General features: G+C 51.4%; 59 protein-coding genes and 2 non-coding genes across 61 annotated transcripts in view; 29 read left to right on the top strand and 32 right to left on the bottom strand.

The window, feature by feature from the left end:
* TGME49_222910 (phosphoglycerate mutase) overlaps positions 1-2490 on the bottom strand; it is a 6890-nt gene extending 4400 nt beyond the window's left edge. Inside the window, exons 1-2 of the mRNA XM_002370037.2 lie at positions 882-2490; positions 131-345 (exon numbers count right to left, since the gene is read on the bottom strand). Coding sequence (XP_002370078.1) covers positions 131-345; positions 882-1558 — 892 coding nt within the window. The 5' untranslated portion in view covers positions 1559-2490. The remainder of the gene's footprint in view (positions 1-130; positions 346-881) is intronic.
* A 74-nt stretch (positions 2491-2564) lies between these two features.
* TGME49_222900 (phosphoserine phosphatase) lies at positions 2565-24090 on the top strand. Its single transcript, XM_018779977.1, has 20 exons — positions 2565-5366; positions 5797-5932; positions 6502-7889; positions 8697-8819; positions 9280-9364; positions 10029-10145; positions 10347-10457; positions 11433-11497; positions 12030-12126; positions 13423-13581; positions 14223-14319; positions 14865-15843; positions 16278-16457; positions 17070-17836; positions 18538-18648; positions 19373-19446; positions 19841-19998; positions 21495-21647; positions 21882-21991; positions 22370-24090. The coding sequence occupies exons 1-18, from the start codon at positions 4870-4872 to the stop codon at positions 21622-21624; spliced, it is 5274 nt and encodes a 1757-aa protein (XP_018638325.1). The 5' UTR covers positions 2565-4869; the 3' UTR covers positions 21625-21647; positions 21882-21991; positions 22370-24090.
* TGME49_222880 (hypothetical protein) lies at positions 22370-30461 on the bottom strand. Its single transcript, XM_018779976.1, has 8 exons — positions 28677-30461; positions 28234-28302; positions 27350-27724; positions 26641-26696; positions 26095-26150; positions 25743-25900; positions 25297-25366; positions 22370-23638 (listed from the first exon to the last, which is right to left on the bottom strand). The coding sequence occupies exons 1-8, from the start codon at positions 29925-29927 to the stop codon at positions 23484-23486; spliced, it is 2190 nt and encodes a 729-aa protein (XP_018638324.1). The 5' UTR covers positions 29928-30461; the 3' UTR covers positions 22370-23483.
* Positions 30462-31707: 1246 nt separating this feature from the next.
* On the bottom strand, positions 31708-34984 carry TGME49_222870 (hypothetical protein). The gene is made up of 4 exons (XM_018779975.1): positions 33876-34984; positions 33417-33484; positions 32853-32946; positions 31708-32423 (listed from the first exon to the last, which is right to left on the bottom strand). The coding sequence occupies exons 1-4, from the start codon at positions 34194-34196 to the stop codon at positions 32358-32360; spliced, it is 549 nt and encodes a 182-aa protein (XP_018638323.1). The 5' UTR covers positions 34197-34984; the 3' UTR covers positions 31708-32357.
* A 211-nt stretch (positions 34985-35195) lies between these two features.
* On the top strand, positions 35196-48223 carry TGME49_222860 (eukaryotic translation initiation factor, putative). The gene is made up of 18 exons (XM_002370032.2): positions 35196-35769; positions 36993-37162; positions 38035-38164; positions 38676-38782; positions 39084-39230; positions 39877-40036; positions 40726-40793; positions 41084-41183; positions 41448-41635; positions 41908-42046; positions 43113-43228; positions 44164-44308; positions 44568-44651; positions 45114-45271; positions 45424-45559; positions 46010-46154; positions 46540-46669; positions 47094-48223. The coding sequence occupies exons 1-18, from the start codon at positions 35739-35741 to the stop codon at positions 47208-47210; spliced, it is 2271 nt and encodes a 756-aa protein (XP_002370073.1). The 5' UTR covers positions 35196-35738; the 3' UTR covers positions 47211-48223.
* Positions 47602-50970, bottom strand: TGME49_222850 (stress responsive a/b barrel domain-containing protein). The gene has a single exon (XM_002370031.2). The coding sequence runs from the start codon at positions 49967-49969 to the stop codon at positions 49664-49666; it is 306 nt and encodes a 101-aa protein (XP_002370072.1). The 5' UTR covers positions 49970-50970; the 3' UTR covers positions 47602-49663.
* TGME49_222840 (Ser/Thr phosphatase family protein) lies at positions 50874-57892 on the top strand (the record flags this gene model as incomplete). Its single annotated transcript, XM_002370030.2, has 10 exons — positions 50874-51338; positions 51680-51835; positions 52331-52390; positions 53305-53380; positions 54102-54199; positions 54845-54893; positions 55447-55544; positions 55865-55939; positions 56243-56355; positions 57173-57892. The coding sequence occupies 10 exons, from the start codon at positions 50874-50876 to the stop codon at positions 57282-57284; spliced, it is 1302 nt and encodes a 433-aa protein (XP_002370071.2). The 3' UTR covers positions 57285-57892.
* Positions 57893-59346: 1454 nt separating this feature from the next.
* Positions 59347-93792, top strand: TGME49_222800 (glycogen synthase, putative). The gene is made up of 41 exons (XM_018779974.1): positions 59347-60942; positions 61235-61780; positions 62219-63824; positions 64571-64615; positions 65130-65477; positions 66273-66666; positions 67065-67158; positions 67697-67831; positions 68704-68810; positions 69281-69382; positions 70129-70189; positions 70352-70432; positions 71282-71412; positions 72034-72186; positions 72550-72856; positions 73708-73892; positions 74476-74578; positions 75147-75218; positions 75853-75938; positions 76586-76778; positions 77761-77976; positions 78489-78619; positions 79414-80045; positions 80454-81184; positions 81806-81927; positions 82535-82651; positions 83213-83262; positions 83559-83647; positions 84350-84519; positions 85149-85275; positions 85633-85738; positions 86267-86423; positions 86815-86959; positions 87284-87392; positions 87936-88015; positions 88716-88820; positions 89226-89397; positions 90027-90156; positions 90938-91508; positions 92207-92297; positions 92677-93792. Exons 1-41 carry the CDS (start codon positions 60834-60836, stop codon positions 92780-92782), a joined length of 9015 nt encoding a protein of 3004 aa, XP_018638322.1. The 5' UTR covers positions 59347-60833; the 3' UTR covers positions 92783-93792.
* Positions 93370-102376, bottom strand: TGME49_222710 (IMP-specific 5'-nucleotidase 1, putative). Its single transcript, XM_018779973.1, has 7 exons — positions 100747-102376; positions 99816-99969; positions 98838-98970; positions 98175-98386; positions 97565-97660; positions 96840-97014; positions 93370-96155 (listed from the first exon to the last, which is right to left on the bottom strand). Exons 1-7 carry the CDS (start codon positions 101887-101889, stop codon positions 96017-96019), a joined length of 2052 nt encoding a protein of 683 aa, XP_018638321.1. The 5' UTR covers positions 101890-102376; the 3' UTR covers positions 93370-96016.
* Positions 102377-104492: 2116 nt separating this feature from the next.
* On the bottom strand, positions 104493-108490 carry TGME49_222700 (hypothetical protein; the record flags this gene model as incomplete). Its single annotated transcript, XM_002370026.1, has 2 exons — positions 104493-106331; positions 108383-108490. 2 exons carry the CDS (start codon positions 108488-108490, stop codon positions 104493-104495), a joined length of 1947 nt encoding a protein of 648 aa, XP_002370067.1.
* Positions 108491-110877: 2387 nt separating this feature from the next.
* Positions 110878-110957, top strand: TGME49_222690. Its single transcript has one exon. It is a non-coding gene; the product is annotated as a tRNA-Leu (tRNA).
* A 559-nt stretch (positions 110958-111516) lies between these two features.
* On the top strand, positions 111517-111596 carry TGME49_222680. The gene has a single exon. It is a non-coding gene; the product is annotated as a tRNA-Leu (tRNA).
* Positions 111597-111940: 344 nt separating this feature from the next.
* TGME49_222660 (leucine rich repeat-containing protein) lies at positions 111941-146311 on the bottom strand. Its single transcript, XM_018779972.1, has 51 exons — positions 146109-146311; positions 146000-146047; positions 144077-144173; positions 143069-143196; positions 142480-142658; positions 141948-142017; positions 140687-140803; positions 140292-140357; positions 140021-140106; positions 139496-139673; positions 138769-138893; positions 137965-138043; positions 137206-137291; positions 136481-136613; positions 136082-136141; positions 135185-135287; positions 134738-134898; positions 134246-134371; positions 133568-133754; positions 132424-132592; positions 131923-132018; positions 131285-131430; positions 130830-130948; positions 130048-130152; positions 129443-129525; positions 128570-128660; positions 128107-128295; positions 127450-127498; positions 126975-127033; positions 126610-126671; positions 125932-126034; positions 125628-125717; positions 124936-124979; positions 124132-124210; positions 123439-123632; positions 122583-122632; positions 122127-122218; positions 121405-121494; positions 120790-120880; positions 120256-120325; positions 119807-119951; positions 119347-119403; positions 118778-118823; positions 118372-118484; positions 117532-117616; positions 116513-116572; positions 115917-116095; positions 115046-115177; positions 113990-114067; positions 113619-113707; positions 111941-113007 (listed from the first exon to the last, which is right to left on the bottom strand). Exons 1-51 carry the CDS (start codon positions 146112-146114, stop codon positions 112980-112982), a joined length of 5118 nt encoding a protein of 1705 aa, XP_018638320.1. The 5' UTR covers positions 146115-146311; the 3' UTR covers positions 111941-112979.
* A 30-nt stretch (positions 146312-146341) lies between these two features.
* TGME49_222440 (hypothetical protein) lies at positions 146342-150576 on the top strand (the record flags this gene model as incomplete). The annotated part of the gene is made up of 4 exons (XM_018779971.1): positions 146342-146385; positions 148095-148267; positions 149154-149232; positions 150252-150576. 4 exons carry the CDS (start codon positions 146342-146344, stop codon positions 150574-150576), a joined length of 621 nt encoding a protein of 206 aa, XP_018638319.1.
* An 812-nt stretch (positions 150577-151388) lies between these two features.
* On the top strand, positions 151389-164562 carry TGME49_222430 (HECT-domain (ubiquitin-transferase) domain-containing protein; the record flags this gene model as incomplete). The annotated part of the gene is made up of 13 exons (XM_002370021.2): positions 151389-152271; positions 153836-156182; positions 156905-157476; positions 158060-158175; positions 158841-158981; positions 159453-159539; positions 160108-160299; positions 160931-160977; positions 161402-161471; positions 162429-162599; positions 163044-163174; positions 163718-163821; positions 164174-164562. The coding sequence occupies 13 exons, from the start codon at positions 151389-151391 to the stop codon at positions 164371-164373; spliced, it is 5061 nt and encodes a 1686-aa protein (XP_002370062.2). The 3' UTR covers positions 164374-164562.
* A 3581-nt stretch (positions 164563-168143) lies between these two features.
* Positions 168144-170422, bottom strand: TGME49_222420 (hypothetical protein). Its single transcript, XM_002370020.2, has one exon. The coding sequence runs from the start codon at positions 170247-170249 to the stop codon at positions 168519-168521; it is 1731 nt and encodes a 576-aa protein (XP_002370061.1). The 5' UTR covers positions 170250-170422; the 3' UTR covers positions 168144-168518.
* A 2607-nt stretch (positions 170423-173029) lies between these two features.
* Positions 173030-184917, bottom strand: TGME49_222410 (hypothetical protein). The gene is made up of 16 exons (XM_018779970.1): positions 183273-184917; positions 182208-182372; positions 181545-181714; positions 180949-181097; positions 180137-180217; positions 179335-179393; positions 179041-179107; positions 178494-178621; positions 177974-178045; positions 177289-177323; positions 176924-177012; positions 176307-176438; positions 175881-176134; positions 175372-175480; positions 174688-174728; positions 173030-174002 (listed from the first exon to the last, which is right to left on the bottom strand). Exons 1-16 carry the CDS (start codon positions 183714-183716, stop codon positions 173868-173870), a joined length of 2130 nt encoding a protein of 709 aa, XP_018638318.1. The 5' UTR covers positions 183717-184917; the 3' UTR covers positions 173030-173867.
* Positions 184918-186157: 1240 nt separating this feature from the next.
* Positions 186158-192867, bottom strand: TGME49_222400 (hypothetical protein). Its single transcript, XM_018779969.1, has 6 exons — positions 191748-192867; positions 191264-191398; positions 190420-190587; positions 189582-189986; positions 189220-189253; positions 186158-188968 (listed from the first exon to the last, which is right to left on the bottom strand). Exons 1-6 carry the CDS (start codon positions 192079-192081, stop codon positions 188161-188163), a joined length of 1884 nt encoding a protein of 627 aa, XP_018638317.1. The 5' UTR covers positions 192082-192867; the 3' UTR covers positions 186158-188160.
* A 296-nt stretch (positions 192868-193163) lies between these two features.
* Positions 193164-195699, top strand: TGME49_222390 (hypothetical protein). The gene has a single exon (XM_002370017.2). The coding sequence runs from the start codon at positions 194071-194073 to the stop codon at positions 195019-195021; it is 951 nt and encodes a 316-aa protein (XP_002370058.1). The 5' UTR covers positions 193164-194070; the 3' UTR covers positions 195022-195699.
* A 7545-nt stretch (positions 195700-203244) lies between these two features.
* On the top strand, positions 203245-206183 carry TGME49_222385 (hypothetical protein; the record flags this gene model as incomplete). The annotated part of the gene is made up of 4 exons (XM_018779968.1): positions 203245-204174; positions 204537-204610; positions 205295-205366; positions 205998-206183. The coding sequence occupies exons 1-4, from the start codon at positions 203754-203756 to the stop codon at positions 206181-206183; spliced, it is 753 nt and encodes a 250-aa protein (XP_018638316.1). The 5' UTR covers positions 203245-203753.
* A 2955-nt stretch (positions 206184-209138) lies between these two features.
* TGME49_222380 (importin-beta N-terminal domain-containing protein) lies at positions 209139-222821 on the bottom strand. The gene is made up of 15 exons (XM_002370016.2): positions 218696-222821; positions 216894-217938; positions 216117-216377; positions 215598-215804; positions 214988-215255; positions 214351-214584; positions 213870-213960; positions 213190-213374; positions 212615-212808; positions 212217-212293; positions 211856-212017; positions 211486-211564; positions 210774-210897; positions 210307-210370; positions 209139-210068 (listed from the first exon to the last, which is right to left on the bottom strand). The coding sequence occupies exons 1-15, from the start codon at positions 219086-219088 to the stop codon at positions 210009-210011; spliced, it is 3444 nt and encodes a 1147-aa protein (XP_002370057.1). The 5' UTR covers positions 219089-222821; the 3' UTR covers positions 209139-210008.
* A 636-nt stretch (positions 222822-223457) lies between these two features.
* SRS13 (SAG-related sequence SRS13) lies at positions 223458-228083 on the bottom strand. Its single transcript, XM_002370015.2, has one exon. The coding sequence runs from the start codon at positions 227688-227690 to the stop codon at positions 225021-225023; it is 2670 nt and encodes an 889-aa protein (XP_002370056.2). The 5' UTR covers positions 227691-228083; the 3' UTR covers positions 223458-225020.
* Positions 228084-229571: 1488 nt separating this feature from the next.
* Positions 229572-241397, bottom strand: TGME49_222360 (hypothetical protein). The gene is made up of 15 exons (XM_018779967.1): positions 239675-241397; positions 239133-239309; positions 238402-238504; positions 238186-238309; positions 237536-237656; positions 236950-237117; positions 236394-236690; positions 235650-235746; positions 234708-234901; positions 233995-234123; positions 233309-233420; positions 232368-232537; positions 231824-231961; positions 230648-230831; positions 229572-230165 (listed from the first exon to the last, which is right to left on the bottom strand). Exons 1-15 carry the CDS (start codon positions 239879-239881, stop codon positions 230062-230064), a joined length of 2325 nt encoding a protein of 774 aa, XP_018638314.1. The 5' UTR covers positions 239882-241397; the 3' UTR covers positions 229572-230061.
* On the top strand, positions 241300-251141 carry TGME49_222350 (hypothetical protein). Its single transcript, XM_018779966.1, has 11 exons — positions 241300-242780; positions 243944-244045; positions 244543-244643; positions 245051-245084; positions 245339-245508; positions 246221-246362; positions 247043-247125; positions 247651-247711; positions 248384-248494; positions 248844-248987; positions 249476-251141. Exons 1-11 carry the CDS (start codon positions 242571-242573, stop codon positions 249548-249550), a joined length of 1233 nt encoding a protein of 410 aa, XP_018638315.1. The 5' UTR covers positions 241300-242570; the 3' UTR covers positions 249551-251141.
* A 703-nt stretch (positions 251142-251844) lies between these two features.
* Positions 251845-257801, bottom strand: TGME49_222340 (NOL1/NOP2/sun family protein). The gene is made up of 8 exons (XM_018779965.1): positions 256498-257801; positions 256019-256089; positions 255628-255779; positions 255393-255440; positions 254783-254832; positions 254462-254563; positions 253761-253882; positions 251845-253129 (listed from the first exon to the last, which is right to left on the bottom strand). The coding sequence occupies exons 1-8, from the start codon at positions 257390-257392 to the stop codon at positions 252593-252595; spliced, it is 1977 nt and encodes a 658-aa protein (XP_018638313.1). The 5' UTR covers positions 257393-257801; the 3' UTR covers positions 251845-252592.
* Positions 257802-262325: 4524 nt separating this feature from the next.
* On the top strand, positions 262326-272204 carry TGME49_222330 (hypothetical protein). The gene is made up of 3 exons (XM_002370011.2): positions 262326-268112; positions 268685-268875; positions 269574-272204. The coding sequence occupies exons 1-3, from the start codon at positions 263116-263118 to the stop codon at positions 271346-271348; spliced, it is 6963 nt and encodes a 2320-aa protein (XP_002370052.2). The 5' UTR covers positions 262326-263115; the 3' UTR covers positions 271349-272204.
* Positions 272205-275334: 3130 nt separating this feature from the next.
* On the bottom strand, positions 275335-282900 carry TGME49_222310 (hypothetical protein). Its single transcript, XM_002370009.2, has 8 exons — positions 281444-282900; positions 280320-280623; positions 279439-279604; positions 279081-279143; positions 278523-278666; positions 277761-277895; positions 276956-277141; positions 275335-275995 (listed from the first exon to the last, which is right to left on the bottom strand). Exons 1-8 carry the CDS (start codon positions 281922-281924, stop codon positions 275864-275866), a joined length of 1611 nt encoding a protein of 536 aa, XP_002370050.1. The 5' UTR covers positions 281925-282900; the 3' UTR covers positions 275335-275863.
* A 237-nt stretch (positions 282901-283137) lies between these two features.
* Positions 283138-285688, top strand: TGME49_222305 (hypothetical protein). Its single transcript, XM_018779964.1, has 2 exons — positions 283138-283492; positions 283818-285688. Exons 1-2 carry the CDS (start codon positions 283401-283403, stop codon positions 284125-284127), a joined length of 402 nt encoding a protein of 133 aa, XP_018638312.1. The 5' UTR covers positions 283138-283400; the 3' UTR covers positions 284128-285688.
* A 56-nt stretch (positions 285689-285744) lies between these two features.
* On the top strand, positions 285745-292477 carry TGME49_222300 (hypothetical protein). The gene is made up of 3 exons (XM_002370008.2): positions 285745-289361; positions 289963-290389; positions 291124-292477. Exons 1-3 carry the CDS (start codon positions 286399-286401, stop codon positions 292162-292164), a joined length of 4431 nt encoding a protein of 1476 aa, XP_002370049.1. The 5' UTR covers positions 285745-286398; the 3' UTR covers positions 292165-292477.
* Positions 292478-292844: 367 nt separating this feature from the next.
* On the bottom strand, positions 292845-295651 carry TGME49_222290 (LSM domain-containing protein). Its single transcript, XM_018779963.1, has 2 exons — positions 294133-295651; positions 292845-293696 (listed from the first exon to the last, which is right to left on the bottom strand). Exons 1-2 carry the CDS (start codon positions 294574-294576, stop codon positions 293625-293627), a joined length of 516 nt encoding a protein of 171 aa, XP_018638311.1. The 5' UTR covers positions 294577-295651; the 3' UTR covers positions 292845-293624.
* Positions 295652-295809: 158 nt separating this feature from the next.
* On the top strand, positions 295810-298599 carry TGME49_222280 (hypothetical protein). Its single transcript, XM_002370006.2, has 2 exons — positions 295810-296623; positions 297212-298599. The coding sequence occupies exons 1-2, from the start codon at positions 296182-296184 to the stop codon at positions 297544-297546; spliced, it is 777 nt and encodes a 258-aa protein (XP_002370047.1). The 5' UTR covers positions 295810-296181; the 3' UTR covers positions 297547-298599.
* On the bottom strand, positions 298222-302075 carry TGME49_222270 (hypothetical protein). Its single transcript, XM_002370005.2, has 5 exons — positions 300506-302075; positions 300009-300071; positions 299657-299740; positions 299180-299303; positions 298222-298847 (listed from the first exon to the last, which is right to left on the bottom strand). The coding sequence occupies exons 1-5, from the start codon at positions 301364-301366 to the stop codon at positions 298816-298818; spliced, it is 1164 nt and encodes a 387-aa protein (XP_002370046.1). The 5' UTR covers positions 301367-302075; the 3' UTR covers positions 298222-298815.
* Positions 302076-303792: 1717 nt separating this feature from the next.
* Positions 303793-304077, top strand: TGME49_222260 (hypothetical protein; the record flags this gene model as incomplete). The annotated part of the gene is made up of 1 exon (XM_018779962.1): positions 303793-304077. The coding sequence occupies one exon, from the start codon at positions 303793-303795 to the stop codon at positions 304075-304077; it is 285 nt and encodes a 94-aa protein (XP_018638310.1).
* A 2850-nt stretch (positions 304078-306927) lies between these two features.
* Positions 306928-313357, top strand: TGME49_222250 (hypothetical protein). Its single transcript, XM_018779961.1, has 3 exons — positions 306928-308290; positions 308601-309648; positions 310130-313357. The coding sequence occupies exons 1-3, from the start codon at positions 307180-307182 to the stop codon at positions 312594-312596; spliced, it is 4626 nt and encodes a 1541-aa protein (XP_018638309.1). The 5' UTR covers positions 306928-307179; the 3' UTR covers positions 312597-313357.
* Positions 312864-315741, bottom strand: TGME49_222245 (hypothetical protein). Its single transcript, XM_018779960.1, has 2 exons — positions 314424-315741; positions 312864-313495 (listed from the first exon to the last, which is right to left on the bottom strand). The coding sequence occupies exons 1-2, from the start codon at positions 314873-314875 to the stop codon at positions 313312-313314; spliced, it is 636 nt and encodes a 211-aa protein (XP_018638308.1). The 5' UTR covers positions 314876-315741; the 3' UTR covers positions 312864-313311.
* Positions 315742-316025: 284 nt separating this feature from the next.
* TGME49_222240 (hypothetical protein) lies at positions 316026-319097 on the bottom strand (the record flags this gene model as incomplete). The annotated part of the gene is made up of 1 exon (XM_002370002.2): positions 316026-319097. The coding sequence occupies one exon, from the start codon at positions 319095-319097 to the stop codon at positions 316026-316028; it is 3072 nt and encodes a 1023-aa protein (XP_002370043.1).
* Positions 319098-323398: 4301 nt separating this feature from the next.
* TGME49_222230 (hypothetical protein) lies at positions 323399-333677 on the top strand. The gene is made up of 3 exons (XM_018779959.1): positions 323399-325993; positions 326639-332301; positions 332903-333677. Exons 1-3 carry the CDS (start codon positions 324271-324273, stop codon positions 332996-332998), a joined length of 7482 nt encoding a protein of 2493 aa, XP_018638307.1. The 5' UTR covers positions 323399-324270; the 3' UTR covers positions 332999-333677.
* Positions 333678-335154: 1477 nt separating this feature from the next.
* IMC7 (alveolin domain containing intermediate filament IMC7) lies at positions 335155-341837 on the bottom strand. The gene is made up of 5 exons (XM_002370000.2): positions 339967-341837; positions 338850-339116; positions 337990-338451; positions 337352-337507; positions 335155-336881 (listed from the first exon to the last, which is right to left on the bottom strand). Exons 1-5 carry the CDS (start codon positions 339985-339987, stop codon positions 336498-336500), a joined length of 1290 nt encoding a protein of 429 aa, XP_002370041.1. The 5' UTR covers positions 339988-341837; the 3' UTR covers positions 335155-336497.
* A 2188-nt stretch (positions 341838-344025) lies between these two features.
* On the top strand, positions 344026-350253 carry TGME49_222210 (SPFH domain / Band 7 family protein). Its single transcript, XM_018779958.1, has 9 exons — positions 344026-345102; positions 345590-345725; positions 346367-346420; positions 346890-347024; positions 347718-347819; positions 348275-348467; positions 348798-348959; positions 349421-349500; positions 350126-350253. Exons 1-8 carry the CDS (start codon positions 344618-344620, stop codon positions 349474-349476), a joined length of 1323 nt encoding a protein of 440 aa, XP_018638306.1. The 5' UTR covers positions 344026-344617; the 3' UTR covers positions 349477-349500; positions 350126-350253.
* On the bottom strand, positions 349872-357703 carry TGME49_222200 (LMBR1 family region protein, putative). Its single transcript, XM_002369998.2, has 8 exons — positions 356547-357703; positions 355780-356040; positions 354958-355225; positions 353723-354098; positions 353172-353279; positions 352292-352408; positions 351806-351885; positions 349872-351127 (listed from the first exon to the last, which is right to left on the bottom strand). The coding sequence occupies exons 1-8, from the start codon at positions 356788-356790 to the stop codon at positions 350611-350613; spliced, it is 1971 nt and encodes a 656-aa protein (XP_002370039.2). The 5' UTR covers positions 356791-357703; the 3' UTR covers positions 349872-350610.
* A 792-nt stretch (positions 357704-358495) lies between these two features.
* Positions 358496-367041, bottom strand: TGME49_222192 (hypothetical protein). The gene is made up of 8 exons (XM_002369997.2): positions 365862-367041; positions 364993-365169; positions 364614-364689; positions 363831-363944; positions 362312-363050; positions 361495-361583; positions 361010-361087; positions 358496-360113 (listed from the first exon to the last, which is right to left on the bottom strand). Exons 1-8 carry the CDS (start codon positions 366229-366231, stop codon positions 359972-359974), a joined length of 1785 nt encoding a protein of 594 aa, XP_002370038.2. The 5' UTR covers positions 366232-367041; the 3' UTR covers positions 358496-359971.
* Positions 367042-368241: 1200 nt separating this feature from the next.
* Positions 368242-371486, bottom strand: TGME49_222188 (hypothetical protein). Its single transcript, XM_018779957.1, has 2 exons — positions 371326-371486; positions 368242-370565 (listed from the first exon to the last, which is right to left on the bottom strand). The coding sequence occupies exon 2, from the start codon at positions 370352-370354 to the stop codon at positions 368894-368896; it is 1461 nt and encodes a 486-aa protein (XP_018638305.1). The 5' UTR covers positions 370355-370565; positions 371326-371486; the 3' UTR covers positions 368242-368893.
* Positions 371487-371875: 389 nt separating this feature from the next.
* On the top strand, positions 371876-373628 carry TGME49_222180 (hypothetical protein). Its single transcript, XM_018779956.1, has one exon. The coding sequence runs from the start codon at positions 372546-372548 to the stop codon at positions 373146-373148; it is 603 nt and encodes a 200-aa protein (XP_018638304.1). The 5' UTR covers positions 371876-372545; the 3' UTR covers positions 373149-373628.
* Positions 373629-375009: 1381 nt separating this feature from the next.
* Positions 375010-378882, bottom strand: TGME49_222170 (dense-granule antigen DG32). The gene is made up of 2 exons (XM_002369995.1): positions 377522-378882; positions 375010-377099 (listed from the first exon to the last, which is right to left on the bottom strand). The coding sequence occupies exons 1-2, from the start codon at positions 377987-377989 to the stop codon at positions 376665-376667; spliced, it is 903 nt and encodes a 300-aa protein (XP_002370036.1). The 5' UTR covers positions 377990-378882; the 3' UTR covers positions 375010-376664.
* Positions 378883-381502: 2620 nt separating this feature from the next.
* On the top strand, positions 381503-388914 carry TGME49_222160 (aldehyde dehydrogenase). The gene is made up of 11 exons (XM_002369994.2): positions 381503-381679; positions 382187-382319; positions 382943-383125; positions 383452-383596; positions 384431-384571; positions 385309-385567; positions 386211-386448; positions 386778-386895; positions 387137-387222; positions 387716-387805; positions 388222-388914. Coding segments are annotated over exons 1-11 (1494 nt in total). The 5' UTR covers positions 381503-381678; the 3' UTR covers positions 388322-388914.
* Positions 387137-392218, bottom strand: TGME49_222155 (hypothetical protein). The gene is made up of 2 exons (XM_018779955.1): positions 390870-392218; positions 387137-390555 (listed from the first exon to the last, which is right to left on the bottom strand). The coding sequence occupies exons 1-2, from the start codon at positions 391713-391715 to the stop codon at positions 390301-390303; spliced, it is 1101 nt and encodes a 366-aa protein (XP_018638303.1). The 5' UTR covers positions 391716-392218; the 3' UTR covers positions 387137-390300.
* A 351-nt stretch (positions 392219-392569) lies between these two features.
* Positions 392570-393184, top strand: TGME49_222150 (hypothetical protein; the record flags this gene model as incomplete). Its single annotated transcript, XM_002369993.1, has 1 exon — positions 392570-393184. The coding sequence occupies one exon, from the start codon at positions 392570-392572 to the stop codon at positions 393182-393184; it is 615 nt and encodes a 204-aa protein (XP_002370034.1).
* Positions 393185-395866: 2682 nt separating this feature from the next.
* Positions 395867-411229, top strand: TGME49_222140 (DEAD/DEAH box helicase domain-containing protein). Its single transcript, XM_018779954.1, has 10 exons — positions 395867-398643; positions 398952-399020; positions 399810-399875; positions 400560-400791; positions 401718-402021; positions 402502-402723; positions 403388-404396; positions 405860-405908; positions 407663-407743; positions 410584-411229. The coding sequence occupies exons 1-7, from the start codon at positions 397225-397227 to the stop codon at positions 403800-403802; spliced, it is 2727 nt and encodes a 908-aa protein (XP_018638302.1). The 5' UTR covers positions 395867-397224; the 3' UTR covers positions 403803-404396; positions 405860-405908; positions 407663-407743; positions 410584-411229.
* On the bottom strand, positions 410521-413267 carry TGME49_222130 (hypothetical protein). The gene has a single exon (XM_018779953.1). It carries the CDS (start codon positions 412651-412653, stop codon positions 412057-412059), a length of 597 nt encoding a protein of 198 aa, XP_018638301.1. The 5' UTR covers positions 412654-413267; the 3' UTR covers positions 410521-412056.
* Positions 413268-413406: 139 nt separating this feature from the next.
* Positions 413407-422515, top strand: TGME49_222120 (hypothetical protein). Its single transcript, XM_018779952.1, has 6 exons — positions 413407-415515; positions 416377-417391; positions 418254-418467; positions 419466-419765; positions 420184-420829; positions 421274-422515. The coding sequence occupies exons 1-6, from the start codon at positions 414465-414467 to the stop codon at positions 421864-421866; spliced, it is 3819 nt and encodes a 1272-aa protein (XP_018638300.1). The 5' UTR covers positions 413407-414464; the 3' UTR covers positions 421867-422515.
* A 1077-nt stretch (positions 422516-423592) lies between these two features.
* On the bottom strand, positions 423593-430336 carry TGME49_222110 (PUB domain-containing protein). Its single transcript, XM_002369989.2, has 8 exons — positions 429187-430336; positions 428622-428722; positions 427851-428093; positions 427246-427389; positions 426866-426937; positions 426153-426364; positions 425334-425419; positions 423593-424693 (listed from the first exon to the last, which is right to left on the bottom strand). Exons 1-8 carry the CDS (start codon positions 429299-429301, stop codon positions 424599-424601), a joined length of 1068 nt encoding a protein of 355 aa, XP_002370030.1. The 5' UTR covers positions 429302-430336; the 3' UTR covers positions 423593-424598.
* A 3164-nt stretch (positions 430337-433500) lies between these two features.
* Positions 433501-438388, top strand: TGME49_222100 (hypothetical protein). The gene has a single exon (XM_002369988.2). The coding sequence runs from the start codon at positions 434247-434249 to the stop codon at positions 437667-437669; it is 3423 nt and encodes a 1140-aa protein (XP_002370029.2). The 5' UTR covers positions 433501-434246; the 3' UTR covers positions 437670-438388.
* A 362-nt stretch (positions 438389-438750) lies between these two features.
* TGME49_222090 (hypothetical protein) lies at positions 438751-441447 on the bottom strand. The gene is made up of 4 exons (XM_002369987.2): positions 441049-441447; positions 440575-440706; positions 439829-440056; positions 438751-439020 (listed from the first exon to the last, which is right to left on the bottom strand). Exons 2-4 carry the CDS (start codon positions 440695-440697, stop codon positions 438970-438972), a joined length of 402 nt encoding a protein of 133 aa, XP_002370028.1. The 5' UTR covers positions 440698-440706; positions 441049-441447; the 3' UTR covers positions 438751-438969.
* A 3450-nt stretch (positions 441448-444897) lies between these two features.
* Positions 444898-446816, top strand: TGME49_222080 (hypothetical protein; the record flags this gene model as incomplete). Its single annotated transcript, XM_002369986.2, has 2 exons — positions 444898-445618; positions 446714-446816. The coding sequence occupies exons 1-2, from the start codon at positions 445230-445232 to the stop codon at positions 446814-446816; spliced, it is 492 nt and encodes a 163-aa protein (XP_002370027.1). The 5' UTR covers positions 444898-445229.
* A 29983-nt stretch (positions 446817-476799) lies between these two features.
* Positions 476800-477456, top strand: TGME49_222075 (hypothetical protein; the record flags this gene model as incomplete). Its single annotated transcript, XM_018779951.1, has 2 exons — positions 476800-477100; positions 477425-477456. The coding sequence occupies 2 exons, from the start codon at positions 476800-476802 to the stop codon at positions 477454-477456; spliced, it is 333 nt and encodes a 110-aa protein (XP_018638299.1).
* Positions 477457-492195: 14739 nt separating this feature from the next.
* TGME49_222070 (elongation factor Tu GTP binding domain-containing protein) lies at positions 492196-501134 on the bottom strand. The gene is made up of 3 exons (XM_002369985.2): positions 499343-501134; positions 497931-498379; positions 492196-497132 (listed from the first exon to the last, which is right to left on the bottom strand). Exons 1-3 carry the CDS (start codon positions 500124-500126, stop codon positions 496428-496430), a joined length of 1938 nt encoding a protein of 645 aa, XP_002370026.1. The 5' UTR covers positions 500127-501134; the 3' UTR covers positions 492196-496427.
* An 845-nt stretch (positions 501135-501979) lies between these two features.
* Positions 501980-512573, top strand: TGME49_222060 (hypothetical protein). Its single transcript, XM_018779950.1, has 10 exons — positions 501980-504288; positions 504683-504811; positions 505455-505499; positions 506461-506519; positions 506805-506823; positions 507051-507126; positions 507629-507736; positions 508473-508795; positions 508978-509805; positions 510782-512573. Exons 1-10 carry the CDS (start codon positions 503029-503031, stop codon positions 510794-510796), a joined length of 2862 nt encoding a protein of 953 aa, XP_018638298.1. The 5' UTR covers positions 501980-503028; the 3' UTR covers positions 510797-512573.
* A 59-nt stretch (positions 512574-512632) lies between these two features.
* Positions 512633-523218, top strand: TGME49_222050 (hypothetical protein). Its single transcript, XM_002369983.2, has 4 exons — positions 512633-518585; positions 518968-519257; positions 519485-519732; positions 520015-523218. Exons 1-4 carry the CDS (start codon positions 515139-515141, stop codon positions 520461-520463), a joined length of 4434 nt encoding a protein of 1477 aa, XP_002370024.2. The 5' UTR covers positions 512633-515138; the 3' UTR covers positions 520464-523218.
* Positions 523219-525343: 2125 nt separating this feature from the next.
* TGME49_222040 (Ran-interacting Mog1 protein) lies at positions 525344-528618 on the bottom strand. The gene is made up of 5 exons (XM_002369982.2): positions 527801-528618; positions 527123-527239; positions 526631-526735; positions 526202-526290; positions 525344-525992 (listed from the first exon to the last, which is right to left on the bottom strand). Exons 1-5 carry the CDS (start codon positions 527893-527895, stop codon positions 525847-525849), a joined length of 552 nt encoding a protein of 183 aa, XP_002370023.1. The 5' UTR covers positions 527896-528618; the 3' UTR covers positions 525344-525846.
* A 2893-nt stretch (positions 528619-531511) lies between these two features.
* On the bottom strand, positions 531512-538148 carry TGME49_222030 (hypothetical protein; the record flags this gene model as incomplete). The annotated part of the gene is made up of 7 exons (XM_002369981.2): positions 531512-532243; positions 532489-532774; positions 533249-534029; positions 534405-534463; positions 535035-535404; positions 535753-535873; positions 536430-538148. 7 exons carry the CDS (start codon positions 538146-538148, stop codon positions 531512-531514), a joined length of 4068 nt encoding a protein of 1355 aa, XP_002370022.2.
* Positions 538149-539448: 1300 nt separating this feature from the next.
* Positions 539449-545452, bottom strand: PGKII (phosphoglycerate kinase PGKII). The gene is made up of 6 exons (XM_002369980.2): positions 544942-545452; positions 543365-544081; positions 542512-542702; positions 541590-541793; positions 540882-541084; positions 539449-540260 (listed from the first exon to the last, which is right to left on the bottom strand). The coding sequence occupies exons 1-6, from the start codon at positions 545147-545149 to the stop codon at positions 540002-540004; spliced, it is 1782 nt and encodes a 593-aa protein (XP_002370021.2). The 5' UTR covers positions 545150-545452; the 3' UTR covers positions 539449-540001.
* Between the last annotated feature and the right edge of the window lie 301 nt (positions 545453-545753).

Genomic DNA, 545753 nt, shown 5'->3' with positions numbered 1-545753 from the left:
CTATTCTGATTTTTACTTTTTTATAAGAATACTAATTTAATGAAAGAGGCGAATTCTAAACTGTTTCGTTATAAGAATAGGAATGAAAAGGGAAATCGAATTTGCCTATCTGATTTCGCAAAGTTCTCACCATGGCGAACGAGAATAATTTGCCGAGTCGGAGGGCGTACATGTACTCCAGCTTCGGCAGCTCTCACGGCAGCTGGCGGGTGTGTCTGTACACCTTGAGCGGCGAGCTGTGCTTCTCGCTGAGTAGCCGCTTGCAGCCAAGGACCGTCCCAATCGAATTTCCACGCGCCGGAGAGCAGGGCGGTCTCGCCGACCACGGCGTCATACAAAATGAGACTGCAACAGACAGGTAGAGTCGGAAGAACGCGTGCAGAGCCTGCTTGCTTCTTTGTATAGTGGGAGATTCAGCTCGACACCCTCGGCCCTCCCTTACATGGATCCAAAAATGAAATACGCCTCTTGTCTAGTTCTTGAGGTAGCACACACTCTCCCATTCTGGGTCATATCTGGTGTTAATCCAAAGGCGGGGTGCAATTTCCTCCTAGGGCTTTAGCTTGTGCCCTCTGCCCCCTCTGATAAACTCTTATGTAACTCATGCAGAGGTAGTTGGACGACTCAATACACGAGCACGAATCCCTAAATCTTTGGGATGTTGCATGCAGAATCTTCTCGTACGAGGTCGCCCGAGAGGTGGCCCTTTCTTGGAGTCGTGGTACATCAGGGATGATGGGGGGTAGCTTTGATCTCCGTTCTTTCCCCTTCGCTCTCAACTTTGATCTTAACCTCAAGTTTTCATCTTGCACTCCAAACCCTCTTCATCTCTTCTCTCTCTGTCTTGATCCCAATCTAATAGTTTCATCTTTTATTGTTACCCAATAGCCACTCCTGAGAGGGCAGTCAAGATGGCAAAGAGAAGGGGAAGCCCTCGGCCAGGAGGTGGGAGTTGGTCGCTAGATCCTTGTTCCCCAGAATCTGTTCGCCGAGGGTCGCTCTCCTCTCCAGCACGCAGTCGAAAGGTAGAGTGTGGAACTGTGTCGGATCCAGACTGTCCTTGAGGTTCGTATGTTTTCTCGGTGGAACTCGCTGCCTTCTGCGTTGCCTCGCAAGTCGAAGAGCTTGCTTCTTCTGCCGCCTGGCTTGTTTCATCCGGTGAAGAAGGTTTAGAAGTTGGCGAAGGCACCTTCGTCTCAGAAACGAAAGACCTAAAAGCGAAAAAGCTCGGTCGAGGCTGGAGTAAAAGAAGGGGAGTTCCGGCGATGCGGTAAGGTGCGAGGGATCCTCGGGTGAGAGGTCTACCACCCTGTGGTATTGGACAAACTCCCCGCTTCACTGACAAGACATGGCTACACGACGTTGCGAATTCCCGAAGGGAAGGTGGAGACTTTGCCGGCGAAGATTTCCAGAGTCTATGGACGGATGCGCGTTGGAGAGGAATGACGGCGCGGGTGGGTCCAAGAAGCGACACCCTCTCTGGAGGTTCGAGGAAGTTGAAGACACGCAGAGCCGAGCTCAGCACTCGTCCCTTGCCTGCGTTCCTCAGGCTGGACATGGTTCTGCTCGACTTCGTCAAAGACGGTGAAGACACAAGACGCTATCTCGGCGTCTTTATTTTAGGTTCCTCACTGTAATTCGCGCCAGCACAAGGTGAGTGCGTGAGTGAGTGTCGCACACAGAGGTGAGCGAGGGAGAGAAAATTAGTGCGGCAAGAAAAAACGGTGTTCCACGTCGAACGGAAGTGTAGCAGGCTTGACGGCGAACAGCGCCAGGATTCCAGTTTGTAGAAGTGGACGAAACTTTGGGGACAACGGGGTGGCAGGGAGATTGGGGCAGTGCCAGAGATCACGCCTTGCTTTTCCTTCGGATAAGGTGCTTTTCCATCCTCCAAGAGTTAACTCAAATCATAGGAAGCAGTTGGCGTATATGTCTGCGCGTAGGAATTGCACGCGGCTACACCGGGGGTCTAACTTTTTCGGAAGCGAAACGTACACTGCGAGAGGTGGCTGTCTGAAGAAGACGGATTAGTACGAATGTGCCCATGACTTCTTGCTTTCCGGGAAGGAACCACGGAACGCGGCAAGAAAAACAGCGGCTGTTGAGGGTTCGCCCGAGATCCTGCGGAGACACACTGCGGCAAGGAACAACGGAGTGGGTACAACGTGGACACCCGATCAAGTAGAAATGAAGTGCGAACAATACATCAAAGAAGTCGGAGAAACACGTGCCCGATGGAGAACAGATGGGGGAAGCCACAGCTGGCGCAAAATCCTTTTCAGGACATACCGATTCTCGAGGTGCAGAGACTGGTTCTCGATATACGCGAGATCAGGACCCACTGAGTTTTTCTGGCGACATAGGTGAAGAGTGTTGGTGCCTTCCTTCTTCAGCCTTCCAGTTAGAAGCTTTGAGCAGACATAGAGGAGACAGCGACTTGAGCTGGTTTTCGTCCCTGCTGTCGACACGGTATGGGAGAGCCGTCGCGAGCGCAACTGCGACCGTGAGCTCGACGATCACGGATCGATACTGTATCCTACGCATACGTCAAACTGCAAGTTCCACGAAAAAGTGATATTTCACATTACTGTTACCGGTACAGAAACCTGGTTAATCATTAGTTTGAAAGCCGTCAAAGAGCTCCAAGTGGCTCGCGTGCCTTTCTGCCAGTTGCGTGCATTGCTCAACATCCTGCCCCATTCCCTTAGTGGTTCTCTGTGTGTCTGTACAGACTAGGAAGCGCCGATGGAGGAACCTTTTCTGTCTCGCCCTTTTTTATTCGTGCAACCCCGCTATCCCCCCAAAATTTCTGTTAGAGACATCCCGCGAAGACACCCCTGAAACGAGCTCGGCGGGCTTCACACACTTGACCGGATCGTGGGTGGAGTGCGGGGGTGCGTCAATGGCCTACGGGGCAGCAGCTTTCTAGCAAAGGGAAGGCTTCGAACACCAGCCAAAACAAACTTACCATTCATATCTCCCTGCGTCTGCCCGTATTCAAACGATAAACAAGACGGGAATAGAGAAACTGAATCTGCCACGAGGCACGCGTCACTTCAAGGCACTCGCCTGTGGAGTGCCGCGCCACTAGCGAGGCAGGTAAAGTGAATGGGCAGTTTGGAAATCGGTTTATGGCGATTGAAACCGCCCGTACCAGCCTCACAGAGGCCTGAAGGAGTCTCATCTGGTAAAACAGGGATCTCCGGCCCCAAAACGCCCTGGATCCGTGTGGTCACCTCAGCTGGACACGGTGTGTCAACTGCAAGGTCGAAATAGTCGCGTTGGAGGCTCTCGTTGTGGCCGACCGCTACCGCTTTTCACACCTCAGAAAAGGCAGCGCTCCCTAAGTCTATCTCCAACTCCGAGAGATAGTTCTTCTCTGGTTTTTCAAGTCTAGACGCGTGTGCCGGGGGTCCTCACCCGTTTTTAAAATCCTTTGAAGCTGCCCACGCAGCGGGCGGGTGCCCGGCACTGTGCGTGTAGGAGCGGCGAAGGCTTAGTCGCATTTTCGCGTGTCATTCACTGTTGAGTCAGCCTCGAAGATGGGTTTTCTCTCCGTCCATAAATAAATTACCCGCCACAAAAGTCTGCTTCAGATTGCTGTGTTCCGCCAAAAACCGTGATTCAGCCTGAGCCGCGATCCGCCGGCAGCTTTTCGCAGAGGTGTGATTTTTACGAATTTCTCCCTGTATTCCCCTCCATCCTCTCATCTGGGTTACACATGAGTCCGATACCTGCCCATTCTTTGCATGTGCGGATCTGTGCCTTCTTGGCGGACGCAGCGGTGGCTGCTGTCAGCAGAACTAGAACCGTCGCAGGGAAGCGCGTGACAAAAACCCTTGCTCTAAGCGGAACCCGCCAAGTTCTCGCCTTCATCGTTTTCACGTGAAACGGCATCTTACCCAGAGTGCACGAGTTTATCTGGTCTTTTTATTTACGCCGTTACGGTTTGCGGAACTACAGGCGCCGGCGGTGACGGTGAACAGCTGCTTGTAGGGTTCTGCTCTTTGCCAAGAGCTTCGGTTTCGTCAAGCGAGCTTAGCAAACATTGGTTTCCGTTGTTTTTTTTTGTACTGAGATGCTTTGCCGAGAGTTCCGGTTTCTTCGACTAAGTGGAGCAAACCTTGGTTTCTTGTTTGAAGGGCAACTAGTCACTCTCTACGCACCAGTCACTGTTGGGCCTCCCGACGCCGGTTCCGGACTACACACCGCGTTGATCCCAAGGGTAGTTTGAGCATCCGTTGAGACTCAGAGAAGTGAGCGAAAGCGACGTGCTTCGCGGATCTACCGTCGCTTGCAGATGATTCGCGCTGAACTGGTGCATCGTGTTGCGTAAGCCTGTTTCGAAAGGCCTCGAAGACGCAACTAGGACGAACAAAGCAGTTCAAATTACAGCAGCTGCATGCCGGATGCAGGTGTTCAAGAGTAAAGTGAAACATCCTAAATTCTCTCCCACGCTGTAGAGATTGCAAATCATTCCCATCCAACGTTCTGGGAGTGTTGTGCAGGTTCCATGTTTCCTTTGCCTGCGCGACGTCCCTTTGAACAGTTCTCAAGAGCAGCGCGAATTCATGAGTTATCTGTTCGATGTAGGTTTATCGGAATTCCACGTTTGTGCCGGTAGAGGTTCGCAGCGTGTGTCAATTCCGGTCTTCCCCAGGTGCTGCACCTGATGAACGGCTCTGCCCTGATGCGGGCTCTCGGCTTCCTTCGACTTGCGCCCGTTTTCTCTGGATTTGCGGCAGTGTTGTTCCGCTGTCAAGTCTAGAAACGAACTTTGCGTTTCGGGTGACGGACCAGCCCCGCTTGCCTGACGGAAAGCACCTGTCCATCTATGGTGCTCGCCTTTTTTCAAGAGGTACTCAGGAAATGACAAGTTTACCTAGCTCGGATTTGGACTTCACGCGCCACGCCTTTCTTTCAGGCACAGATGCCGACACTCACAGGAGCTCTGGACAAGTTTGTGTGGAAGGCGTTTGCACGTCGGAGAGTGAGAGATTTGCAGAAATGCATGCAGAAGAGGAGAAACGATCTCCGGAGGTTCTCGGTGAAGGCGGCGCGTACTTCTTCGGCTCAAACGGAGACGAACAGTGCGTGTACGACGGCAGAGAGGCGGACGCGAGCCACTCCCGACGGGGAGCAGAGGCTGCTCTTCATGCGGTTTCTCTGACGCGCAGTCGACAGGAAGGGGAGGAGGCAGTGACTCGCGTTCTCGTTCCGTCTCAGAACGGCGAAATGGAGAAGAAACGAGCTGACGAAATGAGACTGGACGGTCCATTGGAAGGCCAGCAAAGGAACTCAAGGTGCCACTTGATTCTCTACGCGCAGGGGACAGACAGACCTGGAGTGTCACTACAGTTCGCGAGGTCAGGAGCACGCTAGGAAAACGCTCAATCCGACATAACTTTTTGCCTGTTGCAGAAGATACCTATAGGTTTGGTTCTGAAGAAAATAGCTACAACTAAACTTGAAACCATAGTGAAAACTCCTAAATCTAATGAGTACCTCTCCAGGAGTAGCAGCTGAAGTATCAGCGATAGGCTACTTTGTCGAACGGTGTGCTTGTTGCTTTCTTTTGCGGCGTCGTCCTTTGGCCGCCGCGTCAAGGGCCTGGATAAAAACAACCCTGAGTTGTGTTGCTTTTATGCGTCGATCTCCCAAACGTCGTTTCGGGTGTCGGTTTTACTGACGATCCCATACAGTCGAAGAGGAGATTAAGCGAGTGGAGAACACAGCGGAAAGAGAAGAACGAGGAACTTGCAGCCTCTTTGTTTTCTGTTTCGCCATGTGTTTCAGATGGCTAGCTGCCGAGGGATACGAAGACGAAGAGATCGACATAGAGTGGAAAGACTGGGGTGTCCAGCTCGTCGATGTCCGTCAAATCAAAGTCGGGACCATGTGCTGTCTCTACTACCATGTCAAGCTCAACCAGGCAAGACACATGCATGCAACGACGCTAACGTTCACTTTATTTGTTACCTCTACCAAGGTCCCGTACTGCTGACTCACAGATTAAAGATTAGCATCCATGTATATACGCATTTATATTTATATATATTTATTTATTTACATATATATATTTATATATATATATATCTGAAGCTGCACGTGGCCCTTCGACTGCAGTTTCATTCAACAAGGCATGCTCTTTGCGGGATCTGAGTGGTTTGCACCGGTTGATTTATTTTCTGTTTGCTGCCAGATTCCACTTTTCTAGGGAAAGTCGTCTTCCACTGAGTTTCTCATCCCATCACCAGAGAACGTATAATGCGTTTCCGCCGTTTTCTGGAAACAGTTTCGCTAACTATACACTTTCCTGAGTTGGCCCGGTTTCGCTTCTCGCGTCAGCGCGACATTTTTTTGGCATGTGTCGTTCCCCAATTTTGAGCCTTTCGTGTTTTCCAACTACATGTTCTGACACTTCAACTTTGCATTTTTCTCGACGCTAGAGGTTTCCCGTTTCCTTTTTGTAAATACTGTCTTCCCCGTTGTGCGCTACAGCACGTGGCGATGGAGGTGCTGAAGGCCTGTCTCTTCACGGCGGCGCAAGTCCACTACGAGTTAGACTATCAACTTCTTCCTTCCCATCCTCGGCGGCTGGAGTCCTCTTTCGCAAGTCTCTCTTTTTCTCGACTCCCAACCTCTCCGTCCTGCTCCCTCTGTTACTCACCGTCTCCGTCACAGAGTGTGAGAGGCCCCCTCGCAGCTGAGGAGGAACGCGAGGAAATCGAAGCTGAAAGGTCTCATCTCATCAAAGATGGAATGCGCTCGGTATCCCCGCGGCTCGCGTCTCGGGTCTCAGCCTCCTCACCCTCGTCTTGTGACACCTCTGCAAGCAGCCACATGACCGCTAGACATCCAAGCGATCCGAGCAGTCTACCCTCCGCAGGTGTGCCGACAGCTCCCGGAGATCTACCACCTTTCCCCTCTCAAGCTTGTGTCTCTCCCCATTCCGCTTCTCACTGTGCTTCTCCTCATTCTAGTACACTCTACACGTCGCATTGTTCTTTCCACTCGAGTTCTCATTGTGGCTCTCTGGAGTGCATCTCGAGGAGACAGCGTAGCCCCTGGGAGATCAAGGCGCCTCTGTCGGGGAGACAGTTGAGAGAGGCGGTGCATGCAGCGGCGACACTCGCGGCGGAGGCGGCGGCAGGAGCTGCGCTGGCGGCTCAAGCTGCTGCGGAGGCAGTCTCAGCAGCAGATTTTGCGGGAGAAGAGGACGTCGAAAAAGTTGAAAAAGTCGCTGGAAAAGTCTCTTTTGCGGTGCAGGCCGCGGCAGAGGCGAAGGCAAAGGCGGCAGCGGCCGAGGGAACCGCATATGCAGTCGAAGATTCAGACGCATCTGGAGACCAAAATTCGCAAAGAGAAAGTGAAAACGAGAAGAGAGGAGAGAAGGAAACGAACGAGAAGAGAGGAGAGAAAGAAATGAGAGACAGACAACTGTTGGGTGACGCGTGGAGAGAGAGGGTCAACAGCAGTGGAAGTGGGAGTACGCAGCGCAGCAGCACAGGCAGCGAGGCGAGCGGGAGAGAGAGCAGAGGCATGGGACGATGGTCTTTCCGAGACTCGCCGACGTCTCTCAGAGAGGCGCATGCAGACCTGTCTGAAGGCGAGAGGGCCGCCGCCAGGGAGGGACTCTCAGCCGCTGCTGGACCACCCAGCGAATCGATGAGACAGAGAGAAGGGCCGTTGAGAGAGGCCAGAAGAGAAGACGGAGGCGCGAAGCGCGAGAGAGACAGCGAGAAACCGCCCGGCTGGCCCGGTTTGGGATTCCCCCGATGGAGCGACGTCGTCGTCGTCCACCTCCTGCAAACGCGCCCTGCGTTGGCTGCGACGCTCTTGGCCGACGTCTTGGCCGCGCTTCTCAGAGCCACAGCGACCGTGCAAAGGTACGCGGCACAGAAACGAAAGATGGAGAGAACGAAGGAGAGAAGAGAATGAAGAAGAGAAGAGAGAGAAGAGAGAGAAGAGGGGAAGAGAGAGAAGAAGAGACAGAAGAAAAGAGGAGAGAAGGAGCAAACTGGAGAAGAAGAAATGATGTTGAATCCGAAGGTGAAGAGACGAATTCATGAGAATTCAAATCCAGGAGGGGAGACAGAAGCACGTAGATTCAGCAGGCTTTGTAGAGATACACATGAAAGGGAGAACAGGAAGCAGAACGAAGGCAAGTGAAAGAACGAGAAGATCGTAAGGTCCACTTTCTACGCATGGTGGTGAGGCGCCACCAGAGACGTGTGTCTCTGTGTCTGGCCGAGAAAGGTTCGTTACGACGACAGACAGGAAAAAACGAAATCTTTGAATCGTCCTATGCTGGGAGCCCACGCCTTGAGTTTGCCATTAGCGTTCCCCGCAGCAGCTTTTTGTCTTCCTCAAGATCGACCCTACCGGGGGCAGAGCAGACCGTCATTAAAAGAGCGTGTTTGAGTCCAAATGTCAATGCGGGGTGGGGGATGGACAGCTGAGTTTCCTAGCGAGCACATCTGTCGCAGCAGTTCTGCTTTTTCTTCTCCTCTGTTTCTGTTTTTGCGTGGCGGTGTCCAGCGCCTCGATTGACTTGGTTGTCTGCACCTGTCAGCTGGAGTTCTCCATTCGATGAGGAGCTGGTGTCGCTTCTTTCTGCGAAACGAGTGCTCAGAGCGAGGAGCTCAATGGAGGTTAACCACATGCAAACTGTGCTCATGTGAATGGACTCGCAGCATGGGGCTTGAACGCGTTGAACTGGGGAACGGAGGTGCAGGAGAGAAAGTGCACAGCGTGGAAATCAAAGTACAGTTTCCAGCGAGTCTCTTGCCGTTTCAAACGAAAGTCCCTCGCGACAAGTAAGTCCATGTGTGCAGAGAAACGATTTCGTCGACATTCTGTGTCTCTCGCGGCTGGTGTCTCCGGGTGGCCCTTCGCTAAGGACGAGCCGTCTCGAGAAAGCTCGGTCTTCACCTTTTCTTCTGCGTCTCTTGCCCTTTGGCCGTCCGGGATGGTGGCCCTCTCGCTTATATTTGAACACCCGACCGTTGATTCGTCCTCGTCTACCTCTGGACTACCCTTTCCCCCCGTAGAGAAGACGACTCGTACGACACCAAGGTTGCTCTATATCGGCCATGTTTTCGAGGCACAGAATGTAGAGTTATGCTATATCTCGTATCCGTTTCCATCGTACTGGGAGCATCACCGTTCAGGGAGAAATGCTTGGAGGCGTTTCCGTTGTTGGCGGTGGGTGGGTGCGAAGGAGCTGAGGTGTACGTACACTGGACGGGGGGTCACCCGGCTCTGCGTTGCACGCAGGCCCGCCATCAAGGCACTCGAAGACGAACTGAGAAATATCTGCAAACGACACGACGCACAGATGCTCCTCAGATGGGACGATTTCGTAAGACTTCCCTTCTTAAAACGTTTCTTGTTTTTCCTGTCGGCTCAGAGAACTTGGGGTGTCTCTCGAGGTGGATTTAGTGCTACCATACCATTATCAGTGCTTCTGCACAACCCTTCGGTCCTCCCTGTGCTCTACGTATCTGGCTCTTCTCTTTACTCTTACGAGGTATACGTATTCATGCATGTATGTGTGCATCTATAATTCATATAGATATGTCCCTGTGTAATGTGTATGCATATATATATATATATATATATGTATAACTATGTTTGTACATAACAGTGTGTGTTTACCAGGCTCATGTACGTGTCACATGTTTATGAAACATTCAGATGGACAGGCGTACATGGTGCGTGTGCACATGCATGTAAATGCTTCGGCCCTGCGAGGAACCTCTTTAGAGTCTGCGTTTTTTTTGAAGTGGTTTTCGCTGATAGATGGCAACTATCAGCACGAATGCAGTGGTCATCCTAGCGTCTGAGGACTCGGTTTCTCTTGCGGCCGACACGAGGGAAAACAGGAGTCCACATATTACGCTGTCTCAGGGACGTTTGTCTGTGAGGTTCTTCCGGACTCACTTTGATTTCCTGTCGAGTCTACATCGATGTTCATGTTGCAGTTTACTTGTTTTAGATGCCCCTCCAACGTCTCTCTTTCGCAGGCACTAAAGCGAAAATGCCACTCGCTGGTGGTCTTCGGTCTGAATGAGGTTCTCGTCGAACAAGACGTGATGGACGCGATGCTTCAGTGTAACGACACCCAGATCGACCTTGACAAGGCAAGTGTGGATGTCCAACGTTTTGGAGACGCCGCTTTGTGCAGTGTCTCCACATACTGGGCGACCTTTCTTCTACGCGTCGCTGGACTGTTTGTGTGTTTACTTCCCGCCATGTTCTCTTCTCTGCACCACGGCAGAGTCTCTCGGACTGGAGGCTTCAAGACTTCACTTTGCCTTTTGCGTCTGTGTCTTCGCTTTTAGTTTTCTCAGTCTCTCCTCCAAGAACATGGGGGAGTCGCGAGCGAGGAGAGGATGTACATGCGCAAACTGACCAAGCTGAAAGGCGCACGGGCTGCAGATCTCGTCAAAAAGGTTCGTTCTTCTTCGGCTTTGAATTCGTTGGAAAACCTGGTGTCTGCGCGTAAACTCTGAAAGTTCAGTGGGACTCATATTTTCACTTACACGCATCTCCACAAGACGCGGAAAACCGCCATGGACATCCTATCGTCTTTCTCTTCCTTCTCCGCAAGCATGTTGAGTGACAACAGGACTCCCCATGTTTCGCCTAGAGCACTGCCGGTGGTTAAAAAGAAGTCGAGTGGGTGTAAATGGTTTACTGACACGAAGGCCTTCGTTCACTGAATCCAAGTCCTAGCGCTCTGCTTTCGTCTCTCATCCGAGATGTCCCAGGGTTTTCGCTCTCTCTTCTTTTTCTTTCTTTGCTCTCGCTCTCCGTGGACTTCGTCCCTGTTTTACTTGGCTCCCTGTTTCTCTCGGCATTCGTCTGTACAACTCGTGAGCGTTTTTCTCTCAGTCGAGTCACATTGTACCGTGAATCCAGACTTCGAGGAGTCGATGAAGAAGATATGGTTTCTGGAATGTCGTTCTTGGTACTTCATCGACATGTTAGCGACGTAAATCCTAACACACCACTCGTGTAGACGGTAGCCTTTTCAACTCCGCATAAAATGCACAAGAAAAGGCTACGCAGGTGAAAAGACGTAGATGTGAGATGGCAGGGGTATTCCGTCTCACGGTGAAAAGGAAGAATCTGTAAAAGCCGGTTCAGTGTGCCCAATCTAATTGCCCGGAAACTTCTCGAGCCTCGACAAGTGGCGGGACTACAGTAAGTGGACGTACACCACAACTACACATCCGAGCGGTAGGTGAATTACGATAACTCGAACTGCACAGGCCACGAGTCACGTGAGTGCAGCTACCAAAGAATACACCAACGGGCTGTTGAAGCATGCAACATCGTAAATTTCCATGCTGCTGCTCCGTCTGTAGATGTGGAATGCTTCCCTGAGAGGATTCAGCTATCTGCTTCCTGTCTTTTTTCCGCAGGTGCTCCCGCATCTGACCATCGCGAGAGGAGCGTTTTTTCTGATGTTTGTCTTGAAGAAACTGGGGTAAAGCAAGGCAAAAGGAAAGAGAGGAGGTGCTTCAGAAACCTACAGTTCCACGTTTCCATCAAACTCTGCGTCGCATGCGGGAAAGACTAGCGAAGGAGTCCGCTGGAAAAAAGGTTCAAGAAACAACAAGGGACTGTACACTGTACATACCTGAGAGTTCCACTGCACGAAATGGGTTCCGTTTCTGTTCCAACAAAGGACATGCCGCTGAAAGTGTCTCCAACTGGAGAGTAAGAAGTGATCTTGGCTTCCCGTCGCAACAAAGTCGAGAATATGTGCGACCATCTCATGTTTTCGGTTTCTAAGAATCCTGCATGCATTCCTGTCTTGTCGAGTGTATCTTATACTCGCGAGTATTCATATTGCCGCACACCTGCATGTAGGGATGTCCCTGCCTAGTACACTTGGAGCTTGCATGGTTTTCATTTAACTTTTCGAAGAGCTGCTGGAGGGGTACACACGGCTGCACGTCTCGCAGCCTCGTTCTGCACATTTCCGTTTTCCGTGGCTCTGTCTTCGATCCTTGCAGTGTACGGACAGCGCTGATGACCCACAGCTGCCAGGAAGTGGCACATTGCGTTGGAAGACTTCTGGGGATCGACTACGTCCTCTCGAACCACTTTGAGGTCTGTCAACGATTCCCTTCACCATGCAAGAACCGGGTGTTGACGAGTCGCACAAACAGACACAGCATTCACACAGGTTCCAGACGAGGCATGACAAGGATGGCCTCCTTTGAAATCTCTGCTTTTGTCTTCTTCAGTTCCTCCATCTTCTTCATCTCACGTATCTTCGTCATTTGTTTTATCGTTTTCGGCTGCTTTATCTCCTTTGTCTTCTTCATCTCGTGTTTTTTTATCTACACTGCCATTTTCGGATCCTTGCTCTTCTTCGTTTTCTCTATATTTTCAGCTCCTTTAACTTTTTTCTCTTCTTCGTCTCCTTTGGCGCCTGCAGCCTTTGCTTGCTCTTTTTCGTTTCATGCGTCTGTTTTCTTCCCTCTCCTGTCTCTGACTGTGTGCATAAGAGCCTTCCTCTCGACGCTTGTTTCTGCTCTTCTCTGGCAGAAAACAAGAACTGTCACACCGTTGAATCGCGTCTCTTGTGTTACGGTGTACGTACACCTCGACGGGGGGGGACGTAGGATAGAGATCTACACGCCATGGCTAGAAGCGCAGCTGAGACGACACAGAGAACGGAGATAGAAAAGTAAAGAAAATGAGGAAGAAGGAAAGCAAGATCAGAACTTAGGAGGTTCAAAGGAGGTGCAAACAGCTTTCAGTTCTTTTTCTCCTCAGTTGTGCCTTATGTGGTTCTTTTGGCTTCTCCAGCGCTGCACGTTGACGCACCTTGTTACACTCGAGAGGCCACACTCAGGCGTACACAGCATTTTGCTCCTAGTCTGCGAGACTCGTTTTCTGTCCTTTGTCGGGCTTCCCCCTTTTGCATCTGTAATTCCAGAATCACGAACTACACAATTCCTTAGGAAACTGAATAGGGCTCCAGTTGCGAAACGCAGAAACCCCCACGTAGAACAGTGCCGATGTGAAATAGAAAAGTGGAGTCCAACGCGGTTGTTGCTAAAATGTAGCCAGGTGGACGAAGCTTGGTTTTTTGCCGGATGCTCAGCTGCAACACTTTCAGCTGTCTTCAACAGTCCACTGGGGTGGCGGTGTGCAGCAGGCATAAAGACCTTGGTAGTCTGTGTCTCTTTCTTTGGTTGTTTCGTGCTTATTCCTTCTCCCATGCCATGGCCAAGAAGTGATTTGCCTTCGTTTCCTTTTTCATTATCTCCATATCCAAAACGGGTTTCTCTTCTGTGTGTCGTTCTCCCTTTGTGAGTCGGACGGTTGTGTTTGTGTGTTTTTCTTGTTTTTCTCCCTTCGGCCCCAGAGTTCTTCTTCTTTTTCTCCTTTTTTCAGGTCAGAGAGGGCGCGTTAACGGGCCGCGTGGTGGGGGGAAGCTCGTCCAGTGAGGTGACGACCAGTCACATGCTCGATCCTCTACGGAAGATGGACTGGCTGCAGCTGCTCAGAGACAAAGAGCGCCTGGAACGCGATGCCCTCTTTGTCCTAGCGAATGTGAGACTACAGAAAAACTGAATAGTTGCCGAAAAGACTTTTCAAAAAACACTGCAAGACGGAACTGTGGACCCAAAGAGGTGCAACACCTTGCTTGAAATATCACTATCTGCATTGAAACGAACAAGCAAGACACACACAGTCAGAGCGACGATGGGATGAGAATAGGACAGCAGAACTCAAGAGAGGGACGCAACCTGTCGGTTCGTTCAACTCGCTTTCTCGACAAAGTTCGTATGCACCTCGTTTTTGTTTCGTGGCCTGGGAATCCGTTCCGCTGCAGCTCTGAAAAACATACCTACAAACATATATGTGGATATGCACAGGCAGTTAGACGTGGAGAGGAAAGAAAACTGGCTCGTGTAAGGTTTGCACGCACTCGACTCTCGGGAAGTAGGGGGGAGGAGAATACAGAGGAGGACACTGGCATTTCTTGTATCTAGTAAGCCTCAGGAGCGAGTGAAGGTGGCGTTTGTTCCCCTCGTCGCGAGCATCATGCCGATAGGGTGTGCGTACACCAGGAGTTGCTTGTGCACTGCGAGTACACAGGAGGGAAGAAGGAGATCCAGCTGTTTCATCTGTGTGGGGAGTGAAGTCATCGAGACTGAGTTTTTCCCTGTTTTTTCGGGGTGTATCTACAGTACGAGAATTTCGACTTTTTGCACGGGGCGGCCGGGTTCTGTTTCTCCTTCAATGCGCGAAGAGATCGGGACATTTCGAAGTTCCTGCTTCTTCTTGGTAAGCTGAAGGTGCTATGTGGAACTGAACTGTCTGTCGTCCGTCTTCTGGACGAACGCTTGCCAGTTGTGTCATGTTCTCGTTCTAACTGCCAGAGGGCATTGCCTCTTTACGGATCGCATGTATCCCTCATTTCGGATCTTCTTCCCTCTCTCGGTTTTCTGCCTTTTTTCCCTGCCTCTGTTCCGCTTCATCCTGGTCCCTTTTTCCCTCATCTCGCTGTGCCCGCCTCTCTCGCGACTTTTTTGTTCTTTCGAGTGTACTGTGTGTTTCCGTTCCTTGTGTGCCTTTTGGATCCGTGTCATCTCGGGCTTCCATCCCTCTTCGTCTCACATGAGTTTCCTTCTTTTTCATTTTTGAGTCTCCTCGTTTTCTACATCCTTTATCATCCCGTACCTCTCCTTCCCCTACTTCTCTGCCCCTCCATCTTTCCTCTTCTTGTTTAATCTGTTTGCTCCTCCCCCTGCTCTCTCGCACCCGCGCCCCCACATTTCATCCACTGTTTTTCTTTATCTGCGTATTTTGTTATTATTCTCTTTGTCCAGGCATGAAGAATCGTCATCTGCAGGAGTTCCACAGCACCTTCGTTGCGTCGGCTGTAGAGGCGTCTCTGGACGTTGCGTATCCTTTGGGTCTCACGGCTCTGGTGCAGAGACACCAAGTTTCTTTGCTCTCTCAGTTTCTTCAGCCCTCTTCCCTCGACTCGGAGGACGAAAGCGTGAGAAATGCCAATACGATTTCTCCACCCGACGTCGGAAACTCGCAGACCGAGGAAGTCCGGAAGAAAGAGAGACTGAGAAAAAGCTGCGACGGCGACGCAAACGCGCTGAGAGACACTGAGGGGTCTCCAAGGCCAAGCAGCCCCCCAAGGCCAACGACTCCCCTAGCGCCAGCGACCCCCCCGGGGTCAACGGACCCCCCAGGGCCAAGTGTCCCGCTACAGAGGCGAAAAGAGAAAAGGGAGGGAAACGGCACACGGGAAGGAACGCAGGAGGTCGCTACCAGGAGGGAAGTGAACGGAGACAGTTGCGAGGCCCAGGACAAAGAAGAGGGAAGGAGCGGCGAGAAGCCGCAGGAATCAGCGACGCAGTTGTGGAGAAAGACTGAAGAACAGGCTGAAAGAACAAGGTCGGCAGAAGGGAGACCAGAAAGCGGGATCCGTCATGCGTGTTCAGAGGAGAAAACAACTCTCGTGTACTTCCCTTCGTTGTCGTCTTCTTCGTCTCTCGCTTCGTCCTCTTCTTCCTCGTCGTCATCTCCCTCTTCTTCTCCCGCGTCTGCTTTCGTTTCGGGCAAGGACGGCGCGCCACGGGATGCTCCGGCGAGGAGGGACGAGTGTTTCAGTGCGCCCTTGGAGAGAATGAAACTGGCAAAAGAGAGTCCAGAAGAGCGACAGGGCCTGCGGGTCACTTCCTCAGCTTCCTCGGTGGCAAGCAACTCACGCGGGGAGAAGAGAGTCGACAGGGCCGTCGTCTGCGTTTACGGCCAAGTGCGAACCAACGACGCAACGCCGCAGCTGTGGCGGTGAGGAAGAAATCCGAGATAAAGAGAAACAGAGAAATAGGAAAAAGCTAGAAATAGGAGAAAGAGAGAAATAGGAGAAACAGAGATGTAGGGGCAGAAGAGAAAGGAGAGAGAGCACAGAGGTAGAGACAGAAGAGAAACAGAGATACCAGTGAGAGGAGAGAAACAGAGAAAGAGGAGAAACAGAGCACTAGAAGAACCACTGCTGCTGCAGTGCGGTGCCAAGAACCAAAAAGTTAGGAACGGAGAGAGTGTCCCGAGTCTTTAGATGAGAGGCCGAAGAGAGAAAAGAAACACGAACTGACAAGGCACGTCAAGATCGAGGAGGCGAGACACTGGACAACTGTAGAGCTGTCGCAGATCGCATGTTTTCGTTTGTCAATCTTGCCTCCACCGGCAAAGTTCACTTCTGTCTGGTGCGTCTGGGCATGCAGAATTTTCGAGGCGCTCCGGCCATTCGAACAAGGCCGCTCTGGGGGCGGGAGCTCGGGTGTATGTACACCGGCATCAGTGCGCGGTGTACGTGGAGGCACGTCGTCATGTGGCATCGAGGCTCTGCAGCTTGTCAACCTTCATCACCACATTTGTCTTGGGATGACACTTTCCTGGATGAGGTACGTCTCAAGTTCTTTAGCATTCTCGACGGCACACATGTAAGGAGACTGAACATGACTTTAACAGTGAGATACATACACAACCGAGTTCTTTGTGACAGGTGTACACCACCACGTTACTGGGCTGCTGAAGACCGTTCAAGGTGTTGGAGTTGAACATCCGACGCTTATCGGATGGCACAAACAAAACTGCCAGTGTTTCTTGCTTCTTCACGCGGTTCCACACTTTGATCGACATCGAACTTTGTTTTCTCTGGCACGTAGAGACACCGTTTCGGTTGTTCTTTCTAGGGTGTCTCCTGTTCGACTCCAGACCTGCCGGCCTGTCCCTGTTCTCTCACCCCTTCAGCTGCATTCGCTATCTCGCTATTTCTGCATGCCTTTTCTCGCATTTAGAGATGTACGTTTTCCACCTGTCTCACCTTGTCGCATATTCCTCCATCTGCCTCTCTCGTGCATTGTCCACCACATCCCCTGTCGAACGAAAATCCATGCACATAGTCTTTCTGAAAAGTAGATTGATGCAGGCGCGTGCTCTCGGCGTGTGCCGCCGCAGTTCTTGTTCTCTCTCCACTTTGAACCCGGAGCCTTGGGCGTTTCTTCTCTTTCCAGTCCGTCTTCAAAAGCGCTTGCACCTCAGCGCTTGACGAGTTCCGGCAGCGGCCGCAGCGACTCCTTTTCTTCTCTTCCGCCCGCGAATGTCGCGGCAGCTGCTGTGGCTGCTTTGACTTTGTCTTCTGGCGGTGGAGTCTCGTCCGCGGCGCCTCTGTTCCCCCGCGTCTCCTCTCAGTCTCTGGGCCTCCCTGCGTTGGCGTCGCCTTCGCAGCATCTGTCGCCTGTGAAAGACGTGCTTTTCGTCGCCTCATGTCTGGGCTTGAAGGCCTCATTCATTCCCCAGCTGCCGCCGAACGGACGAGCGTCTCCCTACCCCCCGGGAGTCCCTGTGTCGCCCTCCGCGTCGCTGTCTTCTCTGCAGTCTTGGTCGCCAGAGGAAAAGCGGAGAAACAAAGCAGAAGAAGACACCTGCGAACGCGAGGCGGCCGCAGCGAAGGCGACAGACACAGGCGAGTCGCGGGGTGCCTTTGCTGCCTCAGGAACGTGTCATGGTGGTCCAGACGCCGTGGGAGACGGACTCGGGCAACGCAGAGAAGAAGCGAAAGACGCTCTCTCCGAGAAGACGGAGAGCTGGGCTGAGAAGAGAGAGAGCTCTTGTGAAAACGGAGAGAACCTTTCAGAGAATAGAGAGAGTCTGACTGAGAAGAGAGAAGAGGGAAGCGCACGATCGTTCTACATCGTCGTTATGGAAGAGCCGTCGGTGTCTCCACAGCTCCTGGTCCACATCTTCGCGTTGCTGTACGACAACCTGATCAATATCGAAGGTACAATTCTATTTTCCATGTACACGGACAGGAAATAACTCTGCGAAAATCAAACAGTACCGCGAGACCCCCGAGTCGGGGATTGAAGTTGCACACAAAACATGTCATGTGTGGAAACAGGTGCCTCTTGGCACTTGTGTCGCTCAGAGAGAGGTTGAGGCGTACATACACTCGAGATCCAAGAAGATACATATGGACTAAGGGACGCCACCGATCGCTCGCCGACTTCAAAGCTCAGACTGAAAAGGGCATTACGGGGTGGCACAGCCACTCGCAAATGGACGCGTTCGTGACAGTTCAGTGCATGCGATTCGAGTGCAGGTGTGTTAAAAGACGTTTTCGCTTGTATAGACACTCTTGCGTCTCGACATAGATATGCAGAAACAGTTGCTGGTGAAAAGCTGGTGGATATCCCCTTTGCTGTGTGCTCCTCTGAGTGCGGTGTTAGACTTGATTTCACCCAAGACCGGTGGTGTCTGCGTAGTTATATCACCCTCATGCCAATGAAATATCGATGAGATGAAACGTATTTGGTCAACGCAACAAAGTAGAAGATTGAACTGCATCGCCTTCAAGCTGTCTCCTCGGATTTATCGAAGGAGAGGAACGCCGCGAGCTGGGGGCCTTTTATTTCGGCCTCGACTGTTGAGATGTGGCCATGCTCAAGGACAGTTTTTTCTTCATTTTTTTCTCGTTTGCAGAAATCGACAGACTTTCGTTGAATGTGGCCAAGGCGATTCGCCTCCGCGTCGCCATTGGGCCACTGGTGGATGTACAGCAGCTGAAGAAACAGCTACTCTCTGTCTGTTCAGGTGAGGGTTCAGAAAAGTCCTTCCTTCTCGGACTCCCAACGTTTTTCTGCTCCCGATCCTCCTGCGGGTGTTGCAGTCTCTTCCCGTTCTGCTTCCAGTGCTTCCGTCACAGTGCAAGAAGAGACGAGTGGAAGTGGAAGAACGGTGGTAGACGAATTGCAGACGATAAAGGAAACAGTGGGGGGCAGCGCGATATGTGCGAGATGGCACCCAAGAGGCTCTCTCGAGTGACTCACAACGAGGCTGTCTCTGCATCGCGTTTTTCTAAAATGTCTTAATTTCGGTTGTTGCACACAGATGACATACGCAGGGACACAAGACGGCACGCATGTCATTCTATCTGCATGCGTGTTAACTTTATGTTTGTATGTTCGTACATGTTTTTAACTTTTGTGGATATATATATATATATATATATAAATGTATTAGCATGCTTTGTATCTTCCTGTATGTGTATTATGGGTATGATTGCCTTTGCTTGGTTATGGTAAGAACTAGACGAGAATTGCGCGAGAAGACTGAAACGAGATGTTCGCGATCTTTGGATCGTGGACAAGAAAGGCTGGACTTTGCATGTTGCCAAGTGTCTGTGTACTTCGAGTGTACTCGGGCGCGCAGGAGGCGCCTTTTCGTGATTATCTTGTCCTTTCTTTTTACAAGTTGAACGCCCCTTTGAGAAACGTCGTTATTGAAACCTTTTCTTCAAAATGTTTGTCCTCTGCAGACTTTGGAGCGGACGTTGCGCTGCAGGCTGACGACATATCCCGGTACTGCCTCCGCCTTGTCGTGTTTGACATGGTAGGTCTGTTGGGTTGATATTGTGAGCTGTGCATACGCCCAGTGCAGCTGCCGTCAAAGTTCGTAGATCTCCCCCTTGGTGAAAACGCTCCGCGCAGAAGTCCGAATTTCTTCCGTCGCCGCTGTTTCCGGTGTGTAGGTGTAGAGACCTCTTGCCTAGTAGTGTCTTCACATTCACTAGAATGGTTTGGTCGGCAGCTTGGATCCCACCCAGGCCGTCTGACTGTTTGGATACCTAAAGCAGCGTGACTGCGCTTCCCCATGGATCAGCGTGGCTACCTCAGCCCATGCGGGGCGCCCCTGGTGGCTCGTAGGAAACTGAAGTCCGCCGCCCTCAGCTGTCTCAAGCAGATCTGCAACTACATGCATTTTGTATGTGCATGCATTGACACAGGATTCCACGCTGGTTTGCGAAGAAGTGATCGACGAATTAGCCAGAGAGGCTGGTGTCATGGACGAGGTGGCCGCCATCACGCAAGCTGCCATGGAGGGTCACCTGGACTTCCACTCAAGTCTCATGCAGCGCGTCAAGATGCTGAAGGGAATCAAGCGGTAGGCGACAGAACTCCAGAAATGTTTTGTGTCCAGTCTCAAAACAGACTGAGGAAGAGAGTGAACTGGCACGTGTTGGGTGGGTTCTCATCTTGAAGACAAGTTGCCTCAGTCTTCAATCGCGCGGGACGCCTTGTCAGTGCGACTGCTGAAAAGGTAGACCTCATCAGATGTGTGCGATTTTTTTGTTCCAACCCCGGAACATCCCCAAGGCACGCAAACTTTAGGAGTGGTCAGATCGATATCATCAAATCTAGGAGGGATACAGCGTCTCCTGTCTGCTAGAACGTCCCGTCAACGCTTTCAGTCGATGTGTCGCTGTTGGTGTGGTAACATCTCGCGGAGCCCGAGAGAAAAGGAAGTTTCCCCTCGAAACATTCACAGACATCGGCCACTGACCAGCGTGATACGGCAGTGGCTATGATACACGGACTTGATCTCGGTTTCCAGTGCGCGTTCCGTCCACAAAGAAAAGAACGAAAAGAGAGACCATTCGTGTTTCTGTCGGCGTTGGGCGAAGACACATGCTCCCACGTTAGGCTGCATCGATCGCAGAGATGTTGGGTGAAAACCATCTTTTTATTCAGTGGAGCTTTTGTCACATTCCTCGACCATCTTCGGTTCTGTGCCCTCTGTTTTGCGGTGTACAAACAGCTCAGCGCTCGATGCGGTGGCTGCCCGCCTGACACCCACTCCTGGGGCAGCGGCCCTCTGTCGCATTCTGAGGCACTTGGGGTATCGACTGGCGGTCATCAGTGGAGGATTCACATATTTTGCACGAAAGATAAAGAAGCTTCTCAAGCTTCACCATGCATTTGCAAACCACTTACAGATCGACCCGTGCACAGGTGGGTTCGTATCTTTCTTGCTTGCTCGTTTTTCGTGTTGCCCCGCTGCGCTCCTCTCGTGTGGCGTTTCTGCCATTGCACGGTTCTTCCTCGTTTTTTAGGACACTCAGACGTCTTTGCGTTTTTTTGTTTGCCTCTGTTCTCGGGTTTCGTCGCGGTGTCTCGAGCCAGGTGTTCTGCTTCTTTTCCTCCGATATCTGTGTCGAAAATTGATGTCCGACAACACTCTGTCTAGGTCTGCTTCTTGTCCAGTGCTTGGGCGTTGTAACGCGCTTCTCTCTGCAGCCTTTCGCAGCTTCATTGTCCTTCGTTCTTTGCATCGATGCGTTGTTTGGCAGCCGTGTAATGGTATCATCAGCCTCCCATGGAAAGTTCCACTTTTTCCTCTTGTTCCCATTATCTCCTATTTTTCTCGATGTCATTATGTATGAGGATTTGTCGTTTTTCGCGTCGGCGCCCCTGCGTTTGTTCTTTTTGTGTCTTCCATGACACCCGTGTCGTTCATGTTTCGCGGTGTCTCTTGGTCTCGCTTTCCACGTGTTTCCTTGTTCGTTGTCTGCGTCGTCTCCTTTGCGCATGCGGCCCGCAGTCTTTGCCTTGTATCGCCTTTCCTTTTTCGGTTCTCTTTCGTTCATGTGACAAATGCAGGAACCGTGACAGGAGAGGTAGAAGGCCCTGTCGTTACAGCTCAAAGGAAAGTGTCTCTCATGCGCATGCTGGCGGAAGTCGAACAGGTGCAAGTAGATCAAGTCATTGCTGTCGGCGACGGCTCCAATGACATTCCCCTTTTGCTGCATGCGGGTAATCACACGAAATTTTCGCCGAAGAAGAGACAAAAGCCAGAGTCTGTTGCGTGCTCAAGTGAGGAACAGAAGGCAACAGATACGAAGCGACAGCTCGCGTCGGTGGTGTATGAAAACCATCTCACCAATATGTTGGTGGGTTTCATGCGCACCACAGGTGAAATCTGTAGATAGAAGGGAATCGAGGGAGGAAGCGAACTCGGTACTGTGACTACGTGTGATTTCTTGGCAGGCATGGGCGTGGCATTCTGTGCGAAGAAACGTGTGAAGGAAAACTCGAACTATCAGCTGAATCAGAGGAATCTGTTTCTCCTCGTTCATCTTCTTGGCATAAGCGAAAAGGTATGCGCATGCTCAGCTTCGAAACGAGGGCTTCTGGCTGTTTTTTGCACTGGCCGGCGAGTGCAACAGAAGGGGAAGAAGCAGAATTACGACAAAATCCGAAATCGGTCCACTTTTCGCTTTCGAGTTCGACGATGCATGTGCAGAGTGCACAGTCGCCGGCTTGGCGTTTTTTCCACATCAGAGCAGACGCGTAGAACTAGGCGGATATATAGCCATGTGTGTCAAGGAGATGTAACTGTACGATACTAACAGAGCGAGACTCTCGGTTGACATCATGGCACCGAGGTGCAGGGATTGCGCGGGAGACGCAAGCGGTTTTGTTTCTGCTCTTCCACATCGGTTTCTGGGCTTTTTTTTTCGATTTATTTTGTTCAGGATGCCCTGCAACTGGCACAGGTGGAAGACGTTCGCGATGACTAAACCGACCCGTGGTCCGAAGAGGCTCCATGGCTGCAGGCGTTAAATTACCTTCGGACAAATGTGTTTCTCTTCGTTGTCGTGGGCGTCGACCATGATGCGACCCCACCATTTAGTGTTTCTATCCGCGCTGTTCTAGTTGTAGTCCAGATGAGGCTGAGAAGGCACTACGAATAGTTGCAATAGTCTCCTCAGCTTGTCGCGGTTGACTGAGTGCTGCTGACAGTTCTAGGACTCGTAGAGTTCAGGGCGAGTAAACTGCATACACTTCGGTTGCGAAATGAAAATCAGAGCAGCAATACTTTGGATGTTCGAGGCCTTTCTGCAGCTCTGATTCTACCTTAGGATTCCCGCGGGTCGAGGCGAGGAACAGCGGCACAGGCTTCAGGTATATGCACATGCGACATGCTGGAGCTTTAGATCGGGGTGTATGTACACGTCACCTGTCCACTCGTGTGTGAGCGGTTACTGGGAGAGGGGATTCGGCCGCAGGCGCTCTGGCTTTTGCGAGCATAACGAGAAGAGCATTCGACACTTACGTTTGTAGCCGTTCTCGATCACAAATGCTCCTGGCGCTGATACGCATATTGTCGGCGAGGATCCACACTTGCTGACACGTTGTGCCCCGGTACCGACATCCATTTTCGGTGTTTACCTTCAAGCGTTTCGCTGCGCCGAGTGGGGAACTAAAGAAGTGACGAGAATTTTCGTTGCCTCTTGTCTTAGCAACGCCTGAGCTCTCCTATTTAGAGCAGAGGCAGAGGACAAAATGGCCAGGCGGAATTATTGTTCACTCGACAATAGCTGTGACGCACAACACGACTGCTGGAGTTTTTCTGGTTTGCCACGCCGCTCATGTTGATGGCCCAGCTCGAGGATGTAACACGAAGTATCTTTGCGTCTATCCTGGGCACTACTGCACTGACACGCAAAAACGGAACTGAAACACAGTTTCTGCTTTCCTTCCGCGCCGTTTCTTTCGTACACTCCTCCGTAACGGCTTCTGACGAGGTCCTACGTTTTCGAGAGTTATCTGTCGACAAGCACGTCCTCATGCAACATTACTCAGTGGTCATGTACACTGACTTGGCTTGCATACCTGCACCGCGAACGGGAAACAAGCGCGAAAAAATGGAGAAGTTACCGTGAAACAGTTTCTCATCCTCCAGATACCTAAAGGTGTCCAGTGGGATGGCGATGTAGAGCAGTCGTAAAGAACCTGGTTGCCTGAGTCACATAAACGGAGTCACGTTCGGTGCCAGTGCGTGTCCTAGCGACATAGAACGCAAGAGGCTGTTGGAGGGGGTGTTCTACTTTTCAGCGTCAAATCATCTGCCGGGGTTTTCTGGACGTTACATGTAATTTGCTGTTGTACCACTATTACGAAGCCTGCCAGTTTTGTTTCTTGACGGCATTCGAGACAGGCAGAGTGTTCCACAGTCATGCTGTCTGCCAGTGACCTCACGCGAGAACGTGAGCGATTATACAATGATCCGATTTTTGAAGTGTTCGTGCTTCTACAATTGTTTCATATGTAAACGCAACAGGCTAAGTAGGTTGTTTTTGCACAAGTGAGAGGACTTTGATGGCATTGAAAGTTCGTCAGCAATGAACAGCGTCATTTCGACGCAATAATTTGTTTTGTCTTCTGGCAAAGGAAGCGTGCTCTCCGTGCTGCCCTTGTTTCGAGAACTGCCGTGTCCAAAACGACACTTCCACTATGCGTGCCCGTTTAGCAAAATCAACCCATCATCCCACCAGCAAGTTGGTAGGCATATGGGTGTGTGAGCTACACAGAAGTGTTCCAGACTTTCCCAGCTGGTGGTCCGATTTGCCACTTTGTTTTGTTTTTCTCCGCACATTTTCCAACGGCCAACGACATCAGGAAGTAAACCCTGGCGACACCTTTACAGTGAAGATAGAAATAGCTGCTCCGCAGTCAGCGCTATCAGTGGAAAAGCGGGAGCGACAGGAGGGAACGAAGCGCACATCGATGTTGTCAGAATACGGAGCTCCTGAGACGGAGGCAAACAAACTGTTTCAGACTTCCACTAGGGGGGGTGGGTGCAGTGGAAAAAGGTGAGGGATCTTCAGCTGCAGGAGCGAGTAATCGCGTTCAACGGACAGAGCCGCTAAGATTGTCTCGATATCACCCCGAACCCAAATCAGCAACACAAGACGGTGATGCGTTTCACGGTGATGAAGATCTGTTTGAAGGGTCTCGAAAGTGCAAAAAATGGAGGTCCGCCTGCTCAGTGGTGGCAAGGAGCGACGGGGTTATACAATGTCAGAACAAAACAAGGCGAATTCAAGCAACGCTGCGCAGTATCAATGGGTACTTGCCACTCGTTCTATTTCATATTTGCCTTTTGTCGCCATCGTCGCGGTTCCACTACGACTACCACTTCAAATTCACTGTTCGAATTCCCACTGTGTCGTACTAACATCCGAGTTTCAACAAGTTCCTGTCTCTGTCCACCTCTTCCCTCGTATGGGGTGTCGTCCTTTTGTCGAATGTTCGACCTTCTTGGTTACTCCCCTGCGGTGTCAACCGTACTTGGCTTCATTTTTACGTTTCGATTTTTCTCCGTCTGCCACTCTTTCACCACCCTCTTTCTCTTCCGTTGCTGCGTCCTCCCTCATTTTGTGGAGCGCCTCTATAAAGTTTTTTACCTCAGGCTGGTCCAGCTCGGGGACTTCTTTCAGTACATGAGGGGGCGGGGGTTTCGTGCCGTCGAGTTGGGTGTATCTCTCGTCATTCTGTAACATCCACTCCTCTCTGCTTGGAGGCTGCCCAAACAGTTCGCCCCAAATGCCTCGAGAGTCTGCTCGTTTCGGACCCACCGCGTGAATAAAGTGCTGCCGTGTCTCAGAGTCTTTCTCACCGCTTCGGCGTTTGAAAGGGTAAGACGCAAGACTCCAGTGTGCGTCAGCGCTCACGATATATCCTTTCATCTGCAGCACATGCACATTGGCGCCACTAAACTTCCACTATCTTAGAAACATGAGTGCACTGTCCTCCACGAGGAAGAACTTTTTCCCCTCAGCACTTGCTTTGAATCACCGACGTTCCCTCCGAGACATGCCGATTTGACTAAACACTGCGCATATACGTGTCTCGAGCTGTTGATATGTACAGTTGCCTGGACACTCGAATCGACATGTGATTCACCGAGGAGGGCGTAGACTACACGGTAAAGTACGTCCATCAGTGCACTTGATAAAAACGCGTGTAAGCTTTCGATGCTGACCTCCTGGGTAAAGACCCACTTTCGTTAGATTTCGACGGATTGGCATCCGCGATTCTTTTTCGCCACCGTCAACGACTCACCTGCCGGTCGACAATGGTGATTTTCTCGTTCTTCTGTTCTTGAACGGAAGCGTTGTCTTGTGCAGCTTTCTGGTCTTGCGAGTTCCCTGCAGAAACTCGACAGGTCACGCGGAGGCGTGCGCGTGCCATCGACACATCGATGCTCTCCCGGATGTAATCTGTATGGACAACACACATCTTGAACAAGGGCAGTCCCACATGCACAGAGTTGAAAGCCAAGCCGCCTTTGAAATGAGCGTAAAGCAGGGACGCAAAGAAGGGAGAGAAAACATAATGGCGGAAAACGGAACGGGCCGTAAAACATCACTCGCTTCTCGTCGAGACCGTCGGATCTAACTTCACCGAGACTCACTGGGAGGAAGAGGAATCCAAACTTGGAGAATGTCGGTTTCTTCTTTCCATTGGATCCTGCGAAAGCAAAACAAGCACAAGAAAGGGAACCCCAAAACGCTGAGAACGAACGGACGGAAACGATGCATTCTCTGTCCAGCGGCAACCGGCTGCCCGCACAACGCTCTGATGGTGGGGGACTGTGCTGAAACAGCGTCGGCGTCAGAATTGAGCTATCGCCTCAAGACGTCGAGTAAAGGCTTTAATGGACACACAGGCAGCTGAGTAATGAAGTGTCTTTCAGGTCCACACGCAGGCGACGGAAATGCGGCCAGCGCCCAACCGGAGGGGCGACTTCGAGCCAGGAGCTCTTCTGTTGCAAAGACGAAAAGAAGAAACGGAAACGTGTCGACGTACAAACGAAGAACGGATGCCAACGAGCAGAGACGTACGCGTTGAAGAGCTGGCCAATGAGATTCGTTCCAGATAACAACAGTCCCTTGGATTGTGTAGAGAGCAAACAGCCATGAGCAGTGAGACAAGTGACCTGTCTGCAAGAAGCACTTACACAGTGTTGTCATCCAGGCGCGTCTTCCCCGGTGGTGTCGGTTTTATATCCAGTTGCTAAGAACGGCACATAAAAGCAGAAAGAGAGGATACCCGAAACCTCGGTCTCTGTTCGAGAGGGAAGCAAAGCATCAGCTATCCCTTTTCTTCAGAAGCAACCCGATGTAAAGAACGACTGTCTCGTGGAGAGTGTCCAGTGAGCGAAGTCGACATCCTCAAGAAAAGTCAAGAAGCTCGAGCTATTTTGTTTCCTTCATGGTCGTCTCTCCTCTCCACATTCAAAGCGAGAACAACAACCATCACCATGTGCACGCCTACATCTACTGTCTATACAAGCATCTACATAAATGTACACATGTACGTGTATATATGGGCGTATGCACTTTGTCTGTGTGATTTCAGTAGACCTGGCGTACCCTGTTGCGCGTGGATGAGCGCGACCGAAGTCAAATGGAGAAACGACTTCTACTGATCGATTGTCTCCAACTGGTTTTTCCTCATCCCCGAACTGAATAGCCACCTTAGTGCCATGGTGGCCAGATCCACTGACCCCAACTAGCTGCCTCACGTGTTCCATCTGTCGCTGAGCCGTCGTTCCTAACTGAAGATGGCTCAATAACGAGGGAGCTCTGAATAACGATTTCTGTTCTGTGTCACGCCGCTGTACATACACTGTGCGTCTCTCTGTCTACCGCGTCCCTTTCCCTCACCTCGAGGTATTGTCTCGTGCTCCCTCGAATGATGTCCAAAAGGTCGTTTTCGTTTTTCCTTGCGGCTGCCGTCTCGGGAGCCTCTGCAAACTGCTCCGCTGCCTGTCGGAGTCTCCGATCTTCGACCGCTCTCTCGCTCTCAGTGTCTTGGCTCGCGTCTCCGCCCTGGGAGTCCGCATCCGCTCTTGGACGATCAGTCTTTTCTCCAGCGTCTTCCCGCGCCGGTGCATTCCCAGCCGACATGATCGATTTTACGACTCTCATCGCTGCTGGATCTGCTGCCGCTTCCCGTACGGCCTTTGCTACGTCGTGCGGATTGAAGCCATCCTCTGCCTCGCGCCTTTTTTGTGCCTCTTCGGCCTCATGTTGTGCTTTCTACACCACCCACGCAGTCAGGAAGCGAACGCACGAGTCAACCAGGAAGAAACAAACGGAGAGGGAAAACGAGGGACAACGTCGATTACTAGTTACGGGGACGAAGTAGTGGTTTCCATTCTCATGCAGACAGTCATTGATGGGAGGCTGAGGGACACCGGCAAACGACGTGAGCGAACTCGAAAACTGAACCCATTTCCCCTATGTTTCGCTTCCCTCTATAGTTTGTCCGGCACCGGAAAAGAAGCCGAGAAAACCTGCGAGCGACGCAGAGCCGAGCGTCTGGTACGTGCAGTCTTGTTTCGTGCTACTTTGCGCGTTTGCGGGATGCCAAGTTGCAGGCCTTCTCCCATTTCAAGCTCCTTATGCACCGTCCATTTATTTGGGACTAAGTTCTCGAAATGAAACACCGGATGAAAAGCCTCTTTAGTTCGGAACCCACACTGCACGTGGTCGATGCACAACTCGAGTAGGGAGTCCTCGTCGAGCACACTTCGGTTTTTCCTTACCTCTTGTTCTTCGTAGACGTCTTGCAGGCGTTCGCCAAAGGCCCCAGACTTCACAAGATTTGTCAGACGCTGCAGGAGAGACGAGAAAATCGAATTCATCAACAGCTTCTTCTCTTTTACTCAAGTCAGTTACGGCCGACAGTCTGCACCACCAGAGTTCAAGCCACGACGCCCTCGTTCACATGCAACCGAGATGACACAACCAGAAGACTTGCACGCAGACAGACATTGGAAGACTCGTGAAAAGGATATAATGAGACTCGTATAGCATGCGTATGAACGGTCTACAAAGATATGCTGGACACACAAATAGGCAGCTGCAGAAAGGGGGGTACTGTTCACGGTTCATGTCTGGAAAAAAACGACCGGCGGCGACGCGCGTCTCTCTCTACATCTCTATTTCACGGACCATACTCGTCGGCCCGAACACCCAGTGTACGTACGTTGAATAGGTTGTCGTTTGACGCGTCGCTGTCCTTGTACAGTCCGTCGATGACTTCTTCCAATTCCTTCAAAACCTTTGGGTCCCGTTTCGGGAAGTTCCCCTCCCGCTGAGCTTCCGCACGAAGCTCCTGGATTGTCGGCACCTCTCCGTCGCTTCCTTTTTCTCCACTCTCTCCCAGTCTCTCTTTCTCTCTGTTGCTTGTACTAGCGCTGCTTTTCTCGGTTTTCGAGTTTGCTGGCGAAGCGCCAGACACGCCCGGTTCCTGAGGCGACAGTGAAGCCGGCAGGAGCCTTTGGAGACGAGAAAATTCTTGCTGAAATTTCTCCAGAAGCTGCTCGTGACTGTCTCTGTTTTCAGGGACAGCGTGAGCTCTGGTCCGCAAAGGACGAGGAGGAAGAGAACGGGCAACAACGGCAGAGCGAGAAACAAGGAGAGAACGCGAAACGAGAAAGTCGTGGAGAAGCGGAGGAGAGCGATGGAGGGCAGAGGCTGAGAGGAGCAGACTGTCGCAGTTGGAGAAGAGAGGGAGAGAGGGGCGGGCAGCTTCGCACGCAGAGGGAGAGGCGCCGCGGAGGGAGAAGGAAGGGAGAGAAAGGCGAGGGCAGGAGAAGCAGGGAGGAGCGTGCGAGAGAGCAGAAGACAAGAAGGCGGAAGGCGTGATAGAAGTGGACTCTAGCCCTCGAGGAACGAGGGAGAAAGATGGAGGAACGAGAGACAGACAGCGAGGTGTGCGAACGAGTCGGTGAGTCATCGAGACACTCGAAGGTGGACCTTCGGGGAGACAGCGGTGAAGAAAAGCGTTCAGTCGTGGAACTCCCGACGAACACGAATGCAGAAAGCCGCTTTGTTTTGTCCACAGGGTCGCTCCGCGGCACCTCACTCCCGCCAGCTTTCGTGTCTCTCCTGTGGAAGCTCGACTGTCCCCTTTCTCCACCTTGCAGCTCCTCTGTCTTGCCAGTTGAGGCGCTAAGCCTCTCCGTACCAACTGGCGCGAGCTCCTGAAACCTTTCGACCCATGGTCCGCGAGTCGAGAGGGAAGGAGTCTTGCAGACGCACGCGGAAGGGAGACCGTCGAGACTCTGCAGTCTCCCGTCTCCTTCGCTATTCCGCCCTGCGCAACTTCGGAGACACAAGGGGCAGCGTCGACGAGGTACAGAGACGAGTTCAGGTCGAGCAGAGGGAGACTCCAGCGCAACAGAAAGAACGCCGCGACCACAAAGGGAGAAAGACAAATCGAAGACGACGGCATAAGGAGCAAGTAAGAGGGACCGCGGCAGACTGATTCTCTTGGAGAGACCACCCGTGAAAACTCTACGTAAAGGTATGCAGGTGAAGGATTCGTTACGGGGATGGAAAACAACCAGAGAAGGAGGGCGACTATCCGCAGGCAGGCGACTCTGTAGCGGAATGACGCGCGACAGGGACGAGATTAAAGGCTTGACAGGAGCGAAAAACCAGAGAATGAAACGTTTTTTGAGGGTCCTCAGGACTTGGAAAAGATGAGGCACCAGGCGAGTGTTTCGTGTCGGTCAAGACAGCGAGATCTCTTCCAGCGGTATTCCTGGAAACTGCGCGACAAACACTCTCGGCATAACACTGGCGCAGGTGGTCTGAAGTGAGTCGACAGCTCCTGCGTCAGTGTCGAAAACAGGACAAGAAAACAGTTTCTGCGCGACGGTTGATCATTCCTAAGTTCGAGTGGATGAAAAGATGCAGTGGGGTCGTGCCGTCGCCGGCGGCCACGTCGATTTTGGAGGGTCACCCGAGCAACCGTAGGACAGCTTGAGGAAAAAGACAACGCGAAAAAGCTTGGAGCGCAGCGGGAGTCAAGCCCGGAATGCACAGAAGACGCAAACGGCGAGAAAGGAAAGACGAGAAACAGAAACTGAAGACAAACACAATCAGTAATAGTGTTCACGCGCGCATGCAACGGAAACCTGGACGGCCGCGTGTTGAGTTTTGTCAGAGAATTCTTCCACTGTACAAAGGGTCAAACACAGCAGTTTTTTATTCAGATGATAGGCCAGACGCCTTCAGTCTCAATTTTAGCTGTGAAAAGGATAACTTTCTTGCAACTCGGCCGTGCCTTTTCCGGAGATGTCTTCCGCCCGCTTTGGATGTTGCTAGAACTACATGCGTTACACACCTCGGATTCAACGGCATCTGGAGAGAAAAGATGGAGACCCTTCGACTGTCTCTGTAGAACGGGAATTCTGAGATCAAGGCGTGCAGCAAATACTTGCCAGATTAACCGCCGAGCTTCCCTCTAGACTCTCCTGACGACCAATTCAGTCATCTCAGATCGCAAAGTCGCCGTCATGACCTCTTACCCGTTAAATGTTGGGTACACAATAAACTCTCGCCTGTTTCACCTGCTAAAAGAAAGCGATTGACTAGTTGTCGTCTGTGCCATATGGCACACGACTATTTGCTCGCCTGTCTGTGTACCAGGTGAGCAAGCATTCGGAGTCAGCTTCTTTCCTATCTCCCACTACATTATTGCAATGCTCACTCTAACCAGTCTTCCTCAGTCAACGCATATGGTGTTGGCCTCAAGTGCTTCTCTCCCACTGCGGTTTGCATTGAGTCGGACGCTGTCTTTTCGCGCTGTGCGACAGGTCCTTCTCTTCAGTTGGTTGATTGTTGAGGATCCGCACGACCGCGCCTCTACATGGTGTCATTCTACATCGCTCGTCTCATCCGCGTTCTCCGTCAGAAAAATTCGGCTCGAATTTCTTTAATCCTCAAGAACGTTACATCTTCCTGCCGGCGGTTCCGTAATCAATCAGATCCAGACTTTACAGCTTCGCAGGGAAAACGTGAGAAATCCAACAATAGTGTATAGGCGTTTTCTTTGTCATACGCGCTACTTGGATGCAGAAAACAGTACGAAAACATATCTCCCAAGTATAAATGTGTCTACTTTCTGTTGACACTCATTTTTAATCATATACATATATATATCTGCATTTGAAAACATACAACGTCCTACTGTTCTGGATTGGCTGAGGAATCCGCTACTTCGGCAGTGCTGTTACATTTCGTTAAAGAAAGCAGATCCCTTAAAGTGTGTGGATACACAAGCCAGTTTTACATCACAATAGCGAGTAGGCAACAACGGGAGGCGCCGTCGCGGAGATACCGTCTTTGTCACAATGGTAGCCACTGTACATCCAAAGAAAAACTAGGCCCTTGTCCAGTCACTTTCTGTACCATCAGCTACGCCTGTACAACGCGAGTCTTTACGAGCAAGTCAGTACAGAGGAGCAAGTCCCGAAAGACAAAAACGAATCCGAACACCCACGCGAACTGGGCGTAAATAAACCTCGTAGTCCACACACCGGAGAAAAGTCGCCTGTTGGCTGGCATTCCAGAGAACTGGAACTCGCCAAGACCGGCTTGGGAATCAAATGCGTCGAGGTGCACGGATTCTCCAGTGTAACGTCTGTCCCTTCGTAAGTGGGGTGAAAGCATCTTTCGCAGACGACGGGCTCTTTTGAGGTGGTGAGGGAAGAGTGAAGCAGAAGAAGGTGCGGCTAGCTGAAACAAATTCGTGGCCAGACACGTTGAGGTGTGAGAGAGCATGCGGTACAACTCTGTACCCAAAAAGCGATGGTGGACGCAGTGTTTTACAGTGTATAAACAGGTTCGGGTTTTCTTTCACAGTTGAGCCGTTGCTCTAGTGGAAGTGGAAGTTTTCGCGAATGCCGCTCATGACGGCTCTGAAAAAGGAAGGGCTATCGACCTGCAGGTTAACAGAAATGGACACACAAACAAGGTTCCGCACAACAGTCTCGAACAACGCCTGGGAAGAGAAACTGGCAAGCCGGGCAGGCGCTGTCTGCTGACGTGGATCCTGTAAAGAAGGAGTCTACCGTCTGAATATGCTTCAGAAGCATCAGGTGCATTTGCTAGGAACCTTAATGCCGTCGAATATCGAAATCTAGCACGGTTAGCTGTCTTAAGCACTCCACAAAAGTAACGAAGCTAAATAATACACGTTAGAATAGAAATGCAGCCGGTGGGTGACGTCGTAGATTGACTACCGAAGATTGTTTGACAAAAAGAACTGCCAGAAAATGAGACCAAACAGCGTGCCAGACAACACACTTTGCCAAGCGGCGAATCAAAGCTTCAGTCACCGTTTGACGATCGAAAGGTGCGGTGTACGTACACCGATAGAGATAGCCAGAAGGAGCTCTTTCTTGGATTGCGCAGAAATCATCGCAAGCAGCTCTCGCGCGTAGACCAGGAAATATTCTCGATGCCTGAAGCACGTCCACACACCACATGAAAGCAAGCAATGTCACCCTTCGACGCGACTTGAGGCCCCAATGATTCCCGGAGCGTTGTGTTCTTTGTTCGACTTCGCTGGAACGGCAGATTCCAAGCTAGGCGTGTCTCTTCCACCGTTCCGTACAGTGCGTCTAGAGAACGTCTTGTGAGAGAACGGTGGTATGAAACAGAGCGGTTTCACCACAGGTGAAGACGCATCTCAGCTCGAAGGAGGCACTTTTGTTGGAATAAACCGGTACGCGGTTTCTGCCAACACAGTGCTATACGCGAAAGCCAAGGAAAGCTATTTCTGACAGGGGGTTCACAGCGACACCCGAGCGTGAAGCTCCCAGAAAATACTGCAGGTTCAGGAGCACGCTGAGCAGCTGTCAAGGCAGGCTGTGTGTGGTGAGACGCTGGACACACAGAGCTCTAAAATCAAGTCTGTATCCACCATCCGCACCTGTCTCCGAAGATAAACCGAACTCCGAAGTCCGCCCGCTCCTGCTCAAATCCTGCAGAACCTTGAATCTGCGAGCAAGCATGCGTGGCAGACAACACACAGACTGCTGCACATGCGCCAGTAAAGTTTTAGACACCCATGCATACGCATAGGAATGCATACCGCAAGGCAGCTGCTCCAATCCGCACTTAGTCTAGACGCCAGACCATCCGTTTGTATCGCGGCTTCGGTCCTGCGAGCAAGGAAGAAGATTCTGCTGGGGGTTTCGTCTGGCGTTCCGTCAACGACGACCACACCCGGGGCAATATCCCGACTCGCGCGGTGCCTGATTCCCTGCAGTTCTCCGGGAGGCGCCAGACTTCCTGTACCGGAGACCGAACCAACATTTCGCTTTTTCACCACCGAAAGTTTATCCTTCCTCCTTCTCGTAGAGCTTTTTTTTCTTTTTTGTGGACTTACCATAGCGGCCATTTTCCCGTTGTCAGAAATCGTGACAAAGATTTTGTCAGAAAACGTGACGCATAACACGGCGACTTCTTTCCCCTCGACCACCAGCAGTTTCTCCTGGACTGCAGGAGTATTGATGCCTTCCTTCCTCATCTGCTGAGCAAGAACTTCGTCCTCCTCCTCGGTGGAATGTGCATGGTCTACTTGCCTCCCATCCCTGGCACCTGCTCTTGTGCGTTGTTCCTGCGCACACTGTCCTGCAGCAATTGCCGCCGCTGCTGCCGTCGGGACTTCGGGGAGTGCAGCTGCAGCTTCGGCGATTACAGCGTCCATGGTGGGCTCGGGAAGAAAGAGTAAGTGATGTTCTCTCGGTCAGGACGATGGCCAATCCCTCCCAGTGGACCCGCAGTCGCCGCGGACGTCTGGACGGTGCAACGGCAGAGGAGGGCGCCCGGAGCAATGACGGTTTGGTGGAGAAAATTTAGAAATCAGGGAAAGCGGATGGAAATGTGCCAGGTACGAGGGAAGGAAATGCCTTGTCGCGGCCTGGTCAAGACCGAACCCGTGGGATCTCATACACCCCCACCCAGCAAAGAGTATTCGAAATCTCTTGAAGATACAGAACAGACACAGAGAAAGTGATGTTGGTTTTACATCATGAAAGCGGCAGTGTGTCTGGTAGTGTACAGCAAGCTATTCGGTTGCTGGATTGAGTGATACGGAAGTGTCGAGTAAGCTTGGTAGAGACGTTTTAAACTGCGTGTTGACGGCCGAGAAGTCTCAGGCAGCGGTATGTTTGCTGTTGTGGCGAAAGAAGAGCGAAACGCGGTATTTCCCTACAGATATGGATCGCGTTCAGGATTTCGCGACACACTCTCTCGGCGCCGCTGCAGCGTACGAGCAGCCCAAGTCGCTGCGAACGCGGAAGACTCTACCCGCAAATTTGCCGAGTCCGTTTTTTCCGTTTTGTGTACAGCTCTTCTTTCTCACTTCCGCTTCACCCTGTGCAAAAGCCATTCTAGGAGAGGTATTGGGATCCTTTCTTGTCTCTTCGTCTCGGCGAAGAAGCCCCTTCTTTCCACGCCATGCAGAGAAAGCCGCTCAAACGCCGCCCAGTTTCCGGTTTGGACGGCGTATCGGCTGTTTCGGGGGGGCTACGGTAACACGAGGTAGAAGGTCGCGCGCGATGCCCTGCAAGGACTGGCTGGCGAAATGCTGCACGTTGCTGGGGTTTCCCTCACAAGGGGGGCACACGGTCTTTTCGCATGCATGCACTCAGTGCTCAATTCAGGGGAGTGGAAAGCACGAGCGAATGAAGGTTGTGTCGTGTGCGCGAGAGTTCTGAGGGGAAAGCGCTGCAGGGTTTTTTGGCGTGTTTGCTGGCTGGAAATCGCGCGCGACGGGACCGAGGACTTTCGAGGTCTTTTCTTTTTCTCAATCTGGCATCGCCAGAAGGTGTCAGTCTTGCGGCGGAAATTTTCACCGGGGCAGCCCCGACTTTCCCGCCTCGCCACTGAGAGATTTATGGTACTTTGAATCGTTTTTCAGCCCCCACGACGCGTTGCCGTTCTCCGCCTGTCTCTCTTATCCGTCACCGGTTCCATTTCGTCCTTCGTTTCCGTAGCCCACTCCCGGTTTTTCCCTCTGTCTCTCGAAGCCTCTGTCTGGTCCCCAGTCGCAAAGCTTGTGGGGGGTCACTTTTTCTTCACATTTTTCTCCCTTACGCAGTCACGGAGTTCCCCTAACCGGCTCCTCAGTCCTTCTCGTCGTTTTCTCTTCCCCGGCCTTTTCCCCTTTAACCAGGGTGTCTATCGCGGCTTTTCGGCGCCCGTCACGTCCCCCCTGATCTCCGCTTCTGCTCGCGCCTACCGCAAGATGGTTCGGATCGATAAGGACGACCTCCCAGGTGAGTGGCGCCTCTCCCTTTTTCCTCTCCTACCTCCTTTCCTGCGAGTTCTCAGCGAACCGATAAGCGCTCTTCTTGCACAGAAGTGACGACCTGTGGAAACCTAGAAACGACCGACCAGGCGGGCATGCAGTCTTGCGCCAGCCACACCAATGCGTCGCGCCTCTTGTCGTGACTGAAGGGAGTAACGAAGGCGACCCGAGGTTTTGAGGCAGTGTGGAAATGCTGCGGCAAGGGAAACTCTCTGATTCAGCAGCGAGGCACTGCCAATGTGGAAAGGGGGTCTACACTTGCCGAGCTCTGGGCCTGTCATCGACGAACAGAAACGAAATCGATCTGTGCATTGAATCTCTGGCAGCTGTCGTTCGGAGGAGATGTGGTGTCTGCGCTAAGCCGTCTCCAGCCCGTGTAGACATTGTGGGCCTGTTGAAACACGGAGGAGGGTGGTATCGAGGCGGCTTTTTGAACTGCCTCCAGATAATGGTTCCCAATAGACGCAGCGGTGGTTTGTTTGGAGGGAATCTGATCTACACTGAGAAGTCTCGTTTATGAAGGAGTTCCGGAGGAAACCCCCTCTGTGTTGTAAAGGGGAATTTGGAGTTCCTGAAACACAGCTGAAGACGTTGTGAACAGCTTTCGCACTCGTGTTCAACCGCGGAACCTGCGTTGTTTGTGACTGTTAGTTTCGTTTCTGATCGACTGAGAGATGGCTTTTATAGGAAGTGGAAGACGTCACAGTATGCGTATTTTAACTCTGCCTCACTTTGCTTTCTGCACTACCGCTGAGAGTTGTCCTCCCTCTATCGAATCATGAGTTTCGAACAAGCCTCACCAGCTGCCACGCATCTCTTTTCAGAACTTGAGGGGTATGGGTACGCTTTCCTTTTCAGTTTCCTGAGTTTTCCGAAAATGAGAACGGTTGATTCGCCAGAAAAACTGTCTCTCTGTCTCCTTTGTTTGATTCGTTCTGTCCTTGTTGAGAACGAAGCCAGGCGTTTCTTTCTGACATCCTAAATGTTCCTTTCCCAGCAACGGTCTGGTCGTTTGTGGGTGATGAAGTCCCCTGCTAGGTCTTTTCGGATTTGTATCGACGCATGTACCGTAGCGTCTGTTTGGGTTTGCGGCATGTGTTGCCGTCGAGTTTTGATAATTCTCCCTCTGCATATGTTTCGATGTCGAGGTGAACATGTCTCGGTTTGTGGTCCTGGCGCATGTGCATCCAGCGGAGGAACAAGACCTCCTGGAGTTTCTGTCTGAAGACAGCGACGAAGGCGAAGATGATGATTCTGAACAAGGAGAGGAGAAGCTGAAGGAGAAGCTTTCTCAGATGGAGCCTCTTCTTCAGATGGACTACTCCTTTCCGTCCACTATCGTTCTTGTTGGTGTTCCCAAGGTTCGTACACAGCATGCAAGCTCCTTGCTTTCGCGAAAGTCGAATAGCGCAGACAGTGTAGTTCTCACCGAACAGAGAGTTCAGTGATTTGCTCTAATCCGGGAAAACCTCTTTTCAATGCGGTTAGGCGTCTCGGGAGGGCTGCGAAAGCGTTTGGAGTTTCTGAAATTTAACTGGAAACAACAACACTGAATGGGATGGCTGCAGTTCTGGGACACGAAAATCCAAGCTCTTCAGGGGCGCGGTCCCCCTGCTGTACCTACACACAAATGACCAGGGAATCGGTCACGACACCACGAAGAGGGGAAGATGGACAAAATGTAGATCAACAGAAGTATTCTTTCCAGTCAAATGTGAGGAACGTGACGGGTGTTACTCGATTTGTAAAAACGAGGGAGACCCATCACGCAGACGCGTATGCTGACACTCTATAGCTTCTCAACTATACCACATGCGCGTCGCGCATCACGCAGATATACGCATATATATATATATATATATATATATGCGTGTATATTCATGCGCGCGTATATAATTATGTGTGCATGCTTTTGAAGGAGGGAGAGGTGTGTGTATGGGACACTTTGTTTTTTGTGGCACTTCGTGTTTTTTGGAAAAGGTGAACGTGTATGACTTTCTTGCGCGGCGTCTTTTCTAGGGAATCCCTCTTTCCCTGTTTCTTTTCTTTTTGTCGTCGGGTGTCTGGCGTTGTGTTTTTGTGTAAGAGCGATCTCCGCAGAAGTGTGAGTCTCTGACTCTTTTTTTTAAGTGAATGCATGCTGTTCGATTGCATCCGTTTCGTCAATGACTTCTAAATGCCTTCGGTGTTTCGTAAGTCGTTTTTGCCGCGCGTTTCTGTCTCTTCCTTGTAGGTCGGCAAAGACAAGCACGAGAAACTGCGTCTTGTCTTAGACAAGAAGATGGGAGAGGAGTTGTTGAAGAAGGGCGCTGAGAGTGTAAACGAGGGCCTCACCATTTCGATGCCTGTCAACGAAGAAACCGGTGGGTCACTGTCTTGCTTCTCGCGACTCGCTACCTCCTCCGAGAGCTTTTATTCAGAACAGCGAGCCTGTGTATTGTCTGCTGGTGATCCGGCAAAAGCTGAGGAGCCTGTTGTCTTTTCTGCCACATACGTCAGTCAGAAGAACGGCCCTTTTCGTCGATGTTCTCGGCTCGCAACCTCAATCGCACAACGGCTTAGGCCTTGAGATGAGTGTCCTCGCTAGAAAAAGAAGATCGACGATTCTGTGTCTCCGCTGTTCTGCGTGCTGGGCTTCCGTCTGTTCTTCTGCCTCAAAGAGAGCGTGTCTAAACAGGCCTGTCTCCGTGTAATGCGCTGGAGAATAAGCGCGTTTTTTCACCAATGGGAAGAGTCCTGGCCTCAAAAAACGGTTCATAGGGGGCGCACACAATGCGCAGAGAGATTTCCTTTTCTGTGATGAAGAGGAGCGAAAGCCGGGATAAGCGAACAAGGCGCTCCCACAGTTTTCTTGCCTGTTGGTTTCGTCTTCAGGAATGACAAAGGGCTTCTGCTTTGTCACGTTCAGCAACCAGTTTAACGCACAGCATGCAGCGCACCACCTCAATGGCTGGGCGCTGGATGCGAAACACACTTTCCGGGTGAGGAGAACGTTTTGCAGGCTTTCAAAGCATCTCGAGACTTTTGTAAACCACCAAGCTACAGCAGATTCACTTAAACGACAAAAACGCATTGCGGTGCTTCTGCTACGACATACCGACCTGCGCATTGCTTCCGGGAAGGCGACTTCTTCCTGAAGAAACCTGTCCGGCGCACCACCGAGGGATCGGCGACGGGTGCGAAGACAAGAGTGAACTGCTCTCGAGAGGCTCCCGTCTTGCACCTGCCGACTCGTTTCTGTGAAGGAAGTTTCCACTTTTTCCGTGTTGACTCATTTTCCAGGCTGCTTTGTTGGACGACTTCGACGAGATCGTTGGACGCGGCGCGAATTACCGCCCGCCCATCAAACTCCTCGGATTCACCCGCGAGAACTTCCGCTGGTGGCTATTGGATGCCCGTGGCCGCGAGCAATTCGTCATTCGCTACGCTGTACGCACAGCCTGCATGCGTCTGTAGTTCGTCCATTGATCGCCAAGGCGTTCGCATGTGCCCCGTGATTCAGAAAATAGCAAAGCGGACGAAGGTCAAAGACGCTTTGCTTTTCAGTGTACGAAAGACGGTGTCATTAAGCATTTGCCGAGTGGATATACACACCATGCGAGATCCGTGTTCTGAGCGCTGAGATCAGATTTTTTCGTTGCAGGCGCGTGTGTCACTCTGTTGGTCTAAGTCGAGTGGACGTTTGTAGATTTTTGCCAATTTTTGTGCATGCGTTTTTGTCTCTGAAAAAAGGGGACTCAGGCTCGTCATCCGAGTGCTCTGATCCCTGTCACACCTTCGTATGTGCGAATGTACCGAGACAGAGAGCTAGACGCAGATCAAAGATTTCTATCGGGAAAAGGATAAATGTTGATAGATATCGAAATGCATGTGTCAATATGACCGAGAGACACGTGGCGACGTCGCTTCAGACAAGTCAATCTAGATAGCCATTGATACACACACCTAGATATCTCTCTCTATATATATATATATGTATGTATACCTGCGTGTATGTATGTGGTTTTGCAGATGCGTGAGTACGTAGTTTGAGGTGACTTTCTGTTACACATGTCGAAATCATTTTTTTTCTCAGGGCGAGACGGAGATTTACTGGCATGACCCAATTGAGAGAGACTGCAGCGTTCTGGTCTATAACGGGCATCGAGAGCGCGCTGACGGCAAGCGTGTGTGGACAGACTTCCGCGTCCAGTGGTCTCCTCAAGGTTCTTTCCTTGCGACGTTCCACAGGCCTGGTAGGTTGCAGTTTTCGTGCGTTTTTTCTCATCAGAGAATATTGGGAAAAGCGCTGCACACCTTAGTGGCAATCGATGTGCATCTGTCGTACAGGAAAAACTCAGCGCGTTCTTGAGAGATTCGTACGAGTCCAAAAACCGCCAGCGTGTCATGTCGGTGACTTGCGTTATAGAGTGATGACGAAGTGACTTCCCCGCACTCCGACCCAGCACTATTTAACGGAATTCTCTACCACCACGCTAAGGCATCCAACCGGGAGCGACGCTTCTCGCTTCTTCGTATTTACCCTGTGTTTCAGTATTCTTCATAAAGGGTCATCTTGGTAGCATGTCAGCACTGGCACTGATTGAAACTCTGCACTGTGTGTACACCGAGAACAAATACGCCGTCGGGGGAATCGCGGGTGCTATTTGTGACTTTCTGAAGCGGCGCGAAGTCCCGTTATCGATTCAAGACAAGCAACAGCGCCTGTAGAATGTATTTTGCGGAGGCTTTCTCGGTCGTGTCTCGCCTGTCGGCTGTCTCGTTGCCATTTTACCTTTTTTTGTTGTTCTCTGTGTCTCTTTGGATGGGTCTCGACGTGCACAGATCCGAAAACACTCAAAAGGCGAAACAAAGAGTCTTCGCCAGGCTTCGCGGGATGCGCCGAACAGGGAATGCGAATTAATTTTGTGGATTGTTTGTGCAGGTATCGCGCTCTGGGCGGGTGACCAGTTTGAGAAGAAAGTTCGTTTTGAGCACAAAGACGTCAAACAGGTGAGCTTGATTTCCCCAAAGGCACTGCACGTAAAGCAGTCGTCCTGTCCGTCATCTCGCCTCCCCGTTTTGCTTCTCTCTACGTCTCTGGTCTCTTTCTACTGCTCGCCTTGTTCCTGCATGTATCCACATATATATATATATATATGTATATGTATACAAATATGTGTATGTCTACGTATTATGTAATTGTGTGTGTGTGTCCTGGAGGCGATTCACAAGGAGTGGACTCAGCCTTTTCCGTGTGAGGGCATCGTGTCGTTGTCATCCAACGCCTGTTTTTTTTTCAGATCGACTTTTCGCCCAATGAGACGTACGTGATCACTTGGGATGGAAGCCCTGCCCAGCTGCGCAACGAGAAGGCGGTTCGCATCTGGAAGGTCATGACTGGTGAGAACCTTGACTTTTTTTGCCTTGGTGTCGCAGCGTGTCTGCTTTTCCCAAACCGGTGACTCGAACTCCGTGACACGGGGGAACTCCTATCGATATGTTTGTGGTGTTCTGTCCGCTAAAACTCTCCCCCGGCTTCTGCACATCGGGTCATTTTGTTCCTACAGTTCGTGGAACCTGGGACTATCCCTTCATCGTGGTGACCAGGGGTCGAGCCTCAGTTGGCGCCTCATTGAGTGACTCATGTCTTCCTTTGAAACTCAGGCGAGCTTCTGCGGCAGTTCCCCACACCTGCTTACTCTCCTCGTGGAGGCGAATATCCGCATTTTCTTTTCTCTCATGACGACCGCTACGTTGCGCGCATGGGCGAGAAGGAGCTCTGTGTCTACCAGATGGAGTGCGACGACGAGCCAGAAGCTGAAGGCGAAAAGAGCGATGAAAAAGGGAGAAAGGTAAAAACCGCAACGCGCATGCACTCTTTCACGTTTCTACGGACGGCCCTCTTCCTGCTGGTTCGGTTGATCTGTTTGTATGGCCGTGGCGTTCCGCCGTTCCGTCCAACTCCCAGTCCGTTCTTCTCGAGTGTGTACGTACACTGTCGCTGTCTGCCGTATGTACATTCCATGTTCTGCTTGCACACAGATGCATGCTAATGGTTTCCGCGATGCCAAGTGGCCTGAGCATTCTTGTTGACCTCTGCGTTTCCTGCTTGCTTTTTCTTCAGGATCGCTGCGCCGTTCGTCTTCTGCGTGACCCGCGCGACGGAAAGCTGTCGTCTCTGAAGTATCCTCTTGAAAAGTTCGAGTGGTCGCCGACAGAAAACATCATTTCTGTCTGGATCAAGGGATCTGAAGATGCTCCCGGTGCGTTTTTCGAACGGACACGGCTCCTTTGTCGAGTGTTCGCAGATGTAGAGAGAAGCGAAGTCGCCTAGGTTCACTGGCACAACCGTGCAGAAAGTCCAAAAGCGCCCGAAACCACATGAGACTCTGCAATACGTAACGGGACATGAGGCCGAACCTGGGGGTAGCCAACGAGGTGTACGTACCGTGACGAACTGATAACAGAATTCAGGAGTTCTTTTGAATCTTTGTGCTTCGAACTAGGAACATTGTCCATCCGTTAGAACGGGTGAAGGATCTCCCAACGGAACGACAGTGAAGAGAGTGACACTTCGATGTTTGTGCTCGTGGAAGTGCGGCCTCAGTACGCCAGACGGACTGATTGTTGGAGCACTTGTTTGGAAGTCGATACTGGTTTTTTAAGGGGGAACGGTGCTCTCCCGGCTGTCTCCTTTTTTCATCTGCTCTCTCGTCGTTGTCGGGAGAGTAGTCGGAAAGACAGCCGAGAAAAATCTGAGGCGTAACGTGTCGGCAGCAACAGGCAATTCTTTCCATTGCCCGTGTTCTGTGTTGCTGTCGATGAGGCGCTCTCAACATGTTGAAATTTCAACATTTAAATGAACATATACATACATACCTTAATATATATATATATATATATATATATATATTTGTTGGAGTCTCAACATTTAGGCAGGCATACAGAGCAACATAAGACTACATCTAGATGTGGTGATACGCTTGGAAATGCATGCCTCGAATTTGTAGATATACACGCATGTATATATGTATATATGCTTATTTATATGTGTATATGTGTTGGTTTAAGAGTAGGGATTCCCTGTAAACGTTGTACTGTACAGAGATGTGCCTGTTTCAAGTGCGTTTGATGTGAGCTTTTCGTCTGGCGGTGAGTTCGCGACGCATGCATGCTGTTCAAGGTGTCCGAAACGTTTCTGTGCTTTCAAACGAGACAGCGCTTTTTCACGGCAGGCGAGTGAGAACGAACTCCAGTCACGGGACACCGAACTGTGCGTGAACTGTCTCAAGCCCTTTCGCGCCAATTCTGTTTTGTGTCACTTTCCAGGTCGGCTGCTTTTGGTTGAAATTCCGAGTCGTCGCGAACTGAGCAGCAAGAACGTGTACAACGTCAAGGGTGCGTCGATGCACTGGCAGTCCAAGGGAGACTTCCTCTGCCTTCGTGTAAGTTGGAGGATCTGTCTTGGTCCTTTTTTCTACACTCCCCTGAACTCCCGTCCTCTCTTTCTCTCTAGTTCATCGTGGGCGTCTGGCCCTTCGGAAAAAGAGCGTTCCGCTGTTTCTGTGTGCCGTGTACTTCGTTGACGGCATGTTCGTGATCTTTCTCCCGTCGCCGTGTTTTTACCCACTCTTCGCTGGCGTGCAGCTACTCCGCATTTGTGCGCGTTCCCTGAACGTGCAACTATTGGCAATTCGCGGCGGAAGTCGGATCCGCGTTGCCTTTAAAAGTCTCAAAGCAACAAGGGCGCCTGTTAAGCGCTTGTGTCTCCCGTTACGTGTGAAGAGCTGTTGACTTGTTCAAGATCTATACTCAACGGATTCAGAAAAAGCTTGTCTCTGTTTTTTCTTCCCTACCGAGGCGACTGGGGAGAGGCTTCGTTCTCCGCAAAGAGGGGGTGCGACGAACGGTTTCAAGAGAGAATCTGCGGGGACCTTTGACCACATTTTAGAGAAAGAATCATCTTATAATCAGACACTTTTTTCTGGAAAGGTCCACTTTGTTCGGTGTAAGTTGAGACAGGACGCTTCGAGAGAACCCTGTGTTTTTCACCGCAAAAAAGTCCACTGAGATCACAGAGTTACGCCTTTGGGCTCCCCAGTCTCTCTCTCTCTCTCTCTCCCTGTGAGGGACCTGCTGAGCGCTTGTCCGACAACTCGACCAATTCTTCTGATGGTGTTTCCCGATTTTTTAGCTCCAAAATTGCCTTATGTGGAGACGCATCGCGCTGACAGGAAACAGCGATCAAAGAATGCGTTCTGCCCAGGACCTTCAGACACGAAGCGCCGCTGCTTTCCCCTTCTGCACATCATCAAGTTCGTTGTCAGAACGGCTCTGTCTGGAGGATGTGCAGCGTCTGTGAATCCATTCTTCTTTTCAGACGGTCGCGTTCAAGAAAACCGGAAAGAAGGGGAAGAAAGAGTTTACTCAGCTCGAAATCTTCCGTATGAGAGAGAAGGACATCCCGGTCGACAACGTGCAACTCAACGATGTGGCTGTGCAGCTGCACTGGGAAGAAGGATACAGTGAGCATCAACCAGCAGCATAACAAGCGAAACTATTTTGGCGGTTCGGCAACAGAAACTCCAGGGAATATGCAAGTCGTAGACATGTCACCGACATGAAAGAGACTCTGCGAACTGAGCTGTGGGGATACGGACAAAGGCGCGGCCCAATGGTTTGTAGACAGACGAAGGAACTACAGGCAATGGGAACAAGAGAGAAGAAGGGTGAAAGGCAGAGGGTGTGACATAAGTGACGATTCGTGTGTTTTCTTTCTTCCAGGCAAGAGATTCGCTCTTGTTGTCCACGATGAGCAGACGAGCAACCAGGCTCTTCGATTCTACCGCGTGTGCGATGCCAGCGAAGGTACGCTGACTTCGAGTTTTTTCGAAGTTGCTTTCGCCTTATTTCCTCAAATGTTGATGGAGGTGTTGACTGCCTAATTCTGTCAATTGGATTCCTCTACTTACTTCTCAAAAAACAGCTGTCGTCGTGCATGGGTTTAGCGGTCGGTGCAGCTGAACCACGAGACTTCTGGCGGCAGTGTCTGCTTCCTCTCTACGACTTGAAGTTGTGGAGACGTTGCCAGAACGGACGTCCATGGCTTTGCGGTTCCCCACCTCACTTTGCAGCTGGGCTTGTGTCTACTCGACGTCTGCATCTCTGCAGCGACATCGACGATCTGGAGTTCTTTGTCTGTCGCCTCTTACGTGTAAACTGGTGGTCTTTCCGGACTGTGTGTTCTTTCCGCCTCGTTTCGGTGGTGCCAAGGCGAACGAACTTTTTTGTTCTGGAGTTTGCGGGGTGTGCCTTGTGTGTGTCTCGCAGACGGCAAGCGCGACACGATTTTGATTTACTCCTTCGACATCAGTGGATACATGAACTACATGCAGTGGTCGCCGTTTGGTTCGTACTTCATCCTTGCTTCTCTCGGTCTCGACGGAACTCTCCTTTTTTGCTGCCTGAACGATCAAGACACTGTCCAGGTGAGAGCGGGCAGAAAGAAGGTTCAGTGTCCGAAGCCGTGGGGTGTGGAGAAAAACCGTTTCGCTGGTTCGACAGAGGGAAGAGCGGACGGTCTGTTCCGCGTTCTGCTGAACTGCGCGTTGCTGTCTGTGAGTCTCCTCTCGTCTTTCAGGTGCTCCACATGGATGAACACTTCATGGTCAACGAAGTCAGGTGGTCTGCATGCGGTCGATACCTCAGCACGGCGGTCGTGCTCCCGATGCTTCCGAGCAGCAACACCGCCTCCTTCCGTCTGGGTTCCAACACAGGTGAGAAGCCGCTTCGTCTTGCGCGTGTGAACGCGAAAGAAAACGACGTGACAATTCGACACCAGCGGGCACAGAAGCATAAACTGACACCTCCACCTCGTCTACATGGTCGACGGCCTCTCCCGTGTCGCCAAAAGTTTTTCTTCGCCCACTGCCGCAGGTCGACTGTGTCAGGCGTCAACTACGGCTCTGCATGCAGTACAGAAATCTGTGACTCCAGCACTCTGGAGATCGTGTAGTGTATCAACCAGAATTCCGCGTCTGGGTTCTATGCGTGGTGAATACTCGAGTGAGGAGGTGTCGACAGCCAAGTTCGGCGTGAGTGCTGTACACCGTCCCTGACATGGAGGAGCACTCTTCGCCGCTTTGTGCGGTTTTATCGAGTTGAGATGCGTTCAGAGAAACTCAAGATCTCTTCTGTTCACACGGCCTGTGGCTGATCTTGTGCAGGTTACAAGATCTGGACGTTCCAAGGCAAACTGCAGTACAAGTGCCAAAAGGATCAGTTCTACCAGTTCCTGTGGCGACCACATCCGCCGTCGCTTTTGAAGAAAGAGAAGATCGAGGAAATCAAGAAGAAAATGAAGGATTACAGGTAAAGATGACGACTGAACACAGAGAAATCGGTTTTTCCGTGCTCAGGACTCGTGCAGTTGATGTGTGTCTGTCGCGATCCGCGTTCTTTGGAACACCTTTCCCTTCTCGCTCTGCTGTCGCAGAATATATAAATTCATGTAGAATGTGCGTAAAACGAGTGTAAGACAAGCTAGAAATGGCACGAGCGGAAGAAGTCCAAAGAGTCGTTCGTATGTCGCATTGAAGACGTTGGCTCCTGCATCAAAGGTTCTATGTACACGTCCCGGCCTCGTGTGTTTAAAACATGTCTACATGTGCTCGTGTCTGAATAATACGACGTCGGTTTTTCTAAACTCCGGAGTGTTTGTTCACAACTGTGACTCGAAATGTGGTTCGTTTCGCAGCAAACGGTACGAGGCAGAGGACGAGAAACTGCGACTGGAGCAGCGATCCGCCTTCATCCGTCAAAGAAAGGAGGAAATGGACGAATTTACCAAAGTCCTCGACGGACTCAACCAGTGGAAGGTCGACCATGTGAGTGTCTTTCCTTTAGAACGGCACTGCCTCTCAGGTTGCCAGCGATGTGATCAGGTTGTCAGATGGTGCTCTCTGCGGGTGTGGTTCTGGGTTTCTAGTATAATTGAGAACAAGCGTGTTCCCATTCGACGGCGATGATTTAAAGAGGGCCTCTCAATCAACCGCGACTGTTGCTTGTTGTGAAGAAAATCCAACGGAAAAGGTCAGGTACTTTTCGCGTAAACGGTTTTTCGTCTGCTGCGATGTGCGACATAGTCGATGTGTCTGGAACGGGTCCTGCTGTAGATCCGGGAGCACTGAAAGCAGACATAGTGAGGTGGTCGTGACCGGTGAGGAAATGAAACGTCCCGCTAGAAAGTGTGAAAAGTGTGGAGGGTTCACGACCACGTGGTGGAGGCGGTTTTGGTGTCTTTGTTTACAGGAGCTTTACGACGACTGGCAGCTGGCTTATGAAACATTCGACGCCCAGTTTGACTGGGAGGATAAAGAAGAAGTTATCGAAGACGAACTCGAAGTCAAGGAGGAGATCATTACATAAACTTCGAAACTGGGAGTGGGAGACGATTCGTGCTTTTTCGTCCTGTCACCTTGCTCTCTACTGGTCGCTTCTTGTCGTTGTCGCTCTCTGTGAAAACTTGTTCTTGTGACACACATTCTACCCTATGACCCCAAAATAGCAGTCATTTCCTCAGAATGTGTCAAAACCCGGTCGGGTACTGGTGCTCTCCTAAATCAAAACCGAGGACGATTATATTGTTCCATCTCCTCGCCTCCGGGCCCCATCAGTCTGCTCTTTCTTTCATGAAAAGCACCTCGGCTGGTGCGTAACACTTCACTGAAATAACGGAGAAACACGCTGCAACTGTCATCTTGTCTAGATGAACATGAACGTAGCACCGATCCCTTGGCACGATGAAGACTCTTCACATCTCGGCTTTCGGAGCTTTCTAAAGATTCACCAGACGATGCGAACGCTGCCCAACAGCCCAGACACACGGTCACTTCCTTGCTGGATGCCGGAAACACCTGGAGTATTTGCAGCCGGATACACGAATGCTCGCACCAGAATGAAGCACAAGAGAGTAGAAGATGTTCAGTGGCTTTATGCATATTCAGGCTTGATGGTAAGTGTAATCAGCGTCGGTTTCACGATGAACAAAAGAGGAGCCCCGCGCTACGGTAGGCGATGCAGAAGTTGTGTTTCGGCAGATGGAAGCAATTCCTCTCTCGCCTTTGGACTGATGTGAAGTGCGTGCGGAACCGATGTTTGTACCAAAGGGAACAAGCGCGTAAAAGATCGAATGCGCCGCGTTAGTTTCGGTTACACTCCGTGCCGTACACCACCACTGCCACGATGCACAGCATTTGTGCGTGCTTACATTTCGAACGATCTCCCTAAGCTCGACGCTGTTGTGTATCGATGTTGCACCTAGGAGACTCCTTCACCGAAGTGCCAGTTTGGCGCAAGGGCCTCCGATGTTCTTTCCGAGCTGGCTGTTCATTTGCAAGCGCACACACGACTACGGCTCAGACAAAAGAATGTTACTCAGAATTCCACAGAACGTCCGTAAAAAGCGGGTCGCCAAACAGAGAGCAGCGCGATGCTTGGCGGGAAATAAGTAGGGAGAGCAAAGATGCCTGCTTTGTGAGTGTGGAAAGCGCTGAATTCAAACGTTTGGCATCTGCTGCGGTCCGTTCTTCCCTAGGTGAACGCGCTTTGCTAGTGCTGGCCACGCGGAGGTACGGGCAAGAAAGGACTTAGCCGTTTCGAAGAAATGCAGTTCACTCAAAGGCAGTCAATCGGAAATGCCGTCGGAGGTGATAACGTGGCAAACACGCCCAGTCACGAATGAATATCACCGGCGCAAAAACACCACTTGCTGCATCGCTGTCTCCCGACAGTCGGCTTCTGCAACGTTGCCGGGGCATCCTTACACTCTAAATGTTTCCGTCACACTGCATCGTCACACAAAAACATTCCGTATCATGTTCGACTTGCATCCAGAGTTGTTCCCTCAAACGAAAGGTGGCATGTGTAAGCGTAGCTGCTTCAGTTTGCTGGCTGTGTTTTATTCCTTCAGAACTCCACCTTCAAATGTGCAGTCACGAGAAACAGCTTCTCACAACTCCGAGTTAGACTTCCAGGCTTCTCGTCCCTCTTTGCAGTGGAGCTTTGCAAGCTGGGATTTTATTGCAGAGAACTAGTCGTGTCACGACTCAGTTGCTTTGAACAGAGAATGAATCCCGATCTTCACTGCAGGCTCAGCTGGTGCGTCGTGCTGGCAGGAACGCGAGTCGATTGCCAGTGGAGAGTCGACCAGACCTCCATTTCAAACGTCGATTCTCTTTGCTTTGGAGCGCAAATACCTCTGGCTCCTGGCAGTAATGTGGCTCACAGAAATCATTCGGTAGTTTGCTTTCATTGTGCCTGGCCATACCTCGGTGTGAAGTCACCATGACACTAATCGATCTCGTCTGTGTGTCTAAGTCAAAGTTGATCCACGGTGTCGAATGTCAGTCTCTTCCTCGCATTATTCGAGAGTCGAGGCAGCGGCCAATACGCCCAGCAACTAGCATGCCCTTCTTCTCTGTGTCAGGGAGAAATGCGCCGCCAACGGTGTCCTTTCGTATCGTCCACGACAAGGTGAAAAACACAGCTCGCTTTCCTTAACGGGGAGATACAAGTGTCACAAGTGTACTTTTTGACACTTCCACAACCAGTCTCGGTAGCCCACAAACGTAACCTTAACTGTGCAACGGAGATCGCTATGCTGGGGCCACTCATCCCTTACTCAAAGTGTGCCACCAGGAACTGATTTCACGTTGTCACGGAAAAGAAAGACTTAAGTGCCGACCTATCTGGTTCCTGTGTTTCCGCACTTTGTGGTGACCAAAAAAGCTAGTTTGACAGTTGCTGGTCCCTGTTTGCGATTGTCGCCAGTGTGCTCGAGGAAATATGGGCCTTTTGACACAAGAGGTGGAGAGCGCGAATTACATCGGGAGGTCAAAGGCCATGACGTCTTCGAAATGAGGCTTGAACTTGGCGACAAATTCCTTGTGCTTTGGGTGCTCCGCGTACACCTGCAGCTGGTCCTTCCCGTGGAATTCAGAGTAGAGAAAGTGCGAGAAGCCCTTTGTCCGATCCTCTGTTACAGAGGTCCGCATATCGATGAAGAAGTCGAGCTCCGGAATGAGAGCTTTCAGCTGTCGGCCGTCTTGAATGAACTGTTCCAGGAGTTCAGCCGGAGTGGCCGGCTTGAACTTGAAGCACACAATATGACGCAGGCCGTATGCCATCTTTTGAAAAACTTCCGTCTGGTGAGGCGAACGGGGGAGCAGAGGCGGACCGTGCAAAGGCAGGAACGAAATCCGTGCTAAGCGACGCACGAAAAATACACGAAACGCGGCACCCAGGACAAATCACGGCAGCGATCTTCCACGTCGTGTCTCCGCTTCTAGTTGAACGTGCCAGAAGCGGCATCCAATGCTGGCACTTCAGGTGCCACGGGAAAAGTCGCTGAACCCCGTACTGGGTGTCTCCGCGCAGAAGACATCCTCCAGCATCCGAGCAAGAACTCCGACAGCAAGAAAAAAAGACCGCGTCCCAAACTCGTGTACACCTTTCCAGCAATTAACAATGCAGAAGTACTTCTGCGGAAAAAGTTTCCATCTCTTCCTGACAGAAAGTACAATTTCAATGCACGGACACACTTACCACACTCGAACACCAGCCACGCCACAACATATCCGATGTACATAGAGTCCCAGATGAGACAACATATTTCCAGCCTTTCATGCTCTTACACAGCAGATAATCCGTTAACAACACCTTTTACCTCCAGGTCATGAATTAACACGAACGGAACTAGAAAGCGCGACGACCGCCAGGTATCAGCGACTGAAGAGTTCCAACGCGATCCTCCGTTACTCAGGGACTGAGTTGACGTCGCAAAATCGAGAGGAAACCGAGCAATGCAGGGACGGGTTCACTTGCATAGCTGCTCTGCGGTAAGTGTTAAAAAACTGGGCGATTTTCCGTCATTTTCGACAGTGGGAACACTTTCGTTCGCTCTGTTTGGCTCTAGACGAGGGTCCTGCCCTCGACTCTGAGAACAGGTGCATGCCTCTGGTAGTTTGGAGTAGCCATCTAAAGCCGATGCAAATTCGGTAATTGTGAGGCAGTTTCCAGCCTCGAAATGGTATGCTACGTGTTGCTGAATACATTGCAATTTTGCTGAGATGGCCTCGTTTTGGAGTGTTGGGCGCTCCTACGATTCAGCGGACGCCACTGTCGTGTTTGGCACTGGCACCCAAAGCATGCAGCCCATTTGAGACGCGAGGCGAAATTCCGTCTCTTCACCTCTCGGTCTCTCTTTTAGTCTCAAATATACCCCCCGACACTCGCGTACTTTCTTCAGAATCGGACACACTGTGCCTTCGAGGGCGGAACGAGCTGTTTCGCATCGAATCCGACTTTTCTGTCGACCACCAAGTTTGTTTTCCTTGTGTTCCGGAGTTCGTCTTCATGGGAATCGTTAAAGTGTGTGTACGGCAGTGGCAACCGCCAAGTGGTGGAGGCTCTGCTCTCGCAGACGATCACGGTGCGACAGAAAAGGCAGAAACCTCTGATAGAGTCGTCTCATTCGGCATCATTGCCGACCCCCAAGTGAGTTTTTTGCAGGCTGTACTAGTTTTCAGGACCCATCATGGATATCTGCTTCCAGGCAATTTTAAACGTGTTTCGTTATAGAGACATTCTAAAGAGATAACGGCGATCACTTGCCCCCCTAAATACCCATCTAGAACTGATGCTCTCCGGTTCATATCCTGAAACTGGAGAGCGGCCCAACTGTCCTATTTTCAGTCTCTGCCCGTGCTGGATAGGCGCTTGTTCGAAGCACCGTAGACACCACGACCGAGAAAAGCAGCATCCACCTGCCGCTTCTGTGTGCACTTCTTCGCCATGCGCATTAACTCTGTTCGTTCTCGTCTCCTTTTCCTTCGTAGCTCGGCATGCTGAAGAAGAATGCCGAGTGGGCTGAAGAGATCGGCAGGCTACGCTGCGGACTTGATGCGATAAAGCGACAGAATCCGGCTTTCATCATCGTCCTTGGCGACTTGGTGCAGGCGTTCCCTGAAGACGAGGGTAACCGGCTAAACAGGGTGCGAGCAATGACACTTTGTTCCTTTTAGTGCCCGAGGGAAGGCGGAGCACTGGGATGGCTGCCGAAGGAACTGCGCCGCCGCGCCCTAAGTTCCTTTTCATCCTTTGTTAGTAACAGCTGCGAAGTGTCTATCGTACTGAACTCGATCAGTCTTCTTACGAGTGGCTCTTAGGAAATTTCCGTCTTGGGGGGCTCCCGTGGTTGTGTGTGCCCATACTCTGGGAGCTCGGTGACAGATACTGGCTGTGGATGCGAGTCTAGCCAAGAGTACGAGAGCGCAGCATTCTTCCTAGAACGAGGGGAAGCCTGAGCTGGATCCGCGATGTCGTGTTTGACGTCCTGGAACAACTGAATCGAGGTTGAGGCGAGGGGTCACGGGAGAGTCGACTCGCAAAAACACATGTAAAAACGCCCCTGCTAATATAGGTGCGTAGTTCGCGAGAGAGGCGTCCTGCCTTCTTCAAGACAAATCGCGTTGGCTTTCCCGTTGCAGGAACGTGAGATCAGCGATATTCGTCAGACCCTACAGTCATTTTCAGGCGATGTCCCTGTGGTAAGAGAGTGGGAGAGTCTGGAGGTGCATGCAGGGCGTTTTCTTGTGAAAGACCAACACGCCTGGCACATCTGCTCCTGCTGGATATCGGTGGAGCCTGCATTTTGGGGGCCTAGACTTCTCAGTGTGTCTACGCCTGTTTCTGTTGCGCCCCTACTCCCTGTACGACTTGTACGTGCTTGACTCTTCAGTTTTTGTTAAGAATTACTTTGTTTACAGCTTATTTTTCCGTTACTTTCAAGAACATACCGTTATGTTCGATGATCTAATGCGTTCACAGCTCGCCTACCCTGTGGGAGGTGCGCTGTTTGTGGAGTAGCGCCATCTATAAGAATCAAGAAGATGCTCGTATATGCCCAAGCAATCACTTTTTCACAGTGCACAGCAAATTCGCGAGAGAAGTCGACAGGGCTCTTCAAGCCTTTTCTACGTTGTCGTTTTCCCCCGTTGCAGTCTGGTGAAAGACGTCACTCGGTTCGTTGACCGCATCCATCTCGTGTCTCTATAGCGACCACAGGACATAGATTGTATGTTTCCTAATCGACTCCATCCTGAATGCAACACCTTCTGCCTTGGTCTACTGGTGTTTCTCGGTGGAAGTTGTCGGTTTTCGTGTATGAACTTCAGATATGTGTCGTGTAGCACTCGTGTTGCGATTAAAGAGCAGAGAGTTTGTACCTGGAACACACTGAAGGGTCGTTAGACGATTTCAAGGTGCTCCTTGTATCGTGGAAAAACTGAGGAAAGGCGGTGTGCTCACGGGGATCGTCTGTTTCATCGGTATAGAACGGCATACATGGTCCACCTCTTCCTCGTTCGCAACAACCAGACCGCGAAAGAATTAGGTGTTGAATGGGAGGCAAGGTGATTCAGTTTTTGCGTATGTCTTTCGTCCAAAATGCATATGTTTTCAGTTGATTGTCGCTGGCAACCACGATGTGGGTAACGCGCCGACGGAGCAGAACCTCGATGACTTCCGAGCTCTCTGGGGTATGTACAGCGTCTCAGATTTACAGTTACTTGCCGTCGGCGACGGCACTATCCAGGGATTACCAAACAAAGCAATGCACGAAGCCAATACACAGCCCAGACTAACAATGGGAATCGTTAAATGCGGCAAACGGGCCACATGGGCTGAAAATCGAAGGTTTTCTGTACATGCGAGGAAGGAAACTAAGGACTTCGAGTTTTTCGGCTGTCTCCGTTACCCAGCTCACATATTACATCTGACAGTGAACGGTCCCTTCTAACGTACTCTTACTTAGGAACGATGGAGTTAGAGGCGAAGAAACGTAGAAACATGTTTCAGTCTTTTCTTGTGTAATATACGTGCTGCATACACTGAGGAGTTGAGAGACAATGTAAAGCATTTGCGAACTGAGTCTCGTCAAGTAACGCGATGGGGGCGGGGGCACAGGTCTTCGTTGGTTCTTCTTGTCTGGTATTTCTCCTTTCCGGCGTCCAAGAAAACGAGGTTGTCTCTACTTTTCTTGTTTCCAGTCATGCTGAGTATCCTTATTACTGCCCTTTTTATGTCTTTTCGATCTGAGTTCACGTTTTTGGACTGCGGATCATCTGTACAGAAACGACTTTTACCGTAATGTGAGGAGAGCCACACTGAGTTGCTTTGTTTTGCTTTCTGTCGCCCATTTCCGGAGTTTCTGCATCAGCCGGGCGTCGCATGTTCAATTTGCCAATGTCTTTCTCGCAGGCGATGATTACTACAGTTTCGACCTCGGCCACGCTCGCGGCATCGTCTTGAATTCTTGCTTGTTCTTCAACCCGGCCAATGCACCTGGAGAAGCTGAGGTGTGTGCCATTAGCGAAAGATCTCCAGTTTCGTTTGGTGCAATGCTTGCTTGGTTCAACTCAAATCGAGTTAATCGAGATATTATGGTACCGAGGTTACTGAATAGGACTTCAAGGATGGGAGACAGGCGATGTTCTCCGTGTTTACTCTTCACCACCTCCCCAGTGGCATGCTGAACGCAGCTAAAAGTGTTGGACTTCAATCCACTACCGGTTTTCATGTCGGCTGGGCGCGGCTCTTTTTAATCGCATTTGTCTAAAGCATGAAAGTTCCTCACCAGAGGAACCGAAGTTTTTACGGATTTTGTCACTTATCAACACTCTGAAGGCTGCTGCTTAGTGCGCTAGGGTCATCTAGTAGTACCAGCTTCGGCGAAGCTGCGAATAACTGCCCTTCTTTATGGTCTTGGAATAAAGGTTTCCTGTACGTGTCAAGCGAGCGCTATCCCTTTCGACAAGCCGTGTCGTGCGACGGTATAGAAAGCATCCATCTAAGAAAGAGGGGAAGTGGACGCAGAAGGGATGCGTGAGAGACTGCGTGGATCTGGAAAGTTCACATGTCGAGGTTGGGCCGAAGATCCGTCATTTCTGGCGAAACGGGCCCGCCAGGGGTATTTCTGTCACTGAGCTTTGGCATGTTTGCAGGCACAGTTCGTATGGCTAAAGGAGGAATTAGAGACGGCGAAAGAAGAGCGTAAGCGTAGTTCAGTTTGAAAACCTCCCGTACATTCAGTTTGCAGGGTGTAATCAGTAAAGACTCATTTGATGTTCATGAAGGGAGTTACATCTGAGGTTTCATCAATGCTCACATGGGCTCTAGGACGTTAACACGCAAACGTATCCTGTCTAGAGTTTAAACTTGATAGCGCCATCTTTTGTGGTGTTATGATGACCAGATACGTTTCTTTTTTTATGGATACTTCACCGACATGTTGTTGACGAAAAAGCTAACACACCAACGGTTCGAATGAATTTGTGTTCAAGACCGCGTGTCGCGCGGTTGCCACACCACTGTGCCCGTGCTGGTGGTTGTGAGTTGGGGCAGGCTACGCAACTCGCTCCCATGGGATAGCCTTCTCGTGGATGTCTACGTGAAGCGGACGGAGTGCTCTGCGATCGCAGCCACCGTTTCCTGGATTTGAGCCGCAGTGTCTATGGTCAAGTTCGCGTTTGCCGTCACAGTGCGTTCTGAGAGGCAGGCGATTTGCCAGACGTCCGCGGCAATTCATGTCGGCGATCTCTTTCAGGGAAACCGGTTCTGCTCTTCATGCACCACGCGTTTTTCTGGAGTGACTGGAACGAAGCAGACGACATCGGCATCATCCACATTCGACCTTTGAACCTCGTACGACTGTGGCTCTGCGTGCTTCTGACCATGGCAGCGCAAGCACGAGACTGTCAGTGCCGCCGACGAAGTGGATCGAAAACGGCTAAAGCAGAAACACGCGTCTCGGTGCCTTCTCCAGCGTCCTGACAGCGGCTACAGACTAGCTTCCCAACGATGAGACCATCGATCTGTCTGTTTTTCTGTCCGTCTTGCGAATATTGAACGGCAACCTGTTGGACCGGGGTATACGGTTTAAGTGGCACACGCTTAATGGGGGGTTATGTTCTGCTTTGAGATCTCTCCCAGAAGCACGCGTGGAGGGTTCTCTCTTTTTGCAGGATACTCCAAAAAGCCACTTCCACCTGCCTCGGGCGCAGCGAGACAGGCTTCGAAGCTTGCTGAGGAACTCCACAGTGAGCCGAGAGGAAACTGGGGAAACGAGAACGGATGGTATAGTCTTTTTTCTCAAAAAAAGCGACGGGAGAGCGAGAAAAAAGATGTGCTGGCGCAGACGATCGGAGTGAGTGAGCTTCATCGGAATCAGCGTGTGAGCTTTGCTGAGGAACCCGAGTCGCAGGTGGAAACCATGAAGTGCCGGTTCGTAAGTTCTCGGTACACTTCCAGCTTGGATGATCTGTCAGAAAGACTATTGAAAATGAAGTTAAGAGTCGAGTTGATGCGGAGGTGTTCAAAACAGCCGTGTGTATGTTTCCCAGGTGTCACACTCCTTTCATGGCCACTTGCACGACAACATGGTTGTGCACGCAAGCGATCCTGGTCTCGAGCAAGTCGTCACGTCGGCAACAGGCCTGCCGCTAGGAGATGCGCCGTAAGCCGTTATCTGTGAACTATAGGCGTGTGTAACCTGTGAGATAAAGACCTGTTGCTTCGAAACGATTTGCCTGGCGATTCATAGGCTTGTGGTGATCTTTCTGTTATGAGTCTCTCAACATTACTTGAGCCTTACTACTTGCTGTGTAGTGATGATGGCAGGTACGTTCCGAAACAACTAGTGCCGTGCGGAGTCTAGTTTCTGTTATTGTGCAATTGCTGTTGCACGCTTCGTGACACATTTAAGTATTCGTATCATTGGGATGGGTTTGTAATGACTCTCGCACCGCAGTAAATCATTTTTCCCGATGTCCATACACATTTGCGGAAGGCTGGAAAAAAATGAATGTAGTCTCGGACAGCGATTACTTCAGTACACACACCTGGACTTTGGTATCAGGGGGTCGTACGTTGTTGAAGTGTAACACAGCGAGCGGCCGTGAGCAGTCCAGTGGGGTGGTGGTGTGCAACAGTCGTAGAGAACGTGGGTGCACGCGTCTCATAACTGGGGTAGAGAATTCAGCTGCACTCCGTTTAAGCTTCACAGTGAATGCGTTTGCATGTCAACTTACTACAGACTGCGAGAACGAAACTAATGTAGTAAACCACTGTGTTCATGGAAATCAAGAGACCTTGTTCTTTATCATGCTTTTAGAGACCATGTGTCGAATGGTCATTGTGATTGACACTCAACTTGTGTTGGATGCTAAGAATGCCTGCCTGATTCTTGTTTTGCTCCATTCGTACGAGTGCGGCATAGCGACGAGGAGCGCTGAAGTAAAGTGCATACAGGGTCTGCTGTTCCATTTTTGCAGAGCGGGGTTTAGGATGGTCCATGTCGACGCAAGAGGCGCTGTGAAGCACGAGTTCTTTGCGCTTTTGGAATCGCACATACCTGAAGAAAAGTGCACTTCAGTCACTAACTAGAGGGTGCCCCGAAACGACTGAATTCTCTGTCGCCAAAGCAAGATTTCACATCGCACTTTTGACTGGCACACTCCTGGCACAGTTCAGATCTGGGCGATAAAGTTGACTACGGCAAGGAGTCCGTCTGTGGCCCGTCTCGCTTTCCAGGATCCGCCGCTCTCGTGAAAAATATTAATCTGCTGTCTCGCGGCGCTTTTGTTTGTTACGGTCTTTTTCCGCTGAATAGCTACTAGCGGTGTCTCGCTCAGCCTCTCGTTCAGGTACGGCCACCGGGTCTTTCTAGGTTTCCAGCCCCTTTATCAGGAGTGGGAACTGAAGCAAGTAGTGTAGGTGTGCGGAAGGGAAAGTGGAGTTTACAGCTGCAGACAATGCGGCAGGCACCTTCGGTTATAGTAGCGAATTTGGTCGGCAGCGTATTTCTGCCGATGATGCCCTACGATGATACAGGGATTCCGTGCTGGGGTGATTCGCCTGTCAGATTCACCTCGTATGGATATGCAACAATTTTAGACAGGCAGCCATTTTAAGAACGGCACTCGAGTCCTTTCTTGTGTAAAACCTTGAGGACAAAAATGAGTAAAGAGGCACGCTGCCATTGTGATCTGTCATTTTTTGTGTCAACCGCTGTCACACGGTGGAATGTGTCGCCGACAATCCTTCACTTTGCCACCGGTTAGGTCACGCCGCTCACCACGATTCCTTAGACGCCGCAGTCAGTACATGACGCTTAGTTCCACAGCTCTGGAAGAAAGTTCAGTGTGCGGGCACAATACAGTAAGGTGACACCATGCAGCTTGTCGGGGCATTCTTGCCATGCTGCCTCCTTCTGTCCACAAGGGATTGCTTCGCAACTGCGACAGGAAACCATACATTAGTTGGAGGTGGTATGCGTAATGCTGCCATTTTATGGTGTAAATTATGTGCAGCGCTGAAACACGAGAATAATTGGAATACACCGAATCGCATGGCACTCGCCAGAGCGTTTGTGCACACTTCTGTTTCACTTCTGTCGAACATGTCCGGTACGAATCGTAGTTCTGCCGCTGCGTCAGCCGTATAAACCACTAGCAGACTCCTTTTCTTACAAACGAACGTCCGGCGTTTCTGGGTCAATACAGACACTTTCACTGCATTCTCCTGTTTTCTCTAGCAAGTCCAGCTCTTTTATTCTCCGTATGGTAGGGAGCGCCGCAAAAGCCGCTCTAAACCGTGTCCATTCAGCAACTCGTTTGTAGCGTTCTCACCCTGTACAACAACCTCCATCTGGGTTATCTGGGCAGTCTCACTGTACATTGCCTGTCTGCGAGACAGTACAGCTTGTCGCCTACGATTGTTGCCCTCTGGGCGACAAACGCGACGGTTCGCTTCCGGCAACATTCTGTTTGCTCAGTTGTCAGATGCGTACAACGATGATAAGATTGCCACTGTCTCCTCTCGCTGACCTTGAGCCTTTCTCGACAAGGGTTACCCGGTGACGACAATAAGAAACTAGTCCAGTTCCCAGTGGAACCCACATCATTGTGCAATGTAGTCTGCCGAGCAAACATCGACTTTCTGCAGTAATGAACATATATTCTCTAGAGCTGCTGCCAACAGGTTCTGCTACTCAACGCACAAGCTTTTCCTGTGTGTCTCTGTCTCTCTCTGGCACACACAAAAAAGGACCACGCTTGCGGCAAGCCGAGCTTGACAGCCGTTGCCACAGTGTGTCACTTCTGGAAAACGACTCCCTCTTCGCCAGGTAACCGGTCCTTTTTTAGTTGCTCCGACTTGCAGACTCAGATCAAGCAAAAGGACTCGAGTGTATCAAAGAGGAGCCAACATCTTTTGCAGTTCCCGAGTAGGACTGCCGACCTCTTGAAAGTCCTTTCGTGCATGCGAACTGGGGAAATTTCGTTTTCACCCGCCAGTGACCGGCAACACTGACACATCACATGTATACGCAAGCAGGAACTCCGATTGGAAACGCGTGGGTGATAGCAAAGAGGAGCGAGTTTTGAAAGGTACAGAAGCGTTTGGATATTCGAGCATGCAACGGGAGGGACAGCCGCTGTTTCGGGGAAAGAAGCGCGGCAGGCTGGAGAGGCCGTGACTCTGATTTTCGCACCCGCGAACACGCGTCGGCGTGTGTCTTTGCTGCCACCGTCTGCTTTTCCTCTTGTTCGCTGCCTCGTTTTTCGCCTCGATTCTACTTACGCTTCATCAGTAACGATGAGATGCACGAGTATCCGCGATCCGCACAAACACGTTTCCGGTTTTATGCGCTTTCAAAGTTCACGCTCTCCAGATCGCCTGTTCCGTGGTTGGGCAATTGAAAACAGAAGCACATCGGTGATTCCCGCCTCTCGACATCTTGAGGCTGCCTCACGGAGTTTTTCTTGTCCGCGACTCTGGACGTTTTTCCGTCTTTCGTGAGCTTTGCAGCTGACAAAATACACTAGGTACATCTCTGCTGGTGACAGAACGACCCCAGTTCCCGGTTTTCATGCGAATGCTTGAGCAGATGTGCGTTGTTGCTTGTGCGGCTGGCCTACCGGGTCGATCAACTCCTGCACATGTATATTTTTCTTGAGCTTGAGCGTTCCTCCACCGTCAACGCTGCATCGAAGCAATGTTTTCGGTATCTTCCGACGCGGCTGAGGCGCGCTACTTCCAGTTTTTCGATGCTTTTCGGCTGCCCAAAGCACCCGACTTTGCCTGCGTGCGATTCGGACAACTGAATGGCTGGTTTTTGCCCTAAAGAAGCTTCACCCTCCGTCTGACGAACGCGCTTCTCCTTCGTCAGCGGTTGCCCGCCTGCAATCTAGCAAAGTCGACACGTTGCAAGCCCGGCTGGACACAGAGAGGCTCCGTTCTGCGTATGGCGCCTGCGGGAAGCGGGTCACATCCGACCCCGACACTTCTGCGTTAGAGTTCCTAAAAATAGCACACGCCTCTTCAGAATATGTCCATCCATTTTTCCACCTGCACATCGCAGCCGCCTCGGCAGACCGAGGGAGCGAACGTTTACACAAACAGTTGTCAGCGCAAGTGCGCCTCACAGAGGAGCATTCGGAACGGCCAAAGTGAACTGACACACGGGACCGCGTGAACTTGGCTTTTCCCGGCCGACTTTCGGGGTGTACATCCACCTCCCGGAGACGTGCGTATGCGCGCGTTTGACGAGCGGTCGACAGTGGTATGTCCACATTGATTTCCTCCCCCGGCGAGAACCTGTTTGCTTCCCTTTCGTTTTCCTTCCTTCGTCCTTTTTTCCTACACTGCGCTCGCGTTGTTTCTCTCCCGCGCGATTCCCGCGAGCCACCCTGCGGCCCGCCGATGTGGAGACCCTCCAGGGAAAGGCAGGAAGAAACGCACGGCGTCACGCGGCAGAAGCCAGCCGAAGAAATTTCGAATCTTGTCTTTGGTTAAGTTTCAGACGACTTACCCCGAAGAAGAAGAGTGCCGAGTCGTCCTACCTGTGTTCTCCAGTCCCCGTTCCATGACAGAGAAGCGCTCTGCGTCCGAGTGCCTGCGTCCTCGCCTCTACTCAGAGATCAAATAGACACAATGGAGATTTACAGCCGCGATATGGAGCCCACTGGAAAGCCCCAGAAGCCTGCACGTATGGAGGTCACGTTGTCGCCAAGGCTTCTCTCCTTACTCCGCCAGCTGCAGAGTGAGTACCCCGGCAAAACAGAAGATACACAGACAACTGCACCCTTTCCTCTTTTATCTGTCGTAGTATTAATAGTGTTATTCGTCATAGAAGATTGATCAGTATATAGTTCGTTCACTTCCAAATCAAAAAAGGTTCTTCGCTGCTTTCCCTGCTCTGTCTGCTTCCGGCCACCTCCCTGCTTTCTTCTTTCTCTGCGTTCCTTCTTCCTCCGCCTTCTCTCCTTTGCATTCCGTTCTGCTTGCTTTCCCCTCACTGGTTTGTCGCTGTCGCGTTGGCTGTTGCGTCTCAGCGTCTCCGGCGTGTGCGTCTTCCTCGCCGACCTTCGACGAAGGCCTGCAGGGGCAGTATCTGCGGCGGATCCGCGAGGAACTGTACGCGATCCAGGAGACTTGCGGGGTGGCGCACTGGCCGCCGCCGGTCGCTGGAGGCCCGCAGGCGGACGGGGACGCAGCAGGCGAGGCTTCCTTCTCAGCCGACGAGGATGGCGAGCGCCTCGGCTGGATGGTGTTGCTGCTCAAGCTCCACCAGACCTTCGCCTCTCTCCTCGCGCCTGCCTCTTCAGAAGAAGGCGAGGAGGCGCGGGAGAACGGAGACGTGTCATCCCGTCGCCCGCAGTCCCCAGGGAAGCGGCGGTCTCCGCTGCTCGGCAAACAGTCCCCGTCTGCCTCCAAAGGCTGGAGAATCCAGACGAACGAATTCGAGATCTCTTCGCTCTGGCAAATACTCCAGGCAGCTCCTGGCGGAGGTGGGACAAGTCCGGATGTTGTGCCTCGAGGCGGCGATAGAGGCCCAGTGCCTTCGGGACCAGGCTGTGCTGCTGCGATTCTTTCGAGCAGTGAGTGACGGAAGTTAACAAACGCGCTCTGTTCGTTTTAAGCATTCGCAAGGGCGCCGACACGCAAATGCAGATCGCTTTCCGCGCTTTTAGTGCTTCTGGTCGCATACACTCCAGTGGCTTCTGTGTGTGTGTACAAATATTCAAAAAGATAGCAGGCGTTGCGGGTGCCTTCCTACGCATGCGTTTTCCTCGTCGTCTTACACAGTGTTGGTCGCCCACGCGCACGCTTGCCTCTGCCTCTATATGCATCGATTGACGTATCGCAGACCTCTGAAATCAACATGTCCATGAAATATCAATAACGATGAACCTTAATTGATTAACGTAGCAACACAGAAGATCAAGCTGCATTACGTCTAAACTTGCCACACGTCTACTTCACGCCGTCCCTGTGTCTTTGATCAAATGTCACATCTGTTGGTGCCCTTTTCTCAGATTTGTCGGGTCTTTTGACCCGGCAGGGATCCCTAGCGGATCCGCGAGTCGGGAGTGCTGCGTCGGGGGGCCTCGAGGCCCACACCGAGTCACGAACGGAGCCTGGGCTGTGGGCCTCGTTGCCTGCTCTGCACCGTCCAGGAGGCGACCGCCCAGAGGAAGCGTTGCCCTTTGACTTGGTGTTCGAACTGAGGCGAGGGTGCTGGACCTCTGTTTGTCGCCAGCAGCAGGCTGCTCAACTTCGAGAGCTGCAGCACCAGCAGTCGCAGCTGACCTCTTCCTTTCTCCATTCGCGTCCCAGCAGCTTCCGGAGTTTGGGGAGCAGCAGTTTGCCGAGCTCGAGCACGCCTTGTGGCTTTCCGTTTTCCACAGGCGCGCCGCATGCAGTGGACGCAGGCGGCACGAGTCCGCTGGCGGTGCCCGACGCCGCGAGCGACTTGGGAGGCTCTAGGGGCTTCGGCGGACCTCAGCCGCAGATTTCGCGGCCGGTATGTCCCTTCTGTGCGCCCTCGCTGGCGTCTCTGGTGCAAGTGGAAGAGCGCGGGGACTCGACGATCTCTGGGGCTTCGCGCCTGCGCGTTACTCTCGCCATCGACAGCGAAGTCCTTCACTTCTGCTGCTGCAGTGGAGGCCGCTTCGACGCTTACTTCACCGCGCTCGTGGCTCACCTTATCTTGGCGGGGTGTGGGGCGCAGGGGAAGGGACATTTGTGTCCTGCGCCCCCGGCGTCGGCGGCCTCCGAGAGCCTCTGCGACGGCCGCGCGAAGGACGCGAAACCAGGGGAAAGTGGGGACAAGAAGCTGCAGGTCCCCGGCGGTCGAGACCCTCGGAAAGCTGTTGGCGAGGAGAACGAGAAGCATTCGTCTGGAAGCAAGAACCGGCGGAGAGGCGCCAATCGCGCTCAGAGAGTGTCCCGCGGATCTCCGGTGTCGCCTTCCGCTGCCGCCTACCAATCGAGAGAAGAAGGTCGCGAGGAGGCAAATTTGGGAAGGAACAAAGAGAACAGCGTCTCATCTCCTGAGACTCGCCTGAGCCTCTCGCACCTGGGCGACAACATGCCCAACGGGTGCGGCGCCGTTCCCTCAACGCCTCTTGGAGACAGCGTCGAGTTGGAGCCGTCCCCCTCGTCGCCCGCGTCTGCGGGAGACCCTGCCTCGCAGGCTTCTGCTCTGTCGAGGCTGACCGCGGCGTTTGTCTCTCGACTGCGGTTCCCGGACTTCTTTCCCTCGACAGAGGCCATGGTGACCCGTCGCGCCCACCATGCGATGCGCGTCGTGCTCGACAGCAGCCGAAGCGGCTTGACGCCCGGGGAGGCTGCGGCTGGGGGCCGAGGCGGGAGTGTGGGGTGTTGGAGGATGACGAAAGAGAAATTCAACTGGCATGTGACGCTCCTCACCTCCGCCGCTGTGGAGGCCGTGCGAGACTGCTTTGCAGATCTCACGCTCGACGTCTGGCACAGCTGCTTCTACGGCTCAGCGGCGCAGGTGACAGGGGCCAAGTGCGCCAGCAGGGACAGGCTCGAACAACTTCTCATTGCTCTCTTGGGCAACAACGATGCCCTCATTCGTCTTGAAGCTGTTAAACTCCTCAACGCCTTCTACGACAGGTGCGGATAAACGCCGAAGAAACACAGAATGAGAGAGGAGACGCTTTGCTCACCTCGGAGTCGGAGACACGCTTTTAGCTGCGCACATATATATATATATATATATATATATATATGGAATGGTTCACACATGCATGCATTTGTCGATGCGGCCAGATACATAGAACTGCTCATACATATGTGCATTGATGCTTATAAGCAGTTATACATATACATTTATACATGTGTATGGACACCAAATGCTGGGATAGGTTTATAGGTAGGAAGGCTCTAGGCTCTCTCTCTCTATGTATACTTATTATAGTAACTGTGGAAAAAAATATTGCTCGTACAGATATTTTTATGGAGACACATACAGAAATTTAAATATTTGCACCGATGCATTTATGCATGTGTATTTGGACGTACATGTGAGGCTGCACACCTCTTCATTTTCTCAGGTTTTATTTTCAGACATGTGTATGTACAAAGCCTCAGAATCTGGCTCTTTGTTCGGACGTGGTGCTCCACGCGAATCACATATTAACATGTTTGTAATTATATCTGCATTGGTGAGTGCATTTACTATGTTTGTACCTGCTTGCTTTTTACGTGCATGCGTTCTTTGCCCTGCGACCGAGGCTGTATGAACCGGAGAGGCGCGGAGAAACGTGGGGAGATCGTTCGTGGCATCCTGTTTTCTTTTTGCATGCTTCTAGACCGCACTCGAGCTTGTTTTTTTCCATGCCTGCGTTGTCCTCTGCCAGACACGACTGGCAACTCCGCCAGCCGTTCGTTCCCGTCATCAAGAAGTGAGTATGGCGAACGTCATCAGACACCACAGACGTCTGCCTGCGTTAAACATGCTGTCTCTCTCGACCATCTGTCCGTCTCTCTAACCTCGAGCAGAGACACTCGGAAGGAGTCGAAACCCGTTTATTTCATGACTTTCTGCGATCTCTTGAGGCCGCCTCGATGCTGTGTCTCTCGCACCGCTTGTCGCCTTCTCTGCACTCGGAACGCTTTCGGAGATCCCTGTTCGGGCAGTCGTCGACTACTCTCTTGCGACGCAACTCTGTTGACACCCCAAGACTGGCTGCGTGTCCATCTTCTCTCTCGGATGTTGCTCAATTCTCCTCGCCCTTTCCTTCTCTCTTGCTTTGCTTTCGTGACAGTCCTTCTCCGCGTTGCTCTTCTAGGTCTTCTTCTCTCTGTGCTCTCCGAAAACGGCGTCTCCCGCTTCTCAGAAACTCTCGCCGTCTCCGCTTCTTCGCATACCTTCGTCTGCCTTTGTCTCCTCTGCTGTGGCCTTGTCGCTCCCCGCAGCGTTGGAGACCGCTTCGTCCTTTCCGTTCTCATCGAGACATGCACCTTGTGCGACGACGCGACGTCCAAGGAGCCTTCCGACGTTTTTGCGATTGTCGCAGCTCCGTCGTTCAGCCGCTTCAGCACTGCAGAGATCTACTCTTACCACACGTTCTCGTGGGTTCTGCTGCAGTCTCTTTCCTCCCCACAGTCTGCTGCCGAGCACCCCTCTGTCTCCGCCGAGGCCGGCGACACTTCGCGACAGTGGCGAAAACAGCGCTGGCTCGGCACTGCTGACTTTGGTGTCTTCACGCGATGTGGATTCTACGACTGGCGAATTTGCAGAGCCAAGGAAAGCGATGGCTCTTGGTAAGAAAGACGAGCCCCCCTGTCGGTTGCTGCCTGCATGCAGACTCCAGAACTCCTTCAGCTAAAACAAGACGAGTCCACATGTGCACGTGCTCTTGCAGAGAGGGACGAACGGTTCTCCACCTGTACATGCATATTCGTATATATTATTCGCGGATATGCATATATACACATATATGTATACACATATATGCATATATATATATATATATATATACTTGTATGTATCTTTGTAGGTGTGTGTGTGTGTGTGTGTACTTGTATGGGTATGTATGTATGCATGCATGTAAGTCTCTGTGTGTGTGTGTGAGTATACAAGTGTGTGAATATAAGAATGAATGCACATGTGAAGGGAGGCATCTACGCGTGCATGCACCCTTTGCCTGTCTTCCGTTTTGAAGGTTCGTATTCGTTTCTCGCGGAGGAGCGTTTGGGGTCTCTCTTTGTGGGTCTTGCAGAACACCGTCTCTTCAGTTGTCGAGTTCAGCAATGTTTTGTGAAGGCTCCCTGCTTGTATCGGTTCCAGTGTTTTGTGTATTTCTTCGAGGAAGTCGTACGGCACCCACACCGATGTTTTTCACCTTTCGAGCTTTCAAAGAACCACGGAGTGTCCACTCGAAATTCGCCTTTTCCCCTCATCTCTCTTGCGCGGTCTCCTTGACTTGGCGCACATCTCTGCTGTTGTGCATCGAGTCGTCTTCTCCTCGCTCTACTCTTCTTTGCGTCGTCTTCTCCTTCCCCTTGCTCCATCTGGCTTTTCTTGCTTGCACCTGGATTTCTTTCCTCCTTCCTCAGGTGGGTTGTCGAACGGGCCGTTTCCTACGGGGCGCTGTCTGGACAGTCGACTGCGCCGTTTCCGACTGCGTCCGCGGCTGTTCTTTCGGCGCCACTCGTTCCGGCTGAGCCAGCGGATGCGTCGGTCGAAGAGAAAATGGAGAATTCCGGGGATGTGTCTGCACAGAAACGCCGAGTGTCTAGGCGCCTGGCAGCTGAAGCCGCTGCGGGGGCGGCGGCGGCGCATGCAGCGGCGGCAGCGTTGGATGCCGCTTTTCCAATGAAGTCCCCAAATCCTCACCACTTGCGACTGCTCAAGAGATTCGAGGAACAGAGACAGTTCGACGCCGCGACGAGTTCGAGGGCCAACTACGACCACCGCAAAAAGCTCCTTGATGAGTGCATCCCTCTGCAGGTGCGCCTCTCTCGAGTCTCTCCTGTTGCAGAGGGATGCAGAAAGCTCCCTTCGGCGCGACCGGGGTGGCTGCCCGACGAACTGCCCGGTCAATTTGCCGCGGACTCTTCCGCTGTCGCCGCCAGCAGAGTTTCAAAGTGTCGCAAGTGGCGTGGAAAAACGACAACGACGGGGAAAAGAAGCGTGAAGAAAGAGGGAACGGGAGCTCCGAAGATGAGAGGGGGGGAGGGCGGCGAAAGCTTGTGGAGGCGAGGACATGGGCAGAAGATTTGTCGCATCGGATGAACATGAGACAGTTCGAATTTGTGTTTTCCATTGTTTTCGTCCCCGTGTCAGCGTCCTTTCGAAAGAGTCTAGGGAATGAAAGGGACGCGTATCGATCGTTTGAGTTTTTGCAGGGACGCGTCGTCGTCCTGCCGAAGGACTCACGAAATCTCCAACTCCACGAGGTCTTTGTAGATAGCCACGAGGCACAGTGGGATGAAGAAACAGGTCCGCACCCCTCCCTCGGTTCGCGAGGCTTTTACGCTTAAAAAGCAACTTTCCATGTATCTGCAATCCTGTACTTACACTTGAATCCATACGTGCACGTCTCTACTCTCCCGCCGACTCTCGTTACATATATACATATATATATACATATATATATATATGTAAATATGTATGTTTATGTATGTTTATATGTGTATACATATATATATATATATATATATATAAATATGTATGTTTATGTATGTTTATATGTATATAAAAATGTGTATAGATATGCCTAAATGCGTGTATGTAGATGTGGGTATTGATGCTGTACATGTAGAAGTGTGTACGCCCGTGCATGCATGTGAGCACCTGCACACGATATATAAAGATCTGTGTAAGTAAAAGCGTCCATGGACATCCTGCATGTTTTGAATGGGCAGGAGACAGGTCAGAGGGTGGTCTGCAGTGCGCGCGATGCCTCTGGTGTTTTCAGGTCTCTTTTGCTTTCACACGTTCTGCTTTCTCCCTTTTTCGCGGTCCTGTTGCGTCTCAGGAAAACTTACTCAACGAGGAAACTTTGCGTGCATCGCGGAGTCGCTTCCAACGCTCGCAGAAGCTGGCGTCACGGCGACGCTTGTCAGTGGAGTGATGGAGAGAGATTCCGGAGATGTCGTTTACGACGTTGACGGTGAGCAGCCAACGGAACGTCAGTGACTTGTAGCCATGCACACCCATGTAAACAGAAGAATGTATCGAAACAGACCGTGTTTCTGTATACTTTATACCTATTTTATTTGTTTCCTTCCGCGTACATCGCTTCTGTCGATCTATACCTGTATCGGTCTGTCTTCTGTCTACCTATCTGCCTCTGGACCTGTCTCTAAGTATCTCTATACATGTTTGCGTAGACAATCTGGCATGTCTTTCTGTTTCTTTGCATAGAGGGGGCGATGCAGTGACCGCGGCAAGAAGTTGCTGCGTTATTGGCTCCGTCTCGGCGCCTCACGTATCGACGGATGTTCCTCATGTTTGTCAAAGCAACACAAGCACTGTGCTCGGTGCCGACAATGCCTGCAGTCTCTGCATGTCTCGAGGGGATAAAGGCGCGCGTGTACACATCTACGTAAACATCAAGTTTCAGCGAAGACTCGGAGATCGTTTTCCTGAGACAGAACTCGTTTTGTCCATGCCCCGTGACGTTGCGTACTGGTTTCTACTCTTCGGTGTCTCCTTAACATGCAGGGATTGTTTATCGTCACACAGTTAACAGCCGCCCACCTCGTGTCTTCCTCTGTACCTCATTCTCTCCTTAATTTCAAGAATGCTGCAAATTTGAACTGAACTGCAATGCTAGAAAACATCAGTTTGGAAACAGGCGAGATGAGGCTGTTCGAGTAACATAATCCTCCCCCTCTTGCCCCCTTGAAAGTGGGCGAAGGATGGACGCGGGAGAGAAACCACATGCAGTGAACATCTCAATATAGTGTTTATATCGATTCTACCTCGCACTGGAGGTTGTTCCTATGTCTCTTTTTTTCACACGCATCTCATTTGCCTCAGGGGATTTCGATTATGCGAATCCTGACGCGAGTCCGTTCGCCTCCGTCTGTCGAGCAGCTCCGTGTGGACTTCTTGGCGGAGTCGGAGGTTTCTTGGAAGTCGTGCAGGTGAGTGAATGCTTCGTGCATTTTCTTCTCTCCGAGCCTCTCTTATCCGAGGATCGCACACCGTGTGACTCTCGTCTTTGCTTCGTTTGTCCGCGCCTGCGCTTTTTCGAAGGGCACCCGAGATCTCTGTATGCGGTGCCCTCGACATGGGGGTCATGAACCGCCCAATAAAGGAGTCGAGTAAACAAAGAGAGCCTCAAGAACCAGGCCGATTTTGCTGGATCTCCTGTGGAGAACCTTAAGCTAGAACTATTTGTGTAGCTCTTCCAGTGTCTCCTCTTTTCCATCTGCGAGTGTCGGCCTTCCAGAGCGTTCGTCTGCGTTGCCGTCTTGGTGCCCTGCTGCTCTTTCGCGGGGCTCCAGCTTGCGATGTTCCCCGTTGGCGCATGCAGTTGCGTATTTCGGCTCCTGGCGGATGCTGTTCCGTTTCTTCGCATTCTGGCGCATGCGTGGTGTTGTTTCGTGAGTAGGAGGCTCGGCGAGTCGGAATGAAAATTCTTGTTCAAATGGCCAGCGGCGTTTCCGCGTCTCACCCCCATCGCCGCTACGCGTCTCATCTTCTCCACTTCGAGGTGAAGTGACTTTGAGAGCAGACAAACGTCTCTTGCATCTCTTTCCGTCTTTATAGGACGAAAACATGTTCGCTTAACGCTTAACGTGCTAAGAATGTGAACAACAAGACACCAAAACTCCGTACGGTTATCGCCGTCGAACGAATCGAGTCTAGAAAGAATTTAGCATGTGCATAGATACAGGATCGCACCCGCCTTTTCAAAAGCCACCCCCATGTTTCTCCAAAGACCGTCCTGTGTGCGGTGTGAAGTCAATTCGAGAAGAAAGATGATACATGCGACTCCAGACACGCGAGACCCAGAGCACTGGAAGGCTCGACGGAGGAAAGTGCATGCAAAGGAGAAACGTCCAAAGAGAGTCGACCCGGAAAGGAGGGAAAAAAGGGATTTACGTTTTCTCGTGGAAAAAGGCAACATATGTGTGCAACGAAGCACAGGAGCCACTCCCCAGTGGGAAGGGGAGGGTCGTATCGCTTGCCGAAGAGACAATGTCAGAAGTCTCTGTTCAAAGTGAGAGTAACCAGCCAACTACCTCTGGGCAGAGGTGCATCCCCGCTGAACTGAGTCGAGAGACAAGCAAGCAAGGGAGTCGAGAGTCGCTGTGAATGCGAAAGTCACGAGGAGAGAACAAGAAGAACACAGAGTTCTGTGCGGCATGCGGTGCACCGGCAGACGAGCGATGCTGGCCTGTGACAGAGACAGCTGCGAAACAATTCTGTCTTGCCTCTTCCGTGCGTTGCGTTCAGGATGCAGACGGGAAGAAACAGATTCTCTACGGAGGAGAAACGCTCGGCGTCCTTCCGCAGGGTATGTTTGCTGGGCTTCGTGGAGGACGCTTTGTAGACCAACACAGCCTTCAGCGTAATGCGCTTGTCGACGACTTGCACTCAAGTCATCCATCGATTGGAGGCTCGAGACTGAACGGGCCTTTGTTTTTTTGTCTGTCGGCTTTCTTCCGCGTCTATGCAGAAACGGCGATCTTGAATTACAGGAAACTCGAGACCTGGCAACTGTTCATCGACGACCTCAAAATGTGGATCAAAAAATTCGGTGAGTCTCCAGTTCACCTCTCTCTCAAACGCCTAGAGCACGTCCCTCCCGAGCGGGGGCTGTCTCCAACTGTCTCTTCCTACGGCTCTCTGATAACGCGCCTCTTTCCACTTTTAGCAAGTTCTTGCGTCCTCCCCGTCTCCCTGTCCGACCCGTTGCATTTGCCAGCTCTCCGTCACTGCTTGGAAGGGTGCGCCTCAGACTTCGAGTATCCTTCGTTTTTCTCGAGAACCACCGCTGGCGAAACAGGTGACCTGTGGATTTTCGTACACCTCGCAGTGTGCATTCGTTGCGAAGCAGTTTTCCGATTTCTTCTGCTGTCCTCACAAGCGGTTTCAGCGTCCTCGCTCTTGGGGGAAACCTCTCTGAGCAGTCGACGCCTCTCGCAGTTCTATGTGCGAGAGATAACAGCAATCGTCGACTTTGTGGATTTTTTGTTCGGGAGTGAAGATGTGCTCAGAGATGGCCTAAATCTGTTCTGTGTGAAATCCGATTCTCCTCCGTATTCTAATGCTCAGGTTGATGCACTCTGGGCTATCGTTCTCTGAAAGACAATGTCTCGGTTTCTCTCCATCAGCTTTTTCTAATCTCGAGATCCGCCATTCTTTTCGGCCTTCCTCTCGCGTGTGCTCTTGTGCTCAGATGCACGCATTCTCTCCGTTCTTGACTTTGCATTTTCCTGTTTCTTTATCAAATGCCGTGCCTCGAAGGAGAAGCAAGGACGGGAGAAGACCATTGAGGAGAAATGGCGAGAGAAGACCAGAGAGAACAACGTTTGAGACGAGAGAGTCGTGTCTCCCTTTTGCCCTCTAAGATCGCATCTGGCATCTTGTTTTCTGTTTTTGTCAGGGATCGATGGCGTGAGAATTTCGAACGCTCAAGAGTTGCCTCAGATTCTTGCTGCAGACGCGCATGCACTGAGCAGGAAGGACGCCGACGGACAGTTCCATTACGCTGCTCAAGACATCATTATGGGAGAGGTAGGTCTTTGATCGTTCGACAGGCTTCAGAATTTCTTCGTCTGTGTTCTCTGCACAACGGAAGTTCAAATCCGAGTGCTGCGCTCGTATTGACGTTTCCTGCCTCGTCTCCACCTTCAGCTGCACTTGTGTAAATTGAACTCAAGATCAAGGACGAGGTTTTCGACCGTTCTAAAATTTAAAGTCGTAGTAAAAGATCTTTCGGCAGATGCATCCGCTTCACATAGTGAAGGAGGAGTCTTGGTCGAAGAACAAGAGGATGCATGCATGTGTCGGCTTAAAACAGCCAACGACCCTTCGTGACTCGCGATAGATTTTGATCTCATTTCCCTCACCACTCCCTTTACAAAGACAATGTCAATGTCCTTCTTTCCCCCCCTCTCTCTCATGCTTTCAGCCTGCAGACCCAACATGTGTATATATATATATATATATATATATGTATATATATATATGCATTTGTATATTTCGGACACTGCTTGTACAGCGTTTTGCATCAGCGTGTGTCTTGTTCGAGTGGAGGATGCGTTTTTCGTTTCTGTACAAGGAGCTGTGAACGTTTTCTTGCACATCGAAAACTTGAGAGGGTGCATCCCTTTGTGTGCTTTCTCTTCGGTGCAGGTTGTCGTCCCCCATAGCAGCTCTCTCGGGGGCTACTGGAGTTTGGCCTCTCTGGGCGCGCCGAGTTTCTCTGCTCTTGCCTCCTTTCGAAGCGCCTCTTCTCTTCTCTCCGTGCCTGCAGGATTTGCCTACGCGAATCCTTTCTATGTGAAGGTAGGAGCTCAGTCATCGCACAAAGAAAGTCCTGCCTCTCACGGAGCAGAGGCACCATCATGCTCCCAGGAAAAGGCGAAGAGAGTCTCGCTATACCGGTCTCGAAAAACAGACGTCTTCGAAATCCAACTGCAGAAGCGCACACCTCAAACAACACAGACGCCATCCACGGAGCAGCTGCCTAAGAATGAATGCTCACCAAAGAGTACTCTGGAGACACAACTATAAATAAATAAACATATATATGTATATATATATGTATATAAAAGCGCATAGAGGGTTGCTTCTGTTGCGTTGGCGCTCAGAGATGTCGTCTTTTATTCTGTAGGACGCGTGCATCTGTTTTTTGTGTGTTGCATGCAGCTGTGTCGGAGCGTGTGGCTGGAGAGCCCAGATTTTCTTTTCATTGGCGAGTGCTGGACGGAACTGGAGCAGCTGCGACATTTGCAGGACATGCAGGCAACGCATGCGACGCAGGCCTCGCCTCTGCAGAGCCTTGGCCTCGGCACCGTCCCCGCTGTTTCTGAACTGCCTGGACACCGCAGTGGCGAGATCCCTACTCTCGCTTCTCTGAGTGCGACAGAGTTTTCTGTGGTGCCGTCGCTGCTCGTCAGCAGCGGCATCGTACCGCAAATGCAGCTGTTCCCCACCGTCCTTCCTGCTGTTCTCGGTGGGTGGAACAGCCTGGCAAGTGTCTCTCGGCAGACTGCATGCAGCACGCAAGAATACCTGGCAACTGGAGCTATCTCTCAGTCGATCTATTCGTTTCTCCGCGCGTTTGTCTTTCTACTCATTTATCTACTCATGCCGTTGTCTAATATTCACCGAATCACGCATGTATCCGTTCATCTGTCTGCGCGGCCCTTTCTCTATATGCTCGTATGTCTACCTATTCATCTACCGACTTTTTCACCTATCTATCTGTCTTTCTACCTACGTCCCTATTTCGATCATCTCTCCACACATCTATCGACTTACTCATCGGTCCATTTGTTCACATGTCTGTCTATACATCTATCTGTATGTTCATATATTCATTTTATGTATATATATATATATGTATATATATATATATATATATATTTGTATGTATGTATGTATTTATGTATGTATATATATATGTATGTATGTATGTATGTATGTATGTATGTATGTATGTATGTATGTATGTATGTATGTATGTATGTATCTGTGTGTGAATGCATAGAAGTGCATCCTGGATGTAGATGTTGTGTAGATGTACAACTGAGTGGAGCCGTGTGTATGTGACTCAGGGACGTGAGGTGTACATGGTCAGCGAGATATTCGTTTGTGGTACTACGCCAAGTAGTGTAGATGAGGAATGTTTCTTTCTTGACCTAGCTCATTGCTCACGCACCGCATGCACTTTCAAACGAAGCTGTGCATTGGTGAATGCGTTCCGCCTGTCGACCTTTGAGGTCAAGGCTGTCGAAGGCCGTTTTGCGTCTGTAGTGGTATACATGTTTTTGACTTTGTCCTCTTTTGTGTCGTTTTATCTAGGAAAAAAACCAGCCATTCTTCCCCTCTGTCCGTCCTCCCATGAAGGCAACTCTGCTTGCATGGAGGCAGCCTCTTTACGACAAACGCAACTACGAACGCCTCTGTTGTCTCTCCCGCCGCGGTTCCTCTTCTCTGCCCTCTTCGCTATGCACCATAATCTACCGCGAGGCTCTATTCTCATTCAGGTGATACACACGCCCCCCAAAGTCATAATTTACAACTATGTACTTTTCCATTTCTACATACAGATTTACATCTATTTTCTTATTTTTGTACAATTATATCTACATATCCATTTATGTATGTTTTTTTATATTTTCGTGTGAATCTGCTTTATATGGACTTTTTATGTTTATAACCGCGTGTCAGCATCTCACTTTCTTTACACATTTTTAGGAATGCTCGTTTGTTTATCTGTTTCATGTTGGTAGGAGCGTGTAAGGACAAGTTTTTAGTGACATCGGTATTTTATGTATGGCGATCATGAGAGGGCAAACGAGACAAACAGACTCGTGTGCATAGAGGCGCATACAGCGAGACATCGGTATGCACATTTCTACAATAGTCGGAGGAGAGAGAAGAGTGAAGCGTACAGGGACGCGTATATATATATATATATATATATATATATATGTGTGTGTATAATTATGGGCATACCGAGAAACAGGTTTCGGTTTTGAGGTATCTCAATGCTGTGTTTTAGAAGTTGTGTTTTTATGCGTACGTAATTTGTAAATGGATATCTGAAATTGCGTGCATTGTTTCCAGTCCTCCTGTACGCCTGCCTCACCTCTGCCTGCTCTGGTGTATGGACGCGCGGCGTGGGCAGCCGTCGATCTCCTGATGCTGCTTCCCGATGTTCCCTGCACAGGTGAGTGGAAAGTGTCTTGGGTTTTCGAAAGATTCAGGCATTCATCGGGCAAGCGAATTCCGACTTTTGTTCGATTGCAGGCCGCAGAGTTCTCACCAAAATTCACTTGTCAAAGCACACATGCGAACATCTGCACGGTTGTGAGTTTACGTCTATTTCTCTCTACATATACCCGTCTGTATCTGTGCATATATATATATATATATATATATATATATATATATGCTTTGTGTGCCTGTGCCCCCATAGCTGTCTTTCTCTCTGTCGGTATATTTCTATATACAAATATATGCATATATATGTGTTTTCCATGCTTGCGGATCTCTCTTTGTATCACACTCAGTGTATATATATATATATATATATATATATGTAAATTCGTTTCCGTACATAAAGCCTAGTGGCTTGTTTGCAGACGACTGTCTCTGTTGCTATTTGTTTTGAGGGCGCGAGGTCCCTGTCCAATAGTCTTTCCTTTCATTCTTCCTTTTTTCCCCCAGATCCGCTTCTCGTTTTCTAAGTCGTCCGCCTCTTCCTGCTTTCCCTTGCATCCCTGTGATTTTTTTAGTTGCCGGAGAAATGCAGGGATCTGCCTGTCGTCTCGGAGTGCCCAACGTCTTTGCACCGGATACCTCTGCGGGTACGCGAGGAAAGGCGACAAAAAAAGTTCTGGTGCATGCGCTCTTCAATTTTTCGTTGGAGCGAGCGACTGGTTGAGGCTCTCTGCATGGTCTGCCTGCCCCAGCCGAGAAAGCAGCTGGCCTCTCTGTTTGTGTGGAAAAATCAAAGAAACGGATAAACCATCTACTATTCGGCTACACGCTTTTCCAGCATCTGTTTCCAAGACCCCCCTCCCGATCTCGCACTCTCTGTTCCTCTTTGCTCGCGTCTTCTTGCCGTATCGTTCACGAACGCTTTGTGCTTCTCCTCCCTCACAATCCTCTCCGTTGTTTTTCTCTTGCCCTCGGCACTACGTGTGTTTCTTCGGCTTGGGCCGCGGTCCGGACGCCGGCTTATCCTCGGGTTCCCCCGCCGCCGGTCGGCCCCTCAGCCGTGCCCCATGCCACCCCTCATCTTCCCCACCTATACGCATATGCATATATAAATATATATGTGTATATATGCATATATATATATATATATGTATATATGTATATATGTATATGTATGTATTTATATGTATTTATATGTGCATTCTGAGATGTTGTGTAGAGATGGAAAACAGAGAGACGGATAGAGATGGAGTTGAGTCTATGCTTTTGTTTTCGTGGTAGGTCGTCTGGCGGCTCTCACGGGGATTTCCGGCGGCCCTCTGGGACCTAACAAACTTTCTTTCTCGCCGTTTCCGAGTCCCGATGCGGTAAGCGTCTCCCCGAATTTTTTCTCGTTGCACGACGGTATTCACGAATTCTTCTTCTGCCTGGGTCGACGGGGGCTGCGGTGCTGAAACACCAACACGAGGACTTCCTACAGACGAAAGTGTCTCTTCACGTTGACATCGATTTATATATAGATACGAAGAGAGAGAGAGATTTAGATAGGCGCAAAACTATGCATATCGAACCAAAGATGACTGGGTATACATATATATATATATATATATGCATACGTTCATATGCGAATATATATACATATACATGTAATAGCACTTTGGATGTCCAGGTGAATGTACCATGACAAATGCATCTGTCTATCGATCTGTCTCTCGATCTGTCTGTATCTACCTTTGTGTGTGTATATATATATATATATATATATTTATTTATCAGTATGTGCACACATATGCACAGGGGTACTTTGTGTCTTCTCGTCTTTGCGGCTGTCCGTACAGCGTAATGAATCTACGATTTTCTGGTTTTTTCCGTATGTTTTCCTCCGTAGTGTTCTCCCCCTGATACTTCTGTTCCTTTGTGTATTTGTTGCATGTTCAGTCTGTGTCGCATGCACGAGTTGTTTGCACTCTGATCTTTCATCCCCAGAGTGTGAAAGAGTTTATTTTTCTTGCAGGTGGGCCTGCTTCGATATTCCTCGCGATATGGGGCAGGCTTCGGCGACGGGGGAGCCTCAAGGAGGCCTTTCTTTCAGAGGCCGAACCGTTTGTGGTCGCGTCAAGGAACGCTGAAGAGTTTGGATGCTCCGAAACTCCCTTTTCGTTCTCATGCCGGTTCTCTACACATGAACTATCCAGGAATTCCAGAAGGTATGAGTTTCGACGCAGAGCGCCGTTCTTTTCCATGATGCGTTTTTCTTCTTTCTGTAACTTCCGCGGTTTCTGGAGGAAACGCAGATGAGGGGACGTGGAATGGAAGGTGGAAACAGCGAGCAGGGGACCGTTCAGCGAAGAATTCTTTCGAGAGCTACACAGGGGCGGCAACCAAGAGACAGAGACCGCCAAAGTGAATGACCTTTGTACAGTCCGTGTAAAGCAAATGCTGGTCTGATGAGACGAATTCTCTCGAGTTGGACACCTTGGAAATGGCAATTTCCAATGAAAAAGAGATGAGGAAAGGTTTCTCTGAGCAGACATCTTATCGGTTCCTTGTGTTGTGTAGAGAAGCTGTACGTCCACTAGACTCCTGCTGTGGCCGTGACTCTCGCCGATGAGGCGTTTCGACGAAGCGGTGCTTTTTCTGAAGGATTTTACCGTGATTCGTGAGCGATGTCTACAGCGGGTGTTTTCTGCGACTTATTGATTTCTCGTTTCGATCTTGAAGAGCTGTGTTTACCGAAGCCTCATTCTACTCTGTTAGCTCGGTCTTCACAGGAGACAGGAGGAAAGCAAGAAGTCTGTGACGAGAGCTGTCTTCGCGTTTCCCGCATCTGTTCTGCTTCTTGGAGGAGTCTGAGTCTTTCTCCGTCAACATTTTAAAACAGTCTCGTTGTTTACAACTTTCAGCGCTCGCCCTGTTTGTTTTTGACAGCGAGAGAACTGCAGATGTCCCTCTTTCCCCCGCGCCATCGAGCGTTGTCACATCAGTTCCGTTCTACGCGTCGGGTGTAGACTGGCGTTATCACTCGTGGAGTCGGGGCGCACTGAAAGGACTGGTTGTGCTTACGGAAGGGCTGCGTTTGGGTCTCTTCAGTTCGATTTGCTTTTCCAGTCTCCGACCTCCACGCTTTAGCGACACACGGTGTCTCGATGGACTTTTGGAATCCGAGTTTCCCTTTCGTTCTCATCTCAGGCGACTCAGGGGGGTTTCGAGAGGGCCGCAAACTACCGGGAAGCGCAGCCGATGAAAGTCTCCAGGAACAACAATCTCGCCCCCCGCACTTTGATCTTCCACTTCTTGAGCGCGTTCGGCTTATCGACGGGTTCGAAAGCATTCAGAAGATGCCCATGCTGGAACAAGACGTTCAGGACGCTGTGCTCGGATCCCCAGACGACGGAACAAATGGCAGTGAGGAGAGAAGAGGCATCGAAGAAGTAGATTGACAAGCGCGAGAGAGAGATCGAAAAAACAGAGAAATGTGAACGTTGAAAACATGCAGATTTCGGGAGTTACGGGGCAGAAAGAAGAAGACGAAGTCACTCGACAGAGCGTCGGAACATCTCGAGTCGGATCGACACACATCAGAAGCATGCAGAGGGAAGGAAGGAAAGGATCGCGTGCAATCAGACGCTGTAGATCTCTTGCCGCGCGGTGCCCAGGAGCTGCTGTGACTTGGTGGGAAACGGAATTCGATCTGGGCAAGAGTCCCCTTTTCTGCATTCTAAAGGATACTCGAATGTCCGTTTTTCGTGCTATGGGATTAGAGACGGTCGAGCCACTTTGTTTCCAAGCGAGGCTTTTTTCTCTCTCTGAATTGCATGAAAACGAAGATAGAGTCAAACTCCCCACTTGGTTCGGAGGCGGAGATCTCCCTTTCTTCTGTTTCCACGAACTGTTTATTTCTTTGTCTCGTCTTGCAGAATTCGACTTGAAAAGTATTCACCAGCACTACGCGGAACGTCGAAAGCTGCGACACACAGAGCCTTGCCTCCGACGGGGTCGCGTCGTTCTTGTTGATGTTCGAAATCCCGACGGAAGCAGTCTTACGCAGGTAAGACTCTTTCCTGATTTTCAGTGTTTTTCTTCTCCAAAGGAAAAAGCGAGTGTGGCATGCATGCATCATTGGCTGTTTTGTTGTCTATGTTCTCTCTTCCTTTCAATTGCTCAAAAACAGGGCCATGCATGTGCCGCTCGCAGGGACTCTGACTATCAAGGAGAAACGCCAGCAGCGTTTTTCGCCTGCTCTGGTTTACCTCCATACGTTTGCCTGAAATGTATACTGTCGAGTTGATTCTTTTGATAAATCTCCCATTTTATTCTGACTTCGTTGTCTAAAAAGTAAACAAATGGACGCGCAGCAGCGGTTGGTCAAGGTTTTCGCCGTGTCTGGGAGAGGTTGCCAGGGCTGGTGTGGAATATATCCACCATTGCATGCGCAATCTTTCGATGTGACAGGTATTTGTTTTTTCGTCTTGTGTTTCTCTACGGTCGATCTCGTCACACACACACTGTCTCTTTTGTGTCTCCTCCCCTTGTCAGAGTTCTTCGTAAGGCGCATTCCTTCTTTGCTTCGGTCTCCGGTTCTCACTGCGTGCATTCCTCTTGTCTTCCCTGCTTTCCAGTGCCTTCTCCGTTTTCCCTCGTTAGTCTCTCCTCCTCCTCCCGCTCCCCGGCGTGTGTATACGTTCCACGTCTTCAGCGTCTGCGACTTCTTTTTCCTGCGTATCTATCCTTTTTCCTGCGTATCTATCCTTTTTCCGTTTGTCCGTCTTCTCTCTCTCTTTTTCCTGTTGCTCGATCTTGTTCCACGGCTTCCTTCTCTCGCTCTGCTTCCTTCCTGGCCAGGCCCACCGGGTGTACGAGCAGTGGCCAGAGGCGCTGTCGGACTTCGACGCGTCTCTGCCTGCGCTGGCAGCGGCAAGTGCGTGCATGCATGCGCTCTCTGCCGACGTTCCCTCCGAGCGGAAAAGCAGGTCGCGCCTCCTCCGAGAGGCCGGCGTCTCTGCGTTCGCACACCCTGACGAAGGCGACACGGTCACTGGGGAATGCCCTGAGGCAGAGGGCGGGGACAAAGTTGTCGCCTTCGTCCGCTTCGACGACCACCGCATTCGACAGCAAATCGAGCAGTTCTCTGCAGCGGGTCTCTCAACCTGCCTGGGGCATGCAAGTCGCGAGAAGTCGCAGCCTCCGACAGTCGGCAGAACACAAAACAGGCTGACGGCCTCGAGGGATCGGAGCAGGGAACTGCATGCACGGGAGGCAAGCAGTGTTCAGAGCGAATCGAGCCGGAGGAAGGGAGAGGTCGCGGGAGAGGAGTACCCCGCTGTCAGCTCTTCTTCCGTCGGCGTTGACTTCGAACGCAGCGGGCACTCGCTCGTTCTCGTCGTCACAAACTTGTCGGACAGAACTCTTCACGACAAAAGCGTTTCTCTACAGGCTCTCCGACCTGCGTTTCGACAGCAGCGGATTAAACACTGGTAGGCACTGTGGGGAGAGAAGAAGGGAGAACGAGAAGACGAAGCGGAGAAGAGAGAAGATCCGAGCGAAAGCGAGACGCAGGAAGGCAGCGGAGACAGGGGGACAAAAAAGAGACAGAAAGCGACTCTGAAAGAAGGATGTACGGATATACACGGGAGAGAGCTTGAAGAGAGAAGCACACAGGAGAAGAAGGAGAGAGATGGAGAGGAAGCGAGTGAAGGCGAGACTCGAAGAACAGACTTTCTTCATCTCTCTCGACTGCATGCAAATGTCTCCACAATCTGTTCTCGCCTGCCAACTCCGCGTATCTCTCTCTCTTTAATCTTCAATCCCCTGCGTCTGTCGCTTCGTCTAACAAATACGCCGCTTTCTGTGTTTGCGTGTGTCATGTTCCTTCTTCTCTTCAGGCACTTTCTTCTGCAGATGTGCGATTTGCGTTCATGCAATTGTGAGGCGAATCTGGCGACTTTCCTCGCTTGCCATGAGACGCTGCAGCATCCTGGTTTGCCGAATGCCTCTCTCCGTTCTGGGGGAGCTCACGGGAAGGCAGGACATCCGTGCAACGCTTCGGCGAGAACGTCGATCTTGCCGGATGTGATTTCCATCGAGGAGCTTCTGTCGGAACCTTTTCTTCTCCCCGCGATGCCACCCTACAGTTCGGTGATTCGGGGATTCACTCTCCTGCCGCTGACGCCGCCCTCGCAAGCGCCGCCAGCTCCTGTCTCTCTTGCATGCAGTCCGTCCCTGTACACCTCGCTTTTCTGCTGCTCGCTGCTGCGACTCCAAGGCCTGCTTAGGCGCCTGATTCACCAGTCCCCCGGCGGGAGCTTGGCGGGAGTCGCTCAGAGCCGGAAGAGCCTCGCGCGAGGCAACATGATTCTGCACATTTTGAGTCAAGTTGCAGGTGATACGCTTTTTGCAAAGGCAGGCGAAAAAGCCTCCGTAGCCGAGCTCGATCTGTTTGCTGAATTCCTCGACGAACTCGGCTTTGCTCTCAACTACCGAGAACACTGCCTCGGCGAGAAACAGAGACAAGAAGAAGGCCCTCATGCAGAAGAAGAGTCGCGCCCCAGTGCCTCCCTGTCCCTCTTCAGCATATGCTCTGATAGCAAAATCTTCGAAAGACATGAGGAACTCGGTACACCAACCACAGTCGCAATCCTCTCGTTTCTTGTCTGAATACTCAAGTATACATGTGACTACAAATATGTATCTATATATACATATATACAGATATACATATATATATATATATATATATATATGCGTAAATGGGTGTGGGAACAGGGTCTCGTGACGGCGTGGTGAACGGAAAATGTCTCATTTCACGATTCTTGCGTATATACATGCGGACATGGAAATGTCTTGAAAGTGAAATATCCATGTTTGCATGCTTCGTCATCTCTTTGTAAATATGCACCATGTATATATGTAAATGTATTTTTTGTGAGTGGTATCAGGTTTGTGCCTTTCAATGACGCTCCATTTTCTTTTCGCATCTGTGTGGCTGCTGCTTTCTTGCCGTCGACCTTCTTGTTCTTTCCAAATGTGCATCTTTGTCTTTGCCTCTTCCGGCTTGCCTCTTTTTCCCCAGTCTCGCGATGGGCTCTCTCGACGCGATGATGTTCGCATGCAGCGGTGACGTTTTTTGTGGCTACGCCGTGCTTTTCAAGCCCTGTGTGCAGGTAGCTTTGGTGCATGCGCTCTTTGCTGTTCTGTGCGTGTGTGTGTCTGCGCATGCGTCTTTTCTTTTTCGCAGCGTGCAGTTTCATGGCGCGGCTGAAGCGTCTCGTCGCGGGGAAGACTCTCCAGGCCCCACCCTCATCTCACTCCGATCCGGTTCCACCGGGCGATTCATCTCCCATTGCTCTGGCAAACGAGGTATTAATCTGTCTCTTTTTGTCAAGATCGTTTTTCTTTCCTTCTCACTTACGGCAGTGTTTCTCGTTCTGTGTTTTCAGCAACCTGCTCCTTGCCTTTCAGGTGTGACATCATCTCTCTCTCTGTAGGTTGCCCAGATCCTTTGCTTCACTGGGCTTGTATCTGTCTTTCTCTCTGCATGCAGCTTGGGAGCTACCTTCGCGCATGCGTCTCTTCTGTCTCTGGGTGGATATTTTCCGGACACCATTCTCCAGCATTTTTTCCTTTTGACGGGACTACTTTCTCTCTGTCCCTCTCGCCTGCTCCTTTCTGCGTCTTGTCTTTGCTTCGTCTCTCTCCAGCTCGCTTCTTTTCGTCGCCTCCTTCACTCCCAAGGCGTATGTCTCTTGCCCACGTTCGCGCCGGTCTCCTGTCTCTTCGTCTCCTCTCAGGGTGACGGGAGACTTGTTGTCCAAAAGGCGGCAGGCACATTCAGACCCGGTGCGCGCGGTTGGCGTCCTCGAGTTCTCATCCTGCCTCTGCACAGAGATACCAATATTCAAAGGAGATAGTCAAACAGCTCTGCGCTGTCGATCTGTGACGTCTCTCTTCTTCCTGCTGCTTTCAGGTGTTGGAGAAGAACGCGTTAGGAGCCATTTGCTTCGTCACTCCGGAGCTAGGGAGATGGTCCACCGTAGGCGGACTGGGCGTCATGGTGGATGAGCTGTCGACGACGCTCGCGACAGTACGTCTCCAGATTCGTTCTTTTCTCTCTCTGCTGGTTTGGAGTAGGCGTCATCCGCCTCGATACTGAAACAAAACTCGGCAAATATACATAAAAATATATGCATAAACATACATATACATATATATATATATATATACATATATACATATATATATATATATACATATATATATGTGTGGATGTATTTTGTGTATAGGTGTATAGTCGTCCGTACTTGTGTATGTGTATACAAAGGAAGGCGGCTACGGTGGAGGCGTGTGTGGCGCAAATTTCTCTGATTCAGTGCATGCAGGTATACCTGCGTGCATGCATGAAGAGCTGCAGATCAGATTGAAACGTTGAGAGGGAACGGGATGGGAGTTTTATACGGGAAGTCGATTTGTTTTTCGAGGTCTGGATTTCTCGGTCACGTTGTCCTTTGTTTTCGTTTTACGCGCATTCAGCCTTTTATTCGTTGCCTGTCTTCCTTCTCTGTGGAGTCTCCGAGTCCGAACGAAATTCGAGAATCCAACTGAGAATGTGTCTGCACGCGTTTTTTCTCTGTCCGTCTCTTCACAGGAACTCGGTCAAGAGGTTTGGGTCGTCTCGCCATACTACGATCGAAATAGGTATCTCTTTTCTTTCTTTGTGTCTGTCTCTGCTTTCTCCTGCGCTTCTCGCCGCAGCTCTCCAGTCCTTCTTTTCTCTCTCTCCTCTCTCTCGCTCCTTCTTCTCACCTCCCGTTGCCTTTTTCCTTATTCTTTCCTTCTGTCTTGTCGCTCTCTTCAGTCCTTTGTCGTCATCCAGCGCAACGCATGACTGCTTGCCCCTGCGTCTGCGTTCCTGCTCTGCGTTTCCTTCTGTTCTGTGGAGAGCAAAGCGTCGTCTTTCCATCTGGACGCGCCTCATCTTCCTTATTCCTCAGGAAAGGCGAACAAGACTATCTGGCAAGGGATGGCATCCATCACGCGTTCAATGTGACGGTAAATGTCGGAGGCGAATCGATCACCCTTGGTGCGTCCAGGCTTCTTCTCCGCTACAGAATCCCTACTCCAAAAAGAAAATACGCTCTCACTGCTATCCCTACTCTGCATCCACCTTTTTCTGGAGTTCCGAACTCGGCAGTCCTCAAGTTCATACTCGTCCCCATGTCTTGCGACCTCCCTCTGTACTCCTTCACATCTTCAAAGAGTCGCTCTTAACCGGAGGCGATTTTTTTCCGTTCCCGCTGCTTCCTGTGGACAATCAATTTCTCCACAGTGCACTGGAGACAGACAGCGTCACTCCTCCCTTTTTGCCTGCAGTGCGAGAAGCGCATGCAAACCACAGCTGTGACGGCAGGCTCCTCGAGCGAGTCGAACAGCCAAACCGATGGTCTCGCATGTGTATGGTTGACCTCGCGGGAGTTCTGTGTCTTGTTATCTCGCGTTGATGACTGCACAAATCGAAGCTTCGACGTTGTATGAGTGTGTGAACGCGTTTTTTTTGCAAGCAGACGGTTTGCTTTTCAGCTGGGAAGCGCGTGGAACAGTGAAAAAACAGATGCACGCGGAGCGCGTTGAGAGACTCTTCTTCCCTTTGGTTTACCGTTTCGCATGTTGAACCGACCTGGAAATCTTACACTCTTCGCATCCACGTTGTACGCTTCGTTCGCGAAGATGGTCGATCTTGTTGGTAAATTTCAAGACGCTTTCTGTGAAAAATTGGCGTTTTCAGGTGTACATACGGGCTCCGTCGTCTCGGGAGTAAAGCTCTTCTTTCTCCACTGCGCATCAGTTTTCCCTTGCATTTATCCAGATGTCTACGGTCTCGAACAGATTCGCTTCATCGTCACCTTTGCCAAGGCCGCTCTCGAGATCTTCTGCCATCTAGGGACGATCCCGCCGGTGGGAGAAGCCACTCATCAATTGAAGATAAAAACACAGAAATTCAAATCAGAAACAACCGACGGTCGCACGTCCCTCTCTACATGCAGTTCCACATCCGTTCATTGCCATCCTTACATCTACAAATTCCTATCTATATATATATATATATATATATATATATACATGTTGATGAATATGCCTACAGGTGGATACGAATATATATATATATATATATATATATATATATATATATATATATATATATGCAGATGTGTGCATGCGGGTTTGTTTGGGGACAGGAAGATTATTCCGAGGGAAAGCGCGACTGTCGGCGTTTTGCCGGCATGTTTTTCACTAAAAGGAAGAGAGGAGAGTTCTTTCCTTCTTTCGCGGGAAGATGGCAACTCCCGCAGAACCGCCGAGGAGGCGCGTCGTTCCGGCGGGTGCATTCATCACCACAGTCGAGCATCCTGTACTGACAAGTATCTACTTTCTAGAACAAGAAAACGGTTTGCTTCTTCAGTGGATGGCAGGACATGCGATGTACCCTTTAGGCTTGCTTCGGCTTTAGAGCGAACTTGAGTCGAAGAAACTTGGTGTTGCTTTCTTTGTGTTTTTCTGAACTGGATCCCTTTTTTATTTTTTAGCTGATTATTACGAACGACTGGCCGACCTGTTTGATTCCTGCGTACGCGAAGCAGCGTTTCTTCGGAAGCGTCTTTGACTGCACGACCTTCTATCACATCATTCACAATCTCGATTCCTCGTACGAAGGTAGGAGAGATGCAGACAAACGAAGAGAGAGAACAACTCTGTTGTGACCTGCGTTCTGCGTCGAGCGGACGGAGTCCCGCAGGTTCGAACTCCATGAAGAACTCTTTCTCCGGTCGCCTCCTCTTCCCCCCGCCAAGTCGTCTTTCTTCATCGCTTTCTTTATCTATCTGGGTATCTCCCTCTTTTCGTTCACTTCTCTGTCTCTTCGTCTACCTCTGGATCTGTCTCTTTATCTCTCTATCTAGATCTTTCTTCTCATGTCCAGGCATGGATTCTTTCCGTGTCTGTCTGCTTCTTTGTTGTCCTCATTTCCGGTGCCTGGCCCTCTGAACCTTTGTTTCTCTGTGTGCGTCTCAGGTCGGATTTATTTAAATAAAAGGGAAGATGTCTACTGGCTTCACGGCCTTCCAACAGATCTCCTCGTTGACCCCCACTGGCACAACTTCGTCATCAATCCTTCCCGGTAAATCTTTTTTCGGGATCGACTCGTCGCTCTCTTTCTCTGCTCTTTCGCGTTCCTTTCCTCTCCAGTCTTTTTGCCTGGCTACTTTCCTTTCTTCTCAGTGTTTCTGCATTCATTTCTCTCGTCCGACTTTCTGTGTTTTCTCTCTTCCTCTCTCACCTCTTATTCTTCTCTTTTCTCTTTCGCTTTACTTCCCTAGCTCTCTCTTCTGTCTTCCTCTATCTTCTTGTCTCTCCTGTTTCTGTAGTTCTTTCTTTTGTCTCTTCTCTCTTTCTCTGTCTTTCTATACCTTCCTGTCCCTTCTGTCTGTGTCTCTCTTTGTTCTCGCCTTTTCTCCCTCTGTTTTAGTTCTCCCTTGTATTGCATCATCCTTCCATCCGTCTCCTGAGAAACTCGGAATTAAGATGTCTTTCTCCAGCTCTTTTTTCTCCTGTTCTCCCTTTTCTCCCCTGTCTGCCTTTCCGACTTCTCTCGCCTCATGTTCCTTCTAAAAGGCAGAAATTTGTCAAATTTGTCTCGTTTCTTCAGCTGCGTCTTGCTGCAATGTGACGGCTGGGGCACTGTTTCTCCTTCCTATCGCGACGAGTTGATGAACGAAGGAGGAAAAGGAAATGCTTCTCCCCTCGCGCCTCTCCTCCGGCGGCATCACCACCCGTTCGCCACACCCAACGGAATCCCGATTAAGGTATGCTTTCGCATCTCTGCTCGACAAGTCTTTCTCAAAATGGAAGTTTTCAACGACCTCCATCGGAGATATGTGCTCGGAACCTCTTCTCGAAATGGCACTTTTATAAAAGGGCAAGAGAAACCTGAAAAAAAAACACACCAATGCCTTGCTCCCCAGACTACGTCCATTTATTCATATACAAGTCCATGTGTACATAGCTACAGTGTATACCTGAGTGCGCAGCATTTATCATTATATGTAAAAGGATATAGCAATAGATAGTTATATATATATATATATATATATATATGCATATGCGTATGCATGCATCAGTAGATATTTGTTGTTGTCTCGTTCCTTTGTAGATCGCGTTTGGGGATTTTTTCTCTTTTTTTTACGTGCGTTGCAGTTGCGTTTGGAGAGACTAAAGAAACTCGGCTTCCGAAACCACTGGGAGGCGAAGGCTGCTCTGCAGCGACATTATTTCAACTTCGAAAAGGGAGATGAATCGATTCCGCTGCTTGCATTCATCGGCCGCATCACTCAACAGAAAGGTAAAGTCTTCGTCTTCTCTGCCTGCTTCTCTCCGCCGTGAAGCTTGGTCTAGACTGGCACTTTCTCTGCCAAGAGAAGAAAAGATACTCTTTCGACGCGTCGACGAGAGCGGCGCTCGTCTTGTTGGGCCTTCTCAGATCGGACGAGGAGCAGCAAGTGCAGATGGTGGCATGTTCGCAACGTTACAGGCGCTCTTTCTTTCTGGTCTTCTGCTCTAAGTTTCTGCCCGCTTCTCCCGTAGCTTCTCGGATCTCGTTTTGCGTCGCTGCTTCTCTAAGGTTCGCTCCTGACTCTCCCTTCGTCTCTTCGCTCTCTCTTCCCAGGCGTTCATCTCATCGTCGAGCTGGCCGAGAATCTCATTCGTCGCTACAACGGACGCGTGCAGATCCTCGTGGGCGGGATGGCCAACTGGAACGATGGTTACGCAGCGCGGTGCGGCTGACGCAAAAAGGATTGAGGAAACGCGAACAGTTGGAAAGACTTCACAAGTTGACACAAGAGGAGTCAAAAACGTGGAACTCGAAAAAGGCTCATTTCGTCAAGCGAAGCCTCATTTAGTGTCTCCTCTGGCTCAGGGAACTCTGCGGGAGAAAGGAAGAGAAAAACGCTGAATGGAGTGGGAAGGAGAGATAGCGAAACCAGGAGAACAAACTTCAAAAAGCGAAGGAGACGAAAGAGGAAAGACACAAGAGAAGAAACCAGACGGGAGAACATAAAGGAGAGAAGAGCTTACAAACAAGAAAAAAATGTAGTCTGCAATGTCGAGTTTGTTCGTCACCTTTCGCTCGCCAATGTGTGTGTCAGGGTGCTCTATGACCGCGTGCTGGGGAATGTTTTCTCTTTGCTTTTTCTTTTTTCTCGGTTCTAGACGAGAATTCCGTCTTTCACCTTTATCAACGTTTCGTCCATCTGTGCGGTCCTTCTTCCCTTCTTCGGAGCTGAAGTCTTCTTTTCCGAGGTTGCGTTGTCCTTCAGATGCGCAAATCAAATGATGGATCTACGGGCGCGCTTCCCTCACTCCTTCTGGGCTGATCCCGGCGAATTTTTCTGCAATGGTGGGGGAAAAGTTCAACTTTTTGGAATTCGTTCGACATTTTTCTTTCGAGCTTTTCCGTCTCTTCCCCACTGTCTCTCTTGCCTCATAGTCTTCTAACGTCTCATGTTTTCTCTCTCTCTCCTCATTGTCTTCTTTTGTCTTTCTGTTTTCCAGATCGCTCGTCTCGCTCCTCGCTTTCTTCTCTGAGCCTTCAACATAGCGTGTTTATGTTCCTCTCTTCACGATGTTTCTTGCGTTTCTTGCTTTTCTCTCCGGTTGTTCCTGACGCATCTCTCGACTTCTTGTTTCCATGTGACGCTCGATGCGGTCCAATTCGACCTCGAATGCCTTGTCGGCCAATTCCGCGTCCTCTGCCTTCTGTCTTCTCTTCAGCCTCGTTCCGCTCTTTCTGCCCCCAGTGCGGGTCTCTCTGTACGGTTGCCGGTTTTCTTCCTTTCTTGTCTTGGCACGCTTTTTCCTGAGCGTTATTTCTTTCTTTTCTGTCTTCGAACAGCACCTAGTCCGGTGTTTTCTCTCTTCTTTTCAACTTCTCCCCAGTTCGCGCAGAGTCGAGAGATGCAAGAGGCGGACTGCGACAAACGAATCCATCTTGGTGTGTCATGCTGCTCTGTTTCTGCCCATTTTTCGTTTTTTGTTCTTCTGCCTTTCTTTTGTGTCTCTGTCCACTTGTTTTTATGTTTTTGCCTGTTTTTTTTCAGGAGCATTGGTAAACCTCGGTGCAGACTTTGGACTCATGCCCTCGTTGTTCGAGCCTGGCGGCATTGTCCAGCACGAGTTTTTCATTGCAGGAACTCCAGTGGTTGGTGAGTGTTTCGTTCTAAAAAACTTGAAGTCAATTATGTGAAACTGAGCGGCTGGGATTTCTGGGAAATTTGGAAGTTCAACGGATAACAGGTGAAGCTAGACTGCATTTCACTTTGGTTTAGCGTCCTTTTTCATCGTGATTTGCAGAGGAGTAGAGGAAGTCCGATTCGCGTGCATGTGTTCTGGCCATCCCAGCCTTCTAGCGCGACAGCGTGTGCGTGTCTGTGTGTGTGTCCTCGCTTTCTCTTTCTCTTCTTTTCTCTCCCTTTGCTTTTTTCGTTCTTTCTCTCTTCCTCCCTGTCGCGGCATGGGCATGTCTCTTCTTGTGCCGCCTCTGATTTCCTCTTTTCCGCGACGTTTTCGCTTCTCTCTGTGTATGCGTTTCCTCGCGGCCTCTTCTGCAGCCTTCCGAACCGGGGGACTGAAAGACACTGTTCGAGAGGGCAGCGTCACTCCTGGCCTTGGCGGCGGGAAGATTTCAGTCGAATCTGCGAGGCAGAACAATGGCTTTACCTTCGACGCGTACACTGCGGGAGACTTCCTCTTCGCAATTGAGCGCGCCTTGCGAGTTTTCAGGTAAGAAGAAAGCTGCAGCGGCGTCTTTTTCCGGAACCAGCAAAACTCACTGCTCTCCTCCCTCTGCAGAGTGCGTCTCTGTGTGCAGCTGGATAAAAAGAAAGTCCTAAGCGTGAGCGAAACGCATGTTCAGCGACAGGGAGACGCTAAGCGCATGCAGTCATCTCGAACCGATCGACTGCCGTGGGTGGAGGGGGCTGTCGTGGATCAAAGGCCAGCAGACAGGCGCACAGAAGAAAACGGGGATGACAAAGGAGAGAGCTGTTCTCTTCAACTCTCTCTCTCTCTGTCACCATCTCGAGGTTCTGATTCGACGCATGACAGTCGAAACAAATATCCACCTATCCACCGAAGGTCACAAAACAAGACAGGGTGCGATCGACACATCGATACGACTGTAGTCCTATCTGCACATACGCATATATATATATAGATAGATAGATAGATATAGATATATATATATACATATATATATATATATATAGATATATGTATATGTATATGTATATATATATATATATATGTTTGTCTGGAGGACAAAGTAGAGTCCTTTTTCTTGACGGTCCTTCGTCTCACACGTGTCTGAGGTTTTGACTTTGATTGAAATGTCTCTTTCTCGTTTCTGTCAGCGACCGAGCAAAGTACGAGCAACTGCGTGCGAACGCGAGGGCGTCGGTGGTGTCTTGTGAGGAGAGCGCGCGAGCGTGGCTGGGCGAGTTTGCACGCTTGCGGAAAAAGATTCCTGTGAATGAAAAGAGAGTAAGAATGGAGACAGAAAGAAACCCACAGTGCTGCCTGCATATGCGTCGACTTGTGGTTCGACAACAAGTGGAAGCTTCCGTATAGGAGCTAGTAAAAAGTGAATCTTGCATCCGGTACGGCGACAGGCAAGATCTGAATCCTTCCACCTTGGAGGACGCCTTTCTCGAATAATCTTTGTGTCTCCGAAAATGCAAAGACAACCTTTTGACAGAAACTGTCAATGTCTGACAGAGGGGGGGGTCTTGCCTCCATTTCTTTCGTCGCAAGGAGCGACTGCATGTGGATCTTTGCTTTAAAGTCGCCTGCATCGCAGCGGAATTTAAACTCAGTTTGGAACTAAAGTCCCTGGAATAGAAAACGCATCCTGAAAAAACCGTGAATCTTGCGTTTTGAAGTTGTCGTTTTCATCTCCTAATGGTGCTCCCTTTTGTTAGGGCCAGCGGAGGGTCTCTACTTCGTTTTTGGGGGGAAAGTCTACTGTCTGCAGTTCTTCTTTTCGTGGTTTTTCCGAAATCTTCTCCTCGACGGTCTCTCGCTCTGCTGTTTCGTCGCAGACGCACCTTTCTCTCTTTCTTCCTCTGTCGCTTCGCTGTCTCTGCGTGTCTCCTTTCGTCTCTGTCTCTCTTTTTTTCTGTTTGTGCGTATTCGTGTCCGACTCCCTTTTTCTTTCTCTTCGCGTCTCTGCATTTCTCTCCCCGACGTTTCTCGAGTTTCGCTCTCTGTGGATCTGCGTAATTCCATGTTTCTGTCGCGCTTTCTCTTTTTCTGTGTGTCTCAGGTCCAGGAGATTTTCGAGAGACTTCCCGACTGGTCGGAAGCAGAGTGGCGTTTGCGGCGGGGAACAGCTCCCGCGTTCTCGTCGTTTTTGCCTTCTTTCTCTTCTGAGTCGCCCGTGAAGCCTCCAGCAGGGACCGTCGTGGCGTCGCTTCCGCGCGGTCCCATCCCCACTTCACCCTTCCCTCCCGCGACTCTCCTTGGACTTTTGCAGTTCTGCGAAGACCGCGAAATGCACATGCATGCAGCCGACCGCGCTGTCCAGCTAGGCGGCCGAGCCGGTCTGTCTCCACGCGGAGACTCCTTCGACGTGTCTCCAATCAGCGAGGAAAGTGAAGGCAGTGCAGACGAAGTCCGGCGGAGAGAGCTCAGGGAGAGTCCGGAGAACGAAGGAGAGGAAACGGGGAGACAAGACGGAGACAGAGACGGCGCTTCGGGACCTGCGTCTGGGGAGAAAAGAGAAGGAAATGCAAGAAAATCCGCAAGTGCCAGAACGGCCGATGCTCTTCTCCCATGCAGAATCAAATACGTACCGGTCCCAGGGAAACCCAGACCGCGGAGTGTCGCTGTTGCAGGTAGACAAACGAAAGGAGGAAAGCACATTTCTCGCCTTTCTTTGCTTGCCCGATGTTCCGCAGCTAATTTCGTACACTTCTACCTACACCAAAAACACAGATATACATATATATATATATATATATATATTTATACGCAGATGTGTACGTTATGTAAAAGATAGTGTAGTTACCATCATACATCTACACTTACTGTTACTCAGATACGTGTATGTACCGATGTAAATGAATACGTCTCCACGTGCATCTAATCATACAGTTATATATTTATATATATTATATATATATATATTTACGGTGTGAAGCGTGTGTATCGTTTTGATGAACATCTTCGATTTGTTTCTGTAGGCAGAGGGTTTGGGAGCATGTGCTTTTGCTCAAAAGCGTCTTGCAAAGGAGCTTCTGCATGCGCGTCTACATGCAAATGTGCACGTTTGCGTACTTCAGGGGGGACAGTTTCGTTCGTATGTCTGTCTGACTGCTTCCACGGGAAGCCAAGATATATATATATATATATATATATATATGTATACTACGTAAAAGTATATTTATATATATATATATATATATATATGTATATATATATATATATATGTATACGTGTATATTTTTGTATTTATGTATGCATGCATTTGTGGACATGTGCATATGCTTGTGGGCGAGCGCAGTTTGTAATGGAGTGTGCGTGTGTATTTCAGGGACCTTCGATGACTGGAGAGTACGTCGGCCTTTGTCGTGGGATAACGCTTTGCAGGCGTTCGTTCTTTCTTTGGCACTTCGTCCTGGGAGGTGAGTTCGCGATCAAATTAAATCCTCCATGGGTTTCCGGCATCTAAACGACAACACACTGGGCAGTGATATTCACTTTGGTAGTCTGCTTTATGTAACGCGAGTCTGCATCCTCTCCCTGCTGGATCCGTCCGAGCGAAACGGTAACTCAAAAGTTTCTTTGCATGTACGCACGTGTAAACATCTGCATATATATATATATATATTTATATATATATATATATATATATGTATACGTATATGTGTAGGCAGGTGGGTTCCGGTATGCATTCATGCATTTGTAGATGCGTGTTTTTCTTGTGCTGTTTTGTGCTTTTGTTTGGTTTCGACTCGTGTATTTGTTCATTGAAAGTGTATTTTTCATGTTTGTTGTTTTTAGGTATTTGTACAAACTCGTCGTCGACGGGGAGTGGGTCTGTGTCTCGGACGCGCCCCAGGAGACAGACAGCCTTGGGAACACAAACAATTTCCTGCAGGTTCCGTGAAGGTTTTTTGTCTTGCCTCTCTCCAGTCTCTCTCGGCATTCTCTCTTCGCTTTTCCTCCCGTCGCACATCCACTCGTGACTTCGGTCTCCTGTCGTGTGTCTGTCCTCCTCCGTGACGCCTCGTCTCTGTCTCGTTCGAGAGCAAGAGCGTTCATCGTTTCTGGTCGGAGTTTTCTAGTCCACCCTTCCGGTGCGTCTTCGTCGGTCGGTCAAACTTCTGTCGAGTGCTCAGGTGGAAGATGGCGCTTCCCGTCGGAAGGGTCTCTGTGGCTGTAGACTCAGACAGTCTGTGTATGAAGGCGCCTTTTTCCGGTTTCCTACTGGTTTTCTCGCTGTTTTCGTGGACGGAAAACCATCCGCCGCGCGACGTTCATGCACATGCTTCACCTTCTCCACTTGTCTTTTCGACTGATTTCTCGGACAAGCAAAAGGCCTCACATATCTTCGTCGCGCTCCTATCCGCGCGCATGCACACCGCGACATCTCGTGGCACATACAAAAACATTGATGTATACATTTATGCATATATATATATATATATATATATATCTATATCTATATATATATATATATATAATAGGTGTTTGCATTTTTGTATGTGTGTGCATGTTTTCACATTTAGACGTCTGCGTCTGTGATTCTTGAATCACACGAAGAAGACGCGTGCATTTTTTTCAGGACTTCTGCATGCACTTTGAGACAGGCATCCGATCCGCGGGAGCTCAGGCTCGGTGTGTCTGTCAGCTTTTGCAGTCCCTTGCGTCGATGGGGACGCCTTTCTCTTTTCCGCTTCTTTGAGGCGCGACACTCACTGCGGCCGTTGCATAGTGCACAGAGAACGTTCGGCCCTCGTCCTCTTGCATGTTGTTTTCCTCTTTTTCTGCTCTCTTCTCTCCCTCTGGTCCCTGTCTCTTCCTGTGTCGACGAGCAGATCCGCAGCGATGGCTGTGGAACACGGTAACGTGTATCCTCCAGAGTTCACCTGCCTGGGTGCATGCGTTGTTACCGAGTCATATATATATATATATATATATATATATATATATTTGTACATATATCTACATATATATATATATATGTATATGTATGTGGGTCTGCATGTGCGTGTCTGGGTACATGTGTATCTATAAAGGTGTACAGAAACATAAGCGCTTTGTCGAAGTAGGAGTGTGAGAAGGCAGGGCGGTGCAAGTACAGGGTGTGGCTGGGAGAGAGACGCAGCTTGGGTTCCGGAGCAACTCGAGCGGCAGAGTCTGCAGTTCGTCTCTGTGTTGTCGCCAGGTTTCTGTCCTTGACGCACATGCTCTCCTGGAGTTTGTTTTCCGAATCTGTTCCTGCTGTCGCTGCGTGCTTGGCGCATGCAGCTTCTGAAGGAGACGAAAGGAGTGTCGAAGGGCGCTTCGATCGGTAGCTCAGTCTCGGGAATGCAAGACTGACATTGGAGTGTATTATTGTGTCCGAAGGAGAGAAATAAATCTTCAGGGACAGGAAAGGGTGCAGGGAGACCCCAAGGCGTCTATGCCTGTGTTGTTGTGGTGAGGAGCGGGGGCGTGGAGTGCGGTCTGCGTCCTTCTTCGCAATATGTTTTGTGGTCGCTTTCTTCGAAGGTTGTTCGAGGCACCCGCGGAGGTCGCGGCCCGAGCACATCCCCCCACCGTTCAGTGAGCTCGAGTTTCTGTCGAGCGAAACGCGTTTTTTCCAAGTGCAAAACCCGGCAAACTTCGCGTTCTTGGCACAGACAACCGCCACATAAAACGTTGTACAGCGATTGACGGAGACTCCGGTCTTTTTTCGGGGATGGGTTCCACCATGTGTGTCGCATCGATCAGCGTTTCATGAGCAGAATGACGTCTGCGTTTTGTGTCCCCAACGGATTACAAAGCAGGTGAAGAGAGCTGCAACTGATGTCCGGAAGAGTGAAGAAAAGCACAAGCCAAGAGGCCAACGAATAGGGCATGGCAGAACAGAGGTCTGTCACGATTGCAGCACCCCAGGGGGAACTCAGTTGTCGCCGTGGTAGCAGTCTGTAACAGTCCTTCTCCGAGGAAGACAAAAAGCCTGCATGTGCTCAGGACCGCTGGCTCTGGAAGGAATGACGTCCAAGAAACAACCTAAAGGAAATGTGTGCTGCTCCAAAAAAGTCCAAATACGACGCACTGGAAAAACGGTGAACACACGCGTGTCCATCGAATCAAGTTTCGCCGGACATGAATGTGCAGAACAGAGTGCTGGACCTCAACTGGTGGACCCCTCGAACTCCTGTTGCCAGATGGACACAGAGAAAGCGTTGATGACGCCAGATGCTAAAATATCTGCCACTGTGAGCTGGATTAATCCTCTCGCAAGCGGCTTACGGTCTGAGGAACTGTCAAGCCCAGATATCTCGAGCGAACTAGTTCGATTGACCACAGCCGAACGAAGCGAAAATCCTGGGAGGGTGAGTCCCAAGGAAACAAAATACACCCCGAGCAATGAGGCACCCACATGTATATATATTTATACAAATATCTGGGAGTGTGGAGAGATGTAGAAATACTCCTTCTGAGGTTGTTTTGCATAAAGAAACGAGCTGGCCAGAGCTGCTGTTTCTACCTCTTCCCCCCACTGGGGACAGCTGTCGACCCGTGGTGGTCCTGGATTTCGTTGTTTGCGGCCTCGGAATTCTGTTCCATCAGTTTTTTCGATGTCCAGGTATTCCCGGTGTGATCTTTACAATTTCCACCCAGCTCACCTTTCATGCGTTTCCCTCTAAGGTGCCAGCTCTTTAAAAAAACAACACACTCATGTTCACCGTTCTGTCTACACTGTAGCTGGCCTCTCGCTGGACGGTTACACTCAGTTGTTAAAACAAAGCTCGCGGAGAAGTATTTTTCAAGGTTTCTTTGGTTTCGTTCGTCGCCAGGCTGCACCATCACTTTTGTCTCAGATCCCTGAATCGTGATATCTGGCGTCACATGCAGAATTGTTTTTTCCGACTGATCCGGAGACAAAGCGGAGAGTGTGTGATGCACGTGTAGAACCATGCGGTCTTTAACCAGAGAGAGAGAGAGAAACTTACGAACCGTCACTACGATTCCCCGCGTCCCAGCCTTTCCTTTCCGAATGCTTGGTCTTCCCTGGATATCAAAAAGTTCAGAGCCCAGAAAGTGAAAATCCCCCCGCTTTGGAAAGACGAATACGCAAGAATGCTTCAGAGTTCCTCGACTCTGTCCGCTATCTCGGGTCCTTCCTTCTTTACTCTTGCTTTGTCTCCTGTCTTTTCGAATCCCCTCTCGGAGGAATTTCTGCTTCCTCTTTATCTTCCTGTAGCAACTCATGAAGAAGTGCCGCTGTCTCTTGAGGATTTGCTACCCAAGCCGTAGGCGAACAGACGCTGAAATAAGAGATGCAAGCAAACGAGAGAAAAGCCTTTTTCAGTGAAATTTGTTTCTCCATACTTCTACCTGCATCCGCAAATATACGTCGGTCTATACACAACTTTGCTACGCATAAACCCACATGCATATAATACACAGTCTCCTCCATATATATATATATATATATATATATATATCAGTGCACCGTAGTGACGCACGCATTTTTGAACATAGAGCGATCACGTAAGAGATCTGTATAGGCGATACGTGTGCATCAGTAACCTACGTTTGACATTCATATATATATATATATATATATATGCATACATATGCATACCTATACATACATATAAGCATATGAGAATAAACATGTATAAGCGCATATATATATATATATATATATATGTATATGTTATACATATATGCCAGTGTTGTCACGCTGCATGCAGGTGTCTCCAGACATGTGGACGGGTTGAGACTTGGTTCTCGTGTTTTGAAATCGGTATCAAGCTATTAAGCCTGTATTAGGGTGCTTTTTCTACAGATCCAATTGTAGGCCCAGCTGATTTTTGAAGTGTTTGAAAGAGATAATAAATCAACTTCGACTTGGATAGAAAGACTATTCACTACTGTAGACGGTACAAAGGATTCTGACCAAGCAAGCGTGGAGCTGGAATTCGCGGTTCCGTCGCTGGGCTCACCGAGCAGGCAAATCGTTTCCACTGGTTCCGAACTGGTCTCCAATGTGCAGACACTGTCGAGGAAAAAGTTGGAAGAGTCCTTGCAGCAGCGCGACTCCTTCTGCTTTATTGCCTATGTCCACCCACACATCGTTGCCCCCGTTAAAGGCACTCCACGGAACCATGCAGTGCGGACCTGTCCAAGATAAAAACGAAGAACGCTCCCAGGTGTGGAGAACAGAACGACAGCCAGCGAACGACGGAAAAAAATGCCAGACAGGGACAGATCACTGTCCAATATTACGTCAGCGCACAAACTCATCCAAAAGAGACAGAATGAAAGTTCGATACGAACACTGTTGCGATAAAGGTGTGGACACCCTGTCTAGGTTGGAGGGAGCAACCTGCACACAGTCCGTAACTCTCTTGTTCCACCACGAAGCTGATCCAATTTTGCATGCATGGACATGCATGCATCAGCGGGACAATAAAAAAATATAAGGGTCTCGAGAAACAGCATGTGTGCACAGAAATGCATGCATCCATCAGGAGACAGGTATCCATCCGACGCCCGACGACAGGTGTGCATCGACTCTGTACTCCCTGACGACCTGCATGGAAGATTTATGGTGGCGAGTGTGCGGCAAATTAGAGCTAGAACATGCATTTGAATTTTTCTTGGCTTCCCCGTCCCCTGCCGCTGCTACGCAGAGAGACGCTTTGTTCGGCAGAAACGGAAGACGGACCGAATTCGTCTCGGATCGTTCGACGAACTCGCATGACAATCTCCTCCAAATTCTCTCGGCGCATCCCGTCCCCGCTGCCGCAGCCCAAGGCGCACTCTGGAAAACAACGCAAAAAACAACGCCTGAGATAAAAAGAAGAAACCAGCGCTCCACAAACGTCCCCGACGCCTTCGCAAAAGGCAGGTCGACCGACCTCTGTGTCTGCGCATGCTCTCTGAGTGATCGGGCGACACAACGAACACAGTCGAGTGCTGCATTCCTCGACTGCAAACCACCGGATCGACTTCCAGCCGACCCCTCTATCTGTACACATACATACAAACGTATAGATGCATACATGCATATGAACGTACAGATACATATAAATACATATATATATATATATATATTTATGTATATATATGTATATATGGGCATACATTTCTTTGAATGCGGCAGAAGGAAGGGAGAAGAGAAATCCTGCTGGCAAGTGCATATCAAGACGTAAAACACGTTTTCCCTTAAGGTAGATGTGTCTGCGTCTCCATATGCAGATGTCGAAGTGAGTGTACAGGGGGAAATTACGCGACTCTGGAGCATCGATTGAAAGCGATCCCTGCGGCGCTCCTACCCTCTTCGTCCTGTACAGACTGCCTCCTGATGAGTCCGACCGCCCTGGCCTTCCTCAGAATGCATGCAGGTAGTTTCAGCTCCTCGCTGAGACTCCTCAGTGCTGCTTCCGCAATGTCCAGCAGTCTGTCTGCATCCCTGGGGTGGCAGGAAGGCCGAAAAGAAGTCCAGAGAGCCTCGTCGACAGGCTCGAGAGAGAGAGCAGGAGAAAGTCTGGAAAGCGACAGCCAGAGAAGTCACGAAAAAACAGAGAGTGAAACGGATCAAGAGGTGTGAGGGAGCAGTCACGATGACCTTTGGGAAGTACATCCGTGTCTCTCCTGCCCGGCCGACAGCTGTCGCGGGATACGCCGGAAGTATTGATTGTGAGACAGAGATACCCTTCGGAAGCCAAGACGAACCAATAGCGCAGGAAGAAGGAGCAATGCAAGAAACAACAAAGGGCATGTCCCGACAAGAGACACAACCTTAGACGACGCCAGAGGATGTGAAGCGAAGGCGATCGAGAACGCAAGCTGCAAAAGAGAGGCAACAACAGGTGACGTACAGGCGTCTGCCCACTTGGAAAAACGACATAGGTGAAAAACGATATGACCGGCGTAAAACACAAAGGAAAGAGGGCAGATGTTTTTGCCTCGCAAGGAGAAACAGCGAAGTGACTTACTTCATTAGGTAGTTCGACTCGCCGCCCATGACGTAGAAGTTTCCAGCTGCCTCCGCTGGCATCTTTTCCTTTCTCAAAAACTCAAACAGCACCCCTAAGCGCTCCTCGTAGCGGGCCGTTTCGTAGCCGTAGCCTGGAGAGGAAAACAAGCAAAACGAAGAGAACCAATGGGGCGTCAAAGATGGAAGAACACTTGAAAGGCGAGAACAAAGCGTAGAGCACGGCCTTGGGTGACCTTCTATCGGTCTACCGAGGGGGTGGACCTCTTTCCGAGGCTCCCTGGTATGGGACGACACCCAAGGACGACTGCTGGTGTAGAACTCCACAAAGCATGGTCATCCTTCTTTGAAGCAACTGTGATTTGTGTCCGGACGCGAGAACTGCGCTGCTCACAAGCGAAAGAGAAAACGACTCAAACGCGAGACGGTTCCAGATCTTCATGTTGGGAGTGGGCAGCTCTGAGACATGATTCGTTGTGAGTTGTTCTGGGGAGTTTGTGCTACGAGTTGGCCAGCTGGTTTCGATCTTGAAAGTCTTTGTTTCCCGGACCCCAGTTTTAGTTTGTGCGTTTCATGGCCCGGCCAGAAAGACAGAAAACAGAAAAGGGAGACCGGAAAAGGAAACCAGAACTTTCCAGTGGTCCACTTCTGGTCTACACGACGCGTCGCAGCGTCCAAACTCCCCCCGTCAGTTTTCGTCTTTCACTGCGTGTGTCGTTTTCTCATTTCTTTCGTCTTGCTTCGAACGTCTTTTCTGTCAAACGAAAAGAAGTTGACGTCATACCCCCCACGGCCAACTGTGCATCGACAGTTCCCAAAGTGCCGTTCAAGCAGACTTCCTCTCTCTTCTTGGCAACGAAGCGGATGAGGTGCAAAAAAAAACGCTTTTCCCACCATGTGGCATCTGCACCATTTCTGCCTCTCGCGTTTTCTCCTGGCACTTCATCGTGGATTTCTTTCTCTGTGTTCAGTCGCGAACCTGCGGCAGTGACGACGGCGACCTTGGTGCCTCTTCGAAGCAGCGCTGCGATGTGTCTGGCAATGCGTTCGTCGGTGAAGTTCGCCCCGTCCGGATACAAAGTCTCGTCGCCGTCCATGGTGACCAGGCGCAGCTGCGACCTGCTCTCGAGGATCTGCATGCAACGAAGAGGAGAGAAGACACAGAATGCAACGGACGCACAAACACTGGAACGAGGAGGAGGAGGAGGGCAAGTCACACAGGTACGAAGATCTTCAATTGGAAACGGATATGGCTTCCCAACGTCGGCAGTGGGCAACAGTGGTCTGAGGCTGTTTTTTTTAAGAAAAAGAACAGAACGGGAACGTCCTATACGAAGAACGATACACCACGAACGCAGGCCGGCAAATTCCGAAACGTCTACGCAGTGCTCAATTTGAGCAAGACGAGATCAAGACAAGACCACCGAGCTGAAACACACGGGTGAAATCTTTGGACAAACAGCGAGCCGGGTCTCTCCTGTCGATAGGTGCGATGTCGGTAATGCTGTAGGCAATACCAGTGCTGGTTGACTGCATGGTTGAGTATACGGTTGTGCATGAAGTTCCGTACAAGCATTGAACCGATTCAGTAATTTCGGATGTATGGTGTTGGAGCACACTGTTGCAGGCGGCAGTCCACGCTCCACCCTGGACCATGCATATGACATGTATGATCCTCGGCGTTGTGTTGAACAGAAAGAGTTTCCGAATTCTCCCATGTTTTCCAAGACGCCGCCAGGTGACTTGTGTCATCTGTATGTCATGCGACGGTGTAAGTAGAGGTTGTCTTTGTACACATAGTCGGCGACTCAGAAAAAAAAAGAGTTCAAAACGAGGAGAGAAAGACAGGTGGCTGTATCTCGAACCATTGCTGTGACTCTCCAGTTGACGTTTATCTGTCTTTGGCGTACCTGCGCGAGATTTAGGATTTCTCGACACTCGTGAAAAGAAGGAGGTACGACCTTTCTTTTGGTCATGCATGCACGGGCATCTACCCTTTGAAAAGCGGCGACGAGTCTCAGCTTGGTGAAGAAAGGCATTACGCCTTCAGGCCTCTGTCTGCCCGGCCCACCTCCGAGACTCGCAGACCCCGCGCTCAACGAGTGTCTGAAGTGCATGCATCCAGGTCCAGCTTCGAACGCCGCTGCGGGCAGAGACCCCCCTAGAGGTACGCTTCCTAGATGGAGAGACACGGAGGCGAAAGAAGAGACAGTGGGTGGGCAGAACAGAGGCCATCCTGCGCCACACTTCTTCCCACAGGTCGGCTTCGACGCAGTCGCTGCATCTAGAGCCGTGGGTGACGCGAGCGGCGAGGCGTCAGGCGTTTCCGAAGGAGACTCTTGAGGTCGAGGGTCTCCATCGAACGTCTCCTTGTCTCCCGAATCGAGCGAGAGCGGCGAGACGGCTGCGTCGCCTCGGGAACTGTTTCCGTCCTCGCCAGGAGATCCGTCTCCACGGTCTGCAGCTCCAGAGCCGGACCGAGCGTAAGACGATCTAGGTGTCGTGATGTATGGCACGAAGGCCTCTTCCACGACAATCTCGTCCTCGATAGCCTGGAGAACGCGAACAACTAGAGAGGCGAAGCAGCGTGCTTTGAACAGAGCGACAAACAGCTCTGTCAGCAGAGGAAGAAAGTGATTCGCTGCAAATTTGCGTCGACCTGACTCTCCTCCGACCGCATCGAGGGTCTCTCGTCTCCACGAGCCTGTTGAGGATCCATCGACCGCCGCACCAGACGAGAGACAGAAGGGACGAGAAGAAAGGAGCAGAGTTCCTGAGGCACACAAAGATGAAGAGGGAGAAGCGCAGACATCGGGAGAAGCGCAGACATCGGGAGAAGCGGGAGAACGGACGCCCGAAGAAGACGAAGAACAACCAGCTTGAGAGGAGGAAGAACAGACATCCGAATGAAAGCCTGGAGAGGAGCAAGAATGCGACAAATACTTAGGAGAAGGCGTTTCCTCGTCCCGCTGGGTATGGTGAGGCAAATGCTGAAAATTCTGCGACAGACACGACTGACACCCCGCTCTGCCGCCCTCGGGAGGAGGTGCCATTGTCACCGCAAGTCCCAGACAGGAACCGAAGCGAAATGAAAGTGGAAAGAAGAAATCCCTTCAAAAAAAGACGGCAAGCTCCTCTAACTGCAATGGGGCATAGACAGAAACACAGAGGCAAACCCCACGATGCACCGGAACGTTGCCTTGTTTCAGAGTGACTCCACAGGACACAGAGCAGTTGCCAAAGGTGATAGCGACGCTTTGCTCCAGAATAGACTCTCAAATAAAGCACCGATTCAGACACACTGTGGTTTTCATCGAGTCACGAAAACGAATTTTCAACGAAAGCACAAAAAGGAGAGTTCTTCTGTTATGTAAGTTCCTTCCAAGCAGCTGTAGTGTAGGCGTCGTACACGCACAGTTCCATCCTCGAATTGTAGCCGCTCCCCTATCTCTTATCTCAGTCACTATTTCTCTTCGTTATTGAGTTGATACTCGCGCACAAAGTTACAGTGTGGATTGTCTGTAGTTCGAAAAGTATTTCAGGGCACGCCGATACCAAATTTTTCCCCCCCTTTTTCCCCAGGCCGCCAGAAAGTACACCCGCCGCCTACCAGTTTCTTGCCACGGCCGTCACTGCGCATGCAGTTGACACAGGAAGTGGCTTTTTTAGCACACCCTCCAGTTTAGAAAACAAGGGGCATCGGCTGCTTTAATGCACGAGGTGAGGGTGTTCAAACGTAAAGAAAGTCTGGCTTGTAAAAGCTGTGTTTGTGCGGGGTTTTTGGCCGAGACACGTAGGGCTTAACAAAGATCCAAGGTACACAGCTGCTCCCCTAAAACAAAGGGGAAAGCTCTTCAGGATGGTAGAACTTCCCTGTCTGTGTATGGCAGGGGGAAAAGGAGCTAGATTTCACGGGTTGTTGCTGCTGTTGTAAGTTGGCATTTTGCTCCAAGGAGGGTGCCGCCAGTCGTTCCGCGACGTGTTTACATCCGTGGGATAACAGAAGTGCCAGTTCTTCCGTGCATCTCAACTACCGATTCCTCTTATTTTGAAATGTTGGGGAATGCGTGCATCAGCAAAAACCATCAGAAAGGTTTGTGTGAGTCGTGAAACTGATTTCGATAAACAGTGACTGTTACAGACAGAGCGCTGCAGCCCGTTCTCGCATTCGAATAGGGCAGAAGGCCGTCTATTTTGTGTGCGGTCCGTGCTTGTTTGTTGGCCACAGGCGTGTGAGTAATCCGAACGTTCCTGTAACTGGCAGTTGATGCTGTTCCGGACCGACTCTGCTGAACGCGTGAAGGCTGTTCTTCATTGTTGCTTTGCGCGAAACTTCCGAAGTTATTGAGTGCGTGGGCGGGCGCAAATGGAAATAGGTTAGCGCGGACGGGGCAACGAAAACACTTTCAGCAGTTTTTTCGGATGGCGATGCACATATTCAAACACACCAAGATGCATGGCACTGGCTTATTTTGATGTCGGACCAGCACTCTGTCGAAGAAAACCTTGTCAGTGAATATAGACATGCCTCGACCGTTCCCACATGGCGACGGGGTAACACGCAAGATCAGGAAAGCAGGAGTAAAACTCGTAGGCGCTCTTCTGATGGAAGCATGCAACACCGAAGGTACAGTAGACTCATCAGAAAACAAAGATCCTCTTACGAGGAGAGGAGCGGGGGAACAGCACTGCGAATTTATTCCGCGCGAGCTGCTTACCACAAACGAAGCAAAGGCGCAAAGTGCATCCATAATTCCCGACATTATTGTTAAACATGAGATGCAATTTGCAAGGCCCTTTACTACATTGCATGCAGTGAAGAAGCTTGGGACGAGAACGCAGGCTTAACCCGATGTTGCGATTCGATAACAGGCCTAGGAAAATGAGGACTCGAACAGGTTTTCGGAAGGGCCGTACACATTCAGAAAAGGCATTTTCAACACGGCGGACGCACTAGTGCCCCGCGTTGACAATGTTTGGAGAAATCAGAGATTTGAAAGCTGCTTTCCTACCTTGTCAACAAAACCCCGCCCAGTTTGTTGAATATCAATCACTTCCAAGTGATTCCTGTGGTTCACATGATCTTTCCTGCGACTCAACAAAATGGATCTACTACACACAGTTATTTGATTGCGATTACGGAGTAGATGTACCATTGAAACAACAACGATGTCCCAGTCAGTGGTGCTGCGTTCGTTATTTCGTGTAACCGCAAAATGTTGCGATACGAGAAGCCAAAGCTAGCGAAGGACCCCCACACCATCGACCGTCTCTCTCCTCTCCACATTATTTCATGAGGAATAGCAAAAAATAATATCTCAAGTTGCATATTTGTCATCGGCCACTGGTGTGTGATGTGGTATGCTCTGTGTACTGTGTCGCTCGACTGCTTGGTGAAAGACTTTGTGGCCCAAACGCCCCCACCCTGGTTTTTTCTCCCAGTGATCAGTGTCACTTCTTGGGCCTCCCCTTTTTCAGCCTCTATAAATAGTCTCCGTACTATTTCGACGTTCCAAAGAATCCCAACTCTGCAGTCCTGAAGGGTGGTACAAGTAGCATCACTCTGTTATAAAGGTCTTGAGGGAAACTAACCGTTCTCGAGAAAACTTGGCAATCGCGGGAGGCGTTACTCTTACGATAAATACTTCCTCTGCGGTCACTTCCTCGAGGCGCCTCGGCGGATGTTTCTTCTCCTCAGGAGTTTTTCCTCCATGATTCCGAACTCGTCCAGTTCTTCTGTGCTCGTTCTTAGGGTAAAAGGTCCACCGACAGGGATACGCGCTGCGTCTTCCATTCTATTCCCTCGCTGCTGCGCCACTCTCAGTACCCGTTCTCCCGCGTTCTGAGCAACATTCATCGTGTCTGCTGTGTTTGTGCTGCCGGCCTCGCTTTCCCTTTTTGCGGCCTCTCTTCCCTCCGTCGCGACTCGCCGCCATTCTGCGAAGTGCTTGGCAAGGTGGTTTATCCGAGTCAGCTGCTCTGGCTGGCGGACCTGCTCTTTAACCTCAGGCGACAGAGGAATGAAATCTGCCTCAGGAGGCAGGGGAGTGAGTTCTGTCTCGACGCCAGCCTCGACGCCCCTTGCCGCCGTGACAGCAAAGGCGTCCGCAGCAGAAGCTGCTGCAGTGGCAGCGGCTTGAGCTGCCATCGCTGAGGCAGCCAAAACGGCCTCAACTGGAGCAGACAAATCAGCAACTGGTGTTGCCACTCTTCGAACGGCAGCAGCTGCCGTAGCGGCGGCTCTCGCGGCTGTGACAGCAGCTGTGGCCATAGCAGATGCCGCAGTTGCAACAGAAGCAGCTGCCGTCGACTCTGTCTGTGATGTTAAGAGGCCGGGAAGAAGAACCGCTTTTTGGGAGAAAGAGTCGTTCTGCACCTGCAAATCGTGGAAAGACGGAGACTCTGCCAGACGCCGAAGGGAAGTCGCCAGCACAGCCAGCTGCTGGCTTAGCTCAGCAGCCGACGGTCCGGCTATCAGACGGACGCTCTTAAGATATACCGATTTGGAGTCCGCAGAATTTCCGTAGTTGTCGTGCTCGGCTGGCGCCTCAACGCAACCTCCCTGCCGCGCGTCCGTTTGCTGGCCCTGCTCCATCTTCTGAGCCTGAGTTCTCGTTTTCACTGTGTTACTCGGCTTCACGCAGTGTCGCAAATCTGCAGGATTTCTGTAGTGAAAATTGCTATCCCCGGGACGGTTGTGTGAGCCGGGTCGCCGCAGCCGACGCCTTCTGCTTCGGTTGGCGACATTTTGCCGTCTTTCTAGAGAGTGTCCTGTGTCATTGTGTGCGGTTGTGTCGCCGGGTTCGGCGGGACTCTCACACTGCTGCTCTGCCTGTTGTGAGTCTACGTCTCTGCCATCGCTCTTTCGTTCGACCTCTACAGCATCGGACTTGCTGTCGCTGCTTGACCGACTCAGACGGCGGAGCAGCAGCGTTTCCGGGGCATGAGGCTGCAAGGGTGACTCTGGGCAGCGAAAGTGCCACAGAAGCCGCTCACTGACAGCGGAACTTTGCTCGGCGAAGGGCAGGAGCGGCTGGAGCTGTTGGCGTAGGGGGAGAGGGAATTGCCGCTGCTGCAGAACCTGCAACTGCCGTACCTGCTGCTGGAGTCGCTCGCTGTCAAAGTCAACAACGACTTCGAACCGACTTTCCAGCAAGTCAGAGGCATTCGAAACAGGCGAACCTCCCTGAAAATGCTGGGAATTTACTGGGAACCCTCGAACCTGGCTGTTTGCGACGGCAGCGCTGCATCTACCGGTAAGTGAAGAAACTTCGGCTGGACTAAAGGCAGCGCATGCAGGAGTGAAGATTTCCTCTGGTTCCAGGAAACAAGGCAATTGCTCTGATGGCTGTTGTTGCTGCATCTGTCTGCAGGCCTCTGTTTGGTGACGTCGAATAACGTTCTCGGCCGCAGTAAAGAATGCGAATCGATCGTGGGCCTGATCACCGAAGGCCAGGATGTTGTAGAAGTTAGAATGCTGCGGAGAATGGTTCACCTGAGATCCATATCATTGGGAAGAAGAAAAATTGAAGTCTCGAAGGCATTACCAGTAACCACCGGACGCGCGTTATCAATTCAGATGGCACTCCAGCAACCTAGAATCCTACTGTCTCTTTCTTAGTGCCACCGGCTACACATGACGATGAACACAACAGGAAATTATTCTTATATGGTATTATTAGTTTAACGAATATACGTGCGACAAACTAGGGGGAAAGAAAGGAGACCAGCCTCAGAAAGATTCCTTATTTTCTTGCCACTCCGAAGACACCGAAGCCGCAACTCCACACGGACGGATTTCTATTCAAGCGCGTTCAGCTGCTGTCACCGCCGGGATATCATATCCTCAGACTTGCTAGGCACTGAGGAATGTTCTCTATTAAGTAGAACTTTCGGCCAGTTGTTTTTGACCTGAGCGTCACCAGTCCATAAATCGCCACTATCGTTTCTGTGTTTCCTCGCTGCCCGAGATAAGACAACTACGTACATCTCTTCGGCTTTGTCGCTTTTATGAGGAATACTGCAGGTGTAGAGCGAGTTCACACGGCTCTTCTCTTATGAGTTATTGCTGGATATCGCACAAAGTGTTTGCTTTCTTCCCCCATGGCCTCAAACGGTAGTTGCTGCGCTCGTGGGCGATCCACGAAACAGCTGCATCTAGAGACAGGACACTCACCAGCTCAACGTCATTTTCCTCTTCCACAGATGAGAGGCAGGCGCCCACACAGCAGCGCTGTCCATCGATATCCTCTTCGTGTTCGCTGCTTTTTTCACTGCAACCGCTGCAACAGCTATCGCTGCTTCTTTGGGGACCAAAGGACGGAGTGGTCGAGAACCGGACGCCTGATTGTGGCCTAATAAATCGCACCTTTGGTCGGTAGCACCTGTATGCTACGGCTGAGAATCGCAAATAGGCGGAGAAACCACAGACTTTTTATGCAAAGCTTCGCAACCTGTCAATGTCTCTTCATTACCTAAGAGGTCACACAAAAATGAGTTTGCGTTTTCCACGGACACCTCCCGGTACGCTGGCTTTTCAGTTTGATGAAACGCTTCAGTTTTCTACTCTTCGCAGCATGTGACTCATTTACAGCACGCAGTTTTTCAGCGGTACTTTTGTTAGTAACGAATTTACAAATACCGGAGGAGAAACGTTCACAGCGCGTGTGTCCAGCCGCAAAGGTTTACATCCCCGCATATGGGTAGAGAAGGGTTGAGAAAACCGATACTAACATCTGACGCATTTAGAGTCAAGAGTCACACAAAAGCATTTGTATAAAGGTGAACCCTCGGACAACGGGGTTCGTCATTGAACTATTGTGTCCTGATCAATCAGTGTCCGGCTTTAACAAGCAGGCCTGTCTGGCGTTTGCGGTAAAAGCGCCCTGAAAGACTCGGACTCGTGTTCGTCTTCAGTCTGCGCTGTGGGACACAAACACAGTGGGTTAATCCACGCTGGAGTGCCTTTTGGAAGCACATCGGCTGAAGTATTTTCAGCTCTCATTCAGCCTCAGATTTCGAAGGAGTCTGACTCAGCCGCAAACGCAGTCGAGTACCTCGACTAGCTTCGCCACCACCTGAAGCTGCGCGATTTTGTTTTGCTCGTTCTCCGGAACACAGCTGGACGGGAATGGTGATATGACGTCTGGAACCTTTCGTTGAAAATGTGGTACTTCCTCCCGGCAGTTTGTCCGTTTCGACAGCAGCGTCGCCGGCATCCCTGTCCTCCATTGCCATCATCACAGCAGCGGTTCCTGAAACTCCTAGAGCGCGCGGGATCCTTGAATCCGGGAAAGCGTATCGGGTCCGAGGAGTCCCTTGTTCCAGCAGATTCCGCAGCGTTCCTCCATTTGGAAACATCGGAGAGTGTTGGGGCTGGAACGGGTTCTGTCGTGCGATTTGGGCAGCATGCGTGCGCATGAATGCATCAATTAGAGCGTCGAATGTCGCCGATTTCCAAATGGCAGCATCGGCGCAGCCAACTGCCTCACAGACGCATCGAGCGCTCATAACAGCCACTTCCTTCTGCCTCATCAAAGCACCTACACGAGGCATCAGCTTGTCGAGACTGAGTCGGAGCCAGCGTGTGTGTGCGTTGCTCACGACCATGACCATTCCCAGTTCATGCGCAGCTTCCAAAACCTGCAGCACCATGTCTTCACATGCTGATAACGCTTCTTGCACGTGCAAGGGTAAGTCGCTGAACGACCCGAACTGCACTTGGTTCAGCGGGTCGATGCCTGCGCAACGCAACCAGCTAGAAGGAAAGAGCGTGTCGTCCCAGTCGAAAATCAACAAAGTGTTCCGAGGGCTGCACCGCAGCGTGCTTCTTGGCAACAGTGTGCTCCTTGGGGTAGCAGCTGGGGACCGTCGAAGTGCCAGACCCGCGTTCTCGGTCACTCCCCTTGACTTCCTTTCGTTGTGAGAGCTGCCTGCAGAAAGCAGGTGCAAGTATCTGGCGAATTCGTTCTCAGCATGAAATTGTGGCAGCCGCGTCCCGAGATCTGAGGAGGACAAATCACCAAAGCCTGATCGCAGGAGCGGATGACGCCCAACATCCCCCGCAGTTGCAAAATCTCCCCAGACTTCTTCGTGTGGAACAAGACTGAACTGCAGCACTGGCGAACGCTTTGCCACGTGGCCGTGCGTCTCGAGTGACAACAACCTGCTTGACCCCTGGAGAAGCGGAGCTTGACCTAAACCAAGAAATCGAGACACACCCACTACGCCAGGTGAAGGGTAGCCCAACGGTGAACGAGGAGGGATTTGTGCCACTGCAGGCGTAGATGGACCAGGTTCTCGTTCTTGGTTATCCAACTTCAGCAGCTCCATATTGCCACAACAATCCACCTTATGGAGCGGGGGTGTAGGGTTGGAATCGCGGGTTTCTGAATCATCCTGCTTTTGGTTTTTTCCATCCTGGTCAGTTTTCTGCTTCGACGTGGTGGAGATACCTGGATCTTTCGACAAATTACCCTCTTGAATTCGAGACGCTGTTCGAAGCAAGTGCTCATTCGACGTGTTCAGGTGAAGGGGGCTCTGACGACTGTCGTCACTCAAGTGCAGCCGACTTAATGCATTCACTAGAGATGTCTCCGTCGAGTTACGACGGATAAAAGGCTGTGAGACAGCCACTGAATCTCGAATACTCGTCTCCTCCGACCTAGGCTGAACCCGGGGAGTGTTCGGCCCAGCACTCCGAGAGTTACCTGGTGGTCTGGCACGACGGCCGTGACCGGAACGAGGGCGACGACCCATGGTGAAGAAAATTAAAATGATGGGAACTGAATGCCAGTCCTCCCGTGTGTTTTTATGCCCTCGGTAACAGTCAAACACGTCGGGAAAGGGCCTACCGCGAATTTCAGAAGAATCGGATTCGACAAATTCGGTATACTTCTATTTCCGAGGGGAAACCCTCCGTGGCATATTCATCTGACAGACCCTAGGCCACTTGCGAGAACTCTGTAAACTATGTACCGCAGCAATCTCAAGCGACGTCTCTGCTCCACGACAGGCTGTCTCCATATACCGTTCGAAAGAACCTAAGCGAGTACGAGTATTAGCACTGCTGCTGGTCTAGAGGGCCGAAGTGTTGTCCACAGCGGCACTCCCTATAAACGTCTTCGAGAAACAAGCTTTTTTGTCAACAGCCTAGTACTTGGCTACCTTTCTAACCACACAACTCTATGGCTTCGTACAACGCTGCGCCTGAGCGCCGCCGAAGCGGTAACTTATCTATGCGATACACAGCGAATTCTCTAGAGGCAAACGGTGGAGTGTAGGCCTCAAAAGATCCCTGTGCTCATGTCAGTGAAGACAGAACTGACGGAGATTCCCACAGCCCCCTTGCGTCTCTGAGCTCTGGTTGTTCGACTGGAAGAACCTGTGCACCCCGTTGGTACTGCCAGACCAGGGGCTCCAGACGTAGATGCACGGTATCCTGGGGCTGCAGCCGAAACCCGAGCTTTTAGAAGTGTGGTGCAACCCGCTAGGCTTCTCAACTTGCTGTTGCAACGCAGTGTTTGGTTCAGAGAAAGAAACCATTACTTGACTGCATGTGCAACTTTTCAGCCACGTCCGTTGTTGTCTGCCCTACCCAGTTTGTGACTGCCGTCACAGAGCAACGACACACTTTGACGAAACTCCACAAACCCGTGACCTTTTGCATCTCGTAAAGAAAACAAAAGACACATGGTGAAACCGATCCATTTGAGATGTGGCTAGCCGAAACTTAGCGATTCACCGATAATGCCACTCTGACTACAACAAGCCCCCTACCAGAAGCCCCCTCGCTTGTGCTCGATACTGCACGTAACCAGCGGGGGCGCGAAATCTCCGCATGCACATAGACAAAAGGAAGCAGCCGGAAATTTCCCTGGAACATCACCAGACGGAGGAAATGATGCTTTGAGAAGGATGAGAGAAATACAGGGTGACGTTACAGACTCCGATGAATTCCACCAAACCTCGAAAAGCTTCTCCACGCCGGTTTCAACCCTCGATCCTAAACGTGGATGGCAAGAGGGGGACCGAGAGCGAATGTCAGGATGGTCGAGTGGTCTAAGACGCTACGTTCAGGTCGTAGTCCGCGAGGGCGTGGGTTCGAATCCCACTTCTGACATTTCTATCCACTTCCACTTTCGCTTTTCCTGAGCGTTTTTTTGAAGGGAGGCTAGAGATTCCTTTTCTACTGCTGCCGTTTCCTATATTTGTGCGTTGCAGGCGGAGCCGTGGTGAATGTGACCTCCAGGGTTTGAGAGGAGTTTCCAACCCTCCTCGTGCCAGAGGTATTTCCACTTTTCTCGTGACGCTGGCAATGTAGCTACACAGAATCACGGGCCCACTTCCTGCACTTCTCAATACCATGAAAGAATATCGCATATCACGTCGAGAACGACTCAATCTCGTATCTTCCCTGGGCTTTCCCTAGCTGTACTGTATCGTTCGTTCAGACAATATTGTACTGAGACATGTATGGATGGACGGCAGTAACTGAGAGCGGAAAGTCCACCAGTTGGCGTATCGAGATCGAGTAGTTGCAACACTGAGGAATTTCGTATCAGCAGAGGTTTCAACGGGAACTTTAGCCACCAACAGTTTCCGGTTCTTTTGCAAAACTATCTTCTGCATCGACTCTGACGGGGTCGCGGATGGCGAAAGCGGTCCCAGGTAGGGCTCTCGTCAGGATGGTCGAGTGGTCTAAGACGCTACGTTCAGGTCGTAGTCCGCGAGGGCGTGGGTTCGAATCCCACTTCTGACATTGTTTTCTCAACCGTTTCCAATACTGTAAATATTACCACTAGTGTTACTCGAGACGATAGAAGGGGATTTATTTCTTCTCTCTTCTCATGAGGGAGTTACAACCAAACGTTGATTCGCAGGTGTAGCGGCGCTGCTTCGCCTTGTCAAGAATCCAGAGACTCTCACTAGGTTTCCAGTTTGATACATCCCTTCGCAGTTGCATCACTTCGTCCCAGAAGGCGCGCTGCTTACAAAGAATGGCTTCTACCAACAGAGAACAGACGAGCACACACTACTGACTAGCGCCGCGAACGCTCCAGTCATTGGTCTGACCGCTTCACGGGCTACAACGACGACGGAAAAAAATATTCTGTAGAACAAACGGTCAGAGTTGTTCTTCATAACACGTTTACCACTTTGGTGGACATGCACTTCGAAAGTCAAAAACTAGATACTTAGAATTGAGTCTTGTGTATACTACGAGCTTTTGCACCGGTACCTAGCGAAGTCTGCAGCGCACACGTCACTGACATAGCCTGTGGTATACACAACTGATCCTTTCAAGACTATTACTTTTTGTCCAGTTATCCAATTAGAGTTCCAATGGTGAAGAGGTCCCGCATATATATTCTCAGCCGCACGCTTGAAAACGGGAGGAAACAAACTGAAAAGAGTTGTCCGCCCACTAAAAAAACATACAACCAGAAAAAACAGCACGCACAGAACACCCCGAACAACACAGACGACGCCTTGAGAGAGATTACGCCCTCGAAAAACCTGCTAGCGGCTGTCGTCGCAACCTGTTTAAAATTTTCAAAAGGAAACAAAAACTTAACCACTGAAAAACGTTTCACAAAAGCACTTGCTAATCTATACCGACTTACAGCTGTACAAAAGTCGAGCCGCTTGCATGCCTCGAAGCGTGCGAGGGCCGTCATAGCGGGAGAAAGAATATCAACTACATGAAGACTACTTCCCACTGAACACGGGTAAAAGATGAACAAACTCACACAAAGTCCCTGTCATTACGAGAATGCAGACTTCCAAGCCTGAAGCCGGGAACTCAGCAAAGATGGTTTTCAGAATCAGGCCACAACGAAACTTTGCTGTTTCTCGTTGTCAGAGATGTGGTTTTGTGCACGCGATGGTGCTGACATACGCGAGCGTAAAACCTGCCTCAAGAAAGGCGCATCTGAACCTCACAGGTCCTTGCAGAGACCGAAGAAAATTTCTAGAGATCTATACCGAGAAACTCAATAAATGCACAAAGGTGTCGATCTCGCAGTCCAGGAAATTACTCTGAAATTAATTCTGCTGGACGAGTATGGACATTCGAGTTTTGCCGTGTTGTTCCAGAGGGAAAGACACAACGATTTTGTGGCTATTCTTTTCCACCCCGCCACTAGGTTTTCCACCGGCGCATCCAGGTGCTGCAGATACAGGCAAACACACAAAATCTAGCAGAACGCCTAAAAAAAACACGCACATGCTTCCTAGTGTGTGGGGGACTCTACAGTCTTCCTTGCTACTAAATTTTGAAGCTTGCATAAGGGAAATGAAGAATCCTCCACACTCGAGCACCATTTTACAAAACCAGTATCACTGCACACCGGAATTCTTACCACGATGTCGTCGGTGCATATGAACAGCAAAAAAAAACGAAAGACGCACGCGTGCACAACGTCATCGAATCCGAGGGACCCTTCTCTTTTTTGCCCTTCGCGAACTGCTGCCGTGTGATTCTTTCAAGGAGAATGCGTTTGCAAAAAAAAAACGGAACACACACTCCTTCTGTACAGTCGACCTTCATCCGCCAAACCGTTTGCTTGTTACCCACCGATGCGTTTCACCAGCAAAACGCGTCTCCGGTCTTGGGTGTCTTTGAATACTTTCTCCGACAAGCTAAACACTCGATGTCGACGTTTACACTATACTGACATATTTGCATAAGCTAAAAAAGCGTTGCAAAAATATCCTTGCAGGCACACTTTCCTTCTGAAAGTAACGCCGTTGTTCCTGTCTTCGTTGCTCTGTCGCTTACTCGGATTCGTCTGTCCTATTCAGAGCCTTCGCGAGACAACGTCGCCACTGCTCGCGAGCGGCGTCATCAGAAAAGACCACGGCGATCACCTGGAAAAAGTTGACGCACACAAACGTGAACAAACACTGAAAGAAATGCGACGCCGACTCTCTCGTATGTAGGCATACACACACAGGTGCAGAGACCAAGTACACATCTACAAAGTTCTTCCAAGTACACACACACACATATATATATATATATTTATATATTTATATATATATTTATATAACGGCATAGTGTGTTACTATGCCACATGTTGTTTGCATAAAACAGAGACGGCATGAGCAGATTCGTCTCTACACAGAGGCCATGTGAAAAGTCGGCGGTACCTCTTCGTTCGCGCTGGAACCTGTGCCTTGACGAAATGTCATTTCCACTGTGCTCTCTTCTTTCCCCCCGAATTCAACCTGTGAAAAAGGAAAAGACGAGATCTCAGCACTGCATGAGACGCGGCACAGAGGGCTCCAAAATATTTTTCTAGGAACAGCTTGCTTCGTTAAAGATCAACCCAACACAGACACACCAGTGCATCTTACAGGGCATGCATGCAAGTCCCCATATAGATGCACAGATATATGCTTGGATACGGATTCACACATTCACCAGAACTTCGAGTCTACCTATATATATATATATATATATATACAGAAACTGACATGCTTGTCGTATTCCCAATACAAGTGTTCATCCATTTAACCACGTACAGCCGATAGACCCACAGCAGTAGTTATTTAACGGACACAAACGTATCTAGGTCTGGATCGCGTTTCGTCAAAAGGCATACGCGTTCTTTCTCTTTTTATGCGCATGCTCAACAACATATGTTCTCTGGTAGCTAAGAATTCTTTGAAAACGAAGATGCAAATTTCTCGCGACTGACGCGCACACGCATGCATCCGAAGCTACAATCATATATATATATATATTTACATATGCATATATGTATATATATATATATATATTTACATATGTATATATGTATATATATATATATATTTACATATGTATACATGTATATATATATATATATATATATATATGTATATATAAACGAATGTACGCGGAAAGCAAGTGCAATTGTATGTGGGACATCGACCCAACACGTTTACGTTTTTCGTAGGCGTTCCTGTGGAGGGTGTTGGTGTCCTGCACTTAGGAAGAACCTGGTTGTCTGTATCTCACACTTGGAGCGAACATCTATCTACAACAAATCGCGTATAGGGCAGCACCGTAGAAGACATGCGCGTACAGAGTGAACTGCCAAGCGACTCTGCGTTCGTCGGTTCCCTTCTGTCTTCCGAAGAAACGTTGGTTTCCTACAGACCCTTTCACATTTTAATTCGCGGAAACTAAACCGATTTAAAACGCATGCAGGAAAGGCGAACCTGACGAATGTCCTCGATTCTGCCTTTGAAAGTCACAGTTAACAAATTCGCCTTGGCCGCCTTGAGTCGACGCAGGTGCGGAGCTGTCGCGTCTCCCATCGTATCCATCCAAGAAGGAACCTGATCTGAATTCTGAGGATGCAACAGACAACATCCACAGACACAGACACCACAGCAAACTCCTCGGTCCATCCGTACGCGCATGCAAACGTTTGAACGTATATATGTTTGAGAGGAAATGCAGACACAGAATGCACAGTTCCATCTCTGCAACCATGCAAACATCTATCTCTATACTCTATGGTAGACACGAAATGGAGAAATACGGGTGTCTGCCAGCGGTTGTCTTACATATAGCAGAACTGTTCGTATGCAGAGGCGCATGCATCTGTGTCAGCCCACATCTCTACGTTTCTACACAGACGAATCGACTTCACACACGAAGGTATGAAAATGCAGATGCAGAGCCGCACATGTACCTGCGTGTGCAAGGGTGGAAAACAGTAATTTTCTGCATGCACCAAGACCACGTTGCCTTCACCCAATGCATGCACAGGTGTGCACCGAGCAGGCAACGCCAGAAATGCGAATTGTCTTCACAGAAAATCTCTATATTTGCACAGACATGTGTCTGTGCACGCACTTGTCACGACATCCACCACCACATCAGACAAAGGTACAAATATCCATATATATACATAAATAAATATAAATATATATATATATATATGAATGTATATGTGTTTGTATCGGAAAAGAGAAACTAGAGAAAAGGCACTTCGTGTGGTCACGAGACGAGCGTCTGAGAACAGCATGTTCCCCAGGTGTCTTTGTGACTCCGAAGAACAATCGATCTTTGAGCGTTCGATACCTCTACGGCTTCGTTCCGTTCGATTTGCATTCGATCCTGCGCCCAAGAGTCTTCTTCGTCTCCCATCCAGCCGACGAAATTCCCCAAGGCGCCGCCTTGTTCTTCGGGACCTCTCAAACGAGTCTGGTCGTCTTTCTCTTCCTCGTCTTCGTCGGCTTCGCGAATGCCTCCAGCCTCGCCTACAAACCGGACGAGAAGAAAGCAGACATGCTAGCCCACCAGTGTCACCGAGGGACATAGATGGCCTCCGAGAAGAGAGCAGAGCAGCGACAAAGGAAAGACAAGTGAGAACCGCCGTGAGGCGAAAGAGACCGCTGAACGGGAGATGCGAGAAACCTGGAGAGAGAGGGAAAGAAGAAAAGCTAGCTGCAGACTGGACGCAGGAAGCGGCACAGGAAGAAGGCCTTTCTGTGGAGAAGGGCACAGTCGAACGAACAAACTGTGAGTCGCAGAGAAAAACTTCTCGCACAACCTGTGGCGCCTGGCCGCCCTCCAAAGGCGGGAACACTGAGGTTCTTGGACACCCGCGGCCTTTTCTGGGGGAGAGCTTTAAATCTACAGGCACTCAACGAGCGACGCGCTGCGGGTGTACGTACGGCAGGCGAGAGGGTTCAGACAGAACCAGAATTTCCAGTTTATCTTGATCTCGTAGACGGCTGCGGCGAAGACGAAAGAAAGCGACAGAGAAGAATGAGAAGGCAAAAAAACACTATTAAAGTCCCTGCATGGGCAATCACCGGAACTCGATCACGGGAAGAGTTCCCTGCTGTTTGTTCACACATTTCGATGCTGTCTCGGTGCACCGAAACGGAGAGAATAAGAGTCTTCACGACTCCTCACACTTGTGTCTTCTGCTTGAAAACTTATGCCTGTGCCGGTCAAAAAAGACGCTTGGAGACACACGTTCAACAACTGGCTCGAAAGCCAGCCGCGGCAGACTGGAACTGAAGAGGGCGCTGCATCACCCTGGGCATTTGCTTTCGCGGGGCATGTGCGTGTGCAGTTTCCGTCACACGACACAAGGTCGGTTCTCCTGGAGTCTTGTTTGCTCCAATATATCTACGTTTTTGGAAGTCGTTTTTCGAAGCGAAGGCGCTCTCTTTGTGAGACGACAGACGCAACTCCTCTGGGTGAGACAGCTTCCCACACACGCCTGTCTCATGCGAAAAAAGCTACTGGAACAAGAAAGCGTCTGTGAAACGCGTCCACCGCAGAGTCCCGCTGACGCCACTGGAGAACGGTCTGTTCTCCGCTTCTTCTCCAGTAGACTCGGGTGCATTCCTTGATGTCTCTGGTGCAGCTCGAGAATGACCAAGCAGAGGCCGAACGCGAGCGACGCCTGTACCTCACGAGATACGGTCAACAAGGAGTATCGCCTTCGCCCTCGAGCTCTTCTGATCAGCGTGGTACGGAGAACATGACGACTTCGCGACAGCCACTCAGTGGGATTCGCTCGTCACCAAAGAGTCAGCTACCGATTCAGGATCACGCGCATTCAAACCGGTAAGAAGAAACACGGCGTCTAACTACCGGAGCCTCCGACAACCAAGTTCAATCGCGAAAAATGCGCAGGAACAGAAAGCGAGAACCGTACGTCTCAAATAAACAGTCTTACTTGAGAGGGTAAGAACGAAGAGAGCTTGGTACCGGTCGTAGGGGTTTGGCTTCTCCTTCGCCTTCCTCGCTTCAGGACTGATTCTCTGCAGAACGCGAGTGGGTGTGACGAGCCGGAGATAGCACGCATGTACGGGGAAAAGAGTTGGAAAAACTGTAACTACACGTTTTTAAGCTCGAGCGCGAGCACTGGACTTGTCCAATAAACTTCACTTTTTAAATTGTGCCGACGTTTCATTGTAGCGATTGCATGCAGAATTATACCTTGTAATGTTCACAGCGGGAAGGCACTACCTCTCCGATGCCACTCCATTTCATTCAAGAGAATACACAATCTCCGCAAAAAGCACAAAATTTCAAAGTTTACAATTTACCTCATTTCACTCAACAATTAATCAACATTTGTGTCCAGCCCGATGTGTGAAATTTCTTCCCAACGAAATCTGTCAAATCCTTTAAAATGTTTACGCAGAGCCGACCTCCCCCCACACCAAAAACAGAGACAGCCACCCGTCGAAGAAAACATACCACTTACAGTTTATTCAATATACACCCGTTGTCTATATTTACTTTATTTTATTAAATCTGACGCAGTTTATATGTATATCAATACATATATATAAACATACATTCATCCACATGTGCAGACATACATAAACATCGGTACGCATATGTATATGTATATACATATATATATATATGCATATATATATATATATATATATATATGCATACATTCTTGACATGTGATAGGGTTGTAGATGGCCACACATATCGAGGTTCAGTTTTACTCTCGAAATTCCCTTTGAGCATTTCAATTTCCGTCGGACTGTGAAACTACCTGGCGAAGAGCAATGGAGGCTGCCTCAATGAGCTTTGGGTCGACAATTGTTGCTACGCACTCCTTCATCACTGAATCTTTCAGAACATCCACCCGCTCTTCATCTACACGACCTAAAAAAAGAAAAGTCACGCACGATCCGCATGTGCATGCATGTGACCAGCCAAATCAACATCTGCGTATGCACTTATGCCTGTATCTGTCTACGCATGTATACAGATATACATACATACAAACATACATACTTGTTGATATATGAATATATGTGCGTATACCTACCCAAACACACACATATATGCATATATATATATATATATATATATAGCAGCATACGTGCATGCGTTGCGTATGGGAACATCTGCAAGGTGAATGCAGTTTTGTGTGAAGGAGACGCCCGTGTGCGTACCGGAGATGGCATGCAGACACTGAATGATGGGAGCCGCGGCGAGAAGCTGAGAAGAAACAAAAGTTGCCAGAAAACAATGATGCTTCGACCTGGACTCGCGAAAGAAACGTACACATCACCTCTTCTTTAGTGTCACGTATGTCTTCACGCGCTTCCAGATACATACATATATATATGTATATATATATATATATATATATGTATGTATATATATATATATATATATATATATATATATATCATCACCAAGATACGCTTAAGCTTCTGCTCATGTCGGTATCTGTATGTCTGCATATATATATATATATATTTATTTATGGGTATTGATAAGTGTATATACATGAATATATTCGTACGGATATCGTTCCGTGTGGACCGAAGAGAGAGGGGGCAGATACATACACGCTGACAGAAGCGTGGACTTGAACGCACAAGTTCTCACAGCGACAAACCTCCGTTTGTGTAGATGTGTGAAGATCTTGAAAAGCAGATGCGCGTTTGTGAAAGTGCATGTATCTGTCTCCGTCACCACTGGGTGAAGGCATGAACTTGTGCGTTTTTTTTCTGACCTTATCGCAGATGATGACGTCGAACAGCTCATCAAATCCGTCACCACTGGAGCGCGGCTGGAAGCAGGGCACCAAGAGGAAACGCACAGAAGCAGGAAATGCATGACGGAAAAGCGAGAAAAAATACACGGACACAGGTCGGGGAACACAACTGAAACAAACCAGATGGAGAGCCTGTGCTTGTTGCCAGAATCTTTTCAGAGAAGGGAACAGCGTTGAAGAAACGCGGAAGTCGCCGGGAGAGGACCGAGGACGTCGAGAAGCGAGCAAACATGTTGAACATATCCTGTTTAATGTGGCGAAAACGATGAGGCAAGAGGCGACAGAAAACACAACCGCTTGCCTGTAGAAGATATCTGGGATGACCGCGTGCACTGGCCTGCCTAGAGCACCGCAACGGATCGTCTGAAACGGTTCCCCAGTTTAAAGAGCTTTTTCAGTGGAGGTGGAACTCGCTTACCTCCTTCCACCCGACAGCTAGCCAGTCGTGACTTGGGAAGCCTTTGACGACACGGGTCATGTTTTTGTATCTCTTTTTCTGCACAATCCGAATTCGCCCACTCTTCTGGTGGTGATACTCCACCTCTGGGGTACTCGGATCGCGCCTGAACAAACGGAACTCGACACAGCCACGGTCTACAAATCCAACCTCTATCCAAATATATATATATATATATATGTATATGTGCGTATGCGTGTGTAGGTGAATATAAATGCAGACCGATGCGTCCACACATCTGCCCAATAGAGATCCAGGTACATGGACAGAAGTGCCGATGCACATTGACGAGCAGAGCCGAGGAGTTTGTTTATCTTGTCTTTTCCTGTCTCCACACATTCGCAGACGTTCAAGTAGAATTTTAGCTGCATGCGGGACGAGAGGAAGCCGAGTCGCTTTCCAAAACGTACAGCCCATCTGGCTTGTCGACGATGTAGAAGGCGTAGTTACTGACGGCGACAATTTGTCTGACTGGAGTCGCTGCACCGACAGAAAGGAGAAGGCAGAACGCAAAGAGATGCTGGATTGAACGCCGCGATCTCCGCGAAGGAAAACGGTCGCGTTCTGGCGAAGGCAAGCGATCTTCAGATTCCGTCGCAACGGCCGTTCAACGCTCCGTTGAAATTGCTGCAAAGACTAAGTGGGCTTTGCGGCTTCCAGATCCAACGACGAGAAGAAAACATTCAAAAGAAGGAATGCTCTGCAACGTCTTGACTAGACAAGGGAGCGACGAGACGTCATGTTCTCGAGAACTCGAGAGACTCAGTCTCCAGGTCTCGCAACTGAAATCCCTGGAAAACGCCCTCACAAATCAGACGCAACTTGAGCACCTATGTCTCAAAGATGCAGGCACATCAGCAGCGCGTTACCGCCGCTCATGCAAGTTGAAAAAGAAAAGAAAAGACGAGAAGCAATCGCAAGTCTAGGTGTACAGACACTCTCACTGTCCAGATGAGACGTCGGCGTCCACCAGTGAATAACAGCGAGCTGCAGAATGCGCTCTGCACGTTGAGAATGCTCCGACAATAACAGCTCCTGATCAAAACAAACCACAAGAAATGGAGGATAAAATAGTTCCTATCACATTCTAAACTATCTCCAGAAACAAGCATATCTCGCCGTGTAACTATATATATATATATATATGCTTGTTTATACAGTTATACTATATAAATATCTACAATTGCGCGAATGAAATATATACATATAGACACGATGAGGCAGAAACGCATAAGCATCGGCACAGAAAGAGGTACATAGGTTCACACCAAATGCATCTGAGATTTCGAGAAGACGACTTGAGTAGGCGACGCCAAAGGCGAGAGTGGCTCTCGCATGCGTCCATTGGCCGCCTCATTACACCTGATATTTTCCCCTGCGTGCAGACCTCTACATTTTGGCCTTTCCATATAGGTACGCAAACATATATATATATATATATATATATAAAAGATGTATACATATGTGTCTGCAGTTATATCTGTCAATGTGTGTGTAGAGATGGAAGTGTACATGCATATCGACGGAGATCCCGGCTTCTGGCAAAAGTCTGTGCTTACGAGAGTTGAACGAAAGTGACCGGTGTTGGCGTCGTCGAGCAACTCGTACTGAATCGAGTTTCGGATGGGATGATGGTTAAACACACGCGCCTGCAGAACGAAGAAAGAAATAAGAAAAACAAAAAATAATGCGACCCATGCAGTCACATCTCGGGAAAAAGGGAAGAGCACGGATGCAAAGACCAGCCAAACTCAGCAGGAAGACTCGCGAGAGGAAGTTGTCACGAATGAAGAGGACGAAGACAGATAAATCCGCGATGCATGAAACAAAGCGCATCCAAAAAAATACGAATGAAACAGAGACTGGACTCGAGCAACGCAGTCCAACGGCAGCCTGTCTGCTTCCTCCTCACTCCCTCCTTCGCAGCCAATTCGACAACTGTGGAGTGCTCCAGACAACAGTGACTCCTCGAAAGGAACTGGGGACGCAGAACTCTTCCAGACGAGGAAACCTCGGAATGTTTGTCTCTTCCTCTTTCTCTGGTTTGTCGTCGCCTGCGAAGGATTCCTTCCCGACGCGGGCCGCTCTCTCTCTCTCTCTCTCGGTGCCTCTCTGGCTACCGGAGGGAGACAGAGAGAGAGCCAAGAGGCACTCCGGGATGGAATACGTCGTCAGAAAGAGCAGCTCGAGCAAGATATAATGACATGACTTTGACGAGAAACGCGAGAGCGCAGAGAACGGGAAGTCGACGAAACAGTTTCTTCAGGCTGGAAAAACCTACCACCTGAAGAGCCTCCAAGGCTTCATAGCCGAGACGCGAAGGACACCGCTGCACTACCTCAGACAAAACTGTCAAACATTCGATTCTCATTCCTGAAAAACGACAGAACAACGCATGACTCAACGCTCCTGTGGAAGCAGACGCCCACCAAAAAACACACAAACAGACATTCCTATCTTTGCAACCCACACACGCACACATATTATATACATATATATATACATATATATATATATATATATATATATTTGTATCTATTTATATATATATATATACATATGTACATATAAATATATATACTTATGTATAATTATGTATACGTATGTGATAATACGAGAAGAGTCATATGGCCCCGTTCGCCTCTGGCACTGTTCCCCTGAATCTTTTGAAAGTGGCCAAAGCGATCTGTCGGATTTTCCAGATCTTCCCAGAAATGTCTCTTTTTTTGAAACTCACGTTCACGCATTGGAGCTAAGTCCGCAAAGAGATGCGAAATGTAACTCCCACTGAAAAAAAACAGAGACAGACATGCCAGTCCTGTTCCGTTGACAGAGCCTTCTTTCGCTGCCTCCATCGCTTCTGCATGCACATGCACCCTTTCTTTCGTTTGCATGCGGCTGATTTCGCGTTTTCTCACACGCAAACGCACCCTGCGTTTGTGCGGCAAGGAGACACACGAGAGACTTTTAACCGCTGAACGCGAAAAAACAAATCGACGACAAAGACGCGCGGCACTGGCCAGACAGACACAAACACCGTCAGTGAAACATGACGACATGCACAAACGTTTATATATGTTTATATGTATATAGATGTACATTCCTCATGAACGCAAGCACATGCACATATAGAGGTACAATCGCACACATCGAATTAAATGCGTAACTGTTAAAAATGAGTCTCTTGACGGATCTAGACATGCATATATATATATATGTATATATATATATGTATATGTATATATAGATATATACATATATATCGATGCAGGCGTCGTTTGCTTGATCCCTTCGGCCTTGTTTGGGAGGTATTCATTTCCATAATCGACAGCGCGCGCAAATGTATATTCCTGAGTTGTCGGTGTTGCTGCGAGTTCCTCCGAAACACTGTTAGCTGTCTGAGGCAGTCCAGCAGAGTACTGGTTTCTTCTGAGGTGACGTCGACAGCACAGAAGTCTCTTTCGCCGCGCCGTTTTCTCTCTGGCGGATCTGGAAGAGAGAGTTTAAATTCTTTTTTCGCGGCCAGACAGCCGTAATAAGAGAAGCGTTCGAGTCTTCTGAGAGAGGACCTCCGTCTTTGGTTTCGTTCTTACTGAGCCGTTCCCGCGTCGATTTGAATGTCGAAGAGCAGCATGCCAACGAGAGTCCGCAGAGTCGCTGTAGTGAAGAATTTCTCGAGGGCAATTTCTGTTGCCCACTTCTGCACTTGGTAGTCGGAGGAGTACTTGACGTACGACGTTTGCCGCGCGAGCATTGCGTAGAAGCTCGCAACCTCTCCGCAGAGAATCTGGAAACACAAAAACAAACGGAGCCAGAGGCGCTTCAGACTGCCACTGAAGACGGCAGTGCAAGCCGAGCCGCGGCACCACACGAAGAACCTAGAACCTCAAGTGCATGCAGGGGGACTGCAAGGGGACAGCTAAGACAGAATCGCAGAGCTTCGAGTTCTGCACACTCTGTGGAGGAAGAGTCGGGGGGCCAGGAAGCTGCTGAAGATGCGCGACAGAAAACACAGATCTCCGCCGGACATGACCGATTCGCAAAGAGGGAGAAAGGACTCCGAAAACCTGAGACGAGGTCGAGAGGTTGTGAATGCGATCGAGACGGAGACGACGCGAGGAAGGAACGAGATGGAAGAAGAGAAGGAAGAGCACAGAAGGAGAAAAAAGGAAAGCCGGACGGAGAAAAGACACTGGAACGCCCAGGACCAGGAGTGAACGGGAGACGGGATGAAGATGGCAAAAGAAAGAGAAGAATTCGTAAGAGATGGAAAGAGGGCCGCTTGCCTGTTCTTCGTGATTCAGTGGTCGACTCGCGGAATGCTTCAAGACGAACAGCAGCGGATGCGTCACGTACACCGAAAAGCTGCAGAGCGACAAGAAGAAGGAAAAGCACTGGGAGCAGCAATAAAGAAAACCAAGACGAAAGAGAAAAAGGAATACCGAAGGAAAACATGAAAGAAAGCAAGCACCACAGAAGGGATATACATGCCAAGAAGACCCCACAGAAGAAGGCGCGACGGAGAGAAGAGTCGAAGAACAGACAGAGAAAACGACTGAGAAACAGAGGGGAAGAAAGCACAACAGAAGGAGAGAACGAAATCCGAAGGAAAGAAGACGATTAGAGGGAAACAAGATACCTGGAGACTAGATGTGATGTCGAACTTTACAAAGAGGGGAGACCGCAGCTATGGCAGCTGACGGATCTCGAAGAGAGCTGTTCTCTCACGAGAGAATGTTTCTCTCCGAGACTATGCGCCCCATCGACAATGCACCCGCAAGCAGGAAGCCGCCGAGAAGGCGAAGAGCCTCGCCTTAGTTTTCGAAGAGACAGCAAACGAATCTTTGCATGCAGGGCATAAACAGACGCCACAAGTTCGCACAGCCCCCACGGCGCAGTTTGTCCATCCACGCGCTTCAACATCCCTTGCGTCGTGTCTCTCCTCGGAAAGCGTCAATGGCTGCTTTCCCCTGGCGCAGAAACCTGTTTCGCCAACAGTGATCCCCAGTCCCCTTTGGTCGCTCGTTCTCCCCTCCAGAAACAAAAGCGAAGGCCGGCACAAGTGCAAAGTCGGTCCTCTGGCAACTCACTCAGCGATCAAGGCGTAGTTGACGACGAGGTCCATTGACTCTGCCTGCGAAAAGCCACCGAGGACAATCCAAGAGAAGGCGCGGCAACTGTCGGAAAGGTGCAGACCCTCCGTCCTCACAGCAGAACGACGGGAGAAAGACACATACACAAACAAATATATTCTCCGGAAAAGAAGGAGGCGTTCACAGACGGTTCGCTCAACGCTTGCTGCTTTGAGGGCGCGCGTGAGTCTCTGCTTGCAAAAGCTCTCCGCATGTTCCCCTTCGGAGCTCTTCTCCGTCGACAACTCGCCAGGGGAAGTAAGGCCGAAAGAAGACGTTCTCGCGTCTCTCGACCCGCAAACGTCATTCGCGTCGGAAGTCGAAACTTAGACGCTGGAAGCTCCTTTCTGCTCGAAATACCTTGAACTCCTGCTGAGGCATGCATGCACGCATGCAGCACCTCTGTCGCCGTTCTGTGTGGTCGACCGCCGCCGCGTCTTTTGTCCCCGTCCCTCCCTGTGCTGTGCGGACTGTCTGCGTGTACGTACGCGACAACGCTGCATGCATCCATTCTTCATCGCCGGCTTTCCAGCGCCTTCAAGACAGAGTCTTCGAGTCCTTCCCCGACGACGAGCGGTCGCCAGCAGAGTCAGCGAGGAGAGAGCCACTGGAGGCTCCGCGCATGCATCGCCGGGGAACGGCGCACTCACCGACTGATGGGGTTGCATTCGCAGGACGCGGTTCATCAGACGAAAGAATTTCGCAGCGATGTGACATGTCATCACCGGGCAGGCTTCGACCTGCGCAGAAGGAGCAAGCAGTCGCGAGGCAAAGCAGGAAACAGACGCAAGACTTGGGGAAGGCTTTTCTCTGAGTGGACGCCGAAGGGGACAAACGAACGAGGAGCGTGGAGAACACAGCCGGGAGAAAGAAGCTGCAGCAGACAGGGGATGAAGCAGACAAGCGAAGCAGGAAGACGAGAGAGAGAGACAGGAAAGAATGTGAACGACGTACCAGAGAAATGAGTTTCCGAAGAAACGACACTCGTCGAAGTACTGCGACCGTCTCGTTCACAACGGCGGAAGATGTCGCGCCTTGCACGCAGGCGTACAGACAGCTGAGGGACCCACAGAGAGCCGCGGCACTCCGTCGGAAATGACGCAGAAAGACGACGATGAAACCAGCCACAAACCACCAGCGAGACTCAGGAAAAATTACAAACATCCCCGTTCAAAAAAACGAAGCTACGTCTTTGCCTGGAGCTGTAATCTTGCTGTGGCTGCACATCTCAAGAGTGAAGTTCTCCACACGAGTATGAAGGCCAGAGGATTCGACAGAACAGTCTGCTACCTGCTCGTCGTGTCTCGCCATCTGTGTCTTGGGGCCTTCTTCTCCCTTACAAACGAAGAAACGCAGTCAGACAGGTCAGCGAACAACAGATCATCCAGAAAACGAGGAGGCAAACAGAGGAAGGAAACGGACCCTCACACACACACACACACACCCAGAGACACCGAAACGACTCGCGCTACCCTCTGCGTGCGTTTTCTGAATTCAATCTCTCTCCACGCCTTCCTTCTTGCTCCCTCGTTCCCTCTTCTCTCCTCTCTCGGCCATCTGTTCTCCTCTCTTTTGCTCCTTTCCCCCGCCCCCCGCTTACGGACCAGGGGAGCGCGTCTGCACCCTTCTCACCGGAGGAACGCCGCGATGATCCACGCGACATTCAGGAAGCCTCTGAAGAGGTTGAGCCAAAGCTGAGGAAAGCGGAGGCAAAGCAACAAAGTGTACGCGGCTCGCAGCGCTGGCAAGAACCGCAAAAATGGGGAAACGCGCGCTGTCTCCCCCCGTTCGGCCCGGAGCCGCGATGGACAAAACACCAGAACGGCGCGGACGCAGCGGGGAAAGGGGAAGAAGGGAGAAAAGTACAGAGAGCAGCCGAACCGCAAGAAGGAACGCGGAAGTCGAAGAAGGAATCAGAGAGACGCACGGAGGCTCAGAACAAATGACGACACGGCAGACGAGAAGAAAACGAAAGTGTGAAAAAACACAAGACTTACCCCATCGGCACCGTACATGGGCGACCCTCCTTGAGTGTACATTGCGGCGATCTCGGGATCTGCATTCCATTGGCAAGAAAGAGGAGTCCTCGTCAAATGACAGAAACGAAGCACCAAACAGAGCGCCCAGACACGACGCAGACGAAAGAAGAGAACACGGAAAACCGGGGGAACAAAACGTGAGATAAAAACTCTCACAGAAACACCCAGAAAGAAATGTCACATATATATATATATATGTATATATATGTATATATATATATATATATATGTATTTATATATTCATATATGTATGTGCAGTGCAGAGAGGAACATCGTAGGAGAGCACGAATGGACGGACAAAGGGCGTCGCCGCTGATGCTACGCTTTTCGAGTCTCCTTCAGGAGAAGGTCGCATGTTGTGTGACAGACTTGTACGCAAGGATGGCGTTCCGTTTTCCTTTTCGAATGGAGCGAAAGCCAAAAGTCACTCACCCACGGCGATGTCTGTGTTCATCAATACCTCCATCAGACGCTCGCGAGCCTGGAAACCAAAAACGCAAACAACAGCGGATTAATACGTCTCTTCATCCACACATACGCTACACATAAACAGATTTACACATGCCAAAATGCATATAAAGAGATGCATACATACATATATATATATATATATATATATTATATGTATGTAAAATGATATGTAAGTAGATACATGTATACGAAAATATATACATGGATATGCAAATGCATACATGTATATCTGCATTGTGATTTTCGAGTTTTTCGCGTTTCGTTGTGCCTTTATATTTGTGCAGTCGACATCGTCGCTTTCACCGGTGGAAAGGATCACACAATTTAGAACGAGATTGGACGGATCCGCACTGCCCGTCGGTGAGATTTACAGACACACATGTACAAGGTTGCCGTGGTTGTTTGCCCTCTAGAGATACCACATGGATACAAGAGGATGTCGGGGATTGGTCGCAAAAACAGATGTCGTCTCTAAGCGGGCGAGTAGCTGCCGTTGTTTTGCGTGTGATTTCTCGTTGCTCGTTGTCCTCTCTTGCATCGCATGCGACTTTAGGTCTCCGTCGTTCCGAACGAGCATGCTTTCTCCGACTGCGTTGGCGCGTGTGTCTTCCTTTTTACCTGCGCAGACTCGCTCTCTTCCTCGTGGAGATTCTCCAGCGCCGGGTCGTCGAATTCTTCTTCTTCTTCCTCCTTTTGCTTTCGAAATCTGCTTCTTGCCTTCCGCCGAGCTGCGACTTTCGGAGTTACGTTCGCGACGGTGTCGCCCCCACCAGCCTCAGCCAACGCCTTTGCCTCCGCCGCTTCTGCCTGAGCACGAAGAAGAAGGAGACGAGAGAGAAGAAAATGAGAGGCGGAAGAGAAGAACGAAGAGAGGACGAGAACGGAGGAGAAGAAGAGGGGAGACAGAGGAAGAAGACATAGGGGGACGAGACGAAAGAGAAGAATACGGACACAAAAACGCAGTCGAAGAACATGAGCAGTGGAAAGAGGCAAGACGAAGACGACCGGATTCCAGAGAACTCAAGCAACGAAGGAAGTCGAAGAGGGAAGAGCGAAAGAAGCTTTGGCTTTTCCTTCTCACCCGGCGTGCAATGTCGTCTTCCATGTCCTCGATGTCCGCTTTGAAGCGTCCTGCCCAGTACTCGGGGTCGCGTTTTTCCCGTTTCTGTTGACTGACAAAGGAAGTCGCGAAAAACAAGAAACAAAGTTCACCGCTCGCAGCGAAGACAGGAAAGATCCTTCCGCGGCACAAACACACACACACACAACCAGAGAAGCAGAAGGTGGAACTGGCTTTATCTCTTTCAACCAGAAGTCGAATCTGAAGAATCGCAAGGATGCTCTGAGAACGCACAGAAGATCTCGACGCCCGTGAGTGCAAGCTCTTCAAAGAGTGAGGAGCGCGTTTTTTTGACACTCAGTTCACATGCACCCGCGAGAAAGGAAACTGTTACGAATCTGCTTCTGGATGGCGCCTTGCCGGTTGAAAATACCATTCCGTTTGTGCTGAATCAAATGGAGAGGTGAAGGAACCGACGAGGAACACCACCCCGACGCGAGAGCGACAGACGCGGGAGCATGCCCGGCAAAGCCAGGGAGAAGATGCAATGAAACTCAGGATTCAATTCCCCCTAAATTCAAACCGGACGAGGAAGGCGACACCGGCCGAGTGGAGCTACACAAAACCTCGTCGCAAAGACTCCCCCCACAAGAAGAGTGAAGAAGGCCTCGGCACCCAGGGAGGCCGGAGAGAAGACCGAGCAATCGAAGAAACTACGAAGAAACCCGTCGAGAAACTGCATTAAAAGATAGCGGAAAGAGGACGAAAAGACTGAGAGACTTGCAGATGTGAACACCGCAGATATGTTTTAAAGAAGAGAGAACATAACAGGGTAAAAATCTGAGAAAGCGTCGAAAAAAAGATGTGTGTCGTATTGCGCTTTGGAGTTCTTACGCAAATCGACTCTGAGTAGCCGCACTCGCTAGAGGCATCAACAGAAGCAGAAGACGCTCCGCCAAACGCAGGCGAATGAATTCCTGGAAACAGACAACCGATTCTGCCTCCGAAACCAATGGAGACTGCAAGTCGAGAAACGGAACCGAGGCGAATCAACAGACATAGAAAAGTACTTCCGAATACGTCGATGTGTGACCCGTACACCCTCTAATCTACGCACACTGAAACTACGGAAACAAAGAGTCGAACGTCCGCAGAGAAACCGAGGCGACCGAGCGGCGATAGAAACACAAGAAGCTTTCACTGCATGCAGCACCACACACACATACGTATATATATATATTTATATATACATATGCATTTACATATATATATATATATACAGATACATATGTAACGGTAAGTGTAGTTGTATCGAAACGACTATCCAGATGTGTGTCTGCTGAGCCTGGTAGACGTTTCAAGACAGAAACTGGAGTTGGGCGACAAATGTGTGAACCTGCAAAAGTTTGGCACAGAGGTGCCTTTCAGCGTCGCAAGCTCGTTGGACGACTTGTGCGCGCAAATACGTCGACTGCAAAACAGGGAGGAAAGCGTCTCACCGACTGCTGGTTCGCCCGGTCTTGTCTTTCTGAGTCATCGAGGTAAAGTTGCCGCCTCCGAATTTCCGCGTCATCCCACATTTTCTGTTCGCGCTTCGAGAGAACCTGCGGTACGACGCAAATCGAAGACGACACAGAAACAGACAATCCTCGAAGGTCTCCACCATCTCCACTCGAGGCGGCAATAACGTATATATATATATATATATATATATATATTTATATGTGCATGTATGAGTGAATTGATACGCTTTTTTTGCATGCAACTGTGCACATTCTTAGACGCGTTCAAATAGATATAGACTCAGTCCTCCATTTGGTATATTAATACATATACACCTATATATGTATATACACACACACAGGTAATCGTCATGCCTGAAGATAAAGAAGTAGATACGTATCAATGTACAAATATATATATATATATATATATGGATGTGAATGCATCGACTGGGATGTACAAACGAAACATGGCGACGTTGAGGATTTCTTGAGTTCGAGGACAGGGAACATTCCTCTGTTAATTTCTCTGCAGCAGATAAACGCATAGAGTTACCGTTACTACCAAGCACAGGAAGGAAGACGTTGCTGTTGAGTCAGATCGCTAGGCTACACGTAGGTGAAACACACGAAGGAAACGCGTCTTTCGCATGCAACTGAAGCAAAAAAGGACCTGTGACACCCTGAAGCGGGCGACTTCAGGCAGCAGGTGAGATCGACTGAGAGAGATGGAAACAAAAGAGAGAGAGACCAGTTCCAGAGGAAGCGAGGAAGCTCACTGCAAGTGTGATGTGCTCTTCGCGAGCGTCAAGATGGTCGGGATGGCCCTCCAGGACATCTGCCATCCTTGACAAAAGACGAAATGCCGACTTCATGCGAACATCCACGCGCTCCAGACCTCGAGTGAGGAGACAGAGAAGAGACAGAAGCAAATGGAATTGAAGAGACGCGTGGACGGAGAAAACGAAAAGTAAACCAAGGCAGAAACGCCCACCAAGAGACAGCGAGAGGCTCACCACTTGAGCGGAAAGGAAAACAGAGGGAGAAAGAAACAGAGGAGGAGTCGGGGAGGAAACTCGCAAAGGGACCCGAGGAAGGGATACAGACAAAACGAGCGAGGAGAAAGGAGAAAGATATAAAAGAACCGATAAAAAGAGGTCGAGAAAGAGAGATAGGAACATGCACCCGCCAGCAAGGTCATCACTGTTCAAACGCACAGTTTCGGCCTTCTCACCAGAGAGATTGAGGAGAAGAAACTTCATTTCGCGGCCTGTCCAAGTTCGTTCGACCGCGACATCGAAAGTATCCGCAGACACCCAGTTGATCTGCCGTTCTTCGGCCTTTACGATCGCAGCGAAAAACGTTCCGATCTGTGTCGCTCTACAGAGAAAGATAAAACGTGGAGTCTCGGTCTCGCTCCTTACGCAGTTTCGATCTCTGTCTCTCGGAATTGACAGACAGATGACGAGACCGACAGCGACGTTTCAGTGCACTGGGATCGACTTTCCTTTCCATTTATACATATAGACACACTTAGTTTTTAGATATACGCTTTGCGTTGCATACAGCCCAGGCGGTGTGCGTTTGTGTGACGACAGACACAGGAAATTATGAACAGAAACAGAAAAGGTCCACATGAGAAGAGCGTCCATCCAAGCGTAACCTACACCGGAACGACACCGAATCTGTTGCTTCGCGTCGATGCCTTCGTGTCTCTTTTGTTCTTTCTCCTTTTTTCTCGCGCCGCTTTCTCGATTCCTTCTTCTGATCCCGGAACCATCTGGCCTCTCGCATGTTGTGTCTCTTGCATCTTTGACTCCATTTTCCTTTCTTTGTTTCGTCTCTCTTTGCTCTTTGTCGCCTCTCCCTCACCGCATCGAGAAACGAAGGTCCTCGACTGCGGATGCCCGTCGAAGAAAGTCGACGCATGCAACGCTTAGCTGTTCGCGTTCTTGTTCTGCTTGTTTTCTTCGAGGAGCAACAGCAACCAGACAGGACAGGGGAAGCTCATAAAGAAAGATACTCGGATTCCTTCTGGGCAGAAGAAAAGAGGAACCAGCTCTCGATTCGTTTCCTATTTCCAGACTCGCCTCCGACGTCCACACTGGCCCGCGAAAGCTTTCACCCCAAAACGAAAGACTAACATTCGATTCTCACAGACTCACAAGTCCGCTGATAATCGTCTCCCCTCTCTTGCGCGTTCAACGACTCTCGAGCGCCTGCTGAGGTCGATTCCTAATCGCACCCTCATCTGCACAGAGACGGCCAGGACGATGCATCTTCCCCTGATCGTTTCGCGCCACAATGGCCAATCCATCGTCACGGCTGAGCCGCACCAGCCGCAATGTGAGTTGACTTTCCTGGAAGACGCACCTCGCAGTGGACGAACGCAAAGTGAGGTTGCGAACAAGAAGTTTGAAGACTTCTTCAATGACGGAGTCGCCTAGACGCCTGGCCAACTGGCCACAAGCGTTGCTGAACGGGTCAGAGACTACGCGAGCGAGAAGCTGCACGGCGAGCCTCAAAACTGCGCTGTTGCTTCCTGAAAAAAGTCGGAAAAACTGCAGTCGGCCGTTGAGACGAGCGATGGAAAGCAAGGCATCGAAGGCAAACAAATGAATGCGTCTCCTCCATACAGCTCGACAGTGGGGTGGAACCGTCCAAGTCAGGAGGAGCGACAGAGACACTATACTACAGCGATGCTCAATATAAGTTTACTCTTTGGAACAGAGGACATGCACATGCATGCAGAGAAGGAAAACCGCACTGCGAGAGACACATGTTTCAAAGAGCTAACGAGGAACATGTACCTATGTATATACATATATATATATATATACACACATATAAATATATATATATATATATACATATAAATATCTATATATATACATATAAATATATATATATATATATAAATATATATATATATATATATATATCTCGAGGTGTTGAGAGAGAGAGACATGAACGACGTGTCTGTATTGTTATGAGTGTTGCTAGGGGCGTTCCTTCTCATTTGTTTACAAGGAAAACAGTGGTTCAGTAGAAGAATCACACGGCAAGAAAGACTACCTTTCCTTTCCGTTGCATGCAAAAAAAAGACGCGTGCGAAAGACACACATGCATTGCATCGTACAAATATAATCTTACATTGTATATACCATACAAATAAAAAATTATATTAAATATGTATTAAAATATATACAAATATATATGTATATATATAAATATGGAATGCGCACCCTGACGTATATACGACGTGTATCTATGGACTTAGATCATGATCAATCTCATGTGTAGTTATCTCCCTGCATGCATGACAGGAGAACATGCCTGACACAGCAGTCTCGAGATGCACCGTTCTGAGGCAAACGTGAGAGAGAGAAGTGGAGAAAAGATGAAAGACTTGATCTCTTTGAAGATGAGCAACGAGGTCCTCTGGATCTGCATGCCAGCAGTCCTCGTTCGCCTTGGTTAAAGGCGCCGGTGTGAATCGTCATTTTCTGAGGTTTACCATTTTCTGGATGGTGGAGGGCGGGCAGGAGAGCCACAATGCTCCGCAGAGTGTCGATGTCGATGTATCGAATCGGCACCTTGCAGAGACACTCCATGGCAGCGAGCTTCACATCTGAATCTCTCACTTGAAGCAAATTCAGAAGGAACTGTTCTCGATGAGCGGTGCAGAGTTTCTCGTTTATTCCCTAAACAGAGGCAGGAAAGATGCGAAAGAAGCGGGCAGAGGAACAGCGAGGCAGGTGAGGAGAAAGGAAAGGAAGCTACAACTCGCAGCGCAAGAAAAGTGGAAAATCCACCAGGCTCAAAGAAGCGTCGAGCGAACGCGAGAGACAAGAGAGAGGCGGGGGAGTAGTCGGAAACGCAGCGGAAGAAACACTCGAAGAAAAAAGGAAAAAGAATCAGGAGAAGGACCAGGACATACATGGGGAAGCGACGAAGGCGTAGAAAGCATAAACAGAGAGGAGGAAAAGGTAGCGAACGTCAAGACCGAGGATGAGCAGGACGAGGAAAAAGAAGAGAAAACGGATCAAGAAATGCATAGGTGAAACAAGCTCGCAGAGGAGAAGCAGTCGACAGAGGAGAAGCTGGGCAAACGACCAGAGACAGGGACGAGACCCAGGAAAACGAAAGAACACAAGTCGCGCGAGTCCATCTGGGAATCGCAGAAACGCCTTACCAGGCAGTACGCATCTCCTTCTTCAGTCAAGTAGAAAGCAATTAACTTTGCTACAGCTGACAGCGGTTTGAGCACGTAAGGATTATTCAGTCCAGACAGTGGAGGAACCTCCGGCGTAAATGGCAACTGCGAACAGGCAGACCGGAAAAAACTGAGTCGCGCAGACGCATGCACAACTAGAAAAGTCGACGCCACTAAACATGCCCATACACATCAACATAGATAAATATACATACTAATATATATACGTCCAGGTGCGTCTATCCGTTCACACATCTGCGCAGCTCAACATACATACAAAACTGTGCCTATCCATCTAAACATATACATATATATATATATACATATATATATATATATATATGTATAGATAGATAGATAGATGCAGGTATAGACATCAGTTGAGACATCTCTCGACATAGGACTCTGTGAAGCAGCGACGAGATGTTTGTGAATGTTTGTCGTTCTGAAAGTATTTCTATCGTTTCTTACGCTGTCGGTGTTTCTCTCCAGGTACGCAGCCTGGTCGCAGACGGAGGGATATCTCGAGCCGCCGAGGTACTGGAGCAGCGGAACGATATGTTGCATCTCTTCCGTCACGTAGCGCAGGAGATGCCCGCGCTGCGCCGGATCCTCGAGAATCACTCTCATGCCTGAACGGCGAAGGAATCGAGAGAACGACGACAAGGAAGTGACGCAACGCGCAGCAGACGCCAGCCAGCGGCAAGCGAGAGAGAAAGACGACCGAAAGCCGGAAACAACGAGAAGCGAAGAGAAGACGGAGAAGAGAAGACGGAGAAGAGAAGACGGAGAAGAGAAGACGGAGAAGAGAAGACAGAGAAGAGAAGACAGGAGAGGAGAGAGGGAAGAGAAGCAATCCAGAAAAGAGACAAAGGCAGACACAGAGAGAGAGAAAAAAGCAGGAGAGGAGGAACGAACCTGTTGCACTGGCTGCGAGGATGAGGGGATTCGCCGTTCCTTCTTTCAGTGCAGGAAGAAGAAGATCGGCGAGATGATAATGCTCGCAACACTCTTTCATTGCCTGACAGATGGGAGCTCACAAGACAAACGCGGATGCAGACAAAATGCGAGTCCGGGAGACGCGAAACAGCCTTTCAGCAGGAAACGAGACCCGAGCAGTCTCGACGTCGCACCTCGTTCGCTCTTCGCCTGTTTAAACACGGCTAGAAATCCAAAAAGAGAACTTCTTTTCGCCGCCACGAACGAGGCATAAGAGGAAACAAGGCAGCATGCGCACACAGAGAGAGAAGAGAGAGAGTCACAGTCTCTGTGGAAGGCGTCGGTGACGTCGGAAGTCCCGCAAAGTATCGAACAGGCTGCACACAGGAGAGACGCCACTTGCGACAGATATCAAGCAGATTCTGAGTGAAAAGATCTGTGCGCGCGCGTCTCACGATGTGAGAAAAAGTCTCCACCTGAACTGACATTCACAACTCAAGTATGCAGGCATCAAACGACGGCAACCGAAACGCATTCTTCCTCTCCGCGTCCGCGTCTTCAGCCCCCGCCCTCAGCACACAAAAAAACTTCTCGAAAGCGTCAGAAAAGTTCTTGCTCCTTCCTCTCTTTTTGAGAGAAGTGCAACGAGACAGAAAGATATATACACCGAGATGACGCGAATGCCGCTTTTACCATATACACATATCTACACACATAGATACACCTAAAACGATGCACTTGAATACATGTAGACATATACATATATATATATATATATAGATATAGATATATGGAAACCTGCCTACACCGGAAAGCGTTCGTTTACAAGTTCTCGAGAGAGCAGATAGGAGATTCAGACTCCGCGTTCGGTCTTACCTCTGGACTGCTTTTCATCATTCCGTAGACACCCATCATGAGGCCGTAGCACAGCTTCGCCTATCGGGAAATGAGGGAGACATCGAGACAAGGCAGGCAGAGAACTCCATGGCTCTTTGTCCTTCTCGTTCCACGTTTCGTTTTACCTTTGCCATTTCGTCCTCGCCTCCCTGTAATCCCTCTCTTCCCTGTCTGCTTTCCTCCTGTCTGCTTTCCTCCTGTCTGTGACTCTCTTCTCCCTCCTATGTGTGTAGCTCTTCAGTCGTCTCTCTCCGCCTCTCACGCCTGTCCTTCTGACCAGCGGACGCTACACCCTGAAGACAATGCACCTCCCCGTTCGCAGATCTCCGAGAGAGCACTGGGGCGTCCTTGCAGCACAGACGCGAAGGCAACGCGTACCTCTCGAACGGTGAGGCGACTGGACGGAAGTCTTTCTCCCATGAGGTTTCTCATGTAAAAAAGAAAGACTTCTGTGTGCAGTCTGGCTTTTGTCATGTAGAGAGCAGCTTTCCTCACATGCCATGCACACCGTCTGAACGCCAGAAAAACACAGCAGACACTCTCGAAGAAGCCGGCGAGCGTCGACAACCAGCGCGACGAAAACGTCGTCGGATCCCCCCCCCCCCCGTCGCGTCTTGCCCTTCCACACACATAGAGCTCCGCTTCCGGACGCATGGTCAATCCATTCGACTCCACATCTCCACGAGGAAACGAAGCGGCATGCACTCTCTGTCCATCGCTGCCTGGCGCGCTACGCAGACAGCTCTGCGCGGTCCCTGTTCTGCATGAATGTGCGAACAGATACATCGGCATGCATGCAAATTCGCATGGGTAAAAGATCCATGCATGAACACCGACGCAGGCGTACACACAGTGAGATTCGGTAGAACCAGCGGCATCGACTGGAGCTCGCCTTGAAGGAATGAAATGCCATCAACCCAACAGTCCTCCACCGCGGCGGACATTCGCGCATCACGCTGTATATGTAGATACATTTGCTTATTTTTCCTTGCGCGAAAGATGTAATTCACAACACCGCAGATGCGAATGCCTACGGTTGCGCCACAACGGATCCATGGATATGCATGCCTGCGACACACTGCGGAGACAGAAATCCTTCTTACCCTGCAATGCTGCACAAGTCGTTGTAAAGCTGGCGCCCGGCTTCTTCTGTAGGAAGTTCGGTTTGCAGGAGAGTTCGGCAGATTGTCTACGAGACGAAAAAAGACAGACAGCATCGCAGGCACTCCGATTCCGAAACAGGGGTGGCCAGCACAAGACGCGACTGGCGACTCTCGCCGAAACACCCAGATGAACCAACCCTCTGCCAGTCTTGAAAAATCAAAAATGGAGACGAAAACGTTTCAATGTTAACGGGAGAAAAGCACGGGAAGAAAGAAACCACTGACTTCGCCTCGGAGAAGGACACCAACGGAAGGAAACTCGGCACTGGCCGCCGGACGAAAAGTACGGCAAAGAGAGAAGAGAACCATCTTGAGAAAATCGAACTGGAAGCGCAAAGCGGCAGAACGGAAACTCCTCGTGCGTCCAGCGGGCTGACGCCTAAGCGCATCGGAGTCCAGAGGACAAAAACTGAACTGGCAAATCCAAAGGGAAAAAGGAAAATTAACCGAAGCTACAAAACAACAGTTCGAAGCAGGCACCTCATCCTCTTGCCGCTGACTGTCGAGGCATGATACAGACGGAATCAAAGACGGAAAAAAGAGACAGAGAGTCGCCAGAGGCAACGAAGACAAAGAATCTCCGTCACCTCTTGGTGGACAGGCGCCTTCGACGTCGAGAGAAGTCCAAGCCTTTCCAGTGATTTCATGTATTTCCACTTCAGAGAAGGAAGAACCGAAACACCTTGAGAACCGCCGTACCTGAGGTATTCCCTGCCCGGTGGCCTCTACGCAGTTTTCTGCCGACATGCATGCAATGGCAATGACGCGGTAAACTGTCCTGGGCAGTCGAGAGAAAGAGAAAAGACAAGAAGCGTCGCATTTTAACATGCCTCGGTGACGGCGCATGCGTCGAGCAGAAACCCAGAGAGAGAGAGAGAGGAGCTTAGCGACAAGCGGCACTCGACAAAAGAGAGGCTCATCAAGACGCACATGCAAACCCCTTCCACGCATCTGCCTCAGACGCGTCCCTGATGCCCACCAGCGTTGACCGAACACAACATGAAGACCAAGAAAAACCAATGTCGACGAGACGACCTCTGCAGGAAGTCCGATCTAGAGTGCATTCTCTGCTCATGCAGCATGACGCAGACTTGGAGTTCAACGCAGAGTGAAGACGTACAAGAAACATGTTCTTAAAAATACTTGAAGTGAAACAGAATCGATCGCCTATATCCTCTGGCGTTCTCCCGGCTCTCTGCATTCTCTAAGGGAGCGCGTATGGTTCAGTCGAACGCAACGACAGGGAGACGATGAGAAGACAGCTTTAACTGCGGGGAAAGGAACACAAGTATTTGTGTCGAGTATTCTTGCAAAAAACAAAGCACGGACAAGTCCATTTTCTTTCTGTGGCCAGTGAGCAGAGATGCGCGTCGACGACCTCATACCAAACAGGCCCCGACACAAAACTGCGCCTTTTCACGATACGTCTAAACACACTCCGAGATGGTATGTCCTACGGAGTTGAAGAACGGATTCTGTCTGTAAAACCTAAAAGACGCTTACTCTTCTGTGGCGAAGGACTGGAGAAGGTCTGAGAGAAGAGGGATGCAACTGCCGAGAGCTTCCGCCAGACGACGGCATGGCTTCATCGACGAAATGCCTTTTATCACAGACAGCGTGTGGTACTCCTGAAAAGAAATCAGTCGCGAGTCTGGAAATGACGAACCAAAAGCGACAGGCCTTCCCGTTCTCGCGTTTCCGAGAAACACTCTACTTTTCTTCTGAGCGTTGTCGCCCATCGCGGTGCTCGACGCAGATCCGACGAGGACAGCGTACGAAGTCATGCGGCTAGAGCAGTTGCAAACGCAACTCGCGTTCCTCTTCTCACACGTTAAAGTTGGATTCGTGAGCTCACAGTGGCCAGTGCACCTTTTCTCGAAGTTGCAAATATTCGTTCGTGCTCGTTCTGTATCTATCGCAGTATGTAGTTGATTTTCTCACTCTCGCCTTTTGTGTTTATCTGGATTTCTGTCTGCGTTTCTCGTTAGTCTTCACTCTTTCCTTCCTCTTCTTCTTTCTCTCGCACTCTCGCTGTGTGTCGGACCCGTGCTCTCTCTTTCTTCTTCTGTGTTTCGAGTTCTGAATGGATTTCTTCTTCGTCTGTCTGCCCGTATTTGTGTTCCTATCCGCTTCGCTTTTTCTGCAGCAGCCTCATTCTGCCAGTGTCTCCGCATCTCCCTTTTCTCGTCTTTCTCCCTTTTCCTTGACTTCGCTCTGCCTTGGTCAGTACATCGGAAGCTCTTTCCGTGAGCGCAGGGAGGACGACGTCTGCGAGAACCTGGGCAGCGTCCAGATTCTCGGATTCTGCTCCTCCGGCGACTTCCTGTTGCTGAATAAGGAGCGAAATACCTCGGAGGCACTCCCCACTCATGTTCCCCTCCTTCACCACGCAGAGCTTGGCCAGGCCTCTGAAAAACACCGAAGGAAACGCAGCGGAGGGTGGACGGAGAACGCGAACGCAAAGCGGAAGCATGGGCGCGACAAAACGAGTCCGCGAGAGCGAAAGAGAGAAAGGAAGAGAAATGAGAAACGCAAAAACGGCAGGTGGGCGAGAAGACTGGAGAGCTGTGTTCTCAAACGGCCGAGGTCACGGGCATGGGGCATGCATCGGCATGAAAAAAAAACTTCCGCCTGCATGCGGCGTCGCGCACAGTTGAGTTCAGAGGAGCAACGCCGAAGCACGCAACGCTCCTGAGAGAGGCCCCCCGCTGAGATTCGCAAGGTTCCTGTTCTGTCGGCGTTTCCTTCAACATACCGAAGAATGAGAGGACGGGAACGTTCGTCGCGCTCCATCAGAACGAGCGCATTGTCCACCAACTGTTTTGCTAGGACTCGCTTGGCCTGGAGAGAAGCAGAAGAGGCTTGTCGAAAATGAACAATGGCGACGCAGAGCGAGGCAACGAAACAACAAGGAGAGGGAGAGAGAAAGCAAGACTAAAACGGTCAGAAGACAAGAAGAAAGAGCAGACGACACAGACGAAAGAGACAAACTGAAAAACACTCGAGACTCAAAGCGAGTTCCGTACCGAATCAGAGCGCTCCACATTTACCCAGAGGTCCTTCAGCGCGTCCTCGTCGTCTGCGTTGTACACCTGGCGCATGCAATGTCAGAAAAAAAGAAACACGAGCCCAAGATGCTGCGGATTCGCGGTTCCTGAATTCCTCACAAGCGCTGCAACTCACCGAGGCTCACTGCAGACCGAGACGCAGCGAGGAACAAAGAGAGAGGGACGGAGCCAAACGGAGACAGGGAGAGAGACAGACAGCAAAGCCGGTGTCGCTGAACTTTCAAGGTGACCAGACGAACTGTCAACGGCAGGAACCTGGGAGGCCGAGGCAACGCATGAAAAACGCAGAGGCTGTTCTGTCCCTGAGATGTCGAAACAGCAAGGACTGAAAGCAAGCGTTCACCTCCTTTTACCTGACTACAGAGGTCGAAAAATTTGACGCAAGGCTCAAGCGATCTGTCGTCTTGGAGAGCTTGTTCCAGCAGCCTCATCATCTGGAGGGTCGACGCATGTCCTCGTTCCTCTTCCACCTGCAGTGGATGCATTTCCCGACTTCACAAGAAACGGCATCTCTTTCAACAAACATGTGTGAAGCTCTGCGCGCCGTTGAGGGCAACAGACTCTCAGTCTGGTGACACTCGTCGAAGAGAAACATGCAGAGCTGAGGCGCTGGGCAGATCGAATGTAGTCTACAGATCAATGCACACCGGAACCGGCGGAGCTTCCCGGAACCTATTGCAGCGGGGCAACGTCGAAGCGCGAGTCAACGTTGAAACAGCTATCCAGCAGGAATGACGCACAGGTGTGGAGGTAACGCATGCAGCGACAACAGTGGAGGTGACTGTCTGAATCTCCGTCCAGGCTACGGAGCTCCGAACCCAGTGTGATCCTCTCCTAACTTGGTCCTCTTGTCGGAAGGCACCGCTAGGCAATAGCCGTCTGTCTGCCATTTCGAGACGAAGAACTGCCCACATGCAACATATCTCTGGAAACGCAAAATTATCTAAATCTAAAACGCCTCTTAAACACCTTACAAAACATTCTCCTCCAAGGCCCTGTCACCGCCAAGAGACCAAAATCAGCGAATCACCCCAAAGAGAAAAAAAGGCGAAACCCATGCTCATATAATATGCAGATAGACACATATATTCATATGTATTGATATGTACTGATTTATGTTTCCAGATTGTTCATATTTATATATATATATGCATATGTTTTAGATGTCAGTATATATATGCACCGATGTATTCATCTAAACATAGAAATGGAAATATACATATATATATATATATATATATATAAGGCTGTGGAAAGAAATGCAACGCTGCATGTGCTCTCTCAAATCGACAGGCCAGAGGAGAAGTGAGGGGAACGCTCCGCGTAGCTGGTTCTTGTTTAAGGATCCTCTGGATACCTTGAACTAAAGCGTGATGCACAGGCACTACGGGGGAGAGCGCACAGATGGGAGAAATGGAGAAAGACCCGGAAAGAAAATTGGAACGTAGAGAGGACGAAAAACCTGAAGAAGCTCAGCGGGTCCTGAGGAAGACGAAGACAGACTAAGGAAGACCACGGGAGACTCAAGACAATCAACGGAAGGGTGCGAAGACTGACAGAAACTGAAACAGGCGAACGCGAAAACGCGAAAACTGGAAAACGTCACAAACCTACCTTGGCATAGCGCGAGACGTCCGGCCTGCTCTCAGCAGCCTCCTGTCGATCCAAGAAGAGATTGTCGTATCTGGCAAAAGGCAAGAACGCCACAGAGAAAGAACGCAGAGAAGCAGACGCAGAGGTTGCAAGTGAAGAAGCAAGGAACGAACAGTCACGGTTTACGAACCAGCGACGCGCGGGTGTATCTTGAAGGACAATTCGACCTCTCACATGACGCCAAGATGGAGACACCCCACTCTTCCTCGACACCCTCTTGTTCTCCTATAGCCGCGACATACATAACCTTCGATTCGAGTCACCCATCGAGCCATATGCACATGACATGCTGACAAATCCATTCTTCGCATGTCCGTTTATTCGTGGATATAAACACACGTAAAAACACGGGTATTCATATATATATATATATATACATATATATAAATATGTATATATATATATATATATGTATATACATACGTGTGTATATACATAGGGATGCAGAGTATTTGGAAGCAGAAGTATTTATTGTTTTCCATGTTTCTCGCACTCATCGATTCGTTGGAAGACGGCATCGCTGTCTTGGGCAGCCGCGAGCAGTCCGGAGGAGGAAACTTTCTCTCCATTGACAACCTGCAACTTGGCGCCTGCCATCAGAGAGAAGTGGAGCAGTGCGGCTGCATGTTCTGGAAAAAGATACGAAAAGGGATTCCCCTGCAGGTCCACTTCCTGAACACACAAACCAAATAGGAAACGCATTGCTAGAGGCAAATATGGAGAGCAAACCCCGCATTTGCATTTATGTCATGCATGCACTCACGCATGCTCATATACACACATATACATACAATATATATGTATACTATAGTATAGAGATGCCTGCATGTATAGATCGACAGACCGAGAGTTAAAGAAAAGCATGCACGTATGCATAAATCGACGCGTACGCGCATGAATGGATATATACAAGCACGCACATGTGTATGAGGGTCGATTCACAGGCAGGTCGAGACTCCCACAGTCCTCTTGGTCGCCCTTGACAGCGGTCGCCGCATCTTTTGCAGGCTTTGAAAGGTCGCGTTACAAGAGGTTTCCTCTCGCCTCTGCAGTTCCTGTCTCGCGTTCCTTCGCGTGCTCACCGTGAGGTGTTTGAGAGTGGCGAAGACATGCAGGTAGCGAACAGCCTGGCTAGGAAGAAAACTCATTTCGTTGCAGGACATGTCGAGCACCTGCAGCTTCGGGCACTGGTCTATTCCTGCCCACCAATCTGCAGAAGAAACGCCCCAGACGCGCGGCAAGCTGAGCTGATGAAGACGGAGAAGAAGAAGCAGAAGAAGGAGAAGCAGACGCGGAAGGAAAAGAAGCAGAAGGAGACGCAGAAGAAGCAGAAGAAGGAGAAGCAGAAGAAGGAGAAGCAGAAGAAGGAGAAGCAGAAGGAGAAGAAGCAGAAGGAGAAGAAGCAGAAGAAGGAGAAGAAGCAGAAGAAGCAGAAGGCGAAGCAGAAGAAGCAGAAGGAATAGAGGGGCAAGGAGACGAAGTGCAGAGGAAGGATACGGAGAGGACGCGGGAGAAGAAGGAGGTGACTAAGGAGGAGCGGACGGAGAGGCGCAGAGACAGCAGACGCGAAAACGCAAGACGAATGCATGCTGGAGAAGACAACAGAGAGACGAAGACAACAGAAACAAGCTGGCAAAAAGGGAGAGTTGACAGGAGTTTTCAGAAGCCTGTGCACCAGGAAATCAGAGAATAGAAACTCCTGCTGGGGACAGACGGAAGGCGGAAAACAGGTCCACAGGCGTGTGGGCCTCTAGGCCATTGAATCGAGTTCAAGAAACAAAAAGTAACGAACCGGACCATTGAACAATTTTGGGTGTACAGACCTCCTAGAGAAGTCTGCACCCGGCTCCTAAAGGCAAACTCCGTTACCAGAAGACCACGAAACGCGCCTATGCTCTTATAAATGCATCTCCTCACACATATATGCAGACACACACACACATATATAAATATATATATATATATGTATATATACGTATAAGTAGAGATGTACACAGAGATGCGCGCTTCTCTCACTCAGGAGGCGCAGCAGCTACGTAGCTAGAGGGAGAGAACGATTCATAGAAGCCGGGAGAGATTGTCGTTCTAACCTGCGATTTGATTGTGTGCGAGGTTGAGGATTCGTAGATTTCTGAGGCCGTCGAGGGTCGGCATGGCCTTGAGGCGATTTGAGTCGACGACGAGGACCTGAAGGGTGGGGAGAGACAAGTCGAGTTTTTGGATGAGGTTCCGCGTGAGAATCAACTTCGTCAGTCGCCGGAAGCCGTTCTCTGCACTGATAACGTCGTCCACGCCGCCTTCCCCTCCTGGCGAGTCGGCAGTTGTCAGCGCATTGTTGCCGAGATTCAACTCCGCGAGGTTCTGCACTCTGAGGCGGGGATTGAGAAGGCCGCCCTCTGGTCCTGTTACGGTTTCGAGGCAGAACGCGGCTGAGGAAAAATCCAGAACCTGCAGGCGCTCGCGATGCCATGAAGGTCCAATGAACTTCTCGAATACCTCCTCGCTGAGGGAAGTGTACACTGTCGCTTGGCCCTCTCCGTCCTGCTTGCCCGACGGCGAAGAGGGAGAACGAGCAGGAGACACAGCAGGCGAGGCACGAGAAGGAGAGACAGGAGAGACAGGCGAGACAGGAGAAGGAGAGACAGGAGAGACAGAAGGCGCGGACCGCCCAGGACCTGTGGGGGCTGCAGTCGCGGCCGACGGAGAGGCGCCACCCTTGCGCCAGCGACGAAACATCGCGGGAACGTCGGACAAGAAGAAAAAAGAGAAGAGGAAGAAAGAAGAGGAAAAGTGCAGGTAAGAGGAAGAGGAGGGGGGAGAGCGGAAAGAGAAGCCCTGGAAGAGACAGAAGAGCCAAAGGAGAGAAGAGGAAAAGACGAGAAAAGAAAGAGCGTTTTGAGGGAAGCAAGCGAAGGGAGAGAGAGTAAGAGGAAGCCGAGAAGGAGCAGAAGACAGAGACTAGGTAGAGATGAACTCGGGGACGAAGACACTAAAATGGTGAACAGATGAGGAAAAGATGAGATGCACCCTGTCGCTTCCAAACGACAGGGAACGACAGCCAGAAGTCCACCTTCTGCTCCTTCTTTCGCTCTTATCTGCGTCGGCTTATCTTCGGAGCGTCCCTCTCAACCAGACACCTGGCGACCTGAGAAGTGAGTTTCTTGGATTCGTCCTCGGCATGTGCAGGAGGGAGAGAGAGGCGCTTCTGTCGCCAGAGCCGACTACCTCCAGAGACGGCCAGTGTTCTTCTCTCTCCCTCCCTCTCTGCTCTTCTTCTCTGTTCTTTGCTCTCCTCTCCTCTCCCTCTGCCCCTCTGTCATTTTCTGGCCGCCTCTTCGGTCTGCTCCTCTGCCCAGGTTCGCTGCTTCGTAAGGTAGTTCATGCGTGTGCCTCTGACGCCTTCGCGGAGAAGGACGGATGAAGCAGCGAGGAAGCAGGAGAAAGAAAGCAGGCTCCGCCTTCCTTGCTCTCGCGTTCGCAGCGGTGTACAGACTGCGCAGAAGACACGACAGAGTAGACGAGAACGAGGAGAGGAGACGTCCGAAACCGTCAGAGGGCAGAAGAAGATGCATGCGGCAGAAAGAGACGGAGAACGAAGAAGGGAGAACGAGGCAGGAGAAGCGAGACGGAGGGTGACAACAAGACACCGGAGACCGAACAGCCCGGGAGACCAGCAAAAGATGCATCGAAGGACGAAGACTCCACGCAAGGTGAGGAAAAATCCCTCACGCAGAAGAAGGGGGGAAGACGAAAAGCTCAAGAAAGTGTGTAGAGAGACAAAGAACGAGAGGAAAGAGAAGAGCCTTTGAGACATATCGGCTGTACATACACCCGGCTCCTCGCGTTTGGAGCTCACGCGGACGAGGCAAGGGAGAGAACAGGTACAGAACTTGGGGAAGCAGAATCCTCTCTTCCGCGTAGAAAAGAAAAGGAAAGCACAAGGAGAAAAAGAGGACATCCCCAGTTCCCCAGAGAATGTAAAAACGTAACGACCACCGCGCCAGCTAGCTCACCGTCGTCTCCTTGCTTCTTTCTCCTCGAGCGTCTTTGCGCAGACTACACTGTGGGTCTCTGCAAAGGGGAATGCACCGTTTCTCCCGAGATTGCAAGAACCGTTTTTACCTGCATCTGTCTCGGTTTGCTCGTTTTCTCGGCCTCCTTTATCGAGGATCGACAACTGAGATGAAACACGCGACGAGAACTCAAAAGCCGCGTCTCTTGATCGTGTGCTGTCGCGGATCTCCCTCCTTCTCGCTCTCTTTCCTCTTTTTCGTCTGTCCACCGCGGCTCTCAGAAAGGGACGAGAAACAACGAAAGGCGAGGCACTCTTCTTTATGAGAAACTCTTTAAAACGAATGAAAGGAGAAGTCCTCTGTCTCGGCCAAGGAAAAAAGCTCGGGTGCGTCGCGGGGGACAGGAAACCTCTCCTTTCACGAGCTACGGTGTGTGTGCGTTTTTCTCCTCCATTTTTCTCTGAAACCTTCAGACCTGACTGGGCCTTCTTACCGCATGCATGGCGAATTCAAGAGTTTTCCAGTTTCACAAAACACAGGGAAATCACTCTTCCTCCGAAGACCTCTCTCGCGGTCCTGGTACCCACTCAAGTCCTAGTTCGTTGTCTCGCATGTCTCGGAAAGATGAGGATGACGAAAAAGCAAAGAGAATTCAGAGACAGTCTGCAGGTAAAATGTATTTTTTAGGAAGGCAGTGACTTTATTATGCTGGAACTTCCCACCGAACATCTGAAAACACAACCGGAGGAACATTCATCTCCAGCCAGGCGAGAGGAACTGGAGCTTCTCTATTTCCCCTGCTTCTCCCTCCGCCTATGTTATCCTACAGAAACAAGTTCAATCGATATAAACAGCTGCGATGATCTAAAACATAACTGTCCTCTAAACGAGACCACTACTTATACTTGCCTATATATATATATATATATATATATTTGTAGCTACGTCGTAAAATGCTCAGGCACAGAAAGTCAAATTTCGGAAACCCGAAGCAGGAAAGCACGCATTTGCTCCTGCAATCAGAGAAGTTCTGGTTGTCTGTATTTCCTAGCTGGAGTCGCATTCATTGTCACAGGTACTATGAGGTTTCTGTCAATTCGAATCTATCTTGGCAGCTGTGATGTTAGAAATGGAAATTGCTACTTTCATATTCGTGCTCCAGCGATATTTAGTGTTATATAGATATGAATATGCATACATGTATACATAAACAAATGAATAAACAAGAATGTTTTTGTACACGTCATACACACACACACACTCAGGTATTAAAAGGGGAACACAAATAAAACAGCGCTTGGGAGAGTCGCGGGATTGTGGCGAACGGGTGAGCAGACGTTTTCTCCAACTTTTGATGAGAGTGAATAGAGAACTCGCACGTGGAAGCGGCTTTACAGAAACTCTGTGGCTCTGACATTCCCTCGCGGATTGATCTTGACAGAGCAGTTCCTAGCTAAAACGCGTTTCCTCTCATTCCTACGAATCTCGGATGGAAACCGCAGTGAAATACAATTACTTGTACGAATGGCCGTGATCCACAGGATAGAAAAAGAACGATACGAACTGAGGAGAGAGTCGAAAGTCCCGAGAGAAATAGCACGTTTTCTTCGCGGGGACCTCGCTCAAGCATCGATGTTTCTCATTTCCACGAGAGAACACTCAGGAGAGATTTTCCCGGCGTAAAAGGACTTGCATGGTTTCGAATCTCGCTTGTAGTCAGACGGAAGCACACACACACACTCCTTGTCCGCTTCCCTGTCTCGGTAACAAATCATGTATACACATCTATGTATATACTCCTAGGAAATATGTATTTTACCTAAAAAACGTGAAGTATGGATTTACGTATGCCAACGTGTACAACTCGATAGATGGGGATTGACGTAGTGCACGCATAGAAAGCTATAAGCATATATATATATATATATATATATGTTATAACCATATTATATAAAGATATATATATGCGTGTGTGTGTGTATAAATTAGAGGAAAGCTATGTTTCGAGTTTCGATTGTCTGTATAGGTGTGTATGCGTTCCAGTTGGCAATTGTTTGCGGCGAAAAACGACGGATGTGTGCTTGTGGAGATTCAGTGTGGTTAGCAGGATTAGATGTACAATGTCTCGAGATGGATATCTGTCTGCATCTAAAAGGGAAACAGACAGTGGAGAGAACAGTGCTGGCAGCAGCTACCTCCTCCCCGCCTCCCTCTCACTCTGGACACCATCGCGTCGCTTGAAAACGTTGTTTCTTGCTCCAGAAACAGGTAAAGACTGTTTTGCCAAGCACTCTGTACACAGGAATCATGGGCAACAAGGAATTTGTGTTGCTTTCGATTGGAGATCGGGAGCCGTCCGAACTGCGCGCGCGCCTCTCTCTCCCTGCGCCCGTGAGAGAGTTCTCCGCCACTGTGTTCAGTTGAAGCGAAACACAGCAGAAGGCACGGCTGCTTCGTACTCCAAATCCTTTAGCGCGACGACGACCGGAAAAACGGGAAAAACAAGTACACTTGAGGATTCCTTCTGTCTCCTTTTTACAGAGCGTCCAGACATGCAGGTCCCAGTATCTTCTCGTTCTTTCTGCAAAGCGCTTCTCAGATGGAGAACCGCAAGAAGCTGGGCACGACGCTTTCGATTTTTTCTTTTCGCAGCGAACTCGACGCGAAGCCTCTGACGCTCTTGTTGCCGAAAAAGAGAAGCACGGAATCGCTGCGGTTTTTCTTCTCTGCAGGCTTCTCGAAAAGCAGCTAGGCCGCCGTCTCGCCTCCTTCCTCTCTTCTCACCACACTCTCACTCTGCACACACCCGCGAGGCCTGGCGCGAAGGTTTTCTGTGCGTGATCTTCGCCGTGCATGCTGTTTCGCGTCTGGTTGTGGGTGGTTGAAGGGTGTCGACGCTTTCTTCTGAATCTCCCGACAAGCTCTGCGGCGCGTCTTCGACGAGACTCCTCCTTTTCCGCGCGCGCTCTCGAGAGCGGAGACGCGAGGTCGTCGTGAGTCTCAAAAAACGCGAACAAGCGCGACTCGCGACACACAGCTCGAGAGCTAGCTGCAGCTTCAGGTCGCCAGCGGCAACCTCTCTCTCGCCGTTTTGCTGCGTTTTTCTTCACCTCCTGGAAATCCGGCTTTTTCGACCTCCCGCCTTCTCCTCAAGTCGCCTCCCAGCTCGACCTTCTCCTCAGGGACAGGAGCCACAATCCACCGCGAATCGCGAGCGTCAGCGAAAAAACTACGTGAGAGCGGGGACACCGCAGCGAATGCCGCTGAAGAGAGGAGGAGGAGGAGGGAGAAAGCGAGATCTCTGGCATCAGTGGCCAAGAAAGGACAGGAAAAAGAAGGGCAGGGAACAAAGACAACGAGCGAGAACGGAGGCGAATGCAGAGAAAGGAACGAACGCAGCTTGGCAGAAAGAAAGGAAACGCGTCGCACGCATCCCGCGTTTTCGCAGCGGGGCTGGTTTTGCCCCACGGTCGTTTGCTGCTCCTTCGTTCTTCTGTGGACCTTTAGAGCATTCCTTCAGTTTGTGTGCCGAATCTCAAGTCTCTGAAGAGGTCATGCTGAAACTGGAAAAAGAAGGAAATGTCCATCTCAAAAAGAAAAGAGACAACGGCTCCCTCCCGTCTCCACAGTGCTCTGCTTGCTGGTGTGTCTCTTGGTGTGCAAGGCGTCAACGCGTTTTCTGTCGTGTATGGGGACTCCGAAAGGTGAACAAAGAATCCACTCCTTGCGATTTGGGACTCTTGCCTCTCTGTGCTCTTGGCATCCTCGACAAAGACCGCGCCTCAAATTACTTTCTGTCCGTCCACGCGCGTACTCTCTTCTCACATCGGAATATCTATTCATCCGTTTATCTGGACCTCTCTGGCGCTGTATCTAACCTTTCTGTCTGCACCAATCGGACTCGCTTAAGCTGCTTCTCTCTCTCGACACACCCGCGGAGTCCGGTTCGTCCTCGGTCTACTTCGGGCAAGCTCTTTCTTTCTCCCTTTCACTCTCTCCCTGTATGCATGTACGTACATCTGCAAGTATGTATTACGGAGATGCGCGTGTATATCCGTTGATCGATCGACTTTTCTGTAATCTGCGAGATCTGGGAGTCGATAGTTCTTCTGCGACAGAAGAGGCGCGGAGGTCCTCACCTACCTAGACGGAAAATCGTTCTATACCGCCTTCAGCGAGACTGTCGAGACATTTGCTTCCACGCGTTTCTTTCTGTGTTCCTGCTCGTTTGTGCCTGTTCCTCTTCCTGCAGGACCGGACTAGATTTCTTTCAAACAGCAGATACAGATTCGCCTCACTTTTCTTTTGACAATCAAACTTCCTCAACCCCCGCAGAGTCGCAACTGTGTTCTCTCTCTTTCTCGTTCTTTTTCTTTTCTCGCTTTCTCGTTCTGTTTCGCGCGCTGTCGTTTCTTTTCTCTTTTTTTCGGTTGCGTCGGTGTGATGCTTCTGCGTGTGTTTCTCTCCACGGCGATCTTCTTTTCTCTATGTGTCTCGGTGAAAAACATCTTTTTCTGGGCCTTCTCGGCGCGTTTGCTTGCAACCGGCAAAGCGACCTCCCTTTTTTACCTGTTTGACGAGGAGAGGAGACTCCACTTCGACAGGCTGCAACTCTTCTCCCGCATCCGGCGTCGCCGTCGTCACTGTCTGTCGGATCGACCTCCGGTTGTCGTTGCCCAGAGGACGTCGCTTCGGCGAAGCTCCGCTGGAAACAGGAGAGTGCGACGTCCGGTTGCTGAGATTCTCTCCTTGAAAGGCCCTCTGCGGTGTTCCTTCGCGCGCCTCGAAGCCGACGGTCTGCTTTTTCTGAGAAGAACGCATTCGCTCCGCATTCTCGACCTGGAGACTTCCGCAGGGCGATTGCGTTTCCTTCTGCGGAACAACGCGCTTCTCTCTTTCTCTCCTTTCTCTTCCCCCCCCCCGTTCATCCAAGTCGAGTTCGGCCTTTGACGAGGTTCTCGCTCTCCCCGAGTTCCTGACTTCCACCGCGGGTGTCTCCATTTTCTTTCGCTTTTTACTCGCTCTCGTCCTCCGTTTGCCTCCCGCTCCCTCGTCCGGTGCGCCTCTTGATCTACGTCTCGTTTCCTGTGCCGTGTGTTCTGTTCCGGTTCCGTGGAGTTTCTTCGCACGAAACGCCCACAGTTCTTTCTCTGAGTCACGCAAGTCCTTCTTCCAGTGCTGCCTCTGCCTGCTCTCGGTTTGCTCCACCTCCCTTTCTCTTCTCCCTTCTTCTTGTCTCTCTTGCTCTGCTTATCTCGATTCAACCTTCGCTCTCTTTCTCGCTCTCTTTCTCGCTCTCTTTCTCGCTTTCTCTGTGCTCTCGCTGGTTCCTCTTTGCGGGCGCGCGGAGGGCCTGTGGTCACTCGCGCCGGACTTCTCTTCTCGAAGAATGCCCGCTTTTTTTCCTTGTCTCTCTCGCAGAGCCGCGAAGCGCGGCGTTTCGAGCAAGTCTTCTGCGTCTTCGCCTGGAGTCAACACCGTTTCTTCCGATTCGACTGTCCATCCAGTCAAGCCTCGGGGGGCTTCTCGCTCCTCTCTCCAGTCTTTTCGCCTGTCGTTTATGTCGCAAAAGCGCGCCAAAACCGACGCCATGGAGACCCCACCAGACTCAGGACAACCCACACACCCCCAGACACATATCGCCTCTCCTTCTTCTCCTTCTTCTCCTTCGCCGTCTTCTTCGTCTTCTTCGTCTCCGCCGGTGGAGGGGCGTCTGCGGAGCGACGCGTCCGCGGGGAGTCTGCCTGCCTGCATGGCCGGTCTGAGTTCGCAGGTCGCACCGTTCGTCTCCTTTCCTTCTCTGCAGAGACAGCAAACCGAGCAGCTCGTGAAGTCGCTCGACTTCCACGTCTACTTGTGGGGTCTGAACGACAAGGGACAGATTCTCAATGGCGCTTTCGGTGTCTCCTCTCCAGCGACGCCCGCTGACAAAGACGCCGACCGAGAGCGGAGAGAGACAGAGAGCGGCCGCGAGAGCGAAGGAACATGCAGTGTGCCGCTTACAAGCGGTCCGAGCCGCGTGACGAAGCTCCAGCACAAAACGATTGCTGGGATGAGCTGCAGCGCAGCCAATACGTTCATCTGGGACTTCCATGACTTGCTTTGGGCGGGAGGAAGCACAGAAATTGGACTCGAACTCCTCGGCATGGATTTAGATGAAGAAGGAAGAGACGAAGGCGTCGTACCGAGAGCGTCTCTGTGTGAGACTCTTGGAGATGTAAAAATGGTCGCAGCGTCCAGGACGCACGCTGTCGCGGTTCTTGAAAACGGAGGTAAGTGAGGAAGAAACAAAGCTGTTCTTCTGAAAGCTGTTCTTCTGAGAAGAACAGAGAGACAAACAAGCTTCCGAAAGTCGCGCTGCACTGTTATCGCCAAAGCGTCGACGATCGTCCTCGCTCTCTCAGAAACTCGAGGGGACCTATCTGGATATCGCCCCGCTCGCTTCGCAGTTCCGCTTCTCTCCTGGACTCTGGTAGAATCTTCTCCCCATGGCCATCTTTTTTCCGTCTCTCAGTCTTTCTCTTTGTTGATCGTCTTCGACCTCTCTCTTGTTCGTTTCCCCTCACTCTCTTCTTCTCTGGTCTTCTCTCACTCTCTTCTTCTCTGTTCGTCTCTCACTCTCTTCTTCTCTGTTCTTCTCTCACTCTCTTCTTCTCTGTTCTTCTCTCACTCTCTTCTTCTCTGTTCTTCTCTCACTCTCTTCTTCTCTGTTCTTCTCTCACTCTCTTCTTCTCTGGTCTTCCCTCACTCTCTTTGTCTCGCTTCTTCTCCTTCGCCTGCTTCCTCTTCCTTGCGGTTTCTGTCTTGGTGCGTGTCTCCGGCTGGCTCTTAGTCATGCTCTCTCTGTGGTTCACAAGAAAATACCGGCCAGCTCTCTCGCATTGTCGCCCTCTGAGTCTCTATTTCTCTCTCTCCTCTCCGCATCTCTCTTTGTCTCGCTTTGTGTCTCTCTTTGTCTCTATTTCTCTCTCTCCTCTCTCTCCTCTCTCTCCTGTCGGCATCTCTCTTTGTCTCGCTTTGTGTGTCTCTTTGTCTCTATTTCTCTCTCTCCTCTCTCTCCTCTCTCTCCTGTTGGCATCTCTCTTTGTCTCGCTTTGTGTCTCTCTTTGTCTCTATTTCTCTCTCTCCCCTCTCTCCTCTGTCTCCTCGCCGCATATCTCTTTGTCTCGCTTTGTGTCTCTCTTTGTCTCTATTTCTCTCTCTCCTCTCTCTCCTCTCTCTCCTGTCGGCATCTCTCTTTGTCTCGCTTTGTGTCTCTCTTTGTCTCTATTTCTCTCTCTCCTCTCTCTCCTCTATCTCCTGTTGGCATCTCTCTTTGTCTCGCTTTGTGTCTCTCTTTGTCTCTATTTCTCTCTCTCCCCTCTCTCCTCTGTCTCCTCGCCGCATATCTCTGTGTCTCGCTTTGTGTCTCTCTTTGTCTCTATTTCTCTCTCTCCCCTCTCTCCTCTGTCTCCTCGCCGCATATCTCTTGGTCTCGCTTTGTGTCTCTCTTTGTCTCTATTTCTCTCTCTCCCCTCTCTCCTCTGTCTCCTCGCCGCATATCTCTTGGTCTCGCTTTGTGTCTCTCTTTGTCTCTATTTCTCTCTCTTCTCTCTCTCCTCTGTCTCCTCGCCGCATATCTCTTTGTCTCGCTTTGTGTCTCTCTTTGTTTGTCTGTTTTTCGACACCCGGGGTTCCCCGTCGTGTCCGTCGTGCATCTCCGCCTCGTTTTTTTTCCGGAGTGCCATTTTCTCTTTGTTCTCTTCTGTTCGTTATCGCTGTCACTTCTCCTTTCTTCCGCGCTTTCGTTCCTCCATTGTTCCCTGTCACGGTCGCTTTTTTCGCGATTTCGTTCAGCCGCCATTTCGTTCGGCGCCAACGAATTTGGCCAGCTCGGCCAAGGCCCGGCGTCTGTGCAACTGGGCGTCTCGCGTCCGCGTTTGATGCGGCTTCAACCTGAGTCTGCGCAGGCGACCTCTGGGCAAGTTTCGTTCACAACCGCGACATGTGGAGAGAATTTCTCGGTTCTCCTCAGCTCGACTGGCGTTGTCTTCACCTGTGGCGACGGCAGTCAAGGCTGTCTAGGTCTCAACTCTTCGCCGTCTGCGTCTTCTTCGTCCGCTCCGTCTTCTTCGTCTGCTCCGGCTTCTTCATCTGCTCCGGCTTCTTCATCTGCTCCGGCTTCTTCATCTGCTCCGGCTTCTTCATCTGCTCCGGCTTCTTCATCTGCTCCGGCTTCTTCATCTGCTCCGGCCTCCTCAGGTTCTGCGGCTTCTTCGTGGACCTCCGCTCCAGAGTCTGGCGTCTCTGCGGCGGCGCTCTCGCTCTTGTCTCCTCTGTACGCTGTGCCGGTAAGGCAAGTCGCAGCCGGTGCTCATCACGTCGTCGCGTTGACGATCAGCGGCTCCGTGTACACCTGGGGCCGCAACAGGGACGGCCGCTTGGGCTTGGGTCCTTCGTACGCGCATGTACGCACAGTGGCTGTGCCGACGCGCGTGGAGAGTCTCGGTCGCCTCGGCAGACGAGTGAAGTTCGTCGCTGCAGGATTCAGTCACTCTGCCGTTCTCCTCACGGGAGGCCGGCTGATGACCTGCGGGAGCAACTACTACGGGGAGTTGGGCCGGGAGCCTTACTACGACTCGGCTGGTCCCGACAGCGAGAAGAAGCTGCGGCAGCGAAAGGATTTGCTGCTCTCCAGCTCTACCTTTTTGCCGCTCACGGCGCTCGCGAAACATCGCGTCAAACTGGTCTCGCTCGGTCATCACTTCTCTGCAGCTGTCACAGCTTCGGGGAAGTTGTTCTGTTGGGGGCGCAACGACCTCCGACAACTCGGCTTGCCATCTTCGAGCGCCGGCCTCCTCGTCTCGCCTTCAGTCTCGGACTTTGCGCCAGCGATAGTCGCACAGGCGGCTTCTGAACAGCCTGAGAGAAAAAGCGCCGTTGCTGCGAGAGAGTCAACTGCTTTCGCGCCGCCTGGAGAAGGCGCTGCGGAGGCGGTCACCGCTGCGTCGCGGGTGGACGGGGAGACAGAACATATGGAAGCGAGCAAGAACGCCGCAGATGCTGCGCGCTGCGAAACTGCCGGGGATGCTGCGATTCTCCACCCGCCTTTGCCATACTCGGCGACGCCCGTAGAGGTGCCTGTCGAGAACGGCGAGTTGTTTTTCTACTTCGTTGCATGCGGCGACTGCCACTGTGGAGCTGCTGCAGTGCCAGCGAGTGTGGCGGCGGCAGGCCACCGCGGCCGCGACGAGCTTCGCGCGAGTGCTGTCGCAGATCTTCAGCCATTTTTCAAGTCGATCTTTTGTCGATCGCAGTCGCTGATTGGCTGCGACTTCCCTCGACATTCGATCTCGCGCGGTCTCTCAGGGCTGTCCCATGGCGCGAGCCTCCCGCAAGTGTCTCTGTCGAGGAAGGAGTCGCTGCCGACGCCTGTTTCTGCGGCGCTGCTCTCGGGGGCCGCGAGCCTCGCGTCTGTCTCCTTTGAAGAGTCTGCGCCTGGCGCTTCGTCCTCGTACCTCGCGGGCGTCTCTGTGGAAGAGATGTTGATGTTGATCGAAGGCGCGCAGAGCACAGGCGACGACAGTCTGCTGAGGTCGAAACTCGCCCTCGTATTCTCTGACGTCTACCGCCTCAACTCCTCGTTCGTCTTCCCCGGGCGCGGCTGCCATCCCGACTTTGCTGGACTCGACGAGGTGTACGTCCACCTGCCGGAGGCGCTGCTGCCTGTCGTGGCTGCGAGTCTGATGACTTGCCTGGCCGGGAGTGTGAAGTTCGCCAGACACTTGAAGACGGCAGACGCCGTCCGCTTCCTCCTCTTCGGACTCGCCTGCTTCCGGCTGTACGGACAGGGCCTCGAGGAGATGGCCGTCGACGAAGTCGACCTGAGTTCTCTCTCCCACAGTGCAGATCGGCGAGACCGGTCGCCGAGCCTCCCGCGAGGAGCTTCTGCTCTCTTTTGCGCGAGTTCTCAAGAGATGCCCGAGTCGACGATGACGGCAGGTGCCTGGCAGCCGGCAGAGGGTGGGGCGGCCCAGGCGACAACGGAGAAGCAGGCAGAGGAGAAGGCGCAGACGGGGATGATGAACGACGCGCATGGCGAAGCCGTCTTCGCTGCTGTCGCCCACCTTCTTTTCCACCTGCCGCCAGAAGGAAAGATGGAGTTTGTGAAGCTGGCTGCGGAGTTCCCAGACAACCTCTTTGAGTCAGTTCGATCGGAGTTTTCGACGGGGGGGGGACGAGGCGAGGTTCCGAAGCGAGACAGACGGTTGAATGTCCAATCGTGATGCCGATAACGTAGCCGAATGGGCGAAGCAAAGCGCGTTGTAGGATATAGGAAACACAGTTCTTTTCGCTGTTCTTTTCGCTGTCTTGCCCAGACCAGTGAGGTGTTGTAGACCCGTGGAAGAGAAACTGTGAAACGGTGGTGAAGGCATCTGGCACGGGGCAACTGGCTTCGCCTGCCGTCGCTTTCGGATGATCGGAGTCTCTCTGGTCGACAGAGGCGAGCTCGAATCTGGAGACGCGAACTAGCAGCTCCACGTCACGCAGCGTTCGCAGTTTCCTCATTTTTCCTGCCTTTGTCATCTGTCGATCCAGATCAATCTGTGTCATCTATCTCGATGTCTCCTCTGGCATAGCGTCGGCATCGACCTTCGACGTCTGTCGGTTTGGGTGACAGAGCATATCTGCACTGCACCGGTGCTTCACGCAGGTCCTGTTGTGTGCATTTGCCGAGAACACTCACTGCCTTCTCCTCTCCGAATGGCGTTTGTGAGTCCAGACTTCGCTGCGTCTCTTTTCGTGACTGGCTTCCCTCCGTAGTTTTGTGAGCGTCTCTCTGTCTGGTTTGCCGCGTTCGAGCTTCGCTAGGACTCTCGCAAGAAACCTGCGTCTCTTCTTCTGCTGTCTTCCTCTCCTTGCCAGACAGCGCCTCGTGCGAATGACGAAATGGTTCATCACAAAGACACTCCGTCAGGCGCGCTCGGCGTATCGAAACGTCGACCGGCTGTGGCATGCAGTCGCGCTCCTCGAGCTCCTTTACCTTGCCAACTTGCGACCTTCGTCTCCCCGCGCGCTTCTTCTCTCGTGCACTGCGGCGCCGGTGGATTCGGCCGAGACTGCGCGAGACGCCTGCACGGCCCGGCCGCGTTCGTCCTCGTCAGGCTTCTCTTCAGACTCCGAGACGCCGAGAGAGGTGAAAATCCCCGTAGAGAAGTTCCACCTCGCGGCCGTCGCACAGCTCGTCGACCCTATTCGCGAGGTCGCCCTGTATGCGGATTTGATTCAGCGCGGCCAGGCGTTCGCAGAGACACCCGAGCGCCGCGCGACGGCCGCGGAGCAGACCGACAGCTCGGACGCACAGCCGGCAAACGCGCGGGAGGGAGAAAAGCGCGACGAGACCGAAGAGAGTCCAGAGACAACTCCGCAGGCCGGCGACAGAAAGGAAAAGATGCCGACGCGCAACACTCCACTTTCCGGACAAAGAAGAAAACGCGGTACGTGCAAGGGTGGTGGATGAGGTGTGTAGACACCTCACGGGTGGCGGGGCAGGAGACAAAGCACGGGGAAAAGAATTGGTAGGAGCCGAGACTTCTGGGATGCAAGGGCGCTCGTGGAAGGTTGCAGCTCTTTCACTCCGCATTCACAGAAGCTGAAAAGATCTCTTCAGGGGGGAGTTTCGTTCTCTCCAGAATCTGTGCAGACCGCTGTCGCTCTGCCTGGCGTTTGTGCAGGGGAGGCCTTTGCAGTCTGCCTCTGTCAAGGAGCGCCAGTCCTCTTGTCTCCATGGACCTAGATGCAAACAGGACATATTGTTACATCTACGCATGTACGTATATCTGCTTATATACATATGCATATATATATATATATATATATATGCATATATATGTATATGTATATATGTATATGTGTGCATTTAATCACATGCGAAACATATGCACGGTCCACTTGCCCGTATTTTCGAGTCGCTGTTTCGAGGGAGAAGGACGTAGGACGAGTGACGGGGTGTTTCGGCGGCAAGACAAAGCGCGACTGAGGAGCTTCAGTGCACTTGCGTCCTCTGTGTGGTTGTTGCAGAAGTCTGGTCCACGTTCGACGTTTTCAGGGACGTCGTACACAGCACCGAACTGCAGAGTCGCTGGTGTTTCTTCATGGCGCATATGCAGCTTTGTTCCCTCGAATTCAAACGCAACGTGAGTGTTTCGCCTGGCGAATCCGCGATCCACAAAAGACCAAGCTTCGTTTCGTTTAAGCTTCACACTGGATGCGTCTGAATGAAACGCACTCATGTGCCAGCAAGACGAGAGCCCAGATGACCTCGTGTGCAGAACCGTTCACGGAAATCAACGAACCGTCCATGCTTTTTTCGACACTGCATGCAGTGATCTCGGAGTGAACCTCGCGTACCTCGTGCAAACGCATGCATCAACTCGAGAGTTTTTGTAATCCCTATCGTGGGTCGACGCAACTCCGACTGCGTGCCTACACTCGTAGGATCCTTGCACATATATATACTGAAATGCGTCCAAATCATTTCATATATATATATATATATATGTCCATATATGCATATATATATATATATATATATATGCGAACACATGTGCATTTGCTTGTGTTTGTCCATATAAAATGGACGTCTTTACCTCTACGCAGATGCCTGCATGTCTGAGGTTCTACATATCTGTCTTCACCTTTCGAGAAGAAGAAAGGGATGCAGGCATTCGAGATCCATCCCTCGACGAGCCTCTGTAGACTCGGGGATTGCATCTTTTTTCGCAGAGCTTTCGAGAGGTGGATCACTGCTGCACTCCCAGCTTCGAGGTTCAACTGAGTGTGTGCTGTCGATTCGTCTCAGGTGATTTTGGTGGATAACATCTACAAGCAACACCACACAGGACTGCAGTCTTTGTTGGAGGCTCAACTTCCTTTTCTGCTGCTCCGCGTCCACCGAGGAGCTCTGCTGGACGACGCTGTTGCTGCCCTTCAACAAGCGAACGTGAGAAAACTTCTTTCCTCTAGAAACGAGACTTCGTGCAAGAAGGACTTGTTAGACTCCTTCTCCTTTCCAGGCAAAATCCCGCCTCTCTCAGAAGCGGAGGGAGTCTCCATTCATCGCGCGTGTGCAGGGAACTTGAGCGTATGCATGTATATATATATATATATATACACATATACATATATATATATATATACATATACATATAATATATATATATATATATGTCTGCTTTTACATCTGAGGCGTTCGGTGTGCTTGTATGCGGTTCCATGAATAAACGAGAAAGTATACGAGTGTCGTCTGCAAGGATATATGTATATATGTAAGTATATATATGTATAGATAGATAGATTGGCAGAGAGATATGATGGGGAAGACGAAAGTACGACAGGATGTGTGTGCCTGTGCTTGAGAGGAAGATTCCTCGACTAACTTCGGAAGTTGTCGTTTTGTTTTTTTTGTATGCAGCCCCAGCAGCTGCTGCGGCCTCTGAAAATTGTTTTCGAAGGAGAAGAAGGAGTTGACGAGGGCGGCCTGAAACGCGAGTTTTTCTCGGTGGGCTGAAACTTGAGAAACGAAAAACGAAGCGTCTCGCAAACAAGCACAGCGCCTCGTTCACCGGGTGTGCACCTAGATGACGACTCAGAGAAGTGTATATATATATATATATATATACATATATATGTATACATATATATATGCATATATGTACATATATATATATATATATATATCTGCATATATGTATTTATATATAAGTATATGTTAATGTATATAGCTCTAAAGATGTAGGTGTCTTCACGCATTCCTGCCAGGTTTTCCTGTCAAGTGGAGACTCTTGGTGACTTTGTGACTTTTAGGAGTTCCGGAACGAACGCTGGTCGGGTCGTTCTTTGCTGCTGTTCCTCGTGGACGGCTCTCTCCGGTGATGCGCGCTTTCTCTCTTTTGTCTCTCGCCTTTTTCTGAATTTACTCCGAGAGGTCGAGACTCATGTTGAGTTTTGTGCTCAGTCTCTGCCTGCTTTCGAGGGCGTCTAGACTGCGTGCTTGGCATTTGCAGTCCTAAGGGGGACAACAAGAGACAGATGACTTTGTGATTTCTCATCTCTGTCTGAGTTTTCAGTTGTTAACACCGGAGCTCTTGTCCCCCGAACGGGGACTCTTCACCTACAACGCTGCTGCGAGGACTTACTGGTTTTCCAGTCTTTCTCAAGAGGACATCAAGAAGAAGGAAAAGTATTACTGGCTGATCGGAGCTCTCGCCTCGATGGCGATCTACAACGACATGATCATGCCGCTCGCGTTTCCACTCGTTGTAAGGCCTCTACAGAGTTGCATGCGACAACATCTGCGGATCATCCGTGTGGCAGCCACAAAGTGTCTACACAAATACACGTACATACATACATACATACATACATATATACATATATACATATATATATATATATATGTACATATAGATACATAGATAAATAGATACTAAATATAGATAGACATAGATTAGATAGATATAGATAGAATCGATGCGGTTGAGGCTTAGGAGAATTCAGGGATATGTGTGAATGGAAGAAGCGATTTCTCTTCACATCAATAGGATTAGGATAGGGTGTGCATACTATTTGACAGACACTGTTTCAGGTCCGTCGTCTGCTTACGCAGGCAAGAAAATGTAGAAATCTAAATGCATGTGTGTCTGCACATGAATACATGCGTCTCTATATCAGCATCTGGCGTTTCATCTCGATTTCTCGTGAAGCAAATTGAAGCGGCAGTTGCATCTGTCTACCGAGTCTGATGGCATGAATCAGGGAGCACAAGGTTGCATGTTGCGGTCACATCAGAAAGGTCGGTGAAAAGTGACGTCTGCGCACCCACTCTGTGGATTTCCTTTTTTTCGGTTGCAGTTCGACCTTCTTGTCTTTGTCGCATTTCTGTGCATGCAGCTCTACAATCGCCTGCAGGGGCGTTCCGTTTCCCTCGAGGACCTGGGGTGAGTTCAGTTTTGCGTTTTTCGTTCTCTTCTTCGTTCGCTTCTCCCCTCAAAACGCGACTGAGATCAAACGCAAATGGGAGGTTCTGGGTGACAGGTTTGTTCGCGCTGGACTGCGCCAGTGCATGCACGGTGTAAATATAGTAAATGCAGAAACAGCTGCATTTACTATATTCACAACTCTGCATTCGCACACAGCGGCTTCTTTAGTCTCAGCTTTTCGACTGTCTGACGAATACTGCTCTTTCGCTCAGTTCGCTCTACTCACTATAGACTGCCACGAATAGAGCTGTCGAGAAATAAAAGTGAACTGCAACACAGCAACACAGTCTGCATCCTTGCAGAAAGCTCAGATTGTGCGCAGCTGCAGTCGGCCCTTGCGAAACGTCTGCGTTTCTCTCTCCCGATTCCCGTTTTTTTTCAGGGATGTCTTTCCTGAAGAAATGAACAGCTTCGAGAAAATGCTGACGATGGACAAGAGAGACGAATTCGAAGTAGGCAGCAGAGAAGGGAGAACGGCCTCCGAGGAGTCCGCGTCCACTTTCGAGAGGGTCGGAGGGATATCTTGTTTACGGGAAGAGGCGACCACCGGTGTGGATAGCGACAGGTTTTTTCTACGGCGAGCACTGTACCTGGGGAGCGAGAGCGCACAACGTTTCACCACGTTCCAAATTCAGTCACAAAATTTGGAGACTCTCCTATAAAATAGAGGAGAAAACGTACAACTCAGCCTTGTATCTATCTATCTATATATATATATATATATATGCACAGGATGGAGATGATTCATACAGCGGTTGGTAGGTTCGTGAGATTGGCGGAGATAGACAGCTGCGCTAAAACGTTTTTCTATTTATATCTGTGCGATAGATAAATGCAGAAGAGCGACGGTTGTCAAAATATGTCTCTGTGAAGGTAGTGGCCAGATTACACGCGCAAGTGCTAACATACGTAGAAGAAAGCTTTGCGCCTCAATGCTGATGGCCCATTATGGCAAGGAGATAGCCATGCAGGTCTATAGGTAGAGATCTCTCTGAGAAACGTCGATGCAGAAAAAGAGGCACAGTTGCAAATTCGAATATTCTCACGACGGCAGGTATAGCGTGGAAAGCCTCGCATTCGCTGTCTCGCTGGTGATACATACGTATATATATGTATAAATATGCATATATATCTATAGCTATATATTGGTAGAGAGATGTCCGTAAACCGAGACGGCAAAATGCGTTATAGAGAGGTGTAGACAGAGGTGGACCTGGACACAGACATGATGTACTGGTGCAAGTTCATTCATACATATACATATATATACATATATATATATATATATATACATATATATTTCTCCTGCAGCTGTTTAAGCTGGTAGGCAGAAGAGGTTGTAGAGGTGCAGCAGTCTCGAGAAATGATCATTTTTCGTGTGTAATTGGTTTGTGTCTTGGTTTTTCCAGGCGGCATTTAGCACGCAGACATTCTCTGTAGACATCGTACGCGATGGCAAAGTTGTTGGAGAGGCGCCGCTGATAGAGGGCGGAGAAAACATCCCCGTCACCATGGAAAATCGGGACCTCTTTGTCTCAAAGTACACGCAGTATCTCCTCGTTGACTCGGTCAAACAACAAGTAAGTTGTCACATTCTATTTCCTTCGCCTCTCACATGCATCCAACTATATATATATATATATACATATATATATATATATATATATATACATATATATATATATATATATACATGTGTACTTGTACGAACACACTGACATATTTGTCTGCATGTATTTGTGTGAATGCGTAGTAGGGATTTCTGTACAGTTGGCCGTATCGATGTCTGCTTTGATATAATATGAAGAGAGAGAGGAAATGCGAGATAGGATGGTTCATGCCTGTACATTTTCGCAGGGAACAACGGATGAGAAATTGACTTTGATTTGTCTTTTCGAGCACCGACAGATGGCGGAAATACGTGAGATCCCTGGTGGTGCCGAGGAGTTTATATGCCTTCTTCCCTTTCGGCGTCTGACGAATTTCAGAATTTTTTCGTGTGTTTCTCTTGATTTGTCTTCCAGTACGACGCATTTGAAAGAGGATTTCTTCTTTGTTCGTCCCCACTCACCTCCCAACTTAGTGGCCTCGAACTGCAGCTTCTCATTTGCGGGACTCCTGAACTCGACTTTCGTCAGCTTCGCGATTCAGCTAAGTAAGCAACTAGTTCAGTTGCAGGCAGTGGATCTCTGCCCTAGTCAGATAAAGGTAGACTGTCACAGTAGCAATACTACGTAGGTATATATGCACCTGTCAAAACAAAAGTTAAGGTAACCATACATATGTTCAGATATTTGTAGGTTGATGTGCAGCTTGCGAGGCTTGGCTGCGTCGAAGGAATTACAACTACGAACTGCGAATTAGGTTGACAGCGAGGAAGAGATGTGATGTTGAAATGAGCGTATAGAGCGTTCGTGGACGTATTCGGTAGTTGCATGCATGCATATACTCGCACATTAATGCAGAGCACCCGACGACAGTACACGAACGTGCATTAGCGGGCATTTATAGGCTTTCATCCATGTAGACTGGACGCGCAGGCAGACACAAATTTTTACGTAGACAGATCATACGCAGATGACTAGATAGGAGAAGACTGGTATCGATAGGAAAAGACGTGAGGATGAGTCCTGACGGACAGTCTGTCAGTGAGAGAGTTTTTTTTTGCTTTTTGCTGCATGTGTTTTTCTTTTTTCAGAGTGGAGGGATTCGATGCAGATGATCCGTACATTGAGTCCTTCTGGAAAATCCTGTCGTCCTTCGATATTTTCCAAAAACAGAAATTCCTGAAATTCGTCACAGGTAAACGGGGCATGTCTCTCTACTGGTTCATTTTGCTAGCGTCGCCCTCTAACAAGGTTTATGTCGATACACACGTCGAGTCCTCGGTCCTTACATGCACTGATCGACATATCACTCCACAGACGCGTACTCACTTCCACCTATATGTATACATGTACTCACAGACATGCATATACAGACGGACAGACATGCGCAAAGGTATACCTGCGTAGCCATATATGGACCTGCACTTCTGTAGCCCAACGCTTGGCCGGTGAATGTGTCTGTGACTCTAGGAATGTCAAGGCGCGTTTTCCTGGAAAGAGGATGTTTCTGCAGATGCGTGTATCGTGTCGTCTGCTTTGCATTTCAGGAAGCGATCGCGCGCCAGCTTTCGGATTGAAGGAGATTCGAATGTCTGTACAGAAGAACGGCGTGGAGCCGACGGAGCGTCTTCCTACAGCTTACACATGCTTCAGCGTTCTTCTGCTACCTCGCTATGCCTCGTGTGAAAAACTGCAGCGTCTCCTGCTGAGAGCCATCGACGAAAGCGAGGGATTTGGGCTTCAGTGAAGCGACCTGGAAAGGCAGGAAAGCGGGGGGTGAGAAGCGACCTGCATGTGACGGAGACGAAAGCGAGAAAGAGAGCATCGCACGAGAGAGAGGCGAACAGGATGCATACCCTCGACAACATGAAGCCAGCAGGAAGGAAAACCGCAGATGGATGGAGAATGGAGAAAGGTGGAAGAGGCGACCGAAAACGAAAGAGAAGAAAGAGAAAGAAAGAGAAGAAAGAGGAAAATGCGACATAGAAAAACGAAAGACAGGGAGAAGACAGAGAGACGTCCACTTGTTCTCTTTATCTCATCTCCCTGATGTGGGTGTGAGTAGAGAGGCTTTCCCGATAATTGTCAATGCCCGTTTTCCCTGGGGCTTCCTGGGAAGTGAGACGTGCATGCACCAACAAATGCATGCATGCATGCGTCTCCGAGATATGGCTGTCAGTATATAGTATATATGTCCTTGCGCAAGTCATGGCGAGTGTGTTTGAAAACTGTATCACGTGTGAGGGTGGATATGTCTATGCCTGATGAAGTTTGTTGTCTTTTTTTCTGTAAACAGGTTTGTGTGAATTTCTACGTGCGACCCGTATCTGTGCGGGATGCATCCGTCATGGCCGTTGCCGCCGTTTCTTTCTGCAGTATCCGTCTCCGCGTTGTCACGAGAGTGAAGAACTGTGTCTCTCTAAACAACAGGATCGAGAGAGTGCTCTTGTCCTTCCCTTGCTTTCCTCTGTGCAGCATTTTAAAGCGTACACCGTTTGTCTCGCCAACGCAATTCGGTGCATGCACGTGACTCGAATTATATATATATATATATATGTGTGTAGGTATGTGTGTATGTTATTTTTGTATGTTATTTTCATGTACTTTCTTCGGTGCGCGAGCGAGTGTTGAGCTGTCCGGATTTGCTCACGCTACCTGCAGAGGATGCATGGGGAAACGATGGGGCTCCCGCGTTCCGAGGCGCAAGGTGTGTCTTTCTTTTTCTTTTCTTTTTCGTGGTTTCGTGCGTTTCTCGGACTGCATGCGAGTCCGGTCCACGAAAGCAACGGGTTGAAATTCCACACGCAGATCTCGGGGCGAGTGTCTCAACCAGAACTCCACGCAGCGCGAACAAGCTCTTGAAAAGAAGCAGAACATATTCCCTGTGCGATAGGAGCACGAATGCATCATCACAACCTCGCGTGTAGCAAGTCCTAAACATATATATATATATATACATATATATATACGTATACATATACATACGTATACATATATATATATATATGTAGATGCTTATTTACAGACAGCGAAATATCTGTAGGTGTCTGCACATGTTGTTGAAAAGGACGACGCGTTTCCTATTGACCTATCGGGATAGCAGTTGACATTTGCGCGCGTAGAGAAAAAAGGATGCAGATTCTCTGTTGTCATCTCGACGGGGCTCTACGTGTGTCGAACCCAGAAGCTTGTCTGCTCTTCGCGTCAACACCGTCACCAAAGGGCTTCCTCACTACAGCCGGGGACGGCGAATTCTAGTAGTGTGTGCAAGATCGCCGGGGCAAACGACTTCCAAACCAAAAATAGAGACCTCAGTACAAAGTTGGCACTGAGGAGAGAAAGGTCTTAGCTATCCCGTGTACTGTCATTCCCGTACTTGTATAGGCACATACACAGATGAGCGTGACTCTCTTTGTATATTCTCATTTGTGTAAGTAGGATTGTGTTCTTTGCAGTACAGTCAATGTGAGTAGAAGAACGCTACGACTAGACGTTTCCTGTTACGAGGCAGGACAGGCACCCAAAAAAGAGATGTGTGAAATGTCTTCTTTTCGGAACGTGAAAAACGTTTGCTTATAGAAGAGAGAAATATGTCTCTCGCTTTGTCCTGCGGAAGTTGACTTTGAGACTCAGCTTTGTCCCACCCGGCGAGAATCGCAGCGCAGGCTTTTTTTCAACGGTGAGAAAACTGTGGGATGTGCATGCACCGCAAGTGTCGCCTTTCCGTCGTTGCGTCTTGATGCGCATTTCTCTTGGTTTTCTGCCGTCTCCAGACTCCGGGAGAATTTACAAGTAGGTGCAGCGTCGTGATGGACGTTAGGATGCGAACCTCGAGGCGACACAGAGGAAACGTCGCTGATGTCTCTTTCGTTTTCGCGGCAGGTGTGTTTGGTATAGTCCCGCAGACCCTATCCGATTTTCTTCGTGCCGTGCAGCCTGCGGCGGGCAGTCTATATGGTTCTACTGTTGAGTTGCGTTTCTCTATCCTCGGTTCTCCCGTGTGCGCACAGCGCTTTATGACTGTCGGTGGAGAAATAGATCAACGCATTTTCTTGTCAGGTGAAGCAGCTGTGTAGGACAGCCGTCAGAGTTTTCTGTCGCTCTGCAGGTAGGTCTGAGAGACAGCACCTCGCAAGTCTCCGACGTCGCGTCTGTCCTTGTGTCACTCCTGTGAAGTCCACCCCTGCGACCGTTCGAGTGAGGCCGAATACTCACCCCGTTAGCGGACTCAGTGAACGTTTGAATCCGATGCCTCCACTACACAGTGTCCATCGTTTACAGTGTTTCTCGCTGGAGACACTCGTCAACAGTATTTGCTGCAGAGGAGGAGGAGAAGAGAGAAACTGAGAGACCTTCGAGGTCGTTTCGACACACAGCGCAACAGCGATACGAGAACAAATCACCTCTCGAAAGACATACATAGTTTTACGATTTATGCACCATCTGCCCCCCCAGAAAAACTTCCTTGCTTGCCATCAGACCCGACACAACGCCAAATCAAGCTACGTTGTGTTGCTTCTTGTATCTACACGTACTAGCGTATACGCATCGAGGCATATATATATATATATGCGTATAAAAGCTGGTATTCATACATGTATGCATGCATGCGTGAAAATACACACCTATACTTTCGTACACGTGCACAGTAAAGATGGAATCTAAGCAAACATGCATGCATGTATAGACACACCTCTATACAGAGATATACACGCATGAAATGTTGTCACAGAGTTGAGACATGCTTCTGAAACAAGCTGAGCTCTGAAGCGAGGACTCTGCTACACGATACCGGTGAGATTCTATGACCTTTACATTCACTACCGCACGTATGACCTTCGCCTCCCTTCCTGTTCGTACAGATGACTTCAATCACATGTCAGCATGACTGGTTTCCACTCCAGTATATATATATATATATATATGTACATGTGCACCATCATGACGTCACCGAAACGTATATATATATATATATATATATATATATTTATATATATATGACACGTCGACAGCCATGTGTAGAGAGGCAGGGCTGCTTCGGTCTGTGTCTACGCAAATGAATACGCATATATGTATATATATACATATATGCATGTATATATGTATGTATATATGCATGTATATACTTATGTATATATATAGATATTTCCTCATATGGGACACTGCCCGCATATGAAAATGTATCGAAGCACATAGGCAAGCTGAAGAGCCCCTAAATGGAGAAATGCCAATGCGCCTACAAGTAGATATCCATACGCTGGCCATCAATGAGCCTATATGTAGATATCCACATAGACTGGCCATCAATGAGCCTATATGTAGATATCCACATAGACTGGCCATCAATGAGCCTATATGTAGATATCCACATAGACTGGCCATCAATGCGCCTACATGTAGCTATCCACATAGACTGGCCATCAATGCGCCTATATGTAGATATCCACATAGACTGGCCATCAATGAGCCTATATGTAGATATCCACATAGACTGGCCATCAATGAGCCTATATGTAGATATCCACATAGACTGGCCATCAATGCGCCTACATGTAGCTATCCACATAGACTGGCCATCAATGCGCCTACATGTAGCTATCCACATAGACTGGCCATCAATGCGCCTACATGTAGCTATCCACATAGACTGGCCATCAATGCACCTACATGTAGTTATCCACATAGACTGGCCGTCAATGCAAAAGTGAAAACGGAGGTGAATCTCTCTGGGACTGTTGTCGTCGTTCCAATCGGACGTTGACACTTTACGTGAAGATGAAGCAGGCGCGTTTTGGGTCTTTGTCAGTTTTCCTCTCGTCTCCCGTAGCTGCCTGGGGACTGACCGCTCTTCGTGATTGCCTCGTTTTTCGCGTTTCGGTCAGAACTTTTCTTCTAATCGGATTTCGCTCGCGTCCCCACACCTTCTGCTCCGTCGGCCCTGCAGGCGACAGGTTTTCCTTCCACGAGCAGAGTTGGGGGGGAGGCGAGAGAAGCCGAGTAAAGTTCGCTTTCTTCATCAATCGTTTCCCCCCTGAGTGCGGCGGAAACCAGGTGGTTTTTCATCCCGAAAGAAGTCCCGGAACAAGCGATGAGAAAAAGAGCGAAGAAATGCGACAAGAGCCCGACGCAGACCACGACGCGCTCTTCCATCGAAGCTCGGCGGAGAACTCCCCAGATGTAAGAAACGTTTTCCAAGCCTTGCACATAGGGCAGAAAAGCCGTCAAGGCCTGCACAGTGATGCTGAAGAGAAGGAGAAGCAGGGCGAGGAACAGGAGGACTCTTGACGGCTTTCTGACAAATACGGGAGGGTTTTTCTGCTCTTTTTTCGCCTCGAGAAAAGGCAGCAACGCCCGCGATAAGCAACGAGTCCATCCTTGGGAGAAAAGGGAAAGAGTGACCACGGTGCTGAGTCGGACGATCCAGTCGACGCATGCAGCCATTCCTCGCGAGGCGAAGGCGGCGTGGACAGGACGAGGCCGCGACGGATGCAGAGACGGCCAATGGACAAGAATCAGATAGCAGAGAAGGCAGAGAGGCGCTTGGAAGAACGCATGCAAGTAAAACGATTTCGACCCCCACCAGGAGTCTCGGGCGCTGCCCTCGTTTTCGGCGTCTCGGAAGTCTCCGTCGTCTCTCCTGAGCGCGTTCGCCTTGTCTGCTTCCCTCGCGTTGGACAGCGACACTCGGCCGTTACCGCCTTGTTTTCCGTTTTGAGAGTCGCCACTGCCGAGTTGAATGTTGACAGCTTTCAGCAGACAGAACGCAGCGGCAGCTTCGAAGAGAGGCGCCAGCACCAAGGCGCTTGGCGCAGCGAGGGTCGCGAAGGAACTGGGCCGTGCTTTCAGCTCAGGTGGATAGACAGCGAAGCCCTCGCGGGCGACGCCTGGAGGCGAGGGTCCGAAGAGCGGCGGCCTTTCGGCGGTCTGCGCCAGAAGCTCCCCTTTTTCAAGATGGAGAAGAGACCACAAGTCTGAGTAACCGTGGCACAGGTCGCTGCATGCAAGCAGCAGAAGCGCGCCGGTCGCGCACAGCGAGAAACTGCGGTGTCTGCGCTCTGACTCCACCACGATTTCGAGCCCCGTTGGACTGAGGTGCTTCAGAAGCAGTTGATGTTCCGGTTCCACGAGATGGTTTGAGCGACTGTCGCCTCTCCAGGAAAACGCGCGCATGTTCTCCGTAGCACTGCCGCGACGCTGGTCTAGCCACTTCTCCCCGGTTCGCTTGTCCTGGGGGCGAAACCGTTTCCCGGCGCTCGGCATCCGCGTCCAGCACATGTAGGCACAGCAGACAGCCGGGAGGGCTCTGAGAGCGACGGCGAGGTAGCCAAGCTGGAGAATGAGGTTCGCTTTTTTCAGGCCAAGTCTCTCGAGCAACACGTAAAGGTTCAAGATCGTGAGAATCACACAAGTCGCAGAAATCCGAAACTGGTAATGCTCAGCTGCATGCATGCGATGCGCAATGCCACTCACAGCGTCCGCGTGAGATCCTGCGCACACCATACGACTCACACTCGGTTTGTCTGCAAACGAGTAGCTTTTAGAAGGCATGGGAGTGAACATTTGAGGAATCGGCGAACGGTCGCCGCCAATGTGAACCGTCTCCGGTCGCTGTTGATGTTGCATGGTGTAGAGAAAGAAAGATGAAAGAAAGAAAGAAAGAAAGAAAGAAAGAGAGAAGGAAAGGAGACAGAAGGAAAGAACGAAGATGAATCTCGGATTACAGGGAGTAACAGGCAGCACAGGAAGTCGAGGAACCCAAGTCAGAGAGTGGGTGCGACATTGAGAGGACCGAAAGGATTCTGACAAGGAAAAGAGAGGATATGAAGAAGGGAGGGAAAGAGTTGGAAGCGGGATTTTGAAATGCACAAACAACTCAGTGTACGGGAAGGAGGGGATGAGAGAAAAGGAGACCAGGCATCTGTTGAGAAGGACAGAGACAAATGTGGAGACAGTGTTGCGGTTACATGTGGAGGGAGAGCCGTAGAACTGCAAAAAGAAACACACGAAAGTCACTAAATGGAATGTTCTTGGCATCGAGTGTGCACGAACACAAACGTCTCGGAACGCATGTACCTACGACTCGTAGTAGAGGTAGAGAAATACATCGAAAGTGGTGAATGATACTGATCTTCTGTGGAAGAGAAACCTGAGGATAGTTAAGAGGTTTCACGGCAAGAACAAGTTTTAGACTGCCGTTCCCGACAGAGAAAAAGGCATTGGACTTTGCAGGGATTCTAGAGACAGGTGACAGAAGACGAGGAGAGAACAGGAGATCTTCGGAAGCCGAAAAACACTGAGGAAAAAAATAGTTTCCAACTGTAGAACTGTAACTTCAAGAGGCTGGAGGCGCGTACAGGCAGTCGCCGCAAAGACACGTTCAAAGATATTTGAACGCAAGCACAGACATGTTGATCGAGATGTCGTTTTCAAATCAACATACGTAACGTCCCCTTAGTTTTCTGGACATGTGCAGTCACGTTGATAGCGCCGCTCTTTCCATTGGACAAATCACACGAAACGTTTTGGCCACAAACAACATTCGACATGCACTGGTCCTCGACGATCGCATACACAGATCCTCTGTTTATCCAAGGATGCTGATCCCCAGCTGATATCTTAGAATGCCGTATTAAAAAGCTCTCGAAGTGACCTTAGGAACTCACGCCACAGAGGAGTTGCTTCAAGAAGCAAGACACACGAGGCACAATCGCTGGTACACGCGGTTTACAAAACTCTCACTGAAACTCGACATTTCTCGATACTAAGAAACTCTAAAAACGCTTTTCTGTCGGCGAAATAACACCAAAAAATGCTCGGCCCACATCTGTGTGTGGGCCTCGCCCTTCCGGTGCAAAGGTGCAAATTCGCTAGGGAAAAGTGCCTCTTTTTTGAGGTCTTTTTTCGCAGCGAAAAAACGGAGTTTGTCGGAGCAACAGAAATTCCATCTTCCTTCAAACTCCAAAAGAGCCTGGAACGACAACGCTGCGGCTGTGAAGTACGCACAAAGACTTTAGATCCGTGGCGACGGCTTGTCCTTTGCTTCACTCTGAGAGCTTACCAGTCCGACTACTCGGTAACGCTTTTAGATCGATGAGAGAACTTTTCCGGCATCCTGACAAGTGTTTTTATTCAATTTGAGCGACAGAGCGACAAAACGAACGGAGCTCACTAGGGACTGTTCAGATAGGTTTTGACTGTTCTGCAGAAACCGAAACCACCTGAAGTGCAGGTCTCGTGGAACAACAGAATTCCCTGTTTCACGCAGCAACTGCCCATGCAAGAAAAACGCTTCAGAGATCCAGCAAGCACACTTTGTTCTTGTTGAGTAAACGGTGTGGTCGAATCGCGCCGATTAGTCGGGTATTCTGCAAGCCATATTGCTTCCTTTTCGCTTGCGCTGTTGATCAGAGTTAAGCACTACTGATGAGATTTCGATTACCGGGGAAGAAAGGCAGAAAGTTGGGCACGGCAAGCGAAATGGTTTCCTCCACTGAAAATGTAGAGCGAGTCACGAGCGGCGGCGTGACAACACGCGCAAACCACTCGTGTTTTCCGAGTTTTCTGAGAGCTGATAAAACTGCGAGTCCGGTGTCCGCGGGCACTCGATGTGTATGTCCACAGATTTCAGATCGTGTGAGTCTCTCTATTTCCCGCCTGGAGTTTGAGTCGATACTTTTGGCGTAGGACTTCTCGGTTTACTTGATCTGCGGTGTCCAGGTCGACACCGTTAGACACTATTTTCTCCCTCTGCGCAGTCACTTGGGTTTTTGCGCACAGTGCACGGTCAGCTGAATACTGTTCTGATTATCATCTCTAGAAAACGTTTAAATCATCCGTAGCTTTGCTATTCATACTCCGTGGGCGAGTCGCCCTCGACCTCCCTGCACGCTGCTGTAAAGATGCCGTGTCTCTTCGGTGTTGAAATAACCGTGCGTCTAGTGGGAGACTTCCTGAGCAGTCCGAGAAGCGTTCTCGAAGCCAGATGTCACAGGCAAAGGAAGAGATCTTCTGCGACTGCTTTCGTGATTAATGCGCGTCTCTCGTGAGGATGCTGCAACCTGAGGTGGATAGCTCAACGGGAGAAAACCCACCGATGCTCCACTCTGCTGCTGTGTGTGCGCCACTGGCAAGGAAGACTCACGCTGGAGAAAGAAGACTCCAGAGACAAGTGAAGCGAGCTGGTGGCGTCTTTTGTTTTCGTGTCTATCGATCGAGCATCACCTGTCGAAGCCGTGGGATCTCCTTAGCTCATTGTGAACTCCGGAACAGACCATGAATCGCAGAGTGTTTTGACGAAGGGGAAAGATCAGCCAGAAACAACTTGTCCCGAGCAGGACCTCTGGCGGTGTACGAACGACGGCCAGCTGCAGAGGCAGGCCGCGAAAAAAGCGAATTGCTAGATAGGTGGATAGACAGATATGCACAGATGCTCTGAAATCATGAAGCGTAGAGACACGCGGAGAGAGAGGATCTCGCGTACTCAAGTTCAACGGGAAGTGGAAACCGTGCAAGTGTTGTAAGACAACTCGATTTTCGGGGAGGTGTGTGAACAGAGTTGAAGCTCCAGGCTTGAGAGGGACTACTTTCGACGGCAGATACCCAGGGCACTCACGACTCTTGACCCCCACAAAAGCTTCGGATTTCCCCTCTAAGAAGTAGCAAGTGAAGCCGAAAGAGTCTATCACGAGGTAGAATAGTGAATCCACCTGTGTAGGTCTTCGTCTTTCAAGAGCGCACCCCGAAGCGGCGACTTTGGAAAAACAGACGGGAACCCACGACTCTGCATGCGGCAACGCGCCGAGCAAAGTTCGAACGAAAGGTTCGCAGCAGCAATGGGGAGGAAAAACGGGACGCCTCGATGGCTCACTGCGTTTGACCTCGAATCCTAAGCAGACCCGTTCTCCCCCCTCTGCCTTTTGTTCGTCAGCGGGTGCACCTCCATGCTCCCTCGTTCTCTCTCTTTCACCGTGCTCGTGTTCCTCTCTCGTTCGTTTCCAGCGCAGATGCTTGCTTCGTCCTCTTTTTCCATGTCTCCTTCTCCTCTCCCTGTTCTCCGTTCGCGCTCCGCCCTCTCCCCGCTGCTTCTCCCTGTTTTGTCTCTCTCAACGTTTCTCGTGCGGGGTGTTTCTGTGCTTCTCCCTAGACGTAGTTCTGCACTTGCGATTCGCAGACTCCTTCTCGCGTCCTGCTTCTGCGCGAGCCTTAGATCCGTGGTTCTCCTCGAAACGCAGAGTTCCCGACTTAAGACTCGTTCGAGTTCTCAGCAAGTCCAGCATCCGCGCCTCCTTTGGGGGATGAGCGAATGGAGAGAAGGTCGATCGTCCGGTGGCGTCGCCGCATCCACCAGTCGCCCACTTCCCAGTTCTGCAGCTCTTCCTGAACAAAGAAGAGGCGAAAACACTGAGGCGAATGGACATCGAAAAACGCGACGAAAACAATCTGCCACGGAGGGGAAGAAAAATACAAGGGAATCCGAAAATGCAAAGCGAGGCAAGAAAGAAAATGAACAAAAAAAACCGGGACAGTTCAAAACAGGCAACAACGTCAAACGGAATAAAAATAAACGAACAAATCTAAGTTGCTCTCAATTCAAGTGCGAGCCGAAACGTCAAGAAAGGTTGGAAATGACCGATCGATCCTCTCGACCGTGTCTAACGACAACTTCCCTGCTTTCTCTCGCGGAGACAACTCAACGAAAAACAGAAGGAGAAACAAGACGCATGTCCTCTTCCTTGTCAAAACCGCATCGACTGCTGGCACAAAAAATAGTGACACACACACTCCAGCAACACACGCTTGGATGGATATGTATTCGTATACATATATATATATATATATACATATATGTATACATATATGCATATGAAAGCATATATATATATATATATACAGCTCTTTATAGGGTTGCAGGTTTGCGCGTAGGAGCACAGCGAAGCAGTCATATACGAATACAAACATCCACGATACATATTTGCGTGTTTCTTTGGACTCCCGAGCGCAGGGTACGTCCAGTTGACTCTGCTAGACTCGACATCGTTTTGTGTCTTTGGACGCGACTCACTTCAATTTCTTGGATCTCCTGTGGAGTCAGAGCAGGCATGCCTGAAAGGTCGTGGAAAAATGACGAACATCCGAGTCCGCAGAGAAGACTTGTGAAGAAAAGAGGAACCACCGAGTTACAGTCGCACCAAACAGAAGACAGAGTCACTGGGTGCTACGTCTACGCACGTACTGGAAATCCACACCTGCATGCACGTCGCACCAGAGTTCTATATGAATACAGATGTACAGATCAATATACACATGCATATATCTATACATATCTACGCATACATATATATATATATATATATGCGTATATCTCGATCTATCTCTATGTATATGTGTGTGAAAACGTTCACGCTTTGAGTATGAAAGAAACACAGCGTTCTGCCCCGGTCTCCTGCGCGGTGTCGATGTGTAGAAGAAAACACCCTCACGTCGGCAGCAAGCGCCCATTCAGCAAAGGGTGACCAGGAAAGGATTTGCCGGCCGCGGTCCCTGCCGCTCTCGCTCTCGACTTGGTTTCGACCTTTTTTTTTGTTTAGGCCTTCCATACGTTGTCGCCGACAGAGAAGCAAAACAGTTTTGGAGAGAAAGACCTTTTGTTCCAGGCAAGTCGCTGGTCCGAGAGAAGACAAAAACGCCTCTTCCTCGAGGATGAGAGAACACTTGAAGAGAAGGGGAAATGGGGGAAAGGTCTTACCTTCGGGGAAGAAGGCCGCGTAGAGGGGGCAATTCTCTGGCGGTCGAAAACGGAAGTCGAACAAACTGACTCTCAGTCCGCGGGGACAGGGTGCACGCGCCAAATCGATCTTGACGAAAAGACAAGACAGCAGTTGAATCGTGAAATATAGGCACACGAAAAAGGTGGAGAAACATCAAATCAATCTGGCAAAAGAGACAAGAAACGCAGAACTACACGTCTCGACACGTTCATCCCTGCACTCCGTTTTCCTTCTGTCTGTTTGATTGGGTTGTTCTTTTCTTCCTCTTGTTCTGATTCCTGCTCTTCTCTCCCCCTCTGTGTCCACTCCATGTTTCCTCCAGCTTGCTGTCGCTCTCCGTTTTTCTTTTCCATGTTTATTAACGTTTCGCATTTCTGAGCTTTTCCCCTCCCCGTCGCGCGCCTTTCGTGCGAATGCCTTGCTTCCCCGTGTCTCTGTCGAGTTCGCCGGTTGCCGCCCTCGCTCTCGGCGTTTCCCCTCGGCTCACGTTGCGCTGCGGTCCCAGCAAGGCGAGGACTTCAGGCTGCCGTCTGCAGATGCGCGCCAGCAGGACCGGCCACCAGGCAGGATAGAGGCTCGGGGCGCCTTGCTGCAGCGCCGCAGAGACGGCGGCGGGTGAGGCTCCGTCGCGAATCGCCAGGTTCACAACGCGCGCGAGACGGAGCGGGAGAAACCAGAGTCGCCAGTCGAGGCGAGGCATGTGACCCAGCCAGAGCCATGGCGGACGGCGATCCACGTCGCCTGAAGCGGCGCAGAGAAAGCAGTCGCAGTGAATCTCACACGCGGACGCGCAGAAACCACACACAGAACGCGACGCGGGAGACGGAGGAGCGAGAGGAGGGAGAAGAACAGGAGAGACAAGCAGATGATGGTCCGCTCTGGCTTTGGCTGTCGGAATCGCGAGAAGACTCACCAGGTTTGTAGAGGAAATCGAGTTCCACCCAAGTTTCTCGAGTCGTCGGGGGATGCGTTGAAGTGTCTTCGACCAGGTGAAGTTCTTCGATCACCACCTCATAGCGCGAGGTAGTGACGGACGCGAACAAGCCTGAAGAGAACAAACAAGTGGAGAGAGTCCTCGCGGCGTGTGTACGCGAAAGACACAGAACGGCATGAAAAAGAAAAAGAATGCAGGCTCGCAACGTTCTTCATGCAAGTCAAAAAACCGATCAAGGTCAATCTCTTCTGCATGCGTGCTCATCTAATAGATCCGAACACCCACTTACACATACGCGTGTACACAGGTACGATACACAGAAGTGGTCAAATATACATATATTCATATATACATACATATATTTATATATACATGTACATATATATATATATACATATATGTATATTTATATGTATATATATATATATATATATAATTATTCACTGAAGTATGTGTCGATGCGCGCTTGTGAACAACGGTCGGCGCGTTGCGCTTCCGCCTGTTGGGCGCAGATATCAGTGAATATCTTGACGGGAACAAGGTCCTTCCATTTTGTCGCGGGTCTCGAACTCGGAAAAAATCTGTTCGATTCTCACCGTAGAGGTTGCATGCGTGCAACGGAGCCAATTCGCCGTAGAGTTGAGCACACAGCGCGGGCGGTTCCAACAGCGGTTTCTGCCACAGTCTGAGAGAGACAGCAGACACCCTAAAAGGAAGACCAGATGCACGCTGTCGAGAAGAGCGAAAAAACTGCCCATCCGAGGACTCCAGCTCGATCTCGAGCACTCTTCAGAATGGTGGAAAATAGTGGGAAAGAAGAGAGACACGCAAGCAGAAACAGCGGGGGAGATGCGCCTCCAGAGAAAAACGGCGCTGGCGTCAGGAGGCCTGTGCGGCGTCTCTTCGAGTTCTTCGCGTCTCCCTCGGATTCGTTTCTCTGCGTCCTTCCCGACTGCCTCACTTGAGGAAGAGCGCCACGCTCGTGAGACTGAAGAGCTGAACAGAGAAAGCAGAAACGTCGATCATGGCGCTTGCACGGTCTTTTACAACTGTGCAAAATATAAATACGACTGCAAGCGGCCATGAAACATGCGTAGCCAAGAACAGCACACCTCTCACTTGAGCATGCTTCAATTCACACCGCTTTCGCGACATATATATATATATATATATATATGTGAACACAGATGCAGATGCACTACATGGACATTTACGCACACAGTAACATGAACCGCCTGCATGCAGTTTCGCTCTCTTTCTCCTGTCAAGATTGACAGCACAGAGGGTTTCCGAAACAGCGGAGAACGAGCAGTCACCGAATTCTGAAAGACGGCTTCTGTCCTTTGCATGCGGTCTGCACAAGACACATTTGGAAGCCATCTGTGCGTCCTCAAAAAACGCTGACCTGTCGAACGACGGAAACTGAATCTGAGAGCATGCATGCATGCTCAGGTCGAAGACCGCAGTCGTTTGGAGGTGCAGACTTCACCTTTAGAGGGGCAGAAAGGATCCTGCGCTTTCCTCCGGGTGAAACGAACAAGAACGCAGTGGAGAGAGGAGAGCGAGAAACGCCAGACGGAAGGAAACAGGATACTCGGAATCGACGACCGGAGCAGAGAGAGACTCCTCACCGTGAGGCAACTTACAATGTAAAAGCTTCCAGCGACGCAGCCGAGAAGAACAGCAACAAGAGACTCTGTCGCTCTCTGAAGAACAGACTAAAGACGAGAAAAACACACAGAAACAATTCACGCGTGCAAATGCTGAACCGTCCCTTGTACACACATAATCTCATATATATATATATATATATATATATATATAGATAGATATATAGATATATAGATATATAGATATATATATATAGATAGATATAGATATATATATAGATAGATATAGATATATATATAGATAGATATAGATATATATGTGTGTGTAGGCAACTCCACTCCAGAGGTACTTCTTTTTTTACATATATGTATATATATATATATATATGGACACACAGTGCATGCGAGCACACAAATATATATGGACAGGAAACATGCTCGTTGTGTCCCTGTGACCACAACTTCCCTCCTTTTTTATCTGCAAGACTGCGAGTACGGAGATCTGTCCTTGTCTGAGCGTTCTTCGTTTTCGCTGTGGATTTTCTTGGAGGCTTACAGCGTTCTCGAGAGGGGAGGGGAACTTGAAGAGAAGAAGCGAATCGTCCAAGAGAGCGAGACAAACGACGCAAGAAAGGATGTTGAAGAAGCCGTAATTCCCCGTCACATAAATCGAAACAATCAACACTGAGAAAAAGCGTGCACAACAGTACCCCGAACTGACATTCATATCAGCCTTATAAGAGTAACCAGATATATTTCTAGGCAAGAGTATACATGTATCCAGGTTCACTCATGTCTGCATACATACGTATATATCTCCATATATACATATACACATATATATATATATATATGTACACGTTAATGTGGATCTGAGCAGACGTAAACTATTGTTTCTTTCTATCTGGGATAGTGACCGCAGGTGCGCATACAGTGTTGCTATGCTATTTTGAAGACTTCAGCTGATGCCATCTTTGCGGTCTTTGTCTTCTCTCACATCCCTCAAGCCCCTCTCCCTCTTTCTCACTCTTCAACCGGCCTTCGCTTCGATCAGCCTTCCTTGTTTTCTCTCTCCACTCCGCCGTCCCAGTTGCCCGACTTACGGACGAAGCAGAAGAAAGCGACGATGCGTCCCCAACGTCCGAAGAGAATAAGAAGAGGTCCGAGGATCTGCAACACAACAATTACACAGAGCTCGCGGTCCTCTGTCGGGAACTTTTTCTCGGCCTGTCTTTCGCTCTCTTTCTTTCATTGTCTCGCTTTCTCTTACCTGCTTGAGAGTTTCGTTAGTTCTCTATCTTTCTTTCATCTCTTGCTCGTGCATTCTGTCCTTTGATTTCCTCTGTCTCTTCTCTCTTCTTCTTTGCTTCTTGCCTGCCCTCTGCAGTTTTGCGGACCTCGAAAGTGACAGCGCCTATCGCTTGCAGCCGCTTGTTGCCCCCCCAATAGCTGTGCCCTGCAAAAAGCCAAAACGCAGAGAAAAAAGAAAAAACGATGAGAAAAAACTTTTCCAAAGCACATCCACAACTCCCAGCTGAAGGCGCTCTGCATGCCTCCACTCACGCACACATCAGACGCACAAATGGAGAGGCAAAAGAGGAAAAAAGACGTCGAAGGAGCTGCAGAGCGACAGTGTGGAAGACACTGGCAGAGACAACAGACGCAGCTACATAAAGAAAAAATGAAGACTGACCGATACATCGATAGATCCATCAAGAGAGACACGCATTGACAGATGAATCGATAGATCCGTAGACAGACGGATAGAAAAATAGATTTCGATGAATCGGTGGGGGGATGGGCGCAGATGGAGATGGCCAGAAGTTTACACAGATAAAGATATAGAAGTAGAGAGATGCAACTAGGTCTAAGGGGATCTGCAGATACACAGATCCATTCACCGTTAACGAGAAACGTGTAAACGATCGTATGCTCATTTCATGACCGTGCTTTCACAACGTTGTTATGAATGCATTCCAGCTGCGGCGTCTCACTGATCTTCGATAGACGAGATGACAGGAATGCACAAGGCCTTTGTCTGGTACTCGGCTGCGTCGGGAGCTGAAAGTGCAATCAGCTTCTCTTGCGTTTACAGTTCAACATCCTTCTGTCTTTCTGTCGCACGTTCCCCTGCCTTTTGTGTTTTTTGTTTTTCCGCTGTCCGCCTTCGACTGATTTTTCTCCTTTCTCCAGACTCACATGAGACAAAGTTGGGCAGAGGCTGAGTCCAGTAGTGGTAGTTCATCGCCGTGAACGAACTCCACTTTTGATCTCCAGATGCTGGAAACGCATGCAGAGACAGAGCAACGGGTGGTGTGAAAGGCGCTCTGTTTGCCTCCGATGCAGATTAACTCGATTCGCCGAAAACTGAGATCGGCCCAGCGTGGAGGCGGCAAGAACGTCTCTTTGTATCCACGAGAAAAATCAGCGACTCCAAACGCGATCAGCATCCTGTGCCTCCGAGTCGCTTCTGCCTCATAACTGCAGTTCCTCTCTGTTTTTTCGGCAAAGAACTGTTCGCCTTCTCCTTCATCTCAAAGCCGTTCCCCAGGCTCTTCGCCTTGCGTGTGTTCTACCGAGACGAACAGGAAGCGTTGAATCTCCAGACGCCCCAGTCACCTTTGCACTAAACCAAACGTTGCAACGCAAACTCGCCTTCATCCGTCCAGTGCGCAGACGCGTCTCATCACACTCTCTTGCATCACACGAGCATACAAAAAGCTGCACACAAACACCGCGAGTTCGACGACACAGAGCAAGCGTAGCAAATAACCATCTCTGCTTCTACAGAAACTTCCTCGACCTTCGTTGCGAGACGGTGACCAAGACACCGAACCCAGAAAGGAAGGAGCAGCATCGCGGATCAGCGTTTGCGTGACCTGCTTCTTTTCTTTTTCTTGCTCCGATCTTGCGCTCTTGCTGACGATGTCTGTACAGTGGTTAACTTTCCGTGAAATCGTGTAAGTCGAATCGTGTCTTGATCGTCGAGGTGACCTCTCGCTCTTTCTCACCGAGTTTACAGATCCCTGAACAGAAGAGAAGCTTGAAAGCCAGAAGACGAAAAGACATCACCGACACTCCTGCAGCAAACGGCGTAGCCGCTGTCGAGCACGGCGAGGCACAGACGGCGATGAAGCCGCACTCGAGCAACAATACATCCCTGGAGAAAACATGGACAGTTTCACAACGTTAACATTCCTCCACAGGTCGACACCTACGGATCTCTGCGTCTACCTGTACATTGCTCTAATGTGTCTGTACAAAGTCTAGACTACAGCAAACAAGTCTCCACGCACGGCTATTTGTCTACACATATCTCCCTTTACACGTTTATACATAGACATATATATATATATATATATAAAGATACATAGATACATATGTATACATATGAATATATATGAATATATATATATATATATATTCATATAAATATATATACATATATTTTTGCGCCAGTAGAGTTGTTTGGCTGTCTGTATATAGGGAGTTGAAGACGAGAATATATATATATATATATATATATATATATATATATATATGGTCGTGCAGGTTGTGACAGTTCAGAGAACGTGGTGTCTCACACATCTCGAGTTTGCCTGTTTACCACTGAAAAGACAGGAAATCGCGGGCCATGTATCGGAAGGCGAGGTACTCGACGTAGAGAGCAGCGAAGCATGCTGTTTGCCATAGCGCACGAGGCCAGCCCAAAGCAGTGAACGAGAGACCCGCGCAGAAGATGGAAATCGCTACTCCCCCGTACGCCAAGTGACTTGGCTACGAAAAAAGGAAAAAGGTGAAAAGAGGGACAGAGAGGCAATCGGAAATTCCGTCCAGAGACGAACTCGAGAGCACGTCAGCAGCAATGCGAGAGAGGAACATGAAGCGAAAAAGGGCAGAACCAGGAGCTCGAAGAAAGAAGAGAAAGAAAGCAAAAGGGACTGGGCATCGACAGCGACGGAGACTTGATCTCTCTTCAGTCCGAGCACCGCAGTTTACCTCCTCTTTCCTTCGTCCCTCTTCTTGATCTCCCTTTCTCTCTTATATGCATATATGTCTCTCTCTGTATCTGTGTGGGTGTGTGTCTGAAGTGGACGTCTGAGGTGTATTTAGATTCTGTAATCCTCTTCCTCTCGCTGCCTGTCACTTCCGGATCGCTTTCTCCCGCTTCCTGCCTCTCCACTTCTCCTCTCTGTCTTTCCTCCCTTCACTCCTCTTTCTGTCGTTTTGTCTCGCTCTCGCTGTCTCTGCCGTCTTCCGCACCGCTTACGAGAACGTTGCTTTTGTTGCGGCAGACAAGGGTGGCTACTTGGTGCACTGCCTTCATGACGAATTTGACATGGGGAGAGGCAGGGACTCGCGCGCGCTGCTCAAGAGCAGGCATCAGTTCGTCTAGAGGCAAGATGCCCACTTTCGGACCTATCAAACCGTCTGCCTGAGCGCAGACGCATGCAGTCGAGAAAAAGGAACACCTTTGGGCTGAACCGAGAAAAACAAGCACGGAAACGAGAGAAAAGCTCCACACGGCAGCTTCTTCGAAGCTCAGACGAAACGAGAACGCGAGGTCACTTTCCTCACGCCGAGACAGTCCCTTCGTAGGGAAAAGGGGAGGACATCGCCGCCTCGAATCACCTCAAAAGTCAAACAAACAGTGGATAAGAATGCCTCTACACTGAATCACCGCACAAACTGCAAACGAGGACAACGTAATGGAGAGGAAGAGACGAGGGAGAAGAACAGGAAAAGCAGACGACAGGCGAACGAGGACGCGAGAGCATAGACTGCAGAAGATGGAGAGAGAGAAGGACGTCACTAAGAGGAGGAAGAGAACGGAGAGACAAAGAAGAAGAAAAGAAGCGGCGAGGAGGAGTCCTGCAGCTGCTGTCGCCTCCTGGGATCAGAAAAAGGAAGGACAAGGAACGCCAGCGACAGGAACTCCTGTATCGTTCTCGGGAGGCCGCCAAAAACAAAGACAGAGGCGAAAAAGGAGAAGCGAAGAAGCCTCAATACTGTCTGTTGTCTAGAAGAGAAGTCCCATCGTCATGAGAGGGATCATCTTTGAGACAGTAGTATTGATATGCTTTTGCTATCCATATATAGATGCTAAGATTGCTCCAAGAGACAGTACAAAAAGGAGACCCAAATCCACATGCACCCCTGTGCTCAGACAGGGTGCGAAGGCAGAGTTGGAAAGAGCGATTCTTCCCCTCGCACAAGAAGCGCGATGAGTCACCACTTGGTCGCCCTGCTACAGAAACCTCAGCAGCAAAGACGAAGCGTTCGCGGATATCTCTCTTTTTCCAAGGACCTGCTCGGCCTCCAGCCTGCCCGTTACCTGTCTAGCGAGCGAGAGGAAGGCGAGAGCGTAGGAAAGAGCGATGCCGAAGAGAATGACTTGGAGGACCGCGACGTGGAAATATGTCGCGAGGGAAGAGAGCGCAGAGAGAGAGAGGCCACAGACGAGGAGGTAGGAGATGGCTCGACAAGCGGAAGGCGGCAGCAGGTTAAAGATGGAGACGCGAGTCTGAGTGTCGTCGGAAGGGACGCGAGAGGAGTGGGGAAGAGAAGCAGCGCCAGAAGCCCCCAGAGAGGCCGAGGACGACGCATGCGATCTAAGAGCCGCTGTAGAGAAGGAAGAAGCAAACGCGGAGGCGCCTGTCTCCTGAGCAGAGTCGACCTGAGAGGGAGGGGAGTGCGAAGAAGCCGCTGCGCCCTGAAGCGGCGGGCACACCTCCGAAGGCGACCCGCCACCGGCTGAAGAGCGACTCGGTGCATGCATTTTGAAAAAAGCCGATAAGACGGAGAAACGGAGAAGAAAGAAGCGGAGAACGGTGTAAAGGGAGAAGAGGAAACGAGGCAGGCAGAGAAGGAACGTGATACAGCAGGAAGGGAGCACTAAGAAGCGCGAAGAAAATGAGGCAAGGGAGAAAGGAGAAGGGGAAGAGCGAGAATAGTGCTGTCGACTGGAGAAAGAAGGCGTTGAGGGAAAGTGGGTTGCCGAGAAAAAAACCGGATAGAAGACAGAAGAGGACTGAGAGGCGGAAAACAAGAGCAGCAGACGCTAGAGAGAAACGCTGGCCGCAGCTCGAGAGGAGAGAGAAGAGGCGCCAGGAGAGACTGAGAAGCAGGAATATCGAAGACTTCGGAGAAAAGGGGAGGCAGGAAGCGGCAAGAAGACAAGAAGGTCACAAGAGACCTACACTTCCGCCATTTTTGGAAGAGAAGACCGGAGAAAGTCCAGAATGAGAGGACGCGACAAGCATGGCATCCGACACACGCGGGAGGACAGACCGAAGTGTACATACACCGAGTCGGCGTCAAGAGAGGTCAGAACCACCACGTCTTCTCTCCTCGAAAGGACGCGGAGTCCGCAAAATGGCTCGGAACGCTTCAGTGCACAAAGGAGGAAGTCAGAAATGACTGGAGCACCCCAAAAGTACGCGTACAGTTGTCCACACACCACATGTTTTGATAACAGTGTGTACATACACTCGATCTGACGCGAGCGAGGAGGAGACGAAAAAACATGTTGAAACGACGTCTGGAAGGTTCATTTCTACAGAATTGCCATGCGAAATGGGAGGGGAAACAGAAGAAGCAAGGAAAACGGGGGACGCAGAGACGTCGTCTTTCGTCGCTCGAAGGAGACACGCCTGAGACTGGGTTCCTCGAAAGCGTCGTTGCTATCCAAGATAAAGAGGAAAAGAACGAATTCAAAGCAGAATTCCGAGGAAGGTGCGCCGCGGAGAGAGAGCGTGGAATATGTCAAGAGGCACAGCGGTGAACTAACTTCTCTACGATGTGTTGTTTCCTCAGAGACAGACCGATGTGTAGCCAGAAACGCAGAGCCTCGAGTCTCTTTGTTCGAAGGAAGATGAAGAAACGGAGAACGCAATCCCAGAACCTTTTGTTCGTTTTCATCTTTTTTTCTTGTCTCCATGGTGTCTGTGGCCACCTCCAAGGCATCCATTGGTGAACTTTGCACAGAAGGGGCTGAAGAGACACGCTGACTCTCGGGGGCAGTCGGCGGGTGGCGTTCCACAACGGATCTTTTTCTCTCTTCTTTTCTGCTCTTCCCTTTCGCCTTCTCCCCTCCGTCATTTCTCCCTCCTCTCTCTACTTTTCTGACTCTCTTCCACGAACAAGAACACGCAGGGGAAAGGAGAGAGGCGTCTCTCTTTCCAGCCTGCCTGTAGAGACCTAACGACCGGTCCTTCGGGTGTACATACACTTCGGCCTCTCCGAAAGCAAGGGAGGGCACACCAGAAGAATTTCCCCCCTTCTCAAACGTTCATAGCGAAACGCAATCTCACGAATGCTCAGAAATCTACTTCCTCTCCAAGACTGTCCATATGCGTCTACACTTGTATCTACATAGCTCCTCTCCCCTGGACCTTCGAAGATTCGATTTGTGTGTCTGTGGAGCAGCAACTGTGAGTGACGTAACAACTGTGTTTCGACTTCAAAAAGGCATTTACTGAATGTCGAACAGTCCCGTGAGTCGCCCTTCTCTTTGAGTGTTTCCTCGTTCACTTTCGACTCGCTAGAACCCCCTTCTTCCATGATTTCACTCGAGTCAAGTACTCCTGATTTCCTCGCTTCGTCGCGCTTTCTCTCGTGACTGGACAGTTTCCACGCACCTTACTGGATGGCACACTTTTGTGCCACCAGCGCACAAGCACTCCGCTAGTTGTTGAGAGACTCACGAGCCACATGCGAGTCGACAGGCAGCCAGTACCGGAGAACAACTCAGGCGCGACTCTCTGTTACACAGTACGAATAAGGATATTTCCAGACGTTCCCTCGAGTACTCTAACATATTGGAAACAAGAAAAGTCCACGAATGCCGTGGGTGCCTTTGCCAGGCCTTCGCTCCTGAGGGTGAATGTACACTCGAAACGCCGGGTGCTCAGGTGGCTTCTTCCTGCCGGCAGTTTGCAGCTTCAGCAATCGTCCTGGCAAGTTCAAGAACTCACAAAAATGCTGTGGTGTAGCCGATATGCAGGCCTGTGTGAATTTAGTCTTTCGTCAACAGAACGCGGTTGTAATCCAACGCACATACCACGCATATGGGTATACATATGAATCAATATAGTGCTGTTGACAGGAACGGCCCGCTCCCTGGAAAACATAGTGATATATATATATATATATATATCACTATGTTTACGAAGGTTAGTGTTCACGTGTCTTTCGAGAGTTCAACCCTTAAGAGTCGATGCGCTTGTCTTCTGCAGGGACGGCGGTTCTTTTACTACAAAGGAATATTTTTCTGCGACGTCTCGCGTCTATACTGCCACAAAGAAGGTGCGAGCGCATGCGTCGCCTCCACAGAAACAAACGGGGAGTATTGTACATAGCGTTGAAACAAAGTGGTCTGAAAAAACTCGAAGGAACGCGGCAGAAATCGACAATGCCTCAATTCCTACGATCCCCTCTGAACACGCTGCTGCTTTTCAGCTGCATTGTGCGCTCTCTCTCAACGAGAAAAACGAGAAACAGCAGAGAAACAGACTCCCGCGCAGGCGCGTGCATTGGAAGTCGCCCACGCGTCCTTTTGCGGTCTTCTCCTGTCTGCCTTTTTCGGACCTCCCATCGGACACCCGGTCACGAACTGTACAGATCCTACACGCCGCGACACTGAAGGGGAGGATTTGGGTAGTCATTTCTCCCCTCCCCTCCCCCCTAGGCTGGAGGAGACACCGGGTCTCACACCGGGAGGACGACGTCGCCGGGACGCGCCAGACATGCGAAAAAACAGGAAAAGATGAATACCAGGCAGCGATCCAGGCGCGTCACACGCAGCACGAGACATGCGCGAGACACACCTCAAGGACGGTCACCCAGTTCGGCTGAAGGAGGTACACACCCGAAAATTCAGGTGCGCCTACCCCATACCATGCGAGGTGAACTGTACACTGTGGACGGGGGAGTCTCCAAAATTGCTCAAACAGGAAGCTTTTCGTTCTGGGGGGGAGGGGGGGGCATAATAAAAACGCGAGAAAGGTAGGAACTTGACGCACGCTGTCGACTGGCGATATAAGCCTGAGCCCGGGACATGGACGGCCTCACACACTGTCTTCAGTTCTCGAATCTTCGCTGTACACCGGGACGTCCAGAGACTTTCTCCACTGCGTCTTCGCGGGGCTGCTCCTCACACCTCTGGTCTTTTTGTTAGGTGTCTCTCCACTTCCTTGTCTCTCCCGCAAAGTTGCGTTAACTGGTCACTTTCCACGTCTTCTCCCTGCGCTCTGTTTCTTTGCAAGTCCAAAGAAAAAGCCGGCAGGTCCCGAGTCGCCGAGAAAGTCTCTGCCTCCTCGGTCCGCAGACTCTTCTGCTACGCCATGGCACGCCGTCGATTTCTCTTCGAATGAACGAAAAGCTGCTCGACGAATGCGTTCCTCGGCACCCTCGTTTCAGTTGAAACGAAGCCCCGACGCACACACAACGCGCTGCGCATCTCAAGCCGGCGATGTCTGTACATCCGAAGCCCCCCTCGGTCTGGAGTGTATATAGACACCCCAGACGCCAGGCGGTTATGGTATGGCGGCTGTCTTTCATTTCTTCCTCTGTCACTGTGTCCTTCTCGAGTGGATCGTCCCTTTCCGAAACCGGCAGAGAAACCTCTGCTGACGAGATTTACTTTCCTCCGTCCACAGCGAGAGTCGTCCTCTATATCACGTCCGTCCTCTGGGCTTCGTTTCGCAGTCTCCTTCGGCGCATTCCACACAGGTTTTGCCCTTCTTCGCTCGAAAATCTCACATTTGTCTTTCCGCTTCTCTGAGGAAGCAACCTTGCCTACATTGCTCCGCCGTCGGAGCTCGTCCGCCTTCGGGTCTTTGCCTGCGAGGTGTATGTACACCTCCCGTGCATCGCCAGCTTCTCGTTCGGCAGCGCGTCGGCTTCGCGTCTTCCGCTCTCTGTTCACCCGGAGTACGACACGCCGCCGCTGCCCCTGTAGCTGAACGAAGAATAAAAAAACAAAGTGCCTCGCACAGCGGCCGCGCAGCATCGCCTTCTCCAGACCCACGACAGGCCCCATGCCCGACGTCCACATGTGGGGGTTGTTTTTCGTTTTCTCCTCTCTGCAGTCTTCCCCTTCGATGGAGACTTCTCGGGTGTTCTCTCTCTTTTGGATTGCCGTGATGTCTGCGAATTCGATGGACGGAAACGCCCAGCAAGATGCGCGCCCGGCACTGTTTCTCCCCACACACTTAAGAAGCTCAGTCCTCTTCTGCATCTCCATCTTCTTCTCCGTCTTCCTCTTCATCTCCTTCTTCTCCGGTCGGCTTCGCCGCAGCGAGGATCATGTTCAGCCACGAGGACGCGACGCCCGTTTCTGCCTCGTCGACCATCTGTTGGCGTCCGGCTTTTCTCGGCTCGCTGTCTTCTTCGCTCCGGAGCTCGTCGAACGCGCTATCTCTGTCTGCTTCGTCCGTCTCCCGGTAGAAGAATCTGTCGCGGCTGTGCGCGTCGTTCTCTCCATGCGCTCTCTCTGCTCTCGCGCCTTCTCCCGCAGGGATCTGGTAGTAGGACGAGAAGGAAGCTTCTCGCTCCTCGTCGACGCCCGCAGTCTTCGTCGTCGCCGGCGAGAAGGAGAGCGACCCCTCTCCGCTCTTCACGTTCTCCTGAGTGCCGGCACTGCATGCGTGTCTCGTTCCTTGCTCCAGCGCGTCCGCCTCTCGCTCTTCTTCCAGGAAGTTTCGGGAGGTTCTGCGCCCCACCTGGCAGGCTCCCCAGCTGGGGAGGAAGCAGTCGATGAGCTCCGCGGCCCGGGAGGCCAGCACGCATGCAACGGCGAAGACCAGCGCGTTCTGGAGGAAGAACCGCGCGAGGCTGAACTGGAACATCAGCAGCGAGAGGACGGCGCACAACTCAAAGGTGAGGAAGCCGTCGACGGTGTGGCATGCAGCCTGGGAGACGCGGAAGGAAATTTGGCGCAAGCTAGTCGCCACACCCGCGACGCGAGACGAAGAGTGCGAGTCGGCTTCGTTGTTAGGCGCCAACAGCGAAGAGTGCAGCGAAGAAGCTCTGGATAGAAGAAAAAAGCAAGCAAAAGGAGCAACATACAAAGATTGCTTCGATGCGTGGATGGGGCGACTTCTGTGTTCCACCCCCATGTGCAGGTGCTGATGCGAGAGTCGGCGGCCAAGAGAACAACAGATCAAGGCTCGAATCAAGAGAGACGAGAGAAAGGGAGAGACGGTGCGAACATCAAAGCGACAACAAGAGGGCGCGGGAGAACGAGATGTTTACGGAACGCCATTTAACGTAGTTCGTACCCGACGTCGAGCGAAGCGCGGTCTTCGTCGTAGACTGAAAACAGAGACACATCGTCGCAGACAGCGAGAGGTGCTTCAAACAGGCTCTTCGACAGACTCCGGAAAAAACCGAGGAATCCCAAAAGAGTTGCGAGATCCTTTTCTCCCTCGCTCGAGTCTCCCGAGTAGCATATGGGCAAGTGAGTAAGTGTCTTTTGCAACCTGTTTTCTGTGACCCTAAAAGCTACGCCTCTTCTTCCTGTTCTTCGTCGCCGAAACCTGCTTGTTTGTGCGTTTTCAGCTTCCACTCCAGTGGGCAGGGAGGTAAACGGGTGATGGTTCAGGAAATCTGGCAAGCTTTCTCTAGAAAACGCGTTTCTCACGTTCGCAAGGGCCGAAGAAGCTCAGAGGTCCCTCGAGCATGCAGAGCGCCGCCTTCGTCAAGAAACCACTCTGGCGCCTGTCTGCATGCGTCTGAGGCTCCGCTGCCTCCCCAGCTTCTCCCAAGAGGCGCTGTCTGGTGTACAGCGCCGAGAGAGTCGCGAGAGAGACGCCCTCGTTGCGCACATAGTCGAGAAGCAGCGCTCGGGCCACTGTTCTCAGCAGAGTGGCGACGGGGACGACGAAGAGGAAAGCGCAGAAGCTGAAAGATCCGAAGAGCTGCACAATAAACAGGCAGGTGCAGGCCTCGAAGCCGCCCAGCGAGAGCAGGAAGGAAAAGATCTGCCGCATGTTGTCGATCACCTCCGGAGAGGAGCCGGCCTCGTAGTGGGCTTCGATGCGCTTGTCTGCGAAAAACACACACGAAAAAAACCAAGTCACGCAGGGCGAGGACGCACACACGTCGCGGGTCGCCAAAGCCACCAAGAGGCAGCAGAAAGGCTGTAGAGACAGCCGAGACGAGGAAGACGAGACAGAGTTGGAAGACGGGTGAAAATGAGGACAGGCGAAAACGCGAAGAGGAGAAGAAGACAGGAGCACGAGAGCCACGGTCGCCCAGGATGCCCTCACCTGGGAAAGGACACGGTAGGAGGAGAGAAGGAAGCGAAATGCGGGGAGAGGTGGAAAGAGGAGACGCAGAGGAGGGACATAGCAACGCAAAGAGAAAGGGAGACAGTGTGACGGAGAAGGTGCAGAAGAGAGACATTTGGAAGAAAAAAGACGCACGAGGTCCTCCAGTTCGTTCGCATGCAGCGGCACCCCCACTGTGTTGGGTCTTACCCCAGTACGAGAAGCTGTGGCGGAGGAAGCGCGAGAAGACGCCATAGAGAATCCCCGTGACGATGCTCTTCGCGACGAAAGAGTTCCAGCTGAGGAAACCGTGGGGGATGCCCTTGAAGTATCCCTTTGAGTGAACAGCGAACGTCACTCCAATCATCGTCGCGATGCCTGAAGGAGAGACAAAAAAGACAACCGAAAGTTCTTGAAGTGTCAAAAAGCCTTTGAGTTCATGCGCATTGACGCGCATGTCGGATAAACGAAACATTCCTCCGACTTGTCCACGAGACAGTTGAACGCATCACAGGGAGCCCTCCGCACTTGTGCATGAAGATACTCGGCAAACACGAATCTCTTCACTGGAAACACAAAAGTATGCAGACACACATCCGGGCACATCCACATATGCATATAAATATATATATATATATAGATAGATAGATAGATATTTATATATATAAATATATAAATATATATAAATATATATAAATATGTGTATGGACGTTTTTCAGAAGCAGATCAGAGAAACGCTGAAGAGAACATTTGTCAATAATCCTGCAGAGTCTCGGGAGACGCGCGCAAACACACGAGGCCTGTACCTCTACACTCCAATGTGCAGTCGCTTGCATCGACCCAAAAGAGTCCCGCCTGTCGCTCTCCGGGCACTGCTGCTCCATCTTAACGCTCGCCGTGTGTACCCTCTCGTCCATCAATATACATACATACATATATATATATATATATATATATATATATATATATGTATGTATATGTGCGCGTGCGTGCATAAGCAAAAAGACATTCGCAACGGTGTCTGGCCTCCCTTTTTCGACTTCGTTTGACTCACCGAGGAAGCTATAGGCCACAAGAACCAAAGCCTCCACTCCGAAACGGTGCACGATTTGGAGAGCGGTTGAGTGTGTACGTTCTTGAATCACGTTAGCTCCTTCGCGCAGTTGGTGGGGCAATTCGTATATGTTCGCTGCGCATGCACGACGCACCCAAAAAGCGTTGTGTCGCATGCAACGGCTGTGGCGCAACTTACACAGATCCCCCGAAAAGGCAGACGTCAGCAAAGAGCCCCCTACAAGGACGCCGCAATGCGTGAACGGAGGAACTCGAGGTCACCCACGACCGACCCGGCAGCAAAACAGAAGACGCATTCAAACACAGAAAGCGATACTTTGTCAGACATGTATGCATCCATATATAGAAAATATATATATATATATATATATACGAACAGGTGCGGCACCCTGCAGCACATGCATATATATATATATATATATATATAGTATAGGAGGTAGTGGATTTGCGACCCTTCGACCTACTCGCCAGTTTGTCTGCCATTTCAAAGGCGGTGACGGAGACGTTTTGGAGATCCGTCTTCGCCTCCTCCGAAGAATGCGCTTCTCCTGCCGCCGCAACGACTTCAGGTCTGCAACCTGGGAGGTAAGCAGCCGAGTACAGAGGATTTCCGAGGGTTTGCGGCCCTGCGGAGACGCGGTCGGAGGCGGATATCGAGGGACGCGACGAGCGAGCCTCGCTCTGAGAGTAGAAGCTCTCGTTTTCTCCGGGCTTCGCGAGCTTCTCGCCGGCGACGGGGGCGTCCAAGTACGCGCTGGCGAATCCAGCCGAGTCGGGAGCGCTCACGGCAGCAGCCATGGTGGAGGCAGAGAAGAAGAAACGGAGAAGACGCGGAGAAACACGGCGGAAAATATGGCAGGCGCAGAGGCTTGTGCGGAGCAAACGACCGGAAGCGATGCGGGGCGACCTCCCAGGTGTACGTACACCGGAGACTTCGTGGCACAGGGGAGTCGAAGTATTTCGCGCAGCGGTCAGAATTGTGGTGTTCCACTCGAAACGACGGAGAGAGAGTTTGCGTGCAGAGTTGTTACTTTCTTTCGAGGCATCCCCAACTCGTGGGCTTCGCGAAAATGACACTTGTCCTAGGATTGTGGACGGAGTCACCGTTTCGTTGCACCACCGAACCGAAGCGTGTGCAAAAGAAACGGAGCAGGGGATTTCCTCCCGCTTTCGCCGGCCGTCGTCGCGCTTCTTTCTCGAGCTGACAAGCGAGGAACGAACGTTGCGTTCCTCTCGAAACTCCGCAAATTCAAACCCGAAGTTGCTTCGGGATTCTGTTTGGCGTTACTCAGTGAATTTTCCTCGCAAAGGCGTCGACAGACACGCGTCCGCTCGCACACGCCTCCCTGTTTCTCGACGAAAACTGACAAGTTTTCCAGGTTTGACTCGGATTTTCGCCGGATGAATCGCGGCGGCGGACTCGAACCACGCAGCCCGGCGTTGGAATTTTCCAGTCAGGTTCGACTGCCGGACGCAGGCAGTCACCGCCGTGTGCTGCGACTGAGTGACTGAGATTCTTCAGGGAGCAGGGCCGCAGTCGGAAACGAAGAGTGGAGAAGCGGACTTTCCAGTATGGGCGTTTGCTTAAAGGTCTTGAAATGGAGAGACGCAGAGCACCCACGCGCAGATCCCGGCCCCGCAGGACGCCAGGTTATCGGAGAATGCAGGTGCAGAGGCCCCGCGGTCATCTGCACCCTTGAGCGCCCGTCCACTCGGGCAAGAGAAAGAGCAGCAGCGCGAGCGAGGGGAGAGAAAAGCCGAGAGGGGGGCGTCGAGGGGAAGAATGCGAGCTGTCTCTGGCAAAGAAGGAAGGCCAGACCAGCTTCCCGCGACATATGGCTGCTAGAGAGAAGAGCCGAAGGTAAAGCCACGCATTTGGGGCGCAGGTCTGCGAGCAAAGCGAGGTCTGGTGGCATTTGTTTGTCTTTGTCTCGGCGGAGGTTTGGGGGTTTTATAGCCTTCATTGTCTGGCTTAACCTTCCTTCTTTTCGACGAATGCGCGGGAGTCATAAGGAACGTGTGAGACCGTGTTCGTTGCGAAGTGGAAGGTTAGCGAGTGAAGAGGGGAAAGAGAGGTCGGTGTTCCTAGAAAAAACGACGGACTGTGTGTCTTTCGATCCTGAAGCTTTCGGTAGTTCGAAAACCTATGAGAGGCGTCAGAAGAGTCAAATCTGTGTCGATGGACGAGCTCAGGAGGCACGATTCGCGCCGTTGACACTCGGGCGGAACAGCAGACACAAAAAACGCGATGGCTTGTTGCTTTTTCTGCAGAACCGCAGATCCCCTTCGTCTCACAGCGTCGGTGCTCCTGCAGCGCACCGGCTCTCGTCCTCTCTTGCCCCTGTACAGGAAGAGAAGAGTTCGCACATGTTCGTCCAAGTTGCAGCCGGAGTAGCTCCTTCAGGTTCTCTTTTCCTCTTTCTTCACAAGTTCCTCCACTTGTCTTTGTCCCTTGCCACATGCTCCCCTCCTGGTTGTTCAAGTCGAGGGGAACGCACATCGTCTCAACGCATCAAAGCTACACATACGCATGTATGCGTGCTTCTCTCTAGCATTCCACAAAAACGTATGTGTAGTGTTGTTCAGTTGGTGAATGTTTGTGCCGGAGAGCGAGGAAGACTGAGTCGTGTTGGCCCTTCTCTCCTCGTTGGGTTTCTCCCACAGGACGCTTGTTGAACCCCAGGGTGTTTTTTTTTTCGACGGTTGTCTCTCTTTACTGATTTCCTTCTTTTCTCCTTTTCCCTCTCTTCCTCTTCTGCTCTTTTGCTTGACCAACTGCTTTTCAAAATGAGTTCGTTCAGACTAGTCTCTCTATATAAGGACGCGCCGGCATCCAGTGCCGTCTGGGTGAGGTTTTCTGCCGCTTCTTCCCGCTGTGTTTCTTGTCTCTCTGAGTTCTCTGTGTCGAAGGGCGCAAGAACCTGCTGGCGGAACACGCTGTCTGGGGGGGTATCGTCCTTTGAAAAAACGCCTGTTGCCCCTGCCTCAGGTGCTCGTACTTCCCCTTCTCCCCGCTCTGTTGCGTCCACTTCCTCTTCTTCCTCGGCGTCCCCGTGTGTCTCTTCTTCTGGCTCTCCGTCTCAATCCCCTCAGCCTCCTCTCTCGGAGGGCTGTGCGCGGCTCCTCTGCCTCCACCTCTCGGGCAGACGCGCCGAGCGTCTTTCTGCTCCAGTTCGCGAGAGAGCCGACCACACGAGAGCAGACAGAAGAGGGGGAAACGGAGAGGACGCGTGCTCGTCGACCGAGGGCAGAGCCGCCACTCTAAACAGAAGCGAAAGTTCAAGTCCTTCGCTTCCCCGCCGTTTCTCTTCTGTAGGCGTCGGTCCGTCGGCCCTCGCGCCAGGTCGCTTGCCCGTCCTGGGAGCCCCTACCTTCCTCCGACTGTGGCTGCCGCTGAGGTGTGCGTACACCCGAGCGTTCAGCAGCGACAGCGAGTCAGGAAGCAAGTACGGGCCGGAGGCGCCGCAGCCGCCTGCGGGGCTCCACTGGTCTTGGTGGGAGCTGTATGTGAAGGGAGTGAATCCGGAGTATCCTCCCCGCCAGCGCATGTTTGCCTTCCTCACTGCTCAAGGCGTAGACGTGTTGGAGATGGAAATCCGCGAAATCGAGGATGTCACGCGCTGGCTCGAAATGAGCAACGTGTACGGGGAGAAATTCCCGCGCTTCCCCTACGACGTCACCTTCCAAGACAAAATCGAGGCTCTCAAAGAAAAATACCCCTTGGCGAAAAAGAACTAGGGCCGATACACCTAGGATGTGTTTCTGTGCGAGAAAAGCGAAAGGGAAAGGGGAGGGAGGGGGGTGTCGATCCGCTCCTCTGACTCAGGACGTGACTGAGACGTGTATGGACACCTGAGGCGGAGGAGGCGACACGAAGGCGGAGGTGGAGCTGACGAAAAGGCGTGTCAGTGTCGAGTTTCGATTGCATTTGTTTGAAGGGAAATGCGGAATCGGGTACGGGTTCTTTTCAAGAACGGGCGCGCGCCCCTGTTTGCAAGTTCCGGTAGCGTCTGTGTCAGTAACTCACAGGACCTGTGTTCTGAGTACGGTGGGTGTTTGGCTTGGCCAGTATGTACCCGCCCTGCCGGTGACTGGAACTTTTTTGTGGTGCTCTTTGCAAAGAAAACGAATCCCATTTTTAAATACATATGATATAAAGGAACGCAAATGAAAATGGGTGCAGATATCTACGCATGCGGATTAGTACATTTAAACTCACCACACGATTTATATATATATATATATATATAGATTTATATATATTGGCATAAATGTTTACATCAGTATGTAAATATATATCTTTCTCTCGGTGCACCTCGATATGTGTACCTGATATTTCTTCCCAGATGTTTTTCGATGTGGGGGACGACAGGAAGTGAGTTGTGGAGTTAAAATGTGGGCTTCTTTCACTGGAGTGACGGTCGATCGTAGTTCGTGTCCTCGATTTCTCTCATGCCAGACAACAGGGAAAAGGGTCAACGGCGGAAACCGTGGTGAAAACTGAAAAGAACCGCCTCTGGCTCAAGGCTAAACGAATCAAAACATCGTGTGGCAGGCAGTCAGCTGACCAGCAGAGGAAGGATTCTCGGCCAAGAGCAGGAACACCACAGACTGCGTTTCACGAAACACCGACAGGAGGGAGCACGATTTACTTCTTTGCCGTTCATAAGTTTCCATTTAACAAACCGTCTTCGCATTAGACCCGCCGTATCAGTATGTGTCGAAGCAGACGCAGATACGCATATCGTTTTTCTTCTGGAGCGACTCCCTGGCAAAAATGAACAACACAGCCGATGTGCAGAGTGAAGAGCACAGCTCTGTTCCCCGCCGGAAACCGGTGGAGAGGAGAAGAAGTCGTTCCCTACCATCGAAAGTAGGCACAGGCGTTTCCGGCTGTGAGATCGGTCTAGAGTTCGATGGGAACTAACTAGAATGTGCGCTGCGTGGGAAGGTCTGGAACAGGCCTTTCTGAGCGCTGCAGCGTTTGAAACGCCATTAACATCAACTAGAGCAGCAGATATCACTTCCGAATAGTCTATGTGAACATCTTTATTGTGTAGGCCACCTCACATGTCTGGGCCGGCTGTGACCAGCGGGAAAACTTCTCACAGGTTCTCGCACATTTTCTTCGTGCACGTCTTGCCTTAGTTCCGAGATTTCCTGTGTCAGTAACATTGACGGTGGAAGAAATTCCTTTATGCGTGCAGACGGGCCAAAGCTGCTTGTTTAGTGTTTTGTGCAAGCCCATTGCTGCTGACCGAATAGTGGGGATGTATTCGGTCCCGCTCGCGGCGGGTCGTCTTTGTTGTGCCTGCTGAATGCTTGCCATGAAAGGGTGCGAAGAACAAAAGTCTTCAGATGTGTTGAAATGAATCGAGAAATACCTTGTGAAGGGAGCCGTGCGGAAGGGAACTTGTAAAGCCAGGCAGTCTATGTGCGGACGGAACCGATGGGAAATCCAGAGGTTTCTGTCGTCAAGTGTGTTGAGTTATTGGCTAGATCGTCGGTAGACAGACCTTTCCAGAGTCAAGTTCACGTTTTAATGTGCAGGACGGACACTGCTAGACTTGTGGTAGGACCAAGATTCGTTTGTGGTTGTATATGCTTCAGTCTTGTCAAAAACGACCGCCAGCGAAGCACACAACATGGTTTCGCGTCCTAGGTGCACACACCTATCCATGCCAGTTTTCAGCAATCGATATTCCCAAACGCTCGTCGCGAGCCTTGCGCAGCTGCACCGGTGAACAATGCTTTTGTACCGTAGTGGTTTGAAAAAAAAATATCAGAGTCCTTATACCAACAGATAGGATCCATGCAGATGGGTAGGCACATAAAGGCACATAGACGGGCATTACCCTTTTCATGAAAAGAGAAGAACTTCTCTTCTAGACAAAGGCATTCGTGACTTGAGATTTTCGCAGAAGCTCGTCCTGGTCTGCTTGCTGGTTGGGGCCCCCCACATTCAGTAGACTTTCGGATACATTTGCTGCAACCTCTCTGCATGTGCATGAAGTAAGAGGATACAAAGCGAATGCGTATATCTGCATGTGCAACGAATTACCAACATGAAGGGACGCCGCCGTTTACCTCTTGATTGCTCTAAGAAAACCGCGATCAGGAGCCAAGTGCCGGAGATAGGGAAGAATACAGTATCTCTTGTCGAACGTTAGGTATCAATTTTCAAAGCTTGTAGAACGTACAGTCCTCACACTTGGGGAAACAGAAGCACGGCGTTTCTGCGTTCTCTCGATCCGATTCTGTTTGTTCTCCTCTGAGAACCTCAAAAATGTCACTTTACTAAGCCGCCTTGCCGTTTTTGGCGTCTCTTCTGGAAAAGCATGATTTCTTAACAGCGCGGCACACTTCCGCTAGATCGCGTACCTTTGCGTCAACTGTTGGAAGTCAAGGAACGGAACGAAGGGTGTCAGACGTTTCTCAACCAAAGTTTCAGTTTTACGTTTCTGTTGTCGCTGGCCACATTGTCGTGCCATTACCGTTTTCACTCTCCGAACAAAGCAAACGAGACAATCTGTCTCCTGCCTTTCTATAGGTCGCATCTAGCTTTCTTGTGTAAAGACTTGACTACCGGCGACGCAAAAGAAACCCCTAGCGACTTCGTACCTTGAAATGTGTTACAGAAGCCAAAGTACCATACATGAAACGCCATTACATCCTCAAAAACGCATGTTTTCCGCGAAGTCACGAGGGTGTGCTGGCGTGTCGATTTCATGTCGATACTCGGACACGTGATACGATGTATAAATGTGACATGACTGGAAACATAAACGTAGAGTCGTGAAATGCATGTCATTCCCCCTAAATGCATTATGGGCTGCTTGGCATGATAATGTGACTGATTTGACCCTCTCCTGGAAGGTAAAAGTGCTCGGATCGTTATGGTGTCATCACGAGGGCTGTCTAGGGGCCTCGACCCCAAGGCTGAGCAGAGCGAGAGTTTTTCTCTCCCTTCTCAGCAGGCCTTGGAGGAGATCCTCCCTTCCGAGTCAGAAACACGAGCAAATGCACTTGTGATTCATAGGTACGCTGCTTGCACGAAGAGCTGTCAGGTTGGTCAGCTCCTATTAGCGAAGTTCACACTCGACAGTGGAACGCTGCGGGGATAGCGCCGCAAAATGGGAAATCTCCCGTTTCACGCGTCTCTCCCCAATCATCAATTGCGGTTTCAAAGCGTGACACAGGAGGCTAAGGCGTATGTTCCTTCTTGCAGAGCGTTGTCGCTCCGTCAACCCCAGCCGCTTTTTAGGTTAACAATTAAGTGTGATAGACAGTTTTCCCGCGTCGTAACCACGTCGGGAACAAAACAAACGGATCCGAAGAAGATCCAGCGTGGCTGCGATGTAGCATGCACACTCGGTTGTCGCTATAGGTTGGTTTCTAGATTCAGAACTTGTCTGAAGTCGAATGCAACCAGCGGACACGAAAAGAGGCGGCTTTCCCGTGTGGTGGTTTCGATCATTTCGAAGAGAGGTACGACTCTAGAATTTCCCTTTGCAGGAAAAGGCCGAAGCGTCTGAGGAGTTGGCATCAGGCTAGGTCTTTCAAGGCTTTTACTGGCTGAGACTGAAATAGAGAGACTAGGGAAGCGAGTGGAACGATAATCAAGAGGGCACCACGAGAAACGAAATCCAAACATACCTATACCCATATCTTTATCTGTGCCTACAGAAATGCATGTCAGGGCTCTGCAGCATGCTAAAACGAGACCTGCTTTACGAATTCAGCTGTCGACACCTGCCTTTCCGTTCTACAGGACATAAACGTGTATACGCGTAGAAGGGTGTTTGAGTGCTGTGTGTCAAGGGACAGAGAAAAACTTGCGACCTTGTGTTACGGGAATGGAGGTATCTGAGACTCTCATGGCAAGTATGGATGTTTCCACTTTGCATGTGAGTTCGATTTTTCCTCTTCAAAGGACAGACCAAATGTTGATCCGAGGTTACGACCCTAAGTGGGCCAGCGAGAGGCGGCAGCGTTTACCACGAGGCGGCTGGCACTCCGTTGCCTCGAAGCCTTACGTTCCCATTGGGCAACCTGTGATGAGTATCACTTCGAAGAAGCGCGTGAGCGTCACAGATGTTGCATGGAAAACCGATGGCAGAATATCAACCGTCGGGCACTGGAGAGCACTGTTTCGCGTATCAAGTAGAGGAGAAAGCAGAACCCGCCTCTCTGACGCGCACAGGCAGATGCAGTAGAAACAACGAGCGTAGAAAGACCTCACAAAATCGCCGAACGTTTGTTCGAGGAGCGGGAAGCTGAGATGCGCACTTAGACGGTACGCTCTGTTCTCCTATATAACCCTACCGATAGATTGACACCTGTAAAGGGAGAAGGAAACAAAGAACACTTCTATACGTCTCTACCTACATGTATCTGGTGTACGTCGGCTGTTTCTTGACAGAACGGGCTTGCGCCGTCAGAGCCTCCACTGGGAAGTCCTAGCGGCCAAAGAAGAGACTCTTTCGCGAAGCTGACCGACAAAGTGTTCCGCGAAGATCCGGGAGTGCCAGCGGGCAGGGTAAGATGGGTCCGTCTGCCAACTCCGCACCACAGAGAGATGAAGCTTTCCATCGGTGAAGCCAAGTCTAGACTGTTCGACGAAGATACACCGCCAACTTCGATGTCAGCGAGGGGCAAGCCAAGTGAAGAGTACTGTACCCTCAAAAGGTTTATTTTGGAAGCTCAAAGAAGAGTCAACCGGGTAAAGCAAATTGCTCGGCGAGACGGGGGTACCTGAAGAGACATGTCGAAACAACTATACATATATATATATATATTACTCTATTATCATGTTCATGTATATACATGTGCGAGTTCATCATCATGGTAGTACACAGGAATTCATGTGGGTGTGAGCAGTCGCATCGGTATGAGGATTTTAACACGATCGCGCATGTGTGTTTTTCTGAGTGTTTCTGTTAAATACACGTGTTCGTGATAACAAATCTGTGTGCGACTACGAACAAATCCGCCTACTCGAACCAAAACATGCGTTCAAATATGCATATAGTGTGTGTGGACGTACGTGATTGGCTCCTTACCCATTGTGTGGCTTCTGATGGAAGTGTCTTTAACGTTCACCATCCCTTCTTCGAGAAGCAGGGCAGGTTCCCTTCCTTATTTTCACCTCAAAGCGAGTAAACAAATTTAGGCATTGCCGTCCTGCAGAGCATTGATTACTTTTTTCGTCTAGGTTCGCTGTGGAGCGACGAGTTCCGAGTTGGGTGAAGATCCTTCTAAGGCGTTGTTGGTCCCTCCGCGTCTGTCTCTAACATTTCGAGAGAAAAGTTGTTGCCAGCAGGACATCTACGCTGCTCGGAGTTTCCGTAGATCAGATGTTCCTTGTCCCCGAGAAACAGCGACGCGCGCAGGCGAAACCCCAGCCGGGATCCTCGCCATTGAAGACGACAACGAACAAAGGCCTCTCGCTCTCCAGGACGCGAGTGCCACTTTCATCACACAGGACACCGCAAGAGAAGACAGAAGGCGACGAGACGGATCCGAAAGTAAGACGAGAGCAATCAACTCAACAACTAAGAAATCTTCTCCTTCCACGAACATTCTTCTGAGGGCAGAAGACATGCTAGAGGTTTGTTTTCCATTGTTGAGGTGTGGTTTTGTCCGACGCGGGCGACACAGAGAAAGGCGTCGCTTGGTAGACTTGACAACTCTAGATCCTTTCTGTTTCTCGTTGCGTGACCTCGGTAAAGTAAGGGTGTTTACCACAGAAGGCAGAGGAAGAAAGGGGGGATAAGCCAAAACAGGAAGTGGGAACGAAAGAAGTCCTAATGGTGTTAGGAGAAGCTTCTCAAAACCCACTGATCCTAAAAAGCAGCTGACGCTCTCCTGGCCTTGAGTTTCATCCTATTTGCCTCATGTTCCTCCGACCTCTTTCCTCCTCGCTTTTCCTTCTTCTTTCTGCTTCTTTTCCGGGGTCATCTCTCAGCATTACGCCTCTAGATCTCCGTGTGGATGTCCAGTTTCTAACTTTTGACATTTTCTTTCTCAGCGCTCGAGCCGCGGTCCAGATTTACCCTAAACCCTCCCAGCTTTCGTCTTCTTTGTATCCTGCGACACAGTCTGTAACATCTGTGCACTCACTGCGGCAAGGAATTGTTTCTTCGTTCTCTCTCTCTGGGGTTCAAATGGATCGTCTGCATTTCCTGTTTCTTTTCCGTTTCGCCTGTCCAAGAACGGGTGGTCGACCCAGCGACAAGCAGTTCAGAGAGACACACGCCACCCGGGGAGAAAAATATCATGAAAGAGGAAGAGCAGGAAGAAAGTCGAGAGAAGGAAGAGAAAACAGGAGACGCGGACATTAGTGGCTCACCTCGATCCTCTTCCCTCTCACTCACATTTCCGAACTTGGAACCCAAGCTGAAGAGGCTTCTGGAGCACCCTCCGGCAGGCAGCTTTCTCTCACGGAAAAACACGCTTTTTCTGGCGAGTGCACGCCGATTGGAGGCCGCTGGAACACCATCGATCCATCGAGTGCAAAGTGCTAAGTCCGCAGCTCAATTTGCCCATGTGCCATACAGGTTCTTCACCTTATTCATGTCTTTGCTTTGTTGTAATCTTGGTTGGTATTATATTGAGCTTCTTACGTATGCACGTACTAGGAGTGTGTCCGTTGGGTAGGTGTTGGCGTGTGTGTCAGGGCATCCTTCCTAGATCCGTTTGCTGTCTGCGTCTTGCACAGCGTTCAAAGAACACTGATATTCACTTCTGTCCAAGTAGAACTCCAGAGATTCCCCTCGGTGGAAGTGTAAATTGTCTCCCACCATTTGGGGCTGCATACGAAAGTGTTGAATGGGCTGTAGAAGGGGATGTAAGAGCGCATATGCTGTTCGCTCTCGTGGTCTCTTTGCAACAGTGAGCTATAGGCCATCAAGTTATTGACGATTGCTGTGACCGTCGCCTCATTGGGTTGCATGAGACAGCTGAGATACTAGCACTTTGTTTCGAAGAACGTTCCTCACGATCAGACTGCTCCGGTGTCCTAGAAATATAACTGTGGTCTGAGCTTACTATCCGTAAAACCGCGTTGGTCATTCACGGTGAATCACGAGTGTCCCTTCACCTCTTATCTGTCACTTCCTTCGTGCTCTCGCCGTTGCTGTCGCCTGTACCCATGTGTCTCTGCCTCGATCTCCCATTCCCGATAAAAACTTCGTCTGCAGAGGCTCTGCGTCTCACGAGGAGGACTACAGGCGTTTCAAGCGGTCTTGGACAGTAGATGGATATCCGCAGACCTTTCCAAACGCAGAGTCACAAGACACGACGCACCTTTCCTCAACTGACAGAAGTAAAGAGACCGCACAGAAGAGTTTAAGCGATCGAGAAACGCCGCCTGAAGATGAACGCAGAGAGCGCATTTGGAGTCGCCTTCTTCATCTTGAGCAGAGGTGCTCAACGGCGAGATTAAGTGTTCCCGCGGCTCTGCAGCCCAGGTCCAGCTCGCTCCCTCTCCCGTTAAAACGTCTAAAAGAACGGTAAATCACAGGCAGAAAACACAATCTCCCCTGTGCCTCCGGTAGCGTTCTATATCAGAAGCGGCATCGACAAAGAGAGGCCAAACCTCGCTCTGAGACCTCCGTTGCAGCCGCTCGGGAGAGGCTCTCCGCTCTTCCCTCGAGACAAGAAATCATGAAGCACGGCGTGTGTTTGAGAGGAAAGACCTCTCGGAAGTTTCAGTGAAATATCCAGATGTCCTTTGGAGGCTGTCGGCTTGCACGCGCTCAGCAAACGTAAACTCTGCTTGCAAAGAGAACCTACAGGCAGACCGTAGAAAACTGCTCCAAGGGTATCCAAAGTGGACAACTGCAAACTTCTGACAGCAACAATCGCGGAAATGTCTGCTCCTTTTCTTTGTCTGCCAGGGTCTCACAGAAAAAAGATCACAGCACGTTTCCCCTCACGATCAGACTGCCTGCTTACGAAGAGTACTTGGAACGACGGAAGCGAACAGCAGACGAGGACGTGGAAGCCGCTAAGAACGGTAGGTGAGTCTGTTTATCCGACAGAAGGACGTTTTCTCCCTTTTGAGCGACTTCGAATCAAACCCGTATCGGACGGCCACCCACGAAAAAACAAGAAGCCCATTTCCCGCCTGTGCCAACAACATGGACTGGGTAATTCGAAGCCCTACTGGAACGTGTTACGAGTATCCTCAGTTCTACGAACCTCTGTGGGACGTGTGTGTGCCTCTGTGGAAGCTTGTATCGTAGTTTCAAACGACATCCTAGCTGATTTGTCTCTTAAGATCGTGTCTTGTCCAGGGCGTCTGGCTGTCGTTTCGCTTCCGTCCTTCCCCCGTTCTTTTTCGCATTCTGGGAAGCACCGTAAGTCCGAAACGAATTCTCGCAACAGAATTGCGTTCTGTTGCTTGAACCATTTTTCCTTCGCCAGGGCAATTTCGGTGTCTCGGAAAAGCTTCCTCGCCTTTTTCTATGTTTGGATGTTATCCGGACGCCATTTCCAGTCAATCTAACCTGGAGAAGTCGCTCACAGATATCGACAAGCGTTTCTGGACTTCTCGCGGGCTCCCTAGTCTCGCAGGATGGACTTCCTCGCGGTGGCAAAAAAGCCACGCTCCAGGTGACGCCGGCCACAAAACAGCTCTGCCAGTTCGTGTGCTTGCTCCTGGCTCTCGCCACCGCGTTTCTCTCATCGCTCACATGCGAGAGGGCGGACCGAGCCTGAGACGGTTCTCAGAGGTCCCTGCAGACCTCGAAACAGAAAAACTCGCCCTGGCGGGGCTCCCTGAAGTGGACAGAAACATCGGGCAGTCGCTGGCAGTCACAGCACCGCAGAAAGTCGAACAAAGTGGCAATCAACCCCACGGAGGTGGCTTAGCTGCTCCTCTCACAGGTGAGAGGCCAGGCAGAAAAGTCGGAAAGGAAAACAGCGCGAGTGAAAGCTTGGTCGCCTGAGTACAGTGGAAAGACAGGTCAGGGAAGAAGGAGAGAGCCAAAAACACAGACACGTACTTTTGTGACACCGTGCGCAGTGGAGAGACCGACGAGGAGTGGGAAACAGATCAGGTTAACCACGTAGACATATATATATATATATCTTGTGTGTGTGAGGGGGAGAGAGAGAGCAATATGGTGAATGCAGCATGTACACAAGATGTTAATGCTTTTACATTGAAATTTAGGACGTCACTTTCTGCTTTTGGAACTTAGATGTGGCATGCTTTGCTAGCGTGGGCGATGCCTGGTGTACCTCAGCAAGGACCAGACAAGATCTGCACGCGGTCGCCAGCCGAAAAAGTCTCAATGAAATCAAAACCGAAGCCCTCCGTGTAAGTCGGAAGAAGAGAAAGCTGAAGTCACATCCATGCGCATGCAGCTCTACAGATCCAAGCAAGCTTTGAAGCTGTAGTCATTGGCAATGTTGGTTTAATAGAAGTATAGAACCAGTCCGGACGTCAGGTAAACGTCAGTAGCTAATCTACCATCGAAGATGCATTTTCCTTGTTGAATAGAACTAAACGCCTCTATTCAGCTGTCTATGCAAGCATGCATGCATGTACATGAAGGGGACATACGGTAGCTATTTCTGTGAGTCGTGGCTCATGAGCAGCCCCAGGAGAGGCGGGCTTCTCTGCGAAGCGGGGCAGAAGACAGACTTTAGCTTCTCATAATGAATTACGCGCATAAAGTGAAAGATGAATGCGGTAGGCTCGTTTGCATGCAGCATCCGTCCAGAAATTCGAGTTCTGCTCTGCAGCTTAAGTCGACATTTGCATTTTCATTCTTACACAAGTGCACATATACATGTATATATAAAGATGATGCCCACATTTTGGAAAACGAATCAGGAAGCACTCTGTGGAAGTGTAAATCCATATAAAGAGATGCGTGGAAATTTGTTTAGCTTTCTGTGATGTACGAGGTGTTCTTCGCTGAATGGGGGTTGTCGTTTGCAGATGCCTTGTCCGTGTTTTTACCATCATTTTTCTGTGCGTTCGTCTTCATATCATCAGAAAGCTCTCACAGCGCGTCACGAGCTGAAGAAAACACAGAAAGATCGACTAGCTGCTGTGCTGGCTGCTCGGGTAGGAGGAGAAAACATACTTTTTGATTATTCGTGTAATCGCATGTTTTGAGCGATCTGAGTGAAAAACATTTCCTAGTTCCGTTTCCCTTCAAACAAAGTCCAGAGGTCAAAGGAACGGTCCGCGTCAACGAGTAGACTTCGAATCGCCGAATGTCATGCTGTGTACGTTGACTCGAGTCGGAAAATAAAAACACCGTCATCGTGTTCACGGAAGCCCCCGGCGAAGCATGCGCCCAGAGCGGGACCTGGAAGACCATTGAGCGTTCATGAAACAGCATGTTCACGATCAGAGACACATCGCAGAGCGATGAGTGTGTTGACGATGTGCATCGATGTTTGCCGCTCCTCAAATGGCTGGACTGAAACGAAAGTAACGGCTTCCCATGGAGTAAAGGCTATTCCACAGAAAGGAGATCAAAGCCCACGTGAACAGCCGCCGTTCACACGTTCCAGTGGCGGGAGGTGCGACCGTGAAAAAAATAACGAGGAATCATGGACGGCGCAATTGTTTGTTTTGCCTGTGATTCCAAGAAGCCAAGAACATGCGTACCAGGAAATGGAAACCGCGGAAGTCATTGAGAAGACGTTTCACTGCGAGACACGTGTCAGTGTGGTGGTGTTATCTCCAGGAAATTTCTCGGACTTTCGCAGGCAAAAACAAGCTCGTTCTTCTTCGTGAACAAAGGCAGATTCTCTTCCACTCCAAACTCCCAACCAACCCAGGCCTCCCAAAACTGGACGTACGCACAATCAGTGGAAAAAGTGGAAGGAAAATCGACTTGTCGGGTCGCGTGCACCCATACTCGATTCAGTAGATAGGGGTGTTCGTCTGTTTCAGCCTGAAGAGACGAAATTGTCTAGTCGACAGAAAAGCGCTTCACAGATACCGATGCCATACATATGCACGCAAGGCTTGGTTCACTCATTTACACACATTTACCTACATTTATATAGGTGTAGGTACGGCCGTGGGCATTGTCCGCAGTGTGTCCGGTTATGCCGAGTATCCCTCTGTCTTGCCGCATGGGCCTTTGCCACCGGGTACCAATCAATGTATACACGAAGTATTTGTACGGGGTGTCGCAATTCCAGTGGCCATTCTCGCAGGCGGTCCATTCGCAATCGTCACTGTATACGTCTCTCTGTACCTTTGTGTCACGTGGAAGCTTAAACTCGCTACACATGCATCGATGGATTCGGAATTCGGAACTGGAGCAACACGGCTGGAAACTGCCCTCTCTGATCAGGGAGGTAAAACAGCTTCCTCGATTCACGTGAGAGTCTGTCGGACAACGGGGATAAAGTGAGTTTTCGTTCTACTTCCACGCCCCCCATGCAAACACAAGTTGGAACGAAGAACGAAACACGGACGGAATTCGACTTGCAGAAATGGACTTCGAGAGAGAAATCGGAGTGTTCTTTTCAGATTGGTGCCGTCGGTCTCGGCAGCGACAAACGACAGAAGAAGCTCGTCGCCTGGTACTACGCAATTCTAGAAGCGGCTGCCAGCTGTGAAGAGACGAACAAAGAAATCCGCAGTCAGTTCTACGAGTCTCCTTCATTTTAGGAGTTAGGGTCTTTTATCCATATTCATGTAGACATCCAGATGCATATACAAATGTACATATATAAATATATATACATACATATACGTATTTATATATGTTGGTACATATGGAAGTTTGGCTAGCTTTCTGTATGTCCAGGATGGACAGAACAGGAAGACCAGCACCCCCCAAAAGACCTTCCATCGAAGTAGCTATTCGGCCACACCTCGAAAACGAACAATAAGGAAATTAACTGACTTGCGAATGTATATTACTTGCATATATGAATTCGTAAGCGATTTCTCTCTACGGGACCCCACACGAGACTCGTGAGAGCATTTGTACATAACGATGTGCAAGAATTGAAGGAACAGAGAGGAGACAGACATCGCTTGCTGCAGAGAAAGATGCGTATGTACCCTCATCTCTTTCAACATACATTGGCATACAAACGCAATCGTACACCCATGCAGATATACACACATAAATATGTATATCGGTAGAAAGATTGATAGATTCGTACATAGATACATAGTCATAGGTAGATCGAAAGTCATAGATAGCTGGATAGCCATAGAACGATAGATAGTCATAGAGAGAAAGGTGAACAGGTAGAGAGACAGATGGACAGACTGAGGTAACAATGCATGTGTTGCGTTTGAGAAACCTTTTGTGGCTTGTTGTATGCGTAACAGAAGATGAGGAGAAAGGTTTCGTTGCCCGTAAGGCCCTCTTGGAAGTGCTCGACTGCATTCGCCGAGAAGTCCAAGCTGGTCGATGTTTGACGTACGAGACTATCGCCGACACCGTCAACCTCCTGCCTCTGGAAGCATTTACTCCTGCCCTAGCGAAGGTCAGTCAGCAACACACAAAAACACGAATTATACATATGCATCTACAATGTATATATATATATACATATATATATATATATATATATAAGTGCAAAGGTCTGGTGAGACGTACCCGTATACTTATTCATACTTTTATCAGTTCAGGCTAAAAAAAATTCACATATATATATATATATATATATATGCATATATGCAAGAGTGTGTGTCGAAACGTATTGTTAAAGACTACGAGGCACTCCGATCCGCATAATATATGTGTGCATGTGTATATGGATAGATATACAAATACATATTTATGTGTTAATATATATCGGTATATATATATATATATATATATATATGCCTTGGGCACTGCACCTGACTTGCAGGTCAGCTCGTCGGTGTTATCTTGAACTTTTTGGTCGGGGTCTCCGGGGAAAAACTTGCAAGCACTCCGATATGTTTATAACCGGCGTATGCATGCATGTTTCTGAGTAGAGAAATCAAAGCTTTCAGGGGGTTTGGTGGCTGTGAATCCGGTCCAAGTCTCTCGCTTGTGTTTGCGACTGCGGTGCCAGTGCCTCGTATTCAGGCTTTTCGTTTTTCCTTTCTTCAGGTGCTTCTGAAAGCCGTTCAAGTTTTGCAGAGTCCTCTCGATCAACTTTACGGCCTCCTTCGCGGCCTCCGAGACATCCACGGAGCAGTGCCTCTCGAGTTGGAGAAAGCCGTTGTGCAGCTGCTCACGAATGGCGCTTCTGAAGCACTTGGCGATTCGCATTAGCTAAAAACGCGCTCGAAAGAAACTGGAAGAAGCGAAAGGGAGAGCAGCCTATATGGCAGTGTGCAGCTCGAAAGAAGCTGGAGAGTCCAGAAGAAAGAATGTCAGGGGGGGTTCCTCCCTACAGAGTGCGCGAAGAAAGAATCGCTCTGCTGGCTTTCCAGTCTTCCTCGCTGTCACTGTTGGCTTTCCAGTCTTCCTCGCTGTCACTGCTGGCTTTCCAGCCTTTCTCGCTGTCACTGTTGGCTTTCCAGCCTTCCTCGCTGTCACTGTTGGCGGCTGTGCGTATGAGGCATGTGGAGAAAGCTCATGTTCGGGGAAGCAAACACTAGGGAAAGGATTGTGGGCTTCATGTTGTGCAGCAGAGGCGAGAGCCTGCAGCAGGCGAAGCAGGAGGCCTGTGCTTCTCACTCCGCAGAGTGTGTTTCGCGAACAACCGAAACTCGGAAGTAGGTCGTTGTCCATCGCTCTCAGACTTCCCCGGAGAAAGGAAAAACTCGCTTTCTTCTGTATGCGTGGAACAAAGCTTCTTCGGTGTTACTGAACCAAAGATCGTTTTCTTCTGTCTGAAGAAAAACGTTTTTACGATGTTTCTGCCACTCCTCTTGGAGTCTCTGCATGCGTGACGCTTCGACTTCTGAAGTAAATCTCCTGCACCTCTTCCACCTTGCAGAAAGACTGTTTTACGAATCGGAAACGCCTTCAGAAACAACAACGCGCTGAAAACTGCTCAGACACACGGGAGAAGACTGAGAGAAAGTCGAAAAAGTCTAGAATTCGAGGAAGAAACAGTTTTCTTTGACCATGGGAGTTCGGAAAGCTCGCGTGCGCCAAGGTTTCTCTGGAAAACGAATACAGAAATTGTTTCACCACCTCCTTTGCCTGAGCCTGTCTCTCCCGCAAAAACCTAGCTCAGAGAAAGAACATTCACACACAACCGCGCCCTCCCCCCGAAAACGCATTGCGGCGCCGGTGGGGAAGCCCTCGACAGGTTGGAAAGAAACCGAGAAGAAAGACAGAAATGTCTCTGCAGAAGCTTCAGCTGCAGAGACGTTTGCGCTTGCAGTTCGCGCGCATTACTCGCACTTGCAAAGGAGACAGGAGCGTCGCTCTCGGCATCAGCGAAGAAAAAAAAAACACACCAGCTCTGAAATCCCCACAAATCGAGAGACACTCTGCGTTGGAGGCGAACGCGTTGCTGGTTCGCCTCCATTATGAACGATTTTTAGAAGCGTTCCTGCCCTTTGCTTCTCTCTCGACTTCGTTCTCTTGAAGTTCGCGCCATTTCACGAGTCTGACATTTCTGCCGCTTCTCATTCCACCTTCTGTCTCCTCAGGTTTCCTTATCAGCGGTCGCCACCCTCCCGCGGTTCCCCTTCGAATGCCTGTCACACATCCATCCCTGCTGCTTCTCCCGCATTCGCTTCTTCTCCACACTGTGTCGCGCCAAGAAAATGGCGCAACTTAAGAAAACTCTTTTGATTACGCCAAACACTGGCGCACATGCGACGAAAACTGGTACAGATTTCGAGTAAACTGATCCTGAAAAAAGCCACAGACAAAACACTCACACGCGCGTGTCTCTCTCGAAACACTTCAACCTCTAGAATACATTCATATATATACATGCAATATATGCATGCAATATATATATATATATATATATATATATATTTATATATATATTTACATATAGCGCACAGACGGAGACACAAGAGAGGACAGGAGCTGAGTCGCAGGATACAGTGGCTTGTTTGCGACAATTGAGCAAGCAACGTACCTTGTTTTTATTTTCCAAACTCGAATCGACATCCGACATGAGGTCCCCGAAGAATCCTTCCAATCTGAAACAAAAGTCGCAACTCACACGCCTCTGAAGCGTATATAAACTCCAACATCTATGCACGACATGCCTCAAACAGGCGCCACAAATGCATTCACAACCTCAGTCTCACCACTGACACCTTCCTTTTTCTATACAGATCTACATAACTGTGTCTCTAACTCCACTTGCTTGTCTCTACATACAGAAGAGAAAGTTAAATCTCCGTATATACATATATATATATATATATCGACGCCTCTGTGGAGCTCTACTGGTTTGCCCTACCGAAAACACACACACATACGTATATATATATATATATATATATATATATATATATATATATAGGTATAGGTAAATAGGTGGACACATGAGAAAAATTGGATTTAAAGGCTGTACCACGAGAGGAACTTAAGACGCACTTGCTTTTCTTTTCTTTGCTTTGTTGCTCAAGCAACTGCTGCTTAATGGTGAGGAATTCTTGTTCTTGCAAAAGGATGAGTCCGAGCAAAGGCCTCGACATGCTCCACACACTTGTGAACTCTCCTGAAAGGCACAGGCAATGCATGCAACGCCGCAGAAATCCACCGCCGCTCTACAACGCGTCAAAAATTCCAAAGAATTAGACATATATGTTTTCTGCATGCGTATTTATTTGCGAGACATTTGCAATGGAACGACCGATTCGAAGAGCCCTGCGAGACGAGACAGTGAACCGTCTCACTAGACAGGGCCAGTTCCCAGTTTAGCACATCAATAAAACGAAAACCAACTCATGCAACGACCTCTGCGTACCACTGTATATACACACTTATAAATATACATACTTATATATATATATATATATATATACGAATGTACAGGTAAACGTGATTGTTCACATGTCTGCTGTATCCAGTTACCAGTTGAGAATTGCTGCATGTTAACTGTCAAAAGTACGTCCAGGTTACAACTGACACACACCTACAGAAGGATAACCACAGAGCAGATAAACCTATACACATATATTTATATATACACGGTCATGTTGTGCAAGGTCTCTTGCGAGGAGTCAATCCTACGAAAATACATACGTAAATGCATGTCTACGTGAAAGTATCGAGGCATATGGCGAGACGGAAAGGTAATGCTCACCTGTAATGACAAGCTGGAACATGAGTTGCAGAATTCGCTTGAGAGACTGCGGCTGCGACTCGAGGAAAACGCGGACGGCCTGTGTATACAGCACACACGACACCTGCAGTTTCTCGTCACCGGTGTCTGTACACTCCGCGTTTGTCCCTCCTCGTCTTCCATTTCGAAATCGTTTCTGCTTTCGAGAAATTTGTCAGGAACGGTGTTTTTAGAACACTCAGCTCCGCCGCAGAGACTTGGATCGAAGACCGAGGATTTTTGTTCCTAACAAGGAAAGACGCTCGACGTCTCGCTCTCTGTAGAACTCTTTGTCTCGGTTGGCAGTTCTTCTCCCATCTTCGATTCCGGTCTCTCGTTCGGGCACTCTCACCTGTCCTTCCGCATCGGGACTGTTCAAGTGCTGGTAGAAAAAGGTGACGAAGTTGTCGATGGTGGAACAACACTGCATTGCCACTCCAGGCTCGAAGGAGCAAAGACCCTCCTCGACTGCGCGCATCAGCTGGGCCAGCATGGGTGGAGACAACTCGAGCACCTGAACAAGAGAGACGAGAAACCGAGACGGTCAAGAATACACGCTCGGGAAAGACGAAGAACACAGAAAAAGGTGGGCAAGAACACCACGGGTGAAAACGAGATTCACACGAAGAAAAGAATCTCTTGGATCAAGGGTGGAGACATGAAAGCCTCTTTTTAGAGACGAGAAAAGAGGAACGTGTTTCGCGCGCGCTAACCTGAGGCATGAAATTTTTCGTTGCGAGGTCCAGGAACGAGTAGTACGCCTTCAGCGACCGAATATACGCCTGAAGATCTGAGAGGAGAGAGGGGAGAAACGGAGTTGTCGAGGAAAAAAGATTTAGAAACTTGTTCTTCAGGTGAATCTGGGCGCTCAGGAAAGCAACTGGCCCGGAAACACGCGAGTGACAACCTACGCGTCCCTGTCGCAGCTTCCTTTCTCCCCTCCCCCGACATCTCTCAGGCATGTCCTGAATCAGCGTTCTTCTTTGTTCTGTTGCCGCAGTGAAGAGAAAATAAGAAACGAGGCAGAACGCGCGGCAGCATCCACGAGTCGAGTGGACAGAAGAAAACTCGCGGAAATCGTTTTAAACACCGGCTACACCCTTTCTCTTACCTTCGTCAGGAATCGCGAGACACATAGAGAGAGAGAGCTTGAGAGAGTCGTTAAGAGTTCCATCTCCGTAAACATCGAAGACTCCAAAGTTCACGTAGTTCCCGTTCAACGCGTGACTGAACATCTCAAGCGCGACGGCCAAGGCCTTGTACTTCTCTTTGTACATGTCTCGGAAGTCTTGCTTTTCTAATATCCTAAGAAAACGCAACACAGCAACCACACCCACAAGCACCGTCACAAATATCCAGAAATACACATAAATATATATATATATATATAGACGTATATACATATATATATATATATATATGCATTTAGGCTTTGTCCATATATTACGCGCGTAGATGCGTCTGAGTGTTCTGTCTTTGCACGCACAGCTGCACACATCTGTGCGCGTTTAAACGCAGATATCTATCGATCGATCTTTACATTGATATAGACAGACAGGAAGATGTAGAGAGAGTTAAATCCATAGGTTTCCGTGTTTTTCTGCCGTCCAGTTATGTGGGTATGTGGATGTCAGCAGTTGCCGTTAGAGTGCCGCTGCATGCGGAAAAAGGCTTTCACGTCCATACCGTTTCCCATAGGAGACGAGAATAGAGGAGACTTCCTTGAAGAGGAGAATGCCGTTTGCAGACGCTTGGTCGAAAGAAATTCGTTGACTGCGGTTGTGAACGAACTCTGCGGTGAACTTGAGAAGTGGAATAACGACCTCTGGGTCTTCCCACCAAATTCCTGCCGCCCAGGTGAACAGATGAATCTGAAAGAAGTTGAATCGAAAGCCACAGGAAAAGAGAAGCGTTCACATAGCAACGAGGTTTTCAAACGGAAAAATGTACTTCTTCCTTCAGACAAAACGCCAGACACCTGAGTGCAGCGAGACCGTGCAGAGACAAGGCGATTCGGAGCGAGAAAAAAATCTTGGAAGCACCCACCGAGTTCTCCCGCTGAACCCATTCTCTCAAAGTCCCGTGCGACTCTGCTTTTGATTTCACTGAAATCCCCGACGCGATAGTGTCTGCGGAAACAACAGATCTGTCCGGTTCGCCGTCCTCCGCAACGCTTTTCGCCCAAGTGCCGAGAGAAACCTCCTGTGCACTCTCAGGAGCCTCCACATGCGAACCATGTAGCCATGTAACGAGCTCGGAATGCGGTTGGGGGGGCGGGGATTCCGCTCTTCACACGAAGGAGCGTCTCTGCAAGGACGGCGGATGAAGCGCGCCTGCAGAAAAGGACTGAAACTGCGGATGCTTACCCTCGACTTCCCCGGCTGCTTCGGGTGGTTGATCAGCCACGAAAACATCGTCGAGTACGACTCGGTGGTATTGCACGCCATGCAGATGCCCCTAAAGGAACCGACGCACACACAGCCAGTGGTCGTCACTTCTATGAGGTGAAAATACTCGAGAGGCACTCTCCACCGACAGTCGACGAAGTCCAGAACTCACAACAAACGCAGAGAAATCCCTGTGCGTATATAACCAGTTAAGGTGTCTAGCACTGTCTACGCTCCTTAAAACCACCGCTACACTTTCACGTACACAGTCAACAAAAGCACTTGTACATGCATAAAGTGTCAAAAAAAATATGCACATATACATCTAGTTCCAAATATATATACATACATGCACATTTACTCATACATACATATCTATATATATATATATATATATTTACGCGTGTGTGTATGTCTGGTAGAAAAACGCAGGATCTATTTCTCAGTTTACTGGACGCACCTGAGATCTCGTACAAGGCCGATGAGGGGCTCGCGACACTGGGGATTCGCGAGCTCCTGAATGTTTGTGCCGTCAGCGGTGCGTTGCCACAGCTGGTCAAAGACAGCACTCAGCGGCGTCATAAAGGTCTCGAATTGCTCGGAAGCCGTTCCTCGACCTTGTCCACTGCTTCCAATCCTCAAAAACAAAAGCTTCGCCAACGTAAAGTAGTACGTGGTTCGATACTTCCCGTATCTACAGACAAGAACACGCAAGACAAGTCGCAGACGTAACTGGGATGCCCTGACTTTCCCCTCGACGGACCGGCTTATATTCGGAGAACTCCGGAGAACTCAAGCTACGCACTGGAAGAAGAGCAACGGAGGGAATGAACAGGAGACCGGCAGCCGCAGCATAAGGACGGGACAGTACAGGCTCATATGTCCAGAACAAAGTATAGGCAACTAGATTCACAAATATACACCAGTTACGAAGCTGATGGTATGTATACAAATATATGTGTATGTGACTGCAGATAGAGAGAGACAGAAGTAATGGCAGTCATCACAGGAAGATGGATTTGGTTACATAGATTCGACAGGACAGACAGACGAATACGGATAGAACTGCGAGAGTCGCGAAGAATAGCGAGGCCTACCCTCTGACATGAAGGAACTTGAATTCTTCGTTGCGGTGGTGTTGAAGAAGGTAATTCGCAGTCGAGTTGTTGAGGAGAAGTCGGCCCGAAATGATGAGGTGCGGCGACCTGTCTGTACAGTGGACGATGTTCATTCCCGATGCAAGTTCGTGAAAAAGCGACAACGTCCGCTTAATCACATCTTCCATATCTGCTCTCTGCTGCAGATTAAAACCGATCTTCGTGACTAGCAAACCCAGAACTTCATCGTCGTTCGACGCACCGAGAACTGAGGAAAAAGCAAAAGAAACACGCAAAAGCCACCTGCTCGTGTCTACACATAAGCATTCATAGAGGGAGATGTCCACGCATATGGATATGTATGTATATAGGCCTATATAAGTGAAAACATGCTCATACATGCATATAAAACATACGTATACCTACGTATACATCCATACATAGACACAAACATACATACATATACGTAAACATGTATTTGAATATAGAGGTATATTTGAATGCAGATCTGTAATGCGCAAATGTGTGAGTGTGCTTTTGAGCAGCAGCGAGAGTCGCTACACGGAGCGAGCGACTTTCACGGCAAAAATCGATCTTTTTCTTCGCTTACCTGCAGCAAAGCGGTCGGGGCTCTGCATGTTGACGACTTGCTTGGCATGTTCGCCGATGTACACCTTCCGGAATTGTTCGAGGAAGTAGAGATAGCCCAGTTCGAGGCTCTCAGGGGTGTCTGTGAATTTGTTTGTTTCGTCCATCAGCTTGAAAACGAGTTTGGCCAGCTCCGCGTTCACCACGTGTGACGGTCCCTGTCCGTCGTCTGAAGCGCATGTCGCGCAGTGGAAACACCGGAAACTGACAGGCGCGCTTCGTTCTCAAACGAGGAGAGCACGACAGAAAACGGCTTTCTCACCGTGTCTAAAAACACCCCTCTTCTCGCGCCTCCTCTCGTCCTTCTCACGCGCTCACGCAAGAGGACTTGGAGTCGACGCCATCGACATCTACAGACCTTCACGTACACGCAATCCATTCGCAAAGACAAGCAGACGCTGCGAGAGGACGAGAGACACTGAAGAAGCGACGCCGTGCCCCAGAGAGAGTCGAGCTTCGCTGCATCCGCACCGTGGCTTACCGTCGGCGGAAGCCATGGGGACGCGTCCAGTCCAGTGGCCTCCGATGAGAGCCCCGACGATATAGACAAGCCAAGTGATCTTTTGCTGGAAGACCTCCCGAGAAATCGCCTTCTGCTCGGCAGCCGCTCGCGTCTCGTGAAAAAGCTCCAAGACCTTCGTCGCTGTTTCGCCGTAGCGACACCGGCCCAGCTGCGTCAGAACGTCCAGCTGCTCTGCCCGCAGAACTTCGTTGTGGAGAGGATTCTCTAAATCGAGATCGTCTACATACAGACACACAGCGACATTCGATTCAAAGTGGTGGGATAAGGCGCTCCGGTCGTCTGGGGAAGGCCACCGCTGAGACTGGTTCCTTTTTGTGAACGTCCTCTTGTCGAGTACGTTCGACGCGTTCGAGTAAGGAGTTGAATGCAACCCCGTCGCTGCACTCCCGTACGAGGAAAGGAGACTCGCGCGCTTTCTTCAAGAACGACATGCATGAAATATATGCAGAAGTTTGTGTGGGTGAGGAACTACAGGTAAATCTCGACAAGCATACGCGTCCTTTCGTTCACGTCTACGCTGTTTGTTGACTACCCCATGTGTTTCGAAACGCGTTGTGTACGCGCGTTTGCACTGTCTCCGATTTCGACTTGTATCTGTGTATATGTTTCAGAGGGCCTCGTCGATTGTCTCGACCTCTCCTGCGGTTCTCTCGGTTTCCCGGTCTCCGCCTCCCGCCCACTGCTTGGTCCTCGTTGTCGGACTCTTCTGGATTCTTTTCTCCTTGCAGTTGCTACCTGGTTGCGAGGCCACCGCTTCGGCGAGTTGCATGCGACTGACGATGAACGCGGTGGTGATGCGCTGGATGTACACGTCGAGTTGCCGCGGGACGGTGTTTCTGAAGAAGAGTAGCGGCGAGACCATGTGCGCCCAGACCCCGAGGAGGTAATGCTTGCTGTTCGGGAGTCTGGCCCAGTCTTCGAGGGAGGCCATGGTGAAGTGGAAGAGTTTCGCAGTCCAGTCTGCAAAAGCTTTGGAGGTGCACAGTTCACTCAGCTGGTTCGCCGCGTTGATCTTCCCCAAGAGGCGACAGAACTCGTGGTAGCACATGTCGTTGTGGAGGCCGAGGTTCTTGTCGATGATCCGCGACGTCCCGAGAATCAGCTGGCTGAGGCAATCGGCGCGCTCCTGGTCGCGCGAGAAGAACGACCGACGAAGCGCGGCCACAAGCACCAAGCTCGCGAGACAGAGCTGCGCGCAGTCGACGCGCAGCTGAGGGGGTGTGTGCACCGGAAACGCTCCAGATGGAGCTCCAGCTTCTCCCGCCATCTCTGCGCCTCCGTTACCGCCCCCGGCGTTCTCCTCGGCGGCGCCGAGACTCGCCGACGCCGTGGTCGCGAGGAGGCCTTCCCGACTCGTCCAGCACAGCTCGTAGAGCTCGAAGAGCGTCTTCGGGAAGCTCTCGTCCTTGAGCATGGTCCAGCTCTGGGGAAGCATCACAGTCGTTTGCTCGTCGGTCGCGTCGTCGGGGACTGTGCCGAGGAAGTCGAAGGAGAGACAGTTGTGTGTCAGCTGGAGCACCTGCTTCAACAGCTGCGCCTCCTCTTGCTGGTTCGGGACGCGAATCGCCCCCGAGTGAAACTGCTGCAGTGTCTGGACAGCCACCTTGAAAATGTCCAGAAGCGCAGTGTCTCGAAAGGAGAACGCCGTCCGACGCAGTCGCGCCATCTGACGGCCCATCTGCGGCTGCATCTCCTGCGTCAACTCGGTGTAAATCGACAACCCCACCACCCAGTGCGCAGTCGAAGCCGTCAAAAACTGGTTCACTTGCTCCACGATCTTCTGAAAGCGCAACGAGGCAAACGACAACGGAACGAAAGTCACAGGCGCAACCCAGAGCGGGGAAAACAGGAAAAAGAGAGTGAAACGAGAGAGAGTGAAACAGGGAGAGGACGTCATAGAAGAACAAGGCGGAGAACGAAAGAGAGAAGAGAACGAGACAGAAAAAGAGGGAGAAAGAACTGAACAGAAAAGGACTCAACGAGAACGAGACAGACAACACGCGAGCCAAAGGTAACTGGAGAGAGAAGGAGAGACAGAACAAGGACGAGAAAAAGAAGACATGAGAGAACGCGAGAGAGACAAGTAACTCGGTGGACCGGAAAACGGCCAGGATATTTGTTGAGCAGGACGAGACAAGATCGTGGAGTCACCGGAGTCAAATGATGAGATCCATGGAAAACGCGTTGGAGCCACTAAGAATAGACGGGAAGAACCGCGAGGTCCACGCCCTTGCGGTTCCTCGCTTGCCGCTACGTCCTTGTTCCACCTGCTTTCGCTGTGTGAATCTCCAGCGCTGCGTCTGCATCTTCATTTTTCGATCAGCGCCTCCGCTTTCTTTGCTTTCTCGTGGCAGTTCCATTCGCCGAAGCGAGCTCGGTTTCACGCAGAAAGGTGTCTAGAGTTGATTTTCTTGAAATTGCAGGGATCCTCCTTGATCGATGTTCGAGGCGTGTCTCGATCCCTCTTGCTGGAAAAACGACTTCCCCAGAATCACCTGACAGTGTTGACTCGCCTCGATGGTCTTCCCGCGCCTCACCTGGTTGCTGACGCTCTCCAGCCAAGAAAGTTTGACGACTCTGCAGAGGAGGCGAACGAAATGTCCCAGGATTTCCGGCGCATTGTGGAGAAGGTCGGCGCCTCTCTGGTAGAGGTAGTTGAGGACGAAGTGACGCGTGTCTTGCTTGAGGGGATCCGGAATCTGCGACCAGTGCTTCGTGAACAGGTTCGTCAGGCCTGCCGTGGCAAAGAGCAACGCCTGGAGATTGTTCGACTTCGCTAAAATGATCTGCAGACGCGGAACGTTCGCTGGATTGCTCGCGAGCGGCAGAAGCACCTGGTGTGCCTCGTTCTGCTCCGACTTGCTACCTCCGCCGTAGAACGCCTGACACAGCAGCTCCAGCTGCTGGACTTGCGCCGCATCGTCCATCATTGCGCGAGAAGAGAAACGTACACGCGCAGCGACGGGAGGGAGAAAGGCGAGGGAACAGAACGACGAAGAGAGAACAGTCGCCGGACGAGAGCAAACACCCGGCAGAGACCCCAGGCAAGTCACGCAGAACGAAGGTCCAACGGCCGACGAAGAGAACAAGAGCGAGAACAAGGGAGAAAGAACAGCTTGGGGAAGAGAGGGAAAAAGCGGATTGGGCGAGTCAGGAGGGAAGTTCGCAGAGAAAGTCAAGAAGTCAAAGAAGGGGAGAGTCGAAACGAAAGCCGGGCTTGTACGGAGAAGGATTTCGGGACGAGGCGCGAAAAAAAACAGTGTGTCAGTTCGACGAAAAGTCGACTCTGCCTCGCAAACTGGCCTTCATTGTCTTGTTCACTTCACTCTTTTCCCCCCACAACTCCTGAGCTTAAACACCGCGAGTCTGCAGAGATCGCAGAGACAGAACCAGCGCTGGTCTCGCGTCTGCTCTTGGGCTGCGAGAAACAGAAGGTGGCTGAGAATCCACGAATGGCACAAGTGGATCCGCAGTTCCGTCAGTGTTGATGACACAGAAAGAAGTTTTCGGAGACACGCCGAACTGCCTCCCGAGAAAGCGCATCGACCGCAGCACAGCAGCCCACTCCCAGAAACAGCGAGGCAACAAAAAAGCGGCGCGCAAGGCCCTCTGGAAAACAAAGACGCGACGGCCCGCAGCGGAAAGATGCCCACGAAGCGCGGAACGGCGACAGCGAAGGCGAGAGACGTCTGGGGTGTTTAGACAGCTGGGGACGACGCGGGAGACCTACGGCAGCCAACAGAGAGTCTAAACAGAACCAAGGACTGGCCAAGACGCTACGTTTTGCGACGCGAGGGAATCGGAGACAGAAGCTGCTGCGGACGAATGGAGATTCTCTGCTCCCTGTCTATCACTGCATCGCTCGACATCAGAAACTTGTGTCCAGAAAATCAAAGAGTCTCGTGCTCAGAGGCACAAAGACATGTGCATGCATGCGCTCGCACAGCCAACAGCACAGACTGCCCTAGATAAACGTACAAAGAGATAGACGCGAGTGGAGATGCAGATGAGTATGTGCGTCGATGAAGTTGAAGCGGTTTTCGAGTTTCGGATTTATGTTGCATGGAGGCGCTTTAGGTTGATGAGGGAGAGACTCGAAGAAGGCAGTGGCTGCTCGGAAGCGGAAAACGGGGGCAGACGGGAGCGGAGAGATCCGCGCAGAACGTGAAGCCGTCGCAGCAGGGACTTGTTCTCGCGAGACACCAGACGGAAAAAAAAGAAAGTCAGCAGGGACGCCCGGGGCTGGAATTCCCCAGAGAATTGCGAGACGTGGTGACACAGAGGGAACAAGAAGGCTTGAAAGAGGAAGGCCGAACAAGGCGTATGCGCCGACTTAGTTTTCGCTTCTGACGAGAAACAGAGGCGTTGCGAGTCCGAATCCTCCGCGCCTCCCGGGATGCGCGAGACGAATGCGCACGCGTAGACGCGGATGGCTATGCTCCCGAGAGTTGCGCGCAGGATTCAGAAGCAGACCGAGTGAAGAACAGCTTCTGTTCCTTGAGCGCGTATCTATACAAGGGGGAGGCGGTGCAGCGGGGCTTCCTGCAGAGGTTGCGAGTGTTCTGCGAAGCAGAGTCTTTGTATGCGAAGGAGTCCACAGATTCGAACGCAGAAGAATTTATACGAATTTGCATGCGCATGGGGGCGGAAGCTGCAGCGCGTCGGAAACGAAGATGTGTCTCGAGGAGGTCCAGACGTTGCATCGAGGAGGAGCTTGGATGCAGGCTGGCCGTGCCTGGTGCCGAGACAGTTGAGCGCGAGACTTCTCGAGAGTTTTTCTGTCCGTTTACATCAGAGGGCGCGACCGCGCAACACGAAGCATGCGTCTTGGTCTTCCTGAGGCCCTCATGGGCCGTAAAAAGCGCACAGCGGGGCGGCAGAAGCAAAACGCCCGCCACAGCAGGAGTCAACGAGTCGAGTGACGAGCGGAGAAAGTGCAGAGGAGACGAGGAGTCTTGAGAGAGTCTGGAAGGCAAGAAGAAAGAAAAGGAGAGAGACAAGGAAGAGGGGTCTGAAGAAACGGGGGCGAGTGCGCGAATGAGAGGCCGAGGAAAGTGCACGCGTCGAACGGTCCCGCAGAAAACTCTCTCCCTCTCGCGTTCGCCGCTTTCGTCGGAGCTGAAGAGAGGAAACGGCTATTATGGACGGGGACAGAAAGTTTTCAGGAGAGGGAAGGGGGAGGGAGAGGCGGCGACGTCCAGGCAGCCGGGCCGCAGAATGCGCAGCGCGAGCCTGTGGACATCCGGCTTTCTCGAGGGAAAACGGCAAAAGACAGAAACGTACCGCGGGCGGAGCGAGGGGAAACTTTCGCAGGAAGCCAAGAAGATGCGCACTGAGCGCTCGTTCCACGGAGAGAAGCCGAAGGCGAACCAGCTGGAGTTCCTTTTCCTCGAAGAAATCGTCCGAGCACGGCAGCTCTCGCGATCCTTTTGCGCACGACACACACACGCACTGCACCCTCGCTTGGCGCTGCGACGATCTCGAGTGTTAACCCACCCCTGGCAGCTGCCCCTCCTCTCCTGTCTCGAGTGCCGCAAGAAAAGAAGTGACCAAGCGTTTACGCTGTCTTGAATGCCAGTTCGCTGTGTGGCCAGATTCTCGAACCTGCGGTGTATCGACACCTCGGGCAGCCAGTCGGCGCGGCGCTTTCCAGACACACCCATTCGCACCGCGACGCCTTCCTGGAAAAAACGAGGCATCTGGAAGGAGGAGTTTCCGGTTCGGAGCTTCTGCGACGGCAAACGAGGCAAGGAAACAGAACTGAGACCAACGGAGCGAAGCGCGGGAACGCAGGACAGACTGAACAGCCGAAAATGCCGACCAGACGACGCCAATCTCGCTCAAGAAACGACCAATTCACAGATGGTCACTCGCGGGGAGAAACGCTACAACACTGCGGAAACTGGAACAACTTGCACAGGAGCAAAAGCGCCCTGGCAACTCTTGCCAATAGTGCCAGGCTGCCATCTGGAATGTCCACGTCGCTATTTGTGGCTTCTCATCAAATATCGCTGTTCTGTTCAGCAGTCAAAACACTCCGTTGACGGCAAATGCTCGCTGCAATGATGTGCCCATTGGCGACAGCTCAAAGTTCCCGAGTTGGGGGTGCTTCTGTGCTCTACTGAGAAGGGTGTAACAAGAGATCCCGGTCTACCCCGTGCAGTGGAGAATACTGGGGTGTGTAGGATTGTCAGAGACGAACAACAGCAGATACAAAGATCAGAGGCACGCTGTGTCGTCCCCAAGTTTAGTGTGAATGACCTAGTTCGATGTTGAGCGCGGAAACGGGCATTCCCATTGGTCAACAGCGGGTACCGCTGATATCCAACGCTTGCTACATTGTGTGCGGCTTATCAATCGAACAGACGTGTCAGGTCTCGGATGTGTATATTGGCAGATTCTTTACTCATCAGGTTAAGCGAAGAATCTTTTGTTTACAGCTGGTACCGTTACCTTTCGTAGAAACCCGATATATTCGATTACTCGGAGTGTTGACGGTGGTATAAAAGCAAAGAGACGCTGTACGGTACGTGGGATGTGTAGGGAGCCATGGCGCAGAACAAATGGTCGGATGCCTTCGAGTCACATAGAGAACCGTTCTGTTTTATGTACTTTCGGTTCAGACTCTCTTGTTCTCTTGTACACCTGAGCTAGAGATTGACAGTCCAACAAACGTTTTCACCAAGGAGGGAGCGTTGCAACAAGGAGGCTTTGCGTTCGCTGTTGTGGGAGCTATAGAAAGGGAAACGTTTGCAAACGACGCTCTCTGCACTTTTTTGAGGAAACCAGATACAGGACGGTTGAACTACACAATGTTATGCCAAGAAAGCTTTTCCGGCAGTTGATACGTTGTCACACCACCTTTTTACACACAAGGGGGCCGAAGATAATCTAAAATTTAACTCCATTCATAGAAGCCAAGAGAGCGTTCACACTATCTATAGTACCTGCAGCGCCGCTCAAGGAAGATGCAATCCTGTGTAGGAATTAACAGATGCAAAGGCTCTCTGATATAACCGAATACAAACAAACCGATTACATGAATAAGTTGAAGAGCCTGTATTGACATCGACTAGACTCCGACTACCTCCGAACCTATCTGTACTATGGAAATCTGCTCGTTCACGGACGTTTCTTCCTTGACCGTCAGTTACACTGCGCTCGCTGCGAGTGTCTCACTGCCCCGAAATAGACGCCTTTGAAGTGCGGACTCCTTCCTATACATAAGCCTCAGCTTCTTTTTAAAAAATCCATTCCTGCTCGGCCTGGTGTTTTTCAAGAGTGCTGCTAGCGTTCCTTTGCTCCCTGCCCTGATAGCGCGCCTCCTCTCCGAAAGCAACACATGGTCGTTTAGATCTGTCCGCCACCTTGTTTCGTAAGGCGATAGTTGTGCAAGTTCACATCTGAGACAATCGATGGTGTTACATTTCAATATGGTAACGTGCTTTATTTACTCCTCATCGGTCAGCCGCTGCTGGTGTTGTCACTCGAGGTCACCATTCACGCGAGGCACAGCACTTCACAGCCGCGGACTGTATGCATGTTTCTTTGTTCGAACGACTGAAGTGCCTCAACGAGCAGCACTTTTGGCTGTTTCGTTGGTTCCCCGCGAACCATCGTCATTCGCATGTGTAATCGGACACCGAAAGTTCCGCCGAGACATTCTCCGCTTCAAACCGCCAGAGAGCCACAAAACAACAGCAAAGTCTTGTCAGCAACGCCCGGCGGAATTCCGGGCGAGAGTCAAAAAACTAGAACCTCTGCAGCGACCGTGAGTCGCTTGAGGCTGTTTCAGTCAACGGAAGACGCCCGGAAGATCGTTACTGGTTCATCCCAGCTGTGTTCAGGCAGTGTTTTGTTTCTGCCGGAGAGATGAGGACCGGCACATAGTGCAAGAAGGAAAACATATGCGAGTTTTGTCAGATTCCACTTCACGTTTCAATAATACAGGCAACCCCCACACAAATGCAAGTGCGAAGGAAGCTGTCTCCATTGATAGTTTCCCCGTCGGTTACACCGGTGACTTGGGTATCCAAGCGCGCTTCCGACAAGAAAGGTTACGTAAACATTTACGCTGCCAGATTCACCTTTGCATTTCACTGCAGTTTTCAACTATATACAACAGCCCTCAACACAAGATAAGGTGCCGAGTAGACCGTTTCCCGTAGCACCTGCTCCGTCGCATACCGCCGCATATTTCAATTATAGAGCTGTCGCAACGAGATCACGGGTACACTGTCTACGCAGGTTGATCCCCCGTCATATCCAGAATGTTTCGAGCACACACATGCCGTCGAACCTGAGTTGCGCCTCCGACAAGGGAAGTGCCACCCACACTGAGTGGTCGCATTCAGCATGACGAACGAGCCTGCACAATGCTGTGAACTTTAATTCACATGGCTCCACAGACGCGGGGTCGCGACTCAAAAAAGGTTCCAGCCTAACCCTGGAGACGTATCCGGCAAAAAACACAGGGATCGATGCAGTGGCATTTTCCGTTTCTAGTGGTAGACTGCATCGAAATCAGGGATGCATACCGAGACGTCTCTGTCCCTGAATGTAAATTGCACCACACATGCGATTTTCTGCTCCTTGCGAAAAAAAGTCACGAAAGAGTTGGCAGGAAGCAGAAGACTGCAACCACACTTGTCACAAGTCGTTCTACACCCCCTCACGCATCCTGAAAGTCCGGGTGCAGCACTTGTTCTGCCTCCATCAATCCCTCATGACAACCACATGATCACAGAACAACGCGTGTGTCTCGAACGACCTGCGGCGACGCGAGCGAGCCTCACAGACCTACGGAAGCGGCCCAACTCCTGGAGCTCTCAGGCGAATTAAAGGGAAGCCCGTTCCATATTATTAGTTCACAGCGAAACGGAATGCGACAACAAACGCTGAAAAGAGTGTCAGCGCGGTCCAAGTTGCGCGAGCACTGGCTGCACTTGCGTTCGGGTCAGCCGCTACAGTGACAATCAAAGCACAACCTGGTGTGAACACTGATTGATCCGGACGTCTTTTCGGGGGAACACATTTGTAGCATAGCGTCGTGGCTTGCGGGGGGCCGGCGTCCAGTGTGAGTCTGTAAGTCGTTGACGAGTCGTCTCCTTTAGCTTCGTCCGCAAGAAAACGAGCTCCAGGCAGAATGCTGGTGAGGGCGACATGTTGCGTGCAGGTGTGGTACACATAGTCAAAGACAAGGGGCGTTGTGGCTGAGAAAGGCGGATCCAAAATCAACCCAGCGCCGCACTGGAACATTACTGTTTTGAATGCTTCAGTCGTCACGTGCTGTACTTGTCCGGTGCTGCAAACCACCTTTCCGCTCTGTCCCGTCTCGCCTGGTGAAGTGGACTGAGACCCTCCCTCTCCACCAGAGCTGTTCTGTGGGCTCTGTTCTGCGCCAGAGGCGCGTGTGGACGGAGACGAGCTTGAACCGTCTTTCTCGCTCCCATGGGAACTGCCTTGCCCTTCACTCTCGCCCGGCTCTGACCCTCGTTCTCCAGTCGGACCTCCAGCAGCCGTAGGTTCCACTTGTTTCTCTGTATGTGGGGGTGCGGTCGTAGTTCCCGGTTGTGTCTTCGCCGGTGGGGCTACGGTCGCAGTTTCCGGTTGTGTCTTCGCCGGTGGGGCTACGGTCGTAGTTTCCGGTTGTGTCTTCGCCGGTGGGGCTACGGTCGTAGTTTCCGGTTGTGTCTTCGCCGGTGGGGCTACGGTCGTAGTTTCCGGTTGTGTCTTCGCCGGTGGGGGTGCGGTCGTAGTTTCCGGTTGTGTCTTCGCCGGTGGGGGTACGGTCGCAGTTTCCGGTTGTGTCTTCGCCGGTGGGGCTACGGTCGTAGTTTCCGGTTGTGTCTTCGCCGGTGGGGCTACGGTCGTAGTTTCCGGTTGTGTCTTCGCCGGTGGGGCTACGGTCGTAGTTTCCGGTTGTGTCTTCGCCGGTGGGGCTACGGTCGTAGTTTCCGGTTGTGTCTTCGCCGGTGGGGCTACGGTCGCAGTTTCCAGTGGTTTCTCAGGCTGTGAGGGTCCGCCCGTAGGTTTCACTTGTCCGGCGGGTGTCGCGAGTTCGGTCTTGAGTCCCTCTTTCCCCTCTGATCTCGGGGCATCGATCTCTTCTTTCTCCAGAGGTAAAGCCTCAGGAGGACCTGAGCTTGCTAGCGCTGTGTCTGAGGGTGCCGATGTCCTAAGTGCTGGACTCGACGCGGGAGGCGAGGCTCGCCCAGGTGTCCGAATCGGTTCACTTTTTCTTTCTGCTCTCTCTGACAGCGCTGCCACATCTGGACGCTTTTTGCCTTCAATGGCCTCATCTCCTTTTTCTAGCGCACCAGCCTCCTCCGGCGCTTTTCCCTCCAGTGACGAGTCTTCACCACGTGCCACTGCCGCGGCGGGTTTCTCCGGCAGTTTTCGTTCCTTTTCGGTTGCGTTTTCTCTTGGCGCTCCATTTGCTCCACTTGCACCGGCTGCTTTCCCCGAAGCCTGTGGGGGCTCCTCCTCTGTCAGCTGTTTCTTCGGCGCAGCATCTTTCTTTTCTGCACCCCGAGCATTTGGTCTCAAGTCCGCCAGCGCTCGCGGGGAAACTCCGGCTCTGAGTGCGCGGGGCAGCTCCGCAGCTTCGCCGGTTTCAGCAACGTCCGCAGAAGGGAGTTCTTCAGGCAACTCGGCGCCAGACTGTTCAGAAGGCGGAGATTTTCCTCCAGCGTCCACGCGGACGTCGATGCGGACGTTGCAGACGCTCGGGGTGTCTGTTTCGTACGAGAGACACTTGTAGCACAGACTTTTGTTCGCCAGCGATTTTTCCGGAACACTCAGCCGGTACGCGACCCATTGCTCTTGCCGACTTTGGAGTGCGACCTCTTCGCCTCCCGCTTTCTCCAGCGCAACCCACAAGTGCTCTGAGTTCTCCGAGTCGACTGGCTCCTCGAGCGAGAGGCTGACCTCTGTATCTTCGTCCCAGGAAGGACTCACACCTTCCTCCAGAAAGTTCAGACCGGAAGGTTCGCTGGAGTTCTCCTCTGACGGGGGGTCACCAAAAAAGGATGCATCGCACGGCCCGTTGTTGCCGTTCAGCTCGCACGGCTGGACTGCCACAATCTCTCCACGCGGGTCCTCAGACGCGGTCCTGGTGCTCGACGAGTCTTCCACTTTGAGCACTACCCGTTCCAGCTTGGCGCCTTTGAAGTAGTCGTCAAGAACGACGGTTTCTGTGCAGGACCCGTCCAGCGCGACGTCGCCCTGAGGCCACAGTGTTGCGCCTGCGGCGCATGCAAACAGACCCGCGGGAGTCTCTGAGTCCAGAGCAACCGTGATGGAAGAGAGACCTTCCTCGCACTCAAACACGACCGCATCGATCGTCGCGTCCCGTTCTGCCGCCGCTGGCGAGACAGCCAGAGCGACAGCGGCGACGGTGGCTGCGATGAAAAAAATTCTTTGCATCCTGAAGCGAAGGCGACAGAACGCGAGTCTTCGAGACAAGACACGAAGGGTCACTTTACTCGCCGGGAACTGCGTCAAGACAGAAGAGAAAAAATTCGGATACATACATGTATATCTGCTATCGGACCAGCTCCAGGTTGACGAACTTGTATACACACGCGACCTCACGCTGCTGCGGGGGTATAGAGACACACGGTTGGGGCCTTTGTAGCATTCCAGCGGGCGGACCTCACACGAGGCACCAGCGGAAAGCACAAACTCCAGCCGGAGACACGGACACCCGCAACTTGGGGTTCGACACCGCGTTTTGACCTGCACGGAAAAGCGGAATTCGCGGCGGAACGGTGGCCGTGGTCCTCCACGTTGGCGAAGGTCACTCTGGAACTCGCCCGCGGAGATGAGAAAGAAGAGACTAAACGGGACGCGGGTGTACGCTGCCGCAAGGCATAAAATCTGGTCCTTCGCACGAACTCTCCACGATCCGAGTGCAGCTACGAGTAAACCCCCCTTCTCAGGGCCAACAAACCTCTCGACCGCGTGGAAAAAACGCCTGTTGGCAGGCACATGCCGAGTCCAGGGAGAAGCGAACGCTCGCGACCCGCCATAGCTCGTCCTAGGGCGGGACCGGTGGCTGATACTCCAACAGCCAGCTGCGCGACGCCGTGTCTATGATTTCCTGTAGGGAAAGCCCCAATTTCCTCGAGAAAGCGGGGGGCCTTTCACTTTCGGAGGCTACGCGCAAGATTCTGCGAATCTCAACGCACATATCCGACAGAAAAAACCGGAAGGCACCGGCGATTTACTACAGCCACAGACTTGCAGGACTTCGGAACTCACCGGGGCAGACTGCACACGCGGGTTCTGCCTACACCGAGAACCTGCTTCGGCAGACTACTTCTGAAACGTCATTTTTCCTCGACGAAGAAAGAGGGGGGAGTTTGTGAGCGGACTTCATCTTTGCGTCTCTCTAATTGGAGGTTCTTCTTCCGGGAACCGTTCTACCGCTGCTCCTTGTCGGGACAGGCCGAGACCAGCGGCGCTGACGTCCAGTTTTCGCGTCCAGGAATCTCCGCCAGGCGTGGGCGTCGATTCTGCTACTTTCAGCTGGTTTTCAACCGCTGCCTGAATCCCCGTATTTCGGGTGCCACATGCACCCGCGGAACGCCCTTACCGTTGCCCTCTTAACCTGCATCTTGCAAGGTAAACGTTGCGTCAGTCTCGGACAGCTACTCGGCGCCACACACTGAAGACGCGGACTCGCTGTCCAGGGACTCCAACCCGCCGACTGTTTCAGAGACTTGCCGCGAGAAATCTCTTGCTGGCTGATGCCTTCTGGGACTGTTCGAGTCCCAAGAGAAGCACTGAACATGCCAGTTACAGAGGTCGCAATCTAGAATTACCGCCATTCCCGTTCTGTCTGCACAAGAAAAAGGTAGCACGAGGTCTCTTTACGGAGGAAGCTACGGGACACAACTGCTTAGTCGCTGCTACGATCTCGTTCTGCGGCGATGCAGCATTTCGCGGGTCATCGAATCAACTCAAAGATACACCACGAGAAAAGGCTCGATTCTTTTAGCGAAGCACAGTTGTAGGATGGAATTCCCGTAGGAACGAAAACCGTTGGCCGCCGTGTACGCATGGAGGGGCGAAGGACATGGGGTGTGTGCATCGCAATGCGCAGCACTCCACCCTATCACAGTTCCTTTGGCTGGCAAAGTGGTTTTTTAGTTTCTCCATATCTACTCGCGAAACGTGAGTCTATTCGCTCGCCTACACGAAGCCGCTGGGTGCTCTTCTTGAGGGCGTTTCTCCTGTGTTGACAAATGAATCAGCGAAAGGTGAATCCGCCTAAGATGCGGGGACATACTTTTTCTGCGACCGCGATCGGAAGGCGTTTAGATCTGCGTAGGCTGTCATCTCTTTTTCACCCAATAAAGCAACGCGTAAACTACGGTTGCATTGTGACAGAGGAAAATCCATCATAGACCGCTGATCAGATTGGAGGATCAAGGGGAGGGGCATTTCTACTAGAGGGAATCGATCGCCTGGTGGCAAGTATCGAGTTCGGCGAGTTGCCTGCAAGTGAACGGACTCTAGAGCCGTCCGTCTGCATGCGATGTAAGGAAAGCAATCTTCAGGAGAGTAACCACAGCGACTTTGTAGTTATTATAAATCTGACACACCACATGTATTAATGGAACGGCCTGAGAAAAAGGAAAACTTTCAAAGCGGGAGAGACCTGAACAAGAGGAGACGAAAAGACTGGGAAGAAAGACCCCTGCCAGAAGAAGGCGACTGCTGCGTACACCAGTAGGAAGAAATCCACCACATCAAGAAAACCGTGCCCGTATATATATGCGTGAATCGGCCATCGATCGAAACAGAGAAAGGCACCCTTTCAGTCCTTGAGTGCGACACATTTCCCCTCTCTCCCAACGCCAGTCGGTTTCGATGATTTCACTGCAACTTTGAGTCCTTATTTTTTTTGATTTCTCTCCGCGAACACATTCAGCAACTTCGACGCCTCCAACTCCATAACTCTGTGCGTCTCGGATCCAGGAGCGTCGGCAGCAGCTTCGCCTGGAGAAAGACAGAAGACACATCTAGAGCATCGAAGAGAAGAACTGCGAAGAGAAAACGGAAAGCTCCACATTCAAGTGTGCGTACACCCGCCAGAATCGCGAAAAAGAAAGGCCTTCTACGGCGTCTGGCAGAGCCCATGCCCTTTCTTCCACGGAAAGACCGTCGTGTTGCAGAAGGCCTGAGGTTTCTCCCTTCACTCCTGTGTGACATTTCCTCGAATCAAAGATACTGAACAGTAATACGGAGCAGCACTATGTACGATCTGCTCGAATCGATTCACATTTTGTCTCCAATCTGTCACAACCGTGAGTCAACGCAGGAAGGCAACACCAGAAAACTCAGGCGCTGGCTCGTGGAAACGCGTCTCTAGCCTCCACTATAGACTGGTGAGAAGAAGTCTTCGAGGGAATTCCGCCGTTCTGGAGCGCCGAGCACTTGCACATAGACCGCAGTTCCTTCTCCTGCTCAAGATGAGTTACCTCTAGCTTTTCCTGCTTCTCCGGCACTGACAGCGAGCCACAGCGGCTGGACGTCGGCCAGGGCGAGGCTGCTTTTGCCGGCGAATTCCCCGGACCCCGCTGCGCCGTTGCCGAGCAGCGCCCAGACAGTCGTCGCCGCCCAGAAGTCCTTCGGAAACGGGATCGAACCGTGAGGGGAAGTTCTCTGAAGAATACAAAATGCCGAAACTCCGAGAACGAAATCGTGTCGTTGTTGACCTCACAAGTACTCGAACGCTTTTCATAGTAAAAAAAACTGCTCGACAACCAGATGGCGGCGACAGACTCCACTGCACGTCTAAAGCGCAACGACGTTGAAAAAGACTCTCTTTTTCGAACTCAGCATTTTCGGAAACGCACTGAAAAATCAAGTCTCCTGCGCCCCAGACACATATACTCATAAATATATATATATATATATATAATGTGAAGAGTACAGGACATGTAGAAACTCGAGCCATCTGCGTGTCGTGCATGCACATGTACACACCGCTCGTGAAGGATGCTCAACCGCGAAGTGGGGCGCCTCTCACTGTCTCCTAAAAGTCCTTCATGACATGCAGGAATCAAGGGTGCGTCACGTTCTCCCGAGAAAGGGCAGAAACACAGGCTCACGCTTCGCGACACATGAAGAAGAAACTGATGACAGACAAATATTAACTCGAAAGCGCCTCACGGTCTCTTTCTCTCTGCCTCTGTGTCGCTGTCTCGCTAGCCATCGATCTACGCAGAGGCCTTTGCGCCTATCCCAGCATCTCCGTACCTCTCTACATATATCTCTCAATCTCTATATATGCATTTCTCTCTCTCTCTCTCTATATATATATATCTATATCTGTCTATATCTGTCTGTCCATCTGTCTGTATCTATCTCTCTCCATCGACATCAGTCTATCTCTGTGTACTTGGGTGTGTCTCCGTATCTCGCGATGTCGGTGTATCTGTGCGTAGGTCTGTCTTTCTCTGCGTGAGCCTCTTCGCTTGCATTTCAGTTTTTTCGCCTCTCTATCTCTGTCTCCACGTTCATCAATGCATGCAGCTCAAACAGAGACTGAGTGATCGGGGTGCTTTTCCTTTGACAGATCTGCGATTCGTGGTTCGGGCGCTTTACCCCGCACACCGATCCGCTGTATTTTTTGTGCATTTTTGTTGTCGGACCTGAACAAGGAGAAGGCCGAGCGCTGCGTGGAGCACAGCGGCAGGGTCGCAGGAAGTTGAAGAAGCGAGAGCCTCCTGGGCAGCGGCTCTTCGCGAGGAGACGAGTTGCTTCACGCGCCGTTTGTCGGGCACCCGCAGCTGCAGAGCGCCCAATCCGACAGGAAAAAGCATTTCTTTCCGACAGATACAGAGGAGGAACAGGAACGAGAAAGTGGAAAAAGACAACGAGAGAAAGAGAAAAATTCAGAGATGAAGGCACAGAGAGCTCAGAAGGAGAGAAGAGACAGAAACAGAAGAAAGGGGAGAGAAGGAAAGGAAGAGAAGGAAGCAAGGAGAAAAGAAAGACAGGAATAGAGGCAGGGCAAGGACGAGAGGGAGAGAGAGACAAAGAGAGATATGAGAGAGAATGAAACACGGGTGAGAGGACACAGAGCAGGGTCGCGACAGAGAGACAGAGACTGAAGGAGAGAGAGAACGAGAGAGAGAATGAGAAAGAGAGGGAGACAAAGACAGAGAGAAATAGGAGTTCATCCAGGGATCTCACCAGAATGTGGCTGTCTTCAGCAGCACCTTGCAGAGAGTCGATTAAATCTGCACCCGCTCGCTTTTGGACGACGTCGCATGCACGGAGAAGATTCTCCACGTCCCCACCTGCTTGCGCGGCCTTCTCAAGACACTGACGACGGTTCTGAGTGTTCACCTGCGGAGGCTCCGCTGGTCGCCAGCACGGAGGGAGGGAAAATGAAACAGATTCGAAACGCGAAAAGAGTAAGCAGCCAGCCGAGAAGAGCGACAACTTGTGGGCGAGGAACACAGTTCAAAAGAAACAAGAAGTAAGAGAGGCGAATCCGAAAGAGAAATGAGCGCGTCGCGAGGGGCCGAAGGGGGAGGGGAGGGGGGAAAGGAAAGCAGATGTTGGGTGAGGACAGAACTCTTGAACAAAGATGCTCTCTGAAGAGATCTTGGAAATGGGATTGCGGCTTGGCTGGCACTTGTGGGGCTTCTGGACGACGAGATTCTAAAGATCGCGAAGAGTTTCGAACGCGACGCTCAGACGCGAAACAGAGAGAAGTCGTCAGGGAGACCTCTGCGGCAAAAGGTCTGGACCAAAGCTTGGTCCAGCAGCGACGATGTTACCAGCACCACGAGAGGCTCTTCACTTTAGAAAGAGCAGAAGAAATTCACAAAACAGCGGGCAAACAAGTCACGAATGTGAGACGTTAAGCGGCAGAGACTGGAGGGAAAGACAGCTTCACACGAAAAAGGCAGACTGTCCAGCAGTGCGGCAGACTGTTGAGGTGCACAAACACCCGCCGAGGGTCAGGTAGAGAGAAAACCATACTCAAAGTGTCACCGAGGGAGACTTGGAATTGCGTTGTTTTTTATCGCTTCGTCGTTAAACAGACATTTCAGGAAACAACGACGGCCACCCCCCACCCGCCGCGAACAGAAGCGAGGGATTCTCGCCTTTCTCTGTCTCCTCACAGGTAGCTTCGGCGACAGCAGCTTCCACGAGAGAATCGAGGAGAGTCCCGACAGATGTCTTGAAAAGATGCACGACGAGAGGGTGTTTTGCGTCGTCCAAAATGCCGAGAGCCTGAAAAGACGAAGGCGAGAGACGCGAAGCCGCGGCTTCAGTTGAGTGTGTTTTCTGTCTCTTCGCGGTCGACAGGAGACACAAGGAAGGCCCAGCGTGCACTGAAGAAAGACCCAGAAAGCCAGAGTCAGACGGACTCCCGCCCACCAGACAGGCCGGCGGAAGCGAGGAGCGGAACACCCGAGAAAGAGAGGACTGGCCGAGTTGAATGAGACATACAGAGCGCAGAAGATGCCGCGAGTGGAGACAAGAAAACGCCGACGACGTCAACGCGCCAGACATATGAGATCTGCGTCGCACACCGCACACAAATGCTCCTCTGCGGGAGACACTTGGATCTTAGAGGACTGTTCACAAGAGCTCCCGCGACTTCCTTCTCGAAACAGAATCCCGCAGAACATTCGACAGGTAGACACCGCAGAACGCGGTGTCGGCGGAGTGATAGAGAAATACGAGCAGTGTGCTGAGAGGCGACGAGACTCGAGAGATCTTGCCCTCTCTGAAGAAATCCAGTGAAACTCATGCTGTGCTCTCCGTGTCTGAGATCGCTAAGACCCGCATTCTCGTCTCTCACCTCGAGGCCTTTGACCGCAAGAACAATCGACTCAAATTCCTCTTGGAAGTTCGCCGCCCTTCGCTCTGTCTTCGCTCTCTGCTGCTCCCGAAGAGACCGGCGCGAGTCGGCGACACACCTCTGATAATGCTGTAAGAACGTCAACGGAGAGAAAGCAACGCTTGCACGCAACTTCTGCGGAGAAGAGCAGAAGTCACTTGGAGACCTCCTGCGTAACCAGGAAAGAGCGAAGAGGCATTCGGTGCAGAACGAAACAGACACGAACGACGGAGCGACAGAACGTTTGCAGCGAGTCACAGACCGCAGAGACACAAACGGAAAGTCGCGTTGAAGAAAGAACTCTCCTCAACTCGCAGAGACAGCCGCGGGCACACAAAGAAGGGACGTGGAAAACGAAGAGGACATCGGGAAAACGCAAGGATGCGAAACAAGTGGAAACGCGCAACAGGATAGGGGTGTCGAGACACCCGAGACCGTGAGGAGGTCGACGTAACATGGAGGGACAATGACCTCTTCAACAGTTCATGCTTTTGCGGAGATCAACTGCCTATGAAGACGAAGAAAGCCTCCCTGAGGAACTCAGTGAAACACTCGTTCACCTTCGAGTTCACCTGTGACGCCTTTCGAACTTCCTTCTGGTCGAGTGACTCGGTGAGAGTGGCAGGCTCCCAGAAGAAAATGAAAACGACTGCTTCCTCAGTGAAGAAACTTACAGCGTCCAGGCGCGCTTGAACCGTCTCCCACAGTCTCTGCTGCACGTGAGGAGGAAGTGAAGTCCAGAGATCCGCAAGAGAATTCTCGTCGGAGGCATCTGACGAACACACTTCTTCAATGTCTCCTAGGGTGACCGTCCCTGACGCTGGTGCACTTGTCGCCGCAGCAGACTTCTTCTTCTTCTTGTCATCCCCTGCGAAAGCGAGAAGGTAAGGAAGGGCGCCGAATCGAAGAAAGAAAGGCAATGGATGACAACTTCGATCGAATACTGGAGACTCGACGTTTTCAAAAGTATTTACATTGCTCTCTTGCTCCCTCGACAAATCACACCGCTGCCGTCTGCAACAAATGGACCCTGCTGGGAGATCGCCCACGATAATCGTTCGTGCATGCGTTGATGGAAAAACGATAAAAAAAGGAAAAGTAACCGATGAAACTGCTTGTCGATTCCGTGAGTCCCCACTCTTCCTCTCCAGAGGTACTCCTGCGGGAGAAACGCACCCGTGGTGGACATACACCCGAAACACGACAGCTTCGTCTCTACACAGAACCGTTGTTTCTCTTCCTCGTTTCCTTCTCACATTCCTCTTTTCCTTCGGTCCGCGTATATTTCTCGATTTCCCTGACTTCTCTCTTCCCTTTGCTTCTTTCCGTCTTCGGTTGCTCTGCGTGCTGTCTGCCGAGTGCTTCTATAGATCTTCATGTCCCCTGCTTCAAATGAAGCTCACTTTCTTTCTTTTAAAAACACAAAAAAATAAATATATATATGCATATACATAGTTAAAAACCTCTTCCTGTTCAAGAAATCACTCTGTTTCTCGCGCTGCTGTCTGTGGCGAACATATTGCGCGGGTCGTGTGTTCTACTTTAGAAAATCACTTTGGAGATTGATTTCCTGCTCCAGTTTTCTTCCCCGAAATGTCTCCGCATCTCGTCCTCACCTCTCCCTCTCCGTGCGCCTTTCCCCCGTCGTCGGTTGCGACCTTCTGCCTCCTCGTCTGAATCATCGCTGGCGGGTCCTGCGTTGTGACTGTTCTCCTGCAGAGGATAAAGGAGTGAAAACTCTGTTTATTTTAGAGTGAAAAATGCCAGTTGTGTATGAAAGGAAACTGTCTGTTTCACACAAGAAAAGGGGAGTCGTGGAAGACATCCACGCGCAAGCTTCGGTGTGTGGCAGAGACTCCAGCGACCTCTCAAACGAAGCGGCATTCGCTTCCCCGCATCCGCGTCAATAACTGTGTTGTTTGTGCGAAAAATCCCAGTGTTTCTGGATTTCGCCTCGTCTTCCACTCGAATCAATCTGAACTGTCGACCAAGTATTTCTCTCAGTCTAATGCATCTCTACATCTCCGTACCTATACACTTGTATACATCTATACATATATATGTATATATATATATATACAGATATATATATGTATGTATATGCATATATATATATATATATATATATACATACAGATATATATATATATATACAGATATATATATGTATATATATATATGCGTGTATTTGGGTGGCACGTAAATGCAGAGACACATGTGGAGGAGGAGATTTGAATCTTCTCTTTTTCGTTCCGCATGCATCCTTTCCGAGATGAAAGCGACGCTTGGTTGAGACAGCGGTGTCTTCATGCAGCCTTCGCTGCGCGTGGACGTGGGGTGTATCGACAGAGGAGGCGCACCTCGGTGTGTTTGGCGGCGGCCCCGGCGGTGGACTTCTCGGCTTCAGCGGCTGCTTTTTTCGCGAGGAAAGGCGCCACAGCTTGGCAAAAGATGTCCAGGAAGCCGTGAGAGAGAGCGACGCCGTCGTCGAAAGTCACTAGAGGCAAAGGCTTCTTGCAGGTAGAGGGAGAGGCGCCTTTGCGCCCAGATGCAGACTCTTCCGCCGCCAGGAGAAGCAACAGGTGAGCGTCTTCCGGCGTGAGGGCGGCAGGAAACAGAGAACTCACGTCCGCCCAAGAAGACGCCGCTACCGCTTCCTATACGCACAGACGCAGAAACAGAAAAATGAGGAAGAAACGAAGCGCCGCGAGACGAAGAGGTAACCGAAAGAACAGAGAGGACATGCACAGCAGCAAAAGAAGAAAGAGAGGAACAAGGAGAAAGGGCAGACGAAGAAGAAGAGAGAAACCCGAGGTGAAAGGAACACCAACACAGATAAGCAGGCAGCAAGCGAAGCCTGTGCGGCCATGTAAAGACGAAATATCTCGCATTTCCGTCGCTTTGTCTGCGGCGTACTTGAAGGTTCGCATGAAGGGGGGCGACAAGCTGGGGGTGTACGTACACCGTGGCCAGCGGGATGCCTTCCGGAAACTCCTTCTGGAGAAAGCCGTGGGCGTCCGAGAAACCACAGTCCTTGGCGAGAGAAAACGGCACAAACGCGTTTGCTTTGTAGAAGGAGGTGACCTGAGCGGAGACGGAAAAACAAGGGGAGCTGTGGAAGCGACAGACAGCTCGCCACAGAAGAACTCCAGCGGAGACACCGCGAGAGAAAAGAGAAGAAGAGGACCGGACGAAGAGAGGACCGGAGAGGAAGAAGTAAGAGAGCAGCGCGAGGATGACGACGTAGAAGAGGACATGTGGAACATCAACGAGGCGAGAAAGACAGGAAACTGATGAGGAGGAAAGGGGAGAAAGAGAACAAAGAGAAGGAACAAGATGACGTGAAGAGAAGAAGAACAAGAGACGAGAGCGAGAAGAGAGCACCAGAGAGCAAAGGACGAACATTCGATGACGATCTGACATGGAGAAGAGAAGGCAAATAGAAGGAGCAGCCCACGAAGAAACACAGTAGAAGCACAAACTTTCAGAGAACACAGCGGACCTTGTCGCTTTGACCTGTCGAAAACCGCGCCGGAGTGAAGATGCCACTCTGCAGGCGTCCCTGGAGTTGCGCAAGGCGAATCAGCTGCACTGCTGCATTGGTCACGCTGTCGTTCGGGAGACTGCACAGAGGAAGCAAAACGACGAACGCCAGGAAAGAAGAGATGTCTTAAATTGATATACGCATTTCCAAAATTCACCTGGAGTCCCGTTTCCGGTTCAAAGAATTTCACTTTACGATTTCAGTCCAAATTTCAACAAAGCTCTCGGTTCGTCACACATCCCCCAAGTTCTTGCAGCCTCCAACTACGCCACGGCATCACACCACTAGAAGGCGCGGGGAAGCTGCTGCGCGCCGTCTTCTGCCTGGGCGTGCATCTCAGAGTCAGCAGCGAGAGCCGCGTTCTCAGCGAGCCTGACGTCACCCCCGAGAACGCGAGAGAAGTCCGAGAGAGAGACGGAAAGGAACAGAGAACAAAACGGCGAGACGCAACTGCTGTCAGATAAGAAGCGAAACGCCTGCACCAGACTCTGAGTAGCTCTTCTGTACGCGAAACGTCGAGAGAGGACGCAGAAGAGAAGCACTGGATCTCCACCTGAATCGCACACGACAAAACACACCTCCTGAGCGAAAACGAGACCAAAACTCACTTGAACTCTGTGGCGATAGCCGAGACAGCCACAGGTCTGCATGCAGCTGTCAAGACGCCTCGGACGATGCTTTCAACTCGCCGCGAGAAGTGAGCCGTCGTCAGATACTGGTTTTTCAGTTCGCCTGAAAAACACAGAAAAGGAGTTTTGGACTGAGGGTGCGTTGCCTGCAAGCGTTCGAGCGCATGCAACGGAAAAACAAAGACACACTCTTACCGTGAATGACTGTGCCGAGACGCGCGTGGATCTCCTGACGTAAAAACTCAGCCGGCAGAGAATACTTTTGAGATAACTCCGCGATCGTCAGTTGGCCCTTCTCCTGAAAAACGTTCACTCGACACAAACCCATTCACGCGACCATCGATAGCTTCCTTTAAATATAATCCTTTTCACATATATATATATATATATATATATGTATGTTTGTGTATATTTGCCCATATATATATATATATATATATATATGAATGCGCACATGCAATATGTGTGTCTGTGTGCATATGCAAAAATATATTAGTGTTGAACACTCACAGCGTCGTCCTTTGCTTGTGAGGCCGTCGAATAAAAAGGCGGCGCCATGTGAAATGACGCACAACGATGAAGGCTTCTAAAAAAGACACCGCAAGTACTTCCTCCTGTTGCCGTGTGTGTCTCCTACCATGTGCCTACGTCTACGCATTCACATGCACATATATACGCGTAGATATACATACCTTTTTATATACATGAGTACATATTTATGCATTAAAGTGAATCGCAGTTTTAGATACTTGCGCATGAGTATGCTGGCGAGGTGTCTCTCTGTGTTTCGCGGGAGAATCGGGAGAAGGAGACAGAAGGGCGACCTCGAAAATTGAGTTCACGCATACATGGAAGCTTGTCGCTGACCCGGGTCCCGCGGGTGTCTAGAGATTCTTAGGTTTTTTCGTTTGACGATCGCTGCTCACTTCGAGGAGATTTTCAATTTCTCCAGCGATCATGTTAAGGTACAGCGTGGAAATGAGGTCACCGTCAAGAAGCATCAAATGCCTGCTCCTCCGCGTCATCTCCTCCGTCTTCGCCTCCACGATGTCGGGACTCACACCGAGCGCTGTTGCCATTTCGATCACGTTTACGCGCCCTTTCTGAACGCAGAAACAAAGAAAGGTGAAATATCCGAACACCACAGACATAAAGACACGTATAAATATATATATATATATATATATTTGTTTACGTGTAATTACCCCATAATTCAAGAGGCTGCCACAGATATCGGAATCGATGCGGTGAAACACATGAACGCAACAACGCATACACACCACGTAAACTCCTTCATATTTACCGACTCACGAAAACGTACATATACATATATATATATATATATATATATATATGCGCAGGTATGTGATTGCATACGTAGAGACAAATATGTATGAAGTGGAAACACAGAGACGTAGATATGCACCAGACTGTCGATTTTTTCGCGGATGGGAGATGGAAGACGAACATGATTGGCGAGGTGGGTTCGAATTTCCTGCGCAAGGGTCTCCAAGGTGACGAATTCCTTGCCGTTTGTCGTCGTGACAAGTTGGATTTTTTTCTTCTCCATCAATTTGACGACAATGTCGACGCATGCGCGCTCCGAAAGCATCTGCGTCGGCGCCGCCTCCTGGACAGCCATGAACTGCCTCTGCAGTTCCTCGAGCGACACCATCTTGGAGAAGAAGAGAGAAAAGGAAGAGATGGCTGGAAAGACAACGAAAACGGATTTAGCGCAGGAGACGCAGCGGCGCGGAGAACGAGACACGAATGAATCGATGCGGAGTCGCGCGAAAAGTGAAGATTATTGCTTGAAAAGCGGAGAAGAGAAGTGAGAGCAAAGAGAAGAGAGGAAGCAGACGAGAGAGGGATACGCGAGAAAATCCGATGGACAGAAGAAAGTGACAAAAGAACAGAGAGAAGAGAGAAGAAGCAGAGGAGCAGAGAAGAAAGACGAGAAGCGACAGAAGGATGGAGAAGAGACAAAGAAATGCATGAAGGGGAGACAGATACAGAAAAGAAGAGTAAACAGCGGGGACCCGTCGGAAGCTCAGAGGAAAAGAGAAGAAACCAACACGCGAGAACTGGGGAAGACAAGAGACCGCCTCGGAGCTGGCAGGGGACTGGTCGTGGAGTCTTTCGAACTTCTTCCTCGCGAGTAAAAATCACGGAGAAACAAGACAAAGAAAGAAGGAGACGAATCGCGCTGCCTCTCCCGGACTGGCGGAAGAGGGGGCTCGCGGGGACGGCGAAGACGACACTGGGGAGACGAAGGAAAAGTTCTTCTTTCACAGGACAGGCGAAAGAAGTGAACACCAGAGTGTTCTTGGGGGAAACCGCAAGAAGAGAGAAAAGAGAGAGGAGAACGAGAAGAGCGAAACGAAGAACAAGGCAAAAGACGGTAGCGGCGAGAGAGTTTTTCGTGTGCAGGAAAACCCAGGCCGCAAAGAAACGACGGTGCACCTTCCTGTTTCTAAGCGAACAGAAAAAGAGAAAGAGCGCGTCGAGAGGAACTGATGCTCGGGTGTATGTACACTCGTTTTTCTCGCGTTCGAAAACGAAGCTGCGCTTCTTCGCTGGCTGACGCAAAGAAGAACGAAGTTTCTTTTATCTGCTTCGCGCGAGTCAGCCAGAGTCGTCGCCCCTGTCTCGTTCGTTCCACTCAAACAGCACAGAGGTGGACTGGGAGAAACAACAGCCTCTTCCATGGAAACGGAAGCCGGATGCATCGTTCTGAACTAAAGTAAATACTCACTGCAACTCCTCCCTCCTCAGCTCGCTTTCTCGTCTCGCAGCGCACACAGCAGCCGAGCCCCGCGTTCCTCACCGACGCTTCAAAGAGTGGCTTCTTGTCCCTCTCCTCCAGATAAAAGAGCGTTTCCGGAACTCTCCCTGCATCATCTGTTTCTGCTCTACGCAACTTCTCCGTGGCTGTCTGCTTCTCTCGCGACGACCTGCAGAGAGGCCGGTGTTTCCTGTCGCCTTCCCGTCTGTGCCGCCTCGGCTGTTGGTTTCCTGTCGGTCTGCGCGTTCGCCGGCAAGACATCACAGTGCTCGTTTGTCCAGGCCGCCCGACCTGCGCCTTTCTCGTCCAGAGCTTTTCGGACTGAGTGACCGAGCTCAGTCACGGATGAAGGAACTGAGAGTCTTGGGGAAGTTCGCCGCTTGGAAATCCAGAGTTTTCAGAGAGCATCGACGCCGTATGTGGCTGGAGGCCTCGCGCTGTCGTCGCTCGCGGAACTCGCGCGCGTTTCGCGCGGGCGGAGCTGCCGGGTCATGCGGGCGTTCTTGGTGGGGAATCGTCATTTGTTGCGGGTCCTCTTTCGCTTTTCTCGACAAGGGAGGCGACGAAGTCTTCGATAAAAGTACAAGCGGACGGCTACGGTGAAAACCGAGAAAAAACGCGCAAAACGCGCACCAAAGCGACTCGACAACTTCGCCTCTGGACGACGCAGCGAGCTGGCGCTCAGCTGTCTGTACACCCGAGAGTTGAGGCGCTCGGACGTTTGCTAAAACACCCGCGAGCGTTTTCTGTGTCTGTGTGTGGCATTTTAATGCGCGTCTTTTTCTGTAATTCGCGTTTTCTTTTCCTCGCGTCCACTTCGTCCTCTCCTCAACAGGGGACTCCGTCCAACTTCCTCCGCGCCTCCTCTGCCGCGGTTTCCCGGACAGGCAGCCACTCGAAGAGAGGGTGTCTCGCGCATCCGAGGCAACGGGGACCTACCTCGCGCGTCAAGAGCCAGTAAAACGCACTCTTTTTCCTTTCGCTTCACGGAAAAGCGGACTGGAGTCCGTCTGTTTTTCTGCGAAGTTTTTCCTGTTGGCGTACCTCTCCTTTTGCAGTCTTTTCCCTCTGGGGCCTCGGCCAGCCGTACATGGCGCGTCCACGCGACGAAGACTGGCAACCGACAGGTCGAGTTCTGCATCTTGAGACTTGTTGACGTTCACCGAGCTTCTGTTGAGGAGACTTTGAGCTTCTGCTCAAAAGTCAGCTGCTCGACACCTCCGCGTCGCCTCCCGGCGTTGCCGCCCCGCGCGGCGTCTGCCGCCGCTTCGTCGTATCTTTCTCGTCACAGGATCCTTGGCCTCGTTCTCCGTTTTCCGCGTGCTTCTCCTCTTTTTCGTTCCCTTCTTTCTCTCTCTTGACCTCGCGACTGTCGCCCACTTTGGTCGCGCTCACCCTCCCCAACCACTCTCGTTTTTCTCGCCGTTACGCCTTCTTCGCTTTCCTCTCTTCTGACGCGATCAGGCTCCTACGGGGCTGTTGTGTTCCTGCGCTTCCCGCTGCTCTCCCTTCTTTGTCTCGGCCTTCTGCGTCGCTGACTTCCTCCGAGTTTTCTTCTTCGGACTGCTCAAGCTCCAGCATGCAGCCGCTTGCGCGCGAAGTTTCGCGCCTGCCACGCTCTGGACCTTTAGGTCCTGTTGCGGCGAAGAAAGACGACAAAACATTCATTCCGACCAACGTCCGGGTCTCTCCAGGGGAGAAGAATGACAGAGTCGTGAAAACAGAGAAGATTGACGACTCCACGGACGGCTCAGGGTCCCACGATGGACCTCGCAATCTCGAAACGCAGGTGAACATGGGGACAAAGTACTCAGTCTCCTGCCCATCCGTGTCTCTTCTACTTCTTCTTCTTGCCGGTGTCTGTCCGCGTCGATCTGGGTCATTCATTCTTCTGCATGCCCAGCGTTTTGCCTGTCCAGAGCTCGAGATGTCTCTACACATCCCCCTGCGTTCGTCTCTGCATCCTCTGGACCTCGCTTCTCTCGCAATTCCTGCTGACGCAAGAATCGCTCTCTCTCCTCCGTCGACGGGTGTGTTTTTGGCTCTGTGAATATGCTCGGAACAGACGCATATCTAGGAACCTGTGAACATGTAAAAGAACGAGAGTCCTTCCTTCGCAGGGGGTTCTGCAACGTTGGCGAGGGTCACCTTTTTAGGAGCCGCACGCGGGAAGTTCACGGACCTTGGGAACAACTGAACGCGCAGGTGTCTAAACACTCCGTGCATGCGTCGCACATGAAGTTCTTCATCCAGATAGAAAATTACACGCATTTGTCGCCCTTTCATTTTGCTTCATAAGTGCATGCATGTGCGTATCTATCTATCCATATATATATATATATATACATATATATATATATATATATATATATGAGCCCATGCCACTCTTTGTCTCTGTAGCTTTTCAGCTGGAGATGGTCTTTCAGTCCAGAGGGCGTCTGTGAATCTCCTCTAGACATATATATATATATATATAATCGATTTGTGCATGCGCGTATTTTTCTTTGTTTCCCTCACCACGCACTGCTCGGGTGAGACGTCCCTTTTAAACTGGCCCGTGTTTGCTTCTGTGGAACTTCTCTTCGCCCAGTCTGGATCCTCGTTCGAGAGAGGCAGTGCTCTCGTGTGGGAACGCATGTTATCTCGGAGAGAAGAGAACTGAAGAAAGAAAAGACACAGCAAACTGGGGAAGGGAAGCTTGTTGATACACACAGACAGCTCTCTGGTGAGCGCCTCTCATGTATGTATATATATATATATAGATAGATATAGATATGTATATGTATGTGTATGATATTTATGTGTATGAAAGAGTTTGTTTCGGGGACGATGCATGCAGGCGTGAGCCGACTTGGTCGTGCGTTTTTGCACCCCGAAAGGTTTTACAGATTTTTTCGAATTTAGAAATGCGCGTTTTGATGTGCTTTACTGTTGGTTTGTTTCTCTTTTTAGCTGGAGGCTCTCACCCGCGAGGTCCGGGAACTGACCCTTCGCGTTCAGGAGGAAAAGGAGATGAAGGAGCTTCTTAATTCTCAGCTCAACGACGCCTACGAAGTAGGAACGTTTCCATTATTTCTCTCTTTTCTGTGACACCTCATCTCTCTCCTTCAGCGACGTTGGTCTTTTTCCGAAACTCTCCTCCGGTCGGCTTCTTTCGGTGTCTCCTTCCTTCTCTCCCTTTGAAATCTCTCTCTCTCTCGCTCGCTCTCCTCTCTTTCTGCGTTCCTGTCTCTGTGTGTGCTTCTGTTTCTCAACTCGCAAGCTCTTCTCCTGTCTCTCCTCTCTTTGTGTCTTGGTCCACGTTCTCCTGCGCCTGCCGTCTTACTGCTCCCTTCCGACTGTCTCTGCTCCGGGGTCTGTCTGTCGGAAGCGGTTTTCGCCTGGAGCTGTGAATACCCCCGTCGTCTTCTGAAGTGGCAATGCACCCTGTGTTTTAATCTGTGAGGCTTTCTGCGTTTCCGAAGCGACAAAAAGCGTCGCCTGTTCAAGCTGTAGAAGGGATCCGTCCGAGACTGCAGTCCCCTCCGTCGAAATCTTTCTGCGTTCCTCAGGAACTCGCAGACGCGCGGTCTGAGCACAGGGTCCGCGGCTTCGCTGGCGCGTCGGGCGCTCGCCTGCGTGGCGTGCGTGGACTCCCGGCTTTCGAAGCGAGGTGAGGAAGAAGGAAAGAACGCGTTTCCTTCCACTCTCGCTTTCTTCCTCTCTGTCTTCTTTCTCTCTCCAGTTTGTCAAGTTTGCCCCGCCTGCTTCAGCGTCGCCGTTTCTCTCGAGATCTCTCGTCTCTTCTTCGAAGGCCATCTTCGACGACGCGATTCGAGGATTGCTCCTCCCTGTGTCTGCTGCTCTTCTCTCTTCTTCCGTCTCCTCCGTCTCTTCCTGTTGCGTCCCTTCGTCTGCGTTTCGACTCGTCGTCTGCATGTCTCGCTCTGTTTCTTCCGGCATTCTCCACTTGCGGTCTCTTGGTGCAGAGAGCGCCGGTCTCCTCCGTCGGCTCTCTCGTCCCTCCTCCTTGACTGTCGCTCGTTTCCATTGAAGACTCACTTTTGCTTTCGCCTTCAGGTGGATGGAACCAGAACACCCGACAGCGCAGACCGTGAGTGTCGAGACAGCAGAGAAGCGCAAGAACGCCGAGAAGGTGGAGAAGCGCGAGGAAGAGACTAAGAGAACGGAGACCAACTCCGTCGTGTATCGATTGCAGAGAAGACACCCTGTTTTCAGAACCGCCTCTGCCCCATATTTCTCGGTTTCAAAGAGTGGAGCGCTTCGTCGCTCGCCGCCCGGCGTATCTTCCTCCTGCGTTTCTGAATCTGCGTCCCCGCGTCTCGTTCACCCTCGTTCCTTTTGCAGGCAATTCGCTCTCAGCAGGAATTCGAGTTGCTGCTCCAGGAGGAGCGCGCTCGCCGCCACACGATGTTCGAGCAGTACGAACGACACATGAAAGTGATGAGGAAGAACCATCACAAGGAGAAATTGGAGACAAAGAAGAAAGTTCTCAGCCAGGTCGAGTTCCTCATCAAGTGAGTGGCGCAGCAAAAGGCTCGGGAACACCTCAAAGAAGAGAAAAATTGCTTTTCCAGGAGACCACCCGATAGAAACGTGGATCCGGAGGGGAGACACAAGTCCTTCCTCTTCCCAATAAAACATCCTCGGGCGAAAGATACGCTTGTCTTCTTTTGTCTTCTTTTGTGTTTGTGGCGACTTCTTTTCAGTTTCCTCTCACCCCTCTGTTCCCCCGGAAATCACTCCTTCTCGCCAGCCTATCAGCCTCTCTCTTTCATACGTGGCTCGAAACTGCATGTCCACAGTGACGCACGCATATATACGCACATATATATATACATATATATAGAAATATACATATATAAATATATACATGTATACATATATATATGTATATATTTATATATGTATATTTTTATATATAAATGCTTATATGTATAAGTGTGTATAAGTGTGGGTGCTGTATACACAACGACCTCGAAACAGAGTCGAGTTGGTGGAGCACAGAGCAATGCGCAGCATGCAGTCTGTCAGGGAGACACACTGTCTTCGCTTTGCCGCCCATTCGTTTATTCGCATTATTTTTTCAAAGTCGAAAATCCGGGGAGGCAATCCTCGACACTCACGCTTTTTCGTGTTCCTGCCGCCCTGGTATTTGCGTTTGCCTGCTCGGCTCACATTCGGATTTTCTCGATTTTTCCCCTGTTTTTTTCGTTTTTTTACTTCTAGAAAGTACCGGCGCCTCGCCTCGGACGCCGTCGCTGTGGCGAAGAGAGAACGCGAGCGAGTGGCGGAAGAGCGGAAGAGGGCCAGAGAGCTCGCCGAGCGTGCATGCAAAAATTTCGAGGCCGATTTGAAAGGAAGAACGAAGGTGAGGTTGGGAGAGAATCGGCGAAGAAGGCGGTCAAAGGAAAGCACGAAACAGGCGACAGAAGTTCCTTTTTCAGGCTTCGTCGGATGGTCGATACTGCATGCGTCTCCAGAGACCACACTACGTCTCGCGTTTTCTCAGATCTGAATAAATCTCGACTTGAGTCGCACACCGAAACTGACTCAAATTAATGCATACATACACGGATATATCAGTATATTTTTGTAGGGACAGTTGGGTGTCCGTACATCCGACCAATGCGCAAATAAATAAATAGGTATATATATATATATTTATATGCTTGTAAGTATGTGGATGTTGATAGGTGGAGCGAGCGGACGGTCGGCGAGTGAACATCGGGAAAGGGGAGACGTTAAAATGATTGTTCGATCTCCTTTGGTCCTCTTTTTTCCTTGACTTTCTGTTTGTGACTGTCGTTCCTTCGCTGTCTTCTTCGGCCTTTCCTTGTTCTCTTTACCCTTTCTCAACTAGTTTGTTTCGTCTTTCCTCCCTGTCTCCCGTTCCTGTCTTTATTCTTTACACCATTTTTCACTGGTGTTTTCTCCTCTCTTCGCGCGTTCACTCTTTCTCGTTTCCGTGTTTGCGCCTTCTCGCATCTCTGTCTCTTCTTTCTCTCCACTCTCTTCGGTTTTTTCTCCGCGATTGCTCGCTCGTCTCAGACGGCGCTCGAACAGTATCGTCGACTCGTCCAGGAGGCTCACACGGCGGCGAAGCAGGAACGCGAGGAACTTCACAACAAATGGTATTTCTTGAAGGGAAACGCCTGAGCGGCGTAGCTGCTCGCGCTTCTGTACAGAGGAGAGGATTCAGTCCAGCGAAGCGAGAACGAAGATGACGCAAGCAACAAGCACGAAGGCGAAGGACACAGGGAGGCTGGACTCAAATGAACTCAGAATACACGAATTCATTCAAGCACAGACGTGGATAAGTGCATAGTGTTTTCCAGAAATGGAAGAAGACAGGGGAATGATGCGCCCCCTAAAGAAATAAGATAAAAAATATAAAAAATTCGTGAATCGTTCGTGCCAGCAGAGGAAGAGAACTCGTTCGAGAAATCAGAGAACTCGGCTCGCTCGACCCAAGACTACACACGAAACGGAATCGTTTTTCTGTGGCATCATTGATTGCGATGAACCTGGCAAATGAATGCATAAAGATGTATCGACAGATGTCGACGAAATCGAGATATATATTCCTTCCCTCTGTATACGTTCTCTGTCTTCGATATAGCTGAATGTTTCTATTCGAAGGGGGTTTGTTTTTTCAGCAAAGAGCTGCAGGAGACGGTCGACAACGAGAGACGCGAGTTCGACACCTTGATTGTGCGAGTGAGTGTTCCGTCTCGTTTTTTTTTGTCTTGTTCTTCGCTTCTCTTCTGCGTTCGCGTCTTTCCGGCCTCGCATTGTTGCTTTCCTGCGTCTTCTGTTTTCCTCTGTTGTTTCGCGTTGTCGACTGTTCGCTGCCTCTGTCTTGGGTCGTCCGGCTCCTCTTCTGCGTTAGCGTCTCGGTTGCGGTCTGACAGGACTTTCCTTTCTCTTCGTCTCGCATGCATGCGTCGCCGTGCACAGACGAGTGCAACATCTCGCGTCTGCGTCTTCTTTGCCACCCAGTGGAAATCCCTCTAGCGACTTCCTCGCCTCTCGCTTCTCTTGTCTCTCACCTCTCGCTTCTCTTGTCTCTCACCTCTCGCTTCTCTTGTCTCTCACCTCTCGCTTCTCTTGTCTCTGACCTCTCGCTTCTCTTGTCTCTGACCTCTCGCTTCACTTGCCTCTCGCCTCTGCCTTCGCCGTTCCGGTGCGTCGGTCCTCCAGCTGTTTCTTTCGTTGATGTCCTCGTTCTTTCCTTTCCTTCGACTTCTTCGTTCCAGGGGCGTCTCGCGCTTCGTGTTTTGTCTCTCTTGCCGCGTCTTTCCTCCTCCTTTTCTTGGTTTTCACTTGCCTCCTTGTCGACCTCCGTTTTCCACCTCTTCATGTCCTCTTGTGGGGCGCTTTGTTTCTCAGGAGGCGGAAGCGAAGATGGCCAAGTTCCGCGCGAGCTACGCCCGGATGAAACAGCAGACCGAGGAGGAGCGTCGACAGTACGGAGTGATGATGCATGAAATCGCGAAGCGGGTGAGGAAGAAGAAAGAAAAGTCGAAAGAAGGAGAGGAACGACAGATAGGCTTAGGCGAACGAATCTGGGGCGTCAAAGACTCTAATCGGAGGAAGTGAAAACAGACTCAGAAAGGATTTTTACTTGTTTTTCAAAGAGCTTCTGTCCTTTCTTCTTATGCCTCTTCGCCTTTAGTGGCATGTGGCGGCGGTCTCAATGAATACGAGCAGTGACCGACTCGCATTCGTTTTCAGAAGTTTATGCGCTTTGTGAAGCTGCTCATTTTTATTCCCTCTCCACATTGCGGTGAATCCGAAGGCGCAGAGACTGCGTGCAGAGGAATTCCTTCCTTTTGCTTTTTTTCTTCAGGTGGAGAAGGAATGTGCAGAGTACGAAGAGTTCGTCATTCGAACGATGCGAGATCTTCTTCAGAGCAAAGGAGTGGAGATGACCGAGAGTGGACTCAGGGACTTTTTCCAGAAGAAGCGCGAAGAAATGCGTCCGTCTGGAGAGGTAAAGTTTCGTTTACGGGATTTTCCGGAGGCCACAAATGTAGCAGCGAGCGCATGTGAACGTGAGTCTTTTGTGTTTTTTTTCACCAGAGAGAAGCGCTTCCAGAGGACAAACGGGTACGCACACGCGAGGGTGGAAGCTGGAAAAAGTTAAGACGCGATGAGAAAACGTTCAGTTTGTATGCATGCATGCCGCAAGGAGACCTGTTTTTTGGAAGAAGGCTCCTTGAAAAGTCAAAGGGGCGGGAGGTCGAGTCCTAGGTAGATGCAGAAAGAAGTGGAGGGGAAGTGGACGAGAAAGACGAAGCGAGAAAGAAAATGTGAAACGAGAGAAGAGAAGCTTCAACTCGGTGCATCCCTCCCTTGCAGCGATGGAAGTGAAGACCTGCGTGTCTTGATTTGAGCTGGGGGGCTCTCTTGTTCCGTAGAAAACATAATGATTTATCTCTCTCTCTTGGCTGTTTCTCTTTTTTCTTTATCCGCTCTCAGGGACACAGCAGCACCGACGGACTCGTCACTGTCAAGTATCGATTTCAGGCTGCGGACCCAGAAGATCTGCAATAGATTTCTGTCGAGAAGGTTTCCCCCAATTCTTCCTAAAGTGATGTATTCGAAGGATTCGCTGAATGCGTTCCTGAGTTCATCATCCGGCAGGAGCTTCTCTCGCAAGAGCAGCCTTCTCCCTGTTCTCAGAGGCGACGCGATAACAGGCAAAGAAGTCGACGAGACTGCAGTGTTTCGCCGCTCCGCAGCAGAACACTGCGCTTGTCTGAACATCTTCCTCTTTCACAGCTGTTTCTCCTTTTGCGAATTCAACGCTCTCCACCTACGTGTATTCTGTATACATGCTTGCATGCTACTATGGGTCGGTGTGTACATACATTACACGGAGCATACAGTGTAAACGCATTTTCACCCATATATACATATATACATATATATATGTATATCTGGGTGAGTATTTGTATGTGTTGAGAAGAAGGATTTTGGTGTGTCTGTACACCGCTTTTGGCGACGAGAGACCCACGTGCATGCATCTTAAGATCTGCATGCAGATAACTCTCACTTTGTCTGTTCGCGTCGAGTGCGGCCGGTGTTTTTCTTCAAGGAAACACGCAGAGACTCACCAGAATGGACTTCTTCGTTGCGTTTCACATCTTCGCGTCACTCATTGGGAATTACCTGTTTCTCTGCAAGAAACCCACCGAGGTGTCTGTACACCTGAATGCGTCTTCCTCCGGAAGGTTCTGCCTTTTCAACGCAGCAGACGCAGAACGAGGACGGTGGAGGCTGTCTTGTTCCGCTTCCCGATCCGCTCTCCTCGCGTCCGCTGTGAACGCTGGGGAGGCTGAGAGCCTGCAAGCGATGCGAGCTGTGCAACGCGTCTCCGCGCATCTGTGCGTCCAGCGAGACCCGTCGCCTTGCGATATGCGCCAAGATGAAGACTTGGCATGCATAGATACGCCTGCTGCATGCAAGGCGCTTGCGAGAGAAGGTGATGTCCCGTTTGTGGGATGTGTAGGCCGAAGTCAAGTTGCTTCGGAGAGGGACTTTTTTTGCAGCAGTTGAGAGTTCTGTTGGATTCACATGGATTTCAAGACTGAAAAAAGACTTGCTCAACAACTCAGAAAACGGTTTTTTCGGCGAAAAAGAGCGACAAGTGACACCCGACCAAAGCTTCGGTCTCTGGTGTCAAGGCAGACTCTTCTCCGTGAGGATGGGAGGAGAAGAGCGTTCGAAGCGGTTACAGGAGAAAGGGAGGGCGGAGGCCGAATTGCTTTTTGGAGTTGCGGAAGGTGATAAGACTGACGCCATATCAACAGGCAGCGTAACGCCGTCTCACCTTTCGAAATGGGATTCTCACTTCGGCGCTCATTGCCTGTCCGTGTTCTCTCTTCGCTTCATCTTGTTCTCAGTTCCCTTATTGGAGGCTTGCTTGTATTTTCTTCTTGTCCTCGCTTTCGACTCTTGCGGCAGCCGTTTGTTTTAGTCTTCTATTCTCTGTAGGAGACCTTTTTGTTCTCGCCCCGGTGTCTCTTCATCTGCCTCTGACCCCCGCTCCTGGCACTCATTCTTGTTCACGCTTTCTTCTCTTCGTTCTCTCTCTCGCCGAGTCTGCCTTTGGCTCAGCTCTCAGCGACCTTCCGAGCAATCGCGAAGCTCGCAGCACAAGCCTACTCATGAGTTTCTCTCAAAGACGAAACGTCTTCCAACTCTAGTCTACAGAGAGTTTTCAAAGGTTCTTCCACGTGCATGAGTCCACTCCTACACGTGGATCTTCGGCTACACATACATACACATATGCATGCATACAGATATATTCATATGTGTCCGGAGATCTATCCATGACTCGACAGACATATGATTATATTCTGGATGCATGCATGTAAATAAATAAATATATATATATATATACGTCAATGCCCAATTATTTCCTCACGTCTATGGATACACACATCTGTATATAGACAGACATATTTATGTATGTATGTATAAATATTGCAGTGGTGGAGGACACCAGAGTGTGAGGATCTGCGGCTTTTAGAGCCTGGGAGACAGGCACCTCTGCGCTGGCGTCAGACGTCCCTTTGCCGCTTCGCCTCAGTTGAGAGATTTCGAGCATCTCTTTCCGGGGAGTTTTTTATAAGAACCTCCACAAGGTCTCGAAGACTGGGAACTCTTGAAAATCCGAGAAACGCTTCCGTTTTTCCGGCAGCGGCAAGAAGTGACTTGAGCTGTACATAACCTGAAGAAGGAATCCGGAGGCTGCATGGACATTGGCAGAACTGAAGTGGATATCAGAAAGGACAAAGAAATCATTAACAAAGTCACTGCCGTTGACAGAAAAAAACAGACAGATATAGAGACGGAGAGATATAAGTAGTCGACATAACCTGACGTTAGGAAGGAAACAGGCCAAGTGAGTCTCTCGATTCCCCGACGAAAACGTCGCTGCTCCTCTCGCTTGTTCTCGTCGGTTCTGCTTTTCAAGAGTTTATGGAGAGACGAAGTCCAGCAGTCTCGGAAGAACTGGTTCTCTTTTTCAATTCGCACGGCATGTCTTCTTTTCACCCTTTCAGGTGGAAACACGCTTGATTTCTTTCGCAGCAGAAAAGTCGCTATTTCACAACTCACGCACCGTCGTCTTGTCGGAGAAGTTGGTTTCCTTGTTGCTCGAAACTGCTTCTGCTGTCCGTCTCTGCGCGGAGACTGCGTGATTTCAGAGACAGTTGCCGCTCTCTCTACCTCTCTCTCAGACCTGCCCCCTGTCCGGAGTATTAAGAAAGAAGCGAAAACATCTTTTTTTCCTCGTCCCCTGCAGCGGCAGCTCTCCTTCCTCGTCTTTCTCCCCTTTCTTTTTCTCTTCTGCATCTCCATGCTCTTCCTCCTTTTCTCCCGCCAACTCTCTCACTTCCTCTGCACATTCCGGTGGCCTCGGATCCCCCAAACTCCGCATTCCCGCGAGAGACCGCCTCTTGAGAAAAAAGCAAGAGCGCCTTTCCCCGACGGAAGAACACACTCTTTCTCGTGTATGTCGTTGCAGCCGCCACGAAGAAGGAGTTGATACATGTTCGTTTCTCGTTTTTAGGCTTTCTTCAGAAACGCCTAGAGGCGTCTCTGGAGAGGTGCGACGAGCTTCAACTTGCACATGTAAAGAGGCCCGAATCCGGACGGCGTGTCAGGCAACATGATCGCGCCGCGTTCTCGTTTTTCGAGGATCCAGACCGGGGAATCGTTCGCGCTTTCCAGGTCGTTTATCGCTTCACATAAAGCCGAATCTCGCTCCAAAACAGCAAAAGGCCCCCCAAACTCTGCATTCGCAATCGCTGCCTCTGCAGGCGCCGGAGATCCCTCGCTGCCGCCGGTGTATGTACACCTGCCTGGCGACAGGCGCCTGGAGTGCGTTGGCGGATGAACACAGGCGTCCCTGGGCATGCGGAGAGTCTCCTCCGTCTGCTTTGTGTCTTTCGTCTCCCTTGCTTCACTTGTCTGCGCTGTCTCCGCCTGTGCTTGAGTGGGCTGAAGAACCACGATCCGCGAAAACTCCGACGACACCGAAGAAGAAGAGAGACCTGTCGAGTCGACCAGGAGAGAACATTCTTTGACGCTGCTTCCGCAACTCTTGAGGAGTTTTTCGACGACCTGAGAAACGCGAGCGAAAAGCCGGTGCAAGGAAACAAAGAGAAGTACAGACAAGAAAGAGAAAGAGGAGGAATCACGAAGAAGAGAAGGAGTGCGAAAGAAAGACAAGAGCAACGCAAGGCAGCAACTCTTCCAAACGGACGCCGCAGTAGTACGTCGTGATGACGCCTTCAGTGCGTCGATTCGTAGAAAGGCATTGCCGTAAAACTCGAGAAAAGACTCGAAAACAAATCAAATGTCTCCGAAGGAGGAACTCGCAACGGTGGAGAAATCAAAGAAGCATACGTTTCGATGCGACCTTTCTCCTTCTCTGTACATAGCAACGAAGTCAAGCTTCTACTTCATTATGAAATAACTCATTCACTGCCTTGATCGTCACCACCCTCGCTTCTGGACACAACCGGGCTACCGAGAACGAAACCTTTCTCGCGTGAGACAAACAGGCGCCTCTGGAGGCATGTCTCTGTGCCGACAAACAGGGAGTTCGAGTCTTCTACAGAAACCTTATTCGCGCGAGCTGTGCACCTCTCGGAAAGGATGCATGCAGTTAAAGACGCGTCCTTTTCTTCGTGACGCATGTGGACAAAGAGTCCTGCGTTTCCTCGCGTTCCCGTTCTCTTCACTTCTTCACCTTTTCGTTCTCCACCTCAGACAGAGCACAGGTGCTGTAGAGCAGAACGCCTCCAACTCGAAGCAAGCGTAGAGCCTCTTTGAGCAGTTGAAGTTGCCGCTCTGCATGCGCTTTCGGAGTCCCTGAAAGGAAGTGACAAGTCACAGAAAACGCGGTGGAAAACGCCCGTAATAACCACACTCACCCTGCACAGATAGAGACGCCGCGCCTCCGACCTTTGTGACAGACGCGACAAGTTGTTCACGTTGAAGTGGACTAATCGCTCTCGCCGGTCAAAGAGGAAGTTTCGTTTGAGGAAGAAGCAGCTGCGCGCGTGGTGATGTGCAGTCGTTTTAACTCCACTAAATGGAACGCTTTTTTAGGAGAATAGAAGGATTCTAAGAAGACACGCCAACGCTCCCACAACGATCCGGGGAAGGTCGCGAACGGCTTGGAGGCTTAATTTGGAACCTCCTTCTCGCTCGCTCCATGAATCGTGAAACGGTCGCCTCTCTCACTTTCTCCTCTCCCTTTGTGTCAAGACCCCTCATGTTCCCCCTCCTTCCAGGTTTCACTCCCGCTCGCTCTCCTCTGAGGATCGCGGTAGAAGATCTCTTTCTCTTTGGAGACACCGCGTCCACGTCGAACGGAAATCCCGTCACCAGGCAACGCAAACACGGGATCTTGAACAAAGGGAAGAAGATCTCTTCGTCGCGTCCTACCTGAGGCCCACAAGGCGAGAGCAGATTTCCCCTGCTTGAGCAAATGCCGATCCGAGGAGCAGGGCGCGTCGACCAGAATCGTGTCGAACGGCGCAAAGCGTTCTGAGAAAGGCAGAACAGAAGCTGCAAGTGTCTGGTGGAAAACGAACAGGTAGACCTGCACAGAGAGGAAAGGTGAACGCGCGAAGTAAGACATACCCCGCAGACGGCAATAAAACAGAGACCGCAGAGTCTGTTGTCTGACACAAACAACACAGAGAATGGCGTGTGGCGGGGAATGCCAGGAACAGGTTTGACAAGACCTCCCGCATTATTTCTTACCGTACGCGCCTCCCTTAGTGCCGCTTGCACAAGTGACTTGCACAAGTCGTCTGAGACACACACCGACGGACCGGAGAAACGCGTTTCCTTCAACTGCCTGCTTATTCAAATTCCGCTTCCGACTCTCAACTCTGAATCATCACAGCCACCTTCTCTCGACCTTCTCCACCACACAAAAGTGAATCGATGCCCATATACATATACATATATATATACATATATATATATATACATATAAATACATATATATATGCATATATATACATATATGTATATATATATATATATATATAATGCATGCGCATATGCATCTATGTACATGTACGTACACATATGGATGGATGTCCATACGTCCATGCGTAGACATGGATGGAAGCTTCGAGTGCGTGAATGTTCGCGACTCTCTTTGCGTCTGTCTATGGGCATGTTTCCGATGCATCCTTCCACATAAGTGCAAAAACATGTCTGCAATTATTTATCTATATATGCATATGCATTCGCATACTTGTTCGATCCACACGAGAGTCGACGCGACAACGGTCTCTCCACGACACACGCACCGACTCATCTTCATGGCTCGTGCCGATCGCAGAGAGTCCTCCTCACTTACTTTTTGACAATTTCGGGGGAAAGAAAGGTATGAAGAACTCTCTGGAGTCTGGACAGAAAAAGTGACAAAGACACTGTTGTGCAGAGTTTGCCGCTCGGGGCTCATGCAGTCCCTCGTCCATCTGTTCCATTTTTGGTTTCTTCTCGTATTTTCGTTTCTGTCCGCGGTTCCCTCCCTTCTTTTGGTTTTTTCTCGTTTGCCTTCTCTTCTTTTCTCTTCTTATCGGGGTCTCCACCTTTCCATCCGCGGGCGACTCGCTTCGTTGCACACGAGCAGGCCTGCATTTCTGCTGTTCGACTTCTGCATCAAAGAGCTCCCATTGCCAAAGAGACACGGAGAGGAAGGAAAGAGCATGCTCGCGAGGACGAGAGACTTGCCGCCGGGTGCCTGCAGGTGATAGCGCGAGGGAAGAAGAAACAGAAAAAACAAACTCGGAGGAAAAACTCCCTCGGAAACAAGCAGACAAAAGGACATCAAAACACCACCCCAGCAGAAGCCGAGGGAAGCGTCTTCTGAACTCGTCTATGAAGACCGAGGCAGCAGGAAGACCAAAGAGAAGAGAGACCTGGATGCGAAGCAGAGAGAGAGAAGAAAGCGAGGCCGGAAACGCGAGAGAAAAATCTTACCGCACAGAGGTCGAGGACTCTCTCTCCAGGCGAGACACCGAGAGCGCAAGCGGCAAAGGCAGATGCGCCATCTGACAGAAGAGAGTCACAGAACACGGAGAAAATAGAAAAGATAAGAACGAAGGGGGAGACCTGAGGAGAAACAGGAGAGGAGAAAAGGGGGAAGATCTGTGTTCGGTGTGGGGGCTCTCTCGTCTGCTTCTCGAGTTTATGGTAAATTCAGTTTTCAATATGCGATACACTCTTTGGAAAAAGCAGCTCCCGCGAAGACCAAACAGCGGTGCAGTGTTAAGCAGAGAACTTCCGGCGATCGCTGCATGTGCTTCGACTGAAAAGGCCAAACGTTTTCCGTGAAAAAGGAGACAAACAGGAGATTCTCTAAAACTGTGCACTCCGACCCCCCCCCCCTCAAACCGATTCGGACAGCGGTATGGACACCTGAGAGATGCCAGGAGTCACAGGAAGAAGCAGAAATTTACCAAGGTAGTAGACTTTTTCCTTTTCGAGGCTTTCCAGCCACGCGCGTTCCTGGGCGCTCCTCTCGCAGCGCTTTGACTTCGAGCAAGAAGCCGAGGAAGCGGACAGATTCGAAGAGCAGGCAGGGGGAGAAGACTCCCATGAGATGGAAGGAGAGACTGGGGCCGCACACGGGGCGGCCACCAGCGAAGAAGGAAGAGGAGAGGAAGAGGCAGAACCAGAGGAAAGATCAGAAGGAGAGGAACGAGAAGAGGAGACGGCGGATGAGACAGTCATGGCGGAGGTTCCTGATGGAGACAGCGGGGAGGAAACTGGCGAAGGAGCATCACAGGAAGCGTGAGAATCTTTCGATTTCGACTCTGGGTTCTGCCGGTGGTGCCCTGCTTCTGTCGGCGTCTCTTCTCCTTCCTCTCCAGCGCCAGCGACAAGGAAAACGTTGGGAGAAGGCAAGCCGCTTGGGCGCAGGTGGAGGAACTCGATCAGATCCTCTCGAGTCTCGTGAGAAAAGCCACCCGCGTCATCCTGATAGCGAGCCGCGCCTGCATTTCTCTCTGCTACACCTCGAGCCCCGCATAATTCCGCGTCCCGCAGCTCGCTGCCAACTTCTCCGCTCGCGCTCGTTCCGGTGTACGTACACCCGAAGCCTTCGGCGACTTCCCTCCTGTGCGGTTTCGGCGGAAGCGAGCTGGGAGAGTTTTCTTCTCCCTGGCGCGTGTCTCGTGTTTCCGCAGCAGCGACGAAGGCGGCAAACCTCCCTTCCCCTGCCAACGCCCGGAGGAGGGACTTCCACCGAGCAGAGCCGTACTGACGTTCGTGGTACGCCGACCATCCGGAGGCACCTCGGAGGACCAGGCCGGAGCTGGCAGCAGGCCTCTTGACCGACTGCCGAGAAGACATTTTCTGCGGTCAAAATGTAAACGAGTAGCTGAACTCGTGGTCTGTGCTCCGCAGAAAACGCGGCACACGAATCTTCTGGAGACGTCGTAGGAAGGTTTCTGGACGTGGACCTGGCGGTTGTTCGCAAGTCCCGCCTCTGCATGGAGCATCAATTTTTCAATTTCAATTCCACGAAGTCGGCTTGCACCTCTCTCCCTTTTGGAGAGATTTGCATGCAGGGAGCGTGACAGGACAGAAAAGAAGAATTGCCTTCGTGGAGATGCAGCGGATAGGCGGAAGAATGGCGTTTTTTTTTGCTGTAGCTCTGCCGACTGCGCTCCTGCAAACGGAACGGGAGTGCAAAGCTGTGGCTATACGCGGCGTTGGAGGATCTCTTCCTTACGCGAGTCAGGAAGGAGCACAAGAATCGGATTCTTGATCGTTTGGCACCCAATTACGAACTGGAGGAACGCGCTGGACACCTGACTGCTTTTTACACTACGTGGGATCGCCGATTTTGAGGCCTCTCGCTAACAGACGACGAAAGGACAGGGGAAACTGAAGAGAGGCGAACACGCAGAGAAAAGATTGAGGAAGCTCCAGAGAAGATGGAGTGAACTCGGTCCGAGCCGTTTGTCCGCCTTCAAAGCGATCACGCGAGTGTGGCAGATGCAGAAAAGTGGTATCGAGTTTAACGCATCGATTGCATGTGCCGGCTCCGTGCATGCAAGCAGCCTGACAGAAGTTGGTGAGAGAAGCGCCAGAAAAGACGTTTCTTTTTCGAAGACGCGGCTTTCTCCACCAATATTGGCAGGGCCCGACTCAAGCGATTCAAACTGTACACGCAAGCGCGCACCAGGTGTACAGAAACCGGACTTGGACAGAGCGTCACCGAGGCTTTCCCCATGTGTCTCATGCAACGGCGGACTGCAAGAAAGGAACGCAGGAAATCGCGCCTAATTATTCATGGGACACACTTACCAATTGTGACATGGTATGCAGACAGCATGCGTATCTCTTCAAATTCCTAGTGGTCAAAAATGCTGCAAGAATTCCGCCGAACTGGTGCAAGTCAGGAGTCAAAGATCTGCACAGCGTCAGTGTCTTGGACCCTGGTGTTTGAAACACAATCGCAGATGGTGCCGACAGTTTCCAGCGATGTCGAGGAAGAAGCGTGCATGATCGTTGGACCCAGACAAACTGTAGCCTATTGCTACAAGCGCCACCGAAACAGGACACAGGTGTCCGCGTTTTGACAAAACTGCGGATGCGGTTTTTCTTCGGGTTACTGGCAAGAAGTAGTTCCACAGGAAGGCCACCGGTGAAGGCGATGGCCCAAACACAGAAGATAGAGTGTTTACCTTCTAGTCCTGACTCGAGAGCAACCAGTGAAAAAGGCTGCCTTCGGGTGCTTGCTCGATCACTGTTGTTCCAACAACTAGGAGTACACCGAGTGGTGCGGCGAGGAGGATCGCGGAACTACGAGAGCCAGTCCTGGAAATGACAAAAGAAGGTTCTTTCGCTTACACGAAGATTCCTGAAAATACCATTCAGCCAGGATGATCAGCCTTTAAGAATCAGGCAATTGTTTTTTTCGCCTACCTCACGGCGGGGGTGTATCGATTTTCCGGGTAGGCCAGTTACACTTCTCCTTCAGGCTTGATTTGTAAAAATATAGATCTGTCCTTAACTCCGCGTTGAGAGTGTTTTAAGCAGGTGGTTTTGAATTCGCATTATTTGCACTCAGAATCACAAAGCGGTCAGAGACTGGTGCAACGCGGCACTGCGATGCGTGGCTGGACAACACCGTTGAGGGAGACAGAGTAGACTCTTGAATCTGCAGGCGTTCGACGCAAAGCGGCTTCCTGCTTCTACATCGCATGCCTCTTGGCAGAACGTCTTTGCCCGTGTTCTGTGAAAACTGGCTAGGTTCGTCAAACAGACCGCACTCTCGACGATGCATATCGCTTGCAATTAGAAATGCGCACATTAACCAAGAAGACCAACGGCCCCGCAGAAACAACAATGGCCCATAAAAACCATCTGGAGTTCGGCCTTGTACAGAGGATATATTAACATCATTGCACCCGCGTGTCTTCGGGATTGGGAAGTCGACATCCTCGCGCTGTTAGTACGAGTGGTAGCAGTCATCCACACATGCCACCTCAAACAGAACAGCAGTAATCTGAATCTCGTGGTACACTGAAATCCAACACTTTTGGCCGTATTAAGCAGTCTTGGTGGTGTGGTGGTGGTGTGCAGCAATCACATGGGAGAAAGGGCTGCTTTGCTTCTCAGAATATCACATAACTGGAGTCACAGTTTCTTAGGTACTATTGAGAACGATGGAACTACGGCCCATTGTGGGAAGCGCGGAGGTGACACACGACACAGTAGAAGAGCGAACTCTACCTGAACCAGAGAAGAAAACCTCCTCAGTGCTAGATGTCAGCTGTCAGACAAGAGTTTGCTCCTCTACTTTATGATCTGTTAAGCGGGAACCAGGAGGCTTGACGAAAGAATGTCTTGTTGAACATGATAGAAATGGACCTCCGAGAGTCTTTCGCCACCAAATGGAATTCCAACAGTTAAAAAGGGTACGACAGCGCTGAAGCTCGAGTCTCGGCGGCTCTGTTCTTGAACCGGAAAAGTGTCTTGCTTGCAACAGCAACGATGAAGTCTCGAGCGCCGTTCATTACGCGATGGACCTTGTCGATGCTGCTTGGAGATCCCACACGTCCTTGTATTTACAATGGTGCACTGGAAAAGACGACTCTTTACCGTACGGTTGGCATACGTCTCTAGAATGGAATTTGCGTCTTGCTTTGTCTACCCTAAAAAAGCGGACTCGCCCGAGCTCTTTGGCTACACCCCGCCTCCCGATACTGCGATGCTGCGCCGCATCTTGTCGAGATGTAAAACCTAAGTCTCCTAACTATATCGGCGTTGTTCCTCCTCATGTAGTTGAAGCAACGCCGAACACAACTGAAATTTGTAGCCGATATTTCCCCGAGAAAGTGGTTCTCGCGCTGAAAAGAGAAACAGAAGGAGAGAATAATTCCCGCTGCGGGAGAGAAGGGCCCCAATCACTGTTGCTCGCTGGTTTCATAAAGAAACGGGCGCTAATAAATGACTTGGATGCGGGAATCGGTTACGTCGCACAGCAGCTGCAGCCAAGGTGGAGCGCGTTTGCGACAGCCGACCGGTCCGTATCGCCACTTCATATCGTGTCTGAGTATTATTTTTGAGCTTTGCGTGCGGCCTTTGAAATTGTTCCATCCGGAAAACGGTGGTGGGTATCTCAGTAGCTGCTCGGATACATATTTAGTTGTTGACTTCCTAGCTCAGCTCCCCTGTCTTTGAAACAGCCATGACCTCGCGGCGGTCGCCTGGTCCAAGAGTACGCGGTCACGAAAGCTCCATAGAGCTTGGATCCGACCCAAGAGCATTCAGAATCTAAACCAGCACTTGACGCGTGGAATCGAATTCTCAGACAAGGGAGATTCTGGCATTTGGCAACCCACTGAAGCTGTCTGACATCGAGCCAGGGCTCGCTGTATCTTTCGCGTTGCCACGACGCACAACTGCGGTGTTGCCACACAAATATTCTGTGACAACTCCGCACCACAAACCCGGACCAAATGAGTTAACTATGGCACTAGGACGTAGGGGGTCGCGTTTGTTCCTCGGCGAATGACTTCGGAAGTAAACTGTTGCCGGTCCCCCTTCCGCCATCTCAGGGACAACAAGGGCACCAAGCCGCCGTCCGATCCAGTGCACCGAACTCTACGATAGAACGCTTGGCTGCAGGGTCTGTGTTTTCGCAAGAAGGTTCGCCCTCGCCCGCTGGCGGATATGCATGCCAGTGTCTTGCGTCCATATGTATCTAAACCCAGATGGACAAAATCTAGTTCCCTGCTTTCGTTCACTCTCAAGATGCACTAAAACTTCAACTGCTTTCCTGCAGGCCACAGCGTGTGTAATCGTACTCTGTAAAGTGACTTTGTGTGGTGTGATTCCGTCTGCGGCTTTCTGTAACGCAGGAACACAGTGTCTTGGGGACCGTAGTGGCCGTACGCAATACCTGGCTTCTAATTGAAATTGAGAATTTCCCAGCGAAGCCCTTGTCATCCGCTGCCCCGAGTAAGCCCATTTGACAAACAGAAGTTTTCTTCACCCACGAGTTTTCGATCAGATTAACGGTTCCGTGCCAATCGAATGGACCACGTATGACATGCCACATGAAATGCGCCTGTTGGGCTGACGCTTCTCCGACAAAATACAATGTTCCACGATATATATATATATATATCGGTGACTATATATATATACATATATATATATATATATATATATATATATATCGGTGACTGTCTCTGCCGCAGCTCCCTACACAACTGACCAGCAGCTACCGGAACTCCTTAACGTTTGAGAGAATGTCAGGAGATTCTTGTTCTTCGCGCAGGCGGCACTTGGGGCATGCAATACCAATCAGATAACAATTGAAGCTAGACTCCTTATTTCACATCATAGAGTGCGAAGTTCCTTCCAAACAAACCAGCCTCTGGGCGTCGCGGTTTCCGAATGAGTCGCTGCCTGGGTCCGGTACGGAAACAACGTCAGAGCGTTTTGAGTCCCATCGAATGACAGTGAAACGAAAAAATGGAGAGTTCGGCGTTCAGAGTTTCACTTAAAGTACAGTCTCATTCATTGTCAGCCTGGTGGCGCTTCTTCCCTCGTGTCTCGATGTGACTTTGCGCGATTTGGCGAAAAGGGAACTTTGCTCGCTCGACTGTTGTCTGCGGTAAGCCGTCGCTTGCACGAATACGCATCTGTCGCGCCTCCTTGTCGCGGGCTTCTTTCCATTTTCTCTGCGAGTCGCTTCAGTTTTTGGATCGCTTGTTGACCGTAGTGAGTTTCCCAGCTCTGCAGACAGCAAAAAATCCAGCGGGTACCACAGAGTACCGATTGCATCCTCCCTTTCTCTTCTAGCTGGCCGGGGTCTCCCAACTTTCCGCCACAACTTCCCGCGTGTCTTGTCGGCTGCCTTGCTTCTTCTCGCGCCACACATGCTCGACAAAACACGCGGCTTATGAATTTCGCAAAACAAGCCGTTGCATTGTCTTTTCAGCATTCGGCTCTTAAGTCTAAAACTACCACGAGCTGCTCGGTTTCCCCGGATCGACTACTGGCCGCCGAAGTAACCGACTGGTTCTCGTGGCCGGCAAACGGGTTTGAGGCTTTCCCGGCAAAACCTCGGCGTTCTTGCTGAGAATTCATTGAAGAAGACGCTCGTTTCACCGCTTCCAATACCATGGGGTCGCGCGCCGGTTCGAGGGTCCATCTGCGGCGTATGTACACCGCAACCTGAGTCAAATCGCGGCAGCGTTCCCGACATCGAGGCGGAGGTCCCGTCTGCGGATTTGATAGCCTTTCACCACTTTCCTCGTCCCCATTTTCGCATTTTTGACGGAAGAGAAGTCGCTTCATGCCGAGAGACCTGGGAAAACTGTCTGTTTTCAGCGGCTTTTCGCCGGCCGTGGCGCTTCGCGTCCTAGGACGCGGCAAGGGGGGCGGACGCGACCGCTGTAAAGAAGGACCTGCCTTCCGAACCGCCTTTTCTCCGCCCTCCTGAACAATCAAAGTACCAACCAGTCCTCGTCCTTTTCGTGCGGCGTTACCCTGCTTCTCAGGCCGCGTTTCCCACTCTCCCTGCCCTCCGCCGCTCGACAGAGGATGCCACGATGTCACAAACAGCGACGGCCTACTGCGGGGTGCCCCGCCCCTCGTCATCGCGAGACACGATGCTTCTTCAGTCAGACACCTCTGGAAACATGGCGTTTCACCAAGCAGACAGCGCTGCCTTGCCACACAAGGATCCTCCTCCCGTGTCTAGTTTCCGCGTTTTTTCGTCTTCGCTGCCGTTCTCTCAGCCGACAGTCCCCCAGGCTTCTTTCTGTTCCTTCCCGTCGACCACCACGATGGACTGCAACACTGGCCCGGCGTCCAGAGCCTCTATGGACCGCGTCTTGCCGCTCTTGACTCAGTCGTCTTCTCTGCTTCTCCCACCGGCCTGGCTCGCGGCTGACGGCTCTGCCTTCCCGCTCTTGTCTTCTTCACGGCCAGCTGCGAACCGGAGTCACGCTTTTCTGCATGCGTTTGGCGAGCGCGCCGCGAGCGATCCGAGAGTCGAGGAAATCTCCTCCGAGGAAACCGAGGACGAAGGCGAACAACCGGCGACAGGCGGGACAGCAACTGGCGATGGACCGGGAGGGCTGAGAGGGATCGACGACGCATGCAGAGGGGCAAGAACTCTCCCCAGTCAGAGTCAGCGTTCGCAAGGGAGTGAGCCACGCAAGGCTTGCGGCGAAGGAGACAGACAGCAAGCATGGCGACTGAGAGAAGGCGAAAGAGACTCTGGAACACAGTCGTCGTTGTCGCTCTTCTCTCGAGCCTCAACCTCTTCGCTGCCGCCTCGAAAGCTGAGGAGTCCTCTGATCCCCGCTTCTGCCTCTTCACTTTCTGCGCACCGAAGGCCTGTCCCGTGGACAGCAGTTCGACAGGCGTATCCGCGAGTGCAAGTCGACCCGAGGAAGCACACTGTCTCTGCCTATTCATTTTCCTCGCTGTCCCGGAGGAGTTTTTCTCCGCCGCGGACGCCTCGAGCGCTGCTGAACTCTATGCATCAAACGAACGCGCCTTTTCCAGAGCCGTCGGAGGCGACGAAACCTGACAGAGTTGGCTCGCGCCGGCGCATCGGCGCGCGCCTCACGTCGCGGCTCCTCTCGCCCGCTGAGGTGTCTAGACAGCTCCTTGAACAGTACCCCGGTCCGCCTGCTCAGGCAGTGTCAGGCGAGCCGGACGCAGAGAAAGGGACTTCGGGTGTCTCTGGACTTTTCCCAGAGGGGAAGTGGCGCACCGAACCTGTTCTCCCTTCTTCGAAAGGAGCCAGCGAGAAACATCTGCCGCATGGACGAACGACGTTGTCGCTCGCAAGCACGCGGGCGACTCGACTTTCTTCTTCTTCTTCGCGTCTGCTCTCCCGCCTCACCTTGGCGTCTCTCTCGACTGGGAAGAGACATGAGTCTGAGCAGCGACGCGTTTCGGGCATCCCTTCCGTGCGCAGTCGGTCAGACTCTCAGGCCTCGGGTGTCCGTACACCCGGGGAGCCGCCTAGCTCGGAGCCCAGAGCCGCGTACTCGCACTCGCCGGCCTTCTCGCGGCTCTTATCTCGCGAGCTTCCTCTCAAACGACACTCCTCCTGTCCGCGGAACGCAGAAGCCACAGAGGCTTCGGTGGCTATACAGCCGCCTGTCGGCGAGCGAGTGCCGCGCATGCATCCCGTTTTGTCGAAACGCAGTGTCTCAACAGCCTCGCGGGTGTCGGGCGTGAAACGTCGTGACCGCGAGGCCCTTCAGAAGCGTAACCGCGAGGAAGAAGGCCCACTCTCTGGGCTCTGGCGGCTGCTCGCCTTCGCCAGCGAGGAAGGGGGAGCCGAAGTCTCCGAGACAGAGTCGGAAACCAGTGACGCGAGCGCTGAGGTGGAGGCCGTGGACGCCTGGGGTGCCGCTCTGGACCGCGTAGACACCGGAGATCCGTGGCGCTCTCATCCTGCACCTCCCGTTTCTTTTCGCACGCTCAAGTCTCTTCCTCCCAAGTCTCCTCTTCTTCCACCCAAGCCTCTTTCATCGAAATCTTTTTCAGTTAGATCTCCCGCATCTCTGCGAGAGAAAGAGGTCCTTGAAGCGGCACAGCCGCTTCGGGGTCCGTCGCAACGAGGTCCTATCTCCCAAGGTTCGGAGTCCGTCCACGCGCGAAGGAGCAGCGAGGAGGCGAGGGAAGAGCGGAGCGCTGCACTGCATGCGAGGCCCTGCGGAGACTCCGATGCACTTCCTAGGCCGCCTTTTGGTGACGCGGAAAGAGATCGCAAGGGGACGTCCTCGGCTAAAGAGAAGCAGGCACCCTTTTCAGAGCCTGGAGGCGCCCCAGAGCCCCGAGCTGCCCTGCAGTCTCTCGAGAACGACGACGAACGGTGCCTCCAGTCAACTTGTTCTTCTCTCCCGAAGCCGGTGCGCGTCCCGCCTCTCCAGCTGTCCGTCGAACGCCCGTCTCCGCGCTGGTCCTCGCCTTCTCATTCTCCTGCACCTACAGGCAACACGAAGCAGGTTCTCAACTCGGGTCTTCGGCGGCGTTCAGAGGAGACAGAGGGGCGACATCGAGTGGCTCCGATGTCCCCGGCGCGCGACGGCCCTCACCTGACAGGCCTGCAACTGCAGCGCGCTGGCTCTGTGCTGTCGCGCTCGAGAGAAAGTCTGTTGTCTCTGGAGGAGGAAAGCCGCCAGAGCGACGACGGGGAGGCTCTAGGGGAGGACGAGGCAGCGCCAAGAGAGACAGAGCCAGGAGAGACAGAAGGAAGAGAGAGAGAGCGTTCGCATGCCAAGAGGAGGATCCACAGTGCCTTTCTCTCGAACGAGGAGACAGCAGGGACGTCGTCGACCCTCTCGTCTTTCCTGGGGGTGAATCCAGCGAACGAGGAGAGAGGAAGCTCTGCTTCCTCGATCCTCGTCGGGGGCTTGGAAGGACGGAGACGTCTGGCCTCGCCCCGCGACTTCCCACCGCCCACCTTCGAGCGCATTCTTTTCGGTCTACCCTGTGACGGAGACCAAGACGGAACCGGAGGAGACGCGGCAGCAGAAGAAGAAGAGGAAGAAGAGGCGAGAGAAGAGGAAGAAGAGGCGAGAGAAGAGGAAGAAGAGGCGAGAGAAGAGGTGGAAGAGCCCCGAGAGCACGTTCGAGGCGAGGACGAACGGAAAGGACCGCGAGAGCAGAAGAGGTCTGAAGAAAGAAGGACCGGGAGTGTGCCGAGTGGGGAGATGCGGAGCGCCGACGTAATGCGAGAGAAACGAAAAAGACGGAGTCGAGATAACAAGAGAGCAACCGCGGCATTGGAAGTGAAGGAGCAGAAAGAAGATCCCGCGGCCGACGTCGGCTCGACGGTTGCCCAGGGCCTGTCTCTGCTGCCGTCGTTTTTCGCGGCGATGCTGGCGAGGGGAGAAGACATGAGTCCACCCCAGACAGCATGGAACGTCGCGTCGGAGGTCGACGAGACGCCTCGGGAAGAGAGAAAAAAGGCAGGCAGCCTGACGCGCGAGTCTGCGGTCCCGGCGAAACGGGGGCTGTCCAGCTCGGCTTCTCTGGAGGGGAGCTCGATGCGAAAGAAACTTCTCTCTCTGGTTCAGAGCCACTCGGACGTGCCGAAGGCAAAGTCGAGACGTCCTATGAATTTGCGACATCTGCGAGACCTTCCTTCTCTCGCTTCCCTGTCTCCGAAAGAGAAATTTCGGGACTTGATCGTTGAGAGACCTCGGCAGCGACTTTCGCCCCCGACGCGCAAGACGGCAGGCACCTCCTCACACGCCTTCCTCGAGGAATCCGCGAGCGACGGCAACCTGAACAGACACCGCAGTCTCTCGTCTTTCTTCTCCTTCTGGCGTGATCCCCAACGAGAGAATTCTCGCTTTTCAGCCTCCTCTCAGGCGCGTCTGGGAAGACCCGGAGGAGCGCGCATGCGAGCCCACGGACGATCTTCTGCTCAGCGCTCTCTCAGGAGGCGAGACAGGAGAGGCTTCTGTTCCCTCTCTCACGAGGAAGGCGAGTGGTCCAGCGATCGCGTATGGAGACACGAGAGCGAGAGGCGAAGGACCGATCGACACAGAGCAAGCGCGACGCATGGGCCGGCGAGGCGAATACACAGCTTCCCCGGAGACAGGCTCGCGCGCGCCGAGTCGATGCCCTCGCGCGTCGGCTTCAGGTGTACATCCACGACGCGACGGGAGCTGTGGGATGGGGTCGCGGCCTCGGCGCTTTCTCCAGATGCCTCGCGAGTGAGGAGACAGCGGAGCTGCGGCTGGAGAGAACCTTCTCCCGGCGACGGCTTTCAACAGCCTTTCGGGGAAACCGAGGGGCAGGGGGAAGAGGAGGCGTCTGATGGAGAAGCGCAAGCAGCGTGGCTTCGAGAGCTGCGGGCGAGAAGGAGGGAACGTCGCGGCAGGGAAATGGCGTTTGGGCCGCTGTTGCGCCGACCGCAGCAACTCCAGGCTTCAGTCCGACATCGGGGCGTCTCCACCGCGGACTTCGAGGACGCCAGAGACGCGCCTCGGGGCTGCGACAGAAGACAGTTGCTCTGCACCGACGACAGTCTCCCTGCCTCTCCTAGCGAGACCTTTCTGATTGTGAGGAGGCGTCTGCGGCCTCCGTTCAAACACCGCCGCGAAGAAGCCGCGCGGGAGAGACGCTGCCTGCGTGCAGAGAGTTTCGACGGCTCTCCTCCTCGAGCTTCCCCGCGTCGGAACCCGCTGCTGTCTCCCTCGTCTCCGCATCTCTCTTCTCCCCTCTGCTTATCTGAGTTCGAGGAAGGACAACTGCAGGGACGAGACTTCGAACGCGACAGAAGACACACATGCGACAGTGAAGAGAGAAGAGAGAGAAGAGAGAGAAGAAGTGGAAGAGAGAGAACGACACGCATGGTGAGAGAAAGAGAGGGATCTCCCTCTTCCGACTTTATCCCTCCACATACGCTGTACATCCCTCCGCTGCGGCTGACCTCAGAGCGTTCAAAGAGGCTTCCAGACGGAAGTCGGCTCGACAGTCGCCGCCTCTCCGACTCCGTCCGCAGCGCCGTACCAAGAGGGAGATTCGCTGAATGCAGCGACGAAGAAGACGAAGGTGCTCGATCTGTCCGGTGAGACTCCAAAGGCTTCTCCCCGTTTCCACATATGGATGTCTCATCGTCTATGTGTAAATAAATAGAATACCCTTCTTCATATATATATATATATATATATGTATGAATAATTGCCCCTGTCAGCTGACCTCGACTGGGTTAGGGAGAGAGGAATGCTCGTTGTGGGGGCAGATAAGAGGCGCGTCTTGATTCCTCTTCAGACAACGAACGGTCTGGTGCGGCGAGAGATGGAGTGAGCTTTTTGTGTTTGTCTGTGTCGTGTAGATGCGTCGAAAAGGACAGAGGCGTTGACAGCTCTGCATCCACTGTGTCTACATCGCTGTTTTTCTCGGCTTGTTCTCGCTGCCTGTCAGTACCTCGCTGAAGAGAAGCTGCCGGGGGCAGCTCGTGTTCCGCAGTTGCATGCAGTTTTCACAATATCTCGTGGACAGGAAGGTCACCCTTCTTTCTCCTGCCTGTGTGGAGGAGGACCCCGCTTACAGGTTGTGTGTCTTCGCGTCCAGAGTTTCCTGTCCGACTTCCTCTCGACCGTCTGCTGGTGTGCATCTGTGGCGTCTCTGTCTCCGCAGCAAGGACCGCGACCTCTTGACGTCCCTGTTCGAACTTCCGTTCGCTTCCTCCCCCGCGCGTCGTCACCTGCAACAAGTCATCAGGCGTCATGCGCTCTTCAAGCTGTACGACGAAGACGAGCCAGACTCGAGCGAAAGCCTCCTGCCAGAAGCCTCTCAGACAGACGCATGCGGCCTCCCAGCCCCGCCAGGTAGGCGCCGCGCGCAGCGTCCATACGTCACCTAACGGGACTGTGAAGATCATCAAGAAATGCCTGGTGCGAACGGGGAGACCGTCGCAGCAGAGAAAAACAAAGAAGAAAAAACGAACACCTACTCATACAGATGTATACGTGTATCGTATATATATATATATATATATAAAATATGTGCGTATATATATATATATATATTTATATAAATATATTTATATAAATATATGTGCATATAGATGCGAATGTATGTATGTGTGGAGATGTCTAGGAATATGATCGTGTAACTCCAGATTTTTGTTTTGTCTTCCAGTGGTTCAGCCCCCGCATTCTGCTTGTTGTTATCCAGCCTTTCTGTATATCTCTGCGTATGAGGACCTGCCTATGGAGGCGAAAGAAGTCACGCACATGAGTCTGTTCTTTGCGAAGGTGTTTCGATGGAAAACATTGGGAAGGAAGAAACGTGAGTCTCTTCTCGCACAACTTGCTCTCCAGGCGTTTGCTGGATGCTTTTCTCGATTGTCTTTGAGGGGATTACCTTTTCTAAAAGCTATAAAGTGAACTCTCCTAGGATTCGACAAACTTTTTTCATGGGGGAGTGTGAGCTGCAGATTGGATGCCTGGTTGAGGCGTCGGTGCTCCCTCTTTCAACGCGGTTCGAGTGTGTCTGTTCTGCGTTTTCTCTCCTGATTCCACAGGAAAGACAAAAAAGAGAGACATTCCTCGTGCTCTTCTCGAACAACTGGAGGCCCCGAAGACGCCTGTGCACCATGAACAAAGACTCTCCTCACCTTCTGCTTCTCTGTCTCCTCCTTCTTCTCATTCTTCTCCTTCTTCTCAGTCTTTTCCTTCTTCTCAGTCTTCTTCTTCTTCTCAGTCTTCTCCTTCTTCTCAGTCTTCTCCTTCTTCTCGGTCTTTTCCTTCTTCTCAGTGTTCTCCTTCTTCTGAGTCTTCCCCTTCTCCTTCCACCCGATCTTCTGCTTCGTCTGCTTTGGTTTTCTCTCCTCTCGCCTCTTGTGCTCGGTCAAAGAGGAAGGATCAAGAAGAGCAGACGCCTGAGAGATACGGACGAGAGTGGCGAGACGACTTTGGTAAAGAGAAGCGACGTCGAGGCCGACACCGAGAGATGTCCAGGAGGCAGAGAGTTTCCGACGCGTCTCCGGCTTCGTCTATCGCGAGAAGACGTTCTGGGGAGCAACGCCGAGAGAGAAGAGCGCGAGAGACAAGCCGAGAGACTGAAGGGTGGAACAGGCACCCTTGCTTGCCCCGGGAACCTCTCCACAACGTTCTGCGTCGTCAGAACGAACGCGTGCATGCACCGAAAAAGGCGCCGCGCTCTCTCGTGGGCGGGAAGGTGTCTGAGTCCCGAAGCAGCGCTGCCAATGGTCGCGAAGAAACTGGAGAGAGACAAGCGGCTCTGCGGCGACAAGGGAGATCACGAAACACACAAAAAGGCGACAGAGGAACGAACAAGGAAGGCAACGTGAAGACTACCAAGGCGCCACAGGAAAGACTCGGACAGACGGAGAGCGCCGAGCTACTCCAGTCGCGAAGAAACGCTTCTTCTTCGTCTCCGTCGTCGATTTCTTCGGTTTCTTCTTCCTCATCAGCTGCGGCTTCGCTGCGCGGGAGACTCAAAAAGGATTCCCCACCGCGACGAGGAAGGAAAGGACGGAAGGACAAGAGACGCCACCTTTCTGCTTCGTCTGTCTCTTCTTCTGCTTGCTCCTCTTCTCCTTCGACGTCTCACGAAAGGACAAACACGGACAGCGTCCAGAAGAGAGGAAGGCGGAAGAAGAGCGAGAGGGGAAGTACGAGGAAGGAACAAGAGCTCAAGCAGGGCGCTCAACTCCTTGAGCCCAAATTTACCACAGAAGCCGAGTTAGTTGCAGTCGTGAGGCGGCTGCTGGACCAGGTGACGGAGCGGAAGCATTCGGAAGCAGACTCACCGTCGGTCGCCTCTCTCCACCCGCTCTCCAACTTGCATGCAGTTCGCGCCGCGTTGCTGCGCCGCCAGCAAGACCTAGAAGCCGAGAGAAGAGAGCTGACGGCGTCTTGCCTGGACGACGGTGACTCCTACGGAGCAAAGGAACTTAGAGACACCCACAGAGAGAGAAGAGACCCTCATGGAGACAGAGGAGACCGTAAGTCGTCTAGAGAGCAAAGTCCGCTCGAGAAAGACAGCCTCGTCGGCGCGAAACCGAGCCAACCAGGCCTTCTCTTTGTGAAGTTGAAGGCGCCTGAGAGGGAGAAGACAAGCGACAAAGGAGGCAGGGGTGACACAGAGGACTGCGTCCGCAGCGTCGGCCAGAAAGGCGCCTTACCGCACCCCCCCTTCGCGGCTACTCGCCTCCGTGAACTGGCGAGTAAGTCGGCAGAGCGGAGAGGAGGAAGCCCAGTCTCCGACTTCTCCTGTCACTCCAGCTCCAGCGACGAAGACATTCCCAGTGCGTTCAACATAGTTTGGCAATGAAAGAAGGAAATACTGACTTCTCCAGAAATTCAGAGAATCCAACTCCGAGTCGAGACAAGTCGGCGCATCATGACGCTTCGCCAGCCACACAGACACCTGAACTAAATATGACCTGGCGGCTCTAAATGTCCTTTTTCCAAGCGATAAATGCGCACACATATAAACATATATAAATATATTTATCTATAAATATATATATATATATGCGTGGACGCGTGAAGACACAATTACATACGCTTGGGCAAGTCCAAGAGACGGTGCATGCAAAAGACAGTGTGGCGGATCGACAGACTGCCAGTTCTGTTTTCGCGACAATGCTTTTCAACATAGGCATAAGCATATGCGGATGTGCATTTATGCCCATGGTTCGACTGACGCGTATACAGGTATATATATGTACCTGACTCCGAATACGGTTTTCAGGAATGTCGGCGATCCGTCAGAGTGTACTTTGTGAATGGAGGTCTGTGAAAGGTCTTTTTCATCGCACAAAGAAAACCTTTAAGACCCTTCAGGTCCAGAGGCTGCGCAGAATTTCTTTTCTCTTCTTGTTCTCTCCTTGTTCTTCTCTCGTGTTCTTGTTGCTCGTTGTTTTTTCTCGTGGAAGTCTCGTTCTCCTCTTCACAACGGAAGTTGACGCGATTCTTTCTTCGAAAGCAGGAACGCTTGTGAACGCCTCTCAAGTGGGGAGGGTCAAGCGTCACACCTCTCGCCATCCGAGTTTGAGATCCCCTCTGGGGATTCGGAGTGCACTGGAATGCCCGTGAGCCTCGTTGTAGGCTAGTCATACGACTTCACGAACAGCAGATCTATGGACTGCCGTTCTTTGTGGCTTTCTGAGGCGGTATTTGTCGACGTCGAGCCCCCTATATATCAATATGCAAACGTCAGCGCATCGCTTTCCACAAAAAAAAGAATTCGATGCATTCCCAATGCCGTCTGCTTTCGACCTGAAGAAAGGCGCTTTGCTGTCCAACTCTTCTCCAATTCCTCATTTTCCCACAAAAGCGCATGCAGAGATAATATATATATATATAATATGGTCATTGCTTGAGACGCTTCTTTCTACACATATTGATACCAATATGTAAGTATATATATATATATATATATACATACATACATATCCATATATATATATATATATGGAAGTATGCGTAGTTGCTGCAGGTCAGTCTGTATCTTTATCTTCGAAGAAGGCTTGCACGCCTGTGCGAAGACAGAGGCAGAGAAGAATCAACAGACAGGTGTGGGGCTGCATGCATCGGTGAAACATGTTTCCCGGTGGAATAGTAACAAGTCCGCATCAGAGGAGACGCCTTTCGCATCGAGAAGAGCACGGCAGAGGAGGAAGAAGAAAGGGTGAGAGAGAAGGAAGAAGAAAAGAGAAGAAGAGAAAAGAAACAGAACACGAAGGGAAAAGAGAGAACAGAGAAGAAAGGGCAGCGCTGCGGATGTGGAGATGGTTGTTGGCGTCTCTGAAACGGTCGCAGAGTCGTTTGAAACGTGGACAGGCATGAGCAGATTTTACTGCAAACGTTCTCGCCTCCGAAGGAGACGTTTTCAGGCGCCCAGGCGCGGAACTTTGAAACAGTTAAAACGGAGAGTTGTCTGGACATGCAGGCATCGCCACGAAAACAGATACCTGCACAAGGATGCACAGCGAGCACCACAGCTCTGTTGAACAGCGAAAAGTGTAGAGAGCCTTTGTTCTCCCCTTCTCTCCTCCTGTTCTCTCTTCTCTCCCCCTCTTCCCTCTCTTCTTATTCTCGCTCTCCTCTTGCTTCCTATGCCCTCCTCCTCGCACTCTCTCTGTTCGTGTTCTTCTGTCTCTCCTTGTTCGATTTCTTCACATCCCCTCTCTCCTCTGCCTCTCCCGGCATTCTCTTCCTTTGTCTCATTCTTCTCTCTTTGCCCTCATTCTCTTGGTGTGCTGTCGCCTCGCCGTCCTCTCCTCCTTCCTCTCTCTTGTTCTCTCCTCGCAGTCTCGGTCTGCCTTTACTCACTGTCCTGTCTCCTCCTACTCTCTCTCTATCCCCTCCCCAAGTCTCGCGCTTCCCCAGCATCATCCTCGCCTCTCCTCCACGCACACAAGACGACTCTATAAAGAAGGAACTCGAAATATCGGCACCTGTGCAACTGGAGAGACGCAGGCGGCGACCGGAGCAGCAGAAAATCCAAAACAGAAGATGAACTGCCCCTACAAACCAGAAAACGTTTCTCCCATCCGTGAGGCTCCTCACTGTCGACCGAAATGAAGAAGAGACACAGGTGACCCTGTGCCAACACCGTTAGCTGCCCACAGGCCCGAACTGAACGGGAGGTCGTCTCTGCATGCAGCGACACTGCAGCCAGGTGAAACCTAGTCTCTGCAAGCAAGTATTTGCGAACTGAGCGGGAGGTCGTCTCTGCATGCAGCGACACTGCAGCCAGGTGAAACCTAGTCTCTGCAAGCGAGTATTTGCGAACTGAGCGGGAGGTCGTCTCTGCATGCAGCGACACTGCAGCCAGGTGAAACCTAGTCTCTGCAAGCGAGTATTTGCGAACTGAGCGGGAGGTCATCTCTGCATGCAGCGACACTGCAGCCAGGTGAAACCTAGTCTCTGCAAGCAAGTATTTGCGAACTGAGCGGGAGGTCGTCTCTGCATGCAGCGACACTGCAGCCAGGTGAAACCTAGTCTCTGCAAGCGAGTATTTGCGAACTGAGCTGGACGTCGTCTCTGCATGCAGCGACACTGCAGCCAGGTGAAACCTAGTCTCTGCAAGCAAGTATTTGCGAACTGAGCGGGAGGTCGTCTCTGCATGCAGCGACACTGCAGCCAGGTGAAACCTAGTCTCTGCAAGCAAGTATTTGCGAACTGAGTTGGACGTCGTCTCTGCATGCAGCGGCACTGCAGCCAGGTGAAACCTAGTCTCTGCAAGCAAGTATTTGCGAACTGAGCTGGACGTCGTCTCTGCATGCAGCGACACTGCAGCCAGGTGAAACCTAGTCTCTGCAAGCAAGTATTTGCGAACTGAGCGGGAGGTCGTCTCTGCATGCAGCGACACTGCAGCCAGGTGAAACCTAGTCTCTGCAAGCGAGTATTTGCGAACTGAGCGGGAGGTCATCTCTGCATGCAGCGACACTGCAGCCAGGTGAAACCTAGTCTCTGCAAGCAAGTATTTGCGAACTGAGCTGGACGTCGTCTCTGCATGCAGCGACACTGCAGCCAGGTGAAACCTAGTCTCTGCAAGCAAGTATTTGCGAACTGAGCTGGACGTCGTCTCTGCATGCAGCGACACTGCAGCCAGGTGAAACCTAGTCTCTGCAAGCGAGTATTTGCGAACTGAGCGGGAGGTCGTCTCTGCATGCAGCGACACTGCAGCCAGGTGAAACCTAGTCTCTGCAAGCAAGTATTTGCGAACTGAGCGGGAGGTCGTCTCTGCATGCAGAGACACTGCAGCCAGGTGAAACCTAGTCTCTGCAAGCAAGTATTTGCGAACTGAGCTGGACGTCGTCTCTGCATGCAGCGACACTGCAGCCAGGTGAAACCTAGTCTCTGCAAGCGAGTATTTGCGAACTGAGCGGGAGGTCGTCTCTGCATGCAGCGCCACTGCAGCCAGGTGAAACCTAGTCTCTGCAAGCAAGTATTTGCGAACTGAGCGGGAGGTCGTCTCTGCATGCAGCGACACTGCAGCCAGGTGAAACCTAGTCTCTGCAAGCAAGTATTTGCGAACTGAGCGGGAGGTCGTCTCTGCATGCAGCGACACTGCAGCCAGGTGAAACCTAGTCTCTGCAAGCAAGTATTTGCGAACTGAGCGGGAGGTCGTCTCTGCATGCAGCGACACTGCAGCCAGGTGAAACCTAGTCTCTGCAAGCGAGTATTTGCGAACTGAGCTGGACGTCGTCTCTGCATGCAGCGACACTGCAGCCAGGTGAAACCTAGTTGCTGCTAGCAGATATATCCAGGACGCTGCAGCGAGGTGAAAGAGAGTCTCTGGGTGCAGGGGCAGACGTTGAGAAGGCGGCCCGCCGCTCCGTCGGTCTCTACGTTTCGCTCTCTGCAGAGGCGCCCAGACGTTGAAGAGCAGACTCGACTGCTTCGCAGACAAACCGGCCAAATGCCATCGACACAGAGAGGAGCAGAATGGGTGCAGCGCTGTCTCCAGGCGGACAGAATCGCGGGAGTGAACGGCGGGCGGCATCACCTTCAAATGCAGGGGGCATGTACGGAAAGACCTAAAGTTCGAGACATCTCTGCAAAAGAGAAAACTGCGCCGCCTCCGCGGACATCCACAGCAGACTCTGCGCGTTCCACAGATAAAAAGCATTTTCGACTCTACATTTGCATATTTGTGCATGTGGATATTTGAATGCGCGTCTCTGCATGCACATTTGTGTAGATATGCGCAATGGAGCAGACGCACCGAAATTTGCAAAAAACCAGATCCACACCTTGGCCAGCGTTGTGTCTGGAAACGGCAGATGCGTTCACGGACAGAAGTCTCGCGAGACACCCAAGCGGAAACATGAATTTACAGAGCAGGAGGAGGATAGTACTGCTGGTAATACGCGCCGTTGTACGAAGTCCCGAAGCCAGGCGGATAATTGCCGCGACCAGGATACGTCGGCGCGTATGGCTGAAACAACAGTCCTTCTTGCGAACTCTGAAAAAGACAAATCAAACGAAACCGACAGCTCAGCGAATCAGCAGCGCGGTCAACAGCTAAAGCGAACGGGCGACACTCTCGACGAACGGAACAACCAAACAGAGATGGATATATACACAGGCGCACAAAAATGCACCCGAGCTTCTGCATACCAATATACATATATATATGTATACATATATATATATATATACGTATATGTAAGGGAATACACGCAAATATATATATATATATATATATGGTAGAGCCTTGGCCGTATTAGGTCTTTCAGTACGGATCGATAACCACGCTTACATAAGGATTCACAAACATACACAAACTTCTCACAAGAGCCGGTGGCCGTGTACATGCAGTCCAGCTTTACATGTCGACACCCGTTAAACTGTGCATGCATGACGCACACCCATCACAGCCCTGTGATTCTTCTCGTTCTACAGACAAAAGCGACGTATTACTCCAGGACGCCTCATCTACGCAGAAACACCAAAGCTACCATATACATACACAGATATATACAGAAGGGGTGACCCACACGCTGGTATATATATATATATATGAATATGCATAAATATATATATATATATATATGTATGAATATGCATAAACATATATGTATATATATATCTATATCTATATATATATATATATATAACTATATGTAGACATAGAGAGGGAACCTGGGAAAGTGATGACTCGAGTGGACGAAGAGATGGCGAGTAGGTAGGGTCGTACAGATGCAGAAATACACCTACATGGATACATTGAGAGATACGTAGATGAGTATGTCTTTATATATTTAGATATATGCACAGGGCGCTAGACAGACGGAATGGTAGATAGCGAGACACATGGATGTAGATGAAGAGCACAAGAGAGACGGAATCGCATCGAGGCAGATGAGGAGAAACAGAGAGAGGCATGTCGGTCGAGGGGGAGATACAGAGATTTGTCTATTACATGTCGATAAAATGCTTCAGAGAGACTTTCTCCGGGACCTGGACCACCGGGATGGGAGCCTGCAGCTGCATTGTGACGAACACTCAGATCGAAAAGCGAAGGCGGCTGGACGTAAGCTGGCGGAGCAAGCAGCGGGCAAAAATTCTGATGCATCAACGGGGCGGCAACTGTCGAATCCATGCTGTGCTGAAAAACACAAAAAACGTACATGCACGGACTTATGCGTATATACACGAATTAATACATATATATATGTATCTTTATAATTTTTTGTATTTATTCATCTTTATACATGAATGCATGGAGATGTTGACAGAAAGAAAGAGAGGGCCGTGTGTAGAGGAAGGTCGCCAGCGCTACCTGTGAAGGTGGACGCGACAGGCTACGCAGCTGATTTGAGAGGCTTGTGGGCAACACAGAAGAAAAAGACCTCACGACTGCCTCCACAAAGGCGTCTCTATGAAGAAATCTTTGACGACTGGCACATATTTGCGGATGAAAGCATACACACATGTCTGTAGGGGAAAACGGTGTGAACATCCAGTGCACAAGTCAAGAAATATATCTCTGCAAATATATATATATATATATATATATATGCATGTATATAAATGCATATGCATGTGTTGGTGTTTGCACTTATATATCTGATGAGGGGACATGTGTATTGATCCAAAAATATAGACATTTTTATAGCGTAATTCTGAAGAATATATCTTCATATATATATCTATATATACATATACATGTAGACTGTGTATTCGCAGCTGTTTGGACATCATTGCGTGGAGGCGAAAGCGCTCACCACCCGCTCTTCGCCGTCCTGGATCTGCATCAGCTGTCTCTGCTGCTGAGAGCGGACAGAGTTTCGAACTCCTCGGCGGCGCCAGAACGTCACCAGGATGAGGAGAGCAGGGATCCACTCGGTGAGGACGTACACCTGGAAGCAAGAGACCGCGCGCAAAAGAAAGATGGTTCAGTGCAGCCAGCTGGAAGCGCGACACAGAAGGCAGGTACAGGAAGAAAACTGCGAGAGAGGGGCAAGAGGAGAAAGCGTCCGAAAAAGGAGACGGAGAAAACACACACGAAAAGGAAGAAACGGAAGACAGCACGGACGACAGTGTGAAAAAAAGACGAATGAACCTGCTTCCTGCTCGGACTCGTGAAAAGAAACGGCGACGTACCATGCATATATCCCAGTTAAAATTTGAGTGTCAGTTCACTTCTACCAGCGAATATATGTAAACATTGAAACAGATATAAACAAATGTGCATATACACATATACAAAGGATATATATATATATATATATACATATGTATAAAGGTAAATATATGCAGTTATATATATTGATATATATTTTCATAAATACATGTATACATATACATGCATGTATACGTGTATATACTCATAGATGTTCATGCATTTATATATATATATATATATATATAAATATATATTTGTAACGGGTTTGTAGAATGAAGGACGCGTCTTTTTGACTATTTCTGCAGTCTGAGTCTTCATTTCTCCGTTTCGTTTTTTCTTGCGTCTTTTTTCGTTTTCTTACAGCCGCAGCTTCAACAAGAGGCTGGGAGTGCCAGGTCAGAGGCAGGGACAGACACAGAGGAAACGAGGGAGGCGTCTGTCCTCTCAGAGCGACGACCGATCTCACAGCGAACAAGACCGGACAGACCAGCGCGAGGACGAGGACCTGCAACACAGAGGCGATCAAAGAAGACCGCATGGAGAAAACGACAGAAAAGGGAGCAAAGGAGGGGGATTCAGCGAGAAAAGAAGCCCAAAAAGTCGAGAGGCGGTCGCTCCGAAAGGAGAGAGTTGAGAGCGGCAGAGCGAAGGAAGGATAAGGGGAACACGGTGATCGAGAGAAGACATGTTGCAGAAAAGAAAGAAGAGAAAAAAGAGAGAAGGGAGAAAAGACAAGATTGAAGGAAGGAAACTAGAAACGGAAGACGAGAGGAGAGAGACGCAGAGAGGCTGAAACGAGGAGAGACGAAGACGTGAGAGGAGAGAGACGACAGACTACGAGAAGAAGAGTTTTGTCGAGAATAAAAGAGACGAGGCCTCGCAGAGTGAGGACCGCACCACCACGGAAGAGAATACTCACCCGTCGGACAATGCTGTTTTTTCTCGACGGAGTTTTGCTTCGCTCCGACAACTTCTTTGCAACCTGGAAACACATGTACATACACCCCAGCTTCGAACCACGTGAGTGGGGTGTACATACGAAGTGGACAGAAGAGCAAGAAGAGAGAGGCCCCGAGAGAAGGAAGTCGGAGGACACAGAGAAGAAAAAGAAGCTGTCGAAGCCGGAACGAAGAAGAGTCTCGGCAAAAGAAGAAGGCAGCAGAGAGACCGCCGCAGAGCGGAGACGAAGGAAGGCTGACACAGAAAAACAGAGAGAACCGACAGAACAGAGAGACAGCGAGAAATCTAGAGAGACCGAGTTCATGGCATGCACCCACCTTCGTCCCGTAAACGAAGAATGCCCCAGCGGCGAGGCCGAAGAGGACCGCGGCCAAGATCTGCAGCGCGCGCGTCGCGGAGCGCTTCGCTTGGAGAAGAACGGCGAGAATGAAAAACAGAAGAAAGAAGGCGAGGAGTCCGCCCGAGCAGAGCCACGGACCTTTTCTGAAAGGACGCAGGCACCCGTAGAAAACGGTTGCATGCATGCGTTCGACAACGCAGGCACCGGCAACCAAATGCAGGCCTATCTATGGAAAGACACGTACAAACACTGTGGGGAAAATACACCTGGCGGCGCCCGTCAGAAAACAGCTGCACCTCAACTCCCCGTTACGCTTCTTATGAACTCAAATTCGGCGCAAGGCAACACTCAGGGTGATGCGCGTGTCTTCACATTCAACACTGCATACATAGAAACATATATATATATATATATATATATATCTATTTCTATTTCTATATATATATATTAATTCCGTAGGTATAAATACGTTTGCATGGAAGCACGGCAGGAGAGGCCTCGAGAAAGTATATGAATCTTTACAAGGACTTCCTCGCCGCTGTGCATACACTGTTGGACGGAAAAAGGCCGGTCAACAGGTCACGCATACATGCACTCCCTCTCGGCAAAATGTGAATATCAAAGTGTACTGCAAGCATAAATAAATCCGGAATAAAATAAAAATACATGAAAACCTACATGTAGGAATAAGTGAATAGTATCGAAAATATATATGTATACAAGGGTGAATCCTGAAGAGAATACAAAGATCTACGGATGTACACATACGCACACACAGATGGGGATCGGTGGAGAGGTACAGATAGACAGATAGAAGAGGAGATCCAGATAGAGAGAAAGATACGAAGTTGTGTTTACTCAAAGTGGGGATAGGCGATGAGGATGGCGGCGTAGTAGATCTTCGCCCAGAAGAGAACGATGAGAGAGAGAGCAGAGAAGAAGATGAGAGAGGGAGCGGAGTCGAGGAAGAGCACAATCCACTCTCGATCGAGAGAGAACTGAAACGATTCCGCAGGCGAGGGCTGGTCCGCAGCGGGGGGGCAGGAGAAGACAGGACTCTCTGCATGCGCGGCCGGCGACTCGGAGGAGGTCACGGCGTCTGCAGGAGTCTCCGAGGCTTCCGACACAATCCACGCCATGAGGAAAAGAGACACTGCCCGCGCTGAAAAGGAAGAAAAAAGCAGAGCCGTCCCAGTTCCGAAGGCCGCGAAAACGAAACCGCCAATGGGGGAGACACACAAGAGGAGGAAATAGGGGAGACAACAGAAACAACGAAAAGAGAGCAACAGGAGAGGATGGACAAGGAATCAAGGAGAGAGCGAAGAAGTGAAAGAGAAACACCAGAAGAAACAGGAGACACAAAGGAAGAAGACTGAAACAGAAAACCAGGACAGAAGAGATCCGTTTTCTGGTCGAACCGTGTTGGATCATCTTCCAGGACATCCAGCCCGGTCTTTTCTGTCCCGTCCTCTCCTTCTCGTTCCATTTTGTCTCCTCGTCTAAGGTGTAGACGCTTCAATTTCCCCTCGATATATCGCACCCATGCCGTCGCGCCTGAAACAGCGTCGAGCTCTCATGTTTTCGGATTCTCCCCCCCCCCCCCCCCACCGTGGAAACAAAGTCGTCTTTTTAGAGGAAAGCGACTTGGACGCGCCTCCTGCTCAACTGCAAGCGCCTGGAACCTTGAAGGCGGAGGCTACTGAATCTCGCCATCTTCGAGAGCGCGCGGGGAAAGAAAGAAACCACCGGACCACAAACACACACAAGACTCAGAAATCGCAGTCGCTGGGATGAGCAAGAAGATGGACGCCCGTCTCGAAGGCCTCCTCACTCGTGTGCTACGTCGATTTCGGAGCCTGAGTCGATGACGGACTGCCATGCGCGCGGGTGTAAACAAGGCTCGAGACTTCTCAGACCTCGATGCTCGATCAGCAGCGGGGGAGACGAGGACACAGACGCTCGGGAACCGCCGCAGAACTTACCGAGAATCGCGACGGAGAGAAGCAGCATGAAGGCAGACCGAGTCTGGCCTCCTGTGAGCCTGGGCGGCACTGTGAGAGTCCTGAGACTCGCTCCGTCTCCTCCTTGAAGACGAAAGAGAGTGCGAGGAAGAGACCGAGCCGCCCACTGCTCGAGCGCAGCGCGGAAGCCCCGGCGTCGATCCCCATCGTGCTCGTCCTCATCGTCCGAGTCCCTGCCTTCTCGCGCGTCCTCGTCGGCGTCGAAGCCTTGCTCGTATGATCCCGGAACATCGCTTCGCTGTTCCTCGCAGGCCTGCTGGGCCGGCGTCACGGCTGGAAAGGCCTCGTCTTCTCGCGGTTGCGCCGAGACCGAGGGCGCGTAGATCTTTTTGAGTTGGTAGACTGCGAAGAAGTCGAGGACGAGGAAGGCCAGACCCGCTGCAGCTAACAGGAACGGCGCGGAGGAGAGAAAGGAGACGAGCACAGACCAAGGAACAGCCATCGTGAGAGACGCTCCCGCCCCCCACAAACTTCCGTTCAGGGGGAGGTCCTCCAGTCTCGCATCGAGGAGAGGACGGGAACCACAGAAATCTCTGAAAGAAGAACTCAGCCACCAGCCAGCCGACAACTCACGACTTCACACACATGTACATCTCCAGATGTTTACCGAGGTCTACAGATGCCATATTAGCTGTTGTTGAAAGCTCGAAGACGTTTTGAGACATAGACACGCACAGAACTCGATGCAGAGACACTCATACAGACTGGTCGAGAGATCGCAAGACAGAGACGGAGACGAACGGATACCCTTCCGGTTGCATCTGCAGGCTGTACGAGTGGAGGAGCAGCTGAGAGTTCTGGAAGAACTGGCGAGAAGTGACGGCGTCGCGGCGCCTCGGCAAAGCAGAGGCGTCAACGAGACGAAACGCCCGACGTTCGGCCCCGTCAACAGGTAAGCAAAGACGAGGCGAAAGCCGCGGGACGCGAAGCCTCCAGAACGTCCGAGAAACGCGAGAGAAGAGAGACAACACCGCGAGTCTCTGAGGCGGCGCTCTTCCTCGACAGTCGGCAGGGAGCAGAAGTCGAGAGCCTTGCGTCTTCAGCCGTGAAAGCTTCAACGCCCATCTCAAACGCGACCGAGGAAAGTCTTGCGGCTTTCTCTGTTGCACGGAGATGGCGCAAGAGTTGCCGGTCAAAACGGCCTCGGGAACGGAGAGAGGCAGTGCCCAGAGAGGAGATGCCGACGAAGACGCAACTGTTTCTCCTGCCTTTTCTTGGAGCATGCAGCAAGGCTGTGTTGTGGTGTGTTCTCTTTTCTGCCCCTTAACAAATTGAGGGAAGGAACAGAAGCGAAAGGGGAGGGAGAGAACTGAAAGAAGAGACGGGGAAGTAGGAGAGAGAGGCGAGGCGGCGGTGAGTTCGGCGCAGAGTGTGCGACGAGAAAGCCGGAACAAGTATTTTTTCAGGGACTCGGCTTCTCTAGTTTTTGTGCGAAGAGACGACTTCGCAGTCTTTGCTTTCGCGCCTGTTTACAGACTGCGGAAAAGAAAGAAAAGCGGACAGCATGCAGAGCGTGAGCGGAAGTTCCGGTCTCGCTTTTTCCTCGCGCATGCAGTCGCACACCAAGGACACAACGGGGGAGACGAAATGACTGCGAGTAAGAGACACGAAGCACGGCAGAAGGAAAGAGAAAACGCAGACAACAAAGGCAGGCAGCCTCTCGCTTTCTCGGTGTTTGAAGCAGCAAAGAGCGTAGGCGTCTTTGGTGAAGGACGCGACTGCTTGCTCGTACGCAAGAGGAGAGAAGTCTGGACAGCGGACGCTAGCTACTGTCGATCTCAGGGACTCTGCGTTTGAACTCGAAGCAGCAGAAACTACAGGAGCTCCAGTTGTAGAGAAGATACAAAGAAAAGCGCGCTGTTTCGGTGGAGCTCGGGAATCCTCGACGCTGGTTGCATGTCGAGTGGCGGCGAGCTGTATGTACAGACACCCGAACAGGCGGAGGCGACGAAGCGGAGGGCTTATCTGGGGTGTATGTACACCCGAAAACAGACGAAAAATGCACACAAGGTGGGATGCGAAGTCGCGTTTCACACTTTGTTATTGTCTGCCTCTCTTTCTCACTCAACCCGACTTCTCTTGTCTGTCTCTCTGAGTCGTTTCCTCCTGTCTGGTGTCCCCCTTCGTCTGAACCTCATCTCTGTCTCCGGCGCCTTGAGACGATGCCTGCTTCAGCTCCTCTCTCTGTGTCAGAAAAAGTTTTCGTCTCTCTCTGCGAGGCATCCCAAGCGCCTCTCTGGCGAGACCCAAGCTTCCTGCGAACGCCAGTGTGCTTTCGCCTTCGGTGTGCGAGTGTGTCGGTTCGTCTCCTCACTCTGTGACTTTCTGTCTGCAGTTCTCTGCGAGAAAGGCAAGACGTGGATCCTCCTCAGTCTCTTCCGAGCGTCGCCTCGAAGACGAAGAGTCGCGGCTCTGAGGGGTCAGTCCGCACTGCAGCGTTCGTGAGACGCGAAGGAAGGCGAAGGAGGCAGCTGCCTCTGGGCTGGCTTTTTTCAGTATGGCTTCTGAGCTTTACTGGGATTTTCCGGACAGACACGCGATCACTTCACGGCTGGTTGCCACCCACTTGGCCTTTGACCACAAGCGAAACAGGAAACGAAAAAGAGCGCGAAACGTCAAAAGAGGACTTGGCGCTTTCACACTGAGGGTCGCCCCTTCACGAGCCACAGACAAGAGAATCCATCCGAGAACCGGGTGCACATCCACCTCGGAAGAGGGATTGCAGATAGAGGAAACGCAGGTCCTGCGAGTCGCGATAAGCGATCGGCTCCTGCTTCTTCAGTCTTAAAAAGAGAGCGTCGACTCCCACAGAGACACAACAGACAACGCACGAGAAGACACCAAGCCTGCTTTTTCCACCCCTCTGTTTGTACAGTAGACTTGGCAAACACTGTCAAGGTTGAGGACTAGAGAGCGGGAGATGCAGGTCCAGCTCACCTCGGACTTTTTGAACGAGGATCGAATCAAACAAGTGACATGTCTAGTGAGGTTGAGGGAGGACAATCGAGTGACTCCGTCGCGAGGCGCTCTGAATTTCTCGAAACTACCTCCCCGCGCGAAGAAGAGAGACGGACAGACAGAGGAGAAGAGACGGGAGGAGCGACAGAGAGCGAGAAATGGGATGCGCGCAAGACAGAAAAAAAGAGAGATGAGAAATAAGTATAGGGTGAAAAAAGCTGCAGAAAAAAGGGTGGGCAGACACACAACGCTGGTTTCTTAGACACTAGTGAAGTTTATCTGGCTTCTACAAACTGCATGAGGTCTTGGAATCGCGAGAAAGAGTCAGAAGTGAGGATCTCGGTCCTGCTGTCTCTGTCGCAAAGAAATTCGTCCGGCGAGATTTCGTGACCTCAAGACTCTTTTCTCCTTCCCTCCCCCGACTCTTTCAATCCTTTCACTTTCAGTGAAAACCCAGACTGTTTCTTTTCGTCATTCCATTTCAATGGGCCTTTCTCCCGCTCTTTCCTCTCTCCGATGAAACGTCGAATTCGTCCTTCTCCAGTTTCCTCCTCATGAATCGTCTCATCTTCACTCCCGCTTCCTCACCTCGCTTGCCATCTTCTTGCTTGTCTCCCTCTCTCCCCTCTCGTCTCTCTTCTTGTCTCCCTTCTCTGCCTTCTTCTCTCTGCTATCCTCTCTCTCCTTTCTTCTCTCCATTCTTCTGAGTCTCCTTTCTTCTCTCTGTTCTTCTCTCTCTCGGCTTTCCGCTCCTCACCATGAAGATTCTTCTGTTGTCTGCATCTCTGCCTCTCTTGCAGTTTTCTCTCTCCCCTTCCTGCTCCTCTCCGTCTCCCTTCCTCTCGCAGTTCTCGCTCTCTTTTGCTTGTATATTATGTTTCACTAATTCATGGCGACCGCTGGCCTCTCTCCAGGCGTCTTCTTGTCACCTGCGAAACGCATCTGTTCCCGCAGAAGGTCTCGCGCCAGCGCAGGAGAGAACTCGAGAGAACAGACCGGCTCTGAAAACGTACTGAGCTTCCAAAAAAGAAACGTTCGCAGGGGAGGAAGAAGAGAGTTGTCTGGCATTGAAGCACTCTGAAAGCGTTATTTTTATCGAAGGTTCTCGAAACTCTCTGCAGTTCACTTCGAGCTCAGCAATTGTGTCTTGAGCAGAAAGCTCTCCTCGTCCGCCCCCCGCGGCGCCGCCTGTCCCCCCCAGTTCGCGGGCTCCTCGGGTGTCTGGACACCCTGCACACCGCGTTTCCCGCGCCTCTGGAAAAAGCGAGAAAAAACGCCGGCGAATGCCGTCACTTTGTGTGTGGCTTCGATGCAGATTCGGGGCTTTGAAAAGAACTTTCTTGGAGGCTTCGACCTTCTCCTCTCATGCCCATACCGCCTCCGGCGCCCCCAGTGTGCACTCAACCTCAGGGGAAACTGCACTTCTTCATCTCGCTTTTTTTCGTCGCTCCTTTTCTCCCAGCCGCTATCCTTTTCTTGGAACCTCTCCGCTCGTCGGTTTTCTGTGTCTGCCATTCTTATCCGCCGAACTGGTAAATTCAAACTTGAAGACTCGCAGGGGCTCTGGACGACCAGCGAGCCTCTGTCTCCCGTCTCGCCTGTCTCGTCCACACGAGACTCCTCTGGCCTCTGCGTCCTCTCTGTCTGCTTCTCTCCTTCTTTGTCTGTTTCGTTCGTTGTTTCTCTCTGTCTTTTTTCTTCCTCTGTCAGTCCCTCCCTGTCTTGGTCCTCTCCTTCGCTGATACTGGCCATGTACATCCGTAAAGTACTTTCTTCCTTTTTCCCTGTGTGTCTTCGCCTCGGCCTGCTGGGCCTTTCTTCTCAGCTTCTCTTCCTTCTTTGACCAACTTCGCTTTCCTCCTTGACTTGCTTCTCTTCCCCCTTTGATCTGCTTTCCGTCCCTCTCCCGCATCGCTTCTGGGCGAAGAGAAAGAAGGTTCGCGATCTGTCTCTTTCGGATGGCGGGGAGACTTCCAGTCGCGCGGCGAGGGGGACGGAGGCGGCGAGGCGGTGCCTTCGTCGTGCTGTCTCTCCTTTGCTGCTTTGTGGGGAGATACGTGTCTCTCTCCCAGGAGGGAAAGCCGCACCCGGGGCCTCTCTGCGTCGAGGCTCTCGCGGTGCGAGTGGGGACGCCCTCTCGAACTTCCATTTCCGTCGAACGTCTTTCAGGCCCCGGTGCGTCTGCCTCCGTCTGTGTCTCTCTCTCGTCTCTGCCGCAGTCCTCTGCTCTGCTTCCCCCCTCGGAGGCCTCGTTGCGCGCGTCAAGTCTTCCTTCTTCGAATGTCACTGCTTCTCGCGGTGCCTCTGGCGGGTCTCCCTCTGCTCTCAACTCAGAAAACGGTTCTTCGTGTGACTGCTCTTCGCCTTCTTTCGCCTGCACTCCCTCGCGTTGCCCTTCTCTTGCTTCGTCGCCTGCCGGGTCTTCGTCTCCAGCGACTGCATTTCTGAGTCCTGGACTGAAGCGGACGTCTCACAACTCGGCGTCTCCTCATTTCTCTCCTGGCGGAGACAGACACACCCTCGGAGTCTCCTCTCTGTCTCCTCACGTATCTTCTGCTCCGTCTCCTCGCGCAGCTTCTTCTCTGCCTGGGTCTGCCGGTTGCTGTCCTGCCTCTTCCTGCGCCGACGCGGCTTCCAAGTCTCGCCCAGAACCAGACACGCGCCGCAGCTCTTTGCCCTTTCCTCTCGCACTCGGATCTGATGAGAGGTCGTCCTCCTCTCTTCCTGCCTTTGCGCGTTCGCCGGATAACGCGCACCGCGACTGGGGGAAGACGGGCAACTCGCTCTTTGAAGAAGGCGAAGACTTCCAGAGTTTTCCCGACATGGCGGCTCGCGACACCGAGGACTCCGGCGTAAACGACCTGGCGCCGTCGCCCCTCTTCTCGTCGGGTGTACGTACACCTGAGGACGCGTCTTTCGCATCGCGCACAGCCGGCAGATTTCGCCGACAAGCGCGCCGTATGCCGCGGGCGTCGGCTCTGCAGAGTGGAGACGAGGCGTTGAGACCGGGGCCTCTCCTTTCGGCGCATGGCTGGCCTCGCTCTCGCGAGCTTCGCGGCAGGCTGCCTCTTCCTCGCGCGCGAGGGTGGACGGGCAGAGAAGAAGTGAGAGGAAGCAGAGGCTTTGACAGAAGCGCCGCCAGCTCGTTGGGCTCCGCACATGCACGCGAGACAGGAGAGAACGCCTCGGTTCCCGTCGTCGGGCGCCCCCGCCCTAGGCTGATTGACGGCCCCGAGTCCGGAGCCTCGCTTTCGGGTGGAACTACACCCGAGGATTCCGACATTGAAGCTGGAAGTCCGGCGGCCTCCGACGTCGAGGGAGAGCCGCCTCTCGCCTTTTTCGGCGCTTCGCGAGGGCGCGAAGGCCTCAACGACGAGTTTTCTTTGCCTTCGAAAGACACCGGAAACGTCGCCTCCGGCAGAGGTGGCGACTGGCACCGGAGAGACCGAGACGACTTCTCGTCTGCGGGCTTTCTGCCGCATGCGCGTGAGCCGCGTCGCCGTGGCGTCGGCGCGCGGCCTCCCGGGGATCGCCGAAGACTGGAGGTGGAAAATCCGCCATCGCGAGAGCGCCGGGACGCCCCGCTGGACCCCTCGGAGGCCGCCGAGTGGATGGACACTCGCGCAGTTTCTCGGCCGTCCTACGGAATGTTTTCGGACTTTTGGCGCTCGCCGAGAGCCCGGCCGAGCCGCGGTCGCGACGCCCTGCGAGGCGCAGCTTCCAGGCCGCGGACCCTGCATGGCCACGGTCCCCACGAGGTGTCTGTACACCTGGGAGACGAGGTGTTGGAAGACGAGGGCGGATTTGTGACTGCTGTCGACGCAGCGGAAGACTGGCAGGAGGCGAGGCGGAGTCGGGGAGACTCGGCGAGTTGGGCGTTCCGGCGTGAGCCTGTCGAGGATATTCCGGCCGTCGACCGCAGAGGCGAGTCAAGTCTGTTCTTCCCAGAGGTGTCTCCTGGCGAGGCCGTTTTTCCGTTCGCGACTCGCGGTTCGCTCGGCCTCTTCTCGAAGTGGGGACGCGCCTCTGGGCGCCGCGGAAAGGGTGCGAAACTCGCGTCGCTTTTCCAGAGGCCGCAATTCTTTCCGAGGCGCCAGGCCCGCGGCTGGTCTCACAGGCGCTGGGGTGCCTTGCCCTTCGCCGCGGGGGTCATCGACGGCGAAAGGCGGTTCGTAGAGACAGACGCGCTGAGACAGGAGGTCGACGACCGGCGCTTCTTCCCCGTCCGCATCCCCCCGCTCGTGCGCTCGATGGACGTCGGTTTGTTGCTCTACGAGCGCCGCGACGAAGAAGAAAGTGAAGACGAGAAAAAAGGAGATCCTAAAATATCCGAGAGCGACGGCAGGGACGGGAACAGACACCCCTCACTCGCGCGGCAACTGAGACAGGAGATGGACACCCAACTGGACCTCTCACTGGACGACGCTGCTCTCGGAGATCTCATCGACGAGTCCATGCGACGACGACTGCTCCTCGAGGAAGCGACGCAAGAAGATTTCGAAAACGCCTCCGCGCTCTCATCGCACAACGAAGGCACCGCCTCGCCTCCAGGTCAGGAGGAGAGAGACGAGAGAGCGTCGCGAAGCGCACCCCACATGGACAGAGAGCTTCCCAGCGAGGAGAAGGAGGCATCTGGAGATACCTTGACGGAGATACCTTCCGGCGAAAAAGAGGACACAACGAGGGATGCAACGAAAGGCTCTACGGGTGTGAACGAGAGAGACTCGCACGCGGCTAAGACCGGCTCTCAGTGGTTCTCCTTCCAAGCAGTGTACAAAGAGGCTGTCGAGAAGTACAGGAACGATCCGCGGCTGCCGCAGGTGCATGCACAGGCGGAACAAATTCAGCGAGCTCTGGCCTCGAGAATCAAACGAAAGATCTCCCTCGACGCAGCGCTTCGCCGGCACAACCTCCCCCTCAAGTACAAAGACACACTCTGTTGTCGCGATGCCCCTCCCTTCAATTCACACTCAGGCACACGACCATCTCCATATATCGGGAGTTGGAAAGAGAGAGACGATCGTCCTCCATATCTCTCCCTCTGATTACCTATATCTAACTATCTCTCTGTCTCGATCTGTCTTTCTATTGATCTATCTATGCCTATATGTGTATATGTATGTCGAGATGTGTGTACGGTATGCGTAGATGTATATATATATATATATATATATATATATATATATGCCAGGATGAGGTCGCCGATTGTATCACAGATCAGCCGTTGAATATACATATATATATATATGTATATATATATATATATGTATATATGTCTTTGTTTCTGTGGCGGAAAGGGTGCATAGATTCGTGGGGTGTGTCCCTGTGGAGTTTGACTGTCGCTGTGTTCGGGAGCGAATGCAGTTTTTTGTGTTTCCGCGTTGTTATTGTTTTCTGTCTCTTCGCCGTCCGTCTCCGTCTTTCGCTTGCTTCGTCTTCGTTCCGGGACCTGAGACCCCGCGGTTCGCTGGGGTGCGCTCTCGCATGGATCTCGCGTCTTCGGGTGTGTCTCTCTGTGTCAGTTCCTTCTCGTGGATGGCGCGAGCGTTCGTCTACTTCAATCGTTTCCAGCTGCGGAACGTCCTCTTCACCCTATGGAAGGATCACGTACTTCACCGCTTTTATCGCCTTCCGCGGCGCGTCGCAGGTGCAGGAAGCCTGCCCCAAGTCGCCTCTTTCGAAGAAGAGAGGGAACCGGACAATCGCAAATCCCCGTCCGTCTCGCCTGTCGGGACGGCAAACGAAACAGAGGCAGAAGCCGAAGAAGACACGAGAGAGAAAGGTGATCTTGGGGCGGCGACCGACAGCGCAGCGAGACGAGACAACGGAGAAGCAAGCGGAGAGATGGCAGCCGGAGGCAGAGAAGACGACGCGGACTTTGTTGGAATCGAAGACGACTGGCGGCTGTACGTACAGCGCGTGTACGGCATCGACCTCGCACAACACCCGGTAAGAGAACGTTTGGCACACCCCGGCTTCTCGGTGGCGAGAGGTAGCGTTGTTGCTGTGTCTCTTCAGTTGTCTCGAGTCGAGTCTTTCGGCTCAGCAGAACAAGCGCTGGCAACGTTCGAACGGTGATCGCAAGATCTGGGTCTCCATGTTATCCAGAACGGACGACAAAGCCCAGAGACACGAGCTGTGTACACCACAACTGTGGCGGTCGCCGTACGCAGTCTCGCTGTGTTCTCTATATCTATCAGTGCGGACTCTGCACAGAGGATGTCGCGGCTTTTTGAGCACAAGCGGTGCAGTCTGGAGACTCCAGCAAGAGCATGTCTGAAGAGGCTGGTTTAGATCGGGAAGAAAGAAGAAATCAAGAATTCAAAGGGTCTCTGAGTCCACTGTATCACACGTTGAGATGTCGCTTCCTCTTCTCGAGATTTGCCGCCCGCGGGGGAGTGCGTGCGTTTTTCTCTACGCTCTCCGACGTCCTCCGAAGGAGTGCAGAAGCGCAGAGAGTGACATCGGCTCCGCTTCTCTGACGACGAGGAGGGACGCCAGAGGCCGTCGTCGCGGACTTCTTGGAGACGCGGAAGATCTGCGTTTCCCAGGCTTTCTTCCTGTCTCGGTTGCGTCCCTCGACCTGCGCGTCAGCCTCTCTGGCTTTGGTCTCGCCGCGCCTTTGTGGTCTCTGCGTGTTTTCACCTTTATTTTTCCCCCGCATTTCGTCTGTCTCTCTGCAGACTCTCGCGCTGCCCTTGTTGGTGGCGAAGCATGTATTCTTCACACAGAGGTACATCTCGTTCGTGACCCAGCACCCCGTCTACAGATTCCGTTTCCTCTCGCACAAGCGGTGGCTAGCTGAGCAGATGCGCCAGGAGGTGAGCGACGTCGAGGGAGCTCTGGCGCGCGGCGACAGCCCCACTCAGTCCGCAGGTGTACGTACACCCGAGCCACCCGTGACAGAAGGCCTCGAGCAGGAAGGTGAGAAGAGAGGGGAGGAGAGTGCAGCAGTTGCAGAGAGAGAAGAGGAGCAACGAGATGTTCTTCTCCTTCGGGGAGATCCAGAGAGAGAGACGCCAGACGGAGAAGAAGAGAAAGCGGAACAGGCGACGAAAGAGGAAGAACACGGGGAAACAGTTTCCTCAAGTGATAGTTTGGAAGACAGAACAACTTCCGGGCCAGACACATCTGACGAGATGCATGTTTCTGTCTTCTTGCCAAAGAAATCCACTGACAGTAACCAGAATGGTAGTGTTTATGAATCCCTCTCTTACACCTCTTCTCTCTCTTCTTCTGAAGCTTCCTCGGAAGCTTCTTCTCTGTCTTCTTCTGAGTCTTCCTCTGAGCCTTCTTCTGAGTCTTCCTCTGAGCCTTCTTCTGAGTCTTCCTCTGAGGCTTCTTCTGAAGCTTCTTCTCGTTCCTCTTTTGAAGCTTCTTCTCTGTCTTCTGTCTCTGTAGAAGCGCCAGCTACGGAGGAAGGAGGAAAGAGCGTTGGGGGAGGGACTGAAGAGTTGGAGATCAAGGGAAGGCGCAAGCGAGGGGCGAAGAAAGGATTTGTGTCTTCAGCTGAAGCGTCGAGCGGTGGCGACAAAGAGAAGGAAAAAGTCAACGCAGACGCTGCGCGAGTGAACAACCGAGAGGCGTCAGAGAGTGCAGAGACTGAAGGACAGGACGGTACTGAGGAGGGAAAAACCGAAGAAACCAGAGGCGACAGACAGAACGCGGAGACACAGGCAGAGTCGCTTGGGGTGTACGGGGACATGAGCTGGCAAGCCGAGTAGAGAGCAAAACGAAGGGCCAGTGATTAGGCCCTGTGTGCTGAACTGTCAAGGCAGTCTTTCTTTGGGATTCTCCGGTTCAGATTCAGGCTTTCTTCTGTATCCTGTTTCTGCTGTTCTGCACCTTCCTGCTTGCCTATTTTCTCTCCTCGGGACTGCCGTCCTTCGCTCTCCAGTCGCCAGTGTGCCAAAGCCACAGGACCTCGTTGGCCGTTTAGAGAACCACCCAAACAGAACTGCATGCGCTTGTCAAATCGCCTCGCAAAGAAACCGTGGGACGTGTCTTCGCACTCAGAACGAATCCAGAGAGTCGAGCGATGCAAAAGAGTTTAGCAGCTCGACAGCTGTCGCGCCTAATTCGTCTACATCGCGTTTTTCTGTCGCGAACGAATTCTTTTCTAAGCAAACGGGTGCGAAGTACACACTCGCTGAGTCGGGTGTCTCGACACAGCGAGCTGTCTAGACACCTCAGCTGCGGGCAAACTGTCTCCAAAACGAGTAAGAACAGGACAGCTTGATTACGTAGTGGAACAAAGAGAGCGTCTGTGAAATAAGTCCACACCTGCTGTGCTGCTTTTCCTGAAGAGGTAGGGCCAGGACTGTCCAGCAGACAGCAGGAGCGGTGTCGAGACAGTTGGAAGGTCCTGTCTCAGTCCGCCGCTCTTTTGATTTCCATGAACGGAGGTGCATATTACATTATCTTCGCTCCCATGGTCTGTAGTAGGTTAACATTAAAACGTCGCAGTTATCCGACGCGAGTCGCGTTGCCACTGCGCAGCGAAAAACGAACACGCGCTTGTTTTGAAAGCGAGGCACTCTGACAAGCGACCCCCAAACCGAAAGACCGCCGTGCGGTGTATGTACAGCCGAACTGGGAATCGGACGCGCTTCCGTCCAAAGGACTCAGAGGCTGTTTGAACTCTTCACTGTACGCGCAGGAGAAAAAGCTGGAGAAGAGCTGAGAACGGCCTCGAGACAGGACGACGGTCGGGACTGGTGCGTTCAGGAAAGAACAGGAGAAACGAAAATCCTGTCGCGAAACGAAGCGGACGTGGAGAGTCAACAAAAGCAGAACAGGCAGAAGAGAAACGCAGGCGAAGCTCTGCTGCTCTCGCCACCTGTGCTTCTTCTGCCAGCGTTGCGGCATTTCTGAGGAAGAGAAACTGCGTGTACCATGAGAAAACGGCCCTCGAAATGAACTCCGTCTCAGCCAAGAAAAACGCGATCTGTTTGTTCACGTGCATCTCAGACTCTGCGATAAACTGCGTCCTCATTGTAGGTTTCCAACATGGACACAACACGATGACGACTGGCGGTACAGGTGTAGATACCCCGCGACCCGTCCACCGCGAGAGAAAGCAAAGAAAACAGGCGAGACGCGGAATCTGGGAGATACACGCCTGGGAGTCTTTCGAGCCGGAGAGACTTTGAAGCCTTCAGTCGAGCGCCAGCGCGTCCAGTCGTCACCAGTCCTCGCCCAGCTGTCTGTCCAGCCACGCTCGATGGCCACCGCGCTTCTGCCGCTCCTGCTCCTCCTGAAAAAACATAAACTCGGCACAACAACTTCACTCATCTTCCACACACAACATCGCTCCACAAATGTGGACATCCGCCTGGACACCCTGAAAACGGGACGTACACGCGACTCCATCTCAGCAGGAAGACCATCCCTGCCTCCATTCAGCGTTCAGACGCAGACTCAAACGCACGACTACCTCTCTACACAAAAGCGCGCATAAATATTCATCTAAACAAATCTATACACCGACATATACATTCATGGGGAGCCCTGCGAATCATCCGACACAACCACATGACTTCCTCCCCACATGTAAATATATATATATATATATACAAATATATAGACATATATCTATACATATTATATATATACATAAATATATGATTTTGATGACTGTATCGTTTTGGATGTGAGAGAGAAGGTCTGATGCCTTGTGTCGACAAGTGTACCTCGGCTTGTCTGGCTGCGAGGATGTCGCAAAGAGGCTTGGGTTCGAGCGGCGAAGCGCGAGAGTCATCGACAGCGCCGAAGAGGATCATGTTGTCGCCTCGAACAATCATGCAGCCCAGGTAGAGGTCTGCGTACGCGTTGTCGACAACCATTCTCTGGACCGTACCCTCTAGGACGAGGTTCCCGAACTGGTCGAAGGTGCGTAGATATCCAATCAGCTTTCTTCCGTCTCGAAGAACCACCAGCAGCTTCTTGTCGAGTTCCTCCTCCAACGCTGTGATCCAGTTCGGCATCCCCGAGTTCCGCGGGCTGCCCTCTCCACTGTCACCTGCAGGCGAAGGCAAGACTGCATGCGGAGGCGAGTTCGTCTCCGGGAGGCCCTCGCCGTTGAAGGCAGGAGACACGCCGTTGGGCGCCTCGCGAGTTGCCTCTGAAAGAGTCATTTCCGCCTTGGTGCATGCGAACTCTTCAGCTGTTATTTCCAGTCCAGAAGAACATTTTCAGCAGCGACTCCTGACAGGAGTTCGCCGAGGCCTTCGAACGTAGCGGCGGAATCACTGGTCAGGGAAAAGGCGCTGATCCGTGAGCAGAGGACAGCGAACGGGTCCTCGGAGCGAGAAGACGCGCCTTACGAGGTGAGCTTCAGAGAGACTCTCAGACAAAAAAAAACAACTTGTTGCAGACACCATGCTCAGACAGCGGAACATGGATGGCCGCAGAGGGACAGAGACAGCAAAGAGCAGGGCCGGATTCACCCGTCGGGTGGAGATAGAGAAAAGAAGACGAAAGAGAAGAGAGAGAACAAGAGAGCGAGGAGAGGGAGAATGGATTTGTCAGGGAGGAGCCAGCGAGCACCAATTGAAAGGACGCACACAGATAGGTGAAGACGCGACAGAAGTAGGTCGAGAAGAGCCCAGGAGGCAGAGAAGAAAATCTACAGGCCAGTTGCAAGGTAATACGGAAGAAAGGTCAAGATAGGAGGTGCTCCCTCCCGAGCGACTCGCAAAGACCATGCAGACACAGGTGATGAAACTACTCCCTTCTCGAAGAAAGGCGTTTCCGCCTACATCCCTCTCCTGGTCGGGTTGAGACTTCTCGACCTCAGTGCTCCGAAAGCCTGGCTTTCGCGGCGCCCTCTCCGACTTTTCGGCTTTCTTCTCTACCGAGAGACGCCAGCGGAACGCCCCCGTGAACGGCGAAGCAACGACTGGTCTTCTGGAGTTGAGAAACGGGAGTAGACGCAGCGTGTGTAGAGTACCGATACCGCGAGCAGGAGCGATCCTGAGCTGTCTGTACACCGACCGTGGAGAAGCGGGAGTGATGGCGGCGGGGCTTCCGAGTTGGAGGCCGAAGAAGCGTTTTCCTGAAGAAAGACGAGAGACTTGAGGCCGGAAGAAGAAAGACGAAAAAAACCGGGATACGCGACAGACTCGGTTGACAGACGACGGGCGGAATCGCGGAGCAAGGACGACCCCTACGAGATTTCCTCTCTTGTGTGTCAGGAAAGCTAAAGAGAAGAAAGAGAAAAAGATTTCTCCGACCGAAAACCGTCGAGGTGGACCAACGTGCGAGAGCAAAGGTCGGTCCCGAAACGAAAAAAAATCTCTGCATGCGCCAGCCATTGTCACTTCTGCGCCAGGGGAGTTTCCAGGGGATCCCAACGTTGTGTGTCTCTTCTGTTACCTCTTTCCGTTTCCGAGGCTGTTCCACTTTTCTTGGTTGAAGAACAGGGGTTCCGAAAAAAATATAAAAGTACACATTTGTCGGATGCGTGATATCTCTGTTCACCCTCTTTCTTCTTCATCGTCCTTCCTTTCCTCGTCCTTCTTTCTCGGATCCCCTTTATTCCGTTCCTCTTCCTCTTCTTTCTCTTCTTCTGGGTCTCCTTTCTTCCTCGTTGTCATCTTCTTGGCCATCTTTCTTCTTCACTCTTTTTCTGGGTCTCTCCTCGCTCACTCTTCGTCCGGCAGCTCATCTTCCCTTTCGAGCCGCGTCTCCCGTTCGACCTCTCTTCTCTTGGTGTCTCGCAACTCGCCCTGCCGTCTGCGATGACGTGGAGGAACGCTTCGCAGGCCTCAAACTCGCCTAGCTGCGCTTCATCCCCGCCGCCTGCGGCCCTGTCTCCGTTTTCTTCTCTCTACGCGCCCACCTTCGGCGCTGCTCCGGATGCTGCCGAGGAGACGCCTATTCTGAGAGAGACTGCGGCGGACCTCGCAGGACCTTTCTTCGCGTCTCCAGCCGTTTCTGACTCGCCTGCTCCTGCATGGAGAGACTCTTCCCCCCCAGGAACGGACAGTTCTGCGGTACGAAGTCGACGTCCACAGAGCCTTTCGCATTGTCCCTCAGCCTCCTCGCAGAACTCTGCGCCCGGGTATACGTACAGCCCAGACTTTCAGCAAGCGCTCTGCCTGGAGGAGAGCGAGGAGAACCTCAGGGAGTGGGCCAGCAGCCTCCTCGCCGCCGTCGAGACACGCGTGCGGCGCGTAGCCGGTAGGCGCCGATGGACATGTGACCAGTCGGCTTATCAACGGAGCGCCGGGAATCGGCGCTGAAGACGGAGTTGGGTTCCTAAATAACGCTGCAAAATGTGGAGGGGAAGACTGCGCTGTCGTCGAGACAGTGGATATCTCGCGTTTTTTCCAAGCACCAAGGAGGGAAAAAGGCTCCACTGTTGGAATGGAAGAAGAACGAGAGAAGAAAAGACACCAAGAGGAACGGTGAAGGGCGAATCGGATGTTTGTCTGAAAGCGTCTCCTTTTAGTGAACTTCGTTTCGAGATGCATATCTATTCACGTAGCTGTACATACACCACAGTCGCGACACAGCTTGTTCGCCGTTCCGCACCTTTGTATGTACACCGTCAAAAATGAACCACTCAGTCTCGTGCTGCCCACACAGTCAAACAAATATATACATACATATATACATATATATATAAATTCGAATATATATATATATATATATATATATATGAAAGGATGGACCTTGAGTATTCCTTCTTTGGTCTCGAGAGAAACTGTTGTGGCACGATGCTTTCCTGATATTTTCACCTCTGTCGGTGCCTTGCGTGTTCGTCAGAGGACGCAACCGAGAGCGTCAAAGAGCACCTGGGAGGAACTGTCTCCTCTGAGGATTCGCAGAGGCCGGAGTCCATTTCTGTGAAGATTTCGAATCCGAAGCTGGCAGCGCTTGAAGTGTCTGTCCAGTCCAGGCTCTTGCCGCATGTCGAAGCGTCTCTAGAGAGTCTGCAAGCTTTCCTCGACTCTGTGCGAACTGAGAAGCAAGCGACAGTCGCAGCTCTTCCGCTTGGAGCTCTCTCACGTCGCCTCTGTTCTGCGATCGAGGTCGAGAGCAAACGCCCACTTCGTTGGAACGCGGAGGATGCCAACAAGCCTGGTAAAAGTGGAAGTTAACTGACAGCAACCTTTACTTCCAGTGTCGCTTACGCAGGCGCATTTTATCCGTTTATATCAATACCGATGTGTGCGTGCAACTGAGTGCGTAGAGTTTATTAGATCTGGGTTTCACTTTATGTCTGCGCTTTTTTGGGAATGTTCGCGAGTTCGGACGAACGTCTCGTTCGCCGCTGTGTGAAGTCGAGGAGACAGGTTTGCAGGTGGACGTACGGTATATCAGTTTGTAGGGACATCATTTAAAAAGGTCCTTTTTACGCGCCTTCATCGGGGGGCGTCTGTTGTGTGCCAAGTGTCTTCCACGTCTGGCTGTATGAGCAGTTCCTTTGTGGGGCAGAAAATCTTCATGAAACCGACTGATCAAACGCGCTGTGGCTCGCCACTTCTGAGGCTCCTCGTTGTCTCCGAATATAAGCTTGGTCTCGCCCGCCTCCGGGCCGAGGTGACTGCGTCCCGTACGGCGAGTCTCCTCTCGAGAATCAACTGCGCAGCACTGGACACACAAGCCGCCTGCGTTTCGCAAGGAAAATCCAGGTCTCCACGAGTGTAACAAGGTAGACGCAGCTTCTCGTTCTATCCCAGCGCACCTGCCGGTGGATAAAGAGAGAGCGACAGAGACAAGCATATAGTGAGAGATCTAGGTGTATGGATTCTATGTATATACGGATCAAAGTGTATCTGTGTATCAAGACGGGTGTCCGGGTATCTGCGCACATAACCTCTGCCATGTACGTTGTCGTACAAAGTTTTTACAGGATCTTTCTGCTTGAAAGCTCCGTTTTGACCGGGGTGTACGTACATATCAACGTTCTCCTAAAGGCAGCCTCTGCCTGTGTGAAAGAACGGGGCTGGATGTCACGAAAAACGTCTGTACAGCTGAGCGGCTGTAAGTGGACGAGGTCCGGGAGGAGGCTCTGTACAGCACCTGTGGGAAGAAACGAAGGCTATCTGTAAAGCGGTAAACGACGAGGTGTCTGTACGCCCGAGTGTGAGTGCGACTCTGCGGGCCGACATCGCTGAGACCCTTGACCGGGAAGGTCTTTTTTTCAGAAAAGTTTGAGTTTTTTCCATTTGCAGAAACGAGGTTTCGCCGAAACGGTTTTTCCCGGGTCTCACAGAAGAACCAGCATCCCTGCTTCTAAGCTGCGGAATTCCGATGGAGTTTCAAGTTTGGTCACCACGCAGACATGCGTTTCTCTCGGCTTCTCTCTGAGGTCCCGCCAGCGGAACAGGCCTGCGGTGACACTTCAGAGACGGTCTTTGGCCGTCTCACGCCTTCTTGTTCCACGCTGCAACTCCCGCTGCATGCAGAAAAAAGCGAGACATAGTAACGACCAAACAAATACCAAACAAGTAGCTATATATATATATATATATATAAGTGGTTCTGCCCGAATATCCTATCCAGGCGTTGATAAATAGATACAGAGATAAATCTGCCCAAGTATCGTAGATCCATACATATATGTATATAGATAGAGACAGATATGTATACAGAGTTCGGCCCGAGGATCTTATCTACAGATACACAGACGCAAGTGTGAAAATATGACTGTGTATATAGAGTCGTATTTTCACCTTGAACGGCAAGGAGCGACGAACCAGGCGCCTGAGTTCCCAGAAATCCACTTACGCAATTTGTCGCCCATGGTGGTGATGTCCACGAGAAGCGGAGTCAGCGTGCGACTGTCAGGCTCAGGCTCGAAAGTGACTTCACTTAAAACCGGGCGAGGGCTCTTCTCTTCCGCGACATATTCCTGAAAGGCAGACACAACATGCCACTCGCAGGCGCATGCACTCATATACATATGAGGAAGTACACATGCGCACAGCACCGGCCTCAAAAGCGTCCCTACGCGTATGCCTGTATACGCATATATGCATGCAAATACATAAATATATATATATATATGTTTGCACTGTTTTTTTGAGGAGACACGCGGAAGCGAAAGAAGGGGGCATGGTGCTTTGTGGGCATCTCTCTGTGAGGAGATGAGAAGTCGAGTCCTCAGTCCTTTGTTTTGAGACCAGGGGCGATGCTGTTGTTCTGAAAAATTAGGAAAGAGCCTCCATAGAGCCTTCGAGGAGCTTTGTGTCTGAGGAAATTCACCTTCTGAATGTCGAGCAGCTGGGAGACAAGCGCATCAAGGGAAGGCTTGAAGTGCGTCTTGAAGACCTCGGCCGGCATCTTCTTCTGTAGATACACCCGAAGGACAACCGCATGCAAGCCGGTGAGGCAGATCGGCAGAGCCGCGCAGAGGCGAAGACAGACAGAGAAGCAGTGCGGGTTTCCGCGAAGCCAGCAGGCAACGCAAGGGCAGTCCAGGCGCAAGAACCGCAAGCACTTATACACACAACCGAGAGGCGACTCATCGTGTCTTCGAGACTCGACTTGGTGAGTTGGAGATCTGCACAAGTGCTGTCCTGCACTTCTTTTTGTTCTTTCCTTGAAAGACACGCACCTCGTAGAACTTGCTCATCTCAGTGAACGCGTCGAGGACGGTCGAAAGCGGGAGGTCTGCTTCCTGAGAAAAAACGTCAATGCGGAGAAACCAAACGAGTGAGGCTCTATCTCGTTCGTGCTTCAGTCTTTCGGGGTATGTCCACCCCAGCTGGTCTAACTCCCAGGGAAGTTCCGCGAGGTCTCTTGAACAGAACGATGCATCATGCGATAGAGAGAGAGCACAGCAACACCTACGGACACCTATCTCCACATATACATATATACATATATATACATATATATATATATATATATACATACATATATATATATATATATATATATATATGTGCATATGCATTCAAAGACACACACACATACAGTTACATATATATATATATATATATATATAAAGGCATACATACAGGCATAGATACATATATACATCGATATACATATCTCCATACATATAGAGTTCCACCTGGAGATCGTTGCGCCCCGCCTGTTCTCTTGTACCTGAAAGAGGTCGAGCATGACTTTGGTAGAAGCCCTGCTGAGGAATTCCCCCCGAAGTTGTCCCGCGCATGCAAACTGGAGAAGTCTGTGAAGGCGGCGGACTTCGAACTTGAGGAGCTCGCGGGGGAAGTTCTGGGTCTGTGCTGTCTGGACACCCGAGTCGGCTTGCGCGCCCGCGGCCTCCAGAGCCTCGGGCTCCAGAGCCACCATAACTCGCGCGGCGTCCGCGCCAGGAAGGTGGTGGACGTTCGTGTGGAGTTCCAGAGGCGAGAGAAGACGGTCGTGGGCGTCCGCAGCGCGAAAAAGAAACATCAAGTTTCCGTTGTTAAAGGCAGGCGAGGTGTCCGAGAGCAGCGACATGTGACACCGCAGGTAGGACCGGAGAGTCATCGCCAGCGGGGTCGCCTCGGCGTCGTTTCCGGTGTCTGTACACCCCGGGGCGGCGCCTAGAGCGGGGCTCCGGAGGCAGCCGTTAATCTCGCTGGGAGCAGATGCGAGGGATGCAAGGCCGGGGGGGACAGTCGCGAGTATTCTGTCTTCATGGAAAGAGCTTTTCGACGCAGAGCTCTTCTGCTCTGAAACTCCGAGGCCATGCGTCGAGGACGACAGGCGAGGCAGCGACGGCACCGGCGGAGTGGAAATGTAGGCGCTGGTGGCGAGCCTCGAACTCAGGGGGGCAGGCCTCACGCCGGGGACGAAGGACTGGAACTGGAAGGCGCATGCGGCAGTGAGGAGGAGAGAGACGACTAGCCCAGAGAGGAGAGGACTGCAGGCAGACAAGATGCAGAGGCGAGAGACGGAGGCACAGAGAAGCCTCGCGGGGAAGGCCGAGAAGGAAAAGCGGAAAAAAACGCCCGCCATTTGCGTCGAGGGTGAAACGCGGGAGACAAGAGACACAGCAGGCCGGTGTGAGTTCAACTCACACAGACCCGGCGGCACAGGTGTCAAGACACCGGAGCGAGGTGAGGCGAAACGACGAGCTTCGAGTAGAAGACGAGGAAAAAAATTGAAAAGCCCTGCTAATGTGTCGCGGTCAACGAAAACAACTTAAAAAGGGGTCTCGAAAAAAAACGCGACCTCCGCCTCAGTGCCTGCGAGAAAAGGGGGGTCTGGGCGGAGAGGAGGCGACGAGACAGTTGCACAGTGTGCATGCGGCCATGCAGTGCAATCGGTTTCAGGGAAACGAAGCCCTCTTGGCTTTGCGGTCCACACACACCACGTGATGCATTTGCGCAAACGATCTTTGCGTCGAAAAGTGAGGTTTTTTTCTTCCATGCAACGCCCGACATGTCTCTGAAATCGAAGACAGGAAGCGAGGAGGCGAGACAGGGTTGACCAGCGCGACCGAAGAATCGGGCTTCCGCCAAAGCTGGAAAGTACTCCGCATTTGGAATTTGTCTTGTCTTTATGAATTTCGGCCTTTCGAGTTATAGCAACGGCAACCGAATTTTTTTAGAGTATGTGTATACTTCTTGGTGTACATTTCACTCTCACTGTTGTCTGGTTGTCTTCAGATTCTCCAGTCAGGGGATGTGTGTACCTCTCTACGCGCGCTTCACCGCATCCCTCTTTGGCCTCGAACCACCTTGAGAGTCGAGCTCCGAATGCACGTGCGTCAATTGTCAGCAATGAAAAGACACAGTTCGAGGGATAGCGTTGGATCCATCGGGGGAGCTTCAACTATTTTAGACGTCCCAGTCCCGGAAGGCTGACGCCGGCGGCATGGGTGTGCATACACCGAGAGTCCGTTTTTCAGAGAAGGGAGACTTTTTTAGGGTGTCCATGCGCGCTGAGACTCGGTACGAAGTCGAATGAAGGCAGTTTGCGGTGACCCAGTGGCCACCAAGCTTTTGATTATGCCGACTTGCGTCCTGGTAAACTGCAGCTCTGCGTAAACTGAGGCGTCAGGTAGATGCAAACTGTACTTGGATTATAATACACAATCACGAGTAAATAGAGTCACAGGATTCTGTATTGGCATGTAAATCCAATAGAACCTTAAGAATCCTCCTGGCAGAACGGGTAACATAAATGCTACCATGAGAGCTGTAAAGATAATGGGCCAAAAATCTAAGACAGAGTTTTTGCCTCCGGCACAACAGCTGGACAGATGCTGAGGACAGCGAATAGGATGACTGCAGGAAAATGGCACAGGCGTGCCGGAGGCCACAGAAATCCGTGTAGACGCATGCATTTCCATTCGTGTGATGGAACACAAAACGGAAAAGAGTGTCGTCCGAGCGCCAGGAGTCGTACACACCTGACAAGAGGAAAGCACGGGGGAAGAGGGATTCTCCACTTTGGAACTCGATGTTTCCATAGCAGACAGAAAACGTGGAAGACAAGCTGCGACATTAGAGGTAAACCTAGAGTCGTCTTCGCTCTTCTTGAGTCATCGTTGTGGCGTTTAACGGGCTATAAAGGCGAAGAGAGTGCTTCTTGCGCATTCGACACAACCCTTAGTGCCTTTTGCCTCGTCATAGAATCGTCTAGGGGGTTTTCTACCTTTTCTGTTTTGCTACGAAATCTCGATTCTACGTGAAGCGAGCAAGAGACCTTCTGTGCAAGCCTCTCGAGTGCACTCCACTCACGCAAGGCCGCGATGTCTAGGCTTCCTTGACTCCGAATGAATCACAAAAATCGCATTTCCAGATAAAACGTGTGTCGCTCTGCCAGTCAACTGCGTGGAGGTTTTTTTCCCTGCTTGAATCCAAAGCTTCGCGTTATTCACTCCCTCCGCGTTCCCTCGAAAGGCAGCGTGTTTCTCTGTGCCACACACACGGGTACGTGGGGGTTGTTCCCCCGTTGTTTCGTGAAAAGTCTTGAACGAAATCTCTGTTCGCTCTTTTCCCGTTTCCGACAAACAGACAGAAGCATTTCTGTTGGACCGACAGCAAACCGTCACCGTATCGGTGATTGCCAGGCAAGAGTCGTTGTACACATGTTCATGTTCCGAACGTAACAAGCGCAGCTCACTGACATCCGCATGAACGCCCGAACCGAGAAGCAAGCATTGGCCGCAGACAGGCCAAAGCTGCCGTGTCTCGGAAGCATGTTAGCAAGAACAGACACACCTTCGTGTCCGTGTTTTCACGGTCTCCCCTTTGAGCGGTGTGCGAGTCTCAGTTCGCCTGACAACCCCGAAGCCACTGCCCGCGTCAGAGCAGCTTGTCATCTCTGTCTTTCTCTCTGTTTGTCTCTCCACACTTGGCAAGTTGATCTGTTGCAGTCCGTGAACGTTTCGGAGTTTCACCTCGCGGGTTTGTGTGAATTTTTGCTTTATCAAAATGTCTTTGAGCGAGGTCGGGCAGCGTGCACTGCACCTGAGGGTGCCGGAGCCTCCAAGTTCGAAAGACAGGGTCGCGTACGGTTTCCTCGGATTGCTAAATTGCTTCGTCTTCGGCCTCGGCGTCATCATTCTCGGTTTCATTGAGAACGACGTCTCCAACATGATGATTGGAGTCCTCCAACTTCTCCTGCCTATCGTTGGATGGATCTGGGCTCTCGTCTGGGGCGTCCTCATCGTTCTCAAAGCGGTGCTGAAAGACACGGAATATTCCAGTCCGGTGTGATGAAGTCCGGGAAAGCAAAGGATGCAGCTGCCACGGCGATTGGAACCGGAAATAAGTGACCAATCTCCTGTCTTTGAAAACTCCCGCCACTTGTGCCGCTGGAGTCAGATGGCCACGGGGAAAACAAATACCGCAGTGCCGTGTTCACAGGTGCTTTCACGAGTCACCGCGTTCTGCATGCGTCACTGTTAAGTCCGACACTTTTAACACTGTACCAGGTCTTGTACGCAATGAAGTCTACACTTGAGGCTCGCCAATCTCCCTCTCAAACAGCACTAGAAAACTCTGACTTTTGCAGTCTAGATCCACCCGAACCAGATTCATTAGCCGCACTGTTGGAGCCCAGCGTTCCCGAAGCTCAGAAAACTCTATTTTGGATTAGATACCACCTTCAAGTCACTGCAGAATGCCCTGGCTCTTTCCATGGCCTGAAGCCACTCGCGAAGCAGAAGCTTTGCCGAACGCTCGAAGTCCATGTCACTTAAATAGATTGGTCGTCTCACAAGATGACGCAGTGCCAGTAAACCAGTTTGTAACACCATCTCTATTGAACATGTCCACACTGACTGTAGATGCATACGTTCGGGATACCCGCCTTGCCAGCTTCCGGAGATTCCGCCTTCACAAGGTCTTTTCGCAGAGTTTTGCTGCAGCTTGAACGTTGCCAGTCTCAGAGTCATGGGGATGTCAGAAAAGCGAAACCGTTGTGATACATGGTCGGAGGATGTCCAGGGTTGTTCTTCAGGCAGACAAACTAAAGAATCTACCCAGCATTTGAGTTCGAGCTGTGTATGGTTTAGTCAAAACAGTCTCCCGCGTATGTCACGAGATACCACTCTGCGTCTTTTGCCTTCTAGTGATTCCTTTCCATTACCCCCTCCCGCCCTCGGAGTCGAGATAGAGATGCTTTTACGTTTCTCACTGAAACAAAGGAAAGAGACACTTTGTTTGGCCTCTTCGCTCTTTCTTCAAGAATCACTGACACCGTTGCAACACCGGCTCTTGACGCCCCAAACTCTGTTCCACGACGCGAACAGCTTTCTCTGCCTGTGACATGCATAATGGAAACTAGGTTGATGCAGCTGATTGCTTGAAAACCGGTACAGAAGACAGCTTCACACTGCAGACGCCTGCGTACGTTCTATCTCAAATGAGATGTGCCTAAGAAGTGTCAGAATTTTCACCGACCTGTAAATAGGGAAACCGTTTTTCAGGTGAAATGCGGATTTCTGTGACAAAATAAAAAAGTGCGTCCGGACCTTACGCGCGAAATGCGACTCACTCAAGAAGTCTTCAAGTCTTCTGACACGCATGAAGCAGTCCTTTTTTCACGATGGATTCCCCCGGTAAAAGTCACTTCGAATCATGGGTTAACGCGCCCACCTTGGGGGCTCCAGACTACACACATACGCGTACAAGTGAGAGGTTACATGCGATTGATTCCCTTGGACGGAGTTCCCTAGCAGATTACCTGCGCTCCGGTGGCCTGCGACAAGGTAACATTAAAAGGTACCCAGTGTGAAACGCAGACGTGACATTGCCGTCAGTCTTCGATGCGGTTATGCCAATCAAATAAGTTTCCTCCCTATTGATTGTTCAGTGGCATGTTGGTGGCACCTTAACTACTAACCGACTGCACATTTACTGGAGACGTGTGTCAGTGAACATTCACTCTGTCATGCCCACACTGGTGCACACACATCGGCGTTGTTCTCCAGGGACCATGATTTCTTTGTTGTCAAGCGTTTCCGGATTCAGCTGTAATTGCTGTGAATAAACAGGGTTGTCTTCTTTGGAGTGCATGTCCAGAGCCGTCGAAAACTGGTCGACACTCTCGCATGCATGCGTTTTTCAAGTCTTGCTCCACGACGCTAGCGTGTCTTGTGAGTTTCCTAATGGAAAGTGTGCGTTTCTGATTGACAGCCTCTCTCTGTTTTTCCCTTCGGAACACGCAGCTACTTCAAGGGAAAACAGAACTCGGAGAAAGGCGCGTTTTTCGGGTTGAGTCGTAGAGGTCGCATGCACACCGCTGTTTTTCTTGTCTGGCAATCTCCTCTTTGAGTAGAGTTCGAGTTTTTTCGGTGGAAATAGCCGTGCGTTTCTTGTCCGGTTTCTGCCCTTAAAGACCTGCTTTCTTTTGCGAATCGAAACTCTCGGCTGACTGCCTGTCCTCCCTTCCGGTTTGTCCCACTTCGACTTGATTGACGTGTGTCGCATGTTTTCTGGTCGCGAGTCTCTCGCTTTGCGCCCGTTCTTTTAAATAAGAAAACGAATTTTTTGACGTAAACTTCCAATCGTTTTTGTCCACGAATTCTGAGTGGGCTGCTGCGCCACTGGTCGACGCGAAACTCTCCAATTTTCTCCTTCAAACAAGTTTGTGTGTCCGTCGTCAACTCTTTTCCGATTTTCTCACCGGTCCAGCGTCTTGTCGGTTCCTTTCGAGCCTGCGTTTTGCGTCTCAAGTGCATCATCGTTTCAGCTTCTCTCTCTAAACGGCAACATGCGGGAGGCTGTATTTCTCGTCGAACGCTCGACAGTTCCCTTAACAAGATAGAGGCAGGAACTCTGCGAGATCCTCCGTGTTTCCTTCCCTCTCTTTTCTCCAGTCGCCCGTTGCATGCGCCGCGAACGCTTCAGCTCGCCTGCAACGGCGTTGCGTAGAGTGTTCTGGAGTCCTCCTCTACGTGAGCGCAGTTTGCTTGGCCAGCAGTTAAGGCATGCCCGCAACGACGCGCCGAGAAGAATCCGAGATTGCCCTGCGTCCCCTTCACAGACGCGCGGTGCTCCACTTTCTGCTCAGTGGAGTGCAGTAGTCTTCTAGTTCCCTCGCACACAGCAGAGATGTACCGTCCAAGCTTTCGCCAGGACGAAACCGCGTCCCCACTGTTCTCCGCAGGGTCCGAGTGAAACAGGAGGGGCGTGCACTTTGGAGAGCCGAAGAAACTCACGCGTTTTTCTCGAATGAAGCATCCCTTTTTTCAGACGTTTTCGTCACTCTCCTCCGCAGGCGGGGTCTGAACGACAGACTCGAAGAAACCGGCAAAACCGCGCGCCTGGAAGCCTGCTCTCCAGTGCACCCTCCGCCCCCCCAACCTCGGGGTCATGAGTTGGAAACTGATCAACTGTGTCTCAGGCGAGGTGTGGGCGTTGCCCCCTTCCCTTCTCTCCCCGCCTTCGCCCGCAGCTCCAGGCGAAGAGGAAGAGGCAAACCTCCGAAAGACGAGCTCTGCATGCGTTTCTCGATCTCCAAAAGTCGCTTCCTCCCCTCTCGCGAATTCACCTTCGTCTCCTGACCCTGTCGATCCCGCATTCAGTGTCGGACGGAGCCCCCGGTGTGCCATCAGGCTCGCTGACTGCGGCGTCAGTCGCATCCATGGCTGCTTTCGAGTCCTCCCGCCTTCTGCTGCAAACGTCTGTCTTTCTGTGCGAGACGTACTTCCTCTGCCTCCTGACTCGGATGGTTCGACTCCCCGCAGACCTCGCAGACAGCTCGAGAGAGAAGCGCATGGCCACTGCGACCGTCGACCCTCCGGCGCCGCACGTTCGTCGGAATCCTCAACTGTCTCGCTGTCGACGCATCCTTCGTCTCTCGCTTCGACTCTCTCCTCTGCTCTCGGGGCTTCTCCCTCTGCTTCTTCGACTGTTCCGGTGAACAGCGAAGATGGGACAGAGACACCGCATGCAGCGGACCGAACTGCTGTGTCGGACCTCGTGTGGTGGTCCGCGTCTCGGACAGGTCGCGTCTTTTTCGTGGACGTTTCGTCGAGCGGGACAAGGCGAAATGGCGCGCTTCTGCGCTATCCGCCCGAGCTGAGAGAGGCGCATCGAAAGACGCGTCTGGGGAAGAACGCAGCCGTCACGGCTGAGGACCCCACAGGCGAGAGAAAATGGTTCGAGCTCTTCGATGGCGACATCCTCCGCTTCGGCCAGTGCCCCGTGGAGTTCGTTCTCAGATTCTTCCCCCTCGTTTTCTGCCTCTCGGCGTCCACCACGCTGGGGCGCCGCGCCTCCCGCACAGAGCTGGAGTGTACAGACGCCCTTCCGGTCTCCCTCGCGGCGGACGGCTTGCAGTCGACCGAAGAAGACGCGGGAGACGAACAGCGAGAGGGAGCGCAAGAGGCGCAACCGGGAACTGGGGAGACCAATGAGGAGAAAGCGGAGACCATGGACCCGCGTAGGGTCGACGATTTACTCGAGAGAGGCAGATGGAGTGGTGAGTTACGACTGGTCGCTCTCGCGGTGTTTTGTCCACCTTGGATGTCTTTTTTTTTGAAAAAGAGGATTTGGTGGAAGAGGTTTCCCGTGAACATCAAAGCGCATGCGAAGTTGCCGGAGGCGACTCTGGTGACAAAGGCGTCACCGTGCATGCAGCGGACGCCCGCCACAAGACCTATGAAGAGACCAAGCCGCAGCAGAGCGTGTATCCAGACACTTGAGCACCTCCACGATGACTTGCGTGAACTGGTCTTCTTCCATGCGTTTGTAGTTTTTGGACTCTCCGTTCTCTCCTTGTCTGCATGCAGGCGCCTACTTTCTGACTGACGGATGGCATCCCGTCTGTTGCGCGCTCCTCGTGACCGAGCCAGCCTCTCTGCCACTGACAAAGGTGCTCGGCTGCGTCCTCGCCAATCGCCCTATCCTCAGTCCCGCTTGTCTCTCGCCTCCTCCAGAAGAGCCTTCTTCGCCAGCCGGCCCAACTTCGTCTTCAAACGCGTCGAGCTCCGCCTTTCCTCTCGCCGCGCCTCCAGGTGTCTCTGCCTCGAGTGTGGGGTGTGCGAGAGGGCTTTACGTGGTAGGGTGTCTCCTCGAGTCTCTCGGCGCTTCTCAAAGTTGGGCGCAGTCTCTCCGGAAGCGTGGAGAGACACCAGGGGAGCTGGCGCCCCGCGCCGAGGCGTCTGCGGAGACAGCGAAGGAGCAGAAAGAAGTGCAGTCGCCTCAGGTCGCCCAGCTGTCTGAACGGAGTTCTCCGGCGTTCATGCAGCGTCGTTCCGAGGAAGGCGCAGGAGAGCCAGACGGTGCAGGAGAGCCCAGGAAGAAAGAGGGCGTTTTCTGCTGTCCGGAGGCAGCGCCAGACTGGCGGTACCTCGTGCCAGAAGAAGGTCGCATGGCACTTTGCGTAAAATCAGAAAAAGGAGTTCTGTTTGGACGTGAAGCAGAGGCGGCGGAGCGTAGCCGAGGAGGCGGCCTCGCAGACACTCGGAGGAAGGACGGGAAGGAGATCGTCGTCGCCGACGCATACCTTCCTGCGGCTGCGCTCAGCAGTTCTGAAATCTTGAAAAGATATGCTAAACAGCCCCTCCTTATCTCTCGCCGAAATCTCCTGCGAGATGCCGTGTTCCTTTTTGCCTGTCCCCGCTCTGACGGAGAGCAGAAGAAGGAGAAGGGCAAGAAGAACGAGTCCCAGAGCGCGCAAGACAAGAGCGCGAGAGAGAACAAGGAGTGGCGACTTGCGAGAGAAGAAGAGCCTGCGAGATCGGAATCGAAACCCAGAGGCGAAAGGGAAGAGGAGGAGGCGCATGCGCGTCACACTCTTCAGAGGAAGAGCAGCAACTCACTCGCAGATGTCCTGAGGTGAGGAGAATCGCGTTCACTGAAAACCATGCGCCGTCTTTGCTGGGAAGAAACTCATGGGCGGCAGAATAATCCGGAAGAGTGAGACTCACCTACGGACACATGCATGCACATGCATGCTTCCTGTTGTTGTCTCTTGTTCTTTGAAGAGTATTCGAGTTCGATATTGTTTTTTCGCTGTCTTCCAAACAGTGAAGAGTTTTGCGCGAACGAGGTCTGATCACCAAGCGGGTGCATGTCGGATATGCGTCTGTGCAACTGCGTTCGAAAGACTCTTTGACTGCCGTCCTTTCTTCTCCTTTCCCTGTGCCTCTCGACTGAACGCTCTCGACCTTCGGCAGGCGAAACGGACAGCCGCGGCTCGCCGAGTTAGACGGTGTGTTGGAAGCCTTGTTCTGTATTGGAGAGCGAATGTCTCCTACTCTCAGGCTGCTCGTTGCTCTCTCTCTGTGTTGTCTGTTTGCTGTGTCTCTTCTGTCAGACAAAGCCAGACTGTCGTGCTCGACTTCTTCGCTGAGATGCCCAGACACTCTTCGGAAGAACTGAGAGCCTCTTCTACCTCTTCTTTCTCTCCTTCTGGTTCGTCTTTCTCTTCCTCTTCTTCTTCCTCTTCTGCAGATCTGCGTCGCGCGCTGTCCGAGGCCTTGTCACTTTCGGAAGGCGAATCGTTTGTGTGCGGAACTTTTTCGTCTGGCCTCGCGAGGTGGATTTGCGAGGCACTCGGGGCGCGAGAGCGCCGAGACGCGAGTCTCTCCGTAGCGTCTCCGTCTCTGTTTGATATGGCTGACGAGCTCCGAGGGCTGTCAGAGGCTTCAGACGGAACTGCTCCTCGTTCGTTTGATGCCTCTGTCTCCATCACTTCTTCGCGACCAGGAGAAACTGTTAACAAGGAACAGAGAAGGCAGAGAGCCTTTGTTCTCGTCCTCCCCAATGAAACAGCAGCTAGCGCGGCCGACCTAGACACTGACGCAGCAAACCTGGTACGGGCCATGATCTCTGCTATGTACCTCGCTCTTGGAGAGTACCTCTGTTCCCGCTCTGCTTCTTCTCGCGCGTCTGTTTTGCCTTTTTCTGCTTCCGCCCATGCGTCTTTGAAGCAGCTCGTGGAGGCAGGAGAGATGCCGCAAGTCTTCATCTGCAGCGAAGAACAAGTGTCTCTGTCAGTCCTTCTCGGGCGTCCTCTCTTTCCCCTCGCTCGACGAATTTCTCCAGTGCAAGCAGTCGATCTGTCCGCTTCGATGCCTTCGAACTCAAAGCATTCTGCTTCCTCTCCCTCCGCTGTGGATCGCGTGTCTTACCGCCTCGAAGAAAGTGAGAGTCTCCGACGTATGCGAGAAGAAGCGTTGAAAGACGCACTGCTCTTTGCTGGAAAGCAGAATAGAGACAGAAGACCGGAGTCACGAGAGAACGAGTGCGAAGAAGAGAAAAGCAGCAGAAGACAAGACGATGCAAGGACCGAAGAGGGAGGGGCAGAACGCAGAGCGAAAGCAGAGAGTCTCTGTCGGACGCCGGCATCTCAACGTCCACCGGAAGCAAAGACAACCAGCCTGACGCCTCCGCCTCGGTCTCTGCCGTCTTCGCAGAAGTTCCGAGATTCGGAATCTGCTGCAGTCTCCACTGCGTGGAGAGAGACAGGCAGCGGCACTGGTGAAGGCCAGAAACTGGTGAAACTGGTGCCGGTCATGGGCGGCATGCTGTCGAAGCGGGAAGGCGAGAAGACACTCGAAACATCGGAGTTGGAGCAAGACGCTTTCTCCGGAAATGTCTCTCCTGTGTGTCTCTCGTCTCCTTCCCTAGGAGCTGGAGGGTGGCAGAGGCGGCGACCACGAGGGCGGAGGGAAGAGCTGAGAGAGAACGTCCAAACGAGAGAAAGGGAGGACGACGCGAGTCTTTTTTGCGAGAGGCAAACGAACGAGTGCATGAATGCGCGAGGCTGGTCGCAGGAGAGACGCGGAAAGAGAGACCAGGTTCGCCCGGAGAACGTCAAGCGGTTTCGAAAGAGCCGGGTGTACATGCATCCCGGAACTGCGCTGGAACGCGTTGCTCTCGCGCCTGTCGCGAGCCCTCAGCTCCACGACTGTCTGGCTTCTCCCGTTCTTCGACCATCAAGGCGAAACGAACGCGGGGACGGAGAACGATGCGCGGATCTCAGACAAAAGCGAGGAGAGAAGGAAGGGCATCGGACAGACTGGAGACGCAGAGAAGGATGTTTGCAAGAAGCAGATTTGAGAGAAGGACATTTGGAGAGAGGGAAGCCGGGAGGAGTCTGTCCTGGAGACAGTCAGTTGACTTGCGGGAGAGAAAGACGGTTAACCGGTCCCCTCGGTGTCTCTTCTTCGCGCGAGGAGGCGCGAAGCGAGAAGGGAGGAAATACCGGCGTCAGTCTTGAGTCAGAGAATAGTCACTCCTGTTTGCTGAAAGACGACGAAGGAAACGAGCTGGCCTTCGAGAGCGCAGGAAAAACGGGAGAGAGAAGCGGAAGCGAGGAGACAGTCTCTCAGAGACGGCGAGAGCCCGACGGAGACAGGAGATTTGGTCGACGCCTAATCATTGCTGAGATGGTGGATGAAGGTCAAGAGAGGAAACGGAGAAAGGCGAGGAGAGAAGAAGAAGAAGAAACAGTGGAAGCGCAGAGGCTGACAAGAGGTCTGCAGACGCGCAGAAAAAACAGCAACGCGGGGAGCGACGGAGAACAGGAAGAGAGTGTCGAGGCCCCGCCAAGTGCAGAAAGAGGGCTCCGGAAAGCATTGCAAGAGAGCGAAAAAGAACTCGGAAGAAAGAAGAAAGATGTGAGGTTTTCTGGCGCAAGAGTCGCTGATCTCAGAAACGAAAACGTCGCGGCAAACAGCTCCGAGAGCTCAGACAGGAGAGTCTGTGAATCTCTCGAAACGCCTGCCCAAACCGCAGGCGCCCCGAAGCGACGCCGCTTACCTTGGCAACAGAGGTGATTTTGAAGACAGTTTTCCTGTAAATCTACACCTTCTTTCCTTATGTCGAAGATGCATGAAATCACCCTGCAGAGATACAGACTGTGCTGATATCCATATATATATATATATATATCAATAGTTTTATCTGTATCCAGGATGGTTGGATTCCATCTGCCACGGTATTGTGTTTGCCGATATATATACTTAAATGTATATATATATATATATATATACATTTTTTGTATATAAAGATATATATACATATATATATATATATATTGGTGTGTTGTACGGTGACAGAGGTAAAACTGAAGCTTTTGAAAGAAGGCGAGGGTGGCAGGGTAAGGCGACGCAGACAGGAGAAGAGACAGAGAGAGAATCGAGGAGAGGCGGTCGCCAGAACTGGGGTCGTCGGAACCGAGTGCTGGCTGTGAAAAAACCTGAGCAAGCAGAGATGTGGACTTTGGGCCACAAGGCAGCGGTCCAGTTGGCGTCGTCCTAGACGCATGCAACGGTGTCTTGGCCTAGGATTTTCTAGGTTGGAAACAGAGCCCGGTTCTCGATAAAATAGGTATATATATATATATATATATATATATATATATATATATGCGCGTGTGTGTCTGTATATATATATATATATATATATATGTTTTGTTTACATAAGTGTATATACGTTTTTGGTGTAGTGTTTGTGGGATGAGGGGAATGTGTGTAAGACGATCGTTATTTGTCAGTTCCCGTCGGATGATTTTAAATTCTGTGTCAACTCGCATGCACTCAAATCGCTTCCCTTTTGAGTGGAGTCATCAAGTTTCCTTTCTACTCCACAAAAGGCATGGGTGAATGGGGCATCGGAAGTTGTCGCCGAGCGCTGCCAGACTTGATCAGGACACAGCCCGGTGATAGATTTTTGTCTGCATGCACATGCAAATACAACACATATATCTGCAGATATACATATATATATATATATATATATATATAGGTGCATTTGAAGGTAACGTGTGTGCGTAAGGAAGACGGCAATGTTTGGCTGATAGCTTCTGGATTCGCTCGAATTGCACCGAGAAGAGTCGGTCCGAATGAGAAAAACGAAAATCACTTCTCTTGCCCGCGCCACAAACGACCTGCCGTCGCTCCGCGTACTCAGATTAAGTCACTTCTTTTCTCAGATACACGGGGCATCCATGCGCATGCAACTGTACGTATATATATATATATATATATATATGTAAAGATTGTAGTCCACACTCTTTCGTCGACACGGAAACATGCATATGCATATAGAGGGATAAACACGCAGAGGTGTACGTAGACACAGAAATGATTCTTGAGGTTTAGCGACAATAAAAAGGAAACAGAAACAAGCCGTGATTTATCAAGCATTCGGAGCACAATCGTGATTGGTCTTGTGGTGTGGCTCGCTTCCTCTTCTCAATTGATTCTTTCTTCAAGCCTGCACACATGCATATTTAGGTATATTTGTGTGTTTTGATGTATTGGTGTACACTAGCGCGTCTATTGCAGGCGTCGAAAAACGAATGAGAATTCATAAGCGTTTCTCCACTTCAGCAGCAGTCTGTGGCCTTTGGGCCTTGATTTCTCCCTGGGCAGACGTGACTATCTCCTGGAGTTTTCTACACACATTTCTTTACGCTTTTCTTGAGTCCGTCTCGACTGTCACACACGCCTCTGGCCGGTCTTCCTTGATCAGGCTGTGCACAGAAAAGACCTCATGGTCCAGACGTATGGCCGCGAGTCGCTGGCGAAAAAGGTACATTTCTTGAACGCGGCACTGGTCGTTTCCAGAAAAGCTGAAAGGCGACTCTTTTGGCGCTTTACCGGAACAGGAGCCCGAGGCTCTGTAGAGAAGGGATTTTCCTTGGTTTGAGTGTGCCGTAAAAATGGCACATATCTTTTCTCGCGAGTTGGTGTAAAGCAAGCTTTTTGTCAAGACAAGTGAGACGCGCTCTGTGGAGCACTGTCACCCGCAGCGTCTCGTTTGCCTTGAACTGCCTGAGTCTTGCCTTTCGCAAACAACGGTGTTGAGTGCTGCATACCTTCCGAAAGAGGAAATCGAAGCTCGACACGCAGGCGCATCCCTCCCTCCGCTTCTCGCGGAGTTCTTTTTCTACACGATACTTCGCTGCGCACAGACTCATAAGACGATTTCGGCGACGACCGACGCCAGCCCAACCGCTTCTATACAGTCTTGCTCGTCTTCGGCTGTGAGTTTCCTCTGGTCGGGAAGCCACATTCTCTCTCGCAACTAACTCTATCAATCGATAAAGCATTTTCCTCAGTCGCGACCGCGTGAACTTCACCCTTTTCTGTGAAACACAGTTCTCGTCTCGCCGTTAGGGTGTCCTCGGAGTACCAGCAACCGCATGTGTGCTAAACCGTATCCAGAGAGACGGGGCATTCACCCGAACCTGCGAACGATTCCATAACAAACCCGCTCTCCGTGTTTTCTGAAAGTACCAAGCCTTTGGTCTTTCTTTTGCCCCCTCCGCCAGAAAGCGACCTGAGGAGCGGATCGAGCAAAGACTCGCAACTGAAATTCTACCCACAATCAACCGCCCTAGGCATGTATACACGGCCTCTAGCTGCGCAAGTGTTTTGGTCCCCGGCATGTCGTTTCAATTTCGACTTCCAGTTTCTTTGCGCTAACAAATTTCTTTCCGTCTTTTCAGTTTCGTTCCTATATGCCAGTTACTTTCCAAAATTCCAGTCTCTTTCCGAGACCCCAGTTTCCTTCCTATTCGTGTCTCTTCCCTCAACCCATTTATCTTCCCTATTGCGGCTTCTCTTCACTATTCCACTCTCTTTCTTCCAATCACCTTCCTTCCAGTGTTCCGCTCTCGTTCCTACGTTCCAGCTTCTCCCCTGAATTGGCGAGACAGCAAGACTCAAAGCAGGGACGTTGCCGGCAGCGTGTATCTTTTGTACGCGGCCGTCGGAACACAAAGACTGGCCCGTCGTAGAAACCGTCTGTCGCTTCTCTCGGCTCTCTGTGCGCTCGGGCTCCTGTTCGCAGATAGACCTGGAAATGCGTTTGTGTTCCCTTGTCTCTTGCTGACAGTTTGAACCACCGCGTTTCTACACCAGAGCGACCGACGCGGAGCGCCTCAGCTCGAGAACGAAAGCATCCCAAATGGCCCTGATGGCGTCTGGCATATAAACACATCAGCGAAGCGACTGCTTAAACTCCCTTTGTTCCTGACTGCGGCACACTGGTGTGTACCTCGAGCTTCTCTTCGCCGTCGAAATCCAGACAGTCCACCTGGTGGAGACAGATATCCCTCGAAATCCCATGCTGTCTTCGCGAAATGCCCTTTTCTCTCCGCGTTTTTCGTCTGAAGGCTCAGCCGTCTCGGAGCACGCGTCCGCGCCTCTCTCGACACCCCCGTTCTTCGCCTTTTCCGGTTCCCGGAACGCAGGCGTTTATTCGAACTGCGCCTCCCGCAGCAGGCGGTTGGCCGCCACATAGTCGATGACTCTCGCCTCCGTTTGGCCCGGAGTTCTCGAGTCTCCAGAGTCGTCTGTCTCGCAGAACCGCGGACGCATGCGCCGCGCGAAGCTCGCGGGCGCCGACTCAACAGGAAGCCCGCAACCTGCGGTGTCTATACAGTTCGCACGGCCTCCCGAGACATCAGGTGCTCCCCGCGTCACAAGAAGCGGACGACGTACCCCCGTCGTCTGCAGAGAAGCAGAAAACGCAGTCGCAAACGAAGGAGACGATGACGGCGAGAAAGACGAGACTCGTAGAGCCCCCCTGGGAGCTTGAGCGGAGGACGCGCGAGCAACATGGCAGGGCGAGGTGCGACGCGAAGAGCCACCCTCGGTTCCAGACTCTGGCGCTCCGTCCAGCTCAAAATTCCTTGGCGCTCCCGAAGGAGTAGAAGCTGCGTCGAGATGAGCAGCGCAGAACGTTGGAGGCGGAGGAGCGGTGGCCATTCCGAGGGGCAACGTGAGCGAAGAAGCAAGGAGATTTGGAGACACAGGCGGCGACGCGTTCGTCGATCCCGTGATTCCCGTCCAAGTTGGGGAGCTCAGGCCGGCGCCAGAGAGCCACCCGGGGCCGGAGCCCTCTGAGAATCCGAAGGAGGCGAAAGAGGCGCAACCTTCCCCGCTGCCGCTTCCTGCACTCGACGGCGCAAGTCCAGGGGCGAACGTCTCCCCACTGAGAATCGAAGACGAGTCCGACAGGCAGGACGAGGTCACCGAAAAAGAGGAGAACGAGTATACCGAGCCGCTCTGTCCACGGCCGAGGGAGGATGCGAACGGAGGAAGAAACTGCTCGGAGTCTTCGACGGTCACCACATAGCGGCTGTCGTGTGACTCGACCTGCGGCGACGCGGCCTCCGAGACAGAACCCAAGTCTCGTTCTTCTTCTCTGCGGCGGCGAGAAGCAACAGACACACGGGACGCGCGGCCCACCTGCACCGCTCGCGAGCTTCCGCTACGCCCCTCAGGATCTGCTCTCGACCAACGCTCTGGACATCGCTCGCTGACCGCCGTGAGGCACATGGGCGGCGTCCACGTACGAGTGCGGAGAGCCCCCAAATCCACCGATCGATAGACCGCCGCTGCGCCTCTCTCTGGGCGCGTCGGATCAGAAAACGCGGGTGGAGAGGCTGCGATGCGCGAAGGCGGGGACCGAGTGATCGCCAGGAGCTCCTGCATGCGCATTCGCTTCTGCTTCTCCGTTGGCAGTGGGCGTCGCTCGCAATGATAAAGACGACCTGGTCTCCGACCCCGGTCTTCCCTCTCGTCCCTGCTTCTCGCGTCACCTCCATGCTCAGGAAGGTCGTCTGCTCCGGAAAGGTCCATGCCCCTGCGGCATTGGCCGCTGAGGGCCCTCGGAGACACCGGTGATGCTTCGCCGGCATCGACGGGCTGCGAAAAACGTCTCTTTCGCTCCGACACACGCTCGAGCTCTGTGGAGTTCACAGGCAACCTGAGGGCATGCGCTCTGTCTGCGCCGCTGTGCAGAGACGCAGAAAAGGAGCAGGACGAAAGGCGGCAAGAAATCGAACTGGAGGCGAGAAACGGTCGGGAGCCTGACCGCTCTATAGGCGATGCCGGATCCGCCGAGAACGACGTGGAGCACGACGACTTCCGCCTTCGATAAAAGTCCCTGAACGGTTCAGACTTCCCCATCTCCTCAGTCAAGTCGCCGCTACCCTTGCATGCGCTGAAAAAGTTCGGCTCTTCGTCCAAGGCGGCCGGCAGCTCTGCCTTTGGCCTTCGGTCCGAATCGCCGTCTTGGCTCATCTGCGCATCCTTCGTTCCCGCCGGTCTGTCTTCAGGGCCTTGGTTGGTGTCTCCGGGCCACTCGGATCCGCTCGGCGTGAGAACGTCGGGCGCGTTGGGCTCCGGAGGCTTGCTGACCCCAGTGCCGAACAACTCTGAAGAGACACTGCCCAGGATGCGCTCGAAGACTCCGGCCTGCATGCCTGGCAACGTACCTTCTTCTCGGCCTCCGCTGTTGGTCACTGCTGCCACTGCGGACCCGCAGAGAGGCGATCCCAACACTGATGACGTCCCCGCTATCGGCTTAAAGCCAAGGAAGTCCGGCTCTGTTTCGCGGGAGCTGCTGTTCAACCTGCATTTCTTCGCAAGGAGTCTCGACAGCGTTTCAATTCCAGCGTCCACGTCCGGTTTCCCTCCTTCACATGCGTTTCCGTTCCGCCACGATTCATCCCTCAGCGCCGCTCGCTTTCTTCCTCGGCCTGTTCCGGTCCCGAACTTCTTCGCTCCACACTCGAGGCTCTGCGTGGAGGCAGGCTCGGCGTCGCCGGGCCTCGGCAGCTCGGGAGACGCAGACGAAGCAGTTGCAAGAGACGAGGCCGCAGACAGCCGCGAGGCAGCGGTACAGGAGAGAGGCGAAGAGTCCTCGACATCATCCTCGACCATCTCCCGAGGGACAGACTCGTCATCTTCTCTACGCCCCGTGGGCCAACTAGAAAACCGAAGTAACTCCTCAGAGGCATTCAGTCTTTGCGGGGGGCGAATGTCGTCATCGTCCATTTCTCTGTCTTGTCGGGGCGACCGCGGTTCGCCGAGCAGCTGCGACGGCGAGAAGCCGGGACCCTCGCGCAGGTCGCCACATAAGGCCTCGCTGTCGACATCGTCTTCGTCCCGGGGAAGTCGAAAACGCCGAAAAATGTCTCCTTTCAAAGTGTCTATCCCTTTCAGCGTGCTAGTCTCCGAAAGAGAGACAGCCGAACCACCGGTAAGAGAGAAAGAGGGTGGATTCAACTCATCAGGGTGTTGTGTCTCCGCCTGCCGAGAAGAGGCTTCGGAGCTCAGGGAAGCCAGACTCAGGGCAGGCGCGCCTCCCACAGAGCGACAGGCTGGAGACGCTTGATAGACATCCACTTGAGAAGGAAAGCTGAACCGACCCGGCGAAGAAGAGTCAGAAATCGTCGTCGGCTCCACCCCACCGAGCGCGTGTGAACTGTGGAGAGTGACGCCTTTCTGCTCGGAAGCAGAAACTCGAAACGGATACATCTCGACAGCGAAACGCTCCACGCGAATCACATGCGCCGGAGAACATGCAGCCGATGCCAAATATCAAATACACACTCACACATCTACATGAAAAGATGTAAATGTGCAAGAACGAAATCTATAAAAACATGTATGCAGAGGTACATGTTAGGGTCCCGTGCATGCTTACGACATCGGTGACGAAGCATGCCTGACAGGTGCGTCGTCGTGCCTGTGCATGCAGCTCAGGATGTTGAAACGTGCCAACGAAAATCCAAGAAGACGAGGCTACAAATGTCGAGGTAACATGCACCCTGCTACACCGGGGTGACAGACCAAACGTTGATCGATTAGCGTGGGGTCTCAGAAAAACCTTTACCGGTTTTCTCGCCTCAACGAGCTTATTTGAGCCTCCCCTCTTTCGCAAAAAAGACACGGAAACAAGCGAGCTGCCTGGCCCTCGAGAGGTGAGCCGCGGCGCTCGAACTCTACGCGACAAAAAAGAACACGACGAAAAACCCTCTAAAGTTCAGCGAAAGAACGACCATTTCCTCTTAGCCAACTGCTTCCGGGCTGTACCGACAGGCTGGCTGAGCTCTTGGTCTCAGTTTACGGCGGCAGTGCCGACAGGGCGTCATATCAACTTTCCCTTACACCTCGAGCACCGGCGAGGCGAGGCTGCAGGCCGTTGAAAGAGTGTAAAGGAACTTGCTCAAGGCTCCCAGAGACGGGCACTCTCACACGCATGCGTACCACACGCAAGCCCGGACAAAAGCGCGTTCGTTCAACAACTGGGCATCTTTAACGGTGAGAATTGCCACTCGTGAAACCTTGGAGCCAGCGCGTGCTGCCTTCGCCCTTCCGCGGGAAGCTCCCGAGCGAGCAGAGCCACGCCCTATAAAAAGAACCTGTTTCTTCATGTGAAGATTGCCTTCTTTTCTCCTCTCTCTTGCCTTTCACCGCGAAAATCCCCTCCTCCCAAGCCACTGTCGTCCTGTCTGGGAAGCCAGGTCGGTGTGGCTCTGAGTCGGCTTCGAGTTTTCGGGAAAACGCGAATCCACTCCAACTGGAAGACGCGCTTAGACTCTCCAAATGCGCACAATAGGCAGTTGCCCTTTGCCAAGCAGGAAAAGAAGCGGCGGCACAACGTCCTCGTCGGAACCGGGAGCGAGTGTTCGTCACACTCGTTGCTGTACAAGGATCGTACGAAAATGAAAACGCAGCCACAAGAATGCCGTCACGTGTCACCGACGGTGCCAGTGTGTACGGGCCGCTTCGAGGGAGAATCAGGACAAGAAAGGAAGTCGCCGTCTGTGTCTGGCGCCTCCCTCTGTCGCGCGGGGGGTTCTTGGAGTCGCGGAAGACCTCACGAAAAAATACTCAGTTTGAGGAATCCACTCTGTGGTTTGACGAGACGAGTAGCTGTGTGTTCGGCAACGCTACGCCTGACGCCTGCAGAAGAACCTGGAGAAAGCATCTCTGCATCGGGAGACGCGCGCGCATTCCCGATTGGCTAGTGAGGCCGCTACTGCGGGTCGAGAGAGGAGCGGCGAACGGGAAGAAAATCCAGCGAAGTGACGCGAGAAATGTCCGATTTATGCCCTGAGTGGTACCGCCGTTTAGGAGAGAGCCCCCCATAAACTCCTCCCCTCCTGGAACAGAAAAAGACACCTTGGCGAGATGCGACGGGGACGATTTCCGGAGACGAGCGTGTGGAGATGACCACAGGTTCCCCTGGCGCTGCTCGGGAAGAATCGATCCTGGCAGAAACCCTTCACACAGAGACGCAAGCGCTCACTAGATCAGGCTTACTCGGGTCATTCGTCGTGTAAAGGTCGAGGAAAAGGCGCGAAACGCCGACGGCTGCCTCAGGACCTCAGACTCCAAAAACACCACACATGTGTGTAGCGCGCACTTTCTCCAAAAGAGTAGGGGCCGTTTTTCTGGGAAGTCGCATGCGTTGCTGTCTCCCGATGGCCAACGCCGCAAACCGCTGGTCACTACCACTTGACAGGAAAGAAGTCAGGGGGTTGCCTCTCTTCTTCGAAAAGAAAGTCCCTGGACAAGCCAGCCTCATTGCCTGACAATGTTAGGGAGTGAAAAATTGCAACATCACTTCTCTGAAGATACTGCTTGCGAAACACGGTCCCTCAAGCCACGAGCGGCGTGACCGCGTCGGGTGTCTATACATCCCGTGCATCACACCCCGGGAAACGCACGGCTCTTCATTGGCTGTCCGGGGCCGTAGTGCATGTGTCGAGATGGCAATAAATTTCCGCGGAAGTCTGCGTTCCAGAAGGCATTAAAGTGTCGAAAAGAACCGGAGCGTCCGCTGTGTGGGGAGTCTACAGTGCAAGTACTGGCACAGCGGGGGACATTGGGGCAACGGCACGGTAGACTCGCGGACGCACAGGGTTTTGGGAACGATGGAGAAAGTTCGGCACACAGATACCGGTACTAACCTGGAGAAGCCGGTAGGAAACTAGCCGTGATACGATCAGGAACAACAGCGAGAGTTTCTAGAGGGAATGGCTAACTTCGGTATCGGTGATAGTTAGTCCCGTGCTACGACTGAGAATTATAGCCAAACGAAGACGTGGCGGCACGGTATTCACTATTTCTTCTTTGAAGAGGCGTGTTCCTAGTGTCAGAGGACAGTTGAGTGGGGTCCTGTTCATAACTGAAGGTGTCAGGCGTGGTAATGTCACGTCATAGTCTTGAAACGAGGAATGTGAATGTTCTCTGGTCGCGATTTTTGTTGGCTGAACCCTAGAAACCCTCGTGTCCCAGTAAACGGAATCCCAGGAACAACGACGCATTTCTGCTGCGCGTAGACGCAAGTGAAAGGGTAGGGAGGCTGCTTGGGACATTATCCCCACGATACATTCGATGCATCAATGGCGTTTCCGTAGCGAGGCAAATTCCCATGTTTCCGGCATACAGGCAGGTGTAAATGGTACCCGTTCGCACGAAAATCGACTGACATAAACGACTAGAACCGGCGCAGATGACTATTGGAACATATCGACACTCAAAAGAAACGGTGACTTGGACGATTCAGTCACGTGCGCCAACGTAATTTCGAGTATTGGATCGTACACGGGGCGCAGGGAGCTCCGGGATGTATCAAGTGGCTACACACTTTTTGCTGGAGAAAGGCTCTAAGTCCAAGTGCGCGCGCTATCCTTACTCTTAAGTGAAAGTCGCCAAGGCGCCGACACCTCATTCCAGTAGGACTCAACGAAGTTCGCAAAAGCTCTTGCATTAACGCTCAATCCCATTAAAAGAACAAGAGTCGTTACGGCAACAGTAGTCGGTGAACTTTTCAGCATGGCGCAGCTACAAAGGTCAGTGAAACAACTTTATTTCCCACAAACAGCTGTTTCAACGTAGATACGGAGTGTTACGACATCTGAGATGCTAGTTACATACAACCTCTTGAGATGCCACAACAATTATATCCATCTGGTATGCATTGGGCCTGGATCGCTCATCGGGACCGGTTGAATTGTCATTGACAAGAAGACGGGCTTCCCGTTCTTCGCTGTAGAGGCCATGAATTGCCGCTCAACCCGAAATGTGAAAGCGACACATAAGTTATGGTATCTCGTATCCCCTTATTTTTTCGAAATGTCACCCCATAAGCATCTTCCCAACTTTTCCTTTTTGCTTCGACAAGCTGGCCCGTACACGGGACAGAGGCAGCTCTTCAACCCCTCATCTAACTCAGCACGTACGCTAGAAAAGACCGGAAGTTTCGGTGGCCACAAACCACACAAATGGCTGCGGCATGCTTGAGTGAGGTCGGCCGCAACGCGGAACCTCAATTGTAACGACGACCTCCCTCGCCGAGACACTCTCGTGAGCCACCCACGAGCAGATTTTCACGTAGATCGAAACAGAAAGAAGAAACGCAAACGGGGAAATACCCCTTTCATTTTCGTTCTGTCTGGTATTCGGGCTCGACAGAAACGTTTTTATCTGGCCTCTGTAAGCTGCCGGTGCCCCTTGGGAGAAACATGCCTATCATTCTGGAGAACCTCGTCCATGAGCCCCAGGAAATCCAGAATTCCTCCGCGTTCTGCGTTGCAACGGGACAACTTCCTTAGAATGGCGACGTGGCTAGGTACAGTAGATAGGCAAAAAAGAAATCGTGGCCAAATGAAAATAGTAAGAGTGTAAAAGCTTTTCTGTTGGGTACACACGGAAGCCGTCCGACAACGCCAGGCACACCGGCAACGCTGAGCCGCCTTCTTTACGACGCGGCGTGACACTTGCCTGGTGAACGCAGCATTTGCTTTCTCCCAAGTAGTTGTTCCATTGTCGGCTTTTGTCCACTTTACACGGTGGGTTTTTTGTCCGTACTGTTGAACTCCAGCCAGTACGGGGTTCCGTTTCTGTGGTATCGCGTTCGCGCACGATGCCTGCCAGACGCGTTCCCAGATTTTCGAGTCACCCAGCCCCGCATGCGCTGTTTTTCCACAGCACTTTTGTGGGAAAGAAGTGACTCGTTCTGCGTTGAGGTTTCCTTTTTCGACCTTAATCTAAAGCGTTGTTCTGCGTGTGTCGCATGGCGGTAGAGGGCTCCTGTTGTCCTGAGTCTCGGCCGCTAGTAAGACCTCCCTCAACCTGCTGCCGCGGTCGCTGTCCGGTCGCTGGTGGACTTCTGAGGAATTGTTGCCTACCCCCTCTCGTCTACTAAGGACAGGTCATTGTCGTTCGGATGCACAGTGCGTGTTTCGTCGTTGTGAGCTCGCTTTTCCAGCTTGTCGCGCATTTCCCTCCGTCGCTTTCCCCCGGCTTTCCACGAGTATCCGACTTCTCCCGTGGACACCCATCGTCCATGCCATTTTTCGGTCCAGGTCTCTCTGTTCCTGCATTTCCTTCGTCCGCCACAGACTCTGTGGAGGCTGCGTCCCACGGGTTAAGTTCTGCGGTGAATCAATCCTCCTCTGGTGTATGAGCAGTCGAGGACACCGGGAGGTCCCGCTCGGGATCGTTGAGTGCGTCGCGACTCCCCGTTTTTTCTGTCCGGAAAGTCGCCATTCACAAGAGAGACCGTTTCCAGCAGGTCGTTGCATGCATCGAAAGACAAAGCTACTAGTGGCCGCGATAGAAGACTCGACTTTGCCCTGACGCTGGGAGCGTGCAAAGAGCGTCCAGGCCTGGGGAGAAACGTGTGACATGCTTCAGCATGACATCGAACAAGACAAGACTGGATCCGAGTTCCCGAAGAGACTCAGACATGCAGCCAATGGGACAGCCGCTGCGCGAGCGCGCATGCGACACAGAAGCGTCGAGTTCCAGTGACGAACTGTACAGACGGTCAGACGCTCGGAGCCCGTCGCGATCGTCTTCACCGTCGTCGGCGTCTCCGACCTCCTCCGATGTTTCTCTTCGAGTGGAAAGTCGTTCAAATCTCTCATTCTCTTCTCACTTGCGCTCGCAGGTCGGCTACCTCCACATGAGTCTCGAAGATGCCGTCCGGGCGTACGTCCTGCTTCGACCCCCAGACGACGACAGCATCTCTCCGCTCTGCGTCTCCTCCCCCCGCATCTCCTTTGGCTCTTCAGCTTCCGCCCCGCGCGCGTCATCGTCTCCCAGTGTCTCCGGATCTCGGTCGAAAGCTCCCCGGTCGCCGTCTCCGCCGCTGAGCCCGGCGGCGGAGAAGCGCCTGCAGGAAGGAGCTGTCACATCTCTCTCGCTGAAACTCTGCAGCGGCGCGCTGCATATTTTGCAGCTGACCAGAGTTCTTCGGCGATTCATTGTCGACGCAAGGTCCAGGAGGTCAGAGTCCGGAATCGCCTCCAAGGCAGGTGCCGCCTCTCCAGTGAGTCGGCCAGACAGGGAGGGAGACGAATCTGTCTTCAACGCCGCAGACTCTGAGACGTTGTCGACGGCGCAAGGTGCAAACGATTCGGAGGCGGACTCTGACGACGAGGCAGGTGGCGCCAGTGGACCGAATGCCTTTGCACGTAAAGCCCAACGGCGAAGACGCGCCGCGCTCCTTCTAGGCGAGGTTCTGCAGCGGACCCCGTCACTTCCCTTGTCTTCGTCCTCGGCGGCCTCGTTGCCTTCGGCTGCATGCGCAGACCTCAGAGATCCCGCAAGACAAGCCAGTGGTCGCCACGACGAGAAGGAGAAGGGAAGGAAGAGTCCGGAAGCGAATGGAGATGGAGCGTCGTCTCTGGATCGAAGGGAAGAGCACGCAACTCTGTCTCACCTCGTCTCCTTCTGTCTTGAAAACATAAACGACTGGTACGTCGTCGAAGGCGCATGCACCGCGTTGCTTGCGCTTGTTACTCACCACCAAGCGGCGCTGAAGAGCGCGAACGAACCTTCCCAGGGCAACACAGCATTCGCTGCTTCGGGCGCGGCCCCACACCTTTCGAATGGAAATTATGCACCTGAAGAGTCTCCAGAGGAAGACGCGGAGGAGGGTCCTCTCGGAGGAGAGGCCGCAGAAGTGCCAGAGGCAAACGAACGAGGGAACAGCGGAAGAGACGGAACGGACGGCGTCGAAGGAGCAGGAGAGCGAGGTGAGCAGAATCTGGTCGAGAAGATGATGCGTCGAGTTCTGCTGGACGTGCATGCGCCGTCGTTCGCGCAGAATGTGCGGCAGTTGATTCTGCGACTCATCTTGGTGCTTTTGAGGGACTTCAAGACAGAAGTCGCTGCCCTGGCAACGCGCAAGAAGAAAGAAGGCGGCGTCGACGTTGTTTCAGCTGTATGTACACAGTTGGAGGGCGAGAGAGATCCGCGGTGTCTCTTGCTCCTCTTCGAGATCGTCGCGGTCCTCGGGTCCACATATTCCTCACTCATGAAACGCACGGACCTGGAAAACGTCGTCGACGCCGCCATGACGTACTTCCCCATCTCCTTCAACCCACCAGCCAATGCACCCATTCCTATCACAGGTAAAGTTTCTCTGTCATTCCTTCTGCGGCTTGCTGGGGCTTCTGTCCCCTCTCGCTCTTGGCTCTCCCGACCTCTAGTCTTTTCGCCGTCTCCTTTAATACGCGTCGCCCTGTCGCTGCGTCTCCGTGGTTCATCTGTGTGTCGCCTTCGTTTTCGCCCCTCTGTGCGCGCGTCGCGCCATTCCGCAACACCTGGACTGCAGTCTGTACACCCCAGGGTCCGGCATGTACTTGCCTGCCTCGGTCACAATTTCTCTGCATACGCGGTCTCCACCTTGGTGGTTCATGGACTCCCTCGAGCGTCGTCTTATCTGCCGCGACCTGTGCTGTCTTGTCGTCGTCTTTTCGGACTCTGTGCAGTGCAACTCGTTCGGTATGCTTTTAAGTAGCTGTGAGGTAAATCGACACAGGCGACTTGGACAGGCATTCGTAGCTGTGTGTTTGAGACAGAAACACGGGCGCTTAATGTCTTTTGTCCACGTACGTTAACGGCAGCTTCTGCGTCTGCAATTGGAGTCGAGGGCTATGAAGCACAAGAAACGGGAACGCGCCGCACATGTGCCGCGCCCTCCTGTTGCTTCATCTCGCTGTCCGTCTCGGTGTCTCCTCCACAAGAAATTCGCCTTTGTCTCGGTTTGCTTTCAGAAGAGATGCTCGTTTCGGCGTTTCACAAGGCCCTCACATCGTCCCCGCTGTTTTCCTCGTTCGTTCTTCTCTATCTTATGGACGCCTTGGCGTCAGCAGCAGACGAAGGTTTTCAGCAGACACTGGAGGACGTAAAACGGACGGCGACGGCTGTCCTCCCTTTCTTCCCTCCTTCTGCCGCCCTCGCGACTCTCGAGCCGCTCCAGGGGTTGATGCTGCAGTCGTGCTTCGACGCGCCGAGTGTACATACACCTCAACTGGTTCTTCTCTGGGTCATCTTCCTCAAGCGGGCTGTACAGGTTGACGACACGTTCGACGAAGACGGTGGAGCTCTACAAGTTGGCGAAGGCACTGCGGAGAAGAAGGGACCCGAAGACGACAGCGAGACGAGTTCCTCTGCTTCTTCTGCTGCTCTTGCCTCCTCGCCGCCTGCAGAGGTTCTGGAGCAAGTTCGACCGCTCCTTGAGGAGCTGTTTGGTCCGCTGGTGGACTTTCAACAGCCCCCTGGAAGCCCTGCGTGCACGGCTGCGTGTCAGTTTCTTCTGCGGTCTGCCGTGGCGTCAGCCTCAGTCTGTCGAGTGTCTCTGGACGCATGCATCCTTCCGCTGCTCAAACTCACCCTCGCCTGCTGTCCGTCGGCGTTCTCCTCGCAGGCGACGCGGAAAGGCGGAGGGAAGACACGAAGGACATCTGTCTCGACAGAAGAGGCACACTCTGCTCCAAACGGGAAAGGCTGGGGCGACTCCGCAGCTTCCTCGGGGGGTTCGCGGTCGAGACCTGGAGGCGAAGAAGATGAATCGGGGCGAGTTGGAGAACGAAATGGAATTCCGGCGTCCGAGGCAGCTTACCGTTCAGAAGAGAAAGAAACGGAGGAGTTGCTGAGCGCCTGGGATAGAGCTTTGCCGAGAGTCGTCTCGACTGTACAAATAGTCGAGCGCTTTCTGACGACTTGCATTGCCGCTGGTGTCTTGGCGAATGAAGATGCCTGTTCCCCCGCGGAAGCTGGCCTCCTTCTTCTTCGTCTCCTCTCGCTCTTCAAGCGAGCTCGCTGTCACCTGGCGCTGCGCATGCGAACTGACACTTTCTCCCCGCTCTTCCAAGCCATCGCAGAAGTCGCCGCGCTTCCCCAACAGCTCCCGGAATTGCGCGATGTGGCTATTCGCTTGTTCGCCTCTCTCCTAGGTTTCTCTCCAAGCAACCCGTTTCCTGTCTCCTCTCCTCTCTCTTCTGTTGTCTCCTCTCCTCTCTCCTCTTCTGTTGTCTCCTCTTCTGTGGCGTCTGCTTCCTCGGTGCTGTGTGACTCTGGGGCCGGAGGCGTGCCAGCGCTGGGTGGGGAGAGGGAAGGAAAGGAAGGGCGGAAGGACGAACGCGGAAAGAAAGAAGACGAGGAGCAAGAAGCGAAACAAGACGAAGAGAAGGAAGAGAATGAAGAGCAAGAAGACGGACAGGAAGGAGAGAAAGAAGAAGAAGAGGATGCGGTGACATTTCAGAACTCCTACGTGAATCTCTTGGAGATGACACTCCGTCTCGAGGGTCTCTCGGGCCTCTTAACGGATTCCTCAAGTTTCCTTCTCGGCCTCCTGCGAGCGTTGCAGCATGTTTTGTTGGCGAGGAGAGAACTGCCGTCTGTTGCGTCTTTTTCAGCGCATGCACTCGCTGAACAAATCGCGTTTTGGGAGCGACAGAGCGCGACCGCTGTTTCCATTCATCTGCGGCGCAGCGAGAAGGACGGAACAGCCGGTCAGGGAGATGCACGCGGGTCCCTGGTGTCGTTCGGGTCGAGTGTATGTACACCTGAGAATCGCGACACTGAGGGTGGGACACCTGGGGAAGGAGCAGCGAGCGTGCAGGTCCCCGCGGAGGCCATACTTGAGTTAGTTGAACAGTCTTCGTCTCTCCCCTCTTCTCTTCTGCCGCGCAACTTCGACAAACGAAATCGACGTACCTCTCCACAGAATCCATCGATTGTCACTTCTCTCGCCGTGTCGCTTTCGCGGATTCTTTTGGAATCAGGCACGCTACTTCTTCGCGGCTCTCTCCCCTCCTTGGAAAGCGACGTCCACTTTCTGTCTTCTGGGCCTTGTTGTGGCGGGAGCGAAGCGCGCACAACGGCCAAATCCCCCGAGACAAGTCGCTCTTCACTTCTCTCTCTTCTTCCTCCAGCTGTCTCCTTGGAAATGGCTCTCGCCGTCGCTGCTGTTCTCCTTGGCCGGTCGAACTTGACTCCCTTGGCCTTTGCCTCGATGCGAATTTCTGATTCTCCACCTTCTTCGTCTTTTCCTCCCTTCTCCTCTAGACCTTCTACGGCCTGTACGCTTTCCACCTCTTCTCCGTCGTCTCCGTCCCCGTCGGAGCGCCCCTGCGCCTTAGCAGAGACCGGCGAGAGACGCGAGGCGCGTACTGCTGTTTCATCGGTGTTGCTGGAGAGCGACGAAGGTCTTTCGGGGCGAGCTCTCGCAGAAACAGCAAACCACTCGACATGTTCTTCTGAACGATTTGCTCTCGAAGAACTGCAGCGGTCGATCGCTGCCCTTTTCGTTGCGAGCGCGGCGCAGGCTGCCCAATCTTCTTCTCTCAGGACCGAGGGGAGAGAAAAGCCTGGAGAAGGCGAAGAAAGGGAGTCGAAGGAGAGAGCTAAGGTCGTGGGTACGCGCGTCTTGAAGACGACGACGGAGTGCCTCACTGCGTGGCTGCGAATCGCCCAGGTCTGCGCAAACGCGAGGGCAAACGAAGAAAAGGCGGACAGGGCGAGGGGCGGATTCCAGGCGAACGATCGGAGTCACGCGTCCGGCGAGTCAGGTGTATGTACACCCGAGAGAGCTTCTCGGAGCGCGGCTTCTTCAGGTTGTGTGTCGTCTGGAGAAAGGCCGTCGGGTTCGGGCGAAGAAAGTCAATGTCGCGTTTCGACATGCGACGCATTCTCACCTCTCATCGTAGCACTTCGACATGCTGTCTGCGTTGCTTCGTCCGACTCAACTGTCGACTCCTCGTCTTTTCTTTGTCACCTTCGCCGTCTAGTTGACCTTCTTCTTCACGCTTTGCCTGCCGCGGAAGCCACGACTCTGGGCGTCTCTCTCCTCTCTCTCGCTGTCGGGCAGGGCGCGACAGACGTACACGGCGAAGGCGAGACGAAAACAGAGACAGACGCAGAAGGAGAAGCATGCGGGCTTCTTCTCGCTCCTGCTGTCTTGCCTTTCCTCGCGCGGGGCTCGGCCCCCGAGAACGAGAACAACTCACGCAGACAGCCAGAACAGGACGCACCGAGCGATCTGTCGATTTTCCTGGAACGGCTTCTAGATCGCTGTATTTCCTGGACGGAAGTGGGCAAGTCTCAGGGGTCTGTACACCTTGCTCGAGGCCTCTCGGAGGCGGCCGTGCTTCAAGTTGTCCAAGCAGTCTTGTATTTCGCGCGCGACACCGGCACGTTGCGGCGCTTGCTGGCCGCTCTGGATGAACACAAGGTTCTAAAGAGAAAGGCCTGCGACGAAGACGGCACGCAATCAAAAGACTGCGTCCAATCGGAGACGAATTCCTCTCCGTGTTCCGCGCCTGCCGCGCCGTGCGAGCAGGCCGTCCAAGCAACTGTCTGGAGCCGGGCAACGGTGGAGGCTTTGTTTTTGCGTGAGGAAACGCATGCAGAAGACTTTACCTCTGCGCGATTGCGGACGCTTCTTCTCCCGGTCTTCGCGCCTCTCGCAGCTGTCTCCGAAGGTCGGCCTGTCTTCCACGTTTTCTCAGATACAGAGCGGAGCTCTCGCCGCTACGAGGAGCAGGTCGCAGGCGAAGGGAGGACCTGCGTGTCTCCGCCTGCGCCGCATCTGCGCGACAGTGGCTTCTCTGCAGCGTCTGGAACTCAGGTGTCTCCGAATCACCCTCGCGTGTCTCCACGCGAAGCGTTGCCGGCGCTATGGCTCGCGCTCGCGTCCTCGCGAGCTGTCGCGCGACTCCTGGCGGACCCTGTGACGCTCACGACAGAGCTGCTGATTCAAGAGGGCGACTGCTTTCAGGGGGAGGAACAGATGCAGCGACTAGCCGACCATCGAGCCAGAGGGACAGACCAGCGCGGGGGGACAGACGGCGGCGGACAGGGCAAAAAGGAAAGGAGAACGAGTAGAAAAGAAGATAAAGAAGTTCTTCCCGGCTTGCTGCCCCTGCTGCCTTGTTCCCCGCCGTCGTTTGATGGCGACAACTGGCGAAGCGGAGACGCGAGGCACACGGTGGGGAGACACTTGAGAGACAGCGACGAGAGAACGTTTCTCCACTTCCGTCTCTCCGATCGGTCACGCAAACGCGTCGCGCGAAGCGTCCTCGTTGCTGCCAGCTCGGGTGTATGTACTCTCCGTGGACAGCTCGCCGCGCGGGGCCCCGAGGCGCTTGTTTCGCGTTTCGCCTCCTCGGTGTCACTTTTTCAGGCGCTCTGTCCGCAGGTCCCTGGAGCCAAAGGAGCGCGGGACGCTCCTTCTCTCTCTGCCTTTCAGATCCGTCTGGCAGCTCTCCCTGGCGTCGCCAGCCTCGCGCGCGCAGCAACCTGTCTGCCTGTCGAGGAGGTTCTCCTCCACGGAATCGACGACGCATGCAGTCGCCAACTTTCTTCCGGTTCGACCGTTCCTCCTCTCGGTGCATGCGACCCGCAACCGCAACGCGGCCTCCTCGCGACGCTGGTTCTGTGGGCAGTCTCTCTGTACTTCTCTGACAAGACTGAGAGTTCTCGGCCAGCTCTCCATCCGCTCACGCGCAGCCTTCTGCGCGTCGCAGCCAACGCGAGGACGAAGGGCGCGAGCTGTCCTTCTGGAGGACAGAAGCGAACTGTGTGCGAAACAGGGGGGGAGACAGACCAGCGCGGGAGAGGGCAAGCCGAGACACAGAGCGCATGCAAGACAGAGAAAAAAGACAGAAGCAACGCGGTGCTTTTTGTGTCGGGACACCCCAGCTCTCTCTGCTGCGAGGCGGAGACGTCGACGGCGTCGCCTTCGGGTGTCTGTACACCCGGTTTTCGTCTTTTCGCGGGTTTCCTCTCAGCTGTGGAAGAGGCCGAAGACACCTTGCTCGCGTCCACGCTTCTTCTGATTCTCTCGGCGCAACGGCGAAAACGCGTTCTGCGTGAGCTCGCGTCTCAGCGTGCAGTTCTCGCTTCGTCTCCACTTGGCGCCAGTGAAGAGACAACCACAGACTCACAGATTTATCAGTCTTCCAATGGCGCTTCACGACAAAGAGCACCTACGGAACTGCATGTGACTCCAGCGACAAGAAACCTGCAGGAAGCCCCCGTGTCTCGCAGTGCGAACGGAGAAGAGAGGGAAGGAACTCTGGAAAAGAGGGAACAGGAAGAAGCAGACAGAGGAGGGGAGAAGAACGCGAGAAACGGAGAGATTGTGGAGGGGAGGGCGGACGTCACAGGCAGCTCACATGCACTCGAAGAAATGGAACTCCAGTTTCTCGACGGCTTCATTCATCTGATTCTTCCTTTTCTCCTCGCCGTTGCACAGCAAGGAGGTCGAGAAGAAGTGGAGAGGAAACGAAGGAGGAAGAGAGAGAGAGGGCTTCTGTACAATCCGAGTTCTAAGGGAGGCTTTGCTTCTCCTGTTCTCCGTCTCTTCGCACTCCAGGCAGCCATCAACTATGCAGACCGACCCATGGGCGTCGTTGCCAAAATGCAGAAAGAGGTACGGACGCGCTCGCAGAAAAACGGAAGTACCGAAGGGAAGCGAACGCTGAACCAACCGCGGGGGGAGATACCGGAGACAGAGAAAAAGCGGGGACAGCTTCTCATCAGAGCTTCTCCACTCTCTGCGCAGGCCCTCCTTGTCGCACTCCGCGGGAGAGACGTAGCCGTCGTGTCTCGGGTGTCTCTATCGTTTAAGTTTTTGCAGTGCCGGAAATGCTGTCGGGTGTTGTCGGCAGAGGAGACGAAGCGAAGCTCACGCGTTACACTTGAGAAAATGCATGTCCTCGACGCTGGAAGGAGACAGTTACGTGTGGGGTAATGCTTGAACTACGATTGGAAGTGGAAAAGTTGATTTGAGACTCTTTTTCGGCTGATCTACGCGAGTCTGCTACAGCGGAAAGTCGCCAGAGGGAGAAGGGATGGGAGAAACGTGGAGAAGAGAGACGGGGGTCTGCGGTGAGTTCGAATGCTGCGGACTTGACTCGAGATGAGGAAGTGTCTCTTCTTTTATCTCCTCTTTTATCTTTTGCTGTCTTCACCGTTTTTCTTCCTTTCTGTTTTCATTTTTTTGTTTTTTCTCTTTATGCTTCTGTATTCAGGTCCTTGCAGGCGTTTCCCCTGCCCTGGACGATCCAGTTCGTGTCATCAGGAGAGCAGCCGCAGTGTGCAAGAATCGGTGGTCCGTCTTCGAGTGACGAAGCGACGAGGACAAAGAGAAAGGAACGTGAAGGAACCGAGAGAGGCTGAGACGGCAAAGGGTCGGACAGGGCTTCTGCGGTGCACTGTTGGGTCTCGCGTAGGATTTGATCGATATCCGGGGGGCCGGTCGGCGGTCGCTTTCAGCCTTCGTATCCCCCCAGCATTGCTGCGCCTCTGAAAAGCATGTACAGCATGTACACTACCCTCTGGAAAGCATCCACTCTCTCTACTCTTTCCAGTCCGGTCGCGACCCCCTTTCCGAGGCGTGTCTATGCCGCGAGGAGACGTTTTGTTTTTATGTCAGAGTGCATGCAGAGTGTGCATCTGCATATATCTGCATGTACATGCGAGTGTGTACCGAGGTATGGCCTCTTCGTCCTTTGACAAGCGGGGTCGGAGTGTCTTCGAGGTGCAGACTGCGTCAGGGTGGAGACTGTATGCGAGTCTGCACAAGCAGCGCTTGCTTGTTCAGGGTCTCAGTTTGGCTTCCCGTCCGCTGTATGTACACTTGCAGGGTTGCTAGACCTGTTTAAGTGCTAGTAGAAGGTGTGCGTACCTTTTATTAAACAGTGTATCAAAGACAAGATGACATGTCATGCAAAGACTCGTTTGATGTTACGTCGGATAGGTAGTGTCCTCAAAAAAACTCTTCCTTTTGAAATCCACAAGTTCCGGAACTTCACTAAAATTCAAGGAAACAACGTCTGTGGCCTTGCTGCACTTAAAAGAGGAACTTCAATTTTTGAACTCGACAGGATCAAGGTACCGAATATGGCATTGGAGAAAGAAGCTGTGTAACGACTGTACCACACCAGAAACTCAGAAGAGCCGTAGGCTGTGTAGTCAGTGAGGCATGTAGTTGAGACTTCTGAGGCGACCAACGGGTTAACTGGAGAAATTGGTGTTGTTGCTGTCGGTGCCACTGTTTTCCTGCTTGAATTTCATCGATTAAAATAAACTGTTTGTGAGCTGGATCGGACGTGCACCAAAGGGCAGACACACTTTTCTGTTGTCACTACAAAGGAGTCCTCTATGCAATCTTTGTAAATCAACACCAGACGAAAAGCTTGAAAGTTTTTTCTGTTTGACTGCAATTGCGGCTGTCTCGTCTCGCTTCCCCTCGAACGCAGAGTTCTGTTTCGTCAACCGCGAAAACACAGTCAAGCTCCAATTTGCTAAGAATCGTGAGGCCCTCATGGTTATACGCCTCAATTATGCTAAGAAATAGGAACTCGCGTCAGCTGTTTCGGGAACTGAGAACTTCACCCAACGACAAGTCGTTGCAAAGAAGTTCCCGTTGCCTCCGTACGGTTGATCGTAGGAAAGAGGCTACCAAAGTTGATAATATTGTGGCATTTGTACAGCTTGCGTGAAAATGCGGGTCTTCTACGATACGCCGGATTCTACTATATAGTTAATGCAATTCACCTGTTCTTCGTGAAAAGCACAGGAGAACTTGGATTCGGTAAACATCGACCTTCCAGGTCTACACGAGGAGTCCAACGCGTAGCATACGCTCCCGAGAAACTTGCGGTGTTTCCACATCGGCTGATTCCAGGCTTCACACGTCGAAGATTGTTTTTCCCCTGTGGTGGCCAGCGAGCGTTAGTCGCCTTCAAGCCCTGGCATTTTGTGTCTCCCACGGTGTGAAGTTGAAAGTTCGAATACCACCTCACTGCGCCATTACCCAGTTCTCCACAGACTCGATGTTGCGTCTCAACTCGCATACACAAAAGCGTCTGTGGCGGCCTGCACCTGCTGCGCTCGACTTCCCTCTAGGCAATATATATATATATATATATATATATATTGCATATTTGGTTAGATTCGTGAAGAATCGGAGTGCAGAAATCCCCGAGATTGTTGCCTATCATTCAATTTTTCGTACGATGTAAAGAACAGAGTATTGCCGGTGGAATACTTGCTGTTCACCCTACACACTGTGCAGAAGAGTTGCACTTCAGGTGTTTTGTTTCGTTTTCAAAGTTTGGTTCTTTGACAGGATTTGGCTTTTCCAAGAGAGACACAGCGCTCGTTGATGTGGATCTCTTTGAGCAAAAACAGCATTTCCTGGTCGATGCAGGGAGCTACAGCACCGCCAACGTTTAGAAACGCGTCGATCGCCTGAGCATCGACTCCAGAGAACGCATTTCTCGACTTATATCTTATTCGTTTGATAGTCGCGTATCAAAAGGATACTCCAGAGGTATTGCGGTTGGGTACGATTGTTCCTATATATATATATATAGCAGCCATACATTTTCGCAGGTGCAAAACGATGAGAACGGGACTCAGTGATCAGTACATACACTGCTTCGTCTTCATAGGCGTAGAGACCGAGTTGGAGACGCACCGTCGTCGGTTTTCTAGTCCATTCGCGGCTGCGCCAGAGGACTTCCGCGGATCAGCTCCGGTGCGGCAGATGTATCTCTGTATACCCAGTCGTTCGTCAACATGTTCCTCAGAATTGCGGCTCTTCCTCTACTCTCTACATCGCTCTCTGTGAAACGTTCGCGCGTTTGCATCTGTGTGCCCTCCCGTGGCGACTGCATGCGCACCAGAGCTGTGCGGTGTCGCGGAGAGCACAGCTGCTGTCGTAGCTTGTCACCTGCGGGTCTTCTCAAGTGCATCTACGAGTTGAGAGGAGAGACCGTGGCACCCGGCGCAGAGGTACGAACAACTGGGACAGGAAAAGGCTTTCCGTTTGATGAGCTGCCGTCTGCTGTCTCTCTGTGGTCCGCCACGCAAAGAAACCTCAAATGCTCACGACGCCTCTCCACAGACACACACACACATCTCTTTGATAAGCTCGACACCAAACTCGACGACGACTCACGGCGAAATACGTATGCACTGCCCAAGTGGAGTCGCGGCGCGGAGACAAGCAGTCCACCTCCGGTGTCTGTACATCCAACAGAGGTGGGCGCTCGCCACCTGCGTTGACGTTTTGCCCTCGCGAGAGACGAACGGCGCATGCACGGTTCTTCCACGGCGGCTCTCTCCTCCACTCGGGCCATCAAACTGGCTTTCCTGAACGTCCCGTCTCGACTGCTGTACATCGCCAGTGCAGACTCCGAACGGTGTTCTCAACTTGAGAACGCTGTGAGAGACGCCGCCCACATCCGGCGCATCCCGACCCCACCGCGTCTCGCCGTTTCCCGTGACGGCCGCGCATGCAGAAACGCTCTCTCCGTTCTCTGCGGGACTTCTCCTTCTCGCCTTCGCTCAACACAAACAGTCGCGTGGAGACAAGCACTCTTATTGGGAGTCCCCACTGTCCCCACACTTCTCTGTCTCCGAGAGGATGGTGACGGTGATGCGGCCGGCCTCCCCTGGCAACAAGGCGTGCCGCGTTCTCTTCCTCTCCTCGAGTCTCTCGGCTCCTCCTTGCGGCGCCTTCGCCCCTGGTCTGGCCCTGGGGCCAGCTCAGCCTCGAACTTTCCCTTCCAGCTGCCTCCTCCGCGTCTCTCGCGGCGCATTCAGTTTTCCCGGCGTCTACGCAGCGATTGGGACAGCGGTGGTCTGTTCCTCCGCGTTGAGCGCAGTCGGGAGCGAGGCTTCACCGGTCGTGGTGGCGGACTCGTTCTGTGCAGCAGCCGCATGAGACAAGTCGTTCGTGAGGCTGCGCAGAGGCACCCGTTCCGGCAGACCGTTCGCGACGCTCGGCTTCTGGTCTGGCGCTCGGAAGATCATTGGAATGCCCGCGTTCCCGGAAGGGAAGCTCTCAAGACGACCGCCGTTCAGGTCGCGGTGCACGCAGAGAATGATGTCTTCGGTGATCTGCATGTTCTCCTCCACGCACTTCGAGGTGTTGATGTCGTCGTGGAGACGCTTGAATACCATCTCCACGCTCCGAAGCTCCTTGCCGCCCATGTCCAACTGAGAAGACACGCAGTCGCGCATGCACCGAAGGCGACAGGAGACTTGACAACGGCCGAGAGAAAAGTGCAAAAAGGAGAAGGCGCGAACCCCGTCAGCCACGCCGCAGTGACGGAAAAATGAACAAGACAGAGAGGAGAGAAAGCGGTGCTTCAGGGGAACGAGCGAATAACTGGGGACAGCGGAGATAAACCGCAGCGCCCAAGAAATCTGGAATAGCGCGGCGCCGGAACTCTCCAGACAGAAACATAAAGGACAAAAAAAACGATCGGGAAAAGGGTGAACTGACGAGAGAAACGGACACGAAAAACCGAATTCCTTCGCTGGAATCCCCCCCCTGCAATTTCCGCTCTCTCCTCCTCCCCAACTAATGTCGAAACAATATATACATATATATATATATATATATATGTCCATGTACACGCATGTGTATATGGTTCTCTGCTGCATTTTCTGCAAGGCCAGCATACCTGCAGTTGCTTGTTGCCTTGCTCGTCGACAATCGTCGCACCGGCACCGCTGCCTGCGGATGCGTTCACTTCGATTTTCTCCCGAGATGGAACAGGGCAGTCCATCTGGGTGGCGAGTTCCTGAGCTCTAGCCACGACGTTGTTCATGACCTGGGCCTGAAGAAATGGGAAAACAACAGCTCAAAAACTCCTTGAGAACCGCCTCAAGGGAACACTGAAACCCTGTCGCGTCTTCCAAACTAAAACGCGAGGGCATGCGCGTAACTCCCCACTCCCGCATGCCAACGATGTGCTCTCCCCAACGCGGATCTCCCTGTATCTCCACAAAGAAAAAATGGGGGAACCGAGAACTGCAAATGTGCACACAGGAACGGCGTGATTTCCTCCGAGTTCGCTTCGACGTTCGTCTTTCTACAGCTGGCGCCAAGACCGACCGCTCCCTTCCCCTTCTCTAGATCGCCTTTTCGCGGGATACTACACAAATCATGTGCACATAGAAAAGAATCTATTTCTATGAGGAGCTGTTCACCGAACCACGCATTTACAAGATTTATGTGCTCTGTGGCTGTACACGCCAGTGTAGACATCTCTGACCCAACTCTCGACCTATTTTTATCGACTTGCGCGGGCCCCCTGACCTGCTGGGCGTTGAACTGGTTGAGCGCCTCGAGGTGCGGATTCATTTCCACGCTCAGCTGGCGCATGAGGTCGTCGCTGATGACGGTGTTCTTGGACACTTGGGTCACCTCTCCAGCCTTGATCGGGATGGCGACCGGCCGGGGGACGAAGACATCGACGGGGACGAGTTTCGGAACGTAGCGAGCAACGGGGACCTGGACGACCCTCGAGGTCTCTTGCAGTTCAGGCACAAACGTTTGAGACATAACGACAGGAACGCTAACGTCTTGGTACTGCGGCACGACGAACGGCGTATCCACCGGGAACTCGCGAGGCACCAGGCGCGAATGGCCGCGCGCAGGACACTCGAAGATGTAGTTCACCATGCGTGTCTTCACCTCGGGAACCGTGTACACCAAGTCCAAGGGCAGGTCAACCACTTGGACGGAGGGTACAAAGCGCGCGATTTCCGACTCACTACCCTGGGCAGACACAGAGCAGAAGCAAACAAAGCACGGCCTTCACCACGGAGGTCCACCTGTGTCTCCAACAGGCGCAAGCCCTTGCTTCTCCGCATGAGGTGTGTATCGGGATTCGGAGGTTTCGATTCACGACAGCTGCGCTGCGCGCGACCATGGCGAAGAAAACAGCCTGCTTCGCACGAGTTCGCCCAGGTCAGCCTGCACAGGGAAGCGCGAGCGTGAATGGTCGGACCCGGTGTCGATCTATGGACACAAGTCTGAATGGTCTGCGGGGAACACCCCATGGTCTCCTGACGCGCTTCCATCCCAATAAAGGAGCAGGTGAGTCGCCGCGGGGCCGCCGCAGACCTGCAAGAAGGGGGAGGAACAGTCGTATTGACTGCAGGCAAAAGTCTTACGTCGGCGTGAGTGATGGTCGAGCGGGGGGCGAGAAACGCCTCCTTGGTCTCTTTCCATCCCATGTGCAATGTGTTCGTTGTGATTTCCTTAGTTTGCTTGCGAGACAGCGACTCCGTGACGGTCTTGATGTGCGTGGTCTTCGACACGAGTCTCTTCAGCGTCGGGGCAGCGCTCTCCTCGTTGGCGGTTTCCGCCGCGTTCTCAATCACATCGGGCTTCACGGCCTCGACGTCCTGCGGCGCGTTCTGCTCCGTCAGGGGAGCGGCCTGGAGAGGCGCAGACAGAAAGTCAAACAACACGGTCGCGGGACCTGTCCGCGGAGAGCGCGACAGCTTAACGGCGGGGGGCACCCACACGAAACAAAAACAAGCGCTGGGAAAAAGAAAGTAACAGAGGGCCGCACAGACTCGACTCTCAAAGGCAACAGATCGACCGCAGGATATCGAGCATACGACGCGGCACGTCGAAAAGCAAACAGACATTGAAATGTCTACACACATAGATATGTATGTTTATATGTTAACGTTCCGGTGGTACGCCTATAATGGGGTGTTCGGCTGCTATAATAGACGCACGCGTACGATTTTGCTCAGTGTCAAGTCGTATCCCTATGTGTTCCATGTAGATCACACCATTTCAAAACACATATCGTGCTTGTAGAAATGCGCCGAGATGCCTTCTGCATTGCATTCGCCGCCAGGGCTCGGATGGACGCAGTTCGAAAGGTAGAAGTTCCAGCAGCAAGAAAAAACGCCACAGACGACTCCACACGAGAGGACTGCAGACACATGTACATGTGTCCGTTCCCAAGTAGATGCACTCCCCCAGCCCGACACCGCGTGATGAGATATTACCCCCGATCGATCGTTTTTGATTTGCTTTCCCGCCTCAAAAACAGCAAATACAGTACGGACACGGTTTCCTCGAAAGGCAGGCGAGAGACATGTGATGCGGGGACGACAGCCGTCTATGTCTGGAACGCAAAGATACGTCGGCCCAATTTTCCTCCGTGCGCACAGCAGTGTCTGTACACCCGAGCACCCTGGTGAAAACCTGTGTTCAGAGTTCCCTCTTTGCGGCGAGTACGGAGCGAAAAACTGCAGGGGGAAAACGTACGTTGTCAGCAGTGAACTCCATTGCGAAGAAGGCGTGAAAAAGCAAGCTTTTTGCGTTTGTTACGGAGGCTGCTCGACGTGCGTTGTGTGCTGCGAAACAGAGCCGTCGTGTGGCTGACAAAGAAGTCGGCAAAAGCGGGAAGGGGTTGGGACAGTTCTCTTCGCTGTACTTTTGCGGCTGAAGTTCGCGAGAGGGCGAACTCCACAAAACGAACAGCGGGGAAGTGGGTGACACTTAACCCAAGTTCGACGGACGCGCAATCACAAAAAAAACGTCGAGAAGACGAACTTCAAAGCCAAACTCGACTGTTCCTTCCTTCGCGGGTACCCGCCCGAGGGAGTGGAAAGCACTGGCAGAACGGCGTCTGGACGCAGAGTGGGGAAGCCAGGGTTTCCGTCACACAGGGTGGAGAACGAATCGTCGAGGTTGGGGGAAGAGGCAGGAGGTCGGAGAAGTGAGCAAAAAAGTTGGGAATGCAAGGCACAACTGTGTCCCGGGAGCGCAGACCAAGTGAGTCTGGACACCTTTCGGTCATCGGCACCGGCAACTTTCTCCCCGCTGCTGACAGAAAACTTTTTCGAGAACGAACCGTGGCGCGGTGCCGCACGAACCAACGCGCTCTTCACACCGTAGAGTATTCGCATTCCACCCCGTCTTGTCTCCTCCGAGTCCCCCCTGTGTGCTCCGGCAGACACTTGCGGCCACACCGGCCGTGAACGCTGCTGTTCTGGTTGCCTCCACCTGTGGGGACGCCCCTTACCCTCCGCGCGACTTTGAAACGCGACGTAGAGCCTTTCGAGTTCCCCGAAGAACCCCTGGAGAAAACGCTTCCAAGATTCCAGAGAGAAAAACCAGAATGCGGAGAAAACGCAGACACAGACGGGTTGAGCAGGCGCCCGTCCCGCACAAAAGGGCCGCATACAGACGGGACGACGGGTGACTGAAGCGTACCAGCCGCCTATGTGTAGAGCTCTTTTACAAGACCGAGGAAAGCAAAAATTTCGTGGCAGACGTGCACAAGTTCTTGGAGACTTTGGTGTTTTGACCTCTGGCGTCTTTTTGAGGGCTCTGTATTCATCAAGACAGAAAGCGGAAAAGGGATTCCGAGCACGACGGGGGGAAAAAACGCTAGGTGTCCCTGCGGCACACTCGCGTGGTGATGCCCATTTTTGGGTGCCGTGTTGCACCGCCACGCTCTGGGCAAAACATGGTGGAACTCTGCTGAAATTCCCGCTCTGAAAGAGCGGTCAATGGTACAGTTCGCACAGAAAATGGTTCGTAGAGAATGGTACACAGCTTGACTGTTCAAACTCGATCACCTAAATTTACATTCGGTGGAGACGTACACAGACAAGTGTGTGCGACGCCGCTGCGAAGGAAGACGACGCGACAAAATCCGTTCCTAAGAACCGGAAAGCTGTGGTTATTTCTGTCGCAGAGACTGTCGAGTGAATGCGTGCTGAACAATGCCCGCACGCCATATCCCATAATGCAAGCCCGGAGAAAACCAGACGAGCCCACCTGTATGCCCGAACTCAGAACCCTCTGAAAAGGGGGTGTGCCAATGACTGTCGAACGCAAAAGAAGGAAGCGAGGCCATGTCAATTCAAGACTTGCTTCCAAGCAAAAAAGAAGATACGAATACCGGTAGGCTCTTGAGATGCATCGCCTTAAGCTGTCTTTTGCTGTCCTGTCGGGTGGTAGTGTACAGCAGTCATGACAAACTCGGTTGTCTGCGCCTCTGAACAGGAACCATATTCAGTATCCTCTGTGACACAACAATAGAAATCATGGAGAACTTTGCTGGTGGTATGTCACGAGTTTTCCTCGTCATGGGTGAGGCTGACTGTCCGTTTGCTCTCCGGTTCGATGTGTTGGGAGCTGTGAACTGGACAAACATCGGGAAATACGCGAAAAGCCTCGAATTTCAATCTCGAACGCACGTTGGGAACAAATGCTCACCAAACTTTCACGATAGAGACCGTCTTCTGCACTTTTTGAGAGGACGTCGGACTTCTCATCTGGGGCGTCCGCGAACTATCGATTCCCGGGAAGCGGAACTGCCTAGATGGACCATGGATATGCTGTTAAAAAAGAAGTTAGAACATCGGATGTCTGGTCGTTCTGTTTTGAGTGTGGAATAAATTGAATGTAACAGAAAGCAGCACGTCGGCAAGTGAAGAACACAGATTCTCATTGCTAAACCAAAGGTTTTCATGCGAACTCCGTGGTGCCTCAAGGTGTTTCGCGAGCGGCACTACTTCACCAAGGGGTAGCACGTTTGCCGCGTATGTGGTACATCCTGCGCCTTTGCGCCTGAACTCTCCAGAGGGTTCCAGTGTGCGATTCACTTCAACAGGATTCTTACAGTATCGATTCCTAAAGCGAAGATGCCATGATCCCTTTCTTGGTGAACCTCCTTGGCGTCCCGTGTCAACAACTACGGACGGCTGCAGTTGTGCTTGACAGGGTGAGGAACACGATCGGATAAACATCTCCGAGTAGAATCAAAACTTGCTCCGCGACCCAGACGCACATTCAGTGTCTTATAAGTGAAGACTCCACAAAGCCGGACGCATAAGCCAATAGACGTTTTTTCGGAGGAATTGTAAATTCCAATTACGTAAGCTTTCTGAGTGTTGCTGATAGCTTCTTAGTTGCATACGAAAAAACAGTGAACTGCATAACTTTGAGCAAGCGCAATGGTCCGGCATTGAGACGTGCTTAGTGGTGATGTGAAACATGTAGTGTAGACGTTTTCTGTGCTCCAGGCGTTTGCCAAAAACAGGTTCCGGGAAAGCAAAGGTCTCCATATACATGGGGCATCACACATGGTTTCTGCAGGCGGCATTTGCAGCTACAGTCTTCTCTTTGTCGGGAACAATGCCCACGTAGCCAGGAAAGAGAAGAATAAGGGGGGGTATCAAGTTTTGTCGATGTATTGATTCTCCTTTAGCGTCCATGATGCGTATTCTCCACGGGCACCACGAATTCGATAATCACAGCCCTGCAACTCATCGCCGCAAGAACTGTTTGTTCCGGCGATAGCGTTCGCGCTTTGGTAAGCATCTAGGAACGCTTTAAGTTAGGGAAACACTCACTCTTCAACAAACAACTTTTGTCTCGGCGGCTGCATGCTACCGTGTGAGTCACGTACATACTTGTTAGCAACCTGAACTGAATGTTACACCAACACGCTCTCGGTGTCCACTAACTATTCCGTAGAAACAATCGAAATCCGGATGGGACTTGGCTGTCGGCAAAGCTTGCTGCATTGCGTAACTGACGCGGCAAAGGTGCGACCAGATTCTACACACACCGGATAAACGCTCACGGATGTGCTTTCTGTGAACCAAGCTACAGTGGATTTCAAATTAAGGGAGCATTTTCAGCATGCAAACTGTCACTCTCTACTCAGGTTTGAAGGAACCTCCGGTAGGTTAGGTCATTCCATATTTTCGACACCAGCACGTGGTGGCAACGAGCAGACCAACGCTTACGCAAAAAGCTGAACTTGCACAACTTCACTTCGTAATCAAATGCGCCCGAGTACAGGAAAGCCATGGGAGAATGTGGAACAAAGCAAATTATTCGCGATCCGAGAGGAGCGCTACGCCTACGCTGTGGAGTTCCGTAGTTTTCCCCTCACTAGTAGACACCGAGAAATAGCCATTCACCGGAAAAGGCCATGTTAGCACAGCTGTTTGTGCATATACACGCACTTGCACCTATGTACATTTCATCTTTGTTATGATACATATCTGTATGTGCATATATATGAGTATGTTCGTCTATGTGTATTCATCTTTGTTACCACACACACACATGTATCTACGTCCACATGTGACCGTACACCTACGTATGTTCATCCTTGTTAGGAAAGATACCACTATACACATAGATATGTATATACCCGTCTCTGCCTGTTTTCATCTTTGTAAATATTCAGACGCGGCAACTGCGCCTGACGTCGAGTTAGTTCTGTCTCCGCAGCTGATGGCCACCATCAATCGGTTGTCATTTGTTGAGCTTGGAGGCGGCGTTCTCTTTCCAGAAATCATTTTTCGGATTCTCGCATGCAGTCTGGTCTCTCTCCTCTCAGCTGACAATTGCTCTGGAAAACATCTCTGGATCTTCTTCCCGCGGTTTTCTCTCGGCAGCAAGACCCTTTCGGCTGTCTGTTCCGGCGTCACTGCTGTCAGCTGCGATCTGCCCTTTTCTGTGACCTTTGCGAGGAACCCGCAACGACGTCAATAAGAAGAAGCGACACTTTCGATCGCCTCTCCCTCTCCCTCTCCCATCGTTTGGTTTCTAAAACGTTCAATTTCGGGATTTTTCAGTGGCTTTCTGTTGCGGTACCTGACGGTCTAGTGCAAGACAGCGCTGAGAGAGTCGCGGGGATTTCTCTCGATTCTTTGCTGGGGAAGAGAGTGCTGCGACTCTGGACGTTCCGATCATTTTTTTTACTCTTGGCGACCCAACCCCTCAAACTCTCTAGCAAGTCTCTCTTCTGAGAGTTGAGAGCGGCTGCGTTTCTCCGCACTTCGCCGGAGGAACCCGGCGGCTTGGCTTCTGTAAGAGCCGCGTGTTTCTGCGTGCCTCGGCTCCCGTGTTTTTCCGTCTTTCCAGCCTTCTTTCTCGTCGACCCACGATGGAAAACGCCACAGTTTTTGTGTCGCGGGGGGCGCATCCGCTCGCGGCGCTCTTTTCTCTGTCTGGGCGTTCCTCTTGGGTTCTGCGTCCCCCTGCTGCTTTTTTCACGACAGCCACCCCCGCGGGAACCACCCAGCCGTTCTCCCCTCGAAATCGAGGTCGCTTGTCTCTGTGTGCTCTCCCTCGGATGCCCATCAGTGAATGCACCGGCTGTTCCTCGGCGCTGTCTTCGGCCCCCACTTCTTCGCCGTCTTTCCCCAGTTCGAGGTCGGTGTGCCAGCGCCTCGCTGCCTCTCTGTCGTCCCGAGCCCACAGCAGCCTGATGGCTGGGAGACGCGAAACAGCAGAGGCGCGTTTTCGGCTTCCAACACACAGGGGCTTCTCCAGCACAGCGAGCAGCAGAAGAACCACGGAGGCCTTCTGGGTTCGCAACCACCTGGGCGTCGTCACGGTGCCGCACCAAACAGCCTACGTGGTGGAGAGGTCAGAACATCGGAAAAAACCAAAGGCGTCCAGTCACGACCCTATATCCGTACCCTCTACTCCAAGTCTTTCTCAGAGAAGGAACGCACACGAGGTCACAAATGAAACTCAGCACTGAACGGTGACTACATCTCCATCCATTTACCTGTCTTCCTATATCTATTTCTTGATTCAAATCTATATCTCTCTGTATCTACCTCTCTGTATCTATCTATATCTATCTTTCTATCTATATCCATCTTTCTATATCTATCTTTCTGTCTATATCCATCTTTCTATATCTATCCACATCTATATCTATATCTATATTTGTATCTACCTACCTATGTATGCCTAACATAATATTTCGGTGAATGTCTATATTTACATATATATATATATATATGTATATATATATATATGCTTATGGACATGTACCTACCTGCATGCGATTTGGATACCAGTCGATAAGGCTTCACACTGTATCGATGTGTTCTCTGTTTTTCAGGTTCGGGAAGTATTCACGGACCCTGAACTCAGGGCTACACTTCCTTTTTCCTTTTATTGACAAGATTGCGTATGCACATTCCTTGAAAGAGGAACCAATTGTCATTCCTAATCAAACTGCTATCACGAAGGACAATGTAGGAAAAATATCCATTCGGATGCGGGCGGACTCCGTCACGTGACTTCGCTGCTTCTCTGGCGGCCTATCTGCTCTTTCGCGCCTCTCGATGCGTTCAGTGTCTTTCTTTCTTTCTGTCTTTCTTTCTTTCTTTCTGTCTTTCGCCTCCGGTGCCCTTCATCTGTTCGGGAGGCTCTTCTTTTCGCGCAGTCCGAGGCTGCAGTGTTTCCGCGTAGACACCCGTTCTGTGCATCACACTTAGTCGTGTCAATGCCTTTGCGTCATCTGCGCAGCTCTGAAGAGTGCTCGTTCTCCCGATGCTAAAACGCATTTCCCTGCCTTTTCTCGAAGCAGTTGATCTTCGTGTGTGTGTCTTTTCAAAGAAAATCGGAAAACTGCGCACAATACTATTCGTATGTTTATTCTCGTGTACGCGCCCTCGGCAAGTCCCTCGAATTTCCCCTCTGCGAGCGTACAGAGTTGCAGGCGACTGTCTCCCCCGTCACGTTTAAGCCTTCTCTGTTCCCCAGGTTCGCGGCCTGGTGTAAGAGGTTCTGAGTGTTTCTCTCTTTCTTCAGCGCCATGCCGATCGTTGTGTCTCTCCCTTCGGCGGAAAGGCGCAGATTTGTGTCTCCGTTGTGTCTCCGTTTCGTTGTGCAGGTCACCCTGCAAATAGACGGCGTGCTCTATGTGAAAATATGCAACGCGTATGACGTAAGTGCTCGATGGATGCCAGTAAAAGGGAGGCGAATTCGAGCGAGACACGATTTCTTGTGTTTCAGTCTCCGACGGAAAGGGATGTCTTGGCACAGCTAACAAACAGGCAAGCCGTTGTTTGTGTTTGACCGGCATCAGGGTCTCCGGCTTTTCTCCCGCAGCTGGCACTGCAAAGTAGAGTTCAGAGGTTACCGACTTCTCGTCACATACAGCACCAAGCATTCAAACGAGGCAGTTCTGCTTCCATCCTCGTTCTTCCTGTCATTCGAGTCCGTTGCCTCGTTCTCTTTTTCAACGGATAAGCCTCATGATCAAAGCTGACGTAGCTCAAGGGCAGAGCGAAGGACTGATAGTCTCCGCCTTTCCGCTGCTTCCTCCTGAGGCTTCGTTGCTCTGGAACCGTCAACAGACTCGTGACAAGAAAACGCGAGTTGCACCTTCTTGCGGCTTTTCTTCGGCTTTTCAGGCCTCCTACGGAGTCACGAATCCGATCTATGCCGTCTCCCAACTCGCGCAAACCACCATGCGGTCAGAGCTAGGGAAGCTTACTCTTGACAATACTTTTCTCGAGCGAGACGCACTAAACAGAAACATCGTCCAAGTAGGCCAACAGATCCATAATCTCGGCTCTGAAGGGTGCGTTACCTTCCGGACAGGTGGAGATGAAAGCTGCGTTAAAGACTCATATTCGCGGTGGAAGAGGATTCCTTATCACCTGATAAGCTTCCACTTTTTCCGTACAGGGCGTTTAGCCGGGTCTGTTTCGACAGTAATGACCGCCGAAAAGCTGTCGTTGTAGACACAGTGTAGCAGTTGCGTCCGGAAGACAAAAGCCTTCAAGTTCCAAACCAGCAAACGGGATCACAAAGTGCATCGATCTTGGACTCGGTTCCCGAAGATGAGTTTGACAGGACGAACTCAACAAGAGGTGCATACTAGAAGAAAGAGCGTGATGCGTGATGGTGCACAGAAATCGTACAATGAAAGAGGAGGAGACAGAGCAGGGGGCGAAAAACAGGAATCTTCGTGCACCATGCGAAACGCCCGATGTAGAAAACAAAGATAGAATGATGGTGTTGGCTTCCACATAGGCGAGCAGAGAAACCGTTTGGAATCGCGGAGGCGACGTCCAAGCTTCACGAACTGCATGAAGACGTTGAAACTCCCCGAAAGTTCGCGTGAGGAAGTACATGCAGAAGGGAACATGGAAGCCAGGGAACTTGCTTCTGAGAAAACATAAGATTTTGAAAATCAGAAAAGACATTGCACTTTGCGCAATTTGCGGCGTTTGCAGGCGATCAATCAAGCAGCACAGCCCTGGGGCGTCACGTGTCTTCGCTATGAAATTCGAGATATTCTTCTGCCGCCAAACATTCGCGCTGCTATGGAGCGTCAGGTATTCATCTCGTTTCCTGAAGGAAGCATCTCTTCCCTTCAGTTGTCAACTTACACATTCCCTTACTGCAGTTCCGCATGTACATACATTCATACATTCATACATATATGTATATATTTATATATATGTATATGTATATTGATGTATGCATCTGAATTGGTCGCTCTGTCGACAGCGGCTTGTGGTTTTCTGTAGACTTCTTTTTCAGCAGCAATTGGTTGATTTGTGACACGAAGAGGAACATGGTGCAGTCACATGTCTGTTCTGTTTTCGTATCTACTCATATTTAGTTTCTTTGCGGGTGGAAGTCTGTCGCGAGACAGCTAAGGATCGAAGCTGGCTTGGCGAGGCTACGCAAGCGTCGGGAAACGGGGACTTCTGTGGTGCCGCAGTCCGTTTCTGAACTTGGTTTCGGCGTAGATTTCCTGGATTTGCCTCTCTCCTTTTGTCTGCAGGCCGAGGCAGAGCGCAGAAAGAGAGCTGACATTCTCCACAGCGAGGGCGAGAGAGAAAGCGCAATCAATCTCGCAAAGGGACAGCGAGAAAGCGTCATTCTGCGTGCAGAGGGAGAAGCCGCTGCTGTTCGACTGCGAGCGGAAGCAGCCGCTGCGAGTGTATTGAAGATCGCGGAAACCAGTGGCGTATCGGGTACGTCATTTTTCGTTTTCTAATCCCTTCTCAGCCTTTCGAAGCACACGAGGAGACGCTTCTCGTCTCTTTTGTCTGCCTCAGTTGTCGTCACAGTCCCCTCCCCAGGGTCGCCGCGTCTCTGCGTCCTTGCGCTCGCACGGCAACTCATTTCTTCTCAGAGGTTCTTCGCCTTCCCAACGCACCTTCCCTGTGTGAGTCCGCGCATCCACTGCATGCATGTTTGTGCCTGGGCTGCATGCACTGCGTGCACGACGCGTTTTTGTTGCATGCGTCCGCTGCATCCATGGCATGCGACACTCTCCGAGTTTCTTTGGATGTGCGTTGCAGGGGGCATGCAGGCACTGAGTCTGCAGCTAGCTGACAATTACATTTCAGCCTTCAGCAAACTCGGAAAGTCCAGCAACACACTGGTGGTGCCCGCCAACGCAGCGGACATTACTAGCATGGTGACGCAGGCTCTCACGATCTTCAAGAATGTCGATGGAGCTTGTAAGCATGCACGAGACAAAATTGCGAAGCGGCACCGAAGACGAAAGATGCTGGAGAGAGCGACCTGACAGGGATGCGACCCAAGAAACGAGACAGAGGGGCGCTGATGCAGGCGATTGACGAGGACTCTCGATTGTACCTGATGTCTCCCATTGTCGCTGCCTGCCGCTCTAAAATTATTTAAAGTGAACTGTGTGAACAACTCTTTCGACTTTACGTGAAGATCCAGAAAACGAATCCGGATTTGACACAAACCCAGCTGCACATGTGAACGCTGTGGTGAAAAAGCATGCCACAGATCTGTCCACATTTCAAGTTATCGATGCGCGTCAAAGTGGACGGCGTCTCGGATTCGGCGATGAGACATTTTGAAAGGAAACTGGCGTTTCTGATATGGTGGCGGGGGTGCTTTGCATGCGTCACTTCCTCACGTTTTTCTCGGTTCTTGTGCATGCGCTCAGTCACCCAGGCCGCTGCGCCTGCGCCCCCGTCGCCGGCGACGCCTTCTCGAAAGTGAACACCGAAATAAACGACCTTTCTGGTAAAACTGGCAACCATTCAGATCTGGAGCGGACCTTTCTCGGTTTGGCCAGAAGCCGTCCACTTCCGACCGAAAGCGCTCGGCGGGCGAAGAAGGATGTCGGCAGTGGCAGTGCATGCTTTCGCTCCGACCGAATGCGTTTTCATGTCGTTTTTCGAGCTATGGCTAGTGTGTTTGCTTGACTTCTGCTACCAGACTTTCCGCCAGTGTATGGAGTGCCTTCGCTCGCTTCGACGTTTTTGACGGCGAGAGCCCCATCGGTTTTTCCTTTTTCGAACGCTTTCTGTCGCTGCGTCGCCACGGCGGCAAAAACTCCCGCTTTTCTCAGGGGAGTTCAGGTTCTGTGCGTCTCTCTTGCGCGAGTCCGGGGTGTCTCTGGCTAGCTGCTTCCCCCGATAAACGCAGTTGTGCTCAAACTGAGGGGAGTGAAGGAGGCACTACCCGCGCCAGGAAGACATGGGGATTGTACCCTTTTGCAGTTGTCTTGAAAGCGGTCGACTCCGTGAATCTGGGGGGAGGGTGCGCAGCAATCGGAAGGACCTTGTGTGCACATGAGACAGACATCTTGTTGATGTTCACTCTGGAAGTTTCCGCTTTCCTTTTTCACAACTGCGCTCTTTCCTAGAAGAAACGCAAGTCGCCGAGACGCCCCACCAGCAACGCCGAGGAAAACGCAGCTGAGAAAACCAATCCTCCCGTCGCGACAGAGAATGAAAAACGAAGAACAGCGTTTCTCGGGGGGCAAGCGCCGTTTCAGTCCGAGGAAAAACCATGGAGACAAGAAAAGACAAAAGGGAGAAGGCGAGAGACCGGACAACGAGGGAAAAAAAAGAGAAGAAATGAGAAGGGGTCAGGTGCCAAGACACCACACCAGGAGACTTGTGTCGAGTCCGTTCATAGCTCGCGTCAAGACCAGATGCGTTGCTGTAGACAAGCCGCAGAACTGCCGCAGATTGCGGTTTCTTGGTAACAAATACTCAGGGCGTGAGCCCCTCAGTCACTTCGCTTCAGAGCCCTCTTCACGCGTTGTGTTTCGAACTTTCTGAAAGAAACTGAGCTCTGAACAGGAGACTCGAGAGGCGGCTTTTGCGCATGTCTCAGATCGGCCTCCTACACAACGCGGGAGGTGCTTCTCTTCCCCCAAGCCTTCTTGTGAGGCACAGCATTCGTTGCACTCTCGCGGCCGTTAGTTCCTTCGTCTCTGTCGTCGTCTTCGCTATCGCTTCTGTTCGCCTGTCGAACGGCGAAGTGGACTTTGAGTCCGCCATCTGGACATCCTGGAGGCGCGCGCACGACGTCGGCGTCCGCGCGCGGCTTCTCTCCTTTCTTGCTGCCCTTTTTCTTGGCCTTTCGCGGGTCGCCTCTCTCCTGAGCCCCTCGTCGGCTCCCGCCCAGAGCTGTCTCCGTGTCTCCGTCGGGCGTGGCTAGTTGGGCTCCAACTGTCCCCTCCGCGGTCGTCGCCCGAAGCCGCTGGGCGAGAGAGGGGAAGGCCCCGATGGGAGACAGCTTCTTCGCGCCCGTCGCGGAGGGCGGAGGCGCCGAACACAGGCGGCACAGAAGGACGCATGCGGAGATCAGAGCAATGCCCAAGAAAATGTAGATGAAGATGTTGTACTTGAAAACAAACCTGAGAGACGCGCGACGCACAACGAATCAGTTGGTCGACATTCAGGTCGTCAGTAGGTCAACGAGAAACAGGAAACATGAAACGCATTTGATTGACATAACGGCGTCCGGGGGTTCTGCGATCCCTCCTGCACACTCTTAGGACCCTACCGTTCCTTTGAAGCATCCCGTTTCGCAAAGATCTGGTTTTCCAACATAAACGCGTAGTTTATAGTTAGCACTGCGAACTCGAGGCATGCGAAAGGTTAGAGAAAGACAACGGTTGCTGCGTTCTGGGAACCGGTGGCTACGTCAGACGCGTCTGCGGAACTCTCTTCTTGACCCCCTTTACACTTTCTAATCTCTATTAACGCGCAAGAAGCTGCGGTCGTGATTCACCCTTTTCTACTCTAGCGTTTCTAAATTGAAGCAACGATCCCGTTTCTTCGGGAAAGCAGACACGCTCCTCTGCAAGCCTCGGTTTTTTTCCTCACTGTACTCAACCTTTGTTTGGCCTAAACTTTTTTTCGTTCGCATGCATCTCTTCCAACACCAAATTCGGTCGTCTCCGTTTCCGAGAAAACCGCCATATTTTAAATCTCGAATCTGGATATTCGCCTCTAGAACAAAGCAGCTGCATCTTCTTCGTTGACACTTCGCCATAAGAATCTACAGCGAAGCTGAAGAAAGGAGAACGCACCCGAAGAAAGGCAGGACGAGAAGCTGAACGTCGAAGATCCACGCGGCAACTGTCGAGTGACTGTAGTCCCGGAAGCAGCGCTGAGAAGCCGGGAAGAGAGGCGACACCGCATGCGTCGTGAAGGCGGATTTAAGCAAACTCATTTGAGGAAACGAAAACGCATGCAAATGCCGAAACGTAAAACAAACACACCAATGAACGTGTGTAAACCAGCCTACCGCATGCACAACCAGACATGCAAATGCATGTACAGACAGCAAGAGACGAAGAAAAGAAGACATGCGGGCGAGGTGGAAAGACACAGACACAAGCACCAACGTACAAAAACATATACGTATATATGTATATATATATATATATATACATATATGTATACATATCGCCGTTTACGCAATGTTTCGACATGCGAAAGACGAAGAGAATTCGGACGGGCGGAGAGGCCTGGTGGAGAAAGAAGAAAGAGTCGCGAGTGAAGTTCGTTTTTACCGCTGTGAATTGGACGACGGCGGCACAGGAGAGGAGAACGAGGACGACGTTGAAGAGAAAAGAATTCAAATGCGTCTCGTCTTTCCGCATGGGGTGGATGCCAATGATACAGAAAACCTGCAAACGAACAGCGCATGCGACATGTTTCCTCCAGAGAAATCTGAAAAAAAGCAACAGTCCTCTGAGAACACCGCATGCATGTCGCTTTTCTTGTCTCTTTTTTCATGCTCTGCTCGACGCGCGAGTCCTCCGAAACGAAGAGGGGCAGCACACAAAGGGAGGGAAAGGCGAAAGAAGAGAGACAAAGCCAACTGAGAACCAAGGCCTGTGGAATGGCGATTCGAACGTGAGAGGTGCAGCCTTCCTCCCACCGAAAAGTAGACACCGTCGTTCTCGAAAGGAGCGAGGCAACAACGAAAATGGAGATTTCCTTTCGAATTCTTTTTGACACTGTCTCCAACCTCCCTCTCCATTTCTCGTTGCCGCTTCCTATCCGGCGGTTTACCTCCCGACGCCGGTTTCCGATTCTCCCTCCTTGCTGTGGGTCTTCCTGCTGCGTTCGTCTTTGGCTGTCCCCTGACTACCTGTCGAGCGTTTTGTTCTGCTTTCTGTTTCACTCCTGTCGTCTCACTGGTTCCCAGCGGAGCGTTCCGCGCGGGGACTGGACGGGCAGGAAGGATTCCCCGGGAGGAGAAAAGGTTTCAAGTTTTTCTTTCCAAAGAATCAAACGCGCAAAGAAGCTGAACCGTGGGAACCCGTTTACATGCGCAGGCGAACAAGCGAACGGTGTACCCTTCCGCACCGTTGGCTGGCAGATCTCTTCAGGTTGTCACTCTCTTGCCCCCGGCGGCTTCCCGAAATTCCTTCTGTTCCAACTTACACTTCCACCGAACTTGAAGCACCCTTTGACGACGCATATCAGCAGGTAACAGACAAACGCAGCGTAGATGAGGAGCGCGAGAAGGGCAGCTGAGTGTTCTGCGAGAAGCTGAGCAAGTCGAGGAATCACAGCAAGCGAAAGAGATGACATGTGCAGCTCTGCCACCGTTTCTGCCCTGATCTCCAGCGACTGGTCCGCCGGGATCTGTCCCTCTGCTTCTCTCTTCCTTCTGTTCCCCCTTCTTCGTTTCTCTTCTTCCGCCTCGTCTGTCGTCTTCTCCTTTCCTCCTCTCCTCGCCAACTCCGCGACTTGTTCTCTGCCGACCAAAGAACGCGTTTCTGCTTCCTTTCCGAGTTCTTGCACCTGGACTGCTTGAGACAGCTAAACGCGTTGGACTTCAATGTCTCACTCCACTCAGGTTGTTCCGCGTCGGCTGTGTTCGAGGCGCAGCGAACGCGAGGAGGAGCAGGACAGTCACACTGGGAGTGACTCCTCCGAGAGAGGATTGTTTACGAGCTTTTTCTGCGGAGATCCGCGCCGCTCTCCCTCACCTTGAGGAAGGCGTCGAGGAAACCGAAGGCGGGATGCGACGAGGCAGAGACATCCAGGATCTGAGGCACCACGCAGTTAAGGACTGTGTGAGCAGTCCACAGGAGCGACATGAAGAGTGCAACGACGCCTAGCAGAAGTTTGAAGTACGAGAAAAAAGGATTTTCGCCGCGCTCGCGCATGCTGATGGCCAGCTGCCGGTGCTCGTGCTCCAGATCGAAAACGGCCTTCCTGTAGCGATTCATATCGGTGCGGAACTGCCGCTTTCTCCGAACTTCTTTCCACGAAAGGGTCTGCTGCAAGGCTTCTTCGTCGCGAAGCGCCTCGCCTATGAAGCGCAGCTTCTTCGCCTTCTCCCCCAGCTGACGACGAATCTCTCTACACGGAAGCGCAAGGAAGCGTTATGAGCAGCAGTGGTGGGTGGAACTACGAGTTCTCCCGACAGGGATCGGCTCCACAATGAGGCGTCCGTCACTGGACGCCGTTTCGCGCAGCTGAAAACTCTCCAGAGAAGACCTCAACTTCTCGAGCAACACTTTGACAGGGAAATTCTTGCCACAGACTGCAACAATGAACTTCGGAGCCGCAAGGCCAACTCGCGAAGAAGAAACGCAACGAAGCCCAGGAGAGAAAGAAAAGGAAGCGTTCGAGAAGAGACGCGCAAGGCCGAGCTAGAGAAGCAGCGAAAACGAAGACGAACTGGAGAAAGAAGCTCGGAAACGAGAAGAGAGAGACGACGAACGAACACCGGAGAAAGAGAGAAGAGAAGCGGGGAGAAGCGCAACGCAGAAAAAATGAAGGACTGTCTAGAGAATCGAAAACAACCACAAACAGTCGAGAGGCGAGTGAACTCCACCACTGAGGGCCGCATGAGCCTTTCCAGCACGAGGCATGTAGGCCTGAAGAGCAAGAAAGAAGAGCTCCTTGGAACTTCCACTTTTTTTCGAATTTTTTCGAAACCTTGGACTCTTCGCCTGCAGCGTCGCGCCGAAGAGAAGACTCGATATCCTTCCTTGCCTTCTTCTGTCCAAGCGCAAGCGTCGTCTCTCCCGAAAACCGAGCAAGAACGCATTTCAAAAAGATAGACACAGACGCTGCAAATTGCCCTCTCGGTGCTTTCGACGCTAGACACTCGTGCTGCTCTCCGAGGAGAACGTTGACAGATCTTCTTCTCTTGTCTTTGCGACCTTCTCTCCTTCCGCTCTTTTTTTTGGCTTCTTCCTCTCTGCATGCTCACTTGAACGTGGAGAGCGAAATGGCCCGAGGACGGCGGCGGAAGTTGACGAAGGCGTCGAGAGGCAGCGCAGCGACACCAATGCCTCCAAAGAGCGCAAAGGTGAACCAGCCCACGAAACTCATCGCAGCAAGAAGATACACGCCCAGATCTACTTTCATGTTGAGAGAAGCGAAACTCTCTTCCTTCTTTGCATCGCTCTGCGAGGAAGAAGGACCTGCGGCGGTTCGCGCGGCGGCCTCGCAGAAGTCCTTGAGAGGCTGTGAGACATCTGGGGACGACAACGAGAGAAAGAGAGAACGGAGAGATAGAGAGAGGCGCAAGGCTCTGCAGGGCGCTCTCGCGCCCGGGTCGCGCAGCTCCTGGCGTAGGATCTTGGAAGTCTACACTTTTAGCTGTCTTGGTCAGACCACAAAAAGAACTTGGCTGTTCGATTCTCGTGACTCGCTTCAAGAAAGACACTCCTGGATGAAGAGAGTCGACTCTATACGGAAATGCAGAAGAAGCAGAGGTCTCTGGAACAGAAGCAGAGACACCGCACTCAACTGTTTGGGTCCCGAAGCGCCCGAAGGCCTGAGGAGAGAACGAAACGCTTCCTCCTTTCACAAGAGCGTTGTAACGTAGGTACGCGCAAAGAGTCAAACCGCGCCTCTCGGAGAGACGCACTTGCAGCCGCGGACAAGCTTTTCAGGCAGGCAGTTTTGGAAAAGGTGAGAAATCTTCGAGCGAGACATTGAGAGCGAACTTCGACGGAGGCACTGGGGAGACCCGTTTGAAACACGGTGGAGACCTGGAGACCTGTGGCGAAGAAAGAGTCTTCCTTACCTTGCGACTGCCACTGAGAACAGAGGTCGTCGTCGATCTTGAGGCTGATGGACCGACAGAGAATGTAGACGACGAAGACAACGAGGCCGGCACAGCACACAGCGAGGACTGTTTTTGACAGCGCGCGTTTCCAAGGAGTTCTCCGACTCACGCGCGAGTCGAAATCTGCCTCATAGTAGAAGGTCGCGAAGGGGACGGCGAAGAGGAGGTAGAGGGCAGTGAACCAAGCTACGACCCCCCAGTAGAGACGCATGTCCAGACCTGGAGACAGACACAGGAGCAAAGGGGGAGAGAGGAGGTCGCGATCGACCTGTTCTCTGGACAGGCGGAAGAAACCACTCAGATCAGCAGCCAGGCTCCAGGCGCAGATTGCCCGGAAGTTTTCGAACTGCGTTTTTTCAACTGGAACTTCTGTGTACACACTTGCCTGCAGGCATTTGAAAAGGTTTTTCTCATTCCTCTTGAAAGTTGATGCAGACAGAGAAATTTCGACAGATTTTCCTTCCTTTTTAGCGAATTTTCACATCGAAAAAAAACGCTGTTCCTTCTCTTCCTTCTGCAACGAGGTCTGGAACAGAATTTCGCGAAGAGCAGGTCTCGACTCGCCATCTGTCGATCTTCACAGTGAGGCCATCGTTCAGCGAGACGCCACACACAGGGCATGAAGTTCTCGGAGCGACGCATGCAGCTGCCCGAAGCCCAAGACGGCATGCACGGTCGAGACGCCGAGGAGGCAGGAAAGGAGAAAGAAAAGAAGAAACTCTCACCGGCTGTGGCGACGCCTGCAGCTTTGTCAACGAAGGGTGAGTGTTGATTGTACGCGTCGAGAGGAACCGCAAGAATGAGCAGCCAGGCCAGTTGAAGTCCAGCGAGAATCGTGACCTTGCAGACGACTTCGGGGGCAGTGAGGCTACTGTCGCTCGAGTGCTCAAAGTAGAAAAGCAGCTTCAAGTTCGCCAGCAGAGTGATCAAGAAGTAGAGAAGAAAAAAAACGAGGATAATCCAATCCATTTTCAGTCACACAGGACGCGGAGAGCCGACAAGCCTGCCGCCTCATTGCATACAGGTCGCACTCGAAGAAATGAGAAACAACATACGCTGCAGAGAGACAAAAGGCGCGAGAGAACGGCAAGAAACGCTTTCCTCACAACGCACGCAGAAATGCACCACCCAGCATCGTACATTAAACATGTATATATATATATACATATGGCTGTATATGTAGGTGTATCCGTGCATACACAGATATACATACATATATATATATATATATATATAGGTTTGATGGAAGACAGAGATGAAGGCATGCGTTTGTGAATATGCAGGAACAGGGGAGGAGAAGGAAAATGGACGGTGGACTGAGGAAAGTGAATGGTGCGGCGAATGTATTTGAGAAGAGCGGGTCTGCTGGTTGTTTGGCTTCCTCGAAGCGAAGAAAGGCAGAAAATCAAGAGAAGCAGGAGTGTAAAAAACGAAGTTCCAAGCTGAAAGAAAGACATGAAAAAACAGAGACCGAGGGAAGGAGACGCCTGAGACACGGTCATGCAATGGAATTGCTCTTTCGATTTGACCAAGACAGGTCGGAGTGAGAAAGCAAGAGCGAACGCGTTTGTGAAGATGGAAGACCGGATGAAAACGAGAAGAACATGCCGCAGAAGAAGGGGAAGACAGAGTCAGAGGGACGGGAGAGAAACCGGAGAAAAAAGAGAAGACGAAGAAGGAAGGGGGAGAAGGAGATCAAAGAAAGAGGGGAGGGAGACGAAAGAGAAGGGGGAGAGGAAGAGAGGAAGAGAGGCGCTTGTCTTATCTCTTGTCACGGATCTGCTTGAGAGAGACAGATCGAAGAGGAGAGATATGAGTCGAGGACTCGTACGCCGGAGAAATTGCTGTTTCTTCGTAGACTGGGTTCTTCCTTCTTCTCAGCGACATCATCGTGGCGCGAGACTCAAAAATGGCGACAGAGGGATGAGGTGACAGAGAAGAAGAGAAGAAAGCGAATTTAAGAAAACAGACTAAGCGTTAAAAGGTATCTTCTGTCTTGCCAGCAAACGACTCTTTTTCTCGCTGCGATGCATGTGGAGAGAAAGAGTCGTTTGTTGGCAAGGCGCACATGGCCAGCGCGAGCTCAGAAGAGCAGAGGGAGAAAAAAGAGAGAACAAGAAAGAGAAGAAAAGGCTTTACTTCGTTTTTCGCCAGAATGCATGTAAAGTAAAAGGATACACAACATCGATCTTCTGCAGCAGCTTTCAGGGACGAGCGTGACACAGACGCCACTCGAGTTGCCTGTTGGGTGTTTCTTGTCTGTTTTTCTCGTTTTTTTCAAAAAAATGCATGCCCATTTTTCATCTTCTTTGTGTTCAGCGAGAGGGCGCCCAGTTTTCATCTTTTAGAGGGCGCATTTTCGCGCGCGGCCTTCCTTGCATGCAAGCCTGCTCTGTCTCCCGCGCCGGTCGAAGACAAGACACCCCGAGAAATCCAGTTCACTCTTCTACCATGCGGAGGGGGAAAACGCACGCGAGACTCAGAACGCGAAAAGATTTCTCGTTTGTGAGGAAAAGAAAAACAATTTGGCGGCATCTGTCGCGCGACTTTCTCTGGGGGTTGCTCTGACGGGGCCCAGGAGAACAGGAAAGTCGGAGGCGAGTCGTTCTAAATTAAAGAAGGCGGCAACGTCGCCAAAAAATGTTTTTCCAGATTTGTTTCTCCAGCAGTACGGTGTAAATCAGCTTCCTGTTCTCCTCGTACTGTCCAAAAGTAGGCAACTGCTTCTCAGACTGCAAGACAAGCGTCTCTTCGTCGAGGTCGACAGAGAAATAAAGAGAGAACATGACCGAGAGTATTTGCTCGTTTTCGGTTCAAGCCGACACCAAAGTTCTCGAAACTGTGCTCGCGCAACTGCACTGAAGTCCGGCGAACAAAGGAAGTGGAGACTCAAACCAAGAAGGGGATTTCGCTGGATCTCTGCTGTGCAAACAACATGGCGATGAGAACAGAAACGGCAGAGAATGCGACTTTCCAGAAGACTTCTGTTCGTTCCCTTGCAGGGGGAAGACGCAAGAGAACGACTCTTCACTGTGACGTCTCTCCAAATGCACAGCTCCGGTTCGGAGGGTCCTCGATTCTCTGTGCGCCTCCACATGGCTCTCTCTGTTCCTGAAGAAAAAGAAAAAGGTTTCTGCTGGCGAGAGAGCTTGAGGAAGACAAACGCTTCCGGAAAAGGATACTTTTTAGAAACGAGAGAGGAAGTCGATTTCTTGTCTTTTGTTCTTGTCTCCTGTTCTTGTCTTTTGTTCTTGTCTTCTGACTATCTCTGTAGGAAAGCGTATTTTGTCGCACCCCACCAGAGACGGTTCTTGCCTGTTCGTCTTGTGTCGAGGCGAAGAAGAAGGCTGTCGTCCTGCCTTTCTTCGGTGACAGTGAAAAAGCAGGCGTTTCAAAAGGGAAGACGAAACAGTCTTCCGTTCTGCCCTTTTGCTCGTCGACAAAACGAAAGCGAACAAGAAAAACGTTTTCTCCGTGTGACCCACAACACACGGTCGCGGGGCGGCTACCGCTCTTGTTTTAGTTACAGACGACCCAGAAAACCTTAAAGTCTGTGGTGAAATCGATTGGTCTCCCGAAGAAAGACCTAGAAAAGCTACAGTCAAACATCAATTCTTGTTCTAAAACATGGAAGCGCCTCTTCCTCGGGTGTCGTCGTCGCAAACGAATTGTCGTCATTTCTCTGTCGAGACACCACCACTGTTTAAATGCCATGTTTCGCTTGTTGCTTCTCTTCATGCTTCCTGAAGAGGCGATACACCCATAGAACGACGAGGTACAAGAAGACCCAGAGACCGAGCTTCGTTTGCACTCTCGCGTCTCGAGAGTCTGCTGCTGGATGCCACTGAACAGCGTCGACAGAAGCATCCGCTAGTAGATTACAGAAACAGAACCTAACTTGGATCACATGAATATCGCGCCCAGGGAAAAAGGATGCCCTCTCTTTCGAGTTTGTGCCGAGTTTCTTTCCGTTTGCTTCCACATCCCTGAAAGAAAGAGTCTGGGAGCTGTGACCTCGCCCTCAGCTTGACGAGGTAATTGCATCCATTTGATGTACACTTCAGTCTCTGGAAACTGCAACGTTGTCCACCGCAAGATCCATCTCGGTGATTGCTCTTGTCACTGAACGCAGTCTGGTCAAAAGTTGAGATCACGCTGCCATGCCAGCCAACGCGCGTTTCTTGATTGCGTCGGGAGACTCTCTCTGAGCAGAGCGCGCCAGGTCTTCGTCCTGCTGCCTCAGTTCTTCCTCAGAGTAAACGAGGATGTGTACCATGTTCTCAATCTCTTGTCTGAACACAAGAAAGGTGGAAAGACTCGAGTGACTTCAATCTTAGCGACATCCAACTCTCAAAACAAACACAGCGAAAGACAGACACACAAATAGGCGTGCAGCCCCTCCGCGTTCCCAGCGCTACAGGCACACATGAAAGTAGACAGGACATATGCATGCATGCAAACATATCCATATATATATATATATATTTATATTTATTCTTACATATGCAAACGCATACATACGCATATACGTATATATGCATATATATATATATATATATACATATATATATCTTATATGTTAGACGATGAAGGATTTCGGAGCTAGACTTTTGTCACATGGCTTCCGGTCCTTGGAGAGATCATATCACTGTATATTGAGGTTCAGATGTCGATAATAGTCGACTTGCTTTGCTGAAAGTACCTTTCATAGATTGTGATTTTTCAAGAAACGGATACACTTGATTTCTACAGTCACGAAATTAGTGTCAAGTTGAGAAGCATGCACATTAAAATTTGAAAGAGAGCTTTCGGCCTTGAAGTAAGATCTCCGCGTAAGGAAACCTTTCGAAGTTTTTCTGAAACTGGGCGTGCAGTCAGTTCTCAGCAAGTTCTTCGTAGCCACTTGAATGCCGGTAGAGGTGCAGTCAAACAAGTCGACTTCAACCTGGAAAAGGTTCCTCAACTATGTTTGGTAGATATCACAATAGCAGAGGTAGTAGATCGTGTCTCTGCAGAAATGGTCCGCCTGCGCAGTTAAGACTTTCTTCAGACGGACGGCGATCTATTTTTTCGCTGACTCGTTGCGTTCTTCTGTCCTCCTTGGAAAGCCAGCACTTGGGTCTGGAAATACAGTCTGTACAGATATCACGAAGTTCTCTTAGGCGGCCGCCTTCCTCGTGTGAGTTACCTGACAGGTGATGTTTGCTCTTCCAGAAGATGCACGCATCGCAAGACTTCATAAATTCCACTCTCGCGCATGCTGTTCCTGAAACCCAGAAGAACGGCAGAAACAAGGAAAGCGTCTCTGCGCAGCCACTCTTGCAGACACTATCGGATGGTGCATGCTGGACCTCTGTCGACTCGTTTCGGTTTACATGACGACTGTCCAAACGGTGGACTCAAGGCCAGCGTTTGGACAGCTGGCGACTCGAAGAGGGTGCGAACAGAGCGACATGCAGAAACATGGAAGGGAGAACGAAACACGAAGAGATGCTTCGGCGAGCGCAAGAGAAGAACATGCCCAGTCGGACAGACGAACAAAGGACGTCACGAGAAACCGCTGATCACGCGCGTCTCCAAATTGAAGAGCGGAGACAAACTGACGGTGGAGCGCCGTCGTTTCTACGTCCTTTACTCGAAACGCATTTGTCAACTTCCGGGAAAAGTTCGGACCTTCCAGTTTCAGTCAAAGCCAGCGCCGAGAAACAATTGACAACCACGCTGCGACTCAGGGCGCTGCCTGCCGGGCCATACGCAGTGAGCTGCACGCACAGCGAGGACATTGGAGAAAACCTAGCTGTGTCTGCAGGAGAGAACAGAGACTTTGGACAGAGCACAAAAACTTTAGAACGAGAGGCTTGCCGGAGAGAAGAAGACCAAGCGAGGAGCGAACGACCCTGGTCGGGGGGAGAACAAGGAAGCTAGAGGAGAGAATGAGAGAAGAGGTGTGAAGCCACTGCAGCGCATGGACGTGCAGAGGAAAAAGACGAGACGCCGCAGACGGCTGTGGAGGACGGCTAAAGCGATGAATCGGCGAGACAAAAGGCGACGCAAAGGACAGAGAGAATGCGAAAACGCCGGGGGCGGACTGAAGGGTGGCACATTGAATTGTAGTGTAGGGCGATGCAGAAAAAAAAGTACAGAAATGGAGAGGAAAGAAAACGGGAGAGGGATATATATATATATATATATATATAGATGTCAAACGAGGCACAGTGGAACCGAGGCGAAAGTCATGGTTCAGATCTCGATGTTCTTTGTTTGCCATGTCCAAAGTTTTTTCTTGTGCGTTTCATAGCCACTATGTCACATGCACGCCGTCTCGCAACTTCGAGCAAATATTTGAACCAACAGTTGAGAAGAAGCTGTACCGACAGCATTCAGTAATGGTAGTCTGCATGCAGAGAGCAAAAGCCGAGACAGGAGAAGCAGCTGCTTTCAGCTCTCGAAAACTTGGGTCTTTGGACAAGACTCGAGAGCCTTTTCCTACCGAAACGATTGGGTGGAGAAATCGAAGCCGCGCGACTTCTGCATCTGTGTGCGCGACGTTTTCCGCTGTCGTATTTTCTGTGTTCTTCTCTCCCTTCTCTCTCTGTGCGTCTCCGCTCTCGGTTTCTTCTCTCTTTTCCTTCTCTTCTCCTTCCTCCCTCGATGACGAGCCGCTCTTCCTCTCGTCGGGAGCCTTCTCTCCTTCGTCTCGCCTCTGCGCATTCTTCTCCACTTTGTCTTCTCCCATAAATGCTCTCTTCGGTCCTGGCGGTGGGTACAGGAAGGACGCGAGCGCGAGGAGGAGAGAACAAGGAATGTCGCTCGGCTCTTCTCGCTTCGCGCCTCGCCCTCCGTCGGCGTCTCGCGACTGCGGAACTGCATGCGTTCTGCACACAGACGGACTCCGGCTGCTGTTGCTGTCGCTCTCGGCGTCTGAGGCTGCTGCTGAGGAGGAGGAAGAAGAGGCTGCTGAAGCGGAAGGCGAATTCGCAGTGGAGTCACGAGTGGAGGTAAGGGAGGCAGGGGAGGCAGGGGCACAGCTGTCTCCGTTCAGACCGAGATGGGGATTGCCTGTCGCCTCGCCTTGAGCCTGTTCCACTTTCTTCTCGAGCCGAGACGAAGACAACGAGGGCGGTGGAAAGCGACAAATCGAAGCGTGGACATTCTTGTCCAAACAGAGGTTCAGGCACAGCCGCAGCAGCGGCGAGTGGCAGTTAGGCGGCAGGAGAGGAAGGAGGGAACTGCGGAGAAGGAGAAGGAGAACGCGACAAACACCCGTGAGCAGAAGCCGAGGAGAAGAAACCTCGAAAGGGAAAGCGAGAAACAAAAACGGTGAACTCTGGAAAGAGATGATTCGTTTCGAAACTGAGAGGGGGAGACTGAAACGGAACGCTGCTTGTCTTTCCGCGACACACAGCGGACAGAGAGAATACCAAACGGAGACAGCTGGCGAAGGGATTCGTCCAGGTGTATGTTGACGCAGGAACAGGGTAGTCCCAGAAGAGACGCGAAGTGAGAGCGTGAACACGGAGAAAAGCAGGAAAGAGAAAAAAGAGCGAAACTCGACGACGAAGGAGTCAGGAAACCCCTTTCGTTTTCAGCTGCGTCGCATCCAAACCCCAATCTGCACGGATCCCGTCTTCTCTGTTGAAGGTTTCTCTCTATCTCGTTTCCTAGGGTCTTCAAAGCCTCTCTCGACCCTCCACTGCACTCTTCGCGCCGCTCGCCAGGTGTCGATTTGCCTCCACTGCAGTCTTCGAGCGTTCATGTCTGTCTTCTCCTTATCGTGAGAAAGCGGTTTCTCCATTTCCTTGGGTCGACCCGCAGACGAGCGCCTTTGTGCATCGAGGGCAAAGGAAACTCGAAAGAGCGTCCACGCAATCCGCACCGCTTGTCGAGTCGCCCAAGGGAGAGAAGAGAGAGAACAGAGAGAAGAGAGAGAACAGAGAGAAGAGAGAGAAGACCCTGTCTACTACCCCGCTAAGGGATGGAAGGGTGCTACAGAACCGACAACAACTTACAGAAGAGAGTTGAGCTGAGGAAGGAGCGCTCCCGCCAGCGTCGCGGTTCCTTCTCTCAAACTCGAAATGTTCTGCAACGTCGAGAGAATGAAGTATCCCTCTTCCTGCCAGAATCTGAAGAGAACCGCAACGTGGACTCCAGCAGCATCTCTTCGCACTCGCAGACACTGGGACCGAACATGGCGAGAGGCGATTCTGTTTCTCCTCAGATGACACAACCTCGTGTAAACGTTTCTGATGAAACGGCTGCTGGTCGTCAAAACTCGGCCAAACTCTCTCGTAGTGTCTTTTCTTCACCTTGGAAGGTTAATGAACGGTGGGGGAAAAAAGAAGGCTTCGTACACGCAAATCTTCTTTCTCCAATTCACAGCTCAGACTCACACAGGGGAACGAACCGCAACGAAGAAGAGCAACACACAGCGACCGCCTTGACTCCTTCCGGCTCGGCAACAACGCTGCTTCTCTCCAGCGAAGCCCCGAAGAGAAAGGGGAGCGAATCCGAAGACAGGCATCCACGAGGGCGCACTGCTACCTCTGAGCGTTTCCGTTCCTGTCGACCACCCAATGGGGGAAGCAAGGGACCTGCGCGGAAGCCCCCGAAGGAAAATTGGCCGAGAAAAGGAGAGAGGAAGAGCGAGAAAGAAAAGCGAAGCAGAAACGAACGGAGACGGGCGAGACAAGATAAGGAAACGAAAAGGGCAGAGACGCGAAAGAACGGAAAAGAAGAAAGAAGCGACATCGAAACAAAGAAAGAGAAGTCGATCTCTTGTGTTTCTGCCCTACGTGTCTTTGGGGAGGCGACGTAACGGGGACCGTGCTGCAGCGTCCAAGACGCGGATGAGACGAACGAGATTAAATCCTGGAAACAGATTGCATGCAGAGAGGCCATGTGAGGTTTCCTCACTTCCGAAACGTTTTCAGCCAAGACACAGCAGAGAAAAAGACACAGTTTTCATGGAGCGTGTTTGCCTTTGACCTCGCAGAAAAACGGTCACCTGTCTCTGCTCCTCTCCGTCTCTCTTTGAAGCCGCTTCTTTTGACTCTGGCGTTTGCCTTGCCGCATCGTCGTCTCTGCTTCTTCCTGTCCTTCTCTCCTTTCTCCTGTTTCTCCTCGTCTCCTCCCTTTTCCCTTTCCTCCCTCTCTCTTTCTCTTCTTGCTCACCGGGGAGGCCGTGCTTGGTCGCGAGAAGAGCGAGTCCTGCCTCTTCCTTCCTCGTCAGGTTGCTGAGGAGCATGAGAGAAATGTTTGCATGCCGAGGAGCTTCGTTTTTTGTCTGCTCTTCCAAGTTGTCCACAACGACGTTCACCATGTGCAGCTCCCGCTTCACCATGTGGTCCGCTGCGGGGTGTACGTACACACAGATGGCCACGACAAGGCGCATGCACGGGGAAACAGTGTCGGGCTTGCAGACCCGCTGCTGCGATACTTCTTTTCTCAGAGAGTTCCCCTCCAAATCGCACACAAACTGCAGAAATCTCCGCTGTGATCCCAAGCCGACAGCGCGCTTGACGGCCACCGTGTTAAAGCCGTTGACTGCAGTGGCATCCAGCGAAGATCTGAAGCACCGCCGTCGTTACACAGCTCGAAAAAGATGCAAATCTTATCGCACCGGGGTAAAATTTTATCTTGTCATGATAATAGATGTGAGTTCAAATCTCATTAATTCCGACGCCTCGAGAGACACAGGTTTGAGAAACGAAGCTCGCGAAAATGTGCAGGTTGCGGTGCACAGAGTGCCGACGCGTATATCGATGCAAAAACATGCGGCTTTTCATCGGCGAAAGAAAAAGTTACAAAGTGACCCTAGATAGATATACAAATTTTAGATATATGTTGGTAGACGTCGTGTAACGCAGACAGGTCGAAGGGGGGTTTGGAGGCTGTTGTTCTCCACGATAGAAATGGAATCTGAAGGTCGTCGAGGAGAGCACACATTCGCGAATTCGCCACTGTGCCGCGCACTGGTACCTTTGATTTCGCTCCGCTTGCTGAGCGTCTCTGCAGATGCGTTTTTCGATTTGAGTCCTTACCAAGAACTTCGTCAGCCGACAGATTGATGAGGACCTCAACTGCGGCGGCAGAAGCGCCGTCTTCTTCTTGACCGAGATTCCGAACGCATGAGCGCAAAAACCTGTCAAGGTCCTTCCTGGGAGAGAGAGGTTCCCTTTCAACTTCTCCGACGGTGCCGTGACTCTCTGAGACTTCTCGCTTCTCTGCATGCGTCGAGCCTTCGGGAAGAAGAGACCTCAGAAAGGACAGAAACGACGCGTGGCTGCTGCACTGGACGCATGCATGCAGTGCCTGTGTACGTACATCTCGTCGGTGAGGGTGCTGCAAAAGCTCGAGGACATCGCCGTACAGAGAGGCTTCCTCTGGAGTGCACAGCATGCTGCGTTCCATGTTGGAGAAGAAGACCTGGTTTCTGCGAAGCGTTTGTGTGGAGTGAGGAACTGAAGGCAGGTGGAGAGGAACTGGAAGTGGAGCGAGAAGTAGACAGGTTTACAAGGGCGTCGAGGCTCTCGGAGAACGTAGCCAAGTGAGTTGAGGAAGGGAGTGAGTTGAGGAAGGGAGTGAGTTGAGGAAGTGAGTGAGTGAACAGGGAGAAGGACGAGATAGCCAACTCGGCTTCAGCGAAGAAGACTCATAAGATCTGAGTCTGTCCAAGTGTTTGATGATCTTTTTCTTTTTTCCCTGCCCCTCTGCGAGACCTTCATGCATGCACGCGTTTACGCGCGCGCGTGCATCGATACATACGGGTGGATAGACGAAAGTAGAAAGGGTACAGCGAGCATGTCCATATGTGCATAGGTTCAGAATCGTCGAGAACTGAGAAAGGTGACGCATGCAAACGAAAAAAGGCAAGAACAGGCAGGAAAAGACCCGACAAATGCGACAAAAGACGTCAAAGTGGTCGCCGGACAGCTGGTGTTAACTCTGGGAGGCGTTCTGCGCATCCTCGCTGGTGAGGAGCATGCAGAAAGTCGGAGAATTCAGAGTCTAAAAACGCGGAAAAAAGGAAAAGAAGCGCAGAAGCGGAAAAACTTGGAAAGGGAGAGCGAACAAGAAACGGCAGTTCAAGGATTTTTTCGACCCAAAAGTGACGCGAATTGAACTTGTTTCTGCATGCATGCGCGGTTGCGGGGGAAAAAGCGAAGACCCTGGAAGAGGGTCACCCAGACGAGGAAACTGACAAAACACGGACAGAATCAGAGACAGAACTGGATGCAAGCGAAAGACGAGATTCGAATGCTCTAACCGTTCTGTCTTGCTTCTTTCGTTTGCGCATGCGCAAAAGGAAATCGATGCTCTCAACGGCGCTCAGACTGAGAGCAGTGAGGGTGGAGAGACGGGCGCGCATGCAAGAACCGTCAGCTCTTCGACTCAGAGACTGCGGCTAACGTTTTCTTGTCCTGACATATTCATGGGCAGCGCCAACCAGGTAGCATGTTATACTGCCACTGCCCTCCGTCTCTAACAGTTACGAATGCATAGTGACCAAAGCATTAGGGAGAAGGGAACAGGGGGAACGAGACTCGTGAGTATCATGGTGTTTGTACAGTTCATTCGTATTCCATGTGATTCTCTCCATTAACTGATCTCCGATCGGGGGGCCGTTCCAAAGGACAGAGAGGGAAAAGTGACCAGCAACAGGCAGTGACGCACGCCTGTCCGCCTTCTGTGTACTGGCATCAAGGCGTCATCAAAAACTCGACTATGGAATCGTGTCGAGAGTCGAGGTATGAACAACGCAAAGCACGACAGTCGACTTCTTGTGCACTTTAATTCGCCTGCGTCGAAAACTCTGAAACTGGAGTTATACATCATCTTTATGTTCGAAAAGCCAACTTTGTACGACGGAGAATGTAGTGAAGATGGCAAGGCGGCGCAGACACCAGGCAAGACGCAGACGATATCTGCGCGCGTTTCGCGGCAGAGAAAAAAAGAATCGGCACTGAGAAGTTGATTGAGGACACCCTGCACAAAAATAACTCTTGTCGATTCTTGCATTTTAGTTTATACTCGGTTAGACCTATCAGGAGAACTTCGATTCGGCAAACAGAGACATCGACAGTTCTATGCTCTGGACCTTAAAAACCTGGACATAACGCGGTTTGCAAAGGTGGACTTTCACCTTAGACAGCACCCTACTCCCCGCCCCCCCCCCCCAGCAACTCCATCCACCAGGCACTGCGCCATCTCTTGTTTCTGTTTGCATTCTGATCGGCAGTGACCGAGGGAAGCAGCAGCAGCGTCAGGAGTTTCAGGAAAAGTTGCTTGAGGACCAAGGGGGAGTTCTGGATGTCTGTGTGTCAGGCAGATAGCTCTTTCTTCAGAGGAACAGAAATTCTGCATTCAAAGCACTAGCCGTTTGTGAACCGAGACTTTTGTTCCGATGACGATGGTAGGAGACAAACGGCTGTAACAGGGGAGACTGGGGCTTCACTTTCGCAGACAAATGATCTGCGTTCTACCCTGTGCAGCATGGAATCTAGCTTCGGTTGTTATCTGACCAGTAGTGCACTGAAAAAGTTTCGTTCTGGAACAGACAGAGGCGAAAAGGAGTTCTCTGAACACCAAAAAAAGAATAGACACGTTTCGCTGATGCGTTTATTTTACATCGTTTACATGTGCATCCAAAAATGCAGTGCGAGTGCGACGCTGTGCATGTCTTAATCTTTGAAGCGCAAAATGCATGTGGAAGAAAAAAGAATCTCAGAGTCACGGCGAAGGTCAGCGACTGGTGGATTTGATTCTACATGCACGAGAACCGTAGCGAAGTCTCCACATACGCCAGCCACCTGAAAATATATGCAAAAATAAATATATCTGATGGATATATATGAAGGTAAATGTCTGCAGGTGCATCTGTGTAAAAGTATAACTATACATATAAATAAGTAGCGATTTCTATGAGAATCCTACACGTATGCCTACATATGGAGAGTTAAACAGAATTGTGTACGTTATATATCGGTGGAGTGTCTGATCGGTTTCTCGTCATGGAATTGGACAAAAATGGAGAGTTATTTGCGGTGGTTCGTGTTGTCTCTCCGCTGGGCCGTTAAGAAGCGCCTTGCATTGCCTCGAGGGTGCGTCCTAGAAGACTTTTCTCGAAGAGGATCGCGAACTTGTCTTTGAGTTCACCCAGTCGAATTCTGTTCGTTGAGAGCGCGAGAGTCGCTCGAACGCCGTGACATGGTCGAGGGTAGCTGGTGAGCATCACAGTGAGAGGAGCTGTGAGGTCGACGGTGTCAGTGTCCTCCCATCCGATTGTCGAGTCGAGGCGTTTTCGCGCAAGAGCTTTTTCAATTGTTTCTACAATGAGAGCCGCCTGCTTGCGTTTGTCGGACGTTTGTGCGAGCTGGACACAGAGATCGATGACTTCATCGGGCGTAGAGCCGGGCAGGAACTCTCCAAGCACCGTCACCATTGCCGCCATTTGCTGAACGTCGTCAAACGATCCAGGCACGAATCCATGGAGTGTCAAGGCCACTCGCATGGCTTTTTTCAAGCTGTGGACTCCGTACCGAAACAGAAGTTGCGCCGGCGGGCCGACCGGCGACAGCACGCCCTGACGCGAGTTCTGGACTTGTACGTACAGCGGGCCGTGGCCTTCTTCTGTTGTCCAGTGGCCATTCGGGAGCATTTTGGAGGCGATCACTTCGTAGTCGCTGAAGCAGTCGAAGAACGCGACGAGTTCGTCGTACGTACCTTGGACGTAGTAGTCCTCGGCACCAACATGGACTGGCGCGAGGAACCCGTTGACGGTCGACAGAGGGATTCTTGCCTGCAGAACCGTGACTCCACTCTCTTCGTCGAAGTGAGGGTATCCGAAGGTCCGTACGGGAGAGTCCCCGTTTGCAGCACTCGGGGTACGCCCTTCGAGCTTCGTCGCCTGGCACGAACGCTTCTGCTGTTGTGCCGGCTTCTGCTTCTTCAGCCCCTCGCGAAAGCCGTTCTCAAACATCGACACAAGAGAGTTCGCTGCCTGCTTCGCCACGTCGCGAAACCACTCCGCGCCTGCGGACCACACCCGTGCATTGTCTGCCCTGTGTGAACGGTGTTTTTCATTTTTCTCGGCTTTGAGGGGCGCCGGCGCGTTCAGCTCAGTCGAAAAGCGCGGAGCGCCGTGCGTTTCGCTGCCCTCGGAGTTCGAATCCAGTAACAATTTCATCAAACTGCTTCTCAAAGACGCCATTGCCGCATCCTTTTCTTTGTCGTGGATTTCCGACAGTTCCTTCCCGACAGCAGGCACCGTCAACATGCGCTCCCCTTCGGGGATTTCCTCGTCTTCCGGAGAAACAGGTTTTCCGTCTGACGCGTCGGCGTTCGAGACGCCCTCAAAGTGCAGTCTTGAAGCTGGAGCTGCGTTTGTTGTCCACGCATCTTCGTGTTCGGTGAAGAACAAGGAAGCTGTGACCAGAAAAATCCCGAGACGGATCGTCGGCACCACAAATCTGGCCTTCGACAAGCCTTTTGAGACAGGGCCACCTGTCAGTATGTTGCCTTCTCCGTTCGCCATCGTCGATCTAAAGTGGCGAAAGCTTGTGCAGCTTCTCAACGGTGGCAAATGGGACTTGGGCGTCCCATAGAACTCCCGAAAAACTTTAGAGCGAAGCACTTTTGCCTTGGTTTCGTCTCGACGGCGCTCTTTTCGTGGACCCACGGATCTTCATTAAAGCTCGAATGTTTTTCATGTCTCACAGTCTGAAAAAATTACGGAATGTGGAGACCTGCACAGAACGGGGTCCAAGCATATATCGCAGCAGGCAAGGCAGGTGTGAGGCCGGTAGCACCAGAACTTCCTGTGACGTTGGAAAACGTCTTTCCCAGATCCCGACACCTCGGCGTTCGGTATCCTCTATGCGTTTTCTAAAGCCTTGTCAACAAGGGAGCGCTGTGCCACGCTGATCTGTGCGTGTGTAGACTCTCGGTGCGGGGCCGTACAAGACCCAGAAAAAAAGTGCGCTGGGAGTGCTACCGGCGTCTGTTCAGCGACCGAGAAAGTCGCAAGCCAAAAACAACGACTTCTGCAGTGTTTTCGGACCACTGAAAAGAGGCGAGACAGCTGGGCGCCGAAAATGGAAACTCGACCCAGAGAAAGCGGACACAACCCGCCTGTCGAGTAACAGTTCGCTGCCCCAGTGGCGTGTTATACCGACTCTGCAACAAGCACATGCCGATCAAGCTGAACATATATATATATATATATATATATGACAGGAAAGTTGCCAGACCAACCCTTCAGTCTGCTATTTAAGTTTGACGTTTTCTTGTTTCGGCTGCGTACTCTGCTGTTGATACCTTCGGCTGCACGAGCAGCTCTCGGAACTTCTCGCACGTTCTGGTGCACGAAAGCAGGCCCGGGGCTGTGATTGCACGACATCACGGATTTTCAAGGTAATTATGAGTAAAAAAACGCTGCGGCTATCGCCCGTGCTTTGATAGTCAACTTCTCCACTTGCTTTTCATCTGCAAGGTTCGTTGTCTTACTGTTCAGCAGGGAACCTGGTGCGTGTCTTGCTGCAGATCTGTCGCGGTGAATGCAGATCTATCGCAGTGAACTGATAACCTGCAAGCTTCGACAGACGTGGTCTTCAGGCTTTCCGCCTACTTGAAACTGCCTGAAACACACAAACACCGGAAAACTTCCTTACAGAAGACTACGGCTGCTCAACAGTGCCGGAGACCCATGTGTACCGGGGCACTCAGCCGGTCTTTACTGTCTGGCGGGGGGCGAGTCACCACCACTATGAAGGCAAATAGCCAGCATCCAAGAATGTTCCCCAAAACATTTTCCAACTGCGCACTATCTTCCGTAGTTCCACAAGCCGGTAAGCCTGCCGTGGTACGGTGTTCCGAACGCCCTGGCTTCTCACGGTGAAGTTTCGAGGAGACTCTTCAATCGGAAGATACCGATTGGAGGCGCGTGTCTGGCGGGACTTCTGTCGCCCCGAAGATTCTGCATGCGCGGAGTCTGCCGCATCTGTCGTTTTTCCGAGTCACAGTAGAGGGTTGAAGAGAGACACGCGTGGGCCAATTCTTCTGTCGCCCCTCTCCTTCCATTTTCTTTTAGCTTTTTCTGAAACGAAAGCCGCATAACCCAAGAGAAAGTACTGAGTGTGCTGCCGTCCTTGCGGTGCTCTTGTCGAGGGCCTCGCGAGTGTTCCATGACTGTGAGAGACATTTGAATCGTTGAATTCGCGAGGACAGAGGAAATACTTTCGGATTGTTGTTTGGACGAAGTTTCGGTCAAAATGAAACGAGAATGCTGGTTACTGTGCAACTTGCAAGTACCGTGTCAACGGTCATTTCCTCGACTGAACACGACGGATGAGTAGTAGAAAATCATGTCGATTTTTCCGTGCTAAGTTGCGCTCTTGCATAAAGCGCATATAGCGAGCTTTCTCTTTGCTGTGTGTTCTTTCTCTCTTGCTATTCCGTATCTCCCCTTCTCCGCCTTCCGCAGAAGTTTTCGTCGCAAAAAACGTGGTCATATCGTGCCCTCCCTCCACTGCTGGTTCCAGCCCCAATGTCTATTTTGTCTTCAGTCTCTTCCCTGGCGCTGTTCCGTCCGAATCTTTTTTCATTTTTTTTTTCGTCCTACGTTTCTTCTCGTCTCTTCTGTCCCGTCCTTCCCTCGGTCCAAAGTGCAAATCGCGCTGCAGAGAAACTGCATAGTGTCACTCGTGTTCAGTCCTCTTTGTCCAACTATGCACTGGCGGTTTCGCGCTCCCGTCCTCGATTTGAGGGGCTTGCTAGCGTCGCTGTCTCCCCGCAAACTCGTAGAAGGGAAGCATGGGGGACGCTATGTGCCCTCTTGTCTTTCTCGGGGATTGGCACTGCGCGGGAATGTGCCACCTCTAGAGTCGAGAAACGCGCAGGTATCCCGCGGTTCTAATGTGGCGGAAGACGGACACGAGCAACAGAGAGATTCGTGTGCATCTGCTGGGCGTATCGAGTTTGTTTCTTTCCCCTCTGCTTCTGCGCAGAGACAAGCTGCTGTTTCTCCCGCCTTTTTTCGACTGTCCTGCCCCCGCTGTATGTGGCACAGAGGCACACTCAGTCTGCTCTGTAGTAGTTGCCGCTATGTAGTTCGTAAGTGGCACGTTCCGATACTGGGTGTGGACTGCAATGCCAATCCTCGCCACAAACAAGCTCTCAGTGTGCCGGCGCCTCGCAGCAGAGGCATTCCTAAACACCTGTATCCATTTCTTGTAGGCAAACAGTATCCACGACATCCACGCTGGCGCCAAGCCTTCACGCATCGCAGTCGCATGGGCAAATACAAACCGCAGGTGGCACGAAACGGATAAAAGCGGTCAGAGGGCCAGCCGGAGTGTGTCTCACGAAATGGATGTACATATCTAGGTGTGTATATGTATTTGAGACCGGTGTTGTGAGCGTGTATTTGCAGACTGTTGCCTTACGCGCGCGTTCACAGAAACACGCCACGGTTTCGGTGTAGAGCTTTGTGTTGTGTTGGAAACCCATTCGCCGGCAAATCAATTGTCTGAGAAATATCGCCTGGTTGCTCTGCGTTTTTCCGAAGTGCGTCGGGTTTCAATGCAGTCTTGTTCCAGTTTTACGGACACTCAGCGAACGGCGTTCCTCCAACACTTGAGTGATACCGACCGAAAGGGGGACGCTGACGGGTCTGAACGAATTTTCGTTGTCCACGTCGGGGAACGGACAACTGAGCACGTTGGGTGCGTGGAAGATTTGTGTTTCTCGAAACATCTGCTGTCCTCTGTAATTCTGAATCTGCGTTTACGGCACAGTGGTTCTTGTCATTTTGAGCCTCTCTTTCCAGGCGGTACACGCATGCATACAGGAAAACTGTATCTTGTTCAACAGACTAAGAAAATCTCCGTCAAAAGAGCGTTGTTGAGCCGTAAAATTTTCATATGCGTCCCCTCCAGAGGAGCTGCTCTGAACTGTTAGGTCTCTGCACGTAGTGTGAGTGAGAATTCGACGCAGGGAAGCCTCGAGATCTGAGGGCAAAGAAACGCGGAAACTCATCATTTCGTCCCTGTTTCAAACTTCCGATATCTCTCTGTAGTTAGAACCGCTGAACAAGAGAAAACTAGACCCGACATATAATATATATAGGTTTAAATGTTCCTCCTCAGCGTCCATTTCTTGGTACCAGCTCCTGAAATTTGCTTGGTAAGGTAAAATCAACAGATCAAATCATCTACCACGCGTTACTTGGGAGATGAAAAGAGCGCATGTGGCATTCAGTCGGCAACCCCTAGTTCGGTGACTGTGCAGCAGGTCGGAAAGGTTCCAGAATGGTTAATAAGATCATCCACAGAGCGGCAAGACGAGTAAACACCCGGCAGGTACACCTCGCAGCCAAAGCCTCTCTGTTGTGTGGATTTGATGTGGTGAAAGCCGTGGTTCATTCATTAGAACAAAAATTGTCAGTACATGAACGTAATGGACAGCTCTAGGGTGGTCCCGTTTTCAAGAAGTCAGCTGGCGATGTAGTGGCACTTAATTTTGAGGACGAGATGCATGAGAAAAACTATAAACTGCTCGCTAGCCTTCAGCTCAGGGCAAGTTCCCATCCTATAGCCACGTCACTTTAACAAAACTTGTGCAGGGTGTTAGCTTCGGACTATTACGGAACATCTCATGGTGCGGCATTTCGGTTCTTTGCAGCAAGCGGCGTGAAGTTAGTCTACGTGCGCGCATGTAACAATCCTCACTGTCAGCATGAAATGCTGCCCAAAGCTGCTTGGTTGAAGTGCACGCTCCCATTCAGTGAATTCTTCAGCAATGACACTCAAATCAGTAAGGTTTGCCAGCACTCCATTGAGGGTCGCCAGTTTTGCGATGTAAAACGGTTGTCAGCGAGAGGTTAGGGGTTCGTCGATTTTTCATACTCGGGATGTTTCGTAGATTTCTTGGACGAATACTTTCTCTGACGTTCTTCCTGTGAGAGGCAGTGGGGTTTGTGCTGGCGCGTTTCAGTGTTCTAAAGCACGTGTCCCTACAGTTCACACGAAAGCCTTAAATTTCCTCAGTAACGCGCCAACATCACCCGTTCACGTAATCATGTGTCCCGTTGTTTGCTCACACAGTCTCAAGCTTCCTACCTAGAGCGCATGCAGCTCTGTGGCTTCTCAGAACTAGACACTGCTTCCAGAGTCGCAAGTAAAACGATTTGAGTCTGGTAGGAAACGTCAACTTGAATCCAGAAAATGGGTTTGTTTCTAAAAGCGGGGGGAAGCCGTTCCAGTCTCACCTTGAAATCTGACGTCTACCGTAAACAACCAGTACAGATGACAAGGGAACACTGAAACAGTCCACTTCGGGGACACATACTTCATCCACCATCTATTATATGCTTTTGTACAAGGAGACAGAACCGTCAACAGAGGCGAAATCGATTCTACGAATCACCCAGAAAACAGAGCGGCCACTTTTTTGCCTAGTTTTTGTCTCGACGGAGAAAACGAAAATGAACTTCTACTGCGATACACGAGCGCCATGTTCGCTCCGTAACTCTCCCGCGGTGTTCCACATGTGGAGTGACTATGCACATGAGAACTCCGTTGGCGTCACCAAAGCCCTTTCCCCCCTTCCAAAGGCTTGCGCAATGGTCCAAGACGCCACAGATTAACATGTACAGATGCGCCTGCTCACAGCATACGCATGCATATATATATATATATATATATAATATGTATATAATATATTTACATACATATGAATGCGCATCTCTGCTTTGTGTCCTCCGAGTTCACCCGAACTGGAACGGACCGTAGCCCAAGCGGGACTGTTTCAGAAACATGGAACCTCTTGCAAGGAAAAAAGGCGAGGAGAGAACACATGCATTTCACTGGTGTGTCGAGTCTTTTCGTGGGGACCTCACTCGCGTCGAGACTAAAGCCGCCGGCAAAAAACCCCCGACACGATCCACCGCACCACATGTGCGTTCCTTTGTTGTGTGCTTTCGCTATCGCGGGGGACAGAGTGCTGAGCACGGCGTACCCTTTGCTTTCTCGCCGCTGCCGGGTTCTTCTTGGGCAACCCTTGAGTGTCGCGGAGATACATGAACGGGAGGGCGACCGGAAGAGTTTTCCTCCGTCTCATGCCGACATGACACATGGCTCGAGACGGGCAGGTCTCGGTGGCACAGCGTTCGTTCGCGTCCCACAGGGACATACAAATGGTTCTACCACATTCTTCGCTGACGTACCCACACACATGTCATGCATCGAGATCAGCACGCAGGGATATACGTCTACACGACAGCGAATGCACTGCGGAAGATGGGGAACGCTCGCACCGTTTCACACAGGCCGCGCATCGAGCACTCCATGACACAAGAAGCGACGGGAACACACCAGGCATCGCAGGCAATGAACCCTTCTGCCTTCTGCCCTCCGCTTCACCCTCCCCGAGCCCGTCCGTTTTCACGGCCAATAAAAGCCTCTCTGTCCATGCGCCCTTAGTCTCTCACCAGCTCCAACCGAAGTCCCTCTCCACAGACTCTTTCATACGAATACGGCGGTGCACGGAGCACGAAGGACACAGGTTGCGAAGGTACTCTCTATGCCTCCTGGTGGAAGAAGTGCCAGTGTATTCTACATCATCTACATTGAGCATGCACCTTCCCCTCCTCTACAGGCCGCAGCCGGTTCCGCGGTGCGCGCAAGGGAAAACGTACCCGGGGAGCGAACATCGCTCTTCCAGCTCTCCCTAGCATGCGTCATTCGAATTCAATCCACGGATTTCGAGATTTCTCTGGATTGCCGACCTCTCCCCGACCTCGCCCTGTGAGGGTGCGAACCGCCTCTCTGTCGAGGGTCACTTTTCGCTCACTGCTTGCCCTGCATGGCCTTCTGCTTCACGGCCATCTTCGCACTCAGGGCCTCAAGCCGAGGAACCATGTTAGAAGTCCGGCCCTTCATCACTTCGATGTGGGCCTCGTCGGTCCATCTGCGGATCGTCGCCAGCTTCGAGTCGAACAGGATACTCTCCAGGTCCTTCAGCTTCGGGCTGCCTCTCAGAAGCGGCTCCAGGTCTTCGTTGTACAGCTTGAGGAGCGACTTCCACGCCCCTGCATGCAGTGCAGCCCATGGGTCCTCAGGGACAGTCATCCACCACTCACGCAAATAGGTCTCGAACTTGGTCTCCAACTTCTTCCACGCCGAGGGGTTCACTTTGGCAGTGCCATACAGGAAGTGCCTCAGTTCCCACATAATCACGAGAGTGGCCTTGTGTGCGGCGCGGTGTCGGATCATACTGCCGAACTGCAGAAAAGGCGACGCGCAGAAACAAAACCCAGGATGATACAACGGCGAAAATACCACGCACGCGCGCGAAAACGGAACACTCCCCGGAACAAACGAATGGTTCGTCCCTGGATTGGTATCAAACGCCTGCAGAAATGTAAGCAAAATGTCAGCAGAGGTTCATAAAAGGCATGAGAACCCCTGCGTCTGAAGGCGCGTCCTTTGAGATTTACACGCAATGTTGGCTGTGCGACCGTATGCCCCAACACGATACGACTAGATGAGTTGCGTTTCCTTGAACGTATACAGTGTCTGCTCCCCGACGACAGCTTCCCAACGGTTTCTTCTCTGCTGCATCCCAGATGCGTATCACCTAAACTGTTTTTCAGCGTCGCGCCACGCACTCGGTCACTCCTACCGAGTCTCGGTCAAGCACTTACTTTGAACAACATGTTTTCCCACACGGGCTTGCCAGATTTATGGAACAGCTGTTGCCAGACGTCCTTCACGAAGAGCTCAATGGGAGTGCTGATCATATTTGTCAACGCTTCCACCTTGGCGACTTCCGCATAGTTTTTGCCGCCATCGCCGTCAGCGGCGACGCTGAGGAGGAAGGGGGTGCTCGCCACCTCGGGGACGGGCAACACGGAGGAGTTGGGCAGTTCTCCGCTGAGAAGTCCCAAGAAAACTGCAGCCCCCATAACGGGAAGGCCGACAACGGAACGAATCGCTCGCATCGTGGGTGAAAAGGACAGAACGCGAGATGCGGGATACAACGCGCCACAGGGAGCAGCTGGTTCGGGCTGGCGTTCGATTTCCGGCCACTGAAGTGGACGAGCTCGCCAGGCTATTTCAAGAGGGTGAGAAAGAGTGGGCGAAAACGTGAAAGGGCAACTGCCCGATTTCATAAAAACCGATTGAGCCTCTGGTAAGAGTCGACAACCGTAGCACAGCCGCACTCGCCGTGCACGCGAGTTGTACACAAACAGTGACACAAATACCAAGGTTGTACGTGCGGTCAGACGGCAGTCCGTCTATACAAATGATGCCGCCTCGGTTTTCTGAAAAAAACGCAGATTCTTCGACACGAAAGCTTTTTGCGCAGATGCTTGTGCTCCCGGCAGTCGGCGGCGACGACGCGCGTGGGGCAAGTCGATTACGGCCACGGGAGGAGAGGGGGGTGTTCCGCCGCAGCGATTTCCCCGGTTGAACCCTACGTGGTCGTTGCGGGCGAGGAACGCGTGCCGGAAACAACTGCCAGAAACTCTCTGCAGAGCTGGGCCGCCTGTCCGTCGCGCGGCGCCTCGAAAAACTAGGCGAGGAAGGGCCTTTGTGTGCCGATCCTCACGGCAATGCAACTCTGCTCTGCCGATGACGGCTTTGCGGAGTCGCGAGTTGTGGGATCTCAGAAGGGCAGAACACAGACGAACAACTGAAACGTCAGTTAAAGCTTGAAACAAGTACGGGAAAGCAAGGCGGAAGAACTCTGGAAAGCTGAGGGAAAAACTCGGTTTTCTGCGTCCACCGGGTTCGACGGGAGACCGAGACAGTCCCAACACGACGGAGCAAGGCCCACCTGACCGGTGGTGCTTCCGTCACTTTTTTGGCAACGGTCGTCCGCCCTCTCTTTCCGTGCACGCAAAACCTTCGACCCCAACACTTGCCGGCTATTGACATCCACGCTTCGCTTCTGTGCCCGGCTTCCACACGGAATCCAGCCTTCCCTTGGCGCCCATGGATGCCAGTCCAGCGGTGTCGGCACACCGTGCACCAGCCTTTTTAGAGACTCTCCACCATAACCATAAAAGCAACCGTTTTAAAACAGCCGCTTGAACATACTCCTCCACCCGGTCTCCCGCGTCGCTGGGGAGGGCGCTGTTCGAAACCAGACACCAGGAGAACAGGTGATCTTGCTGCTTTTGTCCACTGGAGAATGACTCTCGACCACTTTCCCGCGGTGGGACAGAAAAGACGGCGAACAGATCGTCAACCCCGGTGCGAGCGAACAGAGACGGGCATCGCTGACGGATATGTCTGGAAAAACGGAATCCGTTTCTTCCCTTTGCTGTCAGTACACAATGAGTGATCGGTACACGACACCGCCCGCCTTCTGTATATTATATTGTTGCATCTTCAACTCAAAGTTAAACGGTTTGAGAGCCCCTGCAGGTATACACACTGAGACTATAGTTGCCTTTAAAAACCACGGCACGTAAACGGAGAGCGCGAGCATAGAACACTGAGAAAAAGGATGTGTGAAGACACGTGTCTGCCCGATCTCTCGTAGGTAATTCACTCACTTTTTCACCCATATGTTCCCGCCTCAACCTAGCCCACGTTTGCCCCTGAATCTGAAAGATCGAGTAACGCGCAATGAGAGGATTTCCAAACACATTTCGATCGTTTTATACGTCCTCTCACGGACGCGAAGGCGACGACACAAGGAAAAGCTCAATTCGGAGAGTTGGGCGGACAGACTCTCGAAGGAGGTATGCGAGCTGCCCTCGTTCGGGACTGCGTCGCATCTTGAATACCGCCGCATAAGCATTCTCGTGTTTCCGAAAAGATTTCTCCCCTTAAAACCTACTGCTCTATATACACTTGTCGAAAGAGAACGACAGGCATTAGCAAAAGGGCGGAACGTCCCATGCCTCTCGGTGGCCGCATTTTCGAGCTTGCCGCTCTCGCTGCGCGGAACCCAGACAAAACGGGGTTGATGGCATTTTAGAGAAGACAACGCTCTCTGCATGCTCTCGGCTGAGTCGTTCTCTACAGGGTGCAAAGGGGAGTTCACTCCTGTTTAAAAACTGCTCGGGCTCTCTTCACCCGCTCGGTAAATCTCCAATGTCACGTGCTGCCGGGGAATCCGTTTCACGATGGACGGGAGCCGTCCTGTAGTGTTCATGCTGCGATTCATCAGTTAAGTCGCTCACGCCGATTCCTTGGCCAGATCAACAGCCATAAAAGCGTAGACAACGTAGAGCAGACCTCTCCATATGTCCTGGCAGCCACTTGGGTTGTCTACCAATAACATAGATGACTGAGCTGTATGACGGTTCAGCTTTACACTTGATACGTTTCGATGTTAACTTACTACGGGTCAGCGGGCGTGCCTTGTTCCCGGTACCGCAGGCATTGATTCAGTCGATATTGATACCGTACGCAGATACGTACCCCAACGAGCGAGCACACAGCACCGACAAAAACGACGACGGCCCAGAAATTGACAAACACCTACGAGTTGATTTTAAATGATGGGCAATGCCCTCGTAGGCGCTGGAGCCCGATCCTTCCCCCTCAGGGTTTGAGCTTGAGCTGCAGAAACTTAGCATGGCCGGCCTTGAACACTGACCTGCTATCGTGCTATTTTCCGTGAGCATTTCGTCCACGTCGTTCGGTGGAATTTCCAGGTACGCGATGTTACCCGGTGTGTCCTGTGGACATCCAAAAGTATACATTGTAGTTGCACCTGACGTCGGTGTAGTCTCTCAAGATCTAGGTATCCATGCAGAGCGACTTTCGATTGTCGCCTCCTTTTCTCCTTCTTGACCATCGTGACCTGTGTATGAGCGGCATCTAGGCTTTTGAGGACGTCTTTGCTGAATCATCGAATGAGAAAGGTCCCAAGACAAACACCGATGAACAGTGCAGCGTTGCTTCTGTTTCCAATTATCGACATATGGAAAGACAAAGCCTGCACAAGCGACCCAGGAAATGAAGAAGAGAAAGACAGTTCCCCAAAGAGCCATTATCGTTCATATTTCTGTGGAGTTTGCGTTTTCCGCTGGGAAAACAAAGCATAGTGTGTGAATCGTCCAGCAGAATCTGGCGAAGGAACTCGAAATGGACGGCCAGAATAATTCATCGTTCTCAACAGCTGTGTTATAGACAATTTTCACGCATATAACCCACAAAAATTCCCGCCTCCCAGGGAAAACCTGCTGTCCAGGGTAGACATATAGGCAACCACGTTTCTTTACCTCGACATCCAAAAATGCAAACAGTTCGTTTCCCCCTTTCCGTGGAATTTATATACATTCGTTCCCCCCTTTCCGTGGGTAATTCTGTTCAGCGTGAATGAGCGAAACGAGGACAACCACGAAGAAATCTGAAGTCGATCTGCATTTTACTGACACATCACGCTGTCTGTCACGCTGTTCACTTCTGTCGGCCCCTGTTGCGGAAACAATCGCAGGACCTCGTTTTTTGTCTCAATCAAAAAGCCCTGAAATTGCCACGGACACAGAGAAACGCGCATGCTGTTCCGGTTTCGGTGTCTGAATCCCTTCGGTGGCTTTTTACTTTTGAGAGTTTCTCTTGCACACGCCGAGCGGAGCAGGCTGTCGGCTGTTGTGTGTCAAGTGTGTCAAGCGTCCGTTTTGACCCCGTCGTTCCTTTTCGCATTTCTTCCTTTGACAGACATCGGCGAAGCGACTTGGTGCGCAAATCAAACGCTAGCGAGTTCATCTTTTTCGTCATTTCCGCCTCCCTTCTCTTCGTTTTCGCGGTCCCTGCTGCTCAAGGACCAGCTTGGTACTGCTTCCGCTGCCGCAGCACCCTCTTCAGAACTGAAATTCACTCCTTTTTCCGGAACACAAGTAAGCCAACGCTTTCTTTTCCTTGCACTTCTGAAACCGTGCAGCTGCTGTTTTCTTGCATGTTTAATATTGTTTAAAACTGGACCACTTCGGACAAAGCGCCGAATGGACACACACTTTCACCTGTTCCCAGAGCTGTCTGGCTCTGTTTCTCGTCCTCGCTTCGTCGTGAAAGGTTAGCGCCTTCGTGGGTTGACAGCATTTGTCTTTCGCTGAGAACAATGTGGAATTCCTCCATTTCCGTGGTGGAAGTGAGCTTTTCTTAGCAATCTTTGGTTCAAAGCACTCCACCGGACTTGAGGAGGGGGACACCAGTCGAACTTGGTTGTCTCAAGCTGCTGACAGAAGCCATATTCAGCGTCGTAGCTCGCAGCAAATGGGGCACATGACGTTCTTATTGCGTTTCGACATTTTCTTCGCTCTGTCAACCACTGTTTTTCACTGCTTTCTCCCCCTCTCTCTCGTCGTGACACGTACGTGTGCCGTGGAATTCCGTTGTCTCTTCAGTGACAGTCAAACCAGAAGACATCGAAACCCGCCTCTTCATCAACGGCAAATTTGTCGAGGCAACCAGCGGCAACTTCTTCGACGATGTAAATCCAGCAACGGAAGAACTCATCTGCAAAGTGCAGGAAGCCAGGTAAACCACAAACGCTGGAACGCTGTCATATGTACATTCATATATACATCTGTACAAGTGTGCATATAAATGAAGTTGTACTGCACAGATATTTGTGTTTAGTTGGGTGCACATCTGCATGCATTTACATGGCAACCCAATCTAAACAGGTGCACTCAAAATGTGCGTATGTCATATATATATATTTATGTCTAATATATATATATATATGTATATATATATATATATATATATACGCGTATGTATTTGTATACATGTACCAGTAGCAGGGCCGTACAAAGTGCATACTATGTGGAGATGTGTTTTGAGCATCGGTGATTCCTCTTAGTTACACGACGCACTGTGGAATCGTTGTCTTTTTTTTGTTATCTCTCGTCCAGTCTTTATCTTTGACGCTTGACCGAGAGGTCTCCAATATCAGTTCCGTGTCAACCTGCATTTGCATGTCGCATGTCTTTCGTATCGACGAAGAGGAATTCCACGTACAGGAGTCGTCGTTGAGCTCCCAACTTCGTGTCGCGAATATCTGCACTTTCACAATGCATGCGTGTGGAAATCACACGAACCGTTCACATCTTCACACATAGAGACATGCAGATCCTTTCTTTGCTTCTCGCTTTCAGCGAAGCAGATGTGGACATGGCGGTCGAGGCGGCGAGGAAGGCCTTCCCCGTCTGGTCGCTCTCCACGAGTGCTTCCCATCGTGCACATCTTCTTCACAGACTCGCGTCGCTTGTTGAAAAGCATGCAGATGAGTTGGCTTTGATTGAATCTCTGGATTCTGGAAAACCAATCACCAGCATTCAGTACGTTCTCTTGCCTTCTCCCCACGACTGCCTCTTCCAACAAATGAAGTACATGAGCATACATACACACACATATATATATATATATGCACATGCATGTATATATATATATATATATATATGTATATATGTATATATATGGTGGTGATACATGCATTGTATAGGTACTCACACGTTCCCAGCAAGTGCACTGTGCCACCTTCTGCATGCACGCAGTATTCACAGCTTGTTTTGCCGAGATGGCTGCAGACAAGGTCCTTCAGCGCTTTTGGAGACACGCACAGTGAAGACTTCTTTCGTTGCACATGGTGAAAAAACGCATGCAGCGAAATCGATATCGCCGGCGTCATTCGCATTCTTCACTACTACGCCGGCTGGGCTGACAAGATCGTGGGCAAAACAATCCCAGTTGACAATCCAGACGAAGTCTTCTGCTACACCCGAAAGGAGCCTGTCGGAGTGGTTGCAGGAGTAAGAATTAACCAAACCTCTCAACTGTAGACATATATATATATATATATACATGTTGTATGAATATGTATGTAGATGCATATGTTATACATATATATATATATATATGCAAATGTATGATATATGTATATATGCATGTGCGTGTTGTATATAGGTATATATATATATATATATATATATGCTTGTATTCGGTTGTCACAGAAGAACTGAGTCTTTTCTTCTTTGTCTCTCGAGTGCGTATTGAACAGATACGTGTCTCTATTCAAGGTTGACGTCTCGTCATTTCAAGCTCGTGTTTCTCTGTCCACATTTGTCAGCTTGTCTGTTTATGCGTTTGCGGTGTGTATCTGATCTTGTTTGCATATCTCTCTGTCTCAACGACTTCTTGGATAACTCCGTGGGTACGCATTCATCTGCATTTTAATCCTTCCACATGCCGAACTCTTTTTTCTCTCTCCCGTCGAGTCTTTTCCCGGGCCTCAGGGTATTTCTCTTCATCTCTCCATCCACTGTCGTCCAATCCTGTGCATCTGCGTATATTCATCTATGTTTCCATATATGCTTATATCTATCTATCTATCTATCTATCTATCTATCTATCTATATATATATATATATATGTATACGCATATGCGGATGTGGATATTGCAAATTGTCTGTATCTGGACATCCAGTTCCAACTAAACCGACATATATATATATATATAATGTATATGTGTATTTCCATGTATGTTGGGAGCTGCAGATTTGTAGCTAGAATGACCTTTTTCGATGCACGTGTAATTGGTTGCATGCAGCTGGAAGGCATGCGTTTTGCGTCTGGCTTCTCTTCAGATCGTGCCGTGGAACTACCCTCTGTACCTCTTGGTCCTGAAAGTTGCTCCGGCGCTGACCTGCGGATGCACGGTCGTGATGAAGACTAGCGAGAAGACGCCTCTCTCTGCCTTGAAGCTGGCGCACTTGATTCAGGAAGCTGTAGGCACAAACAGCGTTCGCGTGTCTCCTTGCTGTCGTGTGGAAAAATCGAGATAAAACGGTTCATCCAGTGTTTCAAAAGTCGACCGTAAAATGACGAAAAATGTCCCTGACTCCCGATGTGCTCAAATTCACGTCTGCGTACACATCGTACCATCACAGCTATGCATCTACTTACTACACCTATACATCTGTATATATATATATATATATATATATATATATATATGCATACAGACCATTATATATATTGCGTATATCTATATATATATATATATATACATATATACATATATTTGTATATAACTCCCTCTGCTTGAACGACTTCGACTGCGTCCGTATCGATACCATCCCATGCACGCATATATGTCATACATCCATATATATATATATATATATATATATATATTCGTGTGTATGTATATATGCAAAACAACCGCATATGCATGTATGCGTGTGTGTATGATGCGGGTCGGCATGCTTGTTGTCTACCTGTATAAATATCGGCACCTACGTGCACGATGTATGTGCGCGTGCAAGTATGTGTATGTATATGTATACACAAATACATATATGCATGTATACATGCAACTCTACGTACACATACATACATATATATACATACATATATATATACATATATATACGTATATATATATATATATACCTGTATGGATGCTTATCGACATATACGTGTATATGTGTGGATATGCATGTGTTGCGTGTTGCTGCCTCAGGGTTTTCCGCCGGGTGCGGTGAACATTCTGAGTGGCTTGGGTCCCAGTGTGGGCGCAGCGCTTGCGTCTCATCCGCATGTAGACAAAATCTCTTTTACTGGAAGCACAGCAACGGGTCTGAAGATCGCCGAAACGGGTGTCGTTCGCTTGAAGCGAGTAACACTCGAACTGGGAGGCAAGAGCGCCCTCATTGTGTGCGCCGATGCAGACTTGGACCGCGCAGCCATGACCGCTTTCTACGGCCTCTTCCCCAACTCGGGTAAACGCGAAAAACATGCATGCGTTCCTCATCGAAAATAGGGTGTAGCTTTGACATCGTGCATCAGACAGTCGTGCACAGGCATACATTGACATCTGTGTATACATCTGTGCACTCTCTATCTGTCTATCTATCTGTGTCTGTGCATCTCCATCGACGTACCTGTGTATGTAGGTATGTATGTAGGTATGTATGTATGTATGTATGTATGTGTATATTTATGTGTATATTTATGTGTATATGTCTATCTAAATGTGTGTATTTGCATCTTGGTACATCTGTATTCCCAAACAGTGTATAGTTGCATGGACACCCCGCATCGTTGTGAAACCGACCAACGAGGGTCCTCGTGTCGAGAACAAGATGCACTCCGCTTCCATAGGAGTGCGCCGAGATGAATGAACTCCTGCCTGTACATCCGTATATGCATGTGTGCATGTATATCGACGTAGCTGTATGCTGACTCACGTTCAGAACTGTTAATTTCCGTATCCAGAGACCGCGCTCTTTGCTTCATAGACATTCGCTTCCGCGCCCATAGAACGCTCGATTTTTCGTATTCACGCTTCCCCCCCTCGCTGCGTGGTAGCGGGACTGCATGCGCATGCATTTCCTTTTGTGTGCCCGTTTTGTCCTCTGCCAGGTCAGTGCTGCGTAGCGAGCAGTCGCGTCTTTGTGCAGGAGTCTGTCCACGACGCCTTCCTGGAGCACCTGAAGAACTTCGTTGAAACCCATCTGCATCTGTTGTGTCCGCAAGACAAGGCTTGCACACAAGGACCTCTCGTTGACAAGATCCAGTTTGACCGAGTCATGAGATACATCAAGCAAGGCATTGCTGAGGGTGCAACGGTTGCCTTGGGAGGTAGAGCGAAAGAAGGAAAGTAAGCGAAACACAAACGGCGCATGCTACCACAGAAACAAAAACGGAAAAAACACGCAAAAAACGTAAACATACAAATGAATGCAGACGTATGTGTGTGTAGGCATGTATATGTGTATATGGATGTATGTGTATGTATATGGATGCGTATTTATTGTATGTACGCGTATGCTACGCGTATACATGTCCATGTGCGAATATATATATATATATATATATATATGTACATTCCACGTATTGTGGGACGTTGTCCATCTCTGTGTGTCGAGGGTACCTAGAGAAACGCATGTGGATGTTTTTTTGAGTTGTGGACTGTGAAAATGGTTTCAGAGGCTACTGGGTGATGCCGACGATCTTCACCGACGTGTCAGACGACATGACCATTGCAAAAGAAGAGATTTTTGGACCTGTGATTTGTCTGCTCAAGTTCAAGACCGCAGATGAAGCTGTAAGACCAAGGTGTCTCGTTTTCGTATGCGCAACTTTTCGTCACGGTTCCAGCTCGTTTCTATTGTGCCCAGAAGTGAACTCGTATTCACATGTGTGGGTGCTCTGCGATAGAAATGGTTGCGTCTTTGTGGCGTATGTACAGTTTTCATTACTTCCGAAGAACTGCAGGTGGGTCACTCGACTCCAAGCGTCTTGATGAATCGCATGCGCCGCACTACTGTTGGTTTTGCTGCATGCAGGTCGAGCGAGCAAACGAGTCGCACTACGGTCTGGGCGCCGGAATCTGCACAAAAGATATCGGAATGGCTTACCACTGCGCGAACAGGTAGTCCAGACTTTCACACTCGAGGCGCGATTTGGTGCGGCGTGTACATACACCCTAGCGCACATGGACACTGCGAGCGCTGTGTCAGCTCTGCGTTGAATAAAGCCTCAGAAGTATGAAAGATTTGTGGGGGCAAGAGTCCGGTCAGAGCACTCCTTCCCAGAGGATTTCTTGTGCCTAGACATAATCTTAGATTATTTTCGCTCCAATTGTCTGTAGAAAGGTACACAAAGAAAGTCTGTTGACGCTCAAACGGAGTACAGCATTGTCTTGTGTGTTGTTAGGTTGAATCCGTTTCACCGTTACTGGTACTTCAGCTTAGAAGACATACACGTTGTCAAGCGGAGACGGCACCGGAATGCAGAACAGAGCTTTTGAGTTGCGAACGCAGAACGTGATGATACTCGGAGCCCGGAGACCACAATCCGTAAAGGAGAAACGAATCACCTGATGTTTTTGTGTTCCTTTTTTCTTCCATTTGTGTCTTTTGCAGACTGAAGGCCGGCAACGTATTCATCAATTGCTACAATACGACGGACATTGCGGCGCCATTTGGGGGCTTCAAACAGAGTGGCTATGGCAGGTGGGTGGATTTCGTTGCTCAAAGTGTGACGGCGGCTCTGTTTGCTCGGTCCAGGTTCGACTTTTCCTCTCCATTTAACTCCGCTGCGCGATTTGGCATTTATCCAAGAGTAGAGAACAAGGCGATGCGCGGGCATCCCTTGCAGACCGTGTTTTACTCGGGGAACAGAAGAAGAAAGGGCCGTCGTGCTCGGCTTCTCTCAGCTTTCAAAAGAGAAAAACATACCGACATGTGGCGCCATTCCTGGCGACTGGATCCCGTGCATGCGCTTATCGCAGACTTGTTTTCGTCCTCGTCAGCTTCGTGGAGGCGTGATGATAAGGTGCAGCTCTCCTGCTGTCGTCTGTTTCCTCGTTTCCCCCAGTGTCCGTACACGCCACAAACCGTTCGAGGCGTTTGCGCCTTTTTTTCTGCAGGGAAGGAGGCGAAGAAGGCTTGCTCCCCTACCTCGAAATCAAGGCAGTGTACTCGAAGGTCGACCATCCCAAAATGGTGCTGCCAGGACAGACGCACTGATTGCCTCTTTCTTGCAAGCTTTGCGACAAGCCAAGGGGAGAAGAGGGGAAAGAGAACCGCAGACGTCGTGTGGAAGCTTCTTGCTGGAAAGGGAGGCGCTCCAGTGTTCTCGAAATCCCCTCTGACCCAGCGAACCCGCAGACGACTGTCTGAAAGCGCTGCATGCGGCGGAGACGCAGTGTTGCCTCCTCACCTTATGAGACCTTTTTCGCATACGAGGGAAAACAGGAGAACGGTGAAACTAAAGCGCATGCAGCTGCCGAGCTTCTCACTTCAACGACAAGTCCAGAGAGGTCGTCTGAAGTCGGTTTTTGAAATAAAACAAGACGACGCGAGACCATGAGAGGGAACCGGAGTGGCAGGCCGCGCACGAGGGAAGGAAAACATAGGGGGGAAGAGACAGAAGAGAACTGAGGTATAAAAAAACTGTGGGGCAGTGCATCAGAGAGGAAAAAGATGTGGATGGTAGTTTGGTTTGCGACACATATTTTTTGTGAATCTGCAGTGTGCAACGAAGCCGAGGGTCGACAGATCTCGAGCGCGTAAACATTTCGTGCATGCATGTGGAACCTTTTTTTTGCTGTATGCCTGAAAGTCGTTTTCTGCTTTACACTGCCACAGGGCGACTGTTGCCCTCCTCACTTGTGTCTCTCCTTTCTGTCCAGCAACAAGGCTTCTTTTCGATGCCTACTGAGAGAAACAGAAAGGCGAGGCTTGATGGCATGCGGCGCGCGTCACGCTCGTCTCGTTTTTGAGACTCCAGCCCCTTGACTCGGACTCGCCTTGTATTTCACAGCGTGGTTCGAAGTGCATTTCATCCCGTCCTTGTGGTTTCTTTTTTTCAGTGACCTCTGTGCGCCACAGCCTTCCAGCTGTCACTCTGTAGTCTCTAGTTATTTACCTCAGAAGCCAGCCGTTCATGTTTCTGGTGACCCGTCAAGTGTAGAAGCGCGTGCCGAAGTCAGAAAGCACTGCGTAGACAGTTGTGATGAAGGAGCCGGATCGGTTCTACGCCTCTTCGAAACCTCCACGATTAATGACTCCAGCTCCCGTTGCAGGCGCAGTCGACGACGAGCAGCCGGAGCGGCGAGGGAAAACGCAGATGCGGGTGCGCTCAGTACCGCAGTAGACCGGGAGACATCATCTCTGAGTCAAGATGCTTGCTACGAGGTTTCTGGGGAGAGAGTCGAGAAGCGTTTGTCTTCCAGAAACGCACTTTGGAGACACCGACCCTCCAAAAAGCAGGGAAGCTTTCCGCCCTCATGAAAACGACACAAACGCTGGGGGAGAGAGAAGTCGCGCACGAGCCCGGAGAGCCGATGCATGCATTGGAAGAGCTGCAGAGCGTATCCCGGAATGGAAATGGTAAACCAAAGCAGCGCCTTTGAGTTTTTACCTTCGCTTCGTATTTCGCGTGGTGTATTCTTGGCGAGTACGAGGCTTCAACGCCATGCACAAAAACAGAGATCTCACATCACCCGTTTCCTACCGGTGGTACGTTTCGATGGAAGCTGCAGTCCCTTTGAAAGCGTCGGCTCTAAGAAAAGCTCCTCGTGGCATTCCTTCTCTCCCGCGCAAAAGAAATGGCTTAAACGAGCAGCTGCGCCGAGAGCGACGGTGGACGGAGTGGGCCGGATGATATTCCGTTTCGGCCGACAGACTTCCGATAGGGAAAAAGAGATTAGCGCGAAGTCTGGTTTTTTACACCGGCAGAAAGAACAGCTGAAACGGCTGAAACGAAAACGACTGAGAAAGAAGGCAAAACTGGCGGAATCGAAAAACAGACGACCCATGCAGTCGTGGTGCACTCCTTCTTAGCGAAGGAAGATGTAGCTTTGTGAACACTGTGTGCCTAGCGAGAAACCATGGCGTCCAGGTGTATCATTTCTTCACTCGGCTCTCCACTTCCTGCATGCAGTGGCACCTTGAAGCTCAGCCGGGTCACACGCACCGACTCACTCTCCCCTTTTGCGCTTTTCTTACGCGTGCCTCTCTCCTCGCAAAAGAATATCGACAGTGTAGGGATAGGCAGGCGCACCGCAAAAAACTTCGTAAGCGACGGAGGGAGAGGCGCGTGCAGATTCATGAAGGTCGGCCACAAAGTAGCTCTCTCGAACGCGTTGGGCTCCAAAGGAGACAGAAGAGGAGGGACAGGGCCCCGAGGCGGAGACAGTGGGGGGTCGAGGAAGAGACAGACGCAAAGAAGGAAGAATGTCAGCGAGGGTATGGAGCACCTGCAGAATCAGCGAAAACGTTCAAAAGAAAGAACGAATGAAACACGGGGACAGCATGAGTGAGCTGTTCTGCCTCAACACAGAAGAGCACAAGCAGGGAGCTTGAGCGACGACTGCAGGGACAAGAAGAGGCCACCCGACATGGAAAGGCAACGTGACGCATAAAAAAAAAGGGAAAGAAGGATTCCGAAATCGACGCATGCAAAGAAATACACTCGAGAAAGAAAGAGTCCTGGCAAGCATGACAAAATGAACCCACATTTGGTGTCGCGCGTGGATGGAGCTTGTGCTGCCATGTTACCTCTTTCCCTTACCTCATCTTCGAGACGGGATCGTCTTCCGCTTCCTTTTTCAAGGCGGTCGGTCCCTGTGTGCTCCTCTCGCTGCGTCTTGTCTCCCGCGTTCCTTCCCCTGCATGCAGTTCGGCCTTCACTGTTTTTCGTGGATGCGTCCCCGCTGCGAAACTCACTGTGCTGTTCGTTTCTCTCTCTTTCCGTTTCGATTTCAAAACTCCCTCGTTGCCCATCTCGACATGTTCCTTTCAATCTGGGAAGCGACTTTGCACGAAGCGTCTCTGCTGTCCTTTTCTCAGCTGACCCATAGTGTCTCCTCAGGAGCCCAACTAGCCACGCAAGCGTCTCCGTTGAGCACGCCGAGAACAGCTTGCTTATCGGGCGCCGTTTGGCTTCTCTTGGGCAACTTTCAGCGTCGTTTCCAGTTGCGGTGTTCCTCCTTTGTCGCGCCCGACCTACGTTCCTCCCAGTCTTCTTTCCTTGTTCTTGCACCGAGACCCCCCCCTCGTCGCTCGGCCCAGGTTTCTCGACTGCTCGCGACCGCCGCGCCAAGTCGCCGCGACGCAAACAAAATGTTCTTTTGCTCCAGCAGGCGCGTTCCTCTGCCTTCGTCGCGCCCTTTCTCGGCTCTCCACGCATGCGTCTCAGCACCCTCGAGGCCGAAGACCACGGAAACGCATGCAACCTGCACGGGATGGGAAGACGACTTCTCTTCCTGCTGCACTTGTGTCGCGTTCCGCATCCAGGTAGAGAAAGCGAAGAAAATGCTAAGCAACAAATCGTCACCTGGCGCTCCAGAGACGCAGCGAGAGGCCGGCCTTCTGCTCCCAGGCCGCGACCTACGGATGAGACAGGGAGACGAGACATAGGACTGAACGAAGCGCCGCGAGTCGAAGCACCCGATGCACCTCCAGTACGGAGATCAACTCGCTCCTCTGGATTTGGTATTTCCTTTTCCGTCGCGATTTCTGAGGGGCGTTTTTGGTCACCTTCGGCTATCCGAGGTCCCCTGGCCAAGGATGCGCATGCATGCAAACAGCCAACAGCCACAAGGCGCCACGACGCGGCAGAGGCGCGAAGGCGCGGAGCCGATGAACTCGCGGGCGAGAGTTGCGTGTGCGGAGACAGTGAGGAGACACCTGGTGAAGGCCCCCTGCGAGGAGAAGAAAGGAGCGTCGGAGATACGAAACTCGACAGCAGAGACTCCCAGGCTGCCGCTGGGTGCGACGAAAGCGATCTTCGGTTTATGGAGAAGGCAGCATGTCGTCGGCCTCTTCGTCTGTAAGCGCCAGGTGACAAATTGACCTCGCTTGCCGTCTGCGCATGCAGTGCAGAAGCTGTGAGAAGATTCGCAAGATTCAGACACGAGGCTTGTACCTGGGCGTCTGTATCACGAGGCGAGACGGGAGAAGCAGAAGGAAGCGCGGCCGTGTGAGGGAACTCCTCTGGAGAGAGAAGCGACTCAAAGAAAGAGTAGAGAAGCGGCATCGAGGACTGAAGAAGAAGAGAAGAATACACTGACGCTTCCACGCGGGCCAGAGAGAGAAGGAGAAGAGAAAGGTCACGCACTGAGAGACGCGAACCTTCCATGCAGAGGTCGGAATCTGTTGATGGTGGCAACATGAGAGACGAAGACTGAGAAGAAGACAAAGGAAGAGAACGAGAAGAAGACACCGACGGAGAAGACGATAACGAAAGGGATGAAGGAGAAGCAAACGACGATGGAAACGAAGGAGATGAAGGCGATACGGAGACAGAAACGTTTGTCGAGGAACGAGAGCAAACTCCCGTTTGAGTCGAATCAGAGGAAAGCGCCGATAGAGAGAATGGAGACAACACAGAAGGATAGGAGGGAGAATCGGTTCTTGCACCGTTTGCCGGGATGCAAACGCGGGCGAAGGCCAGTAGCAGCTCGTGACAAGGACGGAGGTTCAGCCGGGCACAGCCGCCAAGTACAAGAGCAAAGAGAAACGAGGAAGCCTCAGGGGGTGAAGCGAGAGTGTTCTGCGTTTCATGAAGAGAAGAAAAGCTGGAAGGAGATACAGATGAAGACGGAGAAGCTGTGGCTGTCGAGGACGGAGATGAACTCGAGAGAGACGGATCCGACGAAGAACGGGTCTGCTGCTTTTTGGAGGCTGAAGCTTCGGCTGAAGCAAGAAAAGGGGAAGCGGCAGAATAAGAATGGGCAAGAGACGAGGGTGAAGGACACGGTGAAGGAGACAGAGAAGGCGAGGAAGCAGAAAGAAGAGAGGAAGGTTGTGCAGCTGAAGCCTGTTGAGGTTGTCCAAGAGCTGCAGCAACTTCCGTCTCAATTTGGGATGCGAAAAGGCGAATAAGACGAGGAAGAAACAGCGAGAGAACAAGGGGAAACCGCTCCTTTGTTCGGGGGTCCAACAACTTCGAAATGGCGCTGACGCTCCGGGCGAGAGAAGAAGCAGAATATGAGGAAGGAGACGGAAACGACGAAACCGAAGAAGGAGAGACAGAGACACTCGAGATACACGGGCGTCGAACAGAATGTGAGGAAGAAGCCCCAGGAGAGGCTTGAGGGATAAAAGGAGACGGAGCCGCAGTTGCTGGCCATGCCACAGAATGCAGCCGTCGACAAACACCGTCTATAAGGCGACGACGAGCCCCCCAAAGAAGCGGCAACACATGAGAAGAGGCTGAGGAATCGAGGACAGGAGAAGAAGAACAGACCGGAGAATATCCAGAAGGTGACGCAACGTTTTGGAGTCGGAGAGAGGCAAGAATCCAAGAGAGGCGCAAGAGGTGAGAGAGCGACAGGTCGGCCGATTTAGCGTCAAGCGCTTGCATCACATGAAGAAGAAATGCAGGAGGAAGAAGCACCGTCTCTGCGGATGCATCAGACAAAGAAGAAGAAGATACAGACGAAGACGAGAGAGGCGAGGTCAAGACTGAGGGCGCTGAGAGACGAGAAGATGGCGAGGAAGAGGGAAGAGAATACAGAGCTCTGGAAGAGGACTGTCGAGAAGAAGCGTCGGCGAGATGAAAAGCCGAAGGAGCGCAGGACGAGGTGCCGCAACGAGGTGTAGGTAAACTGGAGTTCAAATCCGATACGGATGTCTGGTTTGCGTCTTCCTTCCCTGCGCTGCACGCTTCTCGCTTTCCCGCTTCGTTTACCGCTCGAGTGTGACCTTCCAGGAGACCCAAGAGAACATCTGCCTGAAACGACGAAGCGAACGTCTCCTTCTGGGACCGGCAGTTCTCTCGCTGTCCATCGACACCCTGCCTCGCGGCTTCGAGACAATCTCGAACTGCATGCACCCGCGCTGCATCCACCGCTCGTTTCTCTCTCTGAAACATCTCTCCATCGTCGGGCGTTGGGCCTTCTTTCCTCTGCGACAGAAATACCTTCTCGCTGTCGTTCTCCCTTCGTCTGTCGGCCTCTCTCAGACTCGTCCCTGCTTCACCCGCAGAAATGGCGAAGCGCACTGGCCGCCTGACTCCGTCTCCCCCTGAACGGTCTCCTTCGTCTCTTTTTGTCGTGCGGTGTGTGGAAAAAGAGTCAGAGTCCGCATGGGATCTGCGGAGCCTCTCTGCTTCCTCGTCTTCTTCGTCTCTCAGCTCGCTGAAGCGCCTGACTTGCCGGCTCTCACCAGGCAGAGAGCTGCTGCATTGAGCGCCGCACCGGAGAGGCCGCGAAGGTTCAACCGAAGTGCAAAAGAAACGCCGACACAAAGAAAAGAAATGGCTTCGAGGGAAACGCGCAGCAGAGGATGGAAACTGAGAGGCAAACGGTACTGGCACCTTGCGGGGCGGTTGTCTTCTCAAGGCGGAAGACGAAGGCGCCGTCGCCGAGCAAAGAGAGAACAGGTTTAAGGAGAACGTCGAGACGCCGTATGCCCATCGTCTACGCAGTAATGCCGAAGACATCTTTGATGCCGACCGCGTCGACGTGGAGAACAAGAAAGCAGGAGAGAACGGTGGCATTTTTTGAGAGTCGAACAAGTCGGATGCAGTGTCGGTTTTCGTCTCTTTTCCAGGGGTCTTCGTGAGTTTCCTGCGTCTCGTTGGGGTCCTTTGCGGCGGTGGTAAATCTGGCGATGTCTCCGTAAATCCGTTCACATTGGACTCTTCGCGTTTCTTGTTCCTCTCACTGCCGTTGACGCAGTTCGTTTTCATTTCGCCTTCGTTGCCTCGCGCTCCATACCTCGTACAAACGTCTTCCTCCCCCCGTTGACCTTCCTCCGACTGTGCATCACTGTCTCCTCACAAAACGAGCCTTCCGTTCTCTCCTCCTTTCCTCCACTGTCCCCTGGACTTGTGTCAAAATGCCCAGCGTCATGTTTTCCACCCTTGCCTCTTTCTCGCTTGCCTCTTTCTCTTCGCTTCTCGTCGCATCCTCGCTTTCCTTGTCTCTTCTGCTCCTCGTCTCTCCCTTGTTCTCCTCATCTTCCTCTTCCCCTTCTTCTCCTCATCGTCCTCTCTCTTCTTCTCTTCCTGTGCTCTTCTTCTCCGCCTTCCCGCTCTCTGTCTCTCTCTGTCTCTCTCTCTGTCTCTCTCGCGTGTATTTTTGTTCTTCCGCCACAACACCGCTTTTCCGTGGAGTCCTCCCCAGGAGGAATCTACTGGCTAGAGTCGCTTCGTTCTTCTTTTTGCGGCCTCCTTCTCTCCTTTTCTCACTTCTCGTTCTCGTCTCCCTCAGGCAGTCTCCGGAGTCCGAACTAGCGACTCTCCCTTAGCCATGAGACCAGTGACGTTCCGCCAGCAGGAAACGAACAACGGGAGAAGGTGAAGAAGAAAAGGGAAGCGAAGGGAGACGAAAGATGAGAGAGATCATTTTTCATCCTTAAAACCTGCTGGAAATGTTTTTGTGCGCTCCAGGAATCAATCTTCTCGATGGCTAGTTTCCTCACAAACAGACTCGAATGCGAGAGCGATTGAAAGCGCTGCATGCGCATGCAGCCCCGAAGGAAGTCATGCACACTCTCACAGGCAAGACACCGCGTGAGCCAGAAATCGATTCAGAGCAGCTTCAGCGCCGTCTTTTTGCTGTGTTTTTCTCTTGGATTTTTTCTCCACCACCGAAACGAAGAGGGCCGTTGCGAGCTTCTCTCGTAGAACCATGTTTCGCTTTCTCGTTGTTCCTTCCAGTCGAACGAAACGCCTCCAACTCCCCGTAGAGACATCCCTTCCAAGTGACAGCGCAAGCGTGTGACCGGAAGGCACACCAAGTAGGGAACGTCGCGTCTTCGTCTTTAAATCCTCTGAAACCTTGAGGAGACGACGCGTACGCAGGGAATGAAAGGCGCCTTTGTCTCTCTCTCTCTCCTGCATGTCTTCGAGAGCCTCCAGGGAGAAGAACTATTTTATAATGTACAAGAGGAAGTCTCGCTTCAGTTGTCCTGTGAGTGGTATTCCGCGTCTGCCGAAAGGAGACAAAACACCGTACGTTCCCCTCTTTGTCTCTTCTCTTCCCCTCTCTCTCTCTCTCTCTCTCGCTTTGGTCGCTTCTACCCGACCGACCTTCGGCCTTTGTGTCTCCTCCTCAGCAGGCACCTGCCGTCTACGTTCGCCTTTCCTGTCCCGCTGAAGAAAGCGAAGAGGAACGCGGTCTTTGCTTTGGTCTCCCTTCAACTTTGTCTGGCAGCTTCTGCTTCGTTTGCATGTGTAGAAAGTCGCGAATTGCTGGTAGCCGCTCCTCTTCTCGGTTACGCGAGGCGAACTCTCGTCGCCACAGAGGGGCACAAAATGAGAACTCTGGGGGCTCTGTCTCCTGCCTTTCGCGGAAACCATTGCGAAGCCTGAATGTTGCTCTTCGGATGCGAAGGACGAGACTCACAAGACGCGTCCATTCGCTTCAGGTCAGGGAACTAGGCAACGTGGAAGGCTTTCTGACACTCAGAGACGACGGAGAGCAACGAAGTGAGAGACGTCTCAGAGTTCTGAGGCGTCTGAGAGATGGATTCCGAGCTCGGCGACGCAGTTGGAGACTAGCGAAACTCTGACTGCATGCACAGAGAAACTTGGATCTGCCAAGCCAACGCGTTCAAGGTCTAAACGACGCGACGTCGGTGCAACCGTAACATTCCAAAGCGCCTCCATCCCTCTCCTTACAACGGTGTAGACAGATCAACGTTCTGGAGAAAAAGGTCGCTTTGGTGCTGTCCCTGGAGAACAGAGGGAAGAGGAGAAGGGAGGTTTTTCTGTGAGAAGGGAGCGCAAGATTTCGAACTCGGCCTTCCTTTTTATAACTGCTCACCGTTCAAACGTATCCAGTGTAAAGTACGAACGTGATGCATCTCGATCTTCTCTGTTGGGGTGGTGAATCATTTTCATCGTTTTGACAGTAATTCGCAGGCATGTCGCTGACATGAAGATGACCAAACCTCCTCAGTGACCCAGATCGAGAATGGGAGCGCCTCGTTTCTCTTCTTCTCATCCTCCCTACGCCTTGCCGTCTGTCCGCTGGTCTTCAGACAAGCATCGCGTCTCTGGGGCATGTCTTCTCCATTCTTTATGCTTTTCACACTGCCTCCCACCGCCATCCACTCCGGGCTCCTCGTTGTCTTCTTCCTCTTCTTCTTCCTCTTCTTCTTCTTCCTCTTCTTCTTTCTCTGCTTCGCGCCTTTCTTGTTTGGATTCGGTGCGTCTGCGAAAGAGGTTGACGATGGAGCCTCGGGGGTTTCCTCGTTTGTTTCTTTTCTTCCTTCGCGTCTCTCTCCTCGTGTGCGTGTTTCTTCTTCCTGAGTCTTCGGCGTCAATCACCAACTCAAAAAGCCGCGCCAGTCTCTCGTGTCAAGTTCTCTCTCCCGCTCTGCTGAGTTCGATTCTTCCCCTGTCTCCTTCCTCTGTTTCGTCTCCCTCGCTGTCTTCTCGTCGTCCGTCTTCTCCTTCTCTTTTCTCAAAGGTGTGGTCTCCTTGTTTCGCGGCTGCCGCGTCGAAGAAGAAACCTCACGAAGACGCCAGTCGGTCGTCCAGGGCCTGGGCGCCGGCCTCTGCCTTCATGCCCTCGTGCGCTTTTGCTGCCGCTGCTTTCTCGTCCTCTTTCTCTCCGTCTTGGTCTTGTTCGTCTCCGCTTTTCGCCACAGATGTTCGCTCGCGTCACTCCCCCTGTCGAGGGCATCCTTTCCCTCTTCGGGATTCGGCGACGAAGTCGCTCTCCGTCGCGTCCTTCCTCTCTGCGTCCCTTTCCGCTGGGCAGTCGGCGGGCAAGGCGTCGCAAACACTGCATGCGTCTGCCAGTCTCCCCGGAACTGCGGAGGAGGCGGCTCTGTCCTCGCCGTCTCCGCGCCTCGCTGCCGCAGATGGGGAAGAAGCGGAGCAAGCCGCGAAGCTTGAGCCTGCGAACTCTGAAGCTTCGAGCGACCGAGAGACTGCATGCAGGGGCGAACAGGGCAAGCGTTTGACGGACGCTGCGCTTGTCTCTGAAGAAGGCAAGAAAAGAGGAAGCAGCGAAGAGAACGCAAGGCTGGACTGCGATGCGAACGGAAAGACGGCGACCCAGAACGCTGTTTGTTTCGGAGATGCACCCGTCAGTTCCTCCCCCCAGGAAGAAGAAGGTGACTATTGGAGTGACGAGCGTTCGGCGCCTGAAGAGAGAGGAAGAGAAGACGCCTCAGAAGAGGCAAAGAAAAAAAGAGCAGAAACGGGAGAAGAACGAGACGCGCAGAGGTCGAAAAATCTGTCGGAGACACAGACAAGGAGCATGAAGCGGAAAGAACAGGAAGATCGGACTGCGAAAGAACAGCGTTTTGGGGAGACACCAGACGAGGACGGAGAGACACTTACACTCCTCTTCCCAGAAGAAGAAGAAGCTCGACAGAAAACCGTAAGAAAAGGAAAACGAACGGATGGAGTCAAGACGACGTTCTTCGCTCCTTCCTTCTCGTTCCTGTCTGTCTTGGTTTCTGTGCTCTTTCTCTCGACTCTCTTCCATGTGCCGCTGCTTGCGTAGGTCGGCGTTCTCGCTGTTTTGTCTCCCTGGACTCAGTTCATGTTCCATTGCTTATTTCTTTCTTTCTTTTTCACTTCTTTATTCTGATGTTCTGTTCGCTGTCCTCCTCACGTGGAACCTGAGTGGGGTCTCTCTCCATCGAAACATGTGTATTTCTGCGTTTCCGAGTCTGGCGCCTTCAGGCAGTTGCTGCAGCGGCAGCGCGAGCGGTGGCTGCGACAACAGGCAAACTGTTTTCTTCTTTGCATCCGGTACGCGACAGAACTGCGAAAGCAACAGAGTCGAGAACATCTTTCTTCCTGTGTAGATCGCCTACGGAAACCCAGGAGTTCCGTGTAATCGTCTGGAAAGAAGAGTCTATATTGAGCGGGTGTTTGAACGGCATGGCATCGATGCAGAGACACAGAAGAACGCGACAACGGTCTCCAGCTCGAATGCACTCTGTCTTCCGTTCTCGTGTGAAGCTGTGCGTTTCGTCCCAAGTGCCGACATGTGCAGAAGCTAGGTTGCGCAGTTTTGCTGTAACAAGGCGCTTCGTTTTTCCTGCAACGTTTCAGTCGACCAGAAGAGAAAATGAAAGAGCTTTCACCTCGTCGCGGTCTTCAGCAGTCCACTGCGGTGTGGTGAAGAATTACAGAGGTCTTGGTTGTCTGTGTCTCATCTCTGGAGCAGATATGAAGCGGGTGTCATACGAGTTTGAGAAACGCTTTTATAGTCGCTCTAAGTCAGGTTTACTTGTTTCTGTCGAGGTTTTGAAACGCTTCTGCCACGATTCGGTCTGCTCGCTTCATAAACACACCAGACAGTGCATTGAGCCTTGTTCTTCGGCTATCCGGAGTCCTTGTTCCTCTCCGCGCCGCAACCTCTGCGACGTTTCTTCTGTCTGCGTCGCCTACGCGTTCTTGTCCTTTTTTGGCTTGGCTGTGCTTTTGACGAAACGGAAACTCAACGACGATCTAAGGGTCGCACACCCTCACGCGTCGCTCGCTCCGACGCAGTGTCGCTTTTATCATCTGTGGTCCTCTCCGTTTCTTCCTCAGAAAATATCGACCGCCACTGTCGAGGCCTTGAGGGCGAGAGGCATCACCACGATGACGCCGATTCAGGTGAGGAAAAAGCTCGACGCGAGGAAAGGCGAATGTCTCCAGAGAAACTCCCGCAGGCGATCACTCATTGTCTACAGTTGAGCCTACTGAGGTATCTGACTTCCGTATCTCAGTGTGAGCATCGACCCAGTGCTTCCTCAGATCTTCGATGATGAAGAAACGTAACCGTCGAGTCATAGTGGTGAAAAACTCGTCGACTGTGTTTACCACGGGGACTGAAAACAGAAGTTCAAGTTCCGGCTTGGAGGTTGGCATGTGGCGGACGGCTGTGGGGAGAAGCCGGAGTCACTCGGGAGGCCCAGCCTGCCGAAACGCTGGACGAAGAGCTGCGAGACCTCACGTTGTGGATCGCGGCGGAAAATGAAATCAAGAAGATGAAGCTGCAGTTGAGTCATCTCTCCCTCTTAGTCGGAAAGCGGCCTTTGTAGGAGTTTGGAAAGTGATAAGGGAGAAACATCCACCACCGTCCGAGGACTGGACCTCTTCCTGCGATCTGCTCTGCCACCCTCGCCCGCGTGCCATACGACGTTTCCTTGCGTTTTCTCGTTTTCAGCGAGGATGCGGCGGAGGTCGTATCGCACAGGGACGAAATCCTAAACCGCAAAAGTATCAGTGGGAGAATGGCCCGACGCGACCTGGAGGGTGCCTCTGCTTGTCTTTGGTTTCCTCCCGTTTCCTTTCCAGAGTGAAAGCTACGAGGTCTTGTTCGAGGGCCGCGACGTCGTCGCCAGAAGCGAAACGGGCAGTGGCAAGACAATCGGCTTTGCCTTGCCGCTGATGGAGCGCGAGCGACGAGAAATGGAGAAAGACTTCTCCCGAGACTCTCCAGCAGAAGACGGAAACTCTTCTGCGAATGACACAAGCAGAGACAGCGGCTTCTACGAACAGCCGAGACTCTTGATACTCGAACCGACAAGTGAGCTGTGTGGAGAAACGGAGTTCGGAAGCACACCGGTGTACTACCTTCTGAGAAAATAAAAAAAATTTTAAAAAACTGGGGAAGAATCTCGAGAAAAATTAATAAATTCTAACTGCACAGAAAATGTGAAATACTAATGTTGTGGCTGTTCGCCCTTTGTTGAGTCGACTGATAAAAATTGATTCAGGAATACGTTGAAGCTCCGCAAAATAGAGAAACACAGCATCCTTCTTTCGGAGGTCGACTTCACAAGGTATAAACGGAGAATCCTGGAAAGTTATTCAAGGGGAAAGAATCGATTGTTTAGTGTCTGACAGTCGTCTTGTGATGCGCCTGAACTGAGGATCTCAAGATAGCGACAGGACGAATCGCTAGAAGCCTAGATCGACCGTCGTAGACCGTTCGACATGAATTCCTGGACAGATCTTCGGGCGCCGAACGAATCCGTTTTTCCTCGCGTTGTCACATGGAAACATCGAGTGAGACGCGACATGAAAAGGACGCTCTCTACTTACGAGGCCCAAACTGCAGAACGAAATGGGACAAGTGCCTCATAGACTCTCCCTCCCTTCATATAACCGTCCATATCTAATGATACATTTGAACAAATTGTGCATTTCTTTGCTCAATGTTCGTGCGTCTGAAGCTCCAGGCCGCACTCACATCTGCGTGCACCTGTGAAGCTCGCCGTACATCAACAACATGTACTTCACGCATAAATCTGTACATTTATATATATATATATATATATATGCATATATGTATATATGTATGTATATATATGTATGTATACGTTTCTAGGTATAAATGCAGGTATGCACGTGTAGTATTTTGGTGTGCATGCCCGGGGCGTTCGGTGTTGAAGGCTTTTGATCTTTTTCCTTCTTGTCTCGTGGTTGATGGCATCCACCTTTGTTTTTCAGGGGAACTGGCTCGGCAGGTCGCCCAGGAAGTGGAGCGCCTTGGCGAGTCTCTTGACCTCTCTTCCTTCTGCGTCTACGGGGGAGTGCCTATGGAGTCTCAGCTGCGCCAGTTGCGGCGCGAAAAGCAGCGCACAGCTGGGCGACTTCTGTCTCCGGGGACGCCAGACGGTGCGTCTTCGTCGGAGAAGCGTTTGAGAAAGCAGGCGGCGTCAGGGCGGCTCGACGTCCTCATTGCGACGCCAGGGCGCCTGCTCGACCTCATGGGCCTCAACGAGGGCAGAGAGACACCCCAGCGAGACATTGAGTAAGACGCGAGACATGAAGTGTGGAGGCGGAGCGAAGAAAAAGGCGCCTCGAAAAACGCGAACGAAAGGGGAGAGTTGTGCGGAAATGTGCAAGCTGCCAAGGCGCCTGGTGCAACATGAAAAACGGACGTTTTGCGAGGGCGACCTCTTACGTTTGAGACACCTTGTACGGGCAGCGGGCGTTTTTCAGGTGAACTTCCAGGACGATGGCCATGATCATACTCACATCTGAGTGAACGTTTTTTCCCGCTGTCGATACGAGTAGAAAGAGCAATTCATATCTGTGACGCCGAAGAACACAACCGACGCGGAATGAGGTACTGAAGTCCAACTCGTTTAGCTGTCTCAAACAGGCCAGGAGCGGGGTATGGCGTATTGGCAGCAGCCTCAGAGGACTTGGTCTGTGGGACCGTTTTTTTTCAAATTTTTTTTGCTGCGGATTTCTTCCCGGCTCTACACTTCTTTGCTCTTTCCCGCAGCCTTTCCTCTGTGCGTCGCGTCGTCCTAGACGAGGCCGATGAAATGCTCAAGCTGGGCTTTGCGGCAGATGTGGAGAGGATCTTGCAGAAAGTGAAGGAAAATCCTTTCAACGTCCAGTTGATTCTCTTCTCGGCTACCACGCCTGGTTGGGTGCAAGACGTCGCAGGGACGCACTTACGAAATCCGACAAACATCGACATTCTCGCGGAACGCAAGCTCAGGTCAGTTTCTTGCGCCTGGACTTCCATCGCACGCAAACCGTTTCGACACTGTGTCTTCTTAAATCCGTCGCTTCTTCGTCTGTTTCTCCGAATCCCTTTCACGAAAAACCGAGGGTGGCCTACTTGGCGACCCAGACGGAAGATCAACAGTTCAGTTCCCCCTGAGACGCGCGTCTCCGCAGATGCGATTTTCTTCTTCGTCGTCGCTCTCGTCACGCTTGGGCTCTGTCGCTGTATCTACTCCGTGTGTGATCTGTCGTACATCCGCGAGCTTCTCTCTGTTCCTTCGTCGAGCTTCTTCCTTTTTACGGAAAACCTGCGCGAAGTCGGCATGTCCACCGACGTTTCCCTAGTCCAGGACATGCTCGACGAGCTACCTTGTTCCGCCGACTTCTCCCCGGTCACTCATTCGTACGTATCCGTTCATCGACCCCTTCGAAGAAGCAGCCAGTTGCAAGACGCCAAAGTCACTCAGAAGCTGTGTTTCTCCATCTCTCATCTTCTTCAGAACCGTTGCCTCTCGGGCGTTGGCTTCCCCTTCCGTCCGTCTTCCCTGTTCGTCTCTTTCCTCGTCGAGTGCCGTCCTTCTCTCACGCGTGAGCTCGTTCTGAATGCCATCCGCTCGCCCTTTTTCTTGCGTGCACGCTGCCTTCTTTCCGAACAGAACGTCAACGACGGTGTCTCACCTCGCTGTGCGTCTTCCCTCTCTGACTCCGTCGGCGTCGGCCCTCCCGCGCTCTTCTTCTTCTGGGCGAGGGAGCAGCTCGGCCGTCGCGGCTGCTGCGCCGCTTCTTCAGGACCTGATTCTTGCAGAGTCCGAGAACGGGAAGCAAGCGATCGTGTTTGTGCCGACAAAGGCGGACGCAGATGCTCTCGCGAACGCTGCAGACTTTGAAAGAGTCGGCGCCAGCGTCCTCCACGGGGACATCGGCCAGGAAACCAGGCAGGCCGTCATGGAAGGATTTCGGAGAGGCAAGTGCCAGAAAACGCTTTGCTTTTCTCGAAGACAGTGGCCTGGGCGAGCAAAGAGAGCGCCACAGATGTGGAGAGTTGTTGAAAAAGAGTTGTTGAAGTCGTGAGATACTGAAATCCACCATTTTCTTGTGTTTCAAGGAGTCCTTTCGGGGAGCTTCTTCTGAGCCAGGCTTGCTTCGCGTTGAACGCGTCTGGTTTACCTCTTGAAAGTCGTCGTCTGTCGGAGCCCAGATGCCCTCTCGACGCAGGCGGCTTCGAGTCCTTTAGCTTCACAGAGGATTTCCTTCGCTCGCGAACGAACTTGAAAGCCGCCAGAAGGAAAATTAGGAAACGGTCGAGAGATGCGTCTTGAATGCATCCTGTAGCATCCGGGTGCAAGCACTGTGGGGACCATATACATCTAAAGAGACAGAGAGACAGACAGGTAGATACATGATGAGGGATAGATATAGATAGAGCTCGATGTCTAGATAGAGATAGAGAAGTACAGAAGTAGCCGTAAGTTGCTCGGACGCCACAGGGCTCCTTTGGAGAGCATGCGTTTGAAGTTCAGTGATCGTGTACCCAGTTGTCACCTTGGCGAGGCGAAGAGTTTGCGTGGTTGATTTGAACTGACTTTTGTGTCCTCAGGTCGTTACAAGGTGTTGATCGCCACAGATGTCGCTGCGAGGGGCATCGACGTCGACAGCGTGGACTTGGTAAAATATCCTTGAGCACGGGGAGAGTCTTTCTTGCCAACAAGAGAACTGGGCCGTCTGAGTGAAGAAGAGACAACGACGCATGACCTGACAAAAGAGAGAAACGACGCGGGGGCGATCTGAGCTTGCGGAGCCCCCAGAAGCCAACGGGTGAAGGCCTCGGGCGCAGGGTCTCCTCTGAAGAGAAGGAGAGGAGACGCCCTGTGCAAGTGACAGTCTATCGGCTCTGAAGTTCCGTCTCCCTCCGGCGGCGTCGCGGCCTTCTCAGCGGTTCACAGGTTCTTGTTTTCCTCATTTCTGTCGTTTGGGAGGAGGCCGTGTCTTCTTTTTTCTTTCTCTCCCAGGTTTCGTCTCCCCATGGCAATCCCCTGCAGAGTTGGGGTGCAGCGGTTTCGACGCCTGCCTCAAGTCTTCTTCTCCCTCTCTCCTCCCGTGGTGGTTTCGCTGTTGCCGTGCATGCGGGCATCGAGTCGAATCAATTGCGTGGGTTCCTCGGCGGCCCACTGCCTTCGACGTCTCTTTGTGTCGCGGTTTTCTTTGCTAGGTCCTTCACTGCGGAGTGCCAACAGACGCCGACACCTACATCCATCGCAGCGGCCGAACAGGCAGAGCCGGTCGGGCAGGGAAGTCTCTCGTTCTTGTCTCCCCTCAGGAGACAGCAGATTTGGAGAGACTCGAACGTGCGTGCGGATTCAAGTAAGCGAAAATCGGACGGAGACAGCAAGATACCGACGCACGAATTATACTACTCCAGTTATGTGAGGGGATTTGAGATGCAGACAGGCGGTTTGTGACGACTGTCTACGCAGTCTCAGTTGCATGGAACAGCTGGAAGCGGGGGCTCACAGCCGGAGAAAAACGCGAGCAGAAGCGCGTTCTCCGATACCAGTGAAGGGTGCCGACCCAAAGAGGTCCAACCGGTGTGGAGTACCGCTAGCGCCTGCCGGAGCGCTTGAAAAAGAGTCCCCATAAGTTGACTCCGCCGTTGAGGCTTCAGAGGAGACCAACACAAGTGCAGAGACGAATTGACGAGGAATCTGTCGAAGTTTATCCGGCTGACCATTTAAGGAATCCCTCCCTGATGTTTGGGGGATCCGTCTCGAGAGACAAAACGGCTAAGACGGAGTGAATGGAAAGGAGACAAAGATGGACCACTGGCGAGAGAGAGAATTCGATGGAGAGGCACTATGTTCTTTCGGATCCCTATGGAAAGCCGTTTTACATGGAACTCGAAGGCGAACGAGGAGGCCTTCGAAGGAATTGTGAAACAACTGAAGCACGAAACGTGGACACACAGGAAGAAAGCGCATCCAGCGTAAAAGTGTAATCCGGGGCCGAGAGAAACTGAAACAAAGCAAGGGAGGGTCGAAGAAGCGAACAAGAATGAACTGATAAACGAGGATGTCTCCAAAGAGCATCTCCGTGAGAGCATGCACGCTGTTCTTGACTAACTCTTTTTCCAGGTTCTCCTTCATTCACCTGCCTTCGCCAAACGCCATCCTGAAATCTGGAGTGAGAACGAATCACGGGAGAGAGGCCAGTGTCGGTTGTCGCGTCTAAGCCGAACACTCTCTTATCCACTTACGCGGCTCCTGAGTCTTTGACCTGCCCTCTTCCGCTTTCTTTCTGGCCAATCGTTCGATTCTCTTCGCTTTTTCTCCTCTTCGATTCTTGAAATGCTCGCTCTTCTTCTCACGCGCCTCCCCTCTGTTCTTGTTCTCACTTCAGTTCGTCCTGCTTCTCTCTTGTTCCTCTTGTCGGCTCTCTCGTTTCTTTTGTTTTCCCTGTTGGTCGTCCTGCTCTTCTTGTTCCGTTTCTCGCCTCTGTTTCGTTCGTTTGCTTGGACTCCTTCTTCGGGTGCATCGCGTCTCTCTGTCGGTTGAATGCATCCTTCTTCTTCTTCACTCTTGATTTTTGCTTTCTTCTCTTGCTGTTCATGTTCTGTTCAGGCCGCGACAGCAAGCCGCTTACTCGACTCCATTTCTCCCTCGGTTCTCCCCTTCTTTCGACCTGCTGCAGAGGACGTGCTTCGTCGAGGGAACCTGCACGGAGTCTCTGCTGTCGACATTGTCGCGCGCGCTCTGGCTGCTGCTGCGAACATGAAAGTAATGCGCGACGAGAGGGCCGGAAGCTTCCTTTTCTTCTCTCATTTCTTCTCGTGTCAGGCCTCAGACAGTCTCGGGAGTGACTCTCCTTCCATGTCCTCTCCCGACGATTGCGTTTCATTCGAAGACTCACTCTGACTGCGGCATCGTCGTCCGAAGCTCTCCTTTTCTTCCCGTATGCGTCGAGTGTGGACGAATGTATCGGATGGCGCTGCGTGGAGCTTCTCAACGGCGTCGCGTCTCATCTTCTTCGCTGGCGTTCTCTCCCTTCAGGCTCTGCCCCAGCGGTCGTTGCTCACCGGCATGGCGGCGCAGCTCACAGTCCTATTCGCCAATCGTCGGCGGGAGTGGAAGTCTTCCAACGACGTTTACTACTGGTGAGACACAGCGCGCTTCACCGAAGAAAGGACGCGTCTCTCCAGGACCTGAACGAGCCGCTTGCCCTCCACAAAGACGAACACAAGCATCTGTGCATACCGCAAATGCACCTCTAGATCTTACGTGGATGATACGTACATCCCGCGACACCGCCTTAGACATACATATGTGTACGTTTCCGTGTGCATTTATGGAGGGATGCCAAAGTTAAAATCGCGAGTCTTTCTGTCCTGCGGCAGAGGGCTCGACTTTACATTCAAATCTTGGCATCAATGGAACGAAATAGAAAGACGCCACGGAAAAAGAGACAAGAGAAACGAGTCGATGCGCCTTCCCCCCAGTACACAACTCGAAGCACTAGACTCCTGGCTGCATCTGCGTTCAAGAAGGGATTACGCAGGAATAGAAATGCAGAACGGCAGGTCGCCAGAGAAAACGATAGAGTTCAAGACATATTTGAATCAATGTTGATATGGATACGGACACAGCTGGATATAGATCGTTGTAGATGTGAAGTCGATGTAGATCGGTTTCCATTTAGATGTGGACATAGGCGGCAAATATAGATACAAATCGATTTAAATATATAAGTGGATGTCGCTATTATATGTAGACCTAGACAGAAAACGGAGCTGGCACATGTGACTCAGCCGTCGGTTACCATAAGGAAGGTCGGCGGACGTATGTGCATGCGCGCGTGGACGCACTGATTTCAGACGCTCTCAGTTTATTTGCGTGCTCTCGTTCATCAGCGTTGCTTCTGTTTTTTCGTTTTTTTGACAGGATTCGCGTCGTCGCAGAAGACCTGGGCGTCGAACTGCCCCCGACCCTCGGCGACATCCGTCGGAGCGCTGCGGATCGCCGGTGTGGAGACGCAAAAGAAAAAGAGTTGAAATTGGATTCCTATGGACTCACTGTCGCTTTGTTTTTCGTATTGTCCACTCCCTCACTCGTGCGTAGCCGTGACACTAGTGTTGAGAGCTGAAAGATCTTCTTTGCGCGTCTCTCAATACCAAATGTTTTTACTGCGCTACGAACAACCGTGTGGGTATGTAGGCTTATCTCCATCCCTCTTTTGACGGTGCATGCACTTTTGCCCTTTTTTTAGTCGCTAGAGAGGAGAAGCGCGCACGATCCCTTGATTAAAGACAAGGCTGAACATAGGAAACCATCCCACCTTCATCTCTACGAATTTAGATGCGCTGTGGATGTCTAACGAATACAAATGTTTGTCGACATCCGTATGTAGAGATACATTTAAATATTTTTCGTTCTTCCATGACGTTTCGTCGAGGAGCACGGGAAGTCTGCGGCGTTTGGAAATTTCTTTTCGCGCGGTCTGAAAATTCTCTTTTCAGAGCAGCCTACTTCGACCTTCCGGTGGAGATTGGCTCTGCCTTCGTGAAAGCCTTCCGAACGCGCGCTAGCGTAAGTCAAGAAAAACGAATGCATCTGCGGTCCGTGGGGACCTCTGCGTGCAGCCATACAAGTAATACAAGATAGTGTCTGTGTTTCAAAGCAAATTTGTGTAACTGGTACTCTACGTCACAGCTGCGGATCCAAATAAAGACTTTATATGTCTGTTTTTTCATAGATCTGTGTTTATGTATCTACACATGCACATATCTACGATATACATATATATATATATATACATGTATTAATTGAGAAATAAAGAGTTGGCCAGATATGCCAGCGTCCTTGTGTATGGCCAGTGTGGAAGGGCAGGTGTCAGTGTCTGATACTTTTTTCTCGGGGCAGCAATTGAAATGCACGGCGGCAGTGGTAGCAGGTTGACTCCGTGGCAAGACCTGAGGATGATTCCTTCATTTTTTCTCTTAGTTGACTCTTTTGTAGCAAGGCAGTCGAGACAATGTCTCCTTATACGGTCACCCCTGCAATGCAAGGTCTAGCTAAGACCTTTTTAGGTTCCCAATGCCGGCGTTCTTGTATGGAGAATATGTGACTTTATGTTCCAATCCATGCTGGGTCGCAACGCGTTTCTCCAGGAGCTGTTACGCGGTCTCCTTTTTTCAGGCTGAACATGCGGGAGAAGTTCGGATGACGAAGGCAGAGCAACTGGTCACACCGCTTGTCACAGAAAGTCCGGACAAGCGCGGGGTGTCTCAGTTCTTCGGTAGATCGGCTTCCCGCACAGGTCGGTATCGATATGGCGGCGACTCCGATGCCTTCAGGAACGGTGGTGAGAGCTCTGCAACAACGCATGATTCCGAATCAGGCAACGAGAAAACATGGGGGAGGCCCCAAACGGAGCTGCAAGAGAGCACGCAACTTCAGATGTCCATCCCAAAAGTGGAGCTGTGACCTGGAGGAGTCGAGTCTCGTCTCGACTCTCGGAGAGGCTTCGATGCCAGGCTCAGCAGAAGCGAAGTTGAGTTCGACCGCAGAAAACAGCTGTCAAAATTCAAGTGAAGAAGAGTCCCACTCAGAGATCAGAAAGACAGACGGCAGAACCTGTGAAAGCGTGACGAGACCACACACGAAAGCAGACGAAAAACAATCAACGACGGGGACAGACCGTACGGAAGAGCGAGTACAAAGGAAGTAGACAGCGAGGGCCAGTGCCTCTGTGTATTCCATTTGAGTTTGTAGTTCTGGAATGCAGCGCATTTGTTTCCGATGCTCCTCAACAGCACACCTCTCTATTTCCATCGAACCTGGACAGTCTCTTTCTGTTCTGGTCGATAAACGAACAGCTTGTGCTTTTGAAAACTCTTTTCAAGTGGGTTCGGGTCTCCAGTCTGGGGGCTGAGACGAAGGCGCTCACTGATTGTTTCGTGTCTCCGCGTCCCAGCCACTATGGAAAGACGCCGAGAAGGCATCGCAACACAACTTTTCTTGTGTGTCTTTCCAGAGTGCTGCGCTTTTTCCAGACATGCCCCTCTGACTGCGTTCTAACCTCTGCTAACTCATTTCTCTGCAGTGTGCAAGCCTTTTGGGAAGTCTTTTTTTTCTTGCCTGCGCCTCGAGTCCTCTTCCTCTCGGGGCTCTCCACTGCTGTTTTCCTTTCTGCGTCGCCTCTCTTCTTGCCAGGCTTTTGGACTGCGAGAGGCCGGCGGTTTTCCCCGTGGAACCGTCGAGACGGACGCACATTCGACTCTGGCTATTCGCAGTAAGAAACTTTGCGAGTCTCTGCGAGAAAGACTACGCGGTTCTTATCTTTTTGACGAGGTTTTTGAAGAGGTGTGGCGCAGCCCCGTCGCATGGACTCCTCTTCATCCTCACAGGAAAAGAAAGGAGCAGTTATTTCCCTGAGATTGGCGAAAACGTACGGGTGCAAGACGCACAGCAGCTTCTGAGCTCTTGCTGGAGGTGCGAACGTATTGAGCACGCTGTCCCTATCGTATAGTACCCGGATGAGGCGAAATTGGTGGACATGTCCGATTTGGAATCTACAGATTAGAAGTTCAAGTCTGTCTTTCGTTATCTTCAAGAAGCATCTCCTGATCGAGGACAGTTACGACCGCACTGAGTGGTTTGGAACAGCCTGACGGGCATATCTCTGTGAATTGTGTGAATGGTGTGTCTCTCTGAATTGTTGGGCGAGACGTGAGTGCAGATCAGTCAAACTGTTGTGCTAACTATTGTGCTTACTCATGTCTTGATAAGTTGTGAACGCTTGACTGAAAGTACTCTTTACAACAAAGTCTCTTATTGCTCATTGCCGTGTGTTGCATGCACAGAGGACAGCAACGAAATCGCAGCGGACGCGCTCCAGAAGAGAACGCCCGGGTGCCTTTCAATCGGCGAGGCAGAGCGCGGAGCGACGATACGAATTTCTGGGATGTTTAAAGGTCTCTAAAACCAGCAAACTTGGAAGGCGGAAAAACAGTCTGTCGGGACTTCTCGTCCTGTTCATCACATTTCTCTCGTCGTCCGTGGTTTGGCATCCTACAGATCGTAGAAAACATGACCTCTACAGTGTGTGGAACGTTCGTGTCAACTGCACTTGTCTCGTTTCCTCCGCGTCTTTGTCGACGCCTCAGCCAGAAACGAAGTCCACGGTTTCCAGCTTCATGGCGTTCTTTTCTCGCGACCTGTGTTTGCCGAAGTACGAGCGCTTCTTGACTGGAACTCGCCAGGGGAAGCGTTTCCACAAGAAATCCTGTCTCGGAGACGACGTCTCTCAGTAGCCGACGGTCCTGACCAGCGCTTGCAAAGTTTAGAAACTTGGTCGCGTGTGTCGGCCAGCAAAGAAGGCGCCCAGCGAGGTCACTGGTTGAGAGTTTCACACGAATTCATTGGACCGCCGGCTTCGCCTTAGTTTCGGAAAACCTTGAGAAGCGCGACATGTTTCTGAGCTTCCACGTCTTCTCTCTTCGGACGCTGGCGTCCGCGTGAGAAGTCCATTCACGAGCAGCTCTCTCGAGCTGTCGTTTCTTGCCTTTTAGACGCTTGCGATTCGGCAACATGAGAAGATACGCATGCACTGGGCGTCTGTGCGTCACAAAACGAAAAAAAAGGTTCAGCGCCCATATGGCACCATCTGAGTCGTCGGTTGCTCTCGCTGGCCATACGGGTGGTTGGGAACGTCCAGGCACACCCGGTGACTACCGTGGGGAGTCATCTTTGGTCTTTTTTTTCAGATCTCTCCTAAATCGAATCGCTCTTCTCAACGCCCCGCAGCCTGAGCACTCTTCGCGTCCTTCTGTGAACCTGTTTTGTCATGAGGGCAGAGACCTCAAGTCGTCGATTCTACCTGCTTCGCCTCTTCGAGGTGTCTCCGTCTGACTTCTTGTGCATCTTCTTATCCTGTCTGCAGCCTCATCTCGCCTTATCTCTTCCAGTTTTCTCCCCCCCCCCCCTCGCGCCGCCTTTTTTCTGCACACCCCTCGCTTTTTCTCTTTTCTGCGGAGGACCTTCTCTCTCGCGTAGCGGTACCGAACCGCGGCGAGAACCCAGAGGGGGCTGTCCTGCGTCGAGGAGTGGAAGCAGAGTGTCTACCTTTTCTGGCCGTCTCTGTCGCTCTCAGCGGTCGATTCGCAGCGTCTCTGCTGTGAGACGAATGTGCGTGCTCTGTTGCCTCTGTCTGGAGCGCAGCTGGACTTGCTTGTTTTTGAGCTGAGGGCGACCGATGGGGAGCGACGCGTTGTGCAAATGATTCCTCCTCCGAAAAAGTAAAAAAAGAGCGGCGAAACCTCCACGCCGACGCGTTTTCACCCGACAATGATAGGATTGAGGGGGGCGTCGTTCGTCTCCTCGGCTGCCGGAAAGTTTCCACTTTCTTGGTCCCAGTGCCCACGATCTCGCTTGTGGTCTTCGAAATGTTGCTCGTTCCTGGGGATGAAGCCGCAGACGCGGCACCTCAGTTTCGGTTTTACAGCCTTTTTTGGGAAGATCACTGCAGTTTCGATGAGGTAGACGAAGGGAACGTCCTTCCCTTTGTCGTGCGGCACCGACTGATACGCGACATGTTGGCCGCACTCCGTACACGCATGCAGGAACTGGGTTTCGAGACCTTTCAGTCTCTTCACTTTCACTGGCTCTGGAAGCGGCTTCGTCCGCAGTTTCACGAGGTTCTTGTCTGGGCAGAAAACGGGGGCGTTGTCGGTTCGCCGGCGCGGAGCAGAGTCGACGTCTGCGTCAGTAATCAGGACGTGACTCGTGCATCTTTTGCAGTGGAAAACGCGGAACTTTTCGTCCAGGAGAAACTTGTTCGCGTTCGTGTACACCCGAGACGCGTAGCGCTTCCGATTGATGCGCAAGTCGCGCTCCAGCTCCGTCTCGAAGCCGCCCTCAGGATTGATCGGCATTTTCGCGAAGAAACAAGCCAACTGCTGGAGCGGCAGAGGGGCGTCGCAGGGAGGATATGACTCCTTCGAAAAAGGAAGACGAAAAGACAGAGGAAACTTCGAGAAAAAAATCCGTGGTCCAGAACGGCAGGAAAGGCCGACAACGGAACAGAGCCGACAGCCCCTCCCGAATCGCAGGAAAGGAAACGCGGCGAGCAACACAGACGACTCAACAGAGAAATAAAACTCAACCGATGAGCATCAATAATTGCAGGAAGAGCGGAAAATCTGCGACAGCCAGAGAACGCTGGCAGATATATATATACAAAAAAAGGGACCCCTGCACTCTCAGAGGAGAAGCGGGCGAGGAGGGGGAAGAACTGTAGGAAGACAGAAAAAGCACGGCGCCTCTCGCAGCAAGAAAGACACCTCCCTGAAGCGCGAGAGAAAAGATTTCTTCAGCAAAAAAAAACACTCACGAAGAGTGGCGAAGGCGAACGAAACAGAGTCGCGACAAGAATTGCGCCGAGGAATGGAACGGCGGCGACGGCGCGCAGAACCATGGGACGAGTGACAAGACTACGCAAATGTCATCTACCTCAGTGTTGCAGAGAGACGAGGAAAAAGTCGTTTTCCAAGAAAAACAAAGAATGGACGGCGGCAAACGCTCGCGTCGCAACGCGCACGCCACAGAAAGCGCCACAAACGCATGCATTCTCTTTTTCGAAAAAGAGCGCTCAACTCTCGCTGAACTTTTCTCAATCTAATCTTCAACGAAAGCCGAGTCAAGCGGAAATTCCTTTTCTCAAGGAGCGAGCATCTCGCTTTACTTTTCTGACAACTTCTGTGGGTGGGCGTCTCGAAAACGAGACTCCGACTCCTGTTCACACGCCCTCCTTCAAGTCTCGCGATGATCGCGACTCTCGTCTTTTCGTAGCTGGGTCACGGCGCCGGTTTCGATCGTCACCTTGCAGATTTTTCGTTCGCAGAGTCAACGTCATGGACACTCGCTCGCTGACGGGACTGTAAAAGAAAGAAACATCGAAGGGTCTTCTCCACCATTTCCACCCCATTTCAGGTTGGCAACCACGGCTCTGCGTCGCCTTCAGTTTCTCGTTTGACAAAAACCACACACGCGTGACTCGTCTTCTCACGGATTTGAGTGTGTCTTTTAAAATTTGTTTTGAGGAGAGACCGTTTCTGCGTCCGGTTGTGCCCTCTTCCTCCACCGAGAAGGCGCCAGATTTCCGGGGCGAATGCACAGTTTCCGGAGTCCTCACAGAGTCCTCCGGCCAAGCCTGGAAACAGGTCGAGTGCCTCTGGAATAGAAAACAAAAGTCGAGGGAATAAAGCTACGCAGAAGATGCCTCTTTTTTACTCCCGTCTCCCGTTTTTGCGTGCGGAGAGAAAGAAGGACTTTCCTGCGCGAACAAGGAGACCTGGCTGTCCACGCTTGCTTCTCCGCCTCTCAGCTGTCAGGACGTCGCAGATGCTTGTCTCCCTCCCTCCCTCTAAAGTCCTCTCTTCCTTTTCGCGTGTGTCTAGGAGAGAGGGAGCTTCGAAATTCACAGCCTGTTGTCTCACAATCCACTGAAAGGTCTGTGTCTCGGCTCTAGCCTCAGCAGCCTGCCCTCCTCCCCCGCGAGCAAGGACATGCAGGGCGCGGTCAACGAAATCCGTGGATTCTCTACGGCGGCACCTAACGCAGGTTCCACAGTTGTTTTCGGGACTCTTCTTTTTGTTCGCAGCTCGGCCATCGCCTCCGCTTCCTGTTCTGTCGAACGCCTCGTTTGTGCGTCCATGTGCTCTGCTTTCTGGTTGTCTCCGACACAATGAAGGCGCCTGCCCCTGCGGCTTTCTCCTTTTCGAGGACGGACGGCGCCTTCGCTTCCTCCTCTTTCCCCCTCTGCCGCTCTCGCGCTTCTCTCCACGCCCAAAGTTCGTCTGTCGCCTCTCCCTTCCATCGTCACTCCTCTTTTTCGCACTCTGTCGCGGCTGTTTGCCCTCTTCTTCCCGCTGAGCTCTCTTTTACGCGGTCTTCTCGCCGTTCTGTCTCATCGTCTTCTCCTCTCACTGCTTCGTTCCGTCGGAACAAGGACCCCAGCGTGCGACTCGGAGCCTCGCGTCGCCTCCGTCTTCCCTGCGCGTCTCCTTCCTCGTCTCCTTCCTCGTCTCTCCGTGTCTCTCTGCTTTCTTCGTCACTCCTGCCGCCATCTTTGTCCCTGTCTGTTATCCGTCGTCTCCCTGGAGGTTCGGGAGGACCTGCGCGCCTCCCCCCTGGTCACTGTCTGTGCTCGATCCACAGTACTACCTCGCCTTCCCCTTCTGTGTCGCCTCAGTGTCCGGCTTCGTCATCTTCGGCTTTGAATCGTCGTTTTTCTTCCTCTTGTCCTCTCTCTTCTTCTTCTTCTCCCTCTCCGTCTCTCTCTCTGCGCGAGTCTTCCCTCTTGTTTCGAGGCGAAGACCGTCGGTATTTGCCGCGCATCGGGGCGGCCGGAGCGGTGTTGCGGTTCGTCCATAATTCGCTCTCAGATCGCTGGTGCGTCGTCGCCAAGCCTCCCGGATGGTCTCTTGAAGCGACGAGCTCCCGGCCCTCCGTCCGCGCCGTCTTGCAGCCTCTGCTGGACACCGCAATTGTGGCGCGTGCATGCGCGATTCAAACAGGCTTCTGGGCGGAGACAGAAGACCGTGGAACGCAGAGGTCGCCCCGCAGCCGAAAAGACAGCAGCGGCTCAAGTCTTGGAAAGGCAATGCGAGAAGCAGTCGAAGGCGAAATGGAGGAGCACGAGGAGACGAAAGGCATCTTCTTTCCTATGCAGCTCGATGCAGACGCCCAAGGACTCCTCCTGGTGGCAACAGACGAGGCAATGCATCGCCAGCTGCGTACGTTCTTCTGCGAGTTTCAACTTACATGCAACTGTTTGTCTCTTTGCACATGCACACAACAGTGGAGATACCCGTGTCTCGAGAGACCAGATGTAACGAGGTGAAGAGAAGCGGACGTAGGAAACCAGAGAGGGATAGGTCACCGACAGATAGATGCATCGATGGACTTCCCATGTACAGATATAGATCTTCAGACAGGCGAGTGTCTGCCCGTCGATGCATGTAAACTTTCTCTGTCTCCGCTGCAAGAGCAGAGCTCCGTGGAGGGGCCCATCGATCTGCGGATCGATACTTTGGCGGTGGATTGAAACTTCAAGTCCAGACGACTTGTCTTTCTGTGCCTGACTAAGCGCGGGAACCTCACACGGTTCTGCCGGTGCATGCGTGGAGCTGGTAGATCGGGAGAAAGGACCTCAGCGTCACGGCTTCGCGAGCCGGAGTTTCTGGCAGCTCGTGTTTCTGTAACTCGCGGCCTTTTCTGAAACAGAGTTGCTTCCTGTGTGACCTCTCTCTCTCACGCGTTTGCTGCATCGGTTATACGCTGATATGGATTTTCATATGCATACACATATATATAGATATATAGCTGTGTATACACACTATTTGTATATATATATATATATATATTTATGCATGTCTGCATGAACTGGAAGAGATAGGCCTGAAGAGTTCGATGTGGATGGCTACGGAGATATGTTTCTCTGACTGTGAAGTCTTGTTTGAGTTTGATCCGCAGGTGGTTGTGTCGTGGAGACAGTGGGACCTCACGTTGTCTGTGTTGTTTTCTGTCGAGAAGCTGGAGTGGACTGGGAATGCCCTTTGACAAATCTGTCCGTGTCTTCTTCGTTGTTCTGGCAGGGAGCATGTTGCAGGACGGGCATGTTCGGAGGGATTTCCGAGTCTTAGCCGACTTGTCCACCCTCGTCGCGCCCTGTCCTCACTCTGCCGTTTCTCACTCCGCATGCAGTTTGCCGACAGCCTCTCTTCGCTCACCCGGAAAGTCACCTGCTTCTGTCTCCCTGGAAAGCTTACCTGACGCGTCAGATTCGCCGACATCAGCTTCCGCTTTCGAGAATGCCTCTTCTTCTCATGCCTCTTCTTCATCTCGACCTTCTTTCTCTTCTTCCTTTCCTTCTGAGGACGTGCAGTTTTTTGTGGGAGGACGAAAGAGAAGGAGTTGCGGCGGGAAGGGAGACGCCAAGGGTCCGAGAGAAGAGCGCGCGTCTCGGTGGACTTCTGGCCTGCCTTTCTTCGCGTTTCCTCTCCGATGGCAGTGGTCCCCGACAGAGCGGCTCTTGGCTGCGCATGCAGTTCGCTCGGCAGCTAGCCAGTGCATGCAGTCGAGCGCCGGACGCGAGCGGAGTGTCGCCGCTGTGGGTCTGCATGCAGTCGACGGTTCAGCTCCCTCTCAACCTGGCTCCTTCTGCAGAGGAGGGAGAGCGAGGGGAGGAGGCGAGGAAGTCCGCGAAGAGCGCGGGAGCGAAGGCGAAGGGAGAAGCTCTTCGCCACTTGACCGGGAAGGAGCTCGAGAGGCAGGTCGAAGGCCAACCGCAGACGGGCAAGAGAGGAGAGAGGCGAAAGAGACCGATTGGGGAGACGAGAGCACGAGTCGAGAGGGGAAAGCTCGTGTGAAAGACGGAGAACGGTGTCGAAAAGGGAAGCAGAAACAATACGGCGCTTCGATGTTTTCTCGCGACTCGAACCAGTTCGCATTTCCTGCCTCGACTGAACTGCGCGGCTGCCTTCGCCTCTGGGATCCACGCACGGGAGAACTTTACAAGAGAGGGAAGCTGAAGTCATGCATTTCCGCGAAACATGTCAAGTTGAGACTCAGAGACCTCCCTGAGGTGAATCGTCTGGAAACGCCAACGGAGTGAGCAAACGGAAACGAAGGGCGTCTGCGTAGCTCGTCCAAAGCTTCCCGGTCACCGTTTCGAGACTTTTCCAAGCGAAAAAGAGGAGGCGCGAGGCCCCGTCGTGACAAGGGCAGGACAAAGTTTCTATTCTCTCAGATATTCGGCATATCCCTATGTGTCGTACCAACGACGGGTGAATCCGACGTCTGTAGAAAAAGTATCTTCAGAGATTCTCTACTCCTATTTCTCTTGCACACACGTTCACATATATATATATATACATATATATACATATACATATATATACATATATACATATACATATATATATACATATATATATATACATATATATATATGTATATATATGTATATATATGTATATATATGTATATATATGTAAATGTTTCACAGATCATCGATGAATGTCGAAGCGTGCGTGTGTGCATGCGCTCACTGCCATGTTAGTGGGAGAGTTGCAGGTCAGTCACCAAAAAAACCGGGGGGTTCCGTCTGCACCTCCTCTCCTGCGTGGTGAAGAGAAGAGCCTACCTCCTGCCTCTCGTTTTGTCTAAATGTATATTCGTGTGTAGAGCTATCGGAACCGCATATTTGCTTGGCATAACTGAAAGGAGAATTGACGAATGTTACACTGTTTGGCGAGTGTCTTCAAAGCAGGTGCATGAGTCTCGGTCGCTGTCCGTATTCGTCGGGAAAGCCGTTTTGACAGAGAGACCGACGTCCAAAGAGAAAGCGAGTCTACATGTGTATATCGGGATGTATGGGTCTGGCGGTCCTCGTTGGTGGTGTGTGACCGTTCGCACCCTGACGGTCTGCATTGCTCACTTTAATCTCTGTTCTCTGTCTTCCTTTCTGCAGCCGCCTTCTCCGAGCGATTCAGAAGGCTTGGTCTGGTCGCGGGAGCAAAGAGGAGACTAAGCGTCTCCCCAAAAGTGAACCTTCACTTCGCTCTGCTCTGCAGACTTCTGGGAACGACCGAGCGAGGCCTGATGCCGAGTTGAAGCGCCGCGAAGTTCTTCAGCTTCTGGATGGATCCTATGTCCCTCGCAGCTTGTCGGCGGTTCTCTCGCAAGTACGCACGAATGTTGGTCATCTTTTTTCTGTTGAGGCTTTCCAGGATATATCAGGAGTGATGCAGAGGAAACTCGAAGTCTCTTCCATGTGGACAGAGGTTCTTCACTGTCTCGCCGGTGTATTCTTGGCTAGAGTGCTGTTTGTCTAGGACAGATGCGTCACAGCAAAAGCGAGGAGTAGCAGAAGTCCGAGTTTCCGCTGCGAGTATTTATCCAAAACACAGGTGTCAACATATTGATCCGCAGCGTGCGTCATCCCTTCGCTACTCGCTTCTTTTTCTAGTACGCGAAACGCGCAAATGGGTGCTGTGTAAACCTCTCAGCGAGATTTCGTTTTTGAAGCGCATGCATGGCTCGCGGACTGTTAGACAGCCTGTAAAAGCAAATCGATTCAGTACAAAGAATCGTGGTGTTGCAAACGTCATATGCACAGTATTCTCCAACACAGGTTTCATATCAAAGTGTATAGCTTCGGATTTCTTCCTTTTTAAAATTTAGAAGATTTTTCGTCGTCTCGCTCGAGCGTGAAGAAGCGAACTTTGAATTCGAACTCTTCTCGTAGCCAAAGGGCCTTACAGGCTATTGCAGAAAACAGAGCTCTGACTGCTGTAGCGCCCTCGAAACGCATTTGTCTTTCGCTCTGACGCTCGGGCACTTTGTTAAATTCGCGTCTTGACGACAAACCAAAGTCTTTCCGAGCGGCGCCTTTCTGCTCGGAGACGGTCAGCCTTGGTCTCGATTGGTGAAGGTTTTGTGACTGTTTTCACCTTTTCTTTCTTTCGAAGGTTACTTGGCAGATTCCATTTACTCTCCAGGAGGGGGACAGTGCGGCACCAAGTCTGCCTCTGTATGTGTCTCTGCGGCCGGCGCAAAGTCGCTCTTCTCTCTCTCTGGAAACGCGTTCTTCAACTCATACACGTCGTGCTACTGTGAGTAGTGGTAGGTCGCCACTGATCGCATTCTTTGTGCAGTCGTCTGCATGCGTCTGTTTTTGCAGAACGCGCTCGCCCACTCGTCTGTCTTCTCCTCGTCTGCCTCTGCCGTCCTCTCCGAGCACGTGGAAGATCTCCTGCCTGGACTTGACTCGGCACAGGCGCTTCGACTGCTTTCAGATCGGCGCCTGCTGCCGTCGCTGCGGCTCGTAGGCGCGTCTTCTCTCGCAGCCAGCAGCTGTCTGGCACAGACGAGCTTCCGTCTTCTTTCCGTATCTCCTGCAAGAACGCTCGACGGCGTTCTCCGACTCCTGGGCCTCTATCGTGTGCAGACGCAAGAGCCTCCACGGTCGCATCAGATAAGGGTACGGGCGAGACGCGAGGCGGTTCTAGGGAGCTCTGTGTTGCCGAAGCGAGAAGGCACCGCAAAAATCCAGGCCTCTCAAGGCTGGCCATATGCTCTGAAGGAAGGCGCTGTTGTTTTCTCAAGCAGCATGCAGCATCGCCTGCAGTTAGCGCGAAGGCGCCTTGATAGCTCGTTCTCCTACGCCCCTTGAACTGGTTCTTGAACGCACGAGGCCGGAGGCTGCAAGAAGAGAGTTCTTGGCTTGTCACACGTCTTGTCGTCGCTTCCCGCTGTCTTTGTGTTGCGTGGAAATGCAGCTCTGCTTCTCTTTGTCCTAAGGTCTTGCGGAGAGAGGGCAGTTAGCCTCTTACTCAGTTGCAACAGCTGTCGTCCCTGTAGCTTGCTCGAGAGTTTACTTCCTCTTCGTGTCTGCGCAGGTTCACTTCAGTGAGGCGGGATGTCCCGTCGCCAACGACGCGCTTTACCACCCGTCCTTCTCGACAGACTTCAGACGCAAGATTCTCGTGTCTCCTTCCTTTCCCGGTGGCGAGGCGGAGATGAAAGAAAAACGCATGCCGGAGACCGTTTGTGCTGCTCGTGGTCTCCCTGAGGATCCATTTGGTCTGGAGGGTCCTGCGGATGGAGAAACGGAAGCCGTTGCACCTTGGTCGCTTCCTTCGACCCTCTCTGAACCGCATAGGAACGAAGACGGATGTCTTTCAGCGGACAAGGAAGCCACGAGCTTTCCTGTCTCACGCGAGGGTCTCTCGGCCTCGGAAAGTTTGAATTTCAGTCAAGGAAGCATGTTTCCGTCTGCTGCAGTCCGAGAGGATGATGGCAGATGGACGGGAGATTCGAACATGTCAAGATCTCGTGGAGAGCCTCAACTCGCTGCAAACCGGCGAAACTGCCCTCCTGCGTCTGAAGCGAAGGAGGAGACGTTGTCTGGACATCGCCATCTACCACATGTGGGCGGTCTTCTCGCCTACGACCCTCTGGAAGAAGTTTTTCCCTCCTTCTCGATTTCTCGTCCCTCGCAGACGGAAACCGACAATGCATGTTTGACTCCGACAAGTGAAGCCAGTGAGCGTCAGCGTTTCCCAGGATTCTTGGCAGAAGGACGAAAAGGGTGCAAAAAGAGGAATCGTCCGTCTGTGCTTTGCAAGGGGGTGTTGCTTGTCGTTAACTTGTGCGAAGGTGCCTGTGGCAAGCACCTAAGCACAAAACGGGGGGCTCCGTCATCGATCTTCCCTCGAGTGTTTCCAAAGACACGGAGAGAGAGCGAGAGCGCGCGCAGAGAGAAAGCGTTTCTTTTTTCCATTGCGTTGTCCGGGAGTAGAGTCTTCGCCTCATCCTTGTTTCCCCGCTGTGGTCGAGTGGACCTGCCTGGACAGCGTGCTAGGTGCAGCCTTCGTGCGAGGCAGCGGCTCTGTTTTCCTCCTTGCTTTGTGTGTGTGTGTTCTCAGTGCGTTGTCCTTTCTCTTACCTGCCTTGTTTGCTGCTGTTTGCACTCGAACATTTCTTCAGGAAATCACAAAAACGAAGGTCGAGGCCGTGGCGAAGCGAGCGCGGGAGACTTGGGATCGAACGGGAAACACAGCGACGGCGCGAAGTGTAAATTGCCTGAACACGCTTGTGAGGTCGCACCGAAAGATTCGTTTGAAGCAGATGGATTTAGCGCATACCCCTCTCTTAGTTCCAGCTTTAGCAACTTCGAGAGTGGCTCTGCGTCTGTGTCTCCGATCGATGCACCTTCGCCGCCATCGCCGTTTTCTCCGTTCCACGAGGACAGAGAAGGGAGGCTTTTCTTGGATCCAACAACGCTCTCGCAGACGTATGCCACCGAGCATGACCGGCAGTCCGGCGTGTGTGCGTCGCTCGGTGTCCAGCTGTTTCGTCTAACCATGGTAGATCCTCTGAAGCCGCGGGACCGAGTTACTGAGGAGTTGGTTTTTGAGTTAGACACGCCGCCAGAGTGGGCGGGTATCCACGATATCAACCAGTCAGAGGAACTGAAGTTGTGGGAGAAGGCGGGAGAAGAATTTACCGCTTCTGTCCCTCAACGCAAACACACAATCGACGCATTCTCCCCGCTACCGGAACAACTCACCGACGCGTGAGTCTCCGGGAAAGAGTCAGAGAAGTAGGGAATACTAAAACCGCATGTCGGAACGGAAGGTGTAGGAATAAAAGGGAAGGATCGGCGGATCAGCAGATAATCGCAGAAGGCGAGACACGCATGGCGTGCTCAAGGTCATCCAGGCGGCGAGGGACTTTCATATATCGTGGGGGGATGAAGTGGAGTCAGCCACAAACGACGTTTCTTCCAAAGTTTTTGCTGAGCAAGTGAATGCGGATGTGTGCACAGAGAAGGTGGAACGAAGAAAGAACGACGACAGCAGTGCGACACAGAGTGACAAAGAACTTGTGAGAAGAGTGGCAGACGCTCTACACGTTTACGAATGTTGCTCCTGCAGTGGCACAAGCCGAACAGCTGTAGGTGTTTCGTGTGTAGAGTTCTCGCTGTTTACCGCACTCTTGAGAGAACTGCTTGAGGTTAACTATGCGAAGGAGAACGGCATTTGTATGGTGTGACAACTCACAGTGTTACAGGTAACAAGCCCCCGTGTTTTGTGTCGTGACGTTGGTACTGGGCTTTTGAAGCAGAACGAACTGACGGCACCTTTAGCACACTGCTACAACTCTGAATATCAAATGTGGGACCTGTCTAGGCATAACTTGTTCGTTTCCAGCTTCCCACGAAGATGCATTTACAAGGGAGCGCAAACGAACGCAACCACATCCCTCATCACGTAACAAAACGACATCCACAAAAAATTCACGGAAGTCCTAAAATTCGCATGTTTGGTTGGCATTTAGTCGCTAACATACAACCTTCCAAGATTTACCTACCCCGCTGTTCTCCTCAACTCATCTGCGGGTGACGTCAGAACGCTTTGGCGCTGGTTGCTCACCCTTTCGATTGAACTCTTGGTTTTCTGCATGCCATCATCGGAGGACAAGACAGAGAAAACAGAAGAAGACAACCGATACGGTCTGGAAATGCCGGTTCCAGCTTCTTCGTAATATGGATCTTTTCCTTCCCCCACCAGTGGCAGCAACCCAAAGATGCCGTGTTGGAGACAGCATTCTCGGTCTCTCGCCAATTCTCTCCTACACTGCGCCCTGTATCCGTCTCTCCACATCGCGACATTTGCTCGTCTCAGAGAGACCACTCCACGCCTCAGGAAAGCATGTGAGAAAAGCACGAGGCATCACTTGTCCATGTGCGTTCTGACCTCCCGGCCAATCATCCCTTTCGCTTGAGGCACACTTCCATTCTCGCAGCCAGTATGATGGTCTAGCTATGATCTTTAAGTTTTTAATGCCGGCTTTGTACGGAGTTTATGGCAACTTCTTTGTACCACTCTATGTTGGTGGTTCGGAGGTTGTTTGAGCTCCAGCAGTAGCGTGAAGAGGCGTTCTTTGACTCCTGTGTCTCGCACTGTTTTTCAGAGTGGCCTTCCGCATCCTGATACGCGTTGATCGAAAAAAGAATGCGAGCTTTTTCAGGTTCCCTGGGGGAAGGCAGGAGACCGAGATGTGCGTGAACGTGGATAGGCAGACGTTGTTCCATAGCCATCTACCAGGTTGAGGAACAATCGTCTGATACGCTTTGAGAAAACAAGTTCCCTTCGAATTCTCTACTATGGAAATCTTCACTCGCACGTGGGCAAAAGCGTTGTGCCGCCTACGAAAAGGATGCGTTTTACTTTGTAACCAACTGAATTTTCTACTTGCATACATGTTGGAACCCGCTATCGGTTCCATGTGCATGTACAGAAATGAAATGTCGATTGCATTACGAAACGAAGTCTCTGGATTTGTTCAAGGATCCTCAAAGGCATAAACTGATAGAAACGAGCCGGTGAGTCGGCAGGTACGGATCGGCAAAGGTTTTCAACTGCACGCACTCGAGCGTTGCAGGGAACTTTGCGTCTGCCGACAAGACATCATAAAGTTACCCTGCAGTATGAATCAAAAACGTCTTTCCCGTCCTTCTTGGGGAGGCAACGGAGTCCGCTATAGTCGGTGTTTTGCGCAACAGACGGGAACATGATACAGCCATTAAATGGGTTCTTTACCAGAACGCGGTTCGACAACAAACACTGTGAGAGAGACTGAGTCTGTTCGTGTCAAATCTTCGCTCACGAAAACATGTTGATCGGATCCGTCGCAACCACTTCGCCTGTTCCACCAGGCCGGCGCGTTTTCAGCATTCGCACCAGATGATGCCGCTTCAGAGGCACCAAGGAAAACCCTTGACACAAAAGATCTTTCATCAAATGTATTCACGCAGAACTTCAGCGATGCTACGTCCATGCACACATACTTGTCGATGTGCGAACGTAAAAATCCGTCTCGCCTTCCCGCAGGAAGCTTCTGCGCTCGGTGTCAAACAGCCAGGGGTGTTTGTGTGTATGAAGGCCGGCATTTCTGTGGTTCTGTGGAGCTGGACTGGCACGATTACAGATCGACAGGTTGAGAGGGAAGGACGTAGAGTTGAGCGAAAAGTACGAACAAGTTGACACAACGCAGACCAAATCTACGTCAGTTTCTCTGTATACGTTAAGCAATTCACAGACACACGCAGACCTATCCACATAGGCACATGTAGAGGGATATGTGTATACGTCGATGTAAACAACTATCAAATACCAAGCCTGTCACAGGAGGCTGAAGGCGGGCTGTTGTGATCTAAACCTTCTGTGACCCCAGGACGGATGTAGCTTTGACGAATCCTTTCGAAAAAGGACGCCAAAGAGATGAGAAAACATGTGCGTGGTCTGCGTTAGTTTTTCAGCTGCTCGAGAAGAACATCGAGAAACTTCAGAGCTTGTCCCAGAACGAAGCCATCCGGCTGGCCGCTTATGGCTAAAAAGTCGCCTGCACAAGACGCGGATGAACATGAGAAGAACGCCGGCCGCGGTAAAACACAAGATACCCCAGAAACAAGACGTTTCTCTCACGCGAACTCGGCCATACGCGTGTGAACTGCATGCATGCATCTACGTGGAAAAAGAAAAAAGGCTGCTGGTGTGGCGCTTTGTCGCGGGTCCCCAAGAAATGTCAAGTCGGGCAAACGGTGGATGACCGCGAAGAAACGCGAAGGAAAGCAAAACGCTGCATCCCAGAGGTCCATCCGGAGAGAGGAGAAATCCCTGCACACTCCAATGGAGTGCCTTACGTTGCATGGCCGAGCTGCGATGCATTGAGGGTCGCCGCACCATCCAGCAGACACGGGAAACTCGACGCAGAGACTGCGCGGTCTTTTTCAATCACGCACGCGTTTAACAAAGAAATCTAGAGAGCCAAGGAAGCGGAAACTGGAAAAAGAAGCGCAGACACCGGAAAGTCAACAGGAGGAGACCTAGCCATCAGCATGACATGCGGACAAAAAACAGATGTCGAGACGCACAGATAGGCGGGGAGCCTGCCAGACGGAAACGGGGAGACAAAAGGTGAAGGAGAAACAGGAAGCGCCGAAAGTCGACGGGAAAGAAATCGAAAATGGGGAACTGATTACCTGTGTCTTTGAAACCGCAAACGTCCAGGAGCTCCAGAGCTCCCTCAAAAGGCAGAACTCGAGACTTGAATGCGTTGTTCTCCTTTCTGCACAGGCACAAAAAGCGACGTAGACGCGGCAGTGACAAGTGCATCCAAGCCGTTATCGACACTTCACATGTGGGACAAATAAAAAGAAAAATCCCAAAGATTTTGAAAGGAATAAGCGGAGGGAACCGAAGAGCAAATGCCATCAACCATGCTTTGAGACGCCACAGCAGCAGTTCTTCGCCGACATCGACCACGCTGTGACTATTGCGTGTACTGCGCAGCTCGGCGCGCGACTTGGGGAAGTGACAGAAGTCGCAAACATTAAACATGGAAAACGAGATGCTTTCTCGTGCGGTAAAGTGCAACAAGAAAAGTCGCACTTCTCTTTGCTATTCACCAGCAAGCCGAGTCAATTCAGAATGCAGGCGAGACTGGGGCCAATACACAGCGAGCGAAAAGATCCGCCACATGTAGAGACACTGCCGCGGATGTTTCACGAGGAAGCAAGCGGAGTGCAGGAATTGAGAGAGTGACGAAACTCCGAAGGCTTCAGGTTTCGAATCCAAGGAGTGTGCAGAATCGAGTCACAAATGTACTATTCACCACCTCAACTACGCTCTGTTAGCAGAACCTTGATCCGGTAAGCAGAGACGTTCAGATGAAAACCACAGGACTCCACGTCGCAGGGGATACTTGCCAGTAACCGGAAGCGAGAAAGAGTGGACAAGCTCCGGGAGGACATGTACGCGAGGCGGCAAGGAAGGACCCGATAAACGTGTTCTGTGTTTACCGGATTTTGAGGTATTTTTCTTCGAGTGGATGGTCTTTCGCGTTCGCACAGTACACCCGGACAGTGGTGAAACACACGCGAAGTTGTTCCTTCTGATCCTTTCTGTATTTTTTCATCAGCCGGTTACACCAGTACGCCACTTTCTCTTTTCCGTTCATCTTCTTCAGCCGTGCTGCTGCGCCTTCCTCCGTCGCATCGTCTTCCTCTGGCATCTGACAATCACAAAAACTGTCACTTTTTGCGAGTGAAAGACGGACAAAAACGCGCCGTACCGAGCCCAGCGCAGTCCCCCCTCATATCCTGCAGCTGTCCTGGCTTCTTCTCTCAGACCTTTCTGTTTTGACGGGCAAGACGCCTGATCAGCATCATCGTCCTGGGAGCAGTCACTGGAGACAGGACTACCTACACGCTTCTCTGGAGGTAGGTCCTACGAGAAGACTGCTAGTTGAGATCGAGAACCTTTTGTTTACCGGATCCAAAGTTCTACTGTGGATGGCCCAACCGCGTTCCAGAGAGCGAAAGCGGGACGCACACCATTAGGGCAAGTTTTGACAGAGATGAAGATGATAGACAGAGGCCTTTCGGTAGAAAGGTGAGAACAGTTTGGATTCTTCAGCAGCTCAGCGCATGCACATTTTCGCTAGTCTGGTGCAAATGGACGTGGTAGAACAGGGAAGGCAAATCCACCAGGTGGCTCGACTGTTTTTGCTTGCCTCGCAGCCGAAGCGTTCACGATATTCTTCACGCAGCAACTGGCGTTGTCGCTCGCGTTCCCTTTTGTGGTCCTGAAAAATGACAAGCATTTCTCGAGTGTCGAGTGTATGTACTACGGAGAAACGCTTCCTCGGTAGATCGCCGACATATATCTGTCGACCGAGCTACAGATGCCCTTCCATTTCTTGTAGAAAGGAGGGTTGTAATGACTGGAGCACCCCAGAAACTCACTTGTTCCCCCTTGGCTAGTCAACAGTTGGAGAAAGGCAATGGCTGTGTAGAGAGCAAATATAAAATTAAACGCGAGGACGCAAAAAGGACTCGAGAGAGTGATCCCGAAGGAAAGCCAGATGTTTACTGAGAGACGAAACGCGATTACCTCCTTCTCCTTCTGCAGCTGTGCCAGTTGCCTCTTTCTTTGCTCTTCCTCCAGCTTGGCGTTCTGTTCCAGCATCGCTTTGGTCTGTGCAAGACGAAGCTTCTCGCGCTCGATAGCTTCCTTTTTCTCTCGTTCGATACGGTCCTGAAGGGAAACAAAGGACATTTTCAACACAAACAACGCTCCTCTCGCCTTTCGAAACAGAGACACTGAGTTCTCTTTGTCTGTCGACGGTGTGAGGTGAGCATGATCCAGTGAGGTTGAACTGTTCCTGATTCTTTGCATGGGAAGAGACACCAGAAACGTTGTGAAAAGCCCTCCGGTGTCTCGGTCCACTCAAGAAAGACTTGCGAGCTAAATGTCTCTGCTGTTATTCCCTCTTCTGCAGCATCTCCGAAATGCACCCGTCCCTCTCTCCTCCGGTCCCGTTCCTTGTCTTCGTGTTCGCCTCCAGAGATTTGGGGAGACCGACGCTGCATCTGTTTCTGGCCTTTGATTTACCACGAAAGAATGTCGACTTTCTAGTGGCAGTCAACAGAAGAAGCAGGAAAGGTAGCCGAAGCAGAACCGGTAGACGGACAGCACGAAACAAATGGGAAGCTGACCTCTCTGAGTTTCTTCTGCAGCTCGTAGGCTCGTCGCTGAGCCTCTTCTTCCGTCAAGACAACTTTTTCCTTTGGCTTTTCTTCCTCCTTTATCGGTTCGTCTATATCTTCATCCTCTGCATGCACCTCAAGCCACTCGACCGCGGCTTCTATGCCCCCGCCGCCTGGCTGCTGCCGAACGTGAAAAAGTGCCTTCTCGGCGCGGAGCCTGGGGAAGCCGAAGTCAACTAACTGGTCAGCTTGCTGAGAAAAAAGGAGAAAAACCGGAGTACAAAGGTCACTGCAACGAAGAAACCAAAATTATACGATGAATTTAGATTCAGAGCGCGCCAGTAAAAGCCACAGGCTGGGGGCAAGAGAACAGGGACGCCGCTAAAGTCACTCAAACATCCAAAGTCTAGGATTCCCGTGGAAGCCGCGTGGAAACGCGTCCGCAAGTGCTTCCGCAAAAAAGTACAGCAACGCTTACACTCCCAGCAGAAGCGGCTAGCCACAGGTCGGCGAACTTATGTAAAGAAGAAATGAGACACAAAACGGCTTTCCCCAAAATTCGTGCAGTGTGAAACATGAGGAAGATCGCAACAGAAGGAGAGGCTGGAAACTGTAGCGCATGCGGTTCCCAGGAAGGAGAGCAGAGGAAGCATGGAATACGAAGCATGCATTCCACGCAGAATTCTGGATATTTCAAGTTAAAAGAACAGCGGACAAGGAGGAGAAAACAAGTATGTGCATCAAGAAGCAAAGGAAAAACTGTGCAAAGACACGCCGTACTTCCATGCTGATATGTTGAGCAACAAAGGCGGGGTTGCCCCCCTGGGTCCTCTCCACGGTGTCCTCGCCTTGTTCTTCATTGGTCTTTCCTTCCTCTTCACCTGTGCAGAAAAATGAAAAAGAAACGCAGTGAAAGGTCCCGCGCTGTGTGTATGGAGTTATAAAGACTCAGTGCTTCCCGAGAGAAGACACACACGCCGCAAATACTCCTCACGGATCATTCAAGCACAGGGTAGCAGCGGAAACGGTTTGCCCTCTTGCCTTCCAATTTATATGTACATGCACGAGCGCAGAAGCGCAGTGGCATAACCGCATGTAGCGGCGGCGACGCAGTGCCTTCAGGACGTAGTATACCGGAAGGCTTCCACTTGTTCCACGTCTGCATCTGCAGCGTCTTCATTCCTTGTTGGACTACTACGTTGGAGCGAATGAAGAAACGAGATAGACGAGAAGAGAGAGAGCACTGACCAGGGAACCCACCAGAAACAGAAATGGAGATAGGCATCAAACCCCACACTGATTCGACTTTGCGAGTCTTTCTTTTTCCAACCTCTCCATGACATACCTGTGTCGCTGGCATCCTGTCTGGCAGGAGGCGGAAGCAGGCGACAAACGCCACCCTCGCAGATCACCTGAGAGCCATCGGGAAGCTGTTTTACAGAGGGCTCTTCTTCCGCCATGGTGAGCAAAGCAAGTTCTTCTCAAGCGGAAGAGTGAGTCTGTTGTTCTCTCCTCGTTCTCTTCCTGCGCGTTTGCGGAGTTCAAGTGTCGACGTCTTTTCCGGTTCTTGAGAGAATGCAGGCAAACGACCCCAGTGGTTCTCTGTCACGAGCGTTTACGGAGGCGATCACTACACTTGTTCCCCTGCTTGGAAGTGAGCCGCCAGTGACCCAGAGAGTCAGTTCTCCTGACATCACTGGCGGTTTCGTTCCGATAAACAGATCTCAACGCAGAGCGCTTGGTGTGCAAGTAGGGTGTTCGAGTCTTCTGATGTTTAACCGCTGCTGCTGGGACTGAAAAAGCAATTCTCGCAAAGGGGGAGGTGAGGGCGGTGAGAAGACAGTGGAGTTTCCAGTTGTTTGCGGACCTTGAGATGAAACGGTTGAAGTGCACACAAGCAGTTGCCAAGCATGCCCAGCCACACCCTCGTTGGAAAACGGGCGACTCTGGAGTGCTTTCGAAACCACTCCTGTAACTCAGCGATGTCGTAACTCGGTCACGTAAGTACAAAGAAGTTGGCAAGCTGACGACCACAGGAAAGCGTGTACATCGGCCAGGGATGACAAGTATGGGGGGAATCGTCGAGCATACCGTTGCAACAGACGGTGAAACACAAAGTGCGGTTGAGATGTGTTCACCAACAAGAACAGAAAACGTTCGCAGGCGCTGAATTAACTCCCTTCGCAGATGGTGTAAGGAAGTCACACGTATCCTCAAATAGAGCAAGCACTACAGTTCTACAGATCTGGACAGTTTTGTGGAGGCCTATCCAGAATACTCAGGAAAGAAGCAGAACAGTTCTGTTGCAAATATGTTGACCATGAGGTAAAAAACATCTTCGAGAGTGATACATAAACGCAGGAAATGAAAGCGGTGGCCGACTATGTTCACGGCGGGTCTACACCACTGCGTAAAGTCGTGCTCTCCTGCGGCCGTGCAACGGTACTAAGTTATATTGAAAAGGCATTTTTGTTTCACACCAATCACTCGTGTTCTTTTTCGCAGAAGCGAGTGCGCTTCTTACAAGCAGTTAAATATGCTGCGTCCCCATCTGTGTGGTGTGTTGACAGAGTGTGCAGCAGTCATCCATTAAAGCCTTTTCTGCTTGACTATCCGGGGCTTTTTTTTCTCCGTCATTGTTCTCTGGGAAAACGGAACGCGACGCAACCGCAGCCAAAAGAGCGTCTGTTAACTGCTATGTACAAAGAGGTCGGTTTCTTCTTCAGGAAAGCAAACAGAGACATTGAGTTCGGAGGTTGTGTAAAGATTTATTTTCCCATTGCTTCTGGCAGGTGACTTGCTGTGCGAACCCTGGAACAGCCGAGTCTCACGCGTCACGCTACCGCCTGAGACATGCAGTCATGTTCCTCCTCCTTATCCTCCAAATACAGGTACCTATACCTCTGACGGCACTGTATTGAGAAGTGGCAGCATGTGTCAATAACACTTGGGAAACCCCCCGCAACACACTCATCGTAGCTTCCAGTACCGAAATACAACCCTAAGGTACGACCGAAGTCATGCTGGTACATAGTAGCGACGGGTTACTCGCGATCCGCAATGCAGAGGATCGGAATGTGGAGAAGAACGGGGAGGCACACTTCGCGCAGCAAGTACTGAAACAATAGAAAGCTGCACTAGGGGGGCGGACCTGCTGTATTGTTCTTGGGACAGGAATCATCAGCTGGGTTGTGCTACGAGTGCTCATCTTTGGTGCTGGCTACCCAGTGGCTCTCTGTTAGGAGGCAAGTATGTTACAGCACACTTGGAACCTACGCCAGCTGTGAGTCTGTGTGAATGTAACCGCCTGAACAATCGGTACGTCAGCGGTATTCTCATGTACACGCCCCATGTGAGTATAAATACGCCGCAGCTGACAGCCAAACGCAGAGATGTTCGACGCGGGTTCCCCTGAAATATAAACGTCTCCCGCGGCCACGAAGATGTCAGACGCGGCTTGTATGTGCAGGACTGACGATACGAAACGCCCGCAAAGCAAAGCGAACAACCTAGCTGAGGAAAAAGAAGACAGAACGTGGGTAGTAAGCCATCATTCGCCGTTGTATCACACTGTCAGGTGCGAAGAGTAGGGGTTTTCATATGCACGCTGCAACACTTATGGTGTGGAAAGTACAGGCATCCATGAGTGCGAATAGCAGGCAATGCTCCGTGTGTCTGGATGACAAAGTAGCCACAGCATGTGAGGAAGTCCCCAGAAAAGAAGCAACATCAGGGGTGTGTAAAAAGACGCCATGTCCCCGATGTCACACTCTGCTCTCAGCATATCTGCAAGGAACCAAAAGCAACTGTGTAGACTGCTCAAGTCCCCCGCTTTTCGGATAGCATGCGTCTTCGAGTTTCCAGCTGCCCCTACTTTGGCAGTTGCCGCGAGGCTCTTAGGTGGTAGACGAGAGCGGTGCATGTACAACTGAATGGCGATGCCATTTCTTTCACTGAATGTGGCTGCTACTAAACTCACTTTTCATGGAGTAACGACGCTGAATAATTTCGAACAGCGACCACAGGTGGCGCGGCAGCATAGGTCAAGCAATCAAGAACCAGATCGCATTGCCGTAATTATTGTAGCGTGTCAGTGTTCTGCTACCACCCGGCACCATACTGTGAATCCATGAAACTGCTCCACGGATGGACGGTGAATTTTCTGTCGCCCAACGAACGTTTTGACCCAAAACAGATGCCGTTGTGCATGGTTCCGAGACATGTGATATGCGTGCATGAGACCACTGAGCGGTAAACATATCTGCTGGCTAAACTACTGCTAAGGGACGTTGAAAGCTGCTGCTCGTTAAATTTAGTAAGACCTCTCATGCGCATCTGTTGACGCGTTACAGAAACTCTTGTGGCTGGGCAGCGCAGAGCAGCACACTCGCATGTCCTGTGAAGAAGGTGCTGACGCGCGAGAGGCACATAGACATATTTCTTACAGTGAAAACAGATCTCCGGTGTAACAAGCGATTATCAAGAACCCTTCCCCAAGTAGCTTTGCCATAGTGTCCTTGTGTATGTTGCTCCCTCACACTGCCCGAATGCCACACGTACGCTGCTATAAACCCTATTTTTCACTGTTCAGGCAAGCAATTGCAGATCGACAGGTTATGCCAGCATCCCGTGAAAGTACGAGAAGAGCAGACACCGAATGAACGCTAGTCGCAGAAACGCACTGGCGGCTGGCAACTCACTTCACCTTCACAATAGTCACATGTTTGTTGCTGATCTGAAATGTCCCCTCCTTCACATACATCGTGAGCAGGGTTTTCCTACGTACACGACATGCACTGGTGTCAAGCCCTCTGCTTTCATGTTTTTTCGTAGTACTGTGTTCCTGGATGGGAACTTGAAGCTGCGTGACCGACAAAGTGCTACATGTTTCTTGACACAAATCTGAACAATGCTGTGTCAACATCTCTGGGGAACTCATGTATTTCTGTCCTCAGGATCACACATGAAGCGTCCACTGTCTCCTTTCTCAAAGATATCTCGCAATGCAACTACTTCAGCATTTCAGAAGTCGACTAACCGCGCGTGACTCTGTTGTCGATGTTGTGTTTGCTCACAGTTCTCCACGCAATGTCGCCAACACCAGGAAAGTAGTAAGATTAAAGATGACGGCATTAATTATCTCACTGGCCTCTAAGCAATCGTAGGGAAGCCCGCGACCAATTGGATGCGGAAAGACATATCCAGCGCCCCAGGTTGTCGGGACAAGCTGAGGGGCTTGTACAACTTCCATTCGTACGCGATAAAGGATAAAATCGGTAAATACAAGTGGAGCGCCTGCGGGGTTTCAACAGAGGCTCATTTTCTGCTTGTGCTTGTTACGCTGTTGTGTGAGTTGTGAACAGTCCAGGCAAGGCATGGTGATTTAATGACATTTTAGACGAACAGCCGGAAGTGTTCGAGGCTGACTTCGTGACTTGCACGGATACATTCATCAGAATCTCTGCCTCTGATTGGAAAAGAACTTTTGGGTTTCTTCTTTTTGACCGTAAGGGCGGTTTACGCAAACATCCCCGAAAGGACAACGCCACCCGCCGCGCCAGCTGTGACCGTGGCCTCCGGTGCATGTCTCGCAACTGCGAGAGAGAAGCGGATGCCGTCAGAGATCAGGCAGCTGCTGGAAAATCAAGATAAGCCCCCTTTTCTAATTTCTGTGTTCTGGCTCCTAAGGCATTCTACTGTTTCAACAGGATGGATAACTTTCCCCCTGGAGGCTCTTCGTAGCAACAACGGAACAGCAGTCGCAGCCCACGACTCCGGCTGGCTACGCGGAGTCGAAGCAGTCGACGAAAATTTTGGATCACTGCAGTGAAGGTGGCAAAGAAAAGTGGTAGCCGTTTGTTCTTTTAAATGGGCATCGGTGCAGTCGAAACTGGGGCTTGCTGTCTGGTTGCCACTGGATTGCCTTGTAGGTTGCGATGATTCGTGGGAATGCCTTGTCGCTAGCTGTGTCTTGCTGGGTCGTTGGCTGTAACCGCCGGGAGCCCAGAGCAACCATGGCATAGAACCCTCTTGTCTGTTGTCCCGTGAAATGACTACCAGGCTGACTTTAGGTAGTGTTTCCAGGGAACCTTCTGTGACTGAGTCTACCATGGATACAATTTAGGGGTCTTGAAGGGCTGAGAGCCACTTTAATCTGGTGCTCATTGAGGTGAGAGCATCTCAGAGACAGCGGTCACAAATAGAAGTCATCGAAGTAGTTGACAACCGATAGATTTGAATAAGAATGTCACCCCGTTTCTGCAGACATCTCCTCATGGATTCATGTGTCTGTAAGGCGCTGATCTTTGAAACCCTTCCTCGGCCTGCGCAGTTGCATGCATGTAAGTGCTGCGCCTCGGTTTGCCTGTGAACATCTGATCCAGATAATTTTTATGGTGTGTCCCCATGGTCTCCTGCTTGCACACCAAAATGATGGGCCCCGCCCCCACTGCTGTGAGGTTTTGCTTTGGAGGACTCCGACAGAGGTTCATTTTCGTTCTTTTGACAACGTTTCACTGGGTCGTTGACCTTCCCGCGAGCCCTGTGGAAGGCTTGTCGCCCATACAAAAGTCATTCCTTGTCCAGTTTGGGCGCACTGAACCGTCACTTGACCAATCAAGAGAGGGTGTAGTGGCTGCGTTCAAGTTCGAATCGCTCAGGCAAGTCTTCCAGGCCTCCAGGGGTGAGGAATTCGATAATGACACAGTGAGAAGGACCGTGCTGCTAGGTCGTCAAACGTTTGATAGCATCATGCAGCAGACTCTGTCACAACATTCGGATAATCCCACTGAAGCAAGGCTACACAGCGGTTCAGGGAACCACTCCCTCCTTCCTTCCTTTACCATTGACTCTATTTCGACCATGACGCTAGGAGGCATTGAATCGCTGCAGTTTTTTTGCTCCGTTGACCGTGTGGAAGGCAGCGAAGACTCGGCGATACGGTGCATTCCGCAGCCCCAAGCTTTGCCTGGCTCACTTCGGGTCGGCTTTATCTTCCAACTGCTTCCAAGCACTGACAAGGTTTTCACCAGTCAGAGCTCAGCAACGTCGTCGCCTTTCTGTCGGATTGTTCATGACTCAACGCGGTCCGAATTCCCTTCTTTTCTCGACGCAGCAATTGGGATTTGTGCAGCATTCGGATACGAAAACCAACTGATCGTTCAGGACGGAAACCCAGCCCTAGATTTGTTGCCAGATTTGTATCCGGAGGGTCTGCCCTCGAAGGGATTTGAATCCGTCCCTGCCCGCTACGTGAAGCCGTACCACTCGCTTTCGTTTGTGGGTCTCAAGCCTGTGGACGCGGTGCCTTCAGAAAATCACAAGCACCACAGCCAAGCGGATTTCCTTCCAAATGAGGAGCTTGACACGCTCTCTTGGCGCGGCGTGGCTGTCAGCTCTTCTGTGTACGAAAAAGCTCTCGGGCGCCTCAAGGCGGCTGTACGTAACGCGGTCATTTCCGAAGCAACGGAAGTCCGGGACTGCACCCTTCACGTGGGACGGCCCGCACAATATGAAGCAGTTCTGAAAAAAGTAGCCGGAAGTGCCTGTCTCCCCGGCAAGAACTTTCTCCAGTGTCTCGACGCTATCCGTATGGGGCCATACGTACAGGAAGCCTACTTGGCCATGCATCATATGCGGCGACAAATCGAGCAATTGACTCCGCGAATTTCGCCGAGCGCAGCGCAGATGTTGAGCACGCTGACGGAGCGGGAAACTTGGCAAACGCTTCACTCTCTTATTGGGCCACAATCAGCTCGCCTGTTTGAGACACCCTCTCAAACGGCGTGGTATGAAGAGGGAATGCTTAAAGTGAAACAACACACCGCTCGAACGGATGTTTCTCTCGTTCCCTCATCAGAAACACTGATTTCCGAAGCCCTACGCTTCCCGCTTTGGTTTCTGGACATCTTCCCCTCTTCGAAGTACTGGCAGGAGTTAAAGCTTGGCTGCGTGTTGGAAGACCTCGCGTACCTCAGCGAGATGGGCAGAGTCTTCATTCGTCGAAGCCCGCGTCGTCTGGAATATCCAATCATGGTTTCCACGAGTAGAATCGAAAAGCCTGCAGCTCTTCTTCAGGAGGACGCGACGGAGCTGCGAGGCAAGAGAACTGCACAAGAACTGGTGGGGTACGACGGCAATGATACAACAAGCGAATCAGTAATTGCATCTGCAGAGGTCTTCTTGCCTAGCGGAAAGAGGATTCGACCACTTCAACGTGTTTATGCTTTCGAGGATCTCAAAGCGATTTCGAATATCAACCCCGCTCAATCGGATAATGATGAGGCAGTACGACGGCTCTGGCTTTCCTCGCCCGTTTTTGAAGAACGGGAGGACATCACTGTCACTGGAGTGCCCGCCCGGGACAAAGGGACATTCGATCTGCGGTTTCTTTGCACCAAACGCGGGCGGTTTCGCGTTAGCGAAAATCTGATTGGGTGGTTCTCAAAATATCTCTGTGAGCCTGAGTATGTCCCCGTCCCAGACAGTGAGTATACTGGAGAACTCCGACAAGGTGACCTCCCGGTGAATCGCTTGATTGGTATCGAATTTGAGGACCATGCCCCTTGGAGATGTGGAGTCAGCTTTCTCGGGACACAAAGGCAGTTGAAAGAGACAGCTGTCCGTGGATCCGATCTTCTGAAGATAATGACTGGGCTCTGTTCCTTGGTTGGCTTCAAAACTGGGTGGATTCTCGACAGCGTAACAGATTTATCAGCGCAGGAAATGATGAAAATTACAATGGTGCTCGAGAAGCGCATCTCCTTCTACGAGAATCAGGGTTTTTTGCTCTCGATTAATACAATCAAAAGCAGAGAACAAATGGAAACGTGCACCGGGTCTAGTGCAGAAGACCCTACCACCCTACTGTCCGGTGTGTGCAAGCAGCCACACGACATCTTGATGAATCCCGGGTTCGAGGCAACTACTTTCTACACCCTCTTCAAACGCGCGTATGATACGCTGTACAACCTTACATTTGATTGCAACTCGCCCTCATGGCAGAACTGCGGAAAAGCTTTTCCACTGTCCGTCAAAGACCACCGTGGCGGCGGCTGTGCTTTTGAGCGGCACCCTCTGTTTCACGAGCTGAAGTACCTGAATCCTGAGAAGTGTGGTACGGGCAAGAGAATCGGCGAGTGCCACGAGTTTGTCAGGAAGCATCTTAAGTGCAACCGTCACGAGAAAAACGGGTGCAAATACCTCGTTTTCCTGCACACTCAATTCCTCTACCCTGGCGGAAACGTCGAAAGGAAGTTGCCCAAGGTCGTTCAAGATCAATACGAAATTGTCGGTAAAGATATCCATAAGGAGGCAGGGCCCTTGCTGTTCGAAGCCATTCGAAAGTCTGCGCGGGAAGAGTTGTCTAGAATCAGTTCCGGTCAGCCTGTCGGTACAACTGAGCTATGGGAAAGGCAAGACGGAACTGCCAGTGACGGTGAACAAAGGGCTGCTATGGTCAGCAGTGTGAGAGATATGCTTTTGGAGTCGTTGATATTCGTAGACTGGAGTGGAACGCCCCAGTTCTGGATTCGTGCCCAGTACGATTATGATGCTAAAACTGGCATGAGGAGAGAGGACAAGGACAACCTCTTCTGTCCTGTTGCGTATGCATGGGCATACATTACACGGCTGCATGGTCAGCTGTACAGGCATTCAAGCGATTATTTCAACGAAACAACTCCGAGATCTGCTCCAAAATCAGAGGGTCAGCAGGATGAGGAGCTGTCGCCTCTAGACACGGCGACGCCACAAGATAGCAGTGGAATCGAATCGAACGACTCAGACACAAAGCAAGACCAGAGACCAGTTGAAAGACACCACTTTTGAGGTGTCAAGTATGCCGTGGAATTTGTGTGGCTATAATACTGCCTTTTGGAAGGCCATTGCCTTCTGCAACCAAATTTGTTGATGTACGACGCTGTTTCATTCGGTTTGGTCCGCTGACGGTTGCTACCTCCCCCCCGCAGCTGTCTCCATAGAGATGGCCACGGACATAGGAGACCACAAACAAATCTACAAGTTCTGACTAGTTTGGAAGGGAAGCAGCATTCTCTGTTGTCTGCTTTTCTCGTTCATGCAATTGTATGGCTGTCAAGATAAATTTAGGAAAATGTGTTTTTAGTCGCAAGACTTTGCATCTTTGGTGCCCCTTCGGAGTATATTCGCACCGGTGAAATGCAGAGCGGCACATTCCTGACGTTTGTCCCATGGATTCAGAAAACTATAGCTGTGGTTCAGCTGACAATATGTTAAGGCGAACGGAACATATGCACGTCTGTCATCCTAATAAAGAGTCGAGACACTTTGTCAATCCTTTCACGCACCGGTACACATGTGTTCAAGACAGTTCATGGAGTGCCCGGAGGGAGACACGATGTGTTCGGTCAAAGCGGGCACGGGAAATATCAGCCAGTTAGTGGCATAACCACACTCGAAGCGAATTCTGTCCATATTTCAGAGTCATCGCCACGCTGTCCCCTGCTTCTTAGTTTCTGGATTTTAGTCATGGTTCGCACCTATGGCTGCTCTACGTGAATAGTATTTTCTAGCCTATTGACTCTACTCTGGAGAAACTGCATTAACATCTATTATTGTTCTTTTGGCATCCGGTATTTTAGAGCCTATTGACTCTACTCTGGAGAAACTGCATTACATCAACATCTATTATTGTTCTTTTGGCATCCGGTAGTAGGCGACATTCGCTTGTTTTGTCTTGATCTGTTCAGTTTTCCGCCACAACAGAGAATGCGGTTCTCTCTGGATCTGCTTCGCTGGAGGGGTAACTCGACAGCTTGTTCGTGTTCTGAGGTGCTCGTTCTTGCTGAGCTTAATAACCTGGCAACGGGAAACTGTGAAAGATAACAATGAAAGGAACCCAAGCAGCTGAACCCAAAAAGAGAAAGAAAATCGTGGTAACCTTTCACTCTAAATAGCTGTGTCCGATGTTGAGGACGATGATAACAGCAACGGCAGAGCAGTGCAATGACAAGTTTTGTTAACAGTGTTCTCACAAGTTACGGCGCATTCAGGTCAAGAGAAACTGCAAAAGTAAGGGGGTGCCCTGTGCAAGGAGCATGATCCGACAGGAGGAAAGTGTGCTGCATGGCGCGAGGAAACGAGGATAATCTCAGAGGAGTCCAAGAGATACCTTCGACGAGTAGATGACGGTCCACAGCACCTGGAGAAGCCAACACAGAGCAGGCACAGAGTACAAAGGACAGATGCATCTGCCACCTTTTTGTACTCAAAACACAACAAACGTCACCTCGTGAGACAAGCAAGACTATTCTCAGTGCCACGCGGCACTGAGACAAAAAACTGAATCTTTTTGGTAGCCATCGCGTCGGTCGAGAGGGACCGCATAAACATATCCCTACCGCGTCGACGTAAAGCAGGAGTGGCAAAACCTCTTCGCTGCCAAGGTGCTGACAAAAGTATCCACGGCTTCGTTTCAGTCACTACCTCAGAACAAAGACACTCCCATTTTTTTTGCCTCTGCCAACTTTCCCATTCCCGCTGGCGTGGTTACCCACTTCAGTACGCCCTATCACGATACACTTTGACTAAACGAGGCTGTAAATACCACCGTGAGGTGCCCTTTAGAAAACAGTTGCATTCGAGCTTTTTGAGGCATGACGCCAGCTTTTACAACATTGTAAAAGCGTTCAAGAAACCAGCAACTTCCGTAAAAACCAGCATTTCTGTCTATCGGTTGCATATTTGAGTCGAAATGTGAAATCACCTCATCTGATAGCACGAGTATGACACACCAACCATATGTCACAGCCATTTTCTCCATTTCCTGAGAACCACCGCACACAGGCCACCGCTAATGCATTCGGTTTAATCCTACAGCCGCCACACACACCTAGTCAGACCCGATCTCTGGCACAGAGACTTTAGATTTTGTACTTTTCGCTGCTTTCCTTGATCGTGTGTTTTGTCGACGCGCGTCCACCTTTGTGTGATTCTACCCCTGAACTTACGACGAACGTCCCGGCAGCGACGAAGGCGTTCTCTGTAAAGATTTCGAAAGGCTCGACACACACACCCACGAGTCCGGCGTGCTGAGCCCACACGTTGGCCACGAGATACTGCGCTACCGCAAAGACCACAAAGCCCGGCCAACCGGTGACGCCCACACAGCCGAGAGCTACGCCCACAACCACCGCGGCGAACTGCTTCAGCCACCAGAAGACATCGAGCGCCTCGTCCTGAGAGACAGAACGGGAGAGAAGAGGAACCAGGAAGACTCTCCTAACAGATGTGTGCAAACGAGATCTCAGGTGCTTCTAACAGCGTAGTAAGTCAAGCGAGGGGAGGAAAGGTAGCTTCTAACCAGTTCTGTCGAGCAATTTGTATCGACCTCTCTACATCATACCAGCACGTTTTGTCACTGCTCCTTACTTTTGACTCGTCTAATATTCGGGGCCTAGACTAGAGGCCGGCCTCTTGAACACTGGCAGACGAAGTCGAGTGAACAATCGTCGTGTCTGTACCACGATCTCTTCAGTGCTGCTGCGTTGTTAGTCGCCACAAAGATCGCGCGACATGAAAACGCCTATTCATACGAGAGCGCGGTTCAGCTTGCGGAACGATATAGCATGCATGGGCTTTTAACCGATGACAGAGGCATCGGGGACCTCTTTGGGAGTAGTCCGCACACCTCGGGAGCTTCTGGTGAAGGCCATTTACAGATGCACAGATTTATCTACACACCTATTTGATTTACCTTGTGCCACTCGGCGTGAGCTGTCGGATGAAGTGCCTTGGACAGCAAAGATGGCTCCGACAAGGCAGCAGACAGCGAGCTTTCTTTTGCCTTCGAGACTCGGGTCGCCGTGTCGGAAGACATTCTGGAAATCTGAAAAGGTAGAGAGTGCTGGACACCAATGCTTTTTATGAAGCCACCAACAGGATTCCTGTGTTGGCTCCCCGAACCGGAGACTCGACGACAGCCGAGGTAGCGATGGCAAAAAGAAAAGTTTGCCTTTTCCGACACAATACAGAAGAGAGTCCCGCAGATTGATTTTCAGGCATGATATACTTTAGGCACTAACAAGAAAAGCGGGGTGTAGGCGGAAACGATGATAAACGGGCTCGAATCGACACCAGGAATGCCTTCTACAACGAGGTCGCACAGGTGATCCACCGAACAACCCCTTTATGGGGATCTACTACGCAGATAAAGTTTAGTGATACTCACACGTGTTTCACGAAAGAAAGTCTCGTGGCGCCTCTGAAATGTGCAGAACTCCTGAAAAGTGCGAGACCGACGCTTCGGCCACCAGGTGTCTAGGAAGGACGCGCACCGCAGAAGGAAACTGCAGTCTATCAGTCGCAGGGTGGAAGTGAGACGGCGCCAGATTTTCGATAAAACAAATCATCACCTGACAACGCGCGCCCCAGGAGAATGTGAACTCGTCTATTTGCAGGGCGAGTACCACCAGTACCAAACCAAAGAAAAGTACGAGATGTGTAAGGAGAAAAACCGTCGAAGAAAACACCCGCCAGCAATCGCAGAGACGGAGCACGAAGTCAAAATGGTGTCATGAGTTAAGAAAACACCAGGGTCATAAATGGAAAAAGCGACCGAAATTAGTGTGATGTTCTGCGAGTCAGAGAGAGACGCCGCACAAACCAAGTGCATGCGCGAGCGTCAATCGCATGTCAGCACACCCGTACCCGTCCTTCATTCCTGTGCATGTAAGAAATCTGTAGTGTGTACACACGGTGACAAATGCAGCATGCCATAGCCTATTACCAGAACAGTAAAGTCTCCCTTTCCTATGAAGTGACTTTCTGAGGTCCGCCAAGTAGTTGTAGTTTTGTCTGTTTGCTCTTTCAATGGCAAGCAGGGGTGTGGTACGCCATGTATTAACCCCGTGTATGTTTTTGATTTTATCTTAATTCCGTTTTCATTGTGGGGAGCAAACACCAGTACGACTATGCGAGAAAAGAGAGCGAGTTTCTAAAGTCGCAACCGCCTTTGTCGGAAAGCGGGCTTGCCTCTAGGAGACGGTGCTGTGGAGCAGTTCCCTCGAAGAGCGATACAGTTTACGCTTGATCCCTGTCTGGTTCCCACTTATTTTGGCCCCCCTACAAAATTAAACTTTCGGCAGGTACAAGGTTATCGGATTTTACTGGCAGCTTTGTAACAGGGCGGTCTCTTGCTGACTGCCGCAGTGCGACCCTCTGTACGACAATACACCGTGTAGAAGTCTCCTCTGTATTCGTCTATGTAATCGTTCCTCGCTGCCTTCTTTAGTTCCTTTATATATATCAGAAAAATATACTAGCTGTACCCATTGACACTCCTACATTCGTTTTTGCGACCCCTTCTCACATCCTCGAGGTGGGGGGGCTTCGTGGGATCCGCCAACGCAGGGATCGAAGACGTCATGTCTGGAGCAATATCATGATAGACGGACCCCTGCAGGGAATTGTACTTTGAAACATGTCAGCTCAATGTGCTCTGTAATATTTGCGGCCGAATTCAACCACCTTATTGATTGCGATTGTATGGTGGAGGCACTAGGGATTCTCGGAATATCCGTAGTCCATGACAACAAGTACAGTGCACTGGAGATACGTCTTTACGCTCAACCCCTGCACAAGTAGCCTTAGCAAGCTGGGAAGGATGAGAAAAGTAAACACCCAAATCAATTTGTACGAAGAACGTGTAAATCATTGACGTGTGCCCGATGGAGGTGTCGTTTGAGGACCTCACGTAAGCTGTTCTAAGTACTGACCTACATGGCGTCGTCCTCAGCACATCATCGCGGTTTGCGTGCACCTTCCACTGTTAGTGGCCATCCTTGGATTTGCGTTTCATTATTTCCTATTCAGCGAGAACTGGTGGTCTGTCTTTTCTTTTTTTTGACTTCTTGCAGCCTGCAGAAATTCGGAGGCGCAAGGTCACAGGGTCTGACACAAAAAGTGAACGTCACAACCTGTACGAGGGCGCAGATGAAGGTGCGCTGCACTGCTGGGTCCATCTTGCAATAAGTAAACCCATCGCCACCACAAGGAAGAACTGTGCCGCGTTTCGTTTTCATTTGATAAAACTGTTTACCGTTTTGTCTCTGTGTATCACAGTGTGCGCACGATTCGTAGGGCAGATGACGCACCTTGAACCACGCAGCGAAGCAAGAGATTCTGTGCCCGTTTTCACTGAATGGGTGTGCATCTTGCAAAGTGAAGTTAGCCGAGGCACCTTCAACACGAAAAAACGCATTTTGGTTCACACGCTCGTTGAGTGTGCCTCAGCGGCGGCGCCTGGAACTTCGACATTCCATCACAGCAATAGTTGACAGCTTCTAGAAGCACCAGTGGTTCACTGCGAGGCAAAGTGACACTTAGTGTCATGCTTCTGACGTGTGTTTGGCTCAGGCTTTTTAAGGATGTCACCACCTGGGCGGTGGATTTGTCAGTGAAGGACGCACATGACAGCGACACGCAGAATCACCTCGGAGCTGACGCCCCCTATTCAGAATTATTTGGCACACACTTTTCGATCTGACTACTAGCTTTAAAGTATCATCGCATGACATTTTATAGTTGGTGCAGCCTATCTTTTTATAAGCTGCCCTCGTGTCAGAAGGGAGGATCTAGCACAAAAGTGCCTGCCCACTTGACGCAAACATTCAGACAAGTGATCCGATGTCCCTCGAAGCTGAGGCTCCTTCTCAAAAGCACATATGGCGGATACAATATGTGAAATCAAGAGCAGTTTGGCACGCTTCGTAGGAGGCTGAGTACGGCGCGGGTTGCATGTGGTCTACTGTGAGCATGTTACGACCAGGTGCTTGAATGTTGCAGTCCCCCAACGGAGCATATGTACATTCACCTTTGATGTCGCATCTTCCATGGAAAGCTTCAAAACGACTGGAAATAACAGGAGAGACAATCCAGAGTCGCCGAGCGGTCTGACAGGTGCGGAACCTGCTTCCCGAGTCTCATGTGGATCCGACGAACCGGAAGAAGTACGGCATTCGGTACGGTACCAGGGACCTTGATGTGGCCTATGTAATAGGACTGTAGAGAAAGGGAACGTCTTTTGATTGCCGGGAGCCATTAAGGTTGTGGAACGCGGAGTGGACCGCACGTTTGGGCTGCGGCCAAATGGGACCATTCCTGTGATCAGCTGTTCCCCCCGAGCTGGCTGTCTCAAGGGAATATGTTTGGAAAGAGGGTAGCAGGGCACATACACCCCATACACTTTTCCTCTACGTGCATTCATATTTGGCGCTGTCTTTTGCTCAGTGACTCACAAACTCGAAGAGACCTTGCAGCCGTTTGTTGTGCCGTCCGCTCGGTGGCCGCTGCTGCACGAGTGCGTTGCTTCGAATAGGACACGTTCACGCTAGATCACGCAAGTATGCAAGTTCACGCAGTAGCGGTACTTCTTTTTCGCGTCAATCGCGAAAATACCCGATTTAGGGGCCGGGCTAGGCTGTCGCCTTGCTTTACTGTAAGAACGGCGCCTCTGATGAGCCTAGGTGTCCCCGCGCCTCACCGCCGACGGCTTCGCACATTCCGCAAGAATAAAAATACCCACTAGTTCTGCAGGTCAAAACGGCGGCCACTTCAGACGCTTTCCACATGTTATGGACTAATAACGTTTCCTGCTGTTGTTCGCGCAGCACGTGGTTTTTCTTGCGGGTATTTTGACTCGCTCAGCGGGACATCAGTACGGTTGAAGTGTCAAAGGGTCAACGGGTCGATGGACTCACCCTCAGAGACCGCCTCATTTCGGGGTCCTGCCGGGGGAGTTTCTCGATCCTTGTGGAATGCAACCACCTCAAGACGCTTGCACAGTTCACATGTTCCTTTCTCAGGAAGAAAACGTAGCCCCATCGCTCTGAGTATATTGCCTTAAAACACCAACAAGCATAAACTGATTGCCACTGCTGTCGCAGTGTACCGCCTGCGAACCGTCCAGCAGCAGCTTTCCCCATGCGGCAGCCCATTCGTCGAGGGTCTTTTGTGACGGTGCCCCAGCTTCAACACATCGCTGTTCCCTCGACTAGTTTGTGCAACCTTTTGGGTCAGACTTCACCACCGGCTATCTTCCAAAGTTCTTTGGGGTCATTTCCACATTCTTGTCTTGACTGACGATTGACGCATCAATCCGACTCCACGTTCGTTGTCTCCTATCCTCCAGCCCGACCCACGCGTGCTATCGAGAGGCCGTCACATGCAACACCTTAACTGCCCCTGGCCGTTCCAGCGCAATTTCTCCTTCCATTTCTCGCCAAGATCTACTGCCCCTGCTTTGGCACTTATATCCTCGCCTTCTTTTGCATTTTCCGTCCTCGGAACTCCCTTCTACAACACAGTGTCCGCATCTGCTGCCGCTTCTCTCTTTCGGGACAATTCGCCGCCATGCAGCATCCCACTTCATTCTTCGGGCTTTCGCGCCGCGCCAACACCCGACACCTGCTATTTCTGTGCCTTGCCAGCACCTTCCTTGCGGCGGCTTCCCTCTATTCTTCTCTGTCCAGCTTCGCTGTTCAGGCTGCTGGGACCGAAGGAAACGGTGGCCGACATGCGATGTACACTGCCGGCGCCAGCGGCATCTCTGGTGAACGACAGCAGGGTGAACAAGATGAAACAGCGTTGTTGACGGGAAGAATGTATGATGGCGAACAAGATCAAGTCGACGCGCAAGAAGCCCCCATGGAGCTGCAGGAACGCTCTCAGTCACATTCGAGAAGCAAATCAGACGGCTTCTTCGAGTATGGCTATCGCAGCCCTCGCTTGCAGAAGAAAAAGTGAGCTCCCAACATACTCCTCAATGACGTACAGAGAATAAGGGTTGCCTTCTAAAGACCTCCGGGAATTTTATGCAGCAGCTCTGACACCGCCTGACGCACTGCGTCGTAAAAACAAGTGGGGGTGGCGGCTTTAACCTCTGCTCCTTCGAATGCGGACTTAAGCTCTTTCCCTTAAAATGCAAGAATCTTGAAATTGCACGCGGAAAATCCGTACTTGTGCCTGTGGAACAACTAGCTCTCCTGCCTCTTCAAGATATACCATCTTTTGCTGGCAAACCGTTTCTAACGAGGATACCTACAGGTTGCACAGCACTCCAACTGGAACATCCGAGGGCCGGCCGTTCGACTGCTTTTTCCGTGACAGGGTGGTGACTGTGTTGGACACACCTGCCGCTGATCAACACATGAAAAATCAGAGGAGATTCATCGTTTTGAGTTCCTAGCTGCCACCAAAGTCTTGTTTTCGCTGTCGACACTCGGGGAGGGAGTATGCGCTCATAAAGGGGATGAACTGTTCGGCGTTGCAGGGCATTCTTAGCGGATGCCTCGACGACAGGGTGATGGCTACGGGTTATTCCTCGGGTGCCTTGTGAAAGTAGAGTTTCCAGCTGCCATGCATCGTAGCACTGGAGACTCCAGCGAAATTCACGAGACCGGGAACTGTGACTGCAACGTGGCACTTCTCTTTAGAAAGGGTTTGAGCCACTCGGAATGTAGACATTCTTTTCCCTCGCCGTCGCCATTCCAGCGAGAGCTGTTCGACGCGGCATGACATGTGATACTTGCTTGGCCAGACACCGACTTCGTACGGCGACAGAGTTACTGTAGTCGTCGCCGACCAAATCAAAGGCTTTCGTCTCGGACTATAGAGGACGGTTGTCTCCCTCGAATAATGCACTGCTCTTCAACACAGGGCACACACCACATTTGGCTATTCGTCTCTACGGGTATTCGTGACCGCTTCTTGGCTGGCACCGGACAGTATTAAAGTGCATGGCAGAGTTCAGGTGCGCCCGCGTCCTTTCGTGGCAAACAGTCATGAACTTCTCCGACAAGCAGGTCTTCTGTATTGTTGTGTTTTTGATTGTACAGGAAGATGAGCCTGCTGACTCATCTTCTGCCGGCGCTCGCCTTCGTGGTCATCCTGAACTTGGGTGCTGCTGCTGTCTACTTACACTCCCAAAGTAAGCCTTGAGGAAATAGTGACATTTTTGTGAGCATCCAAGGTTGCTTGCTACGTACAAAGACTTCTATGAGAGTACGAATTGCTTGTGTTGTCTTCTCCCTACCTGCTAACCGCCACCCTATAACCTTATGCACTAGACAGAAGATTAGAGCAGACAGAGAGTTCTCTTTCTCCCGGTAGGAACGTAAGTCGCAAGCCATGCACATATGCTGCGATGGTGAAGCCCCAGAACCCTATAGACCAAGTTGAGTGGCAAAAAACGTCGGAATATTGACGTCTCACGGTTACAGTCGACCCATGTGAATGTATATTCTCACTTAAAGAGCCCACGCTGAGGAACTGCTACAATAAACTTCAATTGACTGTTGTACAGAATTCTTCCCTACGTGTCGATACACGAAGCCGATAAATCCACTGCTGAGAGGTTCTACCCTAAGGTTTAATATTTTTGAGATATATGCAACTTCCCTGCAAACATGGCGGGCGCGATCCAAAACAATTCCGTGGGTTGCCACGGAGTGAGACGCGTCGTCTTCCGCTTGTACTTAACGCGCCTTCAAACTCGTCTACCGGGAATGCTCTGAGTGTGTTGTGGCCTGTCCTTTCTCTCAGAGAAGTCGTGAGTTTCGATTTTGGGATTCGATGAACGCATACATTATTCACATCTGCCCCACATTCAACGGCAGGTGTGGGTGTCTCCTGTTTAGTTAGCCGCTCTACTAGAAGGGCGTTCACATGCTTTTGTGAGGGAGGCGCTGGACTGTAGTTGCGCTCGTGTTGACGTGTGTGTCACTACCAGATTGGAGCAAGTAGGTTCAGTTGTACGGCTCACGCTTCGGGGACATACCGCATGCCGCAGTGGGGCAATTTCGCCCTAGAGGAATTCGGAAACAGGGGAAAAAGCGATTTGCTGAGTTGCTAATCCTGGAAATGCGGGTCCGTGCCGGTAGCAACGCAAAGAACTTGTGTAACATGCGAAGCAGCTGCCGTGGAGCCGATGGCATCTAATGGAAGAATCGACTTTATCGCACTGTTGCGAGTTCTCTGACATTGCAGTTCATTGTCTTGTTGCGCGTGGTGCTTTGCTGCAGCTCCCCGTTCAGACAGTAAGCCGGCTAGACGAATCGTCTGATATCACAAACCGGCTGCGAGGTGTCACGCCTACATGTCAGATAAGCATCTTTCATTTATATTTCTTAGGACACGACGTCTCTGTGTTTGCGCTGCTGAGGAAGCTGAGGAAGTGCCTGATTGTCGCTGTGCGAGCAATACTGTTGAAGCTTTGGGATTGCTGCGGTCACTGTGCCGCTGAATTCCATGCGTTTGCGAGAGGTATCTCATTTCCTGGTGGATGTAGACATGGATATGTGCTTGAATCTAAAGTGCAATTAGTTCGGCGAAGGTGTCAAGTGTTTCCTGCCGAAAGACTATGTCGACGCCAGAAGAAATGAAATTATCTGCAAGTAAGGACAGCATCGTGCTCTGAACTGGCGCCACATTGTATTGAAGAAACTGGAAGACAACGGGGTAGCATCGCACACAATCTGGCATATCTGTTCTTTGTCGGTGTTCTGTTGCGTTTTCCGTCGTTGTGAGTGAAAGCCGATTCTTCGTGTCCTGTGTTGGTGGCCTTCCTGGGTACAGCTTGACGATGCCCTTCTGTGTTTCTCGCCGCAATGCGAGCTATAGTGTTGACGCCTCGTCAGTCTCAAAATGGAACCCCTGCGACGTCCCTGCTTCCTTCGCAACGATTGAAGGTGATTGCATGTTTTTGGGGAGCCCCGGCGCACGTGCATGAAGTCGTTGTTCCACATATATGGCCAAGCGTTACTCTTTTATGTTCACCGTAGCCAAATCGGAACTAAATGGCGAAACTCGAACTTTATGCCACTCTGCAATTTTTCGGTCGCATTGAACCGTTTGTCTAGCAGCCCTGGGCTACACGTGCTTCTATGGGCTTGTTAGTTTGCAAGAATTGATAAAAAAATATGTTCTTCATCATGTGCCCGCATGTTCCCTACGCAGGACGCTGAACTGGTAAGTTTTCGACGGCGCCGAGTAGATTTTTCAGATACATTCATCACATATCCTGCCGTCTCCAGTTTGATTCCAGGTGGGAGCACTTAAATGCGTATAGTTTCTGCGAATGCTGCGGAGACAGTTCTCTGTGCACATTCCCGATGATGCCTCCGGATGCTGGTGGCCATGACTCGACCTGTGGGTTCTCGATCAACTGGATAGCGGACCATGGATGTGGGAACGTTGCGCCTTAACGGCGAACGCCCATCGAAGTAACGTGCACCCATTCACCAACGTATGCGCTGTTGTATTCTGTTGATTTCTTCTTCAGGAAAAGGTGGTGACGGTAAGACTTCCTCTGGCTTGTCTAGCACGCCTCAGCGGTAGAGAAGTCCTTGCATTGTCATGTAGGAAGAGCTCGCCGGTAGCTAACTGATAGTTGTACAAGATCCAGTACAAGATGTGACTGTTTTTGTATTTGCGTGTCGGCGCCACTCTGAGGAGGTGAACAAGGAACTGATCTTACATTTAAATTGTTTTAATAGCCATGCAGGTATAATCACGGCACTTGAAGTTGCCTTTACCCTTATTTGTTGATGGCAGATCTGCAGGAATTTACAGGGTCACTTTGAAAAGGGAACACTGTGAGCGGCGTCGCTCGCTTAGGTTTACCTTTTCGTATTGACGATATTGGCTTTGGTAATGGTATATTGATACTTAACAGTATATATTTCAGTCATCTTATTGTCGGTGTCATCTTGAGATTCTTTAGTCAGGGTCTGCATAGCTCTCTAGCTACATACTTCCCAGTAACTTTATAACTTTGAGGGAGTGCAAACGTATATGATGTAAGATCTCCTCGAAACCATCAACCAATATTATAGCCACATTTCGTCGAAATGCGTGGATAGTGGTCCACGTTACATTCTATCTCTAAATCACGTAACGGTTGTAAGGTACGCCGGGGATAGCAGGTCAGATAATCCTGGGAGTTCTAATCCTCGGATTGTATCAGCACCTCCATGTCGGCTCAAAACGTCTTTGCTATGGAGCAAGATTCAGGTAGAATCGATAGTTCATTGCCAGATGTAATACGTAAGGCGGGTTGAGGAAGGCTCTTGGCTCTTCATCTCCTTAGTGAGCTTCCCGATGTTGTTTCGTGTATCAAACAATTGAGGTGAGAGCTGGTTACACACTGGCTCCTAGATTTGGCCTGGGTGCCACCAAGGGAACCTTGGCGTCTGCAAGGGAAGTGGAACATCTGTTTAGAACAACGTTGCTAGGGAAGAACGAGTTTACTGTCGAAGCAGAAGCTGAAAAAAAATTCGAGTCACAGCTCAAACTGGCGCCGATCCTCGTCAGACGCACAATAAAATATCGCTATCCCCAATTGGTTGTTCTGTGTTTCAGGAGGAAGCTGCTGATGTACGAAACTCTAGATAAAAGGATCAGGGATGCCGTCTGGAGAGCCCTTTGTGGGAGAGTGGCAGAGTTTAGCACTTCGCTTAGCAAGAGCACCGTTTGTCGAAACAGGGACGCTGAGGGAAAGGGATATTGTAGGCGGCGTAAGGCGAGCGTGCTTAGCAGACGGAAACCGCCTTGCCGCGTTTGTCGTCGTGTGCGACTTCCATACCCGCGGGGCACAGGGAACCCGGTGGTCGAGATGGACACATCGATTTCGTGGCACCAGCTCAAAGAGCCAATACAAGTCATAGCTGAGACTCTTGAGGGCCTACGCCAGACGTGGAATTTCATCAGCGTATCGCCAGCTGCGTGCTCTCTCTGTCAGGTTGCACCTACGCCGGTAAGACCTCATAGAAATAGGGAACACGGGTGTCACCTCGAGAGGCCAGTGTGAGAGACTGACGCAGTTTAGCACGGCACTTAGAAGGAGCATCGTGTTTCCAAATGAGACGGCTGCAGCAAGGGGAACATCTGGAAACGAGCCAAACGGAGCATGCTTAGCAGACGGAAGCCGCCTTGCCGCGTTTGTCGTCGTGTGCGACTTCCATACCCGCGGGGCACAGGGAACCCGGTGGTCGAGATGGACACATCGATTTCGTGGCACCAGCTCAAAGAGCCAATACAAGTCATAGCTGAGACTCTTGAGGGCCTACGCCAGACGTGGAATTTCATCAGCGTATCGCCAGCTGCGTGCTCTCTCTGTCAGGTTGCACCTACGCCGGTAAGACCTCATAGAAATAGGGAACACGAGTGTCACCTCGAGAGGCCAGTGTGAGAGACTGACGCAGTTTAGCACGGCACTTAGAAGGAGCATCGTGTTTCCAAATGAGACGGCTGCAGCAAGGGGAACATCTGGAAACGAGCCAAACGGAGCATGCTTAGCAGACGGAAGCCGCCTTGCCGCGTTTGTCGTCGTGTGCGACTTCCATACCCGCGGGGCACAGGGAACCCGGTGGTCGAGATGGACACATCGATTTCGTGGCACCAGCTCAAAGAGCCAATACAAGTCATAGCTGAGACTCTTGAGGGCCTACGCCAGACGTGGAATTTCATCAGCGTATCGCCAGTTGCGTGCTCTCTCTGTCAGGTTGCACCTACGCCGGTAAGACCTCATAGAAATAGGGAACACGAGTGTCACCTCGAGAGGCCAGTGTGAGAGACTGACGCAGTTTAGCACGGCACTTAGAAGGAGCATCGTGTTTCCAAATGAGACGGCTGCAGCAAGGGGAACATCTGGAAACGAGCCAAACGGAGCATGCTTAGCAGACGGAAGCCGCCTTGCCGCGTTTGTCGTCGTGTGCGACTTCCATACCCGCGGGGCACAGGGAACCCGGTGGTCGAGATGGACACATCGATTTCGTGGCACCAGCTCAAAGAGCCAATACAAGTCATAGCTGAGACTCTTGAGGGCCTACGCCAGACGTGGAATTTCATCAGCGTATCGCCAGCTGCGTGCTCTCTCTGTCAGGTTGCACCTACGCCGGTAAGACCTCATAGAAATAGGGAACACGAGTGTCACCTCGAGAGGCCAGTGTGAGAGACTGACGTAGTTTATCCCGGTGCTCAGAAAGAGGATCATTTGTCTAAAGGATACAACTGCGTTGAAGTTGGGGCATGTGAAGCAGTTAAAGTAAAGATGATAGTCATCTCGATGCGTTTGTCAGATCATGTCAGCAGTATACCTTCAAAACATAGTTGTTTTTCAGTGATCCTGTGGTAGGTTTAAGGGCAGCTCTTCATTGCTTGAGTATCGTGATCGGATTTCCACGGTCGTCGTCACAGCACCATAAAGCTTTCAGCCTGGTAAAAATCAACGGCGTCCTTTCGCGTTTATCTGTTCTTCTCAGCCTAAATTTCAGAGAAACTTAGTGGTACATTGAGGGCTTGTCATCCAGTGCTACTTATTCTGCTTTTTTCTGCTTCGTTGTGCCTCGCTTCGTCCCGCTTTGGCTAGATGTATGACAGTGTCTGAGACGTGCCAAGGCAACGACGTTGTCGGTTTTGTTTTCGCAAGTACAGGCTCCCTATTTTGTTTCTCCCGCCAACAAATCGTAAGACGGAGGCAAAGGCTACTATCGCGGTGCGTTTGCTTACCGACCATCACTCGTATCTGGACAGACGTTGACCAGTGTCAAGTAGCGTGGGGCACACGCAGGAAAACTGGGGAAGAAGATTCTCTCTGAAACACTACGTCAGCAATGCTGCAATTCCTTGGGTTTCCGATTTCACGTTTGACACAAAGTAACTCTAGATGGACGTTCTGCTGTCCGCACCACTGTCCATGGTTCTATATCGCACATCTCCAGAAACTCAAGGAGACTGTAAGTAAAAAGGCTTCGCGGTACCAGTGCACCGTAGCTCAGTTTGAGTACGTGCCAAGGAGTTGCACTCCCGTAATGCTGCCACCCGTTTGCAACTGAGTTGTGGGAGTGACTGACTCTGGAATGGATGGCACATGAGAATTAAAACGCGCTCTCCAATACGCAGCTTGTGAGTCGTTGCACCTCTGCTTTTCTTTCAGCTGTACTACAAGACGATTTGTGACAATCCCTGTATTGACGAAACACCTGTGCTTCTAGGGCACTAGCGTTGTGACATCAATGGGCATAGGGCGTCAGGACAGCGTCAACGCCATGTGGCAGACAACTGCTTGCGCGAAGTAGGCTGTCTTCATTGCGTATGCAATATGACTGGCTGTACCTGCAGGTCGCACACCAGCAAATGAGTGTTCGACTGTGTCTCTGTCCAGCAGCTTGCTATATTTTGGGCTTCCTGTCGAAGCCTAGCGGTTCCCGCCAGTGTTCAGGCACTTCTGCCCTGCCCTGTTTTGTTAGGCAGAACTTCAACATGTAGGACGTGTGGGCTCGTTCGAATTGAGGTACAGAGGATTCGACTGAAATCGTTGTTTGAGAGTTTTAAAGACATCTGTCGGCGGCTCATCGCTTCTTCGCGCCGCTTCCGTGCAGCAAGTGCGTTTGCCACGCAAGGAACCAAAAATCAGTGGTCTCGCGTCATTATATAGATCGGTCCTACCGTTGCGCAAGCTGATTTGTACAAATGTAAACGGCAATTTTGTAAGATCAGTTCTGCCGGGGTTGTCCAGGAAGGACTCTGTCTCAGGTTAATCGAGAAGAGTAGCGAAGTCGCTTGCACCACTCCAGCAAGCAACCACAAACATGTAGCCTTGCATTCGAATGCAGTTTCACTCCCTGCTGCGTCGTTATCCAGTTCGTAAGTGCTAAGGAACTCTGGTGGCTAGCGCAAATACAACCCGTTCAGTCCAGGAGTCCCCCTAGAAACGGACCGCCACGGTGTCACAGGGACTTAACAGCCACGAACATTCGCTGGTGGCCTTGGTTTTTCCTTCCTTAATGTGATTTGCCTCTTTGTGTGTCCCTTTGAAATTCGTAAGTACAAACTGCTCAAGATTGGCATCGTTGCTGTAAGCTCCGGCCTGCTGCACACAGCCGAATTTGCTGAAATCCTCAGGTGAAGTTAGAACACTGCGCCAGCAAAGGCTATTTTCCACGCCTCCTGATATGCAGTGATGATACCCGTAGCTTTCCATTCTATTCTCTTATCAGCTGGTAAGGATGCTCTGATCCTGCAGCCCAACTGGAGGTAAACCGAATATTCGTCGCGTGGAACATGACGTTTCTGTGTCAACTGCTGCATAGGAAGGCTTCCATCCCACATTGATCTCTTTTTCTTGTTTCCCAGGGCGTGAGTGCATTAAACGACAGTGGCACACGAGTTGGAAACTGGTTGTGATCTTGAAGGGCTTTGTTTGGCAAAATTCAAGTTCGATTGTGCTGCACAGTGTAGTTAAAGTGATAAGTGATCGTAAGAATAGAAGCTTCGGCCTGCGTTTCGTATGTTTCAAGTAGAACCACACACATCGTCTATACCTATGACGTTCCAGCAAACCGAAGTGTGTCGAATGAAGTTTCTCTCGTGATGCATTTATTTGCATGAATTAAGTCGAGGTACGTTTCTTCCTGTCCAATAACGTCAGATCGTAAGTTCTGCCTTGGAGAGCCAGCTGCAACTGAGAGAACTCCCTTTTCAGATGCCTGTTCGGTCTCTGCTACAGAGAACTGGTTTTGGGGTTCCAATGTATGAGATGCAAATGCATTTGGATCATATTTTGTATCCAGAGCGATGGTTTAACAGCCGCATGAACTCTTGCGAAATAATACCTGCTGTGCAGATTGGTTTTTCTGTGGTTGTATTCAGGTGGTAAGTCCTCGCGAGTCGTGGAGCGGTGCTACTCGATGGTTAGAACTGAGTTGAAGAAGGCGATAGATCACTGGCAACTTGTTCAACGAGCTTGAAAGGTGGAAATCACTGTAGTATTATTTTACACGGCGTTTCGTCTATCTTCCGCCTCGACCAGGGATGCCAACGACGAGGTGAAGCTTCAGCACACCTAGGGATCTCTGCTCTGTTCGAAACGCAGAGAGTGCCATGTGGGAGGTTGTGACTTTTGAAAACTCCTTCTGGTCTGCGGAATACAGCAAATGTAAAGGGCGCTCTTGACTGTGTTTCTCTGCTCTTCAGCCTGTAAGCTAGGCGACAAAATCTTCAGGCCCAACTCGTTACTTGCCAGACCAAGCCTTGTAGCCTCACAAAAACCGGCATTCTTCTTTGATTTCCAGAATACCTTGAGGCAGCAACATTGGTGTAAACCCACTGAAACGCCCAGTTGGTAAGTTCTGCGACAGCCCTTGCCTTCAGGGTGTCTGGCTCCATGCCTCGTTGCTCAGTTACGGTTTGTCCTGTAGCACGGCTGTTCTCCGCTGCAGGATCCCACGGTAGTCGAGAGCCATCTCAGCTTGGTCTGTCCCACTACTTGCATTGCAAGTCTGTTTTTGGAAGAGTCTACCGTCGTGGGGGTGTTGTGTCTACGAGAGCAGAATTCCATGTCATGGTATCGCAAGAGCTTGACCCTAACCATATGGGCGTTAGGCTGAATCGTTCCATCACTAGGTGGCTGACAAAACGCAACTCATCAACCGTTTAGAAATATAGAATCGAGAAGCACTGAAGGGCAGGAATGTGCCGAGGTGTTTTGACATGTGCTGCTTCGTCTGCCAACCCTGTTGAGGCTGCCAGAACCATCAGAAGTTTCGGATCGAACGATGACGTAGACTGCATAGCTCTCACTTCACCGGTGGCCGGCTCTTGATGCCCTGGCTGTTGCCGCGCGAACGTGGATTAGCAGGATGATCTTCAACGAAAGGGTTCTGAATGTGCCGATCTTTTTCAGCTGTACCCGGAGGTGAGTGATCTCTGAGAATGAAGCGTAACAAGTCGCTGTGTTGGTCGGAGCCGATGAATGTCATAGCGTTGTGCTATTGCGAAACAGGAAGGAAGCAGCCATCTCTTTTGGTGGGTCAGACAAGGGAAGATACGTGGATTTCCGCTTCGTGCCCGTAAACAGCTGGTAAGCATAACTGGAATTGTTGAGGCCCTCACTTTACTGGCTTATGCACCCTGCACTTTCGCGAGTTGGCGATGCAATTCTCTACCTTGAATTAGGAAGAATGCGCTCTACGTATCTGAGGTGCCTTGCCGAGGATCTTTACTTTCACGCGGCAACCGGACGAATTTCTCTGGGACGACAGTTTGTGAGTCTGAGCATCACCTTTTTGTAAATGACAGGTGCAATTCTTCGTGCCCATGAGCTACAGTCTCCAAAGGTTTTGCCAATAGCTCCCGTCTCTCGTGTCGTCTACACCAGTTTTTCTCGCGCACTTTCGGTTTGCTTTTGAATGTGTGCCTGTTGACTTCGACAGCCCAGACTGTTGAGCACAGTGAGTCTCCCGTAATCAGTATCAGGCGCTGAGAAGAGGCGCTGCGTTAAGCGGCAGTTGAGATAGGGCACTCAGGGTTACTGAGTGATCTCCAGCAGGGAATTCCCAGTCTGTCCAAAAAGAAGCGAACTGGTCTTGACATAGTCCACGCACTGCACTTCGAATATCATAGCTCAGTTGGCGTAGGGAATCTAGAGAATACCACATAGTGTCCAACGAACAGTTCGCTGTGTCCGCCACTACATATACTCACAGATTCAGTTGGTACGATGATCCTATCCTGCACAACTGCTCTTTGAGGTCGGAAAGGGATACTGCTCTTGTTGAACAACTTGTGGTCGGATGCCGTTCTGGTTGTGAGCAAGCAACGCTGGACGAGGCTAGCGTTGTCCAGTTTCCAACCAGAACGATTCCCAGCAGCTATTTTTTGGAGCGCTAGGCTGGCTCAGCGTGACCAAATGCTGCACTGTTAACTCAGCACATGATTCGGTGAAGACTCTCTGACCACCCAGTATAGTGGCTTCATGATACCCCCATTCGCAAATTACCTCAGACGGTGAGGCGCGATCAGGGAGAATTTTTTGGCAAGTTCTAACGGAAGGATTTTTCCATAGAAGACTTCAAATCCGACGCCGTGGTGACTTTGGCGACACGACGATGCACTCTGCGAGGATCTGTAGTGAGGCGAGCACGGACGGGGGGTTGTGGATCACAGCAAGATCCATGAGCCGTTCCTAATATTCAACGGATGTGTGCAGACGGTACGGACACAGCACGGTCGTGGTGTGATGAGAAAAGGGTGCGAACAGTGGCTGCCAGTTGGTGGTTTCCAAGATAGGTTGTTTTCTGCGTCTTCGAGTAGAACGTGGTTATACTGACAAGCACCGTTTGCTTGACAGTAGAAGCCGGCCTTGAGATGACGACAGCATGCAACTCCACACTGCGTGCGCCGAGGGTTTCTATTCAGTCGGCCTTCGCAGACCTCGCCTGTCGAATTGGCATCACTTTCGCTACGCTGCAGTCCTTTTTTCTGTATTCGAGAGAGTAGCTGTCCACTTTCGATGTGTGTACGCGTGTCACATCGTACCGGGTGCTCCCTGTTATGTGAACATGTTCTGCAGGGCCAATACGTACGCATCGAAGACCCGTTTCTTCCTGCTCCGAAGTCTGCATTTTTGTTTGCGTGAGAGGTCTCAAATAGGACCTCAGCGGTGCGACGTTCTCCCGTGCGCGTGGATGAGACTCGCAACAGACAGAGTAGAATTGACAGTGAATTTGCAGCTTCCCCGTTTCTTGAAGCTTCTTCCAGCCTACAATCCCCAAGGGGTTCAGTGGCGGCGAGTGTACTTCACTGAATGCCATGTTAACTTGCTACTTGGCCGCATCTGGTGTCGCTCCCGCAGCTAGTAAGTCATGTGCTCACTCGCTGCAAGCTCAGGTTGGGGGGGGTGGGGGAAACCTGGAAACTGGAAGCGCAAGTTGACTTCGCCAAATTACACTCTTTCACGTTTCACGAATATTGCCGGAGTCTGCTTGTCCCTCGTGCGACCCTGCTGTAGGATCACGAAGCATCAATCTCCTTTCTTGATACATATGATTGTACAATGACTTTGTAGCAGCGCTCTAGGAAAACAAACTAATGCTTTGGCAGCAGAGCGTGGAAAACCGTGGAGGCACCAGTGAGAACAGAACTCCATTCGCCTCTGACACGTGCTTTTGGGGTGAAATGGTTCTCTTTAGATGGTAAGTGTCCTTGATATCCTGATTCGATCCCTCTGAGAGTTCCTCTATTTAGGAAGCGAAGCTAAGGATACTTTCGAGCAGCGATAGACACTGCGCAATGTACAGTTGTGTGCTTCCAGTGCTCCGCCTCACCACCGGGCGGATCAAAATGCTCCTCGAGGCAATCTGTGAATGGGAATTTCGTTGTGCTCTACGCCCAACAAGGCCGTGTCGCTGACACCGATTTTCCCTTGTAAGGACAACGTAGCCCCACACGCAGAAGGCATGCTCTGCCTTTTCTCTGTTGGCGCAGAAGCTTTTCAACTTTGGACCGACTCTCGGCGCTTTAACCTGTAGGATTGGCTCTTCTGGCGCAACGGTGTCACAGACCCAGCCGATACTGATCCCGTCCTCGTATCGCGGGCCGTCATTTGAGAGGTTGGTGAATGGCAGCCGGGAAGAAACGCGTCCGGCGTACCGACACTTACGGGAAAGCGTCGGCTTACGGTATGCAAACAGCTGCGATGTTAAGTTTGTGTCGGATTCGATACAATCAGCTGGTAAGCCTGCCTTCCGGGCTGACAGCTGTTCTCTGACAAGCACCATTTCATTTCGGACAAGCCATGCATTCGTTTCCCCGATGTGGCGACTTACTAATTCTGAACACCACACTTCATTTTGACCTTCGCCAACTGAAAAGGCTGTAAGCTTCTCATGACTCGGCAATCCGGTTCGTTAGTCATATTCCGGCTGAACGGCATATCTGATGGGGAAGGCGTTCTAGGTAAACACAGTCTTGATCGTGTTTTCACTTTGCAATCTTCTTCTTCAGTAACTGATCGATGCTGCTTCACGGAAATGTACCCAAGGGGCTGATTGCTTTGTTAGTGAAACTAAAAATGCCTTAAAACCGACATACAGAAGCCCCGTGAGCCTCCATCCACAGCCTCGGTGTCGCCGTGCTTCTCGTCGCTCAGGGAGTGAGTCTGGTCTCCACCTGACGTTTGTGGCTGCGTAGGGCACAACTCCATTTGAAGTTAGTCCTTGTGCTTTCCAGTTGCTGGATGCTTCGAATCTAGGTCTGCGTGAGGCGGGGATAGGGCGAAACGTCATCATCCTGCTTTGCATTCGCAGATGTGGTTTTGCTGGTGAACGACACAGTTACAGCCAAATTGGAAACTTGGATCACATGCGTCATTTGGGGCGTGTCTCGCACTCATGCGTCTTCAGGCTGTAAGCGTGGAAAGCTGCTGAAGCCGGCTTCGGCTATGGGATGTTGCAAGAACGAATGCGTCTCTGCTACCGATGTGGCAGGAGGCGATGCCTCAGGACGGGCGATGATTTTTGCGCGTTTTCGCCGTTTATGAATGGCTGCAAGGAGCTAGACATATCGCCTGCTGATGTCCGGTTTCCTATGTCTGACAGTTGGTAAGTGTAGACGTCACTGTCGCTGTATAGCCACCTCACCTGTTGAGCTTCCAATCGCTAACAGTGGCGGTATGTCTATAGTTGAGACTCATCCAACCTGTCATGAGCGTATCTGTTGTTGCCGCTTCCAGATTGTAAGATGTCGAAATGACAAAACTGGACGAGCTGTTCCATGATTTCACACCTACAAAGCTCTTACCCTGTGGACGTTGGCTTATCGCTTAGGGCTAAACCGCAACAGGTGCCACGCTGAAATTCAGGGATGCTTTCGGTGAGCGATCGGCCCCTTGTCATAACGATCGGCTGCACGGTGTTGTTTCTCGATTGTTTTTTGCTAGGGAGTAAGGCTGCTTCTACGTGTCCCAAGACTTAATGAAGGCTTCTTCTGTGCTGACGGAGTGGTGCGGAAACTGGATCTAACAATGTGAAGGGAACAGCCCAGGGTCCGATACAAAGTCCAGCTTGCACAACGACTCTCACTTATATGGTTGGATCCCGCAGCAGTCACTGTTTTAATGCACGCATCCATGCAGAATGTCTTGCCGTGGATTGATTGACTCGCTTTCCATTTTCAGCGTGTAAGGATCAACTTGTGCCGCGAATGTAGGATGGAGCTGCATCGTCCAGATCTCTGTTGGTAGCTGGGCTTCGCAGCAGAGATGTCGTATTTTCTAGTCACTGTACATCGGTTTCCTGCTGTGCGAAGGAGCTTTATTACGGTCGGCGCCTTTTCGGTTGCCTGAAAACGCGTATTGAAAACCGGTGTGTTTTCTGCAGTGTCTGATCAGGGAACACTTCGTTTCACTTGCTAACTTGTCGACGGTGTGGAGAGTCGCCAATTTTGGTGAAGAGGATCTGTTAGCGTCCCCCGTTTTACTTACGACTTCATCAGCACGTAAGGACTGAGCCAGTGCATGGTTATAGCGGCCATCATCCGACGGTCATGACTGCGGCTTATATGAAACCCATGCGACTGTCCAGCCTTTTGAGTTTAAGAATACAAACGTGTCCACAAATGATTTCGCGCTATGACAGATTGTGAGTAACCCTAGGGACTAGACTGACAGCAGGCAGTGCAACGTTTGACCTCTCCGCTGAGCTGCGGAATCAATAGACAGGCAGAATTTTGCGCTGCACAGCCTGGCCGTGTAGATGGAACCTGTCATAGAGGATATGAACGAGAGGGAGGGCGGACTTGGCAGTTTTCTGTTCCGGAGCGGTTACAGTAATTTTTTGCGCAACAAGCGATGACTTCGCTAACAGTGTCTCTTCACGGCTTGTTCTCTACAATGCTCGGAATGCGTTTGCATTCTGCCTGACTAGGCGAGTGCCACCTCCTTTTGGTGCCCGGAGATATACTTGCAGCTTACCTCGGATGCATTGTAAATCAACAACTATTACAGTTTGTACGATGTCTCTCAGGGAGGCTCCACCACGACACCGAGAAAGACAGGGTTTATCTCAGGGCTCTGGGATGAAGACGTGCAGGAGGCACTCTATCGACGCTAACTGCTGCCCCTGCTTCCCAGCTCAGCCTTGACAGTGTGCGGGTTTTGTCGTTTTCCGGCTTCCTGAGACGGCTGCGCCCCACTTTGTAGGGCTACTGTTTTTGCATGTATCAGTAACTGTTTCCTTTCGATCAGCCCACCCTGTGCGCCTCCGTCATCTTAAGTGCGTTCTCTGGCTGGGAGCATTCGCGACCTCGATAGAAACCGCGTCGGTGAAGTGTGTTGCTGAGCCGTGGATCTTTACGCTGACAAACACAGACTGTAAGGTGGTCAACGGTTCACCCATCGATCCGCTTGGCTAGACTCACTAGTCTGCCCGCGGGTTGCTTTTTTGCGTCAACATTGATGACGACTGTGGTAAAATGAGGCTGCTGTTCGTTTTGTGGTCAGGCGTTGTCTCCCTGTCAGTATTCGCCGTGCTGAACGTTTGGAAGAAAGTGTTCTACGAAATCGCACAGCGTCACGCTTAGATTGCGTTTCACTTTGACATTTTCAGGCTGTAAGATATACTAGCTTCCACTTCCACAGAAATATACGGCGTGGCGACCAGGAGCGGGTGGACTCGCTGGTGGTCATCGCGCAGCTGACGTGGTTTCAAGTGAAGCCACGCGTCTAACGGCAGCGGTGACTGACGAATGACAACGGAGTTGATTCTGCTATGAACTTGGGTAACGGTGTACTAGAGATTCTGTTTCAGCATCTCAGTTACGGGAGAAATACCAGTCACGGGTTAGCTGACTCCGATAGTCTAGATGAAAGTGATTGCTTGACGAGGCTGTGGCTTTCTTTCGATACTAGGAGACGCGCTGTGCGTGACTTAATTCCACAGTATTGGCAAGATAGCATTGACGGGCTGGTACACGCCAACGGTTTTGGTTGCTTCTCCTCAGATGGTGAGTGCCTTGGAGAATCCAGCGTGCCTTCTGTGGTTAGCTGATTGAAATATATTTCAGAAAGGGTATTCAAGCTTCTCCGGCCCCCACTGTCGGTCCCTATCATCGTGTGTTAGCCCTTGTACAGAATTCTTCAGGCTGATCGTTTCCTTGATTAGGGTCTCAGCTGTTTCGTAGCCGGAAGCTTCAGTGAAGATAATACATTTGTATCACGGAAACGAATGCGGCGCCCCCTACAATGTTTGTGAATTGCTCTTTGAACAGAAAGTACGGTTGATGGTTTCTACATTTCGGAAGGGCTCGCTACGACAAAGAAGGCGTATCTCAAGCGTACATGTGACGAGGTTTGTTTGTTTCAGGATGTGCGGGTGTAAAAATATCCTCAGCAGTCTTGTGAATCCCAGGTGAGCACCGTATAAAAACACAGGTACAGGTCATGCTTGCGTGCTTTGTTACACCGACGACCTTCGCGTGTATACTGCGTGGATACACCTGAAAAGTTGTTGCCTCCATACAGCGGTCGCTGACCCAAAAGCCTGCTAGTAGCGGAACAAACGAGGCACAATGGACGACAGCGGCGTTGAGCTTGCGTCATGTCTGTAGATCGTAAGTGACAATTTCAATCAGAGGCTCGAAGAGTGTGCCGGGTGGGGCTTCCAGAAGGCGCTGGAAAAGAGGATTTCTGGTGCAGGTCCTGTCTCACGAACACAAGGAATGCATTCGCTTGAGCTGCGGTACAGCCAGACGGAGGAGCAACAAGCACCAAGGGCCAGTTGTATGTAGGCGCGCTGCGTGAACTTGGCCGCAAGTGATCTTACCGGGGTCTACTGCTTTTCAGAAAGTAAGACTCGACGAAAAGGGTGTAGATTCGCTTATGCACGCGAACTGGCTATTTCCACTGATGGAGAACACTGCGGCATTTTCGATCACTGTCCTGCTGCTTTCGAAACTGCACTTTCATCTGGGTAGCTTGCTTTGAATGTTGTGGAGCCACGCCATTCTCCGGTCGAAATTGTCTGCCAAACAGCTGACGAATGCCCAGGAGACATCTTGGGGTTGCACATGGTTCAGAGAGTAGGGAACGAGACCTTGACTCGAGAGAAAGTTAACAAACATTGATGCTTTGAGAAGAACACGAATGGTTGTTGCCAGAGATATTCCAGAAATTAGTTCTGCTAACAGTAGCTTCTCGATTTTCAAACATGTTCCTCCAAACTGGTGGCCGATGTCGGTGATCGACGTTGATGCTGCCATGACCTGATGCTCCACTCTCTCACACAACAAACCACTGTTGTACTGGTATGGATGTCGGGGCTTCCACCAACAGGACGTGAGCTTGCAGGTAGAGCTGTCGCATTGCTTGGAGTTCCCCACACTCTGCGAACATGCTTGATGGTGCTAGACGAGGCAGTTGGAGAGCACGGGAGTGTCTGGCAGATGTGATGACCGAGGGATTGCCGACGTTTGTTTTCTTTCAGTTGAAGGAGAAAGTACGCTACACCCAGGTATTACCTTCATGTGTGATCTCTTAAAACTCCTGTAGTAGTGGTGTCGAAAAGGGGTACGAAGAACATCGCAGAACCCACTATGAAGTAACCGTAGAAATCTAGATCTGTTTGTCGATGCGCTTGTCACTAGCGCACCACACAGGTGACGTGTACAAGCGTTACCTTGTCTTCTCGTGCCTCTCATTACCCTCGAAGCTCTACGTGTTTCGCACATTCACAATTGCTCTTTCGATGAGTTTTAATTCCGGGGGAATTCGCCTTATCTTGAGACGAATTCTTCAAATCAACTTTTTCCTGGTCAGATTAATCCCAACGAAGCAGACACTTTTCTGGAGGAAGCGGCCAAGAATTGCGTTTGCTTTCGTTGCACGGTGACTATTGTGGTCTCAGGCTGTAAGATTTGAGAGACGTGTATAATGGTGTTCAGTTTATTTTCAAAGGCCTTCAGTATCGCGCTGCCTTCGGAAGCCATGCCGCGCAGGCCCGGGGGAAAGCTGCTCACCAAGGCGTAAAACCAACCCCGTGAACGTACCGCAGGAAGTACGGATCCGACGCAGCGACGGACTCGACTGCCAATCAAGATCACGTTTTGCCAAATGCGGAAATGTTGGGATCTTGTCTTCTTAATGCTGGCATTTTAGGGAGGAGCTGCTGATCTGCTGACTAAAGGGTCGGAAGCGATCCTATAACTTTTCTTGTTCCTGAGCCAATGCATTTATTAAGCAACGTGGTAGGCGCCTGGAATCTTGAATGAGAAAACAACGCGCGTGTCTTACGTCATCTGGTCAAGTTAAGCGGTTTTCTGTCACGTGTCAATACAGGCTGTAAGGAAAGCTTCGAACTGATTCAGGTGATTTCAGACGTGAAACAAGTCGACTTCGTTCCTTACCATCTCACTTCCTCACATTGTTCTTTGCTTCAGGCGGCACGACAGAAGGCCGTACGTTGCCGACTCGCCAGAAAGAGGCAGACATGAATCAAACTGCCCACCGTACAGTCAGCTGGGACTCTCTTCTCATTGGGCACCCAAACGCCTGCCTTATGATTTTCGTCGACGCTGCACAGGCGGTATGTCACTACTGCTAGTGAATGTTACCAGGGGTTCGAGTATCGTTAGCAGGCAGAACTGCACGGGACAGAAAGCGATGAGCAAAAAACGACGGCGACACTCCCTTTGTGTTGAGGGTGTGAGAAGCACGTTCTTCCGTCTTGTGAAAAATCGACAAACAATGAATACTTCAGGATGTGAGCGGCCATGATATCAAGCCTACGGCAGCGCTTTCGGCTATGGTCGACGCCGGACTTTAAGAAACAACCGAAAAGAACATCTAGCCTTTTGCATCAGCGCCTGTAGAGCACTGTCACGTGAGAAACATACGCAACCGAACGGCGTGACACATCCTGACATTGCGCATGTCATCAGGAAGTGAGTCGTTGCATCAAGCGTGTGCGAGAGCTTTTTGGAGCATAGCAGGTAGGCTGAAGGCCTGAACCTCAGTGAATTTGTTCGTCGACATCTGTGACGGCATCGCAAAAGCAGGGGGGTCCGGGAGGGTTATAATTGCAAGCGAACGAGACATCTACGGCCAAGACAACGTTGTGGTTCACTTTACAGAAAGTGAGTCTCGCAGACAATTGGCGTGTCGTTGCACCAGAATTGCGACCAGCAATCCTCACTAGCCAGTTAGTATGGCTTTGCCAAATTGTGACTGCTGGTGGCATTCGGTCACCGTACTTGACCGCAGGGCGCTGATGTGAATCTGCGGGAGCTTGCTGGTTGTCTTTCGTCTTACTTTACTCAACAGAAGGTAAATTGCTGCTTACCTACAGCATTTTTGTTACAAATGGTTTCGCTTGTTACCGCAACATCAAGGACAGAAAGGAAGCAGCGGAATAGGAACAGGGCATGGCATTCACTCTGATTCGCTTCAGCTAACGCCTGTCGCATCAGCGTCCCACGTGGCAGGCAGGAATATTCCGATGGCAGCATTGTTCTATGCAAGAAGCACAACGAGTTGCTGGTGCCTACGCATTGCAGAAAGTGAGATCCATTTTTGAGCCAGACAACAAATCCAACGAAAGTGTTTGTGCACACTGTCGGTGGTTATATCGAGGATGTTCAGGTCCAAATCTTCTAGGGCTTACGACTCACGACCTCGGTGGGGCTGCACACCGGTGTAAACTCTCTAGGAGGTTCACGACTATCTAAAAAATATGTAGGCTTGAAAGACATCGAGCAAAACGGCATGTAGGATTTTCTGTAACCAGAAACAGGGTTTCGCCAGCTGCCTGGCAGGGCTTCTGAGCTGGTCAGCTGGTCTCAACGTCTTTATTTCTGACTCCTCAAGCGTTTGTGGTCTGTTGCTTCTCCGCACAGCTTGTAAGATCCCTATGCCGGGTGAATCAGCAATGTCCCATGGGTCGAGCACCAATGCGCGAATAGCCCGTTTTTCTAGTGGCCACAAAATGAACACTATTGAGATCGGGTACCCAAATCACCCCAATTATATCAGACCGTACGTTGGAACAACTGCAGCGATGCATCCTTCGACATGGTACAAGTCAACGTCGGCGTTCTCTGTTCTGGTTCTCTGTTCTGTGCGGTCTAAAGGACGAACAAAAACGACGTTGAGCAGGTCGTCGGGTTGCCACGGTTTGCGAAGCGCCCTTTCCTGTTGTGATGCCAGTGAGATTGATTCCCCTGACCACGTATGCGCTTCTTTATGCAGCAAGTAAGCCAGAGAATAAAAGCACATATGCCCTGGCAGCCAAGGGTTTCCGGTCGATCGAGTGCCGGATCACCACACGAGTAGATAAGCGTACAGTGTGTTTCCCCGAGCTTGAGTCGTTTTTTTTAGGAGGGACAGCTAATGCTGTTGCTGTGGTGTGACTTCCTTACTACCTTCTAAAGCTGGTATGTTTGCGAGGCGATCCTCGCTGTTATAGTTGTCAGCGACTGTAATGCGGACGGATTGGACAACAACGGGAGAAGGGAAACTGTGTGAGTGGTTGATCGGACTCCTACGACAACAGGCGGTACGTTTCGATCACCCATCCACATTGCAATAAGGTCGACCTTTGACGTTGATACTCCTGACAGTGCTCAAAACCTTGCGTAGACATCCGTGTATGATTTGTCTTGAGTTTCCGCTATCGTACGATGCCCTATCAGGAAGTGAGCAACCGATGATTCGTCCGACTAGCGTCAATGGTGTATCAGCATGCCCGCTGTAGCTCTCAGTACGGGAGCAGCCTCCAGGCTTTCACTATTCGGTATTTTGATCATCTTTTATCTTATCTTTGGGGAGCCATTCGTTCTTTGTTATGCAGTTGTCCAGTAGTTTGTCTGTTTGTCTGCCTCAAGGTTGTAAGTGCTGGACGAGAGCGGCGTTGACAGCTTGATGCCTCAGCTTGACCAGGCCTCGATAGCACGGCGTGACGCGAACAGTTTGCGGAGACTCCCGACATCCAAGGGGTATTCAAATAATTCTAACTCCAGGTGTACGATCCCGGAGTTATGAAAATTGATTTTCTATCATATAGTGCGGTTTCACAGAACTGTAGTTTATCGGGCAAAATCTCGGCATAACAAATTAAAATGTCGTGTCACTCTTGTGAATATGGATACTTGACTCAGGTGGTGAGTTTTCGGGGTTCTCTCAGGACGACTCATCGTTGTAGCGGACAAGTTCGACGATTGCAGCTTCTGCCTACTGTCTGTTTCCAAATCGAAGTTTCTTCAGTGGTTTCTCGCGCTGCTGCTTTCAACAGGGTGACCTGTGCCAAGGTACGGATCACACTGAGATGCGTTATCTGCTGCACTATTGAATCAGCATGTAAGTACCTTGGGAGGATCAGATGGAGCAGATATTTAGACGTGACTGTTCCTCTCCTCGGCGAACGGTTCGACTAATACGATCTATTGTGTCAAGCAGTTGTTTCAACAAAATTGATATATCGTCGGGAGCTTCTTTTCGATGGCGCTCAATGCCAATCACCAGCGAGTACGTCTTGCAGAGACAGCCAGTGTTAGCCCTGGTCACCACGCATGAAGGACGAATAAGAAAACAGCTGAATGTAGACTCCATTATACACGTTATGCAGTGGAGATTTTATGCTTCTGAAAATCTCATCTAACTCAAATGATACGGTGTTGGCACATGCCTGTATCTCCGCGATACATTGCTGTCTCGTTCCTAACACCAGTTGGTAAGGGTCAAAGTTGAACGTATGATGAATTGGCGTGGTCATTCAGACGCCGTTTCTACCCAGGCTACTTTCACAACAGGACCTTCGGCCAAGTTCTCGTTTCCCCATGCTAGACTTACGGCCAAGCAGTCAACCGTGCTCTTGCACTCCCTTGATAGGCTTCCAGTGCAACTGGCACTCAAATTTTTAATTCGAAAATCCCCGCAGACAGTACGTCTTTTTTCTTAGACGCTCTGAGGCACAGAGCAAATTTGCGCCTGCCTGACATTCGATAACATTTTGTCATGGCTGCTCCTGTCAAACAACTGTTGTTTTCAGGCTGTGAGTTGCTCGTACTTTTCGACTAATGTGGGGGTTCAAGAACGGACTGACAGAAGAAACGCACAGAGTTAGGTAGCTTTCATATTCTGAGACTCGCCTTTCCACCACGGGGGGTTTTGTTTCAGCTGTCAGAGCCCGGGACGTCTTGACTGCGCCCCAAGGCTATTTAATCGGATATATACGAAGTCCTGGAACCATTCGAAGCGGCGGTTTTTGTGAGGCATGAAACACTCCAAGAGTTTGCAATGTTCGGCACTTTTGTTGTTGGCTATACGCTTCGAGCCTCGTCCTCCACTTCCGCTTCGAGCAGTGGCTGTGGTATCATATTAAAGCGCTGACCGCAAATCATTTTCACAACTTTTGGTGTCGCTATGGTTTTGTGACCGGTTACTAGAGAGGAGACGGGACTAGGTGCCATGCGAGCAAACAACATAAAGCGTTATTCCACATCGTTTATGCTATAGGCACACTATGCGAGCTTGTGCTATCACGCGTACTACCTGTGCGAGAACGCTAGTACTCAGACGCTAGGGAATTCAGAACTACCGTACTGGGAGTTAGACAGAATGTCATGAAGTTTAATCTCATACGCTCCATCGTTATTGATAGGTCATCAAAATACTAACAAATCGCCAGAAAACTGTAATACTTTGGCTGAGTGCGTCGTGAAACCACTTACAATCTTACATCTATAGGAGAAATCGCCTATTCGTAGCACTTCATGGGGCAAAAACATGCAGCAGATACCTTGATCTCCGAACGTTTAGCATGCGTTGCAGAATAAGGTTAGTTCAACAAACGTCGAGCGGCCTGTATTTGCAGACTTGTTCAGCCGTAAATAGGTAGCCATCATATCCTGGTGTGTGCTCGAACCACTTCCGGGATGCTGCGGCCTCTGGTAAGTGACCGCTTTCCAGGGCGGAGACCCTGTCGGGATGCGTGGTGTGAGTGAGCCGTCGAGGGAAGATTGCTCGTGATAGGTGACGGCCTCGAAAGCGGAAGTGAGATGATGGAAGCCGCACATGTCGATGATTCGGTGTTCGCTGAATATCTCAGGTGGTAAGACGTGGCAACACCCTCCCGTAGCAGATTCCTCATTGGTTTCTACCTGCAGTCAGCAATCCTCCGCGTTTTACGATGTAATTTTATTGTCATCACAACGCTCTTAGACTCCTTCGCTGCAAGGCTTGCCTCGTTCAGTCAAAGAACCTCCGCAGTCAACTTGTACAGTCGATCCAGTTCCTCATCCAGCGTGACGACAACATATCGACATTGCTTCTTCTACAGAAGGCTGTGAGCAACACGATCAAGAGCTGCTGCGTTAGCCCAGTCAATTCGCATCACAGTGAGAATGAAGGATAGCCGGAACTGTGTTATCCTCGAAGCCACTTGTTAACTGTCCTTCTGCTTTGCGATCGGATGACCTGCCTGCCACAGCTGGTGAGTAGCTCAACATGTCTGTGGTCGCAGGAGGTAGCCTTGAGCAACGGAAAGCCGCGTAGACACGGGGAGTGCTTCAAGCATCGCCTCTCCTACGTGCGCACGGGCGTGGTGGTTTATACTTATCTTAAGCTGAGGGTAGTTTTGCCCAAACACATGCTGTGGTCGTTGTACAGTCGATCCCGTGGTATTTCAACTGGTTGATATGCCGACACAATTCATGCACGCAGAAAGTACGCGAGGAAGGACAGAGTGAAGCAGTGCGCCCCACCACCTGATACCTAGATGACTGAAACGTTTCTTGCAATAAGTAGCTGAAGCAAACCGACAACGGCCAATTCGTATTCGCAACTTCACATGGAACAACTGGCTCTGTCGCAGCCGCAGGCCAGCCGAAAGCTTTACCTCTCCAACTGGAAGGTGGTTGAGACTGCCATCATGGTCAGTTGCTTGTTTCGTGTCGCCTGCTAATGTCTCAGGCCGTAAGCCCGGCGGACAGTGGCACGAGCAAAGAAACCGAGATATGCAGTGGAAGTGGATGGCACTTAGCGTTGTCCTGCCAGAGAATAGTCGATCGCGAGTATCCACCGTGTAGCTGGATACGCTCATCACGTATTATTTTTGTTTACGTTTGTGTCCATTATATCTGCAATGTCACCTCAGGAAGTAAGCGAGGCAAAAACTGTAGAGAATTCACCGTACTGTCAGCGTTCGATAAGGAAGTTGACGAATCCTCAAAGCAGTGTGCGGCGCGGAAGGCAAAAGACCAGCTGTCCGCAGGGGTTTCTCAGATGTTTTTGCGGCCTCATTCGTAAACACCCCTGTGCACTATTCTGACACAACCTAAGCTTGTAAGCAAAGGCCGCCTGTTGCCTCGAACTTCACTCATTCATATGTATGATGATGAATCGCTTCCCTGCGCTGCCGGGCCGCTGAGGTTGATTGGCAGAGAGTTTGTGTGCGTTCGCGTATCCTTTTTTCCAGTTGGTAAGTTCCACAACCACTCTCCGTTGCTTGCTGAAGAACGAGGGCACTACCGTCTTGAATTGCACAGGGAAAATGGGTGCGGTCCTCTTCTGTAAAGACACCTTGTGTTCTTCCGTGTACGGAGACAATTTGTAATGCGGCTATGAGAGTGAGTTGTCCGCTGGTCATCCGATCACCGATCCGGTGAAGACCGCCTCTTGGGATCGCATTCGGTTTCCTATATCGTTGTGTCAATGTCTTACACAATGCGTCTTGTACCTGTTTCCCAACGTCTGATTTTGTGCTGCGTCCATGGAGAGCCAGCCGGATGGATATTGCATCTTGTGGAGTTCTCCTCAAAACGTTTCCGTGAAGGTATTCGGCGTGTGGTGTGGAAAATCAGGGAGTAAGCTAGCGCCATTGGAACTTTAATGGTGGCTCCTACAGTGCCTCGTAGTTGTTATGCAACTGGTGGTTCAGGTCTCGCGTCAGGTGCCACGAACTTCGGGAACTGAGCTACAGCCCGCGTTTGAGTGAAGCGGGCTACAACCGTACGCCCTTACGGTTTCTGACTTGTCTCTTAGGCGGACGCATTCAAATAAACAGGCTGGCTAACGTATCAACCTCTGCTGTATTCCTCCTTGCCGCCAGTGCTGAATGTGTGGGACGAACGGAACGACAGCAAGCCGCGAAACCTAGTGATTCGAGTAACCGAACCTAAGGGCGATCACTGTCAAATATGAACAACGTTAGTTTTTGTTTTTTATCGTTGTCTGCCGTTATAGGCTGTAAGCGCTGTCTCAACAAAGCTGCAGGTGCCATATTGTGCGTGTTGGTGTTCTTTTGAGCACTGATAGAGACTGAAGGAGCGACGTGCTGAAAGATGCTACTACTCATGTGTGAATGACGAAGCCTGTCAGAGCCACCGTTGCAGACAATAGCGCACTTCAAGGATCACATGAAAACAAATGAGGAAGCGATTTCATATATCTGGATTGCGATCTCTGCAGTTGGTAAGAACCGCGGAGGCCTCAACAGGTCTTATCCCGCTGGCTGGTGTTTGGGCACCCCTGCGGTGTCACGGCGAATTAGCATGGATAATGCTTAGTGGTACAGACATCGAGAATACTGAGGACCTGCATGTCAGTGAATGCGCTGAGGTTCGGAGAACCGAATCTTTCGACTCATTTTGTCCACGGGTGATGCTGTTGCATTCCCGCAGCAAGTAGGCATGAGCAACGACCGTCTGTCTGGAGCAGCATATCGTCAGCATACTTTTTTGACAGCTTGCTTCGACACCGTTTTTAACTGTTCCATCGTGACGTCACCGGGCAGTGCATGAGATCGCAGCAGTGCCGCTAGTCTACACAAGACAGCTTGGGCTTAGCATATGTCGTCTGGAGGGCCGAGGGGTCGGTGATTGGTGAACTGTGGTGGGATGCGATGCGAAGTGATGTTCAGACCACTGCGTTGATTCGTGCCTACCACGCTTGATTTGCGTTTCGCTGTGTTCAGCTTGTAAGTCCTTATGATCTTTCATGGTTAGCCAAATTTGGTTTAGTTATGCGGGGCAGGGAACTAATGTGAGCGTTCCCTATTTCCTTGCGTGCTTGCAGGTGGTAAGTGCACGTTCGTACTGTATGCTGTGGTAGGTTGCCAGTAGTTCACAGCATAGATGCATGAATTGTTTTTTGCTTGATGATCAGATGCCCTTCTGGATCGTTGCGCAGCAGTAGCTTACTCAAGGAGTTCTGATGGAAAACCAAGTAACATTCTAGTTTTGTTCGAACTGTCTCTTCGCACTGTTCAACTAGGCGGTATGTGATGACTGGACTGTTGGTTGCTAGCTTTTCAGGCAGCGTGCATGTGGGCAGACGCCAGGAGATTCTTCAACTACCGACAAATTCGAGGTTAACATGACTATGGAATCGCTCACTACCTCGCTGTGGCCAGGCTGTAAGCACAAGAACAGATACGACTGCAGGGGACTCCCGAAGCTTTAGAACAGCTGACTTGAGGTCTCTCACTTTCCCGGCCGAGAGCCGAAAGCAACCCAACCTCACTGTATCATGAACATCACCGTATATCTCCGTTTCATCCTTCTTGTTTTGTTGTCCCTTCACAACGAACGGTTTCCTCCAGGCCGTAAGCAACCTGCTAATTCACTTGCTGCGTTGTTCAGTGCGATCCGACTAGGTGTAGTGACATTCCGTTGATACATCAGGTCTTACTGACTGTTCAGAACTTTTTCATTATCCCTTCCTACCAGAAAGTACGTTTTCGGGCAGTTGAATGACTTCCGAGGCTTTGGTCGGGACTATGAAATATCCGCATGTCATGTTGTTTTCACAGACAGCGTCCTCTCTCCAGAGATTGACATGCTTTAGGAGGGAGGAATCTAAGTATTAGTGGGTTCATACCGAAACACATCGGTCGGCGTTACCAAAACTGAACATGCGGAAGTGGACTTCGGAAGCTGATACACGAATTGTTGTCAGAGCGGCACCAGCAACACTGAATGTCCTACTAGATACAGGCGTTTGCCGATTCGTGTCTCGATCTCTTGAGGGCGAAGAGTAAACTGAAAGGGAGTGCTGGTTGGCGTGATGATTCCTGTGGCTGTCAGGAAGTAAGCTTCAAAGTTGTGGCAGGGATTCAATAGAGCACTTGTTCGTATCATGCGTTCTCGTGCAGCATGTCTGACCCCTGCGGGCTGTTGACTTGGAACTGAAGCTGTACAGACGCCTTTACCGTATGGTCACGATTCGCTCAGGACGTAAGTGACTTTTCAGGGCACACGTTTGAATGATGCAGTCGAAGCGCGGAGGCAACTCTACCACTTCTCCGGCTCCAATGTGTGTTCTCTTACTTGTTCTACTTGCTGTTTTTAGGAGGTAAGAAGTGCATGAAGTGTTTAGTTGCCCTTGATGACCCTTGCTTCCCTCAAGGCGACCTGCTGTTCAGTCTGAGGATGTGCAGCCACTACCCCGTCGTAAACAGGCTGTAATTCTACAGAATGCTGTGGTCTCTCCTCCTCGCAGATGGAGCGGGTAAGTGCACGCCTAGTTATTGTCTCCACTGTTGAAGATAATTGTGGCTGCCGCAGCGCTAGTATGTATGCGAAGCATGTTTTTGCATTATTCGCGGTTGCCTTGCGCTTCATCCTTCTCTGCAGCTCGTACGTTGAAGCAACGACGCAAAGTGATCGTTGCACCTCCATAGAATGAGGCGGTAAATACGTTTGAGGTTGTCTACACACACGTCTGTCATGAGGGCGGACTCAAATGCGATTCTGGCTGTCAGGCTCCCATCGGAGCGTCTAGTGGTGGTGTCAATAGATTGTATCTGCTAGTCAAGGTGTTTTTGACACGGGACTTCAAATAGCATCACAGCAAACAAGCCCTGGGCAGCCGTCAGAAACCGCTATTAAGCAGTGGATGCGGAGACGACGGTAAGCATATGTTTTTTTCGTGTGTTTGGTTCAATCGAAAGCACACATTTTATCACCGCTTGCGTTGCAGTGTAAGCGGATACAAGTCGCATGGGATTCCTCTGTAGTGATATACTGCGGGTGACAAAGGTTGAAGATCTGTCATCACATCCTGTGTTTCGTTTTCTCAGCCTGTAAGTTGCATTTCCAAGCTCAGAGACGGGGGCGTATTTGAGGTAACGACCATAATCGTGACTCAAACGGTAGACAAGTTTACCTTGACTCCCAGCTTCACGTGTCTCCAACTCAAAGGCAATGAGTCACCTGGGGGCGGACTTGACTCTCAGGGCAGCTCCTGCCTTTACTCTTGCCCGACAACTCTAGTTGCCAGCGCCCTCAATGCTACGAATCTTTCGGCCTTCGTCTCTCAATCTACAGGAGGCTCAAGTGAGCTTTTGAGATTTCAGCTGCCAAAAATGACGGGTAGCCATTCTGGTTTCCGGACAGCTTCGTGGTATAAACAAACAGCTAGATCAAACGGTCTCGCGCGGCTCGTTGGACATAGAATGACCCGTCCTGGTTCTGTGTGGGTGGGGCACGTGCATTCTTTACAAAATTGCTCGTTTGCCTACACTTAGTACGCCAGTCGGAGTGCTTTCAGTGTTGTTGTTTTGTTATGTCCTAAAGCGTCGAAAGGAAGAGACACTAGCGGAGCATCTCGACACTCCATGGTTTGTGTAAGCCCTGTCAATGTGGATAGATATTCGCATTGCGTGTGGAAAAAAACTCACGTCGCTGGAACTCCTTGTGCGATTCTCGACAGCTCGTAAGTTCCAGGAGTTTCTGCCCTGTTTGGCGAACCAGATGCCATGAGGAATATCGTGTCCGCGCCTGCGGCAAGCTTGCGTACTGATTCAAACTCCGTGATTTCAGCGAGGAGGACAGGCTAGTGAAACGCAACCGTATTCCGTTTGAAAGGACCCGCCTGGAAATCGTTTGTTTTTGCGAGTAGAAGGTAAGCATTAGTTTGTGTTGCAGCCACATGTGAAGCTTGGAAAACGAGGTTTATATAGACCCCGATAAACAGGCATTTTCGATACCACTGTTGTCATTCGGATTGTCCCTTTTTCTTCAAATTTCAGGACGTAAGTAGATAAACTGTTCACTTTTCGACGTACTCGGGCACGACAATGAGCAACGTGCGGGACCACAGTGGACATTCGCAACAAAGCTAAGCAGCAGCTTGGGGACCTTACAGGTGTTTTGTCTCTGTTGAACTTTCGAAAGCCCTCCGGGGGAGACCTGAAGTGAGCTCATATCTGCAATCTTTCGCTGCTTGGCGTCTGTTCCAGTATGTAAGCTCCAGACTTCGGTGTAGGACGGTAGTCTAAAACGTCTAGGCCCACTTTGCGTGACCAGAGCTAGGTTGTGCTCACGTTCATTTCTCCAAGACATGTTACGAATATGACGGCTGTGCAACCAATATCTTGTCACATCTCTTTAAACTCCTTCCAAATACAGCGAGTACGTCAGACGTCCAGATGATCTTGTCGCAGAAACTTCAATCTATTTGATAGTCACTATTCTTCCCGTTCCATTACCTCACTCCTGAGGAGGGGACGACCTCGGCCGTTCCAACTGTGCGTTGTAATTTCTTGTGTACTGTACAAACAGCTTGTAGGTCCAACTCATTAAAGCTCATACTGCGGTGTTGACGCTGCTATTAAGTGTATGCTGTTGCCTTTATCGAAGGGAGACAGAAAATAAGAACTCATGTGGCTGTCGCTCTGTTCTGCATGTGGTCAATGTGCAACAGGCGGTGAGGAAACAGACTCACGAGTTCAGCTGCTCCTTGTGGCCGGAAACCGCGAGCCAGTGATTCCCATATTGTTCTCTTCGGGTGCATGATGATAATCCTTCTGACCTGAAACGGTGGATATATGGATCAGGCTGTAAGGACTAGCGGCGGTTCTCGTAGTATACTTCAGAATCCACACGGGGTGCCTCCGCGAGGTTTTATTGCTCAACGCGATCTGTGCAATGTCACGTCTACAGGGAGTGAGTTCACTTTGCATCGTTGTCACTGCGAAACGCTTGTCTAGGTGGACACGCACCGAGTTTTGTTTTAGCCTTATTGCAGTATCTCCTTCAGCAGCAGGGCGCGTTGGACAGCTCTTTGATAGGCGATGCTGCGATGGCTGTGCTTTATAACAGATGCCAACTGTCGAGTTACCGCCTGGCAACAGATGGTATGTCTCTACTCTTGGACAAACATCACCTTCTACAGAAATGAGGAAGAAGCACGCTGTAACGGGTTCTGATGCGTCCTAATACCGAAAGTCGAGCCCCTCTGCGCGTTGGCACCAACCTTCAGCTGGTAAGATCATTCATTCCATGTAACCAACAACGTGCACACGCCAACTTGAGCAATACCTGTACACTTCTGACTCCACTCGCGAGGCTATGACTTACGAGATAGAATCAGTGATTCGATGACTTTGACTACAAAAACTACTCGGAATAACAGCAGGCGAGTCAGCTTGGCAAACCTTTCATCCTGTGCTCGGAATAGCATCGTTGCACTTCTTTTCAGGCGGTAAGGAGACCTATACGTACGTTTGCTGTGCAGGATCGTGAGACGATAAGCTGTTGTGACGCAACCGGAGAATGCCGAGTGAATACATGCATCGCCCCAATATTCATTCTACCCGCAATCTCTGAAACGGTGTGTTTTTATGTCAGACTGTAAGTTGACGGAACTTTCGCAGACGCCCTTTTCTTGCATGTTGGCATGCCTCAGTTCACCTAAGTCTGGAGAGGCGGCAGGATTCAATGGAACCTCGCTCACTTTATCCTTTGCTTTTCGTCCCCAGAGAGTAAGCCTTCGCGACGCTGCGCCGCAGTAATCTTTTCGCGGTACTTGGACACGGTTGCTCTGTTAAACACTACGGCTGCAAACAAATGCATGAATTGTACCCTGCGTCTCGCTATATGATCAACATTCAGTTGGTAAGTTCCAACCGTAGCATTCGTCGCGTGGACAAGCATCTCAGAAAGCACTAGTAATATGTGGCTATGTTGACTGGGATCGGGACAGAAGCAGGTGGTGCATGCGACATTTCGACAGCAGGATCCCGTCGGGCAGCGATTGGCCTGAATCTGCACCGCCATTGAGCACAGATCTTGGGGTATCGGATACCACTCTTGCTTCCGGATGTTAGTCACGATAACATGATAACGTACCATCTCGGTGGCTTACTGAGTGATTATGGCTTACAACTGCGTCAATCATGTCGACATTCTCTCCCAATGCAACCCTCATGCCCCCGTCCTCAAAGAACGTATGGAGGCATTCCAGTTATGTTCAAAGACTAGCAGGTCAATTCGGTGTATCCGCCCATGTCAGGGGCTTCAAACAAACACTGTAGACACGAGTACGCCACAGGTTCCTGTAGCCGGCCACTGCAGAAACGAGCCGTTTGCTGACGCCGAGGACGCGGGGATGCGTCGACTGGCATGCATCATCAGTTTGCCAATCAGATCCTTTGTGTATATGCTCTCTTTAGGCGGTAAGCATGCGCAGTTCGTCGCGTCCCTTGCTTTGCTTTTATCTGCTGTAGATGAAAGTGAACCAGTGGCACGAAGTACCGTATAAGCGGATCCATTAACAAATCGAGCGGGGGGGGGGCGTCCACCGCACAGTCATTGTCTTCTAAGGTTCTCTCACCAGAGTCGTACGGCATTCGCTTGTTCTGTAAAACTGCCTTTGCTGTTGCGTTTCGAAACTTGGTGGCCAGAAAGGACTAATGAAACACTTGGGGGAACATGCTCTTGTTACTTTTTCGCGTATCAGACTGACGCGGAACTGCGTGGACCGATGGTCTGGTGACCAGGCTGTACGTTTCACGGCTTGACCGTGAGTTGACGCTCCGTGGCTTCCAGGCATTGACCAGGCACCCGTAGTTGTAGATGATCGCTAGGCCTTTCATAAACCGCAGTGATGCAGTCTAAATCTCTCCAATAACTGCACCACTCAGGCAGTACGGCGAACTCTCAGTCTTTCGTTCAGTCGTATTCAGTCTCTGCTCCCCATTCAAATCGGAGTGACGTCATTTTCAACACTTTGGATGGCCTCTCTGTCTGGAAAATTTTAGCGAGTAAGTTTGCCTTTCACTGAAGATACAACTTGTTGGGGATAAAGGTCACGAAAAGCGCAGTTGAACTTTGTATGTGGTAGAAGCGGAGAGAAGAGAGTTACAACTGTCCCTCAAAAACCGTTCACGCCTGTTCCCCGGCCCTCATCGTGGTGTCACTCCAGCTGGTAAGTTGTAGCACCGTGAGTGACTGTGCGTAGCTGCAGAAGTGTCTCCGAAACTCTCAGAACTCCACGATATAACCGCGAACTGGCCGTTGGTTCTTTTGTGTGTCCGGGTCCAACTTGCAAAAGATGGTGAGTTCATCAGGTTGACAAATGCTGAGTTAGCTATTGGTCGGTCGTTTCTGCCTTAACAAGGGGGAGACCGTCGTCCCTGAATTCATTGGAGGCTAGCGAGGCTGGCAATGGGAAAAGTTTCAGCATGGAAGGGTACCTTGGTTGACTGAACCAGTATTATGTACTACTCCTACCTGAAGGCAATTCTGTTCAGCGACAGTTCTCGAAAGCGAACGCCATGGCTGTTCTCCGTTGATTGTCCGAGTTGTCACAGCTGCAATTTCCCAAGGGCATCAATAGATCATCTTCGCAAAGCGACACACTGTGACTAGCCATTAAGGGGACATCCCCAGCGCCTCTTTCTCTTTCGCATCTTCTTGCATAAAGATGATTCACGAGGAAAATGACATTGTGAAGCCTTTGCCTCACCACTTGGGTGGGCCTTGAACCACGCACTTCGACGGTCTGGCAAATAGATTCTGCTCCAAGAAAATGCATGTCACTATTTCTGTGACTTTTGCCCCCCAAACTGGTGCTAGCGCGTAAGCACAGTACAGCGATTCGTGTCTGTTCAGTGGCAACTGCTGAAAGCGATAGAATGGGCAGAAAAGTATTGTCACAGAGTTGGCGCACCCCGGACGCTTTGGGAGATGTGCCGTTCGTTATTTCGGTGCCAGCTATTGAGATAGCTATTGCCACTTCACAATGTTTGTTGTTCCAGGTGGTAAGTCAATGCCAGTGTGTCGCCGCTACCAAGAGCCGGGGTGGTCGTCGCAGCCCTCCTTCGATACCATATAGTTCACAGACGGTTCGCCCACGTGACGCCGAGTCGCACACTTTGGTGGTGGTGCGCGGAACGGCAAGTTCCCGCATTACACCCGTTGAAAATTGCAAGCCGCCTCCACTCATGAAATCTTGATAGCGCGAATTAAACAACCACAGACCAGCTGGGCAGCGGTGGTTCTGCCCACAGTTCAAACCTGTAGCCATGCCGACCTCGTGAAGCATGCCTTCCAGTATGATACGACGCAAACACGTGGGGTGCTATCAAATGTTTATTGCCAGTCCATCGCTGTAAGTTCCGCTAATGCATTCTAAAGGCTGTTCGGATCTGGGACAGCGACAGGGATGCACGCGTGATGGTCAGCATCGTCCCTAGATTCAAGAACTATTGGGTCTCTGAGGGCCGGGTGCAAACGTGGTGGTTTGTTGCCATACGAACAGCCGGGCACAGCACGCAGCGTGGATTGCTCATTAAATTCTTGAGTCTCACTTGCTACCGTGTCGCAGATGACCCACACGCACTTGTAACATCTGCTGAATGTGAAACGCTGAGCCAATCACCGAAATTGTTTGCAATCTTGGTGTACCTCTATCACAGCCTGTAAGAAAGCATCAGCTGTTGATCAGTAGCTTCCCTGACTTCCCGCTGCAGTCCCAGTTAGCGGTGAGTATGAGCCACACAGGGAAAACATGTCAACTCGCTGGCAGTTGTTTGTCTGGCATGGCAGAACGTAAGCGCTGAAACTACACCATGGTGTTTCTGCTTTTCTGGATTCACTGTGCCGTCATCAGCTCGTGTCTCGAGTCAGCATGACGCCAGTCAAGATTTTGTCAGTTTTGGGGCTCCTGTCTAATTGTCATGTACAAAGTCATTCCAAGCTGATTTTGGATGCCTGCGTGTCTCCCAGGTCGTGAGTCATGGCACGCGCCAATCATGTAGAGACCAACAGGTTGCTGGCTTTCGATTTCACAACTTAAACTGCATCAGCGCTGCATTGCTGCCAGCTTAATTGTGAGCATGCCTTTTGGTGGACCTGCGGATGAACAGTTGCGGCGGACACCCGCGGGGCTGCTAATCCGGTCTATAGGAGCTGTGGGCAGAGGAAAATATGTGGCTTCGAGTCAACACCACTGCGCAGCCAAGCATCCAACTAGGTAAATACAGGGGAGGGGCCGCCTTGCGAGCGTGGAGAGCGATTCTTTGGCGGTGACGAAATTAGCATGCGTTGCCCTTGGAACACCAGACAGATGAATTACTCGTGATGTATGTTGCGTGTCCTGATGCATGCAGCGTTCTTCCATGCGATTTTTCTGGAGGTATTGCTAACTGTGTCGTGCCAATTTTGACTCTTTAGGCCGTAAGAAGATGACCGGAGACACATACTCAGCCGTATCCGAAACAAAGTTCGGGATTCAGTTATGTTTTGGGCGCAACACATGGATTTTCAGCGAAAAGAGGCTGAACGTTTAAGCCTATCAGCGCATTATCAACAAGAAAAACCAATTTCTGAGATGCCAACGTGGCAAGAAACCCCATAGTCGGGCTGATCGCCTTCGGTCTAGGACAAGTTACAAGCTCCCTCTGAGGAGTCTGTACTATGAGATGGACCTCAGGATTAGATCTTGGGTGTCTGTGTTCACCGAGTTCAGGAACCCTCCAAGGAATCAGTGTCCTACGCAGCATCCGCAGGGACAGTGCTCGGAGGTAATTCCACTTTTGTCTACTGCCAAATTCTCAGAGTGTGAGTGGTGGATTTTTTGTAGCATGTCGATAGTCGATTCCTTGTTTTTGACGGGACATGCGATCGACCTACTCATTCAAAAGACCCATTTGAAGATTGGTTGTCCGGCATGATGTGTCTGGTTCTGTAGTTGGTAAGACACGATTGAGTTTGTAATCATGTAGCTAATTTAGTTTTTCATGTCCCACTGAAACGCATGATAATATATTCTCCATTAGGTGCAATGATATCTCCTCGAATTGTATAATATTTTTGTTCATTAGGCGTTCGTTGATGGATTCGTGAGTGTGAGGAAGTTTTGGCACGCAGAGCAGACGCTGGAGATATGTCTGGAGAAGTCTGTGCTTGCGTAAGACCTGCTCATACGTATTATCCGAGGTGGCTTCCGTGGTCGAGAGACGTACCTCCCGCGAACGACTCAGTGTATATCGTGTTGGATCTGTGAGTGCTGACGTCTCCAATGTTTCTCAGAGAGTAAGTGTTCTTCGCAAAGTGAGGACTGCCCCGCATCTGCCTCTTCATCTCCATGGTTGGACTGGGAGGGTGCCGAAAGACTGCACAGACTTTTTCGGCAGCAAATCGAGGCTTCTCTCACTTGCAGCAGAGTGAAAGCAGGGGCTTCTGGAGGCCCTCAATCGGTGCTGCCCGTGGGTGTCGACTTTATCTTTTCAGATGAAACAGCAGGCTCTTTTGCATTTCGTGTTGTGACCCCTCAGGATGTAGGTGCCTTTTCTCGATATGGTGGGTAGATGTAGCTTGCCACTGGACTTCCTTGGTATTTCGTAGCGTCGCAAAATTGCGGTGGAGAGTTCCCCCTTGCAGGTCGCATCTGAGTGGTAAGCGCGGGATGGAGACAACGCTAACCGATTGCTACAATCATTTATGGAATTCCTGAACTTCAGGCAGTTGTGAGTGGCAGAGCTCGCCGCTGGCGGGTGAACGAACATTCAATGTGTCTGGAGGAAAGGGAGTAGCAATCACCTGGAGGGGCACCTCTTGAGGCGCGACTAAGACAGGACGAAGACTTGAACTGATGCCGTTTGCACGGTTAACGCCACCACTGTTTGGAACAGATGAAACGAGCCATGCGTCACGAAAGAGGGAAGGAGCCTTATTGCGCGAGCTCGACTGTAAATCACTGTATCATCTGCATGCAGACCTAATTTGGTTCTCGGAATAGAATGAGGATACATATTGTCCAGCGCCGAGAATGGGAAGCTATATCGTTACAGAAACCATGCAGCGAGGATGTCGTCGCACCGCGCATTTGACCGGCATGTGGTCTGTGTTGTAACGCGACACGATTCACATGGAGTATCAGAAAAGTGCATTTCTTCTTTCTCATCCCTCGTGGCCTTTCCTCAGCCTGTAAGTTTTCACCTACCGTGATAATTGATTTAGTATTTTCTGTACCACGAGTCCATGAGTTATTTGATGCGCGGAACCACTTCCGCTTGGCAGTGCGTCTTAGCAATTTGCCTCATATTCCGTCGGTGTCTGTGATTCATAAAAATAGGCTTGCTCGGTCACTTACGCCTGGCAACAGGAAACCTTTAGCAACAAAACGAGGGGCGTATCTGTTGTAGCCACGAATTATTTTTTTGTAAGTGCCTAGACGCTGCCATTGCTGGTGATCATAGTTATTTCTCCAGCATTAACATGTGGAGTTCTGTCTAGCTGGCTGTCTTTGTATTCATTTCCCTCTTTCGTAGCTGGTAAGATCTACCTGTCCCGATTCTGGCGATTATTCCGGGGTGTTCCTGCGCTCTCCACATAACAGATTGCATTTCATGAACGGTTTGCAAGAAGGAAGTTAGCTGGCACTGTGACCTTGCACGTTTGTGCCGATGGAAGTGGTTGCCACTACATGGGGGTTCCTCGTTTCTCGTCGTGTTGCGTTGCATACCAGTTGGTAAGTACATTAATTCACGCCTCTGTTAGCGGATTCCTGGTTTCACTCTTTCAAGTGTCTTTACGAGATATCGATGCGGAGGCGAAGTGTTGACTTTCGTAATCCTCCAACTGTGTGTCACTTTTGTGCTCAGAAAGTAAGCTACAGGAGCACTCGAAATGACAATGCGTGAATGCGTCTTTTCACCTGTGGTTTGAACTCACCTGCGCATGTGATACGTTCACACAAATTGCAACAGCGCGTAAGCGAGATGCAACATCCTACTGCGGCTGAAAAGAACGATCAAGTTCCGGTCACGCTTCCTTGAGAGCACAGGTTTCAGGATTAAGCGCTGATAAGGCTCGCCGAATACGTTATGAGCAGTCGGATGGTCTCTTCGAACACATGTTTCCCACATATCTTCTCGCAATGCGTGGTTTTTCCTGTGCGTCCCAGGTGGTAAGACAACGCAAATATTCGAGCTCATAAGCTGAAGCTGAATGGGCAGTGGCAGCTGGAGGGGTCTTGGCATCGGACACATCGAGTGTAGGGATTCCGGTTTACAGTCTCAGTGTTGGCCACAGAGACCTGTGGTGATGAATCTCTACCTTATGCGCAGTTTGTCGATTTCTACTGTTTCTGTTACGTAACGACGCTCAGGCTGTACGTTATCCAAAAACTGATGCTTGTGAGAGTGGTAACCAAGGAACCAGCACGTCGCACGGTACTGAGTGAACGGACAGTTTAGATGAAGAATGATTATTTTACCTAACCAGCATGCTCCGAGTAGTTGGGCACATATCCCTGCTGTAGGGATAATATATTCGCTACCACTGGTCAGTCCGCCTCTCACGTGGCGTGTGACTCAGGACGTAAGGTTGACAGCGATCGAGCCCCGACTTCCGCCCTGGCGACGGACACTGAAAAGGTGTCTCAGTAGTGCTTGATTGCAGATCTCTCGCTCAAAGATGCCTCGCTCTCTTGGTTATTTTCGTTTGCGTTTTTTCTCCATGCACTCGGCTGTCAAGTGTGTCGCAGCAACTTTGAGGCTGAGTATGCCTCAGACGTCTCGCTGAGTTGCCGTTAGTGCATATACTGCTGTGCTGTTTTGATGAAAAACCTCTTTTTCTTCAGAACGTGAGTCGACCTATCGAATCAATGGGTGCAGGCATGACAGTTGCCTTTATTTCAAGTATGTAAACGTCGGTGTCGACTCTGCAAACGTTTTCATTTAGCAGCATCTCACTCTTGGTTTTCACCCTCCAGTTGGTAAGCCTTCGACTGTCGTTGCTGGTTTTCATCCCTAGCCTGGAACTGCCACAGCCAGTCGCGAGCACGGTTTCGAGAATGCAGATGGAATATCGTGGATTAATTCTGGTGTGATGGTGTGCCGGTGATCCAGGCCGTACGTGCATGATTTGCCCTGCAAAAGATAGCCACGCATCCGAAGAGGCAGACTTTTCGAGAGCGATGTTGGGCGAATCCGGTTCACCAATCCACAAAGTCTGTCGTGTGTGTTTGAAACAGAAAGTAAGGCTTATTTATCTACCTCACAGTTTCTGGACACATTCCACTTTAGCATGGAACAGCGCTAAAATTCTTCTCCCTTTTTGTTCCATCCATGTGCGGCCCTGACGATCCAGCTTGTAAGGCGCGTCACGAGAAGGAAGATTTCGACAGCTGTGACCGTTGAACTCAGGAGTGCCTGAGACGATCGTTGTGGTTAGACTGTCCATCTTTCAATCGTGGACGAGCTCGACACCATTAAGGACCTTAGCCCCATGTCAGCGCCTGGTTCCCCTTGATCTACACGAGGAATGCGTTGGATTGGATGTGTCGTTGCTTTCAAAGGCGGTAAGATTGGCAAGACGTAGTTGGAACATCAAACGTGCGAGAGTTGAGGTTTATAACGCCCTGAGAAGCGGAGGTTCATCGGAATTTCGCACAGACATTTTTGGGAATCCCACATTCTGATGAAGGTTGCACCATCAATTCTTTCGAGAACGCCGCTCTGCTGCAGACGAAGTCAAATGTCACTTGTACTCAGTGCATTCACCAAGAGTCTCAACATTTCCGTAAGAGTCTCCAGTTTATTTGAGAATCGCTCTCCCACCTAGTGTGTTTCCCTTTCGCTGAATCGACATGTTTTTCAACGGAGACCCTGAATGCAGCGGTTGTCGTGTGTGTGTCGGTTTGGCTGTTTTCAGGCGGTATGTGGACACACCGTGCTCCCTGACGATTCACCTGCCTCGTTTTTTGTAGTATTATGGGGTTTACGTGACTTCCCCACGGGATAAATGCCCGCGATTGTGCCTTTCGGACATCTACCCATAGGCTGTACGTCAGCGTATTATATTACCTTTTCTGCACGATGGGAGGAATTGGCTGCTGGTTTGCAACAGGCACTCTTGAGACGTCGCAGGAGGCCAATAGACATCGCTGTGGGTCACAGACAATCATGCCGCTGGACCGGCGATTCTGCTCCGTTTGAACTGTTCTTCAGGAGGTAGGTGGACAGCAGTATTGGTTCCCCTGGAAGACTTAGACGAAAACTGCAGTTCAAGAGCGGCAACTGGCGGGGAATTTTAGATCGTTTCGACTTCAGAAACGCTAACGGAAATACGGGACTCACTGATTCAACATCACACTTTAGGCTGTACATGATACGAGTGCACCGGATACGTCAGTACTACGGGATCTCGTTGGGTAAGAGCTGCAATTTCGTTGCGCTGGCTTCGCCGGCATGGTGCTTATACGACACGCATCTTCGAGCTTCCCGTTTCTTGCTCTGTCTCCTCCAGAAGTTTGCATGCTTTTTGTTTTTCCGTAGAACTACAGACAAAAACTCCCCCGTTCGATTGTGGTAAAACAATGAGAGACTGGCCGCTTCTCCATGTCCTGCGATCTGGCCGTCGGATTCTGCTTCACGCGGTATCAAATTCTATTATTTGACTCCCTGTGTGCAGCTTACCGGAGAGGTAAGGTCTTTTCTGGAAACTCGAGTTTTGCCCACACATTTGCATTGCCACAATACTTCAGGAGAAACATTCGTATAATTTCCAGTTGCCTGATTTTTACACGTTGGACTAGCTGGCTTGCTTCAGTGGTAGTCACGGTGAATGCCTGTTAACAACTCTTTCTCAACACGGACAAACGTCGCAGAAGCGACATCGCACGACCTTTCCGTTAGATAGTAGCTCAAGCATTGTGCGAACGACAATTGTACCCTCAGCAAGTAAGTGTCGTCACACCTCACAGTTATACCAGAAGATCCTGAGTCTGTGGCAGCAGTGACGGAGCTTTCTTCTCCGAGTGTCCGTGCCGCTCCTGAGGGGAGCAACTTCTGGCGACACGTGGAGGCTCTGGCGGGAGCGATGAGAGAAGGAAGCAATCCGATACAGTTAAAATTTCCACTTTCCTTACCCCGCCCTCCCCTCCGCAACGCGGTTTGTGCTTAGAACTGTGTCTGGCTATTCAAGCAGAAGTAAACGTTTCCCTTTACAACTTCCACACTGTCTAAGCTACAGGAGGGCACGTGCACCGGTGAGGGCGATAAGGCGTCCCATGTTGCTGCCCTTGCAATGCTATGCCTGGCTTGACTGAGAATGGTATTCTCGGAGAACATTTTTGTCGCAAATCGCGGAAGGGAACCAGTGGCTAGTGTTGCATTCACGAGGTATCTGTCGCGTCCTTGTAACAACAGGTGGTGAGTTCTATGACCTTCTGTCCCTGGATGAGAAATGCAAGGTACCGTACTGCACTTAGCAGCACAAACCATCTGATCAAGAGTATATGCGGCAACTGCTGCAGTCGATCTATCATGCTGACCCAAAGAGGATGGAAGGCATACGCAGCTAGTACAAGCCTCGATGAACAAGGGCGAAACAGGCGACCTTTTCTGTGTCCATATGTTCCGCAGTATGAAATGATCAAGTCACAGCGCTAGATGCAGCATCGGGTCCATTGTGTGTTGGAACGAGCAACCGATTTTGATGGTTAGAAAGGTAGAGGGCCTTCGTTTATTGTACAACACAAATGCCAATGGGAGTGCGGTTCACAAGCTTCCCAACTAAACGAACAGCAGTAGTGGCCACGAGTGTCTCTTGTGTCACATTGCACAGGTTGTGAGTTTCCTTGCACGTCGGCGAGGGGCCCGCTGGTAGCTTTCTAGTGTTCACAATGCGCAACAAAGTCATTTGAGATAGGCACGGTCCTGTGGGGTAATGCCAGACAGAAGTCACCCGCGCAGGTGCGGCAAATGGAGCTCGAATTGAGTGGATGCGCAAGAGTCGTGCGCGACAGAGAGCATTCTTCCTATGTGGCATGCGGAAACTCAGCTGGTACGTCGTGCAGCAAGAAGAGCTTACGAGATGGCCTGCTCATTTAGATCGTGAATGTCGCCGTGTACCGGATCGAATTTCTATTGTTCTCGCATGATTTCGAGGACTGAACGTTCACCGCACGTAAACGTTTGACTTACCTCGTACTTTGAATCTCTAGCAACGGGCGACATGCGTCTCGTTGACACTTGGGCGTCTGCCTATTCAGCGCGTAAGCACCAACCTACATCAGTTGGCTGACTCCAACTGCAACCCCCAGAAGCAATATTCAGACGCAGATTTAACTCCATGCATGACGTTTGCTACCAAAGGGACGGCGCACGTCCCGATAGCTGTTGATACTGTTTATTGACACCCTGACAATCGCTGCACGTGAATTTTGGTGTTTTGTTTTTTAGTTACACTTTTCGTACTCGGAAGACTAACGGGCTTCACGATAGTGGTTCTATCTACTTCAGAAGGAACACGTCCACGGTTATGTTCTTTGACTCTTTGCGTTCCTCAGTACTGACCGCTTGCCCGAATGAGCACGGTTCCAGGCTCCTTTCCGCCTGAGCAGTATCTCCATGAAAAGCTTTCGCCGGTCTCTTGTGGCCAGTGTAAGCCAGAGCTGTGGACGAGAACCAAGGTTGTGTCGTGCGACACGCAACTCGGCTAACTGGTTTTCAGAGAAAGCGGCATGTGCCGCTCATTCTATAATGCGCAACAGGGAGTGGTTCGAGCAACCCTGCAGGTATTGAGACCTTGCGTTAGTTCGTGGGAAAACGGCTTCCGAACCGCTGCTATAGATTGATGCAAAGAAAAAGACGTGCGGTTCAGGACAGCGTACTTCGGTTCGCTCATCGCGTTCACTTGTAGGGAGATCACAGCAACCTCAGTATACCCTGTCGGAACGTTTCGTACGTGGAGGCAGCGAGCTGTGGAAGGGCTTGTGTGTCAAACATTGCACTGTCGCTGACCCAATGCCACTTAATTTGCTTAGGAGGTACGAATTGGAGCTTAAAAAAGGATAAAAACTATAGCGTCCAGGCTGAATGCACAAGATGGGTCAATGTGTTTCTGGAACGCGAATCCCTGATGGAAGCAGGTAGCGACTCATCGGCTTCCGTATCAAACACAGTTCTGGGTGCTGGCAGACATCTTGTCACGGACGTTTTCTCTCCTCGCGTCCTGTTCACAGCTTGTAAGTTTTCGAAAATGGAGACGTGCAGCTCTTTAGCGTGCGTATTTCGAAAACTGAACCGGTGCAAGAATATGGCAGTCTGAAGTTTTTTGACAAGAAGAGCCGCCTACACCTTCAAGTCAACACATCACTGTGTGCGTTGCTCCTCCTTTAAGGCTATAATCTGGGTGTCAACGACCTGACTGAGCAAACTCTGGTGGCCTTGTGCATGCGGATAGGGGCGCATCTGTCTTTCTTTGGAAACAGGGAGCATCGAAAAGGCATATGAACTACGTTGTTGCTGTGTACTGTGATGGTAAAAACGTCTGTGACTCACAGGTGGTACGCGTGCGCTCTTCGCCCAGCTTTCTTCTGCAAAATATAGAGGCCGAGGACACTGCTTTAGCGAGCGGTACAATGCCCTGACTGTTGAGCCCCGTAGAAACATCGTGGTCTAGGGTCTCTGCGAGAAAGTAGCCACGGTTTTGCCGGCAATCAACAGGGGCTTCGGCTCTGTTGTAGCCCTTCGTCAACGGTCCGTCCTTCGCTTGCAAGCAATTCTGTTGCTTTCCATTGCATTGTATTTGACATCAATGGTTGTGGGGTCTCCTTCCTCCAGAAGGTAGGCTTAGGAACAAGCAGTGCTGCCCGTTCAGAGTCCAACATGTCCGGCGTCAGGCATCCTAGAAGCAGTTCCCGTTTTGGCTACCATCGCCTTGGTATGCTGTCCGACGAATTCGAGCTTGAAAAAGAACCATGACACACATGTGACTTGTGGAAGACGAGAGACACTTCAAATGCTTTCGTTTCCTGCGCCACCAAGTGAATGTTTGTCGGATTGTGATCCACGCGGGCATTATTAGTCTCTTAGAGTCCATTTCTCATTTCTGTCTCAGAAGGTAAGATCTGTGTTTTCGCTTTAAGAATTAGGCGAGAGACTGAGAATCTGATGTCTTACTTGGCTCGTGAGGAAACGTTTAGACCCACAAAGAGCTGGAACAAAGGCCACTGGTTTCATGTAACAGTGTTCACGTCGTGAGTGCCAGGGGACTATGTCTCTCCACTTCAGCGACTGGCGCAGTCCTTGTGCATACAGTGTTTGGGAAAAGATCGTGAAGAGAATGAAAAGGGTACAAGTGTTCCATCTCGAAATGTTGCTTGTTGCTTCGTGCACGCCTTCTGCGATTGCAATATTGCTGGCAACGAGTTTGTGTTTTCTTCGAGCCGCCTGAATACAAAAGACCATTTTTCCAATGTGAAGAATCGGGCAGCGCCGTAAAGGGCTGTAAGATTGCTTCCACGCAGCCGTCCTGCGGGCTGCTTCCATATTTTTGGCAGCAATGTGTCCTCGGGTGGCAGGAGCGCACCCTACCTAGATTGCGATCATTGTTCGAAATATGGTGTGGGTAACGTAGCGGTTTTGATCCCGCTCCTGATCCTGGTTTGAAACCTTCCCTTGAATTCCTTTCCAGGGCGTAGGTGACGTGATTGACGCATGTGAATTCAAAAGCCTTTGCAGCCAAAACCAGGATGATGTTGCGAGTTGGTCTGCTTCGTAGAACACGACGTGCTCGATTCGATTCAGATAGATTTCCAGTATTGTCTACCGAGTGATGATGCATGGACGCCTGAAAGAGGTTAGCGTCTCATGATGGTAAGATTTTGCTGCGTTCTTGGTTGCACATCAGGGAGTAGGTTTGCGTTTCTTGACCCAGTTGCTTTGTGCGCCTGACAGATGCCAGGCAACTCGTGTGCATATTACGGTGCGTGACGCTTTCTTCAGCGCTCGTGCGCCTTGTGTAGCTGTGTTTTGCTTCATTTCATCGGACTGTGGGATAGTCTGTAACCCGGATGTCGGCCACGAACCTAAACACGCTTCAGAAAGTGAGTCTCTTTCGTTACTCTCCCCTAGCGACTTGTTTTAGCAAGGTTTTCGATCTGCTGCAGAAACCCAGCTTCGGGTAGCGATGTAGATTGTTTTTGCAAAAGCAGTTTATTTCTGCGGAACCAGTGTTTGACTAAAGGCTGATTGCGACAAACGTCGTTGTACCGCCGTCTCTGAAACCAAAAACCACGCCTTAGTTCGTAAGGACGCTCGCGACGTGCACGTCTTCGCCTCCTGGTAGCTCCTTTGAATCACTGTTGTGGCATTAACTGACTGCTGTATCTGTGGCCATGTGCACAGTTAGGAGGGAACAAGCACCGGTTCCGGGCTGCTGATGTCGCAATAAAAAGTGTAAAGCGTATACATTGTGGAGGTCAGAGGGCCTACCAACCACTGTGTCACGACTCCAGATGTTCCAAAGTACAAATGCAATGGTGACAGCTCAACGATCATCTGGTCATCTTTACTTGGACACATCTGGACACTGAAGACTGGAGTGTTTCTCCAGTGTCTGCATGGGAGGCGTACACCATGATACGGCAGCTTGTTGGCGGAAGGGTAAGTTGTTTGGATGCCAGCGTTTTGTGACACGACTCTGGTGGTCGCTCTTGTGACTTCGCTCTGACTACGACCGCTCAATGCTTAAACCACCCAGGAGGTGAGTTTCACTCACAAGACATCAAGAAATGCTCTTTTTCGTTGCTCTTGAATTCGCAGTATTCTTCAATGCAGTAGCACAATGCAGTGTCGACTCGAACCTTAAAAATGCGAGTGTGATCAGTACTATGGTTATGCCGCGTGCTGCTTTCCCCTCCCTTTGCACAGTTGGTACGCTCTCCCTCAGACTCCTCTAGCGACCTTTAGTGTGTGCGACAGTGGCAGTACGGGCGAATCGGTCTCGTCCGGCGACGACGCTAACTTTTCGGCTAAGCGTCCGCCTTCTCTGAAACACACAATTCCCCTCTCACCGTTGGTATAATCTCCAAGTACCCGAAGTCAACACGTAGTCGTGCAATTCGAGCTGGGTGTTGCTCTTGTCACCCGTGGCGAGACCGGCGACAGCTTCAAACCAAAAGGTCGCCTGTGAATGTGTTAGGCGTCTGCGTACCGCTGATGCCTGCACTGTGAGCCTGTTTGAACATTCTTCTGTGCAGCCGGTACGATAGGAAACTGCCGGTGCTGAGCGGGCCAGTTATGCTGTCAGCGCAGCCCCTGGTAGCAGGATCGCCTAGGAGTTCGATGGTGTCCGTTGCGTTCAGCGTTGCGCGCGCGTGCTGCCACCGATTTGTCGTCGGCAATGTCAAGGGACCAACAGTGTTATTAGTCATTAAAGTACCAGGAGAAGTTGTGTTGTCCATGTGCGTATCCACGCTCTCGTCAGGTGACAGAGGTAAGCGGCAGAATCACGAACATTTTCTCTCGAAGAAATTAGAGTTTATCCACTCGGATGCACGCAACTTCTACACGGGCGTCAGAGAAAACTGCCATGACCGCCATGCAAGTACACATCGGAAACACAAAACACAGTTTCTCTTTTGTGAATATGCTGCTGTGACGTCGGGAGGTATTTTTTGTTTTTTGACGCGTTTTGTATAGTGGACCAGAGCTGTAAACGATATACTGATTAAGGAAGCGCCAGGTTGTCCACTTTACTACGGCCGTGTTCGGCGCTACCTAACATGCAGTTTTTTGCCTCACTTCCAGCGGTATGAAGCCCCCAGCGGAGTCTGCACTGACCTTTCGTTCGGTAGACGTCGGCGGAGTCCTGCAAGGTGTTAGGCATAGAACACGGAACGTGGAAGCGGACGGCTTTCCCGAATTGTGAGTGGTTTTGCATAGGACAGTAAATTTCTTCACAAGCTCTGCCCCGCTGTATGCTAGCACGGAGTCCCTCCTTCATTCTCGTATTCTACCCCTGCCGCCGCAATTGCTTCTCCCAGGCGGTAGGAGATAACGCTATATCGCCTATGGTGAACTGCGTTCATCGAAACACTGAAGGAATTGCAGTTGCCACGTGTCATGAAGACTGGGAGGAGAAGGCTAGCCTGTAGAAGAAGGGACTGCTGTCAATTCACCCACGCAGCAGTAGGGGGAAGTTTTATATCTACTGGTTAGCAACGTTGTTTGAAGGCTCAAGAGCATCCAGCGGCAGGGCTCCCGATCCACAAAGACCCTGGGGAAATCACCAGCTCGCCCACGAGCAGTTATGGGCCTCAGTCGATGGTATCCGCTTCTTTATACCCAGGAAGTACGGCTTTGATTTGCGCAATGACATCATGTTCCTCCAGAAACGCTACTTGCTTCTACACTTGCCGTCCAGAGATGAGTCATCTTCGTGGATGCGTGCTCGCATGCAGAATTCGCTCTAGGAATGCTTGGCGTCTTACCACAAGAGGGGGGGCGTATCCCTGAGTTGTTCGTACGGGAATCGAGTTTCTCCCGTGGAACGAGTTCATTTATGGGTGGTTGTGTCTTGTTGCTCCGTTTGTAGTTGGTAAGGTCAAGTCCTCTTATCTATGCTGCGTCGCATTTATCTTTGAAGCTCGATGCATGGAGTGTGCTTTGGTTAGAGAAAGAAATGTCTTACCAATTTCTTCACGGGTATGGTTGTCTCCCCTGCCATTGCTTTGTTTCTTCAGGAAGTGAGCATCGAAATAGTCTGCCTACAGCTGCCGTACTCTCTGACGTCGCTGTGGCAGCAGGTGAATTGTCATGCAACCACCTGCGTGTAAAACAAAATCCAGGAAGTACGCTTTGGCCTGTATACCTGTGACGCCGCGGAAGCCCCACAGGGGCCTCACGAATAATCAGCAAAAATATGATTTCTGGTATTCACAGAACTGGGCTTCTGGCACGTTGGATTCTTATCTGTCTTTAATCTCTACTGGGGGCCGCTGCTCCAAGCCCAGCGGTCCTTTCGAAGGAATTACTATGCGTCGCAACGTCCAAACGGTAGTATGTAAGCCAGAATAAGTCTAGGAATTTGTCTTGTGGGTTTGCATCCATCGTTCTTCGCACAGGTCGTAAGCGCACATTTTAGCACGCGTTGATGAGCTACCCTACTGCTCGTTTCGTTCACATTGTACCAGTCAAAAAGAATATACTGTGATTTTGATGTGTGTGGGTCTCTGAGAGAGTCCCTAAACCGCAAACATTCTCTCCGATCCAATTTTGTCGCAGATCGTGAGTCTCAACGACGTGGTCTGGGAACCTCGTTGATTTTCAGGTGCTTTTCGCAACGCTCATGTAATTCCCTTCTTCGGTAGGCAGAAAACGTCCTGAAATCTGGTGTGGCGCGTTGCTGCAGACTGTAAGGCTGAATGGTGGAACTCCCAGCACCCAGCATAGTGTCTGGTTCCATCGAAGGCAGGTTGGAGTTGTTGCAGATGTGCGATTCTGTTTCAGGTTCGTGCTTTCAAAATGCTCGGGAGATCACTTAACGCCCACTGCGTAAAGCGTGTGTGTCTCTGTGCAAATGCTCCTCCAGCTAGTAAGCAATGAAACGCGCCAGGGCTTCACACAGAAAAACACGATGTCGTCTCCGATGCTTGTTTCACTTTGCGCATGCGGCGAACGCCACAGTGCCTTGAGCAAGGGGAAGTGTTGGTACATTCAAAAGAAGTGGTACCTGTTCTCATTTACACGAATGGGTGATTCTGCATGCAACTGCATTGCAGTTGGTAGGTTTTGTTCTGTCTTAGGATTGCTGCTTGTGATACGGGAGGTAAGGGTGGCAGCGACCCGGGGGGAAGCAGTGAAGTGTGACTGTCTAAAGAAGACACGAATATAGAGAAAGCCACTGCTGTTGACTGCGGCTTGATAATTGTGTTTACGATCTCGAGTGTCTCGAACTGCTGTTCCCAGTCGGTAAGAAGTCGTCGACTGGGGGAAACAAAGATTGTGCAACTCCAACGTTCTGGAGATGAGGTTGCAGGTTGCGGTTTTTTGGGAGAACCCATGGGTCGACGACTGCCTCACTCAAGTCGATAGTCGCAGAAGGAGCAAATAGATGCCACCAGTGTATATCGACTAATGCAGCGGACCAGCTGCAGGCGGCTGACGTCACTTCCGAAGGACTTTGAAATCGGAACTCACACTGGACTCTGGCTACCTGTCATGTCTTTGGCTAAAAGATGGTACGCTTTGTTGCCCCGGAACCTGATTTAGACCATATCGCGAGGGGACTGACAAGCAGATTGCACGGTGGCGTAACAGCAACAGTTTGGATCCCTTCAGACTCTCCAGCCGGTTCATTCTGCTTGTCGATCTGGGTGTGTGTGTGTGTCCCCCTCATACGCCAGCTTGTACGTGCAAAGGTCTCTTTTTCAAGTAGATAGAACGGGTTAAGTTGAACGAGAAAAGTAAACGTTCTTGGGAAAACAGGTTCGAGCATGAAAGATCGCTTCCCATGTAGTGCCCCTGCCAAATACATAGTGACTGCAGCCTTCAACTCATCTTTACGACAATTTCACAGCAAGTACGGAAGCTGCAGATACTCATTTCGCGTCTTTCTATTGAGAGACGCATTCCTGTGGCTTGCCACTGCCTTTTTTGATTTCTTGCACATCGTAGCTGTGTGTGTGGCGTGACATTTGTTCTTCTGCGGCATGGCTGTTACTGGTTTCGCTTCCGTGTTTCGCCCGTTCTTTTCAGACGCGAAGTCGTTGAATTTTTCTCGATGTTCGCAGTACGTACGTGTCATAAAAAGCTACCGATTACGCACTAACTGGCAGGCAGTTTCCCCACGTTTTCCGCAAACAAGTAGGCTTTTACCTTCTTTTGTTGTCAAAATTTGTCTGTCTGTTGCGTCAGAATGTAGGTCCTTTGTCACGGCCGCTCGTGGACCCTGAACCTCTCAGCAGAAAGAGATCTGTGTTGCCCTTCAGCGGCAGTGATCGCCACGGTAGTCGGCCATTGCTTTTGTGCTCACTACATGTTGAATGAGCAAATGAAGATTCTGGTGTTTTTCTATCTGTGACCAGGCCGTAAGGCTCCGTGCTATTCAGAGGGCAGGCTTGTGGGCAGAACATGAGCTTGCGTAGGGACCCTTTACATTTCTGGGTGGAGCGGAGGCAACCGTTCATGAAGTCACTGACTTGCCATCAGCGCTCCGAAATACCAGTTGGAGGCAGGAGTGATTACAGGACAGGTGCGACGATTCACAGTATCTAAAAGTTGTGCTAAGCTGTCTGTCTTCTTTTCCTCAGACTGGAAACTAATCGACCTTGGACTGACGTCGTGCACCCCGTTGAAGCAAACGGGAGTCCGCAAGGGCGGTACCGTCAAGTAGCATCACAGCCCCTGTATAAGATAGTCCCGCGTTCCGATCGCGGCACCCTTGAGAGCTTTACGAACTCATTCAAGCCATGAACAGCTACAGAACCATGACTGGTTGTGGCGGCTGTTCCTTCCAGTGGATGAGAAATTGCTGTCAATCCGTCGAGGAGGGAATGCATCATTGCCTGTCCGGGTCAATCACAAACGAGGCACCGCATGTTTTCCATGCCTCACCTATGTCATCTCATGCAGCGTTTGTTGTAAAAACCTTTCCATGCGTGTGTAGTATAGATCTCCGTCTGTAGTTTAGTCAGTTGTCTTGCGCTGAAGCATTCCCGTGTGCCACATATTGGCTGTAGACTTTTTATTCGAACCCATAGTTCCGCACGCCCCTGAAAACATTCCACCCGTCGCCTGTTTGGAACCACCTGGATTCCCCATCACGCGCTGGTCTCACGCCACTGCGGAACTCATGAAGAGACGATATGACGCCCCGTTACTAAGGAACTATTGTAGCAGTATAATCGAGCGAACTCCGAAGAAAACGTTTAACCCTGGAGAATGCTCTACTCGGCGCTGCCCGAACATGCGAGGCCATGCAGTCTGGATGAGCCACTATTTGGTCGAAAATTCAACCGTGTCCCTAAGACGTTCTTTTGCATGCTGTGAACGCGTCTCACTACGAAAAGCCTATTACTATGCCGGAATCGTCTGGTCGCCTGTAGTTAGCACCGAGTAATTCTTGTGCACTGGTCACCGAGATGTGAACCCTTCCCGAAAAAACTTCGGTTTCGTTCGAGAACGAGTCTCGAAACAACTCGGTTTCCGTATCACTTTTTCAACTGGAATGCGCCGCAACCGCCACTTTGGCTCAGGCAAGAAGATACCTTCCATGGCTGCAAATCAGCTTTACAAGGGGCTGCTCGAAACCTTCGCGGGACTTGTGGTCCCCGCATATGAACCACGGGTGCCATGGTAGACAGACACGTATCCCTGCCACACTGTGTAAAACACGAATCTCCACTCCAAACCGGCGGACGGCGCTGCAAGGAAAACGCCAGAGGGATCGCGACCACATGTGCATGCACCGTGGTTGGCGACCTTCGCACCACAGAGTCGGGTGTTTCCAACAACTGTATTTGTTCTCCAGCGCCGGCTTGTCGCCAGTTGCTTTCCGGGCGGAGCATCAATGACTTGATCAAAGTCTCAGCCCAGTAAGACGGCGGTCATCAGAACCTCCGGAGGAAAAAGTGCTTTCAACAGCTCACAACGGAACCAGTGCCTTTGGCCGTGGATCTGCACAGGCTGCAGTGTTGTGTGCTCATGGATGGCAGGGCATACCAGTGAAACCGTTAGAATCTGAGCACCGTTCCACCGAGACGAACTACGCAGTTGCGACAATTACCCCGGCCGCGACGGTTTTCCCTCTGTCCCTTATAATAATATGAGAGAGGACGGACGTCGGAGCGTCCTTGCCGTCTTGATTCCCGGCTGTCGACTTCACCTGCACGGCCACGCTGGTCGCCGTGGCAATTTCGACGAGACCCACCATCCCGCGTCCGAGCGCGGCGCAAGCGGCCCTTTTCTCTCCCGATGCTCCCTGTAACTTGCCAGTCTTTTTGTTGATCACGCCCACGATTTTCCGGATTGTGCATGCGCCGGTAAACGTGTGAATGTGGGCAACGAACTGCCTGCCCTGCACCAGCGGAAGGTCTGTACCGAACACCATCAGCCGGCACCGGCAGACTGTGGTGACGGGGAGAAGGTGGGATCGAGCACACAAAACGCTTCCTACACTCACGTCGATCACCGCGTGACTGCCGTGACTGCCGGGTGAGAAGACACCCTTCTCCACGATGTCTCCGCTCTCGCAACTCTCTCGCGTCTCGCCGAAAGACACTAGCGACCGGCACACCATGGGCGTCTCTCCCGGGAGGCCCACCACAGTGTCTCCAACGCGCAAGACCCCTTGGACAACTTTGAAGGAAAGATGGACGTCGACGGAAGAGGCCGAAGGCGACCATGCGTCCGCCACGCACGCTGCGAAAGGCTCTGACAACAGCTTCTGCTGATCGCTGCGTGAACGTATCTGCAGTGCACGCAAAGCACACGAATGTCGGAAGAGTATTTGAGATGATATAGTTTGTTGCAGAAAGAAACGAAACGCAGATCACATACAGAACGCCCGCCCGATCGAGGTCCACAACGCATAAGAAAAGCAAGGCAGATCCTCTACGGAATACATGCAGGATCGACGGCTACAACTTAGAAAAGAAAGGCAAAGCAGATCCTCTAAAGAATTCACGGAATCTCACTGTCCTAGACGATTGGTGGCTACGGGCACAAAAGGGGCTCCACGAGAGGACTTCTCGACAGACAAATCCCGGCAGGGTTCGTCACGGATCATTTTCTGATGCCCACCGATATTAACATTTTCACGGATCGTGTCTTATCTTCCTCAACAACGGAGAAACACCACTGCTCGCACTGTTGCCATAATCGGCAAAGTCCTTCCTCTGAAGGGCTACGGACTTTCTTAGCTAGCTACACCACGCCTTGTGCTGACGTATGTGCACTTCCTATCTACGCAGATATGGAGAACCTCTGACGTGCTTGAACATACACGAACAAATGCATGAGATATGTTCATTTATATATGGTGCTGGCCCTCTGTTTTGCGCCATCTCTGAAGGCTATGCATTACTGAGGTTTCTATGTCTGAGGAGCGAGAGCAGCGCTATGAACAAAGCAGGAGCTTCACAGCGGCAGCCAGAAAAGCTCAGCTCGTGAATACTCTTCTGTCCGTTGCTTCCCACATATATATATATATATGTATATGTATATGTATATATATATATATATTTCTGAGCATGTGCTCAGAGCGTACCTCGAGGTGTTCGATTGCCTCCAGAACAGTTGGGCCTGTCCACCAGCTGGCTAGAGCCTGCATGTGGCGTTCTCGTTCCTCAGCGTCTGCGACGCTTCGAGGATCCGGCTTTCTCTTTCCCGCGCCTTCTGCTCGCGCCTTCTCTATGGCCGCCAGTGCGTCTGCGTTCACAACGTTGACTCCACGAAAGGCAGAGATTGGCACAAACGAAATCTGGCCGGGAGCGCAGTTCATCTCCAGGCCAACCATGTATGCGCGGAGCCGCTCGACGGTCTTGGCGTACATCTCCTCGCTCCAAGCTAGCTCGTCCATTTTGTTCAACGCCACCAGGAAGTGTTGAATCCCCAGGCATCTCGCAATCAGAAGATGTTCCTTCGTCTGCCCGTCGAAACCCGCTTCGAAACGCGCCGTGTCGACAACAAGGAGAGCTACATCCGCCAGGACTGCGCCTGCAGACAGTCACCGCAAGTCTCCGCCAACGTCGCGAATGACCAACACGCAGAAAACTCTCTCGAGTGTATATCCATAGTTGACAAAACGGAGACACTCTCGAAACCCTTTCGTCTTGGAGCGAGGAACGCGGAGTTTGACGGCACTCTCATGCTCCGCTACCTAGTCTCCAGGGCGGCTTCTCGTGAACTGAGAACTAGAAACGCAGTCTCCCGAAGCGTTTCGAGAAAGAACACCGACTCCCTGCCAGCCGAGGTTGTGTACACTCACGTAGACACAACGCATTGTGTGTGTGTGTGTGTGGATGGGTAGCAGCAGTGAACTACCCAAGTCACTTTCTCCACCCGGAATCGTCAATAGGGGGATGTCTCGTATGTCCTCCACATCCGGTTTTTCGACTGTCCGCTGACGTCGGTCGATGTTCGAATTTCTTGACAACACAACGGATTTCATACTGTGCAGAGCAATCTCCCAGTTACAGCCTGGAATTTCTTGAAACCTCACTCAGCGCTCCTTACACATTCTCACCCCAAAGTACGAATTCTTTGCTGCGGTATAGAGGGGTACTTATTACATTGACGAATAGCAGAAGGTAAATGGTTTCAACCCTAGATTGTAGTTCTCGTTTCACATAGTTCACTTCTTCACAAGTTGCAAGCGCACTGTCTTCTGAAGAGTGGAGGAAAATGAAGTAGTAGCCCCGTGTGGTTATGAACCCAAAGACAAACCTGCAGAGCTGGAAGTTCCTTTTTCCGATTTCCTCTCCCCTTGCTTTTGCCAGCCAACGGTGAACGCAGTTCATGCCCTTGAACCGAAAAAGTCTTGCTTCACCTTGCATATCCTTGGTATTGCATCGTGAAATAATTTTATCGGCGCCTTGCTATTAGGCATTGCGGTCGTGCAGCACATCCCCCGTTGCTCCCTGGGGATGTGCCTCGAGTCGACAGACAGAAGCGCCGTACCTCCGAGCATGTTGCAGACGAATTCCCTGTGGCCGGGAGCGTCGACGAGGGCGAGGCGTCTCCCGGTGTTTGGAGTGACGACAACGCGGATGCTGACATCGACGGTGACCCCGCGCTCTCTCTCGTCGTCTCCTTCGTCGCAGAGCCACGCGAGGAAGAAGGAGCCTTTGCCAGCTTCTCCGCTTAGCTTTTTCATTTTCTGGACGACATTTTCTTCCACTGTGCCTGTCGAACGAAGCAACTGGCCTACGAGCGTCGACTTGCCCGCATCCACATGGCCCACGACGACCAGCGTCAGCGGCTTGGGTCTTCCGGGTGTCCGTACAGCCGCCGAGCGCGAAGCAGGTGAATCGAGACCTTCAGAGCCATTCCGCGGTTCATGAGGCTTGGCAGTCGCCGTCCCGGAAGAGGCACTTAAAGGTTCTGCGTTTGGTGCAAATATGTTCTGAGTGTGATACGCCTCGCTGCTTTTACAATTAACGAACTTGGAGTCGCTGTTCCCAGACTGCTGGGGTCCCTGGGATCGCTTGCCACGGCTAGATTCCTCACCAGATCGAGTCGAAGCGGCTCCGTTCTTCACATTCTTCTCAGACGGCCTCGAAGGCGTTTTCATTGCAGGAACCCGGCCGGAGGCTCCAGCAGACGTGGATTTCCTCAGTGCAGCAGCAGGACGAGCAGGGACTTCCGGTTCGTAGTCGTCGTCATCTTCATCCCAGTCGTCGTCGTTGAATCCCCACTCATCTTCGTCGTAGGCGACATTCTTCACGCGCCTGCGTCCACTCATTTTGCGCTGCCTGTCTCAGGAGAAAACGTAATCTTGGTTGCCAAGCGCTGCGTTTGGCGTGCTGGTCCTCGAGACATAAGCAGCCAGTGAAAACAGGAACCCCGGAAATCACACACGAAACAAATCGCCTGGAAAAACTTGATAGTCCCGTCCAGTTCCCTGTGGTAGAGACAGTGAAGGAACCGGATAGGCGAGAGAGGCGGGAAGACGTCTTTTTGAGTTCCTGAGAATACAGGTGACCCCCCGGCTTCGCAGCCGCTCTGTACACTGCGAAGAGGCAGGTGATAGGATCGCGAAGAACGTCAAGAGACACAGGGCAGCTGGAGATTCGAAGGGGGAGAAAGTGCGTGTACCTGAACGGCTTGGCTGTTGAGGCGAGGGGTTCTGGGAGATCGACTACAGACGAAAGAGCATAACCAGTAGAACTGCATTGAGACGCAAAGGAACAAATCGCAGTAGACTGCTGCGGTTCACGGATGCGTGACGGGTGATAATCCGCAAACGTTTTCAAAGGGTTCCACTAACAGCTTCAGTCTGTGCATTTGAATCAGTCTCTTTCTGGGGAGCACCGACTACGAGTTGGAAAGAGAAAGTGCACCGAAAAAGTCACAAACAACTACGTTAAAAGGAATACCTTCAAATTCTAAAGGATTAGTCTAACTCGTAGCGGTTCTTGATCTGATGGAAGTACCGCTGCCTGATAAACGGAAGTGAGTTGGAGGCAACCGGGACTCGCAGTGAAGTCTCTTGATTTCGTAGCACTGGAACGCGACGAAAACGAGCGGAAAGTTTGTGGAGCAAGTGACTCTCATGGAGCAGATCACGAGGAAGAGAACAGAGAGCACGTTGACAAAAATGAGAAAAATCGATAATGAAGTACGAAAACAATAGCTGTGGAAACGGGAGCCAAAGGGCAGTCCGAGCTAGAGAAACTTCACTGTCAGGTCCGACCTCGGCGTGCAGCAGATTGTCTACCGACACGCGGATGAGAAGAAAACTAGAGTCAGGAATCAGTCTTTTTCGTTATTGATTTCAGACGCCCTCTGTTGCGGAAACTCTGAATGGCATGCCTGGGGCTATTTGCATGCAGACTATTCAGTTCCTTGACAAATGACAAACCGGCAGCGGTCGATGAAAGTGACCTGCGTGTAGCAAAGGCTGTATGGTTTCTCTGTCGCACCCGTATTTTTGGAAACTCTTCTGTGGATTGAGAGTGCTTTGCGAATCCCACGTTTTCGAGACAGATTCTCTTCTCTTTTCTCAGCGCTTCCTTCAAAACCTGGCGGGTTTTCCCCGTGCATGCACTGTCTCCCGTGCAGTCACCGTGCCGGTTCCTGCGTACTCAAGGCCGACACATCAACGCCACGATGGATTTGCTGCAGCAGATTGTGTGTCTATTTCGTTTTCGGAGAAAAAGAACGTCTTGCGGGCTTTCACTCAAGCTGTCTTACCCCAATGTGCAGAGTCCAGCAGAGAAGTAAGAGCTGTCATCTCGTCCGCTGGTGTGTTGATCGATCGTGCCAAGACTCCGATCTTTCGCGTATCTGTATCTACGCGAACTCGACGCCGTGTCCGACCTGAGAACTTGCCTTTCACCCCATTACACCTTCTCCCGTTGAGAAGCGAAACAGATTTTCGGCATTTGTGTCATTTTCAAGTTTCTCTCCTCCAAACTCGCGGTACAACAGGTCATCCTAGCCCCGTCACTCTAGCGATCGGGGGGGGGACTAGTGGAAGAAAGGCACATTGTCTGATGTGTGCCGCGTTACTCTTGCAGATGTTCTCCCGTCCTAGATTTAAGATAATTGCGACAACTGCAGCGTCTGCTTCTGTGAAATGCGGCACGCTGCAAGGGATTTAGATCGCCTGAACGTCATCGGCGGATCGTCTGTACAGAGACGATATCCCTGCTTGTAAGTGGCACTTACCACACGCGGCGTAGCTATGATCTGCCGGCTGCGATCTCATCTGTGTAAAAGTTGGGCAGGTACTCAAAGGGAACCCTCGCATATAGAAAGGCCTCGGCGCGACAAAGGCGTATTCAGGTGGTAATCGACGAAACACTGTGATGCACTCTGGCGTGTGGATAAAATGCGTTTCTGGGGATGGTCGACCCGTCAGGAGTATGTCTGTCGTGATCACTGGAAGCAGAGGTCTCTCACAAACAACCGACGCCTTATGTGGTAGCTTGGCGTTCTGCCGGCCTTTCAGACGTTGAAGAGCAGCAATATGCACGCAGAAGCGAATGCGAGTCCCAGCTGTGATTCTCGACGGGACAACTCTGTTCGGATAGTGACTCCTGTCGAAGGACTAACGGTCAAGACTGTCGAGGTTCACTCTGTTGTCTGGCAGAAACCGTCGATGTAGAGACACCCGGTACGGCTTGGGTGGCCCCTCTCAGGTTCCCGCGACAGACAATCGCCACAGTATTTTTCTCTCGTTTTCAACGTTGCTTGTTCCGTTGCCGACATCTTTTTTACGGGAATCCCTCGCTTGAATCGGCTGAACTTCTCTGGAGCATCCGTCTTCTTGCTTCAACCATTACGTGAACTCTTAGCTGACTCGCGTTTTGCCTGTGTGGCGCTGATGATGGCAGGACCTCGTCCACAGACGCGGGTACGACAAGCAGCGCATCCGCGTGCTTCATGCTGCATGAACCGTGAACCTTTTCGTAAGTCATTTCTTGGTCTTTGTTGTCGCTAAAGACTATTTTTCTTCTTCATGGTGTCAGGTCACCTGCGGTTCCCTGACTCGGCTTATATCATCCTCAGCTCCATCACCCGCCCCCGACCTCCGATGCTCTGGCGAGTGCAGAGATTTAGCGAAACTGAGTTTCTCGAATGAACGGGAGACGGCGCAGCTAGAGAGCAACAGGCAGTTGTTTTTTTGAGGGAAACCAGAAATGCCGAAAAAGGGGGCGAATTCCTCCCTGCCGACTGCAGCGACGTCACTCGATCGGAGCGGCAGAGAAAAGCGGCATGTACAGCCACCCGACGAAGGAAGCCGTGCGTCAGCTGCTGCAGGAACTGCGAATCCTCAGTCTGGATTGCTTGCTGTGGCTGGCGAAGTCCAGGATCGCGGAGCAGAGCCACGCTGGGCCTCTCGCGGTCGTCTGCCTCAAGGGCGCGATGAGGCTCGTTCTCCTCCGCCTCCTTCACTTCCTACCAGCGTCCAGCCTACCCCCGCCAGCGAAGAGGGTCAGAGTGGTTGTACGAGAGGTTCGCTCGCTCCTCAATTAGGTCAAAATTTTTCTGTTTCGCCAGCAGCAGTCGACGCCACACCTGACAAGGCAGCCGACAGCGCAGCCACTGTGCCAGCATCAGCGCGTTTGCCTTCTCCCTCATCCTCAGAGACAGCTTCTGCTCTGCGCGGGCACTGGCACAAATCGCACATTCCACGATTTTCGGAACAACGAACCAATCACCCCGCAGGATCTTCTCCCCCCTCAGGATCTTCTCCCCCCTCAGTTTCTCCTTCTTTAGCTCATGTCCCGTCACCTTCTCCACCTTCAGTGTCTGTGGAACTTCAGAGCCCGCGTGAGGCATCTGCGGAGTCCGGACTTGCAGAGGAGTTTCGCTGTCGGATGTCGAGCGTCTCTGACAGCATGGGGGGTGCGCGGGTGGCTTCTTCAGGCCCTCCGGTTGGCGAGACATTTGGAGCTTCCAGTCCGTTCACTGCGGATGGCGAGGCGCGCTGGTTCTCTGAGCCGAGCTCTCGAAGACGGCGCAACCGAACAAGCTTGACACTTCGCCTGCGCGCGTCAGGGCACAGTGCTCAAGGGCGGGGCTGCGGAGGAGCAAGGTCTTCTCGTGGCGGGAGACCTGGGAGTCGCAGCCGAGGTTTCTCGAATTCTCTGGGGGGGGTACGCATGCCGTTGGTTCGCGGAACTGAAGGAAGGCGAACCGTGGCTGCAGGGAAGTCCGTCGTGAAGCACAACGCATCGAAGGCTCTGCAGGCCCTGCAAGCGGTGCAAGCAGAGATCGACCGCGGCGAACAGCTGCAGAGCATGTTGGGAATCCAAAAGTACACGGAGGAGAAGAAGCTGAAGGAACTGGCTGCTCTGGAGCAGACTGAAGACTACGCGGAACAGCTGACTTGCGACTTGAAGCTCCTCAGATACTACACTAACACAGAGGCGGAAATCGAGCTGCGCGACAGACGGGTACGGCCGCAGACGCGCGAGAATGGAAAGGCGCTGAGTCTGCAGGGGTTCAACTCACAGAAAAGACTTAAGGCAGGTGCATGCGCTGGTGTCACGCGGCGAGTGCCTCCGAGATCCTCTGTCGGAGAGGCCTCCCGCGATCGCGATGTAGCAGTGGGGTAGAGGAGACTGACGGGAGAGTGCTTTGTGGTCCAAATGGTGAGGATTAAAAGAAGTGAAACACTGTGGGGACCAATGGCTCAGGGTCTTGGGAGGACCATCGAGTCTTCCAAAGCAAGACACTTAAAACTACGTTACATTCGCTCTCTAAGAGAAGCTAAAATCATGATCAAATCGGATTTGCTCAAATCTCTCACACTTTACAGTCCCGTCCTCATTCCATCTCTCTCTTCAGGCACGGGCGTTCGTCTACACCCCGCTCGCGCAGATCTTCATGGCCGTGATTATCATACTCAATGTTATCTTTCTTGGCGTCTCCACTCTCGAAGTTTATTCCCGCGAATATGTCTGGGATGACAATCGAGTAAGATGCCGCCACGCTTAAGGCTCTTTGTTTCAGTCTGCGGGTTCCCTGAAAAGAGCCTGTCTTTGCAAATTCCAGACGTTTCCGGAAGCCTCAGGATACAGTGTTTGTACGTCTCGGCTCTCGGAAGACTCAGCACCCTGTCTAGCACTGTCTTCGGTCGTGTATTCTTGTTTTCGCAATATCTTTAGATGGTGGCAAACCGCACATGGATGGTCAAAAGCAGGCGCAGGGAACTCAACCGGATGGTCGAACGTTTAGGTTCCGTGTACAGGACTGATTTGGCAGGCACTGTTTCACAGGTGACAAAGATTTGTACAGAGAGAAGCGAGCGAGTGCGTCCAACTTCGCTGTACAATAAGATAGCCGTAGCCACACTTCCACTGGTGCAGCTTCACCTGGGGGATCTCGCGTTGTCCCGATTTCTTTGCAGACGAATCTTACTGTAAAGCGCGACACGCCTCTCTTCGCGACATTCTGCTTTTTAAACTTCTTTTTTGCAATTGTTTTCTTTTGGGAGATGGTTCTTCGAGTGAAATGTGACAAGGCGGCGTACTTCAACGACATAGTCAACGTCACAGATTTCGTCAACGCATGGTTTGGGATTGCCGACCTCTTCATTGTCTCCGTCGGGGTTTTCCAGAAACTGGACAACGATATCTTAAACTCCTTTGTCGCTCTCCTCAAGGTAAGCGAACACGGTTCCCTGCAGCCGCCGAACTAAACCTCCTGCGGAAGTCTGTAAACGATGACGGCAATAAGCGGTTTGGAGTTCTTGGATTGCTTCTCGTGTAGGTAACTTTCGTCTCTAGTCCGCACTGGTAGGAAATTGCCGCAGTCTGGGGGCAACGTGCACTCTCGTCTCAAGCACGCTTAGACAGCATGCTTTTGGTGACGGCCGGCCTCGAATTTGTGCCGATTAGCCCATTCTTAGAAATTGTATATACTTGGGGTGTGAAGTCGGCGACTCACAGGCGTGTCTGTCAGCAGTGATACAGCCTTCGCGTAGCCGAGCATCTTTACTTAGGCAGGGTGTACGGATGTTATACGCTGCTTCTGACAGTGTTGAAGCACCCTCGTCATAACTGCGTCTACACACCTGGATCTAAACATCGTCGTGAAGAGGCCTCTGGCGTGTGCTGGACAACAAACGGTGTCTTTTGTGACATAGTTGCCTTTTCCAGGGGTGACAGGAGGTGAGACTGACTTCCTTCTGAACTCTCTGGTGTCGAGTGCGGTCGAAACGTGGACAAACCGTGTTTTGCACTTTGCCTCAGTATCGGCTATGTTCGTAGTTTGTGTCTTTCAATGGGTGCTCGCTCTACGAGTGATAATTTCGTACAAAACTGGGGTGTGAAAGAAAAACCATTCACTCAATCGTATACTGGTTTTAAAGCTTCACAGGAAGGAGTAGTTGCAAATGCTAGTTCTTCCGTCGTGTCAAGGCATCCAAGCTGAACAACGACCCAGTCGCTAGCCTCAGGCCCATGCGTCCTTGTCATTTTGTGTGCGAATTCCATTTGCCTCGTTTCAGCTGGCTCGACTCCTGCGAGTTCTGCGGTTCATACGCATCTTGAAGTCTTTCCTTCCGATGCGTGTGTTGGTGGAAGGAATGGAGTCGTCTTTCTTCTCCCTCCTTTACGCTGCAGCTTTCTTCCTTATCTTCATCTATGGGTTCGCTGTCTTCTTCACCACCGCCTTCGGCTACGTAAGCGTTCAAGGCAAACCTCTGCTCTCTTTACTGCAGTGTCTAGTCCACTCTCTCTGCACTCGTGATACATGTGCTATAGTGACACACGTTCTTCAGGTGGTTCTGTTTCTTCACTCATCGTCATCTGTACTATGCTGGGCTTAGTGGAGCTCAACATGACTGATCTGCAGTAACTACTGAAGACTGTGTCTTGGAAAACTGCTACGTGAGAGAGTCCCTCTGGAATGAAGTCAAAGGAAGCGGAAACAACTCCAGAGCAGCCACATGAAGAATTCGACGCAGCGTACCTAGAGTAACAACAGTTCAAGAAGAATGCGGCGTGGATCTCGGGCATCGAGGAGCGCAAAAAAACAGGAAGGAACTCCCGGAATGGGCGTCGCCTGGACACGAAGGAGAGAAACAGGCCGAGAGAACAGGCTGTCTGAAGCGGACACCGTGTCGCGTATTTCCTCCCCTTTTCAAACGACAACGTCCACCTTTTGAGGAACAGACACGACTTTTTGCGCTTTCTGTGGATCACCTTTGTAGACCGCCGAGGTCAAGGAATACTGGGGCGACCTTTTTAGTTCAATGTACTCGCTGTTCCTCATTCTTACGATGACCAGTAAGGCTCCCAACCGTTCTTATCCGTAGAAACTCAATGTATGTGCTTCAGGTGCGTGTGGGTCACGCAGGGGCTGAGTGAGAAAGGGGAAGGCGATATGCGCCGAGTCTGGTGGAGAAAGGTATTTCTGATGTCCCGATTGAACTGACCATTGCGGGGTTTTTGTGCAAAACAACGTGAGAGCTACTGCGTAATCAGCAGTGGGCAACCTGTCTAGGTCCCTTTGTAGAAATAGTCGAGAGAGACCGAATCCGGACGATTCGGTAAAGCGTGTAAGAACCGTGATTCGGGAGTCAGGAGTCGATTTGGAAATTGCGCGCATGCAGCTGTCTGCGCGCAGCTTGGTCAGAGATACTGGTATCGCAGGAGCGACACCAGAGCGCTGCTTCTGGATGTTTCTTGTTCCATGGTTGACCGGAGAAATGAAGGGAGAACTTGACATCCTTATTGAGACGACCCTCCCCAACTGCTTGGGCTTGCTGCGCTTTCCTGTTTGCTTCAGACTGGGATGTGATCGCTGAGCGCACGTCTGTGTACTTCAGCTGGGCGAAGGTAGCCATCATTCTGTACACCGTCTTCTCCTACTTCGTTCTCTTCAACGTAGTGACGGGTAAGACGGGACAGGCATTCGTAGATCTCTGGGGTTGCTAAGTATATGTGCACATACATGATACTAAGCTAATGAATGTATATAGTTGGTTAGGTTCACAGGTGGCTCTGTGGATCCGCATGGGGGTGTATCTCTTAGAATCATTCGATCAATTTCACTGTTTTCCGAACTCCAAGTCTGAGCGTGTTTGGATAGAAGGATCAGTTGTTCCTTGTGTTCTTTGCTTCGGTGATCTCTGGTATATTTCTAGTGGATCTGGCGTCGCTCGCGTGCTGTTGATGCGTGCAAGTGCCCCTTGAGGCATCTCCGAGGTCCTTGCTTTTCAGTTTGGGGGACTCCATGCAGCCCGGCTTTACTCCCTTTCAGGGACGCCTGCTCGCTTTTCGGGACTTCTGTTATGAGGGATCTTCTCGCGGCCCTCTGGATGGCCTACGCTTGTTCACAGTGTGTATGTCGAGATCTTGTACCCGCGGGGAATGCGCTAAATTGCGTGTCGCTGAAAGGTCGACTCCAACAGAACAGTTCTCTCTCTGTTGAATCTTTAGGGTGTCGGAGTCCGACGTTTCCGCGGGTTCTACTCTTGTGTCTTTGCTGATTTCCGAACCACGTCCGAGTGTCGCTGTGACTGGTGAGATTACCAGAGCACCATCACGAAAGATTCTACTGATGCGAAGGACAGCGCGTCCTCCAGGTAACCAATGAGAATCTCAGGATGCGAATCTACTTTTGTCTGCAGCCGTTATCGTGGAAGCCTTTTCAACGACGGCTGGTCGCTTGGAGGAAGAGGCCTCTCACTTTTCCATGTTCACGGATTTCCGAGTGAATGAGCAGTGTTTTAAAAGTGCCATGGGAGGCGCACACCTTCTGCGAAGTCGTCGCGAGGAGTCATTGCGCCAGAGATCCAGGGAATATCTCGATTTCCGGAAAGACTTGCCTGCGGATCTCCTCACGAATGAGTCTGGAGGAACCAGGTGGCCGAGGCGTAGCGAGAGTAGCATTTGGCGCCAGCATGAGCCCGTTCGGCGTAGATCCGTGGAACCCCAAAAAAGGTGCTCAAAGGTAAGTGTGACAGCACGCGTGTGCAGAGGCGAGAGCCAGCTCGTGGGAACACAGCAGTTCCCGGAATGTTACCTGCTTCTTGGTGACGACATGAAGGTCATGCCATATCGGTCGTGCTCTAGGCGTCATGTGTGGATTACGGCTGTCACACGTATTAACAGCTTTTATGTGTGTGATTGCAGGAGTTCCGAGAGGCAAGGTGCGGATGTCCCGATACGGAGGAGGCGACTCGGGAAGAAGAAACGAAGCTGGGAAGTGCCGCTCCTAGTGTCATGTCGCGACTCGCAGCACGCCTGTGGCGGATGCGCCGTCGTGTGGGCTCCCTCAGAAGGGCTCTGAAGGTGCGAAGTCGAAGCTTGGAGCTGCTCGAAGAAGCCGCTCCTCACAGCTATGAGGACGACAGCCTTCCACGGTGGTCCTCGTTTGGTGCGAGTGCAAGTGGCGTCGCTAATCCAGACGGTGGCCGAGTGCCGGAGACCGAGAATGATGGGAGACTACACAGTATCGAAGAAATTTCGCATGACGCGGAATCGCCCTTGCCCGAGCCGCTTCTAACCTCGACAGCCGCACAACCACAGGCGCCATCTCCTACAGCTGAGCCATGTGCGAACCAGAGCGGGGATGCGAGCGCGCCGGGCAGAGGGATTGAAGTGGGAAGCGGGGAGGGACCTCCTTCGTGTTTGGCGTCGCAATTCAACACAGCTTCTCGAGAGGACACTGCTCCAAGAGACTGCGGGGGGCAGCAGAGCGGCAACAGGTCGGAATGCACATGGGAGACAGCGAGCGTCGGAGACGACGGTCCAGGTGCGTGGCGAGCAAACAGAATGCGTCGCCGCGTCAGACACACCGGGGATGACTCTTCGTCTTACTCCGAGAGCAAAGTGCAGCGCGTCCCGAATAATCTGGACGAAGCTTTCGTCGACATTGTCCCCGAAAGCCCTTACCTCGACCTCGTACGCAATCATCCTCTGCAGATTCTCGGAGAAAGGCGGGTCCAACTGGCCATGCGAGTAAGACGGTTTTGGACAGGGCGAACTTTGATGTCTGGTTTAGTTTTCCATCTACTTCCTATGGTCACTGCCTTCCTCTGGTATGCACTACTATGGAGGAAAATGAGTTTCTGAACTACTACAGTTATTGTAAACCTCCCTTTTCCGTTGCCATAATACTGGGTATCTTGCTACTTGGAGGACATAGGCAGACTGCAAACCGTTCCGAGCCAGCATTCTAAAGTGCCGACGAAGTCATCCAAAGTGTCTTGGCAAGAATTTGTAGGGTGTACAAGCAACATGCTGCAAGGAACGGGAACGTGTGTCACACAACGTAACCGAACTCCGATTCAACGTGAAACAGCAAGAACCTTGGGAGGTAATTTCGCTAAGATATACCACATTTTCGATGTCGACTATCGTTGGAGCTATCGTGGAGCTGGACAGTCTGCGAGCACCGTTTTTGCACTGGTGGAATTTCTGGATGTCTCCGTCGTTTGGGGAAAGGAGGGCTGATCGCAGCTTCCATCTTGGTGCATGCGACGCCGACTGGGAGCATATTTATGTGCATGCACTTTTCCCTCAAGTTTTCTGGCAAGCGGGGGTGTTGCCGGTTCCATGCTGATGCTTTTTCGATTCTAGGTGCCGGCCGTCCATATTTGTTTCTACTGTCCACTGGTGGTGCTTCTTTGTTCAGAAATGTCGAATTTCGTATATCCAGGCGTACGATTGTCTGACGATTCTCGCGCAGAAGGGTTTTGAAGAGATCACAGGTAAAGATACTGGGCACAGGATCCACTTATCTCAATCGGCATAACTCGGAACGGAGGAAAGCAGCTTGCCAGGAGTGCGACGGGAAGAGTTACGCTGGCACAGTGTGAAAAGTTTTAGTCTTTGAGACGCACTACCACGCAGCCACTGCGGATGTGAGATCCCAAGGACATTGCTGATACTTCATCCTCTGTTTTGTCCATTTCATCTGGGGCCTCTGGTTCAGTTTCAGGTTTTCTGACGTGTTGCAAGCGCGTCAGCGGGACTCCAACTGCTCGTCAGCTGTTCCTTCTCGAACTCGACCTCGAACGAGCCCTTCGCCATCTCGATCACAAAACATCGCGAATGCTCTCTCTTCTAAAGTTATTGGTCCGGCAGCAGGGTATATATGGTTCCGATAACAACGCTTTTCAGTTCTCTGCCACAACCACAAGAGATACGAACGGTTGACAATGTTCCTGTGATATGCAACGTAGGGGCGTGCTTGCAACTTACACAGTGAGATTGCACGCGGACCTGTTGTGGCAAGGGTCACGCAGGCCATTGCCGCTTACTGCCGCCCGAGTACCACAACAACGATATGTGGAGCTAGTAGATGTTCTGAACGGATACTAGGAGACGCTGCCGCCTGAAGTCTGCTTCCGCGTTTGTGATCCATAGGATTTGCAGTGATCAGAAGGTTACATGCAACTGCATGGGGATTTGCCAAACGCGGAGCGGATCGTTCAGAGAATTTTGCTTCCGGCGGAATGTTTCATCACTGCCCAATGGTAGGGCCCCGACGTTCAAGGGCATGTGCTGTTCAGCTTGTCGATACAGCAGAACTGGATGGTATTTGAACAACTGGAGTTTTTTTACAGAATTCTTGTGGCGCAAGCTGCTCCGACAGGTGGGATTGTTCCATGTTCATGTCAGGAACTAAAACATCTCTATCCATATTTCCGCACAAGTTGCGTGCTTGCGCACAAGTGTGTCGGCGTGTTCGTGCGCCAGAGAGGGCGTATTGCTGAAAGCCGAGCACTCAGGACGCTGATGCGATGTGCCCAGGATAACGGTGCCACCACTTTTTGTAGTGATCATGTTTTCCACTTGCCGGTCTTCTACTTCCCGATGGAGACCGGTTTACATACCGTAGCAGGCCACTTAGCCAGTAATGTTTTCTGCAGTCATAAGGCTTTCTTCGTATTGGTACGGCGCGTAACCGACAACTTGGGAGACACCTGACTTTCTATCAAAAAACAGGCTGGAGACCTTGCGTGTGACTCGCCTGTCGCACTCTGAGCAGTTGAATCAAATGGAATTGCGCTTGTAAAGGAAGTCATACGACACACGTGTTGGCATGCAACACCTTTTCCTCGAAGGCGAAGTGAATAACTATAGGTCAAGACAAGGTGGTTTCGCCGCCGCTCTGGAATGGTCACTGCCGTATAAATTTAACTGCGTTGTAGTTGTTTCGTATGTATTGTCTGCGTCCCCCGCTGGTTACGGCATTAAGGGGGGGGGAACTTCAGTATGTTGCGGCGTATTGAAGTGCAGTGGAACCCATTTATGTCTTACGGGTATGGCCGGTTGACGCATTCACTAGTTATATTTGAGGATCAACCCTTGGCATTTCTGGGTAAGCAGATGCGAATTCAAGTACGTCTCCTGTGGTTTGTGACTCGTTGGAACTCGCATAACGCCTCTGGCACAGTGGAATCCTTGCCAGCAGCCACCGATGAGTGTCGAGGCAACGACCAGACACCACAAATAATTATTTTAGAAAAATGGCTGCGTGTCCCACTTATCAACTGACGCATGGCGGATCCCGAGCCCTGTCAATGTTAGAAACACTGTCGCAGCGCAACTGGATATACCGCAGAGATGGTTTCGCTGATTCACTGTCGTGCATCGCGACGTTAAGCCTTCGTGGTGGCGCAAGCTTAATGTTTGCGTGAAAGATAGACTATTCGCGGTGGCTACATGGTGATGTCTAAAGTTGGATGTTCATTCAATGTAATTGGCTAGTTTTTGCAGGGTTGTTGGAAGCCGGTCCTTTTTGGTTGTTTGCCCGGTATACACACAGGCCATTCGCTGTTGCCCCCATCCTTGTCGCGCTCAACGACGCACTGAAAATGCACACAGCGCCGCGGCATGGGCACGGTGGGTACACAGCACAAGGAGCGTTTTACGGAACACTCCACCTTCCAGTCTCTAGACACGAGTAGGAAAACGCTTGCATCGTTCTTCTGCAGTTTTCCTTCTCGGCCACGATGCATGCACATGATTTCCGGGGGAATCTAGCAGTGTCTTCGGTTGTCTAGCCCCAGTCCCGTAGGTAAAGAAGTGTAGGACCCGCAGCCAACAATTCTGTCGGCAGCAGTAAAAATCCGCCGGGTTGTTCCTATTGTTTTGCGTAAATCTACAGGAGTTGCCGTTCATTTGATGGCTTATGGATGATGACAGTGACAGGCGTCAGCGCAGACCACAGGAATCCATCTTTATGGTGGTAACGGATAGTTGGTGGACTGCGCTCTTGCGGGTACCCTCTCGACCCTCCAGTTCCGCTCGGTTGCGAGAGAGTGAGTGGTGTGGTGGGCTGGCGGCGCAGCCGCGGGAGGATCGTCCGTATCGTGATTTTCGATTACTGTCATTATCATCATTGTCAAGTGCTGGTGTGCATTAAAACTACGTTTTGGGGGCATTTTTTTCTTTGGTATTTTTATATGCATCGGCAAGACGTTGTTGATTCTATATCCATTGGCATGGAGTATCCCCGCCTTTTGCTCCCCTGTGCCCCGCCTCCGCTCCTTTGTTTTGGGGCCCAGATGACAGGCCGCGCCTGAATTATTTGATGGGACTGTATGCCTGTCTACGCCGTCTTCTTCGTCTCACAAACAGGGTCTGCTTCCATTCCATTTTTCTCCCTGGAGCCATCAGTTGCAGTGTAGAAACATTTGGGTGAACAACTGCAAACTGAAACGCGGTAGATTTCGCATTCCGTCGCAAAACAATGCTTGTTTTTCTGTCTAACTTAAATCAGCAGAGTTTTCGGTTCATGGTCCTGCATGCCGCAAAGAGTGGCGGGAAGGAAGACCACCGGCGCGGTTCTCCAGTATGAACTCCGTTGAAACAAAGTTTTTTTTGCTGAAAAGCAAGTAGTTTCCGAGTGTGCCGTGTCGCAGGGGAACTGTGGTGTATCATACGCTACACGGAAGGGAAGTCGCGATTGCACCCAACACGTGTGCTGAAGAGGGTCAGTCCCACCTCTCGGCGATTCTGGCGCCATCCAATTCCGCACAAGTTCTTTGCCCTCCCCCCTGTCGCGGACGAGGCGTGCAGAGAGTTCATTGCGAGCATCTGGTGCGTGTGTGTCGTGCGCTGACAGAGGGTACTCGAAAGTTGAGGACAAAGCTATGGAGGGTTTTCCCGATGGATCGGCCTTGTTTGTCATGTTGCCTCATGTGGGATAAGAATGCCATATACCGCTGGAAGTGCTGTTTGTCTGTGTTGCGGATCCCCTGGCTCTCCCGTGACTGCGTATCTGATGTACAGCCCGCAACACATGTCTGCGCAGAGGTAGACTGCCGGCCAGTTTGCGAGACAGTTCCGTCGTTCCTTCGGCCACATCACACAGTTCATTCCTTTCTGTGAATCCGCAGCGCACTTGCCTGGGATTGTTGTGCCTTAACTCGCCTTCACACAGGCCCTCCTGCGGCGTTTCCTTTGCATGCGCGCTTCCCTCCACGTCTCGCGAGTGTGAAAGAACTTCCGAGTCGTCCGGATGGTGCGCAGAACTGTGTTGAACTTTTTTTTCTTCTCTAGCGCTGACAAATGTGTCCCCCCGGTGCATTTCAGATGCGATACTTAAGTAAGGCAACAAGCTGAAGTGGGATTCCGCTCTCACTCTACGACTTCCCTTTTTTCTCGGTGCCTTTCCCTCGCTTACTTCAGTCCTTCAGGGCCTTTTAAGCCCATCGCTCGTAACGCCGAACTCCACCTCACTGAATGCTCTCAGTGTTAACAGGTGGTTCCGCTTCTCCGCTGTTCGCTTCCCAATCGGTTCGCAGTCACAAGTTGATTCTCGAAAATGTGTGAACCGAACAAGTCCGACGTGCCACATTTTTTCTAGTTTGAAATTTCCCGGAGTCGTCCCCGCTGCCAGTCGCCGGCTTGCACCGACTCAAGCGTCTGGGAATGTGACGCGGCGAATTTGCGAGAAGACGAAAACATTTTGGTGACACCTCCGTCCCCAGGAAGAGCAGGGAACGGTTGACTCCCAGGGGACAAGTGGCTACACATACGGCTTCCTTTGTGTCCTGAAACTTTCTAAAGCCATCGACACGGGAAGACCGTGGAAAACGGACCCGTCTTCGTGGAGGCCATGGCCAAAAACGTGGACGCTGTGCAGAGAACCTATCCGTTTCATCTTGGGGGGCCAGAAACGATGTGACCCTGACCAAGGGTGACAAGCTGTTCGGCTTTCTCAACATCTGTCTCTAGGCTACGGAGACTTCTGGCGTGGAGAGAAGAGCAGGCTTCAGACGGACCCTCTTCCGAAGGCGGTCTTGAGAGAAAGTCGAGGGTGCCGAGTGATCTAAGTGATGAAGGAGAGCTTCATGGATGTCTCCCGAAAGGGGAGAGGAAGCAGAGAGGACGAAGGCGCGTCCTGTGGTGGCACTAATGAGGAAAAGAGAGAACTCTGCGATCCGACCACAGGCGACACAAACACTGGTGTGTGTGTTTCTTCCGACACGCCAGGTGCTGTCCCAGGTTTTTCACCCACAGAGGCAAATGGTTCACCGACTGAAAAGCGGTTGGGCGGAAATTCAGACGAAGGAACACTGTCTACAGCAGAAGTGCCTGGCGGGTCTTCATTCTCCCCACGTGAAGCCGGCGTGGTAACGAATGCAGGCGGTGACGCTTCACTTTCAGGGTCCACCCAGGCGACCTTCTGCGCGTTCTGCACAGGAGAAATAACGGGATGGCCGTCGCGGACGGAAGCTGACTCGTGTCCAGACCATCAGGGGCCGGAAAATGTTCGTCTGTCTTCTGCATGCAGAGACCGGCGTGCATGTACATGCGGGGGAAGTCCGCAGTCACTGGAGAAGTGTGCGGAAGTCGAGGGGACCAAACAGGCCGGGGAAGGAGGGACGGGCGAGCAGACGGAAAGCGACAAAGGGGGCAGGGACCAAGAGAAACCAGTCTGTCGCCTGAGGTGGTATCTATACAATGTCGAAGCCATTCTTAACAGACTGGCGAGAGCTGAGAGTGTCGTCTCGCCGCCCTTCGACGCAAAATCTGTCGGGGGCCCTCTGTATATACGGCTGGATCCGCTGCATCCGCCCGCTGACGAGACATGCGGAAACGGCAATCGGTCGCTGTCGTGTGGCTCACGTTCAACTGGACCGACAGCATCTTCAACCGCATCTCCGTCAGTGAGGCAAACGGAAGGACTGTTTCCAGGCATTTTGAAGAAAGGTGGGAAGGGCGCCAACCAGCGATTCGTGGATCGCTCGTTGGGGGAAGAAAAAACGACGTTCGATTGGGACACCTGTCGCTTTGGGGTTTTCGTTGCGTGCTGCGCGTATGTGACCATGGACTTTTCAATCCAGATGGTAGAGCTAGGCGTTGGCAAACAAGATTTCCGGAGAAACGGGGATGAGGGGAAGCTCCAGCCCCCCGAGGGAGTGGCCAGTGGAGAGTTCAGAGAACCTGCCATGGCAGAGCAAAGCGCAAATGACAAGAAGGGGGGATCCTTCCAGGGTGCATTATGTGACACACGACCTCCTGGGGACGATAGAGAGAGGACACCTGGACGTGTGCTCGTCGACTCGGGCCGCTGTTTGTACAGCAGTCGACAGCAAGGTACTCTCTGGCACGGCGTCCACAACTTTGCAGCTCTTTCAGCTGCAGATCGTGACGAAAATCTTCTTGTTCTCGACGTCATCATTCACAGTGCCACGGTCGAAACGCCGCCGGTGGAATCCCTTGAACCTGAATCAGAGGATTTGGTGGAGGAGCGCGGGAAAGTCGTGCACACTGGCAGCGCCGAATCAGCAAGTACATCTGACTCGCGCATCCCTGAAAAGGCTCTGGCTACAAAGCCGAATGCATTTCTTTCTGATGCAGCATTTGACTCCACACGGCTGGAACGTGAAACCGTGGACTCCAAAGAGCGACCACCAGCGTCTTCAGATGGCTCGGGGAATATCAGGTCTGGCTCTCCTGCACATGCGGGTGTAGCGCCTGGAACAGAGGAAAAGGTCGTGCTGGGAGTGAGAGGCGGAGGGAATTCCCGGGTGCAGAAGTGCGTAGGTCGACTATCTGGAGACGATGGGCTCTCACAGGAGGTCGACCACGGAGGAAGGAGTCGAAGGCAGCCATCCACGCGCCTGTCTGTCGGCGCCGCGATGCAAGGAGGAACTCGCCTAAGTAACTTGAGGAAAGTCCGGATCGAGTTGGAGCAAAATCGAGGTTCCGTCGAGGGCTTGGGACGACACAACGGCGCCAAGACCCACGCCGCATGGAACCGTGTCAAGAGCGTTTCGGAATGCGTCGACCCGCAAGCGGTAAAGGGAGAATCAGGCCACTGTGGCGTCAACTCGGGTCTGGCGAAACGGAAAGGGGTCCGCTGTGCGCAAGTGTCGCAGTTGGCCGGACGTGCGACGCAAGCAGGTCGGAATCGAGGCAAAGGGGGGCGTGAGGCGGAAGCGAGATCCACGTTGGCAGGTCAAGAGTATCACAGGCTTCAGGTGGCGGAGGCAGTGGAGCCCCAGCGCGGCGTCGAGAAGGTGGCGAAGGGACGGAGGGGCGGGCGCGCGCATGGGAAGTCGGCTGGAGCCCAAAGTAGGGACTGCCAGGAGTGTAGACCAGGGGGAGGTGAAGGAACGAACGTGGCAGGAACTGGAAACGCGTCGGCAAAGAAGAAACGCGAGACGCAGAGGCAACAGCATCGGACGGGCAACAGCGGGACTGCGAAAGACGGAGATATGGCACGCGTACTTGCCGCCTGGGGCACTTTGAGGGAAATTGACGGCTCCGCGGATGCTGAACGTTTCGGAGTGGCTGTTGAGGATTTCTTCCAGGATCCGTCGGCAGGTGCCGGGCTGACTGGCTGTAGGCCTTCGATATGGGCGGATGCCACGGGCCAAGCCACCACGTTGTCAAGACTGTGGGAGAGGGAACAGGGAGGCCCACCTGGCTTGGGAGAAGAAACTGCTATGAATGTGAAGACTGCGCATTCCAGGCTTCAAGCGAAGGCTGCACGGTCAGCTCCAAGTGATACGTCTTCCGTACAGAGGTGCTACCAGGATGGTGCTGCGCCGCGCCACAGCGAAGACGGATGCTGGAAGATTGACACAACCCGTGGAGGCGGCCACACTTTGTCGGCGCTAAATGTGTTGCTGTCCCTTGCCGGCCGTGATGGAAATGAGGCCTTTGGCTCGACAGCAATGAGCTCTGGACGCTCAGGAAATTCATCGCAGATATCCGGCGGCGTGCCGTCCCCTTATCTGTCGTCTGCTTTCCAGGAGAAGCCTCTTGCATGCGGCGTGTCTCAAGGCAACGGCGACCAGCGCGGACTGTGGAACCCCTCATTTGAAGAGGGAGCGGATCCGGGGCTAGGCGGGACGAGAGAAACTGCGATGTTTTTGTCTGACCAAAACGCGTATGGCCATGCCAGTTTGGGAAGCGAGTTTCACGAAGCCGACCCAGGACTCGGTACGCGAGGGAGGAACTTCCCTGTGGCTCCCTTTCCGGGATGGCCTCCTGCGTCGCGAACAGGACTGGAGGGACGACGAAGGGACGCAGCAGACGTTCCAGGTGCAGGTCCCATGCAAGCCGGCAATCTCACTACCTCTTTATCGGACACACCAAACGAACCTCCGGTCCTCGTCCAGTACGCGCGGGCTCTGCAAGCAGCCGCGGCTTCTTCGCCAACGCAACAGAACAGAGGTGGAGCAGGGGAAGATATTTCAAGCGGTGCGGTGTTTCAGGCAGATCGGCTGTCAGGCGTTGACTTGCAGCGTGGCTTAGGTCAGGATGTTTTGGTAAGTCGATGGCGAAGACAGGAGGAAGCACGAGCTGAAGAGCTGGGGAGACACGAGACAAGCGTTGCGGTGGCAACTTGGTGAATGACGCAGGGGTGCCAGAGAGCTCCCGTGATCGTGCCATAGCATAGGAAAGCCGCTGAAGGGAGAGTTGCTTCTTCGCTTAGTAGATCTGTGTCTACTGTAAACTGTAACCGTCCTCATCAAAATGGAGTACCATTCTGTCTCCCTCTGACAGCTGGTTCATACTGTCGGTTAGTTCCATCTTCTGTGACTCGTGCCTTGTTAAAGGACGCGTGGGTAGAGACCACAGATTCGGTGTCATTCGGTGTCAGTGTTCCTGATGTGTTTCCTCGTTCCGTGTCTCTGTATCGCGTTTCAGGCCAGTCGGCAGAGTTACGATGATCGAATCCACGGGGAGCCATCGCTTGATGAAATGTATCCGTCGGGGAATCCCAGGGAATCCAGTGGCGGTCAGCGAGGAAGTTCATTCTATTCACCTGGCTTGACGGCACTGGAAGAAGAACACGCGAGTCGACGACTAGCTCGGACTCTTCTCAGTGATTGCGCGATCCCCGATTCTTCGCTAGGTGCTTGTCTGAGCAACAACGACGCCGCTGAAATGTCGACTGAACATGCGACAACGCCGGCGTCTGAGCAGGACGCCCAGTTGTGAGTGGGAAGTAGAGACGGCTCAACATATGATGAGGAAAGAGTGTTTCTATCCTGGCGACGTCAGGGTACCGTGCATTTCCACTGCTGGTTTTGGTCTGCGTGCAATGTTAGTAGATCCAAGACCGTGGTTCTGCAATACCTTGTCGACTAGGGAGCTCCCAGTACAATATGCATGCCTCGAATATCCGTTTCTTCTGTGATGTCGACGCTGTTGCTTTCCACAGGTGGCGACGAAACGGTCCTGATGCACAGACACCGGAGGAAAGATATGTGGGATCCGCCGGAAGCACTGCGTCGTGTGTCGTGGCAACTGCTCTCGATCTGGGTCTTGGAGCTAGATGCCATAGCGGGCACCAGGTTTCTTCCTCCCTGAACGTTTTGGACGCCGCTGTTGCGCATCTTCGGCGGCGCGAGGGCCTTTCGTTCGACCGAGGATTGATCTGCGGTCTTTTTTCTCATCCAATCGCACGATGTGAGTTTCGGAAACATGATCACATGAAGCGGAGCACGCAGCAGTGACGAACAACATGGATACTGATACAACAAACATTCCGGGTGTCGTGGTTGTGTCTTGAGGTGTCGCGAAGCCCCATTAAGAGACCTACGTTTGGAGAATGGTGGTAGGGAAGCCGAGAGGTCGGTCCTGTAACGTCTTGACAGTTTTTAGCAGTTCCTGACGTCGACTGCTGGCGGAAGGGTCTGCACCGGATGTGTACATGTACTTTGTTGTTCGTGTGCATGCACTTCCTGGCAGATCCTGACGAAGACACATTGGAGGCATCCCGTCGGGTACACCAACAACTAACCCAGCAGGAGCAGCCCGCAGTGGCGAATGCGTACGAGCAGATGCAGACACTGGATGGCATGAAAGACGAGTATTCTCGAGCGCCGCATCAACGGGGCGACTCGTCGCGCTCATCGTACGGAGAGCGCGATGCGCGTGTCGCCCAGGTCGGCGAAACAAGAGACCATCCCGAGAGCGAGGAAGTGACAAGAGAATATGCGCTGCAGTATTTGGCTGAAAATATCGGACGCATAAGAAGAGACACCGCGGAGTACGACTCACTGGTGGGAAGAACATCGTCTGCGCTCCGAGGTCACTCTGTCACTGTCGCCATGCTCCCGCGAGCATCGCTTCCCAAGTCCGAAAACAGCGAGAGCACACGAAATGCTCTTCCTGAGGTCCCGTCTGGCGACGATTGACACAAGATAGTTGACGGAGTGAGCAAGTGGTTGTTTGAGGGTGCGGGAGGCGGAAAAGGCGGTCGATCGGGAAAGCTAGCAAAACAGGGAAGCGGCAGATGAAGAAGAGCGAGGTCCTTGCGCTGCAGGGAGAGTGCATGCAGTGCTTGTCCTTCTGCGGCAGAAATGCGTCATAATCTTTTGAAATCGGGAGAAGAATGACCCTTTTGAGGGAAACGAGGCGTGTTCAAAACGAGCATTCACCGTCTTTGGCGCAAAACGGTTCATGGAAAAGAAGTCAGCCGATCGTCCGTCCCCGCGATTTGTGGCCCCGCGCCCACCAAAGAGGCGGCAAAGGACAGAGGGGAAACTGGTGTGTTTTCGGCCGCTTGTGACACTTCTGCATCAGTTACTCACAGGAGGGCTGATCGAAAACTTGCCAGCTGCCACCGGGCTGTGTTTTTGACCCCCCACTCAGGTCTCTCCTGAGGCCAAAGGTCAACGTGTCATCTGATCAGCAGCCATGCAGCTTAGTCGCTTGATATGTCACAGACTGGAGAAGCGCAAGGACAAACAGGTCAGGCCGACAAAGAGAGTCTCCAATGGAGAGTCTCCGGTGGTTCAGCGAAGGCCCTCAGACTGGCAATTGTCTGTAGGCTCCCAGAGTCAATGTAGCGGAAAGGAAAACTGTACGTGCAGTGTGCAGCCTGCGTGTGACATGCTCAAGAGATCTTGTCAAATGTGAATTTGACCGTGTGGCTGATGACGGGGACGTTATTGTGGCGTCCAGAGAATATTTTAATGGTATTTTGCGTAGTGGGAAGAAAGGGAGACTTGCCGATCAAGTGTGGCATCGCGTCCGCTGTTCTTCGCATGTGTGTGTTCAGTTTTTTTATCATACACACCTGCTGTTTTACCAAGTGTGTGAAGAAGAAAGGTGACAAGCTCATGCTGGCGTTTTTTCCCCAGATTTTGCGTGGTGGCTGTTTTCCCCGCTTTCCATATCCGGAGAGTAGCAGGGGTGTTTGTATTGTTTGCTGGGGTGGGTGCCGTAGTCACCGCTCAAAAGTGCGTCGTTTTCGGTTTACAGAGGTGTTTCATAAGGTATGAGAATTGTGTTGTTCGTGGCTTCATTGTTGCAATTCGCTACCGGGAACTAACAGCAGAACCGGAGTATTGGAGTTGCTCGTTTGCATTTTGTGAATCGCTAGTCCGTCGTGCATTCCGCAATGGCGAACGAAGAGGCGCCTCGCAACGTCTAAATTCCGGTCGCGTGTGCGTGTGCAGCATGCACGTTGTTGGTGTACAGAGCCATGTGGTTACCAACAGGTTCCCGATTCTACGGAAATTTCAGTTATGTGTCTGGGGAGAAGTAATTCGTATTCAGAATTATTTGAAATGTCTTGCGGTGGTGGAAGACACGTTTCATTTTCTGTGGGCCTCAACAGTTTCATGTGAGATCGGCGCGAAGTGCCCCGTCGTCTTGTTCTCGGGGTTTTGGGAGGGCGGGGGGAGGAGGTGGCAGAGTTTATTTGATTTTTCGTTCGGACACCAACGGAGGTACTTTTTGACACTGTCGGAGTGCAAATCATTTAGGTCTCAACGTTTTGAAAGGGTGCGTTAATATATAAACGTGCACGACGTGAGACACACTTGTCCTTGTCGTTTTTATCCATGTGTCTGTCATTTATCCTCTCGATCACCGTGTTATCCGTGTTAAACGAGATGTAGGGAGGCAAATTGTTTCTCTATTTCGTGATTCGGCGCCGTTACTGGTCGCCGTTATTGTATTGTTGCATCCTTCGGCTGCCGAGATTTGCCTTCGCATGGCGCTCTCGTTGCGCTGAGGCGGGGACTGGGATGTCTACTACGCTGTTGACAGCGAGCAGTGCCGACATGTGTCCAGTGTACACCAGTCGATCTGCTGTTGGTTCACGGGTAGAAGACTCACCCCAGTCGTGGCTGCATAACGTCTGCTTTGTCGACAGCATTCCAGATATTCTCGTGCAAGCCTTAATTTTGTAGTCTGTGACTGGAACATGCGAAGTGCTGGGAACGCGGCTCAGGTCTCCCTCTGCCCCGAGGGATAGACCCTTTATGGAAGAAACAAAATGCGCTGGGGAAGAGCGGGTGCCCAGAGTAGCATGAGAAGATCTCAGACGGTGTGCGCTGTACAGCCGTCGGTTGCATTTTTGCGGGGATTTGCCCGCGTGTGTCCCAAAGATTGCTTTCAACTTAAAATTTTTCGTTTCTCCTGTCGGGCCACTGTGGTTTTAAATCACCTTTGCGTAGCGTCCTCCGGGTCGTGTGCTGGAACGGGAAATCCCATCAACTGTGATGTCGGACTCACGAGCCGCCTGGAAGCAAACACGGTCAAAAGTAAGGATGTGAAAGGTCCAATCAAAGCAGATAACATTCAAAATACAGTACGCATCTTTGAGTCCCAGCTGTCTTTTTGAACTCTTAAGCTTGCTTCTGTCCTCAGGTAATATTCCTCAGTAGGGTTTACGTACAAGAGCATGTAGAGTTTAAATGTGCCTCGGATGAGACAGAAACGACTCCCTGTCCTGCTCGCCATAATGTTCCAATCGAGTAGAATTATTTAGAACAAGAATCCCTCAAGTAATCATGTGAATAAGAAGGAGCAGATGTTCTTTATACGCATCGCGTTTCAGTGGGCCATGTTTCTGTAGACAGTGCGCCCGGTGGCGCACACTGACCCTTTAATAAGAACGCCCAGCACAAGAATGAGCACGTGGATGACACGGCATATCGTATGTACCCCGCATATTCCGCGGCTCCAGTTTCCGTCCATCAAATCTGTAGTGTTGGTTCGCTGATTAAAGGCTTCATTCAGGCTCCATAACTGGGCTGGGTGAACACCGCAACTTAGTATTTGCTTGATCGGTACCTTGGATACTGAAAGTCTTGTGTAGGGTCTACCCTGTTTAAGGCAAAACCCGAACTTGGTCACTTCAGTGATACGCTGGCACGAGTGACTCGTATGAGCAACAATTTTCGCAAGCACAGTGGCGCATAAAAAAGCCACAACCGCTTCTTTTATGGTTTTATCGGTGCAATAAGCAGCCATGGCTATGCTGGATGTATACGTGCGCCGGAACAAGGCGCCCTTGCCAAGATCGAGCAACGCAATTGTGTAAGGTTTTTCTATTGCCTATCGGTGTGTTTCTGTTGCATTTCTCTGTTTTGCACTAAGCAGTATTTTTTGCAGAGCAAAAAGTACACATCCTGATGCCAGATACATGGGACTTAATCTGAAGGCACGGAGAGCAGCGAAAGTCGGCGATATCCACTTGTGGTTAGTTTTGTACTTCACTGCGACGTGATTAGTTCCTCGTGACGCTTCGTGAAACACAAAACCTTGATGCTTTCCAATACACAGTTTGACAGTAAACTGCTGAATATCGCGTGAATTCAGCGTTCAACCGCTCCTACCCCCCTCCCCCTTCACAGATGTCATTCGTTTCTTCAGTGGACCATCGCTACTGCGGTGTGTTAACAACTAATGCTGAAAAAGAAGACTCAACAGCGATGGACATGCTATAATCTTTCCAGCAAGAACATGTTCGAGTGCCACCAGCATCTGCTAGTCACCAGAGTTTCGTAACTCATTGTGACAACAGTTACAACGGGCGGAGCCAGCAAGATGCATCGTTCCACCGTGGGCAGTTTATGTTCAGGGAGAGATACATTCATAGTGCAATCAGTTACGCGCATTGTTTTTCGCGTCATCGGCATATGCGCCACTTCCTGGCCCCTCCTGTACACCGCCAATGGAAAACTCAAAAAAAGGCGCGTTGCGTTTTCAATCTTTTGTTGCAGGTCTGTCCTTGCTAGAATCGCAGGTTGGAAAACAGTGAAGAATGATGATTTGAATTGCGATAGCTCCCCTCAGTACTCATAGGTATTTCAGGAAGACCGACAAGGTGTGTCTCCCAAGCGATACATGTCGGCCATCTCCGAGAAAGTCATTCGTCCTGTATTTTAAGGTGACACTGCTCACGAATGTAACCCACAATGTTTCTGGACTCTTACAGGTTGGGTTTTTGCTTGACGGCATCCACCAAAAGGCTGGTTTCGACGCCCAACTAAATTATTCGCATCACTTCACTTTCAATCGCGTACACACACACACACAATACGACCACCACAAAAAGAAACACTGTTAGGTCGCAGTCATCGGACCGAAGTCCCCCGCGCGTAGATGCAGGCTTGTTTTTCCAAACATGCAATTACGGGTGTTTGGGCTCATAAACTTTTTCCATTTGAAAAATAGTGACGACGCGCACACACGGGTCGACACCTTCCGGACTACACCGATCCTTTAGCCAGCAAAGTCGCTGTCTTCAAATTTTTTGAGTTAATGAAGACAACTCTAGCAGTCACAGATCCACGTACGGGTAACGATTTGACCCTTGTGAATTGCTGGATACCTGCCGCTTCGTGCTTATTCTTTTGCATCTTAGACGCCTGTTTTCCGCAACTAAAAGAATCACGAGTGCAGCTGGAGTTCCCGTCAGAGATGCTACCCCAGGTAAAATACAGTAAACGTGATTTCTCCGCCAATCGTGCACACTCGATGTCACATACATGTGCAGTTGGCCCGCTCAGAAATGCTGGTGCCTTCTCGCAATTCACTTCCCCTCCGCGCCGCGAACAGAACCGCCGTTACCAACACTAAAAAGATAGATTGCTTTTGGAAATTGGGGATGTCTACAGTGGTGCCAACAGTACAAAGACTCAGTGAGCCTTTTCCTTTGATCATGCCCTTTTGTCCATGAATCCCTATAACCGTTGCTCTCAAAGTGTTAATACTCACATCTGACACTCCTAGTATGCAAAGACATGCACTTTCAGAAGTTAAACATTCGAGAAAAATTCTCGCGCAACATTTCGATTCGTTCATCGAAATCAGCGTGAACACTAATTTTCGTTCGACACATGCTCTCACTTGTATCAGCATTTACTCCAGGTTATGATCCACTCACGCGTATGACGAGCAAGGCGTTCGGCATTCGAATACATACTCAGCACCGTCCAGGTGCACCAGTGTCCATACTCGTCTCATGTAAGAAAATAAAGTGAACGGCAAAAGTAACCTTAAATGTGCCCTTGTTAGATCCCGCAAACGTCTGCAGCCTTTCGCGGTCTGCCAAGGTGTGCGAAGGGTACATACAGTGGTCCTCTTGGCAAAAACTTCTTATTCTGCCAAGTGCACACGTCGAGTTTCCGTACGCACCCTAATTGTTGTTTGATCGCCGCTGCGGTTTGCGAGGAAGCCCTACACTGCGAACCGTCAAAGAGAAACATTCGCTCCATTAGCGACACTATAGCGTTCCTGAATAACGATGAGAATTCCTTTCCTGCAGGGTGTTGCCAGCATTCATTCAAAAAGAGAAAAATGAGTGATGACAAAGGTGCCGATGAGCCGATTGAACAACACACTATCTTCATTCTCGACTTTGGACGCGTCTTGTTCGCCGTCGCATGGCTCGCCATACAAAGAAATGAGGATTTCTGCATTGTGGCCTGAACGCATCAACACAAGTGAGACGCCACCGTCTGTTCACTGAGAAGACATACTCCTCCAGAGTGCAGGCGGAAATCAGAAGCAGAATCGTCCAATGCACTGATTCCGGTCACGTGTTTACCTTCTTCAGAAACAGCGAGTCTCGACGCAGGAACGACACTAGCGTCTCCAACCAGGTGTGGACGCACCTGAACATAACGAACCTTACCTGGAAGCCGGATGATACCCAATTGCACCGGGATTCGTTTCGGGTCGTTCTGACAAAGTTGTTGAACACCCCCTGTCACGATGACCACACTGAAAAGAACAGAAATACCGACAGGTCAGTGTCACAGCTGCAGCATCACGACTGTCTGGCACAGTGTGGGATATCTTTGCCACGGTGTCACAGCACCGTTCTCGCAAACACCATTCCGGTACGATGCAAATAGAGAGTGGTGATGCTAAGGAGCGCAGAAAAGGCTGCACACATCAATTGGTGCTGCACTGATATGATTACCGTACAAGTACATCAACTAGTTCTTGAACCTCAGGAGCCCAAACGTGTTCCACCGCCCACTGAGCAGAAAATGGTGACTTTCGAGGGAAGCAAAAAACGATCGTCGGGAGTAGTGCATTAGGTGACGCCGAAACTTACAACTGTTTTGAGACGGGAATTTGTGGTTCGTCCTTCCAGATGAAGCTGCTTGTTCGCTGGACCTCTGTAGCGCCATTCTCCTTCGCCAGGTCACAGAAAAAAAATCTGAAGAGAGGAGCGGAGAGGCACCCCTACCGGTTGAGAGTGGCGACGGTAGGCAAGGGTGACGACTACGAGCTTTCACTCCCTTCATCTCTACCCTCACCTCTACTCAGCAGAACGTGAGAATAAGAGATCGAGACTGTTTCACGTGCTTGATGCCGACAAGAAAGACGGTCAGTACTATTCTTCAAGATAATCCGGTTACTCGCACTTCGCCGTTTATCCATCAACGCGAAGTCGAAGGTCGCAAAGTGGATATCTCAAGAGTTACTTGTCACCCCAGACACTCGCGAGTGAATCGCAGAAGGTTCGCCCACAGGCAAAAGATCCAGGTTTCACACGAACTTGAAAATTCCGTTCAGTTCCGTTGCACAGCTGCGAAAAGCATACCTGGCTGCGTCGCCGTCCGAAACAGTTTCCTGATATTCAACGATCTCGATAACGACACTTCTCTCGCTGCTCATATCCATGAAAACTTCTTGGTTGTCAGGCACTTGACGGATGGTGCTGCAAAAGCCAGGGCAAGAGACACGACGCATCTCAGCCTAGTTTCTGGAGATCTCACGAAACGTGTAATTTACTGCACTCCGCCAGTGTGAAGACGCCGCAAAGTACCTTCAACAGTTTGGACCTCGTGCGTCCACCTGCATGACTTCCTGCACCTATACGGCCAACTGCGCCCATCACGAGTCTCTCTTGTGACACACGAACTGAGTGTACGCCTTTGAGCAACAGCCGATAAATACTCCAGCTCTTGCGCACCTCAATACTATACCAGTCACTTGCGGCTCTACACCACTTGGCAGGTGATTCAAACGTGTTCACGCCATGGTATGCAAGCGTCGATGGTCCGACAGTTCGACTAATCATTTTGTAGCGCCATTAAGCGCGCTGCGCAGTGGATAGCCTTGTTGGTATTGGACCAGAACGACATGCGCTCGGGCAAGCATATGCCTGCGGAGTTCCATCCACCCAGAAGACGCTTGAAATACCCAATTGAGTACCGTATGCATTTAACGTCCGTGAAAGTGTCGCGTGGTTTCGATTCCGAGGCTCCTCTTTCCTTACCTAACATCCTTGAAAGTGTCTGGTAGGTCACAAGCCATAGCCCCTCCGAAAAGAGGCACGCGGACCATCCGGAATCGCGTTTGACAGTCGGCCATATTTTCTTTATGTGGCCTGCAAACAGAGTTCTGAATGAAGATGCCAGCGTCGCTTCAGTACTCGAGATGGGCAGAAACCTGAAAGCCGAGTGGACCGGAGAACTCCAGAACTCAGAGGAGCGAAGCGACGACCATTCGAATGACATGTGCAGAGTACCTTTACCCTTCCTTGCATGAAAATATAGGGGGCCTGGATGACACTCCCGCCACAGGATCGTCAGAATCTTACATCGCCCTCATTCTTTACAAGAGCACTGTCTGTGACCACGAAACGCCTAAGCCCTTCTTTCGTTAACAGTGAATGAGGCAAGATTATGATGCGAAGTCACTACGCAGAGAGGAGCGCACAGTCTTTTGTGGACCCAATACATGCGAATCTCACGCAATGCTGCCGGGTGGGTCAGCCTTGTAACGTTGCTGGCTTCTGTGTCTCGCCTCACATTTCACCGCCGGAAGCGGAAGATCGTCAGAGACAAACTCCATACCACAATTTGGTCAACTCAGACAGACGGCGGCACTTTTCCGAAAGAACATACCGACTTTCCACGAAGAAAGAAAAGAAAGTCGAAACGGAAAAGTCACGGTTCGCTGGGTTGAGGGGGGCCAGGGTTTGCTAACTGCCACTGTGTTACGTATGAGCCGGGATGGCGAAGGAGTTGCCTCTCTCGCCTCACTTGAAACAGAAAAGCCACCTACAGGAACTTTCAACGAAGAAGAACGTGCTTTTGTGTTCGTGCTGACGGATAGATGCCCTTACGTAGCGACGGGTGAAAGACTCAAATGGATCGACGTCCACAACACTGAGGTGCGAATATCGCGTTGCCGCTCCGCATGCGTGGCTGGCCAGCACACCGGCTTTCCAAGGGAAGGAAGACATGTGGAACTTCCGGTTCAGTTTCCTTTGAGCTTCCTTGCGCTCCAGCAGAGTTTCTGTAATTCCTTCGATGAAGAAACTGCTTGCGTACGAGATATGGAACGGCGAAGTAGACGTGGATGAGCCACACTGTGTCAACCTGCGGGCACACAAGACCGGAGCAGCCACCACAGCGGCCGAACGGGACTCGAAACTAGGGTTAGTACCGGGAATGCTACTCTCCTCGCAAGAACCACCGCAGCTTCCCATGACCTATCATGATGATGAAAAGACGAGTTTCTCGCCAAGTGATCGACTGGGTTTCTGTGTGTAGCGAGAGATGCAAAGAGACTGTCCGTCGCAGACAGGGGTATGGTGAGGAGTACGCTACGAGCTCCCTTCTACCACAAACCTACGCTAGAAGCGCTGGATTTTGACTAACGCGCTTTGACATGCACGACAACCGAAGTATGAACTGAGCTTCTTACCGGACAAAAAAACTTGCCGTGACACGCAGACTTCCTGATGGTTTCCTTTTGCACGCGTGCCACTTTGGTTATGCTGCGACAAGGCAACGCTGGAGTTCACAGTGCTTTTCCAACGTACGCGCTAGTCTTTTTATTTTTCTGCCAGCGAAGCGCAAACACACGCCACTGCAAGGTGACCACGAGCGACGGAAAGCGCACTTTGTTCCAAGGAAATGCGGAGCAGATCAGCAATCCACAGGCATACAAAGAGGGAAGTGGCACACACTAAAGCCCGAGGTGGGTCCCCCCCTTTATGGTAAATCAAACCGTTATTTGCAGTTTAAGTTTCCAGAATCTCTAAATGACAAACTTAGTGTCGTGTTTTCCTCGATATACCTTATAGACCAGGCTAACAATAACGCCTTCACAACGTGACACTATTTCTAATCAGGCGGTAACCCTAAACCCGTCCTTGAGCATCTTGCTATCTAAATTGACTCTTCACTTTTGTAATGTTAAGTTGCACGACTTAGCGGTGCAGTCAGATTTCTTAGGAGAGAGAAAGCAGGGAAACAGGCCTCCCGCACTGCTATGAGCCTCAGACACCTGAAGATTGCCCAGATGGCGGTACACAAGAATAAAGAACACGCTACGCTCTGTAGGGCCTCTGAGACAGCGAAGAAGTGCCACTGAACCTTTCCTTTGTCTCCAGGGGAGAGGAAGTTGTGACCGGTAGCCAGATAACATCTCAGAACAATGGATGATTCTGCGAGCAGTTCTTTTCCTCGGTCCACTGAACACCGTTCTGTGGTCAGGGAGTCTACCGACAGCATCTGCATGCTATTCCATGAGAAAACCATTCCGTCTGTCCGCCGTTGGGATAAAAAAGCAAATTTTCCTCTGCCAAAAAGTACCCTCAAACAGTATATTGTCCCCGTCTTTGCCGTTTTCTTTTTTTCCGAATAGCTACTCGTGAAGCGCTTTACCTGTCTGTAACACAAGCGGAGTGTCCCGTACCTGCGATCCGTGGCAAAGCCTACGATGAGCAGAGTTACCACTCACATGTGTAGACACCCTCTAGATTCACTCATTCACCATATTGCTGGCAATGTGGCGTGCTTCCATGCACTTGTGTAACAGCCCGAATGCTTACCTGGACGTCAGAGAGTGATCCGTAGAGGACCGTATGACTTAAGAAGCAGTATAGTCCTTTGGTATGTACCAAACAATGACCAAAACCCGGCTTCACTTGAAAAAATGAGCAAATTTAGACAATATATCGAACAGTGAATAAATCCTTGAATTCATCAGCGGAGACCAATGCATTAGCCCTTCTGAGACACACGCACCGTGCAGCCATAATGACTCACTCTCCATTAAAACGCCAACAGCCACATCGGGTCTGACGGGAGTTGGAGAAAAAGTTTGCGATGAGCGTCTCGACATTTCCCACGGATGGATGTTTACGAAGAAAAGCCCTCACGTTGGTCGCAAATATAGAAGCTCGTGAAGCGAACGTTTGGTACAACCTCACACTCTCGTGCCACATCGAGTGCTTCAGCCATGAATAGACATTGACACCATGATACGACAAACGCTTTTTGGGCGAGGCATTATTTCTATATACCGCTGCTCGCAAGTGTGTTCCCTGGATTGACAGCACGTCTCCTTGCCCCGGTTAACACACGGCACTCTTGCAGGAGATAAACGAAGAGCGACAGTCGAAGCCTTGCTTCGGCCGCCGGATCCCCCTTTAATTTCACCAACCACAAGTCCTTGATGCATTCTGCATTGACTTCACCCCGAACAAGCAAACACGTTCTTCATTCTGATTGAAAAGCACCGGAAGAAATCGCGGCTCGACAATCAGCACGCCTATGTGTGTAACTCGCATGAGCAGTCCAGCCTTCACTCCACAAGTGAGAGTCTCGTCACTTTGTGTATCAGAGGCACACTTGAAAATGCGAGCGTCCCTAGCAGTTTTTTCATTCTGTGTTGGTCCCCCGACCATCCACGTTTGAGAAAGCGTCTGATCTAGACTGCACAGCTGCATATTTCACTGCGAGGATAGATGAATCAATTTACAAGAGTGAGATACCTAGCGAGCTAAGGTAACGATCCGAATCCTCTGAAAGTTTCACTATTTCTTGACAATTCGAAAGCACACAAACTACACGGAGTTCTGCCGCAATGGACCAGCTCCCGAACTCCGTCTATACCCTAAACTGCCTGCGACCGTCATGAACACCCTCGGTTCCCTGTTGTCGCCAGCCATACACGCACGCAAGCCCTCGGTTCAGTTATCCAGACCTTCAGGCATGCGTCGCTTGCGGCGACTGAGGGCAGTGCGTATTTCCAAGGCGTCGAATCCCAATTCCATCAGTTTGTAGGCTGCACGAGTTTTGGGAGTCATCCGGGAACTGGCCGGATCGCTTATCATTGCCTTGCTTTCTTCGGGATTGCCGGCTCCGCGCCGTTTCAGCGGCGGCGAAGGTGTATGTTCGTTTTTTTCTTTTCTCGAGCTTATTTGTGGCGACAATTCGGACTTTCGCCGGCAGCTCGTCAGCTCCTTGTGAGGCGATGAGCGGCGGCTGCGGCGACGAGGCGTGGAATCGAAAGACGGCATCACCGAGGGTTGCGACCCACCCAAGAAAGACACACTTTGCTCGACATCTTCCATGTTGCTATCTTGACAGTTCCACTCGCCCAAGGTGTTTGGCTGCGCAGAAAATCTGGGCCGACAGGGCGAGACCGTTTGCGCAGCGTCAACAACACGCACGCGAAGGTCTCGCTTCTGCGGAGACACAGGCAAGCCCTGCGACTTGCGCTGTACAGACACCGGGGCGACGGCGGAGTGCCTTCTCGCAGAAAGGGGGGACGAAAGGGGGGAAACAGATGAGGTGCGAGGCGACGGAGAAGACAGCAGGTGGGCGAGCGACTCTGCGACTGCCTGTGCATCTTCGTTAACACGCGTCAGAAGTTCTGGAGAGAGCTCTGAGTCCTGTAGGAGGCTGAAGGGGAAAATCGACTGCGACAAAGACAATCGGGAAAACAGCCAAAGAAGCGTGCGCCTTGAGAAACCACACAGTGTGAGGTACACACCAGGAACCTAAACGTTCGTGCCACAACCCGGGAGACAAACAAGCGTCTTTCCCTTGGACTCGATGAACAGAAACTTTCAAGATCTACAGTCCTTTTCAAGTCACACTCTGTCTTTGTGAACCTTTTACACTTTGTCTTCTCACCAGCCCACACAAAGCCTAGTCCACTCACATAGCGATCTCGCCTGGTCGTTTCCAGTTTCAGCTCGAGATTCCGGCGACACATTGCCGCCTCCTGAGGGTTCTCAGCCTTTGCCAACATTTCCAGAAGCCCGTCTCTCTCCAGTTCCTCTTTCCGTCGCTCTTGTTCATCAAAGCCGCGAGCGGTCGGCCGCCGAGTTCGCGTTAAGACGCCTCCGCCCGTGAGCTGTTGCTGGCGTTGTTCCAGCCAAGCCTCCTGACCTTCACCAGGCAAAAACGCCAGGCGAAGCATGTCCAGCACGGTCAGAGGCTGCAGCCTGGAAAAAAGACGCCGAAACATATCCCAGACAGGGGGGAAACGAATGCATGCAAGGAGTCCTGAGAAGCCACGAGGCGCATGTAAAAAAGCAAATGGCGACTTTCCAAATATGTGGAACTTGTGCATCCACCGCAATTCAGTGCCCCGAAGGGGGACCAGCGACCTGACAGCACGAACGGCATCTGTGGTATCTAGAACGCGGACGATAAGAAGGTGAACACATCGCCTTGGAGACATGCAAGGAGACCGGGAAGCAGGCAAATGCGCAGCCACCCAGACAGCACCACACATCGTCCGAGTCTGATGACTCTCTCGTCCACGTTCCGCAGTCAAGCGCAGGTAAGGTCTGTATACTTCGACTTGCGCACTATACACTGTTTCACTGGAGACTGTACGCTGATGCATATTCCTTTGACGATTCGAGGCTGGTTCAAGACGACTCAAAGTTTAGCCGGGAAGTTGTCGAGCTTACCACTTGGACATGCGTACGAATGAAGCCCTAAAGGTCTTCACGGCGTGACGTAGCAGCTTCTCTTCGTTCTCCTCGCTCGTGGAAAACTCCCCTTTGGTGTCGCGAGGAACCGCTTCTCGCCTCTCCACGTCTCTCGGCTCTTTCTCCTCCAAATCTTGTTCCGTCGCCCAGATACGCCCGTGGACTCGGAGACAGTCAGGCAGCCTGTCTTCTGCGCAACAGTGGCTAGCTGCTTGCAGCTGCAGTGTCTGGAGCTGCAGGTGTCGGCTAGCTCCGCTCACGCTGCTCGCTCTTCGTCTGCTAGTGCTTCTTCCCCGGCTTCTCGTCTCGCTCGCGGGAGAGGGAGACGAGGGCGACCGCAGCGACGCATCGCACTCGCGCTGCGCCTGGAGCGGACATCTGCTTCTCGACGGCGTTCGGTCCCGGTTCTCGAACTCGTCCCACATCGCTTCTTGTTGAACACACAACAGTCGAAAGGTTTCCGCCGCCGTCATCTGGAGCACCTTGGCGGCCAAGTTCTGCTCCTCCTGGAAGCCCACAGCCGCCCCAGAAGCCTCGGGCTTCGAGACTCCCGGCGCTCCGGCCTCGCCTGTTGGCGTCTTCGATGAGACGCTGCTGGAGAAGAGAAACTGAGAAAGCCACCGACGGTGATACGCTTTGCATGTGCGCCAGTCGTCCTTTACGTAAATGTACGTGGTTCGGCCTTCAGACGAAACCCACATGCTGCTGCTCACTTGCCCGACGAGCGACGCTCCTTTCAACTCGAACTTCGAAATCAAATCTGCACAAGAGAAAGAAAACTGCGAGAGCACAACGCCTTGAAGCACGCCTCTGCAGTCGGTCGAAAACTCTCGAAATGCGAACTGGAAGGCTCGGCAAAAAAAAAATCGCGTCTGCCCCCGTGTGCTGTCGAGGAGACGGACGCCGCTCCGGGGTACTCTTGGACTACAGTGTCTGTGCATTCGACTCTTAGGTTGAAGACATAGGTGAACCCATAAGGTCACCGAAGAGAACGGGTCGCTCGTGAACGATGTTAAATGCATAACATGTATGCTTCTGCCAAGCGACACCAGTGTGAACGCGATAGATAATCCCCGTGATTAAGCGAGGTCGAGTTGAAAGGCCGAGTTGAGAGAGAGCCCCTCGCAAGTCTCACCGCTGCGGAACGACGCATACAGATACCACGTTTTGGTTCGCATGAACATTTGCACGATCCTGGACAGAGGAAAACACGAAAGAAAGCACAAAACGAGTGGCGAGGGAAAGGCAAACGAGCGAAAGAACAGGCGACTTGCGAGAGAAACAGAAAACGAAAGAACATGCGACTCGACGCGAGCAGGTCGACAGCTGTTGAAACTATCGGGACCCGATTCCCTCGGCACTGAACACGACTCAGGAACGAACGTAGGCTGGCACAAGCAATACTGTCCTTCCTCGTTGTCGTCTGTACGGAGTGCTTCTCCAAGTCCCCCAAATTCACACGTCATTTCAGCCCAATGTCGGATCTCAGGACGCCTCGCCACAACAGTGAACTCTAAAGCGTCACCCGGGGACGGTGTAGCCCACGTTACAGTGTTTGGACACCCACGGGAAAAGCATCAAGAAGACCGCGTTCTTTTCCTTGCCTAGAACGACTCGTGAACTTCCACCAAACTGTTGTCACTGAAAAGGCACCAGCACACTCACCGAGAAACAACGGAACTTTGCCTGCATGTGCAACGCGTCTCTTTCTCGAGGTACACGACTTATGAACGTAGAACGCTCGGCGTTGGTCCGTGCGACTCACCAGTTGATGAGAGCCCCCTCCATCGCAGCGTCGAAAGAGTAGACATGCGTCACACCTTCCAGGTGGTAGAAAGCCGACAAATCTTCTTGCGTGAAGCATAGACGGCGCTCAGGGACTCGGCCGCCGGGACGCCCCCTCCCACAGAGAGCCCCGGAAGTCCAGCGAGACGCCTGTTTCTGGGCAGTCGCCTCTCCGGAGTCGTCCGCTGTATGGGCACCGTCGGCTTCGCTGGCGCATCTTTGCGAAGCGCAGAGGACAGACGGGAAACGCGGAGGCGGGGCAATAAGCTCCGCCTGCATCATTTCTCTTCGAAGAACCGTCCAGTGCGTCTCCAGAGACAGCGAATAGGCTTGGGGGCACTTCTCGATGCCTGCGCAGAAAGACAGGCCGACTCCTTCATGGGGACAGCATGCGGATGTGGGGATCTTTCACAGACCGGAAGTCTCTTTGTGGACCCCAGAATGGAGAGGACCCTTCACAACGCCCTTCTGTTCTCTCTTTCAAAGTTCGCGAATCGCCTGCAACGGCGGTGACGTGTACGGCAAGTTGTTGATTCACACGCGATGCGCAGAACCCTACGATTCTGTCCGTCTCTTTTCAGGACACGAGATACGTCGTTGCACTCTAGAATGCCGTGAGTAACAGAACTGCATTTTAAACTCAATCTCGAATCCAGCGACCGTTTCCACGAGGAGCGAATCGACGATTCGAAACCTACCGAGACATGCTAACCACGGTTGCTGGTAAAGAGCAATGCAAGACGGAGCTCCGCGACCGCTTCCGAGATCAAGGAAGACGCTAAATTCATCCCCCCCGTAGTGCCTCATGTACTGAACAACCTGAAGAGCAACACAATTGAAACAGGTCGTGTCTCTGAGTGCTCTATTTAGATGCAGAGCGTCTTGCGGCAACCAGACAGGAAACGGAAACTCCGACAGGCCTGAAATCCCCACTCGTCCCTGACCAGTTACCCTCTGGCGCGCTTTCACGAGGATCCCCAAGTATTCTCGCTTGTTCTGATCCTGGGGACAAGTTCTTCACTCCTCTCTACAGCTGCTGAGTGAGGAGTTGCCTATGTCGACAGAGGCGTTGTGAAAACCTATGGAACATTCCACGCCTCTGCAGAGTTCTGGGAGACTCCGCAAACCCACGAGAACAGACGGTAGAACTAAAAACCTTGCGAAGCATCAGTGCCAACTCTGTTCACACGACACAGCACCGCGACGACAACTTCCTCTAGCGTGTACACAGGAGCTTCAGAGTCGCAGAAGTCGTTTTTCTCCAGGACAAGTACGCCACTCAATAGAGGTGTATCCCCATCACTTTTTCAGTAGAAACAACGTCGTTTCAGACGCACGCATCACTGCTGCTTGTCTTTCCTCTTTGTGAGCGTACCTGGCGGACCGAGCTCTCAACCATCTCTCCATACATGCCCGCAGTCGAAGTGGCGACTTGCGCAGCGCATCCCCTATAGAGAAATGCAGTTGCTCTTTCTCTGTGTTCGCCTCCCAAATCAAAAAGTCGCCCTGCAGCCTCTGCGATCTCTCCCATTTCCTCTGCGACCCGTTCGCGGACGGCCGCAGCCTCAGCTGCCGCGACAGGATTCATCTCTCTCGAACTCCCGTCGCCGCTCGCATGGTTTCTCGAACGGAGAGGCGAAGGAGATCTGCCTTCTTCACACCTTATTCTGGGTGTCGAAGTTCTCGAGGAACCTGGCGCTTTGGATCGACTTGTTCGTCGACCCCGGCACAGGTGAGGAGGCTGGACGGAGACGCAGGTTTCAGGTGCATCACTGTCGCCACGCGTATCTTTCAAGAAATAGTCGCTGTAGAAATCCATTGCACAAGTCTCGCCTTCAGCGCGCGGCCCGGCTGGGGAAGGTCCGACAAGAGAGTCTGGAGACGCCTGCGATCCCTGCGTTTCGCTGGACTCCACTTCTGGCCGGGGCACCTTGGAGGAGATTGGGAACAAAGAAGCCTCTGAGGCACTCCGCGCGGAAGCCCCAGGGACGGACCGCAGGCGCCGAGCACAAAAAGGCATGCTGGGCAACTCTGCGACGCTTGGGGAAACAGCCTCACAAAGGTGAGACAGGACGGGAGCGCGCGAGGAGAAAAGAAGGTCACTTCTGGAATATGAAAAAGGATATGAAACTGACGCACAAGTGAGTGCGAATCGACGGAGAGGAGAGCAGCGTCTGTTGGGAGATGTCGGGGTCCAGTACACTGTGGGTTCTGCGGAACGAATGGAGGGTAGGTAGGGGAAGAGAGGGCGTGGACGAATGTGAACAACAGAAAGTGATTGTCGCTTATCACAAGAGTCTAGTTCCGAGTCGAAAAGGTTGTGTGTACAGAGAGTGAACGACAAGGACAGACCGGCAGCAGCACGGAAAGGCGAAGGAAAACCTGCTGGGCAAAAGAGACCGCCCTCGCGGGTGTCTTCTGAAAGGGAACCCGTGTGCAGAGAGTGCTTGCACACACTGGCGATAGTCGACGCATTTTCCTTTAATTCGGTGATACTGGAGAGAAATGGAGACTTTGTTACGCGAGCAAAACGCAGTGATTGCATCCAAAGCAAGAGAGGTATGAATGACCGTGGAGGCCGGAGAAACAAGCGCCACCCTCCAATCCTGGGCGCGCAGGAGAAGCGCCGTTTCAGTGGCGAAAGAACCGACACACGGACGGCAGCTCGAAAAGAAAGGAGTAGACAACGACAAACGAAAAAATCTGCTTTTGGAGAAAGAGCACTGAGACAGTCCTTGAACTCTGAACTGAAACCTCTCGAGAAATCAGCAAGAGGGCGACGTTCCTGCTGTGAGAATCCGGACATGCATGCACACCAGACAGGGACTGAATGCGCTACCAACAGATCTGAACCGTGATTTTTCGTTCTCCGCTGGTGTCTGGATCGTGGAGCAAGAAACTCATCGTCCAGACACCCGGTTTTCGTAGAAACACGTGATAAGGCCGAAAGAGAGCGATCGGGGGCTTTTTCAATTGCGCAAAAAAAGGGCAAGTTCCTCCGTGGGAGAAACGCACCCACGGGAGCGCTACAGACAAGAACAACTGTTACTCTCTCCTTTCTCATCTGTCTCAGTCTTTCATACGGATTCAACATACGAATGCAATATTTATAAGAGGTGAATTGACGGTCGTCAGGGAAGTTCGACCACACTGAAAAAGCCGTTAACTCTTCTGTTCCAGAAGAAGGCTCGAAAACGGTCATGACAGTGCTGAACAAGCTACGTTTGTCGTGTAGCAAAAAGAAGAGTGATACTCACTTCTAGTAGAAGATTTATTCTTTCTCGGTGCTCAGACGAGGTTCTCTTGCCTCCCGCGTTTCCGCATTTGGCGCACACCAAATGCCGAAGTCACGCTATCAAGACGCTTTGAAAAGCACTTGCATGAACGTCAGCTCATTTGTAAGAAGCTTTTACTTAGTGCACGGGGAATATTTCCGGATGGAAGACAAAAGAAAAGCTTACCGATGTTGTAGAGGGGAAAGTGGCTTTGATTTGTCAAGAGTACGCCATCTACAGCCCAAATTGTCAGATGCATTTAGAAATAGGACACACCCGTAAAATACACGGTATGCCCGGAATCGACTTATTGACACTCTACAAGCAGTGTACATGGCGTGAAAGCTCTTTTGAGTACCGTGAAAGAAGTTATATGTTAGCTCATCTTTGCTGCCATGGTGTGTAATAAGTTATCGTTCAAACGTATCCAATTCAAAGTTTGGACGAAATGCAGCTCTACGGTATCACAACACCCCTGAACTGCGAAATTACAGCAATCGCGATGGACGCTCGACTAAGGACTGCATGCGGTCATTTGCTGCCATTTATAGATTAACGAGGTAGACTGTTTTCCGCACCTTTAATCCATCTCCGTTTTGGCTTGTTACATATTGGGCTGGTTCGGTCGCAGACTTATTCATGACTATGGGAATCCTGTGTTCTTTCACGTTTCTCATTTTGTTTAGAACTGGGACGCTAGAAGTCGAAACAAAGTCACGTGGTAGTTTGGACCTTCCTCAGTCTCTTAGCAATGCCAGGTTGCGTAATGAACATGGGTTTGGCTTTCGGGAATATCTGCAGCCGCACTTACGGTGGTCTGAGTCTCTAACATACCTCTTTCCTAAAAAGGCAACAGAGCTTTAGGGCGTTGAATACCCGAATGTTAACTGGTCAACGAGTCCTGCCTCGAAAGGTAGTCAATGGATGGATGATGATTGGCGTCTCACTCCGCCTTCTGATATGCACGGATGGCGAAGGCCAACTTCGGACCCTGCGCCAAGAAAATTTTACATACCGATTTTTTTCAGGGGTTCAAGAACACTTTGCGGTCGCACTCCACTAGGGGGTTGGAATAGACGCCCCTACCGTGGCACAACTGTGTTTTCAGAAAGTTCCATTCTGCTCTCTTTTTGAGGAATTCCTTCAGTGTGCTGTTTCAACGGCTGCTGGAGCGCTCTTCGCCATTCGTCGACTGGGATAGGAACTTGCGAATAGTTTTTGGCACAAAAACTGGGTTCTCCCCGTGTCAATCGGCGGCAGAAACCAACAGTTTTTCAAATGAAACAAACGGTTGTACCGTCATCTAGACCCGACTGCTTCGGGTGTAGGGTTTATTAATATGAAAACCTAAATCACATGCCATCCGGTTTGCGACTAGGCAGGACCCCTTTATTCCCAGTCTGCAGTCCGGATCACTTGCACAAACGGACCTCAGTCGCTTTAGCGAGAAAAATTAAAACGGTGGCTTCGTCTAACCGTGACGACCCGCGGGCTCTTAATAAAATCGACCAACGGGAAATCGGAGAGGGCGCGCTGCTGTTTGCTCCACGCGGACGCACGTACGCCGTTTGCCCGCGGTCCTTGCTGATATACCTTCGCTGCAGATGTTGCACTCTATACCTCTCTACATGCGTCCTTTTCTACTCTAACGCACAGCTCGCCGCGCACTCTGTCAAGGCGTCTCTTCTTCGTCTGAAAGCGCCGCAACACCTGGCAGTGTCTTGCCCTCAAGCAGTTCAAGCGATGCACCGCCTCCCGTAGAGACATGCGAAAATTCATTGGAGAGACCCAACCTTTCTATTGCCGCCACAGAGTCACCTCCACCGACAACTGTCGTACCCCCGCGTCGAGTGATTTCAGCGAGGGCTCTAGCGACTTCCTGTGTGCCAGCTGCGAAAGGCGCATACTCGCTCATGCCCATGGGACCGTTCCTGCAAATGCCACACCACAGGCGGAAAGAGACTTCTACTCTTAGAGGACTGCTTCCAAAAAAACGCGGACACTCACTGTCTTTCCAAGTGCCGCTCCTGACCTCGTCGCAGCGCTGCGCCCAGGAGGCTCGGCACAAACTCGGTATCTTCCGAACGTGAAATGAATGAAAGACCATGCGTGACCAGCTGTCTAGCTTGATTCACAGATTTCACCAAACCAGCGATTATGAAAACACGGTTCCCTGTCATGACGATTATGTTATATAGCCAAAGGTACCCCTTCCCTGACTCCCCGTCAATGTCAGTCACGAATTGTTGACGAATTATCCCTCGGATACTTAAAGCTCGAATATCAGATAGGATAATCCTAGATTAACACGCAATGACACAGACACTAACGAACCACCGACTGTATAACAAAATGCCTTCAAAAACGCCTCATGCAGTTGTTCTGTCTGCACCCGTAGCGGAAGGCCGCAGCTGTTGCCGTCGACCGCCGCTGAAGTTCAAAACCTGCACACTGGATCGAAAGCTGATTTCTTATCTGTTTTCTGCTTGAGTTCGAAAGCTGAAACATACGCATTCAGCTCAGAGAGGAAATGCGCAGACTTGAACCCTTACCAGAGAACCGTTTTACAGTCTTGAAGCGCCTCCACAATCCTCGCCGTCGTCTGCGGCCCATTGTCGAGACCCATCCAACCTTCAGGAATTTCAGTCACAGGAACGACGGCTGTTTGTGCATCTGCGGCACAACGATCCGCCACGACTACGTCGCCGGGAATAATCAGTTCCACGCCCTTCTCCTTGGCCAGCGCCTCGAGTTGCTGAAAAGACGAGACGTTCAGTGAAAGAAAAAACGCTCAGGTTTTCGGTCACCTGAGTTCAACCATCACGACTCTGACAATCTGAGAACTAGAAACCCACAGGCCTGAGAAGATCGAAGGCTGTGGTGACGGGTACGGTCAGAACCGACGCAGTTACACTTGAAACAAATGGAGACTTCTTCGATATAAAGAGAGCTGCTTTTCACACTCTGAAGCAACAGTTTACTAAATAGAGCTCTCATTACACACAGAATGAAGTGTACGCATCAAAGCCTTGTTTGACTGACTTAGCAGGCAGTCTTAACATCTGTCAGAGAAACCCCCGTGGACGAAGCGAAAGAATAGCGCTGAACTGCATGCAAAATGCTCTTGCTCATGTGCAAACACGCATTATTGCCTTCCTCAAAAAACTGACGCAAGCGGAAAGAACGTTCCTGCTCATCGACAAAGACGTACGAGCACCTTCATCAGGAACTGGAGAAACGCGAACAGTCGAAGAACGTACCGTGGCAGCCTCCATCTGGTCGTCTTCGACAATGGACGCTCCAACGTTGAAGCCGCGGGCCTTCAGGAAAGTGAAAGCCATCGCACCACCGATGACAAGTTTATCAACTTTCTCAATCAAGGCGCGGAGGACGCCGAGTTTGGAGGAGACCTTCGCTCCGCCAACCAGGGCTGCGAAGGGTCGGACTGGATTGGCCACCACCGTCTGAAAAAATAAAAAACACCACAACGAAGCACGGAAAATGATCCTCAAAACCACACCGTTCTTTTTCAACCATGGAAATGAAGGATACAGAGGGCTCTTAGCAAAAGAGTTTCGTACTAAATCCATGCTCTTTTCCACGAGGTAAAAACCTGTATTTTTGCGCCAAAAGGGCTTCCATAGAATTTTTCGAAGTACGCAGAGTGGACTTCTGATATTAATGCTGGAACGCCAGCTTTCGACAGTCTGTTGAAAAAGACTTGCAACAGAACCTGCTGGGGTTTGACACACGCACAGCGAGCGCATGTGGGCAGGCAACTGCTGAAGGCTGGGTGCGCCTTAATTCATCGTTCGCGCCTTGTTTGTGTCACGTTCTGGACAGCTGCGGTACGAAGCATGCTGGAGACTTCGACAGCGACCAGGTTGTTCTCCTGCACTCCTCAGCTTGAGGTCAGGACTCCTCATAGCTGGTTGACACTGAGAAACACACCTCTCGATTCGACGTCTCTCCCGTCACTGAACAGGTGCATGGACAACAGAAGGCCGATCTCGGTATGTTCACGTTAAACGTGTATCTCGAATCGAGAGTACAGACAGTGCAGTGCCTAGGAAGGTCACTAACACTCAGAAACTGCCTCTGGAGTCCCCTTCTACGGTAGGGATAGGTTGGGAGATCCTCCGAATCTCCTCAGCGCTAATACACTTCCCCAGAGCAACTTACAGAGAGGTACTCGAGCTCCTGCTGAAGAAGGAAGCCAGCAACTGAACGGCTGACGAACTGAGTGACTCCAGCTGTCGAGGAGTGAGCCCGATGAGCTGTGCCGAAGGCGTCGTTGACGAACATGTCCGCGAGGTTCGCAAACTTCCGAGACAGTTCTTCGTCGTTCTTTGTTTCTCCTTTTTCAAACCGAACTAAAAGACCGCAATAGGCACACAGCACACAGATACAGACCGAAGCCTCAGGCTGGTCTTCGTCTCTCTCCAACACCGTTTGCTCAACAGCTTCACCGAATGCAGCAAACATTTAAGAAAAACGCTCGACACAAGGTTCGAAAGCCCCGGCGTCAACCGAGTGACCGCACGCTCGCAGGCGGCAGACGAGAAGAATTCCTGCTGGCTCACTGTGACAGTCACAGGGAGGACATCGAAGGCCGCGAAGACTAAACGAAATCAACGGTCGACGAAAACGGACAACCTTGGCGTTGGTGAAGAGGCACACAAGACGCGCGAAATCACGTTCTGCTGGACAGGAGAGTGTGGGTCTAAGTCATTCGAAACTCGTTAGAACGCCCTCAGAAAAAAGACACTTCAGAAGGGATGTATTCCTCCAGGCACTGGAGAGTCAGCAGTCCGGAGGTGCAACATATTTCATCAACCAAGGTGTGCAGCAGAACTTCAGACTGCACTCGAGAGGCAACGCCTGAAAGCACCATGCAGAGCACCACCTGTGTACCGACCCGCAGCGTTGTTTTACAGGATCTTCTCCATACGCTGGGAGAAGAACCGCCCCCCTCCCCCCCGATCTCGTCCGCGCATCCGAATTCAACTAGGAACTCCCAAGACTTCGTTCTCACCATTTTCAAGGAGCAGAATGTCGCCATTTTCCATCTTGTCTGCCATGGCCTGGACTTCCGCGCCGACGACGGCAGGGGCCATGAGCACTCGGGCGTTCCCCAACAAGCTTTGAAGTCGGTCGGCAACCGGTTTGAGAGAAAGCCGCTTCCTGTCTTCCTCCGTCTTTGGTCGACCCAGGTGAGAACAGACGATCGTCTTGGCGCCGCTGTCCACGAGGTACCGCAGGGTGGGCAGCGAGGCTCGGATGCGGGCGTCGTTCGAAATCGTCACCGCATCTCCGTGCTCCCCGCGCTCCTTCCCAACCTCCAGAGGAACGTTGAGGTCCGCGCGCACCAGAACGCGTTTCCCGCGCAGCTCGCTGGGGCTTAGGCTGTCCAGACGCTTCTTCCGCAAGCCTGCTTTGGATGTGGCGGTGGCGAGGAGGCGGCTTTGAGGAGACAAGTTCGAAAGAGACTTCACGGCTCCAGTAGAGAACGCATTTTCCGAGCGAAACGGCGAGCTTGCGACTGTCTCGCGTCCCGCCGAGATGAGGAAAGCCGAAGAGTTCGAAGCGAACGGGCGGCACAGGGCGCTGGGCCGTGACCCCGACGTTGGCGGAGAACGGCGCGACAACCTGCTCTGACCCAGTGCCAGAGAAGAAGCGAGGGGGCATGGAGTTGAGAGAGACACAGCATCCAGAACACGTCCACGCGACGACGGCGACGAAAACGAGACAGCTGAAACAGAACGGGAAAACAGAATTCAAAAAACGGACATAAACAGAGACTGCGGTCTGTCGGTGTACACGAACGGTAATCAACTCAGGAACGGCCTGTTTACACCTACGTCCATCTAGACTTCTTTGTCTCGATCGACCTGTAGAAACGATAGTGGATTTGATGTTGGGCAGTTCATCCTCACTGGAAACGCAGCACATCGGTAAAGACAGACAGACCGACTTGTGCACAGCTGCATTCGCCATGAGGCACCCTTGCCAGGTGTACTCGCGTCCTCATTCTACCTGGGGTCTTCTGTCTAGTGACAAATGTAGAAATGCGTCCATCGCCACCCTAAGCTAAGTCGCTATCGGGAACATGCGGTAAACACCTGTCGCTTAGAGAGTTATCTAGGGAGGGGGTAGTGTTCAGAATCCCTCGATATCGATATTGTCCTTTCGACGCACACAATACGGTGGCCGACAGCACGAATGGGGTTGTATCTTATCTCTCACAGAAACGATGTGTTTGCCTTTCTCATTTATGCAGCCACTGGAAAAGAAAACACTCTAGCGTGCGACTGCGATGCACACAGCCTCCGTTCTGCGATTCCTGTGAACGTAACACAAGGCAGTTACACTGCCGCGGACGCGAAACCTTTCCACAATTTTTGAGGTGAGACAAGGAGAGTAAGTTAGCGAATCGTGTTAGTTCGAGTTTTCTGAGTGTACCCGCGCGGAATTCATTGGCATTTTTTCCACACTGGACACGCAGAGGCCACTGAAAAGACACCCACCGCTGTATACACCTCGCCTCAGTTGTTTTCTCTCGCTGGAAAGCAGAGCGACAGAGAAAATAACCACAACTGGCTCGATACTTACCGTTTGATAGAGAAAGCCATGAACAGCAGGCGAGCGCTTGAAGCAGCGCAGCCGATGTCCTCAAGAACAGCCCAAGCCCCATGGTTGGTGAAGTCCGGTTGGATCGCAGAAAGGAAGACCGCGTGAAGGGGAAACGGTGAAGAAGGAGCTGCTGCCTTTCAGAAGTAAATTCACGGACTCTCGAAAGAGAAAAAACTCCATACAGCATGAGAGAAAGACGGACGCTCTCTGAAGGAGGAAACTGGCGTTGTGCAGGTAGCTGGCGCCGCGCTCATGTCTTCAGGAGGTTCGAAGGTCCTGGATGCACAGGGAAGGCGTCTTTCGGGACTTCTCTCTGGAGAAGACTCGACTTTGAACAAAGAAACACTCTAGAACGTCGTTCTACAGGAACTCAGAGACGGAGACAGCAGAAAGCTCCGTTATAGTCATAAAACCGCGTTGCGGAGACGGAGACAGCAGCCACCACTGCAGCGTGGGTGTTAATTTCAGCCCACGGTAGCATGGAAGAACGCCGAAAACGAGCTTAAAAAGAGAAAATCAAGAGCGAAAAAAGGTGATTCAGTTGTTCACGAAGGAGGGGACTGCTGACGGACACAAAACAGCTTTTTCTCCGGAGACACAGACCTCGTCCACGAGACGGGGGTGACACACGCGTCGGGCGCTGAGAAGAACCGATTCTCACGCTGCCGCCTCTGGATCGCAGAATCAACTGCACACACATGAAACACGTTCCCCAGTTATCACAGACTTTTTTCTCTGTTCTGCGTGGTCCCAGAAACCAGCAGTCACCTGAACGCTCTATTTGTTGCTGG

This window comes from Toxoplasma gondii, chromosome II (assembly GCF_000006565.2).
Source record: "Toxoplasma gondii ME49 chromosome II, whole genome shotgun sequence".
In the NCBI taxonomy this organism is placed as follows: Eukaryota; Apicomplexa; class Conoidasida; order Eucoccidiorida; family Sarcocystidae; genus Toxoplasma; species Toxoplasma gondii.
Note: the sequence above shows the minus strand (reverse complement) of the source record. Positions and strands in the feature narration are given on the sequence as shown.

Coding starts and splice junctions, on each gene's coding strand:
- TGME49_222120 (XM_018779952.1), top strand. CDS start 414,465: ATGAAGGCGCCTGCCCCTGCGGCTTTCTCCTTTTCGAGGACGGACGGC. Junction 417,392..418,253: donor CGTCTGGAAACGCCAACGGA/GTGAGCAAACGG, acceptor TCCTTTCTGCAG/CCGCCTTCTCCGAGCGATTC. Junction 420,830..421,273: donor GACTCCGACAAGTGAAGCCA/GTGAGCGTCAGC, acceptor ACATTTCTTCAG/GAAATCACAAAAACGAAGGT.
- TGME49_222305 (XM_018779964.1), top strand. CDS start 283,401: ATGTACAGACACCCGAACAGGCGGAGGCGACGAAGCGGAGGGCTTATC. Junction 283,493..283,817: donor AGACGAAAAATGCACACAAG/GTGGGATGCGAA, acceptor TTCTGTCTGCAG/TTCTCTGCGAGAAAGGCAAG.
- TGME49_222180 (XM_018779956.1), top strand. CDS start 372,546: ATGCACTGGCGGTTTCGCGCTCCCGTCCTCGATTTGAGGGGCTTGCTA.
- PGKII (XM_002369980.2), bottom strand. CDS start 545,149: ATGCTGTATGGAGTTTTTTCTCTTTCGAGAGTCCGTGAATTTACTTCT. Junction 541,085..541,589: donor ACCAGATGGAGGCTGCCACG/GTACGTTCTTCG, acceptor TCGTCTTTTCAG/CAACTCGAGGCGCTGGCCAA. Junction 540,261..540,881: donor GACTGTAAAACGGTTCTCTG/GTAAGGGTTCAA, acceptor TGGCATTTGCAG/GAACGGTCCCATGGGCATGA.
- TGME49_222850 (XM_002370031.2), bottom strand. CDS start 49,969: ATGGCATACGGCCTGCGTCATATTGTGTGCTTCAAGTTCAAGCCGGCC.
- TGME49_222310 (XM_002370009.2), bottom strand. CDS start 281,924: ATGGCTGTTCCTTGGTCTGTGCTCGTCTCCTTTCTCTCCTCCGCGCCG. Junction 280,624..281,443: donor TCTCTCCGTCGCGATTCTCG/GTAAGTTCTGCG, acceptor CTTCCTTTTCAG/CGCGGGCAGTGTCTCTTTTC. Junction 275,996..276,955: donor CTGAAGCATTTTATCGACAT/GTAATAGACAAA, acceptor TGTCTTTTTCAG/AGTTCGCAAGAAGGACTGTT.
- IMC7 (XM_002370000.2), bottom strand. CDS start 339,987: ATGGAGTTCACTGCTGACAAC. Junction 338,452..338,849: donor CGACCATCACTCACGCCGAC/GTAAGACTTTTG, acceptor GTGTCTGCCCAG/GGTAGTGAGTCGGAAATCGC. Junction 336,882..337,351: donor AAGGCAACAAGCAACTGCAG/GTATGCTGGCCT, acceptor GTGTCTTCTCAG/TTGGACATGGGCGGCAAGGA.
- TGME49_222880 (XM_018779976.1), bottom strand. CDS start 29,927: ATGCCGTCGTCTTCGATTTGTCTTTCTCCCTTTGTGGTCGCGGCGTTC. Junction 26,151..26,640: donor CGCCTGGATGACAACACTGT/GTAAGTGCTTCT, acceptor TTGCTTTCGCAG/GATCCAATGGAAAGAAGAAA. Junction 23,639..25,296: donor CCCTTTCAAACGCCGAAGCG/GTGAGAAAGACT, acceptor TATGTGACTCAG/GCAACCAGGTTCTTTACGAC.
- TGME49_222192 (XM_002369997.2), bottom strand. CDS start 366,231: ATGGAACGCAGCATGCTGTGCACTCCAGAGGAAGCCTCTCTGTACGGC. Junction 363,945..364,613: donor CGTCGCCTCCCCAAAGACAC/GTAGGGCAGAAA, acceptor GGTTCTCTTCAG/ATTCTGGCAGGAAGAGGGAT. Junction 361,584..362,311: donor TTCTCCACCCAATCGTTTCG/GTAGGAAAAGGC, acceptor CTGTGCGTGCAG/CTCACTGCGTATGGCCCGGC.
- TGME49_222340 (XM_018779965.1), bottom strand. CDS start 257,392: ATGTCTTCTCGGCAGTCGGTCAAGAGGCCTGCTGCCAGCTCCGGCCTG. Junction 256,090..256,497: donor GGAAAAAGTCTACTACCTTG/GTAAATTTCTGC, acceptor CTCTTCTGTCAG/ATGGCGCATCTGCCTTTGCC. Junction 253,130..253,760: donor CTGAGGTGGAGAACGAAAAG/GTGAAGAAGTGA, acceptor CGCGTTTCTCAG/GTCGTCGAAAAACTCCTCAA.
- TGME49_222280 (XM_002370006.2), top strand. CDS start 296,182: ATGACGTGGAGGAACGCTTCGCAGGCCTCAAACTCGCCTAGCTGCGCT. Junction 296,624..297,211: donor ACGCGTGCGGCGCGTAGCCG/GTAGGCGCCGAT, acceptor CGTGTTCGTCAG/AGGACGCAACCGAGAGCGTC.
- TGME49_222400 (XM_018779969.1), bottom strand. CDS start 192,081: ATGGCTGCTGCCGTGAGCGCTCCCGACTCGGCTGGATTCGCCAGCGCG. Junction 191,399..191,747: donor AATGGCAGACAAACTGGCGA/GTAGGTCGAAGG, acceptor GTGCATGCGCAG/CGAACATATACGAATTGCCC. Junction 188,969..189,219: donor CGCGCTTCGCTCGACGTCGG/GTACGAACTACG, acceptor TCTTCTATCCAG/AGCTTCTTCGCTGCACTCTT.
- TGME49_222170 (XM_002369995.1), bottom strand. CDS start 377,989: ATGAAATCGGGCAGTTGCCCTTTCACGTTTTCGCCCACTCTTTCTCAC. Junction 377,100..377,521: donor GGGAAAACATGTTGTTCAAA/GTAAGTGCTTGA, acceptor CCTTTTCTGCAG/TTCGGCAGTATGATCCGACA.
- TGME49_222245 (XM_018779960.1), bottom strand. CDS start 314,875: ATGCTTTATCGATTGATAGAGTTAGTTGCGAGAGAGAATGTGGCTTCC. Junction 313,496..314,423: donor AGCCTCGGGCTCCTGTTCCG/GTAAAGCGCCAA, acceptor ATGTGCATGCAG/ACAAAAATCTATCACCGGGC.
- TGME49_222100 (XM_002369988.2), top strand. CDS start 434,247: ATGGTCTCCTGCTTGCACACCAAAATGATGGGCCCCGCCCCCACTGCT.
- TGME49_222230 (XM_018779959.1), top strand. CDS start 324,271: ATGACATCGAACAAGACAAGACTGGATCCGAGTTCCCGAAGAGACTCA. Junction 325,994..326,638: donor TGCACCCATTCCTATCACAG/GTAAAGTTTCTC, acceptor GTTTGCTTTCAG/AAGAGATGCTCGTTTCGGCG. Junction 332,302..332,902: donor TTGCCAAAATGCAGAAAGAG/GTACGGACGCGC, acceptor TTCTGTATTCAG/GTCCTTGCAGGCGTTTCCCC.
- TGME49_222860 (XM_002370032.2), top strand. CDS start 35,739: ATGGTTCGGATCGATAAGGACGACCTCCCAG. Junction 41,184..41,447: donor CATCTGGAAGGTCATGACTG/GTGAGAACCTTG, acceptor TTTGAAACTCAG/GCGAGCTTCTGCGGCAGTTC. Junction 45,272..45,423: donor ACGATCAAGACACTGTCCAG/GTGAGAGCGGGC, acceptor CTCGTCTTTCAG/GTGCTCCACATGGATGAACA.
- TGME49_222870 (XM_018779975.1), bottom strand. CDS start 34,196: ATGGACGCTGTAATCGCCGAAGCTGCAGCTGCACTCCCCGAAGTCCCG. Junction 33,485..33,875: donor ACGGGAAAATGGCCGCTATG/GTAAGTCCACAA, acceptor GCTTGCTCGCAG/ATTCAAGGTTCTGCAGGATT. Junction 32,424..32,852: donor TTCTGGCTATCTCTATCGGT/GTACGTACACCG, acceptor GTTAACCTGCAG/GTCGATAGCCCTTCCTTTTT.
- TGME49_222130 (XM_018779953.1), bottom strand. CDS start 412,653: ATGCCGATCAATCCTGAGGGCGGCTTCGAGACGGAGCTGGAGCGCGAC.
- SRS13 (XM_002370015.2), bottom strand. CDS start 227,690: ATGTATCCGAATTTTTTCTCTTCTGTCTTGACGCAGTTCCCGGCGAGT.
- TGME49_222140 (XM_018779954.1), top strand. CDS start 397,225: ATGGGAGCGCCTCGTTTCTCTTCTTCTCATCCTCCCTACGCCTTGCCG. Junction 398,644..398,951: donor AAGAAGCTCGACAGAAAACC/GTAAGAAAAGGA, acceptor TGGCGCCTTCAG/GCAGTTGCTGCAGCGGCAGC. Junction 402,724..403,387: donor CTCGCGGAACGCAAGCTCAG/GTCAGTTTCTTG, acceptor CTTTCCGAACAG/AACGTCAACGACGGTGTCTC.
- TGME49_222380 (XM_002370016.2), bottom strand. CDS start 219,088: ATGATGGACGATGCGGCGCAAGTCCAGCAGCTGGAGCTGCTGTGTCAG. Junction 215,805..216,116: donor CCCCATGGCTTCCGCCGACG/GTAAGCCACGGT, acceptor CATGCGCTTCAG/ACGACGGACAGGGACCGTCA. Junction 215,256..215,597: donor CCCCGACCGCTTTGCTGCAG/GTAAGCGAAGAA, acceptor CTTTTTCCTCAG/TTCTCGGTGCGTCGAACGAC.
- TGME49_222660 (XM_018779972.1), bottom strand. Junction 140,804..141,947: donor ACGTCTCGCGCTATGCCAAG/GTAGGTTTGTGA, acceptor CATCCACTGCAG/GTGGAAGAGGAACGAGGACA. Junction 119,952..120,255: donor GTCGACAAGCCAGATGGGCT/GTACGTTTTGGA, acceptor CCGTTTGTTCAG/GCGCGATCCGAGTACCCCAG.
- TGME49_222300 (XM_002370008.2), top strand. CDS start 286,399: ATGGCGGGGAGACTTCCAGTCGCGCGGCGAGGGGGACGGAGGCGGCGA. Junction 289,362..289,962: donor CGGCACAACCTCCCCCTCAA/GTACAAAGACAC, acceptor TCTCTGTGTCAG/TTCCTTCTCGTGGATGGCGC. Junction 290,390..291,123: donor TCGACCTCGCACAACACCCG/GTAAGAGAACGT, acceptor GTCTCTCTGCAG/ACTCTCGCGCTGCCCTTGTT.
- TGME49_222270 (XM_002370005.2), bottom strand. CDS start 301,366: ATGGCGGGCGTTTTTTTCCGCTTTTCCTTCTCGGCCTTCCCCGCGAGG. Junction 299,304..299,656: donor AGCTGCTCGACATTCAGAAG/GTGAATTTCCTC, acceptor TCTGCCTTTCAG/GAATATGTCGCGGAAGAGAA. Junction 298,848..299,179: donor CACCATGGGCGACAAATTGC/GTAAGTGGATTT, acceptor TTCTGCATGCAG/CGGGAGTTGCAGCGTGGAAC.
- TGME49_222155 (XM_018779955.1), bottom strand. CDS start 391,715: ATGTCTCGTCTCCCTGTCTCATCCGTAGGTCGCGGCCTGGGAGCAGAA. Junction 390,556..390,869: donor GATCCCGTCTCGAAGATGAG/GTAAGGGAAAGA, acceptor CTGATTCTGCAG/GTGCTCCATACCCTCGCTGA.
- TGME49_222210 (XM_018779958.1), top strand. CDS start 344,618: ATGGAAAACGCCACAGTTTTTGTGTCGCGGGGGGCGCATCCGCTCGCG. Junction 345,103..345,589: donor ACAGCCTACGTGGTGGAGAG/GTCAGAACATCG, acceptor TCTGTTTTTCAG/GTTCGGGAAGTATTCACGGA. Junction 346,421..346,889: donor AAATATGCAACGCGTATGAC/GTAAGTGCTCGA, acceptor TCGGCTTTTCAG/GCCTCCTACGGAGTCACGAA.
- TGME49_222050 (XM_002369983.2), top strand. CDS start 515,139: ATGAAGGAGAGCTTCATGGATGTCTCCCGAAAGGGGAGAGGAAGCAGA. Junction 519,258..519,484: donor TCTGAGCAGGACGCCCAGTT/GTGAGTGGGAAG, acceptor TGCTTTCCACAG/GTGGCGACGAAACGGTCCTG. Junction 519,733..520,014: donor TTCTCATCCAATCGCACGAT/GTGAGTTTCGGA, acceptor ACTTCCTGGCAG/ATCCTGACGAAGACACATTG.
- TGME49_222420 (XM_002370020.2), bottom strand. CDS start 170,249: ATGCAACATCAACAGCGACCGGAGACGGTTCACATTGGCGGCGACCGT.
- TGME49_222070 (XM_002369985.2), bottom strand. CDS start 500,126: ATGAGTGGACGCAGGCGCGTGAAGAATGTCGCCTACGACGAAGATGAG. Junction 498,380..499,342: donor CGTCTGCAACATGCTCGGAG/GTACGGCGCTTC, acceptor GACTGTCTGCAG/GCGCAGTCCTGGCGGATGTA. Junction 497,133..497,930: donor AGGCAATCGAACACCTCGAG/GTACGCTCTGAG, acceptor CGTGCACTGCAG/ATACGTTCACGCAGCGATCA.
- TGME49_222330 (XM_002370011.2), top strand. CDS start 263,116: ATGTCACAAACAGCGACGGCCTACTGCGGGGTGCCCCGCCCCTCGTCA. Junction 268,113..268,684: donor GAAGGTGCTCGATCTGTCCG/GTGAGACTCCAA, acceptor CTGTCTCCGCAG/CAAGGACCGCGACCTCTTGA. Junction 268,876..269,573: donor CGGCCTCCCAGCCCCGCCAG/GTAGGCGCCGCG, acceptor CTGATTCCACAG/GAAAGACAAAAAAGAGAGAC.
- TGME49_222188 (XM_018779957.1), bottom strand. CDS start 370,354: ATGGCGAACGGAGAAGGCAACATACTGACAGGTGGCCCTGTCTCAAAA.
- TGME49_222040 (XM_002369982.2), bottom strand. CDS start 527,895: ATGGCCGACTGTCAAACGCGATTCCGGATGGTCCGCGTGCCTCTTTTC. Junction 526,736..527,122: donor TCGGACGGCGACGCAGCCAG/GTATGCTTTTCG, acceptor TCCTCTCTTCAG/ATTTTTTTTCTGTGACCTGG. Junction 525,993..526,201: donor GGGTATCATCCGGCTTCCAG/GTAAGGTTCGTT, acceptor TGATGCGTTCAG/GCCACAATGCAGAAATCCTC.
- TGME49_222060 (XM_018779950.1), top strand. CDS start 503,029: ATGCCGAAAAAGGGGGCGAATTCCTCCCTGCCGACTGCAGCGACGTCA. Junction 505,500..506,460: donor CCTTTGTCGCTCTCCTCAAG/GTAAGCGAACAC, acceptor TTTACGCTGCAG/CTTTCTTCCTTATCTTCATC. Junction 508,796..508,977: donor CCCAAAAAAGGTGCTCAAAG/GTAAGTGTGACA, acceptor GTGTGATTGCAG/GAGTTCCGAGAGGCAAGGTG.
- TGME49_222290 (XM_018779963.1), bottom strand. CDS start 294,576: ATGACTCTTTCAGAGGCAACTCGCGAGGCGCCCAACGGCGTGTCTCCT. Junction 293,697..294,132: donor TCGCAGCCAGACAAGCCGAG/GTACACTTGTCG, acceptor ATGTTTTTTCAG/GAGGAGCAGGAGCGGCAGAA.
- TGME49_222090 (XM_002369987.2), bottom strand. CDS start 440,697: ATGTCTTCCGACACGGCGACCCGAGTCTCGAAGGCAAAAGAAAGCTCG. Junction 440,057..440,574: donor CTCACGCCGAGTGGCACAAG/GTAAATCAAATA, acceptor TCTGTCTCTCAG/GACGAGGCGCTCGATGTCTT. Junction 439,021..439,828: donor TCGCTGCCGGGACGTTCGTC/GTAAGTTCAGGG, acceptor TGGCTTCTCCAG/GTGCTGTGGACCGTCATCTA.
- TGME49_222390 (XM_002370017.2), top strand. CDS start 194,071: ATGAGTTCGTTCAGACTAGTCTCTCTATATAAGGACGCGCCGGCATCC.
- TGME49_222350 (XM_018779966.1), top strand. CDS start 242,571: ATGCAGCCGCTTGCGCGCGAAGTTTCGCGCCTGCCACGCTCTGGACCT. Junction 247,126..247,650: donor GAGGAACTTCACAACAAATG/GTATTTCTTGAA, acceptor TTGTTTTTTCAG/CAAAGAGCTGCAGGAGACGG. Junction 248,495..248,843: donor TGCATGAAATCGCGAAGCGG/GTGAGGAAGAAG, acceptor TTTTTTCTTCAG/GTGGAGAAGGAATGTGCAGA.
- TGME49_222250 (XM_018779961.1), top strand. CDS start 307,180: ATGAGTTGGAAACTGATCAACTGTGTCTCAGGCGAGGTGTGGGCGTTG. Junction 308,291..308,600: donor CGAGAGAGGCAGATGGAGTG/GTGAGTTACGAC, acceptor GTCTGCATGCAG/GCGCCTACTTTCTGACTGAC. Junction 309,649..310,129: donor TCACTCGCAGATGTCCTGAG/GTGAGGAGAATC, acceptor CTCTTCTGTCAG/ACAAAGCCAGACTGTCGTGC.
- TGME49_222110 (XM_002369989.2), bottom strand. CDS start 429,301: ATGGCGGAAGAAGAGCCCTCTGTAAAACAGCTTCCCGATGGCTCTCAG. Junction 428,094..428,621: donor CTCAACATATCAGCATGGAA/GTACGGCGTGTC, acceptor CTTTTTTCTCAG/CAAGCTGACCAGTTAGTTGA. Junction 427,390..427,850: donor TGCAGAAGAAACTCAGAGAG/GTCAGCTTCCCA, acceptor GTTTCCCTTCAG/GACCGTATCGAACGAGAGAA.
- TGME49_222160 (XM_002369994.2), top strand. Junction 382,320..382,942: donor TGCAAAGTGCAGGAAGCCAG/GTAAACCACAAA, acceptor TCTCGCTTTCAG/CGAAGCAGATGTGGACATGG. Junction 384,572..385,308: donor CGCACTTGATTCAGGAAGCT/GTAGGCACAAAC, acceptor TTGCTGCCTCAG/GGTTTTCCGCCGGGTGCGGT.
- TGME49_222800 (XM_018779974.1), top strand. CDS start 60,834: ATGGAGATTTACAGCCGCGATATGGAGCCCACTGGAAAGCCCCAGAAG. Junction 81,928..82,534: donor CCATTGCTCTGGCAAACGAG/GTATTAATCTGT, acceptor TGCTGCTTTCAG/GTGTTGGAGAAGAACGCGTT. Junction 90,157..90,937: donor TTCCTGTGAATGAAAAGAGA/GTAAGAATGGAG, acceptor TGTGTGTCTCAG/GTCCAGGAGATTTTCGAGAG.
- TGME49_222360 (XM_018779967.1), bottom strand. CDS start 239,881: ATGGTGTCGCTCGAGGAACTGCAGAGGCAGTTCATGGCTGTCCAGGAG. Junction 237,657..238,185: donor GCTATCGCCACAGAGTTCAA/GTGAGTTTTGGT, acceptor TCCTCTGTGCAG/TCTCCCGAACGACAGCGTGA. Junction 234,124..234,707: donor TTCAAGCGCGCCTGGACGCT/GTAAGTTTCTTC, acceptor ACGTTCTTACAG/CATTATCAGAGGTGTGTCGC.
- TGME49_222900 (XM_018779977.1), top strand. CDS start 4,870: ATGACAAGTTTACCTAGCTCGGATTTGGACTTCACGCGCCACGCCTTT. Junction 10,146..10,346: donor CCCAGATCGACCTTGACAAG/GCAAGTGTGGAT, acceptor CTTCGCTTTTAG/TTTTCTCAGTCTCTCCTCCA. Junction 12,127..13,422: donor TCCTCTCGAACCACTTTGAG/GTCTGTCAACGA, acceptor TCCTTTTTTCAG/GTCAGAGAGGGCGCGTTAAC.
- TGME49_222710 (XM_018779973.1), bottom strand. CDS start 101,889: ATGGCACCTCCTCCCGAGGGCGGCAGAGCGGGGTGTCAGTCGTGTCTG. Junction 98,971..99,815: donor CGCCGTCGTCACTGCCGCAG/GTTCGCGACTGA, acceptor TTTCCTCTCCAG/GCTACGGCTACGAAACGGCC. Junction 98,387..98,837: donor GAGTCGAACTACCTAATGAA/GTAAGTCACTTC, acceptor GTCGCTTTCCAG/ACTTTCTCCTGCTCTCTCTC.
- TGME49_222200 (XM_002369998.2), bottom strand. CDS start 356,790: ATGGATTGGATTATCCTCGTTTTTTTTCTTCTCTACTTCTTGATCACT. Junction 351,886..352,291: donor CCGTCGTCCAATTCACAGCG/GTAAAAACGAAC, acceptor CCGGCTTCTCAG/CGCTGCTTCCGGGACTACAG. Junction 351,128..351,805: donor CTCGTCCTGCCTTTCTTCGG/GTGCGTTCTCCT, acceptor CGCGTCTCTCAG/GTTTGTTTTCAAGTACAACA.
- TGME49_222410 (XM_018779970.1), bottom strand. CDS start 183,716: ATGCATGCACCGAGTCGCTCTTCAGCCGGTGGCGGGTCGCCTTCGGAG. Junction 182,373..183,272: donor TCCTCTCGCTCGCTAGACAG/GTAACGGGCAGG, acceptor GTCTGCGCTCAG/GCAGACGGTTTGATAGGTCC. Junction 177,013..177,288: donor AGCGTGGCGCTCTTCCTCAA/GTGAGGCAGTCG, acceptor TGTCTCTCTCAG/ACTGTGGCAGAAACCGCTGT.